The 533,463-nt window shown below is 43.6% G+C and overlaps 4 protein-coding genes and 1 long non-coding RNA gene across 9 annotated transcripts in view; 2 read left to right on the top strand and 3 right to left on the bottom strand.

Annotated features, from left to right (window-relative positions):
- Window positions 1-78,247: 78,247 nt before the first annotated feature.
- CCDC124 (coiled-coil domain containing 124) lies at window positions 78,248-116,677 on the bottom strand. 2 transcript variants are annotated; one of them, XM_069964430.1, is made up of 5 exons: window positions 116,589-116,677; window positions 115,501-115,666; window positions 86,650-86,818; window positions 86,446-86,566; window positions 78,248-78,880 (listed from the first exon to the last, which is right to left on the bottom strand). In XM_069964430.1, the coding sequence occupies exons 2-5, from the start codon at window positions 115,657-115,659 to the stop codon at window positions 78,679-78,681; spliced, it is 651 nt and encodes a 216-aa protein (XP_069820531.1). In that variant the 5' UTR covers window positions 115,660-115,666; window positions 116,589-116,677; the 3' UTR covers window positions 78,248-78,678. The 2 variants fall into 2 exon arrangements, with proteins under 2 accessions (XP_069820531.1, XP_069820532.1); XM_069964431.1 differs by having other exon boundaries at window positions 115,501-115,663; window positions 116,589-116,668.
- A 67,815-nt stretch (window positions 116,678-184,492) lies between these two features.
- LOC138787228 (uncharacterized) lies at window positions 184,493-196,986 on the top strand. The gene is made up of 5 exons (XR_011362326.1): window positions 184,493-184,839; window positions 185,621-185,722; window positions 186,823-186,883; window positions 187,360-187,483; window positions 196,910-196,986. It is a non-coding gene; the product is annotated as an uncharacterized lncRNA (long non-coding RNA).
- Window positions 196,987-256,386: 59,400 nt separating this feature from the next.
- Window positions 256,387-405,311, bottom strand: SLC5A5 (solute carrier family 5 member 5). 3 transcript variants are annotated; one of them, XM_069962303.1, is made up of 16 exons: window positions 405,237-405,311; window positions 302,310-302,671; window positions 302,000-302,065; window positions 301,872-301,923; window positions 301,725-301,792; window positions 298,477-298,631; window positions 292,017-292,157; window positions 288,893-289,022; window positions 283,945-284,033; window positions 283,745-283,857; window positions 273,732-273,802; window positions 273,551-273,637; window positions 267,759-267,952; window positions 265,899-266,002; window positions 265,722-265,822; window positions 256,387-258,370 (listed from the first exon to the last, which is right to left on the bottom strand). In XM_069962303.1, the coding sequence occupies exons 2-16, from the start codon at window positions 302,664-302,666 to the stop codon at window positions 258,170-258,172; spliced, it is 1,929 nt and encodes a 642-aa protein (XP_069818404.1). In that variant the 5' UTR covers window positions 302,667-302,671; window positions 405,237-405,311; the 3' UTR covers window positions 256,387-258,169. The 3 variants fall into 3 exon arrangements, with proteins under 3 accessions (XP_069818404.1, XP_069818403.1, XP_069818405.1); XM_069962302.1 differs by lacking the exon at window positions 405,237-405,311 and adding an exon at window positions 302,883-303,095; XM_069962304.1 differs by lacking the exon at window positions 405,237-405,311 and adding an exon at window positions 302,883-303,095 and having other exon boundaries at window positions 258,318-258,370; window positions 265,667-265,822.
- JAK3 (Janus kinase 3) lies at window positions 359,740-508,222 on the top strand. Of its 2 annotated transcripts, XM_069962299.1 has the most exons (24): window positions 359,740-359,883; window positions 369,355-369,547; window positions 372,068-372,191; window positions 382,416-382,533; window positions 387,961-388,106; window positions 392,481-392,766; window positions 402,178-402,300; window positions 411,233-411,390; window positions 422,899-423,010; window positions 423,553-423,736; window positions 425,728-425,849; window positions 426,137-426,268; window positions 431,226-431,310; window positions 435,202-435,335; window positions 442,434-442,566; window positions 449,744-449,895; window positions 457,338-457,488; window positions 457,576-457,709; window positions 464,309-464,498; window positions 474,389-474,513; window positions 480,327-480,499; window positions 505,575-505,692; window positions 505,787-505,897; window positions 507,757-508,222. In XM_069962299.1, exons 2-24 carry the CDS (start codon window positions 369,355-369,357, stop codon window positions 507,898-507,900), a joined length of 3,348 nt encoding a protein of 1,115 aa, XP_069818400.1. In that variant the 5' UTR covers window positions 359,740-359,883; the 3' UTR covers window positions 507,901-508,222. The 2 variants fall into 2 exon arrangements, with proteins under 2 accessions (XP_069818400.1, XP_069818401.1); XM_069962300.1 differs by lacking the exons at window positions 359,740-359,883; window positions 372,068-372,191 and having other exon boundaries at window positions 369,480-369,547.
- An 18,289-nt stretch (window positions 508,223-526,511) lies between these two features.
- The window catches only part of INSL3 (insulin like 3), a 10,944-nt gene continuing 3,992 nt past the window's right edge, over window positions 526,512-533,463 (bottom strand). The window contains exon 2 of the mRNA XM_069962298.1: window positions 526,512-528,256. Within this exon, the coding sequence (XP_069818399.1) occupies window positions 527,985-528,256 (272 nt within the window). The 3' untranslated portion in view covers window positions 526,512-527,984. The remainder of the gene's footprint in view (window positions 528,257-533,463) is intronic.

Genomic DNA, 533,463 nt, shown 5'->3' with positions numbered 1-533,463 from the left:
GCATGCTCTCAAACAACTTCTGGACCAAATCCTGACCGATAGCAGTCCATTCTTGCACAATCAATGCTTGCATTTTGTCAGAATTTGTTAGTTTTTGTTTGTCCACCCGTCTCTAGATGATTGACCACAAGTTCTCAATGGGATTAAGATCTGGGGAGTTTCCAGGCCATGGACCCAAAATCTCTATGTTTTGTTGCCTGAGCCATTTAGTTATCACCTTTGCTTTATGGCAAGGTGCTTCATCATGCTGAAAAAGGCATTCTTGGTCACCAAACTGCTCTTGGATGGTTGGGAGAAGTTGCTCTCGGAGGACATTCTGGTACCATTCTTTATTCACGGCTGTGTTTTTAGGCAAGACTGTGAGAGAGCCGATTCCCTTGGCTGAGAAGCAACCCCACGCATGTATGGTTTCAGGATGCTTTACAGTTGGCATGAGACAAGACTGGTGGTAGCGCTCACCTTGTCTTCTCCGAATAAGCTGTTTTCCAGATGTCCCAAACAATCGGAAAGGGGATTCATCAGAGAAAATGACTTTACCCCAGTCCTCAGCAGTCCACTTCCTGTACCTTTTGCAGAATATCAGTCTGTCCATGATGTTTTTTTCTGGAGAGAAGTGGCTTCTTTGCTGCCTACCTTGAGACCAGGCCTTGCTCCAAGAGTCTCCACCTCACAGTGCGTGCAGATGCACTCACACCTGCCTGCTGCCATTCCTGAGCAAGCTCTGCACTGATGGTAGCCCGATCCCGCAGCTGAAACACTTTTAAGAGACGTCCTGGTGCTTGCTGGTCTCTCTTGGGCGCCCTGGAGCCTTTTTGGCAACATTGGAACCTCTCTCCTTGAAGTTCTTGATGATGCAATAGATTGTTGACTGAGGTGCAATCTTTCTAGCTGCGATACTCTTCCCTGTTAGGCCTTTTTTTGTGCAGTGCAATGATGACTGCACGTGTTTCTTTAGAGATAACAATGGTTAACAGAAGAGAAACAATGATGCCAAGCACCAGCCTCCTTTTTAAGTGTCCAGTGGTGTCATTCTTAATCATGACAGATTTATCTCCAGCCCTGTCCTCATCAACACCGACACCTGTGTTAATGGAGCAATCACTGAAACGGTGTTAGCTGGTCCTTATATGGCAGGGCTGCAATGATGTTGAAATGTGTTTTGGGGGATAAAGTTCATTTTCTAGGCAAATACTGACTTTGCAAGTAATTGCTGTTAAGCTGATGACTCTTTATAACATTCTGGAGTATATGAAAATTGCCATTTTAAAAACTGAAGCAGTAGACTTTGTAAAATATAATATTTGTATAATTCTCAAAACTTTTGGCCATGACTGTACTAGGGGCAGCACACAAGGGGCTATATACTACTGGGGCATCACTCAGGGGTCTATATGCTACTTGGGGCAGCACACAAGGGGTATATACTATTGGGGGCAGCACACAAGGGGTATATACTACTGGGACAGCACACAGGGTGTCTATATACCACTGGTGGCAGCATATAGCAGTCTATACTACTGGTGGCAGCTCACAAGCGGTCTATATACTACTGGGGGGCAGCACACAAGGGCTATATACTACTGGGGGCAGCATATAGCGGTGTATACTACTGGGGGCAGCACAGAGGGGCCTGATACAGTATGGGGACTGCACAGAGGTGCCTATATACCTTACTACTATACTGGGGCACAGAGCATACCTTATTATTAAGTGGGGGAACAGGGACACCTTAAAAGTATGGGACCACGGAGGGGTGTAACTACTATATAAGGGTACAGGGGACCTAACTACTGTATATGTTGGAGCCTAAAATGTTTCTCTGGCAGATTCTGGAGAGAGAATTCCCAGCCAGGAAAAGACATCAAGGTGGCCAATGCTGGATGGAGAGAAAGAGAAAAAGTGACAGACTCTGATCGGAGAAGACACCACCTGTGAGTCACTGGATGTAACTGCACTGCACTGTTATAGGGTTGTAGTGATAGGGGTCATGGTGTGGCGGTATTTTGTAATGGTATCATTGATGATATTTTCCTGTTTTGTTCAGTGCAGTTTTTATGTAATATGTAATCACTGTATGGTGGTAGGAGTGTTATAAGATAATTACCATATGTATTGGGGCTCTTAATACAGTGTGGGGGCACTTTCAGGGCATTATACTGTGTGTGTGGAGCACCGATTGTGATAACACTGGGTTTGGGGGGAGGGGGCCCACTCTTGAGGGCTTTGCACCAGGCCAAGTGTAGTAAAATGGCCCTGGACACATGACATAAATGCTGAAACACACACACATGCAGATTACACAGATATGAACACCGTCACACACATATACATGTACTTTTTATCCAAGATGCTCCGGGGGGGAAGGGGGGGGAAGTTGTTTGTCCACTCAAGTGTCGGCTCCCAATCCAGCCTGCTTGCAGCCCCTCTCCCTCTGCACCGACAACATAGCTGTACACAAGAGGGAAAAGACTTCACTGCTGGGAGGGAGGGGGAGGCAGGATAGAGGAGAGGGGGCTGCGTCTCTGCATTTTCCTATCTGTCGCCTGGGAGAGTGTGGAGAGGGCACACAGGCAGGAGGATACCTCTGTCTGTTCCAAGCCTGGGAGCTGCTCCGGAGGGAGGCTGGTCCATGAAGGGGGATCAGTGTAGGACACATCATGTACTATTTTTTTTAGGACACGTCATGTGCTAATTGGTGTAGGACACATCATGTGCTAATCAGGTGACCCATAAACATTCACCCGATAATCGTCCCATGTAAAGCTGCCTTCATAGCCTAAAGTTTCAGGACGTTATGACTTCCTTATATTATGAGCAGCCTAGTTTTTCTGGTTGAAGTAATAAAAGTCTACGGGGGAATTTATCATCTGCACAATTGTTGTGAGTAGGAGGAACTTTTAATGGGCTGTGCAAAATTTTACGGTTGTTGCACAAAAATCATCATTAGATGCAAGTGCCTTGATACATCTTGCACAATTTATGGCTAAGGCTGCATTCACACTGCCTTATTTGCAGTTTTTTTTCATCCTTTTTTGCAAACAAAAAAAAACTAATAAAAAAAACGGATCAAAACGTTTTTTTTTTAGCAAACACAAAAACATGGTTGACTACGTTTGCGTGTACGCTAGAAAAATGGATGTGCAGTAAACCCAGCATAAAACAGCTTGGCTAAAAAGTCTATTGAAAAAAAAATCTATTAAAAAAGTAATTAATAGAAAACCCCGCCCCCTCCCAGTACAACAAACATTGAACAAAAGGCGAAGGCAGTGGAAACTAATGAAAAATAGCGCAAAAACCCTAATTAATATTGTATATATTTTTATGAAGTGCACAAAATCACCTTATGAGCAAAAATATAAAAATAGTACAAACATAATGATAAATTTCCCCAAGACTTTAAGATTTACATCAGTCAGCTTCTCACTTAACTTCGCGGACAAAGCTGAATCCCGTATAAAATGTTGAAAAATTAAGTAATTACTGTGTATATCACTCAATGCTACTGATTTCATGGGAGTATAATATGGCCTAAGGGGGTATGAATTGGCCAAGGTCAAAATATACCTCACGGTATAATCTACGTAGGCCAGAATATACCCAGGGTATAATCTAGCCTAGGCCAAAATATACCCTGGGTATAATCTAGCCTAGGCCAAAATATACCCTGGGTATAATCTAGCCTAGGCCAAAATATACCCTGGGTATAATCTAGCCTAGGCCAAAATATACCCTGGGTATAATCTGGCCTAGGTCATTTTAAATCCGGTTATAGTCCAGACTAGGGGTATACACTGACCTATTCCTGGTTCATCAATTAAAATATTTGTATGGCATTTCAGAGTAAAATCATAGCGAATTTTGACTTGGAAGACACACCTGCCCACACTATAACACCAGTCTTGTCTAGTGACAACAGTTGATGATGCATAGGGCCCTTCTTGAAGTCTCCAACAACGTTGGTGGCCATCATTTCTGCCAACTTCTATCATTCAACAGCACTGAGGCCACTGGTGCCTCATCCAGCATAGAAGAGCACTATGCATCAGCCACTGTTGCCTTCATCGGTGATGGTGGTGTTACAGTATTGGCAGGTGTGTCTAGTGAATACAGAACTGCCCTACACTTTGTGGATGGCACAGTGACAAAGCCATACTACTTTAATAACATCATTATTCCAGTCATTGTGCCTCTGCATGAACAACACAGGCCTAATTGTATCTTAACCCCTTAAGGACCGGGGCAATTTAGATTTTTGCGTTTTCGTTTTTTCCTCCTTGTGCATAAAAGGCCATAGCAGTTGCATTTTTTCACCTAGAAACCCATGGGCCCTTATTTTTTGCGCCACTAATTGTACTTTGCAATGACAGGCTGAATTTTTGCATAAAGTACACTACAAAAGCAGGAAAAAATTCAATGTGTGGTGAAAAAAAAACCACATTTTGTGTATTTAGTGGATATGTGTTTTTACGCCGTTCGCCCTGGGGTAAAACTGACTTGTTATATATGTTCCACAAGTCGTTACCATTAAAACGATATATAACATGTAAAACTTTTATATTACGTGATGGCCTGTAAAAAATTTAAACCATTGTTTACAAATATATGTTCCTTAACCCTTTCCCGCATATGGACGTACCGGCACGTCCAAATCTGCATACAGTTCCTGCAGATGGACGTGCCGGTACGTCCACGGGATGACAGGGGCGCCGGAGCTGCACTCCTGTCATCCTCGGCGGGGCCCGGCTGTCAGTGATAGCCGGGCACCCGCCGCAACTGCCGAGATCCGTGCCGTGCCCGGATCCCGGCAGTTAACCCCTTAGTGGCCGCCGATACGGCGGTCACTACTGGGCCGGCGCTGTACTGCATTTCATCTCCCCCCACCGTGAATCCACGGCGGGGGGAGATGAAATAAGTGAATCAGACCCCAGATCAGCCCCCGTAGTGGGCTGGTCACTAACCCTCTCCCTCCCCGCGGCGGCCATCAGATCCAAGATGGCCGCCGCAATCACTGTGAACAGACTAATGTCTGTTCACAGTGATCAGAAAATAAAAATTAATGAAAGCCCCATGCTCTCCGTCACCGGAGGTAGCGGAGAGCATGGGGCAGTCATCGGGACCCCCCCTGTGGGGTCCCGGTACAAGCGATCAGCGGTATATACTATATACCGCTGATCGCTTGTGCCATGTGGAACCCAGCACTTTTTATCCCCTGTCACCATCAATGATTGGTGACAGGGGATAAAAAGTGTCACCGTGCCCCCCCCCCAAGTCGCCCCCCACCCCCCCCCTGTCACCCTCGTCCCCCAGTCACCCCCCCCCCCCTTCCCCATATACTCACCTGCTCCTGGAGCTCCTTCCTCCTCGACGTCCAGGCTGGTTATGAAGTGCGCATGCGCTCCACAACCAGCCAAGCTCTGAAAATTTAAAGTGACAGAGACCAATTTGGTCTCTGTCACTGAACTATGATTACTGAGATAGAAAATATCACAGTAATCATAGTAATACAGTGAAAATGAATGTATAAAATACAAAAAGTGACAAACATACAAAAAAATAAAACACACACTTTTTATTATAGTAATAATTGCAGTTTACTCCCAAATTACCCTTAACCCCCCCAGATTACCCGTAACCACCCCAGGTTGTCCGTAATCACGCCAGATTGCACGTAACCCCCCAGATTACACGTAACCACCGCATGTTGCCCGTAACCACCGCACGTTGCCCGTAACTACCGCACGTTGCCAGTGACCCCCTCCAGATTGTCCATAATCACCCCAAATTACATGTACCCACCCCAGATTACCTATAAACACTTCAGTTTATCCATAACAATGCCAGATTGTCTGTAAACCCCCCCCCCCCCCAGGTTTCCTGTGACCACCCCAGGTTGCCGTAATCATGCCAGATTACATGTAACCCCCCCAGATTGCACGCAACCACAGCAGGTTGCCTCTGAACACCGCAGGATGCCTCTGACCACCGCACGTCGCCTCTGACCACCGCACGTTGCCACTGACCACCGCACGTTGCCACTGACCACTTCACCTTGCCTCTAACCACCCCAAATTGCCAATGACCGCCTCCAGATTGCCCGTAACCACGCCAGATTACAGGTACCCACCTCAGATTACCTATGAGCACTTCAGTTTATCCGTAACCACCCCAGATTGCCCGTAACCACCCCAGATTGTCCGTAACCACCCCACGTTGCCCGTAACCACCCCACGTTGCCCGTAACCACAGCAGGTTGCCTGTAACCACCCTAGAATATCCGTAACCACCCCAGGTTGTCTGTAACCACAGCAGGTTGTCCGTATCCATGTCACGTTGCCCGTAACCACCCCAGGTTGCCCGTAACCACCCCAGGTTGCCTGTAACCACCCCAGGTTGCCTGTAACCACAGCAGGTTGTCCGTATCCATGTCACGTTGCCCGTAACCACCCCAGGTTGCCGTAACCACCCCAGGTTGCCTGTAACCACCCCAGGTTGCCTGTAACCACCCCAGGTTGCCTGTAACCACAGCAGGTTGTCCGTATCCATGTCACATTGCCCGTAACCACCCCAGGTTGCCCGTTACCACCCCAGGTTGCCCGTAACCACCCCAGGTTGCCCGTAACAACCCCAGGTTGCCTGTAACCACCCCAGGTTGCCGCGACCACCCCATGTTGACCGTATCCACCTCATGTTGACCGTATCCACCCCAGATTACCCGTAACCACCCCAGGTTGTCTGTAAGCACAGCAGGTTGTCCGTATCCACCCCACATTGCCTGTAACCACCCCAGGTTGTCCGTGACCACCCCATGTTGACCGTATCCACCCCAGATTACCCATAACCACCCCAGGTTGTCTGTAACCACAGCAGGTTGTCCGTATCCACCCCACGTTGCCTGTAACCACCCCAGGTTGCCGGTAATCACCCCAGGTTGCCTGTGACCACCCCATGTTCACCGTATCCACCCCAGATTACCCGTAACCACCCCAGGTTGCTTGTAACCACCCCAGGTTGCCTGTGACCACCCCATGTTCACCGTATCCACCCCAGGTTGTCCGTATCCACCCCAGACTACCAGTAACCACCCCAGGTTGTCCGTATCCACCCCAGATTACCCATAAGCACCCCAGGTTGCCCGTAACCACCCCCAGATTACCTGGAACCACCCCAGACTGTCCGTAACCACCCCACGTTACCTGTAATCTCATTTTTTTTATTGTATTTTAGTAACTGCGCTATTCTAATAACCATTACTAGCTGCGGTTTTGCTCCAGCAAATTGCCGCTCCTTCCCTTCTGAGCCCTGCTGTGTGCCCATACAGTGGTTTACGCCCACATATGGGGTATCGTTGTACTCAGGAGAACCTGCTTTACAGATTTTGTGGTACGTTTTTTCTCCTGTTTCTTGTGAAATTTAGAAATTTTAAACTAAATGAACATATTATTGGAAAAATTCGAGTTTTTCATTTTTACTGGCCAATTTTGAATACTTTCCTCCAATACCTGTTGGGTCAAAATGCTCACCACACACCAAGATGAATTCTTTAAGGGGTGCACTTTCCAAAATGGGGTGACTTATGGGGTGGGTTCACTCCACTGGCACTACAGGGGCTCTGCAAACGCACCTGGTGCTCAGAAACTTCTTCAGAAAAATCTGCACTGAAAATGCTAATTGGCGCTCCTTCCGTTCTGAGCCCGGCTGTGTGCCCATACAGTGGTTTATACCCATATATGGGGTACCGTTCTACTCAGGAGAACCTGCGTTACAGATTTTGCGGTGAACTTTCTCTCCTGTTCCTCAAGAAATTTAGAAATTTCAAACTAAAGGAACACATTATTGGAAAAATTCGCGTTTTTCATTTTTACTGTCTACTTTTGAATACTTTCCTCTAATACCTGTGGGGTCAAAATGGTCACCACACCCCAAGATGAATTCTCTAAGGGGTGCACTTTCTAAAATGGGGTGACTTATGGGGAGATTTTACTTTGCTGGCACTACAGGGGAACTGCAAATGCACCTGGCGCTCAGAAACTTCTTCAGCAAAATCTGCATTGAAAATGCTAATTGGCGCTCCCTTTCTTCTGAGCCCCGCTGTGTGCCCATACAGTGGTTTACGCCCACATATGGCGTACCGTTGTACTCAAGAGAATCTGCCTTATAAATTTTGGGGTAATTTTTTTCTCTTGTTCCTCGTGAAATTGAGAAATTTCAAACTAAACGAACATATTATTGGAAAAATTTGAGTTTTTCATTTTTACAGTCTAATTTTGAATAATTTCCTCTAATACCTGTGGGGTCAAAATGCTCATCTTACCCCAAGATGAATTCTCTGAGGGGTGCACTTTCCAAAATGGGGTGACTTATGGCGGGATTTTACTCCGCTGGCACTACAGGGGCACTGCAAACGCACCTGGCGCTCAGAAACTTCTACAGCAAAATCTGCATTGAAAAAGCTAATTGGCGCTCCCTTCCTTCTGATCCTCGCTGTGTGCCCAAACAGTGGTTTATGCCCACATATGGGGTACCGTTGTACTCAAGAGAATCTGCTTTATAAATTTTGGGGTAATTTTTTGATCTTGTTCCTCGTGAAATTGAGAAATTTCAAACTAAACGAACATATTATTGGAAAAATTCGAGTTTTTCATTTTTACGGTCTAATTTTGAATACTTTCCTCTAACACCTGTGGGGTCAAAATGCTCATCCTACCCCAAGATGAATTCTTTGAGGGGTGTACTTTCCAAAATGGGGTGACTTTTGGGGGGGTTCTATTCTGCTGACACTACAGGGGCGCTGCAAACGCACCTGGTGCTCAGAAACTTCTTCAGTAAAATCTGCATTGGAAAAGCTAATTGGCGCTCCCTTCCTTCTGAGCCCCGCTGTGTGCCCATACAGTGGTTTACGCCCACATATGGGGTACCGTTGTACTCATGAGAACCTGTGTTACAAATTTTGGGGTGCTTTTTCTCTCATGTTCCTTTAGAAAATTAGAAACTTTACTCTAAACGTATATATTATTGGAAAATTTTAATTTTCCATTTTTTTACGGCCTAATAGTGAATACTTTGCTCCAGCCCCTGTAGGGTTAAAATGCTCATTATACCCCTAGATTAATTCTTTAAGGTGTGAAGTTTCCAAAATGGGGTCACTTATTGGGGTTTCCAGTATACAAGCCTCCTAAATCAACTTAAGATAAGAACTGGTCCCTAAAAAAATCAGTTTTGGAAACTTTCACGAAAATGTGGTAATTTGCTGATAAATTTCTAAGCCCCGTAACACCCTAAAAAATTAAAATATGTTTATGCAATGAAGCCAGAATAAAGAGGACATATCGGTAATGTGACTTAGTAACTAATTTATGTGCTACGACTTTCTTTTTTTAGAAGCAGAGAATTTCAAAGTTCATAAAATGCAAATTTTTTTTATTTTTCATGATATTTTGATGTTTTTCACAAAAAACACACAAAGTAGTGACCAAATTTTGCCACTAATATAAAGTGCCATATGTGACAAAAAAAATAATCTCAGAATCGCTAGCATACGTTAAAGCATCACTGAGCTATGAGCGCGTAAAGTGAGACAGGTCAGATTTTGAAAAATGAGCCTGGTCATTAAGGCCCAAATAGGCTTAGTCTTGAAGGGGTTAAAATTGTTCTATTCCCAGGCTTATAGCGCTTTTATCCTTTGGTCTATGGGGCTGTGTGAGGTGTCATTTTTTGCGCCATGATGTTTACTTTCTATCGGTACCTTGATTGCGCATATAAGACTTTTTGATCGCTTTTTATTAACATTTTTCTGGATTTGATGCGACCAAAAATGCGCAATTTTGCACTTTGGGATTTTTTTTGCGCTTACGCCGTTTACCGTACAAGATCAGGAATGTGATTAATTAATAGCTCGGGCAATTACGCACGCGGCGATAGCAAACATGTTTATTTATTTACTTTTATTAATAACCTGGGAAAAGGGGGGTGATTCAGACTTTTATTAGGGGAGGGGGCTTTTTATTAATAATGACACTTTTTTTTAAACTTTTACACTTATACTAGAAGCTCCCCTGGGGGACTTCTAGTATAAGTGCACTGATCTCTCATAGAGATCTCTGCAGCATAGATATGCTGCAGAGATCCATGAGATAGGCACTCGTTTACTTCCGGCTGCTGCAGCCGGAAGTAAACAAGTGCCGAGCCGGGGACGGCGCCATCTTGGAGCGGTCCCCGGCCGGCTTCAGTAACGGAGATCGCTCCTCCGGGACAACGTCCCGGAGGAGCGATCTCCCCACTAGACACCAGGGCTGAGGCTGCAAACGGTAATCGGATGCAGCTGTCAACTTTGCGGTCGGATGCAGCTGTCAACTTTGCGGTCCCTGGCTACAAGCGGCACCCGGGACCGCCGCGGTTCAGAGCACGGCCGCCGCGCGGCCCCGCTCTGAATGTCCTTAACGAACGCAGGGCGTAAATATACGCCCGTGGTCGTTAAGGGGTTAAAGGGGTTATCCAGCACTACAAAAACATGGCCACTTTTTTCCAGAAACAGCCCCACTCTTGTCTTCAGCTTGGGCGGGGTTTTGCTGCTTAGTTCCATTTAAGTGAATGGAGCTTATTTGCAAACTGCACCTGAACAAGGAGACAAGAGTCGTGTTGTCTCTGAAAGAAAGTGTTTTTGTAGCACAGGATACCCCTTTAATGGACAATAATGCTCCAGCTCACCAATGTTGCATTATTAGCAAATGGCTGCTAAAGACTTGGGTACCTCAAATAGAGTGACCTACACTTTATCCAGACCTGAATCCCATAAGAAACCTATAGTATCAGAGTCGCCATGTAGAGGCTAATAACGTTGTACCCCAGAGCTTCCTTGACCTAAGGAAGAGTAGAATACCATGCCTCAGCAGACAATAAGTTGACTTGTAAACAAAAGATGTTGTTGTCAAACTGTAATTGATGCTTAAAGGGGTACTCTGGCCAGAACCACTTTTTTCACAGTTGGGGAGGGGGTGGATGAAACTTAACATTCATTTAGCCCACCAGGAACATTCATTTAGCCCACCAGGACCAGCACTTCTACCTGCATCCCGCTGCTCTAGTCCCCGGATGCTTTTTTGTCCGAGATGGGACTTTGATGTAATGCCTCAGGCCTGCTCACCATTCGGAAGTGTAGGAGGGACACAGCTACTGTGGTGTCCCACTACTAGCGTTTCTCTTATGCATCTGTCCTAAAGTTCTCACTCAGGTTAAACAAGTGGTGGATGAAGTATGTAGTTTCCCCACTAGGTGTCAGTATTTCTTAAATGTATATGTATTACTACTATTGCACAGCTGAAGGAAGGATATGGGTTAACCTTTCTATGTCATGTGTTTTATTCTGACCTCTCACAGGTGCTCTTTCTCTCTATCCTATCCTCTAGCCTTTCTCTCACACACACTCATCCCCACCACTCACATGAGGGTACACAGTCACCCCTGTAGGAGGAGTTACTATGGTGGAGGAAGTGAGTTTAGTCTGGTACAGGTTTTTAGTGAGCGAGGAAACAAAAAAAGACAGTCCCTGCTGTAGTTAAGCCAAGGCCTGAATTTTGCCAGGAGACAGATGCAGAGAAAACTTTCTTCTAAAGCAACAACTACTGTAACTATGCAATGCTAAGCTAAAGTAGGGGAGAGCAGCCACCAAAGAATACCCTAGCCCACACCAGGAACGTGTCTAAAAAGGTCAAAGCTACCGGTATATAAAGGTCTACGTATCCTACTGCGCAGTACAGGTTGACTGGGAAATCTCAAAAACCTAGCTACACCCAGATAACTGGCCACTGGGGCTTGTGCTACCCACCTAGGACGGGTTCTACAATACAATATCACTTAACTATGATTTTATATACTCTACAGTTCCGGCAGAGCACAGATTCTCTATTGTCAAGTGTATCACTGTCTACAGAGTATGTACTGTTATCCTGCCAAAGTTAAACAGTAATGTGTTATATTTTTCTATCAAACGCAGAGGAGTCTGTCTACCTCTGTGTGCACCTGCACTTATACACACACCACCGCACACCTTGGGTTACTTTTACCCTTCTCTACAGGTAGCTCTACCGACATCCTGGGTGGGTCAGTTGCCACTCCAGGTTGCCGTGACAAGAGCCCAAGAGACCCGCAGCAAACCCAGAAGGTTACCGACCTTTTGGGGCCAAATACAAACAGGTATCAACATCACATCTGTTTGCTGGACAAGCATTGGCGTCACGACAAGTAACATCAACTACTGGCCGCGTAGTGCACCACCACGCTACAGCCACTGTGGGGGCTGCTCATGTAATGTCTCAGATCCTGTCTCGGACCAAGAAGTGCATCACTGGAGCCGGAGAGGTAAGTGAATGTAATTGTTTTCACCCAGGGACATAAGTGGATTATGTAATAGGGAGGGACATAACAGCAATAGGGACATGACAGCAGGTTACATGCTTCTAACCTACTAATAGTGTTTCCCTTTAAATGCCCTACTTTCATAATATATCACTGTAGAGTAAACATTTTACATTTTCTATAAATTTAACCAGCGAGCCAAACATCCCTAACTTTTGAGTAGTGTGTATATACTGATACTTTTTTCTGAAGATTATTTCATTTAAAATGTTCAGCAAACTTTACTTGTAGTCTGAGGCACAGTTCACTGATTTTTGAAAATGTGTTTGGCATAATGTATGCTATTCATTATGCTATAGTATGTTTGATAAGAAGCATGCTCACTGGATTATGTAAATGTAAATGCATAAGCACCGTCTGCTGTTTTTAAAACTCCACATTATTACACTTTAGATGTAGTTTGGGAATGATGACAGCAAGTGTTCTCTAGCTTCTTGTGAGATCTACATGATTTCAGTTTTGAGCCAGAAATATATTTAGATAGGTTATCATCTCTAAAGGCCTGGCCTCAAAGGGAACCAATCAGTAGTTTAGCGCATACAACACTGTTAGCAGCTCCTAATAGAGCTGCTAAAGCTCTCTCTCACCAAACTTGGTGTGTCATCCTCCGTTAGGTTATATAGGAGAACAATGTTTTATTCTGGCACGCACTGCAGGGAGAGCGGTGGGAACTAGTCATTTGGGTGGAGTCAGCCCAGAACTAGTCACCGTTCTCTCCCTGCACAACAATATTTTTTCCTACATACCCCCTAGAAGGACGGCACATTATTGTAGTGATTGGCAGGGCTGTATTAACAGCTGCTGCTGCCCTAGGCACTAAACCTAAAGACGCCTCATCTTGGGGCGCGTCGTTTTGGCCACATGCATTTCTCTAATGGCCACATGTAGAAATATTGTCTGAATCTCATTTACATGGTTTTTAACTGCTTAACACGCCGTATATGCAGCAGATACGCAACAAATACGCAGCAGATTTGTTGGTACAGATTTGATGCTGTGTTCAGTTATTTAGATCTAATCTGCTGCGAGTTTGCTGCGAGTTTGCTGCGTATCGCAGCAGTAAATACGCTGCATATACGGTGTGTGGGTTTATACCGTTAATAAATAAGAGCAGTCTGTATATTGTCTGAAGGAATTCTCACCACAGGATTGGTAGATTGGTAGGTAGTAGCTCCAGGCGTCACAGCCATACCAGACCTGACCAATATCCTAATCATACCCAGACCTGATCATAACCCCCCCCCCCCCCCCCACCCGCCTCAAAAAGTCACCAGATTTACTGGCAAATCTGACCGGGAGGAGGGAGACTAAAAAAATTAAAAAAAATAAAAAAAGTATTTTTTCCCCACCTGCTCCCTGGTGCTGCCCCCCTGCCAGGTGCTGCCCTAGGCACCGGACCACGGGTGCCTAGTGGTAAATACGGCCCTGGTGATTGAGTCCCTTTAATGGATGCATTATAATTCAAAGCAAAATACTGTCCATTTCTTTCCCAATTCATTTTTAATACAATGATCCCTCAACTTACAATGGCTTCAGGTTACAATATTTTCAACATTCATTTCTGGACGCTCGCAACTTAAGACCAGACTCAACATACAATGCTAGAGACAGTCAGGATATGATGTTTGACCAATAAAGGTGCCAATTTTACTAATAAACCCCAGTAGTACTGAAATGCATGCAGTGATAGGATGTCTAGTATCTCCTCCCTACAGTATAGTGTGATACTACATGTCATGTACTGCTGTTTACCTTTGCCAGGATGAGCTGCTCCTTTAGGCACCAGGTGAGGGCAGCTTCATTTTATTTTTTTTGGTACCCTGTGTGATCTGTGCAGGACCGTGAAAGTGATTTACAGCTTACAGTAGCTTTTTCTGACAGTTATGTGTAACCAGGGCCGATTCTAGGGTCTCTGCCGCCTGAGGCAAACCTCAGGCCTGCCGCCCCCCTCAGTGACGGCCGGCATCGCCCACCCCCCCAGCCAGCCGCTCACCTGTCCCACGCTCTCCGCTGTCTCCACATCCCGTCAGGTCCCGCAACGTCACCCTGCAGCTGTCATGGACCTCCAGGCTGTGGTGAGTGAGTGGGGCGGCACGCGCGACCCGATCGCCCCAGCGCGTCCCCCACTGACCCCGGGCACTCACCACAGCCTGGAGGACGATGACAGCTGCAGGGTGACGTCGCGGGACCTGACGGGATGTGCAGAGCGCGGGCAACGTGACAGGTGAGCGGACGCTGTCATTTTTGTTAAGTGATACTTAACTAAAATGACAGCAGGGGGGACATAATGCCGCCCCCTGCCGGACCGCAAAATCTGCCACCTGAGGCGGAAGGCTCATTCCGCCTCATGGCAGAAGCGGGCCTGTATGTAACAGCTTGCTTTACCCATATTACTTATCTGCTTATTTTTCCTTTGTTCTGTTGTATCTGAAGTGAAGAGTTCCATCCAATCCCTGCTCTGCTAGTGTTTGTACTTTTAAAGGGGAACTCCACATAACGAAGATTTGTTTTCTATTAAAAGTACATTAAAACTTACAAAGATGTGTTTATATAATGTATTACCATATCTGTACGGTTCTGCCACACTGGTAGCTGATAGAAATCCAGGAAGTGAAGAAAAATTACCTCATGCCTCAGTCTCACATTGTGTGTTTGTTAATGATGCAGACAGGGGGCAGGGCGGGATGTCACAGGAGGTTTGGCTGGATCCCCCAATCCCCTGAGTGATTCACTATCTCTGACCGAACAGAAGCAGGTGCTGAAACTTCGCTAATTGTGCAAAATTGTGAAATTAGGGCTATGTTCACACATGTTGGAGTGTCATTGCAGTACTGCAGTGTCTTCACAAAAATGATGCAGTAACACAATAATAATATTTATTTGTATAGCACCAACAGATTCCACAGCGCATGATGCTAAAGGGCACAGAGGATCAGAGCCGGCACTGCCAATCCCACCTGCAAAAAAAACAAGGCATAAACAGTATATCCCATGTAAGATAATATTGGATAAAGTCCTTATTGTGGGGCCCAACCTCAAAGATAAAAGATGCTTGATCATAATATGTGCGTGATATGTACAGGTAGAGAATACTGCACTGTGTGGCATTACAGGTAGTAACAGTGTGCTCTGTGGGGTTACAGGTAGAAAATGCAGTGTGCTGTGTGGTGTTACCGGTAGAGAATACAGAGTGCTGTGTGGAGTTACAGGTAGAGAATACAGGGTGCTGTGTGGTGTTACAGGTAGAGAATACAGTGTGCTGTGTGGGGTTACAGGTAGAGAATACAGAGTGCTGTGTGGTGTTACAGGTAGAGAATACAGAGTGCTGTGTGGAGTTACAGGTAGAAAATGCAGTGTGCGGTGTGGTGTTACCGGTAGAGAATTCAGCTGCTGTGTGGGGTTACAGGTAGAGAATACAGTGTGCTGTGTGGTGTTACAGGTAGAGAATACAGTGTGCTGTGTGGTCTTACAGGTAGAGAATACAGCTTGCTGTGTGGTGTTACAGGTAGAGAATACAGTGTGCTGTGTGGTGTTACAGGTAGAGAATACAGCATGCTGTGTGGTGTTACAGGTAGAAAATACAATGTGCTGTGTGGTGTTACAGGTAGAGAATACAGTGTGCTGTGTGGTGTTACAGGTAGAGAATACAGTGTGCTGTGTGGTGTTACAGGTAGAGAATACAGCGTGCTGTGTGGTGTTACAGGTAGACAATACAGCGTGCTGTGTGGTGTTACAGGTAGACAATACAGCGCACTGTGTGGTGTTACAGGTAAATGGTAGAGAACACAGTGTGCTGTGTGGTGTTACATGTAGATAATACAGCGTGCTGTGTGGTGTTACAGGCAGAGAATACAGCGTGCTGTGTGGTGTTACAGGTAAAGAATACAATTTGCTGTGTGGTGTTACATGTAGAAAATACAGGGTGCTATGTGGCGTTACAGGTAAAGAATACAGTGTGCTGTGTGGTGTTACAGGTAGAGAATACAGCGTGCTGTGTGGTGTTACAGGTAGAGAATACAGTGTGCTGTGTGGTGTTACATGTAGATAATACAGCATGCTGTGTGGTGTTACAGGTAGAGAATACAGTGTGCTGTCCGGTGTTACAGGTAGAGAATACAACGTGCTGTGTGGTGTTACAGGTAGAGAATACAACGTGCTGTGTGGGAACACAATGACATAATAAAATACTACCAATAATTCAGTAACACAATGAAACTGCAATATGTGAACAACACAGCCTAGATGTTCTGCAACAGCTTTGGGTGGGGAATGGGCAGGGTGGGGGACTGTGATCAACAGCTGAGGGAAAGCATTGCATTCTGGAACCTGTAGTACTATGTGCTCAACCAGGAAGTACAGCCACACAATACAGAACAAAATCCTCCAAAGCAAATGGATTTTTGGTAGTTTCAAAACTGGAATAGATAGGTAACTTATATGCTATATGCTTCTGCCGAAGTTTCATTTTTTTTACCTCTACATGGAGTTCCCCTTTAACAGCTGTTTTGTTACATAGATAAATAGACAGTGTACCCTTGAACTAAGTATATATTAATATGGTATTTTACTATAAGTGCCTTATGTACCATATCTATTTGAGCTTGCTAGCCATATTACAATTTTATACGCATGAACTCATTAATAAATGCTTATCAATACAAAAGAGAAGTAAGGTTTATGTTTTAGTTAGGGGGTACCTGTCTTTCACATACTTTTGGAGTAACATTAGAAGTGCAGGTAAGAGGAGAGGGGGGGCAGATAGAGTGCACTGTATCAGCTCTACATACTATCTGTTGGGACACCTAAATAATTTACTGATCCTTCACCTCCCATCTGGGGAGCAGGCAGCAAAGCAGCTGCCAAGGCTTTAGGAAATAAGCAGACAAGTAGAGATCACATTAATATACTGTATAGAGGGCAGCTTTATTGAGAAAACAAATCAGTCGGAATATTCTATATGTGTTACCTATTAAGAACAAGTCGCACAAAAATGCCTAGTGAGAATAAAGTGGTGGTGCGTTTGCAGCACACAATGAATTTACATCATAGGATTTGACTAGTTAAATGTGAACTTGGATTTTTCTGGTTTAAAATATATGTTTGTTGCATTCATTTTCAGGTATTCATACATAAAATGTAAGATATAAGATTTACAGATTTATTGAGGTTTATATCTATACGCAGCCAGATACATGAAACTTAGTAGTTTTAGCATAAAATTCTGATTCTAAAACAACCTTAAATAAATGAAATTTTATTTTACCAAAACTCAAACATTGTGCTTTACAATAATGGTGCATAGCATGTCATCGTATCCTGACACAGAACAATATCTTCTCAGTATGCTCTCCAAACAGAAGGGAACAAACAGAATGATTTTTATGCTTTCTAGGTCACATGATCATTATGTGAGTTCTTCAAAAAGCAACAATTAGAGGTTTCCACCTGAATAACTAAAGATTTTGGACCACATGTAGCATCCTGCGAACGGATGATTTTCGGCGGAAAGTGCCGATTTGCGTATTATTTTATACGCAAATGGCCGATTTGCGAATAAAATATTCGCAAATCGGCACTTTCCGCCGAGTACGCCAGGGGGGCGGAAAGGTGGCGTGTAGTGGGCAGAACGGAGGGCGCGGACTCAGAGTCCGCGCGATTTACCATCCGTTCCGCCCAAATATACGCCGAAAACCTACTCCAATCCTCAGCTGACGTAGGTTTTCGGCGGTGCGCACAGGATTTATGTAGAGGCAGTCCGCCTCTACATAAATCTCCGTAGCGCCGGAGCTGCGGGGGCATTTTTAAGTCCGGCGTAAAAAACGCCGGACTTAATAAATGCCCCCCTTTATGTCTAGAAACTAGACATGGTGACAGGACTATTTCAAGTACAGTGATCCCTCGACTTACAATGGATACAATATTTTCAACATACAATGTTCCTTTTTGGGCCATCGTAACTTGAGACCAAACTCAACATACAATGCAACAGTCAGGATCTGCAGGACATGTGAATAAGTACATGATTGATCAAAGTGGACATTTTACTGGTAAAAAGATTTTTTCAGCCAAAACCAGGAACAGACTATAAACAGAGAACAGGTCGTAAAGTAAAGAATGACATTTCTCCTCTTGTCAAATCCATTCCTGGCTTTGTCAGATAATCTGTCAGACATCTGTTGGTGTAATAAAGCCCTTACTGTAGTGTATGCAGTGATTGGCTATTTAGTATCTCCTCTCTACAGTATAGTGTGATACTACATGTCCTGTACTGCTGTGTATCTGTGCCAGGATGAGTTGCTTATTTAGGAACCAGTTGAGGGCGACTCCATTTTATTTTTCTGGGACCCTGATGGAACAATACAGGACTCTAAAAAACACTACAGTCTTCTACATAGGAAGTAATTTACAGCTTCTGAGCGTTGTATGTAAGGACTTGCCTTATCTATCTATTGGGGTGATATTTTGCAGCTTCAGCACCAATTACCAGTTTTCCATAGAGTTATGGACTCAACATACAATAGTTTCAACATACAATGGTCGTCCCAGAACCAATTAATATTGTATGTTGAGGGACCACTGTATAGTCATCACATTTTTAAAAGATGTCTTCTGGCTTTATGTAAATAAAGCTGAAATGTATTGCAAGGAGTTTAACAAATATATATGTCTGCGTTATTCCAGAAATAGTGCAACAGGAATGGCTGGGGGTTAAAGGGGTAGTGCGGCGCTAAAAAATTATTCGCAGAATAACACACATTACAAAGTTATACAACTTTGTAATGTATGTTATGTCTGTGAATCGCCCCCTTCCCCGTGTCCCACCACTACCGCCCATGTACCCGGAAGTGTGTGGTGCATTATACATTACCTTATCCGTGTCGAGGCCGTCCGCCATCTTGTGCCAAACGTCATCTTCGGACGGACGGCCGAATCGCTGCCGCCGCCCCCCCTCATAACTGTGCTCAGCCGCGATTACTGGCAGGACATGATGGGAGTTGGAAAACAATGATTTAGGCAGACAGTGGCCCAATTTATGTAGGGGGCTTTGTCACGCTTTAATAGGGGGGGGGGGGGGAAGTAGCACAGTTCATAAGGGCAAAATGGCAAAAAGAGGGGCACAACTACAGGGGGTACAAGTGGGTTCTGTTAATGTTAATGGGGGCATAATAATAGGAGCTTGTATAGAGGAGGAGAAGGTGCTGAAAAAGTAAAGTGTCTAAGATGTTTGCCTGGCAGAGGGGAGCATCAAAAGGGACATGCAGTTTTACTGTCGCCACATGATTTGCTCCACAAAGGGGCCTGCTGAGGCTCTGTCGCCAAAGGGTCCACAAAGTCCTGGAGCTGGCCCTGGGATGCACAAAGCTATCCTGAAGTTTCCTTATGGTAAGGTTATAGTGCTGGTTATCAGCTGTGCGGTATGTGGCTGGCGACTTGGATCACAGTGTGTCAGACACGCCACGTCACCAGCCACATATCGCATAGCTGAAAACCAGCACTATACCCTTACCATAAGGAAACTTCAGGATTGCATCACGCATTCACCATACAGACAAAGATGTGAGATACACTGAAACGTCGGGTTTGACAAATATGATGGTCTGTGGATTCTTGTTGCACAATAAAATACACTTGAAGCATCTGCAAAAACTTGTGAAAACTCGTCTCTTTCAAATAAGCAATTGGGTGGCTAGATATACTTATACAACTTATCATTCCGACCCTGCTACCCCAACAAGCGTGACCTGTCACTAGCTATTACTATGTCATGAGAAAAGGATCCATGGCATAAGCAAGGGGGATTGCTCCCTTATCTCTGGCTACCCTGGGGTTGAGTCTAGCAACGCATAACTATGGGGGTCACTAGCTCTGGAGACAGATTCCACACGTCCTGCCTGGCCTGAAGCCAGACTCCAACTATACTAACTATACAACTATAGTCACTAACTATAGGAAGTGGCATGCAGTATAGAGGGATGTGTGTGTAGCTGACCTTTCCCATGAGACTGCAGCTATGCTCTGGGGGAGTGTGACACCTAGTGGTTGAAGTAGGGCACAGCAGTTAACTGCACTAACTGCGATACCTGACAGAGACACGTTTGCCTATTTGTATGGAGAAGAAGAAAACACATAGTAGGACACTACAAAGGGGCACAGGGGACCTAACTACTGTATGTCCTGTAGCCTAAAATGTTTCTCTGAGAGATTTTGAAGAGAGGATTCACAGCCAGGGGAGGACTTGAGGGTGGCCCACGCTGGATTGGGAGAAAAAGGAAAAGTGAAAGACTGATCAGAGAAAACGGTTCCTGTGAGTCCCCTAATGTAACTGCACTTTGTTAAGAGGTCTGTAGGTGTAGTGATAGGGATCATAGTCAGGTGGTATTATTTAGGTATTATGTAATGGTATCGATGGTAATATCTTTCTGTTTTGTTTAGAGCAGTTTGGAGGCAATATGTAATCACTGTATGGTGATAAGAGAAGGACATTATACTGTGTGTGGAGCACTGAATCTGATGACACCAAAAATAAATCCCCCACAGGGCGCCATCTGCCTTAAAGCTGACCCTGACCTGAGTGTGTGTTTGTGTTTGTGTGTGTGTGTGTGTGTGTGTGGTAAAGAAACCTACACCCTCCTTTTTATTGGTTTCTTTCAACTTAAATGGACTGATTGGTTTTCTGATTGATTCTTTAGGAGTTATTTTTGCATTGTATTAAACCAGGAATGTTAAACTCAGACCCTCCAGCTGTTACAAAACTACAACAGCCATTATGCATGGACAGCCTAAGCTTTGGCTGTCCAGGCATGATGGGAATTGTAGTCTTGTAACAGCTGGAAGGCCTGAGTTTGACACCTATATAACCAACCACACTATAACAACTAAACTAAAACACTTATATTAGTGGGACTATGCAGGCTCTTTTGCAGCAAAAACTGTGTGTTCTTTCATGGCAAAAAATGGAAATTTTGGGCATAACCTCCTCCCCCACAAAACATATCAAAACTGGCGCCAGAAAAACCATTAGAGAGCTGTGCCTCCACCCATGTGTTTCTGCCCCCATGGAGCCAATTCTCTGCCCCGTGTTTCTGGTCCTGCATGACAGTGAAACTACAGCATGGCAACAGATTGGCACCGTGGTGCAGGTGGTCATGAGCAAAGTTCTTAAAGTGACTGTACCACCAGGCCCAGGCAGAAGCACTGGAGGCGGGCCAACCCACCCTTAGTGGTAGAACACCCCAGCCCCTCCATGACGTCACTCCATTAGATTCAATGGAACCCTATCATAGAGGGGCGGGGGTTTCCTCTCACTAAGGGTGGGTCGGCCCGCCTCCAGTGCTTCTGCCTGTGCCTGGTGGTACAGTCACTTTAACCAGAGTCTGATCGTCTATGAATCCTTATAAGGTGGCCAGAGTTGGATAAGGAGCTGTGTCATCCACCAGTGCTTCGGGGATGGTGTGACAAGGATGAGGAGCCCAGGCAACCCTAAGTCCTTATGGGGTGACCTGTGAAAGAGGAGGATAGACCCTTGTGTCTCTTTCCACCACTGCCCAGCTACAGGGAGGCTATCGTGTCTGATTGGAATAAGATGACACTTTGATGCAGTCCACTAGCATCCTACTGGAAGGCTTATTGGGCATTGAAGCTCAAGAAAGTGACTGGAGTCTAAAAGTTGCAGATAGTCAAGCTTGCCTGATCGTGCAGCTGTCCCAGAAAGGCTGTTAAAGGTGACTCTTTACTCACAATTTGACCCCCCCAAACCCCTTGTACCTTCAGATAGCTGCTTTTATTCCAAGATCTGTCCTGTGGTCCGTTCGGCAGGTGATGCAGTTAATGTTATAAAAACAACTTTTAAACTGGCAGCCCTGTGCCCTTTGGCCGTGGCTTACATTGTGTATGCATTAGGCTGGCACACCCTCTCTGTCCCTCCTTACCACCCTTCTCATCATTAGGAATGCTCCAGGCAGATTGCCTCCTATTCATCAGCTGTGAGAGGACGGCACATGGGCTGGATCGTTAAGGCACCTGTGTAGTTTTCACTGCAGAGGAATAGGAAAAATGGTAGAGGGTGGGGAGGAGGGGCGGAGAGGTTGTGCCAGCCTAATGCATACACAAACTAAGCCACGGCCGTTGGGCACGGGGCTGCCAGTTTAAAAGTTGTTTTTATGGCAATAACTGCATCACCTGCGGAACGGACCGCTGGACAAATCTTGGATTAAAAGCAGCTATCTGAAGGTACAAGCAATTTGGGGGGGGGGGTCAGATTGTGGGTACAGAGTCGCTTTAAGCTGTGCGCGTGCAGCATTCCCAGAGAATCATTCAGGCTGTGCATGTCCAGCAGTCCAAGAGAGGCCATCAAGTTTTGCAAGTGCAGTATTCTTAGAAAAGCCGTCAAGCTGTGTGCATGCAGCAGTCCCAGAGAGGCCGTGAAGCTGTGTGAGTTCAGTAGCCCCAGAGAGGCTGTCAAGCTGTCTGCATGCAGCAGTCCCAGAGAGGCCTTCAAGCTGTGAGTATGCATCAGTCCCAGAGAGTCCATCATGCTGTGCGTGTTCAGCTGTCCCAGAGAGACCATCAAGCTCTATGCATGCAACAGTCCCATTGAGGCCGTCACCCTCTCTTTTGCCTTCTACTCCGCCTTTGACCTATTGTAGACGATAGACGGAGGAAGTAGCAGTAGTGGGATATCAGGAGACATCTGGAGCACCAAGACCCAGATGAAGCATGTCCTAAACAAAGGAAGGCAACCATGTGGAAGTTCAACAAATGTAAAGGGTATGGCTTTGTGAAAGACCTAGTACATGGCAATACTCGGTTTGTTGCCAGGAGCTCTGTCAAAAGAGACTAATTTTTGAATTACATTACCTAGAACCTGGACATGCTACTTGCTTGAGGATTTTCAAGTAGCCCAATGCTCAAGCGAATACTATACTCGATAGAGCATGCTTGTTTATCTCTACCATTCACTGAACAATTTTATCAAGGCCACCTCCTTTAACAGGTAACCATCACCAGGTTTGTGCAAACAAACTTGCTGATAACCCCCTGCTTCTGTGTACCTGATGTTTGCGGTGCCAGTCTTCTTTTTGCTGTCGGTCTCACGTTTTTTGAGCAATATGGTTAAGATATGCTAACCAGCCCCGTAAGAGCACTGGGGGCATTCCTTGGCCACATAGAGCAGCCCCCTCAGCCCGCCTACCTGTAGCGGGACCTCCCCCAGCATGGCTGCACTGCCTCAGTTTGCCCCACTCCGGCTGGCGGGCCGAGGGGGTGCTCTGTGGGGCCGAAAGAACTGTGCTCCTATGGAACTGATTAGCATAATTTGATCTAAATCAAATTGCTCAAAAACAACAGGACCAGCAGCAAAAAGACCAGGGATGCAAACATCATGTACACAGCAGCAGGGGGATATTTGCACAAACCTGACACTTCCCCTTTAAAAGTAACTACTGGGTGAAGCATTTGGTTGGAAATAAAAAGGGAAGTTGGTGTCAAGTGAGATGAAAGCAGATGGCTCTTGTAAGTTGCCTTGGGTGTCTATTTTAGTTGTTGTTGGTTTGTTAAAGAGGATGTACCATCAGGTACTCTTTAATATGACCCACGGATAGAATGGCACCATCACGGGGAAGCAGGTGCCATGGTCCATTTTTTGAACCGCGGCCCAGTTCTTGTGTATGGCGCCGTTCTATCTAGAGATGAGTGAACCGGCTGAGGTTCGGGTTTGTATGAACCTGAACTCTCGGCTTCTGATTCCCGCTGTCTGCCCGCTCTGTGGAGAGGGTGAATACAGCCTGAGGACTGCCTCAGACAGCAGTAATCAGCAGCCAAAAGTTTTGGTTTATACGAACCCGAACCTCAGCCGGTTCGCTCATCTCTAGTTCTATCCACGGGTACCGGCCCGGGGCTGAAGCACTGGAGGCGGGAAATAGGTTTCCCAACCAGTCTCCATAGTAGTAATTTTCAGGCCAAGACTAAGGGAGTGGCTATATTTCTCCACAAATCTCTAGCTTACCAGCTCAGCTCACAGACTCCAAGATTGACCCTGAGGGCCGCTACTTGTTTCTCCTACTATCTATTACTGGCCAATTGTATACGGTGGCCACAGTGTATGCTCCAAATCAGGGTTAACTTGAGTTTCTTACGCATACTTTAGAAGTCCTGTTACCCTTTATACAGGGTGATTTAAATCTTACTGGGGATTTTAATGTCACCCTGTTTCCTGACATAGATACTTCTTTAGGCTCTTCCGCCCTCTCACATGCCAAGCTTAACAAGCTTCGTAAGGCCTTACACCGCATGCAACTTTGCGATTCCTGGAGACTCTCTCACCTAGACTCCCGAGACTATACCTTCTTCTCAAGCCCTCATAACTCCTACAGTATGATTGATTACATATTTCTCCACCATTATCTTTTACCTAGGGGTCTTCTTTGTCCATAGGCAACATCTTGTACTCGGATCACGCACCTGTGCATTGTGAACTTACCCTCCCAGACTCTCTCAAACCCTCCTTCACGTGGAGACTGAATGAATCCTTGCTGAATGATCCTTTATGTCTGTCAGAGCTGAAGTCTGCAACCCGTGACTTTGCGACTGATCATGCTGCTGACACCACAACTCCTCCGATTTGTTGGGAGGCTTTGAAATATGTTCTGCGGGGGGTACTCATCAAGCACAGGGCTCATCTGAAAAGGGAAGCTGTGGCCAAATTGACACGCTTGCTCTCCACTCTACGGGATCTTGAAATTAAACAAGATGACCATGGGCGAGGGGGCGCTCAAGGAACTTACAAAAACCAGGCATGATATATCTAAGCTTCTAGAGCATAAATACAGTGGTACCTTGTTTTAAGAGTAACTTGGATTGAGAGCGTTTTGTAAGAAGAGCTCATAGTTTTTCAAAATTGTAACTTGGTTTAAGAGCATTGCCTTGGTTTAAGAGCTCCCTGTACTGGGTGGGAGTGCAAGTAGGGGAGGGGCATGGTCTGCAAAGCGGGATCTCTCAGGGCTCTGTGGTCGGCACCCCAGCTTATCCCTGTCTCCCTAATATGGTGATATACAGCCTTGGTCATTTTCTTTTATAGCCATCATTATTTAAACTCTTTAGCATCTCTCATTTTTATCATACTTTTGTTGTATATCTTATATGTATTGTTGTGCTATGGTGGTTTTTCTTATACTTTATATATACCTACATCTTTTTGCTGTATCTCCACTGTACGCATTGTTGTATCTTTGAATTAGGCAGGGATACTGTATGTATTGTATATGGGGTTGCCACCTTGGATAGCATTGGATCTTATGCTCTCCCTGGAGTTTTTTTTTGGGATTTTAAATGGTTTTAATGGGGATTTTTCATTTGTATCTTTGTACCTGATTTAATAAAGTACTTTTATATATCCTACATTGTGGTGTGCCGATGTTACCATTATAGTACACGTCTTTTGTTTTTTCTTTTACCCCAGGGGGTACGCGCCGCAGGTTGAGGGGGTACGCCGGGAGGTGGGAAAAATAAACGCTTGTTTTTGGTGCCGGGACACTGCTATCACCCAGCAATGCCCCGGCATCAATCACCTTAGTTCCCCTAGCAGCATCAGCAGCTTCTGTGGGGGGGGGGGGGGCTTGGTGATGCTGCTAGGGGAAGGACAGAGTGACAGTGTGACCGCAGGGGTGAGGCAGCAGCGTCCGGTGCACGCTCTTCCCCTGCGGCTGCAGCAGCGTCATGCTGGGGCTTGAGGCGGGGGCGATTCCGGGACGAACAGAGGCGACCCACGCGGCGGGTAGAGTCAGCAGCGGCGGTGGCATGCTGATGTCCCTGCTGGCCGTGGTGGAGCAGGGCGGCAGGCAGATGTCCCGCTGGCCGGGGCAATGTAGGGCGGCAGGCTGATGTCCCGCTGGCCGGGGTAATGCAGGGCAGCAGGCTGATGTCCCGCTGGCCGGGGTAATGCAGGGCGGCAGGCTGATGTGCCTTCCGGGAACATTAGCCTTCAACCTGCTGCTTTTATCCCGGCCAGCAGGGACATCAACCTGCCGCCCTGCATTACCCCGGCCAGCAGGGACATCAGCATGCCACCGCCGCCGCTGACTCTACCCACCGCGTGGGGACATCAGCAGCCTGCCGCTGCCTGTACCGTGTGTGTCGCCCTCTGGCTGCCACTTGCTGATGTCCGCAGGGGCGCCCCTCCCGGTCCACATCCCACTGCAGGGCAGCCCCGCGACCCCCCCCCCCCAATCGCGCCCCTGACCTCTAACCCGCAAACACAGCTTCCATCACTTTCTCTCCCCCCTCTCTACCCTCCACCTCCTCTCTCCTCCCTCACCTTCTCTCTCTTCCTCTCCCTTGCTCTCCCCCTGTCACCTCCCCTTTCCCTCTCTCCTCACCCCCTTTACTTCCTCTCCCCCATCACCTCCTCTCTCCCCCTCACCCCTTTTACCTCCTCTCTCCTCCCTCACCTTCTCTCTCTTCCTCTCCCTTGCTCTCCCCCCCATCACCTCCTCTTTCCCTCTCACCTCCTCTCCCCATCACCTTCTCTCTCCCCCTTTTACTTCCTCCCCCACCTAACCTTCTGTCTTTTCCTCTCCCCTGCTCTCCCCCATCACCTCCTCTCTTCCCCTCACCCCCTTTACCTCCTCTCTCCCTCACCTTCTTTCTCTTCCTCTCCCCTGCTCTCCTTCCCATCACCTCCCCTTTCCTTCTCTCCTCCTCTCCCCATCACCTCCCCTTTCCCTCTCTCCTCCTCTCCCCCATCACCTCCTCTCTCCTCCCTCACCTTCTCTCTTCCTCTCCCCCATCACCTCCCCTTTCCCTCTCTCCTCACCCCCTTTACTTTCTCTCCCCCTCACCCCCTTTACCTCCTCTCTCCCCCTCACTTCCTTTTCCCCCTCACCCCTTTACCTCCTCTCTCCCTCACCTTCTCTCTCTTCCTCTCCCTTGCTCTCCCCCTTCACCTCCCCTTTCCCTCTCTCCTTACACCCTTTACTTCCTCTCCCCCCATCACCTCCTCTCTCTCTCTCTTACCCCTCTTACCTCCTCTCTCTTCCTCTCCCTTGCTCTCCCCCATTACCTCCTCTTTCCCTCTCACCTCCTCTCCCCATCACCTTCTCTCTCCCCCTTTTACCTCCTCCCCCACCTAACCTTCTCTCTTTTCCTCTCCCCTGCTCTCCCCCATCACCTCCTCTCTCCCCCTCACCCCCTTTACCTCCTCTCCCCCCCACCCCCTTTACCTCCTCTCTCCCTCACCTTCTCTCTCTTCCTCTCCCTTGCTCTCCCCATCACCTCCCCTTTCCCTCTCTCCTCACCCCCTTTACTTCCTCTCCCCATCACCTCCTCTCTCCCCCTCACCCCCTTTACCTCCTCTCTCCCCCTCACTTCCTTTTCCCCCTCACCCCCTTTCCCTCCTCTCTCCCTCACCTTCTCTCTCTTCCTCTCCCCTGCTCTCCCCCCATCACCTCCCCTTTCCCTCTCTCCTCCTCTCCCCCATCAGCTCCCCTTTCCCTCTCTCCTCCTCTCCCCCATCACCTCCCCTTTCCCTCTCCCCTGCTCTCCCCCATCACCTCCCCTTTCCCTCTCCCCTGCTCTCCCCATCACCTCCCCTTTCCCTCTCTCCTCCTCTCACCCATCACCTCCTCTCTCCTCCCTCACCTTCTCTCTCTTCCTCTCCCTTGCTCTCCCCCATCACCTCCTCTCTCCCCCTTTACCTCCTCTCTCCCCTCCAGCTCCTCTCTTCCCCTTTACCTCCTCTCTCTCGTCACCTTCTCTCTCTTCCTCTCCCTTCCTCTCCCCCCATCATCTCCCCTTTCCCTCTCTCCTCACCCCCTTTACTTTCTCTCCCTCCATAACCTCCTCTCTCCCCCTCACCCCCTTTAGCTCCTCTCTTCCCCTTTTATCTCCTCTTTCCCCCCTCACCTTCTCTCTCTTCCTCTCCCCCCATCACCTTCTCTTTCCCTCTCTCCTCTCCCCATCACCTTCTCTCTCCATCACCCCGTTTACCTCCTCTCTCCCCCTTTTACCTCCTCTCTCCCAACTCACCTTCTCTCTTTTCCTCTCCCCTGCTCTCCCCCATCACCTCCTCTCTCCCCCTCACCCCCTTTACCTCCTCTCTCCCTCCTCACTTCCTTTTTCTCCCTCACCCCCTTTACCTCCTCTCTCCCTCCTCACTTCCTTTTTCCCCCTCACCCCCTTTACTTCCTCTCTACCCCCTCACTTCCTCTCCCCCCATCACCCCCTCATTCCTCCTCTCCCCACTTTGTCCCCCTTGGACCTCAATCTGCAGTGCTGGGCCTGGATGGGATTTCCCCCTGCCTCAAAGGCTGGAGAAGAGAGGAAGACCTGCTCCATGCCCGGGTTAGGTGAGTAAGAATTTTTTTGGTGTTTGGCGGGGGATGTGGCATAACTATGGGACACAGCAGGGTAGGGGGCAGTAATATGGGGGCACAGCAGATAAGGGGTTCATTTACTATGGGAGCAGGGAAGGGGGCATCACTACTATGGTATTACTATGGGGGTACAGCAGGGAGCATTATTTCTATATGGGGAGCACAGGGGACATTATTACTATATGGGGAATCCTACATACAGGGGCAACCCAATACCTATTCACTTTTCTGCGCATGACACCAAACAGCAGACTTACTATTGTATGGGAGCCTATAGGTAGGAAAAAGGGAAGGAAGTTAAAGGAAAAGTCAGGAGCCTGAGATGTTTGCCTGGCAAGAGATGTTATCTGGCAAGAGATGAATTGTAGCTGCAGGAAATTATCATGGTGGTCTGGGCCAGAAGGACCACCCTGCTGACTACATGGGGAAAGTATCTGGCTACATGGCAGGGGGTATCTTGCTATATATAAGGAGGTACCTTGACTACATGGGGGGGAGGTATCTGGCTACATGGTGGAGGTATCTGGCTGCATGGGGGAGGTATCTGGCTACAATGGGGAGGTATCTGACTGCATGGGAGAGTTGGTATCTGACTACATGGGGGGAGGTTTCTGGCTGCAGAGGGACATATCCAGCTCCATGGGACATATCTGGCAGTAAGAGGCATATCCAACTTCAGGGGACAAATCCGGCTGGAAGAGACATATCCGGTTACAGGGGACATACCTGTCATTAAGAAACATAGCTGACTGCAGGAGGCATAACGGGCTAAAGGGGACATATCTGGCTGCAAAGTGGCAAATCTGGCTCCATGAGAGATACCTAGCTGAAAGGAGTATGTGTGGCTGCAAAGGATGTATTTGGATGCAGGGGACATATCTGGCTTCAGGGGCATACCTATCTGAAAGGGACATATCATGCTTACCTGCCTGCACTTTCACCTTCTTCCCTGGCTTGTGACTCACTGACGACCTGCTCAGCCAATCAGTGCACTATCCCACTGCAGCCACTGATTGGATGAGCAGGCTGTCAGTGAGTCACGAGCCAGGGAAGCAGGTGAAAGTGCAGGCAGGTAAGCATGATCTGTTTAAGGGTCCATTTACACAGAAAGATTATCTGACAGATTATGTGCCAAAGATTTGTAGCCAAAGCCAGGAATGGATTTGAATAGAGGAGAAATCTCAGGCTTTCCTTTATGACCTGATCTCTGTTATAGTCTGCTTCTGGCTTTGGCTTCAAATCTTTGTCAGATAATCTGTCAGATATTCTTTCTGTGTAAATGAACCCTAAGGCCCAGCAGCTAACAAGTTTAATAGGCAGTGGCCACATTCTTGCAGTGGAATGAAAATCCTCTGTGAGAATGCAGAGCCATAGGCCATAACAGCACAGAGTATTGCAATGGATTTTGCTGCGAAATGTACGTGTGAATCGACCCTAAGGCAATGTTTATAATTGATCACATCCTTGGGGGTACTCGGTTGGAGCATCTCGTCGCATGGGGGTACTTGGCTTGAAAAGGTTGAGAAACACTGCTCTACAGTAACTTATAATATGACACATCTAGCTTTCTAAATGTTTGTTTTACCTGTTATTCAGAATAAACAATCATTATTTTTGCGGTGTGGAACCATTTGTCTGCATTTCAATGATTCCTTATGGGAAAATTTGCTTTGGTTTAAGAGTGATTTGGATTACAAGCACAGTCCCGGAAAGGATTATGCTCGTAATCCAAGGCACCACTGTACTCCCATTTTCAGCAGTTATGCTCTAGCACCATGTATAAATGGGGAAATAAATCAGGTAGGCTCTTGGCACATGCACTTCGAGACAAGCGAGCACCTTTGTATGTGACTAACATCTGACTAACAAAATATTGGCAGTTTATCAGGTACCACTACAGCCCCAACCCAGTCACTCAAGCAATATCTAGAGTCCACAGCCCTTCCAAGATTACCAGCCCAAACTCTAGAGAAGCTAGACGACCCCTTTACTCCTGAGGAGCTACCCAAGCTGTGACCTTAATGCCCTCGGGGAAAAGTCCAGGCCCCAAGGGCTATACAGCAAATTTTTACAAGCTTCTTCAGACCGAATTGTCTACCTTCCTACTTTCCTCTTTCAACTCTATATCCACTTCCACGCACTTTCCCTCTTCTTTTCTACATGCTCACATAACTGTGACCCCGAAGGAGGGCAAAGACCCTAACCAATGTGCCAGTTATAGGCCCATTTCCCCCATTAAAGTTGACGCCAAGATATAAGCCAAGCTTATTGCTCTCAGACTTTCTCCCCTCCTTGAGGATCTGGTCCACCCTGATCAAGTTGGCTTTATCCCCAACAGGGGATAGCGAATAGCGAGGAGAACTCTGATCCGCCCTAAGCACCGAGGAGGCTTATCGCTTCCGGATCCTTTTTACTATTATCTAGTGGCGGTTTCCACCAGAATCTTGGACTGGCACATCATGCTGACTCAAAACTATGGGTCAGATTGGAGTCTACTCTCGCTTCCGTCCCACTGGCTACCGCCTTTTGGATCACTCCCACCCAATTACCCCGCCTTGATAATGCAATCTCGCCATTGTCTCGCAGATCATCTTTGCTGTATGTTCCTACCATTTTGCTAGACTTAAATTATTCACACGCGATGGCCCTTTAACTGCTATACATGCACACCCTGCCTTTGAACCTGGTCGCCTTCCCAATGTATTCCTAACGAGTATTCTGCACAAGCCTATCAGATTCTATCATGTTGTGTCTTCTGCTACGTTACTCCCCCTTGCATCATTGGTACCTGATCAGACCTGACCAGACACAGAGAACTTTGTAATGATGACTGGGGCAAATCTTTCCATTTTTGTCATAAAGCCTCTATTTCCTGTAAGGCCCAAGAAACAAACTACAAAATTATTTTTAGGTGGTATAGGGTCCCGACATTATTCCATAAGTTATATCCAAAGGTCCCCGACATATGTTGGAGGTGCAGAGCAGCTTCTGGTTCTATGCTGCACATATGGTGGGACTGTGTGCTACTCAAGAGATTTTTGGACAAAGGTGAGGGAACTCATCCATACTATTACCGGCAGTGAGCTACTGGATGATCCGATGATCTTCCTTCTCTTGGTATTACCAGGAGAGATGCACCAGCAAAAAAAGAAAATCATCTGATTCCCCCTGGTTGCGGCCCATTCGGTCGTTCCTAGGAACAATCTCTGAGTGGTTACAGGAAGTGATCCGAATTTCTAGGATGGAAGAACTTAAGGCACTCCACTCAGGTAGCCAACGCTCGTTTGTGGCTCCAATGGGATGATTTTGCTTGTTCACCAGCTTCTAACTCATTTGGAATACCTCTGACTCTTCCTACTCTTTCTACCGCTTAAGCTCTCCTCTTCTGTCCCCCCTCCCCCCAATAGACCACACTGGCGGTCCGTTATTATCTTCCCGCTTAGACTCTTGTTCTTTTTTCTCGTTTTTCTATTTCCCTTCTTTCTTTTATTCTTAATTTTTGTAAAAAAAAAAAAAAAGGTTCTTTAGTGATGCACTCTATGGTAATCTATAGTTAGGTAGACAAGTGCCAGTTTGTTTTCCTAATGTACACGTTTTTTCGTGCACGTACACGTTAATTCAGTGAGATAGGTTCTATTGACTGTATCACTAGAGCTCTTATAGACGACACCTTTGATTGTATCACTTAAGCGGTCAAATGACCGGATACAGTCCAGTCATTTGTATACTTACACTGACACTGCATATCCATTTTTTGGCTAATTACTTGTACTCATGTTTTTTTTTTTGTCATGGTTCTGACTGATTTTATGCTGTTTTTATTTATTTTCTGTACTTCTATTTGCATTCAATAAAATGATTTGAATAACAAAAAAAAACAGCAGTTAAGAGGGTTGGCCACTTTATAGTAAAATATTACAGTGTACAGTATTAGTAAGTGTATTCACTGCCTTTACTGACAGCAGCTTCCTGTGTACCTCATAGTGCTAAAATCAGACTCCTCTTCTCCAGGCTGTACTGCCCTTTTCTGTGGTGAGTCTGTTCATAAGATGTCTGACATGGAGGAGCATGTGACCATGCCCTGCTCCCTGTGTCCTCCATAGGCACATACAGGCTCAGAGGTGGACACTGGGGAGTGGCGCATGTTCACATGCTCCTCCATGTCGGCCATCTTATGGACAGATTCACCACAGAGCAGGGCAGCTCAGCCTGGAGGAGGGGAGTCAGATTTTAGCTCTAAGGGGTACAGTAAGGGCTGTGAGTACAGTTACTAATATTATACACTGAACAATTTAATTATAAAGTGGCCAACACCTTTGACAACATGCTATAATATTGAAACTAAAAAGTAAAAAACTAAATGGTGTTAATATGTGTACTTTGGATGCAAGTTTGTTTTCACTGTAAATCATTTTGTTTTAATTGTACATATAGGCCATGGCATCAGCTTTAACTGATAGAATATATGTGAAATAACATCTGAAAATGAATCAGTAAATGTAATATTTGATAAACCACACTGATACAACTTCTTGTTTCCTATATAGCCCCATCATATTCCATTGTACAAACATTATTACTCACTCTAGTCCTTGTACTGATTTTGCAAAGATTCTGAAACCAAAAACTATATATTTTAAAATAACATGTTGTAATGCTCATAAACCTTTAGTTAATCCAACTAATACTGACAGCTTGTCATGGCAACGTAAACCCCATGGCAACTGTATCTATCTCTACGCTTAACGTTAAGAAAAATGTATCAGACCCCAAATCTTTTCTGCTGGTAAAAGTAACCCCTCAACAAAAAAAAGAGCAAACTCTGAAATGACATCCCATGCTACCAAGACAATCAGGCATATATTATTTGGAGATAACAAATTTTTTATATATCTAATAAATCAAAGTCTGTACAAATAAAGGAAAATGCGTTTGGATTTCATAAGAAAATAGCACAAGACTAGACCCACAACTGCCTACACCCAGCAGTGCAGATCTCAGCAGCTAAACCTATAGGTGCAGCGATCAGTTGTAGGAAGTGGTGCAGCAATGGCTCCTGACCAACAATGTGATTGAGATGTTGGCCAGTTTGCATGTGAGTGGTTAAAATTGGTGGTTCATATAAGATTTTGCCATGGTAAACTCATTCCTGTATTCCCTCATACCTCCTACATGGGGCCATTCCTGGAGAAATAAAAAGAAAATGTATTGTGTTGGGAGTAGAGATGAGCGAATAGTGAAATATTTGATTCGATTGGATTCGATTCGAATAGCTCCCGATATTCGACTATTAGAAAGAATATCGCATGCCATTATAGTCTATGGGAGAAAAATCCTTGGGACCTGGAAATCAAGATTTGACCAATCAGAGGTCACCAAGTCCAACATATCTTTAGAAAGTGATGCAAACACCTCTGGAATGCATCTGGGAAAGCAGGGAAGCAGTATTACAGGGCACAGTATCACCGGCAATTAGCAATTGCTGGCAATAATGCCGATTCCTATAATAGTTAAAATATAATAAAACAAAGGGGGACATGTATCAAGTGGCGTATCTTTGTTTTTCGGCGGAAAGTGGCGATTTGCAAAATGGCCGTTTTGCGAATCAAATATTCGCAAATCGTTACTTTCTGCCTCGTACGCCAGGGGGGCGGGGAGGAGCTGTGGAGGGGGCGGGACGGGGGGCGTGGACTCAGAGTTTGCGCGATCTATCATTGCTTTGTGTTAAAGATACACAGAAAACCTACTCCAGCTCTCATATAGCAGAGGTTTCCTGCCGTGCACACCGGCACGCACAGGACTTATGTAGAGGCAGTCCGCCTCTACATAAATCTCTGTAGCGCCGGAGATGCGGGGACTAGGGATGGTCCGAACAGAGTTCTGTATCCCAGTTTTCCAGGCGGTCCTCCCGCTGTATCCACCGGCTCCCTGGAGCGTGCAGACAGCGGGAATCTGATGCTGAGCGTTCGGCAGTTTCGTACCATCCCTAGCGGGGACGTAAAAAACGTCATACTTAATAAATGTCCCCCAAAGTTTTGTTCTAAAAAAGTTATTTTCGTTGTTCAATAGCCTAATTAAAACGAATCCATGCTTTTGCAATCAAATATACTGTTAATAAAAAATAAATATTTAAATAAATATGTATAATTTATTTATTTATAGTATATTTAATTGCAAAAGTATGTATTCATTTTAATTAAGCTATTGAACAACGAAAATAACTTTATTAGAACGAAAATGTGTTTTTTTAATTAAATATTAACTACTACAGGAAGCTGTATTATTGCTAGGGTCCGTTCGGCAGGGGATGCAGTTATTGTCATAAAAACAACTTTTAATCCTGCAGCGCTGTGTCTAATGGCCGGGGCTTACATTTGTATATGCATTAGGCTGGCACACCCTCTCTGCCCTTCCTCCCAACCCTCCTCATCATTAGGAATGCTCCAGGCAGATTGCTTCCTATTCCCTACCTGTGTGCATAATGAACATGGGCTGGATCGTTAATACACCTGTGCAAAGCTCAAACAGCAGTAAATGTTCCTGGATCATTCCTAATGATGAGGAGGGTGGGGAGGAAGGACGGAGAGGTGGTGCCAGCCTAATGCATATACAAATGGTGGAGAAAGAAGTGGTGGAGAAAGAAGTCAGTACGACTTTGAAACGCATTGTGTTTTAATAAATCTAACCTTTTTAATATAATCTATGCTCATCTTGGACCTGCGCCCAAAGTTACCCAAGGTTTGGAGTGGAGGTATTTTATGCTATAGTAACCAGTTTGGTTCTTGGGAGTGGCTGCGGTCCATCTATCTACATGCTAATGCTGAGTGTTGTGCCTTGCATTTGCACAACCTATACAGGTGAGAGTCTCCTTTTTCTTCTCTCTTACCAATTGATCTTGTGGGAATCACACTATGGAGCGCTGTTCACATTTGTATCTATACTGGACAATATGGCTCCCAGGGGGTTAAGTAAGGGTCCCCACTAAACCCCTTGGGGGCCAGACTGATGTCAGACTGCATCCATACCAGCAAGGATCGGGTTAAGTGACCCCCTTTCCTTGCTGGGATGGGTGTAGTGCAGGGGGGATAGCTTTCTACTAACCCTCCGATGTCTTCTATCTTCTCTCTTCGCGGGTCCCCGGCACGCTGAGCTTAGTGTGACGGGACCGGCTCTTTATATATCTGCTCAGCCAATCAGCTGAGCGGACATATAAATCAAAATGTTTCTAATGTTGCTATTGTGATAAAAAAATAGCAACATTTGCTGTTTTAATTAAAGTATTAATTAGTACATTGAGCTGTATTACCAGCAATAGGTATTGCCGGCAATAATACAGCTTCCTGTAGTAGTTAATATTTAATTAATAAAACAAATTTTCATTCTAATAAAGTTATTTTCGTTGTTCAATAGCTTAATTGAAACGAATACATACTTTTGCAATTAAACATAATGTAAATAAATAAATAAATATACATATTTATTTATATATTTATTTTTTTATTAACAAATAATAAATTGCAAAAGCATGGATTCGTTTTACTTAAGCTATTGAACAATGAAAATAACTTTTTTAGAACAAAACTTTATTTATTAATTAAATATTAACTATTACAGGGTGCGGTATTATTGTCGGCAATTGCTAATTGCCGGTACTACCGTGCCCTGTAATACTGCCTACCTGCTTCCCCAGGGAGCATAAACTTTATTAAAACAGCTAAAAAATTGTTTAGCTGTTTTAGTAAAGTTAATTTAGATTCGAATAGTCGATCACATATTCTATCAAACTCGAATCTTTCGAATAGTGCAGTATTCGATCAAATAGCTATTCTATCAAAAACTATTCGCTCATCTCTAGTGGGGAGCTGAAGCAGATCATGTTTTCCAGCCTCTGCAAATATTGATGACCTTGAAAGAGACGAAAGCAGTTCTGATGAGCTATTAGGCTACATTCGTTATACACGACTACAGGGTGAATATCTTACTACAGGGGGCATACCTGACTTTAGGGTAAATACTTCTTTACTGTGCCGTTGTTACTGGCCACATAGAGCATATCTGACTACAGAGGGCATACATTTCTACATAAAGCATATCTGACTAAAGGTGGTATGTGGCTAAAAGGGGCATTATTAACCCCTCGACGACCCATGCTGTAACCTTATGTCATGTTGCCGCTAGAGGGGTTCAGAGAGGGATCACAATCAGGCCGCTCTTGGCTGTTATCAGCAGCTGGGGACTGTGGCTATTACCTGTCGCTGGCCGATGCCGCACCCAACTAACTAACCATTTGAATTCCGCTGTCAAAATTCACAGCAGCATTTAAACGGCTTGAAAAAGCCTCACCTGATACCACCCCCCATCAGGAGACTGTACCTGAATTTCTGGTAAGTTCAGCTTTGTTTTACAGCATGATAACAACAAAAAAAATTAAGGAATGCATATTGCAAAATTGCTTTATATCAGATTTACTGTTGATTTAGATTTTGAAACTTATAACGACAGTGACACTTTAAATTATCGTATTCCTGATCTTGTACGGTAAATAGTGTAAGCGCAAAAAAATACCAGAATACAAAATTGCTTATTTTTCCATAACAATTGTAATAAAAAGTGATGGAAATATTGCATATATGCAAGCAAGGTACCCATAGAAAGTATGCCTCAAATAGCCCCATAGACCAAAAATAAAAGCGTTAAAAGGATGGATATTTTAGCCCCTTAACCCTTTCCCGCACGAGGACGTAACTGTACGTCCTCGTGCGGGTGCGGGAGTTCAGAGCGGGGCCGCGCGGTAACCCCGTTCTGAACCACCGCGATCCCAGGTGCCTCATGTAGCCCGGGATCGCGGCTATTAGCGGGCACGGTCCGATCGCCGTGCCCGCTAATTAGATAATCGGAGGCAGCTGTCAAAGATGACAGCTGCCCTGATTACCGGATTCAGCCGGGGGAGATCGCTCCTCCGGGACGTTGTCTCGGAGGAGCGATCTCCATTACTGAAGCCGGCCGGGGACGTCTCCAAGATTGCGCCATCCCCGACTCGGCACTCGTTTGTTTTCGGCTGCAGCAGCCGAAAGCAAACAAGTGCCGATCTCATTGATCTTTGCTGTATACTTACACAGCAAAGATCACAATGATAGATCAAAGTGTATATACTAGAAGTCCCCCAGGGGGCTTCTAGTATATGTGTAAAAAAAATAAATAAAGTGTTGTTATCAATAAATAGCCCCCTCCCCTAATAAAAGTCTGAATCACCCCCCTTTTACCAGGTTATAAATAAAAGTAAATAAATAAATAAACAAACAAACATGTTTGGTATCGCCGCGTGTGTAATCGCTCCAAACTATTAATTAATCACATTCCTGATCTCGCAGGGTAAACGGCGTAAGCGCAAAAATATCGCAAAGTGCAAAACTGCGCATTTTTGGTCGCATCAAATTCAGAAAAATTGTAATAAAAAGTGATCAAAAAGTCGCATATGCGCAACAAGGTACCGATAGAAAGAACACATCATGGCGCAAAAAATGACACCTCACACAGCCCCATAGACCAAAGGATAAAAGCGTTATAAGCCTGGGAAGGGAGCGATTTTAAGGGACATATATTTGTTAACAATGGTTTGAATTTTTTACAGGCCATCAGATAAAAGAAAAATTATACATGTTATATATCGTTTTTATCGTAGCGACTTGAGGAACATATAAAACATGTCAGTTTTTCCATAGGACACATGGCGTAAAAACACAGTCCCCCCAAAGAATTGTGTTTTTTTTTCAATTTCACTGCGCATATAATTTTTTTCTGGTTTCGCAGCATAAATTATGCAAAAGTTCAGCCTGTCATTGCAAAGTACAATTAGTGACGCAAAAAATAAGGGCTCATGTGGGTCTGTAGGTGTAAAAATGCAAGTGCTATGGCCTTTTAAGCCCAAGGAGGAAAAAACGAAAATTAGCCTAGTCCCGAAGGGGTTAAGGACCCATGATGTACCTTGTATGTCAGGGAGTTCAGAGAGGGGCTGTGCAGCAACCCTGCTTTGTGATCCTGACTGCTTCCTGCAGCCCGGAACCATGGCTATTAGAGGGTGCTGGCCGATCGCCACACACGCTAATTAGGACATTTAAATGAAGCTAGAAGAATTGTTCCGACAGCATCCAATAGTGAAGAATTGGTGGAAGTTTATTCAAGCAACATACACCATGGCAACGTTTCGACCCAGCAGGGTCTTTTTCAAGCCTGCTGGGTCGAAACGTTGCCATGGTGTATGTTGCTTGAATAAACTTCCACCAATTCTTCACTATTGGATGCTGTCGGAACAATTCTTCTAGGACAGTATATGGTCTCTAACTGGGATTGGAGACCCTCTGGCGTGCGTCCATCCTCTACAGCGTTGAGAGGCATCTTCTACCAATTCAGGTGCTGTTGGACTTTTCACTATATAATTTAAATAAAGCTGTCAAACTCTGTCAAACTGTCTAATTTCTGTACACACACACTCTCTCTCTCACCTACACTTCCTGTCACATGACCCTATATAGGATAGGGGGATTCCTGTGCAGGTTAATTCCTGTCAGGGTTCAGAGGAGTCCAGTTTGGTCCTAGTTCCAGTCAGCAGTCAGGAGAGTTGCAGTTCCAGTGAGAGACTACAGCATTTATGCGCTGCTAGACCTTAGCAGTGGGGCAACCAGGAAACAGGAAAACCCTTGTCTACGATGTGGATCTCCTCAGTCAGGACAGTCACCCCCAGAGAAACGAAACTGATTCTCAGTAAAGCAAGAGTGCACTAAGCTGAAGTACTTTACTTACCCTACACTCGACTACATGGGGAAACATTCACTAGTAAGCTCCACCTAGAGAAAAAGGCCTAGGACTTGTACAACCTCACAGGGCGGTCACTAATACTGTGTAGGCAGAAGGCGGTCAGATACTCAAGATATATCTCAACATGAGTACAAAGATTGTTTACCAAGTACACTATCTCCAATACACATCCCGGTAGAGAACTGTTACTACTTAGACAAGAGCTCCTATCCAGCCCCCACACTAACCTTGCAAACAAGTTCTTTCTACTACTAATTTCTATTACAGGAGTCTGTCTAAAGAGAATTGTGATATGGATAGGGATATGGAGTGGGGTGTGCCATCATGACAAGTTGCCCCAAAACACCAGCGCCCACCAGCTGGTGTACAGCTAGTGCAACACCAGCATCCAGCGCCCCAGGCCACAGTACTATGGCCTTTTAAACACGAGGAGGAAAAACGAAAGTTCAAAAATGAAAATTGGCCTGGTCATCAAAGGGTTAATGGTTGCAGGAGGCATATTTACTAGGTAAAGGGGGCATTATTGTTGGGGAAGGGGCATTAATAAAGGAGTAGCCAATCAGAATGAACTTTTAATATGTGTTGCCCAATCCCAGAACATAACTTACATGCTATCCTTACCTGTTCCTGCTCCCCTGGTGACCTCCTGTATCATCCCTGGCTGAGCAATCCCACTTTTACTTTCGAGACAGACTCAACTAGCAGTGACAGCCCGCTCAGCCAATTACTGACTGCAGCGCTGACCTGTCTTATTCAATAATTGGTTGAACAGACAGTCACTGCCAGATGAGTCTGTCTTCAGCTTGGGAATGTAGATGATGTAGGAGGACACCAGGGGAGCACGAAAAGGTAAGAATAGGCTGTTTGTTATGTTCTGTGCCTGGGCAGCAACATATTAAAAATGTATTAATTTATAAAATTGGAATATCTCTTTAATAGCTACAGGGGCAATGTATAAGATTATTGTTACACTATACTTACTTACAGACTTTCTTACAGGACTTACAGATCAGCAATGCATTAGGGATTCACAATAAAGCTGTGAATTTTAGTGCACTGGAACAGAATTTCTGAGCTTTCCATATTTTTTTTTTTATGTAAAACTAAGTAAAATGACTATGAATTTCATATTGGTAATTTTTAAAGCCACACTATTAGCAGGTTCGGGCCAGTCAACCTGCTGATAGGAGCCAGACGCTTTTTACCTCCGGATCCCCTGGCCGTCCTCCGTATACTGGTGCGGTGTGGTATACCGGCATTTTCGGCTAATTCCTGGTATGCTAATCAGCGGTCCCGGAGCATTTGGGGCGTTCCCCATGCTCCCAGAGCACCTGCTCGGGCCGCCTAGCCTGCTGCCTCGCGGCCCATCCCACTATGCATATTCATATATGCATAGCTAGGTCGCTTGTTACAGTGCTAGTGCAGAAAGCAGCGCGTAAAATAAAAAATGAGTTAGTTTTTTTTTCATTTCACTACCCAAAAAAATGTTTGATGATCTGATTAAAAAGTCACATGTATCCCACAGGTTTTTCCCCCCTTTTATATGGCTATTGTAGTGTCCCACTATGGGTGATTCTTTTGTTCTTGTACACCCAGGTAAAACTAGTTCACTCAGGTGCCACACCTAGGGCAGTTAGTTGCTGTCCCCTACTCCAGCCACTAGATGTCTCACTCCCCCTGTGCACAGCTGCAGTTTAGGTAGGAAGGTTTAGCTGCCTTTATACTCTTTGCTCACACACTTCCTGGGGAGTAGTCAGTTGTAGTCTGGCTCTAGACCAGTTACGAGTCAGATAGTCTACTTCCAGTTCCAGTGAGAGACACTACAGCAGCTATGCACTGCTGAAATTAAACCCAGGGTAGCCGAAGAAATAGGAAACACCCTTGCCGACATTAAGGATTTTCATTTCAGGACAGTCATCCCCTAAGAAAGAAAGGAAGAGTGACTGATCTGCAGTAAAGCACAGATGCAAATTAGCCACTCTCTGATGTCAATGCTCGACTATGTGGGAAAACTCTAACTAGTTAGCCTCACCAAGAGACAGAGGCCTCGGACTCATACTACCTCACAGGGTGGGCTCCAAGACTGTGTAAGCAGAAGGTGGTCAGAAGTTATACTTCACCCACATCCCGTCAGAGTACTGTACTATTTAGGCAAGGGCTCCTATCTAGCCCCTGACAAACAACCTTCTTCTTCTATCGCCTGCAACCAAAGTCTGCAGGAGATAGAAACCAAAGTATTGGGTTATATATTTTTTACACTGACACATGTGAGCAGTATTGTCCTTATATTTTTCTGTATTGCATTGAAGTTGATTCAAGTAAAGTTAACATCTGGTTAAGTCTGCCTTTGTGTCCGGGGTCTGGTGCCTTTGTGTCCGGGGGTGGGTAATACCACTCTTGGCCACTTTGACAAATCTTGCCAAAACTCCAGAGCCCACCGGCTGGTGCAATACCTGTATCCAGCACCCCCCAGCCACGGCATTATCCCACAATTACCATTTACATACTGTACGCAGTGCATAGATGATAAATGGTTTTTAGGGGTCCAATCAGAAAAATAGGGTTCCTGAGTACCACCAACACAATAGGGCCAAAAGCCAAACGCGTACCCCAAATTTACCCCCAGACATAAAATATAGCTTTTATTGGCCCCTAAGTAAAACCTATAATGAATATGAAGATTAAAAACATAATATATCCACTAGCCTACATCAATATATGAAATTAATCACAGCCTTCTGGCCACTGAGGGTGCCTCTGGAATCACTTAAAAGTAGCTGCAGACTATTAAAGGTATATGATATACAGTATGTAGGAAAGAGGTTAGTGACTATTAAAACAAAACAAGCCATATAACCCCTATTTTGAGTTCCATTGGGAACAAAGCTTCAACATACATATTGTACCTCATGCATATTGACAATTGTGTTGACAATTTGGAAGTCATCATGGTATAATGTCCCATGTCTTGTGGGTTTGCCCTCTGCTTTTGGGAAACTTAATACTTAGTGAGGGACCACAAAATGGCCAGCACTCACCTTTGTTCTTAGCACGCATAGGTATGCTTTCTTCTATTAAAGAAAAAAACATATTTGTGGACAATTTCTTACTGTAGATCACACGATGATTGGAGAGATGCTTAATCTCCTCCCATTATAGAATGGTTATAGAAATTGAAGAGCTCATGCAGATCTGATTTACATGGAAGAGTTCATTATAAACATTAGAAACTCTACTCATCTATTGCCTCCTGGTTTGCTTTCAGGATGCTCCGCAGCTACATCAGCTACTAATTTAAGATGTCCCTACAATCCAGATCATTCCCAATAATTAGAATAGCTTGACACGATTCCCATCCCTCATCCTTCCAATACTGTATATCCTTTGTTCTGTTCCTTTCTTTTCTGTTCATTGTTTTCTTGTCCTTAGGTGTCTTTGTCTTTCCTAGGTTTGTGGTAGAAAAAATATTGTGGTGCAAAATACTGAATTGATAGATTTATAATATCAGTGATCTATACACAGAAAACATGGGAAAAAACTAAATGCTCTCCTGAGTATTCACACAGAATTCTAAACCTTTTATTAAAACTTGAAGAAATGGTATCAGGGAGGATACGATAATGTTTACACATGAGAACACAGGGAAGACACGGACTGGGTCTCCTCTGCAGCCACAGTGACTCAGGGAATTTTGTAACATCACAATGACATAATAGGTTTCCATGCCAACCTGCCAGTGCAGAATGCCTGATGGAGCATTATGTTATTCTGGTCATGTGACAGGGAACTGATTATCTCAGTTTCACATCACATAGTTGGACAACAAGTATCATTGAGACATCCAGGTCATTTGTGAAAGTATTCTATGCTTCCGTCCTATTGCTCCAGGACTTAAATTCATATTGCATTAGAGTATACTGCAGAATGGTGGTAAGTATAATTCTGTGTGCCAAGCAGCAAGCACACTCTGGCCTTATGAGGACCAGGGTTTCTCAGCCATAAAGACTACCTCTTTCAGCACATCTATGTATCATGTGTTCTAAGAAAACACATGTGAAGAAACAGTTTGGTTCTGCCATATGTTCATCATGGTGGGTTACTGTGAGCGTACAAAACTGAAAGCTTCTGAAACCAACAGTCAGAGGAAAGGCTTGCCAGGAGCTTATAAAAGCAAGTCAAAATGAAGCCAGAAGGTTGCTGCAACTGGTCCATGGGCTCTAAGAAAACAAAGAAGTTGTAGCCTAGAATAAATCATATACAATTTATATTGTACATATTTCATCCATAAATGCAGCTGTTGGCACCACATAAACTGAGAGCAAAATGGAAGAACAAGGGGAGGGGCTCTAACAACAATAGCTCACTTGTTTAACTGATCAGAATGCTGGAGTTCGTATTCAAAGAACTGAATTCTGCAAGGAAAAGGTAAGTCAAAAGGAAGACAAATACGCATGTCTTGTCAGCGTATTGAGATACAAATTTAAGTTACGTATTTTCTCTCCCAGGGGATTAGCTATAGGGCTGGGGGTATATCATATAGGGCACTAAAAAACTAAAAAGCCACTCTGGCCTGCCCAAACTAATCTTTGTTCCAATCTTAGTCTAGTCTAACTGCTCTTGATCTTTTATCTGTTTTCCTCTTTTCATGATTTCACCAACTTAATATAATAATAATAATAATAATAATAATAATAATAATAATAATAATAACAATAATATAAAATCTACCATCTATCTTTCTGCAGACAGATTGCATTTATATATTTTTAATCTGACTTTGCAATAAATGTTATTTAAATGTGTTCTCGTGTTTTGCTGCTCCCTCTCCTTGGAAGTAATGTACTTCTCAGTCTGGGATCCCTGGAAGGTCTGATTTCTCATTCCCCAATCAAATACATCACAACAAACTATTTTTAGCATCAATTTTCCTCCACATCAAACCCAGAGACAGAGAGGAAATACCCAGCCAGCGGAAAAGATGAAGAGGGGGGAGAGGAAAGGGGGATGGATGATGAGAGGGAATCGAAAGAGCAGGTGTGGCAGAAAGAGGAGAGAATAGTGGAAAACACAAGAAAAGGGCAAGAAAAAAAAAAAATCTAGAGACAAAAAGGAACTTAAAAGTGAGTGTATAAAATAAAGAAGGTGATCCATCAGGAGAAATGCTTTAGTGGCATTGAAATGGTTAAGAGTGGGTTACACTGTATGCTGCAGAAATGAAGGACGCTTGACTCTTTCACAAATAAATGTAACCATGCTGGCATTTTCTTGTGATTTTTAGGGTAAACCCTTTGAAAAATAAAACATTACTATAATGTAACAAGCCTTCTTTTGTTACAATTGGCTACTAATGTCAATTAATGTAGATGTGAAATATCAAATGAGCAATGTTTGTTAGCAAATGTATCTTTAAGTTCACAGATACTAAAATGTACAAGTAATAAAAATAAGGTATACAAATTAACTAAATATTTTATTAATTACATTAAAATAACAGTTAGAGTAGGCATATGAATTTTAACAAGCTCATTGCCAAAGGTATGGTATGCTATATCCAAGGTATTGGTCACACCCAGCTCAGCATGACCTTGGTAAAATCCATTTTATACATACCTGTTATTGGAAATTAAAGCAGTCAACTGTGACAAAACTGTGTGGCATTAATAGATAACCTACACAGCAATGTGCAAATAGAAAAAAGCAGTGCAGAAGAGAAATAAAATGCAAAGTGTAAGGTACTGTGGGGCAGTGAGGATGGGTGTGCAGGCAGAAAGGATGTATCATAGAAGGAAAGACTGGAAAAAAGTGATTAGGAGAATGAAAGAATATTATTAATGCCTAAATAAATATTAGGCAGGAACAAACAATAGAAGATAGATCATATACTCACATGTAAAGAGATGGAGAAATGGGTATACAGCTAAAGGATACGATAGTAAATAGTGGCAGAGATAAGATGAGCACTGATAATAAACAGCAGCATTGTCTGCCGCACTCTGCAATGGCTGGAATGGAAACATTGATGAGAAATATGTCACGTATTATGGTCTTTATGGATAAAAACATGTATATGTTAGGGGCACATAATTCATACATTCAATAGGCAACTACTGTTTTCAGTAAAACTGTACACATAATAAAGTATACCACACTTTTGGTTTCAATCTACATAGACATATGCAACCGTACAGGCATATGGTTGCATATGTTATGGATATACATGTGTCAGTATGTTTTAAGCTGTTCTGTCGAATGTATTAGCTAAAAAAGATCTTTACCTACCCTAAGCTGTATAATGTAGAATTTTGAATATATCAAATGTTAACTAGATGCACTGGTTTTCATGCTGCCTTGAATGGAAATATAGGGGGAAATTCATCAAATTAGTTCCAAATGTGTTTGCGGCTATATTATGCCTATGGCCATACGAATATCATTTCTGTGCGCCAAATTTATCAAAATGGCACACAGACCGTCATATATTTGCCATAACCGTGGAAATATGCCCTTTCACACCACTGATGTGCCTTTGACTGATGCCTCAACGGTGGCGAGTGCTCCATTTGCTTTGGTGCAATTGCATGCCCATTTTCGGCATCTGTGGGGGTCCCAGTGGTTGGACCTTTAGAGATAATCCTGTTATCCTCTAACCTTCCTGGTTGCATGACCTCTTTACTCATATAAGTTATTAGATGCAGCATTGTGACCCACAAGTGACCACAACCCCACAGTCGCAAAAAAAAAATAGCCAGATAGCTCACTTTTTGTTGGCCATTCACCTATGAATAAATAGGTCACACAACCAGGCAGTTTGACAGATGTTGCAACGTGGCAAATCCTGGATGTTCAGTCCCATCTACCCGAAAATGGTGGTACAGATATAACATAATGGCCGCAGACCATTATGAGTGTCCTAACACATCTACAAATGTCATGCAAGCATCATAACTGGGCTATGGAGCAATAGCAATTTCCTTTCTTCATGTGGACTCATACCTGAAGGAATGATGTCATCAGGATGAAGGAGAAGAAGACAGTCAGTGGAGGAGGTGGGATACTCTGGGAAATGTTCTGCTGGAAAACTTTGGATTCTGGCATTCATATATACATATGTAAAGAAGAATAGCACCACACATATGGCATCAGATTGAGCATTCAATTTTTTTTTTTTTTTTTTGCTTGTGTGCTTGTATGAGTGATATGTTAAAATTTGGAGGATTTTTGGAGTCATCAATTCAACAAATCCCACATTATGGGTATTATTGTGTAAAGCAATGGTCTTTGATATGTTACAAATATCAATGCTTTTCTTATTAGCAATTTCAAGTTTTTTATATGGAAGAAAACAGTCCACTATACACTATACACAAGATTTTAAAGTGTATTTTGTTTTCAGAAATCAATAATACAGGCGATTTTAAGAAACTTTGTAATTGGGTTTATTAGGGCCCTATTATACCAACAGATTATCTGACAGATTTTTTTAAGCCAAAGCCAGGAATGGATTTTAAAAGAGGAGAAATCTCAGTCTTTCCTATATTACTGGTTCTCTGTTTATAGTCCATTCCGGGCTTTGGCTCAAAAAAATCTGTCAGATAAAGTGTTGGTGTAATAGGGCCCCAAGGCAAATATGCCATTATCTGCATTCAAAAATACTTTCCCCAGCCCCCCCCCCCCCCCTCCTCTCTCTCATTCACTGCTCATTATCAGGAAATCTCGACTCTTCTACATCAGTCGAGCCCTGTGTAACCTATGAAGAGGGGAGGGGGAGGAGGGATATTAGTCGCCAGCAGAGAGCAGAGAACAAAGGATTACACAGTGGGACCTGTGTGAAAGCCCGTATTCAGAGGTCAGTGCTGACTTCAGAGAAAATAGCCTGGTGATGTAGCTGTAAATTAACTCTTTGTTGTCCTGTTTTGGTGCCTCGTGTCCCTTAACCCCTCCCCTCTCTATAAGAGAACCATGAAGACAGGGGGGAGAGCTTCAAAATGCTTTTTCATGATAAAAATGCATTTTTCGACTAATAAACCCAATTACAATTTTTTTTTTTAAATCGCCTGTATTATTGATTTCTGCAAAAAAAAAATTTAAACGACAGTGACACTTTAAGCCCCACATTTAACAATCAAATTGTGCCAGTGCAGCAAACAAAATATATATATAGTCAGCAGTGCCGTCTACTGGTCAGAATCTGGAAACATAAAGAGAGCAACTGTGCCATTCACTATAAAATTTCCTGTAAAATTGCTATTTATTTAAGAAGTTTACAAAATGTGTCTTTTAAAAAGACATTATGGGTTTGGCAAACAGGTTATTTCTCTCATAACTGAAATGTATATATGTTCCTTGTGGGTCCAAAACACATAAAAAAGGCACCTATCTTTCTATTTTTTTTTTCTCTCTATTGGTTCCACTCTTGGCTTTGGCTAAGAATACTGACCAGAATGAATGGCAAAACAAGTTCCAAATATTGAGTAAAAAACTATGGGGGACATTTATTATCAGGCTAAAATGCCCTTTTATGGCGCAGATGGGCCCAATGTGCATAAATATATATTCGGAAATACTGATTTTGCAAACATTTTTTCCGCATTGGGTCCCTCTGCGCAGCCTGAACCAGAGGGGTGGGGAGGGGGCAGAACGGGGTGTGTGGCTGTTCGCAGAGGAGGGCGGTACACCACATTTAACATTTTTCTCTGAGCTAGTACATGTTTCACTTTGTGCGTATGGAGGGGCATTGCACACAGAATCCACAGGGGACATTTTTAAGCCCGGTGCAAAAAACATCACATGTAATAAATGTCCCCCCATGTGTGAAGCCAGCCTAAAGCTATTAGAATGCCTACAGATATGAAACCCATTGCATAACATCTAAAAAGCCTATCTAGTCAATGTATGGTCTTGCATTATCTGATCAAGGAATGTTAATGTCAGGCTGGAGAATAACTTTATATCCATCCTCTTTTCAAAAAGAAGATTTAAGCACCATATATTCACCCTAAGTACGATATATTTTATAATATTAACCCCTTAGCGTCCGATGATGTACCTGGTACGTCATGGCGGCGTGAGGGGAGTTCAGAGAGGGGTCCCACCGGGACCCCACACTGAACGACGCCACTCCCGGCTGCTATGTGCAGCTGGGGAGCACCTCTATTAGCCGGCCCGGGTCTCGTCGTCGTGTCAGCTAATTAAGCATTTAAATGCAGCTGTCAAACCTGACAGCTGCATTTAAATGCTCTGCTCCCGTCGTCCCTGGCGTCTAGTGGGACGGATCTCGCCCCCGCAATGCGATCTCGGGGGGGAGATCTGTTTTTCTGGCTGGGCCGGGCCTCAGCGTCACAATGATGCTGATCCCGGCTCAGCAATACATTGAGAGATCAGTGCTGTGTATATACAAGTCCCTCAAGGGGACTTCTAGTTAAAGTAAAAATTTTATTTTATTAATAAAAAATTCCTTTCCCTAATAAAAGTCCCAATAACTCCCCTTTTCCCATTTTTATGAATATAAATAAACAAATAAACAAACATATTTGGTATTGCCGTGTGCGATGCGTGGTACTGCCACATTTCTGATCTCACACAGTAAATGGTGTAAACGCAAAAAAAATTCCAAAGTGCAAAATTGTGCATTTTTGGTCGCATCAAATCCAGAAAAAATGTAATAAAAAGTGATCAAAAAGTCGCATACACACAAACAAGGTACCAATAGAAAGTACAGATCATGGCGCAAAAAATCACACCTCTCACAACCCCATAGATAAAAAAAAGGCTTTATGAGGGTGGGAATAGAGCAATTTTAAACGCATTTAGTCTTTTTTAAAAGGTTTTAATTTCTTAAAAGCCATCAAATAAAAAAAAAGTTATACAAGTTACATATCGTTGTAATTGTACTGATGTGAGGAACATAGATTTTCAGTTTTACCATAGGGCTAATAGGGTAAACACAAAACTCACTGAAATGAAAACAAATTCTTTTTTTTTTTCAATTTGACAGCGCAAATGATTTTTTTCCAGTTTCGCAGCATATTTTATGGGAAAGTAAAGTCGGTCATTGCAAAGTACAATTGGTGTCGCAAAAAAATAAGGACTCATTTGGGTCTCTAGGTAAAAATGTAAGCGCAGTGGCCTTTTAAACAAAGAGGAAAAAGCAAAAGCGCAACATTGGCTTTGACCTTAAGGGGTTAATGTTTGAAACCCCACCCAATCTGGAGACAAGAGTGGTGCAAAAGTATCCATGTTTTTGTAGCACTAGAAAACCCCTTTAGGTTACAAACCCACTTGCCGGATCTGCAGCGAGTCTCCTTGCTGCGTTTTTGCAGCGAGACTCGCTGCAGATCCTGGCCCTATACTTTCAATAGCAGAGAAACTCGCAGCAGGGATGTACATTAATGGGATGCCCCATTAACCCCCCGGCCGCCGGACATTATACATTACCGGGTCCCCGTTCCTGCTTGCTTCGGGGCTCCCGGTGTCTTCACGGCCCGCCCGGCCAATCAGTGCGCTGCGGCGGGGCAGCGCACTGATTGGCCGGGCGGAACGTGCCGGGAGCCGCCGAAGCAAGCAGGAGTGGGGACCTGGTAATGTATATCCTGCCCGCCCCCCTGCAGCCCCGATCGCCCCGCAGCCCCCGACCGCACAATCGCCCCGAGCCCCGCAGCCCCCGGCCGCACGATTGCCTGCATCCCCCCAGCCCCGGCCGCACGATCGCCCGCAGCTCCGCAGCCCCCGGCCGCACGATCGCCCGCAGCCCCCAGCCCCCGGCTGCACGATCGCCCGCTGGGGGCGATCGTGCGGCCGGGGGCTGCGATGCTGGGGGCGATCGTGAGGTCGAAGGCTGCAGGGCTGGGGGCGATCGTGCGGCCGGGGGCTGCGGGCGATGGTGCGGTCGGGGGCTGCGGGGCTGGGGGCGATCGTGCGGCCGGGGGCTGCGGGGCGACATTACCTGATCCCGGCAACATTACCTGATCCCGGCTCCTGCTTGCTTCAGCGGCTCCCGGCACGTTCCGCCCGGCCAATCAGTGCGCTGCCCCGCCGCAGCGCACTGATTGGCCAGGCGGGCCGTGAAGACACCGGGAGCCCCGAAGCAAGCAGGAACGGGGACCCGGTAATGTATAATGTCCGGCGGCCGGGGGGTTAATGGGGCGGGCTGCAGACAAAATTTCTCTGCTATTGAAAGTATAGGGCCAGGATCTGCAGCGAGTCTCGCTGCAAAAACGCAGCAAGGAGACTCGCTGCAGATCCGGCAAGTGGGTTTGTAACCTTAAGGAGAATTAGAAAGGAGTGCAGTTACTGGTGGAGATGAGGATGGGGAGATAAGTACAAAAAAAATGGAAATTGAGTGAGGGTTTGAGGCCAAGAGAAGTAGAGATCAGAGTGGAGCAGATAAGCAGCAAATGAATGAGAACACACAGTGAAAGGGAAAGCTGGATGATGAGGAAGGTATAGAGGCAAGCTTGTGAGTAACTAAGACTGACAGCAAAGAGATAAAGTCAATGAGAGAAAATGTACTGCGAGGGAAAGAGATGTGGTGATATTTATGCAGAGCTTCTGCATCGGAACTGGCTGAATTTACAAACCAGGCTGTATATAACACTATATATGCTTCTGCCTCAGGACAGGCTATCTGGCACCATTTACAAACAAGGCTAAATAAGATACTATGTGGTTAAGCTATATAAACAGCCAAGCTGTGAGGAAAGATAGGAAACGGTTAAATATATTGCAGTTCCCAACCCTTCTCCCCCTCCCATCACCCACAGACTCAGGGAATCCCCTCTCCCCACCTCCCTTCCTCAGCATCCCTTTTTTCCACATCAAAGACTGTGCTCAGGCTCCACGGTTGCCATGGCAATTGGCCATCTTCCCTTCATCAGCTTGTATGCCAAAGTCTGTCAGGTGTTTTGTCAATAAAGCTTTGTAATAAAAATTAACCCTTAATATCAGAAAGATGATGTAGGAAAAGGCTGCAGAAAATTGTAGTGTAATGAAAGACAACAAAAGGCAGACAAAGGGAGGTCGAGGGAAACCTAATGTTGACAAGAAATGACGCAGAAAGCAGGTGACCATAAGAAACCTGAAAAATTGTTTAATATTCCCTAGAAGTCATGACATGACAGAAAAAAGATACCCTGCATAAGGTTTAATAAGAGGGGACAGAGATGTTAATGCATTTTTATAACCGTGAAAGGTTAAAGAGCTACAAATTGTGCACAAATCTGTGCGAGGATGCTAACATGCTGTCCAGGGCAAACACTGCACTCAGTATCCTGGCTTATACATTATTCCTGCTCCCCAGTTCACCATTTTCTTGCATCGCCAGTGTGATGTGGTAAACTAATTAATCCTCTATAGCAGCTGCGGAGATACTGAAATGCCCCATTTATCTGCAGTTTAAAGGTTAATTACTAGTTAAGCTCCAGAGAATTGCTGTTCTTCAGCCCACTTCTCGATCAGCCCGTACCCCTTTCACTGCCAGACGTCTGTCACACATTGCACTGCAGGAGAATGCATTCATAGAGAATGCCTCAATATGAACAACTATAACCTTTGGGGAGCTGATATGACATTTGTACTTTATCATTTTTTGTCCAGTTAGATGATCTAATTATAGACCAGTAACAAACACACCAATATAATATTGGACAGAACTCTCAGAGTGTATCTCTCCAATTTGTCACGATCCCCGTGACTTAGGTTCTGGATGATAGCCTACAGGGTCACACTGAACAACCCCCCCCCCCCCCCCCCCCTCCGTCAGCTGCCAACAAGAAACTCCTCAAATCTTGTCGCTGCCACCACACATCATATAAGGCTGACGTGACACCTTACCTTAAACCCACCTAACACAGTTGCAACAGACTATATGCTATAGCCTTAACAGATTAACAACTCACCCTTGGTAACGCTCTTCTTAGGGTCATAAGATCGTTAGAACACAAGAAGACTCTTATTAAAGTGAAATTTAATATCATAAAAAAAGACAGTGCATACAACAAAGGGTTATTTAAGAAAAATACATGATAAAATACACAGACATATATATACAGTGAAATACAGTTCTTAAAATAAAAGGGAGAAAAAACAGAACTTAATAAGTTACGCAAAGTTTTAGTCCGGTTGCCTGGGGAAGCAGAATAAAGGCCAGTCCATCCAACAAGGGATCCCCAAAGAACTGAGAGTGAATCCTTATAGATTGTAAGCCCTCGCGGGCAGGGTTCTCTTCCCCATGTATCAGTCTGCTATCTGCCTTCATGTAATGTGTTTTGATCTTGTAATGTTCTTGTTTGTTACCCTTGTCGCCTGTATAGCGCTCTGGAATTAAGTGCGCTTTATAAATAAGTAATAATAATAATAATAATAATAATAAGTGCAAGACAGAAACATTTTCTATAGCCTAAAGGCCAAAAGTGCACTCATGTCTGTAATGTCTAGAATGGTATATAATGATAATTTATTCTAAGTACTCTAACCTATCCTAAGACTATTCCAATCTATCTAGCAGTGTGTAGTTGTCAAATTGCTCCTGCCCTGTCAATTTTGTGACAGTTCACCCTGTCCACAGCTCTCCTGTGTAAACTTAACGCAGCGAGTCACCTGTCAGTTTACGTCAGACTTGTTCTAAAATCATGTCTGGCGGAAGAATAACAGTCAATTACAATAACACTTATCTTGCTGCCAAACATGGTTTTACAACAGGCCACCTGACGTAATCAGACAAATTAAACTTAACACAGGAGAGCTGTGGACATTGGTGGATCACTGACATCACTGACATCATAGGCACACCCTTGGTTTTGGTGAGGTGCAGTAGAAATCAGCCAACAGGGAAACAATGTATTATCGTTCAACAGTGACTTACCCAAATGATAAGTACAATGGGTAAAATCTGTTGAGTACCTTCATAACTTTCGGACACAGATGGGTCAAAAAGTGCAAATTATCTCACTCAAATAAAATGCATATACAGTGGTGCCTTGGATTACGAGCATAATTAGTTTCAGGACTGTGTTTGTAATCCAAATCCACTCTTAAACCAAAGCAAATTTTCCCATTAGAAATCATAGAAATGCAGACAATTGGTTCCACACACTAAAAAAAGATGATTTATTATTCTGAATAACATGTAAAACAAATGAAACAAAGATTCAGAAACAGCAGAATATAAGACATTATAAGTTACTGTACAGTAATAAAGAAGATGGGAAACACAAGGGCGGACCGAGACTGCAGGAAGTATGAAGGAATGAGCAGGGCAGATGTGGGGCACATACCTGCAGCACTCTCTGTGGAGGGAAAGAGGTTACCTCCACAGTCCTGTCCCCTCATGTAAGCCCCAGCCTGAAGTGGATCTGCTATGATTTGGAAGGTGAGGGAGACTTTCTGGGTCAGAAAACAGTGCTGTAGACCCCACTATGCAGATCATGCCCCTCCCCAACTCGCCCTCCCACCCAGTACAGGGAGCTCTTAAACTAAAACAATGCTCCTAAACCAAGTCACAATTTTGAAAAACTGTGAGCTCTTAAACCAAAACGCTCTTAAACCAAGTTACTCTTAAACCAAGATACCACTGTACTTCATATGTAAGATAATAGTGGCATAGGCAAATATTCTCAAAAAAAGTGCAATAAGTATAAATATAACAATAAATAGTAACGTAAGTTATAAAGTGGGATGCCTTCTGCCCAATGGGAAACACTCAGTTAAGTCCTTGATAAGGCACTTGTAACATCACAGTAATCAGCGTTCATTATGATACAGGTACTATGGTACTGTGTCACACAGCGTTCATATTAATGTGTAATGTGCTTTTAACGTTAACGTTAAATGACCATAACCCCTTCAAGACCGAGCCCATTAATGCACGGATGTCCAGGTCAAATTAATGCAATGTTCCTTCTCACCTTCTAGGAGCCTACGAGGCTGTAGGTAGGTACACTTTAAAATTGCTCTATTACTATGCTTATAGCGCTTTTATCCTTTGGTCTACGTGAGGTGTTTTTTTTTGCGCCATGATGTGTTTTATCTATTGGTACCTTGTTTGCGTATATGTGACTTTTTGATCACTTTTTATTACAAGTTTTCCAGATTTGATGCGACAAAAAATGCACAATTTATTGTGCTTATGCTGTTTACCCTGAAAGATTAGGAATATGATAATTTAATAGGTTGCTGACAAGTGGTTGAAAATAAGTGGAGTTTAAAGAGGAATTGCTGCTGATTCTGTGGGTTTGGAGTGACTGACTATATTGTTGTTTTTGTGCAATTGTGTGGTGTGTATTGCTGCAGCGCATAGATAGATAGTACCATAGCTGCTTAGTTAAACAGGTTCAACAGTTTTTTTTTTCTCTGGTCTGCTCTGCACCTGGGGGTGGGGTTAATTGATCTCAGGTGCTTAAATCAAGGCTCAGCACTCACTGTGTGTGCTTGCTGACAAGTGGTTGAAAATAAGTGGAGTTTAAAGAGGAGTTGAAAGAAGGAGTTTCAAGTTCTGGTAAGTGCTAAATCTCTTTCTTTTTCACTGTTTTTTTGCACTGAGGATGATGGCTAGTGAGATGGAGGGTTTCATTCAGTGCCCAGTCTGCCGCATGTACGCACAACTGGAGCAGAAGTTCCAGGGTGAGTACCACTGTGACAGATGCGAGCATGTTGCCCATCTAGAAGCTCGAGTTAGAGATCTGGAGAAGCATATTGCAACACTGAGGGAACTTGGCCACCTTGAGAGGGAACTTCGGCTCACTGAGCAGGAAGTTAGTGGGGTAGTGATGGAGGGAGGTGATATAGATCAGGAGGCCCAAGTAAGTAGCTGGGTTAATGTAGTTAGAGGGACCAGTAAGGGATCCAAGAAAAGGAAGGCCACTTCTCCTACTGTATGCCCAAGCAAAATTGCCAAGTTAGGTGATGATGCAAGGGCATCTGTGTCAGAAATGGCAGCTCTAGTGGAACCTGTTCTCCCTAACAGCTGGGGGAACAGTCCAACTAGTAGTGGGCGGGATGGTATTGTAGGTAGGCCTAGACAGTTAGTGGTTGTAGGGGATTCTATAATCAGGAAGACGGATAGAATAATTTGTCGCCAAAACCGCTTCAACCGAATGGTTTGCTGTCTCCCTGGTGCCAGGGTTCGGCATGTGGTGGAAAGGGTGGATAAATTACTTGGGGGGGCTGGGGATGACCCAGCTGTCGTGGTCCATGTGGGAACCAATGACAGGATACAAGGTAGGTGGAGGTCTATTAAAAATAATTTTAGAGAGCTAGGTGCTAAGTTGAAGGGAAGGACCTCCAAGGTTGTATTCTCTGGAGTACTGCCTGTGCCATGCGCATCGCAGGAAAGACAGCGGGAGCTTAGGGAGTTAAATGCATGGCTCAAGTCGTGGTGTAGAGAAGAAGGGTTTGGGTTTTTAGAGCACTGGGCTGAATTTTCATTGGGGTACAATCTGTTTTCCGCAGATAATTTGCCCCTTAATGGAAGGGGGTCCGCTGTGCTGGGGGAGAGAATCCTAGAAGGGGTGGAGAGGTTTTTAAACTAGGGATGTGGAGGGAGGACAATGTAGTGTGTAATATAGTGGCGGATAGGTTAGAGAGGGGACAGAACATTGAGGAGGGAGGAGGAGGGTCCTGTGAGGGGAGGATAAGACCAGTGCATAGGGAGATCCATATGTTGCAGATGAGCAGTGGGGATGATTGTAGCCACAGCACAGTAATAAATCCTAGTTCTTATAATGTAGCGGTTAAACTCAATGGTAATATAAAGTGTATGGTTACTAATGCCAGAAGTCTAGCCAGCAAGATGGGGGAGCTAGAGGCCTTGGTTCTGGAGGAGTCCATTGATGTGGTTGGTGTGACTGAGACATGGCTGGACTCCTCACATGACTGGGCTGTCAATATTCAGGGATTTGCGATGTTCAGAAGGGACCGGGTGGGAAGAAGGGGAGGAGGAGTATGTCTGTATGTCAGAAATGATATTAAAGTGAGTGTAAAAGATGCAATAGTGGGTGATGACTGTGATGATGTGGAAGCATTGTGGGTAGAACTACAGAAGGAGGTAAAGAGTGAAAAAATTATTCTTGGTGTAATCTATAGACCCCCCAACATTACTGAGGAGGTAGATGGCCAGTTGAATAGACAAATAGAGCGGGCTGCCCGGGAGGGGACAGTAGTGGTAATGGGGGACCTCAACTACCCATATATAGATTGGGGTCACGGTTCAGCTAAAACCACAAAGGGGAGGGAATTTCTTAACCTCCTGCAGGATAATTTTCTGGGCCAGTTTGTGGAGGAGCCAACTAGAAGTGATGCCTTGTTGGATCTGGTTATTTCTAACAACGCTGAGCTGGTTGGGGATGTCACTGTCCATGAACACCTGGGTAATAGTGACCACAATATAGTGACTTTTAGCTTAAAGTGTAGAAAAGAAAAACATGTTGGGAGGGCAAAAACTCTTAATTTTAAAAGGGCCAATTTTCCTGGGTTAAGGGCAGAACTTCAAAGCATAGACTGGGAGAGGCTGCTGTCACATACTGATACAGCTAATAAATAGGAAATCTTCAAATTCACATTAAATAACTGTACTGCCAAATATATTCCTATGGGTAACAAATATAAACGGTTAAAATCAAATCCCACATGGCTTACAACCGAGGTTAGAAGGGCTATAAATGAGAAAAAAGGGGCATTCAAAAAATACAAATCAGAGGGGTCAGCTTTAGCCTTTAAACATTACAAAGAAGTCAACAAAACCTGTAAAAATGTAATAAAAGCAGCAAAAATTCACAATGAAAGGCAGGTAGCTATAGATAGCAAAAGAAACCCCCAAAAATTCTTCAAATATATTAATGCAAAAAAACCAAGGTCAGAGCATGTAGGACCCCTAAATAATGGTGACGGGGAGTTAATAACTGGGGATCAGGAGAAAGCTGAGTTACTTAATGGCTTCTTCAGTTCTGTATATACAAAAGAGGATGGAACTGTGGTGGGTGGGGCCAGTGCTGCGAACACATGTAATGTACTGAACTGGTTTACTATAGATATGGTCCAAGATAAATTAAATAAACTCAATGTAGCCAAAGCTCCAGGGCCTGATGGATTACACCCCAGAGTTCTTAGGGAACTCAGTTCTGTAATTTCTCTACCCTTGTATGAAATATTCATTGATTCTTTGCTTACTGGTATTGTGCCGAGGGACTGGCGTAAGGCAAATGTAGTGCCGATTTTCAAAAAGGGCTCTCGAACTTCCCCAGGTAACTACAGACCTGTAAGCTTAACGTCCATTGTGGGGAAACTATTTGAGGGGCTTATAAGGGACTACATCCAGGAATATGTAGTGGCTAATAGTATTATAAGTGATAACCAGCATGGTTTTACTAAGGACAGAAGCTGTCAAACCAACCTGATATGTTTCTACGAAGAGGTGAGTAGAAGCCTGGATGGGGGCGCAGCTGTGGATATCGTGTACCTGGATTTTGCTAAAGCGTTTGACACAGTTCCTCATGGACGTCTGATGGGTAAGTTAAAGTCTATCGGTTTGGAAAGTTTAATGTGTAACTGGATTGAAAACTGGCTTAATAATCGTACCCAGAGAGTGGTGGTCAATGATTCCTACTCCGAATGGTCCCCGGTAATAAGTGGGGTACCCCAAGGGTCAGTACTGGGCCCTCTTCTGTTTAACTTGTTTATTAATGATATTGAGAATGGAATTAACAGCAATGTTTCTATCTTTGCAGATGACACCAAGCTTTGTAGTACAGTACAGTCTATGGAGGATGTGCAGATATTACAGGATGACTTAGACACACTGAGTGTTTGGGCGTCCACTTGGCAAATGAGGTTCAATGTGGATAAATGTAAAGTTATGCACCTGGGTACTAATAACCCGCATGCATCATATGTCCTAGGGGGAGTTACTCTGAGAGAGTCGCTGATGGAGAAGGAACTGGGTGCACTTGTAGATAATAGACTACAGAACAGCACACAATGTCAGGCAGCTGCTTCTAAGGCCAGCAGGATATTGTCATGCATTAAAACAGGCATGGACTCACGGGACAGGGATATAATATTACCGCTCTATAAAGCCTTGGTGCGGCCTCATCTGGAGTATGCTGCCCAGTTTTGGAACCCGATTCATAAAAAGGATGTTCTAGAGCTGGAGAGGGTACAAAGACGGGCAACTAAACTAATAAGGGGAATGGAACATCTTAGTTATGAGGAGAGATTAAAAGAATTACATTTGTTTAGTCTGGAGAAGAGACGTTTAAGGGGAGATATGATTAATTTATTTAAATATATAAATGGCCCCTACAAGAAATATGGGGAAAAGATGTTCCAGGTAAAACCCCCTCAAAGGACAAGGGGGCATTGCCTCCGGCTGGAGAAAAAAAGGTTCAATCTCCGGAGGCGACAAGCCTTCTTTACCATGAGAACTGTGAATCTGTGGAACAGTCTACCACAGGATCTGGTCACAGCAAAAACAGTAGAGGGCTTCAAAACCGGCCTAGACAAGTTCTTAGACCAAAATAATATAAATGCAATGTATAGAACCCATCACCCCTCCCCCTTCCCTATATCCATCCCCTCCTTGGTTGAACTTGATGGACATGTGTCTTTTTCAACCGTATTAACTATGTAACTATGTAACTATGTAACAGGTGATTACACACGCGGCGATACTAAACATGTTTATTTATTTATTTTTATTTATAAAATGGGAAAAGGGGGTGATTCTAACTTTTATTAGGAAAGGTTTTTTTTTTTATAAATAAAAAAAACTTTTTTTTTTTGTATCCCCATACTAAAAGTATCACTACACTGATCTCTCATTGAGATCTATGTAGTATAGATATACTGCAAAGATCTATGAGATCAGTGTTCTATTGCTCTCGGCTGCTGCAGTAGAAGTCGGGATCACCGCCATTACGGTGTAGACCCTAGCCCGGTAAAGATGCGGGGATTGCTCCTCCGCGATTGTGTTGTGGGGGGCGATCCCCCCACTATACCACCAATGATGGGGGACAGCAAGCATGGATGCAGCTGTCAACTTAATGTGTTTAAAATTGCTCTATTACCATCTTTATAATGCTTTTATTTTTTTGTCTATGGGGGACTTCTATGATCACTGAACTGATCTGTTTTTACAGCTGCATTTAAATAATTAATTAGCTGGGGTCAGTGATTGGCCGCGAATAGCTGTGGTATCTGGCTGCTGATAGCAGCTGGGAGCGATGCAATTCAGGGACAGTTCACTGCAAGTCATTAAATAAAATCACGTTTTTGCTGCGTAAGAATGGACGTTCTGTATGCTGTTTTTGCTGCAAAAGACCCCTATAGTCCCACTAGTGTAGCTGCCAGAGTTTGGCTTTTTTAGTTTGTTTCGTTTAAGGTTCGGTTTGGACAAACCAAAATTTTATGCCAAAACTTTTGAAAAGTTCGCTCATCTCTAATAATAATTTAGTGCTTATTGAAAAATTCGGGGCAGACACTACTGTTTATTCTTATCTACTACCTTATGCATGGTCTAAATCTGAACAGGGACAGTATATTTTAGTTGATACAATCTGTCTATTAAGGTATTTAAGCATACCTGTCATCATGTGTCTTACAAAAAAAATACATCCACCCCACTAGACACCAGGGATGGCTGCATTCAAGTAATCGGATGCAGCTGTCAACTTTAACAGCTGCATCCGATTACTTTATTAGCGGGCACGGCAATTGGACCGTGCACACTAATAGCCGCAGTCCCGGGCTACGAGTGGCACCCGGGACCGCCGCCGTTCAGAGCGCGGCCGCCGCGCGGCCCCGCTCTGAACACATGGAGGCAGCCCTGGACGTACTGGTATGTCCAGGGTCGCCTAGGGTTTAAGAGCCATAGGGCCGGTGAAAGGGCCATAAAATGCTGGCATACCGTGCTAAAAAGATGTAGAGTTGCCACACACCTGTTGTTTGCGAAAAAATAGGTGGAAAAAATTGACATGTTCATTGTATTTGCAGTTAGCTACATTGTGTGCACAAACGGCTGTTGTTTGCATTCAATGCCATAGAAAAGATCAATGTTAGAAAACAATGGCCTTTGTTTTACCTGACAAGAACTGCTGTTGTTTTACGCAAAAAGTATGTTGGGTGAACATAGCCTTAAGGTGCATATATATATATATATATATATATATATATATATATATATATATTGGCTTGCATTACACAAGACTGGCAGTATCACCAATAACTATTCCATAATAAAACTAACTCATGATTCCATACCAGAAGGTCACAAAGGGACAGATTAATTCCAAAACAGGACTGCAGCACTACTCACTTGTGGTGATATATCAAGTTCATATAGATGGTACATCAAATCACGTGAACTTCCGCTGCCATATAATGTTGTATGCTCACTTAATGACAGGTGGTGATCTGCGCAATTACAGATTCAAAGTCCCTAAAGCAGAGAAAGAAATTACATGAAATGTAACATTATGTGGTAGAAAAACGTTTTGCACAATTGTAGGATGGAGGTTGCAAGGATGACACACTGTTTTGCACACACAAGCAAAGACATCAGCAAATACATTCACTCTTTCCTTTTTAAAGCGACTCTGTACCCACAATCTGATCCCCCCAAACCGCTCATACCTTTGGATAGCTGCTTTTAATCCAAGATCTGTCCTGGGGTTCGTTCCGCAGGTGATGCAGTTATTGTCCTAAAAAACAATTTTAAAACTTGCAGTCCTGTGTCAAATTGGCATGGCCTATAGTGTCTATGCTCTAGAATTGCGACACCCCTCCGTCCCTCTTCATCATTAGGAATGCCCCTGAAACAATTTCTCCTATTCATCACCTGTGAGAACACTGCACATGGGCTGGATCGTTAAGGCACCTGTGCAGTGTTCGTACAGGTAATAGGAGAAATAGGAGAAATTGTTCTAGGGGCATTCCTAATGATGAAGAGGGAGGGAAGGAGGGACGGAGGTGTGACACAATCCTATTGCACAGACACTCTAGGCCACGCCCATCTGACACAGGGCTACCAGTTTAAAAGTAGTTTTTTTTTAGGACAATAACTGCATCACCTGCCAAACAGACCTTAGGACAGATCTTGGATTAAAATCAGCTATCTGAAGGTACAAGAGGTTTTTGGGAGTCAGATTGTGGGTACAGAGTCACTTTAAGGGAATGTACTAAAGCTAAGTACCTATACTGGTAATAAACTCCAAATTTATTCACAAATTTACATGACCGAGCGTTCTTGTAACCCAGGCGGGCCTAGCACATCAACCCGCAGTATCATGTTTATTTCCTTGTTCAGCGAATGGGCGTGACGATCTCCACCTCCCGGTATGTTCTTACTAACTAACTGTTTCATTGTGTAGACTTCACATATGCAACCTCTACTTGTTCTAACTGATCTCAGGTGTTCGGCAAATATCTTAAATAGTGGAAAGATTGTTTTACTGATAAAGTAGATACCACAACCGCATAATACAGCATAAACAATATATGGTGATCTGCATGTAAAAAACTCCCTTGTTTCAATTGTTCCCCTCTTAATCTTACTGATTTTGTATTGACCACACATAAAAAAAAGTGCGGCATTGTGTCACCACAAAAGCTATTAACACATACAGTAATTGTTGTGTGTCCGGACAGGTCAGGGTACACACAGGTAATGTACAGACAAGTCCTGCCCTGGCGCTGTCCCACGCCCACTGTTCCTGCCTACTTGCTTCAATGTGTCATAGATGACATGGGACAACTATTACAGCTGGAACAGGACACTAGACAAATACGAAACAAACTTGAGACAATTGCAAGACAAGGACAAATATACACAATGGAGGTGGTCAGTAAGCTACGGACAAACCAGGAAAGGCAGATACCAGTACAAAGTCGCAATATACAGAGTCAAAAAATACAGGACAAGTCAGAAGACAGAAACTAAGTCAGGGACAAAAGCCAAAGTCAGGTTACCAATAGATCCAGATAGCAAATCACACGGTAGGAAGTGCGTATAGGCACAGTAAGTCACTTTTAACCCCTTCCCGCAGAAGGATGTACTGGTACATCCTGCTGTGGGTGGGGCAGTTCAGAGAGAGGTCAGGCCACGACCCTTTTCTAAACTGCCGCAATCCCCCATGCTTTCTGAAGCCTGCGACTGCAGCTATAAGTGGGTGCGGCCAATCACCACATCCGCTAATTAGGACAGTTAAATGCAGCTGTCAAACATGACAGCTGCATTTAAATGCCCTGCAGTGCCCCTCTCCCTGTTGTCTAGTGGTTGGATTTCCCCCCCCCCCCCCTCGCAATGCGATTGTGGAGGGGGAATCCTTTGTACTGGCCGGGCCTCAGCGTCGGAATTCTATGCATTCAGTATTCTAAGCGTTCAGTATTCTATGCATCTGGCCGCACACCATGGTAATAGAGCACTGATCTAATAGATCTTTGCTCTATTATATGGTTTGATCAAATTATATACTAACTTCTGTCGTGGAAAAAGACAATGTGAGACAGCTGCTCCAAATTGAAAGATTATTATTATTCAAACAAGATAACAATAAGTGACAGAGGGGGAGATTTATCAAAGGGTGTAAAATTTAGACTGGTGCAAACTGCCCACAGCAACCAATCACAGCTCAGCTTTAGGCAGTGCTGAAAGGAAAACTGAGCTGTGATTGGTTGCTGTGGGCAGTTTGCACCAGTCTAAATTTTACACCCTTTGATAAATCTCCCCCATAGGGTCCATTTACACAGAAAGATTATCTGACAGATTATCTGCGAAAGATTTGAAGCCAAAGCCTGAAACAGACTATAAACAGAGATCAGGTCATAAAGGAAAGCCTACGATTTCTTCTCTTTTTAAATCTATTCCTGGATTTGGCTTCAAATCTTTGGGAGATAATCTGTCACATAATCTTTCTGTGTAAATGGACCCATACAGATGTGCACTTCATGTATGCAATTCAGTGCGCTACAATCAGATAACAATACTGGCTTCTTATAATGTTTAAAATGTCCATGTGAGGTGGTTGCGCCAATCCTGGAGCTTGAATTATGGGTAAGGAGCACATTTTCTTATCTTCCACCATATTGAGATGTGCGTGCAAAAGTTCTTATGCTGGGCCTCACAGGGTGGCTGACAAAGCATGTGTTTCAAAAACACTTATTCTAGTTGTAAACACAAAAACTATCACATAAGCAGAAAATATATTTTTTCATTCTACTCTAAGCATCAAATTGATATTAAAAACAGGGCAAGATGGCTGGATTGCCTTTATTTCTTCAACACTTCTGATGTTGGTTTTTAATGTAGCTGAACAAGCTTTTGTATCAAGCAAGGGTGCGATGTGCAGCCATTTCTGTCTCTCTAGGCTTGTGCATTTTATGTATTCTGTCCCATTTCTTTTTGGCTAGACCCATGTGATCCAAATTAGCAGGAAGCACCTGTGTACATATGGTAAGTACCTCCTCTTTTCTCCCACTCTACCTGCAGGAGCAATGGTGAGTGGTAACAGCTTGTTCACACCTGTGTTGCTTGGCGGCCACTTTCTCCACCTGCGGGGTTTGGGGGGGCCCTTGGGGTTTGGTCATTTGACATTGAGGTTGCAGGGCCATTCTGTGGCCCCCTTACCTGCTTGCGCACACTTTGCAGGGTTGGCGTTCGCTGACCGGCACAGTGTTGTTTGCTTAGGAACTCGTGTATGAGAGACCTGCACGTGGTACATGAGGCAATATGGTTTTATCAAATTATATACTAACTTCTGATGTTGGTTTTTAATGTAGCTGAACAAGCTTTCGTATCAACCATGGGTGTGATGTGCAGCCATTTCTGTCTCTCCGGGCTTATGAAATCCAGAAAAATTGTGATAAAAAGTCGTATATACGCAAATAAGGTACTGTTAGGACTCAGGCTGTGCGTTCGGCCCCTGACGTCGCCGATGCGTGCGGCCAAAGCATACATAACAACCGCTCAGTTGCTGGGGGTGGCAGCAACGGCGTCCATAGCAGCCGGACTGCTTTTCATGTTTTTCACCTACTCTACTCTGCTATTTCGTGTTGTAGCAGAGGCCTGGGTTTCACTCCCCTGGCTGATCAGCATAGGGGTTGTGTGTGTTCACGGATTGTTGACTGACAGCTGACTCACTAGTTAGCTGTCGGTATCTGTGCAGGACCTGGAGCCTCAGCTCCGATCAAGCCTGGGGCTGGGACTACAGGTTCCATAAATAACTGCATTTGTATCATGTTCTTTGCCTTCAATAGTATCTAGCTCCTAGTTTACTAGACCTAGCGTTTTCCTGCATTTATTCTCTGATTACCTGACTTCTGCTATTGACCCTTTGAGTACCCCTTTGGACACAATTTTGTACTTTGCTGCTCGGTTGGTTTTGATTTGGACTCTTGACTTTCCCTTTATTGTGTTGTGTATTGTCTTGTTTTGTTCTGTGTTCCACTTAGTGAAATCAAGGACTGACATCCAGTTGTCCGTTGCCAATTAGAGCTTCTGAGGCATGTAGGTAGGGACAGCAGGGCGGGTACCAGCTTCAGGGCTCACCTTTCCTTGTGTTTCCCTGTCCCTATCCTAACAGGTATTGATAGAAAGTACAGATGAAGGAGCAAATAATGACACCTCACACAGCCCCATAGACCAAAAAATAAAAGTGTTATAATTATGATAATAGAGCAATATTAAGAAACATTTCGTTTTTTTTAAAGGTTTTTTTTAAAAGCCGTCAAATAAAATAAAAGTTATGCAAGTTGCCTATAATTTTAATCGTACCAACTTGACGAACATAGATAACAAGTCAGTTTTGTAGCAAGAAAAGATCCAGTAGTGGGTCAGCACTCCTTTGTGCTAGTTGGTGTGTGAGTCTCTTTAGGCTGATTGCCAATCGTGGAGCACGGACCATGTAATGAATATGTAATGAAGAAAAATGGATCTCTCCAGCTCTCATAAAATCAACAATTGCTTTATTTATAAATTCATTTAAAAGGCTGACATGTTTCAGGCATACTTGCCCTTAAAGGACAACTCCGGCGGGACCCCCCCCCCCCAAAAAAAAAACACAGACATCATACTCACCATCCCTCCGGTGACGATCGCCACTCCATTCGCCCACCGTCCGCCTCGCCGTCACCTGCGTCCGCCGTCCAGCGATGTCTCTTGCTTCCGGGTCCATGAGAGAGAAAAGGCTGCCAGTGCGCTTGCGCACCGGCAGCCTTTTCATTGGCTGGAGCGCATCACATGGCTTCCAGCAAGGTCAGCCAATCAGGGCTGAGCAAGCTGGAAGCCATGTGATGTGCTCCAGCCAATGAAAAGGCTGCTGGTGCGCATGTGCACCAGCAGCCTTTTCTCTCCCATTCACTCTCAATGAAGACGCCGAAGAGGAAGAAGACCCGGACCGCCCCCCAGCTCTGGCGTCACCCGTCACCAGATGCCGCCCGGGAGAAGAGGACCGTGACGATCGTAATAGGTAATGTATACATTCTTTAACTTCCGGGGTGGGGGTCGGGAGTCGGAAAGTGGGGGAAGGGGGCCAGACCGGGTATTTAACCACATTACAAAGTTATCCTTTAATCATTGTCTCTGTAGACGCAAATAACATAGTATCAATGGTGCAATACAAGCAGTGACCTCCACGGGATATTGAAAATCATAGTATTAAATGGTTCCAGATATGTGCCAAACATGGAGTCTCCCCATATTTTACTGCGCATATAATTTTTTTCTGGTTTTGCAGCATACTTTATGCATAAATGAAGTCTGTCATTGCAAAGTACAGTTAGTGGCGCAAAAAATAAGGGCCCATGTGGGTCTGTAGGTGAAAAAATGCAACTGCCATGGGCTTTTTTTTTTTTCTTAGGGTCCATTTACACAAAAAGATTATCTGACAGATTATCTGCCAAAGATTTGAAGCCAAAGCCAGGAACAGACTATAAACACAGGGAAGACTGAGATTTCTCCTCTTTTCAAATCCATTCCTGGCTTTGGCTTCAAATATTTGGTAGATAATCTGTCAGATAATCTTTCTGTGTAAATGGACCCTTAGGCAAGAGGATAGGCAAGGAGTTAACCATTTCGGTGTGTTAACCAGAATTAAATTAACTATCCCAAGGCAGAATCAACCCACGTTCACACTAAAAATACCACCATGACGGTTTCTTGCAGCTACAATTCATCTCTTCTGAACCTGCCAGACAAACATCTCAGGATCCGCACTTCCAGAAACTTCCTTCCCACCTATAAGGTCCCAAACTGTATGCTGGGAGAGCTGGATGACCTCCATTACACTGACATACAGGATGCTGGGAAAGCTGGGTGACCTCCATTATACACTGACATACAGGATGCTGGGAGAGCTGGATGACCTCCATTACACTGACATACAGGATGCTGGGAAAGCTGGGTGACCTCCATTATACACTGACATACAGGATGCTGGGAGAGCTGGATGACCTCCATTACACTGACATACAGGATGCTGGGAAAGCTGGGTGACCTCCATTACACTGACATACAGGATGCTGGGAGAGTTGGATGACCTCCATTACACTGACATACAGGATGCTGGGAGAGTTGGATGACCTCCGTTACACTGACATACAGGATGCTGGGAGAGCTGGGTGACCTCCATTATACACTGATATAGTGACATACAGGATTAGGGGAGAGCTGGGTGACCTCCATTATACACTGACATACAGGATTAGGGGAGAGCTGGGTGATCTCCATTATACACTGACATATAGGATTAGAGGAGAGCTGGGTGACCTCCATTATACACTGCCATACAGGATTAGGGGAGAGCTGGGTGATCTCCATTATACACTGACATACAGGAATAGGGGAGAGCTGGGTGACCTCCATTATACACTGACATACAGGATGCTGGGAGAGCTGGGTGACCTCCATTATACACTGATATAGTGACATACAGGATTAGGGGAGAGCTGGGTGACCTCCATTATACACTGACATACAGGAATAGGGGAGAGCTGGGTGACCTCCATTATACACTGACATACAGGATTAGGGGAGAGCTGGGTGACCTCCATTATACACTGCCATACAGGATTAGGGGACAGCTGGGTGACCTCCATTATACACTGCCATACAGGATTAGGGGACAGCTGGGTGACCTCCATTATACACTGCCATACAGGATTAGGGGAGAGCTGGGTGACCTCCATTACACTGACATACAGGATGCTGGGAGAGCTGGGTGACCTCCATTATACACTGACATACAGGATTAGGGGAGAGCTGGGTGACCTCCATTATACACTGCCATACAGGATTAGGGGAGAGCTGGGTGATCTCCATTATACACTGACATACAGGATGCTGGGAGAGCTGGGTGACCTCCATTATACACTGATATAGTGACATACAGGATTAGGGGAGAGCTGGGTGACTTCCATTATACACTGACATACAGGATGCTGGGAGAGCTGGGTGACCTCCATTATACACTGACATACAGGATTAGGGGAGAGCTGGGTGACCTCCATTATACACTGACATACAGGATTAGGGGAGAGCTGGGTGACCTCCATTACACTGACATACAGGATGCTGGGAGAGCTGCGTGACCTCCATTATACACTGATATAGTGACATACAGGATTAGGGGAGAGCTGGGTGACCTCCATTACACTGACATACAGGATTAGGGGAGAGCTGGGTGATCTCCATTATACACTGACATACAGGATTAGGGGAGAGCTGGGTGATCTCCATTATACACTGACATACAGGAATAGGGGAGAGCTGGGTGACCTCCATTATACACTGACATACAGGATGCTGGGAGAGCTGGGTGACCTCCATTATACACTGATATAGTGACATACAGGATTAGGGGAGAGCTGGGTGACCTCCATTATACACTGCCATACAGGATTAGGGGAGAGCTGGGTGACCTCCATTATACACTGATATAGTGACATACAGGATTAGGGGAGAGCTGGGTGACCTCCATTATACACTGACATACAGGATTAGGGGAGAGCTGGGTGATCTCCATTATACACTGACATACAGGATGCTGGGAGAGCTGGGTGACCTCCATTATACACTGATATATTAACATACAGGATTAGGGGAGAGCTGGGTGACCTCCATTATACTGACATACAGGATTAGGGGAGAGCTGGGTGACCTCCATTATACACTGACATACAGGATTAGGGGAGAGCTGGGTGACCTCCATTATACACTGACATACAGGATGCTGGGAGAGCTGGGTGACCTGCATTATACTAACATACAGGATTAGGGGAGAGCTGGGTGACCTGTCAGCTCTGGCGCCGGGGCGGGGCTTATCGTAGGGGGCGGGGCTTATCGCTGGGGGGGGGGCGGCGGGCTTATCGGGACATATCAGGGCTCCCTCTGTGCAGGATCCCCCACCAGCTACTCACCTCTGTCCCTGCAGCCTCCAGCTCCTCTTCAGGTCCCTCCGTCCTCTTCTGGCTTCCGGTGCAGGCAGCCACCTGTCATACAGAGGCTGCCTGCACAGGAAGCCTCTGTGTCTCTGCCCCGGCTGCTGTTTCCTTTAGCTGTGCCTGCGTACGCACAGCTAAAGGTCTCTCTGGCCAGGGGATCTGGAACTTAGATTCCAGATCCTCAGGCCAGTCCTAATGATGCGGGGGCTGCGGACCGGGTACTGTAGGGCGCCGCCTGGCGCCCCCCTAGCTGTGGGCGCCCCGTGCGGTGGCCCGGCTCGCCCGCCCCTAGAAACGGCCCTGTGACCAGATAAAACTAAGGAATGTACTTCTTTCAAGATTTTCAAGCTAAGATGAAGAGCTGAAGAAGTCCTGGGGTGCTAACTCCTGGGAGTTAGCAATGGAAGATACCAGGTCTGGTGTAAGAGAAGCAACTACTATAACTGGGGTGAGAATATTCTCTGGTTTCTTATCAGGGGCATCTTGGGCACCAAAACTACAGGATAAGGCATCTGCCTTGACATTTTTAACACCAGGGCGATAGGTGACAACAAAATCAAATCTATTAAAAACAAGGCCCACCTCACTTGCCAGGGATTAAAGGGGTATTCCCCTAAGAGCTAAAAAATAAAATGCTCTCAAATCTAGCTGATCTTACTCACCTAGCTGATCTTACTCACCCTGAGTATTTTGAGCCATCTCCCTTCTTTCTAGCTGCTGCTGTTCCATAGTTACAATTCTTTTAAAAAGTCAATCTATATCCAACATGGCGCTGGCCAGAAAACTTCATCTCCCATCATGCAATGCTTATACCTGATTATTCTATGATGTAGCAGAGCTGATATCCGCAAGATATAGCAGAGTTGAGGTGAGGTAGTGACATAGCAGAGTTGAGGCAGCAGCACAGCAAAATTGAGGAAGCAACATAGCAGAATTGAGGCAGTGACATTGCTATGTCAATACCTTAAGTCAACTCTTCCACAACCTCAACTCTGCTATGCCACTGCCAGTAGCATTGTAGAAACAAACAAGAGGGCGCTTCCTAGTGCAATACAATCAGCAAAGGTGAGCACACACAAAATTGTATTGAAATGAACTCACCTAGTCAAGTTGTGCAGAAATAGGCACAACTCCACAGAAGCGTGTTGTGGTATACATAAGTCACTGCAGCTCAAAGAAAGAGGGATCACCACCCGTGTCCACTGGTGTCAGGAATATTTAAGACAGAACGGCTCGATCCAGACCTATCATGCCACTTGATCCTCTATAAAATCCCAAGGTGAGCGGTTACCACAGTCTGTGATAGACGCAGTAGCGATGGACCATCAATTCAGGAGCACAAATAATTTATTAATAAGCGCAACTTGTTTCGGCACCCACATATAACAGAGCCTTTCTCAAAAATGTCATAACAAAATACACAAGCATAGCATAGCATAGCATTGGTCAGTGTTATCTGCGTTCATTGCAGAGTCTGCCAAAGGCCACTAATCACCCATCTGACTGCCGGCAGGAAGCTTAGAAACCTCCGGCACTCAGAATGATCGGAAGCCCCAAATTACACTGCAGGAGTCCTAAATGGACAGTGACAAGAGTTCAGCTCATGTCACTGACTTTTAAATGCAGCGATCTGCGGCACTGCAGGGGTTAATGGCATACCCGTCATTAAAGAAGTAGTTCACAAAAAATTATTATTGGCCCCCCGCTAGGCGCTGACACGTATACTCACCGCAGCTGATTGTTGTCCCGCTGCGCCATTCAAATCCAGTGGACGCTCACGTCAGCCTCTGCTGTGACTCCTCTTCTGTCTTCCGTGAGTTTTGGCACAAAAGAGAAGTCACAGCAGCGGCTGAAGTGAGCGCGCGCCGGATTTGAACGATGCCGCGGGTCCTGAACGAAGCTGCACCGTGGGACGCTGATCAGCTGCTGTGAGTACGCAATTTTTTGTGAACTGCTTCTTAAACAGTGAGGACCTAGATGCTGATAGCAGCAGGTCCCCACATGCTATTAAGTGAGCTCAGCTCCTGAGCTCACTTCATATCGCCATCAGACCCACTGTTGTATTGGTACGTCATGGGTCCTTAAAGTGAATGTACCTTAGTTTTATGTTTTTACATCACCTGGTTAGCGCCGGCACATAGATCCCCGTGGTGCCTTCTATTTTTCAAATCGCTGCACGGTTCCCCCCATCTGCACCAGTATTGTGACATGAAAATAGGGCTATTCTATGCACTGAAGGAGGCTCAGCATGACCCCCCCCCCCCCCCCCCAATCAATGTTATACTGTGTGCTGTGCAACCAGACACAGGAGGCTGATGTTTCCAGGTACTGTATGGGCCCCAAGCCCTTTGGCATTTGGGGAGGAGGGAACTGTATTATACTGAAAGCCCAACCCTTCCCCTATATACTGTACACTAGGCCCTGAAAATTATGTTGATATGGAGTGCGAATCTTTTGCTAGGGGCAATAATAATGGCTCATTTTCTTACACCAGTTTAGCAAAATCATCCCTTTTAAATCGATTAGAGTTTCTAGGTTTTCTATCATTTGCAATTATAATGAATAAGACCCAAGGTCATCATTGCAGTTGTCTGGTCTCCATGCGTTTCTTTCATGGCTCGTTGGATAAGGATAACTGGATAAAGTTGGATCAGGTAAAAATCTTTATGTCTCTGTACCTGGCAATAAAACTGTCTAAGGAATCTAAGGAGTATTTTTCAGGTTAAAAATTAAATAGTAAGTAACTGCTGAGTTATAATAGGGATACTGGCGATTTACCCTTAAACAAAACAACAAGAGCCTCAATTGACCCTCCTTGTCGCCGTTAGAACAAATCCAATAATCACACAAAAAGATAAAACTTTATACTCTAGCAGCACTGGGTAACTTTTTACCTGCAGATTTCTGTGGAAGAGAGGAGGCATACAATTATGCGCTAGATAATAAAACACTGGGTAATACTGCTTCTGAAAAGGACCTGGGGGATTGGTGGACAGTAAACTCAACTATGGTGATCAGTGCCAGGCAGCAGCTGCCAAGGCTAATAAAATAATGGGATGCATCAAAAGAGGCATAGATGCTAAAGTTGAGAACATAGTTTTGCCTCTTTATAAATCACTGGTCAGACCACACATGGAATACTGTGTACAGTTTTGGGCACCTGTATATAAGAAGGACACAGCTGAACCGGAGGCAGATAATCAAGGTCAAAAAGGGGGTGAGTTACAGTACCAAGACAGATTATCAAGCTTGGAGCTATTTAGTTTGGAAAAGACGTCTTAGGGGCGATCTGATCAGAAAATTTATGAAAGGACAGTACAGAGATCTTTGTAGTGATCTTTTTTTCACCAAGGCCTGTAACTAAAACAAGAGGGCATTATCTATGTCTAGGGGAAAGAATGTTTTTCCATCTGCACAGAAGCAGATTCTTTACTGTAAGAGCAATGAGACTATGAAACTCTCTGCCACCTTATTAAAGGGGTTATCCAGTGTGGGGGCACTTTTTGGGGGGGACCGTGGAGGAGGTGGCTGAAATAAAAGACGTCCACTCACCTCCCCGGTTCCAGCGGCGAGTCAGTCATCGCGGCGCTCCGGTCCCCGGCCGCTTCCTGGTGTCTAACGTCACCCGAGATGCTACGTCTCAGGGCCGCTCAGCCACTCAGTGAAGGAGGCGGGATCCGAGCGGACTTCAAATGGATTCCGCCTCCTTCACTGAGTGGCTGAGCGGCCCTGAGACGTAGCGTCTCGGGCGGCGTCAGACACCAGGAAGCGGCCGGGAACCGGAGCGCCATGATGAGTGACCCGCCGCTGGAACCGGGGAGGTGAGTGGACATCTTTTATTTCAGCCACCTCCTCCCCGGTCCCCCCCCAAAAAGTGCCCCCACACTGGATAACCCCTTTAACTATGTAACACTCTTTGTTTTTTCTGAGAAAAAAAAAAAAAAAGAAATTATTTAAAGAGAACCATTGTGCCTGGAAAGGGTCACACGCCAATTACAGTTGTTTTCACTTCACATGCAAGCAAGGGGGATTGTGGGAAAGTGTCTGCACTGTTGCATGGCAACACAGTCCCAGTTCTGAGAAGATATCAGGAAGTAATCAGATGCATAAAGAATAAAAATGGTACAGAAGAGTAACAAACCCTGAATCAGGCAAATAGTACTGCTAAATCAACTTTAAAGGGGTTATCCGGAGAGCAGAAAAGGCCCTACCCTCTTCTGCTCTTTGGTGCTCCACTTTCTCCCTCTGACCGTCTCTAGTAATAAATTCCGCAGATAAGAAGTATGTTGACAGACCAGATCTTAGAAAGTCTTTCATTTAAAACCCCTAAGCTCCCTTAAGGTGGACACATGCTGAGGCCATGGGACCATCCTTAGGTCCTCTTACCAGATTGACTGGATGAAAGGTTTAAATAGCATCAAGCAAGCCTGGACTTTAACCCTTAGACGACCCAGGGCGTATAGTTACGCCATGGAAGTCTGTCCCCAGACGACCTAGGGCGTAACTATACGTCCTGGGTGTTTCTCCGGCTATGAAGCATGCTCCGGAGCGGAGCACGCTTCATAGCAGGTGGGGGCCGCCTGCAATCAGCAGCCGGGACCTCACCGGTAATGACACGCTGCAGCGATCGTGCTGCCGCGTGTCATTAACTCCTTAAACGTCGCGATCGCGGCGTTTAAGTGTAAGTGACTGGGGGAGTCCCCTGTCACTTACCGATCGGAACCCCCGCAGTGTGACTGCGGGGGTCCCGATCGGTAAAATCGACCGCCGGAGGTCTCTCACCTTTCTCCGTGCGGTCCGATCGGCGATCTGCTGCACTAAGCCTGCACAGGCAGGCTCAATGAGCAGATCGCCGATAACACTGATCAATGCTATGCCTGTGGCATAGCAATGATCAGTGTAAAAATCAAAGTACTGTATGTAAAAAAAAAAAGTTAAAAACACCAATACACTACCCCAAAACCCCTCCCCCAATAAAAGTTGAAATCACCCCCCTTTCCCATTATATAAATAAAACATATAAAAATAAACAAACATATAATATACCGTAGCGTGCGTAATTGTCCAATCGATTAAAATATAACAAGAGTCATTGCGAACGGTAAACGGCGTACACGAAAAGAGGGAAAAAAGTGCGGGGATTACCAATTTAATGTTACATTATATATAAAAAAATTTTTTATAAAAAGTGATCAAAACGTCCGATCTTCACAAATATGGTATTAATAAAAACTAGAGATCATGGCGGAAAAAATGACACCCCAAACAGCCTCATAGGTGAAAAAATAAAACCGTTATAAGCGTCACAATAGTCCCATTTTATTTATAATTAATTGCCAAAAAAAAGGATTTCATTTAAAAAAAAAATATATAACATTAGAGAATCTGCGTAAACCTGCATATGGTTGTGATCGGACTGACCTATAGAATAATGGTATCATGTCGCTTTTACCATATAGTGCATTAGGTAGACACAGGAACCCCCCAAACATTACCATATTGCATTCTTTTTTACGATTTCACCAATTTATATCTTCATAAATAATATATTTGGGATTCCGTCATACATGTTATGGTAAAATGAAAGACGCCATTACACAGTACAACTATTCCTGTAAAAAACAAGCACTTACATGGCTTGTAGATAGAAAACTGAAAGTGCTAAAACTCTTAGAAGGGGAGGAGGGAAAAACGAAAACACTAAGATCAAAATTTGCGCGGTCCACTGGGTCATTTTGGGCCTGGTCCTCAAAGGGTTAATCCTAACTATCATACACCCCAAGATTGCACCACATCAACTTAGATTCTGCAGTGTTCCAGCACATAGGTTCTTTTCTTTTTAAGGGTATTCTGCTTGGTTTAGTGCTGGAAAGTGTCTGCATACTAGATCGAGTACAAGAGTAACTAGAAATAGCGCAGCAATAGATAAGCTAAATACAAATACATAGCATACTCAAGTACCACACCCAGAGTAAGAAACAGAGAATAAGGGACAAACATGGCACCTGGAAGTACTGCACAAGCACTGGGAAACCAAGGACGTATGCAATGTCAAGCCAAGTGTGGCATGAAACAGGACAGCAGGATAAATAGAAATGTTTTGACAGACACAAACCAATGCAGTATGGCATATATGGCAAAACCTGAAAAGTACACGAGAATATGTATCCAGAGAAAGCTGCTGGACAAGTTCTTCAAAACGCTAAATTTCAGTCTCCTCCCAAGACCACATTCAAGCTTGAAAAAAGGTCTCGGAAGGAAAATAAAATGTGCACCAGGTTAGCTGTACTGCACCTTGTGAAACAAACCAGTGCTGCAAAATATTTAACAGTGGACTAACCCTATTGTCCCCTTTATTTTAATGTGCACATTGTATACTTAAACTTTACTAGCAAAAGTTTTTGGCCTTATTGTGTAGAAATCAAGTTACCTGGGATGAGGTGATAAAACTGGGTTGAATACAGGGCTATACTCAGAACTCAAAGTGCACTAGATACTGTAAATAAATACACCACAAATTATTAATGATACAACACACATGGTCATGCTGCTCTGACCAACACCTGCTCCTTCATTACTTTTAATGAGTAACATAGGTGTTTAGTAAAGCACAGGTACCTATCAATCAATGTATGCTAAACTGATAACTAAATTAAAAACATCTATACAGTACTCCTGCAATAGTCTAAAACAAACGTCTTTTTTTACTACATGCCAACAATTACTTGAAGGGAAACTGATGGGATATACGATATGAGCAAAAAAAACAAAAAAAAAAAAAAAAACACTTCTTTGTTTACGCAAATGCCAAACATATATTTTTTAATTTCAATTTTTTTTTTTAACTAAGCAGCAGAATCAGTTCCTGAGCTTGCGCTGTACACGGCTTCTCTTGCCTGGCTGGTTATTTAAGGGGGCTGTCCAGCAAAAATCTTTTTCTTTCAAATCAACTGTTGTCAGAAAGTTATATAAATTTGTTATTTACTTCTATTAAAGAATCTCAAGTCCTCCCTTACTTATTAGCTGCTGTATGTCATGCAGGAAATGTTTTATTTTCAGTCTGACACAGTGCTGCTGACATCTCTGCCGAGACAGGAACTGTCCAGAGCAGGAGAGGTTTTCTATGGGGATTCATAGAAAACCGAGACAGAGTTCTTGTCTTGGCCAGAGATGTCAGCAGAGAGCACTGTGTCAGACAACCCCTTTAACTTGGGTCACTCAGGAAGGGGTTAAACATGAACATGGAGAGAGACTCAAAGCATTCTTACAATATACAATAAAAATGTTAGCTGCTACCCATAGCAACAAAACACAACATTCACTGAACTCCGGGAGAACTGCGAAAAAATCCAATGGAGTACTCATTTACGAGTCTCCACTGATTGTCCCCTACAAAATTTGAATATGCAAAGAAGGGGTCTGTGGAGCCTCAGTTGCGAGTCTCAAAAACACGGGAATAGCGAGATATCCCTCTCTCCAAAGGAGGAAGCCCATTGCCAAGGGGTGCCTCCTAGTGGGGAGAGCACCAAACCACCCTGATACGTAGTCTCTCAGGTCCTCACTCTGTTGCGAGCTTTGGGACCTAAATAGGGAAACACCAGGGTGGCCACTGTAAGTCAAAGTCTAACTTTGTGGCGAGTATAACGACATAAGACAAGGGTTACCAAGGCAGGCATCCATCCACAGAGTGCAGTTTCTGGGTTTTTGCCCCTCGTTACAGGGGCCACCCTGGTGTTTCCCTATTTAGGTCCTAAAGCTTGCAACAGAGTGAGGACCTGAGGGACTACATATCAGGGTGGTTTGGTGCTCTCCCCACTAGGAGGCACCCCTAGGCAATGGGCTTCCTTTTCTGGAGAGAGGGATATCTGGCTATTCCCGTGTTTTGAGACTCGCAACTGAGGCTCCACGGACCCCTTCTCTGCATATTCAAATTTTGTAGGGAACATTCAGTGGAGCCTCGTAATGAGTACTCCATTGGATTTTTTCGCTGTTCTCCCGGAGTTCAGTGAATGTTGTGTTTTGTTGGTCTATTTTTCATTGTCCCCGGTAGCCAGAATCCTACTCCACACTGACGAGGGGCAAATACCCTGAAACTGCAGTTTGTGGATGGATGCCTGCCTTGGTAACCCTTCTCTTATGTCGTTATACTCGCCACAGAGTTAGACTTTAACTTACAGGGACCTCCCTGGTGTTTCCCTATTTAGGTCCCAAAGCTCGCAACAGAGTGAGGAGCTGAAGGACTACGTATCAGGGTGGTTTGGTGCTCTTCCCACTAGGAGGCACCCCTTGGCAACGGGCTTCTTTCTCTGGAGAGAGGGATATCTCGCTATTCCTGTGTTTTGAGACTCGCAACTGAGGCTCCACGGACCCCTTCTTTGCATATGCTACCCATAGCAACCAATCAGAGCTTAGCTTTCAAATATTCATGAGTTTTGGTAAAATAAAAGCTGAGCTGTGATTGGTTGCTAGGGGCAATAATGAACATTCTTACAGTAAGAATGCTTTAAAAATTTCCCCAAAGTCTCTTAATTCACAGCATAGAATGCTTTAATGTTTTTTTTTTTTATTTTTTATTTGTACAGCGCACACATATTCCGCAGCACTTCACCTAGCTGTATGTCTTTGGGTGTGGGAGGAAACCCACGCAAACGCAGAGAGAACATACAAACTCTTTGCAGATGTTGCCTTTGCTTCCTCTTGAACTGCATGTTGCTAAATTACTTTTACAGTAGCTTATGCACCATAAGTTTCAAATGTAGCAGGATGACTAGATAGGCAAGTAAAGAATGTTATGATCAATGATTCCAGAAGAATCAAAGGGAATAATCTTGTACTGGACATGACATAAAGCACTATATAGCTTACAATTACTAACATGGTCTAGTGATGAAATATAGGTAAAACTGACATAAGGAGGGAGAAGGTAGGTTTTCTAAGAATTGCATTACAGTAGTAATTCACAGATCCAAAGAATTCAGTCTGTACAAGGAAGGTGTTCTGCAGACTGGACCTGGGAGCTCCCAGCATCATATTAATTTTGATGTTGGGAGCTCCTAAACAATTTAAAAGTTCACGCTGGTGTACTGACACAGTTGTGTACAGACATGTGAATGACCCCTTATTCAATTTTTAGATTTAGTAAAACAGAGTCAGATGAGATTGCAACTATGAATTTGTTATTAATGAAAAAAAAAAATGAAAACAAAAAAACAAAAAACAATAAATCTGTGACGGACAGTTCTGAATTTTTATAGTGTAGCCCCATTGTTAGGTAAATATTAACTAACATATTTATTGAAGAACAATACATAATGTATGGCAGTTGAATTACGCAAGTCACCGCAAATCATTATTTTTCATGGGAAATTCTGGAGTCTTTAACTTACACAACAAAATAAAAAGGAACCCTGAAGCTTATTATTAATCTAGTCCAATTTAATTTCCAAAGTTGTTTTTTTTTCGTCAGCCAGGCTTTGGCACATGCAGCATTTTGGATTGTTAAATCATAACACTTGAAATAAAAACCAATACCAAAACGGTCCTGTTCCCCCACAAGATCTGACAACCAATATACATTCTAGATGTCCTACAAGTGCTTTTGACTTTCTGTAAGGTATGCCCAGCTGTTGAAGCATCTCAAGATATACATCCAAATTACTACTGGTTAGAGGGCATTGTAGACAGAATGCCTCTGGTTCATGGGATTTTCGGGAGATTTCATCCATTCCTTTTTCAAAAGTTGCTTTAATTGGGAAAGCCTCATGTTTGGATTCTCCTGCTTCAAGCGCGGCAGATTTTCTTCCTCATATGCTGTAAAGGCTGCTTTCATTCGACGTTCAGGATGGCGGTCAAGCTCTTTGCTGACACTGTGGGTAGAAAGAGGTCACAGATCATCATAAAGATGTTTACAGGGGAATGGATTGGGAGGAAAAAAGAAAACTCCAATATAGAATACCCTAATAGAAATTATTCTTATGCTACATGCAAATGAAAGTTCCTATTGAAGCATGATCTAAAATCTGAAAACACAATGAAACATACATATTTCTGTAAAGTCCCTGTAACAATTTTCATACACTGCATCTCAGTATACCCACCCAAAACAGTATTAGGTGTTAAAATAAAATGTGTCCCCATTCAGACAGCCACTATGTATGTCCCATAGAATCTAACATAAAACATATTTTTTTCCCTCTTCTGGTTGCCTAAGAAATTGTACAAACCACTCTCCCAGCCTTCACTTTGGGTGAAAAATGGAGTCAGCACCATAACTGGAGATACCTTTATAAATTAGTCTCAAGAGGACTAACAGCAGAATCTTATGGAAACTGGCGTCTGTAGACAAACAGTGAGCAAGAGTGCTGAGAAAAAGTCGGCATGAGCCTGTATAAGGACAGGTGTGGGTCTGAAACATTAAAGAAATTCCCGTAATTTTGAAAATAAAGCACCAAAAATGCAAACTCAATTTATTGACTGCTGTTCAACTCTGCATTAGATGTTACAATAACCCAGCGTTTCCCAACCGGGGTGCCGCGGCACACTGGTGCGCCGGGAGAACCCGCCAGGGGTGCCGCGGGATCCCGGTGGGAAATGTGCGCTGTCTCTTTAAGCATCCAGAGAAGCTGCGGCTGCACAGCTTCTCGGGATGCACGGATCACTTTCATGTTCCGCCCGCACTATGAGCGGGCAGAACATTAAGGTAAGCAGAATATAGGAGCAGGAAGTGTCAGTGTCCTGCTCCTATATTCACTCCCATAGGCCGCCGGCACTTACCAGCAGCCTATGGGAGGCCGGGACGTGACCTCTCCGGCAGGCGTGATGATGTGACGTCATCACGCCTGCCGGAAGTCCCGTCCCCGTGGCTCGCAAGATGGAGCCCGAAGAGGAGGAGGAGAGCTGCTGCCTGCAGCCACAGCGCGGATTAGGTAAGTAGGAGGTTTGTTTTTTTTAAGGGGCAGAGCAGGGGGCATTATTAGTTCATGGGGGCACCTCTGGGGGCATTATTAGTATATGGGGGCACCTCTGGGGGCATTATTAGTATATGGGGGCACCTCTGGGGGCATTATTAGTATATGGGGGCATTATTAGTTCATGGGGGGCACCTCTGGGGGCATTATTAGTTCATGGGGGCACCTCTGGGAGCATTATTAGCTCATGGGGGGCACCTCTGGTGGCATTATTAGTTCATGGGGGCACCTCTGGGGGCATTATTAGCTCATGGGGGCACCTCTGGGGGCATTATTAGCTCATGGGGGCACAGCAGGGGATTGTACATACAGGGGGCATCCCACATTCCTACTCGCTTTACTGCACATAACACCAAACAGCACAGTTACTTTGGGAGCCTACAGGAGGGAGAAAGGATAGGAAGTTGCTAGAAATGTGCGGAGCCTAAATTGTTTGTCTTGCAGGTTCTGAAGAGATGAAAAGTAGCTGGAAGAAATCATCATGGCGGAGAGGAAAAGGGAAAGTGACTCCTCAGATCAAAGAAGACGTCACCTCTGAGTCACTGTATGACGGTTTTCTTATTTTGTAGAACATTATTTAGTAGGGGTGCCCCGAGGAAATTTTCTTTTTCCAAGGTGTGCCCCGAGGTGGAAAAGGTTGGGAAGCACTGCCTTAACCTATAAGGGTAGATGTAGAAGTGAACATGCATCACATGACATATTTGTGTATATATGTATATGTTGCAGGTGCCATCTCTCTGTGCCTCCCCTCCTCTCAAAAATGTGTACCTGGACATACTGGCATCCTGGAACTACAAGGCAACCTATTGCTTTGCAGTCGAAGCATTCCATATTTGCATGGAAAGAGAAAGTGGACCAGCAGTTCAGTAAGGACTAGCTTCTCTGCATAAAAGACAATGCAATTGTACCATTAGGTACATCGCTTTGTGTTTTATACCTTAATGAATCAGCAGTGGTGTGGTCCTCTTTTTTGGAACCGCTGCCTGCCTCTCGCACACGGAGCCAGTCATTTCAGGAGCACCAGACCGCCCTGGAGCATTGGGGGCAGGCTCGCTAGCTCCCAGTGTGACGATTCATTAGAATGAATGGTGCGGCGTCACAGAGGGGAGGGTTTTTTTTCACATTGGGGGCTGGTGGGCCTGTCCCCCCAGTGCTCCGGTGCGGGCCGGTGCTCCTGAAAAGACCAGTGCTGTGCGTGGGAAGCAGTCCTTAAAAAGGACTGTGTCACTGGCATCCCCATGCTGATCCATTAAGTGATAAAACATAAAGTGATGTACCTGATGGTACATTTGCTTTGAAAATAGTCCCTCTCCTGGGTATTACAGCCAGTATTTGAGTGTGCGTAAACTATAACCCAGACCCAAAGGTATGTTCCTTTATGGACTTTATGACAAAAAAAAAATCGAGAGAATAAGTGTAGGAGTGGCACAAGGTAATTACTGAAAATACTGATAATTCAGTTAATGCAAGACTTTTTTTTAGAAGACCAAGATTTTAATATATCACCACCTCTGGTACTGCTTTAAACTTGGTTTAAAGCAACTGGCAACAGTTGTGGTCCATTAGGTATCTCAGGTTTGAGATGTACAAGCTTTACTTTGTAGTGACTGTCACAACCCTTGCACTGCAGAAATGAGAGAGCTGACCAAATTTTTTTCCTTTTTTTTACTGCAGAAATGACAGCTCCCAGACGCCAGTGAAGATACAGACTGACATAGTAGCATAGAACAAGAAGCTTTGCCACGCCTGTGCGCCTGCGTTGTTATGAGTCGCTCCGGCACGGCATATACTTGACAAAAGCAATATAGCTAAAAGGTTACACATGCTGGTAGACATAATAAGAACATGACCTAATACGTCGATTCTCTGGACGGACCTCGGAATTTGCCTGACCATAGAATGGAGTCTATGGCACGGGCACAGATGCAAGCAGGGTGAGTGGCGAAATCCGCGGCGGGTTATCAGCCCAGATTTCTTAGTTTGAACGCACCCTTAGCCCTCTGTCTGTGCTGTGATAGTTACTTTACAATCATAGGCTGGTTCAATTTTAAATTTAAAGGGGTTGGCCACTTTATAATAAAACTGCTCAGTGTTCAGTATTAGTACATGTACTCACTGTATATACAGAGACAGCAGCTCCCTGTGTACCTCATAGAGCTAAAATAAGACTTCCTTCCTCCAGGCTGTGCTGCCCTGCTCTGGGTTGTTTTTGTCCAAAAGACGGCCGACATGAAGGAGTATGTGACCATGCCCTGCCCCCCAGTGTCCACCACTGAGCCTGTATATGTCTGTGGAGAACAATGGGGGCGGGGTATGGTCACATGCTCCTCCATGTCAGCCATCTTATGGACAGAAATACCACAGAGCAAGGCAGCACAGCCTAGAGGACGGGAGTCTGATATTAGCTCTATGAGGTACACAGGGAGCTGCTGTCAGTAAGGGCTGTGCCTACACTTACTAATACTGTACACTGAGCAATTCTACTATAAAGTGGCCAACCCCTTTAAGGGCTGTATCACTTCCCTCCTTGACTTTTAGCGTAGCATGTAGGGAAAACTCAAGGTGTCCCAGATGTGAAGTCCCTGAAGCAAACTTTGTTCATTAAACATGGGATTGCCTGAAAGCCCCAAAATACTGGAAGGAGATTTTATGTCTGCCAGACTGCTGTACCATATAATATAGACACTATAATTTGGAGGGATGTTACAGAGCTTGCAAGTCTGTTAACCATAAAGAATTGGATACCCCGACAATCCTTAGGCCTCTCGAAAATTACTAGAACCACGTTAGAGAACCTCTTAGTTGAGTGCTTCATTCCATGATTGCTGTTCTCTCCACCCTGTTACAAGAGACAGGGTTTGTAGTCTAATATGTCAAACGTTTTGTGAATTGAAAGCAGTTTGGTAAGTTTTGTGATAAAATAAAAATGGCAATTATCTTCGAGATATGCAAATTCCTCTGCTATAAAACCTTTATTCTAATAAGTAAGCAAATATGTACTCCTTAACCCCTTAAGGACCGGGCTTAAAATGGCCTTAAGGACAGAGGCAAATTTTATGAATATGACCTGTGTCACTTTAGTCATTAATAACTTCAGGATGCTTTTACCTATCCGTCTGATTCTGAGATTGTTTTCTCGTGACATATTGTACTTTACATTTCTGGTAAATTGGAGTATAATGAATCTTTATGAAAAAATCCAAAATAACGTGAAAAATTGTAAAAAATTTTTCCACCTTTGAAACTTTTCTGCTTATACAGAAAATGGTTACGCCACATAAATTATATATTAAATAGCATTAGCAACATGTCTACTTTATGGTGGCGGCATTTATTAAACTATCTTTCATTTTTTTTAGACAATGGAAAGCTTAAATTTCCAAATTTTCTGTAAAATTTCAAAATCTGATATTTTTAGGGACCTGTTCAGGTTTAAAGTGTATTTGAGGGGACTGTGTGTTAGAAAGCCCCACAAAGCACCCCATTTCAGAAACAGCACCCCCTAAACTCTGCAAAAGCATATCCAGAAAGTTTTTTTAACCCTTAAGGGAAGGCACAGAAATAAAAGCTAAGTGTGTAAAAAATTTGAAAATTTCCTGTGAAGAGATTTTATTGTAATCCAATATTTTTCATAATTATAAACTTATTACCAGAGAAATGCACCCCAATACTGATTGCCCCGTTTCTGCAGTTTATAGAAATACCCCATATGTGGCCCTAATGCGCTATTTGACGCAACCACAAGCCTCAGATATAAAGGAGCGCCTAGTGAATTTCAACGCCTGTTTTATTTGGTCATTTTTGACTGTACCACTTCAGGTTGGCAGAGGCTCTGGGGTGCAAAACCTAAAAAACACCCCTAAAGGGACACCATTTAGAAAACTACACCCCTCAAGGAATGTAACAAGGGGTGCGGTGAGCATCTGGACCCCACAGATTTTCAGAACAATGTGGCGTGAAAAAAGAAAAAAATTATTTTTTACACTAAAACGTTGTTCTAGCCTTCAATTTTTCATTTTCTTAAAGGGATAAAAGGAAAAAAAAAAAACACAAAGCGTGTAGTGCAGTTTCTTCAGAGTACGGAAATACCCCACATGTGGACATAAAGTGCCAAGCGGGCGCAGGACGAGCCTCCAAAGGGAAGGAGCGCCAATTGGCTTTTTGAAGCTGAATTTCACTGGAATGGATTTCAAGGGCCATGTCGTATTTACAGAGCCCTCGTGCTGCAAAAACACTGGAAACCCCCCACAAGGGACCACATTCTGCAAACTACACCCCTCAAGGAATCTAACAAGGGGTGCAGTGAGCATATGGACCCCACTGGTGACGGGCATAAATGTGGAACAATGTGACGTAAAAATTTTCATTTTTTTCACTTTCATGGCACACATGTGCCCATCATCAAGGGGTCCATATCCTCATTGCACCCCTTGTTAGATTCCTTGAGGGGTGTAGTTTCCAGAATGGGGTCACTTGTGGGGGATTTCCAGTGTTTTGGCAGCACGACGGCTCTGTAAATGCGACATGGCGTTTATAATCCATTCTGGCCAAATACAGCCTCCAAAATCCAAATGGCGCTCCTTCCCTTCGGAGGCTTGCCCTGCGCCCACATGGCGCTTTATGTCCACATGTGGGGTATTTACGGACTTGGGGGAAATTGCTCTACAAATTGTGTGTTTTTGTGTGTTTACATTATAGTGTAAAAAATGTAATATTTTATTTTCACGCCACATTGTTCCACATTTGTGCCCGTCACCAGTTGGGTCCATATGCTCACTACACCCCTTGTTACATTCCCTGAGGGGTGTAGTTTCCATAATGGGGTCACTTGTGGGGGGGTTGCAACTGTCTTGGCAACACAGGGGCCTTTTAAATGCAACAAGGCCCTCGAAATCTATTCCAGCCAAATCCAGCCTCCAAAAGCCAAATGGCACTACTTCCCTTTGGAGGCTTACCCTGCACCCACATGGCGCTTTATGTCCACATGTGGGTTATTTCGGTACTCAGGGGGAATTGCTCTACACGTTTTGTGTTTTTTTTTTTATCTTTTAACCCCTTGTGAAAATGAAAAAATCAAGACAAGATCAATGATTTAGTGTAAAAATGTAAAAAAAATTACACTAAATGTTGGTCTAGCCTTGATTTTTTCCATGTCCACAAGGACATTAATTAATGCAAAACGTGTAGGGTAATTTCCCCTGAGTACGAAAATACCCCACATGTGGACATAATGTGCCATATGGGCACAGGGCAAGCCACCAAAGGGACAGAGCACCATTTAGAGGCTGGAATGGAGAATGGAGGCCATGTCGCAATTACAAAGCTCCTGTGCTGCCTGGACAGTAGAAACCTCCCACAACTGACCCCATTCTGGAAACTACACCCCATAAGGAATCTAACAAGGGGTGCAGTGAGCATATGGACCCCACTGGTGATGGGCACATGTGTAGAACATGTGCTGTGAAAATAAAAAATACCATTTTATTTTCATTTTCACAGCACAAATGTGCCCATCACTAGGGGGTCATATCCCCGTTGCCCCCTTGTTAGATTCCTTATGGGGTGTAGTTTCCAGAATGGGTTCACTTGTGGGGGGTTTCTACTGTCCTGGCCGCACAGAGGCTTTGTAATTGCATCATGGCATCCTCTAATGGGAATGGTGGCCATACCTATTTAGCTGGGGAAAAGGGACGATTATTAATTATTAGTTTATAAGGTTGAAAATGACAGGTGTCCATCAAATTTAACCTGTGTTGATCCAGAGGAAGGCAAAAAAAAAACCCTCGTGAGGCAGACGACAGTAGCCTCATCACAGGGGGAAAATTCCTTCCCGACTCCATAATGGCAATCAGAATAATCCCTGGATCAATGTGACCCCTAAAATAGGAATAAGGGACAGAATTTAGAAAATGTATAACTCCGATGACGCGTGGTACGCCTTGAAGCGATCCAGTATGCAGAGGCCGGGGTGATCAGGACAGGTGTCACACTGGAAAATGGTGTCTTTCCTGATCCCCCTGTTACTCCACACTCTGCACTTCTTCTGGGGTCTCCTGTTCTCCAGTGTGGGGGACGTCACCTGGAAAATGTTGTCCTGGTGCGATACGGGGTCCTTCATATCCAGAAGCGCTGGGTCCGCTCCATGGCTGCCAAATATTAGGGCTTTATTACTGCTTCTGATATTTTTGGATCGTGCTGCAAGCTACAGTAGCTCGGGCGGCGAGGGACCGGAAAAGGGGGTGCTGGTATAAAAGTTATCCCCGTACAGGGACAAGCTAGGATGGCCTGCTATACATTATAGCAGGCCATCTTCCCGATCTCTGTGTGTGTACACACAGCGATCGGGGAAACCGCGGGCGTACATTCACGTCCATTTGCGTTAAGGCACGGACTTCGGGGGCAAAAATGTACGCCCGGGGTCGTTAAGGGGTTAATAACTGTAATGGAATAGTTTTGCTACCAACCTTAGTGCAGCAATGGCTTCTTCTACAGAACGCGCTTCAACCTCTCCCTCCTCTAGCACTCGGCGATTTATATTTTCTTCCAGCGGCATTTCGAGGTGTGTTTTCGGCTTTTCAACAGTGGCTGAGAAGAGTGAATATCAGATTGTTAAATGTATTTTTTTTAACAAGAAAGTAGAACATGTTTTTCTTAAAATTTCCTGTTACCTTTCTCATCATCTTCTTTGTTAAGAGTTTCTTCTATCTGTGCACGTGTCACTTTTGTGGGTGCAGGTTTTGCTTGTTTACTCTTTATCCTGGCATCCTCTTCCTCTAGTAAGCGTTGGCTTTCCTTCTTTCTCTCCAGCTGCTCTAGGCGACGTTTTTCCTTTTCTTCCTGACAAAATGAATGATGTTTGGCATGAGTGAAAGCTTTATGACTGGTAGTAGAAATGCCCACATTTTGATCAATTTATACAAACCCAACAGACTAATATGTGAAGTAAAAGATCCCATCAACTGGTGTAATGGAAAGATTCAAAACCTTTTCTGTGTTTTAACCTACTTCTAGTTTTGGTAAAATGAAATTGGGAAATTAAGTTCAGAATCCCCAGGGACTGTATAAGAAAAAAAAAATTACATACATACAGTTCACAGGGGGAACGGGACTCTGCCCTCTATAGCTCTGTGCAGCAGGGCTTCACCAGAACAGGGGTCCAAGAACTGCAAGCCTTAGACAGCACTGTGTCACCTCTCACTGCTGCCACTCAACAGAAAATCGATTTATTAACAAAAATTTTCTCCCCAAGCAGCCCTTTACGAAGATATTCAAATTGCCACCTTAGGAGCACAGTGGGCACTCCCCTCGGCCCGCCCTGCCCGCTCTCCCCACTCTGCATATTTATATACGCATAGTATTGGAGTTTGTGACCGTGCATGCGCCAGAAGCAGCCCGTCCCCTATGTGAGCTTTTCCTTGCACATGCGCTTATGAGCGCCATTACTTTGCATATATAAATATACATAGTGGGCGGGGTGGGCTTGGCAGGCCATGAAGGGTGCTCTGGGCGCCTGGGCAGTGACCCCAGTGCTCCTTAGAGATTGATTTTCATATCTTGTTTGATAAAAATGCTCAAGAACGCCGTGACGCACAGAAAAATGAACAACACTGGCAACGTGAGTTAAAGAGCTGCTGGGAGGATATCAGCAGGTTTTTTTTACACAAACTTGCCAAGTCAATAATTCTTCTTTAATGAAGTTATATTACAAACAATATTACAAAATACATATAATAATAATAACAACTTTATTAAAGCAATGCATTAGACAACAGCTTTCAGAGCCTGGCGCTGCCACTTGGCACCATGACCAATGCATGATTTTATGGTGTTTCACAGCACTCAGGCACAGGGTAGTTGCCTGGATGTAGTGTGTGATGCCCTTGCCGTTTGTTTATGTACCTGCTGTCTGCAACGTTTTAATGGCAGAAACCCAAATAAATCTTAGAAAAAGAAAAAAGGCTTGTATGTCAATTTCATTTTTTTTAAAAGACTGCTAAGATAAAATAAGACATATTTCACCCACAGGTCTCCTGCTGCTCCGGTTTTAAAACCCCCTTCCAGACTTTTCTTCTTGGTTGCTCAAGACATGTGACTGGCTTTTACTGACTACAGATGAGACTGGTTGCAGCAGAGGATTAGCTGCTGCAGTCACATCTCCAATGTTATATCAAGATGAACTTAGAAACAGATACCAGCTGGGTGATCCAGAAAGCTCACAACAGGAGTGGCAAATCATTGGTAAGGTAAGTAGGTTTAAAAAAAATAAATAAATAATTAAAAATTACGTTTACAGATTTTCACTTTTTCATTTAGTTTTAAAATGCCATACAATCCCTATAAAGCATATCTTTAGGTTATTCATATTACTTCAATCTCCGTATTAAACCTCATTAGTATGGTGCAGAAGAGAAAGTGAAGTGCAGGCAAAGCAGTTTTAGCAAGACCAGATGTCATTTGCAGGGTATGGTAGAGGCCAAGGACAATCACTCAAGGAGGACATACAGCTGGAAGCAAGTTGTGAGGTCTGCCGATGCTAGGCAATATGCACTTTAAAGTAACAAGGTCTTGTAATTATTTTACTATGACAAAAAAACACACGCTTTTCTATGTTTTGTTTAACACTTTCTACTGCACTGCAGAAATGTACACTGTACCTTAAAATACTTTATGGCCTGTTCACACTGTAGTGTAGTGTAAACAGGCCCTTCGAAAAAAAAAATACAGCAAAATAAAATAAGTGTTACTGAAACAAGCGTTGTCCCATCTGTTTCATTGTTTCCATACATTTAATTTTAACATACAGAAACATGTGTTCAACATGTGGCCAAACAGATCTGTAGTACTGGGCAATTAATTGAATTCAAATAATTTGCCCTTAGGAAGGCTAACTTTTTTTTTTTTTTTTTATGAAAATCCGATAAAAAAACAAACACGTCATCGGATGTGGAGGATGGTAGTGCAGAAGCAAAAAAGCAGAAATACCTTGTGCCCTGCTGAGTAAACCTTTCTTTGCTTAAGCATGTAAGTGACAAAGTACAAAGTTCACTTTCATGTTACAACACAGAAAGGGTTAAGCAGGATACAGGACATTGATGCATCATCGCAGGTGCCCTAATAACCTCTGACCTCCATTCTCAGGCTGCCCACAAGTAGAAATATGTGCAGGACTATTCACCAGTATACATTTTGAACGTACAGGTTAGACAGAAAAAAAAATACATCAACCTAGTCTTTGGCTAGTACAGTGGTCCCTCAACATACAATATTAATTGGTTCCAGGACGACCATTGTATGTTAAAACCATTGTATGTTGAGACCATTTAATGGAAAACTGGTAATTTGTTCTGAATCCCCTAAAATGTCACCCTAAAATGAGAGAAAAACAAGATATAAAAGGAAAATAAGCAGATAATAAAATGGATAAAGCAAGTCCTTACATATACAGTCAGAAAAAGCTACTTGAGACTGTAAATGACTTTCTAAGTAGAAGATGGGAGCCTCTTCATGGTCCTGTACAGATCACACAGGTTCCCAAATGAAGCTGCCCTCACCTTGTGCCCAAAGGAGCAGCTCATCCTGGCACAGGTAAAGAGCAGCACAGGACATGTAGTATCACACAATACTCTAGACAATCACTACTAGACAGCCAACCAGTGCATGCATTTCAGTAATACTGGGGTTTTACCAGTAAAACAGCCAGTTTCACTGGTCAATCATCTAGTTATTTACATGTGCTGCAGACCCTGACTGTCCATAGCATTGTAAGTTGAGTCTGGTCTCACGTTACGATGGTCCAGAAAGGTCTTGAGGCTATTGTAAGTTGGGGGATGACTGTAAACATTTAAAGGAAAAAAACTGATGTAAAAATAGATGCTGTCGTATGCCATATGGCAGCATCTGTTTTCCATTGACTTACATTATAAAAAAAACCAAAAAACAACCTGATGAATCAGATCAGTTTTTTAACGTACCACATTTTTTTTTGTACGTTAAAATTAAACGTACTAAAATGGGTACAGTGAAATGGATGCAAAAAACACCCTACTAGCTGCACTGGAAGGGTTTTTCTGACATTTATTTTATATAATTTTAAAAACATTACCAAACATACACAACAAAGAAAGATCATAGGTTTACACAAATCCCTAATAAGTTCTCCAGTTTAGAGAACTGACAGATGAATAAGCAGGAGGCTGGGCAGCATTGATTATTTGTGAAGAAAAGGGAGGAAGAAGGAGTGGTCAGGCATGCTATAATGAGGCACAAACGCTGAGCCACAACTCCCTATTGACTCTTCACTACAGCAGCAGACTGCACAAAATCTACTCCACGGACAAATTATCAAAATGTAACATGCTCACTGGGGCACTGACAACCACACTGTCAGCACCAGTGGTAGGGCCTAGGTATTGACAGATTCCCTTTTATTGCGGCACAGACACACCAATAGAAGTCCATTGGTTCTGTATTTTTTGCAAAGATTCCTAAAAAATACGGATCTAGCTAGTTTCATCATTTTAACCATTCCCTTTACACTTTTACGGATCTGCAAAAAAATACAGACCCATTTTTGTGGATCACAAACTGAAAATTGTGGACATGATATATGATACTAAAAAACTACTGAACGTGTGACTGTAGCCTTGCTTTGTTTGGCTTAAAGGTTATTCCACTCCTCTTCCACAGATCAAATACTTGTCATTACATTTTCAGTTTCCTTCTTCCAGTTCTGAGACTGCTGCTTTGTGCTGAAGACACAGAAAACTGTGTGTGGGCTGTTCTCTCTGTCTCCCCCTTATCCACACTCCCTTCAGCAGAGATAGCTCGTGTAAAAAGTGTCCCTGGCTGGCTAATTCTGCACTCAGTAATACCTGGAGTGTTAATTTGAGGTCAAGAGTATGTTTTTACATGAGCCATCTTAGAAGGGAGGGAGGGGGGAGGAGGGGGAAACTGGAAGCTCATACACAGTTTTCTGTGTCTTTAGCACAAAGCAGCAAGTTTAGAACTGGGAAAGGGGGCTGAAAAAGTAACAAGTGTGGAACGAATTGTTGGTCTCCAGGAGGGGGGATTATTCAACATGCATTTTACCTGAGCAGAATACCCCTGCATCCTCTGCATAATCTATATACCACTTTATTTTGAAGTGTACAATTACAGACCTCTCCATTCTTTGTAGGTGGGAAAACTTGCAAAATCTGCAGTTTATCAAATACTTATTTTCCCTACTGTATATATATTTTCTTTTCTGCACCAGGTCCAGTATTATATAAACAATTTTTAAAACATCAGAATCCTCCTAAAAGGACTCACTACTGGTGAAAATTTTTGACATGTCAACCATTTGACTTAGTGACAGAGCCCATTTAAAACACTAGAGGTGTAAAATTATTTATTAAAGTCTCCTTGTGGGAAACTGTCTCTTTTTGAGGGTGGTCTCCTTTTTATACCTCTCCTGCTCTTCTCTGTGCCTTCATTGCTCCGTTTTGGACATCCGGGACTATATTAACCCCTTAGTGACCACCGATACGGCTTTTTACGGCGGTCACTAAGGGTCCTTATTCTGCTGCCATCAGCTTTTTACGGCGATGGCAGAGAATAAGGCTGCGGGCCGGGACAGCCCCCACCCCATCCACCCAGCTACCGGAGGTATCTGAGGGGTTGGGGCAGTGTGTGGGGTCCGTCCCGGCCCCCCCCCCTTACTGACGATCGCCGCTATTAACGTTATAGCGGCGGCCGTCGGTAAAGGGGATTACCGGTGCCGCCGCTTTTCATCTCCCCCCGCCGTGAATCTACGGCGGGGGGAGATGAAATAAGTGTATATCAGACCCCAGATCAGACCCCCCTAGTGCCCAGATAACTAACCCCCCTCCCCCGGCGGCCATCATTTCCAAGATGGCCGCCGCCATCGCTGTGAACAGACTAATGTCTGTTCACAGCGATGGAAAAGTTAAAATGAATGAAAACCCCATGCTCTCCGCCACCGGAGGTAGCGGAGAGCATGGGGCAGTGATCGGGGACCCCCCTGTGGGGTCCCGGTACAAGCGATCAGTGGTATATACTATATACTGCTGATCGCTTGCGCCACGTGCATCCCGGCACTTTTTATCCCCTGTCACCATGAATGATTGGTGACAGGGGATAAAAAGTGATGTCCCCCCACCCCCCAAGTCGCCCCCCCACCCCTCCTGTCACCCCCATCCCCCAGTCACCCCCCCCCCCTTCACCATATACGTTACCTGATCCTGGAGCTCCTTCCTCCTCGACGTCCTGGCTGGTTATAAAGTGCGCATGCGCTTCACAACCAGCCAACTCTGGAAAATTTAAAGTGACAGAGACCAATTTGGTCTCTGTCACTGAACTATGATTACTGTGATAGAAAATATCACAGTAATCATAGTAATACAGTGAAAATGAATGTATAAAGTACAAAAAGTGACAAACATACAAAAAAATAAAACACACACTTTTTATTATAGTAATAATTGCAGTTTACTCCCAAATTACCCCTAACCCCTCCCCAGATTACCCGTAACCACCGCACGTTGCCTCTGACCACGCCACAATGCCTCTGACCACCGCACGTCGCCTCTGACCACCCCAAATTGCCAATGACCCCCTCTAGATTGCGGTGCCCATGCCAGATTACAGGTACCCACCCCAGATTGCCTATAAGAACTTCAGTTTATCCGTAACCACCCCACATTGCCCGTAACCACCCCACGTTGCCCGTAACCACCCCAGATTGTCTGTAAGCACTGCAGGTTGCCCGTAACCACCACACGTTGCCCGTAACCACCACAAGTTGCCTGCAACCACCCCAGGTTGCCGTAACCACAGCAGGTTGCCCGTGACCACCCCATGTTGTCCGTAACCACCCCAGATTACCTGTAATTACCTCAGGTTGCCCATAACCACCCCACATTACCTGTAATCTCATTTTATTTTAGTAACTGCGCTATTCTAATAACCATTACTTGCTGCGGTTTTGCTCCAGTAAATTGGCGTTCCTTCCCTTCTGAGCCCTGCTGTGTGCCCATACAGTGGTTTATGCCCACATATGAGGTACCGTTTTACTCAGGAGTAATATGGGGTAAAAATTTCACCACACCCCAAGATAAATTCCTTGAGGGGTGCACTTTCCAAAATGGGGTGACTTTTGGGGGGATTCTATTCTGTAGACACTACAGGGGCTCTGCAAACGCACCTGGTGCTCAGAAACTTCTTCAGAAAAATTTGCACTGAAAATGCTAATTGGCGCTCCTTCCCTTCTGAGCCCGGCTGTGTGCCCATGCAGTGGTTTATGCCCACATATGGGGTACCGTTCTACTCAGGAGAACCTGTGTTACATATATTGGAGTGACATTTCTCTCCTGTTCCTCGTGAAATTGAGAAATTTCAAACTAAAGGAACATATTATTGGAAAAATTCGAGTTTTTCATTTTTACTGTCTACTTTTGAATACTTTCCTCTAATACCTGTGGGGTCAAAATGCTCACCACACCCCAAAATGAATTCTTTGAGGGGTGCACTTTCCAAAATGGAGTGACTTATTGGGAGATTTTACTCTGCGGACACTATAGGGGCGCTGCAAATGCACCTGGTGCTCGGAAACTTCTTCAGCAAAATCTGCATTGAAAAAGCTAATTGGCGCTCCTTTCCTTCTGAGCCCTCCTGTGTGCCCATACAATGGTTTATGCCCACATATGCGGTACCGTTCTACTCAGGAGAACCTGCGTTACAAATTTTGGGGTACTTTTTTTCTCTTGTTCCTCATAAAATTGAGAAATTTCAAACTAAAAGAACATAATATTGGAGAAATTTTAGTTTTTCATTTTTACTGTCTAATTTTGAATGCTTTCCTCTAATACCTGTGGGGTCAAAATGGTCACCACACACCAAGATGAATTCTTTGAGGGGTGCACTTTCCAAAATGGGGTGACTTATGGGGGGTTTTCTCTCTGCTGACACTACATTGGCACTGCAAACGCACCTGGCGCTCAGAAACTTCTTCAGCAAAATCTGCATTGGAAAAGCCAATTGGCGCTCCCTTCCTTCTGAGCCCGGCTGTGTGCCCATACACATGCGTTACAAATTTTGGGGTGCTTTTTCTCTCATGTTCCTTTTGAAAATGAGAAACTTTAATCTAAACGTATATATTATTTTAAAATTTTAATTTTCCATTTTTTTTCTGCCTAATTGTGAATACTTTCCTCCAGCCCCTGTAGGGTTAAAATGCTCATTATACCCTCATTATACCCTTTATAATTTTTTAGGGTGTGTAGTTTCCAAAATGGGGTCACTTATGGGTGTTTTCAGGATACCAGACTTCTAAATCCATTTAAAAAAAGAACTGGTCCCTTTCACGAAACTCACGAAAATGTGATAATTTCTATAACACCCTAAAAAAGTAAAATATGTTTACCAAATTATGCCAGAATAAAGAAGACATATTGGTAATGTGACTTAGTAACTAATTTATGTGCTACGACTTTGTTTTTTTAGAAGCAGAAAATTTCAAAGTTCACAAAATGCAAATTTTTTTAATTTTTCATGATATTTTGATGTTTTTCACAAAAAACACAAAAAGTAGTGACCAAATTTTGCCACTAACATAAAGTGCCATATGTGACGAAAAAACAATCTCAGAATCGCTAGCATACGTTAAAGCATCACTGAGCTATGAGCGCATAAAGTGAGAGAGGTCAGATTTTGAAAAATTAGCCTGGTCATTAAGGCCCAAACTAGCTGCAGCACGAAGGGGTTAAGGATGTCGCCGCCCCGGAATCTACATCTTCCATCATGCTGTGCGCCAACTTTTTCTAAGTCAGCGTACCGCCCCTGGAGTTTAAAAAAGGATAAAAAGCAGCCGTTTCTATACCAGATCTTATAAGGGAGAATGCACAGGAAGCATGTGCGGGATCGAGGCTATGGAGCAATACGGACTAAGAGTAATAACTCATGCCACTGGACTGGATTACGTGTGGTCTGTCTCAGTAGTAGACTTGTAACTAGCCCGGCCCACTGAAGAGTCTGAGGACATGTGATCCACGTCTCCTATGGGAATGGGTACAGAGCAGGAGCGAGACTGAGTGGAAGCCCTGCTACGGATTTCTAGCATCTTTATGGGAGTGATGTTCAAAGGACTGAAACGGCGCAGAAGCCATAATTAGAGACAATTACAACTTTATAGAGATTGCTGCGTACTGCATACATAGAAACATAGAAGATAGAAGACTAGCTGGTCCATCTAGTCTACCCTTTAAGCATTTCCCTTATTATCTTAGGATAGATATATGTTTATCCAGGCATGTTTAAATTCTGTTATTGTAGACTTACCAACCACATCGGATGGAAGTTTGTTTCAAGCATCTACTACTCTTTTAGTAAACATTCTCATTTGATCTGTTTATGGAACAAAATAGCTCATCCTGCTTACAAAACTTACCAGCTTTCTCTACATTAAAGTGTCACTGTTATAACTTTCAAAATCTAAAATCAGCAGGGGATATGATATACAGCAAGTTTGCAATTTAGATTCATTATTTTTTTCTAAGTTATCATGGATCCACCTTTCATTTTCCAAAGAGTCTGTGTGGAATTAAAAGTGGAATTTGATTGGTTGCTAGGAGGAACTGAGCCAGTTTTAGTTTATACCATGTTTGATAAATCTCCCCAAAGGGTCTAGGCACAGGAAGTCTCGTGTTTCTCAGGTAATTTGAGCGCTCATAGAGAAGGCAGTCATTTGATTGATACATGATACTATGTACAGGCGGGGCTTTATTTAGAGGACAAGTGCCATGAAAAACTTTTTCCCAGTAATTGAAGCACATTACAAAGTTATATAACTGTGTAATGTGCTTCAATCACCTATCTGCCTCCCTTCCCTGTCTTTTACCCCCTCCTCCCCCCACCAGGAAGTGTCCTGACTCACACAGACCTAATGACTGTCGTCACCGTCACCAAGCTCTTCTCTCAGCTCCTTCTCCTGTTACACTAGCCTCCCCCCTCCCCTGCCTTGTCAGGTGACTCCGCTTGCTCAGCTCTTATTGGCTGAACAACTGCAAGCCATCACTTGGACTGGGGAAGGGGGGCTGCTGTAACAGGACCTAGAGCAGCCCTCCTGCTGGTGACTCATCCTCACAAGAAGGAGCTGCCTGGTGACGGTGACGACAGTAATTAGGTCTGTGTAAGTTTCTCACACTTCCTGGTGGGGGGTGGAGGGGGGAAAAGACAGGGAAGGGAGGCAAATAGGTAATTGAAGCACATTACAGAGTTATGTAACTTTGTAATGTGCTTCAATTACTGAAAAAAAAATTTTCATGGCACTTGTCCTTTCACATCCTCTTTAACACGACCCACGGATAGATTGGTGCCGTAGCGGAGAAGCCGGTTCCGTGGTCTATTTTTTTTTTTAACTGTGGCCCGTTTCCCGTATACGGCGCCGTTCTATCCACGGGGCCGAAGCACAGGAGACGGGCCGCCCCGCCCCCAGTGGGAGGGAATTCCCTCCCCTCTATGACGCGGCTCCATTAGAATTAACGGAGCCGCGTCATAGAGGGGCAGGGGATTCGACCCACCTCCCGTGCTTAAGCCCCAGCCCGGTACCCGTGGATAGAACGGCGTCGTACACGGGAACCCGGCCGCAGTTAAAAAAAATGGACCACGCCATTGGATTCCCCGTGACGGCACCGTTCTATCCGTGGGTCATATTAAAGAGGTACATCCTCTTTAAGAATGGTGTACTTGTACACCGGTCTTCATAAATGTTTCCCATGTGTTTGGTCTCTTCTTTTTTTTCAACCAACACAAGACTAAAAAGCTGCCTTCATTAGACTGGACCTGGATTTCAGATAAGTACAACTTTGATTTAAAGCATGATAGAGAATATATATATATATATATATATATATATATATATATATATATAAAGAATGTATATTACAAACTTTATATCACATCCCCTGTTGATTTATATAGGGGCGGAGCGGTGTGGCCCATAGGCTGCGAGGCCCCGCCCACATACACACCAATCCACAGGTGATAAAAACAACTTTTTACCAGAACAAGCACCATGAGGTATAACATAAAATAAGTAATGAAAGTAAAAATTTTTACCCTTTACACCTGTGGAGAGCAGTCAAAATGCAAATAGGGGGTGACAGTGTCACTTTAAGCCCTTAAGGCTTGTAGAGACAGAAAACCTCCCAGACTTACACAGAAACAAATTTTTCAGAAAGATGGTTCAAAAGATACTACACAAAATTTTAATTAAAACCTCAGAATATTTATGAAAATATAAAATAAAATAGCCACAGATGCTTTTTAATAACCAAAAAATGGTCTTTTATAAACTTTGGTAAAGCACTCCAGAGATGCATTTAACAAATTACCATTTATAAAGCATGTTGTGTTTGGAAGACTTAAAGTGATTCAACTTCTCTTTGTATCTTGGTGTCACATTGCTATGCACACTTAATGATGTGTCCTTTGAATTATTAATGCCAGTTCTATAGCTGTCTGATCAAGTGTTTAATAAACGCTCCACTCCTAAAGAAGACAAAGGAAGTGATGACATGAGTAATCTGGTAAGCAATGTTCAATGCTGGAAAAAAAAAAAACGTACCCAAGCAGAAGGGAACAACAAAGAAGAAAAAAAATGGCAAGAGCAAGTTTCCTGGCAAATATGATAAACACATATCTAAACTCGTGGTATGTGCCATAAACACTGCAGTCCTTATGAGAAAAGCGCCCCCTTTATTAGTCCAGACTCATTAGTTACAGGAAGCTCTATTTCATTCCATGTCATGTGGTAGTTGTGATTTGTCTCTTAGGAGCTCGGCTGGAGTTCATTCTCCAGCCATTTTATTAATTGCCCTGTATAATGAGATAGTGGAAAGAAGAGACCCCAGTGAGTACACAATTTCCATGTATCATCTATCACCTGGAGTGAAACATTACAATGAAGGTTGGTTTAGTTTTTTTTCTCTTGGCCTTCCAGGAGAGGGCATCAATAGTAGCAGCAACTCTGTTGTAGGAACTTTTTATGAAAAATCATGTAGCATTGTGCATTTTTAAAAAATCATTTTCAATTTTATTTGGATGCCGAAATAGCTTTTCGAAAGCCCATTCTCCCCACGCATATAACTACTCATTAGAACAGGGAAATTCCAGCTCTGGCTATGTAGCAAAACCCAGTGTCATAGAATTACAGTGAAACTTTGGATTACTAATAACTGAGAGTCTGAGAGCGTTCTAAAAGACAAGCTAACAATTTAACAATTGTAACTCCATACATGTACATGTGGCGCTGGATGGTGTATTACTGCTGTCTTTCTCTGACCCCTGAATTAACCCCTTCACTAATTTCTACTCTAGGCAGCAGGGCACCAATACCAGCATGTCTGCAGCCACCTGGGGAGTTGTGTGTGTGCAGGTAGAGTTAACCGATTACCCCTTCTTTACGGATACAGAACACTTTATTATTTTTGACTTGTGGAAAGAATCATCTGCATTCAATTATTTCTTATGGGAAAATTTGCTTTTATATGCAAGTCATTTGGATTATAAATATGTTCCTGGGGGGGAAAAAAAAATGAGGTTTCACTGTACCTTAAACTGGGTAACGTATCAATCCTATATCATACATTAAACTTGGTAACATATTTATCCTGAGATAATAGGAAAGTCATTATCTAAAGGGCAGACTAGATGAACCAAGTGGTCTTTTTCTGCCAATAGAGCACTGTACGTCCTGGGTCGGGTAGGGGAGTTCAGAGGGGGGCCCTGCGACAACCCCACTCTGAACTGCCGCAATCCTGGCTGCTATTAATAGCCTGGAACTGCAGCAGTTAACGGGCGGGGTCCGATTGCTGCGCCCGCTAATGAGCCCTTTAGATGCAGCTGTCAAAGCTGACAGCTGCATTTAAATGGCTATTTCTCCCCCTCCATGGTGGTCTAGTATATGGATTGCGATTGCGGAGAGGAGACTGGTTCAACTTACCCAGCCGAGCCTTAGCGTTGGAATGATGCGGATCCCGGCTTCGTAATCAATAGATCTGGTCTGCAGCAGACCAGACCAACAGAGCACCAATCTAATAGATCAGTGCTCTATTATATACACAGCATTGATCTCAATTAGAGGGACTGCTAATTGCTGTGTAAAAAATATTTTTTACATAAAAATATAAAATCCCCTTCCCTAATAAAAAATTAACTCACCCCCCTTTTTCCAATTTTATAAATAAAAAGAAACAAACATATTTAGTATCACTGTGTACGTAATCACCCAAACTATAAAATTATCACATTCCTCATCTCACACGGTAAATGGCACAAAAGCGGCCAAAGTGCAAAAAGTGCTATTTTTTGTCACATCAAATCCAGAAAAAATGTAATAAAAAGTCACATATACGCAAACAAGGTACTGATAGAAAGTACAGATAATGGCGGGAAAAAAAATTACACCTCACAAATAGACCAAAGGATAGAAGCGTAATGATGGTAATAGAGCAATTTTAAGAACCATTTATATTTTTGAACAGGAGGAGGAAAAGATGACAATGAGTGCAAAAACTAAAATTTGCTCGGTCCTGAAGGGGTTAAATTAGTTCAAATAAATGTATCCTACACCTCTTCTAAATGGTTCGAAAATTTCACCTCTAAATCAGTAAAATACCCACAAATTAATGTTATAAAACACTTTTTTTCCAACAACAACCCATGCTGTAGATGTAAGAATACACACTATGTAAACAGCAATATAGTATGACTTTTGGTATATGATATAGGCTTGCTCTTATTACTTTTCGAAGTGAATCTATTTAGACATTAACAGGTGTCCTGTCCATGCCTGTTCCGTGAGCCAAGCCATGTCTTTTTGGCATACTGGACGAGGAGGCTTGGTCACACTATATTAGTTATGGTGTGTAAAAAAAAATAAATAAATTCACCCATAACAATTATCTTCTAACTATAGAAATTTAGTTCCTCCCTTCGTTTAGGCTATGAGTTGCTGTGGAGTGGACACATACTCGATTTGTTAATTTCACTGTGCTACGTCTTATAGTATAGACTTTATTTTGTGTCTTTTACTTACTAGGCATAGTTTTGTTTTCAATATTATTGTTAATGGGCCTATCTTTACATGTTCATGTACCATAGGGTTTGTTGCTGTAAAATATTTTTTCTAAATGAGAAATCCGGGGGGAGGCAAAATTATTATTTTGGGCCGGGGAAGGGGGAAAATAAGTTAAAGTCACCTGTCCAGATACCTGTGCCACACCGCATCCCACTCCTGGACCCCAGCCGGCTGTCTTCTCAGCTTCCCTCCGGCTACATCACAACTCGGCTGATGGATGCCCCTCCCCCTTTTAGTGATTGGGGCGACACACCGCTGCAGTCACTGATTGGCTGAGTGGGCCAAATCCCACTAGCTTGTGATGTTTCAGCCGGGGTCGTGACATACCCGGGTCTTTTTTATTAAGCTGTATTCTTAAATTAAGCTGTATTCTTATTCATCACTGCTTGCACAGTGAACTTCATTCACTTTTATGTTTGACAAAGGCATTGTTGATAAAATGTTGCACTTTAAGAGTGTTGATAAAAATACAGCTTCATTTGACCAAACCTCTGCCTCTGATTCTGCTGTGACTTTACTTTCTCCTTGTATGCATATCTCGATTGGCACTTTGTGGTTGTTTGGTCCCTTGCGGTACAGTTGGTCATCCAGTGCTGGCTTCCTCTTTGGACTTGGCACCAAAATGTATATGTCACTCATTCTTTTTATGTTCTTATTAAAACACTAAAGCATTGTATAAGGGAGATAGATAGTTGGATAGATAGATAAATAGATGTGTATAGCATATCAGCAGCACAAAACTCTTGAACTTAATGGAATGGATGCCAGCAGACAGATTCTGACAAGGAAACAGTTGCATTTAAACAGGACACCCCGCAGCACTCTGGTACTAAAAAAAAACTTAGATGAAATTTATTCCATGTGATTCACAGTAACAATGTATTCACCAAAACTTCATGACCCTGCTTGTTCTGCATGTTGCTGTGAATTTCTTTTATCCCATGGAATTTCACCTAAGTTTTTCAGTACTGAAGAGCTGCGGCGTATTCTTCCCTTTAGATAAATAAATAGATGCACTATTATTTTTTTTTTTCTTTTACATTTTTCTTTTGGACCTGACCAAGTGGTAGTTGAACTGCATTGCACTGTATTATGGCTGTCAGTGTTACACAGACAAGCAGCCTATTAGACTATACATGCTGTACATGCCAACATTTGGGCCTTTGTTAAAGGGGTTATCCAGCTTAAAAAAAAAGGGTACTTTCTTTCAGAGACAACACAATTTTTGCCTCCGGTTCAGGAGAGGTTTGCAATTAAGCTCCATTCACTTCAATGGAACTGAGTTGCAAAACCCCATTCAAACTGGAGACATGCTGTCTCTGGAAGAAAGTGGCCATGTTTTTCTAATGCTGGATAACCCCTCTAAATGGGTTATTATAAGTTATTCCCAGTCAACAGCATAGGAGATTATTGTTTGATTAGAGGGTGCCTGACCTCTTGGACCATCACTAGTTATGAGAACAAAGCTCAATTGTCCCTGGCGTGCAAACACTGCAGAACACAGAACTTGGCCATGTTCAGTAGCCTTACAGACAGTGAATGAGAGCATGATCAATGCATGATGCTGTTCTGTTAACATGTTTGATAGGTGGGGATCGCAGCCCCCACCATTAGTTATCCCCTATCCTTGGGACAGAAGATATCTTTTACACGGAGTTCACACGGAGTAAAAAAGGCGGAAGTCTGCGATATAACTCCCCGCCGCAGAATCCCGCCACGAAACTCTCTGCTGTGAAACCCCGCTAGCCTTAGTGTTATACAGACTGTCTATGGGAGAACTTACCCACCTCCACACCTCTCCGCTCAAAGAATTAACATGTCAATTCTTTGAGCGGAGAGAGGAGGAGCGCAAGCCCTCCCATAGACAGTCTGTATGCCACTGAGGCTGGTGGGATTTCCTGGTAGAAAGTTCCGTTGAGAACTTCTGCCTCTTTTACTCCGTATAAACTAGCCCTTATGTAAAATTCTGTGTTTACAGTGGTGTATGCTATCTACTGAATACAATATTTAAAGAATCTGGTTTAAGTGATATAGAAACAAATGATTACTTATTTAAGAATGGAATAAGGGGGGAAAGAGGAAAAGTCTATTTAGCTATAGGCAATGTCCTTTCTCTAAGAGTCTAAAGCATTTGCAACAACAAAAAACTACAAGGTAATGGGGAAATCGAGAAAGCTTTCTTAATGCAGAAAATGCATTTGTGGGAATTTAAAGATAAAACCCAGAGGGCATAGAGATAAAACATCTTCTTACTGGTAAGCCCCTGAATGACCAGAGAATATGCTTGTCCCTTAAGTTTGCCTCTAGTCCAGAAAGTCTTAGAATACAAGTCTGACTAAACAATACACCAATTTGTCTGCTATAATGGTGCCCTGCAGCAGTCAAATGTGTCCTAGTTAAACCTTCAGTTTTTTGAGCTGTGAAATGTCCTAAATTCTTTTAACTCTTAGATGCTAGAAAAAAAGTGTCATGGCAGGCCAGAAAAATCACATACTGTGCCATAATTCAACCCCTAAAAAATCTGGAAGCCAGTACCACATAACTTGGAGCCAACAATGTATCCTGTGGCTCTGAGATTTAGTAATTACAGTGCTCAATATAAATGAGTTTTTTCCAACAGATTTGTCAGATAAACTTAAAGGGGTAGTGCGGCGCTAAAAAATTATTCACAGAATAACACACATTACAAAGTTATACAACTTTGTAATGTATGTTATGTCTGTGAATCGCCCCCTTCCCAGTGTCCCACCACCCCCGCCCGTGTACCCGGAAGTGTGTGGTGCATTATACATTACCTGATCCGTGTCGAGCCCATCCGCCATCTTGTGCCACAACGTCATCTTCGGACGGACGAATCGCTGCCGCCGCGTCCCCCCCCCTCCGCCGCGTCGTAACTGTGCTCAGCCACGATTGGTGGGACACGGGGAAGGGGGCGATTCACAGACATAACATACATTACAAAGTTGTATTACTTTGTAATGTGTGTTATTCTGTGAATAATTATTTAGCGCCGCACTACCCCTTTAAGTTTAATTTCAGAATCAACATTTTCAATGGGATACTATATCACAAATGTGGGCCATTAACTGCAAGCAAGCTTAAGTCATTTGCACACAAAAAAAAAGTTATTTTCCTAGCAAATTCATTCGTGTTGCAAAGAGGAGTACACTCCAATGAAAGTCTTATGGTGCTTTTACACGGAACGATTATCGTTCAAATTTTCAGCATTTGAGCGATAATCGGCTTGTGTAAACGATCAAACGACGAGCGAAATCGTTCATTTTGATCTTTCAACAAGTTCTCAAATTGTCATTGGCAAAAAATTTGCAGATTGCTTCGTGTAAACAGTCTTTCAACAATTTACTCTATGTGTGAGATGGCCTTAAGCGATCTTAAAACGATCGCAATAACATTTGTTTTTTTTAAGCAATCCCGGGCCAATACGCTTTTAAAATGCCGACAGGTCCGTAGTCCGCTCTTAACATGAGCGGTCTAAAGAACTGGCAGAAGCTCCATAGATTGCATTGTAATAAACATACAATGCAGTCTATGGAGCTTCCAGCAGTTGCGTAGCCCAGACTGCGGACCTTTCGCCATTTTAACCCCTAGACGACCTAGGACGTACCGGTAAGTCCTGGAAGTCGGTGGCCAGACGACCCTGGACGTACCGGTACGTCCTGAGCTATGAAGCGCGCCGGAGCGGAGCGCGCTTCATAGCAGGTGGGGGCCGGCTGCAATCAGCAGCCGGCACCTCACCGTTAATATCGCGCTGCAGCGTGACATTAACTTCTTAAACGCTGCCGCGGCGTTTAAGTGTAAGTGACAGGGGGAGTCCCCCAAAGGGACTTAAAATGTTAAAAAAAAAAAAAAAGTTAAAATCACTAACACACTACCCCAAAACCCCTCCCCCAATAAAAGTTTAAATCACCCCCATTTCCCATTATATAAATAAAACATATAAAAATAAACATATAATATACCGTAGCGTGCGTAATTGTCCGATCTATTAAATATAACCAGCGTCATTGCGAACGGTGAACGGCGTAGACGAAAAGAGAGAAAAAAGTGCGCGGATTACCTTTTTTATGTTACATTATATATAAAAAATTTTATAAAAAGTCTGATCTTCACAAATATGGTATTAATAAAAACTATAGATCATGGCGGAAAAAATTACATCTCATACAGCCCCATAGGTGAAAAAATAAAACTGTTATAGGCGTCACAATAGGTCCATTTTATTAATAATTAATTGCCAAAAAAAAAAAAAAAAAAAAGGATTTCATTAAAAAATATATATATAACATTAGAGAATATGTGTAACCTGCATATGGTTGTGTTCAGACTGACCTATAGAGTAATAGTATCATGTCGCTTTTACCATATAGTGCATTACGTAGACACAGGGACCCCCCCAAACCTTACCATATTGCATTCTTTTTTACGATTTCACCTATTTATATCTTCGTAAATAATATATTTGGGATTCCGTCATACATGTTATGGTAGAATGAAAGACGCCATTACAAAGTACAACTATTCCTGTAAAAAACAAGCCATTACATGGCCTGTAGATAGAAAACTGAAAGTGCTAGAGCTCTTAGAAGGGGAGGAGGGAAAAACGAAAGCACAAAGATCAAAATTTGCGCGGTCCACTGGGTCATTTTGGGCCTAGTCCTCAAAGGGTTAAAAGCGGATCCTGCCGCACGGGCAAGATGATAGTTACACTTTGAGGACAAAGCAGAGCTCAGCACTCAGCAATGTTAGGAACTCCCACTTAAAGTGAATAGAGGGTCGCAAAACTCCTCCTATAAACCTGCAAATATAATTGCATGGAAGAGGGAGTTAAATATTGCCTTTACCCCAGCAAAGCTATCCATTTTAGCCTTTCATTCTCTTGGTTTTTTACATTATTTAAAAACACAAGAGCTTATTCTGAAGCCCAACCTCATCTCAAAAAAATTTGGATATGCAAACTTCTAATCCTGCTGCATTAGGGCGCAAAATCTCCTCCCAACTGTGACAGAGTGAGAAGCAAAATGTGACCAAATAACTAGGAAGAGATATATATATATATATATATATATATATATATATAGTATAGTATGGTAGGTTCTATGTTTTATAACTTCTTTTTGTTAGATTATTTGACAGTGATCTGCAGATTGAATAGGGGACTCCAAGCAGCACATTAACCAGTTACAGCACAAAAAGTGCTCTTAGTAATCATTTTTCAGACAGTAGCATTTCAGCAAAACTATGCAGTAATTTAACAACATCCTCAAAAAGAAAAAACAGCGTCTGTGTGTTGAATCAAAGGCAAGGGTTGTTGGGGGCACACGCTGCTTTTCTCCTCAGAGACAATTTTGGTGTTGTCAGTTTTACTTCATACATATAATTCCTGTTGGATCATGGTCTTTTTGAATAAACTTTAACATGTAGCACACTCTAGTGGACAAATTACACATTACAAGTAGAAGTTCTAAGGTCTACCACATTTATTTACAGCTGATGCAAAAAAGAGGGAAGAAAACTGGTCTACACTATTGTATGGTGTGTCAGAAAATACCATTCAGATTTGGATTCTGGAGGAAATTTTAGCCTCAGGAAATCTGCCCTCTACCTCTGGATCAACACTATAGGGGAATAGAATAATAATAATAATTTGTACAGCGCCATCGGTTTCCCCACTGCATAGTTGTTTTTTACCCTTACTGTATACACGGGTCTATGAACTTGGGCACATCTATGAACAGGATGAAAATGTTTTGATGTCACCATGAGTGGGAGTCTCTGATCAATCAATGTTTATTTGCTATAGATGCAAACAATTAAAATCTATATTTTTTAATGTCACTATGAAAGGGTGATTATAACCTCATGGTCTATAGAGCAAAAGCCCCAGGGGCCACTACTTGTCACCAGAACTATACAGTTTTACATACCAAGCAGCTAGTACTCTCTCCCCCCCCCCCCCCCCCAGTAATGCACATTAAAGGGGTAGTGCGGCGGTAAAGAATTATTGACAGAATAACACACATTACAAAGTTATACAACTTTGTAATGTATGTTACGTCTGTGAATGGCCCCCTTCCCCGTGTCCCACCACCCCCACCCGTGTACCCGGAAGTGTGGTGCGCTATACATACCTGTCACGTGCCGACTCGTCTCCGATCTTCAGTCTGCGATGCTGTCTATGGGCGGCCGGGCCGAATCCCTCCAAGCGTCCTGAGTGCCGGCCACCCTCTTTAGCGTCATCAGATGCTCAGCCGCGATTGGCTGAGCACAGTTTGGCTTAGCCAATCGCGGCTGAGCCAAACTGTGCTCAACCAATCGTGGCTGAGCATCTGATGACGCTGAAGAGGGCGGCCGGCACTTAGGACGCTGTATCCAGCCAGAAAGAGCTACAAGAGACTCTAAATTACTTTCTTTGTAGAGGACTGGAGTGTTTTCAGGTCCTGTACAGGTCACGCAGGGTCCCAGAAATATAACATGAACCCGCCCTCACCTGATGCCCAAAGAGCAGTACATGACATGTAGTATCACACTGTACTGTAGAGAGGAGATACCAGACAGCCAACCAGTGCAGGCACTTCACTAAAGGCCCTATTCCACCAACAGATCTGACGACAGATTATCTGCCAAAGATTTAAAGCCAAACCCAGGAACAGACTATAAACAGAGAACAGGTCATAAAGGAAAGACTGGATTTCTCCTCTTTTCAAATCCACTCCTCGGTTTGGCTTCAAATCTTTGGCAGATAATCTGTCGTCAGATCTGTTAGTGGAATAGGGCCTTTATACTGGGGTTTTAACAGTAAAATGGCCACTTTCACTGGTCGATCAGATAGTTTTTTTTTTTCACATGTTCCGCAGATCTGGACAGTCTAGCATTGTATGTTGAGTCTGGTCTCAAGTTCAGATTGTCCAGAAAGTAACATTGTATGTTGAAAATATTGTATCTTGAGGCCATTGTAAGTTGAGGGATGACTGTATACTAAAAACTCCTGAGATGTACTCATGCTGAGTTTGGAGTTCATACTGGCTGTCGTTATGTGACATCCTTGTGTAGTCTCTCTCTCTGCTCACCACTGCCAAAACAGGTGGAGATATTGCGTCTGGAAATACAGAGTAGAAGAGATATCATTGTAATTGCTATCATTGGTATTCCATTTCTGTTTGCATGCCTTTCCTATTTTCCTTCACATCCTGCTGTTGGCCGTGCATCTCTGTACGTAACAGGAGATGTGTGGCCAATAGCTAATTACCGCCGGGGCTGCACAAATCTAGTGATTGTTCGTGCAACCCATACTACACAATTATCAAGACATGTAATAGGCACTATAAATAAGCACTAATTTAGCACATACGTTAAAGGGTTAAATAATTGTTGCCTATTTTTCTCCTGATGTTGCTTTGGCAATGAAACATGTAGAGAGTAGGCACTGAAGTTCTTTTAAATAGTTGTAAATATCACAAATAGCACAGTACTGCAGGCTATGCTAGGTTTCTAGGCAAAGTGTTTGGAGGATATTACTATCTTATTATATTTTAATAGACAGTGTATAGCAGAGATAGTGGGTATTATGTGATGTTACATTTATTTTTATCTATTCCAATAACACTTCCAGTTACACTTTTTTTTAGAGGAGGTCTATTTTGTTAAAGGCTTTTTATACCACAGGTCATGTGCCTGTTCAGGTTCTGATATATTTGGTGTGTAACCCGGGATCCACCAGTGAGAAGGGTGTGTGTAAATTGTTTACCTATTTTACCGTACATACTGCTGTTGGCCGTGCATCTCTGTATGTAACAGATGTGTGGCCAATAGCTAATTAACGCCAGGGCTGCACAAACAATCTAGTGAGTGTTCATGCAGTCCATGCCACACAATTATCAAGCCAAGTAATAGACCCTATAAATGAGCACTGCTCTAGTACATACATTAAAGGGTTAAATAATGTTCAGGAAGAAATATTTCTGAGAATATCCCAGGCAGGGGGCTTTTTTTGCCAAAGTGCTGGGGAGCAGAAGTATGAAAGAAATAATGTGCACTTACTTCCTTGGCTCCAGCACCAATGCCCGTATACTGCAGCTCCACTCCCCCTGGTTAGAAAGAGAACCTGAAAAGTGACTTCCAGGCCTGCTCAGCCAGTCAGCAGACAAGGTGGGACCCCATTGGGCCCGCTGGCTGGCTGGCTGAACGGGCCTTAAACATAAGAGTCCTGGACCTGGGAAGTAACGTTCCAGGCCCGCTTAGCCTGGCGCTGCAGTATACGAGCATCATAGCTGGAGCCTGGGAGGTAAGTACACATTATTTCTTTCATCCTCCCCCTCCCGGGCACTTTGGCAAAAAAAAGCCTCACTGGCCTAGGACAAGGAGACACATGGTATCTTTCATATATTCAGATTTGGTTCCAGGATGTAGAGAAATGCTTTTATTCTCTGCTACAAAGAGTCTTTCCCGAGCTTCTGAATAGCTGCAAGCTATAATGCCTCCTAACAGTGTCAGCAGTTAGGAAGATAAGAAAGTGAACATAAGAAGAAGAGGCACAATCTCAGTTTATTGAATTCAGTAGCAATATGAAAAAATGCTTTTTAACTGAAAGAGTAGTAGATGCTTGGAAAAAAACTTCCAGCAGATGTGGTTGGTAAAAAATGTAAAAAAATATTTATCCGCAATTAAAACTTTTTTTGTGCGTCTATATACCATGTAACTACTGGGGGAAACAAAGATATGAGGAGGAAACAAACAGGCACTGTCACTATAACATCAAGTCAGGGTCTGAGTGTTCAGACCTCCACCAATTGTTACAGCTTGAAGCAGCACAGAAAAAAAAAAAAACTTTAATCCCTAGCTTGCTGCCTTTCCTATCTTGTTGTAGGAGACAATCTTTATTATAAGTCCATGGAGAAACTCTCACCTGCAGTGAGACAGGGATCCCAGCAAGCTGTGGTGTGAAGAACTTACTACAGCGCTTCTCTTTTTACTAAAGTGACAGGGACACTTCAAATATGTGTATATTAAAACTAATAATATAAACCTTTAATATATGTAACACGCTGTAGAGAAAGCTTTTCCATTTCATAATAGCAACATCTGCTCTGTTTCATTAAAATGTATGAGTGGGTGTCACGTGTCTGTCCCAGTTATCTTATAAAGTCCTAACCTATAAGAATGCATGCATAACTCAAAGGTTTAATTCCACTCAACACATTTTAAGGCCACTCGTAAAAAGATTCATGAGAACAGAGGGTCTAAGTATAGGAGCTGAGTAATATTTGGGTGTAGTCATTTACCTACACCCAAAGCCATTTTTAGCCATGGATAGAGATGGGTTTTATTTCACGTATGAACGCTGCTCTGTACACAACTTATAGGAATGTTAAACAAAATAAATATGGTTGCGACAAACTAGTCATGTAATTAGCATAGTAAAGGCAAGTTGGCACCTGAAGTTAACCTTTTTATAGAAGACAGACACTTAAATTGGATCACATCACCATGAGGCTGTGTTCCCATTTACATTTTAAAAAAGGGTGTAGCTAGGGGTAAAGCTGGGGGACCTCAATAATTTCCAAACAATGAAAGGTATATTCTGCTCCACTACTCATAAAGAATAAGGACTGAGATCAGTGTAAAACACTTTCTACATTTTACATATATAACCACGTAAAAATTAAAAGGGGTTATCCAAGATTGAGAAATACGTTTTTAATCCTGGAGAACCCCCTATTAACCAGACTATCCCAGCCTACATAAAATGGCGGTATAGGTCATAAGATTTTAGTCATTAAAAGGGGTCAGCTGGTTGTGTTCCTGTGCTAGGATCGTACATGTATGTGTAATCCAAGATACGTGATGAGCTGCTAAAGATTTAGTTCTTTCTGGATCTATCTATCCCTCCATTCATTATTCTTTTTTCATCTATCTATGTATCTATCTATCTATCATCTGTCTAAGGGCTAATGCAAACGTCCGCAAAAACCCATTTGTGCACGGACAATCTCCTGTGGAGTGGATCTCAAAGATCCCAGCAGGATGATTAACTGCTGACACAACCGCGCCATTCTTCAAAAAGAAAACGGATATCAGAGAAAGTTTCAATTTACAGCCCCCTTAGCTCCACCTCATGCCTGTTCAGTGCTCTACCCGACTACCTCACCTTTCCACCATCACTGAAGAACACCTCTTCAGACTACTCACCACCTGCACACTTGACCCAATTACATCCCACCTTATCCCCAACCTTGCCTCAACCTAACTCATCTCTTCAATCTATCACTAACTTCTGCCATCTTTCCTTTTCCATATAAACATGCAACCATCACAACCATCTTTAAAAAGTCAACTCTTGACCCTGCCTTCTTGTCCAGTTACCGACCCATCTCACTTCTCCCCTTTGCCTTAAAACTCCTCAAAAAACATGTCTACACTGAACTGTCCTCCCACTTCTCATCTAACTCGCTCTTCAACCCTCTGCAATCTGGCTTCTGCACCATAACTTCACAGAAACTGCCCTAACCAAAGTGGCCAATGACCTGCTAACTGCCAAAGCCTCACGGCAATACTCTGTGCTCCTTCTCCTTGACCTTCTGCCTTTATCACAGTTGACCATTTCCTCCTCCTATAAACTCTATTATCCCTTGGTGTCACCAGCTTAGCCCTCTCCTGGATCTGCTTCTAATTCTCTAACCACTGTTTTAATGTCTCCCACTCCCACACCACCTCCTTTCCTTGTCCCCTCACTGTTGGTGTCTCCCAAGGCTCTGTCCTAGGACCTATTCTCCATCTAGACTTATGGCATTGGACACATAATTGAATCCCATGGCTTCACCACCTCTATGCTGATGACACTCAAATCTACCTCACTGGTCCAGATGTCAACTCTCTGCTATGCAGGATCCCAGAGTGTGTATAGTCTACATCTTCCTTCTTCTCTTCCTGCTTCCTAAAACATGGACAGAACAGAACAAATCATCTTTCCTCGATCTAGCTCCACCTCTCCATCTAATCTGTAAATCACAATACACAGCTGCACTCTGTTCACTGTCACCCAAGTAACATTCAGACCCTGACCACCCCCTGCCACCTTCACCTCAAAAACATTACCTGAATACACTCTTTTTTTGAACTGCTGGTACATGCTCTTATTATGTCTTGCTTGGACTACTGCAACATCCCCCTCTCTGGCTTTCCATTTTACACCCTTGCTTCCCTCCAGTCTATTGATAACTCTGCTGCCCGACTAATCCACCTCTCCCCTTTGTCAATCATTTCACTGGCTCCCCAATGCATTCATTTTAAATTGTTGATCATGACATACAAGGCCATCCACAACCTGTCCCCTCCGTATATATCTCTGACCTGATATTGCGCTAACGTCTCTCATACAATCTCCAATCCTCCTATGACCTCCTTCTGTCCTCCCACCTTGCTTGTACTTTATACAACCGCCTCCAAGACTTTGTCCAAGCCTCCCCCATAATTCACTACCCTGACACATCTGGCTCTCATCCAACATCAAGATCTTCAAAAGCAGCTTGAAAACACATCTCTTTAAACTAGGTTACAACCTACAATGAATTGGCACCACACTTTGACTAGCTGCTGTGTACCAGTCTGCCATTAACCTTATTTATGTAATGTGTTTTGATTTTGTAATGTTCTGTTTGTCACCCCCTATCGCTTGTATACCGCTCTGGAATCAAGAACACACAAATAAATATTTATAATTCCCACCAAGCTCTGTGGTTTGGGCAACTATCATAATACAACTCTGATATGATGCCCATCAGTCTGACTAGTGGGATTCACAGCTAACTACAGCCAATGCCACCTCCTCTCATGTCAATAGTTTACAACAATGTGGGGTGCATAAGGTATGTGTCACTTTCATGGTTGTATAAGAACAAAATAGTTTTTTAATGTATTATGAATTAATATTCTTCTTTTCAGACCACAATAAAAAGGACAATCTGAATGAAAAAAAAAAAAGTTATCTTGCTCTGACAACAGTTCTCGCACCGCCACCCCCTACAACCCCGCCCCCCCACCCCCCGCCAATCTCACCTGTGGCAGCAACTTATCGCCTGCCGCAACAAAGGTTAGAGCAAGTTGAAATCCAACCTGCCTGGACCCTCTACCCCCCAATAAGGAGACAGTAAGGAGGCTCTCTTCCTTCGCAAACACATTAGGTTTTTGGCTGATATAGCAACAACTGGCAGGCCTTATTAGCTTTCAATTAATATTATGAGCTTATTTAAAGTAAATGCAGACCTTTCTCTGCATTTTTTTTTCTCTGACCGGTAGGAGACATTTATGGCATGTTCTTCCACTAACCTAACTAGTGATCAGTGAACTTCAGAAAGGTGGCCAAACCCAAACGCTTGCACTCAACTCCTGGCATCTGTAGAATTTGGATGCCGCCTTAGGGAGTCCTGGAAAACATGGATACAAGCATTTGGGTTTGGAGAACGCAAACTCGAACCCAAACAGTTTGGCAAGACAGCTTAAAGGAGAAGTCCGGCCAAAATTATTTTTTTATGTTATTACTTATGGAAAGGTATACAATTTTCTAATGTACATTAATTATGGGAAATGCTCATATAATGCTATTTCCCTTAATTTACTGTATCAGGAAGTGTTAGAATTCTCTCAGATCCAGTGACGTCACGACAAATGGTGTAATTCCTATGGAGTGTCCAGCAGGGGGCGCTCTCTATATAGAAGTCAATGAGTACCATTGACTTCTATATATAGTGCGTCCCTGCTGAACACTCCATAGGAATTACAGTGTATGTGAATATAATGTTACTGAAACCGGAGAGACAGGAACGGCTGCAAATCCCATCTATGGCTGATACTAATGACGCTTGGCCTATATTATACCAAAAAAGAGAAAGCTATGCTAATTGACACCATAGCACACCAAAAGTGTAATAAATAAAAGTACTTTATTTTAACAGGTACAATATTAGAAGTCAGTAATCCCACAAGCTTAAAAACAATTAAAAATCCACAAACCAGGGGGTACCTGGTATGATACCACACTCAATGACACCCCAATTCAAGTATATCACACACCCTGTATGAGTAAAGTGCAAGTGCAATCCACAAATAATAATAATACCTAGAGAGTACAAATAATCCACAGTGCTAAATAATTTACACAATGAAAAACAATATCACCAAATGAGCAAGAGAATTTAGGTCTAAGTCAGGTTGGGCGGACGGAACGCGTGGGACTCTCTTCCCTGACACCCCATCACCACCCTGTTACCTATATACTTATGGAGACATTTCATTACTTGGTTTGATCTTCACTTTATTGTTCTTTAGACCTAAATTCTCTTGCTCATTTGGTGATATTGTTTTTCATTGTGTAAATTATTTAGCACTGTGGATTATTTGTACTCTCTAGGTATTATTATTATTTGTGGATTGCACTTGCACTTTACTCATACACGGTGTGTGATATACTTGAATTGGGGTGTCATTGAGGGTGGTACCATACCAGGTACCCCCTAGTTTGTGGATTTTTAATTGTTTTTAAGCTTGTGGGATTACGGACTTCTAATATTGTACCTGTTAAAATAAAGTACCTTTATTTATTACACTTTTGGTGTGCTATGGTGTCAATTAGCATAGCTTTCTCTTTTTTGGTATAGTTACGATTGTTTATATGCTTACCATTTAGCACCCACTATTACCTTTCAGTTGTGCATGTCCGGCATCTTTTGTTTATTCTATGTTGGCTTGGCCTATATTAAGAATCAACACCAGAGTGTCTGTATATGATTTGATCAAGCCATAATAGCCCCGTGTACCAACTTGCAGGTCCTCTGGTTCACACGGGTCCCTACGCTAACTCCACACCGTGTTGGTCAGCGACCGCCACCCCCGCAAAGCGTGCACGTGCAGGGAAGGGGGGCCATGGAATGGCCCTGCAACCCCCATGTCACAGGACCAAACCAAAACAGCCCCACCAGAATGTAATGTTATGTACTGTACTTTTGTGACTTCATGAATACATTTATGGAATACTTTGGGGAGCAAGTGTCCTTGCTCCCCAAAGTATCCCATAAATGTATTCAATGAATACATTTGCAGGGCACCGAGCAGGGAGGGAGAGAAGTGCCATCTACCTCCCCCCTCCCTCCCTGCTCAGTGCTGGGCACATATACAAAGTACTACTCCCCCATTGTCTGCAGATAATGGGGGAGTAGTACCTATACCAGATAGTGAGGAGCGGCGCGGCCGGCCGGATAGTGAGGAGCGGCCGGCCGGATAGTGAGGAGAGTCGCGGGCGGGTGGGAGTGAGCGGCGGCCGGATAGTGAGGAGCGGCGCGGGCGGGTGGGAGTCAGAGGCAGCCCCTGTGTGAGCGGCAGCGGCGATGTGATAGGGATAGCACAGGTACTACTCCCCCATTATCTGCAGACAATGGGGGAGTAGTACTTCGTATATGTGCCCAGCACTGAGCAGGGAGGGAGGGGGGAGGTAGATGGCACTTCTCTCCCTCCCTGCTCGGTGCCCTGCAAATGTATTCATTGAATACATTTATGGGATACTTTGGGGAGCAAGGACAGTTGCTCCACAAAGTATTCCATAAATGTATTCATGAAGTCACAAAAGTACAGTACATAACATTTCATTCACATACACTGTAATTCCTATGGAGTGTCCAGCTGGGGCGCACTATATATAGAAGTCAATGGTACTCATTGACTTCTATATAGAGAGCGCCCCCCTGCTGGACACTCCATAGGAATTACACCATTCGTCGTGACGTCACTGGATCTGAGAGAATTCTAACACTTCCTGATACACTAAATTAAGGGAAATAGCATTATATGAGCATTTCCCATAATTAATGTACATTAGAAAATTGTATAACTTTCCATAAGTAATAACATATAAAAAAATAATTTTGGCCGGACTTCTTCTTTAACACTATTACTGAGCATATTATGATGCATAAAAAGTGACATCAGGATGGAAAGCAGCTGCAAAGCTGGGAATTACAAATCCATCATAGAGCTCGTAAAACAGAGCCTGCTAAACCAGTGTGAACAGGCTCCTAGAATGTAAACAGTATAGGTGTAATAGTGTTGCCCGCAGACTTTGTTTTTTCCTTCAGGCAACTAATAAAATATATATATATATATATATATATATATATATTTTTTTTTTTTTACTTCAAGTAAATGTACCATCAGACCCAGGCTGAAGCACTGCAGGCGGACCAACCCACTCCCAGTGGTAGGAACCCCCCGCCCCTCTATGATATGGCTCCATGGATTCCTCCCACTGGGAGTAAGTCGGCCCACCTCCAGTGTTTCAGCCCGGGCCTGATGGTACATTCACTGTAATACCACTCACCTTCCTTTGCTCTTTGCGCTGGACATGTTTGTCATCATCCTGCCAATAGGCATCTTCCAGCGCCTGCTGACGCTTTGCATCGGCTACAGCCTTTGCCTCAGCCTTTCTGGCACGGGCAGCAGCAGACTTGGTGTTTTCACCCTGAAACTTTTTGGGCATCCCTCTGCTGAGAATAAAGGTATCCAATTTAATAAACAGAATGAGTAGTTATTGGGATCTTGTTAATTCAAACTTTTTTAATAGCTTTCTTTTACTCTCTAATACACTAAAACTACTGTACAACAAATCGGCATGTAGACATGGATCCATGGGGCCACTGCTACAGGGTGGCAAGTACAAAACATCCTTCAGACCCTGTATTTGAGAAAGTGGCAGGTCCAAACAGTCAAATTTACATAACTTCTAATGGTGGCGGGACAACCCCTTTAAGGCTCTGTGCATATCTATGTTGTGGGTTCAATTATAAACAGAAACTACATTACACTCTCAGATCAGTTGCACCTGCTGATCAGTAGCTCGACGGAGGCCATGGCACCTCTATACATGGTGAGTACAGGAGGCACACATTTCTGTATACTGTATAGCTGCAGTTACTCAGCCAATACACAATATCTGTCAGCTGTGATGGGTGGGGGTGTCAGGAGCCAACCAATCTGACACTGATGACCTATCCCAGGGAAGAGGAACATATGGTCCTTTAGCTGTTGCACAGCTACAATTCCCGACAGCCTAAGCTTAGCCACAGGTTTCCCTTCCTGAGGAGAGGTCATCAATACAGAAAATGACTTAATAAAACAATGTAAAGGTATGCAGATCCATCAGCTACTGGATTCTTAGTCTATGTGACCTGGTATAGACATGAGCCTGTGAAGCTAGATGTCTCCTGTGCAGTTACATTACGCCCTGTATCTACAGCATGAGAAGCGGGACCAAAACTCGTCTGACAGGAGGGGACTGTCAGAGCCAGCGAGCCTCCCCCAGCTCCCACTGTACAGTACACGCTCGTCCACAGCATAGCCCACTAACATCACCACCCGGCTGCCCCGCACTCTACAAACACCCTTTCCCTGCCACACACAGTTACACACCCGGGACTCCTGCTTCCGCCCCACCTCCGGTCGCGCTGTGACGTCACTAGTCAGCGACCAGAGCCGGCTTTAGGCACGCTACTTCCGCTGTCGCATAGTAGTGCGTGTTTCCGCCGCACGCTGCCGCGCGCTCGTGCTGTGACTGGGCGCAGTGCATGGCATTGTCTAAGCGCAACTTAACCAGTCCGTTTCTCAGTCTATGAGGAGCGGTGTAACAGTGTGCATACTCAGTAGAGTTATAGGGTTACTTCACCATGGCCTTCTATATAACACCGTTGTCCTGATTATACAGCGTGCTGCCGTGGTGCATGTTGGGAGTAGTACCTCCATTGGTAACCGCTGGACTACCACAGATTGGTGTCCATTGGCGCATACTGTGTACTACAAAAACAACCTCATAGTGGTGTGTGAGGGCTACTTACTAAATAACTGGAACTCCCACTGAGCATCCCAGTCTATAAGCTACACACGTAGTTACAATGGTTGAAATAGGCACATGTCCATCGAGTGTGACCGGGGGGACGGATAGATAATATCTACGTTCCTATATATGAGTTAGTTATTTTTAAGCCTGTTGTGAAGCCCTCTACTGTTTTTGCTGCGATCAGCTTTTAACCCTTAGAGGACCCAGCCAATTTAAATTTTTGCTTTTTTCGTTTTTTCCTCGTGCTTAAAAGGCCATAGCACTTGCATTTTTTTCACCTAGAAACCCACATGAGCCCTTATTGTTTGCACCACTAATTGTGCTTTGCAAAGACAGGCTGAATTTTTGCATAAAGTACACTGCAAAACTAGAAAAAAATTCAATGTGGTGAAATTGAAAAAAAAAAAAAAATACCGCATTTCTTTTAATTTTTTTTTTTTTTTTTTACGCCGTTCACCCTGGGGTAAAACTAACTTGTTATGTATGCTCCTCAAGTTGTTACGATTACGACGATATGTAAAATGTATAACTTTTATTGTATCTGATGGCCTGTAAAAAATTCTAACCATTGTTAACAAATATATATTCCTAAGAATCGCTCCATTCCCAGGCTTATAGTGCTTTTATCCTTTGGTCTATTGGGCTGTGTGAGGTGTCATTTTTTGCGCCATGATGTGTTCTTTCTATCTGTACCTTGATTGCGCATATGCAACTTTTTGATCGTTTTTTATTACAATTTTTCTGGATTTGATGCGACCAAAAATGCGCAATTTTGCACTTTGGAAGTACACTTAAGAAAGGCCCCCTTTTATCTGGCGGCCGAAACGCGTTGTTGTTTTTTAATAAAACCTTTTATGGAATAACCACTCTATCCTGTGGTTCACTGAACACCAGCGCCCTACACAAGCCGGGATCCCCATGGTCCTGTAGCCTGCTGCGGCCGGCACACTACATTACTTTTTGAGCTACTAATAAAATATTTTTTGCACCATCATTTGGATCTACCACAATAGTCATTTTTCTAAATTTTTCCTTAGAAACAGCTGACTGTCATTGTGGGCCATTCTCTAGTCTATTATCTACAAGTACACCAGATAAGTGACTCTCCTAGTTTAACTCCCCCTAGGACATTTGATGCATGCGGGTTATTAGTACCCGGGTGCATAACTTTACATTTATCTACATTGAACCTCATTTGACAAGTGGATGCCCAAACCGTGTCTAAGTCAGCTTCCAACATTAGTGATTATCACAAGTGCTGTGTACCGTTGCGCGTTACGCGTACTTGGAAGTACAGTGGTGCCTTGGATTACGAGCATAATCCGTTCCGGGACGGTGCTTGTAATCCAAATCCACTCTTAAACCAAAGGAAATTTTCCCATAAGAAATCACTGATATGCAGACAATTGGTTCCACACCCCAAAAATAATGATTTATTATTCTGAATAACATGTAAAACAGATGAAACAAACATTCAGAACCAGCAGAATATGTGATGTTATAAGTTACTGTACAGTAATGGAGAGGATGGGAAACACAAGGGCTGACAGAGACTGCAGGGAGCATGAAGGAATGAGCAGGGCAGATGTGGGCACATACCTGCAGCGCTCTCTGTCCGGGGAGAGAGGGGTTACAGCTATGGAGAGATTACCGCCACAGTCCTGTCCCCTGATGCAAGCCCCAGCCTGAAGTGGATCTGCTATGATTGGGAAGGTGAGGGAGACTTCCTGGGTCAGAGTACAGAGCTGTAGACCCCGCTATGCAGACCATGCCCCTCCCCCACTCCCGATCCCACCCAGTACAGGGAGCTCTTAAACCAAAGCAATGCTCTTAAACCAAGTCACAATTTTGAAAAACTGTGAGCTCTTAAACCAAGTTACTCTTAAACCAAGGTACCACTGTATTGTAAACCTCTGAAGCAGATTTATTAATAAAAATAATAATATTTATTTTTGTAGCACCAACACAATACAGAGGTTATGTTTATATACCATTATACAATAATAAAAAATTAATAAAGGTACAAAGGGCGTTAGAGACCTGCTCACAAGAGCTTACATGCCATTGTTTGAGTTCAGGTAGAAAGTACAAAGTACATGGCACTGAGGAGATTATAGAGTAGATGGAGAAGGGATAGCAGAAAGGGAGACGAGTTTAGGGAATGTTGTAAGAGTGCCTGAAGAGTCTTTAAGACACGCTTGAAACTGTGAGTGTTGGAAATGAGTCTGATGTCTTTTGGTAAAGCATTCCAGAGAACTGGTGCAGGAGTGGGAGGTTCTGATTATGGAGGACGTTCGAGTAAGATCATTAGCACAACGCATAGCATGGGAAGGATGGTAGGTGTAAATGAGAGAAGAGATGGAGGGGCAGAGTTGTGGAGAGCTTCATGGGTGTGAGGGTTAGAAGTTTGATGTCTTTGTATCCATCAAGGCAGAGATCTTTGTTCCATCCAGAAGGCTGGTAGATAGCTTGGTCACGCTACATTTTGGAGGTGTTGCCCTCTTTTCTCAAGCGCATATGACCAGTGAAACCCACAAAATTTAGTAAAGCTAGGTCTGATGTCATCAGGATCATCAGGGTCTAAACTACAATACAAAAAAATGTTTTCATTATATTGCACATATTGTTAATTGTAAACAAGATTTGTCTTTATCTTCCTTTTCACCGTTTTATTTTCTGCTTATAGATTCTGCTCATTGTGCCTTACTTTTATCTTCTAACTCTACTTGTTTGCCCTACGTACACATCCTCCATTGAGACCCCCTGAAGCTGCAAGTACATCTCCTCTCTGAACCTAAAGTATTTATGAGACGAGACCATTTCTAACAGTGTCATCAGAAACTTTATAAATCTGTTGTCAAGGTCAGAATTTTTACAAAATTTCTCTTTTACCACTGTCAACGTTTCCATAGTCGGGATGTTAATATAAATACTCTTGATGTCAAGAGTACAGAGCATATTTATTTCTTTCATATCGACATTGCTTATCTGTTTAAGGGAATCAGTGGTATCTGTAAGACACATTTTCAGACGTTTTTCACAATGTTTTGAAGGAAGGAATCAACATAAGAGGCAATGAGATGGAATAATGAACATATCCCAGACACAATTGGGCAACCCGGAGGCCACTCCAATCCTTAACGGGTTTTTGGAAGTAGATACAGTATAACAATGGTATTTGGGTAGTATTGGTAAACATACTTAACATTTCCTTTTCAATTATATCCATCCCATATGCCTCCTGTAACACTTCCATCGCCGGCTTGGGCATTGGATCTTTTTTTTTTTAGTTTTTCATATAAACATGTATCATTTAGTTGTCTGTTAGCTTCCAGCAAGCATGTGTCCCTATTCCACAGCATAGTGGCTCCCACTTGTCCACTTTTTTATTATGTTTTTATGATCATCTTTAAGTTTTCTCAGAAACATATTTCTTTTTCTTTTTAACTCCCATGAAGTGCATCCTTAGTCTAATAGACCTGCACATTTTGTAAAAGTCTACCATGAATTTAAACATAGTGTATGTCGGTACAAAAGTTCTCTATTTATTATATGTTTTTTAGTCTCTGTTAATGTCCAGTCTGATAAATTTACAACTAACTCACAGCTCTTTTCTACTTTTCCTTTGGAGCTAAAACTTTTGGTTTTGCTCCTGTGTCCTTGATCCATTTCTTTGCCTAAAAAAATGATTATAATTTTGTTTTTTACTGTGGAACGTAATCGTATACGGGCACAGTCATTACTTAGGCTACTGGCACTTACTGAAAAATTCTCATAACTTTTCCCTTTTATTGATCTTTGTTTTCTTGGTCTTTCACGTCATTCTACTATCCATGTGTACACTTTATCATGTAAATAGTCCTTTGTATCTATTTCAAATTTATTCAATTTACTATCAGATAATTTTATTGTTTCTATTTTTGCTTCAGATTCATGTGAACTTTGTCATAGTACGTTGTGGCATTAGATTTAAATTCCACATCCACAGTAATAATTTATTTTTATACTATCGCACTCTGCAAAACTTAAGTAAATCAAATCTAAGGAAAAGTGATTGCACAGAGCAAACCATCTCTGGTGGTACAATGTATAATCTTTAAGCAGCATACGGCGTAAATTCTTAGTCCTCTTGGGATCCGTTGGCATTATAGTCTTTATACCATATCACAAACTGGGTTTACGCGAAATTAGCACACGCAGTACATAGACATCATAGTCACTCTTGGTTTTCGTGTCAATACCCTAGGACACTGCACCCAGTGAGTCCAACCATATACAAGTAATTAAAGGGGTAGTGCGGCACTAAGAAATTATTCACAAAATAACACACATTACAAAGTTATACAACTTTGTAATGTATGTTATGTATATGAATGGCCCCCTTCCCGTGTTCCCCAACCCCCGCCCGTGTACCTGGAAGTGTAGTGCAGTATACATACCTGATCCGACCGACCGCGGCCGCGTCATCAGCTGCTCAGCCGCGATTGGCTGAGCATAACTGTGCTCAGCCAATCGCGGCTGAGCACAGTTATGACGCTGCAGAGGAGGGACGGCAGGAGCAGGTCGGCCGGCCTCCCGAATATTTCTTCCTTAAATGCATTGTGAAAAGACGTCTGAAAAGGTGTCTTACAGATACCACCGATTTCCCTAAACAGACAAGCAATGTCTTTATAAAATGAGATAAGAAATAACTATGTTCTGTACTCTCGACACCAAGAGTCTTTATACCAACATCCCGATTATTTCTCATTTTTTAAAGAATATGCCAATATTTTACTTCCCATGCTGTTAGAGTAGTTTAATGAATCCTGTCTGGAAGGGGCCCTACTTAGGTCTATGACAGAAGCATCTATTGTACTGTTGTGTAAGAAAAATAAAGACTTGAGTTTAATTGAATCATTCTGGCCCATCTCCCTCCTAAACGCAGACATAAAAATTATTGTGAAGGCGTTGGCACTTAGATTGGCAGAGATAGCACCTCAGCTGATAGGAGAGGAACAAGCGGGGTTTGTGCCGGGCCGATTGATTTATAATAACCTAAATCGGCTTTATGCCAATATGCAGTTGGAGGAGGGCTGCCCCCGTTCCATCCTGTCATTGGACGCTACTAAGGCCTTTGACAGGGTGGAATGGGGGTTCCTCTGGAAGACCTTAGAGGCTTATGATCTAGGACAGGAGTTTATCTCCTGGATTAAGCTACTATATAGCTCCCCTGTTGCTAGGGTAAGAGTGAATAGTGAACAAACAGAGTGGTTTGATCTCCTTAAGGGGACTAGACAGGGGTGTCCCCTGTCACCCCTGTTATTTATTTTTTATTTAGAGCCCCGGCGGTCTGGCCTAGGCAGAATAAGGGAGTAGAAGAGTTTGGGCTTAAGGGATCAGAAGAAAAGTTTTTGTTATACGCAGACGATATTGTGCTGTTTGTGAAGGGCCAAGAAACCCCTATCCAGAATGCTATTAGTCTGATAAATGAATACGGCTGTTACTCTTACGGCTCTTAAATTGGGAGAAATAGGCTGTACTCCCTTTAGATTGGATGCAAAGGGAAGGGAATATGAGTATGAACGTGATCAGAGAGGGTGAAAAGTTGAAGTATTTGTGGGTGAGGGTTTCCCCCTCGGTTAAAAAATTTGTGGAGGTTAACCTCACCCCTCTTGTGAGAAAGTTAAAATCTAAAGTGGAAAGGATAGTAAAAATGATAATTCTCCCCCAGAAAGCTTTTTAAAAAAAAGACTTCTCTCCTTAATTTTTTGATTTGGGGAGGAAAAAAGCAAGAATTATATAATATGTAAATATGTAACATGGACGCAGCAGTGAGGAGAGGGGGGTCTCGCCTTACCAGATTTCCAGCTGTATTTTTTTTGTGATAAGAGCTCGAGATCTGGGACTTGGGAAACCTCCCCAGTAATAGAGTGGATGATGACAAATTCTAGAATAAAGTATAAGGATGCCTTTCAGGCAGGCTTTGGGGGGCTATCCATCTCGTTATCCTACATCAATTTATACACTAGGGTGTGGAAATCACTGAAAAAGCTTTGTAAAATTAAGGGGAGTTTCACTTTTACCCCAATTTGGGGGAACAATAACTTAGGGGAGTTTGCAAAAATAATAGATGTTCAGTTTTGGTTAAATAGAGGGGTAAACACAACTGAGCAAATAACACGAGATGGCCAGATTTGTCCCCTTGAGGAGTTCAAAGGGGAATTTGGTATCTCTGATTCACAAATAATATGGTTTTTGCAGTTGAAGAATGCACACAAGAATACAGAAAATAGGGGGATCTGGGACATTGAGTAACATAAATTTTTTGATTTTCTTTTGACACATACACATGGAAAGAAAATGATGTCAGGAATCTATAAAAGATTAGTTAGAGAAAGAGGTAGTACACATTTGAATAGGATGAAGGATAAATGGGAGGGATACCTTGGGGACATTTCGGAGGAAAAATGGAGTAGGATTTTGGTGAATATGTGCTCAATGTCCCAGAACGTAATGCACAAGGTAATACAGCTGAAATTTCTCTATTGCTTATATATGTCCCCTCTTAAATTGCATCAAAATAACTGCTGTGAGAATGCTAATTGCCCAAAATGTGGAGGAGAGGAGGCAGACTTTTTGCACATGACTTGGTCATGTCCAAAGGTCTTCCTTTTTTGGAAATCAATGGAAACATACATAGAAGACACGTTGGAGCTAAAGCTGGACAGGAATGTAGTAGAGATGATATTGTGGGGTTATGTGGCCGATGGTAAGATGGGTTCCCTGGGTAACAAAGTATATGCGGTAGGGAAGTTAAATGAAGAAACAAAAAAAAAAAAAAAAAGAAAACAGAGCAAGAACAATATTCTTAAAGCAAACTGATAACTTACATGTACAGTGGGGAAAAAAAGTATTTATCAGTCACCAATAGTGCAAGTTCTCCCACTTAAAAAGAGGCGTCTGTAATTTACATCATAGGTAGACCTCAACTATGAGAGACAAAATGAGAAAACAAATCCCGAAAATCACATTGTCTGATTTTGAATTTATTTGCAAATTATGGTGGAAAATAAGTATTTGGTCACCTACAAACAATCAAGATTTCGGGCTTTCACAGACCTGTAACTTCTTCTTTAAGGGTACAAACACACACACCGTATAGGCAGAAGATACGCAGCAGATTTGATGCTGTGTTCAGTTACTTAGATCTAATCTGCTGCGTATCGCAGCAGTAAATAAGCTGCGAATACGGTGTGTGTGTTTGTACTCTAAGAGTCTCCTCTTTCCTCCACTCATTACCTGTAGTAATGGCACCTGTTTAAACTTGTTATCAGTATAAAAAGACCTGTGCACACCCTCAAACAGTCAGACTTCAAACTCCACTATGGTGAATACCAAAGAGCTGTCAAAGGACACCAGAAACAAAATTGTAGCCCTGCACCAGGCTGGGAAGACTGAATCTGCAATAGGCAACCAGCTTGGAGTGAAGAAATCAACTGTGGGAGCAATAATTAGAAAATGGAAGACATACAAGACCACTGAAAATCTCCCTCGATCTGGGGCTCCACGCAAAATCTCACCCCGTGGGGTCAAAATGATCACAAGAACGGTGAGCAAAAATCCCAGAACCACGCGGGGGACCTAGTGAATGAACTGCAGAGAGCTGGGACCAATGTAACAAAGCCTACCATCAGTAACACACTACGCCGCCAGGGACTCAGATCCTGCAGTGCCAGACGTGTCCCACTGCTTAGGCCAATACATGTCCGGGCCCGTCTGAAGTTTGCTAGAGAGCATTTGGATGTTCCAGAAGAGTATTGGGAGAATGTCCTATGGTCTGATGAAACCAAAGTGGAACTGTTTGGTGGAAACACAACTTGTCGTGTTTGGAGGAAAAAGAATACTGAGTTGCAGCCATCAAACACCATACCTACTGTAAAGCATGGGGGTGGAAACATCATGCTTTGGGGCTGTTTCTCTGCAAAGGGGCCAGGACGACTGATCCGGGTACATGAAAGAATGAATGGGGCCATGTATCGTGAGATTTTGAGTGCAAACCTCCTTCCATCAGCAAGGGCATTAAAGATGAAACGTGGCTGGGTCTTTCAACATGACAATGATCCAAAGCACACCGCCAGGGCAACGAAGGAGTGGCTTCGTAAGAAGCATTTCAAGGTCCTGGAGTGGCCTAGCCAGTCTCCAGATCTCAACCCTATAGAAAACCTTTGGAGGGAGTTGAAAGTCAGTGTTACCAAGCGACAGCCCCAAAACATCACTGCTCTAGAGGAGATCTGCATGGAGGAATGGGCCAACATACCAACAACAGTGTGTGCCAACCTTATGAAAACTTACAGAAAACGTTTGACCTCTGTCATTGCCAACAAAGGATATATAACAAAGTACAGTGGTACCTTGGTTTAAGAGTAACTTGGTTTAAGAGCGTTTTGGTTTAAGAGCTCACAGTTTTTCAAAATTGTGACTTGGTTTGAGAGCATTGCTTTGGTTTAAGAGCTCCCTGTCCTGGGTGGGAGCGCGAGTGGGGTAGGGGTATGGTCTTCATAGCGGGGTCTACAGCACTGTACTCTCACCTTCCAAATCATAGCAGATCCACTTCAGGCTGGGCCTTACATCAGGGGACAGGACTGTGGAGGTAATCTCTCCATAGCTGTAACCTCTCTCTCCCCAGACAGAGAGTGCTGCATGTATGTGCCCACATATACCCTGCTCATTCCTTCATACTCCCTGCAGTCTCTGTCTGCCCTTGTGTTTCCCATCCTCTCCATTACTGTACAGTAACTTATAATATCACATATTCTGCTGTTTCTGAATGTTTGTTTCATCTGTCCTACATGTTATTCAGAATAATAAATCATTATTTTGGGGTGTGGAACCAATTGTCTGCATTTCTATAATTTCTTATGGGAAAATTTGCTTTGGTTTAAGAGTGGATTTGGATTACAAGCACCGTCCTGGAACCAATTATGCTCGTAATCCAAGGCACCACTGTATTATGATGAAATTTTGTTACTGACCAAATACTTATTTTCCATCATAATTTGCAAATAAATTCTTACAAAATCAGACAATGTGATTTTCAGGATTTGTTATCTCATTTTGTCTCCCATGGTTAAGGTCTACATATGGTGTCAATTACATGCCTCTCTCATCTTTTTAAGTGGTGAAACTTGCACTATTGGTGACTGACTAAATACTTTTTTTCCCCACTGTATACTGTATAGCTATGTCATTTAAGAGCCACAAGTTGCTATAGACTCTATACTACTAAAGCTTGCGTAGGCAGTAGGGGATTATGTTTCAGAGGCATGGAAGGACAAAGGTGGTCCCATACTGTAGATTATTTGTATGATCCTGCTGGGTCTTCATGCTGAGACAGATGGAGAGATCGCTGCTTTGTTTAGCGGGTAAACAGCAGCCTTGCGAGCTGTATCTATTTTGTTTTCTTGTATGATCCATTACAGAGGTTTTAAGTTGGTGTTAAGTGTTAGATTCTCAGTGTATCCCAGCACAGGGATTTATGCACTGGTAAAGAGCGAACTGGTAAGAAAGGATTAAAGGGGTATTCCAGCGGGAGGGGCACTTTTTCGCTGGGACCGGGGAGGAGGTGGCTGAGGGAAAAGATGTCCACTCACCTCCCCGGTTCCAGCGGCGGGTCCCGCAATGCGGCGCTCCGGTGCCCGGTTCTCGGACGCTTCCTGGTGTCTGACGCGGGCCCGAGACGTGACGTCTCAGGTCCGCTCAGCCAGTCAGTGAAGGAGGCGGGATCCGTTTTAAGTCAGCTCAGATCCCGCCTCTGTCACTGACTGGCTGAACGGACCTGAGACGTATCGTCTCGGCCTGCGTCAGACACCAGGAAGAAGCCGGGGACCGGAGCGCCGCGATGCGGGACCCTGCCGCTGGAACCGGGGAGGTGAGTGGACGTCTTTTCCCTCAGCCACCTCATCCCCGATCCCAGCGAAAAAGTGCCCCCCCCCCCCCCCCGCTGGAGTACCCCTTTAAGTGATGTGATCTCACACTCCCTTGTAATCAGTTGTAGTCACCTCTTCATCTTTACAGTCAGTGGAGTAGGCCTTTAATCTAAAGACTCTTGGTTCTGCAGGTAGAAGATGATCACCACTAGATCTGAGATTCTACAGCTGTACGGTAGCTACAACTTGCACAGCTGCTGTTTATCAATGGCCTTGTAGATTCAGAGAACCCAAATCCAATAGATCAGCTATCTATTAATTTAGTCCTGTAAAAGACTAGTCTTTACAATATTCTGGCTACTAATGAATTTGGCAGATTTATTTAATCTAAATACTTTAAGTACATATAAACTGCTGTATGCCCTGCAGAAAGTGCTGTTATCTTTTCAGCCTGACATGGAGCTCTCTGATGTAGCAGAGAGAACCATGTCAGATAAGTATTGAGATTTTAAACAGAAGTAATTTACAAACCTGTATAACTTTCTGACACCGGTTGAATTAAAAACATTATCCTCTGGTGTACCCCTTTAATGAATCTGCCACTGCAACTGATGCCCATAGAAATCTATATTAGCTCCAAGTTAGTATAGATTTCCGTGGTAGTGAATCCCAGTTGCTGGCATAAACTATAGGAGATCTGCAGTAAACCAGCATCACCACTAAACAATGTACGGAGATGTCTGCTTCCAGCTTTTTTCTCTTTGTATGCCAGAGCTAATGGGCATGATATCAAATGTCAGCATGCCGCTGGTTAGATATTGATGGTCTCCCTTATTACCCTTGCAGCAAGGAATAGGTAGCCACTTCCATTGCAGTATCAGCTAATCAGAGGAACTGATGGGAAACAGAACCACCCTCGCAGCAACACATTGCTCATTTAAAGGGGTAGTGTGGCGGTAAAAAATTATTCACAGAATAACACACATTACAAAGTTATACAACTTTGTAATGTATGTTATGTCTGTGAATGGCCCCCTTCCCCGTGTCCCACCACCCCCACCCGTGTACCCGGAAGTGTAGTGCATTATACATACCTGATCCGTGCCGACACGCGTCCGCCATCTTGTGCCAAACGTCATCTTTGGCCGGTCCGAACACCTTTGATCTTCCCGAGTGCCGGCCGCGTCATCAGCGATCATCAGCCCACGATTGGCTGAGCATAACTGTGCTCCGTGGAGCGGGCGGATACAGCGGGAGGAACGCCTGGAAAACTGGGATACAGCCTATGGCTATGACTGTATCCAAGTTTTCCAGGCTGTCCTCCCGTTGGATCCGCCCGCTGCACGAAGCGGGCAGACAGCGGGAATCTGCTGTCGAGCGTTCGGGTTCATACGAACCTGAACCTCGGCAGGTTCGGACCATCCCTAACCCCAGCCTCTGTTCAAGGTATTCACATACTTCCTTCCAAAACACTTGTATTACTGGACACATCCAGAACATGTGCAAAGAGTCTGCCTCAGTCTGTCCACATTTAGGACAAGCATTGCTCTGTCTAATACCCATTTGCAATAATCTTTTCGGATCATAATAACAATGATGGATTATTTTAAACTGTGTTAGTCTATGATATTCACAGAGGGAAGCTATCTCCATATTTAATCAAATTTCGGAACGCTTGGACAGATCAAGTTCACCTATTCCTGCTTCCCATTTAGCCCAACTCTTCTGCTTTTATGTGACAATTCCTTACCTAATGTTTTATAAATGAAGGAGGAAAGTTTTTTCTGAAGGAGGTTTTGCCAAAAACTATCCATAACTTTAGATTTTCCTTGCTCTAGTAATTGACAAAATAAACCAATCCTCACTCCTTTCAGTATTCGTGCAAAGTGACAAGAAACAAAATATAATCTAAGGTTTGGCAAATCAAATCCCCTTTACTTTTGGGAGCCGCAAATACCTCATACTTTAACCTCACTCGCTTCCTCCCCCATACAAGACCACCCAGCAGGACCTCCACCCTACGCATCCAGGTGTTACTGATCCATATCGGGGAGAAGGAGAAAAAAAAATCAGCTGAGGAAGGAGCACTGACTTTATTATTACAAATCTATCTGCCATGGACCGTGGTAATTTCTTCCAGACCCCAATTCGCTTATCTAAAGAGGTATGGGTTTAAATTTGCCGCACCAAAACGTGAGGCTTCTCTCAATATATTTACACCTAGATAACACAAACTATCCAACTAGAATTTTCAAGCTGCCCATATGACCAACCGCCTCACTAACAGGAAGAGAGAGGATTTTCTCCAACTAATATCTAATCCTGATAGCTTCCCATATTCTTCCAGTGAGCCCATAATCCCCAGCAGAGGCTTCTCAGAGACTTTAACAAATAGTAGAACGTTGTCTGCATATAATAGTATCTTACTGGTGTAGCGCTGGGAGTTGTGGATCCGCTGTGCCACCACTAGCGATGACATAGGCAGCACCAGGGAGCGGAGTCTAAGGGGCCGCTGGTCTTCACCAGAGCCCGCTGCAAGGCAGGATGGGTTTGCTGCGGCAGGCGACCCCCAGGTTGCTACCCCTGGCTTGGATAGCTAGTGGTGGCAAGGTGCAGCTGGAGACAAGTAGGCAGATAGACTGGAACTCAGCAGGAGGCACGGCTGAAATTTAGACAGCAGTCAGTTGGCAGGAACCAGGAATAGCTGGAACTGCTGGGCAGAATACACAGACAGAATACACGAGAGCTAGGCCACACACTAATGGGAAGCACGTGGTAGGGCAGGGCTGCAATTTATAGGAGAGCTGCAGAGCAGCAGCCAATTAAAGGCACACTGACCCTTTAAATTTAAGCAGAGGCGCCGCACGCTCCCTAGGAGACAGGGAGCTGACAGGGAGCCGGAGGAGGAGGATCCCCGGCACAGAGCAGGAGAGGGGGTAGCAGCGGCAGAACCTGCGCGGCCATGGATGAGACTGTGGCCGCGACCAGGAGTGACAGCGCGACCCCCTGCGAGAGGTATGTGCCGCGGGTGTGACAGTACCCCCCCTTGGGCCTTCCCCGCTTTCTTGCCTGCAAGAAGTTCTTAATGAGATCCCGATCTAAGATGTTGGCTTCAGGTTCCCAGGTTCTTTCCTCTGGGCTAAAACCTCTCCAGTCAACCAAAAAGAAGCGTCTTCCTCTAACAGTCTTCATCGCCAGGATGTCCGTAAAGGGAACATGTCACCGGGAACACGGGCACAGAGCCCGCCCGACCTCCCGGTGCAGCCCCCAGATACTTACCCTTTCTGGCCAGTCCCACTCCTGGAGCAGGTCCCGGAACAAAGATATTAGAGCCCAAAGCCATGCGCGTGCTGTATGCAAATTACCTGAGATGAGTCCAATGCCCATAGAGAATGAATGGAGCCGTCATTCTCTATGGGCGTCGGACTCATCTCTGTAGTGCTTGCGCTGCATCGGGGGGTTGGGCGGGCTCTGTGCCTGCGGCCGCGGTGACAGGTTCCCTTTAACAGCATAGATGTCATCAGAGACTGCTTGTGGAGGAGAAGGGAGAGGTTACTGGAAAAACGGTTGAGGACTACTGGTTTTAAGAGCGAGACATGGAAGGAGTTCGGGATTCGCATGGTAGGAGGCAGGCGTAGTTTATAGATGACCGGATTGATGCGCCTCAGGACCATAAATGGGTCAAGGAACCGTGGACCTAACTTGTAACTTGGGATCTTCAATCGTGCTTGGCCGACAACCAGACTTTATCACCTGGATTGAAAGTTATGGCAGGTCTCCTCTTCTTGTCTGCCTGCACCTTCATTCGACCGGTTGCATGTATCAGGGATTGGCATGTCTGTTCCTAAATGGACTTTAAGTCTCTTACTAGTTCCTCCACGGCTGATACCTCTGTAGATGTAGACAGAGGTAGCGGGGGAAGAGGGTGACGACCGTAGACAATAAAGAACGGTGACTTGCCGGTGAAAATTGAGTCTAGGTGGTTATAGGAGAACTCTGCCCAGGGAAGTAGGAAGAATGGAGGTGGCGACTGGCATCAGCCGTTCTGGTGGTATGATGTGGCAGGGAGTGTCCTCTTGTCCAAGAACATGGGAAGCCTGCGAGAGAGCATCAGCTTTCACGTTCTTCTCTGCGGGACAAAAATTAATAACAAAGTCAAAACGGGAGAAGAAAAGGGACCACCTGGCTTGCCTGGGGTTAAGTCGTTGTGCCGACTGGAGGTACAGGAAGTTCTTGTGGTCTGTGAAGATGTTTATTGGGTGTCTTGCCCACTCTAGTAGATGACACCACCCCTCCAGGGCCAACGTAATCGTCAGTAACTCATGGTCTCCTATGGTATTGTTCCTTTCAGCTGGGGAAAAGTTCCTAAAGAAGAAGACGCAGGTCCTAGTCTTGCCCTTTTGAGTGAGAACGGCTCCGGCGCCCACAAAAGAGGCCTCCACCACCAACAAAAATGGCCTGGCAGGATCTGGACGAGAGAGGACTGGAGCAGAAGCGAAGGCTGACTTCAATTTTGCAAACGCTTGTTCGGCCTTGGGTGGCCACCACTTGGGGTCTGCTTTCTTCTTGGTAAGAGCCACGATTGGGGCAACCAAGGTGGAGAAATGTGGAATGAACTGTCTATAATAATTGGCAAACCCCAGGAAGCTTTGTATGGCTCTGAGCCCAACAGGGCATGGCCACTGAAAGACTTCTGAGAGTTTTGCTGGATCCATTTGTAGACCAAGGTCTGAGATTATGTACCCAAGAAAGGGAAGGCTGGACTGATGGAACATGAACTTCTCTAAATTGGCATACAGATGGTTGACCCTTAGCCGTCGCAATACTTGGCGTATTTGAGTCACATGGGTCTGCATATCAGGGGAGTAGATCAGGATGTCATCCAAGTACACAATGACTTAAACGTAGAGGAGATCCCGGAACATGTCATTGACGAACTCCTGGAAGACCGCTGGGGCATTGCAAAGACCAAAAGGCATGACCGGATAGTCGTAGTGGCCATCCCTGGTGTTGAAGGCGAACTTCTATTCATCGCCCTTTCGGATCCTGATCAAATTGTTGGCCCCTCTGAGGTCCAGCTTAGTGAAGACTCGAGGTCCCCGGAGATGATGGAATAACTCCGAAATCAGAGGCAAGGGGTAGCGATTTTTCACCGTCACTTTGTTGGACAAAAGAAGAACCCAGCAGGAGAGGTGGACTTACGGATGAAGCCCTTCTGCAGGTTCTCCATGATATAAGCAGCCATGGCCTCAGTCTCTGGAACAGAAAGGGGATTCACTCTACCACAAGGAGGTGTGGTGCCTGGAAGAAGATCAACAGGACAGTCATATGGCGGTAGAGTGTCAGCCTTCTTCTCTTAAAACACATCTGCCAGGTCTTAGTATTCGGCCGGTAGGCCAGGCAGAAGCTTGGATGGATCTGGCGAATAAGACGGAGGCCGGATCTGAATAGTCTTCAGACAGTGGTTGTGGCCATGCGGGCCCCAAGACAAGACTTCCCCAGTCTTCCAGTCAAGGTTGGGGGCGTAAAGCTGCAGTCACGGTAGACCCAACAAGATGGACGAGGAAGAAAGGGGCAAGACGTAGAATGCCATCTTCTCTGAGTGTAGCAGGTCAGGGGATTGATCTGGTACCGGATGACATCGCTGAGGGTCTTGCCAATGACAGACACAGAGAGCTGCCACACTTTTACCAGCGACGCAGCGATAAAACTGCCTGCAGAGCCAGAGTCCAGGAAAGCAGTAGATAGAAATGGCTGACTCGAGAGAGAGAGAGAAGACTGTTACTTGGAAGCATATTCCTGGAGAGGAAGTACACACACCTAGGGATGCCTCTCCTACCGGACCTAGGTGTGGGAGTTTCCCGGACGTTTTGGACGCTGAGGGCATTTCAGACGGAAGTGGTCAGGGCTGGCACAGTAAAGGCATAGATTTTGCTCCCGACAGTGAGTTCTTTCTTCTGATGTGAAACAAACTCTCTCCACCTGCATAGGTTCCTCAGACTGTGGCAGGGACTCAGGAGCGGACGGCTTCTGGAAAGTCGGTGGCAGACGATACGTGGGGCGAGGACGATGTGACTCGCATTCTTGCCGAACCTCCTCCTCTCGCTCAGAGAACCGTTTGTCTATCCGGGTGGCCAGATCAATTAGGTCATTGAGAGGTTACGACAGGAAAGCATTTCCTTTACCCAGGAAGATAGACCCTTTTTGAAAGTGGCCACCAGGGCGGCATTGTTCTAGTTTAATTCAGCTGCCAGTGTTCGGAATTGTACGGCGTACTCCCCAACAGAGGAGTTCCCCTGGTGTAGATTGAGAAGGGCGGTCTCTGCAGATGAAGCTCGAGCTGGCTCTTTGAAGACACATCAGAACTTAGATAGGAAGGCCTAGAGATTAGCAGTAACTGGGTCATTTCGGTCCCACAGTGGTGTTGCCCAGTCCAAGGCTTTCCCCTTCAAGAGGCTGATGATGAAAGCCACCTTCAGTGGTAAATTGGTTTGCCAAGAACTCGATGTGCATAGTGCACTGGGTGACGAACCCCCTACACATCTTCGGGGTCTTCAGCATACTTGGACGGCAGCACAAGGCGTAAGGTCGAACCAAGAGGAGGAGTCACTTGCACTGGAGGTGGAGACACTGGTGGAACCTGTTGATGCTGCTGCTACGCTTCTGACAATTGCTGGATCTGATGTGACTGCTGCTGAATCTGCTGTGACTGCTGAGTGAGTACTCTCAAGATCTCGCAGTTGTCAGGCACCTTGCTGGGATCCATGGTTGGAGCCTACTGTAACAGTGGGAGTTGTGGATCCGCTGTGCCACCACTAGCAATGATGTAAGCCTCACAAGACAGCGGAGTCTAAGGGGCCACTGATCTTCACCAGAGCCCGCTGCAAGGCAGGATGAGTTTACTGCGGCAGGCGACCCCATGACGCTACCCCTGGCAGATAGACTGGATACTCAGCAGGAGGCTCGGCTGGAACCGAGACAGCAGTCAGTTGGCAGAAACCAGGAATGGCTGGAACCGCTGGGCAGGATACACAGGCAGGAATATACAAACAGGATACACAGGCAGGATACACGAGAGCTGGGCCGCACACTAATGGGAAGCATGTAGAGGCTCCAACACATGTTGTAGGGCAGGGCTGCAATTTATAGGAGAGCTGCAGAGCAGCAGCCCATTAAAGTCACACTGACCCTTTAAATTAAAGCAGAGCCGTCGCACGCTCCCTAGGAGACCGGGAGCTGACAGGGAGAAAAGAAATCAAAAAGCTTACTTTCAACGGCTTCTGTACCCTACATTATCTGTCCTGAATGATCTCTAATGGACAGGATTGACTCCCTACTTTTTTGGGCTTTAAGAATATTAAACAATACGGGGTTAGGTTTACCTCCTGACAGGAAATTGGTGTGATCACGGAAAAATAATTTATGTTGTGCTTTGTCCCTAATGTGTGCTTCATACCTCTTATGTGCTGTCTGAAGGTTATCACAAGCTTCCTTAGTCTTGTTAAGACCATATTCCCTCATTTTTTCCCCAGTCTCCTCCCTCCGTCTCTTTTCATTCCTCCAATACTCCTTCTTACTATGCTGGATCTGCTTGTAAAACATACCCCTCATATATGCCTGTAGCGCTTTCCATACTATAGAGATGTCAGCGGAATTTTTATTAACTTGCCAAAACCATCCTATCTCTTCCCTAAGGCTCTCATCATTATTTAATATTGATAACCAGTGGGGATTCAACCTAAAGATGCGGGTTTGTTGGTCTTTATGTCCGACTACTATTTCTAGCATAAGTGGTGTATGGTCCGTTACCGATCTTGTCTCCATTTTAACTTTACTAACACAGTCCAAATATTTCACATCGCATAGCACAAGATCAATCCTTGAGGCCAACTGATAGGAGGAGCTAAAGCAAGAGAACTCAATATCTTCTGGTTGTAGAGAACGCCATGCATCGGTGCAGCCAGCCTCCACGCAAAAGCTTCGTAGAGGGGTTGGATCAAGGCCTAACCTCCCACCACTACTTCTCCGATCTTTACCCCATTGCCAAGTGCAGTTAAAATCCCCTACTACATAAAAAAGATCAGGCCATTACTTGCCTCTCTGCCTGTCAATCATTCCTCGGATTGCGCTGACCGGCAGAGCACGGTGACTAGACACGGGCGGGGAGTCGCCCAGATGACTACCTCCTGTCACGTGTGGTGGCTGCTGCAGGAGCTGTATACAGTGGTTCAGGGAAGCATATCAGCCTGATTGGTTCCTCTTAATTCTTTACATACTCTAGACAAGAGAAGGAACCTTGAGCTATGTTCACACACATGTTTTACTGCCAGTTTTCCAGCCAAAAAATGCCCTTTTTCTGGCAAAAGCAGTAAAATGTGATTGATATTTTAGTATTATTTTTTTTGTTTGCTTTTTTTCATGAGATGTGAGCGCATTTCAATTTGAACCAATTGCATTTTTCTCAAATTAATTCCCTTCGCTATGGCTGTGGAATTTGCTATGGCATACAGACCACAGTCCTGAGCCCCTTTCTGTTTTTGAACCCACATTATATTCACATTTAAACACTTATTCACCCCTTAAAAAAAAGGGAAGTAAAGTTTTAACAGCTGCTTTTTCAACGTATCACAAACTGTTGTAGATGGCTTAGAATCATACACATAAACTGCATTATCAAGGAGGACAGATATCAGCCAGTGTGCCCCCAAATGGTGAACTTCCACTCGATGTGCATAGTGCACTGGGTGACGAACCCCCTGCACATCTTCGGGTCTCCAGCATACTTGGACGGCAGCACAAGACGTAAGGTCGAACCAAGAGGAGGTGTCACTTGCACTGGAGGTGGAGACACTGGTGGAACCTGTTGATGCTGCTGTAACGTGGCTGACAGTTGCTGTATCTGCTGTTGCTGCTGCTGAATCTGCTGTGACTGCTGAGTGAGTACTCTCACGATCTCGCGGACATCAGGCACCTTGCTGGGATCCATGGTTGGAGCCTACTGTAACACTGGGAGTTGTGGATCCGCTATGCCACCACTAGCCATGATGTAAGTCGCACAAGGGAGCGGAGTCTAAGGGGCCGCTGGTCTTCACCAGAGCCCGCTGCAAGGCAGGATTGGTTTGCTGCGGCAGGCGACCCCCATGACGCTACCCCTGGCAGATATGAAATCACTTTCCCAGCACTCACCAATATGCTGAATTCATATTTTTGGCATCTTCAAGATGAAATCAAAATATATACACTATAGGACGCTTTTCGGCGTATTGCCTTTATCAACTGTCTAACAGAGTCCATACTAACTAGGTACAGTATATATAGTGGAAACAACAAGACATCCTCACGTTCGCACTCACGTGATTACCGTAATAGCCAAAGTAAAAGTGCATTCATACCAAAATGACAAGAATATAAGGGCATTCACAAACTTAGTTACATCGTTATGTTATGTTTATTGTCAAAATCACATTTCATATATACAATATATACACTAGCCTGTCCAATCCTAATCAGACCGCAATATTAAATCATCATCAAGAATCATAAGCCACATCGTATCTTAGTAACCATGCCGAATCAGAGTCCCCATGTAAGCAATCAGAGTCCCCATGTAAGGAATCCGTAGGGCCAGGAACTCTCCATCCCCCAGTTCTCCAATAACGATCAGTGATTCTAATGGAAGAGAAAAGAGAAGTAAGCAAAGTGAATCATAACACACGCAATATCTGGTATTCTCTGTTCATCCCTTTTGGCTCCAACATTTGTAACTTGTGTATCAGGAAGGACTTGCTCTAATATCTGAAATCGTAGGGCCAGGAACTCTCCATCCCCCAGTTCTCCAATAACGATCAGTGATTCTAATGGAAGAGATAAGAGAAGTAAGCAAAGTGAATCATAACACACGCAATATCTGGTATTCTCTGTTCATCCCTTTTGGCTCCAACGTTTGTAACGTGTGTATCCGGAAGGACTTGCTCTAATATCTGAAATCGTAGCTGTGAAATAGTGTGAAATAGTGTAAAGTGGAAAGGCACTGGGAGTAAGGTATTGCCGCAGCGTATCGTGGATTTGTGTTTCCCTATCCGATCACGTACTGTTTGCATAGTCTCCCCTACATACATGAATCCACAGGGGCCAAAAACAGGTAAAGTAGCCTTTAATATCAAATGCCCGTCCTGTGTGGGGATGAAAAATCTGACTCCCCTTCTGCACATTACTACATTGGGAGCAATTCAAACAGGGAAAGGTACCACACCGTCTACTTCTTAAATACGTCTAAGTCTCCCTTCTGGTCTCTACATTCAGCTCGTACTAGGCTATTTCTCAGATTAGATTTCCTCTTATTGCATATGAGTGGTGGCGTTCCAATACCTAAGGGTAAGCTTTACCCAAAATATGCCAATGTTTTTTTACAATCTTATCAACCTTAAAGATAAGTGGGTGGAACTGTCTCACAAAGGGGATTTTATGTTGGATCTTATCCTTTGGTGTCGTTATGTCTCCTAAACCTGTTCTTGCTTCTCTCAATAGGTGTCTTGGGTAACCTTGCTTGTTAAATCTATCCTCCATTTCATCTAGTCTACTTTTCAGGGTACTAGGGTCACTCACAATCCAGCAGGGTAGATAAGGAGACTAGGCACTGTGGTTGTGATTTACAGGCACTGGGAACACGGGCTTATAAGATGCGTAAATCTATATGACATCGGTGGTGCTCTATATCATACAAATAGACTGTAGTAATCTTATCCAAGGAAGATATGAAGAGATATGGCACTCGCCAATTGATGTCTTCGTTAAAAGATGTACTTTACCAAGACGAAGTGCCGAAGGGCAGGAAACAGCTGTCGCTGTTAGCGCTGATTGCGTCCTCTCACTGTCTGTTTTCCCATGTGGATGAAATAAAGTACATCTTTTAACGAAGACATCAATTGGTGAGTGCCATATCTCTTCATATCTTCCTTGGATAAGGTCACTCACAATCCGTTGGACTCTCCTGAACTGGGATTTAGGTATAACTTAATTCATGCTGGGGGGTGTGAACTCTGAAAATGTAAGAGACTATTTCTGTCCGTTTCTTTCTTAAATAGATCAGTTACTAACTGCCCCTCATCATTGATGCTTACCAAGGTGTCCAGGAAGCTGACTGATGTCATGCTATATGTCACTGTGAATTGTAATTCATCCCATACACTGTTCAAAAAATCCATGAATGATAGTAGGGTTTCGGGTGGCCCCTCCCATACGTAAAACACGTAGTCGATAAAACGACGCCATATTTTAGCATGTAAAAGAAAATCAGAATGGTTATAGATGAAATTATCTTCAAAAAACACCATATAGGCATTTGCGTATGGGGGGGCCACATTCGCCCCCATCGCCAATCCACGTTTCTGTAAGAAGTACTTTACTTCGAACATAAAATGATTCCTGTAAAGCACTATTTTTAGGATATCTACCAAAAATGACTGTTGCTCTTGGGAAAACAGGCTGTTTCTTAGTAACCATTTAACAGCCTGTATCCCTTTCTCGTGCTCAATCGACATGTATAAACTGACCACATCTATGGTCACAATTAGTGTATCTTTAGAACATGTGTATGAGGATATGGCTCACAGGAAGTCCGTTGTGTCGAGGAGGAAAGAGGTGGTATGTCAAATCAGTGGTGTAAGTGCTTTCTCTAGCACGATCGACAGTGGACTCAGCACAGAGCCGATCAAGGCCACTATCGGTCGCGCCGGAGGATCCTGTAATGTCTTATGGATTTTGGGTAATGTATAAATCACTGGAGTCATCGGAGCTTCAACCTGTAAGTATTCTGCCATCTTTGTGTCTATGACCCCCATAGATTGATAGGAATTCACTATTTCACGTATTTCTCTAGTGATTTCTAACGTTGGATTTCGGGATAGTGGCTCATAAGTGATGGAATCAGATAATTGTCTATTCATTTCTGCTTTATAGGCGGATCCATAATAACTATGGAACCGCCTTTGTCGGCAGGCTTAATTGTAATCTCTCCATCACTCATGAGTTCCCGCAGGGCATCCTTCTCACATTTTGTCAGGTTTTGTTTTACCCTTAGTCCCAACCATTCACCAGAATTTACCATTTTGTGTACCTCATTTTTAATCAACTCAACAAAGGTTTCTGTCGGGTGAAATATCTGTGGTGGATTATATGTGCTTTTAATGCGGAAACCAAATTGATCCAATTTCAGAGCATTGCTATCAACATTACCATCAGTGTTCACATGTTGCGTTCTTTCAGCTAATGAAAAATGTGTTTTTAGTCTTACATTGCGGAAAAGTCTATGCAAGTCCATGTCCAGCTGGAAAGTATTCAACCTTCCAACCGGGCAGAATGATAGTCCCTTTTGTAAAACATCAAGTTGTGCAGTTCTTAAGGATTTAGGGATGGTCCGAACCGAGTTCGGTTCGGGTTCGTACAAACCCGAACCCTCGGTAATGATTCCCGCTGTCTGCCCGCTCCGTGGAGCGGGCGGATCCAGCGGGAGGACCGCCTGGAAAACTGGGATACAGCCATAGCAATAGGCTGTATCACAGTTTTCCAGGCATTCCCCCCGCTGTATCCGCCCGCTCCAAGGAGCGGGCAGACAGTGGGAATCTGCTGCAGAGAGTTCGGGTTCATACGAACCCGAACCTCGGTTCGGGCCATCCCTAATTTAGACGATATATTGAGGACGATCGACTTAGTTGTGCTTGGGACCATGTGATCATGGGTGGACCTCTGTCGGTGATGGCTGCCCGCTCACCTCGTTTTCCTGGGCGTCGACCTCTTCTCCGACGAGGAAAAGGGGGACGCTCCTTTGTACCAGAGGCATCGCTGCTGGATCCAGACATACGGTAGCCTCCATATCTGCCCAAGGGCCGGGCTCCACCTGAAGGATCCTGCCATCTATACGATTTGCTCAAATAGTCCTCCGTATCTCTCAGATATTTATCCCGCTTCACACGTTCAATGTCCTTACAGTATGATTCCAATTGGATGTCGATCGCCTCCTTCCACGTCGTGCAATCCTCAGGTTGTGTACAATCCTTAAGTTGTTGTTCAATAGATTCGAGTTTTTCTCGAGTTGCAGTCACCGCTTTATGTAATTCATCAATAGTTAATAATATAATGTCCAAGGAACACTTATTTATTATGCGTTCAAAATTCTTGCAATACTCGATGTTATCCAGGAACAACGTGGGGCGCAACGGAACTCTCAGACCTCTTGGTATCCTTGCGTGCTTATGATACCCGGTCAATGTAGCAGTATGTAGTTCATATGCTATCAGCTTCCTTCGTTCCTTCTCCCAATCACATTTCTAGTCACTAGTCGGAATATGCAGAAATTCGGTTGGAATAGTAGGCTGTGCCAAAATTCTTGTTGTTTCATCATCATCGAAAGAAAATGTTGTAGACATAGATCCTGGTGTACGTAACTCAAAGCAATCAAGTCACACAAAACTCAGTTCGGCACTCTGGGTGTCTTACCGGTGGTGCACGTAGATAGGAGCCAGTCCCATATATCACATGAAATAATTTTCTCGGCACTCACCAATATGCTGAATTCGTATTTATTGCATCTTCAAGATGAAATCAAAATGGATACAGTACAGGACGCGTTTCGGCGTATTGCCTTTATCAACTGTCTAACAGAGTCCATACTAACTAGGTATATATAGTGGAAACAACAAGACGTCCTCACGTTCGCACTCATGTGATTACTGTAATAGCCAAAGTAAAAGTGCATTCATACCAAAATGACAAGAATATAAGGGCATTCACAAACTTAGTTACATAGTTATGTTATGTTATTGTCAAAATCACATTTCATATATACAATATGTACACTAGCCTGTCCAATCCTAATCAGACCGCAATATTAAATCATCATCAAGAATCATAAACCACATTGTATCTTAGTAACCATGCCGAATCAGAGTCCCCATGTAAGCAATCCGTAGGGCCAGGAACTCTCCATCCCCCGGATCTCCAATAACGATCACTGATTCTAATGGAAGAGAATCTTGAAGATGCAATAAATACGAATTCAGCGTATTGGTGAGTGCCGAGAAAGTGATTTCATGTGATATATGGGTCTGGCTCCTATCTATGTGCACCACCGGTAAGACACCCAGAGTGCCGAACTGAGTTTTGTGTGACCCCTGGCAGATAGACTGGAACTCAGCAGGAGGCTCGGCTGGAACTAAGGCAGCAGTCAGTTGGCAGGAACCAGGAATGTCTGGAACCGCTGGGCAGGATACCCAGGCAGGAATATACGAACAGGATACACGGACAGGATAAACGAGAGCTGGGCCACACACTAATGGGAAGCATGTAGAAGCTCCAACACATGTTGTAGGGCGGGGCTGCAATTTATAGGAGAGCTGCAGAGCAGCAGCCCATTAAAGTCACACTGACCCTTTAAATTAAAGCAGAGCCGACGTGTGCTCCCTAGGAGACCGGGAGCTGACAGGGAGCCGGAAGAGGAGCTCCAGCACAGAGCAGGAGATGGGGCAGCAGCGGCAGAAACAAGGGGACGAGGACTGTGGCCGTGAAAGAGGAGTGACAGTGCGACCGCGGCGAGAGGTATGTGCTGCGGCGGTGGATGTAACAATTGGAATCCCCTTCTATCCCAAAACCCCTGAATTTCATGTGCCGCCTTGCTAGTTTAGCCAGGGATTTCATGTATAAAGCGAACAACAGCAGTGACAAAGGATAACCCTGATGAGTGCCTTGTTAGTTTAAAGCTAGATGAAAGGGAGCCATTTATGACCAGTCTAGCAGACGGCGAGTTGTATAAGTTTTTAACACTACCTAGAAATTTACCTCCCAAACCCATCTTCTCCATCACCTGCCATAAGAAATTCCACTCCTCCCTGTCAAACGCTTTTGTTGCGTCAAGGGACAGGATGGAGTGGGATCCCACCTCGCCATATTCAAAGGCAGCGGAGACCTTCATAATATTATATACAGTTTTATTGTGCATAACCCCCCCCCCCCCCCCCGCTCTTCCCCGACCAACACCGTTATTATTTTTCTGAGCCTTAAAGTTAACATTTTTGCAAAGATCTTCACATCGGTATTTAAAAGTGAAATGGGTCTATACGTCCCAATCTCCAGGGGGTCCTTCCCCTTCTTCCCAATTAATACAATAGAGGCCTCCCGTATAGAAAAGGGAATGCTACCTCTAATACAAGATTCCTTAAGGACCTCCAAGAGAATAGGCCACACCGTACTGGACATGTTTCTATAAAATTGAAACGGAAGCCCATCAGTCCCAGGTGACGAGTTACCAGAGAAAGAAGCTAAGGCCTCCTCTAATTCTTGTAGAGTAAAATCCTTACTAAACAAACCTCTCTGCTGCTCCGGTCTATAATGGTTTTATCAGCTTCGCCTTCCGACTGGTATAATCTAGAAAAGAAATCAAAAAGCTCACTTAACAGCTTCTTTACCCTACATTATCTGCCCTGAATGATCTCTAATGGACAGGATTGATTCCCTACTTTTCTGGGCTTTAAGAATATTAAACAATACGGGGTTAGGTTTACCTCCTGTCAGGAAATTGGTCTGATCACGAAAAAATAATTTATGTTGTGCTTTGTCTCTAATGTGTGCTTCATACCTCTTTTTTTTTTTTTATAAATGAATTTTTATTAAGAGTTTAAAGATATTTTATAACACAATAGTAAACCAGTGCGGATAGTACAAGTAAGAAACATGTCATACATAACTAGACAGTCAAGTATGAAGTTATGCAGACAAGATATCACTAAAGATATCACAAAAACAAGGTACAACAATAAAAAATGATTATCCAGATAATTCCGCTTCTTATATAACAAGACACAAAAGACAAACAGAAAACGCTAGGGAAAACATACCAGGTGGGGGGGGGGAGGAAGGGAAGGGAGAAATATCTGGTCGAACACCTCTACCTTTTCATGTAGGAAAGCCGTGAGGTACTCCAAGGAGCGTATCTCTTTAATTCTGGCCACCAAATCTGTAAAGGGAGGAAGGGTCTGTTGCTTCCAGTGCCAAGCGATTAGAGTCTTGGCCGCGGTCAATAAGTTTAGCAAAAGTTTGGTAGGTTTTTTACCAAATGTTTTGGGAGTGAGGTTCAGTAGGCACACTACCGGGTCGCAAGGGATAGGGTGTGAAAAAATAGTAGAGAAATTGTTGCAGAAGGCCGCCCAGTAAGACTTAACAACTGGGCAGGTCCAAAAGATGTAATAGAGAGAACCTGTGGATTGAAGGCACCTCCAATACATGGGGGAGACACTCCCATTCAAATTGTGCAAGAGCTCTGGGGTATGATACCACATCATTAGCAACTTATATTGAGTCTCCTTGTAGGTCACACAAATGGAGGAGGAGGCAGCCCGATCCCAAATAATGTTCCAGCTTTCCGGAGATATCACCCTCCCCAGGACCGTTTCCCATCTATCCATATATTTATGACGAGTTGGGGGTGTCATCTACCGGGGAACCCAAAATTCTCTAAATGTCTGAAATTAGACCTTTGGCCGATGAGCAGGCTCAAATCCGCTGCTCGAACGCTGTAGGCCTAGAAACTGTGGTGGTGCCCAAACAACCCCTCATATAATGCTGCAGCTGCAAGTAAGTATACCGTTCAGAAGAGGGTAGGCTGTGCTTGTCAGCAAAATTTTCAAAGGGTAACAGCGCACGAGTAACAGGATTAACCACATTAGCGAATTAAAAAAGTTTTCTACCCCCCCCCCCCCCAAACTCGGACAACACTTGATTCCAGTCCGGGAGCAAAGGATGGATGGAGTAGAAACAAAATGAGCAGGGGGGGGAGGGGGGGGGCCAGAAGACACAAGCCGAAATTTGGAGGTACAAGTAAACCAGATGGACCTAGTAAACGCAATAGTGAAAGGGGAGGGAGGGGTCTGGTGCCACAACAGAGAATTAGGGTGCATGGGGGCTAACCATCTCTTCTCAATTTCCCAATAGTAGTGCAGGTTAGGTACAGCTAAGCTCCCCTGCAACTTCCTAGACATCATAACCGACTTAGGTATTCTATGACGTTTATCATTCCATATAAACTTAAAAAAAACTGGAGAGATTTAAGTTCACGCATAGGCACTTTTACGGGGAGGGTTTCAAAAAAGTACAAGATTTTGGGCAAGATGGTCATTTTAATTGGTGCAACGCAACCCAGGAGAGAGATATAGTGGCCTTTCCATTTAGTAAGTAACATTCTGATTTCCTTAAACAAGTTGGGGTAGTTAGTAGAGTATAATAAGTTATAAGAGGAAGTCAGGCGAATGCCCAAATACCGTATAGAAGTGGAGGACCATTTATATTTAAAGTTAGTACATAGGGTTTGGAAGAACGGATCGGGTAAGTTTATGGGCATAGCTTCCGTCTTAGACGTGTTCACTTTGTAGCCAGACACTAGACCAAAGGAATCTAACAGATCCTGTAAGATCGGAAGGGTAGTATGCAGGAAATTCTTTCCCTCCGATGTTAACTCCAGCAATATCCCAATTGCCCCTAATGGCCGCCGCCAGGGGTTCTATACAAAGAACAAACAGTAATGGAGACAGAGGAAAGCCCTGGTGGGTACCATTAGAGAGAGAGAATGTCTTAGATTTGTGATGCGCGGACTTAATAGACGCAGTCGGCCCGGAGTATAGGTTCCTAACGGCGCTCAAGAAAGGTCCAGAAAAACCAAAGTGCCGTAAAGTTTCAAAAAGAAAAGGCCAGCCTAGGCAGTCGAACACCTTATCAGCATCAAGGCTGAGCAACAAGGCTTGGTCCGACTGCAAGTTAACTGCGTCCACTATGTCCACCGCTCTCCGCGTATTGTCTGCTTCCTGTCGCCCTGAGACAAAGCCCACCTGATCAGCATCAACCAGGGAAGGCAGCCAGTAACCTAAGCGGTTTACCAATATTTTGGTAAACAACTTCAAATCGGCATTCAGCAATGCTATAGGCCGATAACTAGCACAATCCTGTGGGTCTTTGTCTGGTTGAGGAAGCAGAGTAATGAGGGAGTGCAGCATGGTGGAGCCTTCAAGAAAGGAATTAAAAAGGAGGAACCAGGCGCGGGACTAGGTTTGCAGAATAAACCTTATAGTACAGGTACGTAAATCCGTCAGGGCCCGGCGATTTGCCCGAAGGGAGGGCCTTCAAGACCTCCTCTAACTCTTCAGAACTAATAGGGGAGTTAAAGAAGAATTCCACCCACCCCCCTAAAAAATAAAACCTATTCTCACAGTGAGGAATTAGTAGTAGCTTCCTTATTATCCAGTTTATTTCTGCAATGGCTGCTGTCAGTGCCCCCTGCACCCTGATATCTTCTAGCTGATTGCTGCTTCTGCATCCTGTCTGAGTCCTTGTCAGTGCCTACAACTCCCAGCATTCCTCACTGCATTGTCTGTCTCCCTCCCACCTCAGTCACCGCCTACTCTCTGCCCTCTCTCCCTAGTTGGGATTACCTCCCTGCCTCCCTTGATCTGTGGCCCTTCCCCATCTTGTGTGCAGCCTGCACTGTAATTGACCCTTTCCTGACTATCTATACTCACACTACAGGTTGTATACAGTACATAGTATTCTGTATATAAGTGTGCTATGCACTGTATACAACATGTAGTATCAGTATACATGAATCTACAGTATATGGGACCTCTGTTCTGTATATAATAGTGTGCTACATACTGTAAAGTATACGATATGTAGCACACTAATCATATACAGAACAGAGGTCTTATATACTGTAGATTCATCTATACTGACACTACAGGTTGTATACAGTACATAGTATTCTGTATATGTGTGCTATGTACTGTATACTATATGGTATATTGCACACTAATCATACAGAAAAGAGGTTGCATACTGTAAATTAGTCTATACTGACACTATATGTTGTATACAGTACATAGCACACTTATATACAGAATACTATGTACTGTACACAGTACACAGTGTCAGTTTAGATGAAACTACAGTATATAAGACCTCTGTTCTGTATACACTCACCGGCCACTTTATTAGGTACACCATGCTAGTAACGGGTGGTCTTCTGCTGCTGTAGCCCATCTGCCTCAAAGTTCGACGTACTGTGCGTTCAGAGATGCTCTTCTGCCTACCTTGGTTGTAACGGTTGGCTATTTTAGTCACTGTTGCCTTTCTATCAGCTCGAACCAGTCTGCCCATTCTCCTCTGACCTCTGGCATCAACAAGGCATTTCCGCCCACAGAACTGCCGCTCACTGGATGGTTTTTCTTTTTCGGACCATTCTCTGTAAACCCTAGAGAAGGTTGTGCATTAAAAAATCCCAGTAGATCAGCAGTTTCTGAAATACTCAGAGCAGCCCTTCTGGCACCAAAAACCATGCCACGTTCAAAGGCACTCAAATCACCTTTCTTCCCCATACTGATGCTCGGTTTGAACTGCAGGAGATTGTCTGGACCATGTCTACATGCCTAAATGCACTGAGTTGTCGCCATGTGATTGGCTGATTAGAAATTAAGTGGTAACGTGCAGTTGGACAGGTGTACCTAATAAAGTGGCCGGTGAGTGTATGATTACAGCTCATAGCACACTAATCATATACAGAAAAGGTCTTGTACTGTAGAGTCATCTATACTGACACTACAGCTTTATACAGTGTGGAGAATTAGGGTGCTACACAGCTGTGGCGGTGTGCCTCTGATCAGGGCCGGCCTTAGGGTAGATTTTGTCACCCCCCCCCCCCCACCACCACCTCTGTTGATACCCCCTAATAGTGACAGACTAAATCTTACAGCCTTCCACCCCTCCAGACAACCCCCACAATAAAACCACAAATGAGATGGGAGGCTGTATTATTTAGATATGATAGACTAAATCCTACTACAACGAGCAGTAGTCAGACACTGTTTCAGCTATGAGGGATACTGGGGGTAGTAGTCATACACAGTTTCAGCTGTGTCACAGCCTCAGAGTTATGCCAGGCTAGAGTAGAAGGACTTTGTTCAGCGCTGAACGGTACTTAGTTCAAACAGGTATATTGAACAGATGATTTATTGTCTCAGAAACAATGCGTTTCGAGGTGTAGTACCTCTTTATCAAGTTAAAAGAGACATATAGGAGCATACAGAGTAGTCTCAGATAAATAGGCAACTGATTGTGGTTTGTTGGGAGGGGGATACACCAGTACCGCCCTCAACCTGATGACGCTATTTAGATTAAAAAGAATATTGTTAAATATACTACACAATAAATATATGCAATAAAATAACTAGTATAAAATATGATTAGTACTATTACATGCAGCATAAAACCAAAAAAGGTAATTAGCAAAAACTTGACAGTGATTCCGATCATGTGATCGGCTTTTTTTCAATATGAAAGAACTTTATTTAGGCGAGCAGTCTCTTTTCTTATTTTTCTTTTTTTCAATATGAAGAAACTTTATTAGGCGAGCAGTCTTTTTTCTTTTTTTCAATATGAAGGAACTTTATTAGGCGAGCAGTCGGGGAGCGCATCACTATAAATGAGATGAAGACCGGGCTGCTAAAATGTGACTCTGCTATCCAGATTTTGAGCGCACAGAAAAGGGGAAAGGATAAAATAAAATCAAATGTGTGCCGCTGGGGGTTATTTAATGATCTAACGGTGGCAGAATTAGTGAACTGAGAGGATAACAGTTAAGAGAGGGAGATTGAGACTACACTAAAAGAAAATAATTAGAAAAAAATTAATTACTATGGGCTTTAGTATAATAGGACTATTAGGATGTAAATATGTATATATATATATATATATGTTGCATAAATTAATAAAGAATGATAGGTAGTAAATAAATAAATGAATAAATAAATAGTTTGGTATAAATATATAAGATTATTATTGTGAGAAACCAGTATTTAGATAGCCCATAATATTTTATTAGATATTTATTTCGAATGCCTCATTGAGAACACCGGGCGACAGTGTATGGAGTTTATAAATCCAAAACATTTCCCGTCGTTTAAGTGTTTGGAAACGATTTTGCGTATTGGGAGGTATATGGTCAATGGGACAAACTAGTAACCCTTTAAAGCTGCTCTGATGATGTAGTGTGGAGTGTCTTGATACACTCGCCTCTCTCTTCCTCTTAGCCTGCTTCACTGTTTTAGCTATAAGAGATGCTGGGGGCAGTAGTCATACACTGTTTCAGCTATGAGGGATGCTGGGGCAGTAGTCATACACTGTTTCAGCTATGAGGGATGCTGGGGGCAGTAGTCATACTCTGTTTCAGCTGTTGGGGTACGCTGGGGGCAGTAGTCATACACTGTTACAGCAAGCAGAGAGTCAGTATGCCACCCACGGTGGGCGCTGGGGGCGGGGCTTATCGGGACGTACCCGGAACATAAATTTTCCTGGTCCCGAGCTGTCTGTTTTCAGGAGCGACCCCAAACCCACCACTGTGTAAGGAGGGCAGGTGGCCAGCTAGGGGGGCGCTAGTTAGTTAGTTGTTAGAAGGTCCTGTCATCCTCCCGGTGGTCTCTCTCCCATCCCTGCATCATGTACCTCCGGGTGTCGGTGTGCAGCACCCCTGGTCCCATCTCTGTCCTGTCATTCTCCCTCCGGTTTCCCCTCTCCTGGATACTGTCACTCTCTGAGGTGCGGGCTATGTGGCTGCTGTGGTGTGCGGTGCACACATGCTGAGGGCTCCAGCAGACAGAGGAGAGGATGTCACCGGGATGATGATGATTCAGAGGGCACATCATCCCGGTGAGATCCTTTCCTCTGCCTGCTGGAGCCCTCAGCGTCCGCATAGTCTGCACCTCAGAGAGTTACAGTATCCAGGGGAGGGGAGACCGAGACCGGGGGGGAGACCGAGACCGGAGGTGAGAGCCGGCCTGGCGCTGAAGGTCTGAGGGGTATACAGGGGTTGAAGGGGGGGTTAATTTGGCATTGGAGGGGGGAGGGGGTCTCCCTGCGCGCTCCGTGTTCCTACCTCCCCCTCATCCCAGCGATTTTTCCCAACGCTGCCCGGCCGCAGGGCTCCTAAAGTGAAGGTCTGCTTGTCTCCTGCACCCCGTTACTGCAGTGCCGTAGCGGTGATGCGGCGCTCCTGTTGTCCCTGCTTCCTCCGGTACCTCTGCTCTCTCTCTCTCTCTGTAACTTACAGAGGAATGAGATATGCAGCAGCTGCTGTGGTGTGCGGTCCGCACGCTAAGGAGTCCGGCGTGAGCTGATGGAGCAAGAGATGTCACCCATCATCATCAGATGTCACCGGGATAATGATGGGTGACATCTCTTCCTCCATCAGCTCACGCCGGACCCCTTAGCGTGCGGACCGCACACCACAGCAGCTGCTGCATATCTCATTCCTCTGTAAGTTACAGAGAGAGAGAGAGGGAACAGGGATAATGGGAGCGCCGAATCACCGCTACGGCACTGCAGTAACGGGGTGCAGGAGACACAGGCAGACCTTCACTTTAGGTGCCCTGCGGCCGGGCAGCGTGGGGGACAGGTCGCTGAAATGAAGATACAAGAGGGAGGAAGGACCAGGAAGCGTCCTGCGGCCGAACTGCTGCAGTACAGTGCAGCCAATAGAGAGCGGGGCCGTTACGTCACGGCCCCAAGACAGCTAGGAGTGGGCGGGGAGCTCCTAACCCGCCCCTATGTACAGGCCCGGCCCTACATGGAAATTAGCACAGAGCACACGTCACGGCCCCAAGATGGCGCCCGTGCCATGACGAAACAGGATCTGCAAGGACTACAAGACATCTGGCTGTGGTAAGTGCAGGGAAAGACGCACTATATGTGCAGAACCCGTAATTGGTGTCTATTGGGCACTTGTATAACTTTTGTGGGGCAATTCAATACTTTAATTTCGTTTTTGGCCAAAATACCCCTTTAAGGTCAATTAGTGCATCTGCAAGGAGTCTAGGTAGGTTGCACTGAGCCAGAAAATCTCCAATCTTTTGGGCCCTAGCTTCAGGGTCTGAGGGCAAAGAAGATGGAAGAGAATAAAGTTTGGAGAAATATTCAGTAGGAATAGTGGCAATGTCTGAGGGGTGAAATTTAAGCGAGCCAGTATGATCTCGTAGAGCTTGCGAAAATTGGGCATACGAGCCAGCAACGTATGAGCTTTATTTACTTTCTCATAGAACCGTTGCTTCGAATAAAGGAGCAAACGTTCAACTTTATGCATAGCAAGATCCTGAAGGAGGGCTCGTGCTGCTATCAACCTGCGCAGGATAGTCACTGAGGGACTGGCTATTAGGGCCGCCTCAAGGTCCTTTATCTTTTTCCTAGTATACACCATTTGAGCCTGCGGGTCCTTCTTATACTTGGCACTAAGTGCTATACAATGGCCACGGACTACAGCTTTGTGAGCCTCCCAAAGAACAGCCTGGGAGGACACAGAGCCCTCGTTTTCTAGATAATAAGAGGTCAGGCAGCTCTTAATGGAGTCCCGGGAGATCTGATGTTTCAGTAAGGACTCTCCAATGACATTGGTGAGTAGGGGTAAGAAGCGAAGCTAGAGTGACCGGGCCATGATCCGACCATGAAATTGGGCCTATGTCTGAGTCTTTAAAGTGACTACCATCAGGCCCAGGCTGAAGCACTGGAGGCGGGCTGACCCACCTTTAGTGGGAAGAAACCCCAGCCCCTCCATGACGTGACTCCATTAGAATCAATGGATTCCTATCATAGAGGGGCAGGGGTTTCCTCCCACTATGGGTGGATTGGCCCGCCTCCAGTGCCAGCCTGGGCCTGGTGGTACAGTCACTTTAAGTAGCCGTACTACAGGAACATTCCCCAAAAAATAGTCAATTCGCATATGGGTGTTACGAGGGTGGGAGAAGAAAAAATAGGTAGCCTCAGTAGGGTGCCCAATGCACCAGAGATCATAGAGGCCATGTAGGCGGATCAGTTTCCGGAACTCTGTGGAGAGCCGGCTCTGTTCCGGAGTCGGGGGGTGGCCCAGCACAGAGTGCCTGTCAGCCTTTTTCGAGTAGAGTTGGTTGAAGTCTCCTACGACTAGAGGCGCAGGGGGAGATTTGACCAGGCGCTTTAGCACCCTCTTAAGGAAGGGTATTTGGAGTCTATTAGGGGCATAGAGATTACATAAGGTTACAGGCCTACCCTGCAGAGTACCATCTATGATAACATATCGTCCCCCTGGGTCGGAGAATGCAGCAGTGACTTGAAGAGGACAATTGCGTGAGATAAGGATGGCCACTCCCGTTTGTTTACAACCCCTAGAGGCAGAGTATACCACTGGGTATTGATGTCTAGAAAAATTAAAATTAGCAGAGGAACTAAAATGAGTCTCTTGGATGAATGCTATATCCGTAGGGATGGTGCGTAGCTCTTGTAGAAGGAGCTCTAAATAGAATCGTAGTTTCCGGCACTGCCGAGCCTAGGCTTCCACACCAATGGGTCCCACAGACAGACAGAGACTAGACGCTGATCACTGGTTGGTGCTCACTACGAATATAGACATCTCACATTCAGCAAAATCGTACAGGTCTGTAGAAGCGCGCATGCGTGTGAAACAGCTGTTACCCGACTCGGTGGGTGTCTGGCGTCCACGCTAAGCCCAGTTTGCCCTGTAAGATTGCACGTAAAGTAAAGAAATGAAATAAAAAAGAAGATCACTAAAAGCGGTGAATGCCCTCATCTTTCTTCTTACGATTTTGCTCTTGTAGAAGGAGGCGTCTCTTTAGAATTAGAGTTAAGCCCCCGAACGTTCAGAGACACTAGCTTAGCCATTAGGTCTAAGACTGGTTAAAGGATGCTTATTATCTAACTTACCCATCTCGGCAAATAATGGGAGCAATAGGACTGGACTCGACAGACGTCCAACAATCTGCACCAGAAACAAGCTAGGAGGTCCCATGATAAAGGGCAACTGTGCAGGAGGGAGAGGAAACAGGAGGAAAAGGGGGGGACGGAGACACCACAAGGAAACTGACAAAGGCAGAAACAACATAACAAAAGAATCAATGGCACTAGACCAAAAACCTATGCCAAAAATGCGTAGGTAGGGGCAACAAACCTGGACTGGTGTGGGACCACTAGAGTTTTCTAAATCTGATGAGATTAAAGAAAAAAAAAAAAAAAAAGGCCCAAGAGGGGCATGGAGAAACGACAAGGAGCAAAACTGAATAAAGTGTGATAACAGTAGAATCGTGGACCTCGTCCACACAGCAATAAAGCAAAAAATAAACTTAAAGATAAGGCCTATATAAAACACAAGCATAAGTATTCCTGCCACAGATCATAAAGTTCTTCATAGCAAAGTTTAGCTAAGGGGGGTGATCAGGGGAGCCCCAGGAAGAAGGGGAGGGAGTGTGAGATTTTGACCTGCGCCGTTTCTGAGTGAGCGGTTGCCACACCGCTGCTGGAGGAGGAGGAGAGGAAACAGTCCATTCCGTGATCTGCGGCGTAGGGATTTCCAGAGTGGTACAGAAGGCATCGAGGTCTCCCAGGTCCCTGATGGTAGCCGACTTTCCATCTCTGCGCGCCACCAAAGCAAAAGGAAAGCTCCAACGGTAAGTTACTTGATGGTCGCGAAGAATTGTAAGCAGAGGACGTAAACAGCGCCTTTTTTGCAGGGTCAGCCAAGAGAGATCAGGGTAAAGCTGGATAGGTGCACCAATAAAGTCTAAGTCCTTGAGCTGGCGAGACCTTTGCATAATCCGTTCCTTTAAGGCGTAGTCATGGACGCAGCAAACAACGTCTCGTGGGGAGCCTGTGGTAGATTTAGGCTTTAGAGCCCTCTCCAGTTTGATTTTATGGGAGGACGGTTTCCTTAAGATGCTGTTGAAAATAGCTTCCAATGTTTCCTTTAAGTCCTCCTCCTGAGTGGCCTCAGGAAGACCCCTCACTCGAATATTATTGCGCCTGCCCCGGTTGTCGAGATCCTCTAGGTGGCGTTGCATATTGTTCAGTATTGGGCATATTGGGCAGTAGATTGGAGGTCAACAGTATCACGCAGCTGGGCCACATAGGAGCGAGAATGATCATGCTCATCTTCCAAAGTCTCCACTCTAGAAGCAATATGTTGGAGGTCTTTCCGCAGCTCCGAAATTTCCAGCCTGCAGGCATCTTGTACTTTAGTAATGAGGGCATTAACCCTTTAAGGACCGTGCTAACTTTTGTTTTTGCGTTTTCGTTTTTTCCTCCATGTGCTTAAAAGGCCATAGCACTTGCATTTTACACCTACAGACCCACATGAGCCCTTATTTTTTGCGTCACTAATTGTACTTTGCAATGACAGGCTGAATTTTTCCATAAAATATGCTGCGAAACCAGAAAAAAATTATATGCGCAGTGAAATTGAAAAAAGCAATTATTTTTCTTTGGGGGGGCTTCATTTTTACGCCGTGTGTTATATATGTTCCTCAAGTCATTACGATTAAAACGATATGTAACATGTATAACTTTTATTGTATCTGATGGCCTGTAAAAAATTAAAACCATTGTTAACAAATATATGTTCCTTAAAATTGCTCTATTCCCAGGCTTATAGCGCTTTTATCCTTTGGTCTATGGGGCTGTGTCAGGTGTCATTTTTTGCGCCATGATGTGTTCTTTCTATCGGTACCTTGATTGCGCATATGCGACTTTTTGATCGCTTTATATTCCATTTTTTCTGGATTTGATGCGACCAAAAATGCGCAATTTTGCACTTTGGGATTTTTTTGCGCTTACACCGTTTACCGTGCGAGATCAGGAATGTGATTAATTAATAGTTCGGGCAATTACGCACACGGCGATAGCAAACATGTTTATTTATTTATTTATTTTTATTTGTAAAATGGGAAAAGGGGGGTGATTCAGACTTTTATTAGTGGAGGGGATTTTTTATTAATAAAAACACTTTTTTTTAACTTTCCCTTACAGTAATATGAAGCCCCCTGGGGGACTTCTATATACACAGAACTGATCTCCCATTGAGATCAATCCTGTGTATATAATAGGGCAATGATCCATCAGATCGGTGCTCTATTATAATGGTCTGCTGCAGACCATCTGAATAGATTGCCGAGCCAGGATCAGCATCATTCCGACGCTGAGCCCCGGCCGGCTCATTAGAATGGATCTCCCCTCCGCGATCGCATCGCGGGGGGGAGATCCCCCACTGGACACCAGGGAGAGGGGGCACAGCTGCTATTCAAATGCAGCTGTCAGCTTTGACAGCGGCATTTGAATAGTTAATTAGCCGGCCGCGGCGATCGGCCGCGCCGGCTAATACACGCGGTCCCTGGCTGCACTTAGCAACCGGGGACTGCGCGCTGCAGAGAGGGCTCACGCCGGGAGCCCTCTTTGTTTACTCTTAACGGCCGCATGACGGGTATACCCGTCATGCGTCGTTAAGAGGTTAAAGTCTCTTTTGGTGGACAGTTGTGAAAGGAGCTGTTTCATGTCTCTCTTAGTTTGGGGATCAATGTGTGAAGAATCAGAGTCGTAGTTCCCTAGTTGCAGCCAGGGATCCGGTTGCAATGCAGTCGCCCCATCTTGCAGTCCTCTATCCCTCTGTTTATGAGGCGTCTGTGAGGCCTTTTGAGACCTAGTTTTGTCCCCTCTGGGGGGGTTTGGGCGTGGTGACACAGGAGGTGGCACGCAGCAAGGGGTCTGTGGGAGATGGCAGAACTAAGAAAGTGCCGCTAAAAAGATCTTGGGACCCCAGCTGTAGATCAGGCAAAAAGTCTGGGGCACAAAGGGGGCCTCTGTTGACAGGGGGTACTGCCACAGGGAAAGTGAAAAAGTGCCCAGGAAGGATGAGGGATTCAGAGCCCCAGGGGACTGGTTTGGCGGTGGTGTGCTGTCCTCCAGAGAGTCTAGTGCCGGCGCACTAATAGGGCAAAATGGCACCTTGCCGTCCTCCCACGTGACCTCCCCAGTACTCACTGCAGCTCCCTCAGGGCCTGCGGCAATCTGTGGCAGCGAGAGGAGGCCGGTGGCTTCCAGGACCCCGGGCCCGGGTGCAGACAGCTGGATACTGGGAGCCTCCTGGTGGTTCCTCTGCAGCGACGCTCCCTTCTCCAGGAGGACAGATGCTGCGTCACGGCGGGGGCAAGATGGCGCTCGTCCTTTACTGTCGGTAATCTCCTCGGACCACTTGTCGGCTATTTCGGAGCCGGCGGCAGTCGGGACTTGCGGAGGGGGGTCAGTGGAGACCAGGAGGCCCAGGCAGGTCGGAGAAGGCTGAGGACCAGGAATCCGGCAGCGGTCTGGTGTCTGATAGCGGCGCAGCCTCCTCAAATGCGGCGGGGAGCGTCTAGACACAGCAGGGCCCGGCAGTAAGTACCAATCAAGCGTCCGTTTACCCGATTTCGGGCGATAAGTGGGTCCGGGCTGGCGTGGGCACCCCTTAGGAGTCTTCCTCATATAAAAGTTCGGCAGGAAGGGCAGAAAAGAGGCCGTTTAGTCAGCTGTGTGAACGGAGCTCACCACCAGCACGTCCGCTTACATTGGCAGCTTGCTCCCCCCCCCCCCCCCCCCCCCGCTTCATACCTCTTACGTGCAGTCTAAAAGGTTATCACAAGCTTCCTTAGTCTTGTTAAGACCATATTCCCTCATCTTTTCCCCCAATCTCCTCCCTTCGTCTCTTTTCATTCCTCCAATACTCCTTCTTACTATGCTGGATCTGCTTGTAAAACATACCCCTCATATACGCCTTTAGCGCATTCCATAGTAAAGAGATGTCAGCGGAATTTTTATTAGCTTGCCAAAACCATCCTATCTCTTCCCTAAAACTCTCATCATTATTTAATATTAATAACCAGTGGGGATTCAACCTAAAGATGCGGGTTTATTGGTCTGTATGTCCGACTTTTATTTCTAGCATAAGTGGCGTATGGTCCGATACTGATCTTGGCTCCATTTTAACTTTACTAACACAGTCCAAATATTTCACAACGCTTAGCACAAGATCAATCCTTGAGGACAACTGATAGGAGGAGCTAAAGCAAGAGAACTCAATATCTTCCGGACGTAGAGAACGCCATGCATCGGTGCAGCCAGCCTCCACGCGAAAGCTTCGTAGAGGGGTTGGATCAAGGCCTTACCTCCCACCACTATTTCTCCGATCTCTACCCCATTGCCGAGTGCAGTTAAAATCCCCTACTACATAAAAAAGATCAGGCCATTACTGGCCTCTTTGTCTGTCAATCATCCCTCAAATTGCGCTGACAGAGCGCGGTGACTAGACACGGGCGGGGAGCCGCCCAGGTGACTACCTCCTGTCACATGTCGTGGCTGCTGCAGGAGCTGTATACAGTGGTTCAGGGAACCATATCAGCCTGATTGGTTCCTTTTAATTCTCTACTTACTATAGACAAGAGAAGCTATGTTCACACACATGTTTTACTGCCAGTTTTCCAGCCAGAAAATGCCCTTTTCTGGCAAAAGCAGTACAATGTGATTGATATTTTAGTATTAATTCTTTTTTTTTTCTTTCTTTGCTTTTGCTGTCAAAGCATTTCATGAGATGTGAGCGCATTTCAATTTGAACCAATTGCATTTTTCTCAAATGAATGCCCTTTGCTATGGCTGTGGAATTTGCTATGGCATACAGACCACAGTCCTAATCCCCTTTCTGTTTTTGAACACACATTATGTTCACATTTAAACACCTATTCACCCTTTAAAATAAAGGGCAGTAAAGTTTTAACAGCTGCTTTTTCAATGTATCACAAACTGTTGTAGATGGCTTAGAGTCATACACATAAACGGCATCAAGGAGGACAGATATCAGCCAGTGTGCCCCCGAAAGGTGAACTTCCACTCGACGTGCATAGTGCACTGGGTGATAAACCCCCTACACATCTTCGGGTCTCCAGCATACTTGGACGGCAGCACAAGGCGTAAGGTTGAACCAAGAGGAGGTGTCACTTGCACTGGAGGTGGAGACACTGGTGGAACCTGTTGATGCTGCTGTAACGTGGCTGACAATTGCTGGGTCTGCTGTTGCTGAATCTGCTGAGTGAGTACTCTTTGATGTCGCCGACGTCAGGCACCTTGCTGGGATCCATGGTTGGAGCCTACTGTAACACTGGAAGTTGTGGATCCACTATGCCACCACTAGCGATGATGTAAGCCGGCATTTTCAAGGTGGACAGATATCAGCCAGTGTGCCCCCGAATGGTGAACTCAGACAGTATGATTGTTCATTTTAGTGTAGGCCAAATTCAATGTACTGTATCAATAAGACCAAGTAGTTGTGGGTTTTCTTTTAAAATTAGATATTGAGCAACATTTATTGCCTTGTCATCAAGCCATTTTCTTCCACTAATTTCAGCTCTGTCATGCTGGGTTCATGTCATGGTAAGTCGTACTTCACTCTCAGTTTTAATAGCTGTTTCTTTCACCTCCTCCCTCTCGTGAATTATATTTCCCCACAGTTGTTCTTTTTTGGTCTGCCTTTAACCTTACTTTTGTATGTCAGGCTTTTTTGGTTTAAAATACCTCATTTCTGGAAGTTGCTGTATGTGTTCTGGAACAATTGCTTTTGAGGCAGGCTCTAATTCAAGACTTACCTGCTGTGCAATATTTTCTCTCACTAACATATTTAGTTCATTAATTTTACCATAAATCATTTTAAGGATTTCTGCTTCTTTTACAAGAAAGATCAAGTCCCTGTTTCATTCCCCTCAAACATTTTTTTTTTTATATTTATAAAGCGTTTTTTTTTTATTATTATTGTCTGTAAGAGTCTTGTGTTGCTATATTTTTATCCTGTACATTTTTGGGGTATTCTATGTCTTTGGCTTCTTCGACCTTAAGTAACTTTCGTGAATTATTAAAGCAGTTAACATCAAGGCAGAATTATTTTATATGATTTGTTTACATTGTACTATGTGAAATCAGTAAAAAAAAAAAAGGACACCACATATGTTTGCATGGCATGAGAAATTTTCACTAATCATTGCGTGTAAAAGATGGTCCATGTGCACCAACACAACCAGAATAAACTTTCTCTTCTTTTCCTGTCTTGTTCCTTTTTCTAGTGCTATATATGATCTTTTCCTTTGGGGCTATGATAAAGATGGGGGTGGTAAATGAGTACTAGAATTATGGTATGGAATGTTAGGGGGTTAGGGGATAGGTTAAAAAGACACACGGTGTTGGAGGTTATTAAAAATGTTTTACCATGTATAGTGTGTTTACTTGAAACTCACCTTATAAATCTCACAACCTCCTATCTGAATAGGAGTTGGTGGTCTTATCAATATCACACAGTGTTTTCTGGTTACTCTAGGGGATTTCAGTTTTAGTACACAGGGGGGTTAGATGGGAATTAAAGGAAGCAAAAATAGAAAGATGGATGTTTTGTAATTTTAGATTGTGTTATAGGTTGTCTGAGGTGTATTTTGGTGTTTTTGTATGTACCCCCTCCATTCTCACCCTCCATATTAGGTAAGGTGTTTGGGATTATTAGCAAATGGGAGAAGGTGCCTGTTATGTTCCTATGGGATATGAATTGTGTGATGGATGAGGAGAGGGATAGAATAAGAGTTAAAACAGTTAAGAATAAGCCCAAGATTACACCATTAAGATAGAATGTGTGAGAAATTAGGATTACATGACATTTGGAGGGAGAGGAACCCCATGGCTGCTGTGTACTCCTGCTTTAACAAAACCTGCCTGACAAGCTCAAGGATAGATCTAGCCCTTATAAATGACCAGTTTGTTTAGTATGTGGATCAAGTGTCATATAAGCCAAGAGCGGTATCAGATCATTCTATTCTATGTATAGATGTATTCACAGAGAAAAAACGGTTGTTAGGGAGTTGGAGAGTCAATGCATATTGGTTTGAGTTATTAGGTAATGAGGGGTATAAATAAAGAACAGGAGGAGATGATAAGGGTAAATTGGGGTACGGCATCGGGAGGAGTTGTGTGGAATACCATGAAGGCTTTTCTAAGGGGAATTTTGAGGAAAAGAATCACTAGGAAAAAAACAGGAATTCAGGAAAGAGGAAAAAACAGCAGAGGAAGAAGTGGTGAAGATGGAGGGAAAATATGTAAGAGATCTCCAGTAAGAGAATAGAAATATGTGGCAACAGGCACTGGAGGAATATAACAAGATATTGGAAAGGAAGGCTAGAAATAAAATCTTTTTTTTTTTTTAGGTAAGGAAAGATACTTGCAAGGAGGAAGGCCCAATAGTCGACTGATGACTTTAATTAAAAACCAAGAGCCAAAGAAGACCATATCAGTAATTAGAAACGTAAAGGGGAATTTGGTATACCGCCAAGCGGAAATTATTAGTGTATTCTCCAGTTATTTCTCTAGACTGCATCAGTCTGAGGTAAAGGGTTTAGTTGGGGAGACCAGGGCATATTTAGATAATCTAAGAATCCCAGAAGTAACAGCAGAGCAAAAAAAAAAAAAGCATTGGGGGCCCCGATATCCGAAGAGGAACTAGAGAGTACACTAAAAGGGATAAAGGATAATACGACTTCGGGAGGAGATGTATTACCGACATTATGTAGAGTACTTGACGAAGCCCTAATGGAGGGTCACTTACCAGACACCATGAGGGAGGCAGGTATAATCCTAATCCCGAAGGAGGGGAAGGATATTAAAGACGTAGACTCTCATAGGCCGATATTCCTACTTAACACAGATATCAAATTGTATGCGAGGCTGTTGGCTAATCGCCTTAAAAAGGTTATCCCGAGTTTGATCCATAGCGATCAAAACGGGTTTGTTTCAGGGAGGACTATCATTCAGAGTGTGGCTAGGGTTTTCCATAATGTGCAGAGTGTGCGGGGGGAGGGGTCCCACTCCATCCTGTCATTAGACGCTGCAAAAGCGTTTGACAGGGTGGAGTGGGACTTTCTCTGGGTTGTTTTGGAGAGGTATGGGTTGGGGAAAGGGTTTATTGACAAAGTAAAGCTGTTATATAGGGATGCAAGGGCTTGTTTTGTAGTAAATGGAAATAGATCTGAGTTTTTTTTCGTTGGGGAGGGGAACCCGCCAGGGGTGCCCCCTCTCCCCAATGTTATTTATTTTGGCGTTGGAGACCCTGGCGATTAAGATACGAGAGGACCGAAGATTTGTGGATTTGGCCTAAAGGGAGTGGATGATAAGCTCAGTCTGTTCGCAGACGATATGCTGCTCTTTGTTAGAGATCCAGAGGAGGCAGTGAGCCATATAGTGGATGTGATAGAGGAATATGGAGGCTACTCAGGTCTCAGAATTAATTGGGACACATCTATCCTTCTTCCAGTTGGAAACAAGCGCCTCTGCAGGTTAGGGGGAGAATTTGGGAAGCTGAAAACCCTAGAGATAGGAGACAGCTTTAAATACCTGGGTGTAAAAATTATGGGGAATATAACAGAGTTCCTTGATAAGAATATGGTCCTGCTAATTAAAAAGTTAGATAGTAAGATAGAAGTCTGGGTAAAGATGATACATACTAAGGCAGAAAGAATAGCCCTGGCACAATCAGTTTTATGCGTTGCCTATATGGATAGATGAAAGAACCTTTAAAAGAATTGAGACAATTATAAATAAATTAATCTGGGGCAGGAAAAGGGTGAGGATTAGACTTCAGTTGTTTAGCTTGCCCAAGGAGCAGGGAAGGTTTGAGTTCACGGAAAATAGAATTTATTTTTTGGCTACACAATTGTACTTTCTTTGGAGTAGGGAGAGGGTGGATTTGTATAATTACATTGTAAGTAAAGTGAAAGGTGGATTGAATATAATAGAGATTCTGGAAACGGGGCTGTTAGAGGAGGGTGAGTGGTTAACCCCTTAAGGTCAAAGCCAATTTTCTTTTTTGCACTTTTGCTTTTTCCACTTTATGTTTAAAAGTCCATAGCGCTTGCATTTTTTCACCTAGAGACCCACACGAGCTCTTATTTTTTGCGAAACCAATTGTACTTTGCAATGACAGACATTATTTTTCCATAACATATGGTGCAAAACTGGAAAAAAAATCATTTGCGCTGTCAAATTGAAAAAAAAAATTGAATTTGTTTTGATTTCGGGGAGTTTTGCATTTACGCCGTTCGCCCTATGGTACAACTGACTTGTTATGCATGTTTCTCAAGTCGTTACGATTACAAGATATGTAACATGTATAACTTTTATATTATCTGATGGCTTGTAAAAAATTCAAACCATTGTTAACAAATATATGTTCCTTAAAATCGCTCCATTCCAAGGCTTATAGCGCTTTTATCCTTTGGTCTATGGGGCTGTGTGAGGTGTCATTTTTTGCACCATTACATGTACTTTCTATCGGTACCTTGATTGCACATATGCGACTTTTTGATCGCTTTTTATTACATTTTTTCTGGAATTGATGCAACCAAAAATGCGCAATTTTGCACTTTGGAATTTTTTTGCGCTTACGCCATTTACCGTGCGAGATCAGGAATATGATTAATTAATAGTTCGGGCGATTACACGCGCGGCAATATCAAACATGTTTATTTATTTGTTTATTTATTTATTTATATTTATAAAATGGGAAAAGGGGGGTGATTTGGACTTTTAATAGGGGAGGGGATTTTTTATTAATAAAAAAAACATTTTTACTTTTGTTTTTACTTTAACTAGAAGTCCCCCTGGGGGACTTGTATATAGACAGCACTGATCTCTCATAAAGATCAATGCTGTGTATGTACACAGCAAAGATCCATCAGATCGGTCATAGATTGCTATGGCCTGCTGCAGGCCACAGCAATCTATTGCCGAGCCAGGATCAGCGTCATTCCGACGCTGAGTGCCGGCCCGGCCAGAAGAACGGATCTCCGGAGATCCGACCCACTAGACACCAGGGATGTGTTTATCTAAGCATCTAAGTGCAGCTGTCAGGTTTGACGGGACACGCGCCGGCTAATAGAGGCACTGCCCGGCTGCACATGTCAGCCGGGATCAGCGCCGTTCAGAGCGGGGTCCCGGCAGGACCCCGCTCTGAACACCCCCCGCGGCACCATGACGTATCAGATACGTCATGGGTCGCTAAAGGGTTAAAGTACCCCTCCATAAGTCTGTTGGTTAAAGTCTGGGTAGCCTTGAGGAAGCAGCTCAGGATAGAGGTATCACTTGACTGTACGAGGGGTATCGAGTAATAGGCATTTAGTTGAAATTGATAAGATCAGGGTTCTTAATAAAATGGGAAGTGTAGGGATAACTTAGGTGAAGGATATCTTTGAGGATAGAGCCCTGAAGGCATGGCAGAGACTTGAAGCTGAATATGGGGTGGGGGGTAATGCATGGTTTGAGTACATACAATTGAAACATGCGGTCTCCAGATCCCCTGATAAAAAGCTCTTTAGGGTCCTCCCCTGATGTATAAAACAACTAGGGGGGGGGGGGGGTATTTAAAAGGAGTGTGTGTCATGGTTATATAAAAAACTACGAGATAGAGATCAAATAGCGATAACCTTGAGAAGTAAGAATAAATGGGAAAGTGAACTTGGTGAGCTGTGAGACATACAGTGGAGAAGAATACTGAGGAATAATAAAGAGGTGCCAGCAAACCAGAATCACCAGATTGTGCAGGTCAATATCCTCCATCGATTATATTACACCCCGGTATTTTTGAAAAAGATCAGGAAAATGGAAACATCAGAATGCTCCAGATGTGGAAGGGAGGGGGCAGACTGGGTACATATTTTCTGGACCTGCTCAGAGCTGCAGACCTTATGGGAGGAGATCTTTGTTGAAATCAGCAAGATGGTTACCATATTAGGTGATGATTCTCAGTTAGCAGGTTTAGGAAGGAAGAAAAGGAGAACTCTACATAGAAGATTATTTGTGGGGAGATTATTAATAGTTAGGAATTGGTCTTCTGGTAAGGCTCTAGAGGTATCAGCTTGGGAGGAATTAGTGAAAGTGTATAGTAGGTACGAGAGGGGATGAGGGGAAGAAATGAATAGTTCTAAATGATTCCTTTACTTTTGGAAATGGGTGATTAGTAGGTTGGGTTTCATATTGTATTCCGGGTCTATGTGTGTGTGTGGGGGGGGGGGGGACTGAGTAAACTTTTTTTAGTCATTTTCATTCAGTACATCAAAAATTCTATGCTACTTATCTTTCGTTGTAATGCCGCCTCTCTCTCTGTACCACTGTAGAAGCAGGCACACATGGGACTTTGCAGAAATTTTGGGGCCGTGACATCGCATTTTCTGTATAATTCAGAACTAAGTAAATTTAGTTAGACATACCTAAAAAAGTTTTAACTTAAAACATTAATTAGATGATATGACAAAGTTGTAAGTACTTTAAATTGGTCTAGAAACTGTTTTAAAACACTTTACTCCATTTTATGGCGGCTTAAGTCTCTGTCTCACCCAACTGCCATGTTGATTTTTGTGACATCAGAGACCCGTTTGTCTAATCAGTGGCGGGATGCCATTGTAGCCATTGCTTGTACAAGCAGGGCTATGATTTCACAGCACCAATTGTAGAAGCCAACTAAGATCGACTGCAGCTGTGACATTTAGGTGAACCTGGTGGAACAAGGAAGCTGGGGGCCCTTTTACACAGAAAGATTATCTGACAGATTATCTGCCAAAGATTTGAAGCCAAAACCAGGAACAGACTATAAACAGAGATCAGGTCATCAAGGAAAGCCTGTGATTTTTCCTCTTTTCAAATCCAGTCCTGGCTTTGGTTTCAAATCTTTGGCAGATAATCTGTCAGATAATCTTTGTGTGTAAAAGGGCCCTAAGTTTGCTTTGTTTTTTTTATTTACCCATCACTGTCTAGGCCATATAGAAAAATATAAATTTGTCTGGACACCCCAGTTAACATTCTTCTTAAACCCCTTAACGACAAAGGGCATATATTTACACCCTGTTGTCATTAAGGGCGTTCAGAACGGGGCCGCGCGGCAACCCCCCTGTGAACCGCCGGGATCCTGGGTGCCGCGTGTAGCCCGGGACCGCGGCTCTTAGCGGGCACGGTCCGATTACCGTGCCCGCTAATAAAGTAATCGAAAGCAGCTGTCAAAGTTGACAGCTGCATCCGATTACCGGATGCAGCCGCTCCCCCGGGACGTTCTAATGTGCCTATTTCTGATAAAATACATAAAAAAAAAACAATCTCATGGATTACAGTTCTCTGGCGCTTTCTGGCACCAGTTGATTTAAAAGATTTTTTTTTGTGAACTACTTTAATCTTTTGAGTCATTTTTATTTTCATAAAATTACATTTTTTTTTTCCTTTTTGTGTTGACAAATTTGTATTAGATGTTTATTGAATCTTTCTAAGAGTTTGTGTGCTCCTTCAAATGTACTTGGATGAAATTTTTTCCATATTCAAAAATTCTTTATTGAGTAGTGGGGTACAAAAATGAAAAGGGGGGGGAGGTAGGGAGGGGAAAAACAAATAAGAAAAAAGGGCTACACTGCCTGCAAAAAGGCTGAAGATTGACATAGGTTGTTCCAGAAAACAGAACATAAACAAAGTTAGATAACATATTAATTGGTTTGGTTAAACAAAATTTCCTTGGTGTTGACCTAAATATTTTAAATAAAATAGATGAGCTGCATTACGTAATTTAAATCATATACTTTATAATTTATCCAGATTATTTTTACTAGTCTTAATTTGATGTAACATTTCGTTTGTGTCATTTTTTTTTTTGTAAGAGTCTTGGCCCTTATGAAAATAAATTGTTTATTTAGAATGATTTACAAGACAGACATTTGTCAATCAAATGTGTCAGATAATGTCTTGAAATGAGCTTGAGTATGGGCATACAAAAGGATAATTTTTTTTTATTTAAAAAAAAAACCCTGTAACAAAAAGATCAAGCAGACACTATTATATCATCCAGCTTCTGTTAAAACACTGAACATAGCTATAGAATTTAAATTATTTAATGTAATTTAAAAATATTTTTAATTGAAAATTAATTTTGCTAAATCATTCATTCAGAAATAAATTTATTTATTTCACAAATACATAACGAATTTTATTTCGTTAATTTTATTTAAGAAATAATTTATATGCCATACATAAAATGTACCTTAAATAAGTAAAATTTATTTTATAGCATTAATTTTTTGATTGGAAAAGTCCACCATAAAACAACCAGAAGACAGATTTTTATTCCATTTCCGAAATATGAGCTTCTGCAACACTACTGCTGGTTTCATGTTATACAAAAAAAATTACCAACCACTGCAAAGCACATATTTGTGTGTACACATTACAAAAAAGTGGAAGGGCATATCTGGTTATCAATAAGAGGCGTCTAAAAATGTTACGTGATGTGCGCACACAGTATTTGTCTTAATATTTTGGTCAGTATTTTTTCAACTAAAACCGGGGGGGATATTTATCAAACATGGTGTAAAGTGAAACTGGCTCAGTTGCCCCTAGCAACCAATCAGATTCCACCTTTCATTTTCCAAAGAGTCTGTGAGGAATGAAAGGTGGAATCTGATTGGTTGCTGGGGGCAACTGAGCCAGTTTCACTTTACTCCATGTTTGATAAATCTCCCCTCAGGAGTCTATTAAAAAAAAGAAACTGCGCATCTTTCTATTATAGTTTTTTCTGTCAGTTTCACTCCTGATTTTGGGTACAAATACTGGCAAAAATACATACTGACAGAAGCGCTGTCCAAAATACTATGTGTGAATGCACCTTTAGGCTATGTTCACACAATGGTTTTTCTTGTCCTTTTGTAATTTGAGTCCAAATAAAGTCCGTAATTTTGAGGATTCGCTGCCCATCAGTGCAATATTAGCTGCTGGTACATTTTAAATTCAAGTCCATTGAATTTAATAGTAAAAACAGAGAAAGGACGGTGAAAAAAGAAAAACTGTGTTAACAAATAAAAAAATAATGTCCACTGTTTGCACAAGACGTCCGAAAATAATTGACATGATCATTACTTTGCCGTCAGCGCAAATATTGTCCGTCATTTTATACACTATGAGGGACATTTATTAAGGAGTCTAATGTGTGCCACTATTCTAATGGGGATTGGTGTGTATTTTGTTTCAATATCTTGTGACTGATTTATTAATATGTAGCACTACCATATTAAAAGTAAAAAGTTGATAAAATTAAAAAATTGCCCAAGCATATTGACATGGTACTGACCAGACGTAAGCCTGCACTTGTTTATGCAACTTTTTAAAAAGTCGCAAATGATAAATTGGGCGCTAATCCCGTGTTATGCAAACTTTTGGGTGAATACTCAAATGAGGCAGATTAAAAAAACTTGCATCTAAAAAATATTTGCCTGTCGAATACTGGTTCATAAATAGAACTTAGACCAAAACTGGGCGAAAAATCCAATTATATACCTAAAAATAGGAGTAAAGCCCTTAGGGTATAAATCCACACACCGTATATGCAGCGTATTTACTACTGCGATACGCAGCAAATACGCAGCAGATTAGATCTAAATAGCTGAACACAGCATCAAATCTTCACCATCACATCTGCTGCGTATTTGCTGCGTATACGGTGTGTGGGTTTATACCCTTAATAAATTTCCCCCTACGTGTATTGGACGTTGGTCATTCCATTTACTTCAATGCATTGCATTGCAGTCAGTTAAAGGGGTAGTGCGGCGCTCAGAAATTATTCACAGAATAACACACATTACAAAGTTTTACAACTTTGTAATGTATGTTATGTCTGTGAATCGCCCCCGTGTCCCACCACCCCCACCCGTGTACCCGGAAGTGTGGTGCATTATATATTACCTGATCCGTGTCGAGGGCCGTCCGCCATTTTGTGCCAAACGTCATCTTCGGACAGACGGCCGAGTCGCTGCCGCCCATCCCCCCTCCGCCGCGTCACAACAGTGCTCAGCCCCGATTGGCTGAGCACAGTTATGCTCAGCCAATCGCGGCTGATGACGCGGCCGCGGCATCAGCTGCTCAGCCGCGATTGGCTGAGCACAGTTATGCTTAGCCAATTGCGGCTGAGCATCGGATGACGCTGCAGAGGGAGGCCGGCATTCGGGACAGTCGGAGCTGTTCACCACAAAGTTTGGTAGAAAAGCAATAACTTTACTGCTGCGGTTCCTTTATCTGTGACAGATGACTGTGTTCTGGATTAGCTTTCTGCCACTGTTCAAATGGCGCAATTATTGTGCTCTGATCCATATCACAGCTTTTTTACTCCTAGGTGCTTCTTTATATTATCAATATCTTTTAATGTTGGATAAAATCTTCTTCTTGAGTTGCAAGGAAGGTCTTGGTCCAAAAAAAGTTCATGATTTACATAATGATTTATCAACCTTTTAATTTCACGTTGTTTTGTTATTTTACTTTTAACCCCTTCAAGACCAAGCCTATTTGCACCTAAAAGACCAGGCTCATTTTTCAAAATCTGACCTGTCTCACTTTATGCGCTTATAGCTCAGTGATGCTTTAACGTATGCTAGCGATTCTGAGATTGTTTTTTCATCACATATGGCACTTTATATTAGTGGCAAAATTTGGTCACTACTTTGTGTGTTTTTTGTGAAAAACATCAAAATATCATGAAAAATTGAAAAAATTTGCATTTTATGAACTTTGAAATTCTCTGCTTCTAAAAAAAGAAAGTTGTATTACATAAATTAGTAATAAGTCACATTACCAATATGTCCTCTTTATTCTGGCTTCATTTCATAAACATATTTTACTTTTTTAGGGTGTTACGGGGGTTAGAAATGTATCAGCAAATTACCACATTTTCGTGAAAGTTTCCAAAACTGATTTTTTTAGGGACCAGTTCTTATTTTAAGTTGATTTAGGAGGTTTGTATACTGGAAACCCCCATAAGTGACCCCATTTTGGAAACTAGACACCTTAAAGAATTAATCTAGGGGTATAATGAGCATTTTAACCCTACAGGGGCTGGAGGAAAGTATTCACCATTAGGCTGTAAAAAAATGAAAAATTTAAATTTTTCAATAATATATACATTTAGATTAAAGTTTCTCATTTTCAAAAGGAACATGAGAGAAAAAGCACCCCAAAATTTGTAACACATGTTCTCTTGAGTACTACGGTACCCCATATGTGGGCGTAAACCACTGCATGGGCACACAGCGGGGCTCAGAAGGGAAGGAGCGCCAATTAGCTTTTCCATTGCAGATTTTGCTGAAGAAGTTTCCGAGCGCCAGGTGCATTTGCAGCGCCCCTGTAGTGTCAGCAGAGAGAAAAAACCCCATAAGTCACCACATTTTGGAAAGTACACCACTCAAAGAATTCATCTTGGGGTAGGATGAGCAATTTGACACCACAGGTGTTAGAGGAAAGTATTCAAAATTAGACAGTAAAAATCAAAAACTCGAATTTTTCCGATAATATGTTCCTTTAGTTTGCAATTTCTCAATTTCACGAGGAACAAGAGAAAAAAAGTGCCCCAAAATTTGTAACGCAGGTTCTCCTGAGTACAACGGTACCCCATATGTGGGCATAATACACTGTATGGGCACACAGCAGGGCTCAGAAGGGAAGGAGCGCCAATAAGCTTTTTCAATGCAGATTTTGCAGAAGAAGTTTCTGAGCGCCTGGTGCATTTGCAGAGCCCCTGTAGTGTCAGCAGAGAGAATACCCCCCATAAGTCACCCCATTTTGGAAAGTACACCCCTCAGAGAATTCATCTTGGGGTAGGATGAGCATTTTGACCCCACAGGTGTTAGAGGAAAGTATTCAAAATTAGACTGTAAAAATCAAAAACTCGAATTTTTCCAATAATATGTTCCTTCAGTTTGAAATTTCTCAATTTCACGAGGAACAAGAGAAAAAAAGTGCCCCAAAATTTGTAACGCAGGTTCTCCTGAGTACAACGGTACCCCATATGTGGGCATAATACACTGTATGGGCACACAGCCGGGCTCAGAATGGAAGGAGCGCCAATAAGCTTTTTCAATGCAGATTTTGCAGAAGAAGTTTCTGAGCGCCTGGTGCATTTGCAGAGCCCCTGTAGTGTCAGCAGAGAGAATACCCCCCATAAGTCACCCCATTTTGGAAAGTACACCCCTCAGAGAAATCATCTTGGGGTAGGATGAGCATTTTGACCCCACAGGTGTTAGAGGAAAGTATTCAAAATTAGACTGTAAAAATCAAAAACTCTAATTTTTCCAATAATATGTTCCTTCAGTTTGAAATTTCCCAATTTCACGAGGAACAAGAGAAAAAAAGTGCCCCAAAATTTGTAACGCAGGTTCTCCTGAGTACAACGGTACCCCATATGTGGGCATAATACACTGTATGGGCACACAGCTGGGCTCAGAAGGGAAGGAGCGCCAATAAGCTTTTTCAATGCAGATTTTGAAGAAGAAGTTTCTGAGCGCCAGGTGCATTTGCAGAGCCCCTGTAGTGTCAGCAGAGAGAAAACCCCCCATAAGTCACCCCATTTTGGAAAGTACACCCCTCAGAGAATTCATCTTGGGGTAGGATGAGCATTTTGACCCCACAGGTGTTAGAGGAAAGTATTCAAAATTAGACTGTAAAAATAAAAAACTCGAATTTTTCCAATAATATGTTCCTTCAGTTTGAAATTTCTCAATTTCACGAGGAACAAGAGAAAAAAAGTGCCCCAAAATTTGTAACGCAGGTTCTCCTGAGAACAACGGTACCCCATATGTGGGCATAATACACTGTATGGGCACACAGCTGGGCTCAGAAGGGAAGGAACGCCATTGAGCATTTTTAGCACAGATTTAGCTGGAATTGGATTCAGGCACCATGTCACATTTGCAACATTACTGTGGTATCAGTAGAGTTGAAACCCCCAGAACTGACCCCTTTTTGAAAACTAGACCCCTCAAGGGATTCATCTAGAGGTATAGTGAGTGTTTAGTGTTTGAATAAACCTTTTAGAATCAGGCAGAGAAAGTGAAAATTTGCTTTTTTTTCTTAAAATTTCTACTTAAAAAACAAAAAAAAGCTATTTGAAAAGGAATAAAGAGATAAAAGCACCCCTTATTGTATTCAGCAATTTCTCCGGAATAAAAAAACACCCCATATGTGGTCCTAATATACTGTTAAGGCCCTTGGCAAGCATCTGAGGAGAAGGAGCGCCATTGAGAATTTTAAGCACAGATTTTGCTTGAACTGGATTCAGGTACCATGTCAAGCACTATTTGCACCATTTGCAATGTATATCCTCAGGTTGAATTGGCAACATAGGGCCTGTAGTGGGGTACAGCAATTTTTCTAAAATTTCTTCCTGGTATAAAAGAAATGTATGAGTTCCTCCAGAATATTTGTACAAGACAAAAGAATTGTACATTGAGGTCTGCATGAGATATATTGCAACTTTTTTGTACCATACATACATTTTGCGCATTGCCTCGTAGGGTTTAAGAACCTGGTCTGATAAGTCAACCCCCCCCCCCATGTATTTGTTGTAATCTACTACACACACAGGTTTTTGTTTTTCAGTGGTTGACCCCCTTTCTGTTACGGGCACTGTGGTTTCTCTGTGAATAGTACTCACCATAAGGACATCTTTTTTGTCCCTGTAGCGCAGTGCCAGTAAGTTGCCACTACGGAGGCTATCAGATTGTCCCTTTTCTAATTTATTGGCCAAAAGAGATTGTGGGAAACCTTTGCGGTTTTTCCTGAATGTGCCACATGCTCCTGTATTTGCCTTTTGCAGGTTTTGTAAAAGGGGAATGCTTGTGTACCAATTATCAATGTATAATTTATATCCCTTGTGCAACATTGGGCCCATTAGTTCCCAAACAATTTTTGCACTTGTTCCAATTCCAGTTGGGCATCCAGGGGGGTTTAATTGACTCTTTCCCTTGGTTAATTCGAAACGCAGAAGTGTAGCCTGTTGTGCTCTCACATAATTTGTAAAGTTTTATGCCATATCTGGCTCGTTTTGATGGAAGAAACTGTTTGAAATGTAACCTTCCTTTAAATTTAACAAGTGACTCATCAACTGATATATTTTCAGAGGGTGTATAGACTGATAAAAAATTTTCAGACAGATAATTTAGAAGTGGCCTAATTTTATACAACCGGTCATAATCAGGAGAAGAACTTTGGGGGCATTGACTGTTGTCATTGAAATGGAAAAATTTCATAAGGATTTCGTATCGATATCTGGGCATAACAGCTTGAAAACATGGGGTGCTATGGATGGGGCTTGCTTCCCAATAAGACCGCAGTGTAGGTTTTTTTACAATACCCATTAAAAGTGTTAACCCTAGAAATTTTTTCAATTCATCTACATTTGTGGGTGTCCACTGTCCAGTCCTAGCATAGTATGACAAGGGGTTTTGGGAAATAAATTGGGCTGCATATAAATTTGTCTCTTTAACAAAAATCTCAACTAGTTCATTAGTTATGAACAGCTGAAAAAAATGTAGAGGGTCAAATCCTGTTACATCCAAATTAACACCAGGGACCACATTAAATTCTGGGACAAAGGGGGAGCCTGTATTTGGTGTTTGCCAATTCAGAGTAGGAAATTCAGGGAGCTGCTCCGGTAAAAGTTCAGCAGACACCTGCTCACTGCTTGTAGTTGGCATGTCTGTACTGGTGCTTGGCATGGCTAAATTTTGCATCCTGGTTCTGCGGATTTTTGCTAATGGGGCAGCATGCCCATTACTATCAGAGCTTTCAGTGTCACTTTCCTCAAAGCCTCTAAAACTGATGTCACTGGCATTCTCAGAATGATCACTGCTCGAGAACAACAGTTCATATGCCTCCTCCACACTGTACCTTTTGCGAGACATTTTTTTTTATTGTTTAGTTTTTTTTTTGTATATTTTTTAATGTAGATAGGTAACCAATTTAGGGACAGACTTAAAGCAATATATTTGCAACAGTATCAGTGAGTGCACCTTAGTGATTTATGGATATCTAATACAACAAATCACTTAAGAACAGACCTATAGAAATATATATAACACTATGAGCAAGCGCACCTTATTGACCGATGGATATACAGTAGATGTATATCTAATACAACAAATCACCTAAGAACAAACCTATAGAAATATATATAACACTATGAGCAAGCGCACCTTATTGACTGATGGATATACAGTAGATGTATATCTAATACAACAAATCACCTAAGAACAAACCTATAGAAATATATATAACACTATGAGCAAGCGCACCTAACTGACCTATAGATATAGATGTATATCTAATACAACAAATCACCTAAGAACAAACCTATAGAAATATATATAACACTATGAGCAAGCGCACCTAACTGACCTATAGATATAGATGTATATCTAATACAACAAATCACCTAAGAACAAACCTATAGAAATATATATAACACTATGAGCAAGCGCACCTTACTGACCTATAGATATAGATGTATATCTAATACAACAAAAGATTTAAGAACAGACCTACAGAAATATATATGTAATACTATATTATAGATTTATATATGAAATGCAACCTAACTGTATTTCTTTATTAGATATAACAAGTTATCAGTCTATATATGCAATTGTATATTTGTAACTTTTCTGAGTCTTTTTTTCTCTTTATTCTTCTCCGGCTCCTTCTTCTTCTTTTCTTGTTTCTTCTGCCTTCTTTTCTTCTACCCTACCTAACTGTATCACTAAGATGGTAAAGAGATAATATGTATAATGTGTGTAACATATTTGATTCTCCTTCCCTACCTGCCTAACTGTATCACTAAGATGGACAGGAGATAAAATATAGATAGAACTTTTCTAATTCTTCTTGACTTTTTACACTATAGATATATATTCTTCACTGTTGAAGCTTTGTAAGAATTTTCCCCTCTCTCTCACTCGCAACCAGACTGAAACTGCAAGCTGCTCAGAGTTCAGAGCAGAGGGCAAGTTTGTTTTGCAAATAAACTTTCTTCTGCTCACTATGATTGGAGAATGATGGAAATCATCTGCCCAGAGATTGTTCATTGGCCCATGATCTCTGGGCAGAAACCAGGGAGAAGGGAGGAGGTGACACTAAGGTGTGGGGGAGTGTGTGTGTGTTGGGGGAGGGGGGATATGGTTGGAGACTGAAAAAGAGAGGAAAGAATTCTGGAGTTCTGGGCTGTACTATTGATTGATGGCTCTCTTCACCCTTCACCAGATAATGACTTTCCAGCTGCTGTCCCATGAGATTTCATTCATTCCCCTACTGTATGATCCCTGGCAGCGCTTAGATTTACAGTGCTGAGAGATATAACATCAGAGAAGATCGTTTACTGCTATTATGTGTAGCACTGTAATCTAAGCTGTGTCAGGGATCGTACAGCACGGGAATGAATGAAATCTTATGAAACAGCAGCTGAAATTTCTAAAGAAAGCCATCATTTAGTAATCTACAGGGTGGCAATCAATAAAGCACTAATAAGAGCTGTAGTACACACATCCCTGCTTCTACTATGTGTAGTACTGCATTTCTAAGCTCTGACAGGGATCGTGCAACAGGAGGGTGAAGGAGATCCCATGGGACTGCTGCTGAAACTTATAAAGTTAAGAAATATTGAGAAATTTCAGCAGCAGTCCCATGGGATCTCCTTCACCCTCCTGCTGCACGATCCCTGTCAGAGCTTAGAAGTGCAGCGGTACATGTAATGGAAGCTGCAAACTCTTCTTCTCTATGCTACAGCTGTCAGCAGTGCTTCAAAGACTGATAAGCTGTAGCTTACTAAATGATAGCTTTCTTTAGAAGCTTCAGCATCTGTCCCATGAGATTTCATTCATTCCCGTGCTGTAGGATCGCTAGCAGAGCTTAGATTTACAGTGCTGCACATAATAGAAGCAGCCGATATTCTGCTATAGCTCTCAGCACTGTAAGGGTGGTATTACACGAAGCGATTTTTTTCAATTAACAATTAACGATAAACGATCTCCAATGATCGCAATAGCGGTTGCCTAATAATCGTTCGTTTTACTACACGGAAAGATTATCGGTTATATTGGAGCAACAAAATTCAAGAACACTCCCCTTTCAATTTGCGAATGAACAGGGAACGGCTAACGACATCTTATTCAAACGAACGATGTGCGAACGATGTGTAAAAGACAAACGATAAAAATAGATTCAAAACCTATTAAACGACCAACGACCAATCGTTCGTCGTTTAATCGTTGTCTACTATTACACTTAAAGATAATCGTTCAAATACGACCGATTGAACGATTATTCGAACGATAATCGCTTCGTGTAATACCACCCTTAATCTAAGCTCTGCTAGCGATCCTACAGCACGGGAATGAATGAAATCTCATGGGACAGATGCTGAAGCTTCTAAAGAAAGCTATCATTTAGTAAACTACAGCTTATCAGTCTTTTAAGCACTGCTGACAGCTGTAGCATAGAGAAGAAGAGTTTGCAGCTTCCATTACATGTACCGCTGCACTTTCTTAGCTCTGACAGTGATCGTGCAGAAGGGAGGTGAAGGAAATCCCGTGGGAGACCTACTAGAATATATAAAGAAAGGTTTCATGCAGTAAAGCAGTCACTAAAGCAGTCCTACACACTTCAAATTCCCCTCCAAGCCAGGAACGTATATATACATTGCAACTGCACGGGGCATCGGCAATTTGAACGTATATAGCCGTATGGCTGATGTGAAGGGGTTAAACAATTCAATAATCTTTGCCATTGTCTATTTTTCCCCTTAAATTAACAACCTAAAAAAAAAAATATATATATATATATATATATATATATATATATAATTATAGAAAAATCATTGATGTTTATATATCAAGAATTAGTATAGAAATTGGCAGCATACAAAATATGAATAACACAATAGTTTAAAAAAAACAAGAATTACTCTTGTTTTTATTAACATTTAATTTAGCAAATACATTATATAATTTACCTGGCCATTAACAGAATGCTTCTCATGTTACGATAATTAAGGAAAAGAAATTATGTGGGTTTGCTTCTGCTTAAAGTTTGTGTCAGATGTGTCTCTGAGTTTCTTGGATGCCAATCTCATTTTTTTTTTTTTCAATCTAAATAATTTAAAGACATGTCTTGTTAACCCATATTCTTTCAGGACTAAGGTCTTAACTGTACAGCCCTTTTTGCGGCACATTGCGGCAGAGGTGTAGAGTTACATCCAGGGATGACGCGTGGCGTTGGAGGTCATTTTCTTCAGGAGGTAAGGTACCCTTATAATCTTAACATCAGCTTATAATTATTTTCCTGAATTTTAAAGGGGTTATCCAGCACTACAAAAATATGGCCACTTTTGCCCCACTATTGTCTACAGTTCAGGTGTGGTTTGAAATTAAGTTCCATTTACTTCAATGGAACTGAGTTTCAAACTCCACCCAATCTGGAGACAAGAGTGGTGCAAAAGTGGGCATGTTCTTGTAGCACTGGATAACTCCTTTAACACACCTAGAGAAGTTGTGAGAGTTTTGTTAAGATCTGTAAGATTGTGGAGTGGGAGAACGTTAGGTTTAGTTCTGCAATAAAGGATGGTCTAGACTCAGCTTCTTTAATTAGCAAACCTTTGTATACATTATAGATGAGGCCTCTAGGTAGCTGTTCTATGTTTAGATAGCATTGAAGTAATTCAAGCCATCTCAGAATCACAAGGATAAGTTATAGCATCACTGAGTTATAACCACATAAAGTGAGAAAGTTCAGATTAAAAAAATGGGCTCAAGTCACTTCAGCTAGGCCAAAATCAAATAAATAAATAATAATTATTAAAATATGTAAATAAATAAATAATAATTAAATTATGTCTTAGTTGTAAATTGGTGTATTTTGCCCAGCGCATCAAATCATAGCCGAGGGTATCCACTAAAAAACATTTTCCCACATCTATTTCCTTTCCCCAGCATATACATTGATCACAAAGGGATGCTTAATTTGTTCTGCTGTTTTCAGACACTTTTTTGCTCTAAGCTGCTGTTCAGGAAGTTCAGTAGTTTCTACTTTTTTCTATGACTGTTGACCGACAGGGTATTCCCTGTCCTGGCTTGTAAACCATCCCCCTTCCTCATGGCCAATTTGCTTCAGTTGGCCTGTTAGTCACATGGTGCTTGCTGGCCAATAACCAGGCAGGCTGAGATACTGATCACATGCTCATGTTGAACTAAGGCTGCATTCACACGTTCAGGGAAGTTGTCCGTGCTCATGGATCTGTGTGCACAGACAATTTTACAGCCCATTGCTTCCTATTGGGCTATTTAGACGTTCTGTGATTTCACGGATCCATGATTGTTCAGTTTAAAAATAGGACGTCATAACTCGGAATGTGAGATCCATGTTTTTCACGGATGTAACATCCTTGTTCATCCGTGAAAGACATGGATGTGATGTAATCAATGTAATTTAAAATGCTGTAAAACAGATCCGTGAAAAAAACAGACACGGATGAAAAACGGACTGTTTTGCACAGATCACGAGGTAGCTACCGGACCACAATCACGGACCGGGAAAATCACTGAACGTGTGAATGCAGCCTAAGGGATTCCCTCATATATGGATCTCTGTAGTGGCTGTGCACCTTCCCAGCTACAGTATACTGCTGTTTGCTTCACACAGGCACTTCCTCTACTTTCTTATGGGCTGGTGGAATTATCTATTATGTATCTGTCTATTACTGACTGTTACAACCCCTGGCAAAAAGTATGGAATCACCAGTCTTGGATGAGCACTCATTCAGACATTTCATGCTGTAAAACAAACTCAGATCAAAAACATGATACAATATTAACCCCTTAAGGTCAAAGCCAATTTTCGTTTTTGCGCTTTTGCTTATTCCATTTTAAGTTTAAAAGTCAACAGCGCTTGCATTTTTTCACCTAGAGACATATATGAGCGCTTATTTTTTGCGAAACCAATTGTACTTTGCAATGACAGGCATTATTTTTCCATAATATATGCTGCGAAACAGGAAAAAAATCATTTGCGCTGTCAAATTGAAAAAAAAACTAATTTGTTTTGATTTCGGGGAGTTTTGCATTTACGCCGTTCGTCCTATGGTAAAACTGACTTGTTATGCATGTTCCTCAAGTCGTTACGATTACTATGATATATAACATGTATAACTTTTATTGTATCTGATGGCCTGTAAAAAATTCAAACCGTTGTTAACAAATATACGTTCCTTAAAATCGCTCCATTCCCAGGCTTATAGCGCTTTTATCCTTTGGTCTATGGGGCTGTGTGAGGTGTCATTTTTTGCGCCATGATGCTTTCTTTCTATCGGTACCTTGATTGCGCATATACGACTTTTTGATCGTTTTTTATTACATTTTTTCTGGATTTGATGCGACCAAAAATGCGCAATTTTGCACTTTGGAATTTTTTTGCGCTGACGCCGTTTACCGTGCGAGATCAGGAATGTGATTAATTAATAGTTCGGCCGATTACTAAATATGTTTATTTATTTATTTATTAATTTATATTTATTAAATGGGAAAAGGGGGGTGATTTGGACTTTTATTAGGGGAGGGGATTTTTTATTAATAAAAACACTTTTTTACTTTTTTTTTACTTTAACTAGAAGCCCCCCTGGGGGACTTGTATATACACAGCACTGATCTCTCATAGAGATCAATGCTGTGTATATACACAGCAAAGATCAATCAGATCGTTCATAGATTGCTATGGCCTGCTGCAGGCCATAGCAATCTATTGCCGAGCCGGGATCAGCGTCATTCCGACGCTGAGGCCCGGCACGGGCAGAAGAACGGATCTCCCCCCCGCGATCGCATCGCGGGGGGGAGATCCGTCCCACTAGACACCAGGGACACGGAGAGCACAGCATCTAAGTGCAGCTGTCAGGTTTGACAGCTGCACTTAGAGGCTTAATTAGCCGGCGCGGCAACTCGACCCGCGCTGGCTAATAGAGGCACTGCCCGGCTGCACGTGTCAGCCGGGATCAGCGCCGTTCAGAGCGGGGTCCCGGCGGGACCCCTCTCTGAACACCCCGAGCGGCACCATGACGTATCAGATACGTCATGGGTCGCTAAGGGGTTGAGGTCATTCCAAAGTGCAACTTGTTGGCTTTCAGGAACACTCAAAGAAATGAAGAGAAAACATTGTGGAAGTTAGTAAATGACACTTTTATTGACCAAGCACAGGGAAATAAATATGGAATCACTCAATTCTGAGGAAAAAAGTGTGGAATCATGAAAAAAACATAAACAAAAGACCATTCAAAATACATCACTAGTATTTAGTTGCACCACCTTTGGCTTTTATAACAGCTTTCAGTCTTTGAGGCATGGACTTGATGAGTGACAAACAGTATTCTGCATCAATTTGGTGCCAACTCTCTTTGATAGCAGTTGCCAGATCAGCTTTGCAGGTTGGAGCCTTCTTGTGGATCATTTTTTTCAATCTCCACCACAGGTTTTCAATTGGGTTGAGATCTGGACTATTTGCAAGCCATGACATCGACTGAATGTGTCTTTCTTCAAGGAATGCCTTCACTGTTTTTGCCCTATGGCACGATGCATTGTCATCTTGGAAAATTATTTCATCATCTCCAAACATCTGTTCAATTGAAGGGATGAGAAAACTGTCCAAAATGTCAATGTAAACTTGTGCATTGATGGAAGAATTAACCACAGTCATCTCCCCAGTGCCTTTGCCTGACATGCAGCCCCATATCATCAAGGACTGTGGAAATTTGGTTGTTTTCTTCAGGCAGGCCTCTTCATAAATCTCACTGGAACGGCACCAAACAAAAGTTCCAGCATCATCACCTTGTCCAATGCAGATTCTTGACTCCTCACTGACGACAACTTTCATCCAGTCATCCACAGTCCATGATTGCCTCTCCTTAGCCCATTGGAGTCTCGTTTTTTTATGTTTAGGTGTCAATGCTGGTTTTCGTTTAGCTTTCCTGTATAGAAATCCCATCTCCTTTAGGCGATTTCTTACGGTTCGGTCACATACATTGACTTCAGCTTCCTCCCATTTGTGCTTCATCTTTTTAGTTGTACTTTTTCGGTTTTCAAGACAAATGGCAAGCGAAAGGAAATAGACTGGGTGTGTCCTTTTTTTTCTACCTCCAATTTGAGTGATTCCACACTTTTTTCCTCAGAATTGAGTGATTCCATATTTATTTCCCTGTGCTTGGTCAATAAAAGTGTCATTCACTAACTTCCACAATGTTTTCTCTTCATTTCTTTGAGTGTTCCTGAAAGCCAACAAGTTGCACTTTGGAATGACCTTAATATTGTATCATGTTTTTGATCTGAGTTTATTTTACAGCATGAAATGTCTGAATGAGTGCTCATCCAAGACTGGTGATTCCATACTTTTTGCCAGGGGTTGTATTTGCACAATTTTGCTACCTGGGAAAGCAGGGTGCTTGTATGTGTGACTTGGACTGAAGAGCATAAGTTTATATGTTATTACTGCACAGGCTTACATGAGATCTCATAACAAAATGTGTGTTGAACGGGTGTGAGGTTTATAGGGTGATATATACAGAGATATCAGTGAAGACTGTACATCACCCTGCTTTCCTTTTCAATTTAAATTTTAATTATGTTTTTTTTCCCCCAATCTTTATTTATTGACATTTTTCAATTTTTATAACAAGACATTAAAAAATACAGAGAGAAAAAAGAGGAAAGGGTTTGTAGACCTTTTTGCAAATTCAGTACAAGTTACAGTCCTGTAACAGTCTCATCTAGAAAGATATATAATGTGGAAAGGGTCTTAGGTGAGAAAGGAGGGAGGAGGGGAATTAACAGAACCATAGGGGGCGGGCGAGTTTGGAAGGGGAATAGAGAAGAAGAGAATGGATGAAGGAGATAGGGGGAAGTCCTGCGTCTCACCTCATTAAAGACTTAAATGCAAAAGATCCATACACAGACATGTATCATATGTTATAAAACAATCTACTTAGGATTGATTACGTTTCAGTAGAGCAATCCAAGGACCCCACACTTTTAAGTAGGCATCATGTGAGAAATTCTGCCAACTAATAATTTCTTCCAGCCTCCGGGTATCCTCCACCCTTTCAATCCAATGAGATATTGATGGGGGGTCAGTAGACCACCAATTGAGTGGTTTAAGCATTTTGGCTACAGCTACCAAGTGGGTAATAAGAGAACGTTTATTCGGACAGAGAGAGAGGGGGGTGGTGCCCATCGGACTTCCGTTTTGGTATGGATGTGGGCAGGCCTTGTATATGTGTTAGGGTGTATATGGATCTTTTTTTGTGTATTGTTTTAATCATCCTGGAGGTTTGATAAAGAGAGCAATGTACTCTCGAAACGCGTTACCTATGGATATCTTGCACCAATAAGTTAGTTTTTTCATATATGGTCTGTGCGTGGACAGGATCTCCTTTTTGTTTCTTGGATTTTGCAATTTACAACGCACACCTCAGAGTGTGCGGTTGAGAGTCCCCTGCAGCGACCATTTTTATCTTTTCCATTGATGTGCTTCATAGTGGTTGTGGCTTATCACAACCACACCAGGTGAGCTTAAACCTTTATGTTCCTGTCTTGCCTGATTGCCACCTATACACACAGTGTTATGCTATGAGACGCTCTGCCTTGCGTTTTTTTCTGTTTCCTATCTGCTAGTGCCCATAGAAGAACATATTCCAGAGAAAGTGGGGAATTTGAGTTGGGTACTTTGGAGATCCAGAAGAACACTTGTTCCCACAATGGGCGAATGACACTACAAAACCACCAAATATGGGACAATGAACCTCTTTCTCTACCGCATCGCATGTGTCATTGGGTGTTGGGTGGATGATCAAACAAGAAGGCTAGGGTTCTATACCACCTAGCAAACAACTTGTAGGAGGCCTCTTGTTCTCTTACACATGTGGAGAAGCCATTGTTTCCTGGAGGAGGGATGCTTTATGAATTGTTTCTAATTTGTGTAGTTTGGCGAACAGGTCTGAGATCTTTTTCTCTCTTTATTCGACATCCCTGGGAAATGAGAATGCCTCTAGACGTAGCTTTGAATGCCTCCCACTTAAATGTTGGAGCTGTAGGATCATTTAGGTGAGCTTGCTCAAAAATCTCAAAGGATTCTTTTAGGGTGGAGACACAAATAGCGTTGTCTAGTAAGGCCTCATTTAGTCTCCAGGTAAAGGAGGATTTCTTTGTTGGTAGGAAGGTGAATGTAGCGTATACTGGGGCGTGATCTGAGTGCACCATATTACCAATGGAAGAGTCTTTGAGGAGAATATGTAGTCTATTTGACTCTAGGAACTATTCAGATTTGAATAGAACGTGTATTCTATAGAGTCTGGATTTAACGTCCTCCAGGTAAACAGCTGCAGGTCCCGCAATTTCTTTTGTAGGGCTCTTATTTTCCTAAAGGCTATTTTAGACTTGCCGGTGGAGGTATCTAAGAGAGGATTAAGTGGAACATTTATATCGCCCCCAATTGATACATGACCTCTAGCGAATAGAGATGAGCGAATCTTGAGCATGCTCGAGTCGATCCGAACTTTCGGCATTTGATTAGCGGTGGCTGCTGAAGTTGGATAAAGCCCTAAGGCTATTTGGAAATCATGGATATAGTCATTGGCTGTATCTATGTTTTCCAGACATTAGAGCTTTATTTAAGTTCAGCAGCCCCAACTAATCAAATACCGAACGTTCGGGTTCGGATCGACTCGAACATGGCTCGCTCATCTCTACTAGCGAATGCTTGTAGCTCTTGAAGAGCTTGGATAAGAAAATTGATCTGGTCATGATTGGGAGCATACAAATTAGCCACTGTAATTGTCTCTTCAGCTATTTCGCTATGGAGAATTATGTATCTGGCTTCTGGGTCTGTTTTAACATCAATGATCTTGTGAGGGAGTGACTTGTAGAGTGCAATAGAAACTCCACTGTTATAACAACATAAGTAGAACTTTAACACTAATGCTGCATGTGCACAATAACGAATTCGAATGATAATCGTACATGTAAACGCAGCAAACGGTCAAGCGACGAGCGAGAAATTGTTAATTTTGAACATGTTCTTAAATCGTCGTTCGCAAAAAATTCGCAGATCGTTCTGTGTAAACAGTCGTTCACTGATTTTACCTATGTGCGAGATAGGCTTAAACAATCGCAAAATGATTTTGACGTACGATATATCATTCCGTCTAAACGCGAATCGTTATAACAAAAAACATCGCTCTTTGGATATCGTTAATCGTACGATCGAGTGAATTATCAATCCGTGTAAACGCAGCATAAGTGTAAGCAATTAAAGGAGTTTCCTGAGAGAAGAATATGACATAAATAGCCAGGTCGTCTGATATGACTAAATGCATATTAACCTTTGTGTTTCAACAATATGACCTATCTATTGGTCAGATAAACAATCTGTAGTCAGAATATAAATAATGCGTTTGATATCCTGACATATGTTGTGAATTGAAATGTCAGTGAAAAATGCTAACGTGTCACTATGTGTCTTCTTCAAACATACCATTAAAAATGTATATAGAAAAATTAGTAAGCAATGTGTAATATACATTTAAACACTATGACCTGTCTATTGGTCAGAAAAACGGTTTGTGGACATAGTGCTATAGTAAATATTCTTAAATGTCTCTCTATTACTTCTTCAAACAAAACTCATAAAGAGCATATAGAGAAACTAGCAAATAATATAAAACTAACGTTAATTAGAGGCCTTAAAGTGACACTGTCACCCCCATATATCATTTTGCAATCTTTAAAAACGTTGTAAACACTCATATAGCTCTTTCCATACCTTGTTTTAGTTTTTTTTTCTTGACGCCGTTTGTTGAGAAATTCGTACTTTGCTGAGCTTCTGACTGCGCCACTGGGCGGGGCTTAGTCCCTTTAGCACCACGTAGCTCCGCCGAGTACAACGCCGTTGACCCCCGCCCCCTTGTGTACGTCATATATCCCAGCCGCCGCTCACACTATCTATTGCTCCTGGACGTAGGTGACATGCCCGTCCACATCACCCTGCGACCTGCGCGTGCGGGCCTGTCATTCGCCGCGCAGGCGCAGAAGGTGATCACCGGGTCTGCCACAGCCGGGCTGTGTGTGCGGATTTTTCCTGGCGCACGGTCCCTCGGTGTCCTGATGCCTCCGGAGCCCTCGCTGCGGCTGTGAAACTCTCCTCACAGCCAGCAGCGAGGCGCAGAGTTAGTACGCAGGTGCACTGCGGGGTCCGACTTGCACTGCGCCTGCGCCAGAAAAGAGCGCCGATTGCGCCTGCGCCAGAAAAGAGTGCCGATTGCGCCTGCGCCAGAAAAGAGCGCCGATTGCGCCTGCGCGGGAAAACCCAGCGTAATTCTACTCTGCGGCCGGCCAATCAGAATTCTGTGAGGCACAGTCACATCACCAGGTGGCCACATTCCTTTTCCCTGGCAGGAGCAAAAGGATAATCTTGTAAGTGGCAAGGAACAGCATATTCATAAAGGCCAATTTCTAATAAAGTTTTCCCCAATATCCCCACACTCCTTCATAATCAATCTACAACTTGAAACTTTCACTTTGAAACTGGGCACAAAGGTAGATAGTGGCATAGATTGATGAGAGGAAGATAAGTTTGAGGTTGATAGAAGCACATATATTAGATAGATGTAGAGAGTGAGATAGGTAAGAGATATAAGCATAGATATTATTAGATAGATAAACGCACGGATGGAAAGAGAGATAGATTGGAGATAGCTAGGATTTAGAGAGATAAACAGAAGCATAGATATATAGATATGAGGTAGATATGAGATAGATAGTAGATAGAACGCTAGATAATACATACATAGAGAGTGATGGATTATTAGAAACAAAGATATTAGAAGTATAAATATGAGGTAAATTTGAGATGGAGAGGTAGATTGGAGTTAGAGAGAAAAATATCTAGGAGATAGATAAATAGCGATCTAGATAGAAGCATATATATTACATAGATATGAGGTAGAAAGAAGTGAGAGATACGCGATTGATCGATATGAGATAGTTATAAGAATAGATATTAGAAAGATAGAAGCATAGAAATGAGGAAGATGGGAGATAGATAGCTATTTAAAAGCTAGATAGCTAGGAGATAGATAGATGCATAGACATTAGATAGAATCATAGATATGAGTTACATAGGAGATCGATAGTACATAGATATCTAGCAGATAGAGAGCTAGAGAGATTAGAGATAGAAAGCTAGATAGATAGGAGATAGAGCGTGCTAGGAGATCGTTAGATAGAATCAGAAATATTGGAAAGATTGATGCATAGATATGAGTTACATAGGAGATACATAGTAGATCAAAAGATAGACACGGTTGGAGATTGATAAATTGGTATCTAGATATATACAAAAGAAAATCCGTAGCACACCAGCGTCAGGTGAAAAAGAAGTGGTATTTATTGCTTGTAGCAAGAAACACAAAAAAGGAATGCAACGTTTCTGTCTACTCCAAGACCATTATCAAGCATAATGAGGAGGTACACATGGCCTCCTTAAATAGCAGTGCTGATTAGTGACATCATCACTTCATTAGAATATGTACACAAGTGATACAAGATATAAAATACATATAAATACATAAAAAAACAGTGAATATAAACATCTCCATATATTTGGAAATATAGTGACACATGTGATCCATGTACAGTGAAACAGATTGTGTTGTGGCGATGCTTGATCATAAACAAGCTTTACAAAGTTCATAATATGAGTTGAGGTCGCGGGATCCACTCACCACATTGATCAGGTAATGAAAAGAGTAATGTCTGAAGGAGGTATTCGGCAGGCGGCTGTATGATGATCCAGATGGCTAACTGAAAGGTAATGGTGCCGGGCGGCGTGGAGTGAAGCTGTATGCGCATGTGCAGGGAACTCGTCCCTCATTGGATATGGCATTGTTTACCGTTCCCAGGCAACCAACTGTATGAATGGGATCCTGAGAGCTGCCAGTGAAGCCAGGTCCCGCAGTGGTATGCGGATCAGAGCCGCAGGTCAGATCAAAATGACCCAGCTGCAGTTCACACCGCTGCTACTCCTCCCACAGGACTGCAGGAGACAGGAGCTCACCTGATGCGGGTTGCTCGGCTTGGCTGCTCTTCTGTGGAACCCAGTAAGTGAAGAGTGAATCGGCCATCTTGGAAACAATAGGGGTTAATCCGCCATATTGGATTTGGCAAAGGGAGAGTAAAGGAGTAAAGGAGAGCTTTCTTGTGCCTCCATAAAGACTGTGTAGTGTAGAATCTGATGGGTGAGTCTTCCGGCGGCCTCAGTATCTAATAGACAAAGATATACGTTATTATTTACATATATACAGAGATCAGGCATTAGGAGGAGAAGGTAAAACACTCTATTTACATATTTTAGGGTTTACCTTAAATTCTACATTCAGCCCTCTAGGTTTGAGAGTCTGGAGTTCATGGATCCAGAATAGTTCCTTTTTCATAAGAATGCTTAGGCGATCACCACCTCTTTTAAGAGGTGGAACATGATCAATGAGCATGAATTTTAAGTCACGCTCTGAATGTCCCTTCTCAAAAAAGTGACTGGAGACAGGAAGATCTTGTCTTTTTTTACGTATGGTGTATCGGTGGTGTGTGATGCGTGTTTTAAAATCACATTTTGTTTCTCCCACATATAGTAAGAGACATGGACACCATAGGACATAAACTACGTATTCGGAGTTGCATGTTAAGTAGTGTTTCAATGTGTATGTCCGTTGCGTATTTGGATGTGTGAAGGTAGAGCCTTTACTCATGAGTGGGCAATTAATGCACGTGCAACAGGGGAATGAACCTTTTTTCTGCGGTTTCAAAAATTTCTGTTTTAATTTAATTTTGGTAGATATGTCATTCTTAACCAGTCTGTCTTTAATATTTCTGTCTCTTTTGTAGCTCATCAGTGGAGGGTTGGTCAGTTCAGGAATGTTTGTGTAGCTGTCACGGATGATGTTCCAGTTTTGTTTTAGGATCTGAGAGACAGCCTGCAACATGATGGTAAGTAGTTACAAATGGTACACGTTCCATGGATTGTCTAGATTTTGATGAATTTAACAAGTGTTGTCTGTTTAAATGAGTTACTGTATCCTTATGTTTCTCTATTAGACTTGTAGGATAACCTCTGTCAATGAATTTTTTTGCAATCATCTCTAGGGCTGGAGTGACATTAGTGGGTTCACTAACTATTCTCCGGGCTCTAAGCATCTGGCTGTAGGGAAGATATTTAACCATTGGTCAAGGGTGACTACTCCTATAGTGCAGTAATGTGTTGCAGTCTGTTGTCTTAGTGTAAAGATCAGTTGTCAATCTACCTTCTTGTATCGTCACAAGTGTGTCCAGAAATTGTACTGATTTGTCAGATGATGTCATGGTGAATTGGATGTCTGGATCAAAAGAGTTCAATTGTGTGTGAAAATCAATCAGATCATGTTATGTACCCTGCCAAATTAAGAACACGTCATCTATGTATCTCCACCACCCCAGCACACTGCTGAAGTGGTGGGACACATAGATTAACGTTTCCTCCATGTCTGCAACAAAAATGTTGGCATACGTAAGTGCCACATTGGTACCCATTGCCGTACCTTTTAATTGGATGTAATAGGTCTCATTAAATTCAAAATAATTACAAGTAAGGACTATCTGTAGCAAGGATAGAAGAAAAGTAATTTTTTCTGAAGAGAATGTGGAATTCTGAAGTGCTTTCTGTACCGCTGCCATCCCTTTTGCATGTGAGATAGACGTGTAGAGACTACAGATGTCGAATGACGCAATTAAGCAATCTGGTGGAATATGTAAGTCCTGTATTTTAAGAAGGAAATCGCTGGTGTCCCGATTATGTGATTTGGCACCTGTTGCATAGTGTCTCAAGACCCGGTCTAGAAAAATAGAGATTTGGCTGGTGATTGATCCCCGACCTGATACAATCGGTCGACCTGGTGGGTTTGTGATGCACTTGGGGATTTTAGGTAAAAGATAGAGTAAAGGTGTCACTGGAAAAATTACTGTCAGAAAGGATTTTAAGTCTAGATCTATGACTTTCTCATTGTATGCTGATTCCAGACAAACAGTAATTTTCTTTATTATTTCCCATTTAGGATCATGGGACTTTGTCTTATATACTGAGGTATCTGACAGCTGTCTCTCTGCTTCACCCAGGTAAGTACTGCGGTCCATCACCACTATTGCACCCCCTTTGTCAGCTGGCTTTATAACTAAATTAGAATTATTTGATAATTCTTCAAGGGCTTTGATTTCGTCAGTGGTCAGATTTGGATGGCAAATGTTAGAGAATTTGGTTTTTAAAGATGTTATGTCCTTATGTACAAGATTATCAAAAGTGTCAATGGCAGAAGATTCAACATGCGGAGTGAAGTCGCTGGGCAGTCTCAGTCCACAGTCCCCTAGGGAAAGTGGCTTTGGCTGTGCAGCGCCCCCAATCGCTCTCTTAGGTTGAGCAGAAAAATGTACCTTCAGTTTGATCCTTCTTATAAACTGTTGCAGGTCTAATTCTAAGTTAAACCAATTCATTTTCTGGCTAGGACAGAAACTTAAGCCTTTACTTAACAACTGAGTCTGATTTTCATTTAGTATCACAGATAAAATATTTACCACGCTTTGTTTTTCCCTTTCAGAGGATTTTTTGTGGTTTTGTTCTTCTGGTTGTTCTGGCTGCGAGTTCTGCCAATATCTGCGTTGTCGTCTGCCTCCCCTCCTGGTGTGGATACGAAGGCGTTTCTGAAAAAAACAGTATTAGAGGTAAAGGATGTCCTAGTACTTGCATCCCCCTTAGAGGTTAGGCTCACACCTGTAAAGTCATTAGAGGCAATATAATCTGGGTTCTTCCTGGGTATTTTAAGGGTATTCACATCAGTCCAGGAATAAACTTTCCCTCTCTCATAGTCCTGGGCATCTCTATGCCATTTTAAACGCTTAGTTTCCTCTAATTCCGCTTTCATTTTATCCAAAAAGGCAGTCTGTTTGGAAAAGAATTTTATGTACTCATCCTCCAGTAGCATGTCCTTGATTCTGGATTCCAAATCCGCTACTTTCGCTTTGGTGTTCTTGATGTCTCTCTGTAGAAACTCAATATTGAGAAGTATAAGATTCAAAGCAAATTGATTACAAATTATTTCATATTTAGAACGATAGTCTGAATCATGTGTATACATGCTTTGTTGTGGTTTTATCCGCATGCCCCTAGGTATGCGCTCATCTTTGAAATATTCTCCGAGGGTTGATAGATGTAGTCGTATGTTCAAAAGTCTTTTTGTTTCAGTCTCAAATCTACGCTGTAGATCTATACGTAATGGTCTGTGTAAATATGTTGTGTCATCCTCCAAATCCCCCATCATGCGTGTGATCTCTGAAGTTGAATAAGAGTATGCCATAGGGGGTGATTGTTCAGACCTACCAGAGTCCATGTTTGAACAGTCCTCAAATTGTCCAGTAAAGGGAGTGCTCGCTCTAATGCCGGTTTGTAGAAAAAGGAGAAAGCCGTACTTCCGAATCCAAGTAGCGGGTGCTATACGGAGTAAGTCCCTTGGCACGGGATCCCAACAAATACAAAAGAAAATCCGTAGCACACCAGCGTCAGGTAAAAAAGAAGTGGTATTTATTGCTTGTAGCAAGAAGCACAAAAAGGAATGCAACGTTTCTGTCTACTCCAAGACCATTATCAAGCATAATGAGGAGGTACACATGGCCTCCTTAAATAGCAGTGCTGATTAGTGACATCATCACTTCATTAGAATATGTACACAAGTGATACAAGATATAAAATACATATAAATACATAAAAAAACAGTGAATATAAACATCTCCATATATTTGGAAATATAGTGACACATGTGATCTGTGTACAGTGAAACAGATTGTGTTGTGGCGATGCTTGATCATTAACAAGCTTTACAAAGTTCATAATATGAGTTGAGGTCGCGGGATCCACTCACCACATTGATCAGGTAATGAAAAGAGTAATGTCTGAAGGAGGTATTCGGCAGGCGGCTGTATGATGATCCAGATGGCTAACTGAAAGGTAATGGTGCCGGGCGGCGTGGAGTGAAGCTGTATGCGCATGTGCAGGGAACTCGTCCCTCATTGGATATGGCATTGTTTACCGTTCCCAGGCAACCAACTGTATGAATGGGATCCTGAGAGCTGCCAGTGAAGCCAGGTCCCGCAGTGGTATGCGGATCAGAGCCGCAGGTCAGATCAAAATGACCCAGCTGCAGTTCACACCGCTGCTACTCCTCCCACAGGACTGCAGGAGACAGGAGCTCACCTGATGCGGGTTGCTCGGCTTGGCTGCTCTTCTGTGGAACCCAGTAAGTGAAGGGTGAATCGGCCATCTTGGAAACAATAGGGGTTAATCCGCCATGTTGGATTTGGCAAAGGGAGAGTAAATGCTTTCTTGTGCCTCCATAAAGACTGTGTAGTGTAGAATCTGATGGGTGAGTGTTCCGGCGGCCTCAGTATCTAATAGACAAAGATATACAATGTTATTATTTACATATATACATATATACAGAGATCAGGCATTAGGAGGAGAAGGTAAAACACTCTATTTACATATTTTAGGGTTTACCTTAAATTCTACATTCAGCCCTCTAGGTTTGAGAGTCTGGAGTTCATGGATCCAGAATAGTTCCTTTTTCATAAGAATGCTTAGGCGATCACCACCGGTGACCTGTGGATGTTGTGAGGCAGCTTCCCTAGCAACCATTGCTCCCTGTGAAAGCAGTAATCCTATTGGTTGCTAAGGCTCCCAACTGCCGTTTACTGCTGGAGACATGCAGCTAATAATATCACCTGTGTTTGCAGTGAGGAGATTTTCCCATTCATCTCTATGGGGCGCTCTTCCCCCCTCCCCCTCCTCTCCTGTACATCTGGTGGGGACGGGACCTTCGCAATAACCTTCCCGGGCACCCAATGTATCTATGTGCCAAATTTGGGGTCAAACGGTTCAGGCGTTTGGAAGTCTATTTGGGACAGACAGACAGATTTCATTTTTATGATATAGATATATTCTACAATTAGATGTTTTGGCTAAGTTTGAAGGTATCTTTTTTCATATTATAATTACAAATATAAATATATATATATATGTATAATAAGAATGTTAGAAATCATTTAGAGACATTGTAGACAACATAGATAGATAGATAGATAGATAGATAGATAGATAGATAGATAGATAGATAGATAGAGTTCAAATCATGAAGCAGCACTCTTTCAAAACGATATGGGCAGGTGCCAGCAGATAGGTCTTGACTTCAGACCATGTGATTAACAAAGTAAAAATATTCCGCAGCACTTCCATTCAGGTGAAAAAATCCAAATTTATTTTGTGCAAAAAATCATATAAAGAACAGGTGCACAGCACAGCAACAGTTCATAGGTGCTAATAGAACATTCTGTTAAAAAAAGAGTCAGGTAAAATATTTCAGTAATTATTCTAGAATCATTGGTATTATAGATATACTCAACTTTGACAATATAAAATAATATAATTGTTTTTATGGTACTTTTATTTTTTATAAAATATGAGTTTCATATTTATTATTTATAATGTGGACATAACTTATGAACTTATGAAAGCTTTTCACACATGGTAGATTACATAGAAGTAGTTAGACACATGCCCATGTGGATTTTTATCTACAAATTTGTTCCCACTATCTGACTCCACCCCAAACTGCTTGTACCTTCAGATAGCTGTTCTTCCTTTCCTTCCGCAGGTGATGCGTTTATTGTCATAATAAACAAATTTTAATCTTGCATACCTGTGTGCAAAAGCCGGTGCTAAGGTTATGTATGCATTAGGCTAACACAACCTCTACATCTATCCGCCCCACCTTCCTCATCATTAGGAATGCTTCAGACAGATTCTATCCTATTCCCCACCTATGTGAATACTGAACATGTTGCAATGTTTAGACAGGAGTAAATCTACTATTGGCATTCCGATTGATGAAGAGGGTGTGAAGGAGTGATGGTGCGTTTACACAGGCAGATTTATCTGACCAATTTTGGAAGCCAAAGTCCGGAATGGACTTGAAAAGACAGGGAATCTTAGTCTTTCCTTTATGACCTGCACCCTGTTTATACTCTGTTCCTGGCTTTGGCTTCAAAAATCTGTCAGATAAATCTATCTGTGTAAATGCACCATAACTTCCATTTCCAGTGAGAAGATAAGCCTTCCAGAAAGCAATAAGATAATTTTGCAAACTAAACTCCATATAATAGTAAAATAATGCATATAAAACCTATATTTACTTGTATATATATATATATATATATATATATATATATATATATACGTATATATATATGTTTTTATTTTTTTTTATATTTAATTATTGTTCCATTATTAATGTACATTTACCCCAGATATTTCACTGATTGCTGTGTGTAAAGACATTGCGATGGGAGAAGATGGCCTGCTGTAATGTATAGCAGGCCATCCCTGCTTGTCGGCAAGGGCGGGTTGTTTAACACACACACACACACACACACACACACAATTACTGCTATAAGCTGATCTACACAGATCATCCAATAGCAACTGAAAATAGCTTTTCAGGTCAACAAAACAATGGCTATTCACTATATGAAATAAAGTTTTACACTACACTACCCCATATACTACACCCCACATACAGATGGCCACCAGGGTGTTATTAGTGGCAGAGGCATACGCTATTATTGTCTCCAACACAAAAACAAGCCAGTGAGTCTGTATGGGGCGATTCTTTTTTCATCATTTCTCATTATCCAGTGAAGTTTGGGGGTAGCATAGCGTATGCTTCCTCCCAGACACGTCTTTTCCGCAAATACCTTTTGAATATCGGGGTATGGCGTAAAATTGATGGAACTTTTTTTTAGAGTACCTCAGGGTACACTTACAGATTTAGGGTATGTGCACAATGCGGAATGGAAGGATAAGCCTTCGTGCATTTGACAGCTCGCATCCACCGGCCGACAGATGCGGGCGCGGGCGTGTACGACAAGGTCATTGACTCCATTCAAAGCAGGGGTGGATTCCGTTGTCCAACAAAATAATGAACACGTCCATTCTTTGGACAGAGGTTGGAATCCGCCCGTGCATAGCATGGAGTGTGACAAGAACAGAGACGCCCCTCCATCAGTTCAACGGTGGGTGCAAGCTGCGGAATGCACAAACAGTTATCGTTTGCCATTCAAGTTTGTGCATGTACCCTTAGAGTTTATGTAGGAAGGGACACCCAAAACCAGCCACTAGGATGACCTGCCCCAGTTAGGGGGAAGATTGTTTGGGAACATATCTTCCCACTGCAGGATAACAGTGAAGGCAATGGCGATTTTGTTTTTCAAAAATATGGCTCCGGTAGCACCCCCAAGAACGTCGTGATGGGCCGGCCAGTACCGGCTGGCCCATCACGGTGATCAAACACTTATAAAAGTGTCCCCGGCAGGTTATGTACCCCTCAGCTATGTAGCTGAGGGGTACAGAACAGGTGTATAATGTAGGTGCATAATACTAACTTTATCCCCACGTCCGGAGTTAAGACCGGCGGTCCATGGCATCCTTGTGCTCGGATAAGTTCCGTGTGACGTCAGTTCTTTGGCATAAAACTTCACCTCTTTGTGTCTTCAGTCTTCCAAAATCTTCAGCAGCTTCACTCTAGTGCCCCCAAGTGGCTAATCAGTGTATATTATATACTGATCAGTTTCTTTCTTTCTTTATTTTTTTTAATCTGGCCTAAAGCCGATGATTGCTGATCAGCATTGCATGTAACGGTGCCGCTGATCAGCAACTCCTCCTTTTTGGCGTAGGAGATTTTTTTTCACCCCTATATCCTAACGCCACTGTCTGCTGATAAGTGCCGGACATAAGTGCACCATTTATCAGCAGCTCCTTTTTTTGTATAGTAATATTTTTGCTTATTGTAAAAAAAAAAAAAACACTACCTGACATAAGAGATAACGGTATGGCGCTAAAAACTACCAACTCTGTGAGGGTACCTCAGGGTACACTTACAGATTTTTTGTAGGTGCACACTGTGGAATGGCGAAGGATAACCCTTCGTGCATTCCGCAGCTGGCACCCGCCGGCAGATTGATGCTACATTCACAGACTACATTCTATGCTCGGGAGGATTCCGTCGTCCGTCCAAAGAATGAACACGTTCGTTCTTTGGACACAGGCCGGAATTCACCCGTGCACAAAAAGGAGTATGTGAAACTAGCAGAGACGCACCCCTGCATCAGGGTGCCAGCAGCGGAATGCACGAAGGGTTATCTTCTTTGCCATTCCGCAGGGTGCAAGTACCCTTAGAGTGTATAAATGAAGGGACAACGGAATCCTTCACCACCATCCCCCCCCCCCCCCATATCCTTGAAGTTAGTGGGAAGATCGTTTTGTAACTGGTCTTCCCACTGCTGGATAAAGGTTATCACCGGTACAGGGAAAACTTTTATACCAGCACCCCCTCTTCCGTTCTCTTGCTGCCCGAGCTACTGTAGCTTGTGGCACATTCACTAAATATCAGACACAGTGATAAAGCCCTTATATTTAGCAGCCATGGAGCTGACCCAGCTCTCCTGGATGTGAAGGACCCCGTATCGTACAGGGACGTCCCCCACACTGGAAAATAGGAGACCCCAGAAGAAGCGCAGAGTGTGCGATAATAGGGGGATAAGGAAGGACACCATTTTCCAATGTGACACCTGTCCTGATCACCCGGATCGGCCTCTGCATATAGGATTGCTTCAAGGCGTAACAAAGCTTATTGTAGCTCAAAAATTGTCTTAATGCAGTCTGGAAGAGTATTTTTTTCCTTTGATGAGGCTGTATATATATATACAGTGCCTACAAGTAGTATTCAACCCCTTGCAGATTTAGCAGGTTTACACATTCAGAATTAACTTGGCATTGTGACATTTGGACTGTAGATCAGCCTGGAAGTGTGAAATGCTCTGCAGCAAAAAATAATGTTATTTCTTTGTTTATTGTTTTTTTAAATTGTGAAAAGTTTATTCAGAGGGTCAATTATTATTCAACCCCTCAAACCACCAGAATTCTGTTTGGTTCCCCTAAAGTATTAAGAAGTAGTTCAGGCACAAAGAACAATGAGCTTCACGTGTTTGGATTAATTATCTGTTTTTCCCGCCTTTTCTGACTATTTAAGACCCTCCCCAAACTTGTGAACAGCACTCATACATGGTCACATGGGAAAGACAAAGGAGCATTCCAAGGCCATCAGAGACAAGATGGTGGAGGGTCACAAGGCTGGCAAGGGATACAAAACCCTTTCCAAGGAGTTGGGCCTACCTGTCTCCACTGTTGGGAGCGTCATCCGGAAGTGGAAGGCTTATGGAACTACTGTTAGCCTTCCACGGCCTGGACAGCCTTTGAAAGTTTACTCCCGTGCCGAGGCCAGGCTTGTCCAAAGAATCAAGGCTGACCTAAGGACAACAAGGAAGGAGCTCCGGGAAGATCTCATTGCAGTGGGGACATTGGTTTCAGTCAATACCATAAGTAACGTACTCTACCGCAATGGTCTCCGTTCCAGACGAGCCCGTAAGGTACCTTTACTTTCAAAGCGTCATGTCAAGGCTTGTCTACAGTTTGCTCCTGATCACTTGGAGGACTCTGAGACAGACTGGTTCAAGGTTCTCTGGTCTGATGAGACCAAGATCGAGATCTTTGGTGCCAACCACACACGTGACGTTTGGCGACTGGATGGCACTGCATACGACCCCAAGAATACCATCCCTACAGTCAAGCATGGTGGTGGCAGCATCATGCTGTGGGGCTGCTTCTCAGCCAAGGTGCCTGGCCATCTGGTCCGCATCCATGGGAAGATGGATTGCACAGCCTACCTGGAGATTTTGCCCAAGAACCTCCGCTCCTCCATCAAGGATCTTAAGATGGGTCGTCATTTCATCTTCCAACAAGACAACGGCCCAAAGCACACATCCAAGAAAACCAAGGCCTGTTTCAAGAGGGGAAAAATCAAGGTGTTGCAGTGGCCTAGTCAGTCTCCTGACCTTAACCCAATTGAAAACTTGTGGAAGGAGCTCAAGATTAAAGTCCACATGAGACACCCAAAGAACCTAGATAACTTGGAGAAGATCTGCATGGAGGAGTGGGCCAAGATAACTCCAGAGACCTGTGGCGGCCTGATCAGGTCTTATAAAAGATGATTATTAGCTTTAATTGCAAACAAGAGTTTTTCCACAGAATATTAAACCTAGGGGTTGAATAATAATTGACTAATTTAAAGCGTAACTGTCATTTCAGGGCCATTTTTCTGAAAACATTAAATATCAACAGTACAAGCGATTTTAAGAAACTCTGTAATAGGTTTTATGTACTAAAAGAGTTTTCTTCTGGACTGAAAAAGCAATCTACCAGCCTCCCCCCTCACATCAAATGAAGCAGGATTTCTGTCTCCATTATGTGGCTATGGAGAGGGGAGGGGCTGTTAGGAGTGACTGAGCACAGAGGATTTCTGCACAGCACAACACCCTGCAATCTTCTCTCAGTAAGTTCATAGACAAGCACTGACCTTTCTGACACCTGAATCCTGCGGTTTAGGTGCCCAGAGAGTCTACAAACAGCTGACCTTCATGTCACCTCTTCCTGCTCCCTCATCTCCCTCAGCCCCTCCCCCCTTCATAGGCTTACAATGGAGAGATCAGAGCCCGTCTTCACTGGCTTCTCTGTAATGAAGACGTGTTTGCCTGATAATGCACAGATAAGAAGTCAGGGGGGGAGGCTGGGAGATTGCTTCTTGAGTACAGAAGGAGGCTTTTTTGGCTGATGAAACCTATTACAGAGTTTCTTAAAATCGCTTATACTACTGGTTTCTGCAATAAAAAAAACATGACAGTTACGCTTTAACTGAGCGACGTAACTTTTTGGTTTGTAATATTTATGCATCTGTTTATAAATCCTGGTCTTGTTTGAAGTTTGAAGGCTCTAACTTATTTGCAACTTATCAAACCTGCTAAACCTGCAGGGGGTTGAATACTACTTGTAGGCACTGTATATATAAATATGTATATATAAATATGTGTGTATATATATATATATATGATATATTTTGCAAAACAAAGATATGTCATGGTGTGCGTTTGGAAGGTGGTGCAGTGATTCTTGCAGCCCTGTGTCACATTGGCGAGACCTACAGTGTCTGTGCCAAAGGAATGCAAAGCCTCTGCGTCCATCTGCCCTGCCTTCAAAATTAAAGAGTCACTGTCGTATTTTTTTTTTTGTTGCAGAAATCAATAGTCCAGGCGATTTTAAGAAACTTTGTAATTGGGTTTATTAGCCAAATCTGCCATTATCTGCATGTAAAAAGCCTTTTCCCAGGTCCCCCCCTCCTTCCTCTTTTTCATCCACTCTGAAAAATCTGAAAATTGTGACTTGTTGCAGGAGACGTACCCTGTCTGCTCTAGGGAGAGGGGAGGGGGGAGGAGGAAGGAGGGAGTTAGCCGGCAGCAGAAAGCAGATAACAGAGGATTACAGGCACGGAGCTGGATGACAGCTGTAATCCGAGCTCAGACAGGTCACTGGTGACTGTCACAGGAGATATCCCGTGAGGGATTTGTAGATTAACTCTTTGTTGTCCTGTTTTGGTCTTTTCTTTAGCTCTCTCCATAGGAGAACAATGAAGACAGGGGGGAGAGCTTCAAACTGCTTTTTCATGATAAAAATGCATTTTTCGGATAATAAACCCAATTACAAAGTTTCTTAAAATCGCCTGGACTATTGATTTCTGCAAAAAAAAAATTCACAACAGTGACACTTTAAGTACAGTAAACTTGCACCACCTATCTGTTGCTCCTCCGCACCCTATTCATCATTTCTATTGCTCCATGCAGGTCTTCCCCTGTTCATCACCTGCGTGAAAACTGCACTGTGCAGTTTTCTGATATGAGACGAATAGGAGTGATTCTGCAAGGCACATTACAAATGATGAATAGGGTGTGGAAGAGGTGGTGCAAGTTTACTGCATACACACAGTAGAAAATCATATTTTAGAACAATAACTACTTCAAATGGCAAACAGATCACACAAGAGATCTAGTATGATGGTAGAAGTTTTTTGTTGGTGTTAGATTGTGTGTACTGACTCGTACTAGCCTGTATTATTTATTGAAATTGAAAAAAAATCTTCTCTTTTTATTTTTTAGGAAAACAAAATATAAAATGCCTACTTGCCTGGTTTCGTATTGTCATAACACATCCGGCCGTACCGGTAAAGGGAAGATTATAAGTTTTCATTGCTTTCCTAAAAGTACAACATTAAATGGCTAAGTAATACTGGTCAAATTTTCAAAGACATAGATGGCAATGGCAATGGCGATGAGAATAGCTCAAGAGCACCTAAAAAGAAACAACAAGAAAGTAGACACCGGCACTACCGCTGGAGAGGTAGACAATGCGCCTGTCAGAAACTCACCTGACCTGGCTCCTGCGGCGTCTTCCCCGGCCTCTGCTCCGGCGGCCGGCTCGAGTACGCGCCGGAGCTCCGCCCGCCGGAGCAGAGTGACGTCACGGAGACCCGACGGCGTCCCTAGTAACCGGGGACGCCGCGGGCTCACGTGACAGTCAGTCAGCTGGCCGGCCAGCGCAGCTGATGCGGCTCGTGCAGGCTGAGTGGCAGATCGCTCTGCCACTTGGTCTGCAGCACCGCAGCTGCAGAGATTGCTGGATCAGGAGACTGGACCAATCAGTGTCTGGTCCAGGCTCCTGGTTCAGTATAAAGTAAAGTGATAGCCAGCTGGTAGTTGCTGGCTATTAGTTCGTCTAGTCCCAGCTCCCCTGCTCCTTCCCAGCGTTCCCTGCCCTATATCCCTTTCTGCTTGCCTTCTCGTGTTCTTGACCCTCCGCCTGACCTGTGACTATTCTTTGCTTGCCGATTCTGTACTGCGTTGTCCGTGTGGTTTGACCTGGCTTGTTTACTACTCCTTATTGTGTTTTGTCCGTCTGTCGTGTTTTGTGTTCCACGTATTCAGTACAGGGAACGTCTTCGTGGTTGTCCGCGACCGCCTAGGGTCGACTGAGGCAATTAGGCAGGGACAGTGGGTGGGATCAGATCAGGGCCCACTGTCTGGTTGTGTTTGTCCGCGCTGACAGAATAGCCAGCCCTATACTGCCCATTGCCCCATGGACGACAGGACCGCCATGTCAAATATCGTGGACCAAATGCAGCAACTTAACACCATGGTCCAGGAACTTGCTATGAGAGTCCAGGATCAGGAGACGACATCACGACAGCTCACCGTAACCTCCCCATTACCTCCCGAACCACCCGTCCAGCTCCCTGACAAGTTTTCGGGGGACCGTAGTAAATTCCGTACTTTTCGGGAGGGGTGCAAGTTGTTTTTTAGGTTACGGCCACGCTCCTCAGGAGATGAGACCCAGAGAGTGGGTATTATCATGTCCCTCCTCCAAGGACCCCCGCAAGAATGGGCTTTTTCTCTACCCCCTGACTCTCCTAACCTAAGGACCACCGACCAGTTCTTTTGTTCACTGGGATTGCTGTATGATGACCCGGACTGTGCAGCCAATGCCGAACGTCAGCTAACTGGGTTAAGACAGGGTCGCCGTCCAGTGGAAGAGTACTGTTCTGAGTTCCGGCAGTGGAGCTGTCTCTCCACGTGGAACGACCCAGCCCTCCGGTTTCAGTTTCGGGAGGGCCTTAGTGACCGACTGAAGGACATGCTGGTAGCATACCCCACTCCCGACTCGCTCGAAGAGAGCATGACACTAGCGATCAGAGTTGACCGTAGATTAAGGGATCGACAAAGGGAGAGGGGTACTCCTGACCATCACAAAACCCCTATCTCTCCTATTCCGTTCTCCAAACCTCCCCTTCCTGTCTCACCCCCTTTCGAGGAGCCGATGCAGGTAGACTCCGCCGATGCCAAGGCCCGACGAGCCCATCGCCTGCAGAATAGGCTGTGCTTTTACTGTGGGAAGACAGGACACCAGGTTCGGCAGTGTCCCAACAAGCCGAGGTCTTCGACGGAAAACTTCAACGCCTGAGAGATTATCGAGGGGGTCTCTCAGGCGCTCAGGTATCCTTCAAAAATAAGCTGTTGTTGCCCATTTCCTTGGTGTTGGGAGGTAAATGTATTAGTGGGTATGCCCAGATCGATTCTGGATCCTCAGCAAATTTCATTAACCCCATGTTTTTTTCAGGTTTAGAGGTATGTCCCTTGCTGCTCCAGCGTCCAGTTGGTGTCACTGGAGCAGACTCTGCTCCCTTTTCCCAGGGTGATGTACGGTATAGGACCCCCTCCATGGAGGTTAAAGTAGGGTCTGTCCATATTGAAAGTCTGGATTTTCTTGTTATGCATAACCTGTCATCTGATGTTATCCTGGGGTTACCCTGGCTGGAGGCTCATAACCCGGTCTTCGATTGGTCCAATAGGGAACTTGTGCGGTGGGGGCCTGGGTGTGCATCACATTGTATTGCGGTTTCCCTTGCAGGGTGTTCCCCGGCGGAGGGAGAGATTCCCGAATTCTTGTTGGATTATTCAGATGTATTTGATGAAAAAGCAGTGGACGGGTTGCCACCCCATAGACGGTATGATTGCGCCATTGATTTAGTTCCCGGTTCCAGATACCCCCGAGGTCGAATATTCAATTTGTCCTGCCCTGAAAGAGAAGCCATGCGAGAATATATAAAGGACAGTTTACGCAAAGGCCACATACGTCCTTCTTCTTCTCCCATGGGTGCTGGCTTCTTTTTTGTAGGCAAAAAGGATGGGGGTCTCCGGCCTTGTATCGATTACCGGGAACTAAACAAGATCACTGTTAAAAACCAACACCCCCTACCGTTGATTCCAGACTTGTTTAATCAAATTGTGGGCGCTAAATGGTTTTCCAAGGTTGACTTACGGGGGGCTTATAATTTAATCAGAATCAGGGAAGGTGACGAGTGGAAGACCGCATTCAATACCCCAGAGGGCCATTTCGAATATCTCGTTATGCCCTTTGGGTTATGCAATGCCCCGGCGGTCTTCCAACACTTTGTTAATGATATCTTCCGTGAGCACCTTGGACGTTTTCTTGTTGTCTACCTTGATGACATTTTGATCTTCTCCTCAGATTGGTCTTCCCACGTAAAGCAGGTCCGCACGGTAATGGAGCTTCTGAGACAAAATAATCTTTACGCCAAGGTGTCAAAGTGCCAATTCGGTATCCAGGAGGTCTCGTTTTTGGGTTATAACATCACCCCCAATTCTTTTGGTATGGATCCCCTTAAAGTAGCGGCTATTGTAAAATGGGAACGACCCAGTAACCTGAAGGCCTTACAAAGGTTTTTGGGTTTCGCTAATTATTACCGGAAATTTATCAAGGGGTTCTCAGTTATAGCTAAACCCCTCACAGATCTTACCAGGAAAGGGGCGAATCTGGTACACTGGTCCACAGAGGCAATCCAGGCATTTGACATCCTTCGGCAATGTTTTTCAGAAGCTCCAGTACTGGCCCAGCCCGACTTCGAGCGCCCTTTTATTGTTGAGGTGGACGCATCCGAGGTGGGTGTGGGAGCAGTTTTATCCCAGGGAACTGACACTCTTACCCATCTTCGGCCAGTTGCGTACTTCTCGAGGAAGTTCTCCCAAGCGGAACGCAACTACGATATTGGGAATAGAGAATTATTGGCTATTAAGATGGCATTTGATGAGTGGAGGCATTTCTTGGAAGGTGCCAAACATAGAGTCACAGTGTTGACGGATCATAAGAATCTCATTTATCTGGATACCGCCAAACGACTCTCTCCACGTCAGGCCCGATGGGCCCTGTTCTTTACTAGGTTTGACTTTGAGATCACATATCGACCTGGCTCTCGTAATATTAAGGCTGATGCCCTCTCTCGCAGTTTTGATTCCGGGAACATTCCTGAGAAACAGGTCGATACGATCTTGAAACCAGGGGTTGTGGTATCCGTCCTACAACCGGACTTGGTTACTCTTGTTGCTGAGTCTCAGGATTTAGCCCCCCATAACACTCCTGACTCCCTCCTATTTGTGCCGCCGAACCTTCGCCTCCGGGTCCTGGAGGAAATCCATAGTTCCGTTTTGGCAGGACATCCAGGGATAGCAGGCACTAAATACTTGCTCTCGCGCCATTTCTGGTGGCCAACTTGGGCCCGAGATGTTAAATCTTTTGTTGAAGCGTGTGAGGTCTGTGCTAGGTCCAAGGTTCCCCGTAGGCCACCGGAGGGATTGTTACATCCCTTGCCGGTTCCTGCGAGACCTTGGACACATATATCGATGGACTTTATTACCGACTTACCAGTATCTAGGGGTAAGACTGTCATTTGGGTAGTGGTGGATCGATTCTCCAAAATGTGTCACCTTATTCCACTGCGTAAACTCCCTAGTGCTCGTTTGTTGGCCACGTTGTTTATCGGTCATATTCTACGGTTGCATGGTGTCCCGGAGAATGTTGTTTCCGACAGAGGTGTCCAGTTTGTGGCCAAATTCTGGAGGGAGTTCTGTGGGAAGCTGGGAATCTCTTTGTCCTTCTCGTCGGCTTTCCATCCTCAGACGAATGGGCAAACTGAGAGAACCAACCAGTCTTTGGAACAATTCCTGAGATGTTTCATAGCTGATACGCAGGATAAATGGCGAGATTTCATTCCTCTGGCTGAATTTGCTATCAACAATCATGAACAACGTTCTACTAATATGTCACCTTTTTTTTGTAATTATGGTTTCAATCCCAGGTATTCGTCCGTTCACTCTGCAGAGTCTGTCAATCCCTCAGCTGAGACAATCTTTTCTAAACTGTGCACAGTTTGGGCCCAAGCTCATCAGAGCTTGGTTAAAGCCCAAGAGTCCTACCAAAAATTCGCTAACAGAAGACGCATATCTGGCCATCAATACGTTGTAGGTGAAAAAGTCTGGCTCTCAACAAAAAACCTGAAATTGAGAGTCCAATCAGGAAAACTGGCACCCAAATACATTGGGCCATACATGATCATGGAGGTTATTAACCCAGTAACTTTCAGGCTTAAACTACCATCGTCCCTAAGGATTCATTCTGTTTTTCATAAAGCCTTGCTGAAAAAATATGTGCCACCGGTGTTTCCGTCACCTCCTCCTGCTCCACTAGTCGTCCAGGGTGAACTGGAGTATGAGGTAGAGAGAATTCTAAACTCTCGGTGGGTGCAGGGTTCGTTACAATACTTAGTCCACTGGAAGGGTTTTGGACCAGAGGAGCGTACATGGGTGGCAGTTAGAGATATACACGCTCCTCAGTTAATCCGACGATATCATACCCAGAATCCGTCTAAACCCGGTCCAGTGGATAAGGGTCCTGAGGCCCCTCATAAGAGGGGGGGGTAATGTCAGGAACTCACCTGACCTGGCTCCTGCGGCGTCTTCCCCGGCCTCTGCTCCGGCGGCCGGCTCGAGTACGCGCCGGAGCTCCGCCCGCCGGAGCAGAGTGACGTCACGGAGACCCGACGGCGTCCCTAGTAACCGGGGACGCCGCGGGCTCACGTGACAGTCAGTCAGCTGGCCGGCCAGCGCAGCTGATGCGGCTCGTGCAGGCTGAGTGGCAGATCGCTCTGCCACTTGGTCTGCAGCACCGCAGCTGCAGAGATTGCTGGATCAGGAGACTGGACCAATCAGTGTCTGGTCCAGGCTCCTGGTTCAGTATAAAGTAAAGTGATAGCCAGCTGGTAGTTGCTGGCTATTAGTTCGTCTAGTCCCAGCTCCCCTGCTCCTTCCCAGCGTTCCCTGCCCTATATCCCTTTCTGCTTGCCTTCTCGTGTTCTTGACCCTCCGCCTGACCTGTGACTATTCTTTGCTTGCCGATTCTGTACTGCGTTGTCCGTGTGGTTTGACCTGGCTTGTTTACTACTCCTTATTGTGTTTTGTCCGTCTGTCGTGTTTTGTGTTCCACGTATTCAGTACAGGGAACGTCTTCGTGGTTGTCCGCGACCGCCTAGGGTCGACTGAGGCAATTAGGCAGGGACAGTGGGTGGGATCAGATCAGGGCCCACTGTCTGGTTGTGTTTGTCCGCGCTGACAGCGCCGTATCCCGTCGGGGACGACACTATAAAGGAGCCAAAACTCCTATGACCACTGGTTGGTGCTCACTCTCTTAGCTAGCAAAGACAGCAATAATAATCCACGTAAAGAAAGAATGGAGAGGGCACTCACCCTATGGTGTGATCTTCTTTATTGTAACGTAGTGGTTAAAGCTTAACAGGACATATGCGGGCTTCTTGCAGGACGCCAGGCACCTGGGAAATAGGTTACAGCTGGTTCGCGCTTGCGCGCTTCGTCAGACCTCGCCTCTCCTGTCCGTACTGGGTTTAAAAACATGCCCCCGATGACGTACAGCAGTAGGCGTTACATTCTGAATAAAAACAAATATGAATCTCTTAATACAAGCAAATGCTTAGATGAACATATTCAGTTCAATCTTGTCGTTTAAACCTATATCGGCTTGCGCTTTTGTTCTAAGTATAAGTCGGGCTTCTTTTTGCAACAATATTTTGTTTGTATCTTGCCCGGCTTTATTGAACACACGCTCTAAGCCTACAAACTTCAGACATTTTGTGTTCCCTCCGTGGGTTTCATTTACGTGTTTTATTAGTTTTGTGGCTCCTTTTTCTGTCCTGCAGGAATATATATGTTCATAGAATCTTCTATTAAGGTTTCTTATGGTTTTACCTATATAGTGGACACCGCATTCACATACTATCGCGTAAACTACTCCCTTAGTCTTGCAACAAATGAAGTCTGTGATATCGCAGGTATAGCCCCCTAAAGTTACAGTTTTTGTGGTTAGGCATTGTTCACACCACTTGCAATTTCCGCATTTGTACATACCTTTGGGGGCGATGTTTTTTAACCATGACTGGTTTTTCTTTTTTTCTTTAAACCTGCTGTGCACTAGCATATCTTTTAAATTTTTGCATCTTTTAAAGGTTACTATGGGTTTTTCCGAATAGATTTGTGAAAGGACCTCATCTTTTTCTATAAGATACCAGTTTTTATGGATAGTTTCACGTATTTTATCCGCTAAGGGGCAGAATTTAAAGGCAAAGGCAAACCTGGAGTGTACCTTAGACATTTTTTTATACTTTTTATTATTTTTTAGTAATTCATTTCTCTGTTTTTTAAAAGCTCTGTTTTTTGCTACCTCTAAATCTGCCCTCGAATACCCTCTCTGAGCTAAACGGGATGTGAGCTCATTCGCTTTTTCCTGAAATGACTCATCTGTTCCATTTATCCGTCTTAGCCGTAGATATTGGCCGTATGGAATGGCCGATTTTACGTGTGTAGGGTGGTAGCTTCCATAGTGGAGCAGGGTATTTGAGGCCGTAGGCTTACGGTAGCTTACTGTTGTTATAGTATCGTTTTTTATTTGGACCAGAACGTCTAGAAACTCAGTCTCTTTGCTATCTATTTTACTAGTGAACGACATGTTGTATTCATTACTATTAAGATAGCATACAAACTCAGTGAACAGTTCTTTAGTGCCTGTCCAGATTATGAAAATGTCGTCTACAAAACGCAGGTAACATTTCATAAATCTGGAGTAGGGGTTTTTTATACTGAAAATGTTTTCACGCTCAAAACCGGCCAGGAATAGGTTCGCCAGGGTACATGCGACCGGCGTCCCCATCGCTGTACCGCTGCGTTGCCTATACCACTTGTCGTTAAAGACAAAATTGTTATTCTCCAGGACAAATAATAAGCCGTCGCAAACAAAATCACATAAATCTGTACTTACTTCAGTTTTTTCAAGGAGCTTACGGATGGTGTCTACCCCTAATTTCTGGGGGATTTTTGTATACAGGCTTTCGACATCGATGGTAGCCAGGTATGCTCCTTCCTGCCATCCGATGTCGTTTATTGCCGTTAAAAAGTCATTAGTATCTTTGATCAATGCTGGTATTTCGTTCAGTAGCGGGCGCAGTAGCCAATCTAAATATTGAGAAAGGGGCTCTGTGACTGATCCTATCCCGGAGACTATGGGTCTTCCGGGAGGAGCTATTAGTGTTTTATGGATTTTCGGAACGAAATACCAGCATGGATCTTTTGGCATACTAGGAAGAAGTTTTTCTGCTTTTTTGCGGGACAGGATACCCTTTTCTACATGTCTCCGTAAGAACGTTTGGAGTTTGTTTTTTACTTTTTGTATCGGGTTTTCTTTTAACATTTCATAATTTTCATGGTCGCTTAGCTGTCGTGTGGCTTCCTGTAGGTAGTAATTTTTACTCATGATCACAGCGTTGCCCCCCTTGTCCGCTTTTTTTATAATTATTTCATCATTATTTTTCAACCATTTTAGGGCTGCAACATCTTTTGCAGTAAGATTTTTTGGAGGATTAGGGTATATTAAGGCCTTCAGGTCCTCTAGGACCTTGAAGCGAAACAGATCTAAATTGCTCCCTGCTTGGACCGGGGGGGTAAAGCTGGATTTTACGCCACCTGAAAAAAATGGTGAAATACAGTCAACATTAGAATTCTCCACATCTTGACCTGCTAAAGCTAGAAGATTTTTTAGACATTCTGCATCTTCTTCTGTGTTTGCTCCCGCTAAACTAAAACCCAGTTTTTCTGACGTTATAGGGATTTCTCCCTCTAGGTCAGGAATTGGGTTCTCTATCCCCTGTGCAAAAAACCTCCTCAGATTTAATTTGCGTATGGATTTATGTAGATCAATTTCAAAGTTTACTAAATCAAAGGGTTCCGCCACACAGTAATTTAAACCTTTATTTAACAAGTCTATTACTTCTTTGCTTAGTTCCTCATCAGTTAAATTCACTACCGTCGGTGGGTCATTTAATCTTTCTTCCACGTTACTTGTTTTTTCCTCACTACTGTCTCTTTGTTGACTTCTGTTCTTTCTTCTACCTCTCCTGGTTTTTTTCCCCTCTCCTAAAGGGATCTGTTGATTTCCCTGACTTTGTAGATTTTCTTGTTCACTTTGTCTTTTATCCTGGTTTTTTGCATGTACTGGACCCGGTGGAGTGTTTTTTCTTGTATGTTTGTTATACTTCGGATTTTCATCAGTGGAGGACGATTCTGATTCTGTAGTCCAAAAATCTGTAGTCTTTTTTCTTTTTTGAAGGTTAGTTATCTTTTCATTTCCTTGTGGTGGTTTTCCCTTATTATATGTTTTTTTGCTTTTATAAACACTGCGTCTTCTTTCATAATGTGTATTACGTATGAATGCTCTTCCTGTTTCATAGTCTGTTTTGTCCCTTATAAATTTGTCTTTTTTCTGCTCCTTTATTTCTTTTTGTAGACTAGATAGCTTAGTGTCCAGTTTTTTAATAAAGGTATTAAAGTCTTTTTCTGTGGATCTTGTACGTAGTTCCATCCTAGCTTTACATAGTTCCTCTGTGATGTTTTCATACTCTTTTTAATTTTGACGCAAGACCAAAGTGAGCAGGTTCATAGCGTGTCTTTGATGGAGTTCATCCCAGTCTCTAATAAAATCCTCATCATTAGTGAATTGGGACACTTCCTTATAGGAGCGGAGCCCTCTAGGAGCCCGTTCACATTGGGCATACGATCTCAGGGAGGTTACAGTCCAAAATGCCCTCAGTTCTTTTTCTGCTAGTTGCTGAATTTTAAATTCTAGTTTTTTTCGGCTCATAGCTTTTATAGCTTCTTTTGCATCACAGCTTGTAAAGTAGGTGCTGGCGTCCGCCCGTCCTTCATTTACTGTATTAGTGTCGGTATTTCCCGAGACATCCATGTCACTCTCATTATTTTTGTCTTCTCGGATACTTAATGCGCCTCTCTCTGCCATAATGGTGGCTCAGGTGTGCTCAGGTGTGATGCAGAAAAAGCTACAATGTCTATGCATAAACAACAAGAAAGTAGACACCGGCACTACCGCTGGAGAGGTAGACAATGCGCCGTATCCCGTCGGGGACGACACTATAAAGGAGCCAAAACTCCTATGACCACTGGTTGGTGCTCACTCTCTTAGCTAGCAAAGACAGCAATAATAATCCACGTAAAGAAAGAATGGAGAGGGCACTCACCCTATGGTGTGATCTTCTTTATTGTAACGTAGTGGTTAAAGCTTAACAGGACATATGCGGGCTTCTTGCAGGACGCCAGGCACCTGGGAAATAGGTTACAGCTGGTTCGCGCTTGCGCGCTTCGTCAGACCTCGCCTCTCCTGTCCGTACTGGGTTTAAAAACATGCCCCCGATGACGTACAGCAGTAGGCGTTACATTCTGAATAAAAACAAATATGAATCTCTTAATACAAGCAAATGCTTAGATGAACATATTCAGTTCAATCTTGTCGTTTAAACCTATATCGGCTTGCGCTTTTGTTCTAAGTATAAGTCGGGCTTCTTTTTGCAACAATATTTTGTTTGTATCTTGCCCGGCTTTATTGAACACACGCTCTAAGCCTACAAACTTCAGACATTTTGTGTTCCCTCCGTGGGTTTCATTTACGTGTTTTATTAGTTTTGTGGCTCCTTTTTCTGTCCTGCAGGAATATATATGTTCATAGAATCTTCTATTAAGGTTTCTTATGGTTTTACCTATATAGTGGACACCGCATTCACATACTATCGCGTAAACTACTCCCTTAGTCTTGCAACAAATGAAGTCTGTGATATCGCAGGTATAGCCCCCTAAAGTTACAGTTTTTGTGGTTAGGCATTGTTCACACCACTTGCAATTTCCGCATTTGTACATACCTTTGGGGGCGATGTTTTTTAACCATGACTGGTTTTTCTTTTTTTCTTTAAACCTGCTGTGCACTAGCATATCTTTTAAATTTTTGCATCTTTTAAAGGTTACTATGGGTTTTTCCGAATAGATTTGTGAAAGGACCTCATCTTTTTCTATAAGATACCAGTTTTTATGGATAGTTTCACGTATTTTATCCGCTAAGGGGCAGAATTTAAAGGCAAAGGCAAACCTGGAGTGTACCTTAGACATTTTTTTATACTTTTTATTATTTTTTAGTAATTCATTTCTCTGTTTTTTAAAAGCTCTGTTTTTTGCTACCTCTAAATCTGCCCTCGAATACCCTCTCTGAGCTAAACGGGATGTGAGCTCATTCGCTTTTTCCTGAAATGACTCATCTGTTCCATTTATCCGTCTTAGCCGTAGATATTGGCTGTATGGAATGGCCGATTTTACGTGTGTAGGGTGGTAGCTTCCATAGTGGAGCAGGGTATTTGAGGCCGTAGGCTTACGGTAGCTTACTGTTGTTATAGTATCGTTTTTTATTTGGACCAGAACGTCTAGAAACTCAGTCTCTTTGCTATCTATTTTACTAGTGAACGACATGTTGTATTCATTACTATTAAGATAGCATACAAACTCAGTGAACAGTTCTTTAGTGCCTGTCCAGATTATGAAAATGTCGTCTACAAAACGCAGGTAACATTTCATAAATCTGGAGTAGGGGTTTTTTATACTGAAAATGTTTTCACGCTCAAAACCGGCCAGGAATAGGTTCGCCAAAATAATAAAAAGTATAAAAAAATGTCTAAGGTACACTCCAGGTTTGCCTTTGCCTTTAAATTCTGCCCCTTAGCGGATAAAATACGTGAAACTATCCATAAAAACTGGTATCTTATAGAAAAAGATGAGGTCCTTTCACAAATCTATTCGGAAAAACCCATAGTAACCTTTAAAAGATGCAAAAATTTAAAAGATATGCTAGTGCACAGCAGGTTTAAAGAAAAAAAGAAAAACCAGTCATGGTTAAAAAACATCGCCCCCAAAGGTATGTACAAATGCGGAAATTGCAAGTGGTGTGAACAATGCCTAACCACAAAAACTGTAACTTTAGGGGGCTATACCTGCGATATCACAGACTTCATTTGTTGCAAGACTAAGGGAGTAGTTTACGCGATAGTATGTGAATGCGGTGTCCACTATATAGGTAAAACCATAAGAAACCTTAATAGAAGATTCTATGAACATATATATTCCTGCAGGACAGAAAAAGGAGCCACAAAACTAATAAAACACGTAAATGAAACCCACGGAGGGAACACAAAATGTCTGAAGTTTGTAGGCTTAGAGCGTGTGTTCAATAAAGCCGGGCAAGATACAAACAAAATATTGTTGCAAAAAGAAGCCCGACTTATACTTAGAACAAAAGCGCAAGCCGATATAGGTTTAAACGACAAGATTGAACTGAATATGTTCATCTAAGCATTTGCTTGTATTAAGAGATTCATATTTGTTTTTATTCAGAATGTAACGCCTACTGCTGTACGTCATCGGGGGCATGTTTTTAAACCCAGTACGGACAGGAGAGGCGAGGTCTGACGAAGCGCGCAAGCGCGAACCAGCTGTAAGGGCCCTATTCCACTGGACGATTATCGTTCAGATTATCGTTAAATCGTTCGAATCTAAACGATAATCGTTCGGTTGAAATGCAGTTAACGATTAACGACCGAACGAGAAATCGTTGATCGCTTTATAAGACCTGGACCTATTTTTATCGTTGCTCGTTCGCAAATCGTTCGCGTTGAATAAGACATCGTTCGGTCGTTCGCAATAGATACGAATGCAATAGCGAATAAATAGCGAAGAAAAAACGATCGCAATTACGATCATAAGTAACGATTATCGTTCAATGGAAATGAGTGAACGTTTTCAGGTCTTTCGCAATAGTGGTCGTTTGCGATCGTTAATCGTTAATGATATGCAAACGATAATCGTCCAGTGGAATAGGGCCCTAACCCATTTCCCAGGTGCCTGGCGTCCTGCAAGAAGCCCGCATATGTCCTGTTAAGCTTTAACCACTACGTTACAATAAAGAAGATCACACCATAGGGTGAGTGCCCTCTCCATTCTTTCTTTACGTGGATTATTATTGCTGTCTTTGCTAGCTAAGAGAGTGAGCACCAACCAGTGGTCATAGGAGTTTTGGCTCCTTTATAGTGTCGTCCCCGACGGGATACGGCGCATTGTCTACCTCTCCAGCGGTAGTGCCGGTGTCTACTTTCTTGTTGTTTATGCATAGACATTGTAGCTTTTTCTGCATCACACCTGAGCACACCTGAGCCACCATTATGGCAGAGAGAGGCGCATTAAGTATCCGAGAAGACAAAAATAATGAGAGTGACATGGATGTCTCGGGAAATACCGACACTAATACAGTAAATGAAGGACGGGCGGACGCCAGCACCTACTTTACAAGCTGTGATGCAAAAGAAGCTATAAAAGCTATGAGCCGAAAAAAACTAGAATTTAAAATTCAGCAACTAGCAGAAAAAGAACTGAGGGCATTTTGGACTGTAACCTCCCTGAGATCGTATGCCCAATGTGAACGGGCTCCTAGAGGGCTCCGCTCCTATAAGGAAGTGTCCCAATTCACTAATGATGAGGATTTTATTAGAGACTGGGATGAACTCCATCAAAGACACGCTATGAACCTGCTCACTTTGGTCTTGCGTCAAAATGAAAAAGAGTATGAAAACATCACAGAGGAACTATGTAAAGCTAGGATGGAACTACGTACAAGATCCACAGAAAAAGACTTTAATACCTTTATTAAAAAACTGGACACTAAGCTATCTAGTCTACAAAAAGAAATAAAGGAGCAGAAAAAAGACAAATTTATAAGGGACAAAACAGACTATGAAACAGGAAGAGCATTCATACGTAATACACATTATGAAAGAAGACGCAGTGTTTATAAAAGCAAAAAAACATATAATAAGGGAAAACCACCACAAGGAAATGAAAAGATAACTAACCTTCAAAAAAGAAAAAAGACTACAGATTTTTGGACTACAGAATCAGAATCGTCCTCCACTGATGAAAATCCGAAGTATAACAAACATACAAGAAAAAACACTCCACCGGGTCCAGTACATGCAAAAAACCAGGATAAAAGACAAAGTGAACAAGAAAATCTACAAAGTCAGGGAAATCAACAGATCCCTTTAGGAGAGGGAAAAAAACCAGGAGAGGTAGAAGAAAGAACAGAAGTCAACAAAGAGACAGTAGTGAGGAAAAAACAAGTAACGTGGAAGAAAGATTAAATGACCCACCGACGGTAGTGAATTTAACTGATGAGGAACTAAGCAAAGAAGTAATAGACTTGTTAAATAAAGGTTTAAATTACTGTGTGGCGGAACCCTTTGATTTAGTAAACTTTGAAATTGATCTACATAAATCCATACGCAAATTAAATCTGAGGAGGTTTTTTGCACAGGGGATAGAGAACCCAATTCCTGACCTAGAGGGAGAAATCCCTATAACGTCAGAAAAACTGGGTTTTAGTTTAGCGGGAGCAAACACAGAAGAAGATGCAGAATGTCTAAAAAATCTTCTAGCTTTAGCAGGTCAAGATGTGGAGAATTCTAATGTTGACTGTATTTCACCATTTTTTTCAGGTGGCGTAAAATCCAGCTTTACCCCCCCGGTCCAAGCAGGGAGCAATTTAGATCTGTTTCGCTTCAAGGTCCTAGAGGACCTGAAGGCCTTAATATACCCTAATCCTCCAAAAAATCTTACTGCAAAAGATGTTGCAGCCCTAAAATGGTTGAAAAATAATGATGAAATAATTATAAAAAAAGCGGACAAGGGGGGCAACGCTGTGATCATGAGTAAAAATTACTACCTACAGGAAGCCACACGACAGCTAAGCGACCATGAAAATTATGAAATGTTAAAAGAAAACCCGATACAAAAAGTAAAAAACAAACTCCAAACGTTCTTACGGAGACATGTAGAAAAGGGTATCCTGTCCCGCAAAAAAGCAGAAAAACTTCTTCCTAGTATGCCAAAAGATCCATGCTGGTATTTCGTTCCGAAAATCCATAAAACACTAATAGCTCCTCCCGGAAGACCCATAGTCTCCGGGATAGGATCAGTCACAGAGCCCCTTTCTCAATATTTAGATTGGCTACTGCGCCCGCTACTGAACGAAATACCAGCATTGATCAAAGATACTAATGACTTTTTAACGGCAATAAACGACATCGGATGGCAGGAAGGAGCATACCTGGCTACCATCGATGTCGAAAGCCTGTATACAAAAATCCCCCAGAAATTAGGGGTAGACACCATCCGTAAGCTCCTTGAAAAAACTGAAGTAAGTACAGATTTATGTGATTTTGTTTGCGACGGCTTATTATTTGTCCTGGAGAATAACAATTTTGTCTTTAACGACAAGTGGTATAGGCAACGCAGCGGTACAGCGATGGGGACGCCGGTCGCATGTACCCTGGCGAACCTATTCCTGGCCGGTTTTGAGCGTGAAAACATTTTCAGTATAAAAAACCCCTACTCCAGATTTATGAAATGTTACCTGCGTTTTGTAGACGACATTTTCATAATCTGGACAGGCACTAAAGAACTGTTCACTGAGTTTGTATGCTATCTTAATAGTAATGAATACAACATGTCGTTCACTAGTAAAATAGATAGCAAAGAGACTGAGTTTCTAGACGTTCTGGTCCAAATAAAAAACGATACTATAACAACAGTAAGCTACCGTAAGCCTACGGCCTCAAATACCCTGCTCCACTATGGAAGCTACCACCCTACACACGTAAAATCGGCCATTCCATACGGCCAATATCTACGGCTAAGACGGATAAATGGAACAGATGAGTCATTTCAGGAAAAAGCGAATGAGCTCACATCCCGTTTAGCTCAGAGAGGGTATTCGAGGGCAGATTTAGAGGTAGCAAAAAACAGAGCTTTTAAAAAACAGAGAAATGAATTACTAAAAAATAATAAAAAGTATAAAAAAATGTCTAAGGTACACTCCAGGTTTGCCTTTGCCTTTAAATTCTGCCCCTTAGCGGATAAAATACGTGAAACTATCCATAAAAACTGGTATCTTATAGAAAAAGATGAGGTCCTTTCACAAATCTATTCGGAAAAACCCATAGTAACCTTTAAAAGATGCAAAAATTTAAAAGATATGCTAGTGCACAGCAGGTTTAAAGAAAAAAAGAAAAACCAGTCATGGTTAAAAAACATCGCCCCCAAAGGTATGTACAAATGCGGAAATTGCAAGTGGTGTGAACAATGCCTAACCACAAAAACTGTAACTTTAGGGGGCTATACCTGCGATATCACAGACTTCATTTGTTGCAAGACTAAGGGAGTAGTTTACGCGATAGTATGTGAATGCGGTGTCCACTATATAGGTAAAACCATAAGAAACCTTAATAGAAGATTCTATGAACATATATATTCCTGCAGGACAGAAAAAGGAGCCACAAAACTAATAAAACACGTAAATGAAACCCACGGAGGGAACACAAAATGTCTGAAGTTTGTAGGCTTAGAGCGTGTGTTCAATAAAGCCGGGCAAGATACAAACAAAATATTGTTGCAAAAAGAAGCCCGACTTATACTTAGAACAAAAGCGCAAGCCGATATAGGTTTAAACGACAAGATTGAACTGAATATGTTCATCTAAGCATTTGCTTGTATTAAGAGATTCATATTTGTTTTTATTCAGAATGTAACGCCTACTGCTGTACGTCATCGGGGGCATGTTTTTAAACCCAGTACGGACAGGAGAGGCGAGGTCTGACGAAGCGCGCAAGCGCGAACCAGCTGTAACCTATTTCCCAGGTGCCTGGCGTCCCGCAAGAAGCCCGCATATGTCCTGTTAAGCTTTAACCACTACGTTACAATAAAGAAGATCACACCATAGGGTGAGTGCCCTCTCCATTCTTTCTTTACGTGGACACCTAAAAAGAAAATACCTTTTGTGCTCTGAGCACTTCACAGATGACTGTTTTTTAGGAGCTGGGAGTGGGCGTAATTTACGCCCAGATGCTATCCCAACACTTTTTAAAGGTGTAGCAGAAGGGGTAGAAATTATTCCTGAAACACTAAAAAAGGATAGGTCAACCAGAAGAAAGCGAACAAATCCACCACCTACAAATATTTCCCAGTCAGGTTCAGAGGAATCAAGTGTACCTGTTGTTAATCTAAAAATATTCTACAGTCTCCACACAAACTGATTATACTTTAGTGAATTCTATATGTTTTGATAAAAAATTAACACCTACTACCTCAACCCCTGATGTTACAAATGAAGAACAACAAATGTTACTAGATCGGCCTACTAATTCCACATATAGGAATGTCAGCCCAAATTTGAATGCATTGCCAATATTTGAGAGTGAAGCATCTACCAGCTCTATCAGCAGTTGTGAGGAGACAAACATTAATCGCTCACAAAGAAAAAAGAAAAGAGTAGAATCTGTATATGACCCTGATACAGATAGTACAATAGATTCCCAACTTGAAATCCAAACTCTACCTTGTATAAGAGCAGAATATTGTTCAGAGCAAGAAATTGTTAATTACACAAAATACATTATTTTTGAAAAGTGCTTTGACAACCTATTGTATAAGGTCAAATGTCAGCTGGACCCAAACGGCACATTCATGGTTAGTTCTTTTTAGAAAATAAAAGAAGGTTCTTTTTTAAAAATTAAAGGAAAATGTCATGGTGGCCACAAATTCCTGATTTTTGAAAGCCAATCAAGCAGTGGTGGTTACAAGGCCGGTAATCTACTAGCTAGTTCCATATTGTGCAGCGGCCAAGATTTCACCAAAATCAATGAGTTTTTAAACATTATGGATCTGAGATCAATTTCGGAAAAATCCTACTACCGTTTACAAAACAAATTCCTTTTCCCTGCTATTGACAAATCATGGATAGAAGAACAAGAAAACGTTTCCTCCCAAATCATGCATAAACGACTTTGTGTCTCTGGTGACGGCCAGTGTGATACGCCTGGCCATAACACAAAATACTGCGTTTACACAGTTATGGACAATGTATCGGAAAAAATCATTGATTATGAAATTATACAAATTACACAAGCAACGTCATCGGTAGCAATGGAAAAATTAGGTTTTAAAAATGTACTACAAAGAATCATTAATCATGGCTATAAAATTGAGATATTCACATCTGATAGACACATTGGAGTACGAAAAATAATTCGGACTGAACTTCCTAACATTGTGCATCAATTCGACATGTGGCATTACGCCAAGTCTCTTAAAAAAATAATTAAATGTGGCAAGCAAACTCAAATATTGCAAAGAACTTTCTTCCTGGATAGAGCCTATTACTTTTCACTTTTGGTGGAGTGTACAAACCTGCCAAAGAAACGAACAATTGTTAAAGGAAAAATGGTTTTCTGTTCTCAATCATGTCATCAACAATCATGCGTGGGAGGGAGATTTATATTCTGCTTGTGAACATGGTCCATTAGATGGTGAAAGAAACATCTTTTGGCTTCAAAAAGAGACACCTCCATATAAAAATTTCGAGAAAATAGTGAACAACAATCAAATACTGAAGGATTTGCCACATCTGATTCATTATTGTCACACCGGAAGCTTAGAAAACTTTCACAGCTTAGCACTAAAGTATAGGACAAAACGAATCCATTTCGGCATTGATGGGATGGAGGCAAGGACAAGGCTTGCAGCCCTAACCCACAACTATAATGTCGGGCTGGACCAAGCAGTTGTCGAAGTCCCCAACAGCCAATCTGAAGCAGTAGGCACTAAAAGAACAAGTGTAGTGTGGACGAAAGCAAATAGTTGTTGGACTATTAGAAACATCTATGAAAAAATGGACATCAGTTTCGTTTCTATTATTTTCAAAGATGTTTTGAGGTTAGCTAATGGTTCACTCATACATCCAGACATCCAGAGCACAAAGTGTGCCACATCACATCGCAAATAAGGAAAGGCCTTTAAAAGAAGATCTTATTCAACATCAGTATCGCCAATTTCGAGGACCACCTACACCACCAGTGTCTTAGTGTATAATGGTAAGTATTTATTTTAATTGGCCTATGCTCCTAACTTTCTAGTCACTATGTTTGTGATTATAGACAAATTTTAGAGTTCTCTAAAGAAAAACCTTTGTTAATATATAGTGGGAACCTAGCATTATATATGAATACATTGATAAAATAATTATACTAAAAGTTTGTTTAAAATTATTTTTATTATAAAGTTCTTTTATTTGCTTACAATTTGCAAAATTCACAAACTTACACATTAATAAATATCACAATGTGATATATATATAGTATACATATATTTACATATATATATGTATATATTTATATATATATACCTACATACATACAGTGCTACCTTTTTTAATTCAAATCTTTATTTCTACAACTTCACAAAAAAGAAACAAAAATATTTTACAAAAGAAATTCAAGTACAAACACAAACTCGAACAGCGTGTACATTTCAAACACAAGCACCAACAACCGCCACGGCCCAAAAACTTATCAAACCCACAACAGCATCAGTATCCAGATCCCTTGGCACAAGCATAGCCATATAGCAAAAACAAACACTCCATTTACACAGAAAAAATGTACACAACCCCGTCCTCCCAACCCCTACCCCCCAACCCCAGGCGTGGCTGCCCTTCTGAGAGGAGAGAGAAAAATAAATGAATTTAAAAAAAAAAATTAATAAAAATAAACAAATTATCCTTCAAAATAATTAAATAAACAATGTTTATATATCAGGTGTCACTTGCCAATTTTTCCAAAGACGTTGGAACCTCCCCCTCCCTCTAGCTACCTTTCCAGAATACCAAATCCTTTTATATTGATAAACTTGGTTTATCAGGTTTTCCCATTCAGTAGATGTTGGGGCCCTAGGGGCTATCCAGTTCCTTAGAATAACTAGTCTAGCATAAATCAAACATTTAATAATCAGACCTCTTATAATATCATCTCTCACATTAGGTGAATCTCCTAATACTATCTCTGGGGAACGAAAGATAGTACAGTTAAACTTCGTCTCCAAGAAATGAAAAATCCCCTCCCAGTATTTGCCTAGAGCACGGCACCCCCAAAACATATGACCAGGCCCGCACATTCCTCCTGGCATCTCGGACAAGAGGAGTCATTTCTTCCTCCCATACGAGAAAACAGTAATGGGGAATAGTACGATGCATGCAAAATCCTAAATTGAATCAACCTGTGACCCCCTGAGAGTGAAACCTTTTGTACATTACTGATTATATTGCTCCAAGTGTCCTCACTTAGAAGGCCTAGCTCCTTTTCCCATCTGGATCGGTAAGCAAATCTGTGCCCATGTTCATATTGTGAATTTAGTGTTATATACCTATAAATAAAATATAAACTTTTCTCGGTATTGGATCCCGTACCTTGCAAAATTAATAGTACCTTGCTCTTAGTGGGCCTAAAAAATTCCTTAGTTAACGTGCAGCCAGCACGTGTTTCCCATCCAGTGCAAAATCCTTACTAAGATCATCAAAATGACGAATTTCCCCATTCAAAAATAGCTGCGACAAATACAAAAGTTTTCTATTAATCCAAAATTGATTGTTGTAAATTCTCCCAAATTCTGGGAGGTTTACATTCCCCCAGATTGGGTTGCAACTGAAATACCCCTGATCTAGTGCTAATTTTCTAGTCTCCTCCCATACCCTATTTACCAAGTGACATAATGTCAGGTCAGTTCGAACTGAGCCCAGATTACCTGACTCCAATAATCCAAACAGATCCTCGAATTTAAAGTGTCTAACCCAATATTGAAAAAAGGTTTCCTCTCCACCCCATGTGATGCGTGCTAAGTGACCTCCTTCCTCTTTGTGAGTGCTAAATACCGAATATTTCAGGCGAACCCGTTTCCTTCCCCAAATAAGACCACCAATCCAGATGGGAGAAGAGCCAAAATAAAATAAGAGCTGAGGGAGGACAACCATTTTTATTATAGCAATCCGGTCAGCCATGGTCAATGGAAGCTTTTTCCAAATGGCAATTCGATTATTCAATCCATTCATAAAAGGAATCAGATTGGCGGTCATATAGGAGCCTCCTTTAGAGGTAAGCTTGATACCCAAGTACTCAAGGGGGTCTGACATTTTTAAAATACGCAACTCTCCTATAGGGGCGCCATTCTCCTCATCTATAGGTAAAAGACATGAGTTACTCCAATTCACCTCAAATCCTGATAAGGCTGCAAATCCTTCCAGTAAAGTAATTATACTGGGAATAGTGTTAACAGGATCCACTACAAACAATAACAGATCATCCGCATATAAAAGGATTTTACTTTCCGCTCCTTCCATCCCGAAGCCTCTAAATTCAGAGCGCTGCCGGACCCATGCTGCCAGAGTTTCAATATAAATAGCAAATAATAAAAGGAGGGAGGGGACACCCCTGACGAGTACCTCTGCTCAAAGGAAAAGATTCTGACACCCGACCATTAATAGACAATCTCGCAAGGGGGAATCATATAGGGTACGAATCCAACCCACCAACCGAGGGCCTAGCCCCATCTTATCTAAAGTCGCCCAGAGAAAATCCCACTCCACCCTGTCAAACGCCTTAGTGGCATCCAGGGACAGGATGAAGCGGGAACCCGGGACCCCATGTTGGATATTGGTAAATACTCTTAAAACATTTTCATGTACAGTACGACCTGGAATAAAAACCCCTTGCTCAGGGCCAATTAAGGTTCGAATCACACCAGTCAATCTCCTGGCTATAATTCTGGCAAATAATTTAACATCTGTGTTAAGTAGAGAAATGGGACGGTATGACCCCATTTCAGAAAGATCTTTTCCCTTTTTGCTCATAACAATTATCTGTGCTTCCCTCATAGAAAGCAGAAGTTTCCCTCTCTTACAGGATTCATTAAAAACCTCAAGCAGCATGGCAAGGAGAGAGCTAGAGAAATTTCTGTAAATCTGGAAAGGAAGACCATCACTGCCCGGGGAGGAATTTCCAGAAATAGATTTTAATGCCTCTTCCAGCTCCTTAAAAGAGATGTCACGATCTAACATATCACGAGAGTCCTGCTGGAGAGCTGGAAGATCCAGAGAACTCAAAAAGTCATTAATCCCTTTCTCCCTGGCCGAACTGCCCGATCTATGTAATGAGGTAAAGAAATTCAAAAACTCCTTTTCTATCTCTACCTTACCCGTTACTAGGTGACCATCCCTCCCCCTTATACTAGTTATATCTCTATTTTCTTTGGTCTTTAAAAATATTAGCTAGTATTTTATTCGGTTTGCCTCCTTCAACATACCTCCTCTGACCCTGGAAGAATTGTTTATGTTGTACCTTTTCCTTAAGGAACTCGGAGTATTTCTTCTGAGCAGACTGCAACCCTTACCAATCATCCTGCTGTAGGGTTTGATCATATTTCTGAGCAGCCACCTCCACCCCCCTCAAGAGTTCTGATTCCTTTTGGGAAAAGGATTTATTTTTCCAGCAAATTTGCTTGAATAGTACACCCCTCAAAAAAGCCTTCAGGGTGTCCCACACAACCAAAAGATGTGCAGAGTTTTTATTAATCTTCCAAAAGACCTCAAGCTCATTTTTCATAAACTCATCACAGTTAATAACAGACAACCAATAAGGATTAACTCTATATGGGAGTGGACCAACGGTCTCTGTTCCACAACCTATGTTTACCAACTTCAAAACCATATTATTACAGAGAACCAGATCGATTCTCGACGCTGCATCATAAGAGGTACTGTAACAGGTAAACAAATTTTTATCCGGATAGAGGCAGCGCCACGCGTCAAACCATCCCATCTCAGAACAGAATATTTGAAGAGGGGATCCACCTGGACGCTGCCCCAAGCCAGAGTACTTCTTGTCCCTCGCCTTATTCATTACACAATTAAAATCTCCAACAATAAACAGAGCATCATAGAAAGTATGTTTCAGGAACTGGACCAATGTTAAGAGCACATCATTCCTAAAAGGGGGAGCAATGTAAATGCATGCTAGAACAATATTATTTCCATCCAATTTACCATGAAGAAATATAAACCGTCCCTTATCATCCACCTTACTGTGGGTAATAGTAAAGTTAATCTTATTATGAATAAATACCGAAATGCCAGAAGAATAGGAAGAGCCAAAAGAGTGGAACTCTAATTTCACCCATTTCCTTTTAATAGAGCTAACAGTTTTACTGGTTATGTTTCTAGAAGTATGACTATAGCAGGTAGGTGTTTATTTATAACCTCAGTAATTACCGCTCTCTTTACTCTATCTGCCATTCCTCGGACATGCCAGCTTAATAACCTAGTATGACCTGCCATTTAGGAAAAGAGGGGGGGGGGAAACAAAACAAAAAAAAACCCACTTCCTCCCTCTCTCGGGGACCGCCACGCCTCTCCCCCCAGCCACCCCTCCACCCTACCCCCCTACTGTTGTGAGCAGAAATTCCCACAACCCTCACCTATGCCACGCCTCCCGCCTGCCCCAATCCCTGCCCCTGCCTAAGAATACATAAAACATAAGCATAATTATAGTTGTAGCTGGCTTAAATTACTTATTTAACATCTGATACAAAGAAAGACACTCACTCACTCCAGTCCCTCCCCATCTAGGCAGGACCTAACCTCTTTAGGGTTATCAAAGAAAAACAATAAGTTTTTAGATATTTCTCCAATCTGGGTGAGTTTGAGCTATTATTTCCCCCCCTGGTTACCACCCCTCCGATTCATTGACTTAGTAGACATATTATACAATAGCAAACAAAGATAGGCAAAAAAAAAAGGTACTGACCAAGAGCCCTCCTTGCTAAGAATTATATGTACAAGTAATATAGATTAAAGGGGTTATCCAGCGTGGGGGCACTTTTTTGGGGGGACCCATCCTGGCGCTCCGATCCCCGGTTCCCGGCCACTTCCTGGTGTCTGACGCCGCCCGAGACGCTACGTCTCAGGGCCGCTCAGCCACTCAGTAAAGTAGGCAGGATCCGAGCGGACTTCAAACGGATCCCGCCTCCTGCACTGAGCGGCCCTGAGACGTAGCGTCTCGTGCGGCGTCAGACACCAGGAAGTGGCCGGGAACCGGTGCGCCGCGATGAGTGACCCGCCGCTGGAACTGGGGATGTGAGTGGACGTCTTTTATTTCAACCACCTCCTCCCCGGTCCCCCCCAAAAAGTGCCCCCACGCTGGATAACCCCTTTAAGATATCAACAACCAAACTGGGCGCCCTCCATCGGTATTAAGAACCGTATCGCAGAAATTCAACTCTTAACACCTTATTGGTGGCATTATTCTCCTGTGTGAATTCTCTGATACTGTGTGGCAGCGTAGAGGACCTAGTTGGTCAATAATCCATGTATTTTGCACTCAGAGCTGAAAACACAAGCAGTTAGATTTTTAAGTGCTACAGATAGTGACACCACTCAGAATCTATATATAAGTATGGATAAGACAGCTACCATTCAAGGAAATAAACATTTGTTATGATAAAACCTGTTTTCCTGTGTGCATTCTCTGATATTATAAAGCAAAAGGACAGTGAAATTTGGTCAATAGTCCATGTATTTAGCTCTCCACACTGGGGAGACAGGCAGCTGGATCTTTGAGCACTGCAGAAAATAATACCACTCGGAATGTATATATATATATAACTAAAACAGCAACCACTCAAGAAAATGACATCTGCTGTAATAGAACCTGTTTTCCAGTGTGAATTCTCTGTTTGTTAGAGGCAGTTGAAAAGCTCAAGTTAGTCAGTAGTATATGTACTTTGTTCTCAAAGCAAATAAGTCTTCAGAAACTGCAGAGATATAGCTCCACTTCGGAGAGACTTCTTCTCAGGAAAGGATTACCCAGGCAGCTGGCCTGCAAGGGAGATAATTCAGAGGCCCTCTTCAAGTCAAAATCTTCTGCTCAGAGGGGAGGAAAGGAGGGGGCAGTTGAGCTGAAGGTAAAAGCAGAGGTGGATAAGGCAAATAAATACTTCACCATAAGCCATATTGCACAAGCAATGACCGTCCTGACCATGCAGCTGGAGTGGGTAGTAAAGCAAAAGCTACCTTATAGAAGGTTGCAGCAAGGTGTAAAAAGTGCGTCCGTATGGAAATAGCAGCGCCACGAGGTGCCGGCGTCCTGTCGCCATGTTAGCTGGTCTCTGCCGGGCTCCTTTTTATGGGTCCGTCCAGTTCCGGACGCTCCGACCGATCAGAGCAGGCCCATTGTAGCTGCTGGCTCCCGGGCCTTTCCAGAGTCTCTGGGGCCCTCCAGGGCTGCCGTTCCATCCTGCCCGATCCGGCGGCACCAAGCCGCCCGCATTCACCGGCCAAACATTGATAATGAAAAGAAAAAGTAAGATACATAACAGCACTATACTGTTTTGTATAATTACAGAGCAGAACTATATACTGTACAGGACATTGTTCACAAGAAACATTCCACAAAACCAGTAAATATAGTACAGTAGTCAACAACTCCTCATTTCACCCATATCAATGCACTCTAATGGATGGGAGATGGTGGTGCACTGCCTGTGCTACTAATGTTCTGTATATGCTCTCCAGCAGTACTGGGTGGTAGATTGTGGTGCACTAAATGTAATACTAGTGTACTATATATGCACTTCAGTATGTATCCGATGTCACACAATAACTAAATTTACACCATACAAACCACCATCGACGCTCATAAAAAAGGGGAACTTCAACATTCAACAAACTGTAATTGAAAATACCAAGGTACAAATATATATATATATATATATATATATATACACACAAATAAATTAAATATTCAACTGTAGGCCATAAATTGGGCAGGATCGTCATTGCATTCCCTGTACCCCATGTATTGGCCAGTTGGATCAGGAAATGCTTGTCGTACCAGATTCACTGCACATGATGGGATTGGGCTTCGATTTCCAATACCCAAATATCCGTGCACATATCCAGTAAATGATCTGTAAGCTGTTTTCCTGTACATTCTGAAAAATCAAACATAATTTGTTTATAACCATTTTTAGAAGATTATTCATAAATATTGTTTATCCATAATGAAATAAGTGGGTCATTTATACACATCAAGGAAAATAACATTTTGAAACTGGTGTTAATTCAATTCCATAGGGTTTCAAGAAGATGACCCATATTAAGAAATTTACTAAATGAATAAAATACAATCCACAGTGGATTTGACAGAATACCTATACAGAGCGAATATTTATGAAGCTGCCAGTACATGTGATCAAATTATAATCAAGACAAATTGTACTTACTTTCAAATCCTCATATGTCATGAATATACACGTTTATTGTAAGAGCAATTTTTTGTTTTCAACATTTTTTTTTATATGAAAAGAAATATGGTGGCACTACAAGTCCCATCCAGCCCAAATTTTGCAGCATGTAAGCAACAGCATGAGTCGGTGCTGCTAACCCACAGAAACGAGGCATTCATAAAGATCATATAATACTTGAGAAGGAAAATAGGTTGCACTCACTGGATAAAAATCTTTGTCTTTATTTCTTCATATTAAAAATAAATCATGGACATGGTGCAGGTGAACATAGGTGCAGACGCTATGAAGGTTTTTGTTTTCAACAGTTGGCAAATATGTAGCATAAATCCGGTAGCATTTCCTCTGGTGCATTAGAAGTGCACCGTAGGGAAACGCATTGTGGAAATTATCTAATTTTTGGACAATGAGACTGTCTGGATGATGCCTTGATCAACCCCTGCTTAGAGGAACTGGTGGGCCAGGGGCAGGAACATTTCTGTTTGGAGCGCCAGAGCCATGCCGTGCACAAATGCAGGATTTATGCATCCTCCGGCTTTTGTCTCCTGCCCTCCAAATAGAGATGTCACTGACCCCTGGCCCCTGGCCCCTTAGTTCCTCTATGCAGGGGTAGAACCATTTTGGACAGAGGTAGGAGCCTTGCCTCTCCAGCTTTTACAATACAACAACTAACATCATGTCTGGAATAGCAAGGCATGATAGGATGTTGTATTTTAGAAAAACAAGGTTGCCTAGGCATGCTGTAGGAGCTGTAGTCATGCTGCCCACAGTCGAGCACTCCCAGGTAAGTTGACCACTGCTCTGGTGCTGGTCCCTATATAGATGGGCAACTATATCCTGATTTGAACATAATAAATAATAACAAATGGATTAAGAGGATAGCAAGTAAATATTTATTTTACTTCAATTAAGATATAATTTGCACTCTGTTTCTTCATAAAAAAAAACAAAAAACGCGGTCGTTCCGGACAGTGATTGACTTCGCGGTCTGTCAGTTCAGACAGGCCCGCTCCGAATCCGATGCTGCCAAATGTCAACGGGAGAAGAAGACCTGCGCCCAGACAGGTAATGTATTGTTCTGCTGAAATTGTTGGTCGCCACCACACACCACTATTCTACCGTACTGATGTGCTGGTGGGGAACACTGATTTCATGTCAGAACCGAAATGAGCGATCAGCCAATGACACAATCTCTATAATCCATGGAGCGATAATCTGCCAAATCGGGAAGAACGGTGCCAATTTGGACAATTACAGCTCCTGTGGAATAGGCCCCTTAGACATCAGATCAATGACAGCTCGTGCAGGACAGGGGAGGGAGAGACACAGAGGGATTCTGTTCACAATACACAGCAGATCGCTGACAGCTGGTGCATGACAGATGTCTCTGAGTTATATAATCCCCATATCTCTCCCGTCCTGTGTGAGCACTCAGCATCTGATGTCTATGAATATGGGCTATGCGTTAGGGGCGGGCATTACAGGGCTGGGGGTTGAATATTGATAAGGTGGCCGGGTAGATGGGCCAGCAATATGACGTCCTGATGCACTATTTATTCTGGGACATGTAGGCAGAGAGCAGCGTCTGCTGATTAATTACAAAAAGAATGGAGGGGAGAGCGAAGGCGGAAATTGGGGTGTCCAGGGTATGGGTAATACCGCACATGGTACATAGGCAATATTAGCTGCTGTATTAGTTTACTGCAACCTTGTTTCAACACATCAGGTGTAATTCGCATGGAGTATACATCAGGTGACACACTACATTAATAAGTCTAAGTACTTCCATAAAGTATGTAGGAGATTATGTCATGTCATCTAAAAACAACACTTTATTTGTGGAGTATGTGTATGGATTAATTTGGGGAACAAGGACATTTTCTCCAAAAATAGAGTGGCTCGAGCATGGGGTAAGAGAGTTGCCGTTGCATCTAACTACCTCCTCCCTCCCTGTTTGGTGCAGTGGCTTACATAAGCAACACTACTCCTCCAATCATCTACTCATATTATGAGCTGACGAGGGGAGAAGTAGTACTATTGAGCTTCCTAGCATCAAGGTCCCCATCTTCAGTCGACATCCCGCACATACACCGCTGCAACGGGTTGGGGGTTGGTCATTAGGGATGCTGGCTGAGGGTGGGACTTAGTGCTGGTGATCTCCTTAGTACTACTACTCCCTTCATCAGCTGCTTCTATGACCTGATGAGGGAAGCAGTAGTAGTGTGTATCTATCCCACTGCAACAAGCACAAAGGTAGTAAGAAGGTAATTAGATGCACCAGCAAAACTCACTCCCTGCTCGGTGGCTTTCATTTGCTGAGCTAGTGTCATAACTCCACAAATTATGCCATACACATTGCTGATGAAAAAAGTGTAGTTTTTAGATTATATGACATAAACTTCAATAAACTGGAACACAGTTCAGAGACATTGACACTCCCTAGTCAATACACCAGTTGTGAGACGTCACATTTTATGCGAGCATATGAACGCTCCCTGATCTTAAAATTGATGGAAACATCCCTACATGTGCATTTCCAATGTGAAGTTTTTAAACTTTGTGTAAAATTGGTATTTGTATATAAAAATTCTACATTTGTGTAAACTGGTTGTTTACATCATATATTTTTTAACTTATTAGTGATATAATCCTTATGCAAATCATTATCTTTTTTCTTCTATGTAAATTGAGTAGTATTATTTTTACTTGTGAATTATATTGAATGTTAATGTTTTCCTTGTACACTACAAAATCCAAAATAAAAAAAAAATTATATGTAGGGTACCTCTCAACAATAGATCAGCTGTGTTAGTCTCTAATTATGTTTGGAGCTGTATAGTCCATTTTACACAGGGCACCAGAGAGGAGCAAACAAGCATTGTCAAAACTAGTTTGCTGTCAACACTCTTACACACTGCAGCAGCGAACGTGTAAGTGCAGGGGGGGGGGGCGCTGGGGGGGGGGGGGGTACCTGGTGAGGCAGCCCATAGAGGATAGTTGCAATCTACAAGGAGCGCCATCAGCACATGGATGCTATCACACTACTTTGTTAGGACATGTTTGTAATAAATGAGCAATGTTGGATGATTGTTGCCTTCTATTATATGGGACTATTATCGGTCGTAACGGCCAATATTGCACAAATACTGTTGATAATATTTCCATGGTAGAGGGTTGATTTGGTCAACGGACACAAGAGCATCTGTAAAATACTAGTTGTTGCAGTTAATTAAAAAACCTAGACAAAATAAACCTGTAAATAAAAAAATCTGTAGTATATAACATAAAATGCTATGTAAAATGTTAGCTTTGAGAAGAATTCATTACATTAAATTTAGAAAAGTTTACCTGTGGAGATTCTTTGAAGAAGGAGGATGCTGCAGTGGACCATGTGACCGCAGAACAACGTCCACAGTGTCGTTACGTTGGCAAAAAATGCCAAAAAACTCATGCTAAGTGATACATTGTAATGACGTAAGATATAGTGCAGCATTATCGATTTCTTGGCAACATATTGATTCAAGATTTGTGGTCATTGGTAGGCATAAACCACATCGACACCAGTTGCACTGTCCTATGCGATCCATTATGCGAGTGCAAAAAATCAAACGCACATTGTGTGTTTTAGTCTCGTAAAGGGTTATTTGGAAAACATTCTGGATTGCTATTATCTCCACTAAATTTTAGATTCATCTCATGATATAATGTGGCAACCTGTTGTAAAGAAAAAAAATAGAATAATATTAAAAAACTAAATTTAAAACAATTAAATTAACAAAATTTATGTTGACTAACCTCAGAAGACGGGGAATTTGATGCTTGAGGATCAAAATTCTGCTCCCGATGTCCTTCCTCATAATCCTGCTACCGATGTCCTTCCTCATCTCTTTCCTAATGTTTTTTTTTAAGGGAAAACAAACTATATAAATAAACACAAATCAAAAGACTGTGGAAAAAGGTGTGCTTTACACATACTACACGTTTCAATAAAACCACTATTTCTGCCTCTCCCTAAGCAATTGAGACATGAAACACCTCCCACATTCTGCAGCTCATGGCAGTTCGCACAATCTGTCACACTTGCACATCTCCACCCTTTCGATAGACTATATTCAATGGAGGAGCAGATTACGTCTTCTGTCCAAATAATGAACCACTTTTTGTTTGGAAAATACATTACACTACACCAGTGTGTATAATATAAGCTATGACACAAAGGAACACTCACAGTCAAAAAACAGATATGGTCAATGCACTCATCGACGGGTTCTATTGTAGGACACAGGTTCTGAACTCAATGAGCTCAGATAAGCTTTGAACCGCGTACATCTTGTGGCAAGGAGCACACTGAGCACACCACTATTAGACATTAGATTGAAGAGCAATGATTATGGTGGGGATATGCAGCGGATCTCAAACTTAGGTAACGTTTTTTGCATATTCATTGTATAATTAGATCTTCCTGCCCCGTACTACTTTATTGTCCGGATGATAATCACTGCCACAGAAATCAGATATGGGTGCACCAATGCACACCCACATCTGATTTCCCCGCTGCTCACAATGAAGCTTGAGACGCACACTCCATTTTGTGAAAAAAATTGTTTACAAGGCAAAATATTCAACAAATAGCAGCCACAACAAACTCGCATGTGACTTTCTCAATAGCTCACTAGGGATCACGGCCAGAGTGTACACTATGGGGGACATTTATTAAGTCCGACGTTTTTTACGCAGGACTTAAAAATGTCCTTGCATCTCCGGCACCACAGGGATTTATGTAGAGGCGGACTGCCTCTACATAAATCCTGTGCACTCCGGTGCGCATGGCTGAAAACCTACGCTAGCTGAGGACTGGAGTAGGTTTTCGACGTATCTTTTGGCTGAACGAATGGTGAATTGCGCAGACTCTGAGTCCACGCTCTCCGTTCCGCCCCTTCACACCTCCTCCCCGCCCCCCAGCGTAGGCGGCGGAAAGTGCCGATTTGCAAATATTTTATTCGCAAATCGGCACTTTCCGCCGGAAAAAAATGTACGCCCGTTGATACATGTCCCCCTATGTGTATACACTGTGGGCAAGATTACTCAGCAGGCAGCACTATGTAATCAACATGCTAAGCACCTCTGTTTAAAATGGTCATGAATAATAAAGATATCACAAAATGTAATCATAGCCTAATTTGCCAATTTGCGGAACATCCTGGAGACATGAACCTCTAAGGCCTAATTTACATATATATGTTGCATTTGTTTCAGTTTTTTTGAACAAAATTGACCACAACTGATGTCACAACTGATGCCATAAAGGCATCAGTTGTCATCAGGTTTGCTATCCGTTTTTTTTTTTTGTTTTTTTTTTTAAACTAGAGTTTCAATCAGTTCTATCAGTTGCCAAAGGTATAATCAGTTGTCATCATTTTTTTTTCTATAGGGCATTACAGGGGGCCATCGATGTAGGGGGGCAGCAGCACACCAGAGCCCACTACCTTAGCAGGACTTGGGGATATCCCCTATAGCAGGGGTAGTGAACCCTGGCTCTCCAGCTGTTGCAAAACTACAACTCCCATCATGCCTGGATACCCCAGACATGATGAGAGTTGCAGTTTTACAACAGCTGGAGAGGCAATGTTCCCTACCCCTTATAGTGCTGCAACTGTACTGAGGAGGTGGGGAGCTGCCCCCTGCAAGGGGACACTCTGTAGCAGAGCCAGGGTCACAGGGGGGACAGGGACTTCACTATGGAGCGCCGGAGGCAAAAGACGGACGATGCATAATGCATGAGTCTGCACACCACATGCCTCCGGTGCTCCATTGACTTTAGTGGATGTGGTGCCGGATAGCCGATCGGGCCGTACGTCAGAACCCTACATGCAGCGTGCGGTCTGTCCGGCGATCTGGCGGCATCAGTTGCAGAACGGATCATCCGAACTGTACCATTAAAAACAATGGGATCAGTTCAGAGATCCGTTTCCCTCCGGTGCTTCTCTCCTGCATCGGAGGGAAACGCCGCTTGATCGCCGGATATATGTAAACTAGGCCTAAAGCAGATAAAGCACCCAGCATGTAACATATGCTGAAGGTGGGGATGAATAATTTTAATGCCTATTGTTAAAAAAAATTCACTATTGACATTACATGTAAAGCATTAGTATTAAAGAAAAATATCTTACCAATATTGTTGAATTCTATTCAAATATTCTGTAAATTAGAAAATTAAAAAAAAAAAAAAAACTGTCAAAAGTTGAAGGCTAAACACATCTATAAGTGGTCAATAGATATTTCTTTTCAAAAGATTATATATAAACTCATACAGTGTATGTATTTATCTATACAGCAACAGTGCAGCGCATTTCAAGGTATGGAAACGCAGTTGTTTATTCCATCATAAATTGCAGACACAAATTGCAACGCTAATACTCTCGGCCATTAGAAAACCTTCCAATGAAAATTTAGCATTAGATATTTGTATCTGCAACTGTAACGATGTAATAAACCAATACTTTGAGGAGTGTTGGTGCTGTAGGATTGTGGAGTACTGTTGCTGTCTGTATTTGACATCTCAATTTATGTTGTTCTATTGATCTATCTGTATATCTATCTATCTCTCTATAAAATTATCTCCTATCTATCTATCAATCTCCTATCGATCTATCTATCTCTCTCCTAAATATCTATTTTCTATCTATCAAAAAAAATCTGCATTGATCTATCTGTCTATTTATCTATCTATCACTCTATCTATCCATCTATCTTTTTATTTATCTACTGTGTATTTCCTATCTATTTAAATTACTCCTATCTTTTGATGTATCTATCCATGTATCTAGCAAAGTTGGTGAATATCAATCTATGTATCTATCAATCAATCAATCAATCAATCTATCAATCTCCTACCTTGACTGTCTATCTATTTATCTAGATACAGGTGAAAAGCCGCACTTCTGAACAAATGTAGCGGGTTCCAACAGAGCAAGTCCCTAGGCTCAGGATCATAGTCAATATACAGCAAAATTCCACATCACACCAGCTTGGAGTAAAAAGAACTGAAATGTTTAGCAAGTAGCCAAAAAAATAAAAAAGGGAAGATGCAACGTTTGTGTCTTCTCACAAGATATTTCTGCTTGATAATGGTGTTTTGATAAGACAGAAATCGTGCATCTTCCCTGTTATTTGTTGCTATTTGCAGTCCATTGATTTTTATATCTATATTACTATATTATATAAATTAATTCTTGCTATCTTTATCCATCATATCTATGCATCTATCTGTCTAAATAACTATCGACCAAAAATATATACAACAGGGTATATCTATCCATCTATCTCCCTATCGATCGATCCAGCAATCATCGCCATTGTCAGCAATTGATTGATATGTATATAATACATACCTACAAACTTGTCCTTGTTCTAAAAGATGTAAATATGCAATATTTTATATATAGATTTAATATTTTTGTAAAAAAAAATCTGCAAAAAAAATATATACACTACCGTTCAAAAGTTTGAAGTCACCCAAACAATTTAGCGTTTTCCATGAAAAGTCACACTTATTCACCACCATACGTTGTGAAATGAATAGAAAATAGAGTCAAGACATTGACAAGGTTAGAAATAATGATTTGTATTTGAAATAACATTGTTTTTACATCAAACTTTGCTTTTGTCAAAGAATCCTCCTTTTGCAGCAATTACAGCATTGCACACCTTTGGCATTCTAGCTATTAATCTCGTTGAAGTAAGCTGGAGAAATTGCACCCCACGCTTCTAGAAGCAGCTCCCACAAGTTGGATTGGTTGGATGGGCACTTCTGGCGTACCATACGGTCAAGCTGCTCCCACAACAGCTCAATGGGGTTCAGATCTGGTGACTGCGCTGGCCACTCCATTACCGATAGAATACCAGCTGCCTGCTTCTGCTGTAAATAGTTCTTGCACAATTTGAAGGTGTGTTTAGGGTCATTGTCCTGTTGTAGGATGAAATTGGCTACAATCAAGCGCTGTCCACTGAGTATGGCATGGCGTTGCAAAATTGAGTGATAGCCTTCCTTATTCAGAATCCCTTTTACCCTGTACAAATCTCCCACCTTACCAGCACCATGCTTAACAGATGGCGTCAGGCATTCTTCCAGCATCTTTTCATTTGTTCTGCGTCTCACAAACGTTCTTCTTTGAGATCCAAACACCTCAAACTTGGATTCATCCGTCCACAACACTTTTTTCCAGTCTTTCTCTGTCCAATGTCTGTGTTCTTTTGCCCATCTTAATCTTTTTCTTTTATTGGCCAGTCTCAGATATGGCTTTTTCTTTGCCACTCTGCCCTGAAGCCCAAAATCCCGCAGCCGCCTTTTCACTGTAGATGTTGACACTGGTGTTTTGCGGGTACTATTTAATGAAGATGCCAGCTGGGGACCTGTGAGGTGTCTGTTTCTCAAACTAGAGACTCTAATGTGCTTATCTTCTTGCTTAGTTGTGCAACGCGGCCTCCCACTTCTTTTTCTACTCTGGTTTGAGCCTGTTTGTGCTGTCCTCTGAAGGGAGTAGTACACACCGTTGTAGGAAAACTTCAATTTCTTAGTCATTTCTCGCATGGAATAGCCTTCATTTCTAAGAACAAGAATAGACTGTCGAGTTTCAGATGACAGTTCTCTTTTTCTGGCCATTTTGAGCGTTTAATTGACCCCACAAATGTGATGCTCCAGAAACTCAATCTGCTCAAAGAAAGGTCAGTTTTGTAGCTTCTGTAACGAGCTAGACTGTTTTCAGATGTGTGAACATGACTGCACAAGAGTTTTCTAATCATCAATTAGCCTTCTGAGCCAATGAGCAAACACATTGTACCATTAGAACACTGGAGTGATAGTTGCTGGAAATGGGCCTCTATACACCTATGTAGATATTGCACCAAAAACCAGACATTTGCAGCTAGAATAGTCATTTACCACATTAGCAATATATAGAGTGTATTTGTTTAAAGTTAGGACTAGTGTAAAGTTATCTTCATTGAAAAGTACAGTGCTTTTCCTTCAAAAATAAGGACATTTCAATGTGACCCCAAACTTTTGAACGGTAGTGTATATAAATATAAGATCTAGTCATTTTGACAATAATTTTTACCATTTTAACTTATCCAAAGACCTACCAAATAGCATACATTTCTTTCAAAATGTTGAAGAGATTATAAACGATTGACCAGAAGAAAAAATTCAATATTAACCTGTATAAGGAATATTACTGATAATTAATTAAAAGTTAAAAAAGACTGAATCAGATGTTAATCACAACAGGCATAAATGAATATCTATGCTACTATTTATCTCTCTAATGATCAACAACATATTTGTGTATGCCTGTCACATCGATCTATCGGCAACAGTGTCTATCTATCTATCTATCTATCTTTCTTTCTTTCTATCTATCTATCTTGCTCCCTCATGTGTAACTATCTATCAATCAATATTTCAACAGTGTCTAGCTATCTATCTGTCTATCTGCTAAACTATCTATCTATCTATCTATCTATCTATCTATCTATCTATCTATTTCTTTCCTGTCCACCTCCCATCTATGTTTTTACCTATTTTCTATCTATGATTCTATCTATCTCTGTATCAATCTCCTATCTATCTACCTATCTATCTCTCTCCTATTTACTTCTTATCTATGCTTGTATCTATCTTCTATCTATGCATTTATCTCTCTCTGTATCTATCTCCCTATCGTGTCTGTCTGTCTTTCTATCTATGTATTGGCAAAAACTCTATTGATGTATCTGTATACAAATCTCACACAGTATCGATCTATCTGTCTATCTATCTCCTACCGTGACTGTCAGTCTATCTATTTATCTATCTATATTTCTATCTATCATTCTTCCTCATATCTATGCCTCTGTCTGTATAAGTATCGAATAATATATCAACAAAAGAGTCTATCTAACTATGACATTGTTTAAAAATTACTACAAATAAAAAAAAATGCTACAAAGATTCTACTAGCTTGAAAAGATGCAAATGAACAATATTCAACAATATTCTACATATATGTATATTGTTTCATTTAGAAGATTGTTGAAACTTTTTAAAATTAATAAATATACGTATAATATACGGTTTTGTTATCAATATGAATATATTTTTTATTTAAAAAAATCCTTTCACAAACTTACAAATGTCATACGAACATAGAGAAACTTTGAACAGATCCAAAACTATTCGCCCAAAGAAAGAATTCAATAGTAACCTGTGTAAGCAATATCACAGAAAATTATAATAATAATTTAAAAAGGATAAAACACATTAATTAGGCTGGGTTCACACACAGTATATTTGAGGCTGTATTTGGTCCTCATGTCAGGTCCTCATAGCAACCAAAACCAGGAGTGGATTGAAAACACAGAAAGGATCTGTTCACACAATGTTGAAATTGAGTGGATGGCCGCCATATAACAGTAAATAACTTCCATTATTTCAATACAACAGCCGTTGTTTTAAAATAACAGCAAATATTTGCCATTAAATGATGGCCATCCACTCAATTACAACATTATGTGAACAGAGCCTTTCTGTGTTTTCAATCCACTCCTGGTTTTGGTTGCTATACAGCCTCACAAATACAGCCTCAAATATACATAGTGTGAACCCAGCCTAAGATGCAAATCACAACAGAGGCATTGATTTGTGTATGTCTGTCACATCCATCTATATCCAAACTATATATCTATCTATCTCTTTTTGTATCTACGTCCAAACTTGCTATCTTATTCAGTGTATCACTATCTATCTATGTACCTATCTAGCAATCTTTCTATCTATCCAACAGTCTTATATGGTGTAAGGCTATCTCCTATCTATCTCCACAGTATCTATCTATCTATCTATCTATCTATCTATCTATCTAGAGACAGGAGAAAGGCCGCACTTCCAAATACAAGCAGCGGGTGCTGTGCAGAGTAAGTCCCTTGGCTAGGGATCCCAATAGATACAAATACGAAAGTCCGCAGCACACCAGCATCAGGTGAAAAAAGGTTGGTATTTGTTGCATGTGGCAAAAAATAACAGAGTGGATGCAACGTTTCTGCCTTCTCACAAGGCCGTTATCAAGCATAATGAGGAGGAGCCAGTGACTTCATTAAATAAGGAAGTTAATTAGTGACATCATCGGGTCATTAAAAAGTGTAAACAAGTGATTAGAAGTATAAAATACATGATCAAAACAAACAATTCATGTTATATACAGATCTCCATCATGTGGGGAGTACAGTGTACATAGTGATCCATTGTGCTCCATAGTGATCGTGATATATAATGTCCATGCTTAATAGAATACACAGTAGTATAAAATGCAAATGTTGAGAGGTCACGGGATCCACTCACCACTGTCATAGGAAACTGTACAGAGAGGCAACTGTAGAGGGTTCGGACCAATGTGCCGGTAGATGATCAGAAAGAGAGTCATGGCGCTGGATGGCGTGGGAGGGGACGGACTGCGCAGACGCACGGTGCGCACGTCACTGTTGTTAGCCGTATCTAGGCAACCGGCTGGAAGAAGACTGGCGGAGGGAGAAATGGACTGCGCAGGCGCGAGGTACGCGCGTCATAATGCTGCGTAGTAGTGTTTGCCGTTTCCAGGCAACCGGCTGTAGGAAGAACAGAGGATGTGCTGGGTCCTAGGAGCTGTCAACAACACAAGTATCGCACTGGTATACGAATATGAATCGCAGGTCAGATCACTACAACCCGACTGTAATTCGCATCGTTGCTCCGTGCTTCCACAGCACTGCAGAAGGTAGAAGCTTACCCAATACGGTGGTCCTGGTCTGGCTGCTCCCATACAGGTCCCGATCTAGTACACTTAATCCTCTATATAGATTATGATTGCAATATAATAGGGAAGGAGAGGGGTTAATCCGCCATCTTGGGGCTTGATCATCGGTCAATGAACCTCTGTAAAAGATGTGCATGGTGTTTGTGACAGGTGAGGGTTCCGGTGGCCTCTGGATCTAGTTAAATAAACAAAAGAAAAGAAAAAGAATTAATATATGCATATATACATGAATACAGAAGATCTGTATAGGGGACAAAGGGTTAGACAAATCATTTGCACATCTTAGGGTTTACCTTAAATTCTACGTTTAACCCTTGGGGTTTGAGTGTTTGGAGCTCATGAATCCAAAAAAGTTCTTTTTTCATAAGAATGCTCAAACGATCACCTCCTCTAGAAAGCGGAGGTACGTGATCGATGAGCATAAACTTCAAGTCTCGTTCTGAATGTCCCTTTTCCAGAAAGTGATTAGAGACAGGAAGATCTTGTCTCCTTTTGCGTATAGTATAGCGATGGTGTGTAATGCGGGTTTTAAAATCACATTTTGTTTCTCCCACATAGAGGAGAAAACAAGGGCACCAAAGGACATAAACAACGTATTCTGAGTTACATGTTAAATAATGTTTCAATGTATACGTTTTCTGCGTGTTGGGATGAGTGAAGGTAGGACCTTTGTACATCAGGGGACAGTTAATACAAGTGCAGCAGGGGAATGATCCCTTCTTTTGAGGTTTCAGAAACGTCTGTCTGAGTTTGGGTTTGAGAGAAATGTCGTTTTTCACCAGTCTGTCTTTAATGTTCCTGTCTCTTTTGTAGCTCATCAAAGGTGGAAGATTCAATTCGGGAATTTTGGGATAGCTGTCTCGGACAATGTTCCAGTGTTTCTTCAGTACTTGGGCAACGTGGCCTGCAACATGATGGTAAGTAGTTATGAAAGGTAGGCGTTCTATAGAGCGTGTGCGCTGAGTAGAGTGCAAAAGATGTTGTCTATTTAAGTTGGCAACAGTGCCTTTGTGTTTTTCTACCAAAGGGGTAGGGTAGCCTCTATCTATGAATTTATTGGCAATCATTTCCAGAGTTGGTGTGATATGTGTAGGCTCACTGACTATCCTTCGTGCTCTAAGCATCTGACTGTATGGAAGGTATTTCACCATTGATCTGGGGTGACTGCTTCTGTAATGGAGGAGTGTATTGCAGTCTGTTGTTTTCGTGTATAGGTCAGTCATCAGAGTCCCATTTTGTATCGTAACCAGTGTGTCTAGAAAATGTATCGATTTGTCTGAAGAGGACATAGTGAATTGGATGTCTGCATCAATGGAATTTAGAAATATGTGAAAATCACTCAATTCCTGTTGTGTACCCTGCCATATCAGGAACACGTCGTCTATGTATCTCCACCACCCCAGCACATGGCTGAAGTGGTGGGACACATAGACCGACGTCTCCTCCAGGTCTGCCACAAAAATGTTTGCATAAGTAGGTGCCACATTTGTACCCATTGCGGTACCTTTCAATTGAATGTAATAAGTGTCGTTAAACACAAAGTAATTACAAGTCAAGACTATGTTTAGTAAGGATAAGAAAAAAGAAATCCTGTCTGATGAAAAAGTGGATTGCTGGAGTGCTTTTTCAACCGCCGCCATCCCTCGATCATGTGAGATGGAGGTGTAGAGACTACATATGTCAAATGATGCAATGAGGACGTCGGATGGAATGTGTAAATCCTGAATTTTAAGAAGGAAATCACTGGTGTCTCGGATGTATGATTTGGCATTAGTGGCATAGGTTCTCAAAATCTGATCTAGAAAGATAGAAATCTGACTCGTGATAGATCCACGGCCTGACACGATCGGTCGCCCTGGAGGGTTTGTGGTACATTTATGGATTTTGGGTAGGAGATAGAGTAAAGGGGTTACAGGAAACAGTACAGTGAGGAAAGACTTTAAATCCAAATCAATAACATTCTCTTTGAATGCTGCCTCAAGACAAACAGTAATTCTTTTGATTATTTCCCACTTAGGGTCATGTGACATTGCTCTATACACAGATGTATCTGACAGCTGCCTTTCTGCCTCACACAAGTAAGTATTACGGTCCATCACTACTATTGCACCCCCCTTATCTGCTGGCTTTATTACCAGGTTGTTGTTATTGGATAGTTCCTCAAGTGCCTTTATTTCATGGGTGGTTAGATTAGGATAACAAATGTCAGAAAATTTAGCTTTCAAGGCTGTTATATCTTTGTGCACTAGGTTGTCAAAGGTGTCTATAGCTGAAGATTCCACCTGAGGGGTGAAATCGCTAGGAAGTCTCAACCCACAGTCTCTTAGGGACAGGGGTTTTGACCGTGTAGTGTTCTCAATTGCTCTCTTCGGTTGATTTGAAAAGTGTACCTTCAGTTTAATGCGTCTTATAAATTGCTGTAAGTCTAATTCAAGATTAAACCAGTTCATTTTTTGGCTAGGGCAGAAGCTTAATCCCTTCCTTAACAATTGAATTTGATTCTCATCTAACAAGGAAGACGAGATATTTACCACGCTTTGTTTTTCCCTTTCGTAGGGTTTTTCGTGGCTTTGGTTTTCTGGTTGTTCTGGCTGCGAGTCCTGCCGATGTCTGTGTTGTCGTCTGCCTCCCCTCCTGGTGCGGATACGAAGGCGCTTGGTGTTTCTGAAAAAAATAGTATTAGAGGTAACAACTGTCTCTATACCCACGTTATGCCTAGAGGCCTGGTTCACACCTGTAAAGTCATTAGAGGAAGGGTTGTCAAGATTTTTTCTGGGTTTCTTGAAGGAATTACCATCTACCCAAGAATACACTTTCCCTGTCTCATAGTCCTGGGCATCTCTATGCCATTTCAAACATTTAGTCTCTTCTAGTTCGGCCTTCATCTTATCCAAAAACGCAGTCTGTTTAGAAAAAAAAATTTTGTACTCATCCTCTAGTAGCATGTCCTTGATTCTTGTTTCCAGGTTGGTTACTTTGGCTTTAGTATTCTTAATGTCCCTCTGTAAAAACTCAATGTTGAGAAGAATCAGGTTCAAGGCAAATTGATTACAAATGATTTCATATTTAGAACGGTAATCAGAGTCTTGTGCATACATAGTTTGTTGAGGTTTAATGCGCATCCCTCTCGGTATGCGTTCAGCTTTAAAATATTCCCCCAGGGTAGATAGATGTAATCGAATGTTCAAAAGTCTCTTAGTTTCTGTCTCGAATCTACGTTGTAGATCTATACGTGATGGTCTATGCAAATAAGTAGTGTCATCCTCCAATTCCCCCATCATACGTGTGATCTCTGACGAAGAGTAAGAATATGCCATGGGGGGTGGTTGTTCAGACCTACCAGAGTCCATGTTGTGGTGGTCCTCTTGGAAATTCAGTTCAGGGAGTGCTCGCTCAGAAGCCGATTTAGGTAGAGACAGGAGAAAGGCCGCACTTCCAAATACAAGCAGCGGGTGCTGTGCAGAGTAAGTCCCTTGGCTAGGGATCCCAATAGATACAAATACGAAAGTCCGCAGCACACCAGCATCAGGTGAAAAAAGGTTGGTATTTGTTGCATGTGGCAAAAAATAACAGAGTGGATGCAACGTTTCTGCCTTCTCACAAGGCCGTTATCAAGCATAATGAGGAGGAGCCAGTGACTTCATTAAATAAGGAAGTTAATTAGTGACATCATCGGGTCATTAAAAAGTATAAAATACATGATCAAAACAAACAATTCATGTTATATACAGATCTCCATCATGTGGGGAGTACAGTGTACATAGTGATCCATTGTGCTACATAGTGATCCATTGTGCTCCATAGTGATCGTGATATATAATGTCCATGCTTAATAGAATACACAGTAGTATAAAATGCAAATGTTGAGAGGTCACGGGATCCACTCACCACTGTCATAGGAAACTGTACAGAGAGGCAACTGTAGAGGGTTCGGACCAATGTGCCGGTAGATGATCAGAAAGAGAGTCATGGCGCTGGATGGCGTGGGAGGGGACGGACTGCGCAGACGCACGGTGCGCACGTCACTGTTGTTAGCCGTATCTAGGCAACCGGCTGGAAGAAGACTGGCGGAGGGAGAAATGGACTGCGCAGGCGCGAGGTACGCGCGTCATAATGCTGCGTAGTAGTGTTTGCCGTTTCCAGGCAACCGGCTGTAGGAAGAACAGAGGATGTGCTGGGTCCTAGGAGCTGTCAACAACACAGGTATCGCACTGGTATACGAATATGAATCGCAGGTCAGATCACTACAACCCGACTGTAATTCGCATCGTTGCTCCGTGCTTCCACAGCACTGCAGAAGGTAGGAGCTTACCCAATACGGTGGTCCTGGTCTGGCTGCTCCCATACAGGTCCCGATCTAGTACACTTAATCCTCTATATAGATTATGATTGCAATATAATAGGGAAGGAGAGGGGTTAATCCGCCATCTTGGGGCTTGATCATCGGTCAATGAACCTCTGTAAAAGATGTGCATGGTGTTTGTGACAGGTGAGGGTTCCGGTGGCCTCTGGATCTAGTTAAATAATTAACCCCTCTCCTTCCCTATTATATTGCAATCATAATCTATATAGAGGATTAAGTGTACTAGATCGGGACCTGTATGGGAGCAGCCAGACCAGGACCACCGTATTGGGTAAGCTCCTACCTTCTGCAGTGCTGTGGAAGCACGGAGCAACGATGCGAATTACAGTCGGGTTGTAGTGATCTGACCTGCGATTCATATTCGTATACCAGTGCGATACCTGTGTTGTTGACAGCTCCTAGGACCCAGCACATCCTCTGTTCTTCCTACAGCCGGTTGCCTGGAAACGGCAAACAGTACTACGCAGCATTATGACGCGCGTACCTCGAGCCTGCGCAGTCCATTTGTCCCTCCGCCAGTCTTCTTCCAGCCGGTTGCCTAGATACGGCTAACAACAGTGACGTGCGCACCGTGCGTCTGCGCAGTCCGTCCCCTCCCACGCCATCCAGCGCCATGACTCTCTTTCTGATCATCTACCGGCACATTGGTCCGAACCCTCTACAGTTGCCTCTCTGTACAGTTTCCTATGACAGTGGTGAGTGGATCCCGTGACCTCTCAACATTTGCATTTTATACTACTGTGTATTCTATTAAGCATGGACATTATATATCACGATCACTATGGAGCACAATGGATCACTATGTACACTGTACTCCCCACATGATGGAGATCTGTATATAACATGAATTGTTTGTTTTGATCATGTATTTTATACTTCTAATCACTTGTTTACACTTTTTAATGACCCGATGATGTCACTAATTAACTTCCTTATTTAATGAAGTCACTGGCTCCTCCTCATTATGCTTGATAACGGCCTTGTGAGAAGGCAGAAACGTTGCATCCACTCTGTTATTATTATTTTTTGCCACATGCAATAAATACCAACCTTTTTTCACCTGATGCTGGTGTGCTGCGGACTTTCGTATTTGTATCTATCTATCTATCTATCTATCTATCTATCTATCTCTCTCTCTCTCTCATCAATTTATGTATCTCCGAATTACCTAATATTTATGCTTCTATCTATGCAATATCTATGTTTCTATTTCTATATCTATCTATCCCTCTATCTCTCTCCTCTCTATCTCCAATCTAAAAATCTCTGTATCATTGTATCTATCTATCTATCTATCTATCTATCTATCTATCTATCTATCTATCTCCTATTTCCTATCTACCTCATAACTATGCTTGTCTATCATATATATATATATATATATATATATATATACCTCTCTCCTCTCTATCTCCTATCTGTCTCTCTACTGTATGTATATATCTCTCTCCTATCTAACTTCTAGCTAAGCTTCAATCTATCTCCTATCTATCTCTCTCCTGTCTATGTATCTCCTATCTCTCTATCTATCGCCTATCTAACTATCTATCTCCTACCCTAATTATCTATCGATCTATCTATCGATCTATCTATCTATCGATCTATCTATCTCCTATCTATCTATCTATCCATCTCCTATCTATCTAAAAACTATCTATCTAGTTCAGAAATATATAGTCTGCAGCACACAGTATTAACGTGAAGAAAAACTTGTGTATTTCATTCCATCAGTGCAATAACAAAAAACTGCATATGACTAGACGTTTTCTTGTTATTGCACTGATGGAATGATGGAATAAAATACACAAGTTTTTCTTCACGTTTCTACTATGTGCTGCGGACTATATATTTCTGAACTAGCTACCTAATCTTTTGTCATGATAATCCGCTGGCACCATTTACATTATTGGAGTGCTGCTCTGCATCTATTTTGCTATCTATCTATCTCTCTTTTGTACCTCATATCTATGTTTATGTTTATCTACTATCTATGCTTATATCTATCTCTCTATCAGTTATCTATACATCTCCTATCTATCGATCTATCTCCAATGTATCTTGCTCTTAATCTTCTATATATCTATCTCCTCTCTATTTCCTATCTCTTTATAAATGTCTATATGTATCTCTTATCTATCTATCGATACATCTCCTACCGTGTTTATCTATGTATTTATCTATCTATCTCCTATCAATCAATCTCTATCTATCTAGACTATTTATTGATCAATCACCTGTTTATCTCATATCTTTGCTTCTATCTACCTCTCTGTTAGCTATTTAATTATCAATATATCTATATCCTATCTATCTCTGTATCTATCAATCGATCAATCTATCTACTTTCTCAAATTTACCTCATATCTATGCTTCGATCTATCTCCTATCTAGCTATCTGTCTATCTCCTATATCTATCTATATATCTAGATACCAATTTATCAATCTCCGACCGTCTCTATCTTTCTTTCTACTATGTATCTCCTATGTAACTAATTTCTATGCATCAATCTTTCCAATATTTCTGATTCTATCTAACGATCTCCTAGCACGCTCTATATATCTTCTATCAATCTAGCTCTCTATCTATCTCCTATCTATCTAGCTTTCTATCTCCAATATCTCTATCTGCTATATATCTATCTATGTACTATCGATCTCCTATGTAACTCATATCTACGATTCTATCTATCTAATGTCTATACATCTATCTATCTCCATCATCCTCATTTCTATGCTTCTATCTATCTAATATCTTATAACTATTTCATATCGATCAATCGCGTATCTATCTCACTTCTATCTACCTCATATCTATGTAATATATATGCTTCTATCTAGATCGCTATTTATCTATCTCCTAGATATTTTTCTCTCTAACTCCAATCTACCTATCTCCAATTTACCTCATATTTATACTTCTAATATCTTTGTTTCTATTAATCCATTACTCTCTATGTATGTATTATCTAACGTTCTATCTACTATCTATATCTTATCTACCTCATATCTATATAAAATCTATGCTTCTGTTTCTCTCTCTAAATCCTAGCTATCTCCAATCTATCTCTCTTTACATCTGTGCGTTTATCTATCTAATAATATCTATGCTTATATCTCTTACCTATCTCACTCTCTACATCTATCTAATATATGTGCTTCTATCAACCTCAAACTTATCTTCCTCTCATCAATCTATGCCACTATCTACCTTTGTGCCCAGTTTCAAAGTGAAAGTTTCAAGTTGTAGATTGACTATGAAGGAGTGTGGGGATATTGGGGAAAACTTTATAAGAAATTGGCCTTTATGAATATGCTGTTCCTTGCCACTTACAAGATTATCCTTTTGCTCCTGCCAGGTAAAAGGAATGTGGGCACCCGGTGATGTGACTGTGCCTCACAGAATTCTGACTGGCCGGCCGCAGAGGAGAATTACGCTGGGTTTTCCGGCGCAGGCGCACTGCGGCACTCTTTTCCAGCGCAGGCGCAGTGCAAATATGGGGGTGACAGTGTCACTTTTAAGTGCAAAATTAGAAAGCATTTAAACATCAGCTAATCATTGGAGAGAAAAAGTATCAGAAAAAAGAAACCATAAATGTAGTTAGAAGAAAGTCCCCTTGTCAATTTCCTGATGATGATTACAGTGTCTTCCTTGGTCTTTGTGGTAGACGAGGCGGATCGTTCCTCCGTGCACTGCGGCAGTCTTTTCCGGTGCAGGCGCACTGCAGCACTCTTCCGGCGCAGGCGCAGTGCAAGTCGGACGCCGCAGTGCGCCTGCGCAGTAACTCTGCGCCTCGCTGCTGGCTGTGAGGAGAGTTTCATAGCCGCAGCGAGGGCTCCGGAGGCATCAGGACGCAGAGGTACCATGCGCCAGGAAAAATCTGCGGGCTGTGCGACCGCACGCACAGCTCGGCTGTGGCAGACCCGGTGATCACCTTCTGCGCCTGCACGGCGAATGACGGGCCCGCGCGCGCAGGACGCAGGGTGATGTGGATGCGCATGTCACCTACGTCTAGGAGCACTAGATAGTGTGAGCGACGGCCGGGACATATGACGTACAAAAAGGGGGCGGGGTCAACGGCGATGTACTGGGCAGAGCTATGTGGCGCTTCAGGGACTAAGCCCCGCCCAGTGGCACAGTCAGAAACTCAGCAAAGTACGAATTTCTCAACAACCAGCTTCAATAAATAAAAATGAAAACAAGGTATGGAAAGAGCTATATGAGTGTTTACAACGTTTTTAAAGATTGCAAAATTAAATATGGGGGTGACAGTGTTACTTTAAGTGTAAAATTAGAGAGCATTTAAACATCAGCTACTCATTGGAGAGAAAAAGAATCAGAAAAAAGAAACCATAAATGTAGTTAGAAGAAAGTCCCCTTGTCAATTTCCTGATGATGATCACAGTGTCTTCCTTGTCCTTTGTGGTAGACGAGGCGGATCGTTCCTCCGTGCACTGCTGGATGGACCTGGTCATCTCTGTGGGTTGTGGCTTGGAGGAGGTAAGATCATATTATGATGCAGGTCGTACCATTCTGGGAGGTATAAATCAGGGAGGTTAAGAGTGGCAAGAAAATCTGGAAGCTCCTTGGGTTCCCTCAGTGTGGCAGTGCCTCCTAGGTGTCTCACTATCAGTGAAAATGGGAAACCCCACTTGTACGATAAATGAAGGTGTTAATACTTGACCATGTGGCTGCTCGGCATATTTGGTCAGGAGAGGCGTCTGCTTTCTCGGCCCAAGAGGAGGAGACCCCACGAGTAGAGTGCGCCCTAATGCCAGGAGGAGCTGTCTGGTTTTGGGCTTTGTATCCTTCTGTGATAGCCTGCTTAATCCATCTTGCAATTGTGTCTTTAGAGACCTTTTTGCCCCTATTCTTTCCCTGATACTGTATAAACAAATTATTATCTATTCTCCAGGGCCCTGTAACCGATAGATAATGGATAATAATCCTTCTTACGTCTAAACAGTGGAATTTCTTCTCCCTGTCATTGGATGGAGAATTACAGAAGGAAGGCAAAATTATATCATGATTTCTGTGAAACTCCGAATGTACTTTTGGAGTAAAGGAATAATCATGACGTAAAATAATTAAAAGGAGATGAAAGGGCTTGGATCTCCCCTATTCTCCTTGCCGTGGTAATGGCATCTAAAAATGCTGCTTTAATGGAAAGAATTTAATTGGTAAGGTTTGTAAGGGCTCAAAGGGCTCTGCTGACAAGGCTACCAATACTGTGTTTAGGTCCCAAGACGGGAACGTTTTTCTAGGAGATGGCCTAATTCTTGCCACCACTTTAACAAATCTAACAACAAGTTTATTTTCCATAAGGGATTCTTCAAAAAAAACAAGAGAGGGCTGAGATCTGAACTTTTATTGTACTGAAACTCAAAACCGTTGTCTAATCCCTTTTGTAAAAAATCTAAGACCGGGATATCTGGCCTATCTAAGTCTGGGACTCTAGGAGAGTACCAGGTGCAAAAGGCTTTCCAGTATCTTCTATAGATAGCAGAGGTTGAACCCCTTCTACTGAGCAAGAGTGTGGAAATAACCTTTTCTGAAAGTCCTTTCCTCACTAATACCTTCCTTTCAGGAGCCAAGCTGATAGATTGAGCCCCGCCACCTCTGGAAATACCACTGGGCCCTGGAGAAGGAGATCTCGTCTTATTGGTAGAGATATTGGGCCGTCTACTGTTATCTCCTCTAGGAGGGGAAACCAGCCTCTCTTCTTCCACCTGGGGCCTACAAAGATTACCGTGGCAAAGCTGTCCCGATCCTTCCTCAGAACCTGCAGGATTAATGGGAAGTGGGGAAAGGCGTAGGCTAATTTCATGTTCCATTGTACTGACATGGCGTCTAGTCTCCAGGGGGTGTCTATCTTGGAGAGGGAGCAAAAGCGCTCCACTTTGTTGTTCCTGCGTGAGGCAAATAGGTCCACACTGGGAAGACCCCACCTGAGGGCCAGGGACTGGAATACCTCTGTATTTAGGGACCACTCCCCAGGAAGGATCTCCTGCCTGCTAAAGAAATCTGCCCTTATGTTCTCCGTGCCTCGCAGATGAACCGCATTTATAGAAAGAACAGACCTTTCTGCCCAGGCAAATATATTGTCTGCTACCCTCTGGAGGGGTTGGGATCTTGTACCTTCCTGGTGGCGTAGGTAGGCTACTGTTGTCACATTGTCTGACAATATTTTCACATGTTGGCAGACAAGGAGACTTTGGAAATGTTGCAGAGCTAACCAGACAGCTAGGAGTTCTTTCAGATTTAAAGAGCAAGCTATTACTTCCCGGGACCAGTTTCCCTGGGTGTAGTAGTCTAGACAATGGGCCCCCCAACCCGACCCGCTGGCATCTACAGTAATGGTAATTACTGGTTCCTGAATCCAAGGAACTCCTCTCTGTAAGTTCTTTAGACAGAGCCACCAGGAAAAGGAGTCCTTTACCCCCTGAGTCAGACAGATCCTTCTGTCTAGGGTTTTGGGGTCTTTGTTCCAGGAGGAGAGAATTAGGCTTTGTAAAACTCTGGTATGGGCCTGACTCCAGGCTACCGAGATAATGGATGATGTCATGAGGCCTAGAATCTTCATGCAGAGTCTGATAGGAACCATTCTCTTCTCCCAAAACTCGCTGAACTCCTGCAGAATACGATTTAGTTTTTCGCAGGGAAGAAAAGAGGTTTGATTTTGAGAGTCTAGTAGGACTCCCAGAAAAACTTTTTGGTTGGAAGGGGATAGATCTGATTTTGTCTGGTTTATTATCCAACCTAACCGCTGGAGTAAGGATATTACCAGGACTAGCTGGGTCTTTAGGATGACTTCTGACTGGGCCACCAGTAGAAAGTCGTCTAAATAAGGGAATAGAGATATTCCCTTTCCTCTGAGATGGGCTACCAACTCTACCACCAGCTTGGTAAAAATCCTCGGGGCCGAGGATATCCCAAAGGGGAGACAACAAAACTGGAAGTGCCTTACTACCCCGTCCCAAACCACAGCAAACCTGAGGAATTTTTTATACCAGGGGTGGATTGGGACGTGGTAGTAAGCATCCTTCAGGTCTATTGAGGCCATGAAGGAGTCTTGCGGAATCAGGGGTACTATGGACCTTATAGTCTCCATTTTGAATCATCTGTAGACAATCCATTTGTTCAGGTGTTTTAAATTTGTAATAGTCCTGAACCTGCTATCTGTTTTTTTTACAAGGAAAAGGCTGGAGTAGTAACCCCGCTTTTCCTCCGAGGCTGGAACCTGGACTATCGCTCCTAAGGAGACTAAGTCCTTTACTCTATTCAGAATTAGGCTGTATTGGTCTGGGGAACCTGCATCTGAGATCAGGAAGCTGGTCGGAGGAAAGCTGCTGAACTCGATTTTGTAGCCCCTGCGGACTAAGTTTAGAGCCCAAGGGTTAGTAGTGACCTGATCCCAGGCCTGGGCAAAGTGCAGCAGTCTTCCTCCGACCAGAGATCCGTCACTGTTTGGAAGAGGAGGATTGGCTATTGTTTGGGTTAAGCAAGAAACCTCTACCTTTTCCACCACCTTTGGGGAAATTCCACCTCCCCGTTTTTCCCCTCCCCTTAAATTCGTTAGCAGGAAAACGGGTTTTCCGAAAGGGTGGTGGTTTCTTATTTTTAGGTTCCTCCGGGAACCCCTTCTTTTTATCAGCTGCTCTCTCGATAATTTTGTCTAATTCAGCACCGAAGACATATTCTCCTTTAAAGGGGAGTGATTCATTCTTAGATATGGTGTCTCCCGACCAGGACCTTAACCTTAACCAAAGAGTCCTACGGACTAGGTTAGATAGTGCAGCTATCTTTGCGCTAGCTCTGATGGACTCAGCTGAGGCATCAGCCAGAAACCCTGTTGCCATCCTTAGAAGGGGAAGCGAGGCTAACACGTCCTTTAGTGGAGTCTTTTTAGACAAAATAACCTCCAATTGGTAACCAAACCGCCAAAGTTCTGGCGACAGAGGTAGCTGCTACGTTTGTTTTAGTTGTGTAAGTAGTCGCCTCCCACAAGCATCAGCTTTTCTATCCATGGGATCTCTCAATTGACTAGAATCCTCAAATGGGATAGAGGTTCGTCTGATTACTTTTGCCACCTGAACTTTAATTTTTGGGACCTCATCCCACAGTTTTGTATCAGCAGTATCAAATAGAAGAAGGCTTTTACATTCTTTAGGCCAGGGGCGTAACTAGAAATGGCTGGGCCCCATAGCAAACTTTTAATTGGGGCCCCCCCCCCCCTCAACCGACCACTACGCTGTCAACAAACCCAGCTCTACACAGGGTCTGTACTACATATAAATTACAGTGCAAACATATGTAGTGACTCACAGGGGATTTCTCCTCTGATCGGAGTTCTTCCCTTTTCATCTTCTTCTCCATCTGCCCTGGGCCATTATGAGAACTTCTCCGAGCCACGAATCCACAGAATCTGCCAGACAGACATATTAGGCTCCTCACTCTGGCACCATCCTCATCTCTATACACACTGCACATCTGTATTGGCCCCTTTAAGCCCTCTTTCAGTGGGTAGCCCTGGCTCCTTATAGATGGTCCCTTGTTCAGTCTTCCACATAGATGGACTTGTGTGCATCTACTATAGTAGAGAGCCCCTCTGTGTTTATAGTAGATGACAACCTCTGTGCATCCCCTATACCAGGGGTAGGGAACCTCGGCTCTCCAGCTGTTGCAAAACTACAACTCCCATCATGTGTAGACAGTCAAAGCTAAAGCTGTAGTTTTTAAACAGCTGGAGAGCCAAGGTTCCCTATCCCTGCCCTGTAGTATATGGCCCCCTCTGTGTAGTCCACTAAAGTAGATACCCCCCCCCCTTGCGCATGCCCTATTATATACATCCCGCAGTGTAGTTACCCTTATAGATGCCTCCTCTGTGACATCCTCCTTATAGATTGCCCCCTGTGTTGTTCCCCTTACAAATGGCCCCCAGTGTTGTCCCTCCCCATATATATAGCCCTCAGTGTTTTCCCTCCCCCATATATATAGCCCCAAGTGTTGTCCCTCCCCCATATATATATATAGCCCCAAGTGTTGTCCCTCCCCATATATATATAGCCCCAAGTGTTGTCCCTCCCCATATATATAGCCCCCAGTGTTGTCCCTCCCCCATATATATATAGCCCCAAGTGTTGTGCCTCCCCATATATATATATAGCCCCCAGTGTTGTGCCTCCCCCATATATGCAGCCCCCAGTGTTGATGCCTCCCCCATATAGCCCCCAGTGTTGTCCCTCCCCCATATATATAACACCCAGTGCTGTGCCTCCCCCATATATATTGCCCCCAGTGCTGTGCCTCCCCATATATATAGCCCCCAGTGCTGTACCTCCCCTATATATATAGCCCCCAGTGCTGTGCCTCCCCCATATATATAGCCCCCAGTGCTGTGCCTCCCCCATATATATAGCCCCCAGTGCTGTGCCTCCCCCATATATATAGCCCCCAGTGCTGTGCCTCTGATAAGGTTAAATTTTTATGTTGACCTCTCTCTATGGAGAGAAGCCGAAAACCCAGGTAAAGGATGGTTTTTAAATTATATCTAGAGTTGGAATCTGCAGTATTACCAGCTCGTTACTTATATGTCACTGACACAGATAAGACAATGTATCATGATTATAAGCCTGGAGAAAGTGGCCCAAGTTTTATTATGGTAATCACATTTTATAGACAGATAAAATATAGGGTGGTAACAAATGCTAATAAGGCATAGATGAGGCGGTGCTAGTGATTTAGATATTCAGTCATGCGCAATTGCATCTATATTAGTATTCATTATTATTAATCAAAAAGGTCAAAAAGGTTAGAACAATACATTCTTTGCAATGATACTTTCTCATGAATCCAAGAGCACAATGTAGTTGTTTTCCATAAATTGTTTATAGATAAGAGTCTCTGGGTCCTTGGGGATTGTGTCTACAAATGATAACTTTCCAGGAGTTAATCTCAGTGACGTGCTTCCAGCATTCCTCTTCTTCATCCAGAACATCTCTCTGTCACCCTCTGATCACCCTCTGATCACGCTCTGATCATCTCCAGTCTCTTAAGAGGGCAATATATATAGGTGTAGTCATATAGTTACGGTGCAAGTAGGTAAAATCCCATAATCTGGCCTTATCATTCCCCCATTTGACATCCGTGAAGCCTTGGACTGGAATCACTGTGGTTGGTACATAGCCAGAGGTTCCAAAGATACTGTCTGAGCCGCGGGTTGCTCAGGGGTCACATCTTCTCCATAGGGTGAACCCATCCTCCAAGTACTTGTCCAGCATCCAACCTCCAGAAATGTCCAGGCGACACAGATTCAAGAGAACCGATAAGAGAAAGAAACATAATCACGTTAGTTACCTATATGATGGTAGACCTTCTTTTTGTTCGTCAAGGTTTTATACGAGAGAGAATACACATAAACACTTTTACTGACTAACAGATCAGTATTATGCATAAGACCACTTGGATGAGACCCTGAACGACTCCCATTAGTTTATGGGCATCACCATAGGATAGACAAAAATAGTACCATACGTTTTATTGAAAGTTATAGATGGCGGAACAAACTTACAGCAGATGCGATAGGTAGATCTGCAATAACCGAAAGAAAATACTAAACAATGGGTGAGTCTGTACAGTATACATCAATATACAGCTTAGTTACAACAAAACAAATAAAAGCTTATTATCAATACCCAAAATAACATATATATATATATATGACAAATACCTCTCCGGATTTTATCAAAATAACCAAACCTTATTGTCTTATCACTGTATATAACAGATGTGACTCTATCACAAGGACTCTACCACTTCAGCATCAGGTGGGTATTGGAAAGTCACAACAACTAACTTTAAAAAGTTTCTGAAAAGGGAAAGTTTAGATGTCAGCAAATCTTATCTCATAGCAAAAGCAAAAATAAAAAGTTGATTGACACATAAACTAAAAACAGCACAACAGGTAAATGCAATAAAATCTCCACAATGTGACCTACTAAGTAACCACTAGATTCACTTATAATAACCAGATAGTGAATTCACACTCGTCAGTAAGAGATTCTCAGAATTTCCACTTCTTTTTAGTCTTTTTACTTCTTTTTGTACCTAGAAAACATCTTTATGATTAGATCACACAGGACTAATGACTGGTCACATCTCTTCCTGTAAATAATCGTATAGTATAATAGTATAATACATAGACCAATAATATGAAGTAACTGGGCGCTTATTACCGATATAATATTTGGATCCTACTGAATTGTCTCTTGTCTCACTGAGATCATCACATATTATACATAAAATAACCACCATAGAAATAAAAGCAAAGTGTAAACGATACATCACCTAAGGTTTCAAAGCCTTTTTATGAGAATAATATATATCATATGATCCTTTTTGTAATAGTAGCATTGGTATGGATCCTTTATTCTTAAACCTATCTTTTGACTGACAGGCCTCTTTACAGACACTTGGACTCTTGGCCTCAGTTATATCGCTTCTTTTAAGGACACTACTTCCAGCTATATCTAGTAAGTGTGAGGTCTCAGCTGTATCTAGTAAGTGTGAGGTCTCAGCACCGAGACCTTGACTGATTAAAACTTCTGACACGTCTGTGTGACATGTCAAAAGTTTTTCTTAGGTCACTAACATGGTTTGATAAATCTTTCCCATAGTGCCTTTCTTTCGAATTTTGTTTTTATTAAGAAAACTTTTTAACAAATAAAAAGGGTAGAGAGAGGTTAATTTGTCCTATCTGGGTGTGAGACGTTTTTACAGTCTGTGGTCTCAACATACAACATTGGAGTATAAGCATATTAAACAGACATTATACATTTTGAATCTGCGTATAATGTGATTAATGTATGTCTGGTCTTTACTGTCCCAAAATTGGGAGTAGCAAAAAATCGGGGTATGAGGGGGGTTAGGTTAGAGCGAGGTAGGTGAGAAATAAGGTAGGAAGGGGACGCAGTTGTCCATCTTTAATGATGGCTGTCATCCTGATATATCTACTACCCCAGATATTCTGTGTTCAGAAATGTAGTGTGGTTTAAACCATATAACTGTTTTAACATAAATCAAGACTTCAACTTCATTTACCTGAGTTGTCGCTCCTGAATCACATCCTGCAGAAGAGTCCATGGAGGCGGAGAAGTAAGAAAAATTTCCTTCGAAAAGTTATATGCAGAAGTATTGGGATGTTATTTAGAGGAGGTATAGTGGATGTGGAGGGAGAGAGCTCTGATGTGAGATTTGTAAAGAGGTGATGAAATAGAGTTGGTTCCTTGAAGAGAACCCATGGAGACCAGCGTTTGGAGAAGCTTTTTCCAGATTTGTTACTGTCTGAGAGGCTCTCTTCCATTAAAGGGGTACTCCAGCATGGGGGCACTTTTGCGCTGGGACCGGGGATGAGGTGGCCGAGGGAAAAGATGTCCACTCACCTCCCCGGTTCCAGCGGCAGGTCCCGCATCGCGGCGCTTCGGTGCCCGGTTCCCGGCCTTTTTCACTGAGTGGCTGAGCGGACCTGAGACGTCACGACTTGGGTCCGCGTCAGACACTAGGAAGCGGCCGGGAATCGGGCACCGGAACGCCGCGATGCGGGACCCGCAGCTGGAATCGGGGAGGTGAGTGGACATCTTTTCCCTCGGCCACCTCTGCCCCAGTCCCAGCGCAAAAGTGCCCCCATGCTGGAGTACCCCTTTAAGTAGTAATGGTCCACCTCTTTTACCTATTCATCAGGAGTAGGGAGAGAGTTAGATTTCCATTTCCTTGGGATCACTGCTCGTGCTGACGCTAATAGGAATCCCACCAAGGAATTTTTATGAGAGCGAATAGAGCCCGGTAGCATTGAGAGCAGTGCGTGTTTTGGGGAGTTGGGAATCTGCGAGTCTGTCATATGGTTGATTGCTTCTATTATAACTGTCCAAAATGGCTCTATAATTGAGCAACTCCACCATTTGTGAGTCATTGTGCCTTTTTCTCCTCCACATCTCCAGCAACTGTCAGATAAATTTGGGTACATCAGGGCCAATTTGGAAGGTACCCTGTACCACCTTGAGATGATTTTATAATTCGTTTCTTGTATCTTAGAAGATACTGAGGTTTTGTGTGAAAGGTAAAATGATTTGCTGACTTCATCAGCCGTGAATTTTGCCTCAAGTTCAGACTCCCACTTGCTGATGAAATCAGGTAGAAGTTCATTTCCTTCCGTCAACAGTATGTTGTAGATGGAAGAAATGGGTTTAGCCATAGGAGATGGAAGGACACACAGTGCCTCGAATGGTAGGAGATCTCTATCCAATTTGAGTGTGAGCTTCTGTCTATTATAGAAAGCAACTAATTATGTGTGTTGGATGACCTCTGTGTCAGAGGGCTGAGACAGGCGGTTCCCCCTGAAAGGGAGGTTATCTAGGTGTTTAATCCCATCTTTATCTAGTATAGAATGAAAGGTGAATCCTTGTTTTACTAGAATACCAAGGAATGAATAGGAATGAAGCGCAGGGACAAATCTAGGGTTCCCACATACAGGTATTAGCGGACTGTCTGGGGAGAAGAATTTAATGGCTAATTGTTTAGGAGTTGTGTTAAGTGATGCTATAGAGGTGCTGATGGGTGACGGAAAAATAGATTTTTTAGTTTTTTTGTGATTAGGGGTCCATAAGATAAGGTCAAAGTTAGTGATTTCCATTTCCATGGCAATCAAAGATTTATATGTTCGGTGAAAACCTTCTAAAACTCTGCTCAGAATTGCAGCTTTGTCATATAGTTTGCAATTTGGCATGGCGAGGCCACCCTTGATTTTTAGTCTGAATAGAGTTCTAAGAGGTAGTCTAAGTTGTTTTTGTGACCAAACAAAATGGGATAATAATATTTATAATAATAATATTTATTTGTATAGCGCCAACAGATTCCGCAGCGCTTGGATAAAACAGAATTTAGTTTTGATGCGAAAGCACAGCTGGGACTGTTTGAAATAAATAAAGTAGTTTTGGGAGGATGTTCATTTTGATTATATTACCTCTCCCTATCAATGAAAACCCTTTTATACCATCTAGAGAAGTCATTCTTTATATTTTGTACCAGAGGGACAAAGTTTTCTGAGAAAATTTCCTTCTGTGTTAGGGCAATGTTTGTGCCTTAATATTTGATTGACTTGGAAAAAGGAAAGTTGGATTCCAAACTGGAGCGAAGTTGTTTGCTTATTGCAATTCCCATCACTTCGCATTTCGTCATGTTCAATTTATAATTGCTATAATAGGAAAACTCCTTTATGGTGGCAAGTAAAGAAGGCAAAAAGGAGCTGTCAGGAAAAGTAGGAGGTCATCAGCCAAGGCTGAACAGAGATGAGTATGATTGCCTATCTGAATGCCCTTAATATTGGGGTTGTCCCTAATAGCAATTAGAAGATGTTCTATGCATAAAATGTATAGAAGCGGGGACAATGGACAACCCTGTCGGGTGCAATTTTTAATTGAAATAGGATTGGAAAGGGTGCCGTTGATGCAAATTATCGCGTGTGGCGATTTGTATAGGGCCATAATTCTAGCTTTTAATATAGGGCCTAAGCCTATTTGGTCAAGGGGGGTTTCCAGAAACTTCCATTCAATTTTATGAAAGGCCTTCTCAGGGTCAAGTGCTAGGAACAGGGAAGGGAGCTTGTAATTATGTGCATAACTTGCTAGTGAGAAGGCTCTGAGGGTGTTATCCTTTGCCTCTCATTTTGGCACAAAACCGACCTGATCTGAGTTGACTAGAAGTTCAGGATATTTGACAATCTGTTAGCTATGATCTTAGCATATATTTTTGCATCTAGGTTTGAAAGTGAAATGGGGCGGTAGCTCGGACATAAATTTAGGTATTTTCCTTCCTTTGGAATTACTACAATATGTGCCTCCAGAAAGGAAGGAGAAAATGAGTGAGTTGGTGAAATATGATTAAAGTGTCACTGTCGTGAATTTTTTTTTGAAGAAATCAATAGTCCAGGCGAATTTAAGAAACTTTGTAATTGGGTTTATTAGCCAAATATGCCATTATCTGCATTTAAAAAGCCTTTTCCCAGGCCCCCCCCCTCCCTCCTCTTTTCCATCCACTGCAAAAAATCAGGAAATTGTGACTTGTTGCATCAGACGTACCCAGTCTGTTCTATAGAGAGGGGAGAGGTTAGGAGGGAGGAGGGAGTTAGCTGACAGCAGAAAGCTGAGAAAGGATTACAGGCACAGAGCTGGGAGACAGCTGTAATCAGAGGTCAGAGAGGTCAGTGCTGACTGTCAGAGGAGATAAAGGGTGAGGTATTTGTAGATTAACTCTTTGTTGTCCTGTTTTGGTCTTTTATTTAGCTCTCTCCATAGGAGAACAATGAAGACAGGGGGGAGAGCTTCAAACTGCTTTTTCATGATAAAAAGGCATTTTTCGGCTAATAAACCTAATTACAAAGTTTCTTAAATTCGCCTGGACTATTGATTTCTGCAAAAAAAAGAATTTCACGACAGTGAAATGATGATCTCTTTCTGAGTGTCAGAAGTGACAGGTCTGTAAAAAGGTATATATTGGCGCCGTTGAATTCAATGTTTTGTAGGGCTCTTGTACATCCCTCGGTTTTCTGGGGTCACTACCCTTTGGTTTTAGGGCTCTGTGGGCTCTGTCAACTTCAATTGGTGTGTCTTGGGGTCTCCCCAGAATCTTATTGAAAATATTTGTGAGCACACTATGGAGGTATTGTGATTTTATTTCCTCTGGTAGCCCCCTGATCCTGATTATATTCCTTCTGTTCCTATTTTCAATATCATCAAGGCACAGGGTTAGCTTCTTCAGTGAAACTTTAAGGTTTTTTTGTAGTACGGATAAGATCACGTATTTGTTCTTTTGTGTCTTTTTTTTTTTTTTTAGTTTTTCCAATGCTGTGGTAGTGTCCTTTAAAGCCTTTACATTGCTGTGCACCACATTCAGTTCCTTTTGCCAGGAAGATTTTACAAGCAAAAGAGCTTGTAATTCAGGGTGACTTTGTAGTGTTCTAATAGCATCTTCAGCAGATGGGAAATGTCCCTGTGCTCTTGGAGTGGGTTTGTATACTACTGAATTAGCTGATGAAGTAGAGGAGTCTTCTAAAAGGATAATGTCTGGCTTTAAAATGATTTATTTAATGCGTGCTTACTAGGCGTTTTTCAGTAGTTTCTTTTTATTTTTTATTAGGTGGATATATCTCTGTGTCTGAATCAGGTGGAGAAGACCTGTCTGAACATATTCCTGTCTGTTAAGAGATGCAGGGAGGGCTGTGACAAAGGAGCCATTTTGTCCTCTTTGCATATTCTGGTGTTGTTCTGGAACGTATTCTCTGGTTGCATAAGTGCTGCTTGATTCATGTGATCTCTTTGCAGTAGGAATTAGGGTGATCACATTGCAAGAGGATGATATATCTATCTTGTCACTATCATGTTGTGACGTGTGCTGCAGCAGTGCGGTCAGTGTCTGTATGGACAGAGTCTGTAATGGCAGTTGCATCCTCACTGTTATGCATAGCTCTGCTCTCCTCCCTGTTTTTAGCTTTTTCTTTCCTGGGTACATCGGGGGGTGTGCTGGGCCTCTCTGAGCCGTAACTCACGGTTTTGGAGAGTTTTTGCCGGTCCTGAGCTGATTGTGCGCCATGTGTGATTGTGCGCCATGTGTGGAGGCTGTTTGTAAGGCCACGGCTTCCAAGATGGCCGCCGTCTTCTCCTGTGCGGAGCTTCGGTGGTTTCTCGCTGCCATGCCCCCTCTGTTCTGTGTTGTTCTGCTCAATTGTTGAATCGCTGTGTCCTGTGTGATCGCAAGCTTTTTTACTTTTCCGTCTTTTTATTGCTCATTTTGATCTCCGCAGAACCTTAAAACGCTGGCTGCCCCGGACAGAGAGATTAGCAAGTGCACCCAGTCAGCATCGCGCAAAGCCAATCCACGCCCCCCCCATAGTGCTTTTCTTACATCTGACCATGCTTTCATAACACAGAAAATGCTATTATTCTATGGTTCAAAGAGTTATGCTATTATTTAAAGAGTCAAAAAAGTGTTCCCTGGCTCCCAAAGTGCTGAGGGCCATAAGAACTTGTCATTCCCCCTTCCATCCTCATCCCTGCTTAATTGACAGTCAACTGGAAGCTGAGGCCTGATGGTAATTGGGGGTGTTTACCAAAACAGGTATGCCGATCTTACATAAATACCCCCGCCCCCCCTCTGGATTTACTAATGCTACACCCCCCTGACCACCCATTAGGTGAGCTGGGCATACGCCGGAGAAAAGAAGCAGATTATTGCACAAACAGGGTGGATTGCGCAAAAATCTGTGCCTTTTCCCTGGCACACACTAGCCACAGGTGTATAATTTCCCATTTATGTGTATGTAAGGTATCTAAATATCACATTGCTGTACCATGAAGACTTCAGTAGTGGGGTTTAAACAAATATTTGTATGACCTTTTTATTTAGTTTAAACAGAATACAGTAACTAAAACCTATTTGACAAAAAGATTAACAATTCGGTGTTCAGATAATTTACAAAATGCAGTTTCTGTTATTGCCAGGATGCAGAAAATATCCAATCAAAATCAATAGCAAAATGAGAACACAGTTACATAGAATATGGTGTCTTGAGAGTTGACTAAGTAATTTGTTGGATGGCTGAAGATATTGTTGTTACCTTGCAGCTCTTGAACGTATGCATGGTTACCACTTTTGCCATCCTAAAGGGAACCAGTCAGCATGTGTGCTGATTAGTCTCCCAGGGAGGCTACACAGACCTCACAGATGGGTCTAATATCATGTTGGGGGTTCCTGGCTCCGTAGCTTTATGTCCCGGTAAAACACTGTTTGATCCTGCGCAAGGTAGGAGGGAAGCTGTGAGCTATTCATCTGGGCGGTGTCCAAGGCCTGTTAGAGGCCACTTTGCTTGTCAATCTCCCCCCTAGAATGCACTGACAGGCAGAGATCCATGACTAGCCGTGCCACCGCCCAGATGACTAGTTCACAGCTCTCCCTCTGCCTTGTGTGGGATTATTGGGACAAGAAGCTACAGAGCCAGGAACCCCTTGACATGGTAGGAGACCTGTCTATAAGATCTGTGCAGCGTCCCTGGGAGCCTAATCAGCACAAATGTGCTGATTGGTTCACTTTAAAGAGAATCCGTCAGCTGCAATTCACTTTCCAAACTGCTGACAATGTTAGATAGCTGTTAGGTCAAAAAGACACACTGTATCACTGTATTTTTCATATATCCAGCTGTGCTTCCAGAACAAAATGCTTTTATTCTATAGTAAGAGTCAAAGAGGCTTTTGAAATTTATGTATATTAGAAAAATGAAAGTGATGCATGTCATTTTTTAATTATCGCTAAAGATACACTTTACACAGTTTGGTACTCTATAACTGTGAAACCTTCTTTCTCAATTATTTTTTGTATGTGAAAACACCTGTCCTTGTCCATCACAAGACTGGGTCAAAATTGGAATACCACTTTAAATCCAATCAGCTGGGAGCCTCTGCAATACTACTCTTAAGGAAAACAATGCATTATGTGAAATCTATTAAATATATTGAAATGTATAGGCAGTGTTTGAAATAATTGCTCACCAACAGCTGTAATAGACACATATTCCAGCTTTAGTTTATGCAGGGTAGTTTGGACATATCCTGTTAATGCCATGTGTTCTAGTATGATATGTAACATGGAATTGTGTAGATCAGTGCATTTCAAATACCAAGATTCCCTTTCATCTCTTTTTGTCAGTTGTGTTGAACAAAAGAGAAAAGAAAAATAAATTATGGTATTAATCAACAGCATAAAGTCTGGAAAAAGAAAAGTCAGTTCATTTGACATCATGTAAGGCTACATTCACACATCCGTTGTTCTCTCCGCAATTACGGGCACACAATTGCGGACAGAACATAGAACCAATGGTATTCAATGGCCCCGTTCACAAGTCTGTACGTGTTTACGGTGCCGCAATCTGTGCTGCTGCAAAAAAAGGACATGTTGTAATGTGGACCACATTTTGGGGCACGTGTCGCTATGATAACGAAGAGGCAATGTAGCGCTCCGTATAACACAGAGCACTACAGATGCACATTCGTAGTGCGGGCCGCGAGTCCACAGTCATGGGCTGCACTATGGATGTGTGAATGTAGCCTTAGGTTAGACTAATAGGCTTTAGATTTACTAGCCACATAGTTGAAAATCATAGATAGGACTCTCTGTCAACTTTATTTGTCGTCCAAAAAGTGAAGCAACTATTTTCTTTAAGATGTTTTAGGTCTTTCTTCTGGGAGAAGGTGGGATCTTCTTTCAAAATGAAGTGATTGTTTTCAGCGTTTGGAATTTGGGGGTTGGGCTGAATTGTAGAGCAGTGCCCTTCCATCTTCTCTGTAGCTTGAGAATTCTAGAGTTATAATATATCAGACATTTACAAACACAGCACATGACTTTTATCAGTAAAATCCCTTGCATTTTATGTCTTTTTAACATTCTACAAAAATAATTGCGATGCCAATGATTATGATCAATGATTAATCATTAATTAATATTTATTGGACAAAACATTTGTTTCCTTATTAAAAAGGATTTTCAGAATCAAGATACAAGATTACCTTTTATCTGTCTGTAGAGAATCTGTCAGTACCTTAACCCTGCCTATTTTGGCTCTATTACTGTAATGAAGAGTCAAAGAGGAGTTGGCTCAGTGGCTGTACTGCACTCCTCCCTCCCAACGCCAGGATGTTGGTATAAAATTTGATCACACCATATTGCCCCATGTACCACGTGCAGGCCCCCTGGTTCACATGAGTTCCTACACTAACTCAACAGTGAAGGGAGGCCATAGAACGGCCCTGCAACCCCACTGTCACAGGACCAATCCCCAAGGGCCCCCCAAAACCCAGCAGGCACCGCCGGCGGAGAAAGAGGTCACCAAGCAACACAATAGTGAACATGGTCTTAAACACTCACCATTACTCCTGCAGGTACAATGGGAAAGATAGGAGGTACTAGACATGTGTGCACAGGTGCCTCCTGCTGATTGGGGTCACATGGGTCTTCCAGGAGGAGTGCAAACGTAAAATACGGACAAGGAGAGAAAAGAGCGCTGCACCGCACACCTATGGCTGACACTAACGCCTCTCGGCTAAATTTAAAAACCAACGCCAGGGTGTTGGTATATAATTTGATCAAATCATATTGCCCCATGTACCACGTGCAGGTCCCCTGGTTCACATGAGTCCCTACACTAACTCAACACTGTGTCAGTCAGCGACCGCCAAGCCTGCTAAGCGAGCACAAACAGGAAAGGGAGGCCATAGAACTGCCCTGCAACCCCACTGTCACAGGACCAATCAGCAGGAGACACCTGTGCACACATGACTAGTACCTCCCATCTTTCCCATTCTACCTGCAGGAGCTATGGTGAGTGAAACAATCATGTTCACTTGGTGGCAGCTTTCTTCGCCGGGGGTTCCTGCTGGGTTATGGGGGGCCCTTGGGGATTGGTCCTGTAGCATTGGGATTGCAGGGCTGTTCTATGGCCTACCTTCCCTGTTTGTGCTCGCTTTGCAGGGTTGGCAGTCGCTGACTGACACAGTGGTGAGTTAGCATAGGGACTCATGTGAACCAGGGGACCTGCACGTGGGTAGTACATGGGGCAATATGGTTTGATCAAATTATATTCCAACACCCTGGCGTTGGTTTTTAAATGTAGCCGAGAGGCATTAGTGTCAGCCATAGCCGTACGGCATATGCCCGCAAGAGGTGTTCAGAGGGGGGCTGCACCACGACCCCGTTATGAACTGCCTCAATCCCGACTGCTATCTGCAGCACAGGACCGCGGCTACTAGCGGGAGCGGTCCAATCACCGCTCCCACTAATTAACACCATTAGATGCAGCTGTCAAACATGACAGCTGCATCTAATGGTGCGTTTACACAGACAGATTTATCTGACAGATCTTTGAAGCCCAAACCAGGAACAGACTATAAACCGGGATCAGGTCATAAAGGAAAGACTGGGATCTATCCTCTTTTCAAATCCATTCCTGGCTTTGGCTTCCAAAATCTGTCAGATAAATCTGTCTGTGTAAACGCACCCGAACAGTGTTAAATTCTGCCCATCCCTGGTGTCTAGTGGGGGATCCCAAGGTCTTACGGGCCGGACCTCAGCGACGTAATGACCATAGCAATAGAGCACCGATCTCATGGATCAGTGCTGTGTAATACAGCTACACTGATCTCTATGAGAGATTAGAGTAGTTGTATTAAAAGTCCCCCTGAGGGACTTCTAATTACTGTAAAAGTCAAAGAAAAAAAGTATTTTTATAAATACAAAACCCCCTCCCCTAATAAAAGTCTGAATCACCCCCCTTTTCCCATTTTGGAAACAAAAATACACTATTGTTCAAAAGTTTGGGGTCACATTAAAATGTCCTTATTTTTGAAGGAAAAGCACTGTACTTTTCAATGAAGATAACTTTAAACTAGTCCTAACTTTAAAGAAATAGATTCTATACATTGCTAATGTGGTAAATGACTATTCTAGCTGCAAATGTCTGGTTTTTGGTGCAATATCTACATAGGTGTATAGAGGCCCATTTCCAGCAACTATCATTTCAGTGTTCTAATGGTACAATGTGTTTGCTCATTGGCTCAGAAGGATAATTGATGATTAGAAAACCCTTGTGCAATCATGTTCACACATCTGAAAACAGTCTAGCTCGTTCCAGAAGCTACAAAACTGACCTTCCTTTGAGCAGATTGAGTTTCTGGAGCATCACATTTGTGGGGTCAATTAAACGCTCAAAATGGCCAGAAAAAGAGAACCTTCATCTGAAACTCGACAGTCTATTCTTGTTCTTAGAAATGAAGGCTATTCCATGCGAGAAATTGCTAAGAATTAAAGATTTCCTACAACGGTGTGTACTACTCCCTTCAGAGGACAGCACAAACAGGCTCTAACCAGGGTAGAAAAAGAAGTGGGAGGCCGCGTTGCACAACTAAGCAAGAAGATAAGCACATTAGAGTCTCTGGTTTGAGAAACAGACGCCTCACAGGTCCCCAACTGGCATCTTCATTAAATAGTACCCGCAAAACACCAGTGTCAACATCTACAGTGAAGAGGCGGCTGCGGGATTTTGGGCTTCAGGGCAGAGTGGCAAAGAAAAAGCCATATCTGAGACTGGCCAATAAAAGAAAAAGATTAAGATGGGCAAAAGAACACAGACATTGGACAGAGGAAGACTGGAAAAAAGTGTTGTGGACGGATGAATCCAAGTTTGAGGTGTTTGGATCACAAAGAAGAATGTTTGTGAGACGCAGAACAAATGAAAAGATGCTGGAAGAATGCCTGACGCCATATGTTAAGCATGGTGGAGGTAATGTGATGGTCTGGGGTTGCTTTGGTGCTGGAAAGGTGGGAGATTTGTACAGGGTAAAAGGGATTCTAAATAAGGAAGGCTATCACTCAATTTTGCAACACCATGCCATACCCAGTCGACAACGCTTGATTGGAGCCAATTTCATCCTACAACAGGACAATGACCCTAAACACACCTCCAAATTGTGCAAGAACTAATTACAGCAGAAGAAGGCAGCCGGTATTCTATCGGTAATGGATTGGCCAGCGCAGTCACCAGATCTGAACCCCATTGAGCTGTTGTGGGAGCAGCTTGACCGTATGGTGCACCAGAAGTGCCCATCCAACCAATCCAACTTGTGGGAGCTGCTTCTAGAAGCGTGGGGTGCAATTTCTCCAGCTTACCCCAACAGATTAATAGCTAGAATGCCAAAGGTGTGCAATGCTGTAATTGCTGCAAAAGGAGGATTCTTTGACAAAAGCAAAGTTTGATGTAAAAACAATGTTATTTCAAATACAAATCATTATTTCTAACCTTGTCAATGTCTTGACTCTATTTTCTATTCATTTCACAACGTATGGTGGTGAAGAAGTGTGACTTTTCATGGAAAACACAAAATTGTTTGGGTGACCCCAAACTTTTGAACGGTAGTGTAAATAAATAAATGTTTGGCATTGCCGCGTGCGTAATCGCGCAAACTATTAATTTATCACATTCTTGATCTTGCACGGTAAACGGCGTAAGCGAAAATACCTGCCAAAGTGCAAAAATTGTGCATTTTTTGTCGCATCAAATCCAGAAACATTGCAATGAAAAGTGATCAAAAAGTTGCATATATGCAATCAAGGTACTGATAGAAAGAACACATCATGGAGCAAAAAATGACACCTCAATCAGCTCCGTAGTCCAAAGGATAAAAGCACTATAAGCATGGTAATAGAGCGATTTTAGGGAACTTTTTTTGCTGTAGGTTTTATTTTTTTTAAAGCCATCAAATAATAAAAAGTCATGCAAGTTGCCTATCGTTTTAATCTTACCGACTTGAGGATCATATATAACATGTCAATTTTTCCATAGGACAAACGGCGTAAAAACAAAAAAACTCCAAAGGAAAAGAATTCAATTTCAATTTCACCGCGCATATAATTCTTTTCTGGTTTTGCAGCATAATTTATGCAAAAATGTCATTGCAAAGTACAATTAGTAACGCAAAAAATAAGGGCTCATGTGGGTTTCTAGGTGAAAAAATGCAACTGCTATGGCCTTTTAAACACAAGGAGGAAAAAATGAAAACGCAAAAACGAAAATTGGCTCCATTCTTAAAAGGTTAAAATTAATTTGGACCTGATTGAGAATTCTTTGCACAATGATACAAGAATTAAAAAAATAATGTCCAACAGAGGAATTGATTCCAGGAAGAAACTGTTAGTGGTCATTTATCCCTACACCACAGCTCCAACACCTTTTCATCCCTGCACCACACTTCCTACTCCTCTTTGACTCTTCATTACAGTAGGAGACCTGAGATTGTGTACTCCATGGACAAATTACCAAAAGTTAACATTCTCACTAGGGGACTGCCAACTAGAGCACACTGTCAACACCTTGGGTACCCGTCATAATGTACTGTACGCTAACCAGATCAGCATAAAATCCATTCTGCACTCGGAAGTTCGGGTATCCATGTAGCACACCAGCTTGGTTCTGTGCACAAGCCCTATAGGATCAGAATAGGGCTTGTGCACAGTACCAAACCAGCATGGATACCAAACTTGAAAAATGGATTTCACAAAGATCGTGTCTGTGTACTTCATGACAGGTACTCTTTCAAGTGAGGCTGTCATCCCATCTCCACACTATGAGCTCCCGACATGGGCTGCCAGATAATAGGGCAATAACACAAAGGTTACCATTTTCAAAATTAGTTCTAAAATAAGGTTTTTGTTTTGGGCTGAAGCAGCTTGTCCCCACTTCCTTGACACTTCAACCTGGAATAAAAAAGTATTCTATGACTACTGAAAGGCATTCAGCTTCAGAAAATGTGATGTTTATGTTATTGTACTATTATCTCTCTCCCCATATCTTGAGCTAATAGCTTGCAGATGGGCTGACAGATTTGTTTAAAAATTTAGCAATTAAAAAAAGCAAGTTCAAGGTATAAGTCCAAGAAAAAGCGACAGCTTTATATTGCATTACCACTAGTGTGAACAGAAAATATGTTTCATGACCTTCAGGCTATGTTCTCACACTGTCCTTTTTTGAGCATTTGACAGATGTATTTTAGGATGGCCATAATTTTGAGGCCAAATTATGGCCACTATTTTATAATGACAGCTGTTATTCCTATAATAACAGCTGTTATAAAATAATGCCCATTATTTGTTGTTAATGGTGACCGTCCAAAAACAAAACAGCTCTCATTGGTGTGTAAACATAGCCTTAAAGGTGTATTCCAAGATTAAACTAATTTTTCCACTATCCACAGGATAAGGGACAAGTAAGAGATCGTGGAGGTCCAAATTTCACACCTTCATTGATCTCTACATCGGCCTGCGGCTCCTTTGTTTTGAATAGAGCCGCAAGTATGGATCCTGACTTGCGGCTTCATTCATTCTTTACGGAGCCGCCGGAGAGAACCGAGGACAGCACTTGTCTCTTTCCGGGGGCTTCATCGAGAATCAATTCAGCCTTGAGTTGCGTGACATACACGTGACTATTCAAAACAAAGGAGTTGTGTATAATTTTAAAATTTACTATCCAAGATCAAGCATGCTGAAAGAATCATTTAGTAAAATCATAGTATTCCTCTCAAGTTATATATTAATTTATCACAACTTAAATGAGAGAAGAAAGGAGCGCACTCACCCCGTAAAATCAGGTACTTCTTTATTCTTTATCAAAGATTAAAAGCCATCCATGTGAACATCGGGTGGTAGGAACGCCAGAGCACTTGAATCACAGGAGACCTGACAGCTGCTTCGAGCCTTGCTGGCGCTTCTATCAGACGTCGCTCTGATAGAAGCGCCAGCAAGGCGCGAAGCAGCTGTCACGTCTCCTGTGATTCAAGTGCTCTGGCGTTCCTACCACCCGATGTTCACATGGATGGCTTTTAATCTTTGATAAAGAATAAAGAAGTACCTGATTTTACGGGGTGAGTGCGCTCCTTTCTTCTCTCATTTAAGTTGTGATGACATAGACTGTGGTTATTGTGAGCAGCACCACGACTCCCTGATCCACCATACTGGTCCCGCTTCCACTCCATTTCACGCCATTTTTTCACTGGAGTATATCTGTGCAGGCGCTGTATCTTTTTTCTGTTTGGATATATTAATTTATGCAGCAACAATAAGGAATGATCGGCACTACGGGTTTCAGGTTTCTAACACAAATGGCAAGAAAAGGTTAACTGGACACAGCTGTGTTCGGTGGTGCTCACTATGTACAAGTGTCCATAAAGGTAGTATAATTCAACAAAGAAACAGTAGTGGCAACTCACCGCAGTAGGTGCTTGGGCAGATTTCTTTTATTTATCGCATGGACAAAGACATCGGGCAGACGACAGAAAGGTGCAGGTTACAATCTCGTTTCGCACTACTGCACTTCAACAGACCAGGTCTGTTGAAGCGCAGTAGCGCGAAACGAGCTTATGACCTGCACCTTTCTGGCGTTCGTCTGATGCCTTTGTCCATTTGATAAATAAAAGAAATCTGCACAAGAGGAAAGAGGGTGGGGAGGAGGGGTGGGGCACAGATATTCCAAGCCACGGCCGTTTGGCACAGGGCTGCAAGTTTAAAAGTTGTTTTTTAGGACAATAACTGCATCACCTGCCGAACAGACCCGAGGACAGGTCTTGGATTAAAAGCAGCTATACGAAGGTACAAGTGGTTTTGAGGGGTCAGATTGTGGCTACAGAGTCGCTTTAAACCATACACTTGGATGAAGGGAGAGATCTGAAGAAGCATGCTTGCGTGTTGCAACAACTAATTTTATGTTAGTGCCCAGCACCCTTTGCTGCAGCACTGTTTGATACACTGCCGTTCACTGATTGGCTGATGGGGAGCCGGGAGCCTCACACACAGCCACGGTGCCGAGCAGGTAATGTATGCTGCAGGGGTTAAAGGGGCCAGGGCACATACACATACTGGCAGCGGAATGAAAATTCCGCTGCGGGTATGTGACACATTTAACTTCACACTACCAGTATCTGCAGCGGATTTCGCTGCAAACTCACAGCATGAAATCTGCTGCGGATCCGGTAGGTGTGAAGCTACCCTAAGATGGCAATAATAAAGCTGCAGACTACATGCCAATAAAAATACCAGAACACTTCATACAAACCTATTTAGAATCCCATGGTGCCAGGTTTCAATAAGACCTATTTTTGTTCACATACCTTCTCAGCATCAGGTGGCATATCTGTTGTTTTTAAAGTCTGTACCCTTACTAGGTCCCACCAAAGCAAGCCATGAGCTATTGTTTCTCTCTTTGTAGGTCCTAAAATACAAAAAATAATTTATCATTTATGTTACCTGAATGTAAAACCAGACATGTCCAATTTGTGTTATGTTACCTGTTATCTGGCTGACAAGAGCTCCAATTATAAGTGTGCTAAAAGTGCCCAAGGCGCCATAATAGAGATATGACAAAGAGTAGAGGTCATCTGCAATGCTTGTCCTGTACAGAAAATTATTTAATTAAAAAAACAAAAAGTTCACAGTTCAATTCAGGTTTACTTTTGTGGCCAATACAAAATACAGTCTTTGGGGTATTCCAGTATCAGAATTTTTTTTTTTTAGTTTTTAAATAAAACAATACACATAAAACTTAGTAGTATATTGATATGACTATTTGTACTGGCTTCAACGTGTATTTGATTGATTTATACCAAAAGAACGTTGAACCATCTCCCTGTTATATTTATCTCTTTATTGGGACATTTTTGGAAGAATGCGATGTTTACAGCATACTGCTTTGTGCTGAGCAATGACACAAGCAGAGGAACAGATAGAGAATACAGCATATTTTGCAGACTGTGTGGAGAGAGAGAGAGAGTCTACTATTTACAGAAAAAATTATTATTGTATTGTTTTTTTAGGGGCAAATTGTACATTTTTTAAGGCACCATTATCAGGAAAAATGTATTTTGCGTATTTATTTTATTCATAAGTTTATTTTTGTACCTTGCTACATTTTACTTTATATATTTTGTTAGAAAAAAAGTAGAAGGTGATTTGAACAATATGCTAGGGGGTTCAGCATAGTACATAAAAGGGAAATGATTGACGAGCATAGAGTACATTAAAATACCATTGTTCCCCTATTTTTTTTTCTTTATTTTATCCTGGACTGCCAACAAAACATGGATAAGGCCTTTTGCTGTACCCATGTTTTCCAGGACTCCCTAGGTTTGCATCCAACTTCTTCAGCCACCGGCATTCAAATGCCGAGTGATTAGACGAGCATACTCGAGTTGCACTCATCTCTAGAAACATAGAAGATTGTCAGCAGAAAAAGACCACTGGGTCCATCTAGTCTGCCCTTTTAGTATTTCCTTTCTTATTATCTTAGGATAGATGTGTGTTTATCCCAGACATGTTTTACCAACCACATCTGCTTGTTCCAAGTCTCTACTACTATTTCATTAAAGTAATATTTTCTCACATTGCTTTTGATCTTTTCCCCTGATAATCTCTTACTGTGTCCTCTTGTTCTTGAGTTCCGTTTTTTACTGAAAACACTTCCCTCCTGAACCTTATTTTGTCCTTTAACATACTTAAAGGTTTCAGTCATGTTCCCCCCTTTCCCTTCTTTCCTCCAGACTATACAGAATCAAATCCTTAAGTCTTTCCTGATATGGTTTATGCCTGACACCCTCCACCATTTATGTAGCCCATCTCTGGACCCGTTCTATTTTATCAATGTCCTTCTTAGGTTAGGTTTCCAGAACTGGACACAGTATTACAGATGTGGTCTCACCAGAGCTCTATACAGTGGGATCATTGGATAATTGGACTTATCCCCTGGATAGTTCAGTGGATTTGTGGTTGGTTGAAGGAGAGATATCAGAGGGTTGTTGTTAATGGTGTATATTCCGAGCAGAGACTGGTTACAAGTGGTGTGCCTTAAGGGTCTGTTCTGGGTTCTATTCTCTTTAATGTGTTTCTAAGTGAATTCCAGGACTTCCAGAGTTCAAAGACAGCCGGCAGACAAGCTGACCGCCGAGCCTAGCGAAGCGCTTCACTTCGCTACTACTGTAAACCCCCAGCATCCAACTTCATTTTCTGTTGGTTTTCCAGGTAATCACAAGTATAGCTATTGACTATATTGGTCATCCATGCAGCCATCTGGGAAAAATAGGGCACAACCCCGAAGATCTTTTCTTTTATGAGACAACCTCTTTAACTTTGCAATTATATTGTTAATACCTCACCTTGGTAGGGAAGCTGTAATGTTTCTCAGTGCTGGCGACCCATATATGACACCTTGACTAGTGTTATAGATCGGACAGTGTTCTGCATTCGCAGGCAGCACTCCCATTATCTCTGGAGTTGGTGGATAAATAGTACCTCCCACTGCAACCCAAAGGGATAGAGCGAAGCCCATAATAAGGCCTGAGAACACACCCTGGACATAAAAAAAAAAACAATAAAGAAAACATAGAATAAAAAAAAATACACATACAAGTGATTTTTTTAAATAGTTTGCTATACTATTATGACCTTGACACTGTAAATGTCCGAAACATTCTGCATTCGGTTTCTGGATTGAATATTGCTGATTTCCTTTTGTTCCCTTTGCAGCACCTTTACTAAGTGGCTCTGAACACAGAATCACAAAATCACTTGTTGTGCCATCAAGTTTTATTTTCCATACAAGTTTTGAGTTAAAAAAAAAGTTTTGCCCCTAAATAAATGTGGTGATGGGTGGTTATATTAATTATGAGTTAGAAAGTTTTATCAAACCTCGTAATAACAAACTAACGACATTCTTGCTTCCTTTCATCATTGAACAAGGTTAGTAATAACAACCAGAGATGATATGTTCACCGTAATTTAAGTTGAAGGCATTAAAGAGCTCAATGATAACAGCCCAGATTGTAGACACTCATGGCAATAGAAGTTGCAACACAACTAGTCATAGTCTTCTCAGTGTCTTATTTACCAAATACCCTACAGTGGCTGGAAATCTATGGTTGTGAATGTGAGAACATCTAGTGTGTGTGTAGAGAAAGTGTAGAGGTAGTTATAGGTGGAAGGAGCAAAGGCGCTTGTGCTGGTATTAATGAGTGCCTTTATTTTAAGTATTCTGTCATATCGCCTGTACAGTACAATTACAGCAGTGTTCAACGTTATTGGAACCCGAAACACATTGACCCTGATTTGGAATTAGTGTTGTGTTACCCCACTTGCTTTCCGTCTGACAATAGTTTTCCCAACTAAATTATCAATTTAATGCAATTCTGGTGCATAATTCTAGCACAGGTCATTTTGGCACAATGATAATTTAAAGGGGTGGTGTCTTGAAGAAAACTAGGTATATACAGATAAATCATGTAAAATGAAACCTATTCCTAATGTACAAGCAATTCTTAAAATCATTTGAAATATATAGACTCACTAAATGTGTTTTGTTTCATTATCTGTTGCCCTTGGTTATGACCCACTGGGCATCCACTTTCTTGGGTCGCACATGCTCAGTTCAATAGTCACATGCTCTACCTGATTAGTACTGGCAGTTGGTTTTCACTTTACATGCAAGCAAGGGGGATTGTGGGAAAGTGTTTGCACTGTTGCATGGCAACAGCAGGGTCAAAGTTCAGAGAGGAAACCAAGTGAATAGATACATGGGGAAGAAAACTGGCACAATAATGTAAGTTACTTTACTAGAAACAACACATTTGTCCTCCTGTACATATGTACCATGTGATTTTAACTTTTTTGCTTCTTGACATCACCCCTTTAATACCTTAGGCCACCATGACGTACCAGTGTACTAACTGCATATATGTTGACAGGTCAACTTTTTGGGGATATGCCAATAATGTTAACCAAAATTTGCAATTGTAATTATAAAACATTTCTTCATGTAAACATTTCTTCTCAGGTAAGTCTTTCTAAATAATTATGGTCTGGTCGTTATTTCTGATGGAACAAGAATTGTAAGTACTTGCTTTTAAAACTATTATAATAATGTATTTTAATGCAATAAATTGTTAGTGAAAAGTCTTTTCACGGTTACTTTTTTGTAGAAATATAGAAGGTTGTTGGCAGAAAAACGCCACCTGGCCCAGCTCATCTGCACTAATATTATTTCCTTTGTTACTATCTTAGAATAGATATATGTTTCTCCCAGGCATGTTTAAATTTAGTTATTGTGGATTTACTAACCACATCTGCTGTGTTGCTTTTGAACCTTCCCCCAACTAAAACACTTCCATCCTAAACCTTTTTTAGGCCTTTAAAAGGAACCAATCAGTAAAAAAAAACACACATAAAGCTAAGTAAACGAGCCGATAGATGACCCAGCACACTTCCTTAACATATACTTATAGCCTCCGTCCCTGCCTGCAATAATCCGCAAATTTACTTAAAGGGAACCTGTCACCCCCCGTGCCGGGGTGACAGGCTCCCGACCCCCCGTTAGAGCCCCCTATACTTACCTAATCCCGCCGGGTCCCGCTTCTGGAGGTGGTCGGGTGACGGAGATCTCAGCCGCTGCAGCCCGGCGCGCGCGCTGAGAGATGAGTCCAACACCCATAGAGAATGACAGGAGAGTCCAGCGCTCCGTCATTCTCTATGAGCGTTGGACTCATCTCTCAGCGCGCGCGCCGGGCTGCAGCAGCTAAGATCTCCGTCACCCGACCGGATCCAGAAGCGGGACCCGGCAGGATTAGGTAAGTATATGGGGCTCTAACGGGGGGTCGGGAGCCTGTCACCCCGGCACGGGGGGTGACAGGTTCCCTTTAAAGGGGTATTCCCCCCAAAATTATTTTTGCATTAATACGTTGCCCACCCGTAGCTTTCCATCTTTCCAATATCAATTCATTATGGATTCTGCACAGTTTCGCTGTTATCTAGGTACATCCACCCCCACGGATTGCTTAGAATCATCAGCTCTCAGTCCAACCCGACACGCTCCCTGCTCCTGGCCCGCACCCTCCGAGACGGCATCACGTGTCCTCCTTCTCTTCAATGGGCCGGGTTAGCGCTTCTATCGCAGCTCATTGAAGTGAGGGAGGACAGTGAGATGCTGACAGCTGCAGCGGATCACTGCCTCCCTAGCTGAGGGTACCCCATCCCCCCCCCCTTGCCCTGGAGCTCACCCTCCCCACACACTGTATCCCCCCCATCCGGAGCTCCTGTGAGTGCAGCATATCACCACCACCACCCCCCCGCGCGCGCGATCTCCCGGTGGCCGCCCCCCTTAGTAGAGCCTGCGGCCACCGGTGTCTCCCAGTGGCTGGCCGCCCGCGCCCCCCCCTCCCCTCTCCCTAAAGTGCAGCCGCACCGGAGCTCACCCGGTGAATGCAGGCCCTGCCGGTGCGATATTCTGGTGCCGCCCGCAGCCCCCCATCCCTCCCTCAGTAGCGTCTGTGGCGGCGTCCGCCCGCTGCTCACCGTGGAGCTCCCGCCCTGTGTGTGATCTCTCACCGCCCGTCCCCCATCCGGAGCTCACCCCACCACCTCCCGGACGCACAATCTCCCAGCCCTGCAGCTGCCGCATCCCAACACCCCCCGCTCACCGTAAGTGCACCCCCCGCTCCCACAGCGCGATCTCCTGGTGTCCGCCCGCGGTCCCCAGGCAGCGCCCACCGCTCACCCACTCACCCGCAGGTGCAGTACAGCCCCCCAGTATGTGATCTCCCCGCGGCCCGACCACCATGTATCCGCCTCCCAGGGCAGCTCACCCGGTGACTGCAGCACCACTGGCCCATGATCTCCCGTCTCCCCCCCCCCCCCCGTACAGCGCCCGGCCACCCGACATCCTCACACAGTATATCATCCCAGCTCTGCAACATTGCCACATTGCCACCTCAGCTCTGCTACATTGCCACCTCAGCTCTACTACATTGCCATCTCAGCTCTGCTACATTGCCATCTCAGTTCTGCTACATTGCCACATTGCCATCTCAGCTCTGCTACATTGCCATCTCAGCTCTGCTACATTGCCATCTCAGCTCTGCTACATTGCCACATTGCCATCTCAGCTCTGTTACATTGCCATCTCAGCTCTGCTACATTGCCATCTCAGCTCTGCTACATTGCCACATTGCCATCTCAGCTCTGCTACATTGCCATCTCAGCTCTGCTACATTGCCACATTGCCATCTCAACTCTGCTACATTGCCATCTCAGCTCTGCTACATTGCCATCTCAGCTCTGCTACATTGCCATCTCAGCTCTGCTACATTGTCATCTCAGCTCTGCTACATTGCCATCATCAGGCAGAAGCATTGCATGATGGGAAATGTAGTTTCCTATCTTGAATATAGAACATCTTTTTGAAAAACTTGTAACTCAGGAACGGCAGCAGCTAGAAAGATGGGAGACGGCTCAAAATACTCAGAGGGACTTGGGTAACGTGAGTAAGAATAGCTAGGTTTGGGAACGTTTAATTTTATTTGGGGGGAATACCCCTTTAAATTAAGACCCGCACTGTATGCAAATGAGCCTCCTACTAGTCATCTGGGCATTGTCATTCTTCCTGGGCAGCGTCAGCGCTGTAAACACACCCCTCTAGGCGTAATTTAAAGCACTCTTAACCCCAATAAATCAGTGAGAGGCGGGCCTTCCCTAGCATCAGAGCTCCCAAGTCTTCATTTAGGCGGACATATGCAGCAGAACGGTATCATATCCATGCTCTACATCCGTGCTGTACTGCGCATGACCGCCTAAATGAAGACTTTGGAGCTCCGATGCTAGGAAAGGGCCGCCTCTCAATGATGTACTGGGGATAATAGTGCTTTGAATCATGCTTAGAGGGGTGTGATTTACAGTGCTGACGCAGCCCAGGACCGTGACTACTTAGAATGATGACTAGTTGGGGGCTCATTTACATATAGCGTGGGTCTTTACTAAAATATGTTTGTAGGAAGTGTGCTAGGTGATCTAACAGCATGTTTACTTGTTTATCAATTGGTTTCCTTTTACATATTTCAAAATTTCGATCAAGTCACCCCTCCCCCTTTCCTTCTTTCCTCCAGACTATACAGATTTAGATCCTTAACTTTTTTTTCTACTATGTTCAAACCGAGCACCAGTTCTATTTTATCAATGGCATTTTTAAGGTGAGGTCTCCAGAACTGGACACAGTATTCCAGATGTGGCCTCACCAGAGCTCTATACAGCGGAATCATAATCTCTTTCTTCCTACTGGTTATACCTCTAGCTATACACCCCAGCATACAATTTGCTTTCCCAACTGCCTGCTTGCACTGATGACTCATTTTAAGGCTGTCAGAAATGACTACCTGTAAATCCTACCCCTTGTTGGGACCACTTATCTAGGTAAGATAAATTATTTTCCATTTTTCACACATCTTATCAACCCTATTGCACACTTTTGTTTCATCAGCAAACAAACATTGTTTGTCAAACAAAGAATAGGAGCGAGAACAGATCTTTGTGGCACTCTACTTGTACACGGTCTCTGCTTAGAATACACACCATTAACAACAATCCTCTGATATATATGCTTCAGCTAACCACAAATTCACTGAACTATGCAGAGATTAAAGTCTGGCGGGGGTGGGGGAAACATCATAAAGAAAGTATGTTTACCGGACCTCGAGGCCACACGACACCGCATCACCAGGCTCCCTTACCCTGACGAATGTAATTTTCTCCCGGATTTGGGGTAAGTCAGCCAGGGTGGATGTAGCAGGAGGGGAGATATGAAGTATGTCGGCAGGAGTCCAGGAGCAGGATGTGGCACTTCATGAATATAGAAGCAGAATTCTCCACTAAAGTCACTCCAGCACTCATCAGTGCAGTGCACTGGATAGGTATACACAAGGATAGACAAGCTGGAATGGTGCCCCAGTGCACAAAACACCTAATTTACATATTGATGACGTGAAGATTTAGTGAAAACTAGAAAACCTTCAAACTTAGTGTTCTATGCACTATGAGAACATGCAGGGGCCAATAGCACATCTGCTACAAAAATATATACATAATGTTTTATGCTGACACTTTAAAATACAGTAGAACATATGCATACCGGAGTGTTGCCTGAAGATGTGAACATTCCCAGTATAAAAGCACCAAGTAATGGACCACTGATTACTCCCATCACTGTAAAAGAGCCCTGTATATGAGAGAAAAAAGAATTATGTCAGGATCATAAAATCAGTGATTAAAGAACTATATTATCCATTAATCGTAGTTTAGAATACTGATACCTGTAGAACTCCTCCTCCAAGCAGCGATGATAAAGCAGCTACTATAATACATGAACACCCATAGAAAAGTGCTAAGAAAGAAAAGATACGATCAGTCAATTTATGTTCACCTACAGTGTAAGCTTGTTAGAATATAAGTTGATCACTGTGAAGATTACTTCATCAGAAAGCTACTTAAAGCTTTCACACTCTCACCAATTGTTTGTTCTCCCAGTGAGAATAATTTTTTCTCATTCTACAGTGCTTGTATTGTAAATATGTTCAAACTTTATTAGGGTAAAAATGTTCTCTGTGTTAAGAGGATTACATTAATACCTCTTTTTTGTAACTAAATAATACTCAGCAAAAAATAAACTAAACTAAATAAATTTAACAGATTTTAAATGGTGATGGAGTCAAAAAGAGGATTACATTTCTTTGAGATTTTTTAAACATTAAAAAACGTTTGACATCACACAGATAAGTCAAAAGTTTTGATCAGTCAGGATTAGAGATGAGCGAACCTCAAGCATGCTCGAGTCCATCCGAACCCGAACTTTCGGCATTTGATTAGCGGTGGCTGCTGAAGTTGGATAAATCCCTAAGGCTATGTGGAAATCATGGATATAGTCATTGGCTGTATCCATGTTTTCCAGACAACCTTAGACCTTTATCAAAGTTCAGCAGCCCCAGCTAACCAAATGCTGAACGTTCGGGTTCGGATCGACCCGAACCCGGTTCGCTCATCTCTAGTCAGGATCTCACTGATGAAACCTCTACCAACCGCTAGAATTAGCTAGGAGAAGTACACCTCTAGGATCACCACTTGATAGAACTTGCAGGGGTGGGCTCCGTTAAAAGTCTTTGGAGTCTGTCCGATCAAAACCTTTTCCATGTTTGTGTGACATGTCAAAAGATTTTTTTCATTGATATGCTTGTGTGACATGTCAACATTTTATAAATTGATAGTAACACTTTAACTGCTGTGGGATAAATATTACATTTTCCTTACAAATGCTGGAAGTTCCAGTTGACTGTTTTATTTACTTTTAAATGTCAGAATTTTGCTTTACAAAAGTGGTATTAAAGGTGAAAGCTGGCACAGAGAACATGCCTTATCATCCTTTATCATTAGCCATGTGTTTGCTTCCTCCAACAATACTGATACATTTGTGCTAATATGTTTAAGTAACTCTTGTCCTTATTTTAGTACCTGACGTCATGTTCAGCAATCTAAATAGTGCATAGGCCAGCATTTCTTATTCTTATCATCATCATCATGAAAGGTAGAAAATAGCTGGCCTTATACTGTAGGCAACCACTATACAGTACACTAACTAACACCACAGTCTAAAAAAAAATACCAGTATGTAATATAATTATACCATTAAAATGCCCATACAGAACACACATAATACTGTCATAGATTGACTGACTAAATTAGTACCCATTAGAGATGGGTGAGTACTAAAATGCTCGGGTTCGATTTTTCCCAATGCTTGTTTCGAATAACGAACCCCATTGAAGTCAATGGGAAATTTGAGCATTTTTGCAGAGGACCAAAGCTCTGCATAGGAAAGGTTGCATGAAAACCTGGAAACATCAGAAAATTATGTAAACACCACGGAACTAGACAGGAAACAGCAGGGGCAGCATGCATGGATGCCTCGGAGACTGCCTAATCGCACCATTATGCTAAATTCTGGCCAACAGTCTGATGGTGACCCTCAAGGCAATTTTGGGCAACAATGTAGTGGCGAGCCTCCAAAAAATTGTGTGCGAGAGCCTGGAGGTGACCCTCAGAAACAATTAGTTTGATAAAGCACAGTGGTGCACCCCTGAATGACAGTCTGTGACACCTGGGTGGTGAACCCCTAAATTACATAGTTAAACTGAGATTGCAGTCTACAGCATGGGGATGAATCTCAGGATGACTTTTTAAGACTGACATTGCAGTTTTACAGCATGGCGGTGAACCCCAGAGTGGCTTGGTTAGACTGAGATAGCAGCTAAACCACCCAAAAATTTATCCTGACACAGCATGGCATTGACAACAGAGTGACCAAGTTAGATGAGGTAGCAGATAAACCACCCAAAAATTCAGCCTGACACAGCATGGCGGTGACAACAGAATGATCGAGCTAGATGAGGTAGCAGGTGAACCACCCAAAAATTTAGCCTTCATTTCTTCATTTTGAGCTGTCTTTCCCCGGTGGAGAGTTATCCAGCACTACAAAAACATGGCCACTTTCCCCCTACTGTTGTCTCCAGTTTGGGTGGGGTTTTGAAACTCAGTTTCATTGAAGTAAATGGAGCTTAATTGCAAACCACACCTGAACTGGAGACAACAGTAGGGGGAAAAGTGGCCATGTTTTTGTAGCGCTGGATAATCCCTTTAATAAGCATCAGCCTGTCAGCCTTTTTTAGTTGACAGGCGGGTACGCTTATCAGTGATGATGCCACCAGCTGAACTTAACACCCGCTCTAACAACACACTAGTGGCAGAGCAGCCCAAGCACTTCCAAGGCGTACAGCGTCATTTCAAGCCACGTGTCCAGCTTTTCAACCCAGTAGTTGTATGGAGCAGAATGATCACGCAGGACGTTGGTGTGGTCAGCTAGGTACTCCCTCACCAACTTTCTGAACAGCTCCCCCCTACTTTGTCTAGACTGGGGACGGTTGACATAGTCTTGCTGGGGTGCCATAAAACTGGCAAAGGCTTTTGAGAGTGTTCCCCTGCCAGTGCTTGACAAGCTGCCGGCTCCCTTCCTCTGCCCAGCTAGTTGGCCCACAGAACTGCATCCTCTAATGGTGTCAGATGGGTAGGATAGTTTTAGCTTGTGCACCAGGGCCTGTTGATATTGATTCACTATCATACTCCTTTCCTCTGCAGGAATGAGAGTGGAAAAGTTCTGCTTGTACCGGGGGTCCAGGAGGGTGAACACCCAGTAATCGGTGTTGTCAAAAATGTTTCTAATGCGAGGGTCACGGGAAAGGCAGCCTAACATGAAGTCAGCCATGGGCGCTAGGGTCCCAACACACAAGAATTCCCTCTCCTCAATAGGCTGACTCTCTATTTCCTCCTCCTCCAACTCCTCCTCTTGAGCCCATACACTACTCCTCATTGTAGACTTGAGGAAACTGACTAACCCGACTACCAGTTCACGTGGAAGTTGTCATCTGGCAGTCTACAATCGCTCTGCAGTGCTGGTAAACCCTGGCTAACGTGTGTAATGCGGAATTCCATCGCATGGGCACGTCGCACAACAGTTGGTGAGCTGGCAGTTGTGAACGCCGTTGCACTTGCGAAAATGTGCACAGATGTTTTGCACCTTGGTGAGAAAATCAGACAAATTGGGGTAGGTCGCGAGAAACCGCTGAACCACAAGATTGAACACGTGGGCCAGGAATGAAACATGTATGAGGTCAGCCGAGTTGCAGAGCCTCCACCAGGTTACGCCCATTGTCACACACAACCATGCCTGGTTTAAAGAGTCACTGTCGTATTTTTTGCAGAAATCAATAGTCCAGGCGATTTTAAGAAACTTTGTAATTGGGTTTATTAGCCAAATCTGCCATTATCTGCATGTAAAAAGCCTTTTCCCAGGTCCCCCCCTCCTTCCTCTTTTCCATCCACTCCAAAAAATCTGAAAATTGTGACTTGTTGCAGGAGTCGTACCCTGTCTGCTCTAGGGAGAGGGGAGGGGGGAGGAGGAAGGAGGGAGTTAGCCGGCAGCAGAAAGCAGATAACAGAGGATTTCAGGCACTGAGCTGGGTGACAGCTGTAATCCGAGCTCAGACAGGTCACTGGTGATGGTCAGAAGAGACAACGGGTGAGGGATTTGTAGATTAACTCTTTGTTGTCCTGTTTTGGTCTATTCTTTAGCTCTCTCCATAGGAGAACAATGAAGACAGGGGGGAGAGCTTCAAACTGCTTTTTCATGATAAAAATGCATTTTTCAGATAATAAACCCAATTACAAAGTTTCTTAAAATCGCCTGGACTATTGATTTCTGCAAAAAAAAAATTCACAACAGTGACACTTTAAGGGTTCAGTCGCACGAGCTAAAGATCGGTCTGCACCGTGATGCCCTGTAACATCTCTTGGGCAGTGTGCCTCTTGTCATCACTGCCTGTTGGCGCCTACCCACGGTAGTGCTGCTGCGCCTACAGGTACCGACTGTAGGCGCTGTGCTCACGGATGGTAATTGAGAGGAGGAGGAGGAGGGGTTGGAGTAAGAGGCATAATAAGCCTGAGAAACCATGATCGAGGTAAGCCCCACAATCCTCGGTGTGGGCAGCACATAAGGGGACCCAGGGTCAGACTTGGTCCCTGTTTCCACTAAGTTAACCCAATGTGCTGTCAGGGAGATATAGCGTCCCTGCCCGACAGCACTTGTCCACGTGTCCGTGGTTAGGTGGACCTTCTCACTAACCGCAATGGTCAGGGCACGGATGATGTTCTTTGACACGTGCCGGTGTAACGCTGGGATGGCACATCAGGAAAAATAGTGGCGGCTGACCAAGTACCGAGGGACCACCACTGCCAGGAGGTTGAGGAAAGCCTCAGTCTCTACCAGCCTATAGGGCAGCATCTCCAGGCACAGCAGTTTTGAGATGTGGCCATTTAGTGCTTGTGAATGGGGGTGGGTTGAAGTGTGCTTGCGCTCAAAGATCTGATGTAAAGACAGCTGAATGCTGCGCTGGGACACATTGGTGAAGGGTGTGGAGGATTGTGAAGGTGGAGGGGTGGTTGTGGGGCGGTAGGCTCTAGTGCCTGGGTCTTGGGCGGGAGGTTGACTCGCAGAGCCAGCATGTGACACAGGGGAAGGAGCAGTGGTATGACCCGCAGGAGGTGACTGCCTTGGAGTCGGGTGTTTAACACTGCACATGCTGGTAGTAGTTGCTCCCCTGCTGATCCTGGTGTGGCACAGGTTGCACACCACTGTCCGTCGGTCATCCCTACTTTCTTTAAAGAACCTCTAGATTTGAGAACATCTAGGCCTTGGCACAGGAGCTTCAACCCGTGAAACAGTTGCTGGTGTACTTGCTCTGGCCCTGCTTCTCCCTCTGGCCATCCCACTGCCTCTTCCAACCTTTTCTGGTGTTGCACTTGCCTCCCCCTCAGAAGCACTGTCTTGATTAGGCTTACCAACCAAGCTCGGGTCAGTCACCTCATCATCCACCAGCTCTTCCTTTGATTCCTCACTCTGCTCCCCCCTCAGACTTACTGCCCTGACAACAACGTCACTGTCTGACAACCGTGTCTCATCATCATTCGACATCTCTTGACACACTACTTGCAAGTCCCCACTCTCATCACCCAAAGACTGCGAAAGTTTGGTCGTTTGGGCATCGGGACAAAACAACTGCTCAGGTTGCTGCTGAGCAGTGGTTTGTGACTCTGGGTCCTGAAAAGAGTTCCCCGGAGTATACCGGATCTGAATCCCTAATTTCCATGGAGGGGCCAGGCTGGGGGTAAGAAGGTTAAGCTAGAGGAGCCAGAGGTCCACTCCCTTGGCTAGCGTGGGTGGACTGCATGGAAGACTGGGTTGTAGATACATTAAGGACACATTATCTGTTATCCACGTCATCACGTGTTCACACTGTTGTGGTTTCAATAGTGGTGTACCATGTGACCCTGTAAGTTGTTAGATAAAGCTAGGAAGTGAACCTCTGCAGCGATCCACTGCTCCCTCATCAGCAGGTACTGTGTCACCCTGCCCAGGACCATGGCCTCTGCCCACTACATCACTTGGACGCCCACACCCTTGTCCTCGACCCTTACCCCTGGGGTTCACCATTTTGTCTATTCACTAGACTATGTTTGGTGTACCGCAGAGCACACACTGATTCACTAGACAGGAGTGAATGTAACTGAGAGGGCACACTGATTCACTAGACTGGAGTGAACGTAACAGATAGCAAAAATGTATTCACTAGACTATGTTTAGTGTACCGCAGAGCACACACTGATTCACTAGACTGGAGTGAATGTAACTGAGAGGACACACTGATTCACTAGACTGGAGTGAATGTAACTGAGAGGACACACTGATTCACTAGACTGGAGTGAACGTAACAGAAAGCAAAAACTTATTCACTAGACGAGTGAATGTAACTGAGACGACACACTGATTCACTAGACTGGAGTGAATGTAACTGAGAGGACACACTGATTCATTAGACTGGAGTGAATGTAACTGAGAGGACACACTGATTCATTAGACTGGAGTGAATGTAACTGAGAGGACACACTGATTCATTAGACTGGAGTGAATGTAACTGAGACGACACACTGATTCACTAGACTGGAGTGAATGTAACTGAGAGGACACACTGATTCATTAGACTGGAGTGAACGTAAGAGAAAGCAAAAACTTAATCACTAGACTTCGTTTGGTGTACCGCAGAGCACACACTGATTCATTAGACTGGAGTGAATTTATCTGAGAGCAAACACGTATACACTAGACTGGAGTAAATATAAATGAGAGCAAAAACGTATTAACTAGACTGTTGTAAATAGAACGGAAGAGCATGCACCAGTATTAGGCGAGCCTAAAATGTACTGCTTAAATGCTTTGATAACTAACAGACAGCACTCATCAGTATTAGGCAAGCCAAGAATATACCACTAAGGTGTTTAAAAAAAAACACAAGTTGCAGTGTGCAGCCAGGATAGATGTAGCTGCACACAGATGTAGCTGTGGATAATTCCTGCCTAACAGACACTATTTTTCCCACCCTAACATTCTCCCTGACAGACAGTAGCTCTCTCCCTAAGCTCATCCAGCCTGCGTCTGAAGCAAGCATCGTGGGATCTGATTCTTATATGCCCAGGTCATCTGATCTGGCCAGCCAATCTGCTATCGATGTGCAGGGGTTCCCATGTGGCGCTAGGATGGCCTCCCCTGCATGTTGATTGGCTGAGAAAAAGCCATTTCCTCGAGTATCGCAAGATGCTCGCTCAAGTACCGAGCACCTTTGAGTACCAAGCTCGGACGAGCATGTTTGCTCATCTCTAGTACCTATACAATACCCAACTTCCACATGGCAACAATTGGCAAATAATACTATTAAACACAGGTCAAAGTAACACTGATTTGGTAACATAAGCATATTTGTATTTGTATTTTAATGCATGTGTTTATAATTTACTGCTCTGGAATTACAATAACTCACAAAACACATTAACTGAATACAATAAAACTTCAAGGGTGGGTTCACACATACAGGATTGCAGCGGATTTAACGCTGCAAAATCTGCTGTGATCCTGTGTCGTGCCATTTTGTATAGGTTTACATGCTTGCAGTGGATTTTTCATCATGCTTCAAGTATGTAAAGCCCCATCCCCCTTAATCCATTGCGGCCAGGTGAATACTTTACCTGTCCATGCTCCGGCCTGCTACAGTGGCTCCCAGCTCCCTGATGTTCCGCTCAGCCAATCAGTGCGCCGCCCACCACAGCCACTGATTGGCTGAGCGGGACATCAGGGAGCCACAGAAGCAGGCCAGAGCACGGACGGGTAAAGTATTCACCTGGCATCGGCAGAATAAATGGGGTGGGGTTTACATACTTACAAGGAATGAAAAATCCTCTGCAAGTATGTAAACCCATACAAACCGACAGTACCGTGAATCGCAGCAAATTTTGCTGCAGAACTCGCAGCCATTCCAGTACGGGGGAACCCACCCTAATACTTCTTTAGGGTGCAATCGAGTATGCTACGAGTTTTGCAATGAAATGCACTGCAATACAGTCTATGGCCCTGCATTCTTGCAGCTGATTTTCATACCACTGCAAGAACATAGTGACGGCCATATTTAATTAGCTGCCAGGCTGGTGGGGGACAGTGCTGTGATTGGCTGAGTGCGCCATCAGTGATCAGGGACTAGGAAAGTGAAGCAGGAGTGCGCTGAGGGAGTGTGAGTAGGTAAGCATTTGCCATTTACTATTTTTACTAAGAAATATATGGCTTATTTAATTAGTTGTAAATATGGCATGCACTACGAGAATGGAGTACCATAGACTGTAATTGTACCCAGTATCAGAGCAGATTTTACCGCAAAACTAGAAGTGTAAAATTTGCTGCAAATTTGGTACGCGTAAACACACCCTTAAAGGGGTATTCAAGCGAAAAGCTTTTCCCCAGTAATTGAAACACATTACAAAGTTATATAACTTTGTAATATGTTCAATCACCTATCTGCCCCCCTTCTATATCCCCCCTTCAATCCCCCACCAGGAAGTGAAGTAAACTCATTCTTACCTAATGACTGTTCACCCCAGGCTGCTCTGTGGCAGCCATTTTGTGAAAATGATATCATCAAGAAGGAGGCGGGTCTAAGCCCTGTTAGGCCGGCTTCCCTTTGTCAGATGACTCAGGTTGCTCAGCTCTGATTGCCTGAACAAGATGTAAGCCATCTAACAGTTTTGCAGAGTCAGTTAGACATCACAGGAGAAAAAGTGCATCATGGCAAAGCCCAAACCAGGAAGTAAAGAAAAAACGAAGCCACCAACTGGAGCTGTTTACCTGCAAACAGCGGTAAATTCAAACAGAGCGAGACTCCGGAGGGATGGTAAATCTAAAAACTATGTTTGTGATTGATTGATTGTTTTTTTTATCAGCACTGGAGTACCCCTTTAATGGATTAATGTAATGCATAATTATACACATAAATGTTATGATTCCAACATAAAGTCCCCTCATATTGCGTAAAACAATATAATACCTTTCACCATAAAATGTGCCAATTTGCCTATATTGGCACATTAGCCATTTACCATTTGCCTATATTGTTAATATAGTATTATAATATCTGTTGGCTTGTGTAAGAGTGCCTTTACATGAGGATTTATCAGACAGATTTTTTAAGGCAAAGCCAGGAATGGATGTAAGAAGAGGATAGATCCCAGTCTTTCCTTAATGACCTGTTCCCTGTTTATGGTCTGTTTCTGGCTTTGGCTTCAAAAATCTGTCAGATAAATCTCTCTGTGTAAAGGCACCTTTACAAATGTTTAGTAACACAAGATGTCTCTACCATACTCATGAATAACCTCTTATTATTTAGTGATCAGCCTGTTATAAGCCCTCACAAGCATTTTTTATGATTGCATTCCAAGTTCAGACAGCTCCGCTCCGAAGCCGATGTTGCCGCGCGGGATCGAGAGAAGAAGACGACCTGCGGCCCGGACAGGTAATGTATGGTTCTGTAAAAATCGTCGGTTGCCGTCGCGCACCGCTATTCAACCGTAGCGATGCGCTGGTGGCGAATTACGATTTTAGGTCTGAACCTAAATGAACGATCAGCCGATGACACGATCATCGGCTGATCGCTCTCTCTATTCTACGGAGCGAAAATCGTCCGAATGGGGCCGATTATCGCTCCTGTGGAATAGGGCCCTTACACTGACAACCTATTAGGCACTAATCATTTTCTGTACATGACATACCTGGGGGCCATGGCAGTCCATCAAGGATACTGTGGAATTAACAGGTGGGACCTCCCTTCTGGCCAAGGTTGATGTTGACCGCAGCATCTAAGAGGTTAAATTGCCAGAACAGCTGAGCATCTGCATCTGGTGTTTTCTGTGTTGGACATGGGGGAAGTGTCTGCCTCTGCTTTTTGTGCACTCCACCCATCCAGCCGTGGGGATTAGTTTGGACAGCATTAGTTGGATTCTGCATGCCCAGGCTTATTATTAGCCCAGGAGAGACCAGAATATATTGTGGGGCCCATCCTGTATAAAGGGCCACCTTTTCATGGTTGGATGGTAGACACTATTTCAAATGGTATGCCAAGGGCCTCATCATTTTCCTTAACTGTTTTATAGCAATTTAGCAATTTTAATATTTGCGTTAAAATTAAGGTTATGACTTAACATTAGTAGTGACCTGTTGCATTTTCTTTTTTTGTGTCTGTATCTGCATTATAGCCATAGCAACATGCCCCTGCATAGCGTGAACGGTGTTGTATAGAGCTGACCAACTTTTTTGACTGAATAAGCATACACAATGTAAAATACTCACACAATCCCTTTGAAATAATTATTAACCGTTTCATAGAAATATGTGGCATTCTTGGCTTAATAAGATCTTCAACCGTCACTGCAGCCATAGCATTTATACTTGTAGATGCCGTACTGTAGGAATATACATAAGATGACATTAAACATTGCTTACCCTGCACAGAAGAAAATAATGTTTAATATATCCATGAATCACTGTACCTGAGTGTCCCACTGTATGCGCAGGCAAGGAAAAGACCTGGGATACCTGGATACTGTTCAAATATCTCCAACACCAGGTATGGAATGTACTAGAAGAAAACAGTAATTCATTGGCTGGGCTTTTCCAGATCTAAATCCCTGTTATTGTCACTATGCCACCTTGGATTATCAATGTCATTTGACTGAGTTTATTAGAGATTTGTTCTTTAAGAATAAAACAATTGTGCTCTCCTTTAATGCATCTCCACACCAATGTTAAAGGGTCAGATAAAGTTAACCCTTGCTACACAAAATGCACAAAATTCAGAAGACCAGATTTACTTTAAGCGTAGCTTCACACGCACCGTATCACAGTGGATTTTCTGCTGCAGACCCGCAGATCTGACTAAATGAATGGACATAGCATTAAATCAGCACTGTCAAATCTGCTGCGGATCCGCAGCAGAAAATCCACTGAGGTGCGGTACATGTGAAGCTACCCTGAGGGTGCCTTCACACCTACCGACTCGCAGCGTAAATAACGCTGCAAGTCGGCTAGGTCCTGGCAGATCACTGTCAGTACATACATGCCCTGCTCTCCCGCCCGGCCAATCAGTGGCTGCCGCAGGGCAACACACTGATTGGCCGGGCGAGAGAACAGGACGTCGGGACCCCGTGGAGTGAGGAGATATGTATACAGAGCGGAGCGGGAGGTGGCCGGCATCAGAAAGGGTTAAGCGTCCGGCAGATTTACATACATGCAGTGGTCGTTCAGACCGCTGCGTGTATGTACTGACAGTGACCTGCCAGGACCTAGCCGAGTCGGTAGGTGTGAAGGCACCCTAAGACTAAATTATCACAGACGGATAATTTCTGCGAATTCAAAGCAAGATCTGCTGCGGATCCCTGCCCTGTAAAGTCTATGGGCAGACATACTCGCAGCGGGATGGACATCCCTCTGCGAGTATGTCAGGAGACCGCCCCATTAACCCCTGGCCGACCGAAACTCATACATTATCTGCTCCGTGATCCGGCTTGCTTCGGGGGTTCCCGGGTGCACGTCCCGCTCAGCCAATCAGTGTGCTGCGTCAGGGCAGGTATCTGCAGCGGATCTCGCTGCGAAACTCGCAGCAAGAAATCCGCTGCAGATCCGTCCGTGTGAATTTAGCCTTACGGTCTCATTTTTAGACACTGTAATCTGTAAAAGATTAGACAAAGTAAGAATGCTCCAGATTTATCACATTGGCTAAAGCTGTTGGATAAATCTTTTATATTAGCGTGTCTAGTTTTTAGACCAACTATTATTATGCTTAAATTGCACTAGGATTTTTTGCCAGAATTTTCACATATTTGTGGTGCATCTTAAGCCACAGGTTTACATGATTAAATGTCTAAAACATAATAGCAAATATGGCGAATGTCATTTAAGACAGCTGTTGTCGCGTGTTTGCAATACTAAATCCGGACCACAGACTTTTGGTAGTATAACATATGTTCATTTCAATTGTAGGAGATCTCACTTTAAGGGTATAAACCCACACACCATATACGCAGCAGATATGCAACAAATACGCAGCAGATTTGTTGGTACAGATTTGATGCTGTGTTCAGTTATTTAGATCTAATCTGCTGCGAGTTTGCTGCGAGTTTGCTGCGAGTTTGCTGCGTATCGCAGCAGTAAATACGCTGCATATACGGTGTGTGGGTTTATACCCTAAATAACAAACTATGGTCATAATTTCTTGTGCTAAAACAGAGGTTCCTAAACTGTGGGTCGCGACCCCGGCAAGGGTCAAAGGACCAGAACACAGGGGTCGCCTAAAGCCATCGGAAAGTACATATTTGGTGGCTTTAGCCGATGAGAACTCGCGCTACCGTCTGCAGCAGCAGTGCTACTCAGCTGGAATGCCCGGGGTTATGGATGTGCATTCCAAACTGAATGCCTGGGTGCATGTGCAGGCGTGATTGCATCATCCTACGAGGCTTAGGGGTGGGGGGAATGCTCCACATATGTGTCCGGTGCTTGCTGACGTCTTCAGTGGTCAGATGCAGCAAGTGCCGGACGACAGAAGTCGAGGTGGAGAGCCAAGAGAGCCTGAGAGACAGCCTGTAAAAAAGGTTAATAATATAACAGTACACACACCATAGACACAATACTGTGTAAGCGTAAGGTTCTTTGTGTGTAATCATTACACAGTACACAAAGCAGCTTACACTTACACAAAACACCATACATTTACACAGTGTAAACTACATCGGTCCAGTATAAGATGTAGTTTACACTGTTCCCCAGTGTAAAATTATCTCCCATTTCTCCCACATTCTGAATGAGTAAACTGTGGTCAGCAGTTCTCCGGCATTGAAATCACCTCCTATCGATTTCATTGTGAATGCAGCGGATTTTGTGGAAGAGAGCTCCCGAGAATCTCAGTTTACCACACAATCCGCTGCAGCCTCCTATTGATTTCAATAAGAGGCGGAGTAAGGAAAGTTTCCAACACATTTCTTCCTCTCCAATTTAAGTCAATTGGAGGCTGTAGCGGATTCCGCTCAAATATAGAGCATGTTGCTTAATTTTTCACACTAGGCTTTTTCCTAGCACGGAAAAATTTAAGTAACATGTAATATAAATAATAATATAAATAATATAATATAAATAAAGTAATATAATAACATAGATTTGAACGAAATCTGCTGCGGCCTCCCAATGACTTAAATAGGAGTTAGAGACATGCGCCAGGACTGCATTTTTGCCGAACAGGGGATCTCTCTTCTGCGGGTCTCCCATTGAAGTAAATGAGATATGGATTCCACCGTAGAAACTGCTATTTTATAGTGTGAAAGAGCCCTGAAACATGTCATGCTGTGCAGAAACTGCAGTGTATCCTATGACGTAGTTCACACTGTTCTATATTAAAAAAATTGTCACTAATCTGGAAAAAAACATTATATTTTGGTTTGGGGTCACCGCAACATAAGGAACTGTATTGCACGGTCACGGCATTAGAAAAGTTAAGAACCACTGTGCTAGAGGGAGCTATTGTATGAGCTATTCATAAGATATTCTGGGGCAAAAGCTTTGTTATCAACTAGGCATCTATGTATTTTATAATACCTCTACAAAGGATTTTAAGACCAAAAATGTTATATGAAGCTTGTATTATTTTAATGCTTTTTTTCCTGCATGTTCAATAGGTACAGTAGACACTACTAGGGATGCACGATGCACCGAAAAATCGATACTACTATCGATTTTCGGGGCAAAAAAAACGGTTCGATACCAGGATTTCCTGGTATCGATACTTTATGTTAAACTACAAAATAGCGTAGTTTAACATATAGTGCCGAGAACATGACAGGCGACTACCTGAGCGCCTGTCATGTTCTCTCTGTGCCACCCCTGCGAACACAGACCCGGGACCCTGCGCGCTCACTCGGGCCCAGATCATCCACCTACCATGCAGCTGCTGCCGACAAATTTTAGGTAGCCGCTCCTGCCTCTGACATCGCCAGCCCCGGGACACGTGTGTGTCACTGCGGGTCCTATGGGCTAAGATGAGGACCTTCCCCCCCCCCCTCCACAGGCACAGAGCATGAGACACAGCTGGGCCGGTGTCTGACAAGGGCAGAGGGGCAGCACAGGGTCGGCGGCAGGAGAGGGAGGAGAGCGGCTGAGAGCTGCACGGTCCGGGAGAGGAGAACGCAGGAGAAGGCTGGAGGTGGGGGAGGCGAGGAGGAGATCTGACAGGAGGTAGCTGTGAGGCCGGGCCATCAGGACATCCCCGGGGCCGGCATCAGCAATGTGGGGGGTGAACAAAAGGTCGGCCTGGCTGCGACTGTGAAGGGAAGTGGGAGGGGGGCGGTAGCCTGCACATTACTCTGCCGCCCGAATCCAGCTGGAATAGTGCAATTACAACCCCCATCATCCCCCCTGATAGCTGAAGTGTGTTACATGACTACAAATCCCATCATCCCCCTGATAGCTGAAGTGTGTGTTACATGACAACAACCCCCATCATCCCTGATAGCTGAAGTGTGTGTTACATGACTACAACCCCCACCATCGCCCTGATAGCTGAAGTGTGTGTTACATGACTACAGTTCCCATCATCGCCCTGATAGCTGAAGTGTATCACATGACTACAGTTCCCATCATCCCCCCTGATAGCTGAAGTGTGTGTTACATGACTACAGTTCCCATCATCCCCCTGATAGCTGAAGTGTATCACATGACTACAGTTCCCATCATCCTCCCTGATAGCTGAAGTGTGTGTTACATGACTACAGTTCCCATCATCCCCCTGATAGCTGAAGTGTATCACATGACTACAGTTCCCATCATCCCCCTGATAGCTAAAGGGTGTATCACATGACTACAGTTCCCATCATCCCCCCTGATAGCTGAAGTGTTATTGTGCATATTATAAGATTATCAACTTCCTGATAACGCACGGTAAATGGTGCAAGCGGAGAAACCACCAAATTCAGTACCACATAAAAACGTGCTACTAAATAAAACTACAGATTGCCCCATAGCCATTCTAAGAATCAGAATAGGGCTATTTTTTTAAGAACATTTATTTTAAATAATGGAAACTTTATTTATAAAGTAATATGGTTCGTACAGACCTGACAGTCGGGGGTGGGGGGGATCTCTACTCTTGTGTTTTTAAAAAAAATATATAATTTATTAAGTATCGAATTGGTATCGAGCATTGAAAAAAAAAGTTGGTATTGGTATCGAACTCAAAATTCTGGTATTGTGACATCACTAGACACTACAATAAACATCAAACCGCATAGATAGAAACATTCTAGTCACTGACCATATGGTACAAGTTGGTGATAGGAGGTAAATTATTAGTCTATTCATGAGAATTTTTCTTACAATAAAGACATAATGACATTTAATATTTTTATAACTGGTTATAATACTTTTAACTCCTTGAATAAGTCACTATATAACTACCTGGTCTGGAGCAGAGACATATCCAGCAAGAAGAGGGTCACAGTTCAGGTAGAATGTGAACATTACAATTCCACAGATGACCGCACTTGACACAATGACGCAAAGGGCCACTTGATTCACCAAGATTGCTCTGTGAGAAGTAAGACTCTTAGACTGTAATCCAACCAAAACCAACAGAAGCAGGAGAAAGGCAGATAAAATAGTATGAGTCTTGGGCTATGTTCCCACTATGCACTAGCAACAGTCGCTCTTTAGTAAATAGCCACTGTTTAACACTAAACTATGGCCATAATTAATAATCATGATTCTTTACGTTGTGTGAACATAGCCTAAAACTGTATTGCATTCTGTTCTATTGACACCTGTATCAAAATATATTTTTTACAAAAGCACTTGGTGTGTATTTTGTTGCATGCAGGCTTCGGTCCTGCTATAGGCCCAAATACTAGTTGTTGTAACAGTAGCTGTTGTCTTACAGTATACATAACATTCAGCATGACATTCTAAGATACACTGCACATGTCAAAAAGTAATACATACATTTGCTGTCTTTAACCCTTTAGCGTCCCATGACGTATCTGATTAGTCATGGTGCCACGGACCCCACTCTGAACGGCGCTGATCCCGGCTGACATGTGCAGCCGGGCAGTGCCTCTATTAGCCGGCGCGGGTCCCGTTGCCGCTCCGGCTAATTAAGCCTCTAAGTGCAGCTGTCAAACCTGACAGCTGCACTTAGAAGCTTCAGACCTCACGTCCCTAGTGTCTAGTGGGACGGATCGGAATGACGCTGATCCCGGCTCGGCAATAGATTGCTATGGCCTGCAGCAGGCCATAGCAATCTATGACCGATCTAATCGATCTTTGCTGTGTATATACACAGCATTGATCTCTATGAGAGATCATTGCTGTATATATATATAAGTCCCCCAGGGGGACTTCTAGTTAAAGTAAAAATAAAAGTAAAAATGTTTTTTTTTTATTAATAAAAAAATCCCCTACCCCATTAAAAGTCCAAATCACCTCCCTTTTCCCATTTTATAAATATAAATAAATAAACAAATAAACATATTTAGTATTGCCTCGTGCGTAATCGCCCGAACTATTAATCACATTCCTGATCTCGCACGGTAAACGGCGTAAGCGCAAAAAAATTCCAAAGTGCTAAATTGCGCATTTTTGGTCGCATCAAATCCAGAAAAAATGTAATAAAAGGTGATCAAAAAGTCGTATATGCGCAATCAAGGTAGCGATAGAAAGAACGCATCATGGCGCAAAAACTGACACCTGACACAGCCCCATAGACCAAAGGATAAAAGCGCTGTAAGCCTGGGACTAGAGTGATTTTAAGGAACATATATCTGTTAATGGTTTGAATTTTTTACAAGCCATCAGATAATATAAAAGTTATACATGTTATATATCGTTGTAATTGTATATATATAACTAAGCTACTCGCAGGGCAATGATTTACTGAAATCTCAGGTTCCTTTACTCTTTTGTTTGTTGTCTGATTTGATAATATATGCTAACATAGTTAAATGCAAACCAAGATACAGTACAGGTTTCTTGTTTTTAGGCCCCTTTCGAGACTTTACAGCTTGCACTTTTATAGGCAATAAAAGTCTGATAATTGACTGAAACTTTTTTCCCATTTAATTGTATTTGGGCATTTTTTGTGATATATTTAAACTATTGTACTCCACCTTATTCACATTGGGTGACAGTGTCCTTGTTTCAGAGTTGCTATTCTCTGATCAATAATCCAAATAGCAAAGTTCAAGACAACAAAGTCTAGCCATTCAGCAGCCATAATCCCGCCTCGGCCCGCTGAATGGCTTAGCTGCCTTGAGACGTCACGTCTCATGCGGCAGCTCACACCAGGGAGCGGCCGCGGGACGGGTGTACCGGGCGGCGCGATCCGGGTCCCAGGGCTAGAACGGAGGAGGTAAGTGACCTCCGCCGTCCATAACAAACCCCTCCCCAGCCATAGCTTAAAAATGCCCCCAGGCCGGAGTACCCCTTTAAGAATTTGGATGCAACCCTAGGGAGTCTTGGAAAACATAGGTACAGCCATAGGCTTTAGATTGGTTATACTGGGGAAAGGGGAACTATTAGCAGTTAGACAAATCCAACCTGCTGATATTTCCCTACTGCACAGAAAATGCGTTGAGGAATGTATGTGACTTACCTTCTTCTTCTGCGACATTGAAACTGTAAGGGCCCTATTCCACCGGACGATTATCGTTCGCATAATAGTTAACGATCTCAAACGACCGCTATTGCGAAAGACTTGAAAACGTTCACTCATTTCCATGGAACGATAATCGTTACTTATGATCGTATTTGCGATAGTTTTTTTCTTCGCTATTGAGTTCGTATCTACTGTGAACGGCCGAAGACGTCTTATTCAATGCAAACGATTTGCGAACGACCAACAATAAAAATAGGTCCAGGCCTTATAAAGCGATCAACGATTTCTCGTTCGCTCGTTAATCGTTAACTGCATGTCAACCGAACGATTATCGTTTAAATTCGAACAATTTAACGATAATCTGAACGATAATCGTCCGGTTGAATAGGGCCCTACGGAGCACCATGTCTTGCACTGGACCGTGGTGCACAAGACTAACTGCTTTGCAACGGTGTTGAGGAAGAAGGTAAGACACAAACCTTCCTCCCCTGTGTCTCCTGTGCAGTAGGGGCAGGACAGAGTAGTTCGATTCGTCTAACCTGCTGATAGTTGCCCTTTAATCAGCAGAGGCACTATGGCTGGTATGGAGGCCTAGTAAAGGTCTCTGACAGCTACTGTAACTAATTAGCACCCTGCAGATCAGGCACCAGATCAGTAGATGACAGGTCAGTGAGGCATTTCAATGCCGAGACGGCTATTGATCACAGCATTTAAATGGTAAAATGGCTGACACCAATAGGATTGTTTGCTTTTTTTAATTGAAAGTTAATTACAAATCTGTATCATTTTCTGCCACCAGTTCATTTGAATATTTTTTGTCTGCGAACAAAGTTATGTCATACATAACATACTAGAATGCTTGAATTTATTATTCTTAAAACTGTGGGAAATACAAGCAAAACAAAAGTCTTAAATATGGTATTGTTTACTCACAGTTTAGCTTCCCTTTCAGATTTACAGGATATGTAGCGTTGAACCTGTGCTTGATGGACTCCATACATGGATAGCCACAGAAATGTGCTGCCACAGACAAATGTCCAGAAGGTGTATCGCCTTCGAGGGTCTGGGTCAAAGCTGTTACAAATAGAGAATACCATTGTCATGCCATCATTTGTGAGATGCCATATAGTACTAATAGTACAAACTCATGAATTCATTAGAGAATTGCATAATGTGCTTTTAGATTATAGAGGATCCATAAGAATTGTTTGCATTTTATTTACAAATTTATCTGCGGAACTATAACTGTGCTCAGCCAATCGCGGCTGAACAGCTGATGACGCGGCAGAGGGCGGCCGGCACGAGGGATGGTCAGAGCGGTTCCGCTGGCCGCCCGAAGATTATATCATTGTCACAAGATGGCGGACGGGGGTCGACACGGATCAGGTGAGTATAGAGCACTACACTTCTAGGGGTTGCATGGGTGGGGGGAAACACGGGGAAGGGGGCCGTTTACTAACATAACATACATTACAAAGTTGTATAATTTTGTAATGTGTGTTATTTAGTGAATAATTGTTTAGCACCGCACTATACCTTTAAGGTCTGGAGAGTTAGCTGGCCAATCAAGCACAGTGATGCTGTGGTTAGTAAACCAGGTATTGGTACTTTTGGCAGTGTGGACAGGTGCCAAATCCTGCTGGAAGATGAAAATTCCATCTCCAAAAATCTTTTCAGCACAGGGAAGCATGAAGTGCTCTAAAAATTTCATGGTAGACGGCAGCGTTGACTTTGGTGTTGATGAACCACAGTGAACCTACACCAGCAGATGACATGGCTCCCCAAAGCATCACTGATTGAGGAAACTTCACACTAGACCTCAAGCAGCTTGGATTGTGCCTCTCCACTCCTCCAGACTCTGGGACCTTGATTTCTAAATGAAATGCAAAATTTACTTTCATCTGAAATCACCACCTTGGACCACTGATCAACAGTCCAGTACTTCTTGTTCGTATTGGGCAGGAGTGGCTTGACACATGGAATGCAACACTTGTAGCCCATGTCCTGCAGACGTCTGTATGTGGTGGCTTTTAAAGCACTGGCTCCAGCAGCAGTCCACTCTTTGTGAATCTCTCACCTTTTTCTACCACACTTTTTGTTTCCACTCAACTTTCCATTAAAGCGACTCTGTACCCACAATCTGACCCCCCCCCCCCCAAACCACTTGTACCTTCAGATAGCTGCTTTTAATCCAAGATCTGTCCTGCGGTCCGTTTGGCAGGTAATGCAGTTATTGCCCTAAAAAATAACTTTAAAACTTGTAGCCCATGCCAAATGGGAGTATTTGTGCCCTAACTTTGCACCACCCCTCCGTCCCTCCTCCCCACCCTCTTCATCATTAGGAATGCCACTGGAACATTTTCAACATGCTGAACATTGCACAGGTGTTTTACGATACAGCCCATGTTCAGTATTCACACAGCTGACCCGTAGGAGACAATCTGCCTGGAGCATTCCTAATGATGAAGAGGGTGGGGAGGAGGGACAGAGGGGTGTTGCAAAGTTAGGGCACAGATACTCCCATTTGGCATGGGCTACAAGTTTAAAAGTTGTTTTTTAGGACAATAACTGCATTACCTGCCGAATGGACCGCAGGACAGATCTTGGATTAAAAGCAGCTATCCGAAGGTACAAGTGGTTTGGGGGGTCAGATTGTGGGTACAGAGTCACTTTAATATGCTTTGATACAGCACTCTGAGAACAGCCAGCTTCTTTAGCAATGAACCTCTGTGGCTTACCCTCCTTGTGGAGTGTGTGAATGACTGCCTTCTGGACATCTGTCAAGTCAGCAGTTTTCCCCATGATTGTGTTGCATACTGGACCAGACTAAGGGACCTTTTATAACACTTAGGAAGCCACTGCAGGTGTTTTGAGTTAATTATTCTAATTTTCTGAAATACTGTATTTAGGGGTTTTCTTGGCTGTAATCCATAATCATCAACTTAAACAAATAAACGCTTGAAAAAAGTTCACTCTATATGTAATGACTATAAAATATGCATGTAGGAGGAATACCCTATGAGCTTATTGAACTATTTTTCATGTGATTAAAAAGACATCTATCTCAGCACTGGAGGGCTCAATCTATAAAAGCAAGTTTTCGTTAAATTAGGTTATGTTCACGTTTTTTCCTCTCAGTTTTAAAAAAAATAATCACGCCGGTCATTGGGCTGTTTTACTGCTTGTCAGTGCAATGATGGCTTTTGGTACATTATTCTACTTCAGGTGGACTGAACCCACTTTTGATGGGTGTGGCTCCGCCGTTCCCCCGTGTCTCTTTTCCATCGTCACTTGAATATAGTTGTACATACTTGTAAATACTTATTTTTGTAAATATAAATTTTGTTTCTTATGTTAATACTTTTGTTTATTTTTTGATGTTCCATCTTATTGCTTTGGCGTAGTTACTGGTTGGCTCCTGTGGACCTGGTTCCGAGATGGCATATAATAGATCTTCTTAGGCCATATTACTTTCACTCCAGCAGTATAATTAATGGCCTGCACGTGGACTTGATAGCATTTTGATGGTCCATTAGGGATCTGTCACCCATATGATACATTTTTTGATAAGGCAAACTATTGGTCTTAGTTGTGTGCACTTCTTTTGGTAATTCTGTACCAATGCTGGTAATTTTTAGCATATTTTTAGTGCATGTGTTGCCATAAGTGTGTACACCTTTGGATCACAGACCACAGTAAGGTTGGTAAATGGACATATTGATCCGTGTTAATAAGGTTTTTCCGCCATATAATTGCATCCATGCTGCAAGTGTGTATACCAAGGTATGAGTTTTGCTCTATGGTAATTATCCTTTATGTGCGTTTTGACTCTGATTTGGATAGGATTAAGTGGGGACATTGTTGCTATACATGTATTATGATGGGTGATATCCCACCAGTACTGGTTGTAGTGCTGTATAGCACTATGGCCCATACGCATATATAATAGGGGGACCTACATTGCTATAATGGTATATCAAAAAACTCCTTATGAGCGCCGCTTTTGTGGACATTATCATAGTTCATGTCGTTGTACAGTGTGTGATGGTGGAGATATGATATCCCATTATAATTGTTTGTTGCATGGTCCTGTCTATAGCCCACGCGCACATATGATAGGGGGACTGCTACTATCCAAGTCAGTTTAATCTTTTGAGCATGCCGATCCGGGTATAGCTATGATCTGTGGGGATACTTGCGCCGTTCATACCATTATTATGTATTATATGATGTCCCTATGTTGTCCAATGATAAGTCTCGCGCATGCGCAATTGGAAGCACTACAAGTGCCTGGATAGCTCTCCTTACTGGCACCCCATTGTGTCCCTGTTCACAATTTATTTGGTGGTAGCTATATATTGTTTGGGTATCGCTTTATTACTGTTCTTTATTTGTATACATTATTTGCTACACTCATTAGGGTTTATATTACCTGTTTTTTGTTAATATTTACATCTTGTCTTGAACAGGGCACATGCCATTTTTTATGGATGACACCTGACGTGGTGTCTCCATGTTTGGTGTGCTTTTTTAAGTGTTTTTAATCTTAGGGCTGTTATTATATTATTCTTTTTTGTACCTGTGGAGTAAAGTATTATAATATTTAATTTATTTTGCTATTTGTGGTGTGCTTATTTATTATATGGCATATGCTTTTTCTGTAGTTTTGTGGTCTATTTATAAAAGATGTCTGGACCATCTGCCTTTAGTCTCATAGATTGTACACCTTTGATAGCTTCATTTGAATATTAAGGGGGAGATTTATGAAGACCAGCATAGAAGTACGCCAGCCACAGGCAGGCTCTATCAGGAGATCACAGTTAACACTTATCAATGCTATGCTATGGCATAGCAGTGATCAGTGCATAAAATCTAATGCAATAATGTAAAAGTCCCCTAAGGGGACTTAAAAAGTGTAAAAATTAAAAATCAATAAAAGTTTTTAAAACATGCCCAAAAGCCCCTCCTCCAATAAAAGTGAAAATCACCCCACCTTCCCATTTTATACATAAAACACATAAAAATAATAAAGTTATTTAACATATAATATACCGTAGCGTTTGTAATGGTCCGATCTATTAAAATAAAACAATATTGTTCCCGTACAGTGAACGGCATGAACTAAAAGCGGTTAAAAAAAATGCAGATTGCTTTTTTTAAATAACATTTTAGGTATAATTTTTTTTTATAAAAAGTGATCAATACATCTTAAAGCGACTCTGTACCCACAATCTGACCCCCCCCCCCCCCAAAAAAAAAAAACACTTCTACCTTCAGATAGCTGCTTTTAATCCAAGATCTGTCCTGGGGTCCGTTCGGCAGGTCATGCAGTTATTGTCCTAAAAAACAACTTTTAAACTTGCAGCCCCGTGCCCAACAGGCGTGGCTTAGAATATCTGTGCCCTAACTTTGCACCACCCCTCTGTCCCTCCTCCTAACCCTCTTCAACATTAGGAATGCCACTGGAACATTTTCTCCATGCTGATCATTGCACAGGTGTCTTAACGATCCAGCCCATGTGCTGTGCTGACACAGGTGGGGAATAGGAGACAATCTGCATGGAGCATTCCTAATGATGAAGAGGGTGGGGAGGAGGGACAGACAGGATGTGCCAGCCTAATGCATACACATGCAAGTTTAGGATCTTGGATTAAAAGCAGCTATCCGAAGGTACAAGCAGTTTGTGGGGGGGGGGGGGGGGGGGAGGCAGATTGTAGGTACAGAGTCGCTTTAACTAGAAAGAAATAAAACTAATAAAAAGTAGAAATAATGTCGCAAAAAATAAAAGTTCTATAAGAGTCACAATAGGGCCATTTTAAATATACCTATTTGCAAAAAAAAGTTTTACTGGTAATAAAAAATTCTAAAACGTTAAAAGAACCTAGTGTAAACGCATATCGTTGAAGAAAAAATGACAGTTTTACTGTAAAATGCATTACGTAAACATGGAACCCCCCATAATTTGCAGAATCACATTTTTTTTACTCAAATTCACCCCATAAATGATAATTTGGGGGTGCCATAATTCATTTTATGGCAGATTGAAAGATGCCATTACAAAGTACATCTGTTCCTGGGGAAAAAAACAAGCCCTCGCATGGCCCTGTAGGTGGAAAAATAAGAGTTATAGCTCTTGGAAGGCGAGGAGGAAAAAATTAAAGCGCAAAGTGACGATTGTCCCGGTCCTTAAGGGGTTAAAAGCATCTAGAATATTTTCTATGAATATATCAACTATAAACAATATACAGCCATAAAAATTATTATTTAACCCCTTCCCGCACGAGAACGTAACTGTACGTCCTTGCGCGGGTGGGGGAGTTCAGAGTGGGGCCGCGTGGCGACCGGGATGTAGCTTGGGACTGTGGCTATTAGCGTGCACAGTCCGATTGCCGTGCCCGCTAATTAAGTCTTCAGATGCAGCTGTCAAAGTTGACAGCTGCATCTGAAGACTTACTGCAGCTGTTCCCTGGTGGTCTAGTGGGGAGATCGCCCCCCCGTGATGTTGTCACTGAGGAGCGTTCTCCGCGTCTGGTGCCAGCCGGGGTCTGCGCCGTAATGGAGCTGATCCCGGCTCGGCATTCTATTGCTTTCGGCTGCCCCCCTCCCCTACTAAAAGTTTGAATCACCCCCCCCCCTTTTCCCATTTTATAAATAAAAATAAATAAATAAACATGTTTGCTATCGCCGCGTGCATAATCGCCCGAACTATATATTTATCACATTCCTGATCTCACACGGTAAACGGTGTAAGCGCAAAACAATCCCAAAGTGCAAAATTGCGCATTTTTGGTCGCATCAAATCCAGATAAATTGTAATAAAAAGCAATCAAAAAGTTGCATAGCCGCAGTCAGGGTACCGATAGAAAGAACACATCATGGCGCAGAAAAAGACACCTCACACAGCCCCATAGACCAAAGGATAAAAGCGTTATAATCATGGGAATAGAGCGATTTTAAGGAACATATATTTGTTAACAATGGTTTGAATTTTTTGCAAGCCATCAAATAATATAAAAGTTCTACATGTTACATATCATTTTCATCATACCGACTTGAGGAACAAATATAACATGTCAGTTTTTCCATAGGACAGACGGCGTAAAACGAATCTCCCACAAAGAAAAAAATTGCAGGTTTTTTTTTTCAATTTCACTGCGCATATAATTTTTTTCTGGTTTCGCAGCATATTTTATACAAAAAATTCAGCCTGTCCTTGCAAAGTACAATTAGCACTGCAAAAAATAAGGGCTCATGTGGGTCTGTAGGTGTAAAAATGCAACTGCTATGGCCTTTTAAGCACAAGGACGAAAAAACTAAAATGCAAAAACGAAAATTAGCCCGGTCCAGAAAGGGTTAAAATTAATAATACAGCCGCTGTGGATTATATACTTACTCGCCAAAGTTAATTCTGGAGTAATTTCTTGCAATATCCAGGACAGTAGAGGGACCACCAACCAGCAAAGCACCACGAATAGCAATTGCAAAGAAACCAGAAATCATTACCATTACTTGGAATACATCTGTCCAGATTACTGCTTTCATGCCACCCTATGGAAAACATGCACAAGGTGTTAAACTATAAACTTAAAGCGTAACTGTCATGTTTTTTTTTATTGCAGAAATCAGTAGTATAAGCGATTTTAAGAAACTCTGTAATAGGTTTCATCAGCCAAAAAAGCCTCCTTCTGTACTTAAGAAGCAATCTCCCAGCCTCCCCCCCTGACTTCTTATCTGTGCATTATCAGGCAAACACGTCTTCATTACAGAGAAGCCATTGAAGACGGGCTCTGCTCTCTCCATTGTAAGCCTATGAAGGGGGGAGGGGCCGAGGGAGATGAGGGAGCAGGAAGAGGTGACATGAAGGTCAGCTGTTTGTAGACTCTCTGGGCACCTAAAACGCAGGATTCAGGTGTCAGAAAGGTCAGTGCTTATCTATGAACTTACTGAGAGAAGATTGCAGGGTGTTGTGCTGTGCAGGACTGCTCCGTGCTCAGTCACTCCTAACAGCCCCTCCCCTCGCCATAGCCACATAATGGTCACAGAAATCCTGCTTCATTTGATGTGAGGGGGGAGGCTGGGAGATTGCTTATTCAGTACAGAAGGAAACTCTTTTGGTTTATAAAACCTATTACAAAGTTTCTTAAAATTGCTTGAACTGTTGATATTTAATGTTTTCAGAAAAATGACCCTGAAATGACAGTTACGCTTTAAAATCTACTTTTTACATTGCATTTCAATCCAGTTGGATCCAAACGGAAAATAGTCCATTTTCTAAATGAATCTTTTAGGCTGGGTTCACAAACTGACAGCTATTATGCTGCGTTTACACAAAACGATTATCATGCAAATTTGCACGATAACTAATTCGAATTTGAACGATAATCGTACGTGTAAACGCAGCGAACGATCAAGCGACGAGAGAGAAATCGTTAATTTTGATCTTTAAACATGTTCTCAAATCGTCGTTGGTCATTCGCAAAAAATGTGCAGATCGTTCCGTGTCGTTTACCGATTTAACCTATATGCGAGATAGGCTTAAGTGATCGCAAAATGATCAAAATGATCGTTATAAAAAGAAAACAGTTACTTCGAAATCAGTAATCGTACGATCAGGCGAATTACCGCTCCGTGTAAACCCAGCATTAGATTGGTTTATTAGACCTGTGGTCAGGCAAAGGCTTTGAGGGGTAATATGGGCATAAGGGTCTATTTACACAGAAAGATTATCTGACAGATTATCTGCCAAAGATTTGAAGCCAAAACCAGAAAAAAACTATAAACAGAGACCAGGTCATAAAGGAAAGCCGGAGATTTCTCCTCTTTTCAAACCCATTACTGGCTTTGGCTTCAAATCTTTGGCAGATAATATTTCTGTGTAAATGAACCCTTACACAGAGAGATTTATCTGACAGATTTTTGAGGCCAAAGCCAGGGATGGAGGTGAAAAGAGGAGAAATCTCAGTCTTTCCTTTATGACCTGTTTCTTTTCATAGTCTGTTATTTGCTTTGGCTTCAAAAATCTGTCAGATAAATCTCTCTGTGTAAAGGCATTCTAAGGCCACGTTCATACAGTGCATTTGGCCGTTAAACAATGGATCGTAGTTGCAAAGTGCAGCAACAGCCGTTGTTTAACAGCACTGCTTAATTGCATAGTAGTGTATGGAAGTAGTGTATGGTATCAACAGGTCTATTTTGTGTGGCCGCTATTCAGTGAAGAGCGGCCGTACAAGACAGCCTGTGCTCACAATGTAAACTACGGCTCCCGGCTGCACTTTACACTGTGGTCTTTGGCACCCGAATGTGCCCACATTCCAATTAAATTAAAGTCATGGTTATCCGGCTGATACTGCAGTATTGGCTGGGTGATCATCTAAGACATTGGCTGTTGTTTGACCCAGTTTAAACAACGCTGATGTTCATACGGCATCTGAACATGGCCTAAAGCTAAATTTGTGTTAGGTTAGTGTGAACCCAGTTGTACAATATACAATATATTAGGAATCCCAAAAATAGTGGGCTAAATCTGTTTTGCACATACATATAGCCCATTGCACAGGCTAGTTAAATGCAAACAAGGACTCCTCCAAAATGATCTCATTCACACTTTTTTCAGGACTGTATATTATGTCCACAATCCAAAAAAGATTACCCATAGTGCATCCGCAATATATATTTTATGCACGGACCAAAAGGTAGCCAGACGTTAGTGTTCAATCCACCTCTCTGGCTACCTTCTGGTCTATTGGATTTCACCAGGCTGTGTCTGGTATACCTGGTTGGTGGAAAACAGCAGTCCCACATTTTCTCAAACCTGTATTAGTGTTGTACGACTCACCAAGATGCCTGTGCATTTCAGTAATTTAAAGTTTACCTGTCATTATAACTTTTAAAATGTAAATCAACAGTATATCTTAAAGCATGTTAACAATTTACATTCTTTTTTATCATGCTGTAAAACTAGGCTATACTTTTACCAGTCTACTAAAACATGAAGTCTGACCTGTACAGAGTGTCACAGCTCAATGTGTCCATCAATCACATGACTGCCTTCTCTCTGTGAGTGCTCAGATGACCAGGGGAACACGGGACTTCCTTTGTTTAGACTCACAAAGTAAGAACACAGGAAGTGCCGTGTTTTCCATAATAACTAAAAATAAAATAATGAATGTAAATTGTAAACTTGCTTCATTTTAAATCTACTGTTGATTTAGACTTTAAAAGTTATAGTGACAGTGACACTTTATTGATTGTGACACCTACCACAGATAATCTTGCACAAGCTGCATACATTACGCAACAATTGTAAAATTAACTTTCTGTTCGTTAAAACCTATATTTTGGTTTCCATATTGATATTGTTCCTATCTACCTTGTGTGTTTTTATGTTTATTATGAAAACCTCAAAGAAAATTTTAAGTTATAAAAAAAAAGTAATTTTCTCAACGATTATGGATGGGACATTTAAACAAGGCAGTTACATGTTACAAGGCAGTTACATGTTACATGTTACAGTTACATGTTATATAGGCCTAATCTTTGTGACGGGTTCCTTTTAACTCAGCAACCACCTTGCTTATAATTTAACATTGATGCAGCTTTAATAATCAGTGAAAAAAGTGTGACAATGTTTTTTTTACTTACCACTGATGTATAAAATGTGCATATTGCTCCAGTAGAAAACAGAGATGCCCAAATATCCAGTCCTGTGACTAATAAAAAAAAAATATATTGCAGTAAGTTTAATTAATTTGAATGTAAGTGCAATTAAAGTGGCAATAATATAAGAACCTTGGTTGAGTATTAGTGCAGGAGCATAGATGACAATTCCAGTGTACAACATCTGCAGAAGGAAAGGGATAATGTAACACATGACAACTGCTTTGTTATTTGCTGTTTTATGTCAGGTTTATACTTACAGTTCCAATAAGAAACTGAACAGTGCCAAAAAGGCGAACACTTCTGCCAAACCTCATTTCTAAATACTGCAATGAAAAAGGAGAAACATTATCAGAGGTTGCTATGGTACAAGAGATGTGTGTTTGGTTTATGATCAAATGATAAAATGCCAACATAAGCAAAAAATAAATAAATAAATAAATAAATAAATAGATAATGGTTCAAGTAGGAAAGACTAAATTAGCTAATTTTATTTGCACAGCTGAAATAAATAATAAAATCTAAAATAGATATAAATTTATATATATATATAAAAAAAAACTTCCATACTTGGTATGTACTGGTAGTACCGAGTCTGTAGAACATTGGCAAAAATATGAAGGCAGTCAGTGCACTGTTTAATGCCTGACCCAGGCACATCTGAAGGAACTTGGCACCATATCGATAAGCTTCAGCCGGGACTCCAAGCACTTGTACAGCAGACATGAAGCTAGCAGATAAGGACAATCCCACAGGCACAGCTGTCATGCTTCTACCCCCTGTGAAGAAGTCGTCTGCTGTCTTGTGTCGTCCACGTGCATAGAACAGTCCAATTCCTGTGGATCCTAGAAGCATTGCAGCAAATACCCCATAGTCCCAGAGAGAAAAGGTCAATTTGTCCTTCACGTATGGTGCATAATCTGCCATTGGACCTAAGAGTAAAGAACAAAAAGAATATAAAAATGCTTTGAATTTGTGGGAATCTTATTGGCTTAATACCCTGTATCCTACTGACAATCTAGTTAACCTATTAGTGTAAGTTGTGACTAACTACCACAAACAACACTAGGAACTGGATGAGACTAGTCCAGTAAATGCAGATGAAATTGTAAAACAGTAAATGCAATGTACAGTGAAACTTACCTGAGAATGAATTCAAGGATGTCCAGGTTTTGCTGGTTCAGGAAACTTAACAGAAGGGGAGGCAGAGAGAAGGTGCTTTAAAGTGTGACGAAGAGTGGAAAGGGGGTGTTCTTAACATCTTACAGGAGATCCAGGTGATAGAGCTATCTGTGCATGTTGCAGCTATTTCCAGCTGAAAGCCTTTGCTGTACAATTACAAAGTAGTGTTGCTTTTGTGCCTATCCCTGTCCTGGACAGTAATCTTTAACTGTAGTACTAGGAAGTATCTGCCTAGGTGAGGCTGAAATGTTAATGATCTCTCCTGGAGTCTATTAATGCATCTCCACACATTTCATCTGCAGTGAAATCATTTCAGACTAAAATTAGGATGTAATTATCTCAATAGTAAAAACCTATGCATGTGACTAGGTGTGGTTTTACTCCTAGCTTGAAAAGTAAAAGCAAAATACATCCAGACAGTATGATCAAAAACCATGTAGGAATATAACAACAGATGTGGAAAAAGCTATGATACCAGACACAGAATTTCCACCTTCACAGGAAATATGCCATAATCTAATGTGATGCTGGATTAGCACGTTCCGCAATAGATTTATTAACAAAAAAAAAAATTCTGTATCAATGCTTCACTAATCTAAAAATCTGATCTTAATGTAGTCCAATTATTTACATTGATGTATGCCCAGTAAGGAAATTAATAAATAAGCAGAACGTTTTTTAGAAGGTTAGTGTCAGGTAGGGGGTCTGGGAAAATAAGACGAGTGCAGCCCTAGAACTGGCACCCACCCCAGCTGGCCCTACCTGCTTGCCGCGACAGCTCTAAACAGCTGCGGACAACTGGGCGGCGTTCCCTAACCTGGCAAAGTGCATACACGAAAAACAGAGACAAGACTAACAAACAAGCAAGGGAAAGTCAGAGGTCCAAGTCGGTAACAGCCAGTCAGTATAGGTACAAAATCGTGATCCAAAGAATAGTCGAGGTCCAAGCCAAAAGGTCAGGTATCAGAAGTACAAAGTCAGAGTAATGCTAGGTCAAGATACACAGGAGGAACCAGGTTCTATCGCAGGCAAGAAATGAGAGCACAGGTCTGATATTTATTCAGCCTGGAGTCCCAGCCCCAGACTTGATTGGGGCTGAGGCTCCAGGTCCTGCCAGATACAGAAAGCTAACTGGTAAGTCAGCTGTCAACCAATAATCAGTGCACACACCCAACACCTATGCTGAACAGCCAGGGGAGTGAAACCCTGGCCTCTGCTATAACAAAGAACAGCAGAGCTGAGTATGTGAAAAACATGTGAAGCATTATGGCTGAAAAAGCCGAGCCGAGCGCACGACCCAAGTCCTAACAGAATCCCCCCCCCCCCCCCCCCCCCCCCCCCCCCCCGAGGAGGGGCCTCCGGACCCTCACGAGGACCTCCAGGTCTGGTGGGATGCTTATCATAAAATTTTTTTATCAAATTCGGGGCATGGAGATCTCGTGCAGTTACCCATGTGCGCTCCTCTGGGCCGTACCCCTTCCAGTGTACCAGATATTGTATGGTTCTGCGAACTCTTCTTGAGTCTAAAATTCTTTCTATTTCATACTCGAGTTCACCTTGGACTACAACTGGAAGAGGCGGAGGACTAGTAACTGTTGGAGGAATGTACTTCTTGATCAGGCTTTTATGAAATACTGGGTGAATTTTTAATGACTGAGGCAACTGTAATTTAAAAGATACAGGATTTATGATTTCCACTATAGAAAAGGGACCAATGTACCTGGGGGCGAATTTGGCTGAAGGTACTCGTAGACGCAAGTTCTTTGTCGATAACCCTACCCTTTCTCCCACCACATACTGAGGACCAGGACGGCGTCTGCGATTAGCATATTGTGTTTGTTTTTGCTGGGACACGGTTAGAGTCGTCAGACTCTTCGCCCAAACTGTGCACAGTTTTTTGGTCAGTTCTTGGACAGAAAAAAAATGTGACTCTAGATTAGGTACCGCAGAGAACCTAGGATAAAAACCATAGTTACAATAGAAGGGGGTTTGTTGAGTGGAAGTGTTGACATGGTTGTTTAAAGCGAACTCTGCCATGGGTAAATATTCAGACCACGTGTGTTGATTATCAGATATAAAACATCTTAAATATTGTTCCAGGGACTGATTGGTACGTTCAGTTTGGCCATTGGTTTCAGGATGAAATGCAGATGAAAATGACAGAGATATGTTGAGCAGTTCACAGAAGGCCCTCCAAAACCTGGACACAAACTGTACCCCTCGGTCCGAGACAATGTTGGTAGGTATCCCGTGCAACCGGAGGATGTGACGAGTAAACAGTTTGGCCAGGGTTTTTGCAGTAGGCAACTTTTTTAAAGCAATAAAATGACACATTTTACTGAATCGATCTACAACCACCCAGATGACAGTCTTACCCTTTGAGGGGGGAAGATCCATCGATAGATGGGACCAGGGGCGAGTCGGCAATGGCAGAGGCTGGAGCAGACCTTCAGGCAGGGATCTTGGGGTTTTTGCTCGGGCACATACGTCACAGGATTTAATGTATTCCCGTACATCCCTCTGCCACGAAGGCCACCAGCAAGAACGAGACAAAAGATAACCAGTCCCAGCTATCCCTGGGTGACCAGCCAGTGTAGACGCATGTATCTCCTTTAATACTGCTAATCTAAGGTGTACAGGGACGAACAGTTTATCAGAAGGTAGATCAGCAGGCGCATCATTTTGAGATCTCATAATTTCCTCTTTAAGATTAACAGACACACTGGCAACCACAATACCTGGAGATAGGATGTTTTCGGGTTCCTTCTCAGGCACATAACAAACACCAAAGCTCCGAGATAAGGCATCCCCCTTGACATTTTTTGACCCAGGATGATATGTGACAATAAAATTAAAACGGCCAAAGAATAAAGCCCAGCGGGCTTGACGTGGGTTTAACCTCTTTGCCTTATCTAGGTATAGCAGGTTTTTATGGTCAGTTAAAACAGTTACTTGATGTTTTGCCCCCTCCAGGAAATGTCTCCACTCCTCAAAGGCCCACTTGATGGCCAACAGCTCCCGGTTACCAATATCGTAGTTAATTTCAGAGGTGGAGAATTTCCTGGAAAAGTACGCAACTGGTCTCAGATTAGTAAACGGCTCTCTACCCTGAGACAACACTGCTCCAACCCCCGTCTCAGACGCATCCACTTCTACCACGAATGGCAGATCTAGGTCAGGATGGACCAATATGGGAGCGGATGAAAAACTCTTTTTCAGTTTAGTAAAGGCTTGTTCTGCCTCAGAAGACCAGGAGGTTGGATCGGCACCCTTTTTTGTCAGCTCTGTGAGAGGTTTTACCACTAGTGAGAAGTTTTGGATAAACTTTCTATAAAAGTTTGCAAACCCCAAAAACCTTTGCACCTCTTTCAAGGTGGTGGGCCGCGCCCACTCCAGAACCGCTGACACTTTTTTAGGGTCCATTTGTACAGACTCTGGCGTTAAAATGTACCCTGGCAGGCTGGGTTCACACTATGTATATTTGAGGCTGTATTTGTGAGGCTGTATAGCAACCAAAACCAGGAGTGGATTGAAAACACAGAAAGGCTCTGTTCACATAATGTTGTAATTGAGTGGATGGCCGTCATTTAATGGCAAATTTTTGCTGTTATTTTAAAACAACGGCTGTTATATTGAAATAATGGCCGTTATTTACTGTTATATGGCGGCCATCCACTCAATTTCAACATTGTGTGAACAGAGCCTTTCTGTGTTTTTAATCCACTCCTGGTTTTGGTTGCTATACAGCCTCACAAATACTGCCTGAAATATACGTAGTGTGAACCCAGCCTAAAAATGCAACCTCCTTGACACCAAACAGGCACTTAGACAACTTGGCACAAAGAGAGTTTTTCCGAAGCCTAGATAACACCTCACGGACATGTTTAACATGAGATTCCCAGTCGGGGGAATAAATGAGAATGTCATCCAGGTAAATGACTACATATTGGCCAAACAAATCTCGAAATAGGTAATTGACAAACCTTTGAAAGACTGCGGGGGCATTACACAACCCGAAGGGCATCACCAGATATTCAAAATGCCCTTCAGGAGTGTTAAATGCCGTCTTCCATTCATCACCTTCCCTGATCCGGATCAAATTGTAGGCGCCCCGTAGTTCTATTTTGGAAAACCAACAAGCGCCTACCACCTGGTTCAGAAGATCGGGGATCAAGGGAAGGGGGTGTTGGTCCTTTATGGTGATTTTATTTAGCTCCCTGTAGTCGATACAGGGACGCAAACCACCATCTTTCTTCTCTACGAAGAAGAAGCCAGCACCCATGGGTGACACCGAGGGCCGAATGTGACCCTTCCTCAGGCTGTCCTGTATGTCCTGGCGCATCGACTCTCGCTCAGAGGGAGACAAGTTAAAAATACAGCCTTTAGGGAACTTGGTTCCTGAAACGAGATCGATGGCACAGTCATACGGACGGTGGGGAGGCAAGGCGTCAGCAATGGCCTCATCAAACACATCGGAGAAATCAGAGATAAATTCTGGAACGTGATGATCATTCACAGTACAGACAACAGGGTCAACATGAATATATGAAATGAGAAAAAAGATCGGGCACTCACCCATCAATGTGTCAGTTTTCTTCTTTATTGATTATAGAAAAGTCATAAAAACGCAGGGAGAGGGAGCATGGCAAGCAGGTCTCAGCGACGCACGTTTCGTGTCAAACAAACACTTCCTCTAGCTGATGATTGACAGCATCAAGCTGCATCCCCTGTGGTAAATACCCCACCCCTACGTGACGTAAAAACACAGTGGAAACAACATACAACATTTTAAAACCATTAAAGGAAGACATGTAGCTCATTTTTATCATTTAGGCCAAGAGGACCCACTGCTTCGAAATAGGAAATCAGATAAGCTTCTCTTTGTAACAATCTCTGGTGTCTATCTCCGCCATCTCTGTCAACAGCGATTCTTTCTAACCCTGCAAAGCGCAACAGATTACGATTCCCAGACCCTTACCCTTGCAGACCCTTTACCTGTAACCAGTGAGTGGCAGTGTTCCCTGTAGCGTGTTGCCAGCTGTCTTTTAGTTTTCCCGATATAAAATCTCTGACACGGGCACAGCAGGACATAGACTACGTAATTGCTTCTGCAGGTAATTAAATCTTTCACTCTCCATTCTTTCCCTCCTAGTTTCAGATAATTCACAGGCATTATTTTATCACAGTGGGTGCAGCTATGACATTTTTTATTTCCCTTTGGTGTATGATTACTTAACCAAGTTTCCCGTCTTTCTGCACTACTATTACTTTTTAGTTTATCTGCTATAGTTTGGTTTCGCTTGTATGTCACTATAGGTTTTAATCTAGCTCTGTCCTTCAGTATCAGACCACTCTCTATAATGTACCAATGTTTGTTTATGGCTGTCCTAATCATAGTGTTCATAGGTGTATTGTCAAAGGAAAAACAAAACCTATTTTCTTTTTCTTTATTCTTTCTTCTAGTAGTATACAGCAGCTGATTCCTCTGTTTCTTCTCTGCTTTTTTGTAGGCTGATTCTAACAATTTTCTAGGATATTCCCTCTCCTCTAATCTATTTAATAATTCTTTAGCTTGTTTCTCATACCCTTCTGTCGTACTGTTTAGTCTTTTAAGTCTCAAAAGCTGACCAAAGGGAATAGCTTTTTTCACCGCTAGAGGGTGGGAACTCTTATAGTGTAACAACGTGTTGCTTGTAGTTGGCTTTCTATACCCAGTAGTCACTATATTGTTATTCTCAATTTTAACCAACACGTCTAGAAACTCTAGATTACAGTCACCAAAATTGCCAGTAAAAGACATGTTCATGGTGTTAGAGGAATTCAGGAACTGTAAAAAATCAAAGAATTCTTTTTCTGAACCCTCCCACACCATGAACACGTCGTCCATGAATCGTAGGTAGGACTTGATGTTTATGCAATATGGATTACTCACAGAGAACACATATCTTTTTTCAAAGATTGCCAAGAACATATTTGCGTATGCACACGATACTGGAGTACCCATCGCGGTACCAACTAATTGTTGGTACCACTGGTCATCAAATCTGAATACATTATTGGTTAGAATAAATGATAGGGCATCCTTAACAAAAGACCTAAAGTCCATTGATTTCTCAGTATCCATGAGAAATTCATTGATCGCCTGCACACCCGCATCATGTGGGATGCGGGTGTACAGGCTCTCGACGTCAATGGACACTAAATGAAAACCATCTCTCCACGGGACATTCTCAATTGCTCTAAGGAATTCCCCGGTATCCTTAAGGTAGGATGGGATAGCCGGTAGGAGGGGTCTAAGTAACCAATCTACATATTTGGAGATTGCCTCGGTCTCTGAGCCGATCCCCGCGACAATCGGTCGCCCAGGGGGTCGGCTCAGCGACTTATGAATCTTCGGCAAGAAGTACCATTTAGGCTTTTTTACATGTTTGGGGATAAGATTCTCTGCTGTCTTTTCTGAAATTAACCCCTTATCCACTGTGACTCGTAGCAAGCTTCTCAAGCGTTCCATGATTTTAAATGTGGGATCATTGTCTAACTTCTTATATGTCAGGGAGTCTCCTAATTGTCTCTGCGCCTCTAAATTATAATATGTAGTGGACATTACTACTGTAGAACCCCCCTTATCCGCCCTTCTGATTGTGAGGTCTGGTCTAGACTTTAGCCATTTCATTGCCCTACTCTCACTAGGGGTTAAGTTAGAGGCTGCTCTAGGGTAGATAAGGGCTTTTACTTCGTTCGTTACTGATTTAGCAAAGAGATCAATAGAACCTCCAGGTTCCAGGGGGGGGGGGCAAAAAGTGGATTTATTGCCCCCCCTGAAAACCTCTGGAAAACTTTCTTCTGACATAGTTGTCTGACTAGCTTCTACCTCCATCTCTAAATTTTGCAGGTCTTGAAAACACTCTCTCTGTATCCGTGAGGTTCTCTGATACACTGAAGCCCAATGGCCCAATCCTAGCTGGAACTTCTCCTTCGGCGGGTGCATTAACAGGGATTTCACAACCTACTTTGGTTGCAAAAAATTTACACAAATTCATCTTACGTATCCCTTTATATAAATCCACCTCAAATTTTGTGTAATCGAAGTCCTCACAGATCCCAAAGTTGAGACCCTTAGAGAGTAAGTCAGTACAAGCAGGGTCTAAGTCTATGCCGGAGATATTTACAACATTACATATGACGGGGACTACTTCTCCCTCGGGTCTTGTCTCCTCCATGAAACATGCTTGCGTTTCTCCTTGCGTTTTCTCTCTTCTTTTGTTTTTCCTCCTTCCTCTCCTGATTTCCTAAAGGGTATTTTCCTTTTTCTTGCGCTTCTTTTGGTTTTGCTCCCCCTCTTGGCACATCACGGTCTGAGGCACTCAATTCGGAGTCTGTGGTTCCAAAGTCCGTATAATTTCCTCTGCTTTTCTTCGGGTTGTATATCTGTCTTCTGTTATGTCCTTTATTCGACCAGTTAAAGATAAGTCCCTTATCGTAATCCATTTTGTCTCTCAGAAATTTTATTTTTTTCTTTTCCTTTGTTTCAGTCTGAACCAAGTCTGTTTCAGTCTGTTACCAAGCGTTTTTCCATTTTTTTCACAAATGTATTAAGTTCACATTCCGGGATTCTCTCTTTAAGTTCTTTTTTGGCTTTGGAGAGATCTTTTGACACCATATCATATTCCTTTTTATTTCTTTGCAGTATAATTAACATAAGTTTTTTTGCATGATCCTCATATGCCTTTTCCCAACAAGCTACAAAGTCCTTATCATCTTGAAATTGTGAAGGAGGCTTGTAGCCTCTCAGGCCTCTTGGAACTCTTCCACAGTCAGCATAGGACTGTAAGGATTTTACGGTCCAAAATAGCCTTACTTCTTTTTCGGCCATTGCCAACACTTTATTTTCTAATGACTTCGTGCTGATAACTTGGAGCTCGTCTTTGATGTTGCATGACGCAAACAAAGCCTGTGCATCCACTCTCCCTGCTTCTGGTATCGTGTCTATATTGCTCAATGTAACACTACTTTCAGCCTCCATAGCTGACTCAGGATTCCTTGCTGTGTGCTCTGAGTTGGAAAACATCAGGTGCAATCAATAGTCCAACTAGTAGAAGCAACTCGGCACTACAGCTCCTGTGTTGGTAGTAGCAATATAGACAACTTCAATACACGTCCGTGTGGTGCTCAATGATAGTTAGGTTATCCATAAATATATGAAATGAGAAAAAAGATCAGGCACTCACCCATCAATGTGTCAGTTTTCTTCTTTATTCAACATGAAACAGATGAGAACCACAGGAGCTACCCCACTTAACTAGCTCGGTGGTCCTCCAGTCAAATACCGGGTTATGTTGACGTAGCCATGGTAATCCTAGTATGATATCAGCGGCTAGCTTATCTTAAACAAAGAAAGAAATTTCTTCACGGTGAAGACACCCAAGCTGCATGGAAATCTCAGGAGTACGAAATTTAACTGATCCACCCCTTAGAGGGGCAGAATCCGCACCCGTCACTGTGAAGGGACAGCATAGTGGAACCAAGTCCAGACCTAGCGACAGAGGTACAAATGAAGCTCAGGGCGGCACCTGAGTCAATCATAGCAGAGCACGAAAGAACAAAATCCTTAGACATTAAAGTCACAGGCAGAAGAAATTTATCAAATTTTTTGGGAGGTACCTGTGTGCTTGAATGACCCTCCGGACCATCACTCAAGCACTGGAGTTTCCCGACTTCTGTGGAGGCTTGGACGGACAGTTCTTCAAGTAGTGACCCGGTTTCCCACAGTATAAACAGAGAGAGTGCTCCAGGCGATATCTCCTTCGGGCCGAGGCAGATCCCAAGACCATAGGCTCATCAGAGGTCATGGGAGGAGGAGATGTCTCTGTCACTTTGGGAAAGGGTTTGGGAAGCTGGCTGGACCTTGACTGTATGTTAGTCACCCCCATCTTTTCTCGTTTCCTCTCCCTTAGTCTCCGGTCAATGGTTATGGCTAGTGTCATGTAAGCCCTAAGGGAGTCAGGGGTGGGGGTGACTAACCATGACATCTTTTATGGGGTCAGAGGGACCCTGTCGAAACAAGGTCTTCAAGGGAGAATCCTGCCATCTAGTCAGGGTGCACCACTGGTGGAATTCGGAGCAGTATTCTTCCGCGGTGTGATGTCCCTGCTGGATGGTCAAAAGATGGGATTCTGCCACGGCGACCCGGTTTGGATCATCATATATCTGGCCCAGGGAGGAAAAGAATGTTTCCACAGAATTCCACTCCGGAGACCCAGGAGCAAGGGCCAAGGCCCAATCCTGGGGCGGACCTTGAAGGACGGAAATGACCAGAGCAACCCTTTCGGCGTCCGAGACAAAAGGGTTAAAACGGAAATACAGATAGCATGACTCCCTGAAAGTCCGAAATTTGTCCGTATTTCCATCAAACCGGTAAGGTAGTACCATTTTGGTCTTATGTTGTACTACCTAAACCGGTACTGTCACAGGGGTCTGTGTCACAGGAGACGTAGACGTAGCCTGAGACAGATTGTCCACCCGACTGGACAACTGAGCCACTAAACCGGCTACGCCCTTGAGCTGGGTGGTCAACTCATCAAGGCGGTCGGCGACTGTAGTATCAGTACTCATGCCGAACCGCCGGGAGTGACTTAGGTAATGGCCTGTGATAATGTCAGGTAGGGGGTCTGGGAAAACAAGACGAGTGCAGCCCTAGAACTGGCCCCCACCCCAGCTGGCCCTACCTGCTTGCCGCGACAGCTCTAAACAGCTGCGGACAACTGGGCGGCGTTCCCTAACCTGGCAAAGTGCATACACGAAAAACAGAGACAAGACTAACAAACAAGCAAGGGAAAGTCAGAGGTCCGAGTCGGTAACAGCCAGTCAGTATAGGTACAAAATCCTGATCCAAAGAATAGTCGAGGTCCAAGCCAAAAGGTCAGGTATCGGAAGTACAAAGTCAGAGTAATGCTAGGTCAAGATACACAGGAGGAACCAGGTTCTATCGCAGGAAAGAAATGAGAGCACAGGTCTGATATTTATTCAGCCTGGAGTCCCAGCCCCAGACTTGATTGGGGCTGAGGCTCCAGGTCCTGCCAGACACAGAAAGCTAACTGGTAAGTCAGCTGTCAACCAATAATCAGTGCACACACCCAACACCTATGCTGAACAGCCAGGGGAGTGAAACCCTGGCGTCAGCTATAACAAAGAACAGCAGAGCTGAGTATGTGAAAAACATGTGAAGCATTATGGCTGAAAAAGCCGAGCCGAGCGCACGACCCGAGTCCTAACAGTTAGTGACTGTTCTTTTCAATGTTCACTGAATTAGGTATTCAAGCATTCACTTCATGCTAGAAAGGTCTCAGAATCAAAAGCTAATCACGCATTGTTCTGTTGCTGGTACCCCCAGCATTCAACAAAAGAACCTGCCTATAAATTGTCAAAAACCCTCTTTGTTTCCATCTCACTATGCATTTAATGGTAAAATAAAAGGCGTCATTACAAAGTAAATTTAGTTTTGCAAAAAACTGAAGAAGTTATGAACTTTAAAATGTGAGGAGCTAAAATCGAAAATGCAAAAAAGAAAAATCACAGTGTTTCCCTCAAGGGTTCATTACATGTTAATGATTGAAATTGTCTATGTAATGTAGAGACACATTGGCCCAGATTTACTATTTCCATGCTGGCAGTAATATTGTCAACTTTTACAATACAATTATGGTGCACTAAATTTTTTATGTGTCCAAATTTTATTGTGTGAGTTTGCAAAAAGAAACCCAAACAACCCCACAAATTGAATTTTTAACCAAATAAAGTGGGTTTTCTGAAAAAGCTACAGATTTTTCATTGAAATCTACACAAAAACGAAGTGTTTTGTTTTTTTTTTTCAATTTTTTACATATCTTAAAATGGGCAGAAAACAACAGCATTGTGTAGCTGGGTAAAATGACAGTTTTTTTGCATTGGTATCTTTCAGATATGTGCAGCAAATTAGTAAGTCTGTTGGAAAAAAACCTCAGATAAAATTCAAATAGGGCACCTAGACTTTGGGGACCCATGATGTCTGGGCAAACATGTTCAATGTTTCTCAAGCTAAAGGTGGGCCAGGTAAGTTATTCGTTGCCATAAGGGGCAGACTTTCAGATATCTGTTTTCTAATACCGTGTTTGCAAATTGATTTTCTAAACCAGACTACTTCTTTAAATGTGCATTCCTATATTTTATGCCATATCTCAAAAATCTCAAGATTTCTCAAAAGTAAAAATAATTAAAACTTTTTTTTACAAATTGGAAACATGACAACCTATCAGCAGCCCAAAGACAATTTTGAGAAAAAGAACATACTTCTGTATGTGACTCTAATCAGTAAAAAAAAATCTAGGTGACACGTCTTTAAACAAAGACAAATTTGCCTTTTTCAAACTTGTGTCAGTATTTGTTTTAGAAATGTAAATTACAAGGGAATTCAAAATTTGTTTTCTCAGCGATGTGTGATTGAAATGAAAAAGCTGACCTCTGATTGACATCTCCAGCAACGTTGGTGGCTCAGTGTGAACTGACCGTCATCAGTGAGGCCCACTGGTCACTTGTCCAGAATAGAAGGAGAGCACTATGCATCAGCCAATGTTGCTTTTGGTGGTCACATGTAGAGGCTCATAACTCTTTATCCCACAACTTTAGTGACCTGTGGGCCTCCCTTCAAGAACAGTGGGATGGCATGCCTCTGCAGACAATAAGTCAATTTGTGAATTGTCATTGTCAAGAGATGTCTTTTTTGCATGACAAGTTTTTGAGACACTGACATTTTTTGTAGGGGTATACCCACCACTGTTGTTGGCTTTTGTTTCAATAAATTGGTTTAGATGTATTTAGGCATACATCTATTTAAATGCCCTATTTTTAATATTACACTTTTTATATTATCCAAAAATTTCATTTGCAAGGCAAATATCCCTTTTTGTGATAAGTGTATATACAGTTATGGCCACAAGGTGCTGGGGCCCCTGAAAGTACTTCATCAGATGTATTTGAATCTGTCTCATTTGTCCAGATGTCACATGGAGGTTTACTCCTGGCCTTTGTTTTCTTTTTGTTTTTAGTGTTCCAATCAACACTGTGCCTATGGTCATAATCGGCCTTGTCACACAGAAATGTATTTTGCTTGCGTTCTTTAACCACTTCCCCCAATATGACGTCCAGGGACGTCATGAAAAGCAGTGGCAAAACGCATCATGACGTCCCTGGACGTCATGGTTTCCCTGCCTCCCCCCTCTGTCCCTATCATAAATCACACAGCCTCCTCCTGCTGCCACTGCCCGGAGGGGAGCCACGCTCCCCCCTGGACAGTTAACCCCATAGACACCGCGGTCATTGCGACCGCAGCGTCTATGGTGAGATACTTTGCAGCAGGTTGATCGGGTGGCAGGAGGAGGCTGCAGCACGTTGCCTCCTCCTGCTGGCACTGCTGTAATCCTCCCCCTGTAATGTCTGGGCTCCCCACGGCCCGATCCAGCTCCCCCCCCCCCCCCGATCCGATCCAGCTCTCCCCAGTGTTCCCCCGGTCACCTCTCCCTCCCCCCTCCGGATTCGGTTCCCCCCCGCCGTTCTCGTGCTTACCTCCGTGCCCCCCTCCGTGCTCGTCTGTGTGCTCTCCCCCCGTGCTCATGCTCACCTGTGTTCTCCACCCCCCCGTGCTCATGCTCACCTGTGTCCCCCCCCGTGTTCGTGCTCACCTCCCCCCCCCCCCCGTGTTCGTTCTCTCACCGCCCCGCCCCCCCCCGGTGTTCGTGCTCACCTCAGTGCTCCGGTCCGGTCCCTCTCCCTCCACTTGTCCCCCGTCCCGAACGATCAGGTCCCTGCACTGATCGTTTGAATCAGCTGCAGGGACCTGATTGTTTGAATGAGTGTCAGCGTGTGACACTGACACTCATTCACTCCATAATTCATCACAGCACAGCTTATGTGCTGTAATGCATTATATATGTACTTGCAACAGTAAAAAACACACACACACACAAATACATACATAAATAAATAATTAATTAAAACAAATAAATTAAATAAATAATTTACATAAATAAATAAATTAAAATAAATATACACATTCCCCATCCTCCTTTATAAATGATCCCCTATAAATAAGATACACATATTTGGTATCGCCACGTCCATAATGACCCCGTCTATTAACTCGTTACAATAATTATGCCGCCCGATTAACGCCATTCAAAAAAATAAATAACTAACCAAAATGAAATTTTTTTTGTTAATCCTGCCCCCTAAAAAATATAGAAAAAAGCTATCAAAACGTCACATGTACCCAAAATGTCTACCACTAAAAACGTCAGCTTATGCCACACAAAAAAAATCCCTCACATAACTCTATTGGCGAAAAAATAAAAATATTGCTGCCCTTACAATATGCAAGACACAAACAGTTTTTATAGTATAAATGCCATAAACTATAACAAAAGCTAAATAAAATGGATATCGCTGTAATCGTACCGACCTGAAAAATAACAATAACATGTCAGATGTGACATATAGTAAACATCCTACAAAAAAAATTATGAAAACTGCTGCTAAATTGTGTTTTTTATTCGTACCAACATATAAAAAAAATTTATAAAAAATGATCAGGGTGTCACATGACCCTCAGAATGGTACCGATAGAAACGTCAACTTGTCTTATACAAATATTTTGGCACAGCAAGGCCTCTGTGACATGGTATAATGGCTAAAAAAAAACTGAAATAAGAAAAGACCCCAAAAATACATAAGGCTTCTGTCATGTCTGCGGCCTGTGGTTGAGTCAGGTGATGCACATTTCTCAGTTAGTATTTGCTGTGTAAGAGGAAAACATTAATTAAGATGGAATATCTGCCAAAAAAATGAACATTTTTAATTTGCCCCTCCAACTTGCTGAAATTTCTGAGAAACACCAACAGGGTTAATAAACTTATGAAATGTTACTTTAAATACTTTGAGGGGTGCAGTTTTTACAGTGGAGGGATTTATGGGGGTAACTAACATACAGGCCCCACAAATCCACTTCAGAACTGGACTGGTCCCTAATAAAATCAGAATTTAAATTTTCATGAAAAGTTGAAAAAAATCGCTGCATAATTTCGAAGTCCTCTAACATCCTAAAAAGTAAAAGGACGTTCACCAAATGATGTCACCATAAAATAGACATGTTGTAGATGTTGCATTAATATTTAGTTCATGTGGCATGACTATCTTTCCAAGGAAAAGAGAATTTTCAATATAAAGAAATGTAAATTTTTCTAATTTTTGCACAAATGTGTTTTTTTACAAAAAACTACTGAGTGTATCAACCAAAGTATACCAAAAACATAAAGAGGAATATGTCACAAAAAAACAGTCTCAGAATAACCGCCATAGTTAAAAGCATCGCAGAGTTAAAGAGAGACTGGTCAGATTTGAAAAATAGGCCCTGGGCATTAAGGCCAAAACAGGCTGCGGAGGCAAGGGGTTAATATCAGATTGATGTGTAACCAGCCTCTTCTCTAGTTTGCCAAAGAACAGTTTGAGATTCAGGCAGCCTGGTACGATACTCAATCTTAGCACAACAGAGCTCTGTAATGACTCTTTAATATTCTTTTTGATTTTTACACAACAAAATAGTCATTAAATTAAATCAGTTAGATAGATGAGCTCGTTAAGGTGTCTTGTAAGTACAAAAATCCTCGGTACCTAACAGATACAAACCTAACAGATACAAACCTTAATAAAGCAATCTGTACCACTATACACATCATCTTCAGTAAACTATCCCTTAGGGTAGCTTCACACGTACCATATCGCTGTGTATTTAATGCTGCGTTTTTATCGCTGCGTGTTTGGTGCGATTTTTACATGCGAGTTTTGATTTTCATATGAAAATCATGTGAAAATCAAAACTCGCATATAAAAATTGCACCAAAAACGCAGCGATAAAAACGCAGCGTTAAATACGAAGCGATACGGTACGTGTGAAGGCACCCTAAGGGTCCTATTCCACGGGCCGGGGAGGGCCCGATCAACGATGTAAACTAGCGGCGATCTGCTAGATCGCCGCTCGTTTACTGGGCCTATTCCACGGCCCGATGATCGTTGAGCGAGGGCTGCAAGGACATCGTTACCGATGTCCTTGCAGCCCTTGCAGCATCATACATTACCTGTCCAGGCTTCTCCTCCGCGCTGTCTTCATCCCAGGGTCCCGCGCACTCTATCTTCCGAATGGCCGGTCAGCTGACAGGCCACACTGAGCTAATCACAGGCCGCGGCGGTCCCGTCAGCTGACCGGCCATTCTGAAGATAGAGTGTGAGGGACCCTGGGATGAAGACAGCGCGGAGCAGAAGCCTGGACAGGTAATGTATGATGCTGCGCTTCTGAAATCGTCGGTCGCCCGCCGCGCACCGCTATTCAACTGTAGCGATGTGCGGTGGGGGAACGATGATTTTAGGTCTGGCCCTAAATGAACGATCAGCCGATGACCCGATCATCGGCTGATCGTTCTCTCTATTTCACTGAACGATAATCGGCCGAATCGGGCCATTTGGGTCTGATTCGGCCGATTATCGTGACCAGGGCCGGGACAAAAAGTTTTGGTGCCCTAGGCAGAGAAGGCAAATGGCGCCCCCCCCCCCCCAAGCCACTGTTATCAGAATTGGCGCAGCACAGACCGTGTAAAGCCCAGAAAGTGCCCCCACACTGTATTACGAGCCCCAGTACATTCGGTAGTTATCTTATAACATTCTTACCACCATACAGTGATTACATATTGCCTCTGGAGAAAACCAAAAGATATCACTAATGATACCATTGAGTAATACCGCCACACCGTGGCCACTATCACTACAACCCAGATAACAGAGTGCAGTTACATCCAGTTCCTCACAAGTGACGTCTTCTCTGATAAGAGTCTTTCACATTATCTTTTTCTCTCCATCCAGCCTGGGCCACCTTGAAGTCTTCTCCTGGCTGTGAATCCTCTCTCTAGAATCTGCCAGAGAAACATTTTAGGCTCAGGCACATACAGTAGTTAGGTCCCCTGTACCCCTATATGGCCCCATAGTTTTAAGGTGTCCCTGTGCCCCCACTTAATAATTAGGTATGCTCAGTATATTAGTCAGGTCCCTCTGTGCAGTCCTAATGTTTTATAGACCCCTGTGTGCTGTCCCCAGTAGTATATAGAGCCCCTGTGTGCTGCCCCCTGTAGCATATAGACCCCTGTGTGCTGCCTCCAGTAGTATATAGATGCCTGTGTGCTGCCCCAGTTATATATAGACCCCGTGTGCTGCCCCCAGTTGTATATAGTTTTGTGTATATATATATATTTATGGATATACACACAGACACACACTTTTCTGCATATATATATATATATATATATATATATATACTCACACACACACACACAGGCACATACTTATGTATACACACACATTTATGTACAGTTTATACATACACACACACAGAGGCACACACATTTATGTACAGTACACACACAGGCACACACTTATGTATATATATTCTCACACACACACACACACACACACACTCACTCTCTTATCTACACACACCACACTCACATGTATACACACACTCACACTCTTATGTATACACCACACACACACACACTTATGTATACACACCACACTCATACTCTTATGTATACACCACACACACACACACACACACACACACACACACTTATGTATACACACCACACTCACACTCTTATGTATACACCACACACACACACACTTATGTATACACACCACACTCACACTCTTATGTATACACCACACACACACACACACACACACTTATGTATACACACCACACTCATACTCTTATGTATACACCACACACACACACACACACACTTATGTATACACACCACACTCATACTCTTATGTATACACTACACACACACACACACACTTATGTATACACACCACACTCATACTCTTATGTATACACCACACACACACACACACACTTATGTATACACACCACACTCATACTCTTATGTATACACCACACACACACACACACACACACACTTATGTATACACACCACACTCATACTCTTATGTATACACCACACACACACACACACACACTTATGTATACACACCACACTCACACTCTTATGTATACACCACACACACACACACACACACACACACTTATGTATACACACACACACTCTCTCTCTCTCTCTCTCTTATGTACACACACAGACACAAAACAGCTACCTCTCAGCTAGGTTGCTTGCACTTTCTGTCCTCACCATCCTGGGACTGTCATGGAGGGGCTGCTGATGATGATGCAGAGATGAACAGCTGACAGGAGAGGTAGGGGCAGACACTTCCTGGTTACCATGTGTGGTCTCTGCAGGCTGCAGTTCCTCACCTCCTCCTCCTCCTTGGCCCGACAGCTGAGCAGCTCCCAGAGCCTGGAGGATGTGCAGCAGGGGATGTGAGTAATGCTGCACAGTCCCCCATGCTGGTGTCCTGGAGCGGGTCAGAGCCTCCTGGCTGTGGGAGCTCAGCCAGAGCAGTGTCCCGGCAGGGATCCGCCCCTCCCCCCTCCTATGTACAGCAGCAGCAGCAGCAGCAGCAGCTGAGGACTCCACAGACCTGTGCATCTCCTGGCAGGGGGCTGATGTAATCACCTCCTGTGTGCTGCTTCTGCTGTTTGGCGCCCTAGGCCATCGCCTACCCCTGCCTACTCTTTGTCCCAGCCCTGATCGTGACTGTGGAATAGGGCCCGTAGGGTGCGTGCACACTGAGGAAAATAGAGATCGTGAGCGGAAACCCCGCCGCAGACTCCACTCAGAATTCCGCCTGCCTCAGTGTCTCAATATTTAGTATAGGGCGCCTTCGCTCTCCGCTGAAAGAGTTGACATGTTAAAGGTCATTATTAATTGAAGCACTGCTGACATTCTTCAACATCTGCAAAATATATTAATGTTTCACTTATAAACGTACAGTTTCAAATGCAGATACCTGTACCAGTTCGGCTACACATAGGCCAGATGTATCAGTCTGTACGAGACAAAAGTCTGACACATTTTTGTCTGAATCCACATTCAACATGGAAAACAGACATGAAATGTCTGTAACAAAGTCCCACCCCGCACATGCAGCATCTCTGCAGGCCCAAAAGAGAGGCCAAAAGATAACAACTTGGCAAACAACTTAGGGGGAGATTTATCAAAGGGTGTAAAATTTAGACTGGTGCAAACTGCCCACAGCAACCAATCACAGCTCCTCTTTCCTTTCAGCACTGCCTAAAGCAGAGCTGTGATTGGCTGCTGTGGGCAGTTTGCACCAGTCTAAATTTTACACCCTTTGATAAATCTCCCCCTAAGTGTCTGTGTTAATGAGGAAGATTGGTCGGTAGCTGGGACATAAATTGGGATCTTTACCCTCTTTAGGAATTACAGTTATATAAGCAAGGTGAAAAGAAGGAGGGAGCAGGGACTCTTAGGATATACAAATTAAAAACGAGAGAAGGCACGGAGACAGTTCAGTTTGGAGTATTTTATAGAATTTCGTGGTAAACCCGTCGGGTCCTGGCCTTTTACCAATGGGAAGTGAATCAATAGCTATGGCCAATTCAGCCGAGTGACAAAGTGTCTTCGGGTAGTTTGAGAAGTGCAGTTTTCTTAAAAAAAAACGGACAGCTTTTCTGGTGTAGCATAAGAGAATAAATCTAAGAATAATACACTCTAAGGCTATGTTCACATTAAGTATAATAACGGCCAGTACTGCAGTACCGGCCAGATGATCTTCACTTCTGCATGCTGCATTGTATAAACTGACAGGTTCTCTGCGGCCGGTATTCAATGAATAGCGGACGCAGAGAACTGAAATGTCAGTTTTTCGTGCGACCGGATGGAATCCTGGCCGGAGCATATACGCTCCGGCCGGAATTCCATTCATTAGCAGACAACGCATGGTTTGTATAAATGAAGGCCGTTGTTGCAATTTGTAACAATGGCTGTGATTTATACAAAACATACTTTGTGTGAACATAGCTTATAAGGGTGCACGTACAGGATCTGCAGCAGATTTAATGGTGCAGATTTGAATCTGCAGCAGATGCACAGCAGATTTGATGGCCCAGAATTGATTTGCTATGAATCTGCAGCTTCAAATCTGCGCCATCAGATCTGCTGCAGATCCTGTACGTGTGAACGCACCCTAAGGGTAGCTTCACACACACACCGTATCGCAGTGAATTTTCTGCTGCAGATATGCAGTGGATACGCATGCAGTGAACAAAGCATCAAATCTACGCCATTAAATCTGCTGCAGATCTGCTGCTGATCTGCTGCGCATCGGTCGTGTGTGTTGGAACCCTGAGGGTGCCTTCACACACACCGGATCTGCAGCAGATCCGCAGCAGATTTGATGGTGCAGATTTGATGCTGTGTTCAGTTATTTAGATCAAATCAGCTGCAGATCTGCAGCAGAAAATCCACTGCGATATGGTGTGTGTGAAGCTACCCTAAGGGTACGTTCACACTTACCGGATCCACAGATTATTTTCCATCAAATCTGCTGCGGATCTGCTGCAGATCCTGTAAGTGTGAACGCACCCTAAAGGTTTCTAAAATCTCTGAAGTGAGGTGCGTAAGTGTGCCAGTACCTTGCTTTACCATTTGGATGTATAAGTAAACTCTTATCGCTCAGGGCCCGAGATAGGAGCCTCCCAGATTTATCTCCCCACTCATAATGCATACTAGGACATATTTGTCGGTCTGTTCTGCTTCTAGTCTAACAGCATTTTAATATCCTGCCGTGTTTTAAGAACAGCCCGAAGTGTGACCTTGTCCAATGTGGATTTATGTTTTGTCTCTAAATCATGCAATTCCACCAGCAGCTTTTGTAATTTAGCAGCCGCTTCCTTCTTTAAGTGTTCTCCATGTTTAATTAAAACTCTTCTTAAAACACATTTTAGAGCAGTGCTTCTCAAACTGTGAGGCGGGCCTCACCAATGAGGCACCCCCTAGTTGTTGGTGAGGCCCAGCTGGGGAGCCAGTTTTCACAAAAGTGACTACGAGCTGCACAGTCCTTTTGATGTTTTCAAAAATCTCCATTTTAGCGACATTATTAATTTATTTTGTTCTGATTTATTAGTATATAGAGCTTGGGATACAGGTGAAAGGTAGCCCTAGCATTATTTCCAGCTTTTAAATGGATTTTCACCACAGATAGTGAGGCCCAGGCACTGCCTTGGTCTGTTTGGTGAGGCTCCAGTAGAAAAACTTTTCCACATGGTCTACATTAAAATGTGATATAATAGCTTTAAGATCCGCCAGACAAAGCGGATAGAAGAGATTCATCTAACTTCCATGTGAAAGCAGGGCTGCCATCAGGAAGTTTGGGGCCCCATACAATCAAAGTGCCCGGACCCCCCTACCTTACTAGTGGTTATCTTGCACTGCGCATATTAATGAGGGTAGCCTCACACTACCAGATTCGCAGCGGATTTCACACTGCGAGTTTTTAGCTTATTCCTCTGCAAATCCTGGTACAGTGAACTTCAATAGGGTTACATACCCCCAGCGGAATTTTCATTCTGCTGTGAGTATGTAACCCGGCCCCTTTAACCCCCCACAGCATACACTACCTGCTTGGTGCCGCAGCTGCATGTGAGACTCCCAGCTCCTGTCGGTCCCGCTCAGCCAATCAGTGCACGGGCAGCACTGATTGGCTGAGCAGGAGCCTCACATGTAACCGTGTCTCCAAGCGGGTAAAGTATGCTGTGGGCTGCGGAGAGTTAAAGGGGCTGGATTACACACTTTGGCCTTTTGGTCCATATAATGGACTTTTGCAGTGTCCACTAGCCCTAAGACCACGTTCATCCATGGTTATGTAAAAAAAAAAAAAAGGAAACATTTTAGAGTTTAAAAAAAATAGCCCCAAAAACAACACATTTCCTACTATTTAGCTCCATTGAACTCAATAATAATATCAATCTTTTGATCAAATAACTTTATTATGGTGCAAATAAAGCATCATAATAAATAAATAATTATGTATTGTTAAACATAAAAAACAACAAAATATTCAACAACAACCAAATATAAAATCAAATAATAAAGTGCTTAGGAGGTACAGGGATATTACACCACTGTATACATACTTCTGCTAAATTTATTAATAATGTTGAAAAACTTTAAAAAGGAATCTTTCACTTAGAAATTGAGTACCAACGTGTTGTCGAAAGCATAGACATATTACATTTTATTTAGCTGTCTGTGACTGCAATGTGCTAAAACGATACTGTTTCAGGCTGGGTTCACACACAGTATATTTCAGTCAGTATTTTTACCCTCATAATGCAACCAAAACCAGCAGTGGATTGAAAACAAAGAAAGGCTCTGTTCACACAATGGTGAAATTGAGTGGATGGCCGCTATATAATGGCAAATATTTGCTGTTATTTTAAAACAAAGGCTGTTGTATTGAAATAATGGCAGCCTTTCTGTGTTTTCAATCCACTCCTGGTTGAGGTTGCAAAATACTGACCAAATACTGGCTGAAATATACTGTGTGTGAACCCAGCCTTATACTGCAGTAAAGTGACAGAGGTGTGGCCCAGTCAGATGAGAGCACTGAACTACATGTGATACGTCACTTTACTGCAGAATAAAACTGTATCTTTTTAGCACATTGCAGTCACAGATGGTTAAATAAAATCTAATATCTCTATCCTTTCCCCAAGAACTATGTAACATTGGCAATACTTTTTAAGCAATTTTCTGGCAACAGATTCACTTTACATTAACATCAACATAATACATATGAACTAAAAATCAGAACAGTGCAAGTGCAAACAGAAATGTTAATAAATGTGCCATCAATAATTAAATGAGCAGCATCTGATGGCAACAATTTTACTAACAGAGAATATATAAATAGTCAAATGAATACTCCTATGCAACACTAGAAAAGTATAAAGATTAGGCGCTGCTAAAAGTTTGCGGTCACCTGCAGAACTGCACTGCTGCCCACCAAAGAACACATGTGAATATGTAACGCCTGGAGTAGTGGATCCACTGGACCGTCACTAGCGATGGCACTAACCTCACCAGGGAGCGGAGTGTAAGGGGCCGCTGGTTTTCACCAGAGCCCGCCGCAAGGCGGGATGGACTTGCTGCGGCAGGCGACCCCCAGGTCGCTACCCCTGGCTTGGTTGCTAGTGACGGAAGGCGAGGCGTGGCAGGAGCAGTAGGCAGGAGATAGTGCTGGCAGAGGTCTGTAGACGTAACCGCAGGTGACAGGATGAACACTGGAGCAATGGAGTGACAGGGGAGCAGGAACAAGGAACAAGGACTAGGGACCAGATAGCGGATAGGAATCAGGGACTTGGGACCAGGTAGCGGATAGGAAACAGGAACAACAGGGGGCTGGGCCAAACGCTATGGGAAGCATGTAGAGGCTCCAACACAAGGGACAGGGCATGCTGGGATTTATAGGGAGTGATAGGTGCAATTAACCAATTAAGGGCGGACTGGCCCTTTAAATCTGAGACAGCCGGCGCGCGCGCGCCCGAGGAGGCGGGGACGCGCGCGCCGGCCGGCACAGACGGAGACAGGAGCGGAGGAGAGGTGAGGCGCCCCCAGGGGCCGAACTAGCAGCAGCGCCGGGTCCCTGCACAAGGACCCCGGCGGCTGCATGGGGCAGGAGGAGGTCGCGGCGGTGGCCCGGAACACGGGACGCCGCCGCGGCCGTGACAGAAGGAGGCATCAGGCAAATCTTGGTATTCCGCCGGTAGGCCGGACAAAGGCTTGGCGGGCTCGGGTGACAACATAGAATGCTTAGGCTGAGGTGACCTCAGACACTGGTTGGAACAGTCCTGACCCCAACTGAGAATCTTCCCGGTTCTCCAGTCCAGTTTAGAGGCATGTAATTGCAGCCAAGGGAGTCCCAGGAGGATGGTGGAAGAAGAATGGGGCAGGACGTAGAAGGAGATCTTTTCCAGATGTGAAGTGCCCACCTGGAGGACTAGAGGTGCGGTCTGGTAGTGCACATGGTCGGTAAGAATCTCGCCCGTGACCGAGGAGATAGACAGGGGTCTGGCTAGTGGTGTCACGGGTAGCCGCCATCTCTGGACCAATGTAGCTGCAATAAAATTGCCTGCTGACCCAGAATCGAGAAAGGCAGTAGTTTGGTGAGTTTGTCCTGAGGGTGTCTGGATGGAAACTGGCACAGACAAACTTGGAGAGGTGGCATTCACACTCAGGGAGACCTCTCCCACTGGACCTAGGTGCTGGAGTTTCCCGGACGCTTGAGGACGTTGGGGACATCTCAGCCGAAAGTGATCCGAACCACCGCAGTAGAGGCAGAGATTCAGCTCCAGACGACGAAGCCTTTCATCAGGCGTCAGGTGAGCCCGTTCCACCTGCATAGGAATCTCAGGAGTCGACTGGGACTCCGGAACGTCAGGATACTGGAAGACCGGCGCCAGCTGGTGATGGCGACGGGACAGGCCTAGTCGCCGTTCATGCCAGAACTCCTCCTCCCTCTCAGAAAAACGAGTATCGACCCTGGTGGCCAGTAGGATGAGTTCATTCAGGGAGGTAGGTAGGTCTCGGGCGGAAAGCACGTCTCTCACCCGACTGGACAGACCCCTCTTGAAGGTGGCTATTAGAGCGGCCTCATTCCAGTCTAATTCTGCCGCAAGGGTGCGGAACTGGATGGCGTAGTCACCAACAGAGGAGCTCCCTTGAGAGAGGTTGAGGAGAGCAGTTTCAGCTGAAGAGGCACGGGCAGGTTCCTCAAAGACATAGCGGAACTCGGCCAGGAAAATTCGGAGATTAGCAGCCACAGGATCATCACGGTCCCACAGTGGTGTAGCCCAGGCCAGAGCTCTTCCTTCCAATAGGCTGATGATGAAAGCCACTTTAGAGCGCTCGGTGGCAAACTGACTACTTAAAAGTTCGATATGCATGGTGCATTGGGTCAGGAATCCTCTGCACAACTTGGAGTCACCAGAGTATTTGCTTGGGAGAGCCAGTCGAAGTGTAGAAAGAGCAGCAGGAGGTGGTGTGCGCTGGGCTGTAGTATGCTGCTGTAAGTGAGTTGCTGGATCTGCTGCGACTGTTGCTGGATTTGTTGCGCCTGTTGGGCGACCACTCGGGCTATGTCACGGATATCAGGCACCTCTCCGGGATCCATGGTTGGAGCCTACTGTAACGCCTGGAGTAGTGGATCCACTGGACCGTCACTAGCGATGGCACTAACCTCACCAGGGAGCGGAGTCTAAGGGGCCGCTGGTTTTCACCAGAGCCCGCCGCAAGGCGGGATGGACTTGCTGCGGCAGGCGCCCCCAGGTCGCTACCCCTGGCTTGGTTGCTAGTGACGGCAGGCGAGGCGTGGCAGGAGCAGTAGGCAGGAGATAGTGCTGGCAGAGGTCTGTAGACGTAACCGCAGGTGACAGGATGAACACTGGAGCAATGGAGTGACAGGGGAGCAGGAACCAGGAACAAGGACTAGGGACCAGATAGCGGATAGGAACAGGGACTTGGGACCAGGTAGCGGATAGGAAACAGGAACAACAGGGGGCTGGGCCAAACGCTATGGGAAGCATGTAAAGGCTCCAACACAAGGGACAGGGCATGCTGGGATTTATAGGGAGTGATAGGTGCAATTAACCAATTAAGGGCGGACTGGCCCTTTAAATCTGAGACAGCCGGCGCGCGCACGCCCTAGGAGGCGGGGACGCACGCGCCGGCCGGCACAGACGGAGACAGGAGCGGAGGAGAGGTGAGGCGCCCCCAGGGGCCGAACTAGCAGCAGCGCCGGGTCCCTGCACAAGGACCCCGGCGGCTGCATGGGGCAGGAGGAGGTCGCGGCGGTGGCCCGGAACACGGGACGCCGCCACGGCCGTGACAGAATACTTATACAAAACACTAGATCATACAAGGCTAAATAGTTAGAGAGCCCTAGAATGCCAATAAATAAGAACTAGTAAACTCAAAACAGTATCTAGATGTAAAGATGGCCCACAGCTAAATAAAAAACTGAAATCCGTAATGACGCGTTCCTAAGTCCTCTGTGGGTAAATCTGTTTAAGTAAATGTCTAGAGTATCCAGAACATCCAGGGCATTCAACATAGCAAACTTTTTCCCTCCATCTTATGCAGCAGTTCACTTTGGGCATGCTAGTGAGAGTATTGCATCCTACTTGCCTCTTAGCAACAATAAGGTCCAATTTAGATTCGACGAGCAGGCAGTCTTCTTACTTTCTTATTTGCAAAATCCTTAATTAGATCTTTATAATTAAGCTGTCTAGCAAGTTGATGTTCAATGGAGAGAATTGCTAGGCTGTTTAGACGTTGTTCACTCATTGTAGAACACAGATAGTTTACTAAATGCCCTTTCTCCTTCTGCTACTGAAAGTGGGAGGGTGGTGAAAATCCGAAGAGCAATACATACCTCTCCAAATATTCCTTGAAGCTCAAGTTCATAAATTGAATTTAGTAAATCTAATGGAGCCAAGTTTTCTGAGAACGTAGCCTCATACACTTTACGAAGATGTTGGAGCTCACAGAGTAAGGATGATGTGAAATCTTCAGGATAGGCTGAGATCAATGCTTCAGTGGATGCTACTAGGTCTTCTTCACTCATTGTTCTCAGTTTCAGGATTGGAGAAAATAACCTGCATATTTCATCCATTGATTGGAAGCGCTGATGCAGGTCAGACATTATTGTGTCCATTGCCACAAGGAAGACATTAACTTTAAAATGATCTTCAGGATCTGTAGCATTATGGTGCTTTGACTTCCTTTGGTGAAGTTGTTGAGGGTTCATCAGCTCGTTTGGAATTTCCATGCAATCTGTTACATGTCTAGCTTCAGAAAGCAGAGCAGGCCACTTTTCCCTAAGCACTTTCATTTCTTCAGCAAGAGCTTTAATGTTGGCTGCTCCAATTTCCATAGAAATAGATCTTCATTGAAGTATTTTGTTTCTCTCCTCAAAACTGGTAAGAACTTTGACCCAGAATGTTGCTAAAACCAGTGCTCGGAAAGATGAAAAATAGTCATGGAGACCTTGGGCATCTGAGTGGGCATCACTTGTAAGTTTTCTAGAAGCCAGAACTTTTTCCAGAGCCTTCAAAATGCTTGGCAATTTTTGAGCAATAGGACGTACAGCTTCTATTCTTGAACTCCACCTGGTATCACTTAAACCGTGCAAAGACCTTCCAACTTCATCAAGCAAGGTGTTCCATCTTTCAGGGCTGCTGCTAAACAAAATGTAAAGCCTGTTTACACTTCCAAAAAAGGTCTTCATTCCAGGGCAACTTGCGGCAGCATGCACTCCCTCAAGGTTCAAAGAATGGGCAGCACAGGGACAAAAAAATAGCTGTGGGGTATCTCTACTGGATTCTGGCTCTTACACCTTTAATCCTGCCAGATATGTTAGCCCCATTATCATAGCCCTGTCCTCTGCAATCTTTGAAATCAATAGCATGTTTATCTAATCTTGTTATTATCATTTCAGCTATTTCCTCCCCAGTCTTCTGGAAAAAAATCGAAAAATTCTAAGAATCTTTCCTGAATATGCCATTTTCTTTCTTGGGTCTCTCTGTAGACATATCGCAAAACTATCACATTCTGCTCAGTGTGTGAAACATCTGGTGACGCATCACAAATTACTGCAAAGTAAAGTGCCGCTTTCCTCTCTGATAGTATTGCATCTAGGGCATGTTTTCCACAAATATTTATGAATTCATTTTGTGTGGCCCAGGAAAGATAATGAGCTGGAAGTTTCTTTCCCTTTTCTTGACTTGACCTTTTCTAAATGCTCTCGTAGTACATGATCATATCTTGCCAAGATTTCCAAGGTTCCCAGAAAATTACCATTGTGAATTTCACCAATTCTTTGTGACGTTCCTCTGAATGCCATGTTTCGTGAAGCTAAGTGCAATGTGACATCCAAGAGTCTTTCTAGAAGACATATAAACTTAGCTTCTTTTGTCAACTTTTTTTGGATTTCAAAGTCAACCCCATGGAAACCTATGGACTTCTGCAGTGTTCTCCAACTCAAGTAGTGCTTTCTGTGTTGTACAGACAGTTCATGTTCTGGCAATTTCATATATAGACGATGCCATTTGTATCTTGATGGATCAAAACCATCTTTACGACAGAGTATGCTTCCTGTCTTACTTATATTGTCTGTTGCAAATGCCAGGCAAGTCACGCAATACATTGTCTGCTTGCTTGGACTCCATCTCAGCCAATCCCTTATAATCCTCTCACGTCCATTTGACGACTTGGCATATAGTAGAAAATCAATGAAAGAGTGCTTCTCAACATCTTTGGGTAATGATTGCGCCATGTTCTTTAATTGGTCTTCTTTGAAAAGTCCAGAAAGGACAATCTTCTCCCGTTCTTTGTCTTTGAGGACATCTGGCCAGAGTCCTGGGTCTTTCCAATCAATTTCTTCTGGCTCATTCAACTCTTCTGCAGAAATAACAGTATTATAGATGTCTGTGCCACTCCGCAAGCTACAAGATGCTTCTTCATTTACATCATACATATCTTCTAAGGAAGACATGTTTGAGACAGGATCTTCACTCTCAGGGTAAGACCTCACATTTGTGCAGGAAGGTGTTTCTTCTTCAATGTCTTCTTCAATCATGACAGGTGTCTTTGGGGACATGGTGCAGGACAGTGTCTCTACATCTTTCTCTATTACAGTACAAGCTGACATATTTCTTGAAGATTCGTCCTTTTCTTCCATCACTGAAGAAATGTTCATAGGTGTAACCACCTGACTGAATGAAGAAGCCTCTGCCTGTGTTTCTTGACGCTCATTTCCCGTGTCGCTTTGTGGCCTTTCAAAGTACTGTAGTATGACTTTTTTATTCTTTAGCTTTTCCTCTTCTTCTTTCCGCTCTCTTTTCTCCTTTCGTTTTTGAAAGCCTGACTTGTGCTGGTACATTTTTCGGGATGTCATAAGTTACTGGCCAAGAGAAAAATATTCAACTTTTGATAGAAAGTCAAGAAGTATAAAACACTGCTTTTTATATTCTGGGTGAGTAAAAGTCTCAGGACACACTTTTATTCTTTTATTTCAAAAACCAAAGAGCAAAAGAGGAAACCAAAGAGCAAATGACATCTAAATACAGCAGAAGCAAGTAATGGCTGAGGGTTCCTATATTTTAGGCTATGTCTAGTCTTTTTTGATGTTTTACACGACCACCTTCCTATAAAAAAACGTAATCCAATATGGCGGTTTTACAGATGGCAGCCATGTTTCTGACATAGCTTTAAAGATAGGCCCCCTCACCCAGTACTTGCTGCTGGGGTATTCAGATATGTTATTTTCCCATTTGTTTCTGAATAAAAGGGGCCTTTCCATGATTTTTTTTTACATTGACGGCCTATCCTTGGGATAGGCCATCAATGTCTGATCAGCACGGTTTCAGTACATGATTCAATTGAAGGTAATCCAGCACCACCACTATATAGTGAATGGTGCACAGCTTCTGACCCTTTATTGTGTATCTGTGCCAGTGGCAAGATTTGCCTGAACATCTGATTGGTGGGGGTGCACCCTGCTGATGAGATGTTGATGGCCTATTCTCAGTGTAGCACACCCGTAGGTGGAGCTTTATTATACTAATTGGATAGGACCCCTGCCTGAAACCTTGGCGACACCCCAAATATTCCCCAACTCTCTGACACAGTTTTCTTTGACAGCAGGAAAACACATTTATTGGGACAGGTTAGTAGAATTGTCCTTAGAGCAGGTAACACAATAGACAATTAGCATACAGCAACAAAATAAAAAGATTTGCCAATTAACCAGCAATAATGAACTTAAGGTAATGTTATTAATTCCCCATGCATATACATCAAATCACACAATAAACTGTAATTTTATGATCTAACTGGTTCAAAAATGCTCTCAGAGGTTTTTGTCTGAGGTAAGAGAAAAAGAACAGGTTTAAGGAGGAAAAATGTGTCCATAGTCCTCTAGTACCAAAAACCCAGAGAAGTCCAGCATGTGCACAGCTGTGGATGGAGTAGCTCCCACAGATAACAGTGCAGGGGACTGATAGGTTTTAGCTGTAGTCTCTCTCTTTACATGCAGGTGGGGCTGTCACTTATTCCCCTCACTGTCACACATACACCTCACAGCACTTGTATTTATTCTCTGTATTTTCCCTCCAGTCTGCAGGATTGTATGTAGAACACTGGGGCTGCATGTGATGTGGCTCCTGTAAGTATGTGGTACTGTTATCTCCTGCTTAGAAATGGCTGACTGCATTACACATCCACCATGTGTCCTTCCTGAGATGGTGGCCGCCTCACACACCCTCAACACTGTAACTTGTTGCACACTGTAACTGGTTGTACTCACAGCCCGGGCATGTGTCTGATAACAGGCAGGTTCTTTGCAGGTGCTTTATGGGGTGATAAAAGTCTTTTAGTTGAGAAAACACAGGGGTCTCTTCACTTGTTTCCAGCAGCATCCCAAACACTGTCCTCCCCTCCCCAGCATCATCTTTCTCCTCTCCTCCCAGCTCCTCCCCCACTGACCCTGGGGGATCATGGGTCTTGTAGTTTAATTATCCATCACTGCACTGGAAAGCTCTGAGTGTAATCCCACCCCAGCGCACAGTCTGAGCAGCATTAACTATTTATTTGCTGAAGAATTCCACTAGCAGAGGAGCTCTACATTCTCCCCCCACTTGAAGTCTTGAATCCTCTCAAGATGAGCAAGAGAAAATATGGGTTATTATAAAACTGTAAAATTATTAATACACCATCAAATGAGCAGTAGCATTATATGCAAGAGGAACATCCCACCAAGGCACATCACCACATTTTGTCTGGGGCAGGGTGTCACCAAGTGAACTAACATTTAGGGGAGAATGGGCGAAGGTCAGTCTATGAGCAGTCTTAATAGGCTCTTGAGTACTATGACCCAGGGAATCACCTTTGTGGAGGTCTTATGGGTCTTGATTCAGTGCTTATAACAGAGAAGCTTGGCTCACAACCTGGTTCAGACTTTTCCTGTTCCTTTTCTTGAGATGTGTCTTGCCCAGCTTCATTTCCCTTATCCTCATGATTAGGAAAAGTTGCTTCAGCAGAATGTGCAGGGCATTCACCAGGGGTGTCGGTGCCATCTCTATTGTCCCTTGGCAGGGAATCGTCTGCATCCAGGGAAGACTGATCATCCAGCTCTTGTTGGATATGTTGGGGAACGAATTCTGGAGCATTGATATTCAAATTAATGTCTTATGGAAGATCCATATTCCAGTCATGGAAAAACTCATCTAGCTCCCACTCATCTTCGCTTGGATTTGTTTCTTCCCTTGGGTTAGTTTCCTCCTGATTTAGGAGTAAAGGTTCTCTTCGCCTCAGTCTCCTAGACCGCCTAGAGTTGGGTTTGCGCTGAGCCATTTTAGGTTCTGAAGTTATAATCCTTGCAGATTCTGTCAAAAGCATACGATTATTTCGATGCCATGTCTTGATGGGTCCATTCTTCCCTTCTGGGCAAATTTGATACACCGGGATGTCAGGCAACTGTGAGCAGATGATGTAGATTTGTGAACCCCAACGATCAGCCAGTTTGTTTTTTCCATGAAGATCCAGATTTCTTAGAAGAACCCTGTCTCCTGGTTGTAAGTCATGGACCTTCACCTTTTTGTCATAACGAGCTTTATTTTGATGGTGACGTTGGCCAGCAGTAGCTTCAGCCTGTTCATAGGCCTGTTTCAAGTTTTCCTTTAATCTTTTCACATAGCTTGCATGTGATTGTACGGATGTGTTATCAGCAGTAACACCGAAAACCAAATCAACTGGAAGTCGAGCCTCTCTTCCAAACATGAGGAGGTATGGAGAGAATCCTGTAGCATCACTTCTAGTACTGTTGTATGCATGGACGACAGTAGCTACATGCCGGCTCCAATGGACTTTCTTCTCAGCCGACAATGTACCTAACATGTCCAACAAGGTTCTGTTAAAACGCTCCGGCTGAGGATCTCCTTGTGGGTGATATGGGGTTGTACGACTTTTTTGTACACCCAGCAGAGTGAGTAGCTCATGAATCAACTTACTTTCAAAATCTCTCTCTTGGTCTGAATGGATCCTCCTTGGAAGGCCATAGTGCACAAAGAACTTTTCTACAAGAATCTTCGCCACTGTAATGGCTTTTTGGTCACGGGTAGGGAAAGCCTGAGCGTATCTTGTGTAATGGTCAGTCACCACTAATACATTGCTGGCTCCACCTTCATCTGGTTCAATGCAAAGGAAATCAATACAAACAAGATCCAGCGGCCCATTACTTTCCATTTTTCCCAGAGGAGCGGCTCTAGCAGGCAGAGTTTTCCTCTGAATGCAGCGAAGGCAAGAACGGCAATAATCTTCTACATCCTGCTTCATGCATGGCCAGTAGAATCTGTCCCTGACTAGGCCTAAAGTTTGGTCAAACCCAGATGACCATGATCGTCGTGTAGTGATTGAAGTATTACGTCCTTTTGAGGGAGTAGTAGCTGCCACTTTTCACCGTTTAGATGACTTGGAGCTCTTCGGTAGACCAGCCCATTGCGGATTTTCAAACGATCCCATTCTTAGGCAAGGAGTTGTTTTTGTAGAGCCTCTACAGCTTGTTGTTTTTGTAGAGCCTCTACAGCTAGCCGACAGAGTGAATCTTCTCTTTGATCTTTCTTCAAATCACCTTGCGTAATAGCAGGAAGAGGTGAAGCTTGCAAAGTGACCAGATTACAGTAGACTTCAGGCACACTCTCCTCGTGAAGCCCCAGCTTTCGTGCCCAACATCCATTTTCAGAACAACAGCTAACATATTGACACATGGTCTTCACCCCAGGTGCGGGAATTTCCACCCACTCATCTTCAGGGTGCATATCGCCATGAGGTCTTCGGGACAGTCCGTCTGCATCCCCATTTTCCTTCCCAGGGCGGTACTTAAGGCTAAAATTGTAATTTGAAAGTGCAGCCATCCACCGATGTCCTGTAGCATCCAGCTTGGCAGTGGTCAGTATGTAAGTCAAGGGGTTATTGTCAGTTTGAACTTCAAATTCAGCCCCATACAAGTAGTCATGTAATTTGTCAACCACAGCCCATTTGAGAGCTAAGAATTCCAGTTTATGGGCTGGATAGTTCTTCTCAGTGGGAGACAAACTTCTGCTCACAAAAGCCACCGGTCTTAGTTTCTTATCATGTTCTTGATATAACACTCCTCCAAGACCTTCTTGGCTTGCGTCCACGTGCAGCACATACGATTTGGCAGGGTCAGCATAGGCTAGCACAGGAGCATGGGTAAGGCAGTGCTTCAACTGTTCGAATGCCTGCTCGCATTCTGGACTCCAGCGGTCTTCAATGCACTCCTTGGATTTTCTAGGTCCCTTTGGTTTCTGGAGAGCACTCTCTTCATCAGCGTCACCGGGTTCCACCTCATTCTGCAGCAGCTGATTGAGAGGTCTTGCTACTTTGGAGAACCCCTTGACAAATCTCCTGTAGTAGCTGCAGAACCCCAGGAAAGAACGTACTTCCGTGATTGTCCGTGGCTTGGGCCATGATGTTACAGCTTCCAGTTTTGCTTGGTCAGTGGCTATTGCCTCAGCAGAAACCACATGCCCTACATACGTCACAGAAGGCTGAAAAAACTTGCATTTTTCAAGAGACAGCTTCAATCCTTCCTGCTCAAGCCGATCCAAGACTCTAATCAGCCGGTCAGTATGTTCTTCCAATGTCTTTCCGAACACTATTATATCATTCAGATATACGATCACTTCCAGCAGATGCATGTCACCGACTGTTTTCTCCATGAGTCTCTGAAACGTAGCTGGAGCCCCCATGAGACCTTGTGGCATTTTGTCAAATTCAAAGAATCCACCTGGATAGATGAAAGCCGTCAACTCCTTGTCTTCAGGGCTCATTGGAATCTGATAGTATCCGCTCCTCAGATTCAGGACGCTAAACCACTTACTCCCGACCAAACAATTTAAAGCATCTTCAATTCGAGGGGTGGCGTACTGATCAGGAATGGTTGGCTGATTTAGAGTCCGGTAATCAACACACATGCGAATGGTGCCATTCTTCTTGCGCACCACAACTATAGGTGAAGCATAAGGACTTCGGGACTCTCTGATTATTCCAGCCACTTTAAGTTCTTCCAGATGCTTACATAGATCCTCCAAATCACCAAGAGCTACTCTTCTAGGGCGTTCTCGGAAAGGTCTATCATCTTTCAATCGGATCTGGTGTTGCGTACTCTTTGCACATCCCATATCCAGCTTGTGTGCAGAGAAGCAGTTTTTCCGAGCTTTCAACAACTTTCGAACTCTGTCTACCCACTGTGGTGACATTCGACTTCCTCCTCCTATATCCACTTCATCTATCAGGGCCTCAACAGTTTCTGGCCTTGCTCCAAGGAGGGCTGCAGAGGGTAAAGGGGTAGCATTGTAAACCTTCCCGAGGCGTATAGGAGGCCTTAAAACTACTGGAGCACCCCCAGTATTCTTCAACCCCACTAGAAGGGAGTCCTGTGGATGCTTTTATTTGTTTGATGGCCAGACTTCTGGCACTAATTCTACTCCAGGAGGTAAATCTGCTTAAGGATCCATCTCCATCATAAGGTGAGAACTGGTGCTGTCACGGTACATTTTAATTTTGGCCCTCATGCAGGTAACTTTACCAGGTAAAACAGTATATTCTTTATTGGCTTGAGACCACACATGACCAATATCTTCCTTCTGATATCTTTCCTGGGACTTTAGCAGAGCAAACATGGGCCTCAACACAGGATGCACTACCTCCTGCTTATTCACCAATTGAGGTTTCAACATTCTTCGTACAAAGTCAGTGTTGGTGCCTACCAGCATGGCTGCTTCCCCACCTTCTTTAGGTCTGGGGCAGACAAAAGCCAACGTTTCTAAAACTTCCGTGGATCCCACCACAGAAGAAGGAAATTCCACCTTGAGAGATACATAGCCATCATAAGGGAACTTTGTGTCACTGAGGCCCCAGATTTCCAGATTCTCTAACTTGTGAAGAGGGAGATGCTTTAGATGCTTCTGGTAGAAATCCCTAAAAAGTACTGTTATCTGAGCTCCCGTATCCAACAGGACTTTGCTGTACACTCCTTCAACCCATACTGAGACTACTGGAGAAGGCCCAATTAACTCAGGAGGTGTTCTTGATTTTGTGTCTGTTGTAGCATCAGGCACAACCTTTTGATATCTGATTTTGGGCCGACTCGTGGTACTTTGAGAATAGTCATACATAGTGGAGTCTTCTATCCGCTTCTGACGTGTTATGGCTTTAGTTTTGTCTCTCACCCACTTCAGTGGTAAAGGTTGAACCTCAGTTTTGGTTTTAGCTTGAGGGTTAAAGTTGAAATGGTCCAACCTATGTTTTGCTTGATTGGAGTTCCTTTCTCTGGGGCACCCAGCTGACTCCTTCACTAGGGCCCTCTGAAGTTTCCTGGCTGCTTTCTTGTCTGAACTTCCTTGAAGGTTTTCAAGGCTTGGGCATTGCCTCTTAACATGCCCTCTTCCTCCACACTGGTAGCAGATTATAGCATCTTTTCTTTTCCTCTCTTTCTGGGGGGCAGTACCCGATCATCAGGCTGTAACTGAGTACCAGCTACTAAAGTTACCAGCTCAGTTAGCTTTGACACTTGTTCCCTCAGCTGAGCTAACTCCTCCCCAGCACAACAAGCTTGTACTTTCTGCACTTTAGTACTGAAGGTTCCTGGGACCTTGACACTGACCCCTTTTTCCACCAACATGGCTTCCTCTTCTCGCACCAACTTAACCAATTGGTTATATCTAAGAGTGCCACAGTCCCCTTGGGACCTCAACTTGAGCATAACTGGGTCTAAGGGTAGGGCTCCTCGAAGCAGCTGTCTTACTCTGACACTGTCCACTGAGTCGGCATCCATCCCTCTCTTCAGCCTCATCTGATGCAATATTCTATCCAGCCGCTGTATATAAAGGGACAGCTTCTCTCCCTTTTCTTGGTAAGTGTGCTCAAACTGGTACAAGAGTTCAGAGACTCCCTTTGTCCTACCGAACACATCCTGCAGTGCCTCCAGGTAGTCATGTGCAGGGCAGTCTTTCTTACTCAACTTAAGATTCCTAATAGTATCAGCCGCTACCCCTTTCAAACTTTCCGCTATCCTTTGCCTTTTGAGAGCTTCAGAAACTTCCCATTCATCCAGGCCTTGCAGAGCCTGTTCCATCCAGGCCTCAAAGCTTTCTTCTTCAGATGGGGGAGGCTGAGTCCCTGAGAACATTGGCAAGTGTTTATATCTAGCCATTGAATGACCTGACTTGGCACACTTTTCCACTAATTCACCAAGAGCATTCAGAAACTCTGGGCCAATTGTGGCAGTAGTGGTTGTTTGAGCCGAAGGATGACTTGCAAGCTGTATCGGCTGTTCTTCAGCTGGTATGATTATTTCCACTTTGTATTTTTCATTTCCTACTTCCAGATTGCTAGGCACCACTACATTAGCAACAGGGCAGTCTAATTCCAATAGAACTCTCATGGTATTACCACTCTGGTCTTGCTTTAGACCTCTAATGAAACAACAACTGTCGGACAGTCTCGTCCATTATCTGGTAAATCTGTCGATGGGTAAGGATGGTGGTGGAAATGGACAGGCCTAGACAGTGACTCTGGTCCAGTTGGAGGGTTCTGCACTATTCAGCAATGGCTTGTGGGTCTAGGGTTGGTTCTGCCATTATTTTGCTGTTGCTGACTGGGTCTGAGACACTTTGGGGGGAGGGAAAGGGGTGGAGTCACTCACAAGTAGGCGGTCCACAGAGGATCCCGGACGAGCCCCCAAATGTAGCACACCCGTAGGTGGAGCTTTATTATACTAATTGGATGGGACCCCTGCCTGAAACCTTGGTGACACCCCAAATATTCCCCAACTCTCTGACACAGTTTTCTTTGACAGCAGGAAAACACATTTATTGGGACAGGTTAGTAGAATTGTCCTTAGAGCAGGTAACACAATAGACAATTAGCATACAGCAACAAAATAAAAAGATTTGCTAATTAACCAGCAATAATGAACTTAAGGTAATGTTATTAATTCCCCATGCATATACATCAAATCACACAATAAACTGTAATTTTATGATCTAACTGGTTCAAAAATGCTCTCAGAGGTTTTTGTCTGAGGTAAGAGAAAAAGAACAGGTTTAAGGAGGGAAAATGTGTCCATAGTCCTCTAGTACCAAAAACCCAGAGAAGTCCAGCATGTGCACAGCTGTAAATCCAGTAGCTCCCACAGATAACAGTGCAGGGGACTGATAGGTTTTAGCTGTAGTCTCTCTCTTTACATGCAGGTGGGGCTGTCACTTATTCCCCTCACTGTCACACATACACCTCACAGCACTTGTATTTATTCTTTGTATTTTCCCTCCAGTCTGCAGGATTATATGTAGAACACTGGGGCTGCATGTGATGTGGCTCCTGTAAGTATGTGGTACTGTTATCTCCTGCTTAGAAATGTCTGACTGCATTACACATCCACCATGTGTCCTTCCTGAGATGGTGGCCGCCTCACACCAACACTGTAACTGGTTGTACTCACAGCCCGGGCATGTGTCTGATAACAGGCAGGTTCTTTGCAGGTGCTTTATGGGGTGATAAATATCTTTTAGTTGAGAAAACACAGGGGTCCCTTTACTTGCTTCCAGCAGCATCCCAAACACTGTCCTCCCCTCCCCAGCATCCTCTTCCTCCTCTCCTCCCAGCTCCTCCCCCACTGACCCTGGGGGATCATGGGTCTTGTAGTTTAATTATCCATCACTGCACTGGAAAGCTCTGAGTGTAATCCCACCCCAGCGTCTGAGCAGCATTAACTCTTTATTTGCTGAAGAATTCCACTAGCAGAGGAGCTCTACATCAGAATAGGCCATCATTGGTAAAACCATGAAAAAATTTTTTAAAACAAAGAACAGTTCCTGAAATGAATGGTGCATGCTCTAGGGGGCAACTAAACTTTGCCAGGTACTGAACTCACACAATCTTCTTCTTATGTGAAACCCCTTTAAAATATCAGCTGATGTTAATACTAGATCTCTTGAGATATTTATTTATATATTTATATATATGCTACTTGTAGCAGGGATTCCCCACCAGCCCTGTTCATGTCTTACCCCAATTAGCTAAAGCAAAGTGTTGTCACAAAGAGTAGTTGTCACTTTGGCAATTTTTTGATGCTCTGGGACTGATAGCACCTGGCTCTTCCCAGTAACCCTGTTGTGGTGAGTACTGGGGTAATAATAAAGGGTTAGTGTTAGCCATTTTATGGGCTAACACTAAGCCCCAGCTGAGTAATGGACTCCGTCTCTCAGACAGCTTCCACTACTAAGCCTAAGTAAGAAAAAAACATTAAACCAGATAAAATTTTTATGGAAATAAAAATACCTCCTCACATTTCATTAACCATTTTATTAAAATAAATTGCTGGTCCACCGAATATGACATAGTCCTTACCGATACCTGAAAAACAACATAAGTAACTGGAGGGCTCTTCCCTGCTGTGCCAGTAGATGAGGCTATAACATGTTGCTGTGTACTGTAGGTGGGACCTGTACGGCTATTACAGCAGGAAAGATCGCCTGTAATGCAATGAAAGGCTGTGTTCCCACACTACGCTTTAACCATAAATGTAATGTGGCAAAACAGCATAACACTCACCCCTACCTGTTCCTGTCTGTATAATCATGTGGTGATAGTAGTCATCTGGGCGGTTCCCCGCCCGTGTTTAGTAACCGCTCTCTTCCTGTCAGCGCAATCTGCGGGGATGAGTGACAGGGAGAGGCGCCAGTAAAGGGCTGTTATTCATTACTGCCAAGTGCGCTGACAGGCAGAAAGTGGTGACTAGACACGGCGGGGAGCCGTCCAGATGACTACCTGCCGCACAGGGGATTAAACTTCATTTTATCGGGTATAAAGCTTCTGCTGCAGCTGCGGCCGATACATGCCGCAAGCTGCACAGGACATATATAGTGTGCTCCAGGGAACCAAGTCAGCTCAATGGGGCTGATTGGTTCCCTTTAAAGCGGCACTATCAGCAGGTTCTACCCAGAGATCCTGCTGATATGCCACAGAAGCTAAATACCTTATGAGTAGATCGCTGTTACTAATAGTCCTCTCCCCCACCCACATTCTTTATTAATTCCCCTTTTGTAAATATCCTGCCTAAGAGCATTTGGGGCGTGACCCTGCGGCCCCGAGCACCACCGCATTCTGTCCAGTCTGCCCCCTCCCGTCCCGCCCACTATGCACATTCATATATGTATAGTGGCCTCTATGTACCGCGGCTGTGCAGGGAAGATGTCCCTTCGGAGACAAGCTGCTTCACATACATGCGAGATTCATCCGGGCCGCCGCCAATCCTCCCGGAGGTCACTCAAGATGTAAGTCGATGTCCGTCCATGACTGTGTGTGAATTGAAGTGATCTTTTTTTTGCAAAATGTATGAATGAGAGTGAGTTGTAGTGTGTGTTTATTGAGAGAGTGTGGATGATGGGAGTGTGCATTGTGTGAATGATGAGAGTGTGCATTGTGTGAATGATGAGAGTGCACATGGTGTGAATGATGAGAGTGTGCACATGGTGTGAATGATGAGAGTGTGCACATGGTGTGAATGATGAGAGTGTGCACATGGTGTGAATGATGAGAGTGTGGATGATGAAAGTGTGCATATGGTGTGAATGATGAGTGTGCACATGGTGTGGATGATGAGAGTGTGCACATGGTGTGGACAGGGGCGCCGCAATGATGAGGCGACTTGAGTCGTCTGCCTCAGGCGGCGCCACCAGCTGTAATCATGGGGGCATCCGCCGCCGCATCCCCCGGCCCCCCCCCGGCCGGTATTCCGGATGCAGGTTAAGGGCTGCAGCGGCCGCCTACCCTGTGTCCGGAGCCCGGAGGAGAATGAAGTCTACCTCTGCTCCGCCTCTGCTCCGTCCCCCCCAGCCACTCACCCAGTAACAGGCCGGAGGAGGATGTCTGGCTCTGTCCCCGCCCCCAGCCTCCTTCCAGCGGCCGCAGGAGAAGGAGGGAGATGCCGACAGCCCAGGCGCACTAATAGCAGACAGCCCATTGGCTGTCTGCCTTGTCAATCACCGCCACGCTGTTTCCGGCCACCTGCGCGCTGGTGATGTCACACGTCTGCAGCGGAGAGAAGAGGAGCTGTACACAAGCCTGCCAGATCACTAGGTGAGTATATAGGGGATCCTTTTTTTTGTTTTAATTAGTTTTGTAGCTACAATCAGAATTCTGGAATTAATGGGGTTGGGGGATCTATTAATGGTGGGGACCTTACAGGGGATAACATTTATGGGCGGGCGGGGGGGGGGGCTTGTCTCCATACTGCAGTGTGTGGTGCTAGTCAGTCTGCAATCATGATGTACTACTACCCCCAATACTACTACTAATACCCCCAATACTGCTCTACTACTCCCCCTAATACTGCTCTCCTACTGCCCCCAATACTACCCCACTAATACCCCCAATTCTGCTCTCCTACTGCCCCCAATATTACTCTTATACTGCTCTACTACTACCCCCAATACTACTACTAATATCCCCAATACTGCTCTACTACTACCCCCAATACTACCCCACTACTGCCCCCAATACTGCTCTCCTACTGCCCCCAATACTACCCCACTAATACCCCCAATACTGCTCTCCTACTGCCCCTAATACTACCCCCAATACTGCTCTCCTACTGCCCACTACTACCCCCAATACTGCTCTACTACTACCCCCAATACTACTACTAATACCCCCAATACTGCTCTACTACTACCCCCAATACTACCCCACTACTGCCCCCAATACTGCTCTTCTACTGCCCCCAATACTACCCCACTAATACCTTCAATACTGCTCTCCTACTGCCCCTAATACTACCCCCAATACTGCTCTCCTACTGCCCCCAATATTACTCTTATACTGCTCTACTACTACCCCCAATACTGCTCTACTACTACCCCCAATACTACTACTAATATCCCCAATACTGCTCTACTACTACCCCCAATACTACCCCACTACTGCCCCCAATACTGCTCTCCTACTGCCCCCAATACTACCCCACTAATACCCCCAATACTGCTCTCCTACTGCCCCTAATACTACCCCCAATACTGCTCTCCTACTGCCCCCAATATTACTCTTATACTGCTCTACTACTACCCCCAATACTGCTCTACTACTACCCCCAATACTACTACTAATACCCCCAATACTGCTCTACTACTCCCCCTGATACTACCCCTAATACTGCTCTCCTACTGCCTCCAATACTACCCCACTAATACCCCCAATACTGCTCTCCTACTGCCCCTAATACAACCCTTAATACTGCTCTCCTACTGCCCCCAATATTACTCTTATACTGCTCTACTACTACCCCCAATACTGCTCTACTACTACTAACCCCAATACTACCCCAATACTGCTCTCCTACTGCCCCCAATACTACTCTTATACTGCTCTACTACTACCCCCAATACTGCTCTACTACTACCCCCAATACTACCCCAATACTGCCCCCAATACTGCTCTCCTACTTCCCCCAATACTGCCCTCCTACTTCCCCACTAATACCCCCAATACTGCTCTCCTACTGCCCCTAATACTACCCCCAATACTGCTCTCCTACTGCCCCCAATATTACTCTTATACTGCTCTACTACTACCCCCAATACTACCCCACTACTACCCCAATACTGCTCTCCTACTGCCCCCAATACTACTCTTATACTGCTCTACTACTAGCCCCAATTCTGCTCTACTACTACCCCCAATACTACCCCACTACTGCCCCCAATACTGCTCTCCTACTGCCCCCAATATTACTCTTATACTGCTCTACTACTACCCCCAATACTGCTCTACTACTACCCCCAATACTACCACACTACTACCCCCAATACTGCTCTCCTACTGCCCCCAATACTACTCTTATACTGCTCTACTACTACCCCCAATACTGCTCTACTACTACCCCCAATACTGCTCTCCTGCTGCCCCCAATACTACTCTTATACTGCTCTACTACTAGCCCCAATACTGCTCTACTACTACCCCCAATACTACCCCACTACTGCCCCCAATACTGCTCTCCTACTGCCCCCAATACTACTCTTATACTGCTTTACTACTACCCCCAATACTACCCCACTACTACCCCCAATACTGCTCTCCTACTGCCCCCAATACTACTCTTATACTGCTTTACTACTACCCCTAATACTGCTCTACTACTACCCCCAATACTGCTCTACTACCACCCCCAATACTACCCCACTACTGGCCCCAATACTGCTCTCCTACTGCCCCTAATACTACCCCCAATACTGCTCTCCTACTGCCCCCAATATTACTCTTATACTGCTCTACCACTACCCCCAATACTGCTCTACTACTACCCCCAATACTACCACACTACTGCCCCCAATACTGCTCTTCTACTGCCCCCAATAGTACTCTTATACTGCTCTACTACTACCCCCAATACTGCTCTACTACTACCCCCAATACTACCCCACTACTGCCCCCAATACTGCTCTCCTACTGCCCCCAATATTACTCTTATACTGCTCTACTACTACCCCCAATACTGCTCTACTACTACCCCCAATACTACCCCAATACTGCTCTCCTACTGCCCCCAATACTACTCTTATACTGCTTTACTACTACCCCCAATACTGCTGTACTACTACCCCCAATACTACCCCACTACTGCCCCCAATACTGGTCTCCTACTGCCCCCAATACTACTCTTATACTGTTCTACTACTACCCCCAATATTACCCCACTACTACCCCCAATACTGCTTTCCTACTGCCCCCAATACTACTCCTATACTGCTCTACTACTACCCCCAATACTGCTCTACTACTACCCCAATACTACTCTACTACTACCCCAATACTACTCCCATTACCATTCCTACTATTACCTCCACTTCTGATACTACTACTACTCCCAAAACTGCTACTCCCCTTATCTACTACTACACCTCTCATCTTCTATGCTTCTACTGTTACTACACCCCTTAGCCACTATGCCTCTACTACTACACCCATCATAATTAGCAAAGAATACATTTAAAAAAAATCAAGATTTAAATCTAGTATCGAGAAAACAATAAAAAGAAATCAAGATTTTATGTTTTGCCCATATTGCCCAGCCCTAGTTCCAGCCATGAGGTAAAGATTAGAGTAGTTCCAGCTGTCAGGATAGGAGTTGTAGCTGCCGCTATGAGGTCAGAATAGGAGTTGTAGCTGCAGCTATGAGGTCAGGATAGGAGTTGTAGCTGCCGCTATGAAGTCAGGATAGGAGTTGTAGCTGCCGCTATGAGGTCAGGATAGGAGTTGTAGCTGCCGCTATGAGGTCAGGATAGGAGTTGTAGCTGCCGCTAAGAGGTCAGGATAGGAGTTGTAGCTGCAGCTATGAGGTCAGGATAGGAGTTGTAGCTGCAGCTATGAGGTTAGGATAGGAGTTGTAGCTGCAGCTATGAGGTCAGGATAGGAGTTGTAGCTGCAGCTATGAGGTCAGGTTGGGAGTTGTAGCTGCAGCTATGAGGTCAGGATAGGAGTTGTAGCTGCCACTATGAGGTCAGGATAGGAGTTGTAGCTGCAGCTATGAGGTCAGGATAGGAGTTGTAGCTGCAGCTATGAGGTCAGGATAGGAGTTGTAGCTGCCGCTATGAGGTCAGGATAGGAGTTGTAGCTGCCGCTATGAGGTCAGGATAGGAGTTGTAGCTGCCGCTATGAGGTCAGGATAGGAGTTGTAGCTGCCGCTATGAGGTCAGGGTGGGAGTTGTAGCTGCTGCTATGAGGTCAGGATAGGAGTTGTAGCTGCAGCTATGAGGTCAGGATGGGAGTTGTAGCTGCAGCTATGAGGTCAGGGTGGGAGTTGTAGCTGCCGCTATGAGGTCAGGATAGGAGTTGTAGCTGCCGCTATGAGATCAGGATAGGAGTTGTAGCTGCAGCTATGAGGTCAGGATATGAGTTGTAGCTGCCGCTATGAGGTCAGGATAGGAGTTGTAGCTGCAGCTATGAGGTCAGGATAGGAGTTGTAGCTGCAGCTATGAGGTCAGGATAGGAGTTGTAGCTGCCGCTATGAGGTCAGGGTGGGAGTTGTAGCTGCAGCTATGAGGTCAGGATAGGAGTTGTAGCTGCCGCTATGAGGTCAGGGTGGGAGTTGTAGCTGCCGCTATGAGGTCAGGGTGGGAGTTGTAGCTGCAGCTGTGAGGTCGGGATGGGAGTTAGGCCGGGTTCACACTGAGCAAAACTAGCGGAGTTCCGCGGCAGAATTGTCCGCCGTGGAATGCCGTTAGCCTCCCTCTCATAATGGGAGTCTATGGGAGGCGCGCGCTGCTGTTCTCACAGCGTCTCTCCGCGCTGAAGAATGAACATGTTCATTCTTCAGCGCGGACAGAGCAGGAGCGCGCGCCTCCCATAGACTCCCATTATGAGAGGGAAGCTAACGGCATTCCGCGGCGGACAATTCCGCTAGTTTTGCTCAGTGTGAGACCGGCCTTATAGTTCCAGCTATAAGAGTTTTACTACAGCTGGGGGCAAACAGATTGGGGAACACTACCATAAACCAGTCATTCAGTAGAGGATAATGACACCCTAAATGTCTATAACACATTCTCTAACTAATCAGATATGGCCCCATGTTACATGACCAGCAATCAGCTCACTTGTCAGCTGATTGTGCACTTTAAGGCCGGGTTCACACACAGGGTAAGACACCGACCGTTCTGTGACCCAGCTGTGTCACAGAACGGCCAGGGTCAGTACCAGCCGGATGATCATCATTTCTGTTGAATTGGGATGCGGATGCACCTGCATCCCAATTCACCATTGCACATAATGTAGAGTGCGGCCGGGGCCGCACTCTCCATTGTGTGAACTGTCAGGCTTGTGCAGCCGCTATTCAATGAATAGCAGCTAAACAGAACTGACGTGTCAGTTTTCGTTGCAGCCACTTGCAATTCCCGGCCGCAGTGTATATGTGTATACACTCCGGCCAGGATTCCACTGTCTGCAGCACAATGTAAATGATCACTTAATCATGGCCATTGTTGCAAATTTCAACAACAGCCTTGATTAATTGATAATTTACACTCACCGGCCACTTTATTAGGTACACCTGTCCAACTGCACGTTACCACTTAATTTCTAATCAGCCAATCACATGGCGGCAACTCAGTGCATTTAGGCATGTAGACATGGTCAAGACAATCTCCTGCAGTTCAAACCGAGCATCAGTATGGGGAAGAAAGGGGATTTGAGTGCCTTTGAACGTGGCATGGTTGTTGGTGCCAGAAGGGCTGGTCTGAGTATTTCAGAAACTGCTGATCTACTGGGATTTTCACGCACAACCATCTCTAGGGTTTACAGAGAATGTTCCGAAAAAGAAAAAACATCCAGTGAGCGGCAGTTCTGTGGGCGGAAATGCCTTGTTGATGCCAGAGGTCAGAGGAGAATGGGCAGACTGGTTCGAGCTGATAGAAAGGCAACAGTGACTCAAATAGCCAACCGTTACAACCAAGGTAGGCAGAGGAGCATCTCTGAACGCACAATATGTCGAACTTTGAGGCAGATGGGCTACAGCAGCAGAAGACCCCACCGGGTGCCACTCCTTTCAGCTAAGAACAGGAAACTGAGGCTACAATTTGCACAAGCTCATCGAAATTGGACAGTAGAAGATTGGAAAAACGTTGCCTGGTCTGATGAGTCTCGATTTCTGCTGCGACATTCGGATGGTAGGGTCAGAATTTGGCGTCAACAACATGAAAGCATGGATCCATCCTGCCTTGTATCAACGGTTCAGGCTGGTGGTGGTGGTGTCATGGTGTGGGGAATATTTTCTTGGCACTCTTTGGGCCCCTTGGTACTAATTGAGCATCGTTGCAACGCCACAGCCTACCTGTTGCTGACCATGTCCATCCCTTTATGACCACAATGTACCCAACGTCTGATGGCTACTTTCAGCAGGATAATGCGCCATGTCATGAAGCTAGAATCATCTCAGACTGGTTTCTTGAACATGACAATGATTTCACTGTACTCAAATGGCCTCCACAGTCACCAGATCTCAATCCAATAGAGCATCTTTGGGATGTGGTGGAACGGGAGATTCGCATCATGGATGTGCAGCCGACAAATCTGCGGCAACTGTGTGATGCCATCATGTCAATATGGACCAAAATCTCTGAGGAATGCTTCCAGCACCTTGTTGAATCTATGCCACGAAGCATTGAGGCAGTTCTGAAGGCAAAAGGGGGTCCAACCCGTTACTTGCATGGTGTACCTAATAAAGTGGCCGGTGAGTGTATATATATATATATATATATATATATATATATATACTGTAACTACTATACTCACACATATGACTGGCGGCTTGCTAGTTTATTGTTCCATTGTTCCAAGCTTAAATGTGATTTATGATTTATGAGAGTTTTTGTGATATTTAATTAATTCTGGATTATAGTATTATTAAGTAGTATTATGTTAGAAATTATTTGCTACACACTGGAAATTATTGTGTGGTTTGTAGAATCTACAGATTTCTTGCTGATTTTACCCCACATACATTGAATCCATGGTGAAAATTTTAAATAAATCTGCAACAGATGCTAATATTTCTGCACTAAAAAAAAGTCTGCAGAATGTGAATGAGATCTGTACGAACTAAAATTTTACCTGTGCAAATCTGTAGGTAAAACCTGTAGCATTTTCACCATGTGTTAATTGCCAAAATGCACGTGGGGCGGGGGGGTGGAGGTTATATTAATATGTGGCTTTTTCAGATGATTTTCATGGCTGCACTTTCACCTTTATTTCAGTTTTAATTGTGCAAAATTTATCATATTGTTGGCAATGTATGATAAATGAGCACTTTTATTTTCTGCTAATTTTTGTTGTGGTTTGTAAGCCACCAAGTGAATGGAGTTTCCAAAAATTTGCTTATAATAAATGTGTCTGAAGCTCCCTACACTTAAAGTGACACTGTTACCCCCTTTTTGCATTTTGACTGCTCTCCACAGGTGTAAAGGGTAAATGTTACAGCTTTCATTACTTATTTTATATCACACCTCATGGTGCTTGTTCTGGTAAAAAGTTGTTTTTATCACCTGTGGATTGGTATATGTGGGCGTGGCCTCATGGCCTTTGTGCCACATCGCTCCGCCCCTAGCGCAACTTAGCCCTGCCCCACGTGACGTCATCACCACATAGGCCTAATCTAGGGGGGTGGGGCCTAGAGCTTTAGGCTGGCCCTTCCAATGACTGCTGAGGGGGCGGGGGCCTATGCGGCGATGACGTCACGGATGGGGCGGGGCTAAGTGGAGCTAAAGGTGGAGCGATGTAGCACAAAGGCTGCGAGGCCCCGCCCACATATACCAATCCACAGGTGATAATTATGACTTTTTACCAGAACAAGCACCATGAGGTGTGATATAAAATAAGTAATGAAAGCTGTAACATTTACCCTTTACACCTGTGGAGAGCAGTCAAAATGCCAAAAGGGGGTGACTGTCACTTTAAGCCACACTCTTATACTGAAGACACACCCGTTTGTTAGATGAGGCACACATGTAGTTGGTAATTGGCACTGCCATTTATTGGTATGGTGTGTGAGTCCAGGACCAAGCCTTCAATCATAAAGATAAACTGGACCGATACTCTCTGTAGAATCACTTAACACATAATTATAGTATCTTCATTGTAACCTAAATAACACAGTAGTTAACTCATTGTTGGTTGTTAACATAATTAAACCTATTTTATATAATTTATTAAAGTAATCCATAAAGTAAGGATTACAGGCATCATGTATCCTGGACTCTTATGGCATGTATTCCTCAGTGTACTTATACACTGGGGGTTGCCTGGACTGAGATGATTGAAGCTGGGAAGTGTACCATACTACCATACGCTGCTTCCAGCTCGTTCTCCTAAACGGTGACAGTCTCAGCCGACCCCCACCGATCAAAACTTTTGACATATCCCTGTGACTAGAGATAAGTAAACCGAACCAAAATTCAATCCCAACTTTGCAAAAAAATTGATTTGGGAATTAACAGAATTTTTTAAAAAGTTTGTACAAAGTTTAAATGTACAAAATGGCAGCCCCAAATAGTACTTAATATTACAGCAAAAGCATGGGTGCAGGCCGTTATCCATAATCCCTTGAAGCCAGGCAATGGGCTGCAAAGCACCCACCCTATGATGTCACAAATTCTCCTTCACTATATATTGCAGAAAGTCAGCTCCAGTGCAGAAAAATGACAGATAGGTAGAAGCAGGGTAAAATGCAGACTTGGAGAGGGTTATAGAAGGTTGATTAGGTATAAACCTGTCCACAGCTCTCCTGTGCGAAGTTAACCCAGTGAGTCACCTGGCAGGTCATGTCAGTTGGCATGTTCTAAAACTGTGCCTGACAGCAGAATAACTGTCATTGACAATGACACTTATTCTGCTTCCAGACACGGTTTTACAACGGCCACCTGACATAACCTGACAGGTGACTGACAAATTTAAATTTACTCAGGAGAGCTGTTGACATGGATGGATAACTGACGTCCAATGAGTCATTGTACACCAGTGATTCACCACCATCCACAGCTCTCCTGGGTGAAGTTAAACCACTAGGTCACCTGTCAGGTCATCATAGGGACACCCTTGGTGTTGGTGAGGTGCAGTACAAATCAGCCAGCAGAGAGAGAAGCATTTATGGTTCAACAGGTAAAAATATTTTATCTGTTGAGTACCTTCAAAATAGTCGTTTGCCACAGGTGGGTCAATAAGGGAAAATATCTCAAATACAGTGCATATACCTCATAACAGTATTGTCTTTTTTTTTTGTTTTTGTTTTTTTTTATTTTAATTGCAATTTGTAATTGGGTTTATTAGCCAAATATGCCATTATCTGCATTTAAAAAGCCTTTTCCCAGGTCCCCCCTCCCTCCTCTTTTCCATTCACTGCAAAAAATCAGGAAATTGGGACTTGTTGCATCAGACTCAACCCAGTGTGTTCTAGGGAGAGGGGAGGGGGGAGGAGGGAGTTAGCCAACAGCAGAAAGCAGATAACAGAGGATTACAGGCACAGAGCTGGGTGACAGCTGTAATCAGAGCTCAGAGAGGTCAGTGGTGACTGTCAGAGGAGATAAAGGGTGAGGTATTTGTAGATTAACTCTTTGTTGTCCTGTTTTGGTCTTTTATTTAGCTCTCTCCATAGGAGAACAATGAAGACAGGGGGGAGAGCTTCAAACTGCTTTTTCATGATAAAAATGCATTTTTCGGCTAATAAACCCAATTACAAAGTTTCCTAAAATAGCCTGGACTATTGAGTTCTGCAAAAAAAATTTCACGCCAGTGACACTTTAAGCACCTGTAAACAAAGAGTCTGGGAGATGACATAAGACTTCTGGTGCCAAAATCACCAAACATCATCCTTAAAGAGGACCTGTCACCCCCCGTGCCGGGGTGACAGGCTCCCAAACCCCTGTTAGATCCCCCTATACTTACGTGATCCCGCCGGGTCCCGCTTCCTGAACCAGTGGGGTCACAGAGATTACAGCGCCCGAAGCCCGGCGTGCGCGCTGAGAGATGAGTCCGATGCCCATAGAGAATGACGGAGCATCGGACTCCCCATTCATTCTCTATGGGCATCTGACCGGGCTTCGGGCGCTGAAATCTCCGTGACCCGACCGCATCAGGAAGCGGGACCCGGCGGGATCACGTAAGTCAGGGCCGGATTAAAGGGAGGGCACCAGGGGCACGTGCCCAGGGGCCTCCACCACTAGGGGGCCTCCACCAGCCCAAACCTAGAAGTGGTGTCTGGGAGCCAATCCCACAGGCAAAAAGCATGTGGAAACCCTACCTGGACACAGCACTGGCCACACTGCATGCTGTCCAGGGAGATAGGGAGGTGTAGGGTTAATTCTGTGTAAGCATCTCCCTCCTGGCAGGCTCAGACTCCCCCCTGGTGGGTCTTTGAATGGATTCTTCCTGTAAAGCTTCTGGGTACCTGTCTCCTGCTGATGTTCTCACTCCCCCCTCGCCCCTCCCCCTCACTGAGGAGAGGACAGCGTGGGACCTCAGCAAGGAAACCTGATCTCTCCAGCAGGGATGTGACATCATGAAGCATGCTGGAGGATCTGTCACAGTGGCCTTCAGGCTGAAGAAACAGAGAATAGCCAGAGAAGAGAAGACCTGTCATCTGCCCAGATCAGGTGAGTATGAGGCTTTGTTTTGTATTGGCACATAAGAGCAGGGATATATACTATAGGGGCATATATCAGAGCAGGGGGCATATACTATGGGGGCATATATCAGAGCAGGGGTATATACTATGGGGGCATATATCAGAGCAGGGGGCATATACTATGGGGGCATATATCAGAGCAGGGGGCATATACTATGGGGGCATATATCATAGCAGAGGTATATACTATGGGGGCATATATCAGAACAGGGGGCATATACTATGGGGGCATATGTCAGAGCAGGGGTATATACTATGGAGGCATATATCAGAGCAGGGGGCATATACTATGGGGGCATATATCAGAGCAGGGGGCATATACTATGGGGGCATATATCATAGCAGAGGTATATACTATGGGGGCATATATCAGAACAGGGGGCATATACTATGGGGGCATATGTCAGAGCAGGGGTATATACTATGGAGGCATATATCAGAGCAGGGGTATATAGTATGGGGGTATATATATCAAAGCAGGGTATGTGTATATATATATATATATATATATATATATATAGCGCCTGTGTGCAGCATATGACATGTAGCCGTTGTGCATTGTATGATATATATAGCCTGTGTGCAGTGTATGATATACAGCCTGTGTGCAGTGTATGATATACAGCCTGTGTGCAGTGTATGATATATAGCCTGTGTGCAGTGTATGATATATAGCCTGTGTGCAGTGTATGGTATATAGCCTGTGTGCAGTGTATGATATACAGCTTGTGTGCAGTGTATGGTATATAGCCTGTGTGCCACCTATGATATATAGCCTGTGTGCAACATATGATATGTACCCTGTGTGCAGCATATATGTAGCCTGTGTGCATCATATGATATACAGCCTGTGTGCAGCCTATGATATACAGCCTGTGTGCAACATATGACTTGTAGCCTTTGTGCAGCATGTGGTGTGTATATATAGCCTGTGTGCAGCATATGGTGTATATATAGCCTGTGTGCAGCATATGACATGTAGCCTGTCTGCAGTGTATGATATAAAGCCTGTGTGCAGTGTATGGTATATGGCCTGTGTGCAGCATATGGTGTATATATAGCCTGTGTGCAGCATATGACATGTAGCCTGTCTGCAGTGTATGATATAAAGCCTGTGTGCAGTGTATGGTATATGGCCTGTGTGCAGCATATGATATATAGCCTGTGTGCAGTGTATGGTATATAGCCTCTGTGCAGCATATGATATATAGCCTGTGTGCAGTGTATGGTATACAGCCTGTGTGCAGTGTATGATATATAGCTTGTGTGCAGTGTATGATATATAGCCTGTGTGCAGCATATGACATGTAGCCTGTGTGCAGTGTATGATATATATAGCCTGTGTGCAGTGTATGATATACAGCCTATGTGCAGCATATGACATGTAGTCTGTGTGCAGAGTATGATATACAACCTGTGTGCAGTGTATGATATACAGCCTGTGTGCAGTGTATGATATATAGCCTGTGTGCAGTGTATGATATATAGCCTGTGTGCATTGTATGGTATATAGCCTGTGTGCAGTGTATGATATATAGCCTGTGTGCAGTGTATGGTATATAGCCTGTGTGCAGTGTATGATATACAGCTTGTGTGCAGTGTATGGTATATAGCCTGTGTGCCACCTATGATATATAGCCTGTGTGCAGTGCATGGTATATAGCCTGTGTGCAGCATATGATATGTAGCCTGTGTGCAGCATATGATATGTACCCTGTGTTTAGCATATATGTAGCCTGTGTGCATCATATGATATATAGCCTGTGTGCAGCCTATGATATACAGCCTGTGTGCAGCATATGACTTGTAGCCTTTGTGCAGCACATGGTGTGTGTATATATAGCCTGTGTGCAGCATATGGTGTATATATAGCCTGTGTGCAGCATATGACATGTAGCCTGTCTGCAGTGTATGATATACAGCCTGTGTGCAGTGTATGGTATATGGCCTGTGTGCAGCATATGGTATATAGCCGGTGTGCAGTGTATGGTATATAGCCTCTGTGCAGCATATGACATATAGCCTGTGTGCAGTGTATGGTATACAGCCTGTGTGCAGTGTATGATATATAGCCTGTGTGCAGTGTATGATATATAGCCTGTGTGCAGTGTATGATATATAGCCTGTGTGCAGTGTATGGTATACAGCCTGTGAGCAGTGTATGATATATAGCCTGTGTGCAGTGTATGATATATAGCCTGTGTGCAGTGTATGATATATAGCCTGTGTGCAGTGTATGGTATATAGCCTGTGTGCAGTGTATGATAAATAGCCTGTGTGCAGTGTATGATAAATAGCCTGTGTGCAGCATATAACATGTAGACTGTGTGCAGCTATATATGCCATGATCCTTAGGGTATATTCACATGTACCATATCCGCTATAGATTCTACACATCCTTTAAGTACTTTCTGGGTGCTCTTTACTGCTTCAGGTAGTTTATATGGTTGGGAACTGAAGATGGGACCTAGACTTGCAAGTCCAGGTTCTGCCTGCGATTCACAACTGCATATGCTAGCTGTGGTGGCTAACACAGTGGGCAAGAGCGCACAGAAAGTGCTGTGTTCTCGCATTGAATTAAGTGGGAACACACCGCAATGCTCACCCCTCCCCCATCCTGTCTCTAGGGCCTGGCATCTTCCTCTGGACTGCAGCCTCTAGGGACCATCATATGCAGAACATAGGAGGATGCTGAGCCATACAGCCAGGAGTCCTACAGTAATCAGCCACCTATATAGATTGCTGTATGGTTTATTTGTGGGGGAAGAAAATGGGGGGGGGGGCAACAAAATTGTTGCCCAGGGCCTCCACCAACCTTAATCCGGCCCTGACGTAAGTATAGGGGGATCTAACAGGGGGTCGGGAGCCTGTCACCCCGGCACGGGTGGTGACAGGTCTCCTTTAACAAAAGAGGTTAGTAGTAATTACTGTAGTAGCGTGTTCTTAACACAATAAACACCAACAAAACGAAATTCAACCAAGGCCTCTGTTCACACTGCAGGTTGCACACTGCATGTGGCTTAAGTACAGACAAAAAAACAAAGTGTAACAGCAACCTACAGGTGCAAGTGCTTACCGTATATACTCCCATACACGCGATTAAAACCTGCTCTATTAAAAAATGAGGATCTTAGAAAACTATTTGATCAAACAGAGTGTGCCATGTCACCACATTAAGGTGTCACTCTAGCATTTTCACACTGCATTGCTCCAACGAGTAAAGGAGGGAGCTGATTTTCTTCTGCGTTGCCTATAAAAGGCAGCGTTGATGCCGACTGCGGCATCTTTGGGGTTAACCACCCAGAGAGGAGCGCAGCTTCTCTCCAGGCAGGGGCAGCAGGAGGAGGCAATGTGTGGCAGCTGTATCCCACCTAGCGATCGCCAGATAGGAACGGCAAGGGGAGGGGGGTAATCAGTCACAAGCCAGTCAGTCATAATGCAGGAACTACCCGCATTCCATGACAAGTCAGCTCGCCGTCTGGCGTCAAGGGATTAAAATAATCTTTCCCTATGAAGATTAATACCTTTCATTACAGGAATGGCACCTCCTGTTGTTACCTGTAAAAACTCCTCAGCCTGTCCACATGGACAGATGGGTACTCCCATCTCCCCTATATGTGCTGTATAAAAATCCCTCAGCCTGCAGCCGGATCTATTATCTATGCAGTGGGTGGGTATCTCCAGCTGAGAGGGGATTCCCAACCACCTCATATATAATGCCTTATATTCTAAGCAGCAACCAAGGATTCCCTTTCTGCGTGAGACGCTATGCGGGGACTGTATCTATTATGCTGCCGGATGACTGTGACAGCTGGAGGCACCCTGTGGCTGTGGCTATATATGCTATGTAAATATATAGCCCAGCTTCCACAGGGTGCCCCCAGCTTTCACAGTCACCAGGCAGCATAATAGAAAAAGCCCCTGCACAGCGCCCCCAGCTGGGAGTGAGTCCCAGGTAGTCGCTGCTAATGTGCAGTATTTACTGTACAGAAACTGGGAATTCCCTCTCAGCTGGGGGGCTATGCTGGGAACTATTATGCTGCCGGCTGACTGACAGCTGGGGCACCTTGTGGCCAGAGCAGTAATTTACCAGTAGGCACAGAGGGTGGTGGTGGTGGCGTGAGGCTGGGGATTCTGTTCCTACTTTCACTATCTAGGCCACTGGGGGCAACTCACTTCAGTGTTTGTGGTTACTGGAGGCAGTATCTGTTTAGCTCCTTACTTCAGTAGTGGAGAAAGCAGCAGAGCAGAAGCCGCTCCACTGCTCCACCAAGTATGTATCCCCCCATTTCACTCTGAAGCCCCCCATATAGTATTTATTTCCCCGGCAGCCCCCCATTTAGTATTAGCCCCCTCCTGAAGCCAACATTTAATATCAGTCCCCCCTGCAGTCCCTATATAGTATCATTGCCTCGAGTTACCATTTAATCAATTTCTCTCCCAGTGCGTATCACCCCACCCCAGCAGCCACTAAGCAGAAAATGCCAGAAAACTGCCAAAATCGCAGTAAAAATTGCTTGCTATTCTTTTGATGGGTTTGGTAGTGTTTTATCAGACCAGAAGGAAAAATTGCAAACAAGATATTAAAAGAAAAGAAAAATGTCCAAATATTTCCATTTTACTTTCTCTGTGTTGGTTCATCTTCTAATTTTGATCCTCTGTATACCTTTATGAGAAGCTCTGATCAAGCGTGCTGCATATAGAAGACTGTCAGATACTGTCAAAGCGGGACTGGATTTACCTGTGCACCAAAGAACAGCACTGGGATACAGCAATCGGCCTGGAAGAGTAAGTGTGCTACCTTACTCCTCAGCAGTGGGGTTGGAACTACCACTGTAGCAGTTTCGGTGGATCCCGACAGTCTTTAAAAGGTGATTTTTAATAGGGTCTGCACATGAGGGCTATTTCTAAAGAGGGGCTGCGATCCGGGGAGGGATCTACTATATGGGGCTGCACAGAAAGGGCCATCTTCTCTGTAGAGGCTGCACAGAGAGGTCCTTCTACTATACAGTGCCAGCACAGAGGTGATCATCAACTATATAGGGGATGCACAGAGGGGGCAATCTACTATTTTTAACTATGTAATGATATTTTGTAGTCATTATAATATTTTTTTTCTTTTTTTTTTTAATTGGACAAACAGAATTATTAACCCCAACCCCCTCCCCCCCACCCAGAGAGGAGAGAGAGAGAGAGAGAGATAGAGAGAGAGCAAAAAAAAAAAAAAATTAACAACATTTACTCATTTAACAACATTAATACGTCCCTCTGTATTTATTCACTTAGCCCAGATTTTTTTATATTTATTGACAGCTTTTATCGAACAAGTTCTGGCTCTGTATTCTTCAAGCTTACATACCTTATGGGCCAGCCCCACCCATTCCTGAAGTCTAGGTGGAACATTTGAGAACAACTTTCTAGCTATTACGACCTTAACCAAAGCAATCAATTTATTAATAAGAGATCTCCTTCCACCATCACCTTTACCATCCTTAAGAGTGAAATGGGTCCCTATAAGAGCGACCTGGGTCCCTTTAAGAGCAAAAACGAGTCCCTTTAAGAGCGACCTGGGTCCCTTTAAGTGCAATCTTGGTCCCTTTAAGGTCGACCTGGGTCCCTTTAAGAGCGCCCTAGGTCCCTTTAAGAGCTACCTGGGTCCTCTTAAGAGCTACCTGGGTCCCTTTAAGAGCAACCTGGGTCCCTTTAAGAGCAAAATGGGTCCCTTTAAGCATGAAATTGGTCCCTTTAAGAGCGAAATATGTCCCTTTAAGAGCGAAATATGTCCCTTTAAGAGCAAAATTGGTCCTTTTAAGAGCGACCTGGGTCCCTTTAAGAGCGACCTGGGTCCCTTTTAGAGCGAACTGGGTCCATTTAAGAGCGAACTGGGTCCCTTTAAGTGCGACCTGGGTCCTTTTAAGAACGACCTGGGTCCCTTTAAGAACGACCTGGGTCCCTTTAAGAGCGACCTGGGTCTCTTTAAGAGTGAAATATGTCCCTTTAAGAGTGACCTGGTTCCCTTTAAGAGCGACCTGGCTCCCTTTAAGAGCGGAATGGGTCCCTTTAAGAGCGAAATGGGTCCCTTTAAGAGCGAAATGGGTCCCTTTAAGATCAAAATGGGTCCCTTTAAGAGCAAAATCGGTCTCTTTAAGAGCAACCTGGGTCCCTTTAAGAGCGACCTGGGTCCCTTTTTAGAGCGACCCGGGTCCCTTTAAGAACGACCTTGGTCCCTTTAAGAACGACCTTGGTCCCTTTAAGAACGACCTTGGTCCCTTTAAGAGAGACCTGGTTCCCTTTAAGAGCGACCTGGCTCCCTTTAAGAGCGAAATGGGTCCCTTAAGAAAGAAATGGGTCCCTTTAAGAGCAAAATCGGTCTCTTTAAGAGCGACCTTGGTCCCTTTAAAAGCGACCTGGGTCCCTTTAAGAGCAACCTGGGTCCCTTTAAGAGCGACCTTGGTCCCTTTAAGAGCGACCTGGGTCCCTTTAAGAGCGACCTGGGTCCCTTTAAGAGCGACCTGGGTCCCTTTAAGTGTGACCTGGGTCCCTTTAAGAGCAACCTGGGTCCCTTTAAGAGAGAAATGGGTCCCTTTAAGAGCAAAATCGGTCTCTTTAAGAGCGACCTTGGTCCCTTTAAAAGCGACCTGGGTCCCTTTAAGAGCAACCTGGGTCCCTTTAAGAGCGACCTTGGTCCCTTTAAGAGCGACCTTGTTCCCTTTAAGAGCGACCTGGGTCCCTTTAAGAGCTAAATGGGTCCCTATAAGAGAGAAATGGGTCCCTTTAAGAGCAAAATCGGTCTCTTTAAGAGCGACCTGGGTCCCTTTAAGAGCGACCTTGGTCCCTTTAAGAGCGACCTGGGTCCTTTTAAGAGCGAAGGGACCCAGGTTGCTCTTAAAGCGACCCAGATCGCTCCTAAAGGGACCCATGTAGCTCTTAAAGGGACGTGTGCCAAGTTGCTCTTAAAGGGATGCGACCCAAGTCGCTCTTAAAGAGACGGCACCCAGGATTAAAGTTTCTCTTAAAAGGAAGTCACTGGTAAATGGGTGCTCTAGAAGTCACTGGTAAAAGGGCGCTCTTTTCAAGCACTATGTATTTCCCTGGAAATGCAAATCTAGTTCTGTTATTTTGTGATACTTTCCATCTACAAAGGTGTGTGTTTATGTGTGTGTATATATATATATATAGATTCTAGATCTTTACTTAATTCATTTGACTTGATAATTCTTTGAGACTTTGCTAGTGATTGAACAGTATAGTAGTATCCAATACAAGGCCATATTTGATCATCTCCATTACTTGTCCTACAGTTTACAATTATCAGGCCATACTCTGTATTACTGTCATTGGCTGCAGGTTCAGCTTGCATATCTGATGGTTTCAACAGGAAGCTTCATGTGGTGAGATAAACTCCTTCACAGGAAACATGCACTTTGCTTTTTAAAAGCACGCTTACATATATATAACCAGCACATACGTTTAGGCTCCAATAGAAGGCCAAGACATCTAGCTTGTATAGTAACATCTTGAAGAGCAAGCCTGATCCATAAATGCTCAGACAAATTGATGCATACATATCGACCTTAAAAAATTATTATTGCACATATGGTATTTTGTTCTTGGAAGCTGACACAGGACCTAGTTTAAGGTAATATGGTTTATTTTGTTGACATAATTGCGTGACAGAATGGTGTTTTATTTACTGCCCTCCTTCTTTTATGAACTACATTGTTGTTGTTGTTACATATACATTTTCATGTATTATGTCTGATATAACATTGTAGGCTGAATGGAAAATGCATGAGTGTCTAGGTATAAGTGCATCTGACTTAAATGGTTTACAGCCTCTTTTTTATTTGCTTATTTGATGGACTAGTCAGGTTGTAAACAATGTGGATGCAGATGTAGTACTCTGATCCTGGTTCACCTGAAGAGACTAAAATTAACTGTGTCATCATAAAGACAATAGTATTATAAATGATAAATGCTGCAGACTTGGAATTGGGACCCAAGAGTTTCAAGTTACACTTCTGAGACCAGGATAACTTGGGGGGACGAAAATATCTGATCGATAACATTAAATTATGTACAGTAAAGTCTGATTTATGAAACATTTACTCGTCTGTTTGGCACATAGGAAAATGAATTCACCATATTTAAACCTTTTAGGACTGGGCCAATTTTTCAAATTTGAAGTGTAAATAACTTTTGTAATGCTTTTATTTATCCAAGTGATTCTGATTTTTTCATGACACATTGTTCTAGTGGGTGGTCGAGATATAGCTCAGCCAGGTGTTATGCTGTTGTGATGCCAGTGCCGGTTGGGCACACAGGTATGATGGCACACCTGCTTTTCTTTTAATAAAGCTAGCAATACCCTTTCCCCTGTGTACAGTAACCTGTTTTGGAGTCCCTTTGGTACTTATCACTGTGGTCCAGAGTGGAGTTGTGACCCACCCGGTCTATTGGTACTGCCACCCAAAAAAAGGGGAGATGACCCAAGGAAGAGTCCAGTTAAAAAAATACACTCTTCTTTAATGCCAGAATACTTGATACAGTGATACACAGTGATTTTCAGCTTGATAAGTTACTTTAAACCTTAGTGACCAGATCGGTGCTGAGAAGGATTAAAGTGGTGCTGACTGAGTTGCGTGCTGAGAGGTAGAAGAAGTTCAGAGAAGTAGAGAGGAGGACATCCAGAGAGTCCCAACCAAAGTAGCACTGTGCTCTGCCGAAACTTGAAAAGTAGAATAAGTAGAATACTTGAGAATAGAGAGAATACTTGTGCCCGTGTTTTGACTCTTTGGTTTTTGTACCACCTATTGCCCAACAGTGACGGACGACCTATCCTAGAGGGTGACACAAGCCCCAGACCTTGTTACTTGGGATGAGCAGAGTGGTCAGAATTTTCTGGCTACAACTGTGCTACGAGATAGAGTACATAGGTTTCTAGCAACTTTGCTCTATCCGGATCAGTTCCTATTTCTCCAGGATACTGTCCTGCACTTTTAGACGTGTTCTTGGCGTGGGCTGGAATGATCCCTGACTTGTCCTCTCTAAGTGTGCGTTCAGCACTGCATAGTGTGTCGTAGTGCTGCTTTCAAGAAAGAAGTCCTCTCTGGTACCATGTGCGTGCGTCCACTACCACACCTAAGACTAGACTGCACTGGACTAGTTGTGTGAGTCCCAGGCATAGGCCAGGGCCCAGCTTGACTGCTGTAGGGAGTGTTCTTGTCTGTGTCTGTCCTCTACAGAATCCAAAGTAAGACTCACTAGACTGGTTCTTCTGTCCCTGACAGGGGACCTGGCATGAGCCAGGGCCCATCTTGACTACAGCAGGGACTGTCTTGTCTTGTGTCCTCTCTGCACAGGAATCTGACTTGGACTGAGCTACTTGCACTTCCTTCCATCAGTATAAAACTCCTCCTACAGGGGCCTAAGTGAACTTCCCTGGGATTGGTGGGGAGGTGTGTGTGTGCAAGAATAAGAGGATAGAGATAGGTTAAGAGAACAGCTCTCATTGGTGCACAGATTCATGTGGCATGAGAGAAAAAACAGTAACCCATTAGTAACTACTGCTGTGCAATACTCATACATATACAATATTGACATCTAGTGGTAGACAATAAAATAACTTCTAAACACTCCAGCATCACATAAGCTGACAAAAGAACTTTTTGGACAGGTGTATGAAACATAAAAAAGAAAAGAAAAAGAACCACAGTAGTGGGATACCACACAATCACTTGGTGGGGGTTAAATGCAGGATAGAGGGTTGACTGTCAGCTTTGGTGCACATACTGGAGTTGTTGCTGGAGTCGGGCAACATGTCCTGCTGCGAATTGCATGGGAACTGCTCCTAAAGTTGTGCGATTCCATGGACCTAAATGTACACCCATTTGGTGCCACAGCCTGCTAAAATGGATGTATAGTTATGTTAATTTGTGGAAAGGGGTGAAGGAGTTCTCAGTATGTGCTTCCTATAAATACATTTTTGTAAGAATCTACTTGTATGTACAGCCAATGACTTCTCCCACCCATAATTTGTGCATCCTTAAAATGTCTTTGCACTAAGAAGGCCCTCCTTTTTGAGATGATAAAGGTCCTACGTTCTTTATTTCGGGACAAAAGTCCTTTTACATTCAAGTTGATTGATTTCATTTAAGCTTTAACTTGTTAGTCTTTTATGTTGGCTTAATGTGTGAGATCATAATCTGTTGTTTGAATTACTTAGGGTGTTTCAGTACAGGGAGTGTCTTGTTAGGTGTACAAATAGTATACCATGTGCATTCAGCATCTAAAAAACGTGTTAAGAAACAGGTAAACCAAAATGAAAGTCAAACTAATTTACTGCTCTTGATCACTCTCACAGACCTAGTTGGTGGTGTATCTCTAGTTTTTATAGAATGATTATGCTTATGCTGTACCACCATTTGCATTTCCTACCACATTTACGGCTTTAGAGTATCAGTCATTTTAGTTTTCAGGATAAGCAATTACGTGTACACAAGGAGTAACATTATTTCTGGCCATTGAATAACTTGTGCATGCCAATTTTTTAAACAGATTTCAACTCTATAGGCTTTATTTCTGATTTTCAGTTTCCCTTAAGCAAGTGGGTGGGGACTAGAGGTTATGATAATTCAAATTCACTGCACTCGTATAGAAAAAGGTTTCCTGGTCTCCTATGTCTCTATAGCACATACTGAGCAGCAGCAGGAAGGACAATACAGAGCAATGCTAAGCAGGCTAAGGGCCCTATTCCACCAGACGATTATCGTTCGCATAATCGTTAACGATTAACGATCTCAAACGACCACTATTGCAAAAGACCTGAAAACGTTCACTAATTTCCATGGATTTGCGATAGTTTTTTCTTCGCTATTTCTTCGCTATTGCGTTCATATCTACTACTACCTATCTCAATGGATTCCTATGGGCAGCTATAACCTGATACTTCAGCGAGCTGTCTTGAGACAGGCTTGAGCAGTAGAGACCAGAGATGAGCGAATAGTGAAATATTAGATAATTAGAAATTTGATTCAAATAGCGTCCGATATTTGACTATTCGAACGAATATCGAATCCCATTATAGTCTATGGGAGAAAAATACTTGGGACCTGGAAATCAATATTCAACCACTAGGAGGTCACCAAGGGCACAAATAAACCTCAGGAAATGATGCCAACACCTCTGGAATGCAGCAGGGGAAGTATGCCTGGCTGCATATAACACTAGTGATGAACGTAAAGTAGAAGCATATGTTTCGATCTAGCGGTACGCACTTGGGTAATATTAGTATATATATATATATATATATATATATATATATATATATATATATATAATATATTATTGTACTATATAATATAATATATATTAAAATGAAAGAGCCGTTCAACTCCTTTACAGGATGCAGACTGCACAAATCAGTAGTAGCAAAATAACAGGTATTATCCTGCAATCACACTATACAGCCGTATACACTATCAGTAGATGTCTGAACACACTGCCTGCCTCACAACGGCTTCTAAATATATGGTTTTTATAATTTTAGCCCTAACAAGGGCTTTTAGGGGGTCCCTTCCTACCTAACTTTACCTAAAAGCTTTCTCTCGGTGGTATACAGTATGTCCCTCTCTAGCTCCAACCAGAAAACGACACGAATCTGGAATCCACTATTCTAATATTCAGGGGGTGACATAGTTTAGCCAGCCAATCGCGACTAAATGGGTTATTTTTAAATACAGTGGTACCTTGGTTTAAGAGTAACTTGGTTAAAGAGCGTTTTGGTTTAAGAGCTCACAGTTTTTCAAAATTGTGACTTGGTTTAAGAGCATTGCTTTAGTTTAAGAGCTCCCTGTACTGGGTGGGAGCGCAAGTGGAGGAGGGGCATGGTCTGCATAGCGTGGTCTACAGGCCTGTACTCTGACCCAGGAAGTCTCCTTCACCCTCCACATCATTGCAGATCCACTTCAGGCTGGGGCTCACATCAGGGGACAGGACTGTGGAGGTAATCTCTTCATAGCTGTAACCCCTCTCTCCCTAGACAGAGAGTGATGTATGTATGTATGTGCCCACATATATCCTGCTCATTCCTTTATGCTTCCTGCAGTCTCTGTCAGCCCTTGTGTTTCCCATCCTCTAAATTACTGTACAGTAACTTATAATATCACATATTCTGCTGTTTGTGAATATTTGTTTCATCTGTTTTACATGTCATTCAGAATATTAAATCATTATTTTTGGGGTGTGGAACCAATTGTCTGCATATCACTGATTTCTTATGGGAAAATTTGCTTTGGTTTAAGAGTGGATTTGGATTACAAGCACGGACCCGGAACGAATTATGCTCGTAATCCAAGGCACCACTGTACATCTTAACTTTTTAAATTGAGAATTACATTCCTTATGGGAATAATGGGTAAGGAACAGGAAAAAGTTAATGTGGCTGAATAAAAAAATAAAAAAGTAAAGAGGGCAATAAATAAAAATAAAAGAAAACACTAAAAATGTTACTTTAAATATGTCATAGAGACATGTCAAAAGTTTTGATCACTGGGGGGGGTCCTAAGGCAAAAATTGAGCAAGCCTATTAATAATTAGTGATAAAAATTAACACCTGCTTAAAACAATTTCTGTGGAGTATCTGTGTGTGTAGACTACTGAAACAACGATTGCTGCAGACCAAAAGTAATTAGCAGTAACTAAGTAATTCCTTGAAATGATCTCAACAGTCTTCACGGCTTAGAAGGTAAATTTATTAATAGGAAACGTAGATGAAAGAAAATGTATGACTATGTACTGCACTGTATCAAAAAGTGCAATCATGTAGTGTACTTTTTGATACCAAAAAGTTCTGTTTTGGTCTCATCTGCCCACATGATCTTCTCCCATGATCATCCAGATGGTCACTGGTAAAATTCATATGGGCCTGGACATGTCATGGTGTAAGCAGGGGAACCTTGCGCACCCTGCAGGATTTTAATCTATGACAAAGTAGTGTGTTACTGTTAGTCAAAGGAAAAACGTATCCAAACGGATGGCACACAATTGTATGCGCTTTTTCCATAAAACGTATGAATCGTAGGACAAAATGCAGTGTGAACCTAGCCCAATCAAATACTCATTTAAAGCAATAAATTGGAAATTAATTATTTTTTTTTTTTTAAATCACACAATGTGATTTTCTGGAGTTCTTTTATAGATTCTGCCTATAAGATAAAAATTACAGACTTCTCAATTCTTTGAAGGTGGGAAAACTTAAAAAAAAAATTGCCAGTGCATCACATACTTATTTTCCCCACTGTATATTATGCTTGGGCTCCATGTCTCTGGCACCGATGCAGCTCATACTTTTGCCTCTAGGGTATACATGCTCACCTTCTTAGATTTAAAGTGTCAGTCTGCTTCTAATTATTATTCTGTTCCAATTCTGTTCCTTCCACACTATTTAAAGTTGTTCCACCTGTTCCTTCTTGCCTTAGTGATGTGAGTTCCTTGTGTTCTTGAGTGGGAATGACCCTCTTAATGACCCAGCTTGCAGTCTTCGCACATCTCTTCTGTTCTCTAATGCCTTGCATCAGCACTGTCTGGTTCTTAAGGCCCTATTCCAGGGAACGATTATCGTTCATAAACTCGCTCCAATGACTGCTTGTTAATAATAATTGCTTCGTGAAATTGGTGTAAACGAGCGAACGACAAAGGCGAAATCGTTATATTGTCGTTCAAAATTGTTTTTCAGCATGGCGAAAAAAAATTGTTGGTCTTTGAAAGATAATTTTTCAGTTTGTAAAAAGGTTTAAAAAAGGAGGTTTGTCGTATGGTCATGATCAACACGGCGAACGTTTTAAACGACCATGTAACGGCCGCAAAATAATGGTTACACTACATATATCGTTCACGTTCCCACGTGTGTTATGTGTTATCGTTCACAAAAAAAAAAAAAAAAGTTTAGTGATCGTTAATGAGCGGTCATTGGAGCGAGTTTATGAACGATAATCGTTCCGTGGAATAGGGCCTTTAGCATTAGCCACTATCCCACCCAGACTGGGACCACCACAGAGAAACCTGGTGTCCTCAAGCCGTAGAAATCTTGCGGACCTTAAGCAAAGTAATAGCTGGTGTAGCTGAGTAGACAGTCTTTACCAGTTAAGGACCCATGTCATACATCATGGAATCCTGTCACTTAAAGTGACTCTGTTCCCACAATCTGTCCCCCCCAAACCACTTGTACCGTCAGATAGCTGTTTTTAATTCAAGATCTGTCCTGGGGTCCGTTCGGCAGGTGATGCAGTTATTGTCCTAAAAGACAACTTTTAAACTTGCAGTCCTGTGCCCAACGGCCGTGGCTTGGAGTATCTGTGCCCTAACTTTGCACCACCTCACCGTCCCTTCTCCCCACCCTCTTTTCTATTCCTCTGCAGTGATCATTACACAGGTGCCTTAACGATCCAGCCCATGTGCAGTATTCACACAGATGAGGAATAGGAGACAATCTGCCTGGAGCATTCCTAAGGGTGAAGAGGGTGGAGAGGAGGGACAGAGAGGCAGTGCAGGCCTAATCACAGACACTGTAGGCCACGCCAGTTTGACACAGGGCTGCAAGCTTAAAAGTAGTTTTTTAGGACAATAACTGCATCACCTGCTGAACGAACCCCGGGACAGATCTTGGATTAAAAGCAGCTATCCGAAGGTACAAGCAGTTTGGGGAGTGCAGATTGTGGGTACAGAGTCACTTTAAGGACCCATGCTGTATGTCATTGAATCCGGCAGTGCTTTGAAGCGAACTCAGGAGCTCACTTCATAGCATGTGGGGATCGGTTGCTATATGCAGCCAGGTCCTCACTGTTAATGACAGACTGCCACAATCGCGCTGCGGCGCCATTAACCCCTGCAATCTCGGCACTTACATCAGTGACAGGAGCTGTGCTGCTTTCACTGACTGATCGGGACCCCGCAGTGTGACTGTGGGGGGTTCCAATCATTGTATCTGACTGCCGGAGGTCTCTTACCTTCCTCCCTGGAGTCAGATAGGTGATCCATGTATAGAGTCTGCACAGGTGATGCAACTATGCAATGATCGCAGATTACACAGACCACTGCTATGTTATGGCATAGCAATGATCAGATCAGTGTATGTAATGTAATGTAAAAAGTGTAAAAATTTAATTTTTAAAAAATGTAAAAAACATGACATAGCCCCTCCCCCAATAACGTTTGAATCACCCCCCTTTCCCATTTTATAAATAAAACACAGAGAAGTAAATAAATAAACATATGATATACCGTAGTGTGTAATAAATCTAAATTGTTCCCGCATGGTAAACAGTGTAAAACAAAAATCAGGTAAAAAATGCCAGGATTGATTATTTTTTTTATTACATTTTGTTTTAAATAAAATGAATAAAAATTGATCAGTTATGTCTTATCTACACAAATATGGTATTAATAAAAACTAGAGATTATGGTGCAAAAAATGACTTCCCATACAGCCGTAAAACAATAGAAACGCTATGAGTCAAAAAAGGGCCATTGTAATCACACCTATTTGCAAAAAAGTTTTACTGTTAATAAAAATAGTAAAACATTAGAAAGCCATATAACCTGCATATCGCCGTATTCAGACCGACCTATAAAATAAAGATAAAGTTTCAGTTTTACTGTAAAATGCATTACGTAAACACGGAACCCCCCCCACAATTTGCAGAATTGCATTTTTTGTCCCAAATTCACCCCATAAATGATATTTTGGGGGTTCCGTCATTCATTTTAAGTTAGATCAAAAGAAAAATATGCAAAACAAGAGTCCGTGGAGTCTCTGTTGCGAGTCTCAAAATACGGGATAGCCAGATATCTCTAGCCTGTTGCCACGGGGTGGCTCCATGATGGGGTGATAAATAGCCCCCTAAGTCCCACTCGGTTGCGAGTATTGGAATATAAATAGGAAAATTCCAGGGTGGCCCAGGGTTTTTTTCACTGTTCTCCCTTAGTTCAGTGATTACTGTGTTTTGTTAGATCAAAAGGAGCCTTTACAAAGTTCCTGAAGAAAACAAGCCCTGAAGCTGGAAAAATAAAAGTTATAGCTCTTAAAAGATGACGGGGAAAAAATGAAAACGCTAAATTGAAAATTGTCCCGGTCCTTAAGGCCATCTTGGGCTCTGTCCTTAAGGGGTTAAAGGCCCTATTACACAGACTGATCCGACAGGTCGGTGATCGCTTGCTCCTCATTCCCTGTTCGCTGCTGGCACTATTACAAGCGCTGACAGCAAGCAGGAACGGGGAGGGGGGTGCGGAAAACTAAGGGAGGGGCTCCCTGGATGTACTTTAGATCGTCCGGGGAGCCCATAGAAGATAGCAGCAGTTATAGTTCAAAATTCTTTCAACATGGTAATTTCCACAATTTATTGGAATAAAAGCCAACAACAGTGATGGGTATACCCAACAAAAAGGGTTTTCCCAAAAATAGGTTTTCTATGGGATTCAGGTCTGGAGGAAGTGCAGGCCACTCCATTTGAGGTACCCCAGTCTCCAGCAGCCATTCCCTCATAATGCGACATTGGTGAACTGGAGCTATGCTGTTCATGAAAAGGCACAACGATGTTATTCAAGTAGTATGGGCTTGTCACTGTACTATTAACAGTAGGACACTTATGTAGTGACTAGATGCCGTGTAACATCACCACCACCAAGCACCACCCAACATGCTCCTTGTTAGAGAACAGCAAGTTGTGCAAAAACATGAAACATTGAACAGTTGGACATTTGCATTCAAAGGTTTAGAGAAGGTTACATTAAGTACACCTATAAAGGTTTTGGTATATTTTAAGTTCATCCTGCTTCTCTAGGAGCAGGACCACAAGTGTCTAATGGCAAATACAGCCCTGGCACTATGCCTAACATTTAGGGTCCATTTACACAGAGAGATTATCTGCCAAAGATTTGAAGCCAAAGCCAGGAATGGACTTGAGGAGAAATGTCAGGCTTTCCTTTATGACTCATAAGACTTATTTACATGAATGTATGTGTTGTATAAGTTCCCTCAAATCTTGGCAGAGGAAAGAGGTCAAACAGTATTTTACACATCTTGTTATGTAAAGAGAATTTTTTGTTTCCACAGATGTCTGGTGAAGATGCCCCACTCCTGTGCGGTTCACGCTCTTGCAGCTCCTATTCTTCTGCCACCGGCTCTCTTAAACTGCTCTTCTACACATCTTCTTTGCCCTCCACTTTACAGTCTGTTCCACAGATGGTCTTTCCTGGTGGACAATACTCTGCTGAGGAGCTATGCATTGCAGCTGCCAAATCTTGTGGTAAGAGCAATATGTAGGAATAAGTTTATCAGGTAAAGATTTTTTTCTGAGAAGCATGGAGTGGCTTACAAGTACCAATGAATACTTTAATGGTGACACAGACAGGGGTGAGTCAGTTTTCTCAGAATAATTTATAGATTCAGATTCCAATGTTCAGTTCCGGACTATATGAAAGTATTTTATTTCATAGTACAGGTCACATTAGCTGGCTATGTGGCTAATATTAGCTCAACTGCAATGAGCCCTCTCCCCTACAGCAGGGCTGTTCTGCAATTGTTGAGTTGGGAAGGGGGGTGCAACAAATAAGACTACATTTAAACATTTACTAGTTTTTCAGGACCGTATATGATGTCTGCATTAATCCCCAATCTACGTCCGCAGTCTGTAAAAAAATTATTTGTAATGCATTCATCTCGCATCCGTAATCCGTATTTATTGCAGATCAGCAAACAAGGCGAAGGTAGTAGGTAAATAGGTGGTTTACAGATCCATAAATCTATGGACTTTATGAACAGCCCAATAGAAATCAATGGGCTCTAAATTTGTCCATAATCTCGAATCCACAATTACATACAAACTTAGAGAATGTTTGACTGTAGCGTAAGCATATGAAATGATTGGCTGTAGCTCAGCCAACAAGCAAGAAAAAGTTCTGCATCTCTTCCCAACAAACAAAGCATTTCATGGCTGACTCCCAAGTCACCAGGTGGTGGCCATTTTAAAATTGCCATTGTGGCCCAGCAGAGGAGTAATGGTACTTTTACACAGAGCGATAATTCGCCCGATCGCACGATTAACGATTGTGAATGAACAATGTTTTTTTTATAACGATCAGCGTTTAGACGGAATGATACATCGTACGGAAAAATCGTTTTGCGATCGTTTTGCGATCGCTTAAGCCTATCTCACACATAGGTGAAATTGTTGAACGACTGTTTACACAGAACAATCTGCTAATTTTTTGCGAACAATCAACGATGATTTGAGAACATGATGAAAGATCAAAATGAACGATTTCTCGCTCGTCGCTTGATTGTTCGCTACGTTTACACGTTCAAATTCAATCGTTATCGTGCAAATTCGAACGATAAATCGTTCCGTGTAAAAGGACCATTATGGTGCGTTTACACAGGCAGATTTATCTGGGAGATTTTGGAAGCCAAAACCAAAAATGGATTTAAAAAGAGGATAAATCTCAGTCTTTCCTTTATGACCCGTTCCCTGTTTATGGTCTGTTCCTGGCTTTGGCTTCAAAAATCTGTCAGATAAATCTGCCTGTGTAAACGCACCATAAGGGTCCATTTACACAGAAAGATTATCTGACAGATTATCTGCCAAAGATTTTAAGCGAAAGCCAGGAATGGATTTAACCCTTTCAGGACCAAGGCAAATTTTATGAATATGACCTGTGTCACTTTATTCATCAATAACTTGGGAATGCTTTTACCAATCCTTCTGATTCCAAGATTGTTTTTTTGTTACATAATCTACTTTATGTTAGTGGTAAATTTGAGTTGATAGCTTTAGAATTTTTTTGTGAAAAAACTCCAAAATGTTGTTAAAAATGTAAAAAAAGCGCATTCTCTACATTTGAAAGTCTCTGCCAATAAGGAAAATAGGAATACTACATTCATTATTTATTAATTCATATCTATAACATGTCTACTTTATTTTAAAAGCATTTGGTGAACATGATTTTACTTATTTGGGATGTTAGAGGCCGTAAATGTTTAGTAGCAATTTTCAAAATGTTCGCAAAAATTCCAAACTCAGAAATTCTTTAGGCACCAGTTCAGTTTTAGAGTATATTTTAGAGGCCTGTATACTAAAACCCCCCACAATTCAACCCATTTTGAAATCTTCACTCTTTCAAGTATTTAAATTTACATTCATTCAGTTATTTAACCCTTTCTGCATTTCACAGGAATAACTGCAAAGTAAGAGTGAAAAGTTAAAATTTGCATTTTCTTTCCAGAGATTCCAATGTAATCCTATGTGTTTTTTACAAAACCAATTACCGTTACTGATCCAACAAAGCCAGCAATTGCCGATGCTGGACCCCCTTTGGGGGTCCAGTGGCGGTTACACTAAACTGTCAGCTATCAGCTGAAAGTTTAGTTGCAGCTTCCGGTCACTGTTTGTCTAAACAGTGAGCATCTGAAGCAGGTCAGTACATTTACTGACTTTTGCTTGAAAGGGTTAAAAAGAAGAAAAATCTCAGGCTTTCCTTTATGACCTGACCTCTGTTTATAATCTGTTATTGGCTTTGGCTTCAAATCTACGTCAGATAATCTATCTTTCTGTATAAATGGACCCTAAAAGTCTGATGGTCAATATGTGCAGACATTAGACATTAAAACGGAAATCTGCTTGGCCTGTAATATAGTTAAATCTAGGAATTAAATTGGTGTTAAAAGAATGTATCATCTATTGAACATTTTAAATACAGAAAAAAGTTTATTTTTACATTCTTTATGAGATTCTTTCAATTTCCCTTTTTTTTTTTTTTTGGTTACCCAGGAATCCTGCCTGTCTATCATTCCTTGTTTGCACTGGCAGCTCCTGATCTAAAGACTTGGTATAATCCAAATCACATATTTACTGTGGATGGAGGCATAGCTCATGTTGTGGTATATCGAATCAGGTACTGCATTCCTGTTTATTTCTTATTTAAAACTGGTTATTTGCTAGGCAGTCAAGCTAGATTTCCGCAGCGGATTTCTGTGCGAATCCACAGCGTGAAATCTGCTGCTAATCTGGTGTGTGAAGGCACCCTGAAGAGGTGAGCCGCTGCCAGACATCTCTGATAGGGCAGTTGAAATCCAACTTGCCAGATCCTTCTCTTGTAATCCGTGTATCGGGGTGGGCTGCCCAATATACAGTGAAGTCACGAATAAGGAAAGCGACTCCAACACCACTTTAAACAAAACTGCTCTTTATTAAAACATACAAAGGCACCAAAGGTACTAGCAACTCAAATATAACAAAATTATATACAACAAGATCTGTTCTGGGGTTTGTTTGGCAGGTGATGCAGTTATGGTCCTAAAAAACAACTTTTAAACTTGCAGCCCTATGCCAAATTGGTGTGGCCTAGAGTGTCTATGCCCTAGGCTTGCAACACCTCGCTGTCCCTCCTCCTCACCCTCCTCATCATTAGGAATGCCCCAAGAACAGTTCATCACCTGTGTGAACATGAGCTGGATCGTTAAGGCACCTGTGCAGTGTTCAGGTGAGGAATAGGAAAAATTCCTGCTCAGGGGCATTCCTAGTGATGAGGAGGGCAGTGAGACGTTGCAATCCTGCATGTTTAAAAGTTGTTTTTTTAGGACAATAACTGCATCACGTGCTGAATGGACCCCAGGACAGATCTTGGATTAAAAGCAGCTATCCGAACGTACAAGTGGTTTGGGGGGGTAAGATTGTGGGTACAGAGTCGCTTTAAGCCAAGGCCCCTCTGCTACACAGCATGTCACCCGGAAATATGTTGTACTAGAAAATGTACCCGGCGCTGCCCGGGTATAAAGTGTCAGTGTGTTAATTAGATTTGTTCTAAGGTGCCCAGGAGACCAAGCTAAAGGTATTGTTTCATCTGAGTTAATCAATGGAATTAGTGTATACCTGTAGTGCATAGTTGGAGGGGTTCTATATACCCACAATGTATAGTTGGGGGGGTCCTGTATACCTGTAGTGTGTAGTTAGGGGCTGTATACCTGTAGTGTATAGTTTAGGGAGGTCCTGCATACCTGCAGTGTACAGTTGGTGAAGGTCCTGTATACCTGTACTGTATAGTTCGGGGGTCCTGTATACCTGTAGTATATAGTTGGTGCTGTATACCTGTAATGTATAGTTGGTGGAGGTCTTGTATATCTGTAGTTTATAGTTTGAGGGTCCTGAAAACCTGTAGTGTATAATTAGTGGAGGTCTTGTATACCTGTAGTATATAGTTCGGGGGTCCTGTATACTTGTAGTGAATAGTTTGAGGGTCCTGTATAACTATAGTATAGAGTTGGTGGAGGTCCTGTATACCTGTAGTGTATAGTTTGTATAGTCCTATATACCTGTAGTATATAGCTGGTGGAGTTCCTGTATACCTGTAGTATATTTGGGGTCCTGTATACTTGTAGTATAGAGTTGGTGAAGGTGCTGTATACCTGTATTATAGAGTTGGTGTAGGTCCTGTATACCTGTAGTGTATAGTTTTGAGGTCCTGTATACCTGTAGTGTATAGTTTGGGGTCCTATATACCTGTAGTATATAGTTGGTGGAATTCCTGTAGTGTATAGTTTTGGGGTCCTGTATACCTGTAGTGTAAAGTTTGGGGTCCTGTATACCTGTAGTATATAGTTTTGTGGAGGTCTCGTGCACCTGTAGTGTATAGTTTTGGGGTCCTGTATACCTGCAGGGTTGTATTTACCCGTATGGCAGTGTTATTCAGTCACAGTGTGTCGGTATTGGTCATGTCTGGTATGGCGGTGTTATCAAGTCACAGTATGGCAGTATTGGTCAGGTCTGGTGTGGCGGTGTTATCCAGTCACGGTATTGTGGTATTAGTCAGGTCTGGTATAGCGGTGTAATCCAGTCACAGTATGGCAGTATTGGTCAGGTCTGATATGATGGTGTTATCCAGTCATAGTATGGCGGTATTGGTCAGGTCTGGTGTGGTGGTGTTACCCAGTCACAGTATGGCGGTATTGGTCAGGTCTGGTATGGCAGTGTTATCCAGTCACAGTATGGCGGTATTGGTCAGGTCTGGTATGACAGTGTTATCCAGCACAATATGGCGGTATTGGTCAGGTCTGGTATGCAGTGTTATCCAGTCACAGTATGGCGGTATTGGTCAGGTCTGGTATGACAGTGTTATCCAGTCAGAGTATGGCGGTATTGTTCAGGTCTGGTGTGGCGGTGTTATCCATTTACAGTATGGCGGTATTGGTCAGGTCTGATATGACAGTGTTATCCAGTCACAGTATGGCGGTATTGGTCAGGTCTGGTGTGGCGGTGTTATCCAGTCACAGTATGGCGGTATTGGTCAGGTCTGGTATGACAGTGTTATCCAGCACAGTATGGCGGTATTGGTCAGGTCTGGTATGACAGTGTTATCCAGCACAGTATGGCGGTATTGGTCAGGTCTGGTATTTGTAGTGTTATCCAGTCACAGTATGGCGGTATTGGTCAGGTCTGGTGTGGCAGTGTTACCCAGTCACAGTTTGGTATACCTGTAGTGCCCTGTATATACATGTACTGTCTAGATGGAGTAGGGGTCCTGTATACTTGTACTGTATAGATGGAGTAGGGGGTCCTGTATATACATGTACTGTATAGATGGAGTAGGGGGTCCTGTATACATGTACTGTATAGATGGAGTAGGGGGCCCTGTATATACATGTCCTGTATAGATGGAGTAGGGGGCCCTGTATATACATGTACTGTATAGATGGAGTAGGGGGCCCTGTATATACATGTACTGTATAGATGGAGTAGGGGGCCCTGTATATACATGTACTGTATAGATGGAGTAGGGGGTCCTGTATATACATGTACTGTATAGATGGAGTAGGGGGTCCTGTATATACATGTACTGTATAGATGGAGTAGGGGGTCCTGTATATACATGTACTGTATAGATGGAGTAGGGGGTCCTGTATATATATGTACCGTATAGATGGAGTAGGGGGTCCTGTATACATGTACTGTATAGATGGAGTAGGGGGTCCTGTATATACATGTACTGTATAGATGGAGTAGGGGGCCCTGTATATACATGTACTGTATAGATGGAGTAGGGGGTCTACCAGTTATTACTGTGGATGTTGTGAGGCAGCTTCCCTAGCAACCATTGCTCCCTGTGAAAATGAAAGCAGTAATCCTATTGGTTGCTAAGGCTCCAACTGCCGTGTCTGCTGCAGCTAATTATATCACCTGTGTTTGCAGTGAGGAGATTTTCCCATTCATCTCTATGGGGCGCTTCTCTTTCCCCTCCCCCTCCCCTCCTGTACATCTGGCGGGGACGGGACCTTCGCAATAACCTTCCCGGGCACCCAATGTATCTGTGTGCCAAATTTGGGGTCAAACGGTTTAGTCGTTTGGAAATCTATAGAGGACAGACAGACAGAAGGACAGACAGACAGACTTTGATTTTTATGATATAGATGAATACACTCACAGTAACTATACCTATTAGCAAGCTCAGATAGGCTGGCCACCATATACCTATTAATGCCCTAAATAAATAGGAACTAATATGTGGGGGTGTGTCTCAAGGGTCTTTCCGGTGTAGCACAGCAGCTCACAATCTTATAAACTATTTACACTGTTACTAAACCAAAAATAACAGTATAACAAGACAAATGGATTAGTATACTGTGATGTTCCTTACACAATCTAATATGGTCGGTAACAGACAATAGCCCTGACAAAACTATCTACAGGTCCAATATCAGCCCCAGAAAGTTTGGCGTGCATGCTAACTGACCCCAGTCTACTTTAGACGAGGAATGAGGGAGCCCCTCTTGTCAAAGTTCTGTACTGGCGGTCGCTCTTCCTTATGCCATCTACATACTACATGTAGATGGCATCAGGTCTCTCAGGCTGCATCTACTACAGCCAACCCTCTCATTAAAATGGCTGCTCCAGACTTCCCTCAGCTCCTTCTTCCCTCAGGTCGCATCTTCCAACTGTCAGGTTCGTCTCCCTTGACAACAACACAGCCTTAACAACACAGACTGTGTACTGCAAAACAGTGACATCTTGTGGCTGAATGCAGTTTGTCAGTGTAAAACCATATATCATACATACTATTATATACAGTTACAGCTCTTTGGTTGTTTCACCATCTCACACTCTCATCCTACATCAGACAGGTAGAGTTGGGAGGCCCCCATACACTTAAAATAGTTGACAAAGAAAGAAAACTGGAAGAGCACTCACTGGCTTTGGATCAAGTTTCTTTTTCTAAAAAATTTTATACTAGAAAATATTCTGTGCTAAAAAAAAAGTTTTATAGACGGATTGAAAACTCCCACAGTTTTTAATATTTATTATGATTTTTTAGTGGGCCAGCAAACATCTAAGCACAATTCATTGGTAACTAATATTTCCAAAAATATAGTTCCCTAAATTATCTAAATACACTCCGCACTCCCCCAAGAGTACAGGTCAGCTGGGTATAGATATACACCAACACCTCCTGTTAGGGTATGTGCACACTGAGTAAATAGGACGGAAAGTCTGTCTCATAATCCTCAGCTCGCGCCCGCTCGCGAGTTCATTCTTTGGGCGGAGGAAGGAATCCGCCCGTGCATAGAATGAAGTCTATGGCACGGGCGCTGAGGATTACGCGACAAAGGTTCCGTCTGTAATCCTCAGTGTGCACATACCCTTACACAGCGCAGGAAGGCTGATAATACTGCCACCAGCTCTTATAAAATATAATAATATTATACTGGGCCATAAGCTAGCCCTGTAGTGTATAGCAATAGCCTGAGAACATGGGCGTATAGATTCATGGATCGAGATAAAAGAACAACCAAAGATTAAATGGATTATTTAATTTCTTTAAGGGTACAAACCCACACACCGTATACACAGCAGATACGCAACAAATACGCAGCAAATACGCATCAGATATGTTGGAACAGATTTGATGCTGTGTTCAGTTATTTAGATATAATCTGCTGCGTGTTTGCTGCGTATTTGCTGCGTGTTTGCTGCGTGTTTGCTGCGTGTTTGCTGCGTATCGCAGCAGTAAATACGCTGCTTATACGGTGTGTGGGTTTATACCCTAAGGGTATAAACACACACACCGTATACGCAGCGTATTTACTGCTGCGATACGCAGCAAATACGCAGCAGATTAGATCTAAATAACTGAACACAGCATCAAATCTGCACCATCAAATCTGCTGCAGATCTGCTGCGTATTTGCTGCGTATCTGCTGCGTATACGGTATGTGTGTTTGTACCCTAAGGGCGCACCAAACAAGACACTATATACACTTTAAGGCTATGTTCACACAACGCAAGAGACCGTCCGTTCAGTGACCCCAGTACCTAAGTACAGACCGGATGATCTTTCCGGCTGTAGGGTCTTGATGCGGGCGCATCAGCGCACGCCTGCATCAGAACCTCCCACACACACAATGAAGCAACTGGCTGGAGCCGCTCGCTTCATTGTGAACTGACAAGGTTTCCTACGGCCGCAATTCACTGAATTGTGGCCCCAGAAAACTGACATGTCAGTTATTTGCGGCGCCGCACGGGATCCTGGCCGGAACGTATGCGATGTGTATACACTCCGGCCGGGATCCCATAGAAGATAGGCTATGTTACACACAGCATAAAAGTATGTCCGTTGTTGCCATCGGCCGTATTTTATGTAGTGTGAACATAGCCTAAAAGATATATACAATGGTCAGATGCAAATACAGGCAGTGATACAGTTTTAGCAATAGTCAGTTACTGTTACGATGTGTTTTGGTTGAAAAAGAACAATATTCCATACTTCTCACACACTCATAGTCATCCTCAGCTCAGCTTACTACATTTGGTATTTTTCATTGTGTTATTTTTCACTCTTCACTACGGAATTGCCGCGTATAACCTGCATCGTATTCCGTCGCTTGTACCTGCATGCGGCGGCATGCATTTCCACCTGTGCCATAGAAACTATTCTAGGCACGGGCGGATTACGCATTCCGCCGAAAGAATTGACATGTCACTTCTTTCGGCGGAATGCGTAATCCACCCGTGCACAGAATAGTGTCTATGGCACAGGCGGAAATGCGCGCCGCCTCGTGTGGGTCGAGCAACGGAATCCATTGCGGGTTATACACTGCAATTCCGGAGTGTGCACGCACCCTTGCAGCATGTGACCTATGTGCCGCTAAAAGTGTTAATCTATTTTTAACTTCTCAATCTTGGATTCACCCTTCCCTCAGTTTTCAGACTTAGCATATATTTATGCTAATTAAACATAGTCCACACACCTCCGATTGATGAATCACTGCCATTTCACTATGTAAACGCTAGATACTCATGCAAATTAGGATTCATGGTAATGAATTTAATTTCTTGAAATTAAGTCCAATTGGTTGTTTGTTTTAGTTGTTTTTGCAGTTTGCAATAGTTTTCTCTACTTATTTCTGATTTAATGAAACTGAAAACCTGGAAATTACATACAGTATAGATCTACTACTACAAATATAGGAATATTTGGCTGGAGGGGGGACTTTATGTGAAACATAAAAAGGTAATCATGCTACAGTGATATTATATCATGAAAGTAGGGCAGTTAAGTAAAAGCATGCAATGTTGATTTCCCAAGTTCAAACTATTTAAAGGGAACCTGTCATCCGGGATGCGGATGCAGAGCCCGATCGACCCCCCGGTGCAGCCCCGGATACTTAAACTTTTCTTTAGGTCCCGCTCCTGGAACCGGTCCCGGGATGAAGATATCTCTGTGGGAAGCAGTCCGCGCGCGCTGCAGGGTTGAGACCGGTGCCCATAGAGAATGACGGCTCCATTCATTCTCTATGGGCATCAGACTCATCTCTGCTGCATACAGCGCGTGCTCAACTTTGGGAAGCATACAGTGCACGCTCAGCTTCGCCGATATCTCAGTCGCAGGACCGGTTCCAGGAGTGGGACTTGCAGGAAAGGGTAAGTATCCGGGGCTGCATCGGGGGTCGGGCGGGCTCTGCGCCCACGTCCCGGATTACAAGTTCCCTTTGATGAAATACAAGCCAACAACAGTGATTGGTATTCCACAACAAAAAATGTTAATGTCTCAATAACTTGTCTTGTACCCATGAGCTTGACAATGACTTCTAATGCTGATCACTGGTCGACTGTCTGCTGAGGCATTGCATCCCACTCTTCTTAAATGGCATCCCTTGGCTAATTGAGGTTCTGGGGTACAGAATTACAAGCCTATACACAATGGCTCAGCTGATCCCACAGGTTTTCTATGGGATTCAGGTCTGGAGAAAGTGCAGGCCACTCCATTTGAGGTCCTCCAGTCTCTAGCATCTGTTCCCTCATGATGTAACCTCAATGAGCTAGAGCATTTTTGTCCATGAGAATTTTATAACTATTTTACTGCTGTATTTTTCTGTTCTTTTACTATATGTGAATGTAACCTCAACATTATTCAAAAACAAGTATGCATTACTATTGTGATGAATCCACAAATTAGCAGATAGATGTATATTTGATAAATGTATTGTGGAAAGTATAGAAGGCACTGGTAGGTAATAATACCCGTGAGTAGATAATGAGGCTAAGTGAAACCCCTCAATAAAGGGGTAATCCAGCGCTACAAAAACATGGCCACTTCTCCCCCTACTGTTGTCTCCAGTTCAGGTGTTCAATGGACGGAGTTTCAAAACCCCACCCAAACTGGAGACAACAGTAGGGGGAAAGTGGCCATGTTTTTGTAGCGCTGGATAACCCCTTTAAGACAACAGGGAGATTCAAGAACAGGCCATTCAAGAACTGAAGGGAAGGCAAAATAAAAGTTGTGCCTAATAGCCAAACATATGCGGCGGGCCGGGGACATGCAGCAGCAACACACAGAGCACCACATGGGCACTTGTCATGGTGGGCCAGGAGTAGGACCAGGACTCCTGGCTCACCATACGCAGTTAAGTCGTAGTCGCTGTAGTGCAGTGTAGAGAAGAGAACCGTCCACAGGTGCAGACGTGTAGGAGTACAAAGGACAGCTGAAACCCAGATAAAGTAAACCAGGAATAGCTTTTAAGGTGCGTTTACACGTAACGATTATCGTGCAAATTTGCGCGATAACGATCGAATTTGAATGATAATCGTACGTGTAAACGCAGCGAACGATCAAACGACGAACGAGAAAGCGTTCATTTTGATCTTTCAACATGTTATCAAATCGTCGTTCGTCGTTCGCAAAAAATTCGCAGATCATTCCGTGTGAACAGTCGTTCGGCGATTTAACCAATGTGTGAGATAGGCTTAAGCGATCGCAAAACGAATTTTCCGTACCGTATAAACGCTGATCGTTATGAAAGAAAAATCGTTACTCCGACATCGTTAATCATACGATCGGGCCAATTATCGTTTCATGTAAACTCACCATTACATGTAACACTTTGGAGGACAAGTATAGAAGTTCACAGCTTAGAATACAACAGTCTTGTTCAAAGAGATAAACAGTCCAGCAGGGAGGTACAAATGTGGACAAAGTTCTCACACGCTTTTGCAGAAATATATTTACAGTGGTACTTTGGTTTAAGAGTAACTTGGATTGCAAGCATTTTGCAAGAAGAGCTCACAGTTTTTCAAAATTGTACATTGGTTTAAGAGTAGAGATGAGCGAACTGGGTTTGGGTTCGAGTCGATCCTAACCCGAACGTTCGGTATTTGATTAGCTGGGGCTGCAGAACTTGGATAAAGCTCTAAGGTTGTCTGGAAAACATGGATACAGCCAATGACTATATACATGCTTTCCACATAGCCTTAGGGCTTTATCCAAGTTCAGCAGCCACCGCTAATCAAATGCCAAAAGTTCGGGTTCAGATGGACTCGAGCATGCTCGAGGTTCGCTCATCTCTATTTAAGTGCATTGCTTTGGTTTAAGAACTCCCTGTACTGGATGGGAGGGGGAGTGGGAGAGGGACATGGTCTGCATAGCATGGTCTACAGCACTATACTCTGACCAAGGAAGTCTCCATTACCTTTTAAATCATAGCAGATCCTTTTCAGGCTGGGGCTTGCATCAGGGGACAAGACTGTGGAGGTAATCTCTTGATAGCTCTAACCCCTCTCTCCTCTGACAGAGAGTGCTGCATTTATGTGCCCACATCTGCCCTGCTCATTCCTTCATGCTCCCTGAAGTCTCTGTCAGACCTTGTGTTTCCTATCTTCTCCATTCCTGCTATAATGTGCCTGCACTCACACTCAGCCATACACACTGCTCCTATAATGTGCCTGCACTCACACTCAGCCATACACACTGCTCCTATAATGTGCCTGCACTCACACTCAGCCATTCACACTGCTGTACAAAATAGTTTCTGTCACTGTCCTCTTCCTTAATTCTGTGATTCTCACTGATATCTACAAACTGCTGCAGTTTTTTCAGGTTTATGCACTTACTATACATCATCCTCCACATGCTGATTGCTATACTGTATAGTAACTTATAATATAACATATTCAGCTGTTTCTAAACGTTTGTCTCATTTGTTTTACATGTTGTTCAGAATAAAAAAATTATTAATTATGGGGTGTGGAACCAATTGTCTGCATTTCAATGATTTCTTATGGGAAAATTTGTTTTGGTTTAAGAGTGGATTTGGATTACAAGTATGGTACCAGAACGAATTATGCTCGTAATCCAAGGCACCACTGTACACAATTCTGCTAAGAAGTCTCGCACAAGGCTTCTGGCAGCAGGCCAGGGTCTGTAGGCACACGGTCAGCAGGCTCTGTGAAGCAGCTCTTGCTCAAACACTGTGGCAATATTGGACCTTAGCTGAAGACTCAACCCATAAGTCCCACTCCACTATATAGATAGATAGATAGATAACATGATCTGATTGGGCAATAAGCTAGAAATAACCCTCTGTAATAGGGTAAAGCTTCTGAAGTAACTAACTCAGGCATTGGTTAGTTGAATATCTGAAGACAGTTAACCCTTATGCACTTTTAGCTGTGCAGTAGAACAGTGACACCTAGTGGTGGGAGTTGTGTAATACAGTTACCTATAGCAGTGCACATACCAGTACAGTAGTTCTTTTCAGTACATTTTCTTACCATTACTTTCAGATTTATCACTGCATTGTGTTTATTTTTGTATGCTAATTACTTTTTTTTAATTATTGTTCTCTATGTAAAGATTCTTCTTTCCAGGTTGGATTGGTGCAAGTGAACAAAAATCTGCCCGATGCAGTCTCATGAATTTGCCCCCTGAGCCTATTCTCAGCTACCAGGTCATAGACTATCTCTTTGCTCAGGTGAGTAAAGATTAGACTGAATGTTTATTTTTCCTTGTTTAGGACCCTGTGTCATGTGACTTGCTAGTGCAGCAAGGTCTCAGGTGTGAATGGTAAGCAGGTGTGTTATCGATCTCACACTCCTCTTACTGGTCACTGCAAGTTCAATACGGCACCTCATGGCACAGAACTCGCTAAGGAGCTGGAAAAAATAATTGTTGCTCTACATAAAGATGACGTAGGCTATAAGGAGATTGCCAACACCCTGAAACTGACCTGCAGCATTGTGGTCAAGGCTTTACAACAGTTTAACAAGGAAAAACAGGACTGGCCATTTTTGAACAAAGAAGTTAAATGCACATGCTTAGCGCAGGGCCCGCCTCACTCCCGGACAGCTAGGGGGCGCTCTGGCAGACAGCTGCACATCTAACTTATACCCCTATTCCACCAGTCGTTAAGAGGAGCTCCTTGTTCCCCGCTCGCTGCAGCCAGTAGCGGTCTTGGGCACCACGCATACCACGCAATTGCGTGGGGCCCCCGACATCCAGGGGGGCCCCGCTCTGGTGCCCAAGACCGCTGCGGCTAACTATGTGCGCTTGTAACGAGCGCACATAGTTACAGGCAGCAGCGGCACTGACAGGGCAGGAGCCATTGGCTCCCTCCCTGTCAGTTACTCTTGTGGCCGCAGGAAGTGTTTTCCCTGCGGTCACAAGAGGCTGCTCTGTGTCTCTGGTGCCGGCGCTCGAGGCGTCACTGGAGCGCCGGTGCCATGACAACGGGAGAGCGGCCTCTTGTGCCCGCAGGGGAAACACTTCCCGCGGCCACAAGAGGGAAGAGACGAGAAGAGGAGACGCCGGACCCAGGTGAGTAAAAATGTTTTTTTTTTGTTTTTTTTGTGTGTTATATATTGGGGGCCTATATAAACGGGGGGAGCGCACAGGGGGGCTATATAAACGGGGGGAGCGCACAGGGGGGCTATATAAACGGGGGGAGCGCACAGTGGGGCTATATAAACGGGGGGAGCGCACAGGGGGGCTATATCAATGGGGGGAGCGCACAGGGGGGCTATATAAACGGGGGGAGCGCACAGGGGGGCTATATAAACGGGGGGAGCGCACAGTGGGGCTATATAAACGGGGTGGGGGGGGGTCACCGAAAAAAGGTTTTGCACAGGGCACTATTTACCCTAAGGCCGGCCCTGGCTTAGCGTGATATCCAGAGGCTGTCTTTTGAGTCTTATGAGTGCTTATGATCTTATGATTAGCCTATCGGTTCTCAGACCATACGCCTCACTTTGCATCAGATTGGTCTGCATGGCTATCATTCCAGAAGGAAGCCTCTTCTAAAGATGATGCACAAGAAAGCCTGCAAACAGTTTTCTGAAGACAAGACAAGAACCATGTCATGTGGTCTCATGACACCTAAAACGTATTTGGTTCAGATGATGTTAAGCATGTGTAACGGCAAACAGGTGTTTCTTGTCTACAGTCTAGCATGAGGGTGGGAGTGTCATGGCTTGGGGCTGCATGAATGCTGCTGGCTGTGGGGAGCTACAGTTCATTGGGGGAACCATAAATGCCAACAGGTAATGTGACAAACAGAAGCAGAGCATGATCCTCTCCCTTCAGAAACTAGGCCACAGGGCAGTAAACCAACATGCTAACCACCCCAAACACACCTCCAAGACAACCACTGCCTTGTTAAAGAAACTGAGGGTAAAGATGCTGGACTGGCCAAGCATGTCTCCAGACCTAAACCCTATTGAGCTCTGTGGGGCATCCTTAATTGGAGGGTGGAGGAGTGCAAGGTCTGTAACATACACCAGCTCTGTGATGTTGTCATAGGCGAATAAAAGAGGATTCCTGTGGCATCCTCCACTGAACAATCTGATGTACTTTAAGGCTATGTTCACACTACGTAAAACTACGGCTGTAGTTCTTGCGCAGAACTACGGCCGTAGTTTTGCGGGGTGGAACATAGCCTTATTGTCAATTGGATCCCGGCCGGAGCGACACACATCGTATGCGCTCCGGCTGGGATCCTGTGCGGCGCCGGAAAAAACTGACAGGTCAGTTTTCTGCTGCCGAAATTCAGTGAATTCCGGCCGCAGAAAGACCTGTCAGTTCACACAGTGAAGCGAGCGGCTCCGGCCGCTTGCTTCACTGTGGGCTATGGGAAGCTCTGATGCAGGCGCGCGTTGATGTGCCCGCATCAGAGGTCCGCGGCCGGAATGGTCACCCGGCCGGTACTTAAGATGATCCGGCCAGAAACAGCGTGTGCACATAGCCTAAGACTGTCTACTCTTATATACAGTTTTAGTACATCTAGCCATAGGTTTTCCTTATGTGTATGCATATTTTGGAAAACCAAACAATGCCCCAGTGATTCCAATGGGGAAAATACATGGTGTGGATTTATCAAGCATTCTTAGAGTAGGAATGTTCTTTGCCCTCCCATAGCAACTAATCACAGCTCAGCTTTTAAATATTCATGAGCCCATGTAAAATGAAAGCTGAACTGTGATTGGTTGCCATCTCCTGTGGTTTTTTTCTTTAGAACATTTTCAAAGTGTAAAAAAAGAAAAAGAAAAACAGCAGCATGTCCACTATTCAGATGTATTACTTATGTGTAACACCTCTAATGCTTTCACTGAAAACAAAGGGATTACTAAAAAAATATTCCTGATAAATGTAAAATCTGCTTCAATACACATGAAAATAAGTTTCAAAAATGCTTTAATCATTTCTGCTGTGATATACATGTGTATTTTCCTGCGTCTGTTTTACACCATGTGAACTTAGTCCTACAGTAGTTCACTGCATTTCTGCTGTCTAATGGATCTGTTTAAAAAAAGCAAAAAACTGATGCGTTTGTGTGCATCCATTCTGATCAGTTTTTTCTATTGACTTCTATTATAAAAAAAAAGGGATAACAGTTTTGTGTATGCTAAAAAAAAAGAGCTTTTAACTTTCCGTTTTTTCATTGACTTCTATTATTAAAGAAAACAGTCAATTAAGTCTTATATCACACCCTAGACTGTTCCATACTGCTCTATGATTTCCTTCATGTTGCTGGTGCTATTACAGAGACATTGTGGGGTGGCCTGAGGTAGCTGTGAGGTGGTGGTACAGCAAAATGGGCTTAGGTACACTTGGGCACTTATCACAGCGGCCAGGAGTGGGGTTGGAACCAACCCCCTGTAATATGGGCACTGCACTTAAAAGAGGGGATAGCCCAAGTGTAAGATGTAGGTGCAGGTGCTGTGACACAAAATTAGGACATAGTCCAGCACTTAACCAAGAGAACACTTTCACTTTAAAAATCTTCAGTGCAATAAAAGTTAAGGCAAAACTATCACAGGTGCAGGTGAAACAGAAGGTGAAGATTAAGTAGGAGTAGCTTGTAGGTAGAATATGGACCGTCTTGGGAGCCTTGTCCAGGTAGCACTGTACTCTGCCAAGGTCATTTAGTAGACAGGTAGAAGAGAGAGTGAAGAACCTCCTTCTGGCCAACTAGTTCAGTGAGTACCAAGTTGGATAGTACGAGACCCAGGCCTTACAACTTGGCATAGCAGACTTCCCAAGGCCTCCCAGAGCCGTGCGGGGTCAGCAAGATGCTTCAGCAGGATGCTATTTGCCTTGCTGGGGGTCAGTTGCTGGCTGTGGTAACTGCTGAGAATCTAGGAGATGGGTCCCCTGGTGTGGACAAGGGTTTGCTCTGAGGATGGCTACCCCTCCTGAGGGTTTAGCCCCGCATACTGGAGCTGATCTCTCTGTATCTGAATCTCTTCATGCGGCTGTCTCTTAGCGTACTATTACACAAAGAGATTTTTTTTGACGATCAAAGATTAACGATAAACGACCGCTACGGCGAACGACCTGAAATCGTTCACCTAATTACACGGAACGAAGATTGTTACTTATGATCGTTATTGCGTTCATCCAGTCATCACTACTGCTTTCGCCGCTTCTGTGACCGAATGACGTCTTAATACATGCAAAAGATTTGCGAATGATCAATGATAAAAATGGGTCCAAATTCTATTAAACGACCAACGATTTCTCGTTTGTCGTTTAATCGTTGTCTACTATTACACTAAACGATTATCGTCCAAAGCCGAATGATTTAATGATTTTTGAAACGATAATCATTCAGTTTAATACCACCCTTAGTCCCTCCACACCTCTACTGACAAAAGACCTCCCTACAGGAACTAGCCTTCCTTATATAGGGGTAACTAAGCTTCTCTGTGATAGGTGGAGATACTGGGGATAGGAGAGAGAAGTTTAATAGGTGAAAAAGTGAAAAAAGACAACTGCACCTGTAGTTGGACAATACACCAACACATGACAACAAAAGTTAACCCATAACCTTCCTTCAGCTGTGCTCATAGAAAAGACTAACACATAAGGGTATTATTACACGGAACAGTGTAATAAATACAACAATCAGCTGATGACAACGATCATCGGCTGATCGTTAATATAGGTTTGTATGTAGGTATATGTGTAATATGTGTATATGTGTAATATACATTACCTATCCAGGCTGCAGATCTAGCAGATCGGCGCTCGCTTACAGTTATTATCTGGCCCCCATCGGTCCGTGTAATACTACCCTAAGACAGAGATTGACACTTAGTGGGGAAACAGAAATAAGCACCTTCATCCCCATCTATTGCGATACTTAATGCTGCGTTTACATGAAACGATAATTGGCCCGATCGTACGATTAACGATGTCGGAGTAACGATTTTTTTTCATAACGGTCAGCGTTTAGACGGTACGATACATCGTACGGAAATTTGTTTTGCGATGGTTTTGCAATCGCTTAAGCCTATCTTACACACACTGGTTAAATCGGCGAACGGCTGTTTACACGGAACGATTTGCGAATTTTTTGCGAACGACGAACAACGATTTTAGAACATGTTGTAAGATGAAAATGAACGATTTCTCGTTCGTCGTTTGATCGTTCGCAGCGTTTACACGTACGATTATTGCTCGAATTCGATTATCGTGCGAATTCGCACGATAATCGTTCCGTGTAAATGCAGCATTAGAGAGCCACATCACCCAGGTGGTACAAGACTAAGTGGACCACCTGTACTAGGACACTACAATTAGAGAGCAGAATCTCCTCTTCAGTGTGTGTAATGTATCTACAGTATGAGGCAAAATAGCAGCAGCTACTCACTGAAAGACAACTGAAAATGAAATATACAGCCTGTAGAAGGGAACTCCCGAAAAACTTATCTGAAACACCAGGTATGCTATAACGTCAACCTGTCACTACTTTTATGCTGCCTATCATTGAAAGATTGTGAGCGAAGTTTAGGCAGCATCTTTTAGATGTGATGTGAGATGGTCTTTGAGAAGTATTCTGCTCCTGACTTTATTGATTTACTGACTGACTCATACAGTATATTTGCTGTCCTTATCATTACAGTATCGAAGCGACTTCATCAATGGACGGATAGAGCTCCCTGTTAATGTTGATGTTCAAGAGCAGTGCTTAGCTCTTGCGGTTTTAGACATGATGAGACTGGCACAAGAAAATGACAAGACCCCGAAACAAATCCTCAGTAGTATAAGGTAAACAGGAATAAAGTTTGTTTTAAGATGGAGAGTTGCATTTGTACAGTACCTGGAAAGTGTTTTGACCCAGATCTATTCAATATTCCAGTGAGGTATATGCATTTATTATAATGCTAATGAGATACATAACAAATGTAGGGATATTCCCCCAGATTTATCTTTGCATTAATAAATAGCCCACCCATAGCTTTTCATCTTTCTAATAAGAACTTGGATTCTGCACAGTTTTGCTGCTTTTTAGGTACACTCACCCCCCTCTGGATATAGGGATCACATTTCCTTCTCTCTTCAATAGGCTTGGTTAGCACTTCTAACCCTGATGATCACTGTATGGCACTCTTCCTCTCTGACAGCAGCCAATCCCCCACCCTTGCATGTGTAATGACACCAGTGAGCAGCAAAGAAAGCTAAGGGGGCAGGTACAAATGGACCAATCAGGGAGAAGCACTGCATGATGGGAAATGTAGTTTCTTGGCCGGCGCCATCTTAGGTATAGACAGGCTTTTAAAAAAACTTCTAACCCAGGAACAGCAGCAGCTAGAAAGACAGGAGATGGCTCAAATACTCAGTGGGACTTGGTGAGTAAGAGTAGCTAGGTTTGGGAGCATTTCATTTTTTAGCTCTTGGTTGAAATACCCCTTAAAGTCCTTTAGAATAAAGCATGTTATTCACTGAGGTAAGCCTCAACAGCCTTTTGGCTTACTACTGGGCCATTAGCAAAAGTAGTCAATCTTATCGCATGGTAAATATGTATATATAATGACACTAGAGCAAACCTTGAGTAGGCTCTGGGTTATTCGAACCCAAGCATTCTGCATTTGATTTCCAGTAGCTGAAGAAGTTGGATGCAGCCCTAGGGAGTCCATGTTTTTCAGGCAATTTCTTTGGCAGCCCTTAATCAAATACTGAGTGATTGGGTTCAGATAAACCAAAGCGTGCTCAAGGTTCATTCATCTATATCAGACATGTTTTTGTCTTAAACAAATATATATATATATATATATATATATATATATATATATATATATATATATAATTTATTTTTTTTATGTTGGAAGACTGATAAATTTGTTCTTTCTGGTAAATAGCTAAATCTCCACTTTATTCAATATATAAATTAGGCAGTTTGGTGCACTGGGGGCAGGAGTACCATTCTGGGTGCACCGTTCCAACCCTCTGAAAAACGGTGCTGAGGGTAAAGGTAAGTAAATTGCCATAATTCTCAGCTCAGCGCCCCCATGAGCTGTGGAAACATAACAGCAAGTTAGAGTTTTCTACGCTCCCTCCACCTGGAAACTTTTACCATGAGAACAATGAATCTGTGGAACAGTCTACCTGAGGAGCTGGTCACAGCTAAAACAGAGGAGGGCTTTAATACAGGCTTAGACAAGTTCTTAGAGCAAAATAACATTAATGTGTAAGTAGAAATATAGATATTATCCATCAATCCCACTTTCCTTCATCCATAACTTCCCTAGGTTTAACTTGAATTACTGGTCTTCTTTTCAACCTAACTATGTAATGGGCAGGAAGAATGGTGATGAAATGATTTACTGGTGATGGAATGATTTAAAGGGGTATTCCGCTCAGGTAAAATACATGTTGAATCATCCCCTCTACTGGAAACTAACAATTTATTCCATACTTGTTATTGTCTTTTTAGTCTCCTCCCCCAGTTCTGAGCCTGCTGCTTTCTGCTGAAGACACAAAAAACTGTGTGTAAGCTGTTTATTCCATCTCTGCTCTAATTTTCCTCCTCTCCCCCTCCCTTCCGAGATGGTTTATGTAGCGTCCCTGTCCAGCTGTCTCTGAACTCTAAAAAAAGAGGGGTTTTTTTGTACTTAGAAAGCGCTGCCTATATTATATTGTTTGCACAACCCAATATAGATGTTAATTTAGGTTGTTGGAGCTGTCAGATTACTGCTACCTGTAATCAGTAAATTGAAGACAATCTGTGTGAAAATGTGGCTGATCGCGCTCCTGTGTAAGTGCAGCAACTAGAGGAATAGATTACTCTGCTAGATGGATACACTGTCTAGCTGGATGAAACAAACAGTTGTATTAGTATACACTATGGGGGATATTTATTAATGCGCCAGACTTAAAAATGTCCCCGCAGCTCCGGCACTACGGAGATTTATGAAGAGGCGGACTGCTGAGAGCTGGGGTAGGTTTTCTGCCGCTTCATACATGTCCCACTACGTGTCTCTCTGTGTTTGCTAGCCCTCTTCCTATGTTAAGTGATGGTATACACTCACCAGACACTTTATTAGGTATACCATGCTAGTAACGGGTGGTCTTCTGCTGCTGTAGCCCATCTGCCTCAAAGTTCGACGTACTGTGCGTTCAGAGATGCTCTTCTGCCTACCTTGGTTGTAACGGTTGGCTATTTGAGTCACTGTTGCCTTTCTATCAGCTCGAACCAGTCTGCCCATTCTCCTCTGACCTCTGGCATCAACAAGGCATTTCCGCCCACAGAACTGCCGCTCACTGGATGTTTTTTCTTTTTCGGACCATTCTCTGTAAACCCTAGAGATGGTTGTGCATGAAAATCCCAGTAGATCAGCAGTTTCTGAAATACTCAGACCAGCCCTTCTGGCACCAACAACCATGCCACGTTCAAAGGCACTCAAATCACCTTTCTTCCCCATACTGATGCTCGGTTTGAACTGCAGGAGATTGTCTTGACCATGTCTACATGCCTAAATGCACTGAGTTGCCGCCATGTGATTGGCTGATTAGAAATTAAGTGGTAACGTGCAGTTGGACAGGTGTACCTAATAAAGTGTCCAGTGAGTGTATATATATACAAGGGAACTGTCAAGCAGTCCAAAACCGTTCCTCTGCCCTGTTTGTATCCACGCAGTGATGGTCGGTGTCTAAAAATAATACAGTATAGGTGTCACTCACCCAGTGTTGTGTTTTGTCTTAATGTTCTCCACATTGGGTGAAATCACCTCGCAGATATACGAGTAATATTCAGCTGTCTGAGTTCTCGAAAATATAGTGTATAAGAGGGGGTCGCGTTCCGGCCGGTAACGCTCCTTTCTCCCGCTGCAGAACTTTAAACAGAGTTCTTCAGATATCAACGTGACGTCATGTCTCCTAAGGAAGCCTGGAATGGTCAAACAACCTTCAACATGTTTCGAGTGATACGCCCCTCTTTGTTAAGAAGATCTGGCCCTTCCTGAAAGCTTCATTTTCAAAGTCCTTATATAAATGCAAAAGTTCTGTTTCATAGTTTAGGCCAGCTGGTATGATTGTATTGAAGTTGAATATATGTTTACTTTCAGCTCTTGACATTTTTGATGTAATCTTCTTTTCTCCAATCACGATTCACTTTTTCTATGGCACAAAATTCTGAACCCTCTAGTTTCCCTTGATGTTTTTCCTTGTAATGATTTGACAATGGGTTTCCTTTATACTTTCTTTGGATATTATAAATATGTTCATTTATTCTTATGTATAAGGCTCTTTTGGTTCTGCCAATGTACTATTTGTGACAAGGACATATAATGCAATAAATCACACCTTTGGACCTTTTTAAAAAGTCGCAAATGATAAGTTGGGCGCTAATCCCAGATTATGCGAACTTTTGGGTGAATACTTAAAACAGGCAGATTAAAAAAAAGTCGCATCTAAAAATATTCACCTGTCGAATACTGGTTCATAAATAGAACTTAGACCAAAAATGGGTGAAAAATCCAATTATTCACAAAAAATTAGGCGCAAACCCCATGATAAATGTCCCCCATAGTGTATACTAATACAACTGTTTGTTTCATCCAGCTAGACAGCGTATCCATCTAGCAGAGTAATCTATTCCTAGCTGCTGCACTCACACAGGAGCGCGATCAGCCACATTTTCACACAGATTGTCTCTGAACTCTGTAATGCTGCGCGGGTTACTCACAGTGAGGTCTCCAGCAACTTGACCTCAGATTACCTCTTTGTATTACAGAGTGCAGAGACAGACAGCTAGGAACACTGTCTCATGAGCTGTCTCAGAACTGAGGAAGAAGATCAGAACAGAGAGTGAACAGCTCACACACAGTTTTCTGTGTCTTCAGAAAGCCACAAACTCAGAACTTGGGGAGGAGACTGAAAAGTATGGAACAAATTGTTAGTGTCCAGGAGAGGGGATGATTCAATATGTATTTTACCTGAGCAGAATTCTCCTTCAGATATTTCAACAGGTGGTCATGTACAAATATTGTACAGTGTGTTGTATATATAATATAAGTTATTGCTTTTCTCTACAGAAACATGTGTTAATTTTCTAATAAAAAAAATATAGCATCATGTCATTACCTAATAAATCACGGCTCAACTGAGTCGCTCAGAATTTCATTCTCTTCCATTTCTGTATAGCTACAAGCACTGTGTGCCACAAAGTCTACGGCAGAGCATTGTAAACCTGAGCTTCTTCTGTCGCAAGAGATTACGCAGGAGTGTTCAAAACTCCCTAAAGAAAATGCGTGCATGCATACTTAGCGTTCCTCTCATCAAAATCAAATATTTGGTGGATTTAGAGAAATTGGATCCAGGTTTTGGGACAGAAACTTTTTTCGTCAAAAGCACACAGAAAGATTGCAAAGACCTGGTGCTTAAAGTTTCAAGGTGTAGCGGCATCATTTGGAAAGAGGTAGACAGTGAGGTGAGTAGAGCTGACTTAATGGTGGGGGACAGAGACACATTTTGTATTAGGCTAGGTTCACACACAGCATATAATAGTCTACTAGTCTGTAAGCTCATGCATGCGAGCAGGGCCCTCACTCCTCATGTATGGATAATTACACAGTATGTAGATCTCTGTAATGTCTATTTTTGTCTATGTATGTAAAGTGATGCTGAACCTGTTGGCGCTATATAAATAAAAATTATTATTTATAAAAATTAAACCAAAAACAGAAGTGGATTGAAAACACAGAAAGGCTCTGTTCACACAATGTTGAAATTGAGTGGATGGCCGCCATTTAATGGCAAATATTTGCTGTTATTTAAAAAAAATGGCTGTTGTATTGAAATAATGGCAGTTATTTACTGTTATATGGCGGCCATCCACTCAATTTCACCATTGTGTGAACAGAGCCTTTCTGTGTTTTCAATCCACTTCTGGTTGAAGTTGCAATATGAGGACCACAATACTGACGGAAATATACTGTGTGTGAACCCAGCCTTAGGCTATGTCTGTTTTTGCAGTGATTTAACTAACTGCAATGGCAATGCATTGAAGTCAATGGGAAGACGGACGTCCAATGCACACAATGCATTGAATAACAGACATTTTTGGTGCGGGCATCAAAATAATTAACATGATCATTATTTTCGGACGTCTTTTGCAAACAGCGGACGTTTTTTTATTAGTAGTTCACACACAGTTTTCCTTTTGTCACCGTTCTTTCTCCATCTTTACTATTAAGTTCAATGGACTTTTCGATTAAGACGCACCCAAAGTTCAATTAGTAATCCAAAACTAGAATAATGTACCAACAGCCGTCATTGTACTAAGGGGAGGCTAGACAGCTGAATAACGTCTGTTATTTTAGCCTCAAAGTAACGGATGTCATTTTAAATGGAGCTCAAAAGACGTTGTGTGAACATAGCCTTATAGTGTATTATTAACCTTAGTAATGTCTTGTTTTTGGTTGAAAAAAGAAGAAAGAAAGGGTGTGTACAGCTCAATGCCTAAATAGTTATGATGGGTAGGTGCAAAAATTGATATGTTCAATATACATATAAACGCAGCAAAAAAAAAAAAGGCGAACATACATAAATGATTATGCACACAATACCATCAAATGATAGGTAAAATATACAAATAATCGTTATTCCATATACCACCAACACAAAATTATAAACATCTAAAATAGGACTGCAAATTGTCCAAACATACTGGAAAAACCCCTACAATACCAAACCATGCCAAACCATGACACCAGGAACAAATACAAATAAAGAAACTCACATGAAAAAATTCTCAAGATAATGTGAACAGGACCAAATAAACATATAGATGATAAGTACAAGTAGGTCCTGTCACTATACAATCTTAAAATAGAGAATGTGTTGGTAAAACAATACAAAAACAGTAATACAGTTGCCAAACTAGTACATAGATAACAAAGGAAATCACACAAGTTATATGCAACATGTATAACAGTTAGTCAACTCATCCTGGTGCCAACAAGCCAACCCCACACGTTCCGCTATGTCCCCATAGCTTTCTCGAGGGTACCATTGTTTTTGGTTGAAACCAGTTCTAGTGTCTCAAGGTTCAACAATATTAGCGTATAAATAATGTACTCCGATCAGCCACCTCATTGAAATCCTTTTCTTAAAATTGTGTAAGTTCCTCTTATGCCGCCAAGACCAGCTATTACCTGTTAAGTCATGGACTCCAGAAGACTATTGAAGGTGTCCTGTTGTAGCCGACACGAAAATATTAGCTGCGTGATTAGATTTTGTTAATTAAAAGGAACTTTTTCATGGCTAAAGGCCCTAATACATCAAGCGATTATCGGCCATATTTGTATCATTATAGTCTATGGCCCTGCATTCTCACAGCAGATTTTCATTCCACTTCCTGAATGTAGTGATAGCCTTGTTTAACTATTTAACTGCCGATCAAGAAGTGAAAGGGGTTATCTGGTATAATTAAATTATATTATAATCAAACTATCACTTCAAGTCATATAACTTTCTAATATAGTGTAATCACTGATAGTACTGGCTTCAGTGTGGTTTTCCATCCAAATAGCAAATAGAAGCACTACAAAATGTGTATTATTTCCAGCTCCCTGACTCCTCACTCTGTCTGATGAGACATCACCTCATCCTCTGATGTCACAGGAAGCTTGGCTTTATCTTGTCTCTAAACCAAGTCCCAGCCCCCCGAGGGATGTTACCACTTTTGACTTTGGTATTGTAGAGCCCGGTCCGCCCGGACACCACCCCACCAAAGACTTGTATCCCCTCTCACACACCATTTTTCGCCACCCCCCCTCAAATCCCCCTCTAGTAAATAAACACAGAGTCACCGTTTGGAAAATTTATGGCCACAGCAGCCAATATTTATTAACACTTCACAATGAACAATAGAATAAAATTGCAATTAAACAATAATTAACTACTAAAACTCTTAGAGGAGGTCCTTGAAGCTACACAAGGTCTGACGCTCACTTAACTAACCGTGGTAGTTTTTCTCTTGTTATTGCCTCCAGTTGCCCCGCCCAACTCGGAGACACCATCCACCTGTGGCTATCATGCCCCCCATACACCCCAGTGAGAGCCCAAAATTTGGGCCAGACGACCAGAACTAATTACGACTATTGAGGAGGAGGGTCATACCCCCCTATGATCCCCCCATCCCCCCACCAATTTGACTTCCAACCCCAAGGACCTCCCCCGCCACGGCTGCAATGACAACCCTAAACCCAGCCACTACCCCGACTGCTGAGGCCCAGCCCACATACCCGCTACCAACACCCCTCACCAACCAAAAAGAGGGGAGGGGAAGGGGGTTACCACTTACAGGGAGGGAGGGTGGGACTGCTCGCTGTCCTGGCGCCGAATGTCGCCCGCCCGCGCTTACGCCACCTACGTTACTCCTCCCCCTTTACGGCCTACATGCAGGACCGCCTACAAACCCAGTCATGCGGGCCTGCACGTACGCCTGTGGCTCCGCTCCGGCCCTCCTTGACTTTGGTATTGTAGAGCCCGGTCCGCCCGGACACCACCCCACCAAAGACTTGTATCCCCTCTCACACCCCCTTTTTCGCCACCCCCCCCCTTTTTCCCCCCTCCCCCCCTCAAATCCCCCTCTAGTAAATAAACACAGAGTCACCGTTTGGAAAATTTATGGCCACCGCAGCCAATATTTATTAACACTTCACAATGAACAATAGAATAAAATTGCAATCAAACAATAATTAACTACTAAAACTCTTAGAGGAGGTCCTTGAAGCTACACAAGGTCTGACGCTCACTTAACTAACCGTGGTAGTTTTTCTCTTGTTATTGCCTCCAGTTGCCCCGCCCAACTCGGAGACACCATCGACCTGTGGCTATCATGCCACCCATTGCTCTCTGGTGCTACACCCCAGTGAGAGCCCAAAATTTGCGCCAGACCACCAGAACTAATTACGACTATTGAGGAGGAGGATCATACCCCCCGATGATCCCCCCATCCCCCCACCAATTTGACTTCCAACCCCAAGGACCTCCCCCGCCACAACGAGCTGACCTTGACCCCCTCAAGTCTGCGAGGCCCACCACAGCTCCAAAGCTCTTTCAATACCCTCTTGGATCCCCAAGGCCCACATGTCCGTACCGACTGCGTTTAAGTGCACGCCATCCCTCAACCAATACGCCTCCTGCCCCCCTTCCAGCTCCCCATGCCGCACTGACACACCCCCATTGCGTCCCACAAAACCCGAAACTGTCCTGTTGACTTTTATCCGAGCTTTATTAAGCCTGGACACAGATCTAGCCGTACGCCAGGTGAAACTCGGCACTATGTCCGACCAGACCACTATCATGTTCGGGAAACGCAGCCACAGCTGGAACAAATCATTGCGAATGTCCCTGACAAGTTCCCGCATTGGCCGCACCCCCAAGTCATTTCCCCCAACATGCAGGACTAAAACATCAGGGGCCCTATCAAGCCCCACAAAACGCTGGAACTCACACAACACCCTGCTCCACACGAGCCCGCTAAACCCCAACCACCGAACAATCGCTACTTCCTTCTTGAAGCCAAGCTGTCTGCCATCAGAGCGCATGTCCGCCCTACGCGCACCTCGGACCACATAGGAGTGACCCAGGATCCATACTAGGCAGGGGGCTGCTCCTGAAATGACAGAGAACAAACACTCACCACACAAGTACTATCAAGAACACCCCCCCCCCCACCCCGTAACTACTCCCAGCCACACAATCCCCATCACCCTCAGTCGTCCCAGAAGCTCACAACCATTGGGGCCTCACATAAGATCTATACCGGGACCATTCCCACCTCCCTATCTGCTTCACCCAATCCGCCCCCAAACCCCAACCCGATGCCTCCGTAGCCGCCCCAATCTGAAAGGAATGAGGTGCAAACCGAGATGAATCCAGACCAACAGCCTCCAAACAACGGCGGAAAACAGCCGTAAACTGGTACCTGGACAAAAACGACCCATCCACATGGCGTAATAGCGGACCTGAAACAAACGGGCCAAGCTTCAGGAATCCATCCATGCACCGGACAGGGCACACTACTGAATCCGACACTGACCCAAGGACTACCAGTTTTCCCAGCCCTTCCTGATCCGTCTTCGCCCGTCTAATCCAGAATTCCACCCTGTCCCGCGACAACCACACATCTTCCCTCAGCAACCCCCCCGCTGTCTTGCCACTAGGAGCCACCAACTCCCCAATCCGCAGGGCCCCAAAAAAGGCCAGGGAAAAAGCCAACCTAAATAACACCGCCTCGTAAGGAGAGCGACAAATGCTATCAACCACCCCCCCCAAACGTTCCAATAACTGATAACCAACCGGCCTACGCGTATCCCTCTGCACCCGACCCCGTCTAAAACCCCTAATAGCTTGCCCTATCACAAAACCCTTTGTAATATCCGGCAGCCGGCGAACCTTAAACCCAAAAGCTAAACCCGCTAGAATCCTATTCAACTTGCCAACCGACCAGCCCTCAACAGACATAAACCCCACCCAACAAAGCAGTGCCACGCGCTGTCCCTCTTCTGAGCCAACCCCTTCCAAACCAGCACACCATGCAGACCACAATCACCAAGCTGACTCGTAGGAGGCCCACGTACCAGCGGCCAAGGAACCCCGGATCAACTGCTCTGCTGCTCGCAGCCCAGGTCCCACAGATGCTCCGGACACTCCAGGCCCTTCTCTTCCGCCTCCGGTGCCAGCTGCCGGAACCGGTCGAACTGCGAGCGAGAAAGAGAATCAGCAATTGAATTCAGGACTCCAGGCATGTGCACCGCCACCACCCACGAATTCAGCCCCAAGCATTCCAAGACCAAACACCGCAGCAACCTAACCACAGGAGGAGACAACGCAGTTAAACTGTTAATGGCCATTACCACCCCCATATTGTCACAATGAAAACGTACTTTACAATCCCTGAACTTCCGCCCCCACAAGAACACTGAAACCACTATCGGGAAAAGCTCCAGAAAGGCCAGATTCCTCAGCAATCCCGTCCCCCCCCAAGATGTCGGCCAACGTGCTGCACACCATTCACCCTGGCAGTAGGCCCCGAATCCCCCACTACCAGCTGCGTCCGTGAATAGATCAAAATTGGCATTATCCATCACCTCCCTCAGAATCAATGACCTGCCATTGTACTGTTCCAAAAAACTCCCCCACACCTCCAAATCCTCCCTATGGTCACGGGTCAACCGCACAAAATGATGAGGGGCCTTGATGCCGGATGTAGCAGCAGCCAACCTCCTGCAGAAGACCCGCCCCATCGGGATGATCCGGCAGGCGAAGTTGAGCCTTCCAAGCAGCGACTGCAACTCCCGCAATGTAATTTTCTTTAACTGCCTCGCCCTATCCACTTCATGCCTCAAGGACTGGAGTTTGTCCTCCGGCAGCCTGCACTCCATAGCCTCTGAGTCTATGGTAATGCCCAAAAAAACTCAAAACCGTCGACGGACCCTCAGTTTTTTTGGGAGCCAACGGGACACCGAAAGACCTCGCCATTCCTTCCAGGGTGCCTAACAGCGTGCGGCATACAGGGGAACCCGGCGGGCCGATGCATAAAAAATCATCCAAGTAGTGGATCAGGGACTGGACGTCCGCCACGTCCCTCACCACCCACTCCAAAAAAGAACTAAAAGCTTCGAAGTAAGCGCAAGAGATGGAACACCCCATGGGCAAACAACGATCTACAAAATATGCACCGTCCCAGTAGCACCCCAGCAACCGCACGCTGTCCGCATGAACCGGGAGCAACCTAAAAGCAGCTTCCACATCCGCTTTTGCCAATAAAGTCCCCCTCCCATACAATCTAACCCAATGCAGTGCCATATCAAACGACGTATACATTACCGAGCAGAGGTCAGGGTCTATACCGTCGTTGACTAACAGTCCCTTTGGATGAGATAGGTGATGAATGAGCCGAAATTTATTCGGCTCCTTTTTTGGGACTAAACCTAAAGGGGAAATCACCAAGTTCGGCAAGGGTGGCGAGGCAAATGGTCCCGCCATCCTTCCCAAACTTACCTCCTTCATCAATTTTTCCCGAACCAACTCCGGATGCTGATAAGCAGACTTTAGGTTACGCAGCGACAACGGAATGTCGTGAGAAGGGGCCGGGATAACAAACCCCTCCCTAAAACCTGCCTCCAGTAGTTGCGCTTTCTGCCTGTGAGGGAACCTATTTAGATGCGGCAGCATCACAGGCATCTCCCCCATGGGAACCCCCTGGGCCTTGCCCTCTACCCTTCCCCTTCCAGAAGCATTTTGCCGAACCATGAGTTGTCCCATTACAGATGGAGCAAGCGTGCTTGAACCGGCAGCTGTATCCCCATCTGCACTGTCCCTCATTGAACTGCCAACAAACCCCCGTCTTTTTATCGCCAGCCTGTCCCCCTTGAGATGTCGTTTCCGTACCACTGCCCTGGCCGGCACCGCCGGCCCCTCCCTGAAAGGGATGCCCATACCGAGTGGGGGCCATTACTCTAAGCCAGAGACCGATATCTTTATGATCCCATCTAATACTCGGTCACACTGCCTTCCTCTGTCTAAACTGCTCATCGTAACGGAGCCAAGCCTGGCCGCCGTACACCCGATGAGCCTCATTAATAGCGTCCATATAGCAAAAAAGGGCTGAACAATTGTCCGGCGCCTTTTCCCCTATAACGCTCGCCAAAATGGCAAACGCTTGAAGCCAATTATTAAAAGTCTGGGGGATGAAACGCCATCTCCGTTTTTCCTCATCCTCTTTCTTGCTATCGTCCTTCTTTGTTTTATCCAAATTTAATTTCTCTAATGGAAGGAGCGAGAATATCTCTACATACTCGTACTTCCATATCCTTTCTCTCGTTTCCTTTTTTAAATGGGAACCCAGGGGACCCTCAAAACAAACATACACCTCTCCCCGGGCCCTGTCATCCAATCTAACCTGATCTGCCTCTTTCTCCTTCTCCGTCTGCACTGAGACCGCAACTCCCCCCTGCCCCGCTGACACGGTACCTTGCCCTCCCATTATTGCACTCTCAACGCGGGTACCAACAGAACCCGACTGCTGTTGCACCCATGCATTTATTGGGGATCCGCCTCCCCCAAAGCCTAGTCCAGAATCGCATCGAGCCAGGAGCTGCCTGACACTGCCGAGCAATTCGCTAATGCTGTCCCCCTGTCCACTGACCCCTAAACCCCCCCCCCAACGTGGCCTGTGAACCTCCCACGGGCCTACTCTCATTTCCCTGTGACATCAGTATAGGTGGGAACGGAAAAGACAAAGACAAACACTCACCGGGCTGCGCGGGTGCTGTGTGCCCACCAGCCGGAAAGGAAAGATCCGCCTGACGATCCCGGAACTCAGATGCTGTGGAGTCCTCATTTCCTCCGGCAGCCAATCCTGTGGCATGAGGTGTAGAGCTGGAGGGGCGGCCGCGACCAGCGACCATCGCAGGGGCCCGGAAGGCTGTTGGCAGCAAAATCGAGCAGGCCCGAGGCTGCCATGTCCAGCACCCCGCTCGGGACATCCTGGGGCCTACCGACCACCGATCTAGGCCGGGCGGTCTGCTGCCATTCATCCCCACTGGAATCAGCCAGCGGGCCGACTGGATCATCGCCAGACCTCGCTGCCGCATCACCGCTGGTGTGGGGAGGGGAGGAGCGGGCGGGCGGGACCCACCCCCGCGACCGAGAGAGGCCTGCGCCTGCCGAGGAGGAAGCACCACGCCGGGTGCTAGAGGGCCGACGTGACCCCCTTGCTGCCTGTCGTGCAGTGGAGGCCGGCTCATCGCCGGACACCGCCGCCGACCGGGTGAGGACCTGCGCCGCACCGCTGTACCGGGCCGCCTGTACGGATTCCTCTCAGACCGAGCCCGTCTGCTAGACGCAGTGGGCCTTGGGACTCGGCCTGGAGGGTCCCTGGAGGGGCTCCGTGGGCGCCGCCCGGTACGAGTACCCGCAGGCTCCGGGCTCAGCCGAACCAGAGGCCGAGTGCGCCTGGGGGCACGCCGCGTGGGTTGCGCGGGAGGCGGGGGAGAAGGATCCCTCGCCGGGGGAGCGGCAGCCAATACGTGCAGGACCGCCTACAAACCCAGTCATGCGGGCCTGCACGTACGCCTGTGGCTCCGCTCCGGCCCTCCTATCATATACTAATGCATATAGTGTCATTCCCTTTGGTCAACATTCTTGCAGCAGATTTTCATTCTGCTGCAAGAATGTAGCACCTTCCCACTTAACCCACCAGCTGCCGGGCTAATACATTACCTGTCCGTGCTCCCGTCTGTTTCTCCGGTTTCCGGACAGATATTGTGTAAGCCCGGCAGCTAGTGGGTTACGTGGGCAAGGGGGTACATTCCCCCAGCAGAATCCGCTGCAAGGATGTAGAGCCATAGGCAATGATACTACAGAGTATCACAGGGGATATCACTGCGGAACTCGCAGCATTAAATCCGCTGTCATATGGTTCATGTGAGCTACCCTTAAATACAATTTTCTTACATCAGATAACCCCCTTTTATACTAGCCCATTTTATACTAGTGTTATAATTTATTGATGTTGTAACATTCTCTCAAATTCTCTTTGAGAAAATACTTTATATAATAACTATTGCATTATTTTTTAAGCTTTTTAATAATAATAATAATAATAATAATAATAATAATAATAATAATTCCATAATCTCATACCATCTCATAAATAAAGTTTATTGACTTATATTCAGTCAGCCCTGTGGCAAATTCTCAGGTGTCATATGACATAGGGTTAGCATTTAGAGGTTACATGGATTAAAAGCACCTTTCTTAGCAATGTAACATGTTGTGTTGTGATATATGGTATTTATTTACCCGACAACAAATTGTTTTGCAGTTCTGGCAGACATTTAGTGACTTTGAGAACATTGTGGATATTAGAATAACACAGGCAAACTCTGACCAAGCAAGTGAAGAAGGACGTATAGTGACAATCACTAAGCAAAACAACAAAGTCTTGGTAAGTGGATGTAGTAAGTTTCAGTTCAAATAAAATCCATCTATGTCTGAAAAATGTTAACTGTTCATTTGAATATATTAAAATTATTCATCCCCCCCCCAACTTCCCACTTTGGTTTATTTGCAAATTTCAGCTGTTTGCTAAAAAAATTGTCAAACATTCATACAAGAACAATAACACAAGTAATATAACGTGGTTTTTCTAAAATCAACACAATATTCCACTTTTAGGCTACAGTATGTTACCACAACGTACTAAAGATCACATGGAACAGCCGTTGTTTAGCAACAACACACATTCTTTGCAATGTTTAGTATATCGTGGGAACACACAGTAGCTTTAGGGTGCTGAGTACCGAGTGCTGCGATACTCGGTATTATTACAATCTATGGCCCTCCGTTCTCACAGTTGATGTTTATTCTGCTTATTTTAACTATTTAACTGTTGTGAGGTTAATATTATTAAACAGCCAATGCTTTTGTAGTGTCCCAGCACAGGGTGAGCTCTAGGTTGAGCACCTGAGCAAGTAACTCCATCAGGTTCACATAAGTGGGAGAAGGTGTATTATTGTGTTTTCCCCACTAGGTGTCATTACTGCCTTTGTCTAACCTTATGCACAGCTGAGGGAACTATAGGGTTAACTGTTTTGTACTACATGTTATTTTCTAACCACTTACAGGTGCAGGTGCTTTCTCTCATATTCCATCCTATCCTCTCTTTCTACACACACACACACACACACACACACACACACGCACCACCCACCACTCATAGGAGGGTTTAGTTAGCCCCTGTAGGAGGAGTTAGTTCATGGTAGGAGGAAGTAGTCAGTTTTAGTCTAGTTCTCTGTGTGAATAGAAGCTAACAGAGGAGTCTCTACGGAAGTTAAGCCAGGGCCTTGCTTTGGCTAGATCCCCTGACAGGGACACAGGACAGCAACTTATAAAGACTTTTTTTAATGCAAGTAACCAACTAGCTATGCAGTGCTAAGCTTCCATCAGGGTAGAGAAGCCAAACAGGGATACACCTTGCCTACACCAGAAACCTGTCTAAAACGTGTAGGGCAGTTACCTCAAGCTATAGGAACTGACCCCAGTGGGACAAAGCTAAGGAACGTCTATTTATCCCACTGCGCAGTGCAAGATAACTAGGAAGGCTCGGGAGTCTGCTTCACCCAGGTAACCAAGGACTGGGGCTCTTACTACCCACCTAGGATGAGTAGCCCGCAACTAGGGGGCATAAGGCGGTTAAGGAAGTACCAGTCATCCGTGAGTACGAGTAGTCTCTTCAACTCAAACTGTTCCGGCAGGGCACATTACTACATTGGGCAGGGCCCCTCTGGCAGCTCCTCTCCTCTCTTTTTATACTACAAAGCACCTACTACTACAAGCATAGGTTCTCTACCTTAACTGTGAGCACCTAAGTTATTACTAACTGTAACAGTTGTATTGCACTGGACTCCACATCTTCGTTTACTTGTATTGCACTACGATCACTTCCAGTAAACTGTTCTATTTTTGTCAACGCACATGACTCTTGCTTCCTTCTTTTGCACCCGCACCTACACACACATGTGCACTTAGGTTAACCCCTTTTTTTGCGATGGGGAGGCACCAATTGTCCAGGGTGGGTCCAACACCACTCCAGGCTAATGTGACAATTGCCCAAGTACTAGCTGACCCTGCAGGGAAAACCACCTATTCCCCTGTGCCTCACAGCACTTACTTGCCAGAGCCCCATTGTCACACTCCTGCTTGGGTCTCCAGGTCCTGACTCACTGAGCGGACGCTCAGCCAATCGCTGGCTGCAGCAGGACAGCTCAGGGATTGGCCAAGCAGGCCATCAGTGAGTCAGGATCTAGACATTTAAGTAGGAGAACACTGGGGACTGCGGCTGTTTATTATGTTTAACCCCACAATAGTTAAATAGTTAAACCAGACTACCACTGCATTCTCCTAGAGGAAGAAAAATCTACTGAGAGAATGCAGGGCCATAGGCTATTATGATACTGAGTATTGCAGCTAATTTGCTGCGAAACTAGCAGTCTAAATCCGCTGTGAAGTCGGTACATGTGAATGCACCCTCAGTGACTACTGCAGTCCCAGTCTCAGGGTGCGTTTACACAGAGGAACAGACTATAAACAGACAGGTCATAAAGGAAAGACTGAGATTTCTCCTCTTTTCAAATCCATTCCTGGCTTTGGCTTCAAAAATCTGTCAGATAAATCTCTCTGTGTAAACACACCATAAGGGTGGGTTCATACTGAGGAATTGTCGCTGATAATGTCCGCCGAATTCCGTTATCTGTCCGCACGCACGGCCGCACGCCTTTCCGCCGGCTCCATAGACACAATTCTATGGCCCAGCGTATTCTGCTATCCGCCGAAAGAAGTGACATGGTGAGTGCCGCTTGCTACCTTTTTTTTCTTGGTGTTGTGGATTGAAAACTCAACGGCTAATTTTTAACTGCTGAGTACCACAAGTCTCTGTGCACAGCTTTATGCCAAGCCAGTAGAGGTAAGCCTGCTATTACACATTTTTCAGTAGTGTCGGATACTCCTGCTTTGTGTGACAGTTGAGCACATACCCGAAACAGACTATATACCCAGAAACATCAACACTGTCACAGCTTAAAAAATATAGGCAATAGGTCACAAAGACCACAAACACATTGTACTCCCTGGTAACAACTGTACTCTAGCAGTCAAAGTAAACACATACAAGTAACAACTTACAAAACAGTACTGCAAGAAAACTGCATTGTATGAACACAGCCTTAGAGCAACAGAGAATAACTGTATTAGTATTAGTCTGTATTAGTCTTTGATATGCAAAGGTACTGTGCTGGAGTGATACATAAGCAAAAAGCAAAGGACATACATAAATTGTTCCAAACAGAAAAAAATAATAAAAATAATAAAAGAAAAGTATAGTACTTAGCAGTTTCTTTGGTGGAGACCGTTGTCTGCTTGCAGAAACATGGGAAGGAGTTGTAGATCAATCTGATATCCTTAGGTCCTCTACTTGTATCATCATAGTGAACATGGAAGGAGGTTACTAGAATTATAAAACTTTATCAAATCCACGTTTAGATGTTAATTGGCCCAGGGGAATATTTTTACATACCAGACATTAGGAGACAAAGCAGGATATAGGCTTGTCAATATCACGTTGTGTTAGCAATATTAAAAAAAAAAGACATCCCCAAAAGCCGCCTTTTAATACACCTGCTCCCCTTAATAAAGTTACATGGGAACAGAGATACAGGCCATTTCCCAAACATATCTCATGGACAGGTTCTCCTCATATGGCAGCCCATCTGCAGTGCCATGATTTATGCCTTTCCTGTACTCCTGAGCAGTCTGCCATTAGGGTACAGTGTTGTTTCATTGTGAGTATTTGATCTAATATCAGGCTGATGATATTACTGATGCCACTGTCATTCCTAATGATAAATTTGTTGGTCTCTTTGAGGGGTCCTGAGTATGTGACACGCATCCCTGATGATCTGTACTGCCTAAAAAGTAAAGGTTTACCATACACTCAGGCTGGTTTAAAACCAGAGTATAAATGTTTGATTGGTGAAGAGTAGTATAATTTTGATTACACTGAATGTGAAGCAAACCTCTGATTGCATAGTGCTATGAGGAAGAGTTACATTTTCTCTTGGACACATGCAGGATGCATGGCTGACACTGAACAATACAAACTTTGTATTCCCTAACTGAAGTGCTTTCTCTTCCATGTCTTTCCCAGAGATCAGCTGGATTTTCTTGTCGGGCTGCCTTGCTATGATTCACTTCACTGTGGCAGTCATCACTAAAAGACTCTCTCACCCCTTTACTTACGCATAATTGTTTGGCTTACATAAAGGAATGACTGCAAGGCATTATAGAGAAGCCTGCCTGGCCACCACCCAGGCTCATGTAATCCTCCTTCTTCTACCTGTAAAATGCCACTCAGCAGCTCAACTTTATACTTGCTTCTCACGAACACTACAAATTGAGCTCAACACATACCTCTTCAAGTCACTACCTTCAGCACTACTATCACCTGTATCTGCACAAGTGTATTGCACTGAAGTTCCTAAGTTAAAGTTACCTTTGCTTAACCCCTTGCCGCAAAATGACGATTGGGAAACGTCATGTAATGCAGGTAGTTTATGCAACATGACGTTTCCCAAACGTTATGCTATCCCTGCCTCCCCCGGCGCTATCCCTAACAATGATCGGGTAGTGGGAGGAGCCGCGCTCCCCCCAGGCAGTTAACCCCATAGATGCTGTGGTCCAAGGAACCGCAGCGGTCCCATTGAGGAAAAAATTTATTAAAATAGAATATCTGCCAAAAAAAATGAAATTTTTAAATTTCCTCTCCCACTTGCTTAAATTTCTACGAAACACCTAAAGGGTTAATAAACTTATGAAATGTTACTCTGAATACTTTGAGGGGTGCAGTTTTTACAGTGGATGGATTTATGGTGATAACTAACATACAGGCCCCACAAATTCCCTTCAGAACTGAACTGGTCCCTAATAAAATCAGAATTGAAATTTTTATGAAAATTTAAAAAATCGCTGCAAAATGTCAAAGTCCTCTAACATCCTAAAAAGTAAAAGGAAGTTCACTAAATGATGTCACCATAAAGTAGACATGTTGTAGATGTTGCAGTAATATTAAGTTTAAATAAATGTAATTTTTTTTAATTGTGCGCAAATGTGTTTTTTTTTGTTTTGTTTTTTTTTACAAAAAACCGACTGAGTGTATCAACCAAAGTATACCACAAACATTAAGAGGAATATGTCACAAAAAACAATCTCAGAATAACCCTGATAGTTAAAAGCACAGCAGAGTTACAACTACATAAAGAGAGACAGGTCAGATTTGAAAAATAGGCCCTGGGCCAGTGGCGGAACTACCACCGTAGCAGCAGTAGCTGCTGCTACGGGGCCCGCCTCCTCAAGGGGCCCGACAGAGGGAACTTCATGTATCATGTGCCCCGGTAAGCTGTTCAGGACGTTTATTCTGACACGAGCTAACCAGGGGAGAATGGTGATCTTAGAAATGCCGGGAACATCCACCAGCAGGGAGCAGCATCACAGAGAGAGAGAGAGAGAGAGCGAGAGAGAGAGATGGGGAGATAAAGCATGGCTGCAGCCTCTACCTCCATCCTGACTGGAGACTCCTCTCCTCCTGCAACAGCTAGAGGCTGCCTGCAGGAGGAGCATCCTGTGAGGTTGGATGACCTCTGACCCCTAGCCCTCCCCCTGCCGGGACCTAGAACGGAGACAGCGACAGCGTTAACATTCTGCAGTAATCCCTGAACTCCTTGCGTTTGTGTCCTGCACCAACACCTGGTAATAGGAACACTTATGGAGTGTGTGTTGGGACTTTGTGATAAGCTAGCTACCACTCAGGCCGGATATATGTACGTGCAGTAGCAGGCCGGTTATATGTACGTGCAGTAGCAGGCTGGATATATGTGCGTACAGTAGTGGGCTGGATATATGTACGTGCAGTAGCAGGCCGGTTATATGTACGTGCAGTAGCAGGCCGGATATATGTACGTGCAGTAGCAGGCCGGATATGTATGTGCAGTAGCAGGTTGGATATATGTACGTGCAGTAGCAGGCCAGATATGTACGCGCAGTAGCAGGCTGGATATATGTACGTACAGTAGCGGGCCGGATATATGTACGTGCAGTAGCAGGCCAGATATGTACGCGCAGTAGCAGGCTGGATATATGTACGTACAGTAGCGGGCCGGATATATGTACGTGCAGTAGCAGGCCGGTTATATGTTCGTGCAGTAGCAGGCCGGATATGTACGTGCAGTAGCAGGCTGGATATATGTACGTGCAGTAGCAGGCCGGATATGTACGTGCAGTAGCAGGCTGGATATATGTACGTGCAGTAGCAGGCTGGATACATGTACGTGCAGTAGCAGGCCGGTTATATGTACGTGCAGTAGCAGGCCGGATATGTATGTGCAGTAGCAGGTTGGATATATGTACGTGCAGTAGCAGGCCAGATATGTACGCGCAGTAGCAGGCTGGATATATGTACGTACAGTAGCGGGCCGGATATATGTACGTGCAGTAGCAGGCCGGTTATATGTTCGTGCAGTAGCAGGCCGGATATGTACGTGCAGTAGCAGGCTGGATATATGTACGTGCAGTAGCAGGCCGGATATGTACGTGCAGTAGCAGGCTGGATATATGTACGTGCAGTAGCGGGCCAGATATGTGTACGTGCAGTAGCACGCTCTATATATGCATGTGCAGTAGCAGGCGGGATATATGTACGTGCAGTAGCAGGCTGGATTCATGTACGTGCAGTAGCAGGCCAGATATGTACGCGCAGTAGCAGGCTGGATATATGTACGTACAGTAGCGGGCCACATATATGTACGTGCAGTAGCAGGCCGGTTATATGTTCGTGCAGTAGCAGGCCGGATATGTACGTGCAGTAGCAGGCTGGATATATGTACATGCAGTAGCAGGCCGGATATGTACGTGCAGAAGCAGGCTGGATATATGTACGTGCAGTAGCGGGCCAGATATGTGTACGTGCAGTAGCACGCTCTATATATGCATGTGCAGTAGCAGGCGGGATATATGTACGTGCAGTAGCAGGCTGGATACATGTACGTGCAGTAGCAGGCTGGATATATGTATGGCGGTATTGGTCAGGTCTGGTATGGTAATGTTATCTAGTCACAGTATGGTGGTATTGGTCATGTCTGCTATGTTGGTATTATCCAGTCACAGTATGGTGGTATTGGTCAGGTCTGGTATGGCAATGTTTTCCAATTACAGTATGGCAGTATTGGTCAGGTCTGGTATGGCTGCGTTATCCAGTCACAGTATGGTGGTATTGGTCAGGTCTGCTATGTTGGTATTATCCAGTCACAGTATGATGTTATTGGTCAGGTCTGGTATGGCAATGTTTTCCAATTACAGTATGGCAGTATTGGTCAGGTCTGGTATGGCTGCGTTATCCAGTCACAGTATGGTGGTATTGGTCAGGTCTGGTGTGGCGGTGTTTTCCAGTCACAGTATGGTGGTATTGGTCAGGTCTGGTCTGGTGTGGTGGGGTTATCCAATCACAGTATGGTGGTATTGTTCAGGTCTGGTGTGGTGGGGTTATCCAGTCACAGTATGGCGGTATTGGTCAGGTCTGGTGTGGCTGTATGCTTTAAATGTGCATTGTCTGAAGCTGTTGCCTACCAATCCTGTGAGGAGAATCGCTACAGACAATATGCAGATCATATGCAACCTTGATTATTTTTTAAGCAGTTAAAAACCATGTAGAAAGAAAAATTCAGACAATGCATGTGGCCGAAACCATACGTCCATTTCTTTCCCAGTAGCCAGAAGGGAAGGGGGGGGGGCCCCATTGGAAAGTTAGCTATGGGGCCCAGCTATTTCTAGCTACACCCCTGCCCGTGGCATTAAGGCCAAAATAGGCTGAAGAGGCAAGAGGTTAAACATGGGAGTCTGTTCTTATTTGCTTGCCAGATCTGCACCCTCACAATGTTCTACCCTCAAGAGTGCTAGTGTCCATGTTCGTAGTTGGGTAGCACCACTCCTGGCCACTGTGACAAGTGAACCAGCCACAAAACACCAAACGCCTACCATGCTGCATAACACCTCAGCACCCCGGGTCACGGCAGTTATACTTACTAGAAATCCTTCATACGTCATACAGTACATCTGAACAGTCATCTAATTGGGAGATATGGGTCTGTACTTAACTGAAAGGCAGGGGATAATATCTCTGGAGCTATAGGTATAACTGTTGTGTATTTGTACTTCATGGAAATCTCAATACATGCAAGCCAAGGCTGGGGAAATTACACAAAGGTGGATGATGTTAAAAACATATTTTATAATAAAACATAATATTCTTGGTCCTTTGGACCAAATTAACACGCTTAATTTATTGCAGTGAGATATTAATTGGATTACAAAATAAAAGGTTTGCAAAATATTGCATTTGTATAAAGGTGACCATACACTTTCATAACTGACGGTAAGTTATCTCTCCCATCCACCGCCTGTCCTTCGCATACACAGGAATTTTTTGGCATGGCTGAGCATTCCAGTATTCTCTATTGAGAGGAGAGGGGTAAACCTCAGCCAGAGCGCAACCCCTATCAACACCGCCATAATCTGTTGGTGGTTATTCAGGAGAGCCCCATACACCTTACATTATTGACTGAAGCCGACATGAGCTGCGGATATGGCTAACTAAAGTCTAAGATGTATAGGGACCTTTGCAGACTTTGGGAGATAAATCTGGGCGGAGGATATGTGTGTGTTAAGGGGGAGGTCCGGTGATTTTTAAAAAATGTCAGCCAGCAGGGACAGGAGGAAACATAATAAACAACCATTACTTACTTCTCCTTGTGCCTTTGCAGTGCTGGCTTTCTGCTCCATGACTCCCGCCAGGATCTGGGATCTCCTTGGGGTGGAATGTCACAACTGGGTTGATGGACTGCCTGCTCAGCCAGTCAGTGACTGTTGCAGGAAACTGTTGCAGTCGCTAATTGGCTGACGGAGCTGTTGTGACGACATCAGAGCTGGCGGGAAATGCCTTCTGGAGGAGGGTCTCAAAGCCTGCAACACTATGCTTTATACTGATAGAAGGAAGCTGTCAGTAATTCTGTGAGGGTTGGAAAATGGGACTCACATCCTTTGATTGCAACATTTTCACAACTTTTCACAAAAAATATGAAGTAAGTCATGGAATACAACATATAGCTAAATGCATTGTACTCATCTCTAAACTATGATGATACTTAGGCTAGTAGTTAATGTGACAGGTTGACTTTAAGCCAAAATACAGGAAATAATGCAATGTTTGTAATCAGACACACCTGTAATGTGTGTAATAGTACATGTCATCTAATTCATGTTTAATTGTCCCTAAGGAGGCACAGTTCCGAATGTTGAGAGATGCTCTTTCTTTTGCGTCTCTGGTTGATGGATATTACCGGTTGACTACAGACTCCCAGCATTATTTTTGTGAAGAAGTGGCTCCACCAAGACTGCGATGGAATTTGGATAATCAGTGTCATGGTCCAATAACGTAAGTTATTAATTGATTGACATTCACTTATTTTCTCATCCAGGTGGCAGGTGGTAAACATAAAAAAGCTATACTTACAGAGATAAATAATACCTATTTACAAAAAAATTCTAAACTACTACAAAATCTTATAAATAATCCAATTTATTGGATTTTGTAGTAGTTTGGCATTTTTTGTAAATAGGTATTATATATTTAATTTGCCTGTCATTACACGGAAGTAGATACTTTGCACCTCACCCAGCAGTGGTATTGATATATAATTACTAAGTTGGCAATGCGAGTGTGCCCCTTCTGGTGATTGTAGTTTTTGTTGCTATACTTAAAGAGAACCTATATCTCTGCCTAAGTCTATTTATAAAGCTATTTGCTGCCTTTGCAGTCTGTATCCAATACTTTAGCTAATCCTCCATCCCCTGGCTGTACCAACAGGCGCCGCCATCTTGGTGATTTCACTGCGTTCCAGCACTGGTAGGCAGTGATGTCACAAAGAAGGTGATGCCCAGTGGTACAGCCAGGGGACGGGGGATTAGGTAAAGTATTAGATATAGACTGCAAAGACGGCCTGTATCTTTAAATAGACTTAGGGAACCAGATAGTCAAAGTTAGAAATACACAGCGATCCCGTGCTGGATAACACAAGATCACTGTTTATGGACGGAGCGACGGGCAAAGAATCATGGTATTGTCGCCATTAAATTTTGGACTCTTACAGACACTTTTGAAAAGAGCTGGCACAAGCCCATAAAGAATAATGGTATAAGAATAAAGTAAAAGATACAGCCACAAAAATACATATTTAGAAAATAAAAATAAGTAGCAACAAAATGAAAGAATAATTAAAAAAAAAAGATTGTTTTCTTTAACATCCTTGCCGCCCTGTTGCCGCTGCTGTCACAAATTCCTGTTTTAGATTCCCAACTCTTTCAGTGTTTTGGGTCAGCATAAGATATGGCCCCTTCATCTCAATCAGTAGCTGAGGTGAGACACCATTGTGCTTTCTGATTCGCTGAAGATACTGAACAGGGAACCATCCTCTACTAAGTTAGAATTTCCTAATAGGGCATATAAAAATCCTAAACTGATATTACCTTAAAGGACAACTTCGGCGCTGATAAAAATAAAAAACTGAACTGAAGCTCCAGTTGGTGTCTTTTTTATTTTTTCTTCGCTTCCTGGTTTGGCCTTTCCCATGATGTACATTGTCTCCTGTGATGTCTAATTGATGCTGTAGAACTGTTAGATGGCTTACAGTTTGCGCAGCCAATCAGAGCCGAGCAACCTGAGTCATCTGACAAAGGGAGGCTGGGCTAATAGGGCTTAGACCGGCATCCCTCTTGATGATGTCAATGGCACAAAATGGCTAACACAGAGCAGCCAGGGGTCAACATTCATTAGGTAAGAATGAGTTTACTTTACTTACTGGTGGGAGGTTGAGGGGGGGGGAAACATAGGGAAGGGGGCAGATAGGTGATTAAGGCATATTACAAAGTTATATAACTTTGTAATGTGTTTCAAATACTTGGGAAAAGCTTTTCACCGGATTTGTCCTTAAGGGTATAAACCCACACACAGTATACGCAGCAGATATGCAACAAATACGCAACAGATTTGTTGGTACAGATTTGATGCTGTGTTCAGTTATTCAGATCTAATCTGCTGCGAGTTTTCTGCGTATCGCAGCAGTAAATACGCTGCATACAAGGTGTGTGGGTTTATACCCTTAATGTGTGCCTGTGATCACAGCTGTTATCGGTTCAGTGGTGAACTCCACTCTTCAGCAGGAAGTTTGGGTATCTATGTCTACGAATTGGCACCTGCCCCCCCCCCCCAATGAGCATGACCCCCCCACACCCATAACAGCGTGTTTGTAGCCATGGATACCTGAAATTCAAGGCAAAGAGTGGAGTTCACTGCTAAGCCAGCAGCAGCCATGACGGAGGGTAAATTTTAACCGTCTGCCTAGACCAGGCCCCAGCCATGGGGAGAGAGCGCCTCTAAGAAAACTGGATGATAGTAAGTGATAGTAAGTGCTAGAAATTCTCAAGAAAGGACATTTATAAGTTAGCATTGAAGCAAACATAATAGCATTGAAGCAAACATTCATGAAAAAACCTACCAGTGTATTTAAAGATTGAACAGATAACATCCCTTCTCATCAGTTTCTTTATACTGGAAGTCTGTCTTTCTCCTTATTGAGCACTCATTTGAAAAGTGACTTTGAAACTGTAGAATTCTGGAAACTTAAGTGCAACTTAAAGTGTCACTGTCGTTAAGAATTTTATTGCAGAAATCAATAGTACAGGCAATTTTAAGAAACTTTGTAGTTGGTTTTATTAGCCAAAAAAATGAATTTTTATCATCAAAAAGCAGTTTGAAGCTCTCCCCCCTAACGACAGTGACACTTTAAAGGAGAAGTCCGGAGCTGCTGGAAAAGCAGAGGCAGAGAGGAAACATAATGACCACCGCTACTCATCTGTCCCCGTGGCTATCCAGTGCCAGATCGCGGCTCTGGGACCCCTGCCGGCCTCCGGGATCATCTTCTAAGCCAACATAAAGACCCGGCTGATTGACAGCCCGCTCACTCAGTCAGTGATTGGCCGAGCAGGCCGTCCATCAGCCGGGTCGGGATTTTTTCCCTGAGTCACAGGGCCGTTTTAATACATTGGTGGGCCCAGTGCACAGCCCTCAAGAGTGGGCCCCCCCTTCCCTTTTGGCACATTGTATAATGTACTGAATTTGCCCCCACACTGTATCAGGAGCCCCAATATATACAGTAGTTACCTTATAACACTATTTCCACCATACAGTGATTACATATTACATGAAAACTGCACTGAACAAAACAGAAAGATATCACCAATGATACCATTACATAATACCGCCACATCATGACCCCTAACACTACAACCCTATAACAGAGTGCAGTTACATCCAGTGACTCACCGGGGGCGTCTTCTCCGATCAGAGTCTGTCACCTTTTCTTTTTCTCTCCATCCAGCCTGGGCCACCTTGAAGTCTTCTCCTGGCTGTGAATCTTCTCTCCAGAATCTGCCAGACAAATATTTTAGGCTCCAACACATCCAGTAGTTAGGTCCCTTGTACCCCTATACAGTAGTTACACCCCTCTGTACTCCTACATAGTTACACCCCTCTGTGCCTCCATAGTTTTAAGGTGTCCCTGTAGTATATAGACCCTCATGTGCTCCTCCAGTTATATACAGCCCTCCTGTGCACTTCCCCATTAGTATATAGCCCCCCTGTGCACTCTCCCCAGTAGTATATAGCCCCCCCTGTGCTCTCCCACAATAGTGTATAGCCCCCCTGTGCTCTCCCCCAATAGTATATAGCCCCCCTGTGCTCTCCCACAATAGTGTATAGCCCCTCTGTGCTCTCCCCCAATAGTATATAGCCCCCCTGTGCTCTCCAATAGTATATAGACCCCTATGCTCTCCCACAATAGTATATAGCCCCCCTGTGCTCTCCCCCAATAGTATATAGCCCCCCTGTGCTCCCCCAATAGTATATAGCCTCCCTGTGCTCTCCAATAGTATATAGCTCCCCTGTGCTCCCCAATAGTATATAGCTCCCTGTGCTCCCCCAATAGTATATAGACCCCTGTGCTCTCCCCAATAGTATATAGCCCCCCTGTGCTCCCCCAATAGTATATAGCCTCCCTGTGCTCTCCAATAGTATATAGCTCCCCTGTGCTCCCCAATAGTATATAGCTCCCTGTGCTCCCCCAATAGTATATAGACCCCTGTGCTCTCCCCAATAGTATATAGCCCCCTGTGCTCTCCATAATATATAGCCCCCCTGTGCTCTCCCCCATAGTATATAGACCCCTGTGCTCCCCAATAGTATATAGCTCCCTGTGCTCCCCAATAGTATATAGCCCCCTGTGCTCCCCAATAGTATATAGCTCCCCTGTGCTCCCCCATAGTATATAGCCCCCTGTGCTCCCCCATAGTATATAGCCCCCTGTGCTCCCCCATAGTATATAGCCCACTGTGCTGCCCAGTAGTATATAGCCCCCTGTGCTCCCCCATAGTATATAGCTCCCCTGTGCTCCCCCATAGTATATAGCCCCCTGTGCTCCCCCATAGTATATAGCCCCCTGTGCTCCCCCATAGTATATAGCCCCCTGTGCTCCCCATAGTATATAGACCCCTGTGCTCCCCAGTAGTATATAGCTCCCCTGTGCTCCCCCATAGTTTATAGCTTCCCTGTGCTCCCCATAGTATATAGACCCCTGTGCTCCCCAGTAGTATATAGCTCCCCTGTTCTCCCCCATAGTATATAGCTCCCCTGTGCTCCCCCATAGTATATAGACCCCTGTGCTGCCCAGTAGTATATAGCTCCCCTGTGCTCCCCCATAGTATATAACTTCCCTGTGCTCCCCCATAGTATATAGCTCCCTGTGCTCCCCCATAGTATATAGCTCCTCTGTGCTCCCCCATAGTATATAGCCCCCTGTGCTCCCCAATAGTATATAGCCCCCTGTGCTCCCCCATAGTATATAGCCCCACTGTGCTCCCCATAATATATAGCTCCCCTGTGCTCCCCCATAGTATATAGCTCCCCCATAGTATATAGCTCCCCTGTGCTCCCCCATAGTATATAGCCCCCTGTGCTCCCCCATAGTATATAGCTCCACTGTGCTCCCCCATAGTATATAGCTCCCCTGTGCTCCCCCATAGTATATATCTCCCCTGTGCTCCCCAGTAGTATATAGCCCCCTGTGCTCCCCCATAGTATATAGCCCCCTGTGCTCCCCCATAGTATATAGCCCCCTGTGCTCCCCAGTAGTATATAGCCCCCTGTGCTCCCCCATAGTATATAGCTCCCCTGTGCTCCCCCATAGTATATAGCTCCCCTGTGCTCCCCCATAGTATATAGCCCCCTGTGCTCCCTCATTGTATATAGCCCCCGTTCTCCCCCATAGTATATAGCCCCCCTGTGCTCCCCAATAGTATATAGCCCCCTGTGCCCCCCCATAGTATATAGCTTCCCTGTGCTCCCCCATAGTATATAGCCCCCTGTGCTCCCCCCTAGTATATAGCCCCCTGTGCTCCCTCATTGTATATAGCCCCCTGTGCTCCCCAGTAGTATATAGCCCCCTGTGCTCCCCCATAGTATATAGCCCCCTGTGCTCCCCCATAGTATATAGACCCCTGTCCTCCCCCATAGTATATAGCCCCCTGTGCTCCCCCATAGTATATAGCCCCCTGTGCCCCCCCATAGTATATAGCTCCCTGTGCTCCCCCATAGTATATAGCCCCCTGTGCTCCCCAATAGTATATAGCTCCCCTGTGCTCCCCCATAGTATATAGCCCCCTGTGCTCCCCAGTAGTATATAGCTCCACTGTGCTCCCCCATAGTATATAGCCCCCTGTCCTCCCCCATAGTATATAGACCCCTGTGCTCCCCCATAGTATATAGCCCCCTGTGCTCCCCCATAGTATATAGCTCCACTGTGCTCCCCCATAGTATATAGCCCCCTGTGCTCCCCCATAGTATATAGCCCCCTGTGCTCCCCCATAGTATATAGCCCCCTGTGCTCCCCCATAGTATATAGCCCCCTGTGCTCCCCAGTAGTATATAGCCCCCTGTGCTCCCCCATAGTATATAGCTCCCCTGTGCTCCCCAGTAGTATATAGCCCCCTGTGCTCCCCAATAGTATATAGCCCCCTGTGCTCCCCAATAGTATATAGCTCCCCTGTGCTCCCCCATAGTATATAGCTCCCCTGTGCTCCCCAGTAGTATATAGCCCCCTGTGCTCCCCCATAGTATATAGCTCCCCTGTGCTCCCCAGTAGTATATAGCTCCCCTGTGCTCCCCCATAGTATATAGCCCCCTGTCCTCCCCCATAGTATATAGCCCCCTGTGCTCCCCCATAGTATATAGCCCCCTGTGCTCCCCATAGTATATAGCCCCCTGTGCCCCCCCATAGTATATAGCCCCCTGTCCTCCCCCATAGTATATAGCCGCCTGTGCCCCCCCATAGTATATAGCCCCCTGTGCTGCCCAGTAGTATATAGCCCCCTGTGCCCCCCCATAGTATATATCTCCCCTGTGCTCCCCAGTAGTATATAGCCCCCTGTGCTCCCCCATAGTATATAGCCCCCTGTGCTCCCCAATAGTATATAGCTCCCCTGTGCTCCCCAATAGTATATAGCCCCCTGTGCCCCCCAATAGTATATAGCCCCCTGTGCCCCCCCATAGTATATATCTCCCCTGTGCTCCCCAGTAGTATATAGCCCCCTGTGCTCCCCAGTAGTATATAGCTCCCCTGTGCTCCCCAGTAGTATATGCGCTCCCCCTCCCATACAACATTGAAAAAAACAAACACTGTTACTCACCTGGGTCCACGCGTTCCTCTTCTCTTCCCTCCTGTGGCCGCACTTCCTGCGGTCACAAGAGGCTGCACTCCCCTTACCCTCGCGCCGACGCTCCAGTGACGTCGGCCGCTAGAGGGAGAGTGCGGCCTCTTGTGACTGCAGGAAGTGCGGCCACAAGAGTGACTGACAGGGAGGGAGCCAATGGCTCTCTCTCTGTCAGTGTCGCTGCTGCTGCAGCGCTGAAGCGCCGCAGCAGCAGCGGGCGGGCGGGGGCAGCGGCGGACGGGGGGGCCCTGCAGGGGGCGCCATGGAGGGGTAAGTAGATTACCCATCCATGGCGCTCCCCCATGACAGGCTGGTGGCCGGAGCCCTGTGCGACCGCATTGGTCGCACATAGCAACGGCCGGCCTGCTCGGGGGGCCCCTTTAACCAGTGGGCCCGGTGCACGTGCACCATGTGCCCTCTGGTTAAAGCGGCCCTGCTGAGTCATGATGTCATCACAACTAGGAGGAAAATGCCTTGCGGCGGGGGGGTCCCAAAATCAGTCAGGCGGCGCACCGTGGGCATGGGGAAAGTTAATAAATCAATGATGGCCATCTGACAAAGGTTTATGGCTGGACTTCTCCTTTAACCAAAAACCATGACTATGTCACTTATCAAGGATCTTTTGCATGCCCTTTGTAAATGCTTAAACTGAGAGTCCAATTTATAGGCAACTTCATGGTTGATTAAAATTGTTCAAAATCCAACATGTAGTTCCTGTGCTGTGGTTAGGCACAGGTACGTTTTAAAGTGTCACTGTTATGACTTTCAATATCTAAATAAACAGTAGATGTGAAATAAAGCAAGTTTGCAATATACATTCATTATTATTTATTATTATTATTATTATTATTATTATTATTATTATTATTATTATTATTATTATTATTATTATTATTTTGTTATCATGCTGTAAAACAAAGCTGAATTTACAAGAAATCCAGGTCCAGTCTCCTCTCCTCTCTGACTTGTGCTGGTTGAAAAAAAGAGACTAAACACAGGAATTCCGGCCAGTACAGAGAGTTACGGCTCAATGTGTCCGTCAATCACGTGACTGCCTTCTCTCTGTGAGTGCTCAGATGGGCTGGGATACACAGGACTTCCTGTTTTCTGACTGTTTCATTTTTTTTTTTTTTTCAGAAAAAAAAACAGTGCTGTGTTTTCCATGATAACTAAAAAAATAAAATAAAAAAAATAATGAATTAAAATTGCAAACTTGCTTCATATCACATCTACTGTTGATTTAGAAAGTTATCATGATAGTGACACTTTAACTTTAGACTTAGTAACCTAGTTAAAAAGGTTGAAAAAGACAAGAGTCCATCAGGTTCAACCTAAGGTAACCCTACTGTGTTAATCCAGGGAAGACAAAACCCTTATGAGGCAGATGACAGGAAAAAAAAATTCCTTCCTGACTCCAATGGCAATCAGAATAATCCCTGAATCAACGTATCATCCTAAATCTAATGCCCATAGCATGTAATATTATATTTTTCAAGAAAAGCTTCCAGGCCTCCCTTGAATTCATTTAATTAAATCTTCTTTCCTCCAGAAGTATAGCTGATCTGTGCTGATGGCGAAACCTTCTTTCCTCTAGACGTAGAGGATGCCCCTTGTCCTGGTTACAGACCTAGGAGTAAAAAGACCACTACAAAGATCTCTGTACTGTCCATTCATATATTTGTACATTGTGATCAAATCGCCCCTAAGATGTCTTTTTTCAGGCGTAAATAACCCCAAGCATGATAACCTGTCTTGGTACTGTAACCCACCCATTCCCTTAAAGGGGTACTCCTGTGGGGGGGGCTATTTTGGGATCTGGCCAGGGAGGAGGTGGCTGAGGGAAACGACATCCACTCACCTCCCTGGTTCCAGTGGCTGGTCCCATATCGTGGCGCTCCGGTCCCCGATACCCAGCCGCTTCCTGGTGTCTGACACGGGCTCAAGACGTGACGTCTCAAGTCCGCTCAGCCAGTCAGTAACAGAGGCGGGATCCGTTTCAAGATTTGAGACTTGAGACGTCACGCCTCGAGCCCGTGTTGGACACCAGGAAGCGGCCGGGCACTGGGGACCGGAGCGCCGCTATACGAGATCCGCCGCTGGAACCGGGGAGGTGAGTGGACGTCATTTCCCTCAGCCACCTCCTCCCCGGCCAGATCCCAAAATAGCCCCCCTGCTGGAGTACCCCTTTAATGACCTTACCACATCAATCAACAGTCACTAGGGCCATGTTCCCACAATGTAAAAATAAGAAATGCCAAATGTTAACTGGAAGTCAACAATAGTTTATGATTTGCCTTACACATTTTTTTGTGTGTGTGGCATTTTTCTCTCTTCTCTGGCATTTTTGAGGCTCTGTGACAGTTTTCTAAAATGCAGCATGCTGAGGGTGTGGCTTTTTTTTTATTTTTTCCAAACTGTGGCAGTTTTCCCTTCATAGACTTTAATGGGATTGTCCTGGTCCGCTCAAAAACACCATTGCTGTGTGTGTGCAGTTTTTTTTTTCCTGGTGTTTTTGTACCCTTTTGGTCTAGCAACTATGTCATGTCATGGCATGTCATGCACACTAAAACATCTAAATCATGTCATGTCATGCACACTAAAACATGTAAATCACAAAAAAGATTATTTGCATGAAAAAAAAAAAGAGCCAGAAAAAAACTGTGTGAGGGCAGCTTTAGACTATGCCCATACATAGTATTTCTGTCAGTATTTTGGTCCGTTTTTTTTCACCAACATTAGGAGTGGAGCTAAAAGGGCAAAATTATAATGATAAGTTTCTGTGTTTTTGTCCACTTCTGATTTTGGTTGAAAAAAGACTGATAGAAACAAAGTCATAGTATGGAAGTTTGCATGAATGCATATAGAAAGTGAATTAAACACCTAATATACACCTATACACCATTTAACAGTCATCTTTAAGGGTCCCTATTCTAAGGGTGCCTTGAGAGATTTATCTGACAGATCTTTTAAGCCAAAGTTAGGAACAGACTATAAACAGGGAACAATTCATAAAGGAAAGACTGAGATTTCTCCTCTTTTCAAAACCATTACTGGCTTTGGCTTCAAAAATTGGTCAGATAAATCTCTCTGTATAAAGGCACCCTAACTCACTGCCTTTTATATATATATATATATATATAGTGTGGGCCACCTGTGTGGGGATTCCAGGAGCTCGTCGGTCAGTATGACAGCTGGACCCCTGCAGTATCTCCCTGGATCAGTGGTTTTTCTGTTCCAGGTAGATACAGCGGAAGCTCCTGCAATCTCATCTCTTGCAGTATATTACAGCCTGTATTCAGCCTGTTAGCGATTTATTGTATATTCTGCAGACATGGCCAGGTACAGTGCCTGTCAACAAATAATCTCAGTGTCATGCATTTGATCATGGGATAGATGTTTTTCAAGTTTGACATGTCTGACATGGTTTTCTGAGGACAAATCCTTTATTTGTTCTTCATTATACAGTAATCCAAACATATTGCTGTGTTCTCTTAGCTGTGGAGTGTAACACAATCAAGGATCTGATTAAACAACTCTGTGTACAGTTGTTTAGGATGTCTTATTTGTTCATCTTGTCATTCACACATAAATAAAGAGTCTCCCTCTGCTCATTTTTGTTTCTTGGACAGCAAAGATTTGGTTAACTGGGACCTTTGAGCAGTTTTAATGGAATACAGTATTTGAGCTTAAGTGGGGTTAACTGTGGGTTTGACCTTCTCACAGGTACTTAGACTTAAGTGGATTGGGTTCAGAGGCTTTCAAGAGGAAAAAACATCTCTTTCCGTGGCATGAGCCCCTCTCACAGGAAATAGAGACTTGGTAGCAAGTTACTAGAAACTGTGAACAGTCTAGGCTTAAAGGGGTGTTTCGCTCATGAGGAAAAAAAATAATCGCCCTAAAACCTTATAGGTCATACTCCTGTGTACAGGCAGACAGGGAACATACAGTATGAGGGCTGTGGGCAAACAGTGGAGTGCTTGGGCTGACAGGGGACATGAGCAGGCTACAGACAGACAAGGGAGTGTTTGGTCAAATGGGAGTATGCAGTCAGACAGGGGAAATGTGGGGGCTAACAGGAGTGTGCAGGCTGATGGGAGTGCGGGCAGGCAGGGGAGATATGCAGGCTTATGGGGGCGTGCGGGCAGACAGGAGAGTGTGCAGGAGACAGGGGAGATGCAGAGATGGGAGATGCTTATGCAGGCTTCATTAAATAGCGGCCGCAGCAAACCCTGTCTGTGCTCCGGCTGCACGCTCCATAGTGTGCTGTGGGGAGTTCTGATGCAGGCGCACAAGGATGCGCCCGCTTCAGAACTCTGTGGCGCTACAGATCTGATCTTTTCAGAGAATGTCCGGTCTCTTATGTAATGTGAACATAGCCTTAGGCTGCATTTATTTATTTTCACATAGTATAACAAACCAAAAAGACATATGATAAACAGTACAAAAACATATAAGATAAAAACCCAAATGTCCGTCCACCCCCCCCCCCCCCCAAAAAAAAATAACAAAAACCCACAAACATACTGGTCCTATATAATCTTACTATACAGATCTGTTGAAACTAAAAATCTGTTCCAAGACTCCCAAATTTTATTATATGCCTCAAAGTTATCATTTCTTTCGGCCACTAATTCCTCCAACCATCTAATGTTGTCAACCTCGTGTTAGCTCTAGCTGCCGTCAACAACTCTCTAACAAGATTTCTCCTTCTCATATTTCTAGGCAACATGGATGGGTATTTTAGGTTAAAAAGAAAGCTCCTCCTCCAAAATATATGCACAGACAGAGCATACCCCCAACCTGTATTGCTTCAATCTTGCACATTGCACCAAATATGTAGCATTGTCCCTCTCTCCTTTCCACACCGCCAGCACAAATCCAATACACATGGGTATATTTCATGAAACAGAGATGGATATCTGTACCATCTTGTAAGCAACTTACAGCTTCTTTCCTGAGCCCCACTGGCAATAGATATCTTATGTGTTAGTTTATAAGCCACTGCCCACTCCTCTTCCGATATGAGTCTCTTGTTCCCACCGCCTCATTAATATAGTCCTCTTGCCTAAGATGTCCATTATTTATAATAAAAAGCTTTTTTTTTTTCTTTTTTTTTTTGTAGTTCAGAGTTTGCGATCGATAAACTAAAGAGAAGTGGAAGCATTGGAGGAAGCTATGTTCTCCGTAGCTCTCTCCAGGACTACGACAGGTTTCTTTTAACTGTTTGTTTGGAGGTACTGTGCATCATTAGAAATTACATTTCCAACACACTTGCATTAAAAAATCAAGAGTTTTTTTTTTTTTTAATTGTGGATTAGCTAGGAGATACAATGTAGGTTAGCTGATCTCTTCCTTAATTACTGCTTGGCCAGAACTGGATTCAAAATGGATGTGAAATATGAATTAATGACTTCTGAATGAATTGCTTCTTGCTTGATTTACTTCTAAGGTTGACTGCCACAAAAAACTGCAACAAAATGCTTTGTGCAAACACTGTGAATTCTTAGGCAGGTGTCACACATAACATTTCTTTTGAGAATTGACACTGTGGTAAAGTGGATTCAGCAGGAAGCAGAAGCATAAGTCCTTCCGTTATATTTTCCATTCCTTTTGAATTCTCAAGATTTGGCTCAAACACTGCCATGTGTGACACTAGCCTTCCTTTTATTTTAATTTTGAGTTATCCTTTAAGACATTTCTTTGCTTTAGTTTTCTTTTCTTAAACCATTACCAAATAACATTTTCTCAGTATCCTTTATTGTGCCTTCATTAACAGACGTCTTTAGGTATTGATTTCCAGGGCTGCTCCATCCAGTGTAAGAATGACACATTTTGTTTAGCTGGTATATCACGCCACTTCACCAGTTTGCGAAATCTCTTGGAACATTACAAGCACAATAACCTCCGTCTTGGTAGTGTCTCCACACGTCTGACATCTTGCTGCCCTCCTAGAACCAAAGGTAATTGAAACAGAAAACAAAGGCATAAAATGCTCGCAATGAGAACAAAATCATAAAGTTCAGTCACATTTATCTATCAAATTGACTAAATTAACATAAGAAGATATCTTCCTCTGAATTACAATCTGAAGTAAAGCATAAATCCTAATGAATAAAGTACAACTAATTAGTATGAGATCCCTTTGATTTTGAAGGAAAAACATTGGAAACCAACAAAAATAAGAAGACCATGTACTGCTAACAATATAGATACAGGGTGCACAAAATCATGGCATGTCAACCATATATATCACCAAAAAAAAAGCAAGATATGTCATGTAAAAGGATTGCCACACCACCCAAATGTAGAGCTAGAAATTAAAATAATATAATAATATATAATCTACAGATAAAATATAACTGGCAAAAGAGAATAAAAACCCTTAAAAAACATATGCATTAGGCTGGCGCAACCTCTCTGTCCCTCCTCCCTGCCCTCCTCATCATTAGGAATGCTCCAGGCAGATGGTCTCCTATTTAATAGCTGTGTGAATACTAAACATGTGCTGGAACGTTAAAGAGGACCTGTCACCCCCCGTGCCGGGGTGACAGGCTCCCGACCCCCAGTTAGATCCCCTTATACGTACCTCATCCGGCCGAGTCCCTCTGCCGGAGCCGGTCCCGGGACGGAGATATCCTGGTCAGAAGCAGGCGCCGCAGAGATGAGTCCGGCTCCATTAATTCTCTATGGACGCCGGACCTCTCTCCAGAGCGCGCGCGCCGGCTTCTGACCGGGATATCTCCGTCCCGGGATCGGCTGCGGCAGCCGGACTCGGCGGGATGAGGTACGTATAAGGGGATCTAACTGGGGGTCGGGAGCCTGTCACCCCACCACGGGGGGTGATAGGTCTCCTTTAAGGCACCTGGCACAGATACTCTAAGCCCCAGCCATTGGGCACAGGGCTGAAAGTTTAAAAGTTGTTTTTTAGGACAAAATCTGCATCACCTGCCGAACGGACCCCAGGACAGATCTTGGATTAAAAGCAGCTATGTGAAGGTACAAGTGGTTTGGGGGGGGGGGGGGGGGAGGATTGTTAGTACAGAGTCGCTTTAAAGATAAAACGGAACCCAGACACATCCACATGTGGGTATAGAGGACCCGTCCTGCCTAGTACCTGTAGCCCTATGAAATAAACATGTGTATATTGAAACCAATATGACTAGTGCAAAAAAAGTACAGGTTATATAGAAATAATATAGTGTACATGGCAAAACAATCTAGGGCAGGGATAAAGGAAAATGATCACCCAATATGTGGAAGGTCAGGTAGGTCCATGTAGGGGTCCAGCAAGCCCCACGCATTCCATCTCTCTTGGGAGACTTTCTCAGTCAGTATACCCAGTGTCTGGGTTCTGTTTTATCCTTAACAAAATTTAAGACAACGCTTCATAGCGTAAATCAGACACGGCTGAAGTGGTGAAAGAAAGCACATAGAACTCTCACCTGTGTAGGTTGTAAAGCACCTGTGCTGATGTAAGGCACAACTCTTATAAATAGCATGTTAATGAACCGATCTATCACGTTTCTGGCTCTCAGCCCTTAATCATATGATTAAGGGCTGAGAGCCAGAAACGCGATAGATCGTGCCTTTGTGTGTTTTTCCTTGCATTTGTGACATGGATTTTAAAGTATTACAATAAAAGAAAATTTTTACTTGTGGAAGTGCCGACCAACGTGTTTTCTTATTATCCATTGCTGCTGAGGAGGATACTGTTTATTCTCTTTTGTCAGTTGTCACTTATATTTAATAAAGATATTGTTTGAATTTCTACCTCTACATTTGGATGGTGTGCCAATCCTTTTAAAGTTATAGCATATTCTTTTTTTTTGGTAAAGGGAAAACATTGCATTGTGTTGATCCATCCAACAAACCAACCAACCAATTGAAATAATCTACTTCTGTTATAAATAATAAAGAAGTAACAGAATTGGATATTTTGTTTCTCCCCCAGAGAAATCGAACCTTTTAATCCTACTTGACAGTTGCCCTCAGAGGATTTTGTCACCAAAAGGACAGAGAAGAAACATCCCACTACTAACCTTTCAAAAGATCCATCTCAAGGATATAACCTTTGTAAGCTGAATCAATTAATACTCAATACTTAATCAACCATCTAAATCAATGAATATGCTTTTCCCATAATGCCACTTTTGCTCAGTGATACTGTGAAAAAAATTAGATATATCATCGACAGACTTTGTAATATGTCAAAAACTTGTTACAGCTGGCAATACCTCCACCTATTGCCTGCAAGAGTTTTTATAGATGTGTCTCATATTAAATTTTTGGTCATTATTTATCAGTCATAACAGTAAATCAGAAAGGTAAAATTATATTTGTGCCACACAATTCTTTTATAGTTGGAAAGCCAAGGAAAAGGTTCCTTTACCAAAATATTTCACGGGTTGCGCAAAGATGCAGATGGAGAGGAAGAGCATGAAGTTGATGTGCTGCTGAAAATTCTTGATGCCACTCACCAACATTACCAAGAGGTAATTCCACAGAATTCTTACTCAATACAGTTGTGGTGTCCCACCACTGGTGATGTCTATATTACTTTAGTAAGTCACTCCCTCAGGTTCACAAGACTGGGAGATGTAGTATTGTGTTTCCCCACTAGATGTAATTCCTGTTCTATTTAACCTGTTGCACAGCTGAAAGAGTCAAAGGGTTAATTGTTTTGTACCATGTGTTGTGTGCTGACCAATCTGAGGTGCTTGTTCTTTTATAGAAACATACACATGGAAGTCAGCTCACCCCAGCTGAATAGAGGTGCATGCAGGTACACGGGTCTCCAGGTAAGGGTGGAGCACGTGGATATGGTTGCGGGCCGTGTCCCGTGTATACAGATCCAACGTAGAAAAGGTTTTCCACAGCTCCTTAGGTAGTGCAAAAATTCTTTATTGGTACATATACGGTGAAGTTAAAAACTGGTTAAAATCGCGCCGACGCGTTGCGGAGGCAGCCCTCCTTAATCATCTTGTTCTTTTATGTCCTATCTCTTTTCCTCTCTCTCTCACACTCAGGCCCACCACTCACAGGAGGGTTTAGTTTGACCCCTGTAGGAGAAGTTAGTTCCTGGTGGGAGGAAGTAGAGAGTTATTAGTTGGAGGTCTAAGTGGACAGATGTTTAAAACACTGCTCCATTACAAAGTTGTCTTACTAGATGCTAAGATCAGTATGCAGTGCTAAGTTCTACCGAGGAAACCTAGGAAAACCTTTGCCCACACCAGGAACCTCTCTAAAAAGAGTAGGGCAGTTACCTGAAGCAAGAATTGACCCCAGTAGCATTAAGCTACCGTGCAAGGTCTACGTATCCTACTGTGCAGCGCAAGACAACTGGGAAACCTCGGAAGTCTGCTACACCCAGATAACCCATAACAAAGGCTCGTATTGCCCACTTAGGACTGGTATGCCACAACTAGGGGGCATAAGGCAGTTCAGAGCCACTATTAGCATTCGTGAGTACGAGTATCTTCTTATCTCTTCTGTATCTACACCTGTTCTGGCAGAGTACATTCACTATTTTGGGCAGGGATCCTCTGGCAACTCCTCTCCTCTTCTCTGTCTCTACAAAGTACATACTATTTCAAGTTCTCTGGTAAGTATAGCACTGTATTCATGAGCTATTATTCAGCAAAGTATTATATTTTTACTAAACGCACAGGACTCTGTTCTACTCTGTCAGCACCTGCACTCCATCATATACTTGGGTTATTTCCCCTTTCTGTGAGTGGCGGTACCAACAACCTTGGGGGGGTCTGTTACCATTCCAAAATACTGTGACAAGTGCCCAAGTGACCCTAAACAGTCCCAGAGGTTACTGACCATAGGGGCAGCCAGCATAACATAACATCAGCTGGACCGACACAGGTCACCTAATAATGTGTCTGTGCAGTAACCCAGGGGAGCCAAGTATTATTAGCTAGAGCAGGTGTTGTTCTGCTTAGGCACTAGTTACTGTGGCCAAGAGTGGTATGTGCTCACTCCTGGAGATACCAAAACACACCAGTTGGTGTAGTGTAATTGTTGTGGACAGGAACTACAGAGTACAAAAAGTACTTAAAGAGGTAAAAATGTTTATTTGACATCTTACTAATGCTGTCTATGGGCAATGAGTGACAGAGATCCAGGAACACAGGCTCCACCTAGTGGGTAAAGCTAGCTGTCGGGGGGACCCCTAAGGAAACCTAGCATGTTGCAGCACAGTTCTTGGCTTTAGTTGCTCTTACCTAACTGATGACTCTTGTATTACCTCCGGTAGACTTTTGCAGTGTTTTAGAAGACTAGATGCTAGCCCTCCAGTGTAGATAGGATTCCCGTCTTCCCAGCCTACAGCAGCCTCACCACAGGAGACTCTAGCCTGACGAGGCTAGGGTTCAGGTACTTGAAGAAAATAGTCCCTCATATACAAATGGGTCCTCGCCTCCAGGCCAGGCACTGGAAAGTACTCCTTAACAGGAACAACTCTTCTCTCTATCTCTGTCACAGTACTGGATTAATCAGCCTAAAATCTTCTTTACCTCATGGTATATACACTGAGGGACAGTAGCGGCTTATAATAGGTCCTTTACGGGCGGTATCCTGGGGCCCTGAGCTCCTGGGGAGCCCATGGCCACCCAAATGGTCTTATATTTTCAGTGGAGTATTGTCCCTGGCTACAGTTTTCCCATGATTTGCAAAAAAAATTGTGCTTTTTTTACCACGATTTTGCACTGATCACGGCAGCATGACATTTTCTATCCTGTACTACGAACACTATGCTTGTGCTACTGTATGTACAGTAGGGTGGCGGCCCCATGCTTGGTGAACAGCCCGGGGCCTATGGTAAAGTTAACCTGCCCCTGCTGAGGGAGCTGCTTAATTGGTCAGGAAAACACCAGGTGACACTATACTCTAGCTGGTAATAGGCTAGGAAATTTAAGAGGAACCAGTGTGAAGGCCCATCTCAGGGATTGGTTCTTAGTCGGTTGAACAAACTGTGGCATAAACAGGAAAGTACATGAGAAAAGACACATCCATAGTTGACCCCTTCAGTAAAACGCTTATCAGCTGTACCAAGCAATGCATTCTATTGGTGGGAGTGCAACTTGTTAACGTCATCCTAGAGCATACACATACATAGAGACACTGACCTACACATGCTTACCACAGCAGTGATACACCCTCTCTGGGACACTGCATCTGTTCTTTTAGGTTCTGGGGGAGGGGGTTAGAAAATACATCCATGGATTAAAATATTTGCTAAAAAATTACTGTATCTATTTCTGTTCATTATATCTACATTATGCCTGCCACTATAGTTAATCTTTATTACTGATTCTTATTGCTCAGAGGTTTTGTTTCAGTATGTTATATAGGTCTCTTTTTTTCCAAGCAAAGGCTTGGCCACATTATGTAACCTGCTGCACCCATTTACAATGTCCCATTGTATTTGGCACCAAGATGTTTACAGCAAATGTTAGTTTCAATTTACAGAATTTAAAAAAATCTGCTAGTAACACCTTGGTGCCAGATCCTGTATTAAATGGCAGTTTCATAGTTGTCTATTTGTGGTGTCGCACCACGGGTGTTGCTATTTATTTCACCCTAAGTGTAAGTGGTGATGTAGTAGTACCAGAGTTTCGTTACAAGATGTTATTACAAGTATGTATACTCAGTTATTGCATAGCTGTAGTACTTAAGGGGTTATTGTTTGTGTGTCACATGGATCTTTACGCCAATGAGAGTTCTCTCTTCTTTTCACCTATCATCTCTCTCTTTACTTCTCACATACGCACTCCTCACCCACTTACAGCGCACCTTACAGGGGCTTTAGGAAGGAAGTCACATGGGTAGAGGAAGTGTAGGGTCTTTTGTCGTTGGACTCCAGGAACTTAGAGGAAGGACACAAGCCAGAATGCTCTCTACTGTGGTCCAGTTTGGCCCTGGCTTCTGCTAGGTCCCCAGTCTAAGTTGTGCAGTCTAGACGTAGACCAGAGCACATGCAGCTGAACACAGTTACTTTTCAAGTAACCTCACTCAACACTATGCAGTGTTAAACCTTTACTAGAGAGGGCAATTAGGGATCATTTCAACCCAGTGCAGGACAGTATCCATAGAAAGTAAAGGAACTGATCCGGATAGAGCAAAGTTGCTAGAAGCCTATGAACTCTTATCTCGCAGTACGGGTGTGAGTTCCTTGTCAAGCACGGACACAGAACACATGCACTCCTTGGGTCATCTCCCCTTTCTGTGGGTGGCAGTGCCAATAGTCTGGTTGGGTCACTATTCCACTCCAGACCATGGTGATAAGTACCCAAGGGACCCCGCAACAGCCCGGCAGGTCACTGACCACAGGGGAACAAGGTATATCCGGCCCCTTAAAATAAAAGCAGGTGTGCCATCATACCTGTGTGCCCAACCGGCACTGGTGTCACGACATAACATCACTGAGCACGGCTATATCTCAGCCAACCACTAAAGGACTGGCGTCACACCTAACCATCTGGCAAGTGACTGCCCGTACCTCCTCCACACCATCGGAGGGGTCCACCACACATTTACCTGATAGAGGCAAAGAATTTTTAATTTTGGCCTATGTTCATGATGTATGTGTCAGGATTTGCTTGATAGATTAGCATTGATCTCTGTGCTATGCCATTGAACTGTATCCCATAAATGTATACTGTGCGGTATATGTAATTTTTCCATGTGACCCTACGTATAATAGATGCTATGTATATGTCAGGGTCCCCGCTTGGCATACATGTCGAACAGACACATATGCAGTGCATGAACATCAGCCATTGTTTGACACAGCAAGTGTCTGACATGTCAAACAATGGCCAATGTCTCAGATGCTCACCCGGCCGATACTGCAGTATTGGCTGGGCGAACATCACTTCATTTTTGATTTGCACTCCAATTAGCCATAGAGCACAATGTAAAGTACAGCCAGAAGCCGTACCTTACATTGTGTGCACAGACTATTTTGGACGGCCGCTGTTCGCTGAATAGAAAAAAATAGAAATTTTTGGTCGCAATCGGTCGCATAGAACACTGGCTATAGTGTATGCAGCATATATACACTATGGCCAGAGTTCTATACACTACAATGTAATCGCATACTGTCAATAAACAGTGGCTGTTGTTACAACTTGCAATAACAGCCATTGTTTGTTTTAAAATACAGTATGTGAATGTGGTCTTAAATTGGCCTTATTTTGCTGCCATATCACTGGTCATGTAGAAACCTGCTATACCACAATTATTAGCATCACAGTGGGTCACTAACAGTAATGTAACATCAAGACAACTAAAAATGTACATGTCTCTTGAAATGAATTTGAATGTCTCTTGAATGTCTCTAGCAATAAAATGTACCCAAGTCATGTATAAGTTATTGTTATTCACTGATAGATTGTTAATAGAATGCCATTTATGACCAGCATCCTTTCTTGATTGTAGTCTTTTCTAGAAGCAGCAAGCTTAATGAACCAACTTTTTCACAAGCATCAAGTGCTTTTACATGGAGTATGTGTTGGAAAACAGAGTAAGTGTTTCTCACTGTTTGGTCCACATTGCTCTGCTTATTTTCTGTTAGTCCCATGTTTTATGTTCCTACAAACCATTTCACTAAAGATTATTCGTGAAATGATCTCTGTCCCTGTCACATCAGGGAGGTACACTGAGCCCGGCCCTGCCTACTTGACATGCTGCCCTAGGTGGCAGACCCCAACTGGGCCATGGTCTCTACACTGCTACGGTGCTGGAGCTGTCAGGGGAGAGAATAGCTGAACAGTTCAAATCAAAAAACATATGTAAAGAAAAACAACAAATCTGAGTAATCAATAAGCACACCAAGGGTCAGAGCCGAGAGTGCAATAACAGTACTGAATCTGAATCAAAGTATAATCCGTAAGCAAGCCGAGGTAAAAAGACAGACTGTAGTGTAGTACAAAATCAAAAGACAAAGCCAAAGCCAGGGGAGAACAAGCAAAGGGTGAGAAGTGCTGGTTTAAATCTCCTGCGCTAGATTTGCAAAGAGTGTCTGGACACTTGCTATTGGCTTGGCACTCCTGCTTCATTTATTGTCTGGTTGGAGCCCGCATCACTGGGCCTAGCTGAAAGCAACCACCCCTGGCAGCATCAGCAAACCAAGTGGGTACAGAGAAGCTGCCCTGCCTCTGTTGCCGCAGTGATAGGGAAGCGGCCTTTGCTGGAGTGCAAAGAGGTAAGTTTGTGACAGTCCCATGATTATGATTATGATTATTTTCATTTCTCCTTCCTCACCAGATTGTGAGGAAATCCCCTCCCTCCAGATAGTCTCCTGTCTCTAGTAGCTCTGTGAAACCTCATACCACAGTTGGATTACATCCCTATGAAGGTCACTGATCACTTTTAGAGCACTGAAATTGCAAACATTAGATATTATAGGTTTTTTCTAGCCTGCGCCTGACAGTCACATTGTATGTGAACTCGTTAGAACCGATATTGTATGAGACAGAGGGGCTATCCAGCGTTAAAAAAAAAACATGGCTACTTTCTTCCAGAGACAACACCACTCTTGTCTCTAGTTCAGGTGTGGTTTGCAATTAAGCACCATTCACTTCAATGGAAATGAGTTTAAAAACCTGATGCGTTTTGTTAATTAAACATTAACCCCTTCCCTCCGCAGGACGAACCAGCACTTCCTGCGGGGGGTGGGGGTTGGGTGGGGATGGTTTAGAGAGGGGCCGCACCGTGGCCCCACTCTGAACCGCTGTGATCCCGGCTGCTTACTGCAGCACGGGACCGCGGCTATTAGCGGGTGCCGCCAATCAGCCACACCCGCTAATTAGGACAGTTGAATGCAGCGGTCATGTCATGTCTAACTGCCTTGTGTCCCCCTCTCCCTGGTGTCTAGTGGCCGGATCTCCCCCCTGCAATGCGATCGCGGGGGGGAGATCCGGTGTACTGAGCCGGCCAGGGCTCAACGTTGGAATGACGCTGATGCTGTCTTGGCAATCTATTTAGATGGTCTGCTGCAGACCATTATAATAGAGCACCGATCTTATGGATCGGTGCTCTATTATATACACAGCATTGATCTCAATGGGAGATCAGTGCTGTGTATATAGAAGTCCCCCAGGGGGCTTCTAATTACTATTAGTGGGGGGAAAAAAGTGTTTTTAATAATAAAAAAAACCCTCCCCTAATAAAAGTTTAAATCAACCCCCTTTTCCCATTTTATAAATAAAAATAAATAAATAAACAAACATATTTGATATCGTCGCGTGCATAATCGCCCAAAATTAAATTATTACATTCCTGATCTTGCACGGTAAACGGCATAAGCGCCAAAAAAAATCCCAAAGTGCAAAATTGCGCATTTTTGGTCGCATCAAATTCTGAAAAATTGTGATAAAAAGCGATAAAAAAGTTGCATATACACAAGTAAGGTACCAATAGAAAGTACTCATCATGGTGCAAAAAATGACACCTGACACAGCCCCATAGACTAAAGGATAAAAGCGTTATAAGCCTGGGAATGGAGCGATTTTAAAGAACATTTAGTTTTTTTTAAAGGTTTTGATTTTTTACAAGCCATCAAATAAAATAAAAGTTATACATGTTACATATCGTTGTAATCGTTACAACCTGAGGAACATGCATAACAAGTCAGTTTTACCATATGGCGCATGGCGTAAACACAAAACCACCCCAAATAAAAAATATTGTGTTTTATTTTCAATTTCACTGTGCATATAATTTTTTTTATGGTTTTGCAATATACTTTATGCAAAAAATAAGCCTGCCATTGCAAAGTACAATTAGTTGCACAAAAAATAAGGGCTTATGTAGGTCTGTAGGTGAAAAAATGCAAGTGCAAAAAAAAATGCAAAAAACAAAAATGCAAAAATGAAAATATGCCCAGGAGGGGTTAATTATACAGTAGCACCGGTGCTCTTATGCATACATGTAGTATTAAAAAAGACTTGGATCAGTCACATGAATAGACTTGTGATACAAATAACTCCATGGTCCGATATGACAATTAGGAGCACTACCCTGCCCTTCTAGCAAAGAACTGGCCCGGGAGCGAATAGGCCTTATGGGGGCGGGGCAGTGCTCCTAAAGTTGCCTCAGTGCTCCAAACTGTCTTACTGGACCGTGGAGTTAACAACTAAGTGCACAGGAACGATGTCCAGGATGAAGGTCAGAGATATACTTTCCTCCTCTCGGCCTCCTTATAGGGAGATATGAGCCGGTTAGAATCAGTCCGACAGTTCCCTTTTAAATAAACAGCCACTGACTGACACCTCTGACTTGTAGTGTGGACAAGATCCCTGGCACTGACATCCGCACGGCTGTCACTACCTAATTGCCCTAGGCAAAAGCGGACAACTAGTTGAAGTCCCTAGCCTGTATAGGTGTGACACTGAATGCGGACATGACAAACAAAACACAAATATTCAAAGTCTGAGGTCCGGGGTAAGTAACTAGCAGTCTGCAAAGCACAAAACATAATCCAGCTGCACCTGCCAGTCAGCATTACCACAAACATTACCAGCTGAGCCCTCAGCCAGAGCGTGGTGACTAAGGACGCTGCCAGCGCGCCCGTGGCAACCGGCCAGTCCGGTTACCAGGGACAAAGTTGGCGCATTTGACAGGCCGGCAATGCCGAGAGCCAAGCGTGCGGCCCGGCTCATGACAGTCTTTTTTCTTGGGTTTAGGGAAGAAAAAGAGTGCTGCACCTCACACCTATGGCTGATACTAGTACCTCTCGGCTGCATAAAAAACATCAGAATTCTGTATGTGAATTGATCAAGCCACACTGCCCCATGTACCGCGTGCAGGTATCTGATACACATGGGTCCCTACACTAAGTCCACACTGTGCCAGTCAGCGACCACCCCCCCGCAGGTGTGCCAGGGAAGGGAGGTGTGTCAGGGAAGGGAGGCCATGGAACGGCCCTGCAACCCCCATGCCACAGGACCAGACCCAAAAATGCCACACCAAAACCCAGCCAGCACCACCGGCAGAGGAAGCTGCCCCCAAACAGCACAAGTCTGGATAAGGTATAGCACTCACCATAGCTATCAAAGACAGAATGGGACAGACAGGAGGGATTAAAACCATGAGCACTCAGGTGTCTCCTGCTAATTACGGTCATGTGGGTCTCACCAGGAGGAGTGCAAAACACGGAGAAAAGAGAGAAACAAAATACGTTTTTTCTTCCCTGAACAGTCTTTTTTCTTGTTTACCTGTAGTAGGCATAGAGAACAAGTCTCCTAACCTGGAAGCTCATCTGGGTATCAGATCCTATGTTTGCACTATTGTGAATTTGTAGGAAAATATTTTGAACTTGGTGTTTCCAATTCTGTGCTTATAACCCTTTATAATTTGTGTAGTACATTGTAATAAAATAGTGCAATAATCGATTATATGCACTCCTTTCTAGTTATCATGGTTCAGGAATTTGTGTCTCTGGGTGCCCTTGATCTTTACCTAAAACGGAGACAGCAGAAAGGTCCTATACCTACAAGCTGGAAGCTGGAAGTTGTCAAGCAACTTGCATATGCCCTCTGCTACATGGTAAGGTTCACTACGTGCAATAATTCAAGCACTTACATGTCTTACTATGCCATAAAGAGGTTATTAGTGGTTGTTTAAGCAATGTCTGCCAAGCTGAATGTACTTGGAAACGGATCAAGATCCAACATTGCGATTGGGAGGCAAAACTAGAGACAATAAAAGCCATGGTAGCACATTTCGGCCATACAGGCTTTTGCACGAGCAGCATGCAGCCTAGCAGAGAGCTAGTGTATACTGTAAATTAAATGATTACTAGCCTGGGAGCTGGCGGGCCAGTCGCTGCAGTGGCTAAGAGATGTATACCTCCTAATAATTCAGACGAACGTTAAGGTAAAGGACTTTACTAAGGACCAGCATGTGAGATACCGGTTGTAATTACATTTGTATCCATATACTGTGAATGAAGAGTGTTTACACTGAAATTAACAATTAGCAATTAACAACGTTTTTGACTTTTTGCTCTTTGTTTGATTGTTGCTGCGTTTATACTAGAAGATTATGGATTAAATTCAAATGATAATTGGCCTGTGTAAAAGGCCCTTCAATTTATACCAACAGTACAATGACTTTCTGCAAACTAGAATATTTAGCGTTATAGCCAGCCCATAAACACACCCATTTGTTGGACTAAAACTCACAAAAAGTGGCATAAGGCAGAATATATGCACATTTGTGACATTAAAGGGGTTATCCAGCGCTACAAAAACATGGCCACTTTCCCCCTACTGTTGTCTCCAGTTTGGGTGGGGTTTTGAAACTCAGTTCTATTGAAGTAAATGGAGCTTAATTGCAAACTGCACCTGAACTGGAGACAACAGTAGGGGGAAAAGTGTCCATGATTTTTTAGTGCTGGATAACCCCTTTAAATTGGCAACAGTGTTTTGTGGCATTTTTTCCATTATTTTTTTTTTAAGCAAATGCCAGCAGTGCATTAAGAATGAACAGTGGTATTTCTGTAAGCGTAACCCTGTAATGTAAAACTTAACTTTAAATAATGAAATGATCATCTAAAAGTAACTGTGTTTAAATCACACTAGTACAAAGAAGGTATATAATCAGTAAAGCATACGTAGTGATATTTGATTTAGGGCCCATTTACACAGAAAGATTATCTGACAGATTATCTGCCAAAGATTTAAAGCCAAAGCCAGGACTGGATTTGAAAAGAGGCGAAATCTCAGGCTTTCCTTTACGACCTGTTCCCTGTTTATAGTCTGTTCCTGGTTTGGGCTTCAAATCTTTGGCAGATAATCTGTCAGATAATCTTTCTGTGTAAAAGGGCCCTTAGGGTATTGCTGAGCAAACCGTCTCCCTTTCCAATCTCACAGAATCAACTGACAAAATAAATGTCGGAATAAATGGCAATAACAGCCTCTTTATTAAAGTGCTTAAAACAGAACAGGCATACATAAAAACCATATAAATACTGTAACATAAAACATCTCAAAGGTCTAAAATCAAGGGAGGTCTGGCAGGGTACCATCCAGCAGAACCAGTACCAAAACTTTACCATGTAGCTGCACCATATGTCCAAATTTTTAACTCTTTAATGCCCCTCCTTACACCACTTACTACATTTTTTTCATTCCTACACTTCCCTCCTGTCCTAGTTTTCCCGGTCATGCCAGGCCGGCACCCCCCCCCCCCCCTCTGTGTCCTTTCTGTAAATATCAAAATATAACAAAAGTAAGAATGGTAAAGTTACTATTAATTCAACTCACTTCCTGATTGGAACTTTTAGATGTTTTTAATCATGTCTTATGGGGTTTCTATGTAATTCTCAATAAAAATTTGATACATAATCTTTGCGGAGTGCACTCTAACCAGGGCCGGACTGGGACTGAAAATCAGCCCTGGCATTTCAGAGCACACAGGTCCACTCGCTGCGCGGTGAAAAATTAAGATACGATGTTGTGAGTGCAGCATGGCTACATGTTGTATCATCATGGCCATGACTGGAATTACAGATAAAAACACAGTAAATGGGGTCAGAAGCTTCTGTCTCTGTACTGTGTCACGGTGCTGCAGTTACAGGTTGTCACCACTAAACATTGTACAGAGACAGACTGCTTCCGGCCCCGGTCACTGTGCTGAGTTTAACACCACCACCATATACTGACTAATACCACCAAATACTAACTAATACCACTGCATACTGACTAATACAACGACATACTGACTAATACCACCGCATACTGACAAATGTCACCACATACTGACAAATATCACCACATACTAACAGATGTCACCACATACCTACTAATGTCACCGCATACTGACTAATACCACCCCAAACTGACTAGTACCATTGCATACTGACTAATACCACCGTATTCTGACTAATACCACCGCATACTGACTAATACCACCACATTCTGACTAATACCACCACATTCTGACTAATACCACCACATTCTAACTAATACCTCCACATACTGACTAATATCACCGCATGCCGACTAATACAACCGCATACTGACTAATACCACCCCAAACTTACTAATACCACCACATACTGATTAACCCTTTAAGGGCGGGGCCAATTTTCGTTTTTTGCGTTTTCGTTTTTTCCTCCTTGTGTTTAAAAGGCCATAGCACTTGCATTTTTCCAACTAGAAACCCACATGAGCCCTTATTTTTTGCGTCACTAATTATAATTTGCAATGACAGGCTGAATTTTTGCATAAAGGACACTGCGAAACCAGAAAAAATTCAAAGTGTGGTGAAATTGAAAAGAAAAAAAAATGCATTTCTTTTATTTGGGGGGAATGTGTTTTTACGCCATTCGCCCTGGGGTAAAACTGACTTGTTATGCATGTTCTTTAAGTCTTTACGATTAAAACGATATATAACATGTATAACTTTTCTATGGGGGGTCTACGGGGCTGTGTGAGGTGTCATTTTTTGCGCCATGATGTTCACTTTCTATCGGTACCTTGACTGCGCATAAACGACTTTTTGATCGCTTTTTATTACATTTTTTCTGGATTTGATGCGACCAAAATGCACAATTTTGCACTTTGGGATTTTTTTGCGCTGACGCCGTTTACCGTGCGAGATCAGTAATGTGATTAATAGTTCCGGCGATTACGCATGCGGCGATGGCAAACATGTTTATTTATTTATTTACTTTTATTTAAAACCTGGGAAAAGAGGGGTGATTCAAATTTTTATTAGGGGAAGGGGCTTTTTACTAATAATACTTTTTTTTTTTTTTTACACATATACTAGAAGCCCCCCTGGGGGACTTCTAGTATATACACTTTGATCTCTCATTGAAATCTTTGCTGTATAGTTATACAGCTAAGATCAATGAGATCGCGCACTCGTTTGCTTTTTCCTGCTGCAGCTGAAAACAAACGAGTGCCGAGCCGGGGAGAGCGCCATCTTGGAGCGGTCCCCGTCCGGCAGCAGTAACGGAGATTGCTCCTCCGGGACAACGTCTCCCCCACTGGACACCAGGGAAGTGCTGCATCCGGTAATCTGATGCAGCTGTCATGTTTGACAGCTGCATCTGATTACTGTATTAGCGGGCACGGCGATCGGACCGTGCCCGATAATACCCGCGGTCCCGGGCTACAAGCGGCACCCGGGACCGCGGCGGCCCCGCTCTGAACACCTCTTACGGGCGCATGACGTACTGGTACGTCATGCGTCCTTAAGAGGTTAATACCACCGTATTCTGACTAATACCACCGCATACTGACTAATACCACTGCATACTGATTAATACCACTGCATACTGACTAATACCACCTCAAGCTAACTAATACCACCACATACTGACTAATACCACCACATGCTGACTAATGTCGCCACTGCTACTGAATAAAATCCACTTTAAAAAGACCTATATCACCTCATACAGTTATATAGAGGTAGACCCAGCTCCACACAGGTTCTGTACACCATATACATTACAGTGCTGTTACATCAGGTGACTCACAGGGGACGTCTTCTCGGATCAGAGTTCTTCCCTTTTCATTTTCTTCTCCATCTGCCCTGGGACATTATAACTTCTCAGAGCCATTAATCCACAGAATCTGCCAGACAAACATATTAGGCTTCACACTCTTGCACCATCCTCATCGCTCTACAAACTGCCTATCTGTATTGGCCCCTTTACACCCTCATTTAGTGGGTAGGCTGACTCTATGTGACCCCCTTATAGTATATGCCCCCCTCTATGTAGCCTCCTTATAAATGGTCCCCATCTGTGTTTCCCCTATAGTATATGGCCCCCCCTCTATGTAGACACTTTGTAGGTGGCCACTTGTTTAGCCTTCCATATAGATGGCTCCATGTGCATCTACCTGAGAGCCTCCCCTCTGTGTAGCCCCCCTATAGTAGATGACACCCTCTGTGCATCCCCTATAGTATATGGCTCTCCTCTCTGTATAGATGGCCCCTCTGTGTAGTCCACTAAAGTATATGCCCCCTTCCATGCATGCCCTATTATCTACCCCCCCCCCCCCGGGGTAGTCCCCATTATAGATGGCCCCCTGTGTTTTTCCCCTTATACATGCCCCCCTATAGATGGCCTCTTATGTTATCCCCCTTATAGATGCCCCTCCGTGTTGTCCCCCCCCCCCTTCTAGACCCCCTCTCCCCCTATGTTGTCCCCTTATAGGCCCTCTCTCCCCCTATGTTGCCCTTCTATAGATGGCCCCCTCTCCCCTCCCCTTATAGATGGCCCCCTCTCTCTCCATAGATAGCCCCCTCTCTCCCCCCTTTATTGATGGCCCCTTCTCCTCTCCTCCTTATAGATGGCCCCCTCTTCCCCCTTTTATAGATGGCCCCCTCTCTCCCCCCTTTATAGATGGCCCCCTCTCCACCCCTTTATAGATGGCCCCCTCTTCCCTCCCCCTTTATAGATGGTCCCCTCTCCCCCCTTATAGATTGCCCCCTCTTCTCTCCCCTTATAGATGGCCCCCTCACCCCCTCTCTAATAGATGACACCCTCTGTGCATCCCCTATAGTATATGGCTCTCCTCTCTGTATAGATGGCCCCTCTGTGTAGTCCACTTTAGTATATGCCCCCTTTTATGCATGCTCCATTATCTACCCCCCCCCGGGGTAGTCCCCATTATAGCTGGCCCCCTGTGTTGTTCCCCTTATACATGCCTCCCTATAGATGGCCCCCTCTCTCCCCCCCTTTATAGATGGCCCCCTCTCCACCCTTTTATACATAGCCCCCTCTTCCCTCCCCCTTTATAGATGGTTCCCTCTCCCCCCCCCTACTTATAGATGGCCCCCTCTTCTCTCCCCTTATAGATGGCCCCCGCACCCCCTCTCTTATAGATGGCCGCCTCTTCCCCCTCTTATAGATGGCCCCCTCTTCTCCCCCTCCCTTAAAGATGGTCCCCTCTTCTCCCCCCGCTTAAAGATGGCCCCCTCTCCTCCCCTTATAGATGGCCCCCCTCCTTTATAGATGCCCCCCTCTTCCCCTCCTCTCTTATAGATGGCCCCCTCTCCCCAGCAAAGCAGATAGAAAGAAAAAAAACTCACCTAATCCACACTCCCCATCGATCCTCTGTCCTCCTGGTCTGTCCCCCGTATGATGCGCAGCTGCTGGGGTTGTCGCGTTCTATCCCCGGGCAGCTCGCATCATAGAACTCCCTGGGACTTCCAGCAGGGAGCGTCTCTAACGTGCGCTCCTGTACCGGAAGTTACAGGCGCACAGAGAGGTCTATGATGCGCGCGCTGCCGGTCATAGGACGCGACACCCCCCTGCAGCCACGCATCATACGTCCTGTCCCGTCTTCCTCCTGGCCCGGTGAGTCCGTCCTTGACTCTTAACTATGTGTCTAGTTCTTTTTCTTTGGTTATTTCATGGTTAATTCTAGATACTAAGTGGCCCCCTCTATTTGTGATTTACTGGTAGAGCCTCCTTTCTAGTTTTGTTCTGATTAATTCAACTCATCACACCTGCATTATTGTATCTGATACACTAGTAAACTAGGCACTATCGTAGGCAAGGAACACATGCAAAGGGAGGACACTTATGGAACCTAGAGTCCCAGCCCCAAGTGTGATTGGGGCTGAGGCTCCAGGTCCAGCCCAATACTGACAGCTGCCTGGCAGTGTCAGGTGCCAGTCACAATCACTAAATGTAAAACACCCTATGGCCAGGGGCGGGGAAACCCCGGCCATGGCTACAATAAAGGAATAGTGCCACCACGCCCCCAGGAACCAGGTTGGCTGCTAGGGATGCCGTTGGCATGCCCCTAGCAACCAGCCAGGCCGTCGGCTCTCCTGTCAGGCCAGACGCGCACTCTGGCAGAAGCGGGAGCCGAGCATGTGGCCCCGTTTCTGAGAATATGTCTGCAAGACTGGTGCTCATTAAAATGGTGAAAAGTTGGTGAGCAAGGCCGCCGGCGCAACAGTATGGGCCCCAGCAGGCTGGAGAAGGGTGCAGGAGGTGCTCTGGGCCTGCAGGGTGGATTGCCGCAGCAGGGGCAGAGGTCACTGGTGGCGGGGAGCAGTGGGAGATGATAGCTCTTTACAAGGTGTTCCCCAGAGAGAAGCAGGAGCAGGTGGCTGTTTAAATTTGCCGAACAGCTCCTGCTTCTCTCAGCTGCAGGGAACACCTTGTAAAGAAGCAGGGATTCCCATCCTAATGAGGGGAATTTATTAATGAGAGGTTTTTTGATAAGAAACGAAACTCAAGAAGAAGGGCATACAATCTGAGGTTAGTTGGGGGAAAGATCAGAAGCAATCAAGTAGGAAAGGAAAATGTGCAGAGCTCCATGCAGAGGTCAGGGGTTATCAGTGCACCAGCAGTAAAGCAGATAAAAAAAAATTATATATAAATATATATATATATATATATATATATATGTGTATATATATATATATACACACACGCAGTGCTTTGTGTTGTGCGTAGGAGATGGGGGCCATTTAATTTTTTTTGCTATGGGGCCCCGTGAGTCCTAGCTACGCCCCTGCCTTAATGTTTGCTCATTATAAATAATAATTTTCCTTTCCTTTCAGATGTGAGGCAGCTGTTCTATAGAAAATTTGAAAATTCTTTTTTTTTTTTTTGTTCTATATTGCACGGTTGTTTACTTTTCACACCATTTTTATCTATTGCAGGAGGATAAACAGTTAGTTCATGGGAACATATCAGCTAAGAAAATACTTTTGGTTCGAGAAGGGGACAAGGACACTCCTCCATTTATAAAACTCAGTGACCGTGGTGTAAGCATCAAAATCTTGGAAAGAGGAAGTAAGTATTCTCTTTAAAGTCATTGGGGGAGATTTATCAAAGGGTGTAAAATTTAGACTGGTGCAAACTGGCCACAGAAACCAATCACAGCTCCTCTTTCAGCTCTGGTGAAAGGAAAGAGGAGCTGTGATTGGTTGCTGTGGCCAGTTTGCACCAGTCTAAATTTTACACCCTTTGATAAATCTCCCCCATTGTCTTAAAATAATGTATTCTTGTACCTTAGACATAAGCCAAGCTTTATATGCAAAAGAAAATAAATAAGTGGGCATTGTTACTAAAAGCTGTTTTATGAAGCAGCTAAGCGAAACAGGTCAATGTACGTTACATATGGCTGTATTTGTAATCTAATGATGTGCTACATTAAGAAAAGAGAGACCCTTGTAAAGTATACGTTCAATGTATACATAGACCTAACTTTATGGTCTAATTGTCTCCATCTCTATGGTTTCTATCACTTTGCATTTGTTTTTAGGTGGGGAACAGCCTAAGGCTATGTTTGCACACAGTAAAATAAAAGCAAAAATTAAGGCGTTATAAGGATGGCAATAGAGCAAATCGTTGTACTCGTACTGACTTAAGGAACATAAATACCATGTCAATTTTATTAGGCGAACGACATAAAGATGAGAAACCCCACCACAAGTTTTGCAGCATATTTTATGGAAAAGCAAAGTGTGTCATTGCAAAGGTTTCGCATAAAATAAGAACACATTCGGGTCTGTGGGTGAAAAAACACAAGCAATATGGCCTTTTGAACATAAGGAAGAAAACATTGTTAACTTTTAATTATCCTCCCTACTGTTTAACATTACAGCTGTAATTGTTAAGTAAAATTTAAGTATGGGGCTGTTTTTCTTTCTTTTTTTTATTGATTTTTCTTAAATTTATATAAACAATCATTTAAAAATCACATATCACTTTCAAAATTCATTTAAGCCACAATAGAAAATACCAAAATTGATACCGGCAAACAAAACTGATAACCAATTATATATTATTACACTTGTCCCCCAACAACCCTCTCCCTCAAGCCCCAAGAGTGAGAGCAAGAAGAAGTAAAGAAGAAAAAAAAAAGAAAAAAAAACACTTGCTTTAGCTTATTCTTTCCCAGCAACCCCAGTTATTTTAAAAATGTTTTCAGCCCTGTTTTAGGTCCATTAAGGATTCCCTCTCATACATCTGTATCCTATCTATCAGCTTAAAGAGGATGTACCACCAGGTACATCCTCTTTAAGCTGAACCCACGGATCGAACGGCACCGTCACGGGGAAGCTGATGCCGCGGTCCGTTCTTCGTACCGCGGCACGATTCCTGTGCACGGCACCGTTCTATGCACCGGAACAGGATGGTGCTCAAGCACTGGAGGTAGGCCGTCCCGTCCCCAGTGGAAGGGAATTCCCTCCCCTGTATGACGCGGCTCTGTTAGAATGAATGGAGCCGCGTCATACAGGGGAGGGAATTCCCTCCCATTGGGGGCAGCCCGGCCGGCCTCCAGTGCTTGAGGACCGGCCGGTTTCAGTGCATAGAACGGCGCCGTGCAGGGGAACCGGGCCGTTTTTCGGACCGCGGCACTGGCTTCCGCTTGACGGCACCGTTCGATTCGTGGGTTCAGCTTACTTGGTGGTACATCCTCTTTAGGCCATCCATCAATAGACAGGGGCGATGTATCCTTTCTCATTCTCAAAATAAGCACCTGTGCCAATAACAGAAACCTTAACAACCACTGTGTCGTAATGGCGTTGATCTCGGCACTCTATTGCTTTCAGCTGCAGCAGCCAAAAGAATAGAACAATGATATCTGTGATCTATGCAGTATAACTATACTGCATAGATCTCAATGAGAGATCAGAGCAGTCATACTAGAAGTCCCCCAGTGTTAAAAAGAGGAAAATGTTTTATTAATAAATAATCCCCTCCTCTAATAAAAGTTAGAATCACCCCCCTCTTCCCATTTTATAAATAAAAATAAATAAATAAAAATAAATAAATAAACATGTTTTGTATCGCCGTGCGCCCAAACTATTAATTTATTTAATTCCCGATCTCGCGCAGTAAAGCGGCGTAAGCGCCAAAAATTCCAAAGTGCAAAATTGCACCCCCCCCCCCACATTTTTTTTTTTTTCTGGTTTAGCAGTGTACTTTATGCACAAATTCAGCCTGTCATTGCAAAGAACAATTAGTGGGCCAAAAAATAAGGGCTCATGTGGGTTTCTAGGTAAAAAAATGCAAGTGCTATGGCCTTCTAAGCACAAGGAGGAAAAGGCGAAAACGCAAAAATGGAAATTGGTCCGGTTTTTAAAGGGTTAATATACAGTGTAGGTGTTTGGGGATCAATAGAGAACATTCCAAAATAGCACAGCTGGCCGAGTATGGTACCACTACCCCTGTTCTAGCAGTGATGACTTCTACCACTTTCCTCCAAAAGGATTGTATCACAGGGCAGGCCCAAAGCATATGTAAATAATCTGCGCCGTCCAGCCCACATTTACTACAGTGGTCATCTTATCTAAGGCCGATCCTGTGAAGGAGGGTTGGGTGGTAGTGGAATCTATTAATAATTTTAAATTAGATGATCTGGTGATTTTTATGATTAGAGGAATGCTCTATATTACCTAATATATTATACCATTCTAAATCTGTGATAATGCCAATATCCTTTTCCCATTTCCCCCTTTTAGTTATTGAATTTTGCGTGCTCTTTTGTCCCACAAATAATTCATAGATTTTCCTCAGTTTACCTTTTCCTATATTATTTATACTCTAATAAATCTATATTAGTGACTAGAAAGAGCCCTGTGTTTGCAGAGGTTTTAATAGCGTGTACCAACTAAAGATAATCTAACCAATGAGAGGAATTCAATAAAAGGGGTATTCCCCCCCCAAATTATTTTTGCATTAAGACGTTGACCACCCATAGCTTTCCATCTTTCCAATATCAATTTATTATGGATTCTGCACAGTTTTGCTGTTATCTAGGTGCATTCACCCCCACCAAACGTATAGAATAATCAAATCTCAGTCCAACCAGTCACCACTCCCTTCTCCTGGCCCCCACCCTCTGTGTCAGGATCACATGTCCTCCGTCTCTTCAATGGGCTGGGTAATCGCTTCTAACCCAGCCCACTGAAGTGAGGGAGGACACTGACAGCTGCTGCTGATCAGTGGCTGCCTTCCCCCAGGACACCTGTGTGCCCCCCTGCCCCTGAGCTCACCTGGGCCCCCCACACTGTGCCCCAGCCCCCCCCCCGGTGCTCACCCGCAGCCTCCCCCCGCAGTCACTGCCTCAACTCTGCTATGTCGCTGCCTCAACTCAATTCTGCTGCCACTACCAGTGTTGGACTGGGGTACCTAAGGCCCACCAGAGGAAATGTTCCTTGGGCCCCACCAATATAGAACCAGTCAGACACAACATGCTGACCCGGTACTTTCCTGAATTCTTCTGTATCTGAGACAAATCTCATGTGAATACCATTTTCGGTCAAACTAAAACTCTCAGAATACCCTACATTTTTACATTTTTACATTTTACCCTCAGGGTATGCTGGGAGTTGTAGTTTCTGAGTGGACAATAAATCACTGTGTGCAGAGCCTCCTGGTGGCTACAATCTGTGGGTCACAATCATCAGCCCTGAAGGTCCAGCAATAAATCTGTCTACAGCAGCAGTTATCAGAGCATTGTCTCTTTACTGTACTGTACAAGACCGACATTGCTGACCTAATCCTGTTTACAGTACCAGATTACAGGTAACAAATAATACCACCACATAGTGACTAATGCTACTGAATACGATCCACTGTACAAAGATCACTATCACCTCATACAATCATATAGAGCTAGACCCAGCTGTACACAGGTTCTGTACTCCATATACATTAAAGTGCAGTTATATCAAGTGACTCACAGGGGATGTCTTCTCTGATGAGAGTCGTTTCATTTTCTTTTCCATCTGCCCTGGGTTATCATGAGAACTTCTCCAAGCCACAAATCCACAGAATATGCCAGTCAAACATATTAGGCTCCTCACTCTGGCACCATCCTCATCTCTCTACAAACTGCTCATCTGTATTGGCCCCTTTACACCCTCGTTTAGTGGGTAAGCTGACTCTATGTGACCCCCTTATAGGTGCCCACTGTATTATCCCCTTATAGATGCCCCCTGCATATTCCCCCTTATAGATGACCAACTGCATATTCCCCCTTATAGATCCCCCCTGTATACTCCCCCTTATAGATGGCTCCCCCTTTTAGATGCCCATCTGTATATTACCCCTTATAGATGGCTCCCCCTTTATAGATGTCCCCCGTACATTCCCCCTTCTAGATGCCCTGCATATTCCCCCATGTAGATGCCCCCCATATATTCCCCTTTATAGATGCCCCCCTGAATATTTCACCTTATAGATGGCTCCCCCTTATAGATGCCCCCCCATTTATTACCCTTATAGATGGCTCCCCCTTTATAGATTCCCCCCGTACATTCCCCTTTATAGATGCCCCCTGTATATTCCCCCTTATAGATGCCCCCTGTATATTCTCCATTATACATGGCCCCCCTTTACAGATGCCCCCTCCCATATATTCCCCCTTATAGATGGCTTCCCCCCTATAGATGCCCCTGTATATTCCCCCTTATATATGCCGCCCCCTGTTTATTCCTCCTTATAGATGCCCCTCTGTATATTCCCCCTTATAGAGCCCCCCCTGTGTATTCCCCCTTATAGATGTCCCCCCTGTATATTCCCATTTATAGATGCCCCCTGTATATTCCCCCTTATAGATGCCCCCTGTATATTCCTCTTTATAGATGGCTCCCCCTTTAGAGATGCCGCCCCCCGTATATTCCCCCTTATAGATGACACCCCCCCCCCCCCCCCCCGTGCAAAGCAGATAAAAAAAAACAACTCACCTTACAACACGCTCCCCCATCAGGGATGAGCAGTGATGAGCACTTGGAACTATGGAACGAAAGCAGCTAGAAAGACGGGAGACGGCTCAAAAATACATTTACATTTTAGCTTTTGGGGGGAATAAACCTTTAAATACTCTTTTTAACCTTTTCCTGCACTTTACTCTGGAGAGCCAGAGTGGGGTTTTCCTGGCTGCATACCAACCTCCATCTGGAGTATTCAAGAAATTCCCATAGATTCAAAAATTTCAACTCCTGTTTTCCAAGAGTATAAGCACCAAACCGCTCCTCGTTATTAGTGCTGATCTGTAGAACTTTCAAAGGATAAAAAAGAATAATTAAAATTAGGTAAACACATTCCACCCTTATCCATAGATGCTGCCATTGCGTTATATCTGAGCCTAGCCCTCTTCTCACCCCAAACCAATCTGTTTAGCTGTCTCCCCATGGTTATAAAGTATTTTTCTGGAATCCAAATCGGTGCTGCCTGAGGTAGATATAGTATTTGAGGCTGAACAAACATTTTGATTAGGGCTATTCTATCTGCAATAGACAATGGGAGCTTCAACCAGAAATTAATTTCACTAATAAGCTTTTTCAGATAGGGCTTCCAGTTCATCTCAAGAAAATTACTTGGGTCTCTTGAGACCTGAATCCCCAGATACTCAAATGCTGTCTAAGCTTTTAGTTTACTTTTACTTTTAGTCCCAAATTTTGGGCCCCATATTCTGGTTCTTTCATAATATCTAATATTATTGATTTACTCCAACTTATCTGGTGGCCTGAGAATCTTCCAAAATCCTCAAACCATTCCGTCACATAGGGAAGACACCACCCAGGATTCCGCCAAAACCATCAATCCTGTTATCGCATCTGATCAGAGTAGCTAGAGGTTCGCCATAGAGAGCAAAAAGGAGAGGGGAGAGGGGACAGCCTTGTCTGGTTCCTCTCCCGAGGCCAAACTTCCTTGTCATTAAGGATTTTTTCCTCCTGGGCCTTTATAACCTGAGATAATAATTTATTGGGTTTACCACTTTCTGTAAATTGCTTCTGTCCCCTGAGGAATAGTTTGTGTTGTGCAGATTCGAGTAATTGTAATCCTAATGTATCTTAGGCAGCTTTCATCTTGTCTTATTTTATTTATTTATTTATTTTTTTGGGGGGGATGGACCTGTATATATCTTCAGCTTATGCCACTTCTTCTTTCATAGATTCTTCCTCTTTATTTACTGTAACTTCTTCCTAAAAGTACACATTTTTTTAATAAGATACCTCTCAGGAAAGCTTTAAAAGAGTCCCATACTATTTGGGTAATTGTGGGGCTGTTATTCTTGTTGATTACATGTAATTTGGGACATAAACATCCTCAAAAAAGTCTAAGTTAAAAATATCTATTTTGGGGGGCAAAAGCTTTTGCTGTAGGCCAAAAACTAGACTGGCTCAGTGACAGGACATACAGAAAACTCGGCTGGATTCGAGTCTGGATTCTGCAGAGGTTGCTTAACCCTTTCCTTTCTGACAAGATTGCATTCAGGTTGGCATTTGGACCCAAACACAGATACCAACTTGAAAAACACCAAAGTTGCACCGGACGCTATACACACAAACACAAAAATGCCAAAAAAAGCAACCTCATGAAAAAAACACCACAAAAAGCTGTGTCTGAAGGCATTTTTAAAGTGACTCTGTACCCACAATCTGACCCCCCCAAACCACTCATATCGTCAGATATCTGCTTTTAATCCAAGATCTGTCCTGGGATCCGTTCGGCAGGTGATGGAGTAATTGTCCTAGAAAACACTTTTAAACTTGCAGCCCTGTGTCAAATTGGCGTGGCCTAGAGTACCCATGCCCTAGGATTGCACTGCCCCTCAGTCCCTCCTAAACACCCTCGTCACCTTTAGGAACGCCCCCGAGCAGGATTTTTCCTATTCTTTACCTGTCTGAACACTGCACAGGTACCTTAACAATCCAACACATGTGCAATGTTCACACAGGTGATGAATAGGAGAAATAGTTTTAGGGGCTTTTCAGGTGATGAAGAGGGTGGGGAGGAGGGAGCCTGGGGTGTCGCAATCCTAGGGCGTCGCAATCCTAGGGCATGGGTACTCTAGGCCACACCAATTCACCACAGGGTTCCAAGTTTAAAAGTTGTTTTTTAAAACAATACCTGCATCATCTGCCAAACAGACCACAGGACAGATGTTTGACTAAAAGGAGATCTAGAGGAGATCGATATAAAGAATCAATTGAACATATTTCTGTTTCAGTGCTGCTAGAGAGAATCCCATGGCTGGCTCCTGAATGTGTGACTGATGTGAGGAATTTGGCATTAGAGTCTGACTGCTGGAGTTTTGGGGTCACAATGTGGGAAGTCTTTAATGATGGTATTGTACCACTAAATGCAGAAGAACCTGAAAAGGTAAGACTAGGGAATACATTTATTTTTGGTTTTGCAGTATATATTTTTTTATTTAAAAGACTAAGCTATCATATTTTTTATGCATCACAAAGTGTTTTTGTCCATTTTTAAGTTGTGTTATTCACATAAAACACCCTATACCACAACAGTAATAGCAATGGACTTCATATTTTCATAGAGTACAATTATAAACTTCATACAAATAATTTAAAATAATTATAAAGTACATACAAATAATTTAAAGCTGGGCACATATGGCCAAAAATAAAAATCTATTATTTTTTTTATTCAAGGGCATTTTCAATTGTAATCTAAATTTTCTTTTTTTTTCTAAACAAACTAAAAGAATACCAAAACACATTTGGGAAATCTGTGGCCCTCCAGCTGTTCCTACATCCTATCAAAAAAAATAATGAGTAAATACACTGGTAAAAAGTAGGGTGTCATTACAAATAAGGTAAGGAGGAAAAAACAAAAATGCAAAAACTAAAAGTTGCCTTGTCCTGAAAGGGTTATAAGGGGTGAACCTGCAAACTCCCAAACAACCCAAAAGCCTATGCCTTACAAACTCCCCCTTGACAGCAGTGCTACCACAAAGCAGAACAGTTCCTGCCCTGGTCTGACTTCCATAACCATGGATAAAGGACTGAGATTTCCACCTCACTTAAATACTTGCATAGTTAATAAGGTTGAAAAAGTCCAACCTACAGTATAACATTACTCTGTTGATCCAGAGGAAGGCAAAAAACCTTCAGGAGGCCAAAGCCGATTTGCCCCATCACAGGGAGAAAATTCCTTCCCGACTCCAAAATAGCAATCAGAATAATCCCTGGATCGACAACCTTTTAAATAATAAAATGACAATTGCACAAACCATACCACAAAACAATAGGGTGGACGGGAGGGATCTGAAAACATTTCCTGTTTCCAACCAGGCTACCTGCTATTTATAACAATAACCCCCCACTCCACTCCTCTTCCTGGCTTACCCTTTACCTGCAGGCAATTTTCCCCTACTATACTGACCCTCACTTACTACCTTAATGGAAAAACTCCCCATAAATGCATAGTCATGGTCGCAGAGACCCCCATTATGTTTCCTCAGCGGGAGACCCCTTTTTTCCCCAACTCATGAAACTTTACATCTAGAGTATGACTCCTCTTAGTCATGGTAAGCAATGCTCATGGCTTCTCCCCTAATCCCACAGAAGTGCTGGCCTCAGCTTCAGCTCCTTCAATATGGGATCCTCATCCACAATGACTACAACACCCCTCATCTCACATTCCCATAAACCCCAGTGGAGAAAGCGCTCCCTCCTCATACCTGGCTATAGAAAGTGGTTTAAGAGGTTTTTGAAGATTAATGACATACTTTAAAAAACATCCTGCTGTATTGCCAAAGCCTAGACAAACCTCTCCATGTAATTGTTTCTCCTCTATCCAAGTCTCCTGCTGTGATACAGCTTTGGCTGTTAGTTTACAAGCTGCTCTGCCTGTTTCCTTACAGAACACACCTAGTGGCCAGAGGTGGAACTGCAGTGTATACAGAGATAATCACATAGATACGCTTCTGTAGCCCTAGCCTATTCCTGCAATAGGTCCTGGTTCTTACATACACAATTATACAAAATGCAGCATACAGCCCTGTCCCCCCCTCACTTCTATACAGATATGCCCCCCTGCAACCTGATTTGTGCACAGTTTGTGAACGCTGTCCTAGGGGCAGGGGGTGCAATATACAGTACTTGTCCTTAGTGCACTCTTCCGGGAGATCACCAGTTCTGTCATGTGATCCTCTGCCCGCAATCTTCTTTCTGTAAGGTCCTGCATCTTTTCCTCTTCCAGGTGCGGTGACATGTGTGCAGGGGCGTAGCTAAAGGCTGATGGGCCCTGGTGCAAAATTTTAGCTTGGGGCCCCCCATCTCACCCGATCAGGCAAAAACATATCTAACGTTATATCAAATTACTCTAATGTGCCACCATGTTCTAATGAACTGCCTCTGCCTCCACCTAATGTACTGCACTACTGCCCTATAATTAATGGACTGTACTGTGTCATTGTCTTATCATTGTATTCCAATCTTTGACTCTCCAGCTGAAAAACTACAACTCTCATCATGAACTGCCAGTTGGAAACTATGGGAGTTGTAGTGCTGCAACCTGAAGAGCCACATGCTGCAAAACTACAGCTCCCATAATAAACTGTCAGCAGGCACGATGAAGTTTGAACTTCTGCAACCTGGATAAGTCACCTGATGTCACCTGCAGTCCTATGTAACACCACAGATAAAACAGTGGTATCCCTCTGAGTACAGATAATGTAGTAGTCACCTGCAGTCCTGTGTAACACCACAGATAACACAGTGGTATCTCTGAGTACAGATAATGTAGTAGATGTCACCTGCAGTCCTATGTAACAGCACAGATAACACAGTGGTATCTCTGAGTACAGATAATGTAGTAGTCACCTGCAGTTCACTTCTCCTCTCCTCAGTGGTGTAAGTGGTTTCCGCAGGGTTGAGGCTCCCCCCCACCGGATCACAACATTGCTGTACACTCTGATGTTACTTGCCGGCTGTACAGTGATGTCACCTGACCTGGGGGAGGGGCCTCAACGCTGAGGAGAGGTGGATTGCAGCACAAGCTGAAGCTCAACGCCATAAAGGTACGGCGATAGGACACAGCTTGGGCCGCCAACGCAGATGTCTGGAGGAGGGAGCGCTGCTTCTGTCATCTGATTAGATAAGAGGCCCCATCAGATGACAGCATGTGCCAGCGGGTACAGCAGGACAGATTAGTGCAGTGCTTCCCAACCTTTTCCACCTCGGGGCACCCCTTGGAAAAAAAAAATTAGCCCGGGGCACCCCTACTAAATGATGTTCTACAAAATAAGAAAACTGTCATACAGTGACTCACAGGTGACGTCTTCTTTGATCTGAGGCGTCACTTTCCCTTTTCCTCTCCTTCCAGTCCTCCATGATGATTTCTTCCAGATACGTTTCATCTCTTCAGAACCTGCGAGACAAACAATTTCGGCTCCGCACATTTCTAGCAACTTCCTATCCTTTCTCCCTCCTGTAGGCTCCCAAAGTAACTGCGCTGTTTGGTGTTATGTGCAGTAAAGCGAGTAGGAATGTGGGATGCCCCCTGTATGTAGGATACCCTGCTGTGCCCCCATGAGCTAATAATGCCCCCAGAGGTGCCCCCATGAGCTAATAATGCCCCCAGAGGTGGCCCCATGAACTAAAAATGCCCCCAGAGGTGCCCCCATGAGCTAATAATGCCCCCAGAGATGCCCCCATATACTAAGAATGCCCCCAGAGGTGCCCCCATGAACTAATAATGCCCCCAGAGGTTCCCCCATGAACTAATAATGCCCCCAGAGGTAGCCCCAATGAGCTAATAATGCCCACAGAGGTGGCCCCCATGAACTAATAATGCCCCTAGAGGTGGCCCCCATGAACTAATAATGCCCCCAGAGGTGGCCCCCATGAATTAATAATGCCCCCAGAGGTTCCCTCATGAGCTAATAATGCCCCCCAGAGGTGCCCCCATGAACTAATAATGCCCCCAGAGGTTCCCCATGAACTAAAAATGCCCCCAGAGGTTCCCCCATGAGCTAATAATGCCCCCAGAGGTGCGCCCATGAACTAATAAAGCCCCCAGAGGTTCCCCCATGAACTAATAATGCCCCCAGAGGTTCCCCCATGAGCTAATAATGTAATAATGCCCCCAGAGGTTCCCTTATGAACTAATAATGCCCCCCAGAGGTGCCCCCATGAACTAATAATGCCCCCAGAGGTGCCCTCATGAACTAATAATGCCCCCAGAGGTGCCCCGTGAGCTAATAATGCCCCCAGAGGTGCCCCCATGAGCTAATAATGCCCACAGTGGTGCCCTCATGAACTAATAATGCCCCCAGAGGTGCCCCCATGAGCTAATAATGCCCCCAGAGGTGCCCTCATGAACTAATAATGCCCCCAGAGGTGCCCCATGAGCTAAAAATGCCCCCAGAGGTGCCCCCATGAGCTAATAATGCCCACAGAGGTGCCCTCATGAACTAATAATGCCCCCAGAGGTGCCCCCATGAGCTAATAATGCCCCCAGAGGTGCCCCCATAAGCTAAAAATGCCCCCAGAGGTGCCCCCATGAACTAATAATTCCCCCAGGCGTGCCCCCATGAGCTAACAATGCCCCCAGAGGTGGCCCCCTATGAACTAATAATGCCCCCAGATTTCCCCCCATGAACTAATAATGCCCCAGAGGTGGCCCCTATGAACTAATAATGCCCCCAGAGGTGCCCCCATGAACTAATAATGCCCCCAGAGGTGGCCCCCCATGAACTAATAATGCCCCCAGAGGTGGCCCCCCATGAACTAATAATGCCCCCAGAGGTGCCCCCATGAACTAATAATGCCCCCAGAGGCTCCCCCATGAGCTAATAATGCCCCCCAGAGGTGCCCCCATGAACTAATAATGCCCCCAAAGGTGGCCCCCATGAACTAATAATGCCCCCAGAGGTGCCCCCATGAGCTAATAATGCCCCCAGAGGTTCCCCCATGAACTAATAATGCCCCCATAGGTTTCCTTATGAGCTAATAATGCCCCCAGAGGTGCCCCCATGAACTAATAAAGCCCCCAGAGGTTCCCCCATGAACTAATAATGCCCCAAGAGGTGCCCCCATGAGCTAATAATGTAATAATGCCCCCAGAGGTTCCCTTATGAACTAATAATGCCCCCAGAGGTGCCCCCATGAACTAAAAATGCCCCCAGAGGTGCCCTCATGAACTAATAATGCCCCAGAGGTGCCCCATGAGCTACTAATGCCCCCAGAGGTGCCCCCATGAGCTAATAATGCCCACAGAGGTGCCCTCATGAAATAATAATGCCCCCAGAGGTGCCCCCATGAGCTAATAATGCCCCCAGAGGTGCCCCCATGAGCTAATAATGCCCCCAGAGGTGCCCCCATGAGCTAATAATGCCCCCCAGAGGTGCCCCCATGAACTAATAATTCCCCCAGGCGTGCCCCCATGAGCTAATAATGCCCCCAGAGGTGCCCCCATGAACTAATAATGCCCCCAGAGGTGCCCCCATAAGCTAATAATGCCCCCAGAGGTGCCCCCATGAACTAATAATTCCCCCAGGCGTGCCCCCATGAGCTAAAAATGCCCCCAGAGGTGGCCCCCCATGAACTAATAATGCCCCCAGAGGTGCCCCCCATGAGCTAATAATGCCCCCAGAGGTTCCCCCATGAACTAATAATGCCCCCATAGGTTCCCTTATGAGCTAATAATGCCCCCAGAGGTGCCCCCATGAACTAATAAAGCCCCCAGAGGTTCCCCCATGAACTAATAATGCCCCCAGAGGTGCCCCCATGAGCTAATAATGTAATAATGCCCCCAGAGGTTCCCTTATGAACTAATAATGCCCCCAGAGGTGCCCCCATGAACTAAAAATGCCCCCAGAGGTGCCCTCATGAACTAATAATGCCCCAGAGGTGCCCCATGAGCTACTAATGCCCCCAGAGGTGCCCCCATGAGCTATTAATGCCCACAGAGGTGCCCTCATGAAATAATAATGCCCCCAGAGGTGCCCCCATGAGCTAATAATGCCCCCAGAGGTGCCCCCATGAGCTAATAATGCCCCCAGAGGTGCCCCCATGAGCTAATAATGCCCCCCAGAGGTGCCCCCATGAACTAATAATTCCCCCAGGCGTGCCCCCATGAGCTAAAAATGCCCCCAGAGGTGCCCCCATGAACTAATAATGCCCCCAGAGGTGCCCCCATGAGCTAATAATGCCCCCAGAGGTGCCCCCATAAGCTAATAATGCCCCCAGAGGTGCCCCCATGAACTAATAATTTCCCCAGGCGTGCCCCCATGAGCTAAAAATGCCCCCAGAGGTGGCCCCCCATGAACTAATAATGCCCCAGAGGTGCCCCCCATGAACCAATAATGCCCCAGAGGTGCCCCCATGAACTAATAATGCCCCCAGAGGTGCCCCCATGAACTAATAATGCCCCCAGAGGTGCCCCCATGAACTAATAATGCCCTCAGAGGTGCCCCCATGAACTAATAATGCCCCCAGAGGTGCCCCATGAACTAATAATGCCCCCAGAGGTTCCCTCATGAACTAATAATGCCCCCAGAGGTGCCCTTGAAAAAGCAAACATCCTACTCACCTAATTGCGCTGTATGGCTGCAGGCAGCAGCTCTCCTCCTCTTCTGGCTCCATCTTGCGAGCCGCAGGGATGGGACCTCCGGCAGGCGTGATGATGTCACATCATCACGCCTGCCGGAGAGGTCACGCCCCGGCGTCCCATAGGCTGCTGTGCGGACGGAACATCAAAGAGATCTGTGCATCCCGAGAAGCTGCAAGGAGGGCCGTGCGGGCCCCCCTAGCGTAGGGGCCCGGTCGCCATGGTACGCCACTGCATGTGTGATATCACTGTTAGTGATGAGCGAATACTGTTCGATCGAATAGATATTCGATCGAATAGTGAGATATTCGAATATTCGATATTCGTACGAATATCCCGCGAATATTCGATAAATATTCGATAAGTGTTCAAATCCCCCAGCTTCCGGTTTTACCCTCCAAATGGTCAAATAGATGTTTTTCACTAATCGAATACTTGTTCCCATAGACTTTAATGGGATCGAATATTCCATCGAATATCCGAATATTCACGGGATATTCGAACGAATATCGAATATTCGAATATCTCACTATTCGCTCATCACTAATCACTGTACCTGTCCTGCGCCTGCGCACAGCTCTCCTTCTCATTGGCAGCAGACTACTGTACCCTGATTTGCTGGTATGCACTAGCCAGCCAATCAGGGTTCAGTGTTCTACTGCCAATGAGAAGAAGAAAAACCCGGTGCAGGCGCAGTACGGGTATGGTGACGTCACCGTACTCGCACTGTGCAGACGCCGGAATCCCTTCAGCCCACGTCACTGGACTGGAAGGAGAGAAGCAAAAAGATTGGCGGCTGGAGGATCATGTGACCTTACCGGCGATCTCCCAGGGCAGCCAACTAACGAGCCAACTAAGTATATTAGGTTAACCCTTTCCATAGGTAAATTATAATTTTTTCCCAGAATAACCCTTTAAGGCACTGCAGAGGACATTTCATGCACTAAGACCAATCATTTCTAGGTGTGCGATTTCCCTATTGTCCAGTTGGCAGATGTGTGATCAGTCTTGCACATTGCATGTATGCTAAATTTATGGACAATTAGCACCAAAATTATGGAAATTTTTGCTTCACAAATTTCCTCTGTTCTGTTCAGACCTTGTATTTTGCCCATGTGTTCTATTCTCTGAATTTTCACCTATTGCTAAACACATTACTAGAGTTTTATTACTGAATACCATTCCATTTCTGATGTTTTTATTGATTTGATATTCAATATAACCTGTAACACTTGTCCATTCAGAAATTGCAGTTTTATAATGATCAAATGCAGCTTCCAGCTCCAAACTGGATAGAATTGGCAAGCTTAGAACAACAGTGCATGTCTTACAACCCAGCCTTAAGGCTACCGTTTCGCTCTGTCATCCGAGAGCTCAATAATCTTATTGCATCTGGTAAGAACAGGGGAATCATGTATAGCCTTCTAGGACTTCTTACCAAAGTTCTGTGATTCATGACAGCTCTTTTACTATTCCTCATAGATTATGAACTATTAGTGGATTCCAAAGGGCAACAAATGAAAGATGGATTTAGACTTTGTGACCGTGTCTGGGAATACCAGGACCCAAATGTTTATGAAGAAAGACATCTTAAATACATATCGGTTATTGGCAAGGTAAGGTAGTTAAAGGGGCATTCAAAGATAAAACTAATTTGTCCCCTATCCACAGGATAGGGCATAAGTAAGAGATTGTGGGGAGTCAACCTCTGTACCCCATGGAGACCTCTATATTGACCCGCCCCCCCCCCCCCCCCCCCCCCCCCGCTATATCTTACTTGTCCCCTATCCACAGGATAGGGACAAGTTAGTTTTATCTTAGAATACCCCTCTAAAGGGAAACTAATAGAGGATTAGAAGGCTCTAAAGTGCTGTTATGTTTCCCTGGGGCTGGAGACACTGAGGATAAAGATCATTTTCTTACTTCCATCCTCAGCACCATTTTCAGTAAATCTTCAATTTATTCATTATAAAAATTATACAGTGAACTGTGGGTGAGACTACCTACCCCTTCTCATAAATATACAGTGATCCCTCAGTTTACAATGGCCTTCGGATACAATATTTTCAACATACAATGTTCCTTTTTGGACCATCGTAATTGAAACCAGACTCAACATACAATGCTACAGACAGTAAGGCTCTACGGCACATGTGAATAAGTAGATGATCGACCAATAAAAGTGGCTGTTTTCCTGGTAATGCCCCACTATTCCTAAAGTGTCTGCATGGATGGTATGTCTAGGAGAGACTTCCTACAGTATAGTGTGATACTACATGTCATGTGCTGCTCTTTACCTGGGCCAGGATGACCTGCTCCTTTGGGCACCAGGTGAGGGCGGCTTCATTTTGCTTTTCATTGACGCTGTCAGAACTGTACAAGACCTTAACACCTAGACAACCCTGGGCGTACAGGTACATCCTTGGCTGTCTAGGGGTGTTCAGAGCGGGGCCGGCTCTGAATCGCCACGGTCCCGGGTGCCGCTTGTAGCCCGGGACCGCAGCTATTAGCGGGCACGGTCCAATCGCCATGCCCGCTAATTAAGCAATCAGATGCAGCTGTCAAAGTTGATAGCTGCATCTGATTACTACTTGCAGCGGATTCCCTGGTGTCTAGTGGGGGGATGGCCCCTCCCTACGACGCGATTGCGGAGGGGCGATCCCCATGTCCTTACCCGGCCAGAGATCAGTGTGCTTATACTAGAAGCCCCCAGGGGGACTTCTAGTATACAGTAAGTGTGTTATATATCTTTAAACCTGTAACACTGTGTCACACTGTGTCATACCTCCCCACCCTCCTCATCATTAAGGACGCCCCCAGGCAGGATTTCAATCCATTAACTGTCTAAACAGTGCACATGTGCTATAGCGACACAGGTGCACTGTCTAGACGAGCAATGAGTAGAAATCCTGCATGGGGGCATTCCTAATGATGAGGAGCGTGGGAAGAGATAAAAGAGAGGTGTTGGGGACCTGGGGCAAAGACACTCGCGCCAGTATGACGAGGTGCAAGTTTAAATGATAATTTTTTGCTCTAACCAAGGCACCGGGCACATTTCAACTCCTTTCCCCACAATAATGTCCTAGGACATCATGAAATGCAAATACTTAATGCATTATGATGTCCCAGGATGTCATGAATGTAAACAGGCACAATGCAACATCGCATGATTTCTACTGTTCCTGTCCGCCAACAGGACCAAGGGTCTTCTAGCAACAGCCAGGAGACACACCTGAGCACGGCTGGTTAGTTTAACCCTATAGATGCCGTGGTCAGTACTGACCCCGGAATCTATAGGGTTGACAGGAGGAGGGAGCACCCCCTGTCACCCATCGAAATGCGAGCAGTGCGATCGCAGGGTCCTGAAGTGTGGCTGAGCCTAATGATCATCTGCAGAACATGGCCCCCGGCGCTGTGTACCTGCCTATCTGATGTGGCCCTCTTGTTGTGTGCAATCTATAGGGTTGACAGGAGGAGGGATTTCCCCCTGTCACCCATCGCGACCCTCACAGTGCGATCACGGGGTCCCGATGTGTCCCTTTGCCCTGATTTCACTTACTACACCCCTGGATGATTAGTTTAAGTGTTTAGTTACCAAAATATGGTCACTTGTGGATGCGGTCCACTCTGCTGGTACTACAGGGGCTCTCCAAGCACACATAGCACCCAGAAACTGCTCCATCAAAATCTGCACTGAAAATGCAAAAGGGTGCTCCTTCCCTTCTAAGCTCTGCCATGTGCCCAAACAGTGGTTTGTGCCAACATATGGGGTGCTTTTGTACTCAGGAGTACTTGTGTTACAAATTTTGGGGTGCATTTTTGCCTATTTTCTTTTTGAAAATATGAAATTTTAAACTAAAAGAAAATTTGAATGGAAAAAAAGCTAATCTTTTCATTTTCATGACCTAATTAGAAATGCTTTACTCAAACACCTGTAAGGTCAAAATGCTCACAATACCTCTCAATTAAATTTTTTAGGGGTGCAGGTTTTAATATGAGGTGACTTAAATGAGGTTTTAACATAAAAGTTGCTCCAATTCACTTCACAAATGAACTGGTCCCTAAAAAAATAGATTTGTTTAAAATTTTCATGAAAATTTTAAAATGGCTGTTAAACCTTTAAGCCTTGTAGCATCCCTAAGAAAGTAAAACATGTTTACCAAATCTGCCAGCACATAGTAGACATATTGCTAATGTGAGGAAAAACACCACCAAACTCCAACAACAGGGATCCAGGGGCAGGTCTGACTAATGGTGACCAGATGAATAATGTAAAACTATAAAAGTTTATTAAAAAGAACCAACGCGTTTCATAACCGTACCGGTTCCTTTTTTCAAGAGTCATATAACATTACAGGAGAGACACACAACACAACTTATACCAAAAAGAAATAGTGATGTCAATAAGAAAGGTGGAGCTACTTATCCTATCTTATTAACATCACTATTTCTTTTTGGTGTAAGTTGTGTTGTGTGTCTCTCCTGTAATGTTATATGACTCTTGAAAAAGGAACCGGTACAGTTACGAAACGCGTTGGTTCTTTTAAATAGGGATGGTCCGAACCTGGTTCGGACAGGGTTCGTACGAACCCGAACCCTCCGCAATGGTTACCGCTGTCTGCCCGCTCCGTGCAGCGGGCGGATCCAGCGGGAGGAATGCCTGGAAAACTGGGATACAGCCATAGCCATAGGCTATATCCCAGTTTTCAAGGCGGTCCTCCCGCTGTATCCGCCCGCTGCACGGAGCGGGCAGACAGCGGGAATCCGATGCCGAGCGTTTGGGTTCAGCCGAACCCGAACCTCAGCGGGTTCGGACCATCCCTACTTTTAAATAAACTTTTGTAGTTTTACATTATTCATCTGGTCACCATTAGTCGGACCTCCGCCTGGATCACTGTTGTTGGAGTTTGGTGGTGTTTCTCCTCATTATTCCCTTGGTGGAGTTCGGGAGTGGCTGCCGTTCGCAGGTTTATACTTTTCATGCTGTCCTGAGAGTTGTGCCTCCTGCTCAGCACAACTCTTATCAGGTGAGGGTTACCATATTCTATTCCTTCACCCCTTTTAGTCCAGCTGATCCGCGCCATGGAGCGCTGTCCCTTGTTTTTCTTTTAGATATTGCTAATGTGACTTAGATTGAATGTGACTGTGATTTATGTGGCGTGACTTACTTTTTTAGAAACAGAAATCAGAAGTCATACTAATGCAAATTTTTCTAATTTTTTCATGAAATTTAGCAATCCCCCTCCACCAAAACACTAAAAATATTAACCAATTAACCCCTTAAGGACAGAGTCAATTTTGATTTTTGCGTTTTCGTTTTTTCCTCCTTGTGCTTAAAACGCATTTTGTTTATTTGGGGGAAATGTGTTTTTACGCCATTCGCCCTGGGATAAAACTGACTTGTTATGCATGTTCCTCAAGTCGTTACGATTAAAACGATATGTAACATGTATAACTTATATTGTATCTGATGGCCTGTAAAAAATTCAAACCATTGTCAACAAATATACGTCACTTAAAATTGCTCCATTCCCAGGCTTATAGCGCTTTTATCCTTTGGTCTATGGGGCTGTGTGAGGTGTCATTTTTTGCGCCATGACATGTTCTTTCTATCGGTACCTTGATTGCGCATATACGACTTTTTGATCGCTTTTTATTACAATTTTTCTGGATTTGATGCGCCCAAAAATGCGCAATTTTGCACTTTGGGATTTTTTTGCGCTGACGCCGTTTACCGTGTGAGATCAGGAATGTGATTAATTAATAGTTCAGGAGATTACGCACGCGGCGATAGCAAACATGTTTATTTATTTATTTGTTTACTTTTATTTATAACCTGGGAAAAGGGGGGTGATTCAGACTTTAATTAGGGGAGGGGGCTTTTTACTATTAACAACACTTTTTTTTTTACTTTTACACTTATACTAGAAGCCCCCCTGGGGGACTTCTAGTATAAGTGCTTTGATCTCTCATTGAGATCTCTGCAGCATAGATATCCTGCAGAGATCCATGAGATAGGCACTCGTTTACTTCCGGCTGCCGGAAGTAAACGAGTGCCGAGGCGGGGACAGCGCCATCTTGCAGCGGTCCCCGGCCGGCTTCAGTTACGGAGATCGCTCCTCCGGGATAACATCCCGGAGGGGCGATCTCCCCACTAGACCCCAGGGATGACGCTGCGTCCGGTAATCGGATGCAGCTGTCATGTTTGTAAGTATACGCCCTATGTCGTTAAGGGGTTAAATACAATAACATAAAGTACAATGTGTCACGAGAAAACAAGCCCAGAATTGTGAGCATACATTGAAGCATTGCAAAGTTATAATGAACTAAATATAGACAGGTCAGGTTATGATACGTAGCCCCTTAAAGTGACACTGTCACCCCCTTTGTGCATTCTGACATCTCTACCCAGGTGTAAAGGGTAAATTTAGCGTTTTTCATACCTTATTTCATATCATACGTCATGGTGCTTGTTCAAGTAAAAAGTGTCCTTTTATCAACTGCAGATTGTATTAAGTGGGCGTGTCCTCGCTGCATTAGCGCCCCCTTGCCGCCCATTGGTTGGTCGACGTAAAGGGGGTGGGGTCTAGACCTTTCGGCCAGCCTGTTCCAATGGCCGGCAAGGGGCGGGGGCCGACTGTGGTTTTGTGGGTGGGGCTAAGTGACGCTAATGCCGTGAGGCCCCGCCCATTTAACACAATCTGCAGTTGATAAAAGATGACTTTTTACTTGAACAAGCACCATAACATATGATATAAATTAAGGTATGAAAAACGCTAAATTTACCCTTTACACCTGTGTAGAGATGTCAGAATGCACAAAGGGGATGACAGTGTCACTTTAAGTCCCACTTGGTTGTGAGTATTGGAACATAATTAGGGAATACAATGGACCCTATATATATATATAATATATATATATATATATATATATATATATATATATATATATATATATATATATATATACATATACAGTATATATCCGGAGTCCATCTGGGTCACTTACACCATGTTTTTTAAGCTGTGTGCTACACATGTTCCACGTGTTCAAAGACATGCAGTACACAGCCTCATTATACTGTGAGAGGGTAGCGGTGCCATTTTAGTTAAGCCTGCACCTTTTTGAATGTGTGTGGTGGAAATTACCTGAGCAGTGGGTTCCGGGTGCACACAGCAAGCAAACAAAGGCAACCCAGAGAAGAAGCCGGCATACTGTAATCTCTCCGGTGAGCAGCAGACGCTGGCTGGAAAATATGGGCCAGCAGTGCAGGAGGTGAGTGCTTATGGAGGATAAGCGGTGAGTGCGGAAAGGTGAGTATGTGTGGACAGACAGTGGGGGCAGCGGGCAAATACGAAGAAAGATGGACAGGCATGGAACATCAGAGCGGGGGGAGGCAGAAGACAGTGGTGTGGGGGATGTCATGGGGGTTGTTGTCTTGGGTGCAAGATTTTGCATCCCTGGCCTAGTATTCTGCGACACAGCTGATGTCGCTGCTTCGTTCGCTGTACTAGGCCCATGGGGGTGCTGTCCTGGCTATCCTAGAAATGCCTTTGCTCTTACTGGAGTGCTTTCCGTGGCCGGCCTGTAGACATGCACTGACCTGAGCGGCCTACTGGGGTCCTCAGTATGCTGAGTGCCTGCCCTGTCACCTGACTGCCCGCTCTACCACACTCACTTTCGAATGTCCAGTCACCTCATAGCAGCTTTCTCGTAGTCACCGCCACCTGCCTAGTCACCTTATAGCCTGCTCTCCCATAGTCACCACCGCCTGCCCAGTTACCTCATAGCATGCTCTCCCGCCCTCACCACTGCCAGCACAGACACCTCACAGCTTGCTCTCCAACACTCACCACTGGTATTCCTGCTGGAGCTTTTCCTGATGCCTATAACTGAGAAATATGAAAAATTGGGTACATTTGTCATATTTCCTTACATGTAGTTAAAAAAAAAAGATTAAAAATGAAATATGTGACACATTCCATTTAGGAACAATGCTCCTTTCTATGCATGAATTGTTTTTCTTTTGTTATGTGTCGAGAATCTGTAAAAGGCCAGCCATAGGTTTACACTATAAGATACCCCTAGGTCGTAAAAGAGAGACAGCTTTCTTCTTTATGGAGAAGGGCATATTTATTATCATTATTTTACAATAACTTGTTTTTAATGTCCAACATATGTGAATTTGGAGTTATTACATTTTTCTTCTTTTAAGGGGAATTTTGGCAGTGTGGAGCTGTGCAGATATGATCCTTTAGGTGACAATACAGGAGAGCTGGTTGCAGTAAAAAAACTCCAGCACAGTACCGCTGAACATGTCCGGGATTTCCACAGGGAGAGTCTCATTCTCCGTGCTCTTCATAGTGACTACATTGTTAAGTATAAAGGAATTTGCTATAGTGCAGGTAAGTTTCATATACAGTGTTTCCCCGAAAATAAGACAGTGTCTTGTATTCATTTTTGCTCCCAAAGATGTGCTATGTCTTATTTTAAGGGAATGTCTTATTTTTCCATGAAGAAGAATTCCCATTTATTGTTGAACAAGAAAAAATTGACATTTATTACGTGTGTGTGCATATATTTACATATATATATTTATATATTGAAGAGGTTATCCAGCGCTACGAAAATATGGCCACTTTTCCCCCTCTCTTGTCTCCAGTTTGGGTGGGGTTTTGAAACTCAGTTCCATTGAAGTAAATGGAGCTTAATTGCAAACCACACCTGACCTGGAGACAACAGTAGGGGGAAAAGTGGCCATATTTTTGTAGCGCTGGATAACCCCTTTAATGAAATCACCGTGGCACTCCAATATGGGGATCAAACAAAAGGATTTATTTCTCCCACATATGCAACATTTCACTCTCACAATGAGAACTTTCTCAAACAGTGCTTGAGAAAGTTGTCATTGTAAGAGTGAAAAGTTGCATATGTGGGAGAAATAAATCACTTTGTTTGATCACCATATTGGAGTGCCACAGTGATTTCAGTATTGTCTGGATTTCTACACCACTGTCCACGGTGTACATCGTTGGCACCACCCTGCTGCATAACCAGACAAATGTCTAACACTAACCACCTATTATTACCCCAGTACCCACCACACCAGGGATATTGGGAAGAGCTGGGTACCAGTAGTCCTGGAGAGTCAAAAAATGGTGCTCCTGGACAGTAGCAGGCTGGGGTGGGCCCAAAAAATGGCCCTTCCCCCCCTGGTACTACTAGGCTGCTGCTGTTTGGTTTTTACCTGCCTGCTTATTGAAAAGAGGGGGGTCCTACACGCTTTTTTTCCCCATAAATAAGTTAAAAAGAAAGCATTTAGGACTCCCCTCTTTTCAATAACCAGCCAGGTAAAAAAAAACAAAAAAAAAAAACAGCAGCCTATTATTACCAGGGTGGGGAGGGCCATTTTTTTCCCCAGCCCAATAATCAAAGCCTGCTACTGCCCAGTCATGGAGCACTATTTTCGGATGCTTCAGGACTACTGGTACCCAGCTCTTCCCAGTATCCCTGGTGCAGTGGGTACTGGCGTAATAATGGGGGGTTTAGTGTGTTAGCCATTTTATACCGGCTAACACTAAGTCTTGACTTAGTAATGGATTTCGTCTATAAGACAGTTTCCAACGTAATCCTCTGCATACGGGTATCTGAAAAAGAAAAAAAACGAACAGACAAAAACAAACAGCGTGCTTACACCAGCAAGTAAGGGCTTAACCTTACAAGATGCTGGGGAAGCTGATGACCTCCAACTGGAGGGTTTTAAACCTTAGAGGACTGGGCCAATTTAAATTTTTGCGTTTTACTTTTTCCCTCCTTGTGCTTAAAAGGCCATAGCCCTTGCATTTTTCACCTAGAAACCCACATGAGCCCTTATTTTACGCGCCACTAATTGTACTTTGCAATGACAGGCTGAATTGTGGTTATAAAGTGCACTGCAAAAGCAGGAAAAAATTAAATGTGTGGTGAAATGGAAAAAACCCACATTTTTTTTATTTGGAGAGTTTTTGTGTTTACGCCGTTTGCCCTAGGGTAAAACTGTCTTGTTACATATGTCCCTCAAGTCGTTAAGATTACAACGATATGTAACATGTTTAACTTTTATTTTATTTGATGGCTTGTAAAAAATTCAAACCATTGTTAACAAATATACTATCTGTACTTTCTATCGGTACCTTGATTGCGCATATACGACTTTTTGATCGCTTTTTATTACAATTTTTCTGCATTTGATGCAACCAAAAATTAACAATTTAGCACTTTGGGATTTTTTGGCGCTTACGCCGTTTACCATGCGAGATCAGGAATGTCATAAATTAATATTTTGGGCTATTATTAATTTATTTTTAGTTAGAACATGGGAAAAGGGGGTTAAGTGACCCCCTTCCTTGCTGGGGAAGATGCAGTGGGATCTCTATGGGGGGAGGGGGATGTGGTGGCCCTGTCTGTCTGCTGTGTGTGTGTGTGTGTGTGTGTGTGTGTGTGTGTGTGTATATATATATATATATATATATATATATATACACGTGTCTGTCTGCTGTGTGTCAATATGTAAGGGTGTAGACACCGTAGGGCAGGGAATCCCGGCTTTATGAGGGGATTCCCTGCTTCTGTACTATAAGGAGGGGTGAGTCAGTCTGCGACCCGTGTGCAACTATTTTAAATAGTCGCACATGATAAATCATGCCTACTTTCAGCGTAAGCTGAAGTAGGCATGATCAGTGTATGTCGGGAAAAGTTTTGCGCAGCTATGTGGCTCCCCCATAGTGTGTGAACCAGGCCGTAGAACTGATCACAATAGATATACATGCAAGAGTAATGAGTGATAACTGGATTGGCATGCTAAACTGTGCAAAGCCACCATGCCTTTCCAGAACTTGGTGAAAGGACTTACTGTGTACCACCCAAATGGGATCCGCTGCAAATCCTGGTAGCGTGAAGTTCTATGGGTTACATACCCACACCACCTATAAATAAACAATGCTGGACAGTATTCTACATATATCAAAAAATACTTTATTTATTACATACAAAGAAAATTTATATTGTTTAAAAACATATATTAAAAAGGGAGCAGAAAGCCATACAATACATACATCAGATGGTATACAGGGCAGAGTAAATAAATAAATAATATAACTACTATATATTAAACCATTGATGGTATATCAATTGACCCACAGAGGTAAGAAAGTGCAAAAAAAATATTAAATAATGGATAATAATAATCCAAACAAAATAAGTAGGAAACAGTGAAGTGAAGTCTGAAGTGCAACCAAATACAATACCACGTATAGTGTCTAATTCATACAAGTGTATGATCAAACCTCTGGGTATATAGTATATACTCCTGCCCAGTACCACCACTCACCCAACGCTGCGTTTCGCTGTACAAGCTTTATCAAGGGTCAAGGAATTTTCAATCTGCTGCGGATATGTAACCCGCCCCTTTAACCCCCCCGCCTCCCGCAGCCCCCTGCAGAAGACACTTATGCTACATTTACACGGAACGATAATTCGCCCGATCGTACGATTAACGATGTCGGAGTAACGATTTTTTTTCAGAACGATCAGCGTTTAGCCTGTACGATATATCGTACGGAAATTCCTTTTGCGATCGCTTAAGCCTATCTCACACATTGGTTAAATCGGCGAACGACTGTTCACACGCAACGATCTGCGAATTTTTTGCGAACGATCAACGACGATTTGAGAACTTGTTGAAAGATCAAAATGAACGATTTCTCGCTCGTCGTTTGATCGTTCGGTGCGTTTACACGTACAATTATCGTTCGAATTCGATCGTTATCGTGCGAATTCGCACGATAATCGTTCCGTGTAGACACAGCATTAGTTTTCTTGATGCAACTAATGAGGCCATTCAGCTGCTGTAGCCCTGACATTGTCCTGCAGGTGTGAAAGCTAACCCAATAGTCAACAGACCAATGAGCTGCGGCAGCTTCATCACCATCCTGAAGCTGGATCATGCCCATCTATAACCCTGTAGCAGATCTGTCAGTCCAGATGTGAGAGCCAGTGGGTTGATCTTGAGAGCTGTCAGGCAGGTGCCAGAGCCTCTGGACAAGTGTGCTGGGCTGGCAAGATTTAGTGTGGCTGTGAACCTCTATAAGATATTAAACCAAGTGGATAATTTCATAAAAACAACATAACACAGACAACTGTAAGTCACTGGGGCCTGTCAGATGCTGCTGGTATCCAATTACAAATCTGGCTGTGCATTATTAACAGAAGCTGTGATACAGATGTAAGATTACATATAATTGAAATTACATGCCATGGAATCATGGGAAAATGCAGGTACGCTGCTATCCAGCCTTATCTTAGAATTAAAAGAAAACAATACTTGACACAACAGCAACTTTAAGCAGTCAGCAATCTGGATTTTTAGGTGTTAAAACAAAAATAGTGAAATAACAATTCACTTGGCTGTATAATCAGAAGTTTTTTTTAAATCTTCCTGTTTAAAGGTGTTGTCCAAAAAAATCAGATATGTACCACATACATACAGCGACTGAAATACGTATTGAACATCTTGTAAATATATTTCTAAAGGTTCTATTGACATGAAATTTTAACCACATGTTGTTAACAACTCATCCAATCCACACAGGAAAAGAAATCAAACTATAGAGGTCAATAAATTACATTAGACTGGTTTCACACTGCATTTTTGCAGTCTGTTTAACATATCAATTTTTAAAGGGTTACTTTTAACCTACACAAAATATGGTCAACCACACGTTTTTGTGTATGCTAAAAAAAAGAAAATGGATTGCACACAATTGTATCTGTTTTTTTATCAGTTTTTTTCCCCATAAAATGTTATCGTGAAACGGACTGCAAAAACGCAGTGTGAACCTGACCTAATGTGTAATAATGAGAAATGACAGAGGTAAAAGGTATTGAACACGTAACAAAATACTGGTGCAAAAAGCCATGGAATGTCGTGACTCCAGCTAAAATCTATTAGTAATTAGAATGCAATCCTGACACTAAGGGCCCTTTTACACGGAAAGATTATCTGACAGATTATCTGCCAAAGATTTGAAGCCAAAACCAGGAATGGATTTGAAAAGAGGAGAAATCTCAGGCTTTCTTTTATTACCTGATCTTTGTTTATAGTCCATTCCTGGCTTTGGCTTCAAATCTTTGGCAGATAATCTGTCAGATAATCTTTCCGTGTAAAAGGGCCCTAAGGGTCCATTTACACAGAAAGATTATCTGACAGATTATCTGCTAAAGATTTGAAGCCAAAGCCAGAAACAGACTTTAAACACAGATTAGGTTATAAAGGAAAGCCTGAGATTTTTCCTCTTTTCAAATCCATTTCTGGCTTTGGCTACAAATCTTTGGCAGATAATCTGTCAGAAAATCTTTCTATGTAAATGGACCCTTAGTGAAAAATAATATCAGCTGGTTCAACTGATGGTTTATTAAAGTGTCTCATTACCAAGGTGTCACACAAGAAACATCTCTTGATCCGTAAAACCAGTGAGCTGTCTCAAGACCTTCAAAACCTTATTGTTACAAAGCATACTGTTGGCATTGGTTACCAAATAGTTTCTAATACCATTAAAGGGGTACTCCAGAGGGGGGGGGGGGGGGCACTTTTTTGCTGGGACCGGGGAGGAGGTGGCAGAGGGAAAAGACGTCCACTCACCTCCCCGGTTCCAGCGGCGGGTCCCGCATCGCGGCGCTCCGGTGCCCGGTTCCCAACCACTTCCGGGTGTCTGATGATACGTCTCAGGTCCACTCAGCCACTCAGTGACAGAGGCGGGAACTGAGCGGACTTGAAACGGATCCCGCCTCCTTCACTGAGTGGCTGAGCGGACCTGAGACGTCACGTCTTGGGCCCGCGCCAGACACCCGGAAGCGGCCGGGAATCGGGCACCGGAGTGCCGCGATGCGGGACCCGCGGCTGGAACCGGGGAGGTGAGTGGACGTCTTTTCCCTTAGCCACCTCCTCCCCGGTCCCAGCAAAAAAGTGCCCCCCCGCTGGATAACCCCTTTAAAGGTTTCAGTGAGCACTGTTGCTGCCATAATCTGCAAATGGAAAGAACATAATTTCCCTATAAACCAGCCATGATCAGGTGCAAGATTTCACACAGAGGAGTGAAATACAAATATGAGAAAAGTTGTCCTTGAATCTTCAGGTACAAGGCGCTGCATACTTTATGAATGGACAAATGTACCGAGACATTCTACCATTTGCCATCTACAAGGATGATGAAGATCAAAAAAGGGGTCGACATTTCAGCAAGATAATGAAACATGAGCCCCTAGAATCGCCCAGTGGATCACATGACCTGAATCTAGTAGAAAATTTATGGAAGGAATTAAATTTCAGAGTTCATAAAAAGAGCCCACTTCAGGATTTGAAGAGTGTTTGTGTGAAAGAATGGGACAAAACCCCTCCTAAGCAATGCATGCCACTAGTTTCTCCATAAAGGAGGCGTCTAGAAGTTTTCATAACCAACAAAGGCTTTTGTGCAGAGTATTAAATACATTTCAATAAACCTCCCAAATTTTGCTAAGGGCAAAAAGGGACATTCAAGGCAACGTGCCACGCCCCAATGGTCATGCCCATAACACTTTTCCCACTGCTATTTACACAATCTTATGGTAGTGCCATACACTGCAGAAGCCAGAAGTGGATTCATACCACACCGTCAATATTATCACCACACCTTCACCACATAGTGACTTATACCACTAATATAGCGATTAACACCACCATCTCAAATTCTAGAATCCAGTATACCGAGACCAATTATTACAGTATATGAAAACATTTCCCCACACCAGGACCACCGTCATTACCACCAAATAGTGACTAATACCACCATACCATTAGTAAATAACATCCACCATACAAAGACCAGTATCCCCCCCATACACTGGTCCATATAGTTGTAGATACCAATAGTACACAGGCTCTGCACACCATGTAAGTTATTACAGTGCACTTACATCCAGTGACTTACAGGGGGTCTCTTCTCTGACCTGAGTCGCTCACTTTTCCTTTCCTCTCCCTCTGGCACGGCCATTATGAAGACTTCTACCAGCCATAACGCGTCTCCATAGAGTCTGCCAGACATAACATTTTAGGCTCTTCGCTCAAGCACCTTCCTCACCTCTATACAAAGTCCCCATCTGAATTACTCCAAACTGTAACGGTGCCCAATTTATGCCATGTAGTATTTAGGCAGTGCTTAGGCTCTCTATATGTCCATATATAGTAGCGATGGTAGCAGATAGGATCCCTATGTTAGGCATCTCACCTTATAGTTATCCCCCCCACCCCCCATATAGGCATTTCTGCTGTTATTTAGACCCCTTCCTACTTATGTAGGCATCTCCCCATGTAGCTACTCACCGACCATGTAGGCATATCTGTTATTTAGATACCTGCATTGGAGCTCTGGGGGCGGGAACAGCCTCTTGTGGCGGGAGACAGAATGCAATGTCACAAGAGTAATTGGCAGAGTTGACAGTCAAAGGCTGGCCCCTGCTCTGCCAGTATTAGTGCAAAATCTAAGTGTGAGCGCTAGACAGTTGTGATTCCAGTTAAATAGGCAGCACAGGGGAGCAGGAAAAATGGGGGCTGTCCCAGGAAGGTGGGACATTACCCCAAAGTCATGAATGTCCCGCTGGATTCCAGGATTATTGGGAAGTATGAAAAGCGTGTTCAATACTTTTTCATTGTGTCATTTCTTATTATTACACATAACTTAATTTATGGACATCTATGTTTTGATTTATTTGCCTGTGTGGATTGGATGGGTTGCTTCTGACAGCTGGTGAGAATTTCAGGTCAATAGCACCTTTAAAAGTATACTTACTTAGAAAATTGGTGACATGTTCTATGCTTGACAGTATTGTCCTCCATGTATTTGATCGCTTCCTGTTTTTCTTTCTGAATCATGACCCTGCTGTTGCTATGCAACAGAGCTCAGACTTTCCCACATTCCCTCTGCTTACATGTGCAGTGGAGACCAACTGCCAGTGCTAGTGGGACAGATCAGGAGATTACACTTGAATTGACTATGAGTGACATACCTAAGTGCAGTGGTTCTCAAACATTTTGTTCTCGGGCCTCACCTTGCAATCTATGTTGATGCTGGGGACTCACCAACAAACAAATACTTCTACTCGGCACCAGAAAGTGACACGTAGTGCACATAATATCCCAGGGCAGTGCCAAATCAGCACCAAAGTGCAAAAATAAATACTACTTCACCTGTAGTAACCCAACACCACAAGCAATAAACATTGCCCCCTGTAGTTACCCAACACCACAGGGCAGAAATAAATGTTGCTCCACCTTTAGTAAGCTAACACAGCATTGCAGAAATAAATGTATGTAATGCTCCACCATGCTAACACCACACTGCACCAACACAAACTGCTCCAATTGTAAACCAGCACCACAGTGCATAACTCATGTCTCTTTAAACTCTTCTTCCTGTGGCAGCTCCCTCTCCCCCCCTTACCCCTTTTCTTTGCATGCATGCAGCGTTCCTGCCACTGTCAGAGCAGCGTGTGGTATTCCTGGCACTGTCAGAGTAGAACATGGCATTTCTGGCACTGTCAGAGTGGTGTGCAGCAATCCTGGCACTGTCAAAGCAGGTTGTGGAGTTCCTGGCACTGTCAGAGTGGTGTGCAGCATTCCTGGCACTGTCAGAGCGCCACGTGTCTCCTGGCACTGTGCAGTTTAATAGGTGATATCATAAATTGCTTTGAACTGTCACTGCTGCACGTATCACCCATAACATACAGCTCATAATACTGCCCTGTAAAATAGTTGCCCAACACAGTAGTTACTCAATTATTTCTTTCCAGTAGCTAATCCCTTAATAGTCACCCATATAGTAGTTAATTCCCCCAGTAGTACCACACAGTTTATTCCCCTTATATTGCCACATTAGTGCCCCACAAACATTCCCCCAGTAGTGCCTCACAAACAGTTATTCCCCCAGTAGTGCCTCAAAAACAGTTAGCGCCAAGTAGTTTCACGATCACCTGCACATTCTGATCACCAAAAGAACGCCCTAACCACCCCACCCCCCCCCTTCACCCCGGTTGTGAGACAGAGCTAGACTCCTGCTTTTCCTGACTTTCATGCTCTGCAGTTCCCCCAGCTGCTGGACCCTCCCGCGCAGGACGTGTATTACAATGTCACTAGGCTTCCTACACAGGGCACATCTCTCTCATTTCTTGGCTGCGGTTTACAAGATTATAATATGGGCAATCTGGGAGGCTCTCCAGACCGCCCATATTATAATCTGCAGCAACGTAACTGGATCAGTCTGTTCGGGCACAGGCAGAAACTTTGCGCCTCACTAGACTGTGAGCTGCACCAATTCTTTATTAAGAAAGTTAGATTGTTATAAAAGACCAACTGTAAAAACATTTTAGACACAGAAATATTGGCAAGATGAAGAATATATACAGTAAATGCACTGAATACTTGGTCAAGGCTTCTTTTACATGAATGACTGCATCGATGTGGTGTGGCATGGAGGAGATCAGCCTGTGGCACTGCAGAGGTGTTATGGAAGACCAGGTTGCTTTGATAGCAGGCTTCAGCTCGTCTGCATTGTTGGGTCTGGTGTCTCTCATCTTCCCTTTGATAATACCCCACAGATTCTCTATGGAGCTAAGGTCAGGATAGTTTGCTGGCCAATCAAGCTCATTGATGCTGTGGTTATTAAACCAGGTATTGGTACTTTTGGCAGTGTGGATAGGTGCCAAATCCTGCTGGAAAATGAAAATTCCATCTCCAAAAAGCTTGTCAGCAAAAAATAAACTGGATGAAGGCAGCATAGCAGTCACAGTAAAAGAGACCTAATCCTGGACACCATAAGTTTCCTAGACTCAAAAAGCTTACCCAGTCAGTTTCTACAGTCATGCTTGCAAGAGCCTTCCTCCCATTTCTGAAAGATTTGCAAAAAGATCCGTGTTTGCAGTTCTCTCCATAGCTACGTTGAATCACATGAGAGAATGTGCCACAATTACTAAAAAATTATGTATCATACATATGAGTCTACCCTGTCAAATGAATCGTATTCTGCAGCAGCAACAGGTGCACCCTAAATACCAAAGAAAACCTCCAGACTCCATGAAATTTGGTTCCCTTCGTATTCAGCTGATCTACCTACCTGTCTGCCTGTCTCCTCTCAGACCACTGAGTCACCTCCTTGTTTTCCTTCCTTTAGGTTGTTCAACTCTAATTACTGTTTTTGTTTGTTGTGGTTTTTTTTGTATTTCCTATCAGGCCGACGCAGTTTCCAATTGGTCATGGAATATCTTCCTAATGGAAGCCTGCAAGAATTTCTTCCTAAGAATCAGGATGGGCTTGGGTTCTATCATCTTCTACTCTATGCATCTCAGATTTGCAAGGTTTGTCCTGTAATCTTAGAAACAAAAACAACTAAGAGGGGAATTTATTAACGTAATAGTGTAGATTGCCAGCTGCTGCAGGCTTTAGGACCATATGAAGTCCCGGCTTGTGTAGGGCGCAGGTGTCCAAGAGACCACAGATTGAAGTGGTTATTTCATGGAAGGGATATTTATTAAAAAACGACGCGTTTCGGCCGCCAAATATAAGGTGGCCTTTCTCAAGTTTACCCTGACTTAGTTTAACTTGAGAAAGGCCACCTTATATTTGGCGGCCGAAACGCGTCGTTTTTTAATAAATATCCCTTCCATGAAATAACCACTTCAATCTGTGGTCTCTTGGACACCTGCGCCCTACACAAGCCGGGACTTCATATGGTCCTAAAGCCTGCAGCAGCTGGCAATCTACACTTCTCATCGTACGACTCCCTTGGACGTACCCCGGCAGGAGCTGCGGTGTCCTATTTTCTATGCCTGTTATAGAGTTGTGCCTATAATTGAGCACAACTCTCTTAGGTGAGTGCAACACCCCTTCTCGTGTCTGACACTTTTTATCATTATTTATTGCACCAGGAGGCGCCCCCGCTTTCCTCTTTCTTCTCTCCCTATATTAACGTAATAGGAAGATGTGCGGTATGCTACGCGGGAAGGAAGCAGGCCCCGGGTTGTCACTATGGCAGTTGTATGTTTATTGGAACAGCAGCACTAGTAGCAACAGTCTCTGGATGCAACCAGGAATAATGAGCAGAACTGGTGATAACTGAGGTGATGGGTGGTGTTGCAATAGGCCGTATATATATAAATGTCTCTTTAGTTAGGACAAATCTTTACTGAGGATGGGAGTAGTAGTTCCCTTGAGATAAAGATTCTTGGTGTAGTAATGATGAGGAGAATACTTGCAGTTAGCGATGAGGAGACTATGGAGACTTAGAAGATGAACCCAGATCTTGGAATGGACAGGACTTCTGAAGAATACACCAGGTCTTGACTGGACCGGAACAAATATATATATATATATATATATCTGACAGAGGAGTGGTAGCGAAGCGTCCTTCTTTCTTGAGGACTAGAGAGGAACTCACTAAACCCCAAGCCAAAAGCTCGATGGCTATTGGAGTTGCTATGGCAGCCGGGGAATCATGTGATACTAGGCCTCTTGCATCACCACACCACATGACCAACAAATATGCAAATCAATATACATAACAGCATTATGACAATGTAAGATTCAATACTAGATTTAAACACTGGGGGGCAACATAAAACAAGCTTTTGCAGTGGCCATTAAACTTTTCCAGTGCTACTCCAAGCAGGATATCTGTATAAAGAGAAAGAACCTCTGTGCTGGGACACTGCAGATGATCATTCTAAGGGTCATTATAGTTACCATAATGCCAAAGTTATAAAGTTTTCCTATTTTAGCACAATAAAACACTATTTATTTGTCTATATACTATTAACTATTTATTTTCCAACTATTTTTTCTTTTCTTTATGAGGGCATGTTTTTTTGGGATACATTGTAATTGCCCTATATTACAGAATGATGTAGGCAGGGGTTAAAGAGCCTAATGGTGCATTTACACAGAGAGATTTATCTGACTAATTTTTGAAGCCAAAGTCAGGAATGGATTTGAGAAGAGGAGAAATCTCAGTATTTCCTTTATGACCTGCTCCCTGTTTATAGTCTATTCCTGGCTTAAAAAATCTGTCAGATAAATCTCTCTAAGTAAACGCATCATAAGACTTTGTTTTATAATTCCATTTGTAAAAGAACTAAAGGTCCTATTGCACCAAAAAATGTCTGACATTATCTGACAGATTTTTTTCCAGCCAGGAATGGACTATAAACAGAGAACAGGTCATAAAGGAAAGACTGAGGTTTCTCCTCTTTTCAAATCCAGATAATCTGCCAGACATCTTTTGGTGTAATAGGGCCCTAACAGTGCTCTGCTGACAGATCCCATAGACTTATATTGGGCTCTATCAGGTTGCATATAAGTGGACACCTTCTGGGTTCCCTAGCAGCTGATATATTTATAGTTACATCCATGTTGTATGGGTTGTTTGACTCTACTTTGGCGGAGTACTACTAGCTAAAATACGAGAGTTCTGTACTTTGGATTGCATTGTGGTACAATTCTAGATATATGTCTTACTGGATTAACATCCATAGATGGTGCTGTTGTATTTCTTCAAAGGGCTTGCCATGAAGTGGTAGAAAGACATAGAATTATAAAGACATATTTAAATGTAGTAAACTTAAAGTATAACTATCATCTATAAAAACTCATGACATGTCATAGTGTGCTGAGACCCCCGCCGATCTCTAGAACAAAGGGGCAGACACTCTTCTAAGCTGCTGATATGAGTGTTCTGCATTATGATGGCAGCCTATGGAACTTCTGGTATATGTAATTCCCGGAAGTTCCGTAAGCTCCTCTTATAATTCCGTACATTGCTTATATTAACAGTTACAGCAGAGATGAAGGGGCAGAGTGCGTCTGCTAAGCACATCTGCCCCTTCATTCTAACAATCGGCGGGGGTCTCGGCACCTTCACCCACACCAATGCAAACTTCTGAAAAAAATGCTTAATTTTTGTAGCAAGAAAATCTTTATTGATTACATATAAAATCATCAATTTAGAAAGAGAAAAAAACAAACATTAAAATAGAACAATGGCAATCCCAGAGGAGATAACTAATGATGCATAGTTACACAGGCTGCGATCCCCGAACAAAACAACATAGACGGACAGATTAAATAAATGGCAAATTTATGGGACAGACTCAATGCACGATTATTAGTATAAAGGGCTAGTGCATGAAAAGTGCTAATAGCATTCAGTCACCTAAAACTGTCCCTTAACATCCCATACCCCACATAACCTAAGGATCCAGCAATCTCAGTACCTTTACAGTTTTTACCGTAAGCAGCCTCTGGAACGCCACCACCCAACACACGTTTCATTGTCTTGACCCCGGACGAACACCTACTGTATATATATGGTTGATGTATATAGAATTGGGAGGTTATCATTCCCAGAGTACATTTCCAAAAAGTTGAAGATTTTGATTATGGGTGGCTAGGTGGGCTTGGAAGGTCAGAAGTTGTCAGTAACCTAGACAAGAAGCTGTCAACAATGACAGGAAAAGAGAGGCCATGTGGAGGTAAATTTGCTAAATTAATGTAATGTACTTATTATTTATGTATTTTTTTGCAGTATGCCTTTACATTAAAACAAAAAGCTATACTGATCTATAACGCCCCATGGAGACCTGAAGGACACTCTTTTGGCTTCTATGAATATGGGCCTGTGACTTTTTTCTGCTTATGTGTTATAATCCAGAGGGTGCTAGTTGTTACTCACAAGGGTAGGTGTTGCATTACTGCTGTGGCTCTTGTCATGGGGCTCAGAGTGGTATATGTCCTGCCTGGATCACGACCCCCCCCCCCCAAAAAAAACAAACAAACAGTGTAGGTGAAGGTATAGTGCAGAGGAACCACCAGCAGTAACTTAAACACATTGGAACTTTTACTGTAGTTTTTTTTTTTTTTAAAGGCACGGTACACTGGAAACTACAGTCTCTTTGTAAGTGCAATATACTGTGGGTAGCTTGAGAGTTGGCTGACTCAGATCCCTTGGTAATACTTTAATAATTGCTTTAGCAGGACTTTAGATCACTGGTTACTTTTAGACTCACTGTTGTAAGCAGGTATACTAAAAAAAATAGCTTTCTTTAAGTTTTAGCGCAATATCTTGTTACTTGTTACTTGGGTCGTACTTAACACTTCGTGAAACTGGGCTACCTTAAGGGGGGAACATACCCAGACACTCTGTACTCAGCTGTAGGGGCTTTAATCACCTTGTGTCAGTTGCAATATTTCTGAAATACCTGTATCCATGACGATGAAGATCCACCTATTGCTGGTAAAGGGCAGATAGTTACATGAATCCAGGAACACAGTCCCCAGCTCGTGGGTAAGCCAGCCATTAAAGTTCTCCTTTAGGTCCTAACAGATTTTCAGCAGAATTCTTGGCTTTAATTGAACTTTCCTAGCTGCTGACTTCTAAGGCTCCTATCTTAGAAATCAGCAGTTAGGCACTTGAGAAGAAAAGATAGCTACTTAGCGTAGATAAGTCATTGGTCACTGTCCATAGAATCTCACAGCAGGTTTACTAGCCCAGCATGGCTAGCAGAGATACACTTGAGGTAAAATAACAAAACAGTAACAGCATCCACTACATTCCACTCCCTAGCTGAACTGAACACATGGTCGGCATCCCCCACTATATAAAGGCCTCAGGAAGCTAAATAATTGAAGGAGAGGACATAAGGAGACTACGAGTTGGACTTTTGATAGGTTAGTGAAATAGAGGAGGGACGACTCTCAGCTTGTGGCAAAAGTATCATACAGTGCACACACAACCCTTACATGAATAACCTTAGCTTTGTCAGGCAATCAATAAACATACTGTAGACATCTATTGGTGGGAGTGCAAAACTACACCTTCTGTCAAGAATACAGTATATACTTGGTAGTTCCGACGTACATAAGACAAACAGAACAGCAATGGCACACCTGTTCTGGGATATTGCATATGTATCAGGAGCTTTCCTGAACATGCTGAACATGTTCACATATTGTGAAGGAAACAGAGAGTTATCTTTTCACTCACAATTAGCTTAAATTGTACCTGTAGTTATAACTTTCAAAGTCTAAATCAACAGTAGATGTGATATAAAGTTATAAATTCATAATTTGCAATATACATTCATAATTTTTTTGTTGTTATCAAAGCTGAACTTTCCAGAAATCTAGGTCCAGTCTCCAGAAGGCAGATTTTCTGACTTGTGCTGGTTGAAAAAACTGACTAAACACACGAAATTCTGGCCACTACAGAGAGTCATGGCTTAATGTGTCCATCAATCACATGACTGCCTTCTCTCTGTGAGTGCTCAGATGGGCTGGGATACACAGGACTTCCTGTTTTCTGACTGTTTCCTGTTTTTTGAGAGAAAAAAAAGAGTGTTTTTCATGATAAGAGTTAGAGATAAGCGAACCTCGAGCATGCTTGAGTCGATCCGAACCCGAACTTTCTGCATTTGATTAGCGGTGGCTGCTGAACTTGGATAAAGCCCTAAGGTTATGTGGAAAACATGGATATAGTCATTGGCTGTATCCATGTTTTCCAGACAACCTTATAGCTTTATCCAAGTTCAGCAGCCCCAGCTAATCAAATACCGAACGTTCGGGTTCGGATCGACTCGAACCCGGTTCGCTCATCTCTAATAAGAGTGTTTTTCATGATAACAAAAAATAAATAAATAAATGTAATTTGCAAACTTGCTTGCTAATTTGCTTGCTTGCTAATTTAGATTTTGAAAGTTATAACGACAGGTACACTTTAAATCTCAAGTTTCCTGGAAAATCCCACTCCTGCTCATTTACTGGTTCAGAAAGATTCAAATAATATTTCAAGGAGCTGAAAATAATGAGGAAATAAGATTTCTATATGAAGGATGTCTTAGAAGGATATTTCTATCCCAGGCATTTATGGCATATCCACAGAAATGTCTGATAAGGCCCTATTACAAGGGCCGCTATTGAGCATTCCTATCTATTATTTATTTGCTGCTCATTTGAATATTATTTCCTCCTGCAAAATTCCATATGGTTAGAACACGCCAAATTTCAACTACAAAAAGACTTTAGGGATCTGTGAAGTTTCTGTGGTCTGACTAGTTCAATTTTACTGGTTTATTCATAATGTAACAACTTATTGTAATATAACAATATTATTTCCTTACAGGGTATGCTTTACTTGGGATCTCAAAGATATCTTCATCGGGATCTTGCTAGTAGGAATATTCTTGTACAGAGTCCAAATCATGTGAAAATTGGAGACTTTGGCTTGACAAAAATTCTGCCGCAAGATAAAGAATACTATGTGGTTAGAGAACAAGGACAAAGCCCTATATTTTGGTAAGTGAACTTTAAAGTGTCACTGTCATGTTTTTTTTTTTGCAGAAATCAATAGTACAGGCGAGTTTAAGAAACTTTGTTATTGGGTTTATTAGGCAAATATGCCATTATCTGCATTCAAAAAACTTTCCCCAGGTCCCCCCCTCCCTCCTCTCTCTCATTCACTGCTCATTATCAGAAAATCTTGACTCTTTTACATCAGTCGAGCCCTGTGTAACCTATGGAGGGGGAGGGGGGAGGAGGGAGGAGGGAGATTAGGCGCCAGCAGAGAGAGAAGGATTACAAAAGTGGGAGCTGTGTGAAAGCTGGTATTTAGAGGTCAGAGAGGTCAATGGTGGTTTCAGTGGAGATAGCTCGGTGATGTAGCTGTAAATTAACTCTTTGTTGTCCTGTTTTGGTGCCTCATCTCCCTCTACCCCTCCCCTCTCCATAGAAAACCATGAAGAAAGGAGGGAGAGCTTCAAATTGCTTTTTCATGATAAAAAAGCATTTTTCAGGCTAATAAACCCAATTACAAAATTTCTTAAATGGCCTGTACTATTGATTTCTGCAAAAAAAATGTAAACGACAGTGACACTTTAACCCTTTGAGGACCAGGCCCAAAATGACCCAGTGGACCGCGCAAATTTTGATCTTAGTGTTTCCGTTTTTCCCTCCTCCCCTTCTAAGAGCTCTAGCACTTTCAGTTTTTTATCTACAAGGCCATGTAAGTGCTTGTTTGTTACAGGAATAGTTGTACTTTGTAATGGCGTCATTCATTTTACCATAACATGTATGATGGAATTCCAAATATATTATTTATGAAAATATAAATTGGTGAAATCGCAAAAAAGAATGCAATATGGTAACGTTTGGGGGGTTCCTGTGTCTACGTAATGCACTATATGGTAACAGCGACATGATACTATTATTCTTTAGGTCAGCCCGAACACAACCATATGCAGGTTACACAGATTCTCTAATGTTATATATTTTTTTTAAATGAAATCCTTTTTTTTGGCAATTAAATATTAATAAAATGGGCCTATTGTGACGCTTATAACGCTTATTTTTTCACCTACAGGGCTGTATGGGGTGTCATTTTTTCCGCCATGATCTCTAGTTTTTATTAATACCATATGTGTGAAGATCGGACGTTTTGATCACTTTTTATTAATTTTTTTTTATATATAATGTAACATAAAATCGGTAATCCGCGCACTTTTTTCCCTCTTTTCGTGTACGCCGTTTACCGTTCGCAATGACGCTTGTTATATTTTCATAGATCGGACAATTACGCACGCTACGGTATATTATATGTTTATTTGTTTATTTATTTTTATATGTTTTATTTATATAATGGGAAAGGGGGGTGATTTCAACTTTTATTGGGGGAGGGGTTTTGGGGTAGTGTGTTAGTGTTTATAACTTCTTTTTTTTTACACATTTGAAGTCCTTTTGGGGGACTTGTACATAGATTAGTTTGATTTCTACACTGATGAATGCTATGCCATAGGCATAGCATTGATCAGTGCTATCGGCGATCTGCTCATTGAGCCTGCCTGTGCAGGCTCAGTGCAGCAGATCGCCGATCGGACCGCACGGAGGCAGGTGAGAGACCTCCGGCGGCCCGTTTTACCGATCGGGACCCCCGCAGTCACACTGCGGGGGTCCCGATCGGTAAGTGACAGGGGACTCCCCCTGTCACTTACACTTAAACACCGCGGCGTTTAAGGAGTTAATGACACGCGGCAGCGCGATCGCTGCAGCGTGTCATTGCCGGTGAGGTCCCGGCTGCTGATTGCAGCCGGCCCCCACCTGCTGTGAAGCGCGCTCCGCTCCGGAGCACGCTTCATAGCGGGAGAAACACCCAGGGCGTACAGTTACGCCCTAGGTCGTCTGGGGACAGACTTCCATGGCGTAACTATACGCCCTGGGTCGTCTAGGGGTTAATTAAAAGCTTCAAGTCATGTTTACAATATATCTGTATACCGTAGTATTTAGTGTTTCCCACACCTGGCATTCAACATGTGTTATCCTTTTGTCTAGCTGAGCGATAAGCTTCTATCTTAAAAGGAATGTATCACCTTGAAGAGCCAATTTCACTTTTTTCTCGTTTAATAAATCAGTAGGGTTTGTGATTCCATAAAATGTCGTAATATACATGTTTCATGTTTGTTTTTGTTTTTTCTACATGTACAGTTGTGCTCAAAATGTAACATACCCTGACAGAATTTTTGCTTTCTTGGCCTTTTTTAAAAAAAAGAATATGAATGATAATTTTTTTTCCACTCATGGTTAGTGGTTGGGTGAAGCAATTTATTGTAAAACTACTGTGTTTTCTGTTTTAAATCAAAATGACAACTGAAAACATCCAAATGACCCTGATCAAAAGTTTACATACCCCAGTTCTTAATACTGTGTTTTGCCCCCTCTAACATCAATGACAGCTTAAAGTCTTTTGTGGTAGTTGTGAATGAGGCTCTTTATTTTCTCAGATGGTAAAGCTCCTCATTCTTCTTGGCATAAAGCCATAACGTTCCTCAGCTGTCTTGCATTACCTGCACACTTGAGATGTCACCAGAGTGGCTCAATGATATTGATGTCAGGAAACTCAGATGGTCATTCCAGAACCTTCATTTTATTTTGCTGACAGGTTGACTTGGCCTTGTGTTTTGGACCATTGTCATGCTGTAATGTCCAAGAACGTCCTATAAGAAGCTTACCGGCTGATGAGTGCAAATTTGCCTCCAGTATTTGCTGATAACTTACTGCATTCATCTTTTCTTCAAATTTGACCTAGTTTCTTGTGCCTTTGTCACTCACACATCCCCAAAACATCAGTGATCCACTCCCTGATATGTTTGTCATTAAGGGAGTAGTAGTTATGCTTAGCTTTATATCAGTGGTTATGGTACATTCCTGAGTAAAACCTTAGGTTACATGTTTCTGAATAATGTGTAATAAATATATATAGATACATAGATTGATTATTGGGGGGAGTATTTCCATCTGACTATAGTTAAAGTGTCACTGTCATTTGTTTGTTGTTGTTGTTTTTTGCAGAAATCAATAGTCCAGGCGATTTTAAGAAACTTTGTAATTGGGCTTATTAGGCAAATATGCCATTATCTACATTCAAAAAGACTTTCCCCAGATCACCCCCTCCCTCCTCTCTCTCATCCACTGCTCATTATCAGGAAATCTCAACTAGTTTACATCAGTCAAGCCCTGTCTAACCTGGGGAGGGGGGAGGAGGGCAGCAGAGAGCAGAGAACAAAGAATTACACAGTGGGAGCTGTGTGAAAGCCGTATTCAGAGGTCAGTGCTGACTTCAGAGGATATAGACCAGTGATGAAGCTGTAAATTAACTCTTAGTTGTCCTGTTTTGGTGCCTGATCTCCCTCCACCCATCTCCTCTCTCCATAGACAACCATGAAGACAGGGGGAGAGCTTCAAACTGCTTTTTCATAATAAAAATGCATTTTTAGACTAATAAACCCAATTACAAAGTTTCTTAAAATGGCCTGTACTATTGATATCTGCAAAATAAATAAATAAATAAACGAAAGTGACACTTTAACCCCTTAGTGACCGCAATGCTGCCTTTTCATGGCGGCCACTAATGGGCTTTATTCCGATGCGCACGCCTTTTAACGGTGGACGCATCGGAATAAATTACCGCCCGGCGGCGGTAGCAGAGCGGGTGATAAGTGGTCATTGTGACCGCTGACACCCTCCTGTAACTGCCCGGAGCGGAGGATTCTCCGCTTCAGGCAGTTTAACCCGTTAGATGCCGCTGTCATGGTTTGACAGCGGCATTTAACGGGTCCTGGTGGATCCCGGACGGCGCCGCAGGACATCGCGATCACGTAAGTGACCCATGGCGCCGTCCGGGATCCACCGGTCCTCCGATGTCTCCATGGTGATCCCGGGGTCCTAATGAAGGTCCCCGGGGTCACCATGGAGATGCCTCATGCTGACAGGGGTGGCTGTGGTTATTGCCTGTCAGCATGAGGCATGATACAATACAATGCAGTACATTAGGTACTGCAATGTATTGTATCAGTGATCTAAGTATTTTACACTAGTGTACAGTAATGTACACTAGTGGAAAAGTAAAAAAAAGTGGAAAAAAATGTGCACCAAACACAACACAGCCCCCCCAGCCCCCCCAATAATAAAGATGCATTACATTCCCCATACCCAATAAAACGTGGCATAAAAGTGATCAAAAACACAAATCCTATACATATTTGGTATCATTACATCCGTAACGACCCAATCTATAAAACTATAACAATAATTATATCGCACGACACACGCTGTAAAAAAAAAAATAAAAAAACAGTACTAGAATAGCTGTACTTTATCAATCCACTTTAGAAAATACGTCATAAAAGAGATCAAAAAGTCATATACATATAAAACTTGGCATCAATAGAAACTACAGATCTTCCCGCAAAAAATAAGTCCCAAACCAGCTCTGTCGCGCAAAAGATAAGAACGCTGTGGATCTTGCAATGCGGCAACAGTTTTTGTGGGTTTTTGCTAGGAAGACCGTAGTGACCCAGAAAATACATGTATTATGTTATTAGTGACTGCCGATACGGATTTTTATGGCAATCACTAATGGGGTCTATTCTGCTGCCATCAGCTCTTTATGGTGATGGTGCAGAATAGTGCAGCGGCACTGGTAATGCCCGCAGCCCCCTCCTCTCAGCTACCAGAGGTAGCTGAGGGGTTGGGGCAGAGTGTGGGCTCAGTCCTGGCCAGTCCCCGCACCGGCGATCGCCGTTATTACCAGTATAACGGCGGCCACCGGTAACGGACATTGCCAGCGCAGCTGAACGCTTTCATCTCTTCTCACTGTGAATCCACGGTGAGAGGAGATGAGAACATGTCCCCCCCGTCCCCAGAATTAACCCTAGTGACCTGGTCACTGACCCTCCCCTCCCTGGGCGGCCATCTGATCCAAGATGGCTGCCGCCATCACTGTGAACAGACTCTGTTCACAGTTATGGAATTTCTAAAAATGATCAAAGCTCCATTCTCTCCACCACCGGAGGTGGCAGAGAGCATGGGGCAATGATCGGGGACCACCCGGTGTGGTCCCAGTACAAGCGATCAGTGGTATATACTATATACCACTGATCGCTTGTTCCAAATGGTGCCGACACTTTTTTACCTGTCACCTGTCACCAGATAACCCTGGATTACCTGTAACCACCCCAGATTACCCATAACCACCCCAGATTACCCGTAACCACCCCAGATTACCCGTAACCACCCCAGATTACCCGTAACCACCTCAGATTGCCCATCACCACCCCAGATTGCCCGTCACCTCCCCAGATTGCCCGTAACCACCCAGATTGCCCGTAGCCCTCCAGATTGCCCGTAACCATCGCAGACAGCCCGTAACCATTGCAGACAGCCCGTAACCACCATAGATTGCCACAGACTGCCCGTAGCTACCCCAAATTGCCTGTCACCACCCCAGATTGCTCGCAACCTCCCCAGATTGCCCGTCGCCTCCCCAGATTGCCCGTCGCCTTTCCAGATTGCCCGTCGACACCCCAGATTGCCCCTTGACACCTCAGATTGCCCGTCGCCACCCCAGATTGCCCGTCGCTACCCCCAGATTGCCCATCACCACCCCAGATAGCCAGTAAACACCCCCAGATTTCCCGTAACCACCCCATATAGCCAGTAAACACCCCCAGATTGCCCGTAACCACCCCAGATTGCCTGTAACCACCCCAGATTGCCCGTAACAACCCCAGATTGCCCGTAACCACCCCAGATTACCCGTAACCACCCCAGATTGGCACAGACTGCTCGTAACCACCCCAGATTGCCCATAACCACACCAGATTGCCTGTCGCAACCTCAGATAGCCAGTAAACACCCCGAGATTGTCCATTACCACCCCAGATAGCCAGTAAACACTCACATATTGCCTGTAACTAGAATGACACTCCTTCTCTTCTGAGGCCTGCTGTGTGCCCATACATTGGTTATGCCCACATATGGGGTACCATTGTACTCAGGAGAAGATCTGTTACAAATGTTGGGGTGCTTTTTCTCCCCTGTTCCTAGTGAAATTGAAAAATTTCAAACTAAACAAACATGTTATTGGAAAAATTCAATTTTTTTTCTTTTTTACTGTCTAGTTTTGAATACTTTCCTCCAATACCTGTAGGGTCAAAATGCTCACCACACCCCAAGATGAATTCTTTGAGGGGTGCACTTTCCTAAATGGGGGGACTTTTGGGGGGTTTCTATTCTGCTGACACTACAGGGGTGCTCCAAACGCACCTGGAGCTCAGAAACTTCTTCAGAAAAATCATGCACGGAAAATGCTAATTGGCGCTCCCTTCCTTCTGAGCCCTGCTGTGTACCCATACAGTGGTTTATGCCCACGTATGGGGTACCGTTATACTCAGGAGAACCTGCGTTACATATATTGGGGTGAGTTTTCTCCCCTGTTCCTCGTGAAATTGAGAAATTTCAAACTAAACAAACATATTATTGGAAAAATTCAATTTTTTCATTTTTACTGTCTCTTTTGAATACTTTCCTCTAATACTTGTGGGGTCAAAATGGTCACCACACCCCAAGATGTATTCTTTGAGGGGTGTACTTTCCAAAATGGGGTTACTTTTGGGGGGGTTTATTTTGCTGACACTACAGGGGCTCTGCAAACGCACCTGGCGCTCAGAAACTTCTTCAGCAACATCTGAACTGGAAGTGCTAATAGGCGCTCCTTCCCTTCTGAGCCCGGCTGTGTGCCCATACAGTGGTTTACGTGCACATATGGGGTACCATTGTACTCAGGAGAACCTGCGTTACAAAATTTGGGGTGCATTTTCTCTCATTTTTATTATGAAAATGAGATACTTTAATCTTAACAAATATATTATTGGAAAATTTCTATTTTCCATTTTTTTCCGGCCTAATTGTGAATACTTTCCTCCAGCCCTTGTAGGGTTAAAATGCTCATTATATCCCTAGATTAATTCTTTAAGGTGTCTAGTTTCCAAAATGGGGTCAATTATGGGGGTTTCCAGTATACAAGCCTCCTAAATCAACTTAATAAAAGAACTAGACCCTAAAAAAAATCAGTTTTTGGAAATTTTATGAAAATTTCATAATTTGCTGATACACTTCTAAGCCCCGTAACACCCTAAAAAAGTGAAATATGTTTACGAAATGAAGCCAGAATAAAGAGGACATATTGATAATGTGACTTACTAACTAATTTATGTGATATGACTTTCTTTTTTTAGAAGAAAAGAATTTCAAAGTTCATGATTTTCATGATATTTTGATGTTTTTCACAAAAAACACACAAGACAGTGACCAAATTTTTCCACTAACATAAAGTACCATATGTTAGGAAAAATCAATCTCAGAATCGCTAGCATACGTTAAAGCATCACTGAGCTATAAGCGCATAAAATGAGACAGATCAGATTTTGAAAAAGGAGCCTGGTCATTAAGGTCCAAATAGGCTTGGTCCCTAAGGGGTTAAAGCAGCAGTGCCACTGTATATTATTAGACACACATAATATATATCATATTTTGCATGACCCCTTCAATTCGACAGGTGCTGCATAAAGTATGTGAAATATGCGTTGAACACACAGACATCCAATCTCATAGCTGTAGGTAACTCCTCCAGTATGCGGTATTCCCTATGTAGGCATACCCCTGAACTTAAATCTCCTCCATCTCATTTGTCATACCCCTATAGGCAGGGCCGGTTTTAGACTATATGTGGCCCTGGGCAAAGTTGAAGGTGGGGCCCCAAATGCTGAAATATTGTAGCAGCAATTTAAGGTCCCCATACATTTTACACTTTTGTTGCTGGTACCTGCTGCTCGTGGTGGGTTCGGCCATCAGTGTAAGGTGTATGGGGCTCTCTGGACAGTCCTCTGACAGATGATATCAGTGGACATAGGGGGTTAGGCTTGATAAAAAAAATCAACATCCAACCTCTTTGTTCTCAGAGAGACAAGCCACCATCAGATCTGTCTGACTATGGCTTACCCCTCCTATAGAGGACACAGGAACACTCAGCTGTGCCGAACATTCCTGTGTATGGGGAGGATGGGGCCGGATGGGAGAAGGATTGTTCAGCCAGCAGCCACTGAAAGTGTACGGCCAATTTAAGGGCCGTATTAAGGCCCTATTCCACGGAACGATTATCGTCCGTATTCGGCCGATATCGGCTGCTACGGACGATAATCGTCCGTGGAATAGAGTGCAACGATCAGCCGACATCGTTGATGTCGGCTGATCGTTTCAGTCGCTTGTTTTTCAACATGTTGAAAAACAAGCGACTGATATAGCAGCGATCTGCTGCCGTTGCTCTGTTGAATAGGAACATCGGCAGCAGACGCTGCTGTATCCTATGGGCTGCCCGGACGATCAGCGATCACCCGGGCAGCCCCCCCGCAGCTCCCCGCCGCCCCATCCCGCACTCACCTGCTCGAGGAGCAAACGAGCGCTGAGAGAATTATCGTGCAGCAAAGGCTGTATGTATCTATATAAAAAAAAATTAAAGTCTGTCTGTCTGTCCTTCTGTCTGTCTGTCTGTCCCATATAGACTTCCAAACGCCTGAACCGTTTGACCCCAAATTTGGCACACAGATACATTGGGTGCCCGGGAAGGTTTTAGCGAAGGTCCCGTCCCCGCCAGATGTACAGGAGACAGAGCGCCCCATAGAGATGAATGGGAAAATCTCCTCACTGCAAACACAGGTGATATAATTAGCTGCATGTCTCCAGCTGCAAACGGCAGTTGGGAGCCTTAGCAACCAATAGGATTACTGCTTTCATTTTCACAGGGAGTTGTGGTTGCTAGGGCAGCTGCCTCACAACATCCACAGAAATAACTGGTAGACCCCCTACTCCATCTATACAGTACATATATATACAGGACCCCCTACTCCATCTATACAGTACATGTATATACAGGGCACTACAGGTATACCAAACTGTGACTAGGTAACACTGCCACACCAGACCTGAACAATACCGCCATACTGTGCTGGATAACACTGTCATACCAGACCTGACCAATACCGCCAAACTTTTACTGGGTAACACTGCCAAACTGTGACTGGGTAACACCGCCATAACAGACCTGATCAATACCGCCATACTGTGACTGAATAACACCACTATACCAGACCTGACCAATACCGCCATACTGTGACTGGATAACACCATCATATCAGACCTGACCAATACCGCCATACTGTGACTGGATAACACCGCCACAACAGACCTTACCAATACTACCATACTGTGACTGGGTAACACTGTCATAACACACCTGACCAATACCACCATACTATGACTGGAAAAAACTGCTATACCAGACCTGAACAATACCGCCATACTGTAACTGGATAACACTGTCATACCACACCTGACCAATAACGCCATACTATGACTGGATAACACTGCCATACAAGACCTGACCAATACAGCCATACTGTGACTGGATAACACTGCCATACCACACCTGACCAATACCGCCATACTGTGACTGGATAACATCACTATACTAGATCTGACCAATACCGCCACACTGTGACTGGAGAACACTGCCATACCAGACCTGACCAATACCGCCAAACTGTGACTGAGTAACACCGCCAAACTGTGACTGGGTAACATCGCCATAACAGACCTGACCAATACCGCCATACTGTGACTGAATAACACCACTATACCAGACCTGACCAATACCACCATACTGTGACTGGATAACACCATCATATCAGACCTGACCAATACCGCCATACTGTGACTGGATAACACAGCTATACCAGACCTGACCAATACCACCATACCGTGACTGGATAACATCACTATACCAGACCTGACCAATACCGTCACACTGTGACTGGAGAACACCGCCACACCAGACCTGACAAATACCGCCATACTGTGACTGGATAACACCGCCATACCAGACATGACCAATACCGACACACTGTGACTGAATAACACTGCCATACCAGACCTGACCAATACCGCCATACTGTGACTGGATAACACCTCTATATCAGACCTGACCAATACCACCATACCCCCTTCGAAAAGACACCAGATTTTCTGGCAAGTCTGAACGGGAGGATACTGCCCCTTTGCAAGGTACTACCCTACGCACCAGACCATGGGTGCCTAATGGTAAATACGACCCTGCAGGTATACAGGACACTACAGGTATACAGGACCCCAAAACTATACACTACAGGTATACAGGACCCAAAAACTATACACTACAGGTATACAGGACCTCCACCAACTATATACTTCAGGTATACAGGACCTCCACCAACTATATACTACACGTACACAGGACCCCAAACTTTACACTACAGGTATACAGGACCCAAAAACTATACACTACAGGTATACAGGACCTCCACCAACTATATACTTCAGGTATACAGGACCTCCACCAACTATATACTACAGGTATATAGGACCCCAAACTATACACTACAGGTATACAGGACCTCCACCAACTCTATACTACAGTTATACAGGACCCTCAAACTATGCACTACAGGTATACAGTACCCCCCAACTATATACTACAGGTATACAAGACCTCCACCAATTATACACTACAGGTATACAAGACCTCCACCAATTATACACTACAGGTATACAAGACCTCCACCAACTATACATTACAGGTATACAGCACCAACTATATACTACAGGTATACAGGACCCTTTGAACTATACAGTACAGGTATACAGGACCTTCACCAACTGTACTCTGCAGGTATACAGGACCTCCCTCAACTATACACTACAGGTATACAGCCCCCCCCAACTACACACTACAGGTATACAGGACCCCCCCAACTATACACTATAGGTATACAGCCCCCCGAACTATGCACTACAGATATGCGAGACCCCTAAAAACTATACATTGTGGGTGTACAGAACCTCTCCAACTATGCACTACAGGTATACACTAATTCCACTGATTAACTCAGATGAAACAATACCTTTAGCTTGGCCTCCTGGGCACCTTAGAACAAATCTAATTAACACACTGACACTTTATACCCGGGCAGCGCCGGGTACATTTTCTAGTATATATATATATATATATATATATATATATATATATATATATATAAAATTAGAGATGTTTGTGCAGCCTTTTGCTGTATATAATAAATAATAAAGATATATACTACCTGATCACGTTCCCCGGTGTCCTCAGGTCTTGTCTGTGATATATACTACCTGATCATCAGCCAATGATTTTTGAACTTGCCAAAAGACAATGATTAGTTGATGACTGTTGTCTATACACAGAGCGATATCGGCCGGATTAGGACAATTTTCGCTCGGTGTATTAGGGCCCTTAGTCACAGTCAGTCAGTTCAGAAGGTTACATGCTGGAACTGCCGCTACAGGCCAGGACCGACACACATGTCAGGACCCTCGCTACAGGCCAGGACTGCTGTTAGTGTTGCAAACACAAAAACTAGTTATATGCATTGTTTTAAAAAATAAAATAAAAAAATCACTATATCAGAACCAAATATTACCTCCATACCGTTATTGATGAAAACATACTATGTATAGGCCAATATTACCGCCATAGAGAGACCACCGTATAATAACACCATATACAGACCAATATTAGCACCACACCATGACCGCCACATATTGACTCTATATATACACCATATACAGACCAATATTACTGCCATAGACTGACCACCATATAATGATTCTATATACACTATATACAGAGCAATATTACCGCAATAGATTGATCACTGCATAATGATACCATATACAGACTAATATTACTGCCTTAGACTGACGACCGTATAATGACTTTATATACACTATATACAGACCAATATTATGTGGCGGTCACTCTATGGCGGTAATATTGGTCTGTATAAAGTGTGTATGTAGGGTCATTATGTGGTGGTCACTCTATGGCGGTAATATTGGTCTGTATATAGAGTGATTATGTGGCGGTCACTCTATGGCGGTAATATTGGTCTGTATATAGAATCATTATGTGGTGGTCACTCTATGGCGGTAATATTGGTCTGTATATAGTGTATGTAGGGTCATTATGTAGTGGTCAGTCTATGGCAGTAATATTGGTCTGTATATATTGTATATATAGAGTTATTATATGGTGGTCACTCTATGGTAGTAATGACTCTATATATACACTATACACTGACCAATATTACTGCCATAGACTGACCACCGCATAATGACCCTACATGCACACTATATACTGACCAATATTACCGCCATAGACTGACCACCGCATAATGACACTACATACACTATATACAGACCAATATTATTGCCAAAGAGTGACCACCGCATAATGATACTATATACACTATATACAGACCAATATTATCTCCATAGAGTGACCGCCACATAATGACTCTATATACGCTATATACAGAACAATATTACCCCCATACAGTGACCACCACCTAAGGACTGAATACCACCTTATTTTTTTCTCAATAAAACACACGGTATTGCCTTAGTGACATCATCATACACTATACATAGGAGCTGCAGCCATCACCGGCCTCAGTGGTCACCTGCAGCAATTACATAGGACTGATGAGGCCAGAGAATGGCGGCAACTCCTATATACAGACTATTCACTTCTACACCTCTGCTGGACAGTGGAGTCAGCAGTGCTGATACATACACAATATATATACACACACTATATATACACACACACACACTATATATATACATACACACATAAACACACACACACACATACTAACACATCCATAAAACACATTATACAGATCTAAACCACCCAGTCCACACACTACACACATGACATGTAACACACACTACATTTATGCATTATACACCTACATTCATACACACACACACACACACACACACACACTACATGTACAGTATACTTACTCCCTTCTAGCAGCTTGCTGGGTGTAGTGGTCCTTGTCAGCAGGCAGGGATCCTCTCACTGCAGCCCTCTCCTCATCGTCCCGACTGCTGGTACATTACAGCAGTCTCACCAGCAGGACGGAGACAGGTCACATGGTACAGGAGCCAGGTCACATGATGCAGTAAGAGGGGGAGGGGGAGCTACACTTCGGGAGCAGAGCGTCCTGCAGCCTCTGTGTGACCCCTGATAGCAGCTATTAGCTGCAGCCAGGGATCACTGCCAGAGGCTGAAGGACGCTGTCTGAGCGGTCAAGCCTCTGACACATAATGTAACTGTGGCAGGGGGCCCCTGGGGGATGGGGGCCCTGGGCAACTTCCCTCTTTGCCCCCCCCTAACGCCGGCCCTGCCTATAGGTTAACCCCCTTAGTAGTTAGCGCCCTCCAATATGTAGTATCCCCTAATGTTATAGGTATCTCAATGTAGGTAATCCCCCTGTTTGTTAGCCCTCCCCTCAGTAGATAGCATATGTTAATCATCTCCTCTAGCACCACCCCCCTGCCCAAATAGATAGTGTCCCCCATGGTGGGCAACTCCCCTAGTATCCCCACCCCTCAACCCCCTAGTGTCCAACCTTCTTGGTAGTAATGGTAGACACAGGGCCGGCTCCAGCTTTTTGTGGGCCCTCGGGCGACAGAGCCTCGGCGGGCCCCTTTGAGGAGCAAATCATGGAGAGACAGGTGAGGAAAGATTTGCAGCAAAGGAAACATGTGGCTGCTGCATATCTTTCTCCTCCTGTATCTCCTGATCTCTCCTGCATGCAGCTCCTGCTGTGTGTGTGTGTGTGTATGTGTATATATACAAGCGCACACACACAGAGCAGGAGCTGTATACAGGAGAACTAGCAGCACCAGCATGATTATATATATATATATATATATATATATATATATATATATATATAAACATGGTGAGACCCCTAGTTCTCCTATATACAGGTCCTGCAGTGATATACAGTGTATATATATATATATATATACACACTGAACATCACTGCAGGACCTGTATATAGGAGAACTAGGGGTGATGATAGATACATACATAGATACATAGATAGATACATAGATAGATACATAGATAGATACATAGATAGACACATAAATAGATACATAGATAGATACATAGATAGATACATAGATAGATAGATAGATACATAGATAGATACATAGATAGATACAGATATCTAGTTGTTTTGTGTATAGAGGTCCTGCTGTAAAATATATATATCCTGCTGTAATAGATATATATATATATATATATATATATATATATATATATATATATATATATATATTACAGCAGGACCTCTATACACAAAACAACTAGAAACCAGCACATACAGAACACTTAGTTTGCAGAGCCTACCGTGCTGCCCTCTATCAGGTCAGGTGTCCGATCACATGACCCGTGACATCATCAAAGGTCCTACACACTCAAAGGTCCTTTCCTACTCGGCTGTAGGGAAGATTTGTGAAGGAAGACAGGTGCCCGGGGGCCCCAGTATGTATCGGCGTGGCCCCTAACTGTCACATGCGGCCTCTAGGGGCCCAGTCCCCTTTGTTACTACACTTTTTTTTCTTTTTTACTAACAAAAAAATGTAGTAACAAACGGGAGTGGGCCCCTAGAGGAGCTGTGGGCCCCGGCATTTGCCCTAGTTAGCCGGGTGCTGACGCCGGCCCTGGGTAGACATCTCCCTTGGTAGTACCTACTCCTCCCCATGTCGACATCCCAAGTGTAAAAAAAAAAAAAATAGACAATCTCACTTGCCTTGTAGCAGTTCTTCATGGCCTCCTCTCCATGCTCTGCAAGCACACAAATGATATCATTCATGCATTGGAACACTGAAGGAGGGTGGGAGCGACCCTGGTGGTCGGAGGCACAGTGCTGCCTGAGGCCACAAGTGTGATTGACAAGACAGGGAACCATTTAGCTGCAAATACTTGTCAGGAGCAGATCACTGGGCCACCTGATGCAGCGAGCCCCAGCACTAGTTTGCCCTAGTTTGTATACAATGTCACTCATTTTATTAACTCTGTTTATATGAATAATTGTAATTCTCACTACTTTGCACTTTATTTCACAATACAAATGGCCGAGGTATGGATTTATGATTGGAGCAATGATACATAGACATTCATATTTCTCTTTTCTGGTTGAACATAACTACATAGATTGTGGACATACTGTATACAGTATAGGCCATAACTGAAATGACGCCAAGTTCCTGTCTAAGGACGCGTCATGTGTTGTTCCACTAATGTGATCTACATGTTGAAATGCCCTTGTGTTAAGGTCTAAATAGGACAGTGAGAATTTACTTAAATGAACGTAGGGCTACAATCCATAACTACAAAGATAAGATACAAAAGACTACAAAAAAAAAGAAACAAAATACATACAAATGTTAATTATTCCTGCCATGTTTGTGTAGGTTTTAGTATAGTAGGTGCAATGTTGTTGTTATTGATAATGTTGTTGTTATTGATTAGTAATAGTATATAAATTTGCTGTATTTTGAGCACTATGTTATTACGTTATGTTATTGCAGATTATTACTTTTGTAATAATCTGATTTCAAATGGGTTGTGGTGATCACATTCATGTTTTTATTCAGTAGAGTATTAAAGGGGTTATCTGGCACTTCAAAATTTTAGGTATTGTGCTGCAGTTATATGGAAAATAAAAAATTTTATATGTCTGCAGCACAATATCAATAATTTTAAAGTGCCACATAACCCCTTCAACCCCTTTCTGGGAATGGGAGTCATAGAAACATAGAAGATTGTCGGCAGAAAAGGACCACTGGGTCCATCTAGTCTGCCCTTTTAGTATTTTCTTTCTTATTATCTTAGGATAGATATATGTCTATCCCAGGCGTGTTTAAATTCTGTTATTGTAGATTTACCAACCACCTCTGCTGGAAGTTTGTTCCAGGAGTCTACTACTCTTTCAGTAAAATAATATTTTCTTACATTGCTTTTGATCTTTCCCCCAACTAACCTGTCACTGTGTCCTCTTGTTCTTGAGCTCAGTTTTTTACTAAAAACACTCCCCTCTTAAACCTTATTTAGTCCCTTAACATACTTGAAGGTTTCAATCATGTCCCCCCTTTCCCTTCTTTCCTCCAGACTATACAGATTCTAATCTTTGTCTTTCCTGATATGGTTTATGCCTCACACCCTCCACCATTTTTGTAGCCCGTATTTTGACATGTTCTATTTTTATCAATGTCCTTCTTTAGATGAGGTCTCCAGAACTGGACACAGTATTCCAGATGTGGCCTCACAGCGGGATCACAATCTCTCTCTTCCTACTGGTTATACCTCTAGCTATACACCCCAGCATACAATTTGCTTTCCCCACCGCCTGGTTGCACTGGTGACTCATTTTAAGGCTGTCAGTAATCATTACCCCTAAATCCTTCTCTTCTGAAGTCTTTTCCAACACAGTACTGCCGATGTGATACTCGGATAGAGGATTCCTCCTCCCCAAGTGCATTATTTTACATTTGGAAACGTTGAACTTCAATTTCCACTGTTTGGACCACTTATCTAGCAAAGCTAAATCATTTTCGATATTACTGACACCTCCAGGAATATCCACCCTATTGCACACTTTTGTGTCGTCAGCAAACAGACAAACTTTACCTACCAACCCTTCTCCTATGACACTTACAGTACAAACATATTAAAAAGAATAGGACCCAGAACAGACCCTTGTGGCACACCACTTGTAACCAGTCTCTGCTCAGAATATACACCATTAACAACAACCCTCTGATATCTCTCCTTCAGCCAACCACAAATCCACTGAACTATCCAGGGATTTAGTCCAATTTTCTCCAACTTCTCTATCAGCTCTTTATGGGGAACTGTATCAAAAGCTTTGCTGAAGTCCGGATAGGCGATATCCACAGCACCACCTTCATCCAGCACTTTTGTGGCATAATCAAAGAAATCAATGAGATTAGTCTGACATGATCGGCCCTCAGTAAAGCCATGCTGGTTTGGATCCATCAAATTGTTGATTCTTAGGTGATCCATTATCTTCTTTTTTAGAAGAGTTTCCATCATTTTCACTACTACAGATGTCAGGCTCACTGGCCTGTAGTTACTGGGCTCTTCTCTATTCCCCTTCTTGTGGATTGGTATAACATTGGCTGTTCTCCAATCATCCGGGACATCTCCTGTTAGCAGGGATTGGTTATACAGATCTGTCAGGGGGGCAGCAATCACAGATCTGAGTTCTTTAAGAACCCTGGGATGGATCCCATCTGGACCCATCGCCTTATTCAGCTTTAAACGGGCAAGTTCCTCTGCAACTTCAGCCTCTGAAAATACTGGAGCCGAACCCATATAGCTGGAGGCAATGCTGTGTCCAACCATCCTGTGATTGTGAAGGCCGCCTTCTGAAAACACTGAGCAGAAGTAGCTATTCAAATAGTCAGCGACCGCCTTATCTCCATCAATAAATGTATTCTCCCCATTACTTATTTTAGTAATGCTGCAGCCATTCTTCTTCTTCTTCTTCCTGTTACTTCACCTGCCTCTAGTTTTCTGGCTATGAAAGCTGACCAGACTGTGCCCTGAGGCATAGTCTGATCAGTTAAACCTGTTAGTGTAACTGATATAACATGCAAAAGAAAAGTTGGATGTGCACCACCCAAGTGACAAAATGGTTACTTACTGCCAATGTACACCACTTGTATACAAAACCAACAAAGAAAAAGACTATGCGGTTCAGGGAAGAAAAAGAGCGCTGCACCTCACACCTATGGCTGATACTAGTGCCCCTAGGCTAAATAAAAAACACATCAGAATTTAGTGTATGAATTGATCAAGCCATACTGCCCCATATACCATCGTGCAGGTATCTGATACACATGGGTCCCTACACTAAGTCCACACCGTGCCAGTCAGTGGCCACTAACCCGCACTATAGAGGCAAATTGGCACACCAATATATAATATAAATAAAAGTACTTAATTCAAGCAGGTACAAAAAGCTAACAGTATAAAGGCCCCATAAAAAAACATAAAAAAAAAAATCCCAAACTCAGGGAGAACATTGGGTAAGATGTTTTCCAGGGTGGTAACCCCTATTGGTATGCTATACTACCCCAAATAAACATGGTTCACACAGTACAAAGCTGGAATAATCATGGTCCAGAAACTTACAATACATACACTACCGTTCAGGGCCGCCATCAGGAATTTCGGGGCCCCATACAACCAAAGTGTCTGGGCCCCCCACATTAATAAAAAAAAATTGTGTGTTTGACCCACGCCTTGCTGGGAGGTATAATTTGGTTCAGATCAATTCTAGAGAACTGGCTCATATACCCCATTTTCCCCAATTCAAACAGACACTTACTTGTATAGCTGTCTCTTGTGCTCTGTATGCAGTGCATTATATTCACCCTTGCAACGTACAATTTATAGCGTGTCTACAAGCCCAGCGGGGCTCATTATGATGGAGACAAAAACTGATACAAGAGTGGGGTAGGGGTTCCCCTGTATTCAGAATGCTGTTGAGTACTAGGCAATGCCCCGTTTGGGGTTATTGAATTTCGAGGGTCTAGGGGGGCTGTTTGATTTGTATATGTTCACCAATACCCCCCCCCCCCCCCCCCCGGTATGCTCACTAACATAGAATATGTTGATAAGGCTAATATAATAAGGCTGTTCCATGTTAGTGAGCATATACAAATCCCCCCCCCAGGCAGACTAGTTTAGCTCACCCAAGACAGTGATAGCAAATACATGGCGGTGAGAACGCTTTCTAGGAGATCCTGTTTGTGCAGCAGAGGTGTCTTTATCCTGCTCTGCATAGACCCTCGAAATTCAATAATCCCAGATGGGGCATTGCCGAGCACTCAACAGCATTGTGAATACAGGGGAACCCCTACCCCACTCTTGTGTAAGTTTTAGTCTCCATCATAATGAGCCCCGCTGGGCTTGTAGACACGCTATAAATTGTACGTTGCAAGGGTGAATATAATGCACTGCATACAGAGCACAAGAGACAGCTATACAAGTGAGTGTCTATTTGAATTGCACCTTGTTCACATTTAGGTTCTACAATTTTATAACTGTATAACAGAGGTTACATTTTAAGCCACTGGGGAAAATGGGATATATGAGCCAGTTCTCTAGAATTGATCTCACACACAGACACCAGCACACATGAATACAGACACCAGCACACATGTATACAGACATACAGACACCAGCACACATGTATACAGATATACAGACACCAGCACACATGTATACAGACATACAGACACCAGCACACATGTATACAGACACCAGCACACATGTATACAGACATACAGACACCAGCACACATGTATACAGACATACAGACACCAGCACACCAGGGCACGATGAAGTTTGAACTTCTGCAACCTAGAGAAATCACCTGATATCACCTGCAGTCCTATGTAACACCACATAACACAGTGGTATCTCTGAGTACAGATAATGTAGTAGATTTCACCTGCAGTCCTATGTAACAGCACAGATAACACAGTGATATCTCTGAGTATAGATCATGTAGTAGATGTCACCTGCAGTCCTATGTAACAGCACAGATAACACAGTGATATCCCTCTGAGTACAGATAATGTAGATGTCACCTGCAGTCCTATGTAACACCACAGATAACACAGTGATATCTCTGAGTACAGATAATGTAGTAGTCACCTGCAGTCCTATGTAACACAACAGATAACACAGTGATATCTCTAAATACAGATAATGTAGTAGCTGTCACCTCGGGGCGCCCCTACTAAATGATGTTCTACAAAATAAGAAAAGTGTCATACAGTGACTCACAGGTGACGTCTTCTTTGATCTGAGGCGTCACTTTCCCTTTTCCTCTCCATCCGGCCCAGTCCTCCATGATGATTCCTTCCAGATACGTTTCATCCCCTTAGAACCTGCGAGACAAACAATTTAGGCTCCGCACATTTCTAGCAACTTCCTTTCCTTTCTCCCCCCTGTAGGCTCCCATAGTAACTGCGCTGTGTGGGATGCCCCCTGTATGTAGGATCCCCTGCTGTGCCCCCTGTATGTAGGATTCCCAGCTGTGCCCCCATGAGCTAATAATGCCCCTAGAGGTGGCCCCCATCAACTAATAATGCCCCCAGAGGTACCCCCATGCACTAATAATGCCCCCAGAGATGCCCCCATGAGTTAATAATGCCCCCAGAGGTGCCCCCATGAACTAATAATGCCCCCAGAGGTGCCCCCATATACTAATAATGCCCCCAGAGGTGCCCCCATGAACTAATAATGCCCCCAGAGGTGCCCCCATATACTAATAATTCCCCCAGAGGTGCCCCCATGAGCTAATAATGCCCCCAGAGGTTTTCCCGTATACTAATAATGCCCCCAGAGGTGCCCCCATATACTAATAATGCCCCCAGAGGTTCCCCCATATACTAATAATGCCCCCAGAGGTGCCCCCATACACTAATAATGCCCCCAGATGTGCCCCCATGAACTAATAATGCCCCCAGAGGTGCCCCCATACACTAATAATGCCCCCAGAGGTGCCCCTATGAACTAATAATGCCCCCAGAGGTGCCCCCCATATACTAATAATGCCCCCAGAGGTGCGCCCATACACTAATAATGCCCCCAGAGGTGCCCCCATACACTAATAATGCCCCCAGAGGTGCCCCCCATATACTAATAATGCCCCCAGAGGTGCCCCCATACACTAATAATGCCCCCAGAGGTGCCCCCCATATACTAATAATGCCCCCAGAGGTGCGCCCATACACTAATAATGCCCCCAGAGGTGCCCCCATACACTAATAATGCCCCCAGAGGTGCCCCCATATACTAATAATGCCCCCAGAGGTGCCCCCATATACTAATAATGCCCCCAGAGGTACCCCCATATACTAATGTTGCCCCCAGAGGTGCCCCCATATACTAATAATTCCCCCGGAGGTGCCCCCATGAACTAATAATGCCCCCAGAGGTGCCCCCATATACTAATAATTCCCCCAGAGGTGCCCCCATGAGCTAATATTGCCCCCAGAGGTTTTCCCATATACTAATAATGCCCCCAGAGGTTTTCCCATATACTAATAATGCCCCCAGAGGTTCCCCCATATACTAATAATGCCCCCAGAGGTTCCCCCATATACTAATAATGCCCCCAGAGGTGCCCCCATACACTAATAATGCCCCCAGAGGTGCCCCCATACACTAATAATGCCCCCAGAGGTGCCCCCATGAACTAATAATGCCCCCAGAGGTGCCCCCATATACTAATAATGCCCCCAGAGGTGCCCCCATGAACTAATAATGCCCCCAGAGGTGCCCCCATGAACTAATAATGCCCCCAGAGGTGCCCCCCATATACTAATAATGCCCCCAGAGGTGCGCCCATACACTAATAATGCCCCCAGAGGTGCCCCCATACACTAATAATGCCCCCAGAGGTGCCCCCCATATACTAATAATGCCCCCAGAGGTGCCCCCATACACTAATAATGCCCCCAGTGGTGCCCCCCATATACTAATAATGCCCCCAGAGGTGCGCCCATACACTAATAATGCCCCCAGAGGTGCCCCCATACACTAATAATGCCCCCAGAGGTGCCCCCATATACTAATAATGCCCCCAGAGGTGCCCCCATATACTAATAATGCCCCCAGAGGTACCCCCATATACTAATGTTGCCCCCAGAGGTACCCCCATATACTAATAATGCCCCCCAGAGGTGCCCCCATACACTAATAATGCCCCCAGAGGTGCCCCCATATACTAATAATGCCCCCAGAGGTGCCCCCATATACTAATAATGCCCCCAGAGGTGCCCCCATACACTAATAACGCCCCCAGAGGTGCCCCTAAAAAAACAAACATCCTACTCACCTAATCCGCGCTGTGCAGGCAGCAGCTCTTCCTCCTCCTCTTCAGGCTCCATCTTGCGAGCCGCAGGGACGGGACTTCCGGCAGGCGTGATGACGTCACATCATCACACCTGCCGGAGAGGCACATGATCACGGCCCGGCCTCCCATAGGCTGCTGGTATGAAGTGCCGGCAGCCTATGGGAGAGAATACAGGAGGAGGATGCTGACAGGTCCTTCTCCTGTATTCTGATCGCTTTAATGTTCCGCCCGCTGTGCGGGCGGAACATTAAAGCGATCAGTGCATCCCGTGCATAGCGTAGCGGTCGGGGGGCGGCGGCCGGCGGGCCCCCCCCCCATGTCTCTTAGGGTTCGAGCCCCATACGGCAGTACCACTTGTACTGCCCTATCGGCGGCCCTGCTACCGTTCAAAAGTTTGGGGTCACATTGAAATGTCCTTATTTTTGAAGGAAAAGCACTGTACTTTTCAATGAACAAAACTTTAGTCCTAAATTTAAACAATTACACTCTATACATTGCTAATGTGGTAAATGACTATTCTAGCTGCAAATGTCTGTTTTTTGGTGCAATATCTACATAGGTGTATAGAGGCCCATTTCCAGCAACTATCACTCCAGTGTTCTAATAATACAATGTGTTTGCCCATTGGCTCAGAAGGCTAATTGATGATTAGAAAACCCTTGTGCAATCATGTTCACGCATCTGAAAACAGTCTAGCTCGTTACAGAAGCTACAAAACTGACCTTCCTTTGAGCAGATTGAGTTTCTGGAGCATCACATTTGTGGGGTCAATTAAACACTCAAAATGGCCAGAAAAAGAGAACTTTCATCTGAAACTCGACAGTCTATTTTTGTTCTTAGAAATGAAGGCTATTCCATGCGAGAAATTGCTAAGAAATTGAAGATTTCCTACAACGGTGTGTACTACTCCCTTCAGAGGACAGCACAAACAGGCTCTAACCAGAGTAGAAAAAGTGGGAGGCCGCGTTGCACAACTAAGCAAGAAGATAAGCACATTAGAGTCTCTAGTTTGAGAAACAGACGCCTCACAGGTCCCCAACTGGCATCTTCATTTAATAGTACCTGCAAAACACCAGTGTCAACATCTACAGTGAAGAGGCGGCTGCGGGATTTTGGGCTTCAGGGCAGAGTGGCAAAGAAAAAGCCATATCTGAGACTGGCCAATAAAAGAAAAAGATTAAGATGGGCAAAAGAACACAGACATTGGACAGAGGAAGACTGGAAAAAAGTGTTGTGGACGGATGAATCCAAGTTTGAGGTGTTTGGATCACAAAGAAGAACGTTTGTGAGACGCAGAACAAATGAAAAGATGCTGGAAGAATGCCTGATGCCATCTGTTAAGCATGGTGGAGGTAATGTGATGGTCTGGGGTTGCTTTGGTGCTGGTAAGGTGGGAGATTTGTACAGGGTAAAAGGGATTCTGAATAAGGAAGGCTATCACTCAGTTTTGCAATGCCATGCTATACCCAGTGGACAGCGCTTGATTGGAGCCAATTTCATCCTACAACAGGACAATGACCCTAAACACACCTCCAAATTGTGCAAGAACTATTTACAGCAGAAGCGGGCAGCTGGTATTCTATCGGTAATGGAGTGGCCAGCGCAGTCACCAGATCTGAACCCCATTGAGCTGTTGTGGGAGCAGCTTGACCGTATGGTACGCCAGAAGTGCCCATCCAACCAATCCAACTTGTGGGAGCTGCTTCTAGAAGCGTGGGGTGCAATTTCTCCAGCTTACTTCAACAGATTAATAGCTAGAATGCCAAAGGTGTGCAATGCCGTAATTGCTGCAAAACGTGGATTCTTTGACGAAAGGAAAGTTTGATGTAAAAACAATGTTATTTCAAATACAAATCATTATTTCTAACCTTGTCAATGTCTTGACTCTATTTTCTATTCATTTCACAACTTATGGTGGTGAATAAGTGTGACTTTTCATGGAAAACACAAAATTGTTTGGGTGACCCCAAACTTTTGAACGGTAGTGTATAAATATGCATATAAAAGTGCAATGATACGTCAAACATAGATGCACTAAAACAGCAATGAGCAAAGCTGTGATTAAAAATGACTCAGTCTGCCTGACCTGATCCAATCTTGTGGAACTGCCTAAAATGTTTGACCCAAGTTACACAATTTAAAAGGAAATAAGTGTCCGTAGAGTGGGCCGGCCGGGGTGGATCAGTGCACTGGGGTCAGTAGTCCTGCCCCAAGTGCACAAAAACACATAATTAGCATATGAATGAAACTGCTAATATCATGGAAACAGTGCAGAGGATAAAGGTAAAAACGTACCTTCATCCTCAGCACCCCATGCACTATAGGGAGATATCACATTAACACCTTTTTGATATACAGTCCATAAGCTGGCTGTATATCATGCATTGACTACTGTTTGAAAGTTTGTTGTAATGTACTTACACAGCCCCGCGGCTGTGTCAGTATACTAGTGCAAACTTTCAAACAATATCAGAGCTCCCAACATCATAATTAATCTTGATGCTGGGAGGTTCTAGGGTTCAGTCCGCAGAACACTGTCCATGTATGGACCGAATTCTACGGACATGTATATTAGGCCTTTGAATAGTTCAGTCCATGATATATAGCCAGCTTGCGTACCGTACTCCATATCACAGAAGTGTGCATCTCGGCCGTTTTTTCTAGTACTCTTCTGATATTTCACATTTTTGAAATGCTGAAATACAGTAGTGATCCTAACTGATCTAAGACACAAAATGGGTACTAGGAATGTCAGAAATGTCAGAAATAGGGAAAACTGAGTTTTAATGATTTGACTAACCTGGAATCCTATGATTTCAATTGTAGTAATAGTCAAACATTGAGGGCTTCGTTAGTGCTTGGCGTACACTATGTGGCCCAAGATGTCCTCAAGTTTTTAACATGCACGCAATGCAATAAAGAAAAGTTCACGTTATCTGGTGAGTGCCCTCATCTGTTTTTCTTGTGACATGGACTAATAGTCAAACATTAAATACTGACTAGAAATACTGATGATTTCCTGAAGCCTCCTGATTAGTATTTCCTGACAGTAAAAGCTGACAAGGACATATGCACAAGGCCTTACCAGGTATGTGGTCCTTACCTTTTGAATAGATGGAGATACTCATTATTTTGTTTTCTAATTCTCTCAGGCATGCCCCTGAATCCCTTTCTGACAATATTTACTCACGGGAGTCAGATGTGTGGAGTTTTGGGGTCCTACTCTATGAGCTGTTTACATATTGTGAAAGAAGCTGCAGTCCCTCAGCTGTAAGTCACTGATATATTAAACATATGTCAAAAAGATTTTATAAAATCTTAATAAAACATATCCTTGTAAAATATTTGTTGATTTTTTTTTTAGGAATATCGTCGAATGATGGGACCTCACAATTCCCAGCAAACTGTTTGTGGACTTGTGGAACTTTTAAGAGCCGAGAAAAGACTGTGTCCTCCATCAAGTTGCCCTGTGAAGGTATGCACAATTATTATACTTTACCCAGAACATCTGACCATCTATACATATTCACTCTCCTTAATATCAGATCTGACTCTGTCTTAATAAAGTACCATATCAATTGGATGAAGTAACCATGTAACAATATTAACACGTGGCTGCAACAGTAAGGGAAATACCCGGCTTAATTTTTAATAAAATCCTTGTAGAAGGTCAGTTTATTTTTAGAACCATTACCATATTAAAGTAAAGTAAATCTCAAACAGCCTTATTAAATCATTACTGTCATTTGCAGTAACGTTTGACACTGGGTCTGAGCGAGTCCTGAGCAGACTCAGACTAGCCCATCATAGAGCCCCCAGTGAGCTTGCGTGGGCCAGTTGGTCCAGCATCAGCATTGCTCCTAGCATTTTAGCTGTATGTGCTACTGATGAGCTCATAACATTAAATGCTTGTTTATGCACATAAATTTCCAATTGTCTATAAGGACCAGTAAAATGAAAACATAACTTTTATTAAATGTGAAATGGAGAGAAGAGTGCAGCTGCACCTCACACCTATTTGCTGATACTAAAGCCGCTAAGCTACTTTATAAACAAACACCAGGAATTTGGTATACAATTTGATCAAACCAATACGCCCGTATACCACGTGCAGGTATCCTGGTTCACACTTGTGTCATTTGGGGGCAGCCTTCTCCGCCGGCGGTGCCGGCAGGGTCTGTGTGGGGCATTTTGGGTTTGGTCCTGTGACAGTGGGGTTGCAGGGCCAATCCATGGCCTTACTTCCCAGCATGTGCATACCTTGCGGGGGAGGCAATCGCTGACTGACACGGTACAGAGTTAGCGTAGGGACCTGTGTGAACCAGGATACCTGGTTGCTCAGTGTGAACCGGCCCTAAAAGTTAATGTATACTGTGAAAGAAAAAAGTATTTTTATTAATAAAAAATCCCCTCCCCTAATAAAAATAATAAATAAACAAACATACTTGGTATCGTCGCGTGCGCAATCGCCCTAACTATTAAATTATCACATTCCTGATCTTGCATGGCAAAAACCAGCTAAAGTGCAAAATTGCACATTTTTTTGTCACATCAAATAAAAAAAAGTGCAATAAAAAGTGATCAAAAAGACGCATATACGCAAGTAAGGTACCGATAGAAAGAACAGATCATGGCTCAAAAAATGACATTTCACACAGCCCCATAGACCAAAGGATATAAGTGTTATAAGGCTGGGAAAAGAGCAATTTTAAACACATTTAGTATTAAATTTTAGTATTTAATTTTTTTAAAAGCTGTCAGATAAAATGAAAGTGATACAAGTTACATATCATTGTAATCGTACTGACTTGAGGAACATGCATAACATGTCATTTTTACCATAGGCGAATGGCGTAAAAACAAAGCCCCCCAAAATGAAAACAAATTCCTTTTTTTTTCTCCAATTTCTCTGCACAAATAATTTTTTTTCTGGTTTCACAGAATATTGTATGGAAAACTTAAGGCTATTGCAAAGTACAATTAGTGGCACAAAACATAAGGGGTCATGTGGGTCTGTAGGTGAAAGCGCTATGGCCTTTTGAACGATAGAAGGAAAAAACTAAAACGCAAAAACAAAAATGTGTCCAGTCCTAAAGGGGTTAATATGCAATAATAAAGTGTGAGAAAGGCTGTGTCCATGTTTTCCAGGCAGCCTTAGAGCTGCATCCAACTTCATCAGCTACCGGTATTCAAATGCCAAACATATTCGAGCATACTCGAGTTCTACTCATGTCTAGTCAAAAGTTACTGCAACTGACACAGTTGGGGATTAATATGCATTTAACCACTTTATTTTGTTGTATAGACATAATATATTAAATATTTTTATTGCAGGTCTACAAGATGATGCTGTCCTGCTGGTCGTTCAAACCATCTAAGCGGCCAACATTTAGTGTGCTAGAGAATCAGTGTGAACAGTTACGCAGAGTATATCAGAGAAAGCCTGGCAATCTACACAGCGACATGCATGAAGATTAGATTTAGTTGACTTGAATTGAATGTATATCTTTCTATCTGTTTGTGTGAACATTGATAGTGAAGACGAATGCAAGCAAATGCATTCCATTTTGTTTGTTCAATTCAGTTACATTTTTGTTGCTTGATGTTATGTAGTTACATTTTATGCTAAAGCCCAAGGTTAAAAAAAATATATACAGATGTAGCCAGGCTCAACATGAGTTGTAGCCAGGGTTAACTGTATATGCACAGTAACTGTATATGCACAATATACTGTATATATAATCTACTGTATATGCACCAGTTTCTAAATGTACAAATAAACATTTACAATGCGTCAAAATGCCATTACCACCCAATACGAATAACTGTTCAGGTACTTACATGATCATACAGTCATTACCAAGAGATCACAGAGTGTCAGATCCAGTAATACAGGCCCTGTGAGTATACATCCAGGCGGAACTAATCCCTCAAATTATTCCTAATGGATTGAACAGTAGTCAGTGGGACACATCGGCAAAATAATTAATTTCTCTAACTTCTGTAGATAGTAATTGGTCAGCAGAAAGGGCTATTATATTAATGATTCAAGCATCTTGGGGCCAAAGTATCTAACATGTGAATTGGAAAATAAAAAATGCAATAAGAATTAACGTGATTTGAGGACTATTTGCTAAAGCGTGTTTATAAATGGCAAGAACCATCTAATCAGCAGTGAAAGTGGAGATTGTACAATTATTGGGATCAATCCCATCTAGTAGTGACCAAGCATGCTCCCTTTTAAAAGGGACAATAACCGCGCACCTTCGTTAGCCGCAAGAGGAGACAAGTAGTACGTCACCATCCAAGAAATTATATAGATTTGATCCAAGGTAGGGAGACATCCCTTGGGACGAAAATCTTTTCTTAAAATCTTACCACAGTACAGATGAGGATCCTTTAAAAAGGTCTCTCATTTAGTCCAGTGGAGCACTTCAATTTATTTTCTATAGAGATTTGATATGATACCGGTTGATTCATGTCGTGTACAGTGTACTGATATACTTAAACTAGCTAAACAGCGGCCGTAGAAAATAGGCTCTGCTCACAGTGTAAAGTTTGGCTCCCGGCTGTACTTTACACTGGGGTCAATGGTAAATTGGACTTTGTGCATACCCAAATGTGCCGTTTTCCAATTAGAATCAAATAATGTTCATCTGGCCGATACTGCAGTATCCGCTGGGTGAACATGTACAGCAAGTCAGTGGCTGTTGTTTGACATGGCCATGTCTAACAATGGTCGATGTTCTTATACAATGTGAACATGGCCTTAATAAATATCAAGGAAATATTGATATTCCACTAGGAAATACACATAGTCAATTTGCATACCTTTAAAGATTTACTGCCCATGGGGTAGACCAATTAAACCATTTCCAATACAGGCTTTTATTATCCACAGCAGGTCAATGCTTCGACAAAGTGCACCATGCAGCCTATACCCCAAAAACAGTATTATCAAGGCACAAATCCCCATGACTATGTTTATTAAAGAGGACATTTCTTATTATCATAGCTGTGGGGTTTTTATTCACTGGTACTTGTGACAAGGAAGAGTAGAATTCATGTCCCATTTTTACGGACACGCATTGTGATTGGCTGATAAATGTTCTTGGGGTTTTCACAATATCACCAGGATAGTTAGATGTTGCACAATGTTTCACCAAAGGGTGCTTATTATGTGAGTTTTTAATGGCTCTTGAGGTTTCTTGAACAGTATAAGGCTATAGAAATGTTTTGTGATGGGGTATATATCACAAAGGATAATGTCCTCTGTGATGTAACAACCTTCTAAAGCTACTACCAGCTACTGTTGCTGTTGCTGATTACCTTGCGTGATTTAGTGTGCATTCACATGTGAATAGTTGAGGGAGTTAAGTTGTTTAAACTAAGAGGGAGCCAAATAAGTTATTTATATGGGGGATAGTGCCACTACTGGCACTGGGGCAGACCACAAATGTAACTTAAAAATAACCCACCCACTGATTGAGAATAGGAAATGCTTTCACATTGCCAAGTGACGTGGTATAATGCACACCCAGAGAATTGGTATAATGCACACCCAGAGAATTGGTATAATGCACACCCAGAGAATTGGTATAATGCACACCCAGAGAATTGGTATAATGCACACCCAGAGAATTGGTATAATGCTCACCCAGAGAATTGGTATAATGCACACCCAGAGAATTGGTATAATGCACACCCAGAGAATTGGTATAATGCACACCCAGAGAATTGGTATAATGCACACCCAGAGAATCGGTATAATGCTCACCCAGAGAATTGGTATAATGCACACCCAGAGAATTGGTATAATGCACAGCCAATACCCAGTGACTTGGTATAATGCACACCCAGCTACTTGGTATAATGTACAGCCAATACCCAGTGACTTGGTATAATGCACACCCAGAATCCAGTCACTTGGTATAATACATACCTAGAGAAATGGTATAATGCACACCCAGCATCTTGGGTATAATGCCCAGCCAGCACCCAGTGACTTGGTATAATGCACACCCAGATAATTGGTATAATCCACACCCAGCTACTTGGTATAATGTACAGCCAATACCCAGTGATTTGGTATAATGCACACCCAGAATCCAGTGACTTGGTATAATACATACCTAGAGAAATGGTATAATGCACACCCAGCTACTTGGGTATAATGCCCAACCAGCACCCAGTGACTTGGTGTAATGCACACTCAGAGAATGGGTATAATGTACAGCCAGCTACTTGGTATGATGCACAGCCAACACCCAGTTACTTGGTATAATGCACACTCAGAGAATTGGTATAATACACAGCCAGCTACTTGGTATAATGCCCATCCAGCACCCAGCTACTTGGTATTACGCATACTCAGATACTTGATATAATGCACAGCCGGCTACTTAGTATAATGTCCAGCCAGCAGCCAGTGACTTGGTATAATTCCCACCCAGAGACCTGGTAGAATGCACAGCCGGCAGCACCCAAAGGCTTGGTATACTGGACACTGGCTTCACAGCTTCCACAGAAAACCACCCACAATATACCCTCCTCTCCTCTCTGTCCTTATCTCTCTCTATTTCTCTCCCTGTTCCCTGCCTGCTTCAATCCTGCTCTCCAATACACACACAGTCGACTGCCCGCCTAAAGGAAGTAGCTCACTCCTTTAGTAGACTTGTGAGTGCCTGCCAGGACTCTGGGATCTTCTTTTATGGGTGTAGTGTCTCTTCTTGGGCACTCCTTAAGGAGTTAACAGATGGCTGAGGGTCTCAAGGCACTAGGAGTTTCTTTGGTTTTGCTGTCTTAATTCCAGTATATCACTGGCATCTAAAGGCCAATGTGAAGTGTTCAGCGAAGCTATGATTAACCCCTTAAGGACCGGGCCTGAAATGGCCTTAAAGAGGACCTGTCACCCCCCGCGCCGGGGTGACAGGCTCCCGGCCCCCAGATAAATCCCCTTATACTTACCTCATGTCTCTGAGTCCCGCTGCCGGAGCCGGTCCCGGGACGGAGATATCCCGGTGAGAAGCCAGCGCGCGCGCTGTGGAGATGGGTCCGGCGTCCATAGAGAATGAATGGAGCGTGCGCACGGCACATGGAGCGCGCCCGCCGACTTCTCACCGGGATATCTCCGTCCCGGGACCGTCAGCGGGACTCAGCGACATGAGGTAAGTATAAGGGGATCTATCTGGGGGTCTGGAGCCTGTCACCCCGGCGCGGGGGGTGACAGGTCTCCTTTAAGCACCGAGGCAAATTTTATGAATATGACCTGTGTCACTTTATATATTAATAACTTCGGGATGCTTTTACCTATCCGGCTGATTCTGAGATTGTTTTCTCGTGACATATTGTACTTCACATTTCTTGTACATTGGAGTCGATACTTATAACGAATCTTTATGAAAAGAACCAAAATAACGTGAAAAATTGTGAAAAATGCATTTTTCCAACTTTAAAACTTTTCTGCTTATACAGAAAATGGTTATACCACATAAATTATATATTAAATAGCATTAGCAACATGTCTACTTTATTTTGGCGGCATTTATTAAACTATATTTCATTTTTTTTAGACAATAGAAAGTGTAAAACATTAGCAGTAAAATTTCAAAATCAGATATTTTTAGGGACCTGTTCCGGTTTAAAGTGTATTTGAGGGGACTGTATGTTAGAAAGCCCCACAAAGCACCCCATTTCTGAAACTGCACCCCCAAAACTCTTCAAAAGCACATCCAGAAAGTTTTTTAACCCTTTAGGGGAGTCACAGAAATAAAAGCTAAGTGTGTAAGAAATTAGAAAATTTAAATTTTCTGTGCAGAGATTTTATTGTAATCCAATATTTTTCATAATTATAAACCTGTTACCAGAGAAATTCACCCCAATATTTATTGCCCCTTTTCTGCAGTTTATAGAAATACCCCATATGTGGCCCTATTGCACTATTTGACGCAACCACAAGCCTCAGATATAAGGGAGCGCCTAATGAATTTTAATGGCTCCATTATATTTGGTCATTTCTGACTGTACCACTTCAGGTTGGCAGAGGCTCTGGGGTGCCAAAACCTAAAAAACACCCCTAAAGGGACACCATTTAGAAAACTACACCCCTCATGGAATATAACAAGGGGTGCGGTGACCATCTGGACCCCACAGGTGCTTCACAGATTTTCCGAACAATATGGCGTGAAAAAAGACAAAAGTATTTTTTACACTAAAATGTTGTTCTAGCCTTCAATTTTTCATTTTCACAAAGGGATAAAAGGAAAAAAAAACACAAAACATGTAGCGCAGTTTCTCCCGAGTACGGAAATACCCCACATGTGGACATAAAGTGCCAAGCGGGCGCAGGACGACCTCCAAAGGGAAGAAGCGCCAATTGGCTTTTGGAAGCTGGATTTCACTGGAATGGATTTCAAGGGCCACGTCGCATTTACAGAGCCCTCGTGCTGCCAAAACACTGGAAACCCCCCACAAGTGACCCCATTCTGGAAACTGCACCCCTTAAGGAATCTAACAAGGGGTGCAGTAAGCATATGGACCCCACTGGTGACGGGCACAAGTGTGGAAAAATGTGACGTGAAAGTGACAATTTTTATTTTTTCACTTTCACGGCACAAATGTGCCCGTCATCAAGGGGTCCATATCCTCATTGCACCCCTTGTTAGATTCCTTGAGGGGTGTAGTTTCAAGAATGGGGTCACTTGTGGGGGGTTTACACTGTCTTGGCAGCACAAGGGCTCTGTAAATGCGACATGGCGTTCATCATCCATTCTAGCCAAATCCAACCTCTAAAATCCAAATGGCGCTCCTTACCTTCGGAGGCTTGCCCTGCACCCACATGGCGCTTTATGTCCACATGTGGGGTATTTACGGACTCATGGGGAATTGCTCTACACATTTTGTGTTTTTTTTTTCTCTTTTAACCCCTTGTGAAAATGATAAATTCAAGGCTAGACCAACATTATAGTGTAAAAAATGTAATCTTTCATTTTCACGCCACATTGTTCCACATTTGTGCCCGTCACCAGTGGGGTCCATATGCTCACTACACCCCTTGTTACATTCCTTGAGGGGTGTAGTTTCCATAATGGGGTCACTTGTGGGGGGTTTCAACTGTCTTGGCAACACAGGGGTTTTTTAAATGGCCCCTCGAAATCCATTCCAGCCAAATCCAGCCTCAAAAAACCAAATGGCGCTCCTTCCCTTTGGAGGCTTACCCAGCACCCGCATGGCGCTTTATGTCCACATGTGGGGCATTTCCGTACTCAGGGGAAATTGCTCTACACATTTTGTGTTTTTATTTATCTTTTAGCCCCTTGTGAAAATGAAAAAATCAAGACAAGATCAATTATTTAGAGTAAATTTTTTTTAAAAAAGTACACTAAATGTTGGTCTAGCATTGATTTTTTTCCCATTTCCACAAGGGGTTAAAAAAGAAAATAAACGCAAAGCGTGTAGGGTAATTTCCCCTGAGTACGAAAATACCCCACATGTGGACATAGTGTGCCTAATGGGCACAGGGCAAGCCACCAAAGAGACAGAGCGCCATTTAGAGGCTGGAATGGAGGATGGAGGCCATGTCGCAATTACAAAGCTCCTGTGCTGCCAGGACAGTAGAAACCCCCCACAAGTGACCCCATTCTGGAAACTTTACCCCATAAGGAATCTAACAAGTGGTGCAGTGAGCATATGGACCCCACTGGTAACAGGCACATATGTAGAACATGTGCCGTGAAAATAAAAAATACCATTTTTTTCATTTTCACGTCCCAAATGTGTCCGTCACCGGGGGGCCATATCCCCGCTTCCCCCCATGTTAGATTCCTTATGGGGTGTAGTTTCCAGAATGGGGTCACTTGTGGGGGGGTTTCTACTGTCCTGGCCACACAGAGGCTTTGTAATTGCATCATGGCAATTGTGAGGCAGACGACAGTAGCCTCATCACAGGGGAAAAATTCCTTCCCGACTCCATAATGGCAATCAGAATAATCCCTGGATCAACGTGACCCCTGAAATAGGAATAAGGGACAGAATTTAGAAAATGTAGAACTCCAATGACGTGTGGTACGCCTTGAAGCGATCCAGTATGCAGAGGCCGGGGTGATCAGGGCAGGTGGCACACTGGAAAATGGTGTCCTTCCTGATCCCCCTGTTACTCCACACTCTGCACTTCTTCTGGGGTCTCCTGTTTTCCAGTGTGGGGGACGTCACCTGGAAATTATTGCCCTGGTGCGATACGGGGTCCTTCATGTCCAGAAGCGCTGGGTCCACTCCATGGCTGCTAAATATTAGGGCTCTATTACTGCTTCTGATATTTTCGGATTGTGCCGCAAGCTACAGTAGCTCAGGCAGCGAGGGACCGGAAGAGGGGGTGCTGGTATAAAAGTTATCCCTGTATAGGTGGTAACCTTTATCCAGCAGTGGGAAGATCAGTTCCCGAACGCCCTTCCCACTAACTCCGAGGATGGGGAGGGGGGCATCTGGAGGCTGGATTCGGGTGTCCCTTCCTTCATACACTCTAAGGGTACGTGCACACTGCGGAATGGCGAAGGATAACCCTTTGTGCATTCCGCAGCTGGCACCCACCGGCAGACTGATGCAGGCGCGCGTCTCCCTCCGTGTCATAGACTCCATTCTATGCACGGGCAGATTCCGCTCTCCGTCCAATGTGTTCATTCTTTGGACGGACGATGGAATCCGCCCATGCATAGGATGGAGTCTATGACATGGGTGGAGACACACGCCTGCATCAGTCCGCCGGTGGGTGCCAGCTGCGGAATGCACAAAGGGTTATCCTTCGCCATTCAGCAGTGTACACTTACCCTAAATCTGTAAGTGTACCCTGAGGTACGCTCACAGAGTTTGTAGAATTTCACGCCATGCCGTCATCTCTTATTGGGACGGTACTGGCGGAAAAGACGTGTCTGGGGGGCAGCGTACGCTACGCTACCCCCAGACACGTCACTGGATGATGAGGACGATGAGGATGAATGGAGGAAAGAAGGATCCCCTCCATTCATTCTCACTGGCTGTTTCGGTGTCGGAGGCAATAATAGCGTATGCGTCCGACACGAAAATGCCCTGGGGGCCATTTTTATATAGGGATTGGTATATGGGGTATGTAGTGGTGTAGTGTAAAACTTTATTCAATGTAGTGTAGTGTAATGTAGTGTTTTTTAATGTTTTTTTTTTAACATTCAGTATAAAAAGAAAACCTACGCCAAAAATGGTGTTGCTGATAAATGCCGCACTTATGTGCGGCACTTATCAGCAGACCGTGGCAGTAGGATATAGAAAAAAACACCCTACGCCAAAATAGAGGAGTTGCTGATTAGCAGCGCACTTACGTGCGATGCAGATCAACACTCAGCGGCGATAGGGTGCGGAAAATACAAAAAAAAAAAGAATTGAAAAAAAACAAAACAAAACCTTTACTACATGCTGAACATCCCTATAGCTGCTGATAAGTGTATTACACTTTTCAGCCGCTAGAGGGCAGCAGAGCGCCGAAAAAAAGCCGAGGGGCCGATGGAAAAGGCTGAGGACCCGAACGGAAAAAGATGACGTCACGGAACCCGGAAGACACCGATCGGGACCCCGGGATCCAGTGAGTATGGCCAAATACCTGCTCTGGACCCCTCAGCTACCTAGCTGAGGGGTCCAGAGCAGGTAGTTATTACTTTTGGGGACTTTGATCGCCGTGATCGGGACGTGGCACCGTGGCCACCATTACTTTTAACAGTAATGGCGGTCGGTGCTGTCTCGGACAGCACCGGCCGCCATTATTTTCCAGGTCATCGGGTCACCGATGGCCCGGAAAGGTTCCGATCGCCGCTATTGGCTGATCTGAACTGATCAGCCAATAGCAGCGATCGTCGGCAAGGGGGGGGTTAACAATCCCCCATGCCGACAGGGAGAGATGGCCTGCAGTGTATTTCTGCAGGCCATCTCTCCCGATCGCATGCGGCCGGTCCGCGGCGCCCTCTTAAAGGACCCGCGTATCGGTACGTCATGGGTCCTTAAGTGACAGTTATCCATGACGTACCGGTACGTCATGGGTCCTTAAGAGGTTAAAAGAAATCCTGCCCAGGGGCATTCCTAATGATGAGGAGGGAGGGAATGAGGGAAGGAGGTGTGGTGCAAGCCTAATGCACAGACACTCTAGGCCACACCAATTTGACACAGGGCTGCAAGTTTAAGGCTGCATTCACATGTTCCCTGTCCATTTGGCAGGTAAAGAAGATTTTCCTTTACGGTAAAGTGTCCCCAACTTCAGCAAGTTGCTCCAGTATTTCCAGACAGTCAATCCAATTGACATTGAGGGTCCAGGATCTTGTGGTGGTATAAAGCTGCCATCACTGTCTGACATATGGTGCATCGTTTTCATAACAACGAATGAGGTTTACGGATGGAGTAAATCTTCGCCACCAACTGTCATGCAGAAAAGTTGTGACAATCCTTCAGAGTCGCAACATGGAATCCACTAGCCAGGGCTAGTGACTGTATCTGTACAACGTGCAGTCTCCTGCCACTTATACTGCGGGGGAGAAAACCATGACGTTCCTATTGGGAGATCGTACCTGCATGGAAAGTCTGAGAAAGGACATTACTGATCTCCAAGGTATTCTGATTGAAATATTCTTCAGAGTTGGAGCTGTACGGGTCCCATCTTGGAAATTGCCTGATAAGACATCATGTGATCTGGACCTGGTGCAGTTGTTGGATGGATACGATTATGTAGAGGACAACACAGACTGCTTGCTTCTCTGGGTTTTACACTCATTGAGAGCCCGCTCAGCCAATCACTGACTGCGGCAGGACAGCACAGTGATTGGCTGAGCGAGCCTTCACTTAGCTGGGAGCCCAGAGAAGCAAGCAACAGGCCGCCAGGCGGACGCAGAAATGTAAGCACGATCTATTAATTGTTTTTTTACAACTTATAAATTAAATAGTTAACTTTTACACCGCTATGGCACTATATTCTCACAGCGGAATGTAAATCCGCTGTGATAATAGAGTGCCAAGTACCAGTATTGTAGCAAGAAACTCGCAGCATAAAATCTGTTGCAATATGGTACGTGTGAATTTGCCCTTACAGAGTATATCATTGTAGCTAATCTGGCTAGTTATATATTCTGCCACTAGATGTCAGCAAGTACACAGAATCAGGTCCTGTTTGTGTTTCATCTCACTATACACTACGATTTTGACAGGTAGTTTCATGGTGTTTTCTTGGGTCTGGAGCCAAAAAAAATGTGTGTGTGTGTGTGTGTCAGAAAAAGCTTAAAGGGGTTGGCCACTTTATAGTAAAATTGCTCAGTGTACATTATTAGTCAGTGTTCTCACTGTATATACTGACAGCAGCTCCCTGTGTACCTCATAGAGCTAATATCAGACTCCCCTCCTCCAGGCTGGGCTGCCCTGCTCTGTGGTGTTTTGGTCCATAAGATTGCTGACATGGAGGAGCATGTGACCAGGCCCCGCCCCCCAGTGTCCACCACTGAGCCTGTATATATCTATGGAGGACACAGGGGACAGGGCCTGGTCACATGCTCCTCCATGTCAGCCATTTTATGGACTGAAACAAAACAGAGCAGGGCAGCACAGCCTGGAGGAGGGGAGTCTGATTTTAGCTCTATGAGGTACACAGGGAGCTGCTGTCAGTATATACATTGAGCACACTTACTAATACTTTGTACTGACCTATTTTACTATAAAGTGGCCAACCCCTTTAAGGCGCAGGAAAGCTCAAGATGCATATCTCTCCCTGAACCTTGCCAGCGCACCATGCTTCTATTGTTTTGTATATCTTGAATTGTTATAATATAATTGCTACATGTCAGCAGGGCTTAACAAAAAGATTTATGTATTAAAACGCAGTAATATTCTTTAAATAGCATGCGAATCAACTCAGTTGGGAGTGAGCAGTGAGCAGTTACATACATCCATACCTCCCAACTTTTGCAAAGAGCAAAGAGGGACATGTGCGCCGCGGTCCCCATAGCCACGCCCCCATAGCGACCCTCCATAGCCACGCCCCCATAGTAACCCTCCATAGCCACGCCCCTACAGTCACCACATGCTGCTGACTGAATAGTGCCCTATACAGTATCCAATCCCCCAAAAAATGCCCTATATAGTATCCAATCCCCCATATAGTGCCCCACATAGTATCCAATCCCCCATTATAGTGCCCCACATAGTAGCCAATGCCCCCATATAGTGCCCCACATAGTAGCCTATGCCCCCATTTAGTGCCCCACATAGTAGCCAATCCCCATATAGTGCCCCACATAGTAGCCAATGCCCCCATATAGTGCCCCACATAGTAGCCAATGCCCCCATAAAGTGCCCCACATAGTAGCCAATGCCTCATATAGCGCCCCACATAGTAGCCAATCCCCCCATATAGTGCCCCACATAGTAGCCAATCCCCATATAGTGCCCCACATAGTAGCCAATGCCTCATATAGCGCCCCACATAGTAGCCAATCCCCCCATATAGTGCCCCACATAGTAGCCAATCCCCATATAGTGCCCCACATAGTAGCCAATCCCCATATAGTGCCCCACATAGTAGCCAATCCCCATATAGTGCCCCACATAGTAGCCAATCCCCATATAGTGCCCCACATAGTAGCCAGTCCCCCCATATAGTGCTCCACATAGTATCCAATCCCCCATATAGTGCCCCACATAGTAGCCAATCCCTCCATATAGCGCCCCACATAGTAGCCAATCCCTCCATATAGTGCCCCACATAGTAGCCAATCCCTCCATATAGTGCCCCACATAGTAGCCAATCCCTCCATATAGTGCCCCACATAGTAGTCAATCCCTCCATATAGTGCCCCACATAGTAGCCAATCCTCCATAGAGTGCCCCACATAGTAGCCAATGCCCCCATATAGTGCCCACATAGTAGCCAATGCCCCCCATATAGTGCCCCACATAGTAGCCAATGCCCCCAAATATGCCCCACATAGTAGTCAATGCCCCTCATAGTAGCCAATCCCCCATATAGTGCCCCACATAGTAGCCAATGCCCCCATATAGTGCCCCACATAGTAGCCAATGCCCCCATACAGTGCCCCACATATTATCCAATCCCCCATATAGTGCCCTCCATAGTAGCCAATGCCCCCATATAGCGTCCCACATAGTAGCCAATCCCCTTATATATTGCCCCACATAGTAGCCAATCCCCATATAGCGCCCCACATAGTAGCCAATCCCCCATATAGTGCCCCACATAGTAGCCAATCCCCCCATATAGTGCCCCACATAGTAGCCAATCCCCATATAGTGCCCCACATAGTAGCCAATCCCCATATAGTGCCCCACATAGTAGCCAGTCCCCCCATATAGTGCCCCACATAGTAGCCAATCCCTCCATATAGTGCCCCACATAGTAGCCAATCCCTCCATATAGTGCCCCACATAGTAGTCAATCCCTCCATATAGTGCCCCACATAGTAGCCAATCCTCCATAGAGTGCCCCACATAGTAGCCAATGCCCCCATATAGTGCCCACATAGTAGCCAATACCCCCCATATAGTGCCCCACATAGTAGCCAATGCCCCCAAATATGCCCCACATAGTAGTCAATGCCCCTCATAGTAGCCAATCCCCCATATAGTGCCCCTCATAGTAGCCAATCCCCCATATAGTGCCCCACATAGTAGCCAATGCCCCCATATAGTGCCCCACATAGTAGCCAATGCCCCCATACAGTGCCCCACATATTATCCAATCCCCCATATAGTGCCCTCCATAGTAGCCAATGCCCCCATATAGCGTCCCACATAGTAGCCAATCCCCTTATATATTGCCCCACATAGTAGCCAATCCCCATATAGCGCCCCACATAGTAGCCAATCCCCCATATAGTGCCCCACATAGTAGCCAATGCCCCCATACAGTGCCCCACATATTATCCAATCCCCATATAGTGCCCTCCATAGTAGCCAATGCCCCCATATAGTGCCCCACATAGTAGCCAATCCCCCCATATATGCCCCACATAGTAGCCAATCCCTCCATATAGTGCCCCACATAGTAGCCAATCCCCCCATATATGCCCCACATAGTAGCCAATCCCCCATAGAGTGCCCCACATAGTAGCCAATGCCCCCATATAGTGCCCACATAGTAGCCAATGCCCCACATAGTAGCCAATGCCCCCAAATATGCACCACATAGTAGTCAATGCCCCTCATAGTAGCCAATCCCCCATATAGTGCCCCACATAGTAGCCAATGCCCCCATATAGTGCCCCACATAGTAGCCAATGCCCCCATATATTGCCCCACATATTACCAATCCCCATATAGTGCCCCACATAGTAGCCAATGCCCCCATATAGCGCCCCACATAGTAGCCAATCCCCATATAGTGCCCCACAGAGTAGCCAATCTCCATATAGTGCCCCACATAGTAGCCAATCCCCCCATTAGTGTGGCCCCAGCTAAAAAAACAATAAACCAGTAACTCACCTGTCCGCCGGTCCCAGCAGCTCCTCTCCTGGCAGAGCGCGCACTCCCGTCATCCTCCGGGGCGGGCAGCGGGGTATACAGTCACTGACTGTACCGGAAGTGATTCATGATGGAGGCTGCAGGTCACTTCCGGCACAGTCAGTGTCTGTATACTCCGCTGCCCGCCCCGGAGGATGACGGGAGTGCGCGCTCTGCCAGGAGAGGAGCTGCTGGGACCGGAGGACAGGTGAGTTACTGGTTTATTGTTTTTTTTAACTGGGGACACACATAATGCGGGACGCGGGGGGCCGTTGCGGGACCGCGGGACAGCACCCCGAAAACGGGACTGTCCCGCGGAATCCGGGACAGTTGGGAGGTATGCATACATCTGCTTTATTAAGCAGGCTTCTTTAAGGGCATCTACACTTTCATTGTGTAATAGGAACAATACAGTGTCATTATGTGACAAAATGCACATCCTGGTGTATTAATATCTGCTGAAATAATGATTAACAAAGAACATAGTAACATATCATTAATGTTAATAGAGATGACTCCTCTAATGAGAAGGGCAAATTGTACATCAGATTAATAGCTTACTTTGATTGCATAATTGTCTGCATTATATATATATATATATATATATATATATAATCATGTAAACTCTTAGTAAACACTTTTATACTACATTGATATGTTATACTTTTCCTATACAGTCCTAGATATTTTATTATAAATGCCCCAACCTAATTACATTAAGCTGACCAATCTTTCTAAGGCTCAGTTCACACGGAGTAAAACTGGCGGAATAGTTCATTCTTCAGCGCGGAGAGAGGAGCTTCCCATAGACTCCCATTATGACACGGAGGCTGGCGGCATTTACTGCCGCAGAATTCCACCAGTTTTACTCCGTGTAAACGGAGCCTTAAAGGGGACTTATCAGCACTAGAGATGAGCAAACCGGGTTCGGCTTCGAGTCCATCCGAACCCGATCGTTCGGCATTTGATTAGCAGTGGCTGCTGAACTTGGATAAAGCTCTAAGGTCGTCTGAAAAACATGGATATAGTCATTGTCTGTTCCATGTTTTCCACATAGCCTTAGGGCTTTATCCAACTTCAGCAGCCACCGCTAATCAAATGCCGAACGTTTCGGGTTCAGATGGACTCGAACCCGAACCCGGTTCGCTCATCTCTAATCAGCACGATTCTGCTGATATGGTTTCCAGCTGCACAGTATAGTTCTACTGTGCAGCCCCCCTAGCATACCAGCCGTGTCTGCAGCAGTACCTTTACATGTGGGAAAAAAGTGTTTTATTCTGGTGTGCGAGGTCGGGAGAGGGGCAGCAACTAGTCATTTGGACAGGGAGCGTCCAGTGACTAATCTATCAGCTCTGCACTCCCCACGCTCTGCGGGGATGATTGATAGGCAGAAAAATCTGTTAGTGGCCTTTCTGCCTGTCAATCATCCCCACAGAGTTCGCTCACAGGGAGAGAGTTGTGACTAGTCCAGATGACTAGTTGCCACCCATTGTACCGGAATAAAATATCTTTTTACCGCTGCAGATGTGGCTGGTATGTTTGTGGAGCCGCACAGTAGATCTATACTGTGCTGCTGGGAACCATATGAGCACAGTGCTGATTGGTTTCCTTTAAAAAAAAAAAAATCACCAAATATCTGTTGTGTGTTCCTGCTCGCTGTTAACAGTAACTTAATTTTATGAACTTCTGCGCTGTATGTAAATGTGGGCAAACTAGTTATTTAGGAGGTTCCAGAAGCCTAACTAGTCACGTTCCAGGGGCTATTGAGGCGCTGTAATCACACTTCACAGTGCTGCATCCTTGCTGCGTCACACAAAGGCGGGCCTGAGTGACTATGTGAGATCAGGCTGCCTCTGTGTGACGCAGCAAGGATACAGCACTGTGAATTATACCCAGAGTCGGGGAATGGCTGGCAAGTTTTAGCCTGGGGGGAAGGCCGGGACAAGGAGCTTTGGTGCCCTAGGTAGAGAATGCAAATTGCGCACCCCCCTCCCCCCAAGTTTATAGCCTCCACATACAGTATAGCCTCCTGGCTGCCTACAGTGGCGTGACTACAGCGCTCTACCAGCCACAGGATCATGACTAGTTAGGCCTCTGGGACAGCCCAAATGACTAGTTTGCTCATGGGAGTTGATAAAAGTAAGTTTGCGGGTCACAGTGGGCAGTGACACAGAGAACGGCTATATGGTCGTGCAGTGCATGATTACCAGAGTTGATATAAGCTAGGTAACTGACAATGAACTTAGTCTTGTGGGATATTAACTCTGCCTCATCATTAGGAATATTCATTTGGTATCTGTTGTTCTACTCCTGGTTATGACCCTTGGCTCAATTTTAGTACTACTCTTGTCCTCTAGTCCAGTGCTTCTCAATTCCAGTCCTCAGGCCTTACCAACAGGTCATGTTTTAAGCATTTCCCATACAAAGAACACCTGTGATAATATCGGATGCACTATAATTATAGCACCTGTGAAATACTAAGGAAATCCTCAAAACATGACCTGTTGGTGAGGCCTGAAGACTGGAATTGAGAAGCACTGCTCTAGTCTCTAGCATCCTGAACGCTTTCCTGGGGACAACCATTTGCTTTGTTCTAAGTGCATTACTGCTGTGGTGTCCCACCACGGGTGTTGCTAGTTTCTATACTCCTCGCAAAAGCCTGTACTCTAAGTAAAAGTGGTAAGAAAGTTGTACCTAAGTTTTACCACTAGATGTTGATAGTATGTATATCTTATGTCTTAAGTATTACACAGCTGTGGTATTCAAGGGGTATTGTTGTTTGTGATTTGTGCACCAATGTGAGCTCTTTTCTCTTTTCCACCTACCTCTTTTCTCCTTCTACTTTTGCACTCTCTTCTCCACCACTCACAGTAGGTATTACATACCCTGTAGGAAGTTGTCACATGGGGAGAGTAAGTGTAGTCACACACTTAGTCAGAGGACACAAGCCAGAACGGTCCCTACAGCAGTCAAGTTGGGCCCTGGCTTTTGCCAGGTACCCTGTTAGAGAACAGTCCAGAGTAGTATGAGGTGAGGTAGTGGACAGACGCACATGGGAAGCACAGACGCTCTTTTCTTAAAAGCAGCACTTCTACTCACTTTGCAGTGCTAAACACTCACAGAGAGGACAAAGTCAGAGATCATCCCAGCCCACACCGAGAACAAGTCTAAGGCTATGTTCACACTACGTATATTTGAGGCTGTATGTTTGAGGCTGTATAGCACCCAAAACAAGGAGTGGATTGAAAACACAGAAAGGCTCTGTTCACATAATGTTGTAATTGAGTGGATGGCCGTCATTTAATTGCAAATATTTGCTGTTATTTTAAAACAACGGCTGTTGTATTGAAATAATGGAAGTTATTTACCGTTATATGGCGGCCATCCACTCAATTTCAACATTGTGTGGACAGATCCTTTCTGTGTTTTCAATCCACTCCTGGTTTTGGTTGCTATGAGGACCTGACATTAGGACCAAATACAGCCTCAAATATAAATAGTGTGAACCCAGCCTTAAGGTGTAGGACAGGATCTTGAAACAAGAGGAACTGATCCAGATAGAGCAAAGTTGCTACAAGCCTACGTAGCGCGCAGCGCGGGTGTAACCAGGTAAACTTAGCCTCTCTGCTCAATCCATTACTATTCTGGGAACAACAGAATACCAGGGGGTATTGGTGGAGAGTAAACTAAACTTTAGTGATCAGTACCAGGCAGCAGCTGCCAAGGCTACTAAAATAATAGGATGCATTAAAAGAAGCAGAGATGCTAAAGATGAGAACATAGTTTTGCCTCATTACAGTACTGTGTACAGTTTTGGGCACCTGTGTATAAGAAGGACATGATTGAACTAGAGCAGGTGCAGAGGAGGGCAACAAAGTTGATAAGGGGAATGGATGGGTTACAGTACTAAGGTTATCAAGCTTGCAGCTATTTAGTTTAGAAAAAAGACGTCTTAGGGGCGATCTGATCACAATGTACAAATATATGAATGGACAGTACAGAGATCTTTCTAGTGATCTTTTTAAATGCCTGTAACTATAAATAGAGAACATACTCTATGGGTCCTCTTACACGGGACAAAATCGTTATATCTTTCGAATTTAAATGATAATCGTTCTGTGTAATTGCAGGCAACGATCGAAAAATTGTTTTTGTGTAGTTGATCGTTGATTTAGATCTGAACCTCAAATTATCATTAATCGTTCGCTAATTGTTCGCTGTAATTCCACATTTGTTCGCTTAAGTTCTGCATTTGTTCACTAATTGTTCAGTGTAAATTGCACATTGCCCATGGTTTTGCTGGATCAGAAGGAGAAAACGACCATAGTAACGATCGTAGTAACGTTCTGTGTAATATGGTGAACGATTTTAGGTTAACGATAAATAATCTCGTTTGCGATTGTTTATCGTTAGACGTTAATCGTCAAAAAGTCCCTCCGTGTAATAGGACCCTAAGTCTAGAGGAAAGAAGCACAGACAGGTATTTTTTTACTGTAACAGCAGTGAGACTATAGAACTGATTTCATTAAAATAATTCTAGGGAGGCCTGGATGCTTTTCTCGAAAAACATAATATTAAAGATTATGGTCACTAGATTTCATGTCATAGGATGTTGATCCAGGAATTTATTCTGATTGCCATAGTAGGGTCAGGAAGGATTTTTTCCCCTCTGTGATAGGGCAATTGGCGACTGCCTCATGAGGGTTTTTGCCTTCCTCTGGATCAACACAGTAGGGTTATAGGTTGCACTTAATGGACTCTTTTTTCAACCTTATTAACTATGTAATACCTGCCTTTTGCTGCTCAGAGGACCTGTCAGAGTTTCTGTGCTCCTCTACCTGTACCCTTCTGCCCCATAAAGCGCTACTTATCCCATTAATCATAACCCCCATTTCTGTGCTTATTTTTGTTGTTCTTTATGTTTTCTTATTTTGGGGGCTTCGGAACCAGTTACGAGTATTTCATAGACTTAAGGACTCAACATACAATGGTTGTCCAGAAACCAATTAACATTGTATGTTGAGGGTCCACTGTAATGTACTGTATGGTGTCTTGGTAAAAAAATACCACATAATGTCTAAGTAAATGCTATCATACAGCACTTAAATAATGTCAGCAAACAGTGACCAAATAATATTTCAGATTACAAAAAATAATCTTATATTAATGCTATAACAATGTGACATAGGTCACACTGCCCCAAGGCGTCATGTCGTGGAATGTATATTTTAGTATGCTCTGATGTAGTATGCTTTGTAACATGATGAGAAGGAATTTAGCCAGTTGGTTTGTGGTAGGGCAAGTTACAAGATATGGGAGGTGGAGAATTTTCCTCCAGGGCCCACATTACTCCAGTTACATCTCTTAGGGGATTTATCTCCTTTTTCTCATGTGATCACTACAAGGAAGTTACACACATCTTATTTAAAACTTAAGGTGTAGAAAGTGCTACAACTAAAGCTAGCTATGCCACTGGATATGGTTTTAGTGTTGACATGAAACGTTTAATATTTACCTTGCACATCAATTTTTTTTAATGTATAGAAACATCTAAACAATATGAAAAAAACTAAGCATTTTAGTACTATGCAGTCTTTATTTCATACTCTGTATTATGTCAGGATTTTAGTAAAAGATGAGTAAGGAAAAAGAATCAGGATACATGGAATACATGAAAGCAAAATATATTTTCTTTGGGAACATAAATGAGGTGCTTTGCAAATACTTTGATATACTGTGATGGCTTCTGATGTATACAGACCAAGGTATGTACCAAAATATAAGCTTGACCTCATGTAGAAACCTCAGGACTAGAACCTGGATATTTGCAAAATATAATGGTTTACTCAGGATCAGAATTTATTCTAGTTAGTTTTGTTAGGTTTAGACTAACAAAAAGAGTCAGTGTTGCCAATACCAACCATTTTAGCTTATGGAGCTGAGATATTATTGATTTATTTCTAAGTCATTCTTGGGGTACAGTGAGAAACTTTAACAGTGCGTTCACACGTAGAGGATCTGCAGCAGATTTGATGGTGCAGATTAGATTTAAAGCAAAACTGCAACTTCAACCCTGCTGCAGATCTGCTATGAACCCTGTACGTGTGAACGCACCCTAAATGAGAAGTCTGGAGAGTTTCATCAGTTTTCAGGAGGCAGGGGCAAAAAAGATCATCATAAACAAGCTCCACTTACCTCTTTCTGTGCCTCTGCAGTGCTGCCTTACTGTTCCGGGACCCCCGTCAGGCTCCTTCTGAAGGGATGTCACAACTTAGCTGAGGGATTGCCCGCTCAGCCAGTCAGTGACTGGGGTGGGACACCACAGCAGTTACTGATTGGCTGAGCTGGCAAGTCATCAGCCGGGTCAGGTATTTTCTCCTGAGGACACTGCAATTCAGAGGAAAATGAGTTCTGACAGGGTCCCGGAGCCTGTGACACAGTCCTGGGGAGGCATGTGTAAGTAGTCTTTTATTATGTTCCCCCTTGCCTCCTGGGAAATTATGATGAGTTCTGCTTTAAGGGTATGTTCACACACAAGGTTTGTTGCAGAAATTTCATACATGTGAATTTGGTCGTTTCTTCAACATGTGCTTGAATTTCTGAAAGCTTTACCAAAGATGAATAGGATTGTTTCAGTGCATCCTGCAATAAATGTGCATGGGTGGATATACCATGAATTGTACTTTATCTACATTCATCCAAGCATTTATAAGACAGTAAGATCATTCAGAAGTAATTTCCACAACCATGTCCTGTGATTTAGAAGTACACTGAGCATTGAGTCTAGGTGTAGTATCATGAAAGCATTACTGTCACTTAAAAAAAAACTTTTGACATGTCACATAGACGTGTATCTTTTTGGTCGGCCAGTTTTGTGTGTTCAGACTGCCACCAGTTATTAGATTGATAGAGCCATGAGAACTGCACAAAACTTTTTACATGTCTGTGACAGTCAAAAGTGACAGTAACGCTTAAAGACTATCAGGTCATAACAGAGATTAGGAAAGGGCTTTTTGCTCATTGTGAATATATACTGTATCAAAGCCACACTAACAGAACTTCATAAGTTCAGTCTTGGTACAGCCTCTCTGGCAGCAGGATAATGCTGGCCCCGCACTTCTTTTCATCCGCAGACTGGCACCTTGCTGTTCTTCACTTGCTATAGGATCATACAGGGCCCCTTGAAGCTGTTCCATAGTTGGATCATTCTTCTGCATGGAGGAATAGGGAGGATTTGCACCTCTGTGGGTATCTCCATAAACTGAATTCAGACGATCAGGGTCCTCAAAGGTATCTCTATTCAACCAGTCCAGGAAATCACCTAAAATTAGAGGATTATCATGTAAAATTATGTAAGGATTATCAATGGGTAGGCAGTGTCCCAGAACCCATGTGACACGGCTGGTTCTGTGTATATGTAGGTCAGCAGCAAAAGTACACCTGTATTGGGTATTCTGTGGATGAAGTTTGGTAATACTGCATTTTGGCCACTAGGTGTCTCTTTGTATTTACCTTTATTGAAAAACACATCAGAAGGGTAAAGTATATTGGGTTAATGGTGTATGCCTGCCACCACCTGAGAGTTAGCTTGGTAACAAATCCCTGAAAAGGTCACCCAAAACTGATACTTTTCCTATCTCTTAATGCCCTCTCCACCAATCAGTAAACTCCAAGACCCATCTTCTGGGTGCCACAGGTGAATGCTGATTCTGTTCTTGTCTGTTTTTTCTCCTGTTCCTGTAGACTAGCCATGCTCAGTAGCGAATTATAATAAGTCCTTTTCGGGCGGTAGCCCGGGGCCCTGAGCTCCTGGGGGGCCCATGGCCACCCAAAAAAAACTTATACTTTCAGTGGTGTATTGTCTCCTGGCTACACTTCTGCCATGATTTGCAAAAATCGCTGCTTTTTTATCACAGTTTTGAACAAATCAAGGCATCATGATATTATCTATCCTGTACTATGAACACCATGCTAGTGTTGCCATACTTACAGTAGAGTTAGGGGGCCCAAGCTTGGTGAACAGCCCAGGGCCTATGGTGAAGTTAATCTGCCCCTGGCCATGCTGGACTAGTAAAACTCTGGTGAGGCTACCAAGGGACAATCTTATGCATGCTGAGGGGTTATCCTAAACTTTCTTTCTCCAAAAGCCCTGCAGTGTTCACCAGGAGCTTAGTCTAGTCAGTGATTTGAGAAAGAGCACCTTAAGCAGAATTACCTTGCTGAAATCTGCCAGGAACCCCAAAAGTTGGTTCACCTTTAAGTGGCTTCTGTATTCCTGATCATGTCACTCGGTGCCCTTGACCAGCATTAGGTGGCTCTTCATAGCCATGAGTACAGGTTATTTTTTAAGTATAACACTACCGACTCCAACAAAGCACAGTACCTGTTATATAGGACCCAATACCTTATGGTAGCCTCCCTGACTCTCAAGTTACAAGTCTATTCATACAAGTCACATCTAAAGAGACTTTTCCCAAACTACTTAAAGTGACTGTACCATCAGGTCCTGATTCCACATTCCGCTGAAAGAACTGACATGTCCGAGTTTATCCTCGAGAATTCCTTAGTGTGAACCCACCCTAAGCCCGGGTTGACACTACGTATAACACCGGCCATTCTGTGACCCGGCCGGGTCACAGAATGCTTATGTTACTGAAGATCATCCCAGCTGGTACTGCAGGATTTTTAGTGCCTACTGGTAACATATGTAACAATACCCCTTAGTATACATACAAAACGTGACAATAAATTATTAGATCTGATAGCTGCCAGTCATGTAAAAAACAAGTCTGATCCATGGAGTCTGCAACTTGTAAATTACATACAGTAATAATAATAGATCTGCTGCCAAAAACCTCATCCCAGATACCACAGGATACCTTAAGGGAAAAACCCGGGACATAATAACCATCACTATTGACTTACTAGGACCTATGGGTCAGGACAAAAACTGGTCCTATTGTGTCCAGTCAGTCAGCAATCAGAACAGTGTAAGATGCCAGGCTATTAGCTGACAGTCATTTTCAAAGAGAAGGTACACATGACCACGTTGTCATGTGTACCACATATACTCCACAAACCACCACAAACCAGATAATATAGGGTAATAGTTTAAAGCATAAGTGCACACACAGAGTGCACAAGATGGGTGTGTGAGTGAACTTAAGCACGAACTATAAAGTATGAACTATTGCCTAGCAGCTACTCACTGCACCCAGTAAGAGTTTGCCTTGAGGGAAGTGATTAGAAAAAAAAAGGGTTCCTATTAACATATTGACAAAATGGTCTCTCCTGTCTCTTAATGCCCTCTCCACCAATCAGTAAACTCCAGGACCCATCTTCTGTGTGCCACAGGTGAATGCTGATTCTGTTCTTGTCTGTTTTTTCTCCTGTTCCTGTAGACTAGCCATGCTGGACTAGTAAAACTCTGGTGAGGCTACCAAGGGACAATCTTATGCATGCTGAGGGGTTATCCTAAACTTTCTTTCTCCAAAAGCCCTGCAGTGTTCACCAGGAGCTTAGTCTAGTCAGTGATTTGAGAAAGAGCACCTTAAGCAGAATTACCTTGCTGAAATCTGCCAGGAACCCCAAAGGTTGGTTCACCTTTAAGTGGCTTCTGTATTCCTGATCATGTCACTCGGTGCCCTTGACCAGCATTAGGTGGCTCTTCATAGCCATGAGTACAGGTTATTTTTTAAGTATAACACTACCGACTCCAACAAAGCACAGTACCTGTTATATAGGACCCAATACCTTATGGGAGCCTCCCTGACTCTCAAGTTACAATTCTATTCATACAAGTCACATCTAAAGAGACTTTTTCCAAACTACTTAAAGTGACTGTACCATCAGGTCCTTCCCGAGCAACGTCCCGGCATGGTCCCCTCTGTGACACAGTTCCATTACAATCAATGGAGCTGTGTCACAGAGGGGAGGGGTTTTGTCACACTGGGGGTCAGTAGGCCTGCCACCATTGGTTCATGCTGGGCTGGTGCTCAGGAATAAACCCACACCATATGCGGGAACCAGCTGGCGATTCAAAAAAATGACTGCCCGCCTCCAATCCATTCAGGTAAAATACCCAAAGCAATTTACCTGATGGTACTTTCACTTTAAACTCCTATTTCAAGTAGTGCTGTCAGCTGCCTCTCAAGCTACTATTATTGCACCTTGCATTCAAGGACTCTGTAGTTTTGTTGTTTTGTACTTTAATGGTCGGTTCACACTACGGAATTCTTGCGGATAAACTCCGCAGAGTTCCGCCGGCTGTACGCGCTCACAGACGCGCGCCTTTCCGCTGGCTCCATACAGTGGCGGTCTTTGGCACCAAGCACCCCAAGCGATCGCTTGGGGCCCCCAACATCCAAAGGGGCTCCCAAGCCCCGCTCTTGTGCTCAAGACTGCTGGACAGGGCTGCTGCCCCGCTCGCTGCTGCCATCTGAACTGTAACTATGAGCACTCGTAATGAGCGCTCATAGTTACATGCAGCAGCACTGACAGGGTGGGAGACATTGGCCCCCTTCCTGTTAGTCACCCTTGTGGCCGCAGGTAGGGTTTTCCCTGCGGTCACAAGTGGCAGCTTTGTTCTTGTGGTACCGGCGCTCCAGTGACATCGCTGGAGCATCGGCGCCAGGACAAGGGGAGTGCGGCCTCTTGTGATCGCAGGGAAAACCCTTCCTGCGGCTACAAGAGTGAAGAGAGGAGGAGACGCCCGGACCCAGGTGAGTATAAGTGTTTGTTTTATTGTGTTATATACTATATGGGAGGGGGAGCACACAGGGGTCTGTTTAACTGGGGGAGCACACATCAGGGGTCTACATAAATGGGGGGAGCACACAAGGGGGCTATATAACAGGGGGGCTATAGACTACTGGGGCTTCACAGAGGGGTCTATATACTACTGGGGGCAGCACACAGGGGTCTATATACTACTTGGGGCAGCAGAATGGGGTCTATATACAACTTGGAGAGCACACAGGAGGTCTATATCCAAGTGGGGGAGGATGCAGGAGGGCTATATACTACTGGGGGAATATACAGGGGGTCTATATACTACTTGTGAGGCACACAGATGGTCTATATATAACTGGGGAGCACACAGGGGTCTGTATACTACTGGTGCAGCACACAAGGGGTCTATATAATACTGGTGGGGCACACATGGGGTCTATATACTACTGGGGGAACATACAGGGGGTCTATATACTACTTGTGAGGCACACAGGTGGTCTATATATAACTGGGGAGCACACAGGGGTCTGTATACTACTGGGGCAGCACACAAGGGGTCTATATATACTACTGGGGGAACCACACAGGGGGTTTATATACTACTGGAGGAGCACACAGGGGTCTATATCCAAGTGGGGGAGCACACAGGAGGTCTATATCCAAGTGGAGGAGCACACAGGGGGGCTAAATACCCCTGAGGGAGCACACAGGGGGGCTAAATACCTCTGAGGGAGCACACAGGGAGCCTATATACTACTGGGGGAGCACACAGGGGGTCTATATACACCTGGGGCAGCACACAGGAGGTCTATATACTTCTGGGGGAGCACACGGGGGGCTATATATAACTGGGGGAAAAACACACAGGGGTCTATATACTACTGGGGGAAGCAAACAAGGGGTATATACTACTGGGGGCAGGACACAAGGGGTATATACTATTGGGGGCAGCACACAAGGAGTATATATTACTGGCGGTAGCGCACAAGGGGTATATACTACTGGGGGCAACGCACAGTGGTATATTGTTTTGGAACGCGTGTCGAGGGGGGGGGGGACCCAGACATAACTTCGCTTGGGGCCCCAGAAATGCCAAGACCGCCCCTGGCTCCATAGACACCATTCTATGGGCCAGCTGATTCCGCATTCCGCTGAAAGAACTGAGTTTATCCGCGAGAATTCCGTACTGTGAACCCACCCTAAGGCCGGGTTGACACTACGTATAACACCGGCCATTCTGTGACCCGGCCGGGTCACAGAATGCTTATGTTACTGAAGATCATCCCAGCTGGTACTGCAGGATTTTTAGTGCCTACTGGTAACATATGTAACAATACCCCTTAGTATACATACAAAACGTGACAATAAATTATTAGATCTGATAGCTGCCAGTCATGTAAAAAACAAGTCTGATCCATGGAGTCTGCAACTTGTAAATTACATACAGTAATAATAATAGATCTGCTGCCAAAAACCTCATCCCAGATACCACAGGATACCTTAAGGGAAAAACCCGGGACATAATAACCATCACTATTGACTTACTAGGACCTATGGGTCAGGACAAAAACTGGTCCTATTGTGTCCAGTCAGTCAGCAATCAGAACAGTGTAAGATGCCAGGCTATTAGCTGACAGTCATTTTCCAAGAGAAGGTACACATGACCACGTTGTCATGTGTACCACATATACTCCACAAACCACCACAAACCAGATAATATAGGGTAATAGTTTAAAGCATAAGTGCACACACAGAGTGCACAAGATGGGTGTGTGAGTGAACTTAAGCACGAACTAT

The sequence above is a fragment of the Dendropsophus ebraccatus genome, chromosome 3 (genome assembly GCF_027789765.1).
Source record: "Dendropsophus ebraccatus isolate aDenEbr1 chromosome 3, aDenEbr1.pat, whole genome shotgun sequence".
In the NCBI taxonomy this organism is placed as follows: domain Eukaryota; kingdom Metazoa; phylum Chordata; class Amphibia; order Anura; family Hylidae; genus Dendropsophus; species Dendropsophus ebraccatus.
The sequence above is the reverse complement of the archived record's forward strand: the minus strand, read 5'-3'. Positions and strand labels throughout refer to the sequence as shown.

What these genes read in the sequence shown, in the direction of transcription:
- CCDC124 (XM_069964430.1), bottom strand. Translation starts at nt 115,659, where the DNA reads ATGCCCAAAAAGTTTCAGGGTGAAAACACCAAGTCTGCTGCTGCCCGT. An exon ending in AGCGCAAAGAGCAAAGGAAG is followed by an intron (nt 86,819 to 115,500) that starts GTGAGTGGTATT and finishes TCATTTTGTCAG; the next exon opens with GAAGAAAAGGAAAAACGTCG. An exon ending in GAAGCCATTGCTGCACTAAG is followed by an intron (nt 78,881 to 86,445) that starts GTTGGTAGCAAA and finishes TTCTACCCACAG; the next exon opens with TGTCAGCAAAGAGCTTGACC.
- SLC5A5 (XM_069962303.1), bottom strand. Translation starts at nt 302,666, where the DNA reads ATGGCAGATTATGCACCATACGTGAAGGACAAATTGACCTTTTCTCTC. An exon ending in GCATACAGTGGGACACTCAG is followed by an intron (nt 283,858 to 283,944) that starts GTACAGTGATTC and finishes ATATTCCTACAG; the next exon opens with TACGGCATCTACAAGTATAA. An exon ending in CATCTTCAGGCAACACTCCG is followed by an intron (nt 267,953 to 273,550) that starts GTATGCATATGT and finishes TTTTATGTCCAG; the next exon opens with GGTGTGTTCTCAGGCCTTAT.
- JAK3 (XM_069962299.1), top strand. Translation starts at nt 369,355, where the DNA reads ATGTCTGGTGAAGATGCCCCACTCCTGTGCGGTTCACGCTCTTGCAGC. An exon ending in TAGACTATCTCTTTGCTCAG is followed by an intron (nt 382,534 to 387,960) that starts GTGAGTAAAGAT and finishes TTATCATTACAG; the next exon opens with TATCGAAGCGACTTCATCAA. An exon ending in ATGCAGAAGAACCTGAAAAG is followed by an intron (nt 449,896 to 457,337) that starts GTAAGACTAGGG and finishes TTGTCCATTCAG; the next exon opens with AAATTGCAGTTTTATAATGA.